This window comes from Osmerus mordax, chromosome 9 (assembly GCF_038355195.1).
Source record: "Osmerus mordax isolate fOsmMor3 chromosome 9, fOsmMor3.pri, whole genome shotgun sequence".
Lineage (NCBI taxonomy): Eukaryota > Metazoa > Chordata > Actinopteri > Osmeriformes > Osmeridae > Osmerus > Osmerus mordax.
In genome coordinates this window covers 15,006,650-15,572,312 of record NC_090058.1, presented here as the reverse complement: position 1 = coordinate 15,572,312, position 565,663 = coordinate 15,006,650, and the positions used below count along the sequence as shown (strand labels likewise).

Genomic DNA, 565,663 nt, shown 5'->3' with positions numbered 1-565,663 from the left:
AATCTTTCAGCTACAGCCACCATTTAAACTTTAAAATGTTGACAAAACCCTAAACTATTTTTTTAAATTCAGCTTTTTGATATCTATTAAACTTTTTTAAATATCACTGATTGTTTCATGAGTTTTTCAAACCGTTTCTGAGATTTACATGGGTGTGTATGTGAGAGCCTAGAGTGCTGACTGAAACGCTTAGAGTGGAGGGGTATGGAGTTAGATTAGTTTCATAATTCACAAACAAACGTAACAAGATTCACAAATGTATTTCATGATTCACAAATAAATGTAACGCGATTCGCAAATGTATTTTGTGATTCACAAAAGTAACGCGATTCACAAATAAATGACCCCATTACATTTGTTTGCAACCTGACGAACACGATTTACAAATCGGAGAACACGAGTTACAAATCGGAGAACACCATCTCATGTCATTTTATGGGAATTAACGGGGCGTTTACCTATGCTAAATAGGAGCACTGGGGCACGAGTTTTCAATTTACGACATATTGGGATTCATCATTCTAAGACCACACCTACGAACAATTTTGCTGTTTAGGAACACATCATGAATCAAGATTCAAGATTTTATTATTTGTCACATACATGATTATACATGGTACAATATGCAGTGAAATGTGTTTGTGTATCTGCAACCATTTAATTAAATAAAAAGGATACTAAGAGAGACATACCATTCTAAGACATAAGACATAAATGGATATTAAAATATAAATAAATAAATTACAATAAATAAAATAGAATAAATAGCACACAGCAGTATGTCAATGTTTTAAGTTGAGCAGAAGGATGGCCTGGAAGAAGAAACTCCTCATCCTCTCCGTGTTGGCTCTCAGGCAGCGGAACCTCCGGCCTGACGGCAGCAGGAAGAAGAGTGAGTATCCAGGGTGGTTGGGCTGTTTGAGGATTTTCTCAGCCCTCAACCTGCATCTTTTCTGGTAGATGTCCTGCAGGTCGAAGAGGGTGGTTCTGATGGCCCGCTCGGCTGAACGGACCACCCTTTTCAGGGCTGAGAAGTCCTGCTTGGTGCAGCTGCCCATCCAGGTAGTGATACTCCCACTCAAGATGCTCTCGATGGTGCAGGTGTAAAAGTTCCTGAGCACCTTGAGGGGGAGCTTACGTCTCTCAAGCGTCTGAGGTGGAAGAGACGCTGCCTGGCCTTCTTCACAGTTCTCCGGACATGAAGTGAACAAGATAGGTTCTGTGTGATGGTCACACCGAGGTATTTAAAACTGTCCACTCTCTCCACCTCAGACCCGTTGATCCATAGTGGGTGGATATCACCCTGCTGTTTCCTCCTGAATTCCACAACCAGTTCTTTTGTTTTTTCAACGTTCAGCAGGAGGTTATTCTCCCGACACCAGCTCTCCAGGTGAAAGACCTCTATCCTGTAGGCTTCTTCGTTCCTGTCGGTGATCAACCCCACAATTGCTGTGTCGTCGGCAAACTTTATGATGGTGTTATTTACAGATGTTGACACACAGTCATGGTTGTACAGAGAGTAGCAGCAGAGGGCTCAGCACACAGCCTTGAGGGGATCCGGTGTTGGGGGTGAGAGGGGATGATGTGTGGGTGCCCATGCGGACAACTTGTTGTCGGCCGGTTACGAAGCTGTGAACCCACCTACACAGGTGGGAGTTCAAACCAAGGTCACACAGCTTAGTGACCAGCCTGGAGGGGACTATGGTGTTGAAAGATGAGCTAATCAATAAACAGTATTCTCACATAGTTCCCTTTCCCAATGTCCACGTGGGAGAGTGTTTTGTGGAGCATGAAGGCTATTGCATCGTCTGTAGATCTGTCTGGGCGGTATGCAAATTGTAGCGGATCCAGGGTGACAGGTAGGGAGGAGGTGATGAAAGTTTTGACCAGTTTCTCAAAACGTTTCATTACCACAGATGTGAGGGCAATGGGGCGGTAGTCATTCAGGTTACCGGGTCGAGAATCATACGTAGACTTTTCTTAGGAACTTTCTTAAGAACAGACGTAAGAAATAAATTAGGAAGATATTGGTGAATGAGGCCCATTGAGTATATCCACATCCACAGACGTGATGGAACACAGACCTAGAGTCACATGATCGGCATAGGATCTCAAGTAGCAAGTAGAAGTCACTGCTATCATCGAGAGTCACTGCTCTGCTAACCTTGAGTATCTCATGCTTAAGTGTAGACCTTTCTATCTGCCCAGAGATCTACTGCTGTAACTGCAGCTTATATCCGCCCAGATTCAAATTCTAATGCTAAGCTTGCAATGAAAGAACTGCATGCTGACATTTGCAATCAATAGACATTGCACAGGGTTTCCCGCAGAAAATGTGTTAGTTCAGGTGGTAGGGTGGAGTTTGCCGTCAGACCGTGGGGGGGGGGGGGGGGGTGTAGTTTGTGCGATAGACTAATGCGTTCTGGGGGGGCTAGTTTGTGCGATAGATTACTGCGATAGACTAATGCGTTCTGCAGAGAAGGGAGACTGCTGTTGGTCACGGTTTGGAAAGTAAGGGAGAAAACAGGACAGAGTAACACGGCAGATATCACTATAAAAAAAAAAAAACAACGTAGTTAAGGCGGCAGGCATGTGTTGCTTAGGCGGCCCCCTTAGCTGCAAAGTGCTGCAGGAAACCCTGTTACATCCGAAGGCAGCCTTTATTGTTGCGGGTGACTTTAATCACTTCAACCAGAAGACTGTATTCTCCAAAGTCCACCAGCATGTCTCCTGCTCCTCGAGAGGAGACAAGACTTTGGACCGTGTTTACACCAACATGGCTAATGCTAACAAAGCCGTCCCCCTCCCCCACATAGGACAGTCTGACCACTTCTCTTTGTCCCTTCTCCCCAAATCTTGACCCTCCAACCACTGAACATTTGCACTAGCCTGGACCGCCACACACCTTCTTCCAGCCACTGAACAGTTGCACTAGACTTTTTATAACTACAATGCAGTTCTCACCTATAGTGTATTCATATTTATATCTATTTATATACATATCTTGTCCAAATTCATCGTGTTTATATCATATGATGCCTCTTACCTTATTCTGTATATAACTTCTACCATCACCTGTACTTACACCTGCACTTTATATATACTTATATCACATCTGCACTACCTACTGCTATTGCTGCTCATGTTCATAGTTTTACCACTGCTTTACTGTCAATACTGTTGATAATATATATTTTATTTATATATTAACACTAGATATATACACATACACTGCGCTTTTCTGCTTTTTTGCACTCCTGGTTAGACAACTGCATTTCGTTGTCTCGGTACTTGTACCCTGTGCAATGACAATAAAGTTGAATCATCATCATTGAATCATAAGATCTCTTTCTTATCTAGGACATGGCGTTTGTAAAGAAAGACATTTTACTTATAGTCATGTGATTAGTTTTGTTACCCAAATTATATTATTGTCAACTAAATATGGCTCATGATAAGATTATATGATTTCGAGAAGGACTTTATGTAGATATCTATGCAAACAAGAGCAAAAGACAACAAAAAAAAAGTTCAAGGGTCCTCTCAACTTAGTCAATCAACCAGTTATAAAGGACTCTTTAATAATCGCTGACACAAAAACGACTGTGAAAACATTTATTGAGGATAGTACTTTCTTTGCAGGCAGGTTGCTATAGCGTATGTTGAAGTATTAACAAAAGATGGCAGTATCTTTAAAATTAATTAGTTGTGCAGTTTTATTCTGTTGTATTGCTGAAATTGGTTCTCCAAGTAATGCTACATGGAATACTAATGGTAAGTACAACAATATGCTGTTTTTTACAGCACAAAAAAAGTATTAGATGGACCATATAATGCAATATAATACAACGCAAATAGAAACTATTTTATGAAATTATTAAAATAAAACAACTATTAAGGCAAATGCAACTTTGGACAATATTGAAAATACAATAGAAAAAAAGGCTTTAGCAGTAGAGAGAGTTACATCCTAATGTCTCTCAAAGTGTATTGGTAAATACTTATGATAATCCAGTTAAAAGAATTTAACAGATTATTCTCGTTCCTGCAAACTATAATTAACAAAAAATAAAGACAGCATTGATTGGAATTTTTAGTTATTAAAATACATCAGCAGATGTAGCGATGTGATCAATTCAAGTGTTGGGACATCACAGTTAGAGTAACATAATGGCTCTTTTTAAATGTCCTTACTCCCACCGAATTTCTGTTTTATTAATGCCTAGCAATAAAATATATCGTATTTTCTGGACTATAAGTCTGTCAGGAGTATAAATTGCATCAGTCAAAAAAATTGTCATGAAGAGGAATAACAACATATAAATGGCACTGGACTATAAATCGCATTTATTTAGAAATGTATTTCACAAAATCCAAGACCAAGAACAAACATTTAATCTGGAAAGTCAAGTTATTCAACTACACATTAGCACACATTACAACAGGCTCAATAGGTGTCCGGAATTTTAACGTTACACATTAACAGTTATTCAGCTACACAATAGCATAAAAAACATACCTGGTAGGCTGAATAGGCTAAATTAACATAACAAGCTAGCGAGTCCAACAAGCAAGTTACCGGTAAACTAGTTCACCAAGCTCCCCATCTCATTCCACATCAAGGGAATCTGTTCAACTTGTTGGTTCATGTCAGTCAGTATAAATTAACATTCAAAAACATGTTAAATTATATATATTGTGAAATATAAGTTGCACCTGACTATAAGTCGCAGGACCAGCCAAACTATGAAAAAAAGTGTGACTTATAGTCCGGAAAATACAGTACTAGTACTGACATAAATTTGTTCCATAGCACCAAAGGGTACCAGTATATCAATAGTTTGAGTAATTGCTGCATAGTAATCCTTGATCAACTTTAACTTCTAACCATAACTTTCAATTGTTTGTTTGAATAATTTCATAAAAACCTTTTCAAATCGATATGGGAAAATAATATTGTTGCTCTACAGTAGCTTAATTTGGTCCAAACTGTCATCAATCAATCTGATTCATTTGTTTGCCAGTTCTAGACTTCTAGAGGGAGAAATTATTTGCTTATTGTCTTTTTTCTAATTCCATAATTTATTTTAGGTGTACTCAACAAAACAGAATTGATTATTTCCTCATTTCAAGAAGGTCTTGAAATGGTAAACAGCGCATTATTTCAGACCATGATACGGTAATCAACTTTTTCTTATAATCTTTGTATGCTGCAAATGTGATAAACAAATAGAAAAAGTCCATTAAATTCTACCCATTCCTCTGAGTTACAGGCAAAGCATGCACCAGTCACCATTGCAGATGTATACTTTTCTCCGGCAAGCCGAGTCTCAAACCCAAGAGATTTCCACAGCTGCAGAGGTCTTTGAAACAACTCTTCATATTTTAAAGGACAGAGTCAGTCAGAGAGATAAAAGGGATCTCGCTTTAACAGGTAAAGTCACATTTATATTCCGGAGCTATCAAAAAAAATAGGACAAAACCAGTCTGAACCAATCTTGCAATTAGACATTCTTCTGAAAAATTGTCATTAACATTTTTTGTGAGTTGTTTGCTCATATTTCAGGTAAAATGCATGTGCACATTATTTATGCATGCATGTTCTTTGCAGTGAACACACTTTAGAAACATAATTGCATTGCATTGCATAATTGCATTATTGAACTTGATGCTGCAACTTTTCCAGAAATCCTTTCATGGCAGGATACGGAGCTGATTGGAGACATGTCAGGATGTCCTCCACCTATGTCCTCAGTCATTTGTCGTCAGGACCACCTATTCGACAAGTACCGGACCATATCTGGCGTTTGCAATAATAAGTATTCAAAGTTATATTTACCTATATGAGTAATATGTCTGTTAATACAGTACATTGAGACAGATAAGCAGAACAGTGTCTTCTTGAATTTGCAAATTTTTTCCTTGTAACCTTTCAAGTATCCAACAATCACAGACCAATTAGATAATATAGAATACAGTCAGCAGCTATAGTTATTCATTCATTATTGTTACCTCCCTTCACTTGTGCCCTGCTTTTTAGTTCAGCAGTGACACAGTCCTATGTACACAGAGAAGAACTACAATTTCATAAGGATAATGAAAAAAAACAATTATTAATACTGAAATATGAATACTAGTATAAAATGAGTACTAATAAAGATCAACTATGATATTACAATACCTGTAAGTATTGAAACAGTATCTCATGAAAATGAACTGATTTTATATATTCTGAGAAGCAACTATTGCATCAACAATCAACGAAGTTAAAGATCCTGTAAAGTGGACCTGGAAACGAGTTTTAAGTTCGCCACACCACAGAATAATGTGTTATTAACTACCCATCCAAATTCGAATGAAAAAATAACACCGACAAGTATGTTAAATTAGGCTTTGAAATCATGAAAAAATCATAGAATATAGAATTAGAATGTATTTGTTCAATGAGTGAAACATACAGATGCATATAAATTAAATGTCAGGGAGTCAGGTGGCTGAGCGGTTAGGGAAGCGGGCTAGTAATCTGAAGGTTGCCAGTTCGATTCCCGGCTGTGCCAAATGACGTTGTGTCCTTGGGCAAGGCACTTCACCCTACTTACCTCGGGGAGAATGTTCCTGTACTTACTGTAAGTCGCTCTGGATAAGAGCGTCTGCTAAATGACTAAATGTAAATGTATTGTAAATGTTCCCCTGAGCTGTAACAGTAAAAATGGACACCAGAGACAGCAGACAGTGACCTCTCCAACTAGGCTACTTCTAACACATTCGCTACCATTTCACCAAAATACCATCATTATACACCGAGTAGCCTAATATCAATTTAGCGGTTTGCACTAACTCATAGCAGAGATACCTCTGGAAATGTTATCTAGTATAATTATAACAAGCACACAGAACTGAGTGATGAACTACTGGCGGCGGTGGATGGTCCAGGTGAGACCGGAGGATGAACTGCCGGAGGGGCGATGCTCGGTACGGCTCTGCGCTGCAAGAGAAGCCGTGTGTTGGTGAACCCCGTCTATCTCTGGTCCATGTTAAAACTGTCCGCCGTGAAATGGTCGGTGCAGAGGCGGCTGTTGGAGTTTATCCGAAGCTTTCCATGAGCGTGGCTCTTCACAAAATCTATCCACCTATTTTTCCTTTCATTATCAATAGTGAACTTAAATGGCGTTGCAGCGCAGCTGGAGTTCTTGCATCCAGGGGTGGTAGGAGACATCCTTGCATGCAGTTGCGGGTGGTAGGAGACATCCTGAAGCTAGCTAGCTAGCTGATGTAGGCTACAATAACAGGACAGCAGGAGGAGCCATTCAGTGATCAGTGATTTACATTTAGTCATTTAGGAGACGCTCTTATCCAGAGCGACTTACAGTAAGTACAGGGACATTCCCCCGAGGCAAGTAGGGTGAAGTGCCTTGCCCAAGGACACAACGTCATTTTGCACGGCCGGGAATCGAACCAACAACCTTCTGATTACTAGCCCGACTCTCTAATCGCTCAGCCATCTGACCCCCCAACTAGGCTACTTCTAACACATTAGCTACCATTTAGATGGGGCGTAGATGACCTTCACTAGTCACAAGACGGCCTACATATCTGATATGGCATTTAAAAAGTTAGTACTTGTTAGGGCATTACTTTACACCATGTTCTCTAAATCTGTGTAGAACATGTCTTAAGTCATTTACATGGTCAGTGAAAGTCTTAGAATAACATAACACGTCATCTAAGTAAGGGGAACAACACTCAACCCTTAAACCTTCAAGAACCCTTTCCATGCATCTCTGAAAGGCCGCTAGGGCGTTGGTGAGGCCAAATGGGAGGCGGTTCCACTCATAAAACTCCCTAGGTGTGCTAAAAGAAGTCAGGTGTCTAGAGTTCTCCTCCACAAAGACTTGGTGGTAGGCACTACCTTGGTCTAGTACTGAAAACCATGAGTAGCCCCCCAGGTTATCAAGCAGGTCTTGAATGTGTGGAAGTGGATGCCGATCAGGGATAGTTTTGCGATTTAACCCCCGAAAATCAACACACAAGCGAAGTGACATGTCCTTTTTTCTCATGCAGACCACTGGTGAGGAATAAGGAGAAGTGGATTTCCTAATCCAGCCATGATCAAGCAGCTTTTAAACATAGGTTTTCACTTCCTTGTACAAGGGTTTTGGAATCGAGTTGTAGGCGTTTGTACAGGCACATTGTCTGTGAGATTGATTTTGAGTTGCAGACTCGGGATACAGCCAATGTCTGAGTCACTTTTAGCAAAAACATCTGACTCCTCAAACAGCATGTTCTTTACGGTGTATTGTTCATCCTCGGTCAAATGTGACAAATCCACTGGTGGATGCCATTTTTCACTTTTCACTTGATTGTCCTTTATTGTTTGGCATTTGTCATTGGTTTTCTGTGTAGAACTGAGATTGAAAGAACATGTGTTTACATTGGTTTGTTGGTCTGAGTTTGAATAGTCTGAAATACAGTTTACAGGTCTTACTTCAGTCGCGTGGACATCGGGGACAGTGCCTCTGGACTGGCAGACTGGGGTGGTGGTTCCCCTCTTTAAAAAGGGGGACCGGAGGGTGTGCTCCAACTTTAGGGGGATCACACTCCTCAGCCTCCCTGGGAAAGTCTATTCAGGGGTCCTGGAGAGGAAGGTCCGTCGGATTGTCGAACCTCGGATTCAGGAGGAGCAATGTGGTTTTCGTCCTGGCCATGTAACTGTGGACCAGCTCTACACCCTCGGCAGGGTCCTGGAGGGTGCATGGGAGTTCGCCCAACCAGTCTACACATGTTTTGTGGATTTGGAAAAGGCGTTCGACAGTGTCCCTCGGGGGCTCATGTGGGGGGTGCTCCGGGAGTACGGGGTACCGTATTCCCTGATCGGCGCTGTTCGGTCCCTGTATGACCAGTGCCAGAGTTTGGTCCACATTGCCGGCAGTAAGTCGAACTTGTTCCCGGTGAGGGTTGGACTCCGCCAGGGCTGCCCTTTGTCACCGATTCTGTTCATAACTTATATGGACAGAATTTCTAGGCGCAGCCAGGGTGTTGAGGGGGTCCGGTTTGGTGACCTCAGGATCGGGTCGCTGCTTTTTGCAGATGATGTGGTCCTGTTGGCTTCATCGGGCCGTAACCTTCAGCTCTCACTGGAGCGGTTCGCAACCGAATGCGAAGCGGCTGGGATGGGAATCAGCACCTCCAAATCTGAGGCCATGGTTATCGACCGGAAAAGGGTGGAGTGCAATCTCCGGGTCGGGGAGGAGATCTTGTCCCAAACGGAGGAGTTCAAGTATCTCGGGGTCTTGTTCACGAGTGAGGGAAGGATGGAGCGTGAGATCGACAGGCGGATCGGTGCGACGTCCGCAGTGATGCAGGCTCTGCAATGGTCCGTCGTGGTGAAGAAGGAGCTGAGTCGAAAGGCGAAGCTCTGTATTTACCAGTTGATCTACGTTCCTACCCTCACCTATGGTCACGAACTGTGGGTAGTGACCGAAAGAACGAGATCGCGAACACAAGCGGCCAAAATGAGTTTTCTCCGCAGGGTGTCCTGGCTCTCCCTTAGAGATAGGGTGAGAAGCTCGGTCATCCGGGAGGGGCTCAGAGTAGAACCGCTGCTCCTCCGCGTCGAGAGGGGCCAGTTGAGGTGGCACGGGCATCTGATAAGGATGCCTCCTGGACGCCTCCCTGGTGAGGTGTTCTGGGCACGTTCCACTGGGAAGAGGCCCCGGGGAAGACCCAGGACACGCTGGAGGGACTATGTCTCTCGGCTGGCCTGGGAACGCCTCGGGGTCCCCCAGGAAGAGCTGGTGGAAGTGGCCGGGGAGAGGGAAGTCTGGGCCTCCCTGCTTAGGTTGCTGCCCCCGCGACCCGACCCCCGGAAAAGCGGCAGATGATGGACGAATATAGGTTGCGCTTTGTCAAAGGCAAGCACACCCAATAAAAAAGTATAACAATAGACACAATAGGTGGCTTCGCAGCTTCTCTGCTTGGCCCCCAATAATAAAACAAACCAAAGCAGCAATAGGGGCATTTGCAGTTTCGCTGCTTGGCCTCTAAATATGTGATTTGCTTTTTTTCCCCAGACAAAACCCTCTCTGGGGAGCATCCAACACTGCATTGGCCAGATGGCTACCAGCAGAATATGAAGATGGAGAAAGACAACCCAAGGGCTGGAACCGTGGACAACTTTATAATGGCTTCCAACTACCCCTGGTAATACACGCACTGTAATACTTTATCAGAAATATGTGAAAATTGAATGTGGGTATCAAGTATTAACATAATTTTCTATTTACGTGTGCAAAACCCACACCAACAAGTAACGCAGCCTGGTTACAATAGCAACCACACAAGCTGGACTCAACTTGTATAGCTTACTTGTGTGACCGAACCAAAGCTATGATGAACATACCTGTGATGAACACATAAAACACATTTATCCCTGGTTTGGATGAACCACCAGTTGACTCACCTGACTAAATAGAATATGTACGATCGGTAGCAGACCGTGCCCTCTCACCGTGGGCCTTCAATTTCCAAAATCCGCCCTCCCCCCAAACACGCACAAGCACCCTGGCCGAAAACAAAAACAGCCAAACTGCCACCTCGGTAGGCTACACCTAGCTAGATTCACAACTGGACTGGGTTTCATTAGAATGATAGTGACGACATGAAGCTACAACAAAGTTACAAAAATCTCCCCCTGTTAACAATTTCAAGCTTCTCAGCAAAATTTCTCTGAGAAAATGGTACACTTAACACACTATTGACAAAATCAGTTTCTGTTGCCGTCTCTACAACATCTCCATCAGCCATTGTTTGTTAAATGACGGTAACCTGCTAGCAAACAACTTAACCAATAAAGAGGCCAATCTCTCACATCATCACAGGGTCCGCTACAGAATATCCAGCATACCCCGTCCCCTCACAAGGCATTTTGATTAGTTGGTTTTACTGTCACTCTTGTCTTTACTGGCACTGTATTGTACAACAAGGGTACTCTGTTGGGCTAAGTGAATCCCCTGTGCTGAGTGAGACCAACCAGACACTGCTCTATTATCGTCAGCCATCAGGTGTCGCTGTTAGCCTCCACAGTTCATTAGAACAGTTAATGCATAAATGTAAAAAATAGAATTAGAAATATAAAAAATAACTTATAGAAGTAATGCAGTTCATGATTTTTGTACTTTCATTCATTAGAAGCATGCATTGATGTATTCAGAGAATACCCTGAACACCCTGACGGACCACCACTGCGTACGATTAATGAAGAGAGAAAGAGTCTTGGTTAGGCTAGCTAGGCAGCGAACCTACAATTCTAACAGCTAATATAAAACTAGGGTTAGCGATCTCAGATTTAGACAGAATTTACACACAATTTACACAGAATTAATCAGGTAATATACAGTTAGGTCCATAAATATTTGGACATCGACACAATTTTCATCATTATGGCTCTGTATACCACCACAATGGATTTGAAATGAAACAATCAAAATGTGCTTTAAGTGCAGACTTTCAGCTTTAATTTCAGGGTATTTACATCCAAATCAGGTGAACGGTGTAGGAATTACAACACATTTTATATGTGCCCCCCCCCCCCCTTTTTAAGGGACCAAAAGTAATTGGACAATTGGCTGCTCAGCTGTTCCATGGCCAGGTGTATGTTATTCCCTCATGGGAGTTCGTTATTTCATTGACAAGGAGCAGATAAAAGGTCTAGAGTTCATTTCAAGTATGGTATTTGTGTTTGGAATCTGTTGCTGTCAACTCTCAATATGAAGTCCAAAGAGCTGTCACCATCAGTGAAGCAAGCCATCGTTAGGCTGAAAAATCAAAACAAACCTATCAGAGAGATAGCAAAAACATTAGGTGTGGCCAAATCAACTGTTTGGTACATTCTTAAAAAGAAAGAACGCACTGGTGAGCTCAGCAACACCAAAAGACCCGGAAGACCACGGAAAACAACTGTGGTGGATGACAGAAGAATTCTTTACCTGGTGAAGAAAAACCCCTTCACAACAGTTGGCCAGATCAAGAACACTCTCCAGGAGGTAGGCATATCTGTGTCAAAGTCAACAATTAAGAGAAGACTTCACCAGAGTAAATACAGAGGGTTCACCACAAGATGTAAACCATTGGTGAGTCTCAAAAACAGGAAGACCAGATTAGAATTTGCCAAAAAACATCTAAAAGAGCCTGTACAGTTCTGGAACAACATCCTATGGACAGATGAGACCAAGATCAACTTGTACCAGAATGATGTGAAGAGAAGAGTATGGAGAAGGGAAGGAACTGCTCATGATCCAAAGCATACCACCTCATCAGTGAAGCATGGTGGAGGTAGTGTTATGGCGTGGGCATGTATGGCTGCCAATGGAACTGGTTCCCTTGTATTTATCGATGATGTGACTGCTGACAAAAGCAGTAGGATGAATTCTGAAGTGTTTCGGGCAATATTATCTGCTCAGATTCAGCCAAATGCTTCAGAACTCATAGGACGGCGCTTCACAGTGCAGATGGACAATGACCCGAAGCATACTGCGAAAGCAACCAAATAGTTTTTTAAGGCAAAGAAGTGGAATGTTCTGCAATGGCCAAGTCAATCACCTGACCTAAATCCAATTGAGCATGCATTTCACTTGCTAAAGACAAAACTGAAGGGAAAATGCCCCAAGAACAAGCAGGAACTGAAGACAGTTGCAGTAGAGGCCTGGCAGAGCATCACCAGGGACGAAACCCAGTGTCTGGTGATGTCTATGGGTTCCAGACTTCAGGCTGTCATTGACTGCAAAGGATTTGCAACCAAGTATTAAAAGTGACAGATTTATGATTATGTTAGTTTGTCCAATTATTTTTGGTCCCTTAAAAAGGGGGGGGGGGCACATATAAAATGTGTTGTAATTCCTACACCGTTCACCTGATTTGGATGTAAATACCCTGAAATTAAAGCTGAAAGTCTGCACTTAAAGCTCATCTTGATTGTTTCATTTCAAATCCATTGTGGTGGTATACAGAGCCAAAATGATGAAAATTGTGTCAATGTCCAAATATTTATGGACCTAACTGTATACAACAAGATTAAATTAGATAACTGTCAAATTACAACTTTATTCAATATCTGTCAGGCGGAGATCATTTCAATGCGATTTACATCAGGTCAGATGGAAAAGTCTCTAACCCGCACATGCACTCACGTAGGTGAGGTGATGAGAGCTTCCTTCAACCTCTGAAACGCTTGCTGCTGTGGCTGGTCCCATGTCCAGGCCGTCTTTCCCTTTAGTAGATCATATAGGGGACCTACTACGGTTGCCATGTCAGGAATGTACTTGCTCATGTAATTAATCATGCCCAATGCACGCTTTAATTACTGCACGTTAGTGGGTCCCTTATGGCACTTACTTTGCTTGGGTCTACTCTTATTCCTTTAGCGTCCACAATGTGGCCCAGGAATCGCAGCTCTGGTTGTGCATATACACACTTTTATATGTATGCTTTTAAATCTATGTAATCTTTATAAATAATAAGTATGCATTTTTATATAAAATATACAGAAATATCAGTATACCAAATTTCTGTAAAAAAAAAAAAAAAGACCCTTCTGCAACCAATGCAAGCACCCCCCACAATTTCCCCAGAAATTGTACCCTCTCAAGTTATTTCTGCATAGATTAAAGGGAATACATTTGTTGCTGCTCATTTACACTTCAAAATACTAAGAGTGAAGTGTAGAATGAAACAGTGTAATGTTACATGCATTCATTCTATTTGAGTGTTCTCGTAATCGAGGCCATGGACACATCGAGCTTCATAAATGCTCTTCGTCGTTTCCTTGCCATCCGGGGTCCAGCGAAGCTGATCTGATCCGACTGTGGCACGATTTTCAAGGGAGCCTGCACAGAACTTAAAGTGCTCCTGCAAGATGACAAGGAGCCCAATGTCTCCAGGTTCCTCATGTACATGGATCTTTAATCCGCTCCATTCTTCTCACATGGGTGGTGTGTGGGAGAGGATGATTGGGGTCTCCAGGAGGATTCTGGATTCCATGCTATCCCAAATCCAACCTTCTCATCTTACCCACGAAGTTCAGTCTACAATCATGGCAGAGGTGTCCGCCATAATCAACGCCAGACCTCTGACCACCATCTCAACAGATGTAAATGCTCCATCACTTCTTACACCCACCATGATCCTTACCCAGAAAATCTGCAGTCCTCTACAACCTCCGGGGTGCTTTGTTGATGCCTATCTACACCGCCAGCAATGGAGAAGAGTCCAGCACTTGGCCAACACCTTTAGGGAGAGGTGGAGGCGCGAGTATCTCTCTACACTCTTCCAGAGTCGCTCCAAGTGGCTAAAGAGCCATCCCAACATCAAGGAAGGAGACCTAGTGGTTCTTCGTGATACTCAGTTGAAGAGGAACCAGTGGCCCATGGCGTTGGTCACGAATACCTACCCTGCAAGCGACGGCAAGATCAGGAAGTTGGAGCTTAGGGTTTCCAGAGGTGGGACTTCCAAGACTTTCTTCCAGCCCATCACTGAAGTGGTGGTCCTCATATCCCATTAGGGTGACATAGACTCTCTCTCAAATCTTGGGTGTTTAGTCTTTCTTCGTGGTATTGTGTTCAATACCAGGCGGGGAGTGTAATGTTAGATGCATTCATTCTGTTTGAGTGTTCTCGAAGGGCAATAAGTAGTATTCAGCCCATTCGCCTTTTCTTGTGTATTTGAATGTTTGTTCTCCCATTGGCTGCTTAAAGTCTCATTGTTGTTGGTAACCATTAGTAACCATCTCTCGGTAAAGCAAGCTAGGTAATGTTATTTTCTTTTTATCTGGCTTGATCTGCCTGGTACATCCTGGTACGCTTTTGAAAACTGGATTATCTGCTACCGAAGAGCACCACCTAGCAGGCATAATGAACAATTTTCTTCACCTGGACATTGAAAGATGTCCCTGTGTGTTTATACTTTTCACTGAGGACAACAACGCGATCTTATATTCTTATAAAATATTGGTAATGTCAGGCTGCTATAGACCAACTGCAGTGACAGATGGATGAAGGCACACTAATTTTCCGACCGCGCCTTTGCTCCGTGCAAGAAGTGCCATCTAGCGACCATTATGTGTCAGTAACAACGTCCCTGTCTGAAGACTCACGGGTGTCATTTGACTCCAACGGTGCTTTAAGTAGGGGAAAATGGCTTGGCGCTTCTAGTGTTAAATGGTTGCTTTGAGGTAACATTTTACCATGTGGCCTAGGTCAATGTGAGCCATTGGCACAACATAACCCATACAATTGATGACCCAGAACCACAAAGAGTTGTTCAAAGAGACCGCTTTTTGGACAAGCATTTTTCTAAAACTGTTATGGGTGATGCATAAATACCTTTAGATACATTTGTTTGAAACCAAAATAGATTAGTATTAATGCACCAATGCAGAATGTGAAAATGGCTCTACATATTGCTGTGTGTCCTAGAGTAGTTACTATGTATCTTGTCTTGTAAATTATTTTACTAACAGTTATTGCCAATATGTTGCTAAAAGCGATTTAATGGGTGGTTAGTGTGTGCTAAATTGGACCCATCCAGATATAATGTAGGTATAATCTAAGATACCTAATACAAAAGAAACCACTCTCTATTTCATTTTTTGCAAAAGTCTGTCAGCACTTTCCTAACCAATACTAATGCAGAATTACCATTGTGATTTTTTAATTGTTTAACTTTACGATTGTATTTCAGGTGCATGAGGTCAGCAAAAATATAATGCAGAGGTCTTCCAAACATATGGCACAAGATGAGGTCTACTCTCAAATGCTTGTGGACTGGGGACAGTACATAGACCATGATATGTCCTTTTCTCCTCAAAGCACAAGCAAAGCCACATTTCTGGGAGGACTGGACTGTTTAATCACATGTGAGAACATAAATCCATGCTTCCCAATTGAGGTAATTCTTCAACTATTACAGTGTACAATTGTCACATGCCTATATTTGTGAAGGAATGTGGGTGATTTTCATAACCATATACAAGCATAGAAAAATACAATTATAATTATTATGTTTTTCATTTTAACATTCATTTATTTTCACTACATTTACATTTATTCATTTAGCAGACGCTTTTATCCAAAGTGACTTCCAAGAGAGAGCTTTACAAAGTGCATAGGTCAGATAATAACAACAAGATAGCCCCAAAAACATTGCGAGTAGCCAAAACATGAAGCACATATTGTGAACAACCAAAATAAGTGCCAAAGGGAAGAACCATAAGAGCATGTAGTTTAACAAGTTACAATTAAACAACATGACTACTCACTACTACAATCACTACATCGACTACATAGAACCCAGCATGCCCACTTTCCACAGTAAACTGAACAATGAGAAATAATGAATTTTTTTAGCTGTTATGTGGCTGGTTTGTCATGAGGTTTTCTGAAGATTATGTTTTTCAATAATTTTCTCCCAGCTGCAGAAAGCCCCCAATGACTTGTTTTCTGAAAACAGAAGTTGTGTGCCTTTTTTCCGCTCCTCGCCATCCTGCTTCGCTGGTAATACGCAGTCTGTGATTGGGGGCATCAAACAAGGGTTAAAGCGCCAACAAATGAACTCTATCACATCATTCATTGACGCATCTTCTGTATATGGCAGCACCCCAGATTTACAGAGTTTCATCCGTAACTTCTCTAATCCAGAGGGGCAACTGGCCATCAATAGAAGATTTTATGACCAAAGGGGTCGATCATACCTGCCTTTTGTCCACACTGGCCCATCTGCTTGCTTTCAAGATCCTAAGAACCGCCATGGACAGGAAAGGGTGGATTGTTTCCAGGCTGGAGACAGCAGAGTGAATGAGATATTGACCCTGTCTGCTCTGCACACACTATGGGTGCGAGAACACAACCGAATTGCAAAGACTCTAAAGAGTTTCAATACCCACTGGAGTGCTGAACACATATACCAAGAAGCCCGCAAAATAGTGGGAGCTCTGCATCAGGTAGTAATTTTCTTTAACAAGTTTACTATTAAATGTACAGTTCTCGATAAAGTACTATTCTTGTCCAATTCATGTTGTGAAAGCAATGTGAAGCAACTGAGTCAGACAGCATTGTTGGTATCTTGATGTCTAACTTATGACTAAATGAAAAATTTATAAAAATCAAATGGACACATACCGTATCTCTTCGATTAAACGCCACCCTCAAATAAATGCCGCCCTTGAATATACGCTGCACCAAAAATGAACATTGTGTAATAAACGCTGCCCTCGATTAAACGCTGCACCAAAAAAATCTGAAAGTTGTTATTTAATTGGTTAAATTAAAACACAGTACTTATTACACAAGTAAATCACAAGTGTACTATAATTCCCTCGAAGCACTGGCAGACACAAGTGGCTTTCTTGCTACAGGTTTATTTGAAGCTTCTCCAAATCCACCGTGAACTAAACCCACAGTATAACGAGAAAATAAAGACCACATTATCTTAATATGAACATACAATGACATGCGCAGCATGTAAATAACCAAAGTTTTACCTATGCCCTCCTACGTACTTCCGCTCAATTTTATTTTTGCTTCTGTACATAGGTCTGGCCATGAGGTACGTAAGTCAGATTTTTCTGGTTGATTTTTTACCGGCAAATCAGCGAACAGAGGGAGTGGCTGAGAACAATGACGTTGATGTTGTGCGCTAGTTTGTGTTGTAGTTCCGTAATGGCGGCGGAGAAAGATGCGAGCAAAGCCATTCGGTCCGTTGTGGCAACGCTGCCGAATATCCAACAGCTAAAGCCGGAGCAAGACCAAGTTTTGCTGAGTTTTGTTGGTGGCCATGATGTTGTGGCCCTCCTCCCCACGGGGTTCGGGAACAGTTTGATTTTCCAGCTACGGCAGCTAGCTCTGTTACAGTAGTGGTGAAGGAATTGGCTAAGGCGAACGCTTGCGATTGGTTATGGCAGATCAGAGTGGCTCTGGGTAGATCCAATAGTTTTAAACTTCAACAGAGTACCCGCCTACAAGGAAGTCAACGCTTGTCAATGGAGCGAGGCCAGACCCTCTGTACAAATGCAATGTACGAGAGTCTGGTTAGGACCAGGCTAATTACATTGGCATTTGTATTAAAATATTCAATCATTGGCAAAATACTCAAACATTTCATCCATTTAGATTTGACATCACACTGTATGAACTGTATGTGAACACTGCAAACAATATGAGGTGGGCCTACCGCCTTTTACATTGACCAGAATTACAATGAAAAGACCAGGGGCCTCATCTATAAACATTGCGTACGCACAAAAAGCTTGCGTACGCTGGTTTTCACGCACACTTTGTGATGTATAAAGATTTACTTGACGTGAGAATGTGCGGGCCGTCACGGAAAGTTTTGAGCAGACGTGAGAATGTGCGGACCGTCCGCAAAGTCTTGTCTGGCTCTGTAACATGGCGAATTCTAACTGAAAAGTGCCGAAACTCACCAAACATTACAAAATAAAGTTTCCACTACTACGTTTATGACGTTGACCATTCAAAAAACATAACAATAAAAGTTTGATCATTAATGTGGGTCACATCAAAATGCCAAAACCCAAAATGGGAAATGCTTCTGTTTAATCCGCCACCACTTAATAACTTCTGTTAAACTTGAGGGTGTCAAACGAACGACAAAATCACTCAGGAAATGCATGTCACGCTAACGCTATAGCTGCCATGCATTTCCTGCATCGGACCATTTCTTTTCAATTTCTGCCATGGTCCGGTTCTCTGAACCCACATCATTTATGGCCCTATAATAATAATAATGATTTTATTTGTAATGCACTTTACATTTAGCTAAATTTCAAAGTGCTACAGGTTAAAAACAAGGAAGAGCGCAAATAGTGACAGTTTTCCACTCCACCGACTTTCTTTTGTCGCTAATAGCCTACATGATGACAGGCCGACAAACAGGACACATTTTCCCGCCTCCACCTCTGTTGTCAGAACCTCGATCTCACAGTCACCGTATTTCTTAGAATAAACGCTGCAGCGTTTATTAAATAACGTTCATTTATGGTGCAGCGTTTATTTGAGGGCGGTGTTTATTCGAAGAAATATGGTAATTCAGACAAAGAAATGACCTCAGGAGTGCATTTATAGTCCATCTGCATATTCATTTATGGGAGGAGGCAAGGCGGGGTCAGTGGCTCGTTCACGTGCGGTCAATCTCACGTTGATTGTGATTTATAAAGGAAAGGTGCGCAGATCTGATCAGAAACTCAAAATCAGACACCATGGTAGACAGAGCTACACGTAAATCATCTTCAGTGTTCAACCTGTTTCTTTGCTTGGACTTGAGCTGGACCAGAGTGGAGAATCCACTGGTGAAGGGCAGTAAGATTTTAATTGCACGGATAGCCAAGGAGGAACACTCAGCCGTGACACTGCTGCACCATGAGTGAGAGAGGCTGACTTTGCCAAATTTCTTTTTCAGCGTCTGGTCGCATGAAAGTTCAATCATCTGATTCTCTTCATTACATGGCAACGCGGTGCTTTCGAGGTCGATTCCAAAGGGATCGCGCACCCACTGTTCATCTTCACTTGATGTCTCTGGGAAGTAATTATGAAACCGCGATTGCAGTTTCCCGAGGTGTGCCGTAATGCTGCTCTTCAGGGCATTTTTGTCCGCGACAATGTCCAGCTGAAGTATTTCATGATGGCCATTGGGAAACATGTCCAGCCTGTCTTTGGACACTGTTTAGCCACAGTGCGATCTTCTTCTTGAACACATTCACTTTATCGGACTGCTCAAACTTATTATGGCCCTTCCCTTGCAAAGATAAGTTCGGTGTGTTTAGGTGCTCGAACACATCAACAAGATAGGCAACGTGGGCCAGCCAGATCTTACTGTCAAACAGCTCAGCATAAAGCGAGTTAGTCTCGGAGAGGAAAGCTGCTATTTCTTACATTTACATGTAAATGTAAGAAATATCCAGAGCGACTTACAGTAAGTACAGGGACATCCCCAGATTGCATTCGTGCCCTTTCAAGAATTCTTTTGACCACTCCCGAATGCCTGCCAGTCATGCAGGCAGCACCATCAGTTGTAATCCCAACGCAATTGTCCCAGCTCAGGCCCACAAAACCCTAGTACAAATCCACAGAGTTGAAAATCTTGCATGCCGTTGTAGTGGTAGGCAGATCTCTACTGCAGAGAAACTGTTCTTGTATATCTCCCTCGCAAACGTGCCTCACATATACAAGTAAAATCGCATGGTTGGCTATATCCGTGGACTCATCCATCTGCAAGGCGTAATGAGTGCTTGCCTGGATACGGGCCGTAGTCTGTTGCTTTAAGTATTTACCAGTGTGGAGCATGCTGAAGACAAACCAGTCGAGTGAATACTCGACTGGTTTGTCTTTGACAGTCGGGTGTTTTGTCTCCAAGTGACATGTCAGTTTCGAGGGTTTCATGCTTTCATGTGCCAGCAATTCACTGCACACTAGGGATGTAACGATATCAAAATCTCACGGTACGATACAATTTCGATATTGACCTCACGGTACGATATTTATTGCGATATTGTGGAAAAGCTCACGGTATTGTTAAATAGCTCACGATAGTGTTTGTGATGATAATAGCAAAAAAAATACTGACATTTATTCTGCTTTTGCCAGTCAACAGGCAATTTATTGTTGTATTTATGGATCATGACAACATAAAACGCTGATCACATAGTGCTTTTAAAGTGCAAGTTGTAGTCAGGAACATCAATATTCAAAATCACACGCTATGTATTCCGGGATGTACCTCGTGATTTCTTGAGCCCTTGCGCTGTTGTGTGGCATAGTTGTTGAAAATGCCTCCTTCAGGGTTTTTTGACCGGAGATTACTTTCTTTGTGAGAGAATCTGCAAACTTTTCGGGATGATGGGTTGTCAGATGACTTCGCATGTTGCTTGTGTTTCCCGTGTTGTATCGCAGTTTACTGTGGCAGTGCTTGCACATAGTCCATTGTCTGTCAACCACCTTCTCTCCTTTTGCGTTTTTTGACACGGCAAAACCAAAATGTTTCCAGACATCTGATTTAAAAGCTGCAGGGGCTGGCACAATCTCAACTTCGGGGTTGTTGTTTTCATCCTTACAAGTATCGCTGTCGGCCATGCTAGCTTGCTGTGAGCTTGTGTGGACAGCGTGCAGCGTGCAATCCTATTGGCTTAACAATGGTTGTTGGGACGACGCAGCGCAAAGGATCATGGTCTATGTAGTTAACAATGATTTGTTCCACGGGACTGTGTTTATTCCTCTTGCTTTTTGACGGACACCTGTCCTTTTAATATTGTAACCCAACCACGACGATATCGAGACACGTTTACCCAGTTTTGGGTCGGGACCCACCAGTTATTAAACACTGGCCTAAAGCGTCCCAACAGGTACCGTATTTCTTCGATTAAACGCTGCAGCGTTTATTACACAATGATCATTTTTGGTGCAGCGTTTATTTGAGGGCGGTGTTTAATAGTAAGAGAGATTTAGTGAATTGTAACTGCAGTGCGGCCATAGACAAACAAAGAATAGACAAGGAGGTCAAACACAAAGCCTATAGTGGAAAAGCCGCGCATGCCTACATTGTGTAGAAAAGTGGTTCTCAAAGTGGGGTCCCAGAACCATAGCCAGGGGGTCTGCGAAATAATTTGCCATAAATTAAAAATATATATAATTGTGCTGTATCATTAAAAAGTGAAAACATATATAATAATCAACAGATGGGTGACCATTGCACCAATAAAATAAGCATATTGTGTCCATTGAGAGCACAAAGGCAGGGCTCTACAGAGCGCCCATGTGTGCGAGCATGGAAAAGTATTTGGGCGCATGGGTGCGAGCGAGTTTTAACCATAGACATACAGACTATGTTTTTAACATATTGCAGCTGTCAGTTACGTGAAAAGAAATGATAGAACCCGAAAATGCTCAAACCATTATTTGTAACGGGAAACATTTATAATTTTTTTCTGAGATTTCAACTACTAATAATTCACTCAGATAAACCTCATAGGCTGCGTTCTGCGATAACCTACTGAATCTGTCCTGCATTGTAACAGCCTGGCTGGCGATCTAGCTAGCTAACCTTCACCCTCAGTGTGAACAATCAAACTAACATCCAACACTACACATATCAAACGAGTTCAACAATAGAAACTTAAACAATGCTTGAGTCAACAAAATTAACCCCCCAACTGAGTCCCCTTCCGTCCTGCCGCAAGCCATGCTGAAAACCAAGAGTGCAGTTGCGACCCTACATGAACACCAGTGCGAACAGCTACAACATAAAAACGAAATTTCCCATTAATGGGTAGTTTGAACCCATCCACCACCGAGGACCTAATTCGGATCAGTAGAGTGGGGCCCTCCCTGGAAATGTTTGATGCTTCTAAATGTGCTGAAAACTGGCTGTCAGCTGGTGACTCCAATGCTACAAAGCTTGGCCAAGCCAGTCAGTTTTAAACAATGTTACAATAAATACAAAAAAGTAATAAATGAATATGTAATGAATAAATAAGTAACCACTCCTGTTTCCGGTAAATTTTGTGCAAAACCGTGAGAACCGTGAAATCATGGGAGTCAGGCAGCATCCGGCACTCAAGGCTGTCTTTGATTAAACTATAAATAATGACAATTTACCATCTTCTTCCTTCAGGCAGACACTTAAGAGTCCCTCAGTGCAAGCTCTACCGTTTTAAGAACTCCTGTCCCCCCTGTCCATCAAAGCCATAAATGGCAAGTCAGCCAGAGGCCCTGTAGAGCCTGTTTTGCCTGGTTGCCTGTTTTGTTGACCTCACAACAGTACATATATGTACACATTATGATGTTCTTTGATGAGGCTGCTTTACTGTTCCCGCACATTTTTGTATGCCATCATGATTTCAGGTGTGGCACATTAGCAGTGTGCAATTGGTTGGTTGATGGCATTATGTGCATGTACTGTAGGTATTGTATGTGTGCATGTGTATGGGTGACAGACTTTTGTATTTGTACGCTATGTCATTTGTTTAACAGTTAACAGTGTGTCCTTTTTTTTTATTCATGCAATGAATCTAAAGGTCTCCTATTGCCTTCTGTCATTTACAGATTATTACCATTAGGGATTATGTTCCAAAAATCATTGGCAGTGAGGCTTTTGATCATTACATTGGTCCCTATAGGGGTTATGATCCAACAACAGACCCCTCAGCCTCCAATGTCTTTGCTACGGCCGCATTCCGTTTTGGCCATGCCACAATTTCCACTGTTCTCAGGAGACTCAATGAAAGCTTCCAAGAACACGAGTGCTTCTCCTCTTTGAGTCTACATAAGACTTTCTTCAGCCCATGGAGATTAGTTAAAGAAGGTTGGTGTTCTTTCTGTCTGTCCCCTATAAACGTTTTACCATTTCACTTAAGAATAAAAAAAATATGTAGCAGACGTGGCCGCTTCCCCATCGGATGTACACTCAGTCGACTCGGGATCGAACCCGCCACCTATGATATTTCAAGCGTGACCACTACCACCTACGCTAACAAAAAGCTATCTTTTCGCTGTTGTTTCGAGACAACCCCAAATACGTGATTAGCCTACATTCGGGTATTGTCTGGTGTGCCCACAGTAACCAGTTGTTTTCGATGTACCCAAAACAGAATGTTGCCTGAATGCCAAGGTAGTTAATAAATATGTGACATAGAATATTTGATCTATGTCATATAGGATGTCATATCATTGTAAAGCAGCGGACTAACGATATTATGTGTTATTGCTCTACTGCGATCGAATCCCACTTCATGCAAGCTTGCAAAAGTTTTATTTTCTTAGCCTACAGCAGCAAATATGTAGCCTGGTCCTAACCAGACCCTTGTACATTTCATTTGTACAGAGGGTCAGGGATCACTCCATTGACAAGCGTTAACTTCCTTGAAGGTGGGTACTCTGTTGAAGTTTAAAACTATTGGATCTGCCTAGAGCCACTCTGATCTGCCATAACCAATCGCTAGCGTTCGCCTTAGCCAACTCCTTCACCACTACTGTAACGGAGCTAGCTGCCGTAGCTGGAAAATAAACGTTATCTGTTCTTGGCTATTGCGCAATACCCTGGACTCATTTAAGCAGCGGTATGACAACACTGGCATTACCAGCGCAACATTAGATAGAACGAATGGCAGTTTGTCAATGTTCAAAATGTGTAAGGGCACTCGTCGGACATAAGATAAATTATCTCTTAAATCGCAAATGGAAAATGTCACGACTGTCTTCACAGTCGTGTCGACAAGGCTTTCGTGAACAGATTGACAAAGTTTAGACTAGGCTGCGGTGTTGAAGTAGGCTGCCCTGACCAAGCCCCCACCCCCCACTCCAGAAATCTAGATTAATCTCACTGTAATCTTGGCGTTAATTTAGATTAATCTAGATTAAAATGGCTCATGCGAATTCCGCCGAAGGCATTCAGAATATGTGTGCTACCCAAATAATGACTAAAAGTAAGTCTTTGAGAACGGGTTTCTCAAGCCAGGTGGCGCATTAGACCAGGAGCTCATCTCCTGTTTCCAAAATGCATCACAAACTGCTTGAGAAAGCTGTTCTACTATGATAATTGGTGATGAAAATAAATTATGTACAATAAGATGTACTTGTGTTCATTAACTGTTTATTAGATTAGTTAGCTTGGCTGATAGAGCTGTGCTGACGGGCTTGCCTCGGTTGCACTCAAACATCGTAGTTGACGACGACGACTCTTCCCCTGCGCTACATCAGTGCTTGGCCCGGCATCTTCTGCATTAGCTAAGGGAAGCTTTGCGTTTAGGTGGTATTTAAGACGGGAAGGACTCCTACAGTAAACTAATTCCGCATAGCACAAGGTGCAAACAACCTTAGTCTTGTCGAGGTCTCCATTGGGAAGCTTCTTAAAAATAAATTTTCCCTGAAGAAAACCAGGCGGCTTCATAGCTGCATCCATGTTAGCACGTCACGTTTGATGTGATAATTTCATACACAAGGCATACACACAGGTTCGAAGACTCGTTCTCGCCCCCTACAGTGCAATTCGGCTAGGTATACATCCGCGCTAAAATATCAAGGTAAAAGTCATCATAGCTTGCGTAGTATAGACCCAGCTCCCAAACCAACTTTGACAATAGATTAACGGCGATATTTTTTTTATCGCCGATAAGAATCGCAGCGCGTTAACGCCGATAACGGCCTACCACTAATTAAAATGTAACGAGAAGCGGGCAGTGTAGTTGCTGAAAATGTGCTTAATTTATTGACAAAGCTGCTAATTTGTAAATGTGCTCCGACTGTTCGATAACCTAGCTAGCAGTGCAGTGCAGACACTAGTTGCTGTATTTTATCATAATCCTATCAAATGAGTGAAATGACAAACACACATGTTATGAGCTATTGAGCCTATATTTAACACAAATGTAATACACAAGCACTATAAAGCAAAAGTTTATAAAATGTTGCGCTGATAATGCCAGTGTTGTCATACTGCTGCAAGTCCAGGGTATTGCGCAATAGCCAAGAAAACACGCATCTCAACCTCGCATTCTTCGGATTGATAAACAGCCTTTAGACGGGCTCTGCTTTGTGTTTGGCGCTGCCGCGCAAGCTAGTGATGGGTCGTTCGCGAACGATCCGGCTCTAAGAGCCGGCTCTTGAAGGTGAACGTCGGGAGCTGGCTCGCATATCTGAAGAGCCGACTCTATTTTTAATAGATTAATACAGCCTATAAAAACTAAATGTATTATGAAATAATGAATTTTAATTGTATTTAAAATAATTGACTAATTCAAAGAACAACAAAAAAATACTTGTAGGCTTAAAGGCACACACGATCATCCTCACATTCTGTTCCTGTCAATCCTGCATGAGGGAGGGCCGAGCCAACTCACACACAGTCAGAGAGTAGTCAAAACTCGGAGGAGAGCCATGACAAATCAATGCATTTTTAAAGATCTGTGGTTACGGTCAAGTATGATTTCATTTAATAATTTAATTCAAATTGTTTTCACACCCATCATAGTCAAATTCATAGTTAAAACATGTATTTTTTAAAGAGCCGTTCAGGAGCCAAAAGAGCCGGCTCTTTTTGGTGAGCTGAGCCATACGAGCCGGCTCACGAAAAAGAGCCGGAATGCCCATCACTACCTGAAAGCACCGCCTTTTTTCTTTCGCCGCCCATGTTATCAAATTGGACCGGCCACACAAGCTGCGAAGCTGCACAGTTATTTCACGGTAAATTGTAGAGCTATCTAACTACTAGACTTCTGCTGTGTGGGAATCGCAGGAGCTAACCAGTCGAAGGGCGTACAAAAATATAGGATGTTGATTTTCACAGCCTGGAAATATACCCATCTGCAACCGACGCAAGCACACCCCACAGTGTCCACAGAAATTGTACCCTCTCTAGTTCTAGGTCTCTATGTATTGGGTTATGTTAAACTCTCCAATCTGCAGATTGATATTACAACCAGAAGTCAACGAAACTTAATCTTTCCGTTCGTGAAGAGGCGGACTAAAACACTTTCTTCAACAATAGTAAGCTATTGCAGTCTGTCAATAAAGGCAAATATTAAATTAAATTGTACCGTTCTGGTCCGGATTTGAGCATTGGCGAAACTGATGAAACTCAGAATAAAAAACATGCGTCAAAGTCTGTGTGTGTGAGTCTGGCCAATCATGATATACAGTTAGGTCCATAAGTATTTGGACATTGACACAATTTTCATCATTTTGGCTCTGTATACCACCACAATGGATTTGAAATGAAACAATCAAGATGTGCTTTAAGTGCAGACTTTCAGCTTTAATTTCAGGGTATTTACATCCAAATCAGGTGAACGGTGTAGGAATTACAACACATTTTATATGTGGCCCCCCCCTTTTTAAGGGACCAAAAATAATTGGACAAACTAACATAATCATAAATCTAATTGTCACTTTTAATACTTGGTTGCAAATCCTTTGCAGTCAATGACAGCCTGAAGTCTGGAACCCATAGACATCACCAGACGCTGGGTTTCGTCCCTGGTGATGCTCTGCCAGGCCTCTACTGCAACTGTCTTCAGTTCCTGCTTGTTCTTGGGGCATTTTCCCTTCAGTTTTGTCTTTAGCAAGTGAAATGCATGCTCAATTGGATTTAGGTCAGGTGATTGACTTGGCCATTGCATAACATTCCACTTCTTTGCCTTAACCCTTGTGTTATCTTCGGGTCATTCTGACCCATCAGTCATTGTGACCCACCGTCGTATTGCGACAGATTTACCGCATACAAAGACAAAGTGAAGCATTTTCTTTTAACAGCTAGGCTGTCTCAGACCCCCCACATTGCAAAGGTTAAAAGAAAATTATTAGGATTCCTCCGTAAGGAGGAAACCTATTGTTATTATTAGTTTTATTATTATTATTATTCTAGTTCCATGGGAGTCAATGGCAGCCCCTAGAACCCTAGGATAACTTTTTGTGAAATTTGGCACACTCATTAAGGACAGTTCCTTCTATACCTACACCAAGTTTCATGTATCCCATTAGACCACTCTAGCGCCACCAATGGGTCAAAGTTGGACTTGTGTTTACACACGCAACTTTTGAACCGTATGAAAAATGAGGTATCATTGGATTCCCTGGATCAAGAGGAGTTCAACGCACCATATGACGTCAATTTCCGGTTATATAGATTTTCCGCTATTTCCGGTTGTATCAAAAACTTTTGAAAGCCTACTCCTCCTACAATTTTTGTCATATCTTCTTCAAAATGACCAGAGATGATTTTCAGACCAAGCCTCACAAAATTTTTCCCATGGCGTTTTGATTTTCTAAACCGTTTGTCCGGCACAGCCAATCAAAATCAGCAAAAAAGCAACCAAACAGGAAGTTGGGTCAAATCTCAGCAAATCTTTGAGATATCAACACGTAACTTGGTATGTCACAAGGAAGACACTACAACACGTTACCATGTGCAAAGGCTATGTCATATCTCCAAAAATGGTTGATATAAAGCAAATCGAATTTATCTCTAACGCTAAAATAATGCTTTACACATCCGCCGGTCAAAAACGGATACTTTGATTCAATCACAAGTTCATATGAAGACTCGAGAATGTTTAGTACACAAATCTGAGGAAAAGTTGACTGTAACATGAAAAGTCGATTTGTGGTGAATATTTGAAACATGCATGCTTGGCTAATTGCTAACGAAATTTCCAATGAAATGTCTCCCCTGCTCTTCAGCGCGCGCGTGCTCCACATTCTCACACACTCAGCCTTTCCCTTGACACACGCGCGGGCTTGGCGAGACGCATACACAACATTTCAGGCAATTGTGGGCTGACCAAGCCCCCACTCATTCCTTGGCTTGAAGTGAAGGCCCTTGTGGATCTTGATGGTAATGCATTTTAGAAAAGGTTCTCAAAATCCTGAAACATTGATAGTATAGGCCAGGAGTAACTACCACACCACAAATGACACACCATTATACATAGGTGGCGCTACAGCCAAGCCCCAATTTTCCATTTACAAAGTGATGCCATTCGCATCCATTTGTCCCAAAATTCTGAAATTCATTAGATTATGCTTATTTCCCATGAGGAACAAAAAAGCCTCAATAACCTATAACGGCCGCCATATTGGATTTTTTTGTACAATAAAGATTTAGGAAACACGTTTTTTCGCTACTTCTCCTACAATTTTTGTCCAATCTTCCCCAGAATTGGCAGGTATCATCGTCAGAGCAACCCTCACTGAATTCTTCAACAGATTTTTGAATTTCAAAACCGTTTGTCCGGTACAGCCAATCAAAATCGTCAACAAAGCAACCAAACAGGAAGTTGGATCAAATCTCGGCAAATCTTTGAAATATCACCACCAAACTTGGTGTGTCACGTGAAAGACACTACATCATGTTCCCATGTGAGAAGGCAAATTAATCTTAAAAAATGATTGAATTAAAGGAAATCTAATTTATTTCTAACGCTAAAATAATTCTTTACACATCCGCCAGTCAAAAAACTCTGATTCAATCACATGTTCATAAAGACTCTTGAGAATGTTTAGTACACAAATCTCAGAAAAAGTTGACTGTAACATGAAAAGTTGAATTTTGGTGAATATTTGAAAAATGCATGCTTGGCTAATTGTTAAGGACATTTCCAATGAAATGTCTCCCCTGACCCTCAGCGCGCGCGCTCCACATTCTCACACACTCAGCCTTTCCCTTGACACACGCGCAAGCTCTGTCGAGACGCATACACAACATTTCAGGCAATTGTGGGCTGACCAAGCCCCCACTCATTGCTTGGTCTTTAGCAAAGGCCCATGTGGATCTTGGTGGTATTGCATTTCCGATTTTGTATCCAATGGTAAAAAGTTCTCAAAATCCTGAAACATTGATAGTATAGGCCAAGAGTAACTACCACACCACAAATGGCCCAATATCACCCATAAGTGACGCTACAGGCCACGCCCTGATACACAAAGATACAAGGCTTTCTGGAATGGGTAGGCTCACCAAGCCCCCTCCCTTCACTCCTTGGCTTGAAATAAAAGCCCTTGTGGATCTTGATGGTATTGCATTTCAGATTTGGTATCCCATTGGTAAGTCTACAGCATGGATGTTTCTATACAGTGACAATTTGTGAAGAATATACATTTTTCAATGGTTCGCAATGTTAGGAGGAATCCGCCATTGCTGCTTGCAGCTATATTTTTAATTTGTTTTTGTATTGGGTAAAATTGGGTAAACACAACGATGGTTCGTTATGAACCTTTGGGTCATGTGACCCGAAGGCAGCAGGAGGGTTAAAAAACTCTTTGGTTGCTTTCGCAGTATGCTTCGGGTCATTGTCAATCTGCACTGTGAAGCGCCGTCCTATGAGTTCTGAAGCATTTGGCTGAATCTGAGCGGATAATATTGCCCGAAACACTTCAGAATTCATCCTACTGCTTTTGTCAGCAGTCACATCATCGATAAATACAAGGGAACCAGTTCCATTGGCAGCCATACATGCCCACGCCATAACACTACATCCACCATGCTTCACTGATGAGGTGGTATGCTTTGGATCATGAGCAGTTCCTTCCCTTCTCCATACTCTTCTCTTCCCATCATTCTGGTACAAGTTGATCTTGGTCTCATCTGTCCATAGGATGTTGTTCCAGAACTGTACAGGCTCTTTTAGATGTTTTTTGGCAAACTCTAATCTGGTCTTCCTGTTTTTGAGACTCACCAATGGTTTACATCTTGTGGTGAACCCTCTGTATTTACTCTGGTGAAGTCTTCTCTTAATTGTTGACTTTGACACAGATACGCCTACCTCCTGTAGAGTGTTCTTGATCTGGCCAACTGTTGTGAAGGGGTTTTTCTTCACCAGGGAAAGAATTCTTCTGTCATCCACCACAGTTGTTTTCCATGGTCTTCCGGGTCTTTTGGTGTTGCTGAGCTCACCAGTGTGTTCTTTCTTTTTAAGAATGTACCAAACAGTTGATTTGGCCACACCTAATGTTTTTGCTATCTCTCTGATAGGTTTGTTTTGATTTTTCAGCCTAACGATGGCTTGCTTCACTGATGGTGACAGCTCTTTGGACTTCATATTGAGAGTTGACAGAAACAGATTCCAAACACAAATACCATACTTGAAATGAACTCTAGACCTTTTATCTGCTCCTTGTCAATGAAATAACAAACTCCCTTTATGAGGGAATAACATACACCTGGCCATGGAACAGCTGAGCAGCCAATTGTCCAATTACTTTTGGTCCCTTAAAAAGGGGGGGGCCACATATAAAAGGTATTGTAATTCCTACACCGTTCACCTGATTTGGATGTAAATACCCTGAAATTAAAGCTGAAAGTCTGCACTTAAAGCACATCTTGATTGTTTCATTTCAAATCCATTGTGGTGGTATACAGAGCCAAAATGATGAAAATTGTGTCAATGTCCAAATACTTATGGACCTAACTGTAGCTGTGTCGTCATTATAACCCGTGCAGTTGCTCTCGAGAAAATGTGTTTGGCTACACAGCCGGCAGTTTTCGAATCGATCTCATGGTACTTTGATGGCATACGTCACTGTGACCGAGCCTAGGCGCCGTCTCAAGTAGGACAAAAATCTAACTAGCATTCACTGCTTCAAGTCAGCCAGCTGCAGCCGGCTGTCAGCGCCGCATGAAGTCGAACACACCTATTGTATCGTCAGCGTCCTTGGGTACCCAGCCTGCAGTGTGGCATGCCAAAAAAGGGAAAGCGTTGTGGAAAATAGTTCGGTTAGAAAAGCGGTGCAGGAGATTTCAGTTGTTGTGTTCAGTTAAATGTGTGTTATGTTATTGTTTGTTAGTTAAGATAATCCTGAGGCCTGTTCCATAAAGCGAGTTTACCTAATAAGCCAGACTTATGTCAGTTAGTCGGACTCATTTCTAGTTCATTCGGTTCCATAAAGCTAACTCAACGTAGTTCAAACTCGGTTACTATGGCAACTTAGGCTGCGAAACTAGTCTGGTCCGGGGCAGGCTAACTGTCAGGCTTAGCGTGACTTGGTGCTTAACCAGACCTTCCTGTAACACTGACCCAACGGGAAAACAATGATTTATTCTCATTTTCTTACTCTCATCAGTTCAATATGTTCAACATTGATAGAAAATCAACTTAAATAGCCTACTTAGGCTACAACATTGAGCCTAATGCATTAAACGATGATTAACAATGATTTGATACACGGCACGTTAAACGTAGCCTATGGCTAGCCTAGTTTGTGATTTCAAATGTTTAGGCATCAGGCATAGGCCTATCTCAATCTAAATTATGCGAGTATAATTATCATAGCTATATAGTTGTTAACAGTAGTCTACAATTGCAAAACAAGCCTAAATCCATAGGCTACATCTATATCCTCCACTTTCCCGACACAACCATGTTAAAAAGTTAGGCTACTGGGTAATGTATTCATTAATAGTATGCTATTTATTTAAAACAATGTCAAAAAAGTAAATTTACATGTGTTTAGAGGGTTTCTGTTTTTTAATCAACAAAGTAACTAAAAGTCTAAAAAAGGACCTCAACCTACGTAGCCTATCGTTCACTTCAATCATGGCGTGTCGTTTCATTTTGATGAAGCGGTGGATGAGGGAGCTGTCATAGTACACGGCTTAAAGGTAACGTTCTTTCTGGAAAAAGTCACATGGCCGTGTGCATTGCTTTTGCCGTGGTGGATTGTATGATCCATGTTTTACCTCTCGGGCTGCTTAAGAATAGGGTGCACGCGCAATTAGCTTGACTACTTAAATCTGACTTGAATTAGTAGGACTGCGTGAGCTGAAATTGGCCTTCATGGAACCGCTTTAGCCCCGCTTGACTTGTTAAGCTAATTCAAGTCTGGTTTGGGACTTTAAGTCCAACTTATTTGAGCGGCCTTTATGGAACAGGCCCCTGTTGGTCACCCTGATTGTGCATGTTGTGTAGTTTAATGGCTGCAGAGTATGCTATAGCTTTTCTAATGTGAGTCTGCTGCCCTCTCCAGTTACATTCAAGCAGAGGCCTGTTCCATGAAAGCCGTTCAAAAACTTAGTGACAAACCTGACTTGAATTTGTTTAATTAGTCAAGCGGGGCTAAAGCGGTTCCATAAAGGCCAATTTCAGCTCACGCACTCCTACTAATTCAAGTCAGATTTAAGTAGTCAAGCTAATTGCGCGTGCACCCTATTCTTAAGCAGCAATTATGTTCTTACCTAAGAACAAATCCCAAATAAAAAAACATAGATGAATGCCAGAATCTTCATGAAAACTGCGTAAGTAGGATTAATTAGAACATTTGGTGAATGCGAAGGGGTGAGCACACTCAATAATAAGAAAAGGTACAAACACTTAAGGTGGCTTCGCAGCTTCGCTCCTCGGCCCCCAATAAACAACCGTCATGTATGTGTGCAACCATTTTTAAACTAGCCACAGGAAGGCAGGCGAACTGTAGATTATCAAGCCCTTTCTCCTTGTGCTCATTCAGCTCAGGTAAAACAAAGATCGGCTAATGTTTCCTTTTGTGCTTGTGCCCTGTTCGTATCCGCGAGCACATGCCCAGGCAACGTTTCTTGATGTAAGCAAATAAATGGGGGGCTAGTTTCCCCATTTCGGATTGGTTTGAAACTTATCAAAAATCAGGAAAAATTATTCTATGAAAAAGGTACTAGAATGAGCCAGGTTTGAGAATCAAACAAAAATTATTGGGGGAGATAGTTTTGGATATGTTGACTGGAGTTAATAGAATAAAAACGACTGGACGAGTCGGGAAGCAAATCATAAATGCAATACCAACTATATCCACCGAGGCCATTGCCTCATGCAGAGGGGTGGGGGTCTGGTTCAACACACTCAATGGCGTCAATTTTCGGTTTTATAGATTTCCTGCCATTTTGAATTTGAAAGAAAAACGTTTCTTTCAAATTCGTTTCAAAACCGTTTTTTTCGCTAGTCCTAACATTTTTGTCCAATCTTCCCCAGAATTGGCACAGATCATCGTCAGAGCAACCCTCACAAAAATGTTCTAAGGAGTTTTGATTTTCAAAACCGTTTGTCCGGTACAGCCAATCAAAATCGGCAACAAAGTAACCTAACAGAAAGTTGGGTCATATCTCAGCAAATCTTTGATGGATTCACGCCAAACTTGCTGCACGTACCCGGAACCCTCTTCTGAGGATGTCTAAAATGTTTTCTGCGTCATTTGACCTACTTGGCCTCCTCATTGTTGCTTGCAACTATATTTACAAATGAGTTTCTTTATTAATGAAATACAATGAGTAAATTATAAAAAATGTCAGCAGATGGGGAATATTAAGTCATAATATGTGACATGCTCTGCTGAAAAGGGGCCGTTGTCGGCCAAGGTCAATGAACATGTATATCACCCAGTATATATTTTTATTTTCAAAATCACACTGGAAAAAGCTAGTTTAAAGCTATTTTCCTCCTGTTTCCGTCAATTGCTGCCGGCTGCGCATTTAGCATTTTTTCCCCTGGTCTTTCAATGCTGCGATTCGCTTTTCTATCAGTAGATGCCGCAAGGAGTCCCGTGCACGAATATGTAATTCGAATTATTTTATTTTATCTCAACTATTTAATGTTGAATCTACAATAGATAATATTATAAAATAAATTCATAAATGAGAAACAGCACACCCAATTTGTATTTGAACTTCAGTGCTTTCCCTCAGCTCGAGTAGATCATTGACTGTCGATAGACAGTGGTTTCACAAAATAAGCCAATGGAGGAAATCCAGTCTCACGAAAGGCGATTGGCGGGAACAGGATTGCTGGAACACAAATGGCAGAAAAGTAGCAGGAACCTCTAAAATGAGAAATTGACATTCCACTGGCACATGACTGTCTGTGTTGTTAAGCAACTGTCAGGGCCTCACAAACTTACGCAACATGTCTTGAGGGGTGAAAACCTTTATTTAAAAAAAATAAAACATGCAGATATACTAGGTGGGTACGAAATATAATTCATTGGTTTGTAATCTAGAAGAAAATAATGTGGGAAAGACAAAGCAATACACCATTCAATTAAACTATGACAAAGGATAACTGAGTCCTTGGTATACTGAGATGGTTAGTTAGCCAACAAGTCTAATTGTACAAAGTTTAATTATGCTTTATGAAAGCCTTTCCAAATATATTGTTTGATTGGTTCAATCAAACAATATATAAGAGTTAATGTGAAAATAACTGCCATTTCTCTTGTCCAAAAGGTGGAATAGAGCCGGTGTTACGAGGTCTGTTGGGGACGGCTGCTGTGATAATGAACACAGACAAGCTACTGACAGACGAGGTGACAGAACGACTTGTGGTGATAAACATACCAGAGAAGTTGGACCTGGCCTCACTCAACCTACAGCGTGGCAGAGATCATGCACTACCAGGTGAGACACAGGGATGAAATATCCATGCCATGTTGGCCAATAAGGTAGAAAGCCCTTGTTCAATAACATGAGGAAACACAATACATCCCCTGGACAAGACTGGTGAGTATTGTACTGTGATGTGGTAGTGGGTGTTTAAAGGAAAACGATGAAAGATGGGAGAAGATGGGCGAACAGGAGAGCAAAATGGCAATATAAATGGAAGTAATAAAATAATTGGTAAACTAAACCAGATCATTTCTAGTCCCAAATTTCTAATATTTACATTTAGGTCTATTTATTATGGCGTTCTGTCACTCAACGCATTGCGCTCATCCTCTTTTTGTTTCAACACTACATATGGTCTTTGTTGGTAGACATTATTTCCATTAATATGCACATACCTGAGAACATGTACAATGAAATAATCGTACTTGATACTTATCCGAAACAATATGATGAATTCAGTTTTAGTTTCCATTCACACCACAAAGTACATTTCTTTGAGATACTCACGTTCTTCATTGTAGGCTGCATTGTAGTAAATTCGAGAGGGTGTTGGATGAAAGGTATTTGTGTATGTAATGTGCTAAAAATGTTCTGCATGAGAAAAAAGGGATAACAAAGATATAAAAATAGAAAATATTCTTGATAGTACAAAGGAAACAGATGGACTACTACTCCAGAACATCTTCCATGCCAACTCCTAAAAGCATACCTAAACAGATACCTTCAGCCTTATTCCAGTCCCCACAAGTAACAAAGGGGCAGCTATTACACTACTGTTACCCTAACCCTGATACACAACACTGGCTGTTTATCAATCCACGTTTTTCTCGGTTGTTGCGAACTCTTTTTACGTCATCTTTCATTGCCAAGTATGGTTCCAATCCAAAGAACACAAGTAACCAAGAACGCCAAAAATACCCGGAAGTGTTCTTGATCCACCACTTTTATCAAGGATGCATCGGATGGTGATTTGGCCAGCGAGAACGCATATGATTTCCCAGAAGTCATTGCAAGATGTCAGGAGAGGCGGACAAACTTCATAACCAAGTTTTTACTATTCATATTTCAGCTAAACGGTACGTGAAAATCAGCGTCTGAATTAAAAAGTGACAAAAAATGGGCAGTGTAGTTGCTGAAAATGTGCTTATTTTATTGATGAAACGGCTAATTTGGAAATTTGCGCCGACTTTTCGATAACCTAGCTAGCGAGTCCAGGGTATTGTGCAATAGCCAAGAAAACCCGCATCTCAATTCATTCTCCGTCCTCGCGACCTTGCAAGACGTTCTTAACGTTCTTCGGATTGATAAACAGCCACTATGTTTATTAATGATTATCACACTACTGGGGGGGGGGGGGTATTCCAGGTAGCGGGTTTAGTGAAAACTTTTAGTTGTTTAACCCTGAAAAGAGGCATACTTCGGGTTTTCCGTTCCAGAAAGAGAGTTAACGAAAACTTTTGGTCAGTGCCCATTAGGGATGGGAAGATTCACCGGTTCGCATCGATGCATCGGCATAAAAGCTCACGATGCTATGGCTCGGATCAAAAAAGTGTGCACCGGATACAATGTGGGATGAATCGCGATGCATCGTTTCAATTTTTTTTGCATCGGTATAATCCGATGTATTTATATAGAATTGTGTGTAGGCGAACACCATTTAGTATTTAGAAATGTGACCAATGATTCATGACCAATAATTTTATATTTAGATAGATTCCTCCTCTCGCGCTCTCATCTCCACTGATGTCAGTGGACGATTCTCGTCAAGTCTCTCGGCCAAGTTTCGCGCGAGTTGGAGGCGTGTTTGGGCGAGTGTTATCAAGGTGAATTACACGTTCCTACCAATTGCAATAAATCCAAGGTTTGGCAACACTTCGGATTTTACAAGAAAGATGGGCAATTTGACAAGACCAATGCAATTGTCAAGATATGTCGTGCTGCTATAAAGTACACAGGGAGCACGGCTAATTTAGGTAGTCACCTGAAGAGGCTACATGGTATTTGTGTGGAGACGTCTGCCTCCCCCTCGGATTCAGCTATGGCTACAGTCAGTGGCTAGCTCCACCGGTACCCCTAGCAAGAATAGGAAGCTATTCTCCGAGAAACAAATCCCTGTTGTGTACAACAAAGTAAGACGAGTCATTGAGAAAAACCTTAAAGTAGGACGTATGAGTTCAATTTATGTTGCAATTTATGTTATGTTATGACAGCAGCTTGTGACTGCCAGTAATAGTTTACCCTTTTTTACATTCAGAGAACACAACAGGAAAGAAGGACTGGTTTAAGGCAAGGTCCAGGCCTGATGTTATTTTATCTTTTGTCAGAGACTGCTTAATATGTGAAGTAAACCTTTCACTTGTTTAGTTAATTGATGATTTGCTGTCTGAAAAATAAATCATAATGTACCATATTAAATTGCATAGCATCATATTCTTTTGCATCTCATTGAATCGCATCGTGTCGAATCGCACTGCATCGCTATAGGGGTGAATCGAATCGTATCGCATTAGTAGTTGCTTTTATGTATCTTTATTGTATGGGATCGTTGCCAGTGCATCGAGATGTGTATCGCATCGTCCTCAGTGATGGAGATGCACATCCCTAGTGTCCATGGTAACATACTCTGTGAACCTAACCTGCTTGCTAGCAGGTTTTCCATGACAAACTGCGTTTCTACCTATCCCCTCCCACTTTCTGAGCCTGCAGCGTTGGCAGACATGGGATATCCTTTCCTGGTTCAGCCGACTGATCTTGAACTAAATTTAATTAGCTTCATGCAATTTCACCTTGAAATGTTAACCGTTTCTTAACTTTTGTCCCAAAGCTGACCAAAGCTAATACTCTGCCCTTTCTATTCATTTGATCTCAGCAGTTGGTGTGTAGCAGAGAGGATAGAGAGACTGACTATTAACCTTATGCTCATGAGTTCAAATCCCCATTCAGCCTATTGTTGTTGGCCAAACATGAAGTAGTTTTGCTTTCTTGTAGTCCAACTCTCGATCTTCTCGTGTACATGTTTATAATATTTTGCCATTTTGCGGAGGAACCTGCACCTCTGCTTGCAGCTATATTTGAAATTGTATTTGGTCTTCTTCATTGCCTACAAATAGAAATCCAACAATTGGTATTTTTATCGGCTATTGTTCCTACAATTTACATGATTCACCTGTGACCATGTACCGTCCTGTAACTGGTGTTATATTATGTGTTATAATTGGTGCCATAACCAATCGCTAGCGTTCGCCTTAGCCAACTCCTTCAAGACTAACAGAGCTAGCTGGAAAATCAAACAAACCCCGTGGGGATCAAAGATTGTTTTTGCTCCGGCTTTAACTTCTGGATAATCGGCAGCGTTGCCACAATGGACTGAATGGCTTCCCTCGCATCTTTCTCCGCCGCCATTACGGAACTACAACACAAACTAGTGCACGACATCATCGTCATCTTTCTCAGCCACTCTCTCTGTTCGCTGATTGGACAGGTAGAAAATTAACCGGAGACTAGTACAGAAGCAAAATCTAAATTGAGCGGAAGTACGTAGAAGGGCAGAGCCAGGCTACACCATCTCTTGATCAAAATAGAAATTCAGCAAATTCAACAATTAATATTCATACAGGCTATTGTTCCTACCATTAACATCACCTGTGACCATGCATCTTCTTGTAACTGGTGTTCTAGTAAATCTTTTTCAAGATTAGCGTTTACTCTTCTACCCTAAGTAAGCCTACACCATCTCTTGGTCAGTTTCTGGCACTTTCTTCATGAGGTGCTGGTGCAGTTTGTACAACTCATTTACTTGTAACTGGGACTACATGAGATAACATTTAATTTTACAGTTCCACATTCAGAATTCACCTGCCATTAAATGAACATCTCACTGTATGCAGCATCCATGCTCTGTTCAACAGGGTCAGAATGTGCAAATCGTTTTTTATATTAATTATTCTCATAATGTCAGTGTAACTGACAATTTCACTCAAGCCTGTAAATAAAAGTACATGGGGAGAGAACTACCAGTAGCTACCATACATAATTCTCTGCATCCATTTCTGCAGCAGCAGTCAATGTCTCTTCGTCATCTTAATCATCTTAATGATCATCCTTTGATGAAAAGCATTCTGTTGGGGGAAACTGCTACTACAAGTTGAAATAGGCACCAATTGATATTTACTTTGTATCATGTGGAATATGATTAAAACCAAGGAGACGTCGAGGCTATAATCACAGGCGTATAGCGTTAACAAAATATGCCTTACCTGTTCGTAGTTTGTCTTTATATTTAATATAACATTGAACATGCTATTTTATTAAGTCCACCACTTTTTCTCCTGTAATATTAACAGAGGGGTTAAATGTTCAATGTATGGACTGTCAAAGCATTCAAATATATGCATTGACTCTGCAGTAATTGTCTCCCACGCCTATTGTAGGCTATATGCTGCTACAGCCGTGTTGCTTTTTTCCGGAATATGTGCTCAGATTGACTCAAATCAGCTTTTCTGGAACCGAAAAGTCGGAGTTTCCCATTTTAGAGTAACTCAACTTAGAGTTCAGGGTTAGGCTCAGAGTTTGTTAAACCCACTACCTGGAATACCCCCCTGGGGCCTCAGGGGACATTCCCCCGAGGCAAGTAGGGTGAAGTGCCTTGCCCAAGGACACAATGTAATTTTTGCATGGCCAGGAATCGAACCAGCGACCTTCCGATTACTAGCCCGATTCTCTAACCGCTCAGCCACCTGACTCCTGACTCACTACCATTCAAAAGTTTGGGGTCACTTAGAAACGTCCTTGTTTTTGAAAGAAAAGCATACATTTTGTCCATTAAATTAACATCTATTTACCAGTCGATCTACGTTCCTACCCTTACCTATGGTCACGAACTGTGGGTAGTGACCGGAAGAACGAGATCGCGAATACAAGCGGCCAAAATGAGTTTTCTCCGCAGGGTGTCCGGGCTCTCCCTTAGAGATAGGGTGAGAAGCTCGGTCTTCCGGGAGGGGCTCAGAGTAGAACCGCTGCTCCTCCGTGTTGAGAGGGGCCAGTTGAGGTGGCTCGGGCATCTGATAAGGATGCCTCCCTGGTGAGGTGTTCTGGGCACGTCCCACTGGGAAGAGGCCCCGGGGAAGACCCAGGACACGCTGGAGGGACTATGTCTCTCGCCTGGCCTGGAAACGCCTCGGGGTCCCCCAGGAAGAGCTGGTGGAAGTGGCCGGGGAGAGGGAAGTCTGGGCCTCCCTGCTTAGGTTGCTGCCCCCGCGACCCGACCCCCGGAAAAGCGGCAGATGATGGATAGATGGATGTAAATTAACATTACATTTATTGGGAATACAGAGTAGACATTGTTAAGGTTGTAAATGACTATTGCAGCTGGAAACGTCAGATTGTTGATGGAATATCTACATAGGTGTACAGAGGCCCATTTCAGTAACCATCACTCCTGTGTTTCAATGGCACTTTGTGTTAGCTAATCCACGTTTATAATTTTAAAAGCTAATTGATCATTACAAAAACCTTTTGGGATTATGTTAGCACATCTGAAACATTTTTTGCTGATTAAAGAAACAATGAAACTGGCCTTCTTTAGACTAGTTGAGTATCTGGCGCATCAGCATATGGCAATTACAGGCTCAAAATGGCCATAAACAAATAAACTTTCTTCTGAAACTCATCAGTCTATTCTTGTTCTGAGAAAAAGGCTATTCAATGCGAGAAATTACCAAGAAACTGAAGATCTCGAACACTGCTGTCTACTACTCCCTTCCCAGAACAGAGCAAACTGGCTGTCCCATTCCTCTTTCAAATCTGGTTAGAGCCAGGCGCACAACTGAGGAAGAGGAGAAGTACATGAGTTTCTAGTTTGAGAAACAGGTCCTCAACTGGCGGCGTCATTAAATAGTACCCACAAAATACCAGTCTCACCGTCTACTGTGAAGAGGCAACTCTGCGATGCTAGCATTCTAGGCAAAAAAAAGCCATCTGTAAAGCATGGTGGAGGCAATGTGATAGTCTGGGGGTGCTTTGGTGGTGGTAAAGTGGGAGATTTGTACAAGGTAAAAGGGATCTCGACGAAGGAAGGCTATCATTCCAATTTGCAATGCCATGCCATACCATGTGGACGGCGTTTGTTTGGAGCCAATTTCTTCTTACAACAGGACAATGACCCAAAGCACAGGTCCAAACTATGCAAGAACTATTTAGGGAAAAAACAGTCAGCTGGTATTCTGTCTATGGAGTGGCCAGCACAGTCACCGGATCTCTACCATATTATGCGCAAAAAGTGCCCATCAAGCCAATCCAACTTTTGAGAGGTGCTTCAGATTAATTCAACAAATTGACAACTAGAATGCCAAAGGTCTGCCAAACTAGGGTAGTGGTAATGTAAATGATCAAGGTAGGTGCTCAGTCAGCAACCCATTTCTATTTTCTCTCATAAAATCAAGGTAACATTACAATAATATATTTTGAGTTAGTATTATTAAATAAGAGCGACATAATGTACTATTTGTAATTGGGTGTGCTTTGCCTTCGGCAAGGGCACAACCTTTGTTCTCTCACATATATATTATTGGGTGTGCTTTGCCTTCGGCAAGGGCACAACCTTTGTTCTCTCACATATATATTTATTTATTTATTATTTATTTTCGCCCCCCTAAGGATCAGTCAATATTTGGACTACATACACAACGGCGGTGTTAAAAGGTTCGTCTTGGTAGCGATTGCGTTGGTTGTATTTTTATTTATCAAGTTCCGTTGCATGGTTTAAGTAGAAATTGCGTTTTTGTGGTGAAAAGTGAAGCTAACGGTGGCTAATTTGCTAGCCACAGTCACTGACGTTACTAACGTCACTAACGTCACGAAAACACGCGTGACTACCTGTAGCAGAACATTCGTTTCACATCTGTTAACTTGGGGGATAGCTAGGCTAACTATAGCTTTACTGCAAGGCAGCTGCAGGAACGCCACAAGCAAAGAGGCCAGGGTGATAACTATTTACTCATTTTACTTTGTGATGTGAAACACAATTATGAAATGTAATGTACAATATTAGCTAATATTATTAAGGAAGTAGGCCCACATCTATTTTTGGAAACGGTAGTCTACTATTTCACTGAAGCATTAGCATCATGACATTAGCCTCTGTTGCCCGGGCAACCCATACTACAGTGGTCTATGATGCATCTGTTTTCAATCTTTAAAATAAACATTCCTCACAAATACATTTTCGTTGTAGGATTTATTATGACATGACATTACAAGTAAACGATTTGTGGGTGAAATTATCATTACCTGTGGTTTCAAACCAGTGTTTCTCACTGCAACGCTGTAGCCTACGCGAGACACTACAAAAACATCTACACAGCTGTAGGAAGTCAAACGGTGACAGAACATGTTCGGCACTCCCCTTACTTAAATCAAAAGTCTATCTAACTGCTAACCTTAACTTCATTGCCACAGCCTAAACTTTGTCAATCTGTTCATGAAAATAATTAATTTCAGCCTAAACCGTACAACGGAACGTTAAATCCAATTCAACGAACGCAATCGCTACCAAGACGAACAGTAGTCTAGTACTGTACCGTAGTAGTACAATTTACCGGGGCATCTTCTCCACACAGGGATAGTGCACTTTGCGTTGTTACTGACAATGATCGCTACCAGTGAGCTTTTTATGAATGAGCGATTTTCCACTAAATAAATGTCAAGCTTATTTACGTTTTGGGGGGCATATTTTCAGTTAGCAGATGGTACTGTTTGAATCGCGATTCCATCTTCTACTGCCGGGTAACGTCGTAGAATAATCTTCAAAGGGGGTTCTTTATTAATGAATGAATGCAATGAGTAGGCTAAATGCCTGAAAATATCATGAAAAGGGAAAAACTTAAAATGACGTTTAAGTCATAGAGATTAGGTCAATTTTTACACCGGTCTGCCAAATGTATTCGTTTTGATTCAACGTTGAGGCTGCCTCTTGCAGGGGAAATGAGAAGACATCTATTTCATTCTACACTTCACTCGTATTTTCAGTTGTAAATGAGCAGCAAAAAAAATGCTTTTAAATCTATTTAATCTTTATAAATAATAAGTATGCATTTTTATATAAAATATACAGAAATATCAGTTGTAAAAATGTCATTCAAAAACGGACCACTGTGCAACCGACGCAAGCAAGCACACCCTACAATTTCCCCAGAAATTGTACCCTCTCTAGTTCAGTATGAAGGAATTGGTCAGGAGTCCGTGGTCAGAATAACTTTTCATTCCAAATGTTTGAGGTGTCATGGACAGGTGATTAATGCCTTTTGAACTCCCCCAGAAGTAGCAGGTTCTGTAAAACGGGTGGTTGCATTTGAACACCATTATTATATCACTCAGACACCATTTGGCACCTGTATACTGTCTTGACACACACTTGCTTATTAAGAACACACACCACTGTGTATAATTCTCTTCACTAGGTTATAATGAGTGGAGGATATTCTGCGGTCTTAGCAGAATAAAGACTCTAGACCATCTGAGAAAAGCTATACGGGATACAAGTGTTGTAAAGAAGATAATGCAACTTTATGGACACCCTGACAACATTGACGTGTGGCTGGGAGGACTCGTCGAAGATTTATTACCTGGTTCTAGGACTGGCCCACTATTTTCATGTTTAATTGCAAAGCAGATGAAGATGCTTCGTGATGGGGACAGGTAGGCTATTTCGGAAATAAAACTAACACATGAAAAAACTAAATATAACATATTGTCGTTATTCAATTCTTCTTTCCACACATTGGCATTATGGTAGTAATGAATGACGATGTACAGCTGTTACGTAAATACAAGAAGGAGATATTACTAGAACAAGTATATATTGTGAAGCCAAGTTGCTAATAGGTTATTGTTATCCTTTTGATTATACCACTGATCCACTACAAAATCTTAGTAGTAATTTATACTCCAAAGAAACAAAATAGTTTCCAGGTGACCAGGGGTTAGGGGTGGAACGGTACGCTGAAGTCACGGTACAACAGAGGGAAAAGCAAAACTAACCAGGTTCCTCTATGAGCGGCGTGTGAAGGGCCCCTAAACATTTAAATATATTAGTAAATCAGAGTAAATTGACATTTATTAAGTTTACTTCTTGACGTACTTACATTAATTGAAAGTGCACTTGAAAGTATTGCAAAGTATACTTTGAGGTACTTTAGGAAGTATACTTCATGAACTGAAAGTGCACTACACAGGTTACTTGAGAGTATTCCAAAGTATACTTTGAAATACTTTAGGAAATATACTTTATGAACTGAAAGTGCACTACACAGGCTACTTTACAGTATTCAAAAGTAAACCTCAAATACACTAAGTGTACTTTAAAGTGTACTAAATGAGCTAAAACGTCGCTTGTCGTCCGCAGTGAACGGACAGTAAAAGCACTGCTCATTCTAAAATTATTTGATTATGCGTAACTGCTCCATTCATCATCGTAACGTCTAAACAATTGGAATAACACACATATTGCATATATAAATCACAAGAATGAACAGTAAAAATACAAATACAAGTTTATTAAATAAAATGATTTCATAAAAATGTTTCAGTTTGAATTTTGGCAGGGTAGGCAGTGCCTACCCAGACTGCACGTCACTGCCCACAACTGCTGAACAACGCAGACACACAGTGCTTGTCTTATCCACCACTCTCTCGCCTGTACTACTGTAACTGAATGGGAAACCGAAGTTTTCCCAAACTTGCAATCGTGGGTCGCCACCACTCGCCGTACTTGTCCTTAGTGCTGCTAGCTAGCCTATCTCTGACTCACGGTGGCGCCAATCAGAGCTACAGATTAGATGTCCCTAATGAACACGAGTATCTAACAGTAGTTCCGCATTAATTAATTTGCACACATTATTTATTTTTATACCGTGTATTCTCCGTGTAATTTCATGCACCGAACCGTGACGTACGGTTTGGTACGAATACATGTACTGTTCCACCCCTACCAGGGGTGGACTGAAACAATAATTCAGGCTGGCATAGGGGGTTTAATTATTGGCCAAACAACCAAAACTATTCCCCTATGTTTAACATTAGAAGTGTGGAGCCACTTTTCCCTACTTATAGCGCTGTTAGGGGTCTAATTGACCCATGAGTCTACAGACAGGGGCATTGTTACTGACATGTAATGATCGGTAGATGGCGCTTGTTGCATGGAGCAAAGGCACGGTCTTAAAATTAACATGCCTTCGTCAATCTGTCATTTATTTCTGTGTTGTTAATCGGTGATTATTTCATTAGAGCGTTTGTTGTCTAGCTCTTCAATCAGTTCGTCTATAAATGCGTAGCCCGACATTATCAACATATTGTCGGCTGACAATGATCACTTCGTTGTCTCCAGTCAAAAGTAGTGTAGTGACCCAGGGAGTTTATGGTTAGCGGGTCAGCCTGCCAATAGCATATATTTAAACACAGGGACATCAGAAACATTCAAGGGTCTGATAGATCCAGTTATCCTGGCAAAACAATTATTGTTCTTTATTTAATGGCAGTGCATGGTCCAAGTATTGCAAAAATGAGAGAAGTGTATTAGTTGGGAACTTCTAAGCTAGAAGCTACTATCTCTGCTTTCTCTCCCGTTTATCCTACTCTCAAATGTTTGCTCCCTGAACAATACATTGTACTGTGGCTTGTGTGTTTACATCCACACAAAATGCAAAAACTCTAAACTAATTTCTAATTCGGCTACTGCTCATCGTTGGTGGAGCTTATGACCGTCGTGTTCAGACTTGTAGTTCGGTTCTCTTGAGTCTTGGATCACTTGGTCCGGAACCCACATTTTTGGGGGGCTATAGCCTACATTCAGTCCTGGTTCGCTAACAGAGCAGTCGCATCAAAGTTAGTTTTCATCAAATCAAACTAAGTGTGAACACACCCTTAGATGTACTCATAGTTTTTGATTTACCACTGGAATTTACAACTGTCCTGTGAGGCTACATTTGCCCCAGTGCAAACGCTAAGGAAGCACTCTGTGAATAGGGCCATCAGCGAACTGCTCAATCCGCCCCCACCTCGGCTACAAAAAACACATATTTGTTATGCTTTTCCCCGCATACAGACTGCCCGTTAGACGCTCCAAACCGGTTTTGAAGCAAGTGGCTCATCACTAGAATTGTGTAAGCTACTGGTTGGCACTGCACTGTGTGTTGTCCAGTCTATATTGTCCTGTTGCTAATGTTTCTACGTGCACTGTAAAAATGTGTAGGTCTTATTTAGTTCTATGTAATTTCTGTGTTGTTTCATGCAGCTTCTGGAGGAACGTAACATTCATGTAATTGATTACATGAATAAATTATCGGTGCGGTCTTTAGGAGGGGTGATGGGATTTTTTACCAGACACAGCCAGAAATGTAAACTGAACACACTAAAGATGTGCTCTGAATGTTGACAAAGCTATTGGGAAACCTCTTGAAGGGCACTTTACTTGAGGGTTAGATGAAAACAAATTTGATGCAATTGCTCTGTTCGTGAACCAGTTATACTATCTGTGATTTGAGTAGGCTAATATACTGTAGGTACCATATTTTTCTGAAAATGAGCCGCATTTTATATAAGCCGCACCTCACCAGAATGGGAGCTGCTGGTCCAGAGCAAAAATGTATGTGATTGGCCATTTGTATTAGCTGGCATGACTGACTGATATGAATTGTTTATATTTTTCAGGTTCTGGTGGGAAAATGAAGATGTGTTTACAGAGCGTCAGAGGGCAGAGCTTCAAAAGCACTCTCTCTCAAGAGTAATCTGTGATAACAGTGATGTGTGGGAGGTTCCTCTTGATGCCTTTAGAATGAGGAAATACCCAGACAATTTTCTCTCATGTAATGACATTCCATCATCAAATTTGGAGGCCTGGAGAGAGGTTCCTAGTAAAGGTAAGACAAGTCTCCTTTCATAATGTATTTTCTATTTTTAAAGCTGCAATGTGTTGTTAGCAACAAATACAACTTTGTTAAACTTTGTTAAATCACAATGTGTTGTAAGCAACAAATACAACTTTTAGGAACATATAATTTTTTTGATCTTCTCCAATAATACTGTAATCAAAATATTGTATTTAAGTTAAGTTTACGTCTGACATTTGACAGCAATTGTAATAATTGTTGACTGAGATTTTATAATACTAGGAACTACTGGAACTGTTTAACTATTGAAGCTCCCTCCAACTACGTGAATAAATACACAATTAATATATTCAGATATATATGGTCTGTATGTAATTTTGTTTTATTTCAGCACATGTACACTGTGGCATACCAGGAAAGATAGAGCATGGCGATTACATACTTTCATCCACTCCAAACAAATTAGTAGCTTTGTATTCTTGTTACCATGGTTATACTTTAAAGGGTAATGTAGAAATTGTCTGCACAGAAAACGGTTGGAGTGGCCAACCACCTCAATGCTCAGGCAAGTAATCATGTTTTATTGCCTCCAGTGTATGTTTGTGTCTAAAAGTTAGCTTGTTTAAAATACCTTTAGGATTACAAAAGGAATTCTTCACCATAGAAAAATAATCAAATTAAATCTCATCAACATTTATACATTTAGCAGACACTTTGATCGAAAACATTACACTCATAGTTTAGAGACCTGTGCACTTTTTGTCCTTGATTATCTGCTGCACTTACTCAATTAGCATTACAGAGGTCGGTGCCAAGGGATTGTCTTTTACCGGACACAGTGTGACAACAATAATATCTAACAAAACAACTGCTATAATGAAAACATATCTGAAGTACTCACAAGGGAAGTCTGTATTAGTGGAATAACATCTCAATGAAGCAAAATAATCAAGGGTTGTACCATAAACTATTATTTTTAATTATTCAACTTTGTATCTGTATTTTGTTTGTTGTGATTGTTGTGATTGTATACATTCTTTGTAATAAACGTGCCATTCACTACATCAGGGGTCCCCAAACTTTTTTCTGCGAGGGCCAGATAATTTTTCCTTTCTTTAATGTGGGGCCCGGTCGGTCTGTAACAGTAAATTACATGGGCCGGAGTGACTACCAGTATTATTGTGGAGATGTTATTATGATTTTAAATGTATTTATTATGCTAGATTAGTTTATTATTGTTATGCACGTACATCCGTACATATCAAGGGATATATATCGTATTAAAAGAGCATTATGAATATCGTAATGACTTTTATTCATATTCATTGCTATTGAAATCAAAACATTTACTTACTGATGCATATAAATCAGTGTAAACATATATATATTTTTTTTTTTATAAAAAAAAAGTCTCTGGCATTGTTCAGAGGGCCAGTCCAAATGCGTCGGCAGCCCGTATTCGGCCTGGGGACCCCTGCACTACATAATGGGGGTATTTCAGGAAGCAGGGTTAACCTATTCTGAATTCAAACCGTTACTCTGGGTTGACTGACTGAGCTGTGAAAGTTGACGGTTTCAGAACAGGTTTTTTTGTAATTGTGCCCCCCAAATTGATATCAGATTTTCAACCATGAATTCTGGGACTTTTTTTTTGCATTTACATTTAGTCATTTAGCAGACGCTCTTATCCAGAGCGACTTACAGTAAGTACAGGGACATTCCCCCGAGGCAAGTAGGGTGAAGTGCCTTGCCCAAGGACACAACGTCAGTTGGCATGACCGGGAATCGAACAGGCAACCTTCGGATTACTAGCCCGATTCGGATTACTAGCCCGATTCCCTCACCGCTCAGCCATCTGACTCCCTTTTTTACTTTACTTTTACTTTATATCCTTCATACTTTGTTTGCCAGTAAGGACATAAATTAGGTCTTAAATTGCATTCATAATGGTCTTAAAAAGGTGTTCAAAATGTTTTAATTGACCTTGAAACCTGCTTGTTGAAAACTGCAACACCCTGAAACTGAGATCCCAACCAAAAACCAATGTTGTTGTTAATCTTGTGTCTAAATTAAATAAGGTTCCGAGTAGTAATGATACTTAAATATAGCTGCAAGCAGCAATGAGGTGGCCAAGAAGGTCAAATGTCCATGAAAACATTTTAGACATCCTCTGAAGAGCCAAGTTTGGTGTGAATCCATCAAAGATTTGCTGAGATACGACCCAACTTCCTGTTTGGCGGCTTAGCTGCACATTTCGATTAGCTGTACCGGAGAAACGGTTTTGAAAATCAAAAAAACGTTAAAACTTTTGTGAGGCTTGGTCTGAAGATGCCAAAGTTGGTGGAGATTGGACAATAGTTGTAGGAGGAGTAGAGGAGTAGTTTTTTTTCATTATTTCAAAATGGCGGCATCGAATTGGCTGGTATCACACGTTATCATGTTTCACACACAGAATCTACCAAGATATCATGAGACAAAGGAATCACTTAACCCTTGTGTTCTCTTCGGGTCATTCTGACCCATCAGTCATAGTGACCCACCGTCGTATTGCGACAACTTTACCGCATACAAAAACAAAGTGAAGCATTTTCTTTTAACCGTCGGGCTGTCTCAGACCCCCCACATTGCGAAGGTTAAAAGAAAATTATTTTTATTAGTTTTTGTATTGTAGGGAGTCAGTTGGCTGAGCGGTGAGGGAGTCGGGCTAGTAATCCGAAGGTTGCCAGTTCGATTCCCGGTCATGCCAACTGACGTTGTGTCCTTGGGCATGGCACTTCACCCTACTTGCCTCGGGGGAATGTCCCTGTACTTACTGTAAGTCGCTCTGGATAAGAGCGTCTGATAAATGACTAAATGTAAATGTAAAATGTAAATGTATTGGGTAAAATTGGGTAAACACAACGATGGTTTGTTATGAACCTTTGGGTCATGTGACCCGAAGGCAGCACGAGGGTTAATAAAGGCAAATAAATCAATGGTTATTGGCCAAAACAAATGTTTGCTTCCTGCAGCCACTCTCGGTGATCACATGACACCAAATAGTTTGGACATCCTCAGAAGAGGGTTCTGAGTTGACATACCAAGTTTGATGTTGATTTCTGAAAGATTTTATGAAATGTGACCCAACTTCCTGTTTGGTTGCTTTGTTGCCGATTGTGTTTGGCTGTACCGGACAAACGGTTTTGTAGGGCTGTCCCCACTCAGTCAAATAGTCGATTTTCTGGTCGACATGCTCTTGGTCGACTAAGATTTTTTTAGTCAAGCTGCCGTATGGCAGTGTGAGATCTGATTCCCGCTTGTGTCATCATTGCTGAATTAACGAAATGTTCTACAGAAATTGTAGATTATATTATTTAAGACAAATAAAGCAACTCTAAAAATATATAATTTAAAAGAAAAGGTGTTACTGTTTTCCCTTTCGTTAATCTGCGCTTTGTTTTGGTTTGGTTTTTTGCACACGGCACGAGCACAATTGGCTGCCGAACTACAAACTCTGCCATAGCCTACTTTGTCGGTGTTACTAGTCAAAATGGCAAAGAAATCTGTGGTATGGCAGCATTTCATTAAAGTACATTTACAAAGTACCGGGTGACTCGAAAAACGTTGAATGCAAACTCTGCCAACAACGGTTTATTTTTCATAGTTCGACGTTGAATATGATGTAGCCTACCACCTGAAAAACGTAAGTTGGCCTAGCCCTACTTCGCTCATGCTAACGCGCTGGGTTGAAAAATGAACAAGCCTATTATAAGAATCACATCCAAATTGAATGACATTATCTTCTCCGGCCAAGACTACTAAATCTTTCTCTGTTGCACCGTTCCCCACTCAGCTTCTACGTAAGTTTGCATGCTGCAAGTTTTCAGGCAGTGATAAGCGCGCTCTGATGATTTGCATGTTAAACAAACATTATTTGTAATTTGTAGTACATTGTAAGAGATACTAAATACCATCGACATTTGGTTACAACAGGACTGGTGATACGAGTCTTATTATTAGTAGGCTATTAGCGGCTGAATCTGCAATGTCCAGCAGCTATTGAGTCAGATCGGGAAAATGTTTGTACGTTTTTTTTTGTTGTGAAAAATAAAGCATTTCAAATTTCGATTAGTCGATTTTCAGACGTTTTAGTCGAGTCTTGGTCGACCAAAGAAAATCTTCGGGGGCTGTCGGGGACAGCCCTACGGTTTTGATAATCAAAATTCCATTGAGGATTTGAGTGAGGGTTGCTCTGACGATGATACATGCAAATTCTGGGGAAGATTGGACAAAAATTGTAGGAGGAGTAGAGTAGCAAAAAAATGTTTTTCCTAAATCTTTATTGTAGAGAAGAATCCAATATGGCGGCCGTTATAGGTTTTTGAGGCTTTTTTTGTTCCTCATGACCAGTAAGGCATATGTACTAAATTTCTGAATTTTGGGACTTAAGACCTGCAAATAGCATCACTTTGAAAATTGACATATTGGGGCGTGGCTTGTAGCGCCACCTATTGTCTCACGTGGCCCATGTTTTGTATGGTAGTTACTAATGCTATGCAGTTTCAACATGCCAAATTTCACAACTTTTTAAAGTACTGGTCTAGGGGCTGCCATTGATTCCCAGAGGTGTTGCGCCGCCTCCTTCAGCCTTGTGTGTCTCATCCATGTTTTTTCTTTGCTTCCTCTTCCTTTGCCTTGCAGAGCGTGCAGTGTTTGTGCGAGTGATTTCTGTGTGACCCAGATGGAGGGTGTCCAGTCTGGGTCAGTCTCCATCATCTCATATGCAGGTTGACCTGCAATAACATGATAAAGGTTTTAGCTTCATAACATGGGACCAGAAGTGTTACTATTAGTCAGAAATTATACTAAAGTAAGAGTACATGTTACAGCCTTGTATAAGACGATTGCATGACATTTAAAGGTCTGATTGACTGTGTTTGGGGGGTATTTCACACTGTTCCTTAAGGTCTCCGAATAGGGTATGTAATATTGGTTGGGCTGAAAATGGCCCTGTTGAAAATGGTGCTGTTCTATGCCCCCTGATACATCCTCTGAAATTTTCCCGGGAAAAACGGTAGGTTTTCTCCTTTTATGGTATGCTCATGAATATATACACGAGCTGCGCACTGATTGGTTGGTTTACAACGAGTGAAGCTGCGGAGCAAAGACACAACACGGCCAACACTCACTGAAACAAGGAAGGTGGAGACTTGAAATAAAAACGTACAAATAAATCTATTGTGTCTACACAAAACTGTTTTCAACAGATTAACTAGATATCATTTGAAATTATTACGTTAGTTGTTTCCACTTCTGTTGTCGAAGCAAACTGGATCGACTTAGGTGGGTAGAACGTTAGCTTAGCAACCATTATCGTGATTCAACTCAGCTTCAGTTAGCTAGATAAAAAATAACCTGCCAAAGATCTGGACATACATGCATCGTGAATTGTAGATTTACATGTACGGGTTAGTTATTCGAATGAAACACAGTCAGGAACATGAAATAATGCGTTAGCCCCATTGCCAATAAACTAAATCATCACACATTACCTATGCTCTGTCAAATGACGTTGTGTCCTTGGGCAAGGCACTTCACCCTACTTGCCTCGGGGGAATGTCCCTGTAGTGATGGGCATTACGGCTCTTTTTCATGAGCCGGCTCGTATGGCTCAGCTCACCAAAAAGAGCCGGCTCTTTTGGCTCCCGAACGGCTCTTTAAAAAGTACATGTTTTAACTATGAATTTGACTATGATGGGTGTAAAAACAATTTGAATTAAATTATGAAATGAAATCATACTCGACCGTAACCACATATCTTTAAAAATGCATTGATTTGTCATGGCTCTCCTCCTAGTTTTGACTACTCTGACTGTGTGTGAATTGGCTCGGCCCTCCCTCATGCAGGATTGACAGGAACAGAATGTGAGGATGATCGTGTACGCCTTTAAGTATTTTTTTGTTGTTCTTTGAATTAGTCAATTATTTTAAATACAATTAAAATTCATTATTTCATAATACATTTAGTTTTTATAGGCTGTATTAATCTATTAAAAATAGAGTCGGCTCTTCAGATATGCGAGCCAGCTCCCGACGTTCACCTTCAAGAGCCGGCTCTTAGAGCCGGATCGTTCGCGAACGACCCATCACTAGTAATTACTGTAAGTCGCTCTGGATAAGAGCGTCTGCTAAATGACGAAATGTAAATGCTCTTGCGTTAGCAAGCTAAACTAGTTTACATTCCTACTCTAGGCGTTTTCGCTATCTAGCTGTTCTTGCATTCCTTGCAAATCAGCGTTAATAAAAAGAAGACGAGCTAGAGTCTAGCTACAATTGACTCGACGGGCATGGCAGATGTTTGTCTACTAGTATAACGTAGCTCTAGCGTAAAAGATCCCTGTGCAAGCAATCAGGATCGACTTAAGTGCGTAACGTTAGCACTAGCTACAGCTTACCAAGCAAACTATCGTGATTCAACTCAGCTTCAGTTAGCTCTAGCTATCTTGCTGAAAAATTGATCTGGACAAACATGTATCTTGAATTGTAGATTTACATGACAACAAGGGTTATTTATTTGAATGAAACAGTCAGGAACAAGAAATAACGTTAGCCCCATTGCCAATAAACTAAACTAAATCATCACTTCTACCGATGCTAGATACAGGCAGGATACGTTAGCATTGACTGTTAGCGACAACATCATACAGCTTGCCGTTGTGATCAACCTAAGGTCGGAACAGCACCTCTTTTCAGCATCAGCTTCATAGCAAATCCTGCTTTACAATAGGTGCGTTCGACAAGGATTGCGGCTGCATGAAACGACCGGCGAGAGTAGCCGCTTGCAGTCGGGGAGGAGTTGAAAACGGCTCTGTAAAGTCGGACATTCCAGCTTCTCGTGGTTTGCTGCGTTGACGTCAGTCATGGCCGATCAAGCGCTGTTTGCTTACTTTACTTTATTTATAATTAAACTTGGTCTTTCCGTTAGTGAAGAGGCGGACTAAAACCCTTTCTTCAACTCATTTCTAGTTCAATTAAACAGTTTGGTCCGGATTTGAGCGTTGGCGAAACTGAAGGTGTCAGAATAATTACAAAACACGCGTCAAAGTTGTCCTCTGTGAGTCTGGCCAATCATGAAATAGCTGTGTCGTCATTAGAACCCTTGCAGTTGCTCTTGAGAAAAATGCGCTCGGCTACACAGCCGGCAGTTCTCGAATCGATCTCACGGTACTTTGATGGCTACGTCACAGTGTCGAAGCCTCGGCGCAGTCTCAAGTCTCACAAAAAGTCTAACCAGAATTCAATGTTTCAAGTCAGCCGCCTGCAACCGGCTGCACCGCTGCATGAAGTCAGTCCATGTCGAATACACCTAAAGGTACAGACTGACGTCAGTTCGATGGCTTTTTTCAAAACCGACCGTTTTTATAGTTTAAAAGTATTTTTCTATAGGCCTATATACTTTTTTTTTAAAGAAAGATAGATTTTTGTCAATCTCGATAAACTGCTGGGCCTGCTGAACCCATAGGCCTACCTCTTCCACAGATACTGGTCAGGGAAGCACAGTGCATTACTTGTCTCTGAAAACCCTTGGGGCTGGTGCGATAAACGCTCTTTGGTAGGCCTACCTGTGCACTTTCATCCACAGGGTTGTAGAAAAACGGATATGTCATAATTGCTTGTAACTTGTCTAGACCCACTGCTTAGGCCTTATCTCATGTCAATTAACCAATGGCTTTTGAAAACAGTTAAAGTTACACGATTTCTTAATTAACTTGTTTATTTAAATTAATACGTTCTTTGGAGATAAAGCAAACACGTAAATTAATTAATGCTGGGTTATATTGTGAGAAAGAAAGTCTCCACTTAGTCTATGTTTCCGAACACGGACAAAACAAAGACACTCGACGGAACAGTCTTTTAAGATTATGTTTCCGCCTGTTTGAAATTCTTTGAAACACAGCTAAATTCAGGCCGACTTTTAGGCTGACACGGAATAGGCTTGTTAGAGGTATAAGTTACCCTTTTTACTTAGCTAGGACTATAATAGGTCTACTTAATGGAACGGAACTCTCACTGAAATAAGCGAGACTTATCGAAATAAGTCTGTCTTTTCCTTAATCTACGTTGATGGAATACCCCCCAGTTCTGTACGTGATGCATCAGGGCGAGCATTCCAAACGATTACATTCTCCAAACAAATCGTTCCTGAGCAACGAGTCACTTCCGTTGTTAATACCAAGAATAATGGCGGAGAAACGTCGACCTGGTGTCCCTGCAGCAATGTCAGAAACAAAATCGACTAAAACGGACAGCGAAAAGGAGTTTCTCTCGCAGGTGGGGGTGGGAGAATTGCTCCGAGGCGCTCTGCTTAAGATGGTTGAAGCTAGATCGGATGACCCTATCGGGGTCTTAGCCGATCACTTCTGTAATGTAGCATCCGAGTCAGAGAACGGCACAGCGGGATACAGCGACGGAGAGCAAAGTATCACACTAACCGCCGGCGTTCAAGAACAGCAACATCTCAACAAAGCACTGTGGCACTTGAAACTAGCTCATCACTCCCAGAGGTAGGAATACCTTGCAAATGGTCCCTCCCAGGGCGTAGGTTTGCCTTGAAAGTCGGTAGGAACACAAGGATCATTCAACTGTGTAGGAGGAAGTAACCACTGTTATTATATGCTTAGGCAAATGTTGTAAACAATCGCAGTAAGGATCTGACGGGGACAACAAGAAAAGCCACAGTATCAAGGTCTTGGTTGTATTCATTTTCTCTGTTTGATCAAACTGTGATACTGTGGCTATTCATGACAACTTTTTCATATTGCTCACAACATTCCATGGCAGCTAATTTGTTACACAGAACTTTATTATATTAAATAAGCCTGAAAATATTGTAAAAATTAATAACATAACTTCTAACACTGGTTGGACTGTTCAGCTCTGTTTCAGACTGATACCTCCGGTTCAGGCTGGTCCTCATCCTTAACATGTGCCTTTTTCAGTCGCGGAAAATACAGCCGTCTTCTCTGCACCAAATAGGCCACGCTTCCAGGGATGATCTCGTTTTCATGGAGACAGATGCGGTGTGCACGGAGGGGAGGGGTTGTGTGTGTGTGTGTAGAGAGACTGGGGGGAGAGCTGGGAAAAGAAATGCAGCTGAACGAATACGCTGCGTGTTTTAAATGGCATAAATAAATAACGAAAGGCAATATGTGGCAGCCGGTGTTGATTCTGTGGCGCACCGCCACTAATTAGTGTGTGTGGGAAAAACTGGGAACAAAATGCTAAACCTAAATTAGCTTGTTGTTTATTTGCGTGTTTATCTATTCTAAATTATTGCGCTGGCTACATAGTATATGAGCCTCTACAAAGTGTCTGAAATAAGTAACCATAACAACAGGGACGGCATCAAAGCCTCCATTTACAATATTGAAAGACTTTAACAAGCTAACTTGTATTTACAACAATGAGTGACTTGAATATTTATTTTAACCTATTTGAAAAATGTGACTTTTCTGAATTTACTGTGTCAGTGTCACGTACAATGTTTCCTCTAGGATTTTTTTTAGCAGTGGGGGAAGGTCTGTCCGAACCACTCCCCCCCCAGCCGAAACAATGTTCTAACCCTATATTTCGGAGCAGGTTAATGTAATAGTCTAATAGCTAATGTAATATTGGACATATTTTCGTCCTATTTCCCCTAAAGCAATAAGGTTAAGCTACTTTAAGAGACCTTCCATTCATTATGTTCTAAATGGCATAAATGCTGCCAATTAATAATTGATGTAACAACTTACTGTAAATGGTCAGTATAGACAAATTATTTGTTTGTAAACATTCGGGATGCGCGCGCAGCATGGTGACAGAAAACCGTGAAAGGATAGCCTTTATAACGGCTAGATAATTTAACGGATTATACAAATAGTTCGATTTAAAAAGACCAAAAAGGTCAAGGAGGACAGCCTTTGAGAGAAAGCGATTCCCCGTTGATCTGTCACATCAGAATTTTGATTTGGGGCACGAAAGTCTTGAAATTTGAGTGAGAATGTCGCCCGGTAGATAGCATAGTAGGCGGCAGCCATGTCTTCACTTCATGTCACAAAGTTCATAATTTTACAGTTTTACAGTCAAATCTACACCAAAAAAGTCTTTTTGCACCTAAAATACAAACGTAAGCAAAGGCAGCAATCGCTATCGAATCAACAGACGTGCAATTTACTGTAGGTAGCAGGGGAAGAATACAAACAACGAAAATCACCAGTTAACTTAATTTAAATTAGCAAGAACTATAGACTAATACAATAACAGGCTTAAATGAACTGACAACATAAGTTCCATCCATCATCTGCCGCTTTTCCGGGGGTCGGGTCGCGGGGGCAGCAACCTAAGCAGGGAGGCCCAGACTTCCCTCTCCCCGGCCACTTCCACCAACTCTTCCTGGGGGACCCCGAGGCGTTCCCAGGCCAGCCGAGAGACATAGTCCCTCCAGCGTGTCCTTGGTCTTTCCCGGGGCCTCCCCCCAGTGGGACGTGCCCAGAACACCTCACCAGGGAGGCGTCCAGGAGGAATCCTTATCAGATGCCCGAGCCACCTCAACTGGCCCCTCTCGACACGGAGGAGCAGCGGTTCTCCTCTGAGCCCCTCCCGGATGACCGAGCTTCTCACCCTATCTCTAAGGGAGAGCCCGGACACCCTGCAGAGAAAACTCATTTCGGCCGCTTGTATTCGCAATCTCGTTCTTTCGGTCACTACCCACAGTTCGTGACCATAGGTGAGGGTAGGAATGTAGATCGACTGGTAAATAAAGAGCTTCGCCTTTCGACTCAGCTCCTTCTTCACCACGACGGACCGATGCAGAGCCCGCATCACTGCGGACGCCGCACAGATCCGCCTGTCGATCTCACGCTCCATTCTTCCCTCACTCGTGAACAAGACCCCGAGATACTTGAACTCCTCCGCTTGGGTCAAGATCTCCTCCCCGTGCCGGAGATTTGCACTCCACCCTTTTCCGGTCGATAACCATGGCCTCAAATTTGGAGGTGCTGATTCCCATCCCAGCCGCTTCGCATTCGGTTGCGAACCTCTCCAGTGAGAGCTGAAGGTCACGGCCCGATGAAGCCATCAGGACCACATCATCCGCAAAAAGCAGCGACCCGATCCTGAGGTCACCAAACCGGACCCCCTGAACGCCCTGGCTGCGCCTAGAAATTCTGTCCATATAAGTTATGAACAGAATCGGTGACAAAGGGCAGCCCTAGCGGAGTCCAACCCTCACCGGGAACAGGTATGACTTACTGCCGGAAATGCGGACCAAACTCTGGCACCGGTCGTACAGGGACCAGACAGCCCCGATCAGGGAATCCGGTACCCCGTACTCCCGGAGCACCCCCCACATGAGCCCCCAAGGGACACGGTCGAACGCCTTTTCCAAATCCACAAAACATGTGTAGACTGGTTGGGCGAACTCCCATGCACCCTCCAGGACCCTGCCGAGGGTGTAGAGCTGGTCCACAGTTCCACGGCCAGGACGAAAACCACATTGCTCCTCCTGAATCCGAGGTTCGACAGTCCGACAGACCCTCCTCTCCAGAACCCCTGAATAGACTTTCCCAGGGAGGCTGAGGAGTGTGATCCCCCTAAAGTTGGAGCACACCCTCCGGGTCCCCCTTTTTAAAGAGGGGAACCACCACCCCGGTCTGCCAGTCCAGAGGCACTGTCCCCGATATCCACGCGATGTTGCAGAGTCGTGTCAACCAAGACAGCCCTAAAACATCCAGAGCCTTAAGGAACTCCGGGCGGACCTCATCCACCCCAGGGGCCCTGCCACCGCGGAGCTTTTCAACCACCTCGGCGACCTCAGCCCAGAGATAGAAGGGCCCCCCCCAATGTCCCCAGACTCTGCTTCCACGTCGGAAAGCGTGTTGGTGGGATTAAGGAGGTCTTCAAAGTATTCCTTCCACCGGTCCAAGACGTCCCCCATCGAGGTCAGAAGCGCACCTTCCCCACCATATACAGCGTTGACAGTGCACTGCTTCCCCCTCCTGAGTCCCCGGATGGTGGTCCGGAATCTTTTCGAAGCCGTTCGGAAGTCATTCTCCATGGCCTTGCCGAACTCCTCCCACGCCCGGGTTTTTGCCTCCGCGACCACCAAAGCCGCATTCGCTTGGCCTGCCGGTACACATCAGCTGCCTCTGGAGTCCTACAAGACAATTAAGTCCGATAGGCCTCCTTCTTCAGCTTGACGGCTTCCCTCACCTCCGGCGTCCACCACTGGGTCCGAGGGTTACCGCCGCGACATGCACCGACCACCTTGCGTCCACAGCTCCGGTCAGCCGCCTCAACAATGGAGGCCCGGAACATGGCCCATTCGGACTCAATGTCCCCGCCCCCCCCCCCCCGAGACATGATCGAAGTTCTCCCAGAGGTGGGAGTTGAAGCTTTTTCTGACAGGGGATTCTGCCAGCTGTTACCAGCAGGCCCTCACATTACGTTTGTGCCTGCCAGGCCTGATCGGCGTCTTCCCCCACCATCGTAGCCAACTCACCACTAGGTGGTGATCAGTTGACAGCTCCGCCCCTCTCCTCACCCGAGTGTCCAAGACATTTGGCCTCAGATCCGACGACACGACTACAAAGTCTATTGTCGAACTGAGACCTCGGGTGTCCTGGTGCCAAGTGCACATATGGACACCCTTATGCTTGAACATGGTGTTCGTTATGGACAAGCCGTGTCTAGCACAGAAGTCCAACAACAAAACACCGCTCGGGTTCAGATCGGGGGGGCCGTTCCTCCCAATCATTGCCCACATGAGCATTGAAGTCCCCCAGGAGGACGAGGGCATCTCCGGGAGGACCGCTTTCCAGCACCCCTCCCAGAGACTCCAAAAAGGTTGGGTACTCTGCGCTGCCGTTTGGTGCGTAAGCACAAACAACAGTGAGGACCCGTCCCCCCACCCGAAGGCGGAGGGAGGCTACCCTCTCGTCCACAGGGGTGAACCCCAACGTACAGGCGCCGAACCGAGGGGAAACAAGTATTCCCACCCCAGCTCGACGCCTCTCACCGAGGGCAACTCCAGAGTGGAAGAGAGTCCAGCCCCTCTCAAGGAGACTGGTTCCGGAGCCGATGCTGTGCGTTGAGGCGAGGCCGACCTATAACTAGCCGGAACTTCTCTACCTCGCGCACCAGCTCTGGCTCCTTTCCCGCCAGCGAGGTGACGTTCCACGTCCCTAGAGCTAGCTTCTGCAGCCGAGGATTCCGCCAAGGCCGCCACCCGTCTCACACTGCACCCGACCCCCATGACCCCTCCTGCGGATGGTGAGCCCACTGGAAGGGGGTCCCTCGTTGTCTCTTCGGGCTGTGCCCGGCCGGGCCCCATGGGAAAAGGCCCGGCCTCCAGGCGCTCGCCATCGAGCCCCACCCCCAGGCCTGGCTCCAGGGGGGGGCCCCGGTGACCCACTTCCGGGCAGGGGCAACTGAGAATCATTGTTTGTTTTCTTCATGGTAGGTTTTTGAGCCACGCTTTGTCTGGTCCTTCGCCTGGAACCTGTTTGCCTTGGGTGACCCTACCAGGGGTATAAAGCCCCCGACAACATAGCTTCCAGGATCACTAGGACACGCAAACCCCTCCACCGCGGTAAGTTGGTGACTCAGGGAGGGGTACAACATAAGTTATACGACTTAAAGTTCTCAAGGACGCACACACGCAATCTCAACTGCGGTGTGAAGCGCGTTCCTGCTATTCTCCGACACAAACTCTAACAATCACTGCTGATAGACGGCCTAAAATTTTGTACAGCCCTATTTATGATTAGCCTGGTCCTAACCAGACCCTCGTACATTTCATTTGTACAGAGGGTCTGGGATCGCTCCATTGACAAGCGTTAACTTCCTTGAAGGCGGGTACTCTGTGGAAGTTTAAAAGTATTGGATTTGCCCAGAGCCACTCTGATCTGCCATAACCAATCGCTAGCGTTCGCCTTAGCCAACTCCTTCACCACGGAGCTAGCTGCCGTAGCTGGAAAATTAAACTTTTCCCGAACCCCGTGGGGAGGAGGGCCATTTGGTATTCACCTCGCTAGTCAATCTACTTCAGACAGGCTGCGGCCAGTTGCAGCAACTCTACACATGGCCGATTATTTACTTTTTAAAAATCTTGATTTTATTTGGGGACAATGACATGGCTCGATAGCTGGCTAGTCTTGTTGTTAAACATACTGTCAAATTATAATTACTGTTTTGAGAAAATTTAAACTTTGATGCGGTCCTCTCACATCCGTTTGCTATTCAACTCGCTCCACAGGCTGCGGCTGTACTGTAGCCTAGTACTAGTATATGGCCGATACTTTGTTCGTGAATATCTTGATATTTATTTTGGGACAGTGACATGGCTGGTTAGCTAGGAAATCTTCTTGTCAAACATACTGTAAAATTATATTTACTGTTTGTCAACCGTACACAATGTTATTGCCTTTGAATCTTGCTAGCATAACGTTAGCTTTCGGGCTAATAGCTCAGCCAAAGGAAAGCCGGTGTTGGTTCTACTGTATGAGCTGAGCGGACTAGAAATATCAGTTGGCCAACGTTAAAAAACGTTAGATTTCTATTGCAAAACGCCTGAAAACATAAATTGATGTTCGTAAAAAAAAAATTGTTGTTAAGTGACCATGGTATAAGCGGAATAATGCCCTTCGAGGTGTCCAATATCACCTGATAATGGTTTACGCCTCCGCATTGTCCATTATTAGGTGATATTATACACCTCGTCGGGCATTATCCCTTACCAATATGTTACTATTATAATGATGATGAGTGTTGCTTTACTTTACTAGCTTACTGTTATTGTTAATGCCATCATTGTGGTGTTAACTGACATAACGTTGCATAACCATAACAATATTTTTGTTATCAGACATGATTTATTGATCTTTGTCTTTCCTCCAGAAGAACATGTCAACATTCTATAATGACGCCTTCACATGCCACAATATCACAAATTTTATTAGGCTATAATTAATTTGTCATGCCATGAACGTCATAACATGGAGTTATGACGTTCATTACAAAATTGTTACATCTGCTTTAAGATAACGGAAATAAACTCAATAAACAACCGTCATGTATGTGTGCAACCATTTGTAAAACTGGCTACAGTAAGGCAGGCAAACTGTAGATTATCAAGCCCTTTTTCCTTGTGCTTATTCAGCTCAAGTAAATCAGCGATTGGCTAATGTTCCATTTTGTGTTCGTGCCCTGTTCGTACCCGCAAACACAGTTCCAGGCAACTTCTCTTGACGTAAGCAAATAAATGGGGTGCTAGTTTACCCATTTCGGATTGGTTTCAAATTTAGCAAAAATCAGGAAAAATTCTTCGATGAAAAAGCTAGTAGTATTAGCCAGGTTGGAGAATAGAACAAAAATTGGGGGAGATAGTTTTGGATATGTTAATAGAATAAAATCGACCGGACGAGTCGGGTACCTAATCATAAATGCAATACCACCAACATCCACCGGGGCCTTAAGCTGAGGGATGGTGGTCTGGGAACACTAGGGTACGCTGAAGCCGTGTACCATTATGTGTACCATCCGGTCCGGACCAACTGCTGTGTTTTGTCGCATGGTCGTACCATGGTCAAAGTTCCTTTCGTGTGGTCCGGACCGTTAGTGAGTGTTTTTTGTTTGAATCCAATCCGTGTTGGCAGTGCTGTTAGCTGAATAAATGTCAGAGAACATAAACCTTTGTCTATATTTACAATTAGTCATTTAGCAGACGCTCTTATCCAGAACGACTTAAGGCCGATTTATACTTCTCCGTTTTTACGGAGACGGACACAGGGAACGCCCTCTCCGACGAGGAATTCCCTCTCCTTGCCCCTCGGAGAGCTCTACGTGCACCTCCTGATTTTCCTGACTATCCGTCTGTCCGTCCGTCATTTTACGGATACCCTTTGGCTGTGATTGGTCCGTATTAAGAACCGCTTGCGTCGGGGGCGGGGTTGCCGTGATGGCCGTGATAAACAGGACGAACAGAATCCTTTGACCGCCATTGCTGTAAGTTTTTACAATTCATATTTAAGCTAAACAGTACATGTAAATCAGCATCTGAATTAAAATGTGACGAGAAATGGGCAGTGTAGTTGCTGAAAATGTGCGTATTTTATTGATGAAACGGCTAATTTGTACATTTGCTCCGACTTCTCGATAACCTACGTAAATAAACACTCGATGACGAAAAAATCGTTGCGCCACCTACTCTTCTGGCGGTGAATTGTTTTCAGCACCCACAGCCTTCGGAGTACTATAAATTCAATATATTCTCAGTCCGCAGATATTATTGCCATGGAGACATCCTTGGTCATGACCCAAGACAGAGACGCACCAAAGAGCGCTTGGGTTGAATTCGTTTTCAACAAACATGGCTGCCGCTGGAGAGCTGAGATGTGTAGATTCTGCCATCGAGTCTGTTTTAGAAGACATCGACAGCGCATTAATTTTGAAAGAGGAACAGAGAAACGCAATCAAGGCATTAGTCGATCGAAAAAAAAATTGACGTCCTTCCTACGGGATTCGTCACATACTACCAGGGATGGAAATTAGCACCCGCCACCAGCCAAATGCGGGTGATATTTCTGTTGTGTCGCTTCACCTACCGGCCACCGTGGCGGGTAAATACAATTATTACACGGCTGTTCTTAATGCTGTAGAATGCCCCATTCACTTGAATGGGGCTTCCCAACGTTCTGCGGTCAATTATTTTTCGATAACAGACCGTTGCTATAACTGACCGCTGTCAAGAGAAGTGGCTTTTTTGCCTCGGATTCACATCTTTCGTAGCACTCCGCAAGTAGTCCGGTAACTTTTCAACTCCAGCATACTCCGTTGCTTAGCGACGTCAGCTGATTTGAAGCCGAAAGAATGTTTAACGTCTATGAAGTTCAACGTCTTTGGCGAACTATTTCTCTGCTGATCAACACTACGAATGGTAACATATAAATTGTAATAAGACACACTTAAGTTTTTTTTTTGTCAAGTAGCCGTGTAATAAGCGGGATAATGTATAGAACGCCGTTGTCATTATCGGGAAAATAAGCCCCTTCAGAGCGAAGCTACACCTTTCGTGGAAGAAGAACGCTCAGGAAAGCACCTCTGAAACTTCAGAATCTGATTCTGATGAGGAGGAGTAAACTGTACTGGGAGTGGGGAGGATGGGTGGAGGAATGTTAGTTTGTTGTTTAATCTGCCCTGCTCATTAATGAAATATCAGTTTGTGGTTTGTGTAAAAGAGAAAGTGTCAGTGTTTCATTGAGACTGAGATTAAATAAACTGCTTAAGTATTGTAGATCTTGTAGTATTAATTTTAACATGCAGTTACACATTGTCGGTTAAAAACAAAAAAGTGGCTGGTAAAAACATTGAGTGGCTGGTAGATTTCAAAATCCACCAGCCACAGTGGCCGGTGGCCATTTTTTTAAATTTCCATCCCTGCATACTACGTTGCTCTGATTGGTTAGCATTGGAGGCATTTTTTTCTGGGTTTGGTTGAAACATGCCCCATACTCACAGCCCAACGGAGTGGTATCAGACTCATATTCTGACTAGAATTATGAGTATGACAACGTCAGGCTAGTGACACGCGAGAGTAAAGCAGTTTGTAGACGAAGGATCAATTTTGCACGCTACACTTTACCTTGACCTGTACGATGGCCTCGGGCTCGACAGAACCTGACACTACAGACACTTTAGTGTCAGAGGCAGAGTATTAGCCTGGCTCTGCCCTCGTACATACTTCTGCTCAATTTTCATTTTGCTTCTGTACTGCGTCTGGGCTTTAGGTATATTAGTCAGATGTCTCCGGTAAATTTTCTACCGGTCCAATCGGCGAATAGAGGGCGTGGCTGAGAACGATGACGTTGATGTCGTGCGCTAGTTTGAGTTGTAGTTCCGTAATGGCGGCGGAGAAAGATGCGAGCGAAGCCATTCGGTCCGTTGTGGCAACGCTGCCACAGAAGTTAAAGCCGGAGCAAGAACAATCTTTGATCCCCAAGGGGTTCGTTTGATTTTCCAGCTAGCTCCGTTAGTGGTGAAGGAGTTGGCTAAGGCGAACGCTAGCGATTGGTTATGGCAGATCAGAGTGGCTCTGGGCAGATCCAATTGTTTTAAACTTCAACAGAGTACCCGCCTTCAAGGAAGTCAACGCTTGTCAATGGAGCGAGCCCAGACTCTGTACAAATGAAATGTACGAGAGTCTGGTTAGGACCAGGCTAGCACAGTATGTCAGTTTTGTGGGAATATGTTGCCCTTAAAAAAGATGCTGCGCAGTGTCAAGTATTGTGCAAAATCTACCTGGCTAATGTTGCTACCTCACGGGACAACACCAACCTAATTCAGCCCTTAAAAACACCACAAAGCCATGTACGAAGCATAGCTAAAATGCAGAACACCAGTGTGTCAAATAAGCCAAATACCACCAAACAGGATCACTGATCGAAATGTTTCAAAGCCTAACTCCATTTTCACGTACTTAAAAACGGCACATGGAAATTACTCAAGCGGTAAAAGCATTCATCACGAAAGACATGATGCCCCTCAGTAAGGTGATACACATACAGTAGGATCACTATGGCTGTCAGTGCCATACTGTTTCTGTTAGGCTACTGACTGGATCAGATATGTTCAGACAGTGTTTCTTTTTCTTTTAAGACGTAACCTTCCGACGGTCCCCACAGCATAAGTTATTTTTCCAAAACGGTAGCTAGCAAGCTTTAGTTATCTTCCGAGCTAAGTTACCTAGCATAATACTCGCAGCAATGCTACTACCATGCTAGTGTTATTTGTTACGCTGTGTGTTCACTACCGCGTTTTTTAACACTGCACCGCTTGCCTTCCCACAGTTCACCACACTTGGGGCGTGTCCAACAGGTTAATACAGTTGTAGTTCTTTAAGGTCACTGTTGTAGTGATGGCCAAGCGTGAAGACTTGGGTTCATGTACTCACAATATCGATCAAAATACAAATTTTACACAATATTTGTGTAAAAATACAGTATTTTACTAGTGCAAGTGTAACGGGGGTGTAAGAGACGTGGTCATGCTCCGCCAGGGCCGTCGTTTGCTGCCATCGGGAGTCGAACCTGCCACCTCTGGACTGCCAAGCGCAACCACTACCAACTACTCCAATGAAAAGCTAGTTCTTTGTTGACGCTGGTGGCCTCTTACATACCTGAGGAGTGAGTTTCACCGATTCACACCGGTTACACAAGATTACAGTACATGTTACGCCACCGGTCACTCAACCAGTTGTGTGTAGTGATGGGCATTCCGGCTCTTTTTCATGAGCCGGCTCGTATGGCTCAGCTCACCAAAAAGAGCCGGCTCTTTTGGCTCCCGAACGGCTCTTTAAAAAATACATGTTTTAACTATAAATTTGACTATGATGGGTGTGAAAACAATTTGAATTAAATTATGAAATGAAATCATACTCGACCGTAACCACATATCTTTAAAAATGCATTGATTTGTCATGGCTCTCCTCCGAGTATTGACTACTCTCTGACTGTGAGTTGGCTCGGCCCTCCCTCATGCAGGATTGACAGGAACAGAATGTGAGGATGATCGTGTGCGCCTTTAAGCCTACAATCATTTTTTTGTTGTTCTTTGAATTAGTCAATTATTTTAAATACAATTAAAATTAGTTATTTCATAATCATTTAGTTTTTATAGGCTGTATTAATCTATTAAAAATAGTCGGCTCTTCAGATATGCGAGCCAGCTCACGACGTTCACCTTCAAGAGCCGGCTCTTAGAGCCGGATCGTTCACGAACGACCCATCACTAGTCGTGTGTCGGCTGGGCTAGCGAGCTAGCAGTGGCACAGAACAAAGCCACGTAATGTGACGAGACTGAATTTAAAAGTAAAATAAAAAACACACCAGGGACACTGACAACATCGACAACCCTGCACCGTGCATTATTATTTTTATTTAATCTTTAAATTCAGTCTCGTCACATTACGTAACTTCGTGTTCTGAACAGGACTGGATATATGGATGCAATGTATATCTCTCTCTTTTAGAATCAACATCACAAATACGGCAAACAAAGCGAAAACTGGAGGTGGCCAATACAAACCAGCAAAGATTCTCATATAATTGTTCAATTAAATAAAGCAACCATTATTTTAAATGAACGCTGGAACTGGGAAAGTCCCAGACAGCACTCCATACTACGATGTGTTGTCCAATCTCATGAGTTATTTAAATCACTTCACGAAACTCAGACAAAGTAAAAGTTTACAATGCATGTTAGGAGAGAAACAGCGAGAGAAGCAAAAGCTGAAGTGAAAAAGTTGTAGAAAGACTTGCGCAAAAGTCGATACAGATCGATACAGCCACACCTTGTATTTCTCACTGAGAAGTAAAGGATAACTTGTCCCGCTATATAAAAGGAATGGACGAGGCGCAGGCATACGGAGGGAAGTTTTCTGACGAGTTGATAGCTGTCTTGAGTTATACAGACTTAAATGCCATCTACCACTCTATCTGATACATCAATAGTTGAATTGTTGACACACTTACATTAGTGTTGTATGCCAGGCTAGATATTACTTTTATGAAAATATATGCGCTAGCGATTTGAACCACCCCATGCATGCCATTTTTCATGTTTCCTTACAGATCTGCCTTCAGCAATAATGTACGTGTGGCATATGACCTACTGACCCAGACGGGCCCCCAGAGATATAGAGAACAGCTCTCTGGAGGCCGTAGTTCCAACAGGCCAACCGGTGGCGGTGTGCGAGGGGGCCTCTACACCCAGACTCTTCAATGCCTGTGCAGCGAAGGTGGGGTCCCTGCCTCCACCTCTGCCCCGCTGCTAAGGCGCCTTCACTGCCAGAACCACGAAGCAGTACCTTACGATGTGTTCGGGCATGGCGTGTTGACGTGTGCTGTGTTCTCTGACTACATACGGCGTGTTCAGCGGTTGTACGCAGAGGTTTGTGGCCCAGCCGAGGGGCCTGCAGGCCGGGCCCTGTGTCTGGCTGTGCTGGGGACCTTACAGGAAGCCCTGGAGACCTCCCAGGGATGTGACACCAATGCTAATGCTAAGCCAAAGGCTAAATCCTACCTGGAAGCTAATGCTAAGGCTAATCGCTATCTGGAGGCGAGTGCTAAGATCTCGCCCTGCAAGCTTGCGCAGGCCATGGCTGAGGCACACACAGCTGGAGAGGCATCAGGAATCAACATGGACGCCAAGGAATTTGAGGATGCTGCAGCAGAGTTGTTCATCACTCGAGTCAGAGTTATATCATAAGTTAACTACTGTGTGCATTAGATTTGTACAACAAATGGTGTACATGTTCAGAATAATATACTTTCCTGAGTTATACTAAACTACATGAAAACGTTCAAGCGGCGGAAATATTTATTAAGATATTTTCAAAAACAAAATGTCTGTGTCTGTTAGTCTACCTCCATCGCTTGTATAATTTATTTCAATGTGAATCATGTCACAAATAAACCAACCTGTGAAATACATTCCTGTGTTCTTGACCATTACAATGCTGATCATATAGGATTCTTCATTGATATATTGACTTCAGGGTGTATTCGCAAAGATGGTTAAAGGGATCACCTGATGAACCTCTAAAACAAACGTGTTTCGGTCTTAGTTGATAACATAAATCGACAATGAAATTGTTAAATGGTCCATGGTCACCAGAATGTTTGCTAAATTCACTGCACACTGATATGATAGACGTATGACTGAATGGCTGTTGATATGCAGAGTTTTTACATAAGACTGTACAGTGAGCCTCCTCATGTTGCTCATTCTTATCTCATGCTGCTCATTCGTATCTCATGCTGCTCATTCTTATTCTTACTCTTATTTTTATATATATTTTATTTTATATTTAAATTGTTTTATTCTTAGGAATAGTTTAACTTCTGTACCTTTACTTAATTTAAGATTCGTATATGTTTAATGTTTGCACCTCCCTGCCACAGTAAATTCCGTGTTTGTATAACATACATGGCGAATAAACCGAATTCTGATTCTGATTCTCATAGTACGCATTTACAATAGGAATGCACTGTCCAGACTCTTGGGAGACAGTAAGAAGGAAACATGTAGAAACTGCATTTACATGAGTTATGACGTTATCACCTGTTGGTCTGTTCTACTATACCCATGGGCTGTACTTTGCTTGACCTTGTAAGGAAACGTTCTGTGGATCATATATCTGTACTGTCCATCCATTATATAAAGGACCTCTGTGAGACATGTTCTTCACTCATGCTGACCACTATGTCGTGAGGAAGTCACATGATCCGAGCTCGTCTAATAAACAAAGTCAACTATCTTCCATTGTCGTGCAACTCATTCCACCTCCGATTGACAGATTTCATCCTATCAATTGGCGTCACAAAACAGCATACCAGCAGCAAGACAGACCAACAGGTGAGCAGACTTTAATTGTCATTATTGAAGGATCATATCGACTTCTGCTTACCTGATAATAATAAGACTTTATTTATATAGCACATTTCATACAAGAATTGCAGCTCAATGTGCTTTACATAAAAACAATAATACAAGTGCTAAAAGTAATAAAAATTAAATTAAAATGTAACTCACAAAGTACAAGCCGCAGTCTTTGCAGTCTCTCGAATCCGTCTTAGACTCGAGCTGCCTTTGCAGTTTCCAAAACATGTAACAACCCAGACCAGCCGAGGGTGTAAGGGAAAAACTTGCTCGGGGCGCAAAATGTGCTATGACCGCCACTGCGCCGATTGGTAACATATAAAGAGAAAAGGAAAAAACAATGTATGGTATGGTAAGCAATGTATGGTAACAAAAGAGGCTCCAAGCTAATGTACACAATTATTGTGGTATTGACATGTGCCATAATGTTTTGTGTTATGTCCCTTTGTTGTAAGATCCTTCAGCAACAACACAATTGTGGATCGTGATATGGAGGTCCCAGGCCCTTCCACTGCAGATTCTTCTGTGGCTCGATCAGCCCTTTGTGTGACTACTTTTTTACCAACAGGTTGTTACGGCTCCCACTCCTGCCTGTAGGGGGTTTGTGTTTTATTTGTGTGTCTTGTCTGTAGGTGTTCCTGTGACAGTGCTGGTGATGACGTCGGAGTGCGCGCCCCATCGTCGAGATCTGGACCTGAAGCGGCTGTGTTTTATCGGGCCTAATAAGACACTGTCGTCATGCTTAAATGTGTTCTGTCTGGCGTAGGAAAAGAGGGGAGTTGCACCGAGCGGCAGTTGTTTTGTCCAAAAGTGTAAGAGGAGAAGGGAGATAGTGTAGAGACCCATGGGTATACTCCTCAACACGTAGATAACCGATGTTATGTACAGTAGTTTAGGAGCGGTTCCACCTGCACCCTTTGTAACTTAAGAGTTTAGTGTAGTCAGGTTAGAATGGAAATGCAAGTAGGTTAGTTAGTGGTTTTCCAACAGGGCCTTTTCGGTCCTTAGCATAGTGCACTTTGTTTGTCTCATCGGGAATCGCTCATAGTCCCTTCTCCGTGTTTTTTTTCATTCTGGTAAGTCCCTTGTCTATTTGTCATTGTATGTCACTACGGCTTGCTGCGGTTTGACGATACCTTTTTGCATCTGTAATAATAAATGTACATTATTCCGTCCGTATGACCCCGCTGCATTGTTTGTGCCTGGGTACACCATTGACACTCCGCTGGTATAGTACTAATAGTCGAACATTGTTACCTTTAACATCGTACGTAACACAGGTAACAAAGCAAGACTATTGTGATATGGAGACACTAAAGCTTTCTTGGACCTGATCAACAGCTCACATATCATCAGGTCACCTTTTTTTTGTGCTTTTTTTTATCCTTACATGAATCCAACATTTTCATATCCTGTTTGGAAATCAAACTGTTCATGATCAGTGAAGTATAATTACGCACATTCCATCCTTGTCTCACAAAAAGCATGGAAAACAGCAGATACCCCACTAGAAGCCATGCAGCTGTTTCTAGAAGAACTGAGGCAAGGAGGAGAAGACCAGCCACCTCTACTGCTGTCACTGGATGCCAGGTATAATGATGAGGAGCGGGAGAGTGCCCTTATTTATTCTTACAAAGAAATGTGTCAAAAGAGCCAATGGACAGCACCTTTCAACTGCCGCATTCTAGGTATTGTTTATTGTTTGACAGATGCAACACATTAATTAAACAATATATGTTAAAGTGCAATCAGCATTAATACGGTTTTGGTGGACTCCGGTGCCCTTGGAAATTATGATTAAGTTGTATCAATCGAATTTCTGTAATGCCCCCATAATAGTTGTACAGTAAATCCAGCAACTTCATATGAATTGTGAAAATTCCAAAACTGTATATGACGAGTTAGTACCATGGTCTTTAACTATATATATTTCAGAATGACAAATCTTTGTTTTCATTTACATTTCTTTTAACCAGTAGGTGGAAGATTTTGAAGAGCACAGTGACAATATGAACATTTTGTGTTTGTACATGTGTTTTTATTGCAGGGGATGCTGCGGATAAACAATTGCACATGTGTGTCTGTACCCTAATATTGTTTGTGCTAAACCAGGACTATGTGCCACCAAATTGATTTTGCCTACTGATGTAGTCTATATTTAGATTATGAATAGACACCTCACTGCAATGGCAGGTTTGGATTTTAAAAAGACTCGTACAACAAAATCAAACCGAAAGGTGTTAGCTTAATTTATGTAAGTTTGACACATTTTAGCTGGTGGCACATAGTCCTGGTTTAGCACAAACAATATTTGTCTAGATATTGTTCAAACAGATTGTAAATAGACCTATAAAACATTCTTCAATATCTAAAAATTGAAAGCAGCACAAACAAAAATAATTGCAGCACAAACGGAGTGGGGGGCCAACTTCACTCAGGTCTTGTAAAGCTGTGGAGCTGATGAGCTGAGCCATACCCTCAACGGAGGAAGAACCTGAATTTTGGTTTTCTTTAGTTTGATCGTTTTTGCCTATTAATAAACACCCAAATAGACTTACCTTCGCCTGTGGTCTGCATTGTGCTTAATCAATTGTGTGTAACACCCTGGACTAACTCAGTGTAGTCAAATCTGAAATTGTGTCACCGGTGATCAGTGGTGATGAACCTCCCCCTTCATCGCCTTCACGGCCGTGCTGGTCCTGGTCTGCCTAAGGCAGTGACAGGTAAGAGAGAGATTTCCAAAGTTCAGTCCAGTCCAATCAATCAACTGGGCTACCAATCACTTATTAAATTGAACAATAAATTAACAAGCCATTTTGAGGATTTATTGAGTGACTGTCCTGTTCCAGGCAGCAGCTATGTCCAGTCATGCCTGATCCAGCCAGAGCAGCCTGGTGAAATGAAAGGCTAAAGCTGACTGGGAGGTTACCATCACATTAATATCCTCCTGCCCTGTTTTACACTGAGAACCCTCATTTTATAATTGTGCAATGACAGCTTATGGCTGTCGTTATCCTAACAGTGCTAATACTCGTACTTCATACTCTAAGCTCTCTACTGAACTATGACATCACAGAAAAGTTGTTCCTTTCTTTAAACTCCAGTTGTCAAGGGTCCTGTTCCATAAAACTAGTTTACCAAATAAGACAGGTTTATTTCAGTTAGTCGGACCAATTTTCAGATTATTCGGTTCCATACAGCAAATTCAACATAGTTCAATCTAATTTACTACGGCAATTTATGCTGGGAAACTAACGTGATCCCGGGGAGGCTAGCTATCAGGCTAAGCCTAAATTGTTTCCACTGACTTTCTGGCGTGCTGCCATATAATTAGGATTCCTCCGATAAGAGTAATACACCTAGCCTGGCTCTGTCCTACGTACTTCCGCTCAATTTTCATTTTGCTTCTGTACTAGGTCTGGTCATGAGGTACGTAAGTCAGATTTTTCAGGTTGATTTTCTACCGGCGAATCAGCGAACAGAGGGAGTGGCTGAGAACGATGACGTTGATGTCGTGCGCTAGTTTGTGTTGTAGTTCCGTAATGGCGGCGGAGAAAGATGCGAGCGAAGCCATTCTGTCCGTTGCGGAAACACTGCCGAATATCTATAAACTAAAGCCGGAGCAAGACCAAGTTTTGCTGAGTTTTGTAAGTGGCCATGATTTTTGCTATTTGAAAAGAAATTCCTGCATTAAAATAATTCATCATGACAGTTTGTATGATTTGGTCATTTATTATCACACTAGCATTTAATTATCACGGCAAACAATTACACTGCACTAAACTGTAAGTGTAAATGTAAAGTGAAAATAATAAAACCAGTAATAAAAACTTACTTCTTAATAAAAAGTCAGTATGATGACTGGAGCGAATATCATTCACGTCTTACTAAAACAGCGGCCACGCGAAAGGGAATGAGGAAACGGTTTCCTCTACTAAAAAATACAATGCGGGTCACGTGAAAAAAGGATCCAAAGACTCGTAGAAAGACCGAGTCGGGAAATGAACGAATCGTTCGTTTCCTCCAGTACAGAGCCTATGCAGGTCACGTGAAAAATGATCCAAAGACTCGTAGAAAGACCGAGTTGGGAAATGAACGAATCGTTTGTTTCCTCTAGCTACCACTACAGAGCCTATGCAGGTCACGTGAAAAATGATCCAAAGACTCGTAGAAAGACCGAGTCGGGAAATAAACGAATCATTTATGTTTACTTGGACTAGCCTATGCAACAGTCCCGATGCGCGGCCACTAGAAAATGAATGAATCACTCTGAGAGGACTCGTTACTCCCGAGTCCTTGTAAGGATTCGTTCAAAAACAAAATGAAATGTTGTTAATATAGTTTATTCCTGTTATTTTAAAACAGATTTCATTTTTCGTAAAAACGTTCATGACATGATGGCAAATATTATATTATGTTAAGCGTGAGCATAGATTGTTGACATGTCTATCTGGAGCAAAGAAGATTAATACTTTAACTGATAACTACAATAGTAAATGATATATATTTAAATAATATTAGTCTTGCCTTCAGAAGCTTTTGTTAAACACACTCATTATTCTATTTTTGATCATGTCATCAAGCCATGATCAAAAGGACCTTCATTGTGGGACAATGAAGGTCCTCAGTGACTCTGTTTCACCCCCACTTATATCTGATGGAAACGTCTTGTATATAGTTCTGTTAATATGCCACTTTCAAAGGCACATGTTCAATAAAGTAGACTATATTTTAGACACACTTCTCAATTTATTACATTATTACCAAGTCTTGTTAGATCACGTTATATCCATTAATAGGCGTTTGGTTTTGTAGGTTGAACATATAAAACTCAGGCCACATTTCTACACTCATGTTAAATTGAAGGCAGTGTGAATTTCGTGGCATTTTGTTTGAATATAAAGTTGACAGTAAGCTATGGTAAGTTTGCATTATGGAAGATTTCTGTTACAAAAATAACTATTAAGCTTTCTTTGCCTGGTGAGAACAACGACGGAGCTAAGTGTTCATGTTAACAGTTTATTTAATCCGATACAAGCTAGGGAAAAAAAGAGCCACTGTTTAAAGCTAGATCGGAAGAGTCGGAAGTGGAAAGATGGCGCGGTCCAGTTTCGTGCTCTCGCTTGCCTCACTCAAAAGTGCTCAGTGGCGCACTGAGCACTTTTCATAGAAATGAATGGGGAAGACATCTTGGAAGACAAAAGTTACTTCCTCTAGTAATATTAACTCTATGCAATACCCAGACCCACACATCCTCCTGTAAAAAGCCAAGACTCTGTTGCTCCCCTGTCCCCCTCCCCAGCAGCTATGCCCCAGACATCCAATCTCCCCCTAGCCTACAGCCTAGACTCTCTCCCAGGCATGGTGAGATCCAGAGACAGCTAGGGGGCAACATTTAGCTTCCAGCGCGTTTATATCTGAGGTCTTATTCCTCCCTCTTCTCTCATTTTGTCCTCCCTCTCTCTTCCTCTTCTAAAATCAGCAGCCACTATTCTTCCAACTTCTCGTATTTCACAGACCAGGTTGTTACTGTACAACAGTCACTGTTGAGTTGATTTGGATTGAATTTTAAGCCCTTTCCTCTTTGTAAATACTAATCAAATACAGACAAATATACAATGTCCTAGAAATTGACCTTTGTGTTTGTTGTGTGCTTGTCTGGACATCTTCCCTGGTATGAAGGGAATCAATTTTCCCACTGACTTTCCCACCTGAGACTGAGAGGACTTTTGTTTCTCTTTTGCCTAAAATGTTCCCCTTTTGACATTTTTTCCTGGCTTACACCCATTCTGTGAAATATGCCAGCTATAGTTAAAAATGACTGGGAATTGCAATTTACGTTGATTGGTATGTTGATGTGGAAAATGCATTTGAATGTACCTGTGAAATTGGATTACTGGATGGATTAGTAATCCACCTTTGAGGTGTCAATTGGCAGATTGATTTGATCCTTGGAATGATGAGAATGGATAGCCTACATGGTATTTTGCAGTTGTTTTTGTTGTATTTTTTTCTCTTTGTTCTGTGTAGTTCTTTTTACAACATAGGCTAATGTGTTATGGTGCTTTAAAAAATATATGGAATTCAGGAATAATAAGTAATAAAACTTGAAATTGGTAAAATACAATTATTTACATTTACATTTATTCATTTAGCAGACGCTTTTATCCAAAGCGACTTCCAAGAGAGAGCTTTACAAAGTGCATAGGTCACTGATCATAACAACAAGATAGCCAAAAAACATCTAAGTACTAAGTACCGTTGTACTCCCGGAACAAGTGCGTCTTGAGCCTTTTCTTGAAGGTGGAGAGACAGTCAGTGTCTCTGATGGAGGTGGGGAGTTGATTCCACCACTGGGGGGCCAGACAGGAGAAGAGCTTGTGTTGGGACCGGGCGGTCTTGAGCGGTGGGACCACCAGGCGGTTGTCTGAAGAAGACCGTAGGTGGCGGGTGGGGGTGTAAGGCTGCAGGAGAGACTTGATGTAGACGGGTGCAGTCCCGTTCACTGCTCGGAAGGTCAATACCAGGGTCTTGAATCTGATACGGGCCATGATAGGTAGCCAGTGGAGAGAGATGAGGAGCGGGGTAACATGGGAGCGTCTGGGTAGATTGTAGACCAGGCGGGCCGCCGCGTTCTGAATCCTCTGAAGAGGGCGGGTTGCACATGCTGGGAGACCAGCGAGCAGAGAGTTGCAATAGTCCAACTTGGAGAGGACGAGTGCTTGGACTAGCAGCTGGGTGGAGTGCTCAGACAGGAGATGGAGGTGGAGATGGAATTATATAGACATTTATTTATATGAAAGAGCAGAAGTACAGATTCGTGTGGCAGAGAAATCACTCTTTCCTAACTTCAGCAAACCAAAGACTTGAGATACGCCTCCTAAAAGGAGAGCTTCAAAAAGCTGGTCTCTCCACAACCGAAGACAAAATCTGAACGTTCTTTAATTTAGTTAACTATTGGACATTTAACCTTTTTCTGATTTTGAAACAAGTGTTCAAGATATACACATTACATTTGTGAAGAACGTTGTAGCAGGGTTTGCTCGTTTAAGATTAGCAATACTTATTTATAATAAAGTATCTAGTTCTGGGGGCACCACCTCATAATTTATTTAAAGGGACAGAGGAAACCTCATTTAACCTTATTTAATGATAGCCTTCGTAATAATCAGTCTAATCTTAAGTAATGAATTCTATGAATTAAGTAGAGCAGATCATATAACATGAGGGATAACACGAGTATTATACACAATAATTTATTTTAGATAATGTAATTATAACGAGAGGGGCCAGTTGAGGTGGCTCGGGCATCTGATAAGGATGCCTCCTGGACGCCTCCCTGGTGAGGTGTTCTGGGCACGTCCCACTGGGAAGAGGCCCCGGGGAAAACCCAGGACACGCTGGAGGGACTATGTCTCTCGGCTGGCCTGGGAACGCCTCAGGGTCCCCCAGGAAGAGCTGGTGGACGTGGCCGGGGAGAGGGAAGTCTGGGCCTCCCTGCTTAGGTTGCTGCCCCCGCGACCCGACCCCCGGAAAAGCGGCAGATGATGGATGGATGGATGGTAATTCTAATGAACAAATACCAGAGAAATAATAATAATAATAATAACTTGTATTAGTATTGCACTATATATTTAACCCTTGTGCTGCCTTCGGGTCACATGACCCACAGGTTCATAACGAACCATCGTTGTGTTCACCCAATTTTACCCAATACAAAAACAAATAAAAATAATTTTCTTTTAACCTTCGCAATGTGGGGAGTCTGAGACAGCCCAACGGTTAAAAGAAAATGCTTCACTTTGTTTTTGTATGCGATAAAGTTGTCGCAATACGACGGTGGGTAACAATGACTGATGGGTTAGAATGACCCGAAGAGAACACAAGGGTTAAAGCAATCTCAGAGTGCTACAAGTTATGGATTAGTCTTGAGGTGAAGAGTACAGTAGGGCCTAGTGTATACTATAATGAGAGCGAGATACACAATGGCTATGTGGAGAGAGCGTTGGAAGGGGGAAGGGTGAGAGAGATAGGCCTCTTTAGAATAATGGTGGACAATCTATGGTAACTAATCCTAACGAAAGTTAGGTTGAATCATTTGTAAACTAAATCAAACATAGACAAATTAAATCACAACATGTCACAAGTAAGAAATTTAGCAAAGTCGCAGTTACTTTTGTCAAGTAAAGGACGGTCAAAGTTCCGTTATCATAGTCGAACGGATAGAACAAAGGAATCTTTTGTCAAAGTTCCTCGTTGTCCAGTGAGTTGCTGATTGAGAAGAATAGGTTAGACGTGTCGCGAACACTTCAGGTGAATCCTTACGAAAAAGTAGGCGTGACCATGCGTTGTAGGTTTTTATAATACAAGAGAAAGGGGGGTATCCTTTTGAAGGTGAATTCCTTCATTGGTCAGTTACTCTAGTGGGCGTTTCCTTGAGATTCACATACCGGTATGAAATGATTGGTAACTTTTGAGTTCAGTATTTCAAATGTTCATGGATTTCTTATACTTCAAAATATAACAATACAACATTCATAAATGGTTTTGTTAGTGTGATACAATTATTTGGATCTAAAAATTGACGAATGTAACTCTTCCTGAAGGGAAGTTAACACATCAACTACTGTCATTGAAATAGTGTCCATGAGCCAGGTAGTCCTTGGGAATGTTTATAAATCCAGGAAAAGTTAGTTTTTGTCCATTTTGACTCTATTGTCTGAACCATGTGGCCTACCTTCTGACCCCATGCTGGGCTAGAAGCTTCTCCTGAAGATAAGGAAAGGGGGAAAACCCTTTTCTTTTTTTCACTTAAAAGTGACCCCATGCTGGCTATTGATTTTGTTCTTTACGTAGCTAGTAGCCTACATTGTTATATGTAGTAGCCTACATTGTTATATGTAGTCCCATTTATAACACTGGGAATCCGAATTTAGTAAGATTGAAAAGTTTGTATCTGGATCAGGGTGATCCAATCCAATGTTGCTTTGGAAAAACCAGCACAAAAGTAAGATTGATTACTTGATCCTGGATAGCAAAATATGGGATTTCAATATCCAGATAATTCTGATCCAGATTGAACTTTTTGAACAACTGGGCCCAGGTTCCAAATGAGACCATTCTATATTTTGGTTGAAGATATTTAAATAATATGTTAATTCATTGTGTGGGTGTGTGATCTCAGTTATAGTGGCATGTAAACCTTTCTTTCAGATCTGACCTAATCGCTACTGTTACACACCGTGGATGTGCACTCCGAACCGTCCAAATGCTTTTTGACACTGAAATAAAGACAAATCATTGAAATTTAATTTGGCCTTCTTCATTGCCTACAAATCCAAATCCAACAATGAGTATTTTTATTGCCTACCGTATTTTACGGAAAATAATCCACGGCTTGTATTTGAACTATATTCTACAGTTTTCTTGTGCGGCTTATATTTCAAAGCGGCTTATAGTCCGGGTTTAGAACAAAAAAGTGGCTTTGTCTCAAGATCTCTACAGACCGTGCAACTAATTTAATTCTCAACACTTGAACGGGGGCTTATTACTTGAAAGGAATGATTCGTAATGAAAGTGCAGCTTATATTCCAGTTCGGCTTGTACTCAAACTCAAAGTCCTCATTCTGGGGGGGTGCGGCTTATACACGATGCGGCTTATTTTCCATAAAATACGGTATTGTTCCTACAATTAACATCACCTGTGACCATGCACCCTCCTGTAACGTGTTCCAGCAAATCTTTTTCAAGATTAGCCTTTATTCTTCTACCCTAAGTAGGCCTACACCATCTCTTGGTCAGTTTTTGGCACTTTCTTCATGAGATGCAGTTTGTACAACTCATTGACTTGTAACTGGGAATACGTGAGATTACATTTAAAAAGTTCCACCTGCATAATGCACCTGCCATTAAATGAGTATCTCACTGTATACAGCATCCATGCTCTGTTCAACAGGATCAGAATGCGCAAATCGTTTTTCTATTCATTATTCTCATAATGTCAGTGTATAACTGACAATTCCACATAAGCCTGTAAGCAAGTACTTGGGCAGAGAACTACCAGTAGCTACCATACATGTACCATACATCTCTGCATCCCTTTCTGCGGCAGCAAACGTCTCTTCGTCATATTAATCATCATCATCATCATGCTGTGATGAAAAGCATTCTGTTGGGGCTAACTGCTACTACAAGTTGAAATAGTTACCAACTGATATTTACTTTGTATCATGTCGAATATGATTAAAACCAAGGTGGTGTAAAGGCTACTATAGGAGCAAAGTCTAAACTTGCCTTCCTTGATCCTATGTATGGTGCAAAAGAAAAGTATTGTACATGGAGAAAACACTAGGCCAGAAGTTCTTAAAAAAAACGTGCAAGTTTAATTGCCCCAAAGACTTGGATGGCGAAAACTTGAGAAAATAGGCTTTGCATTACTGACGTGTAATTTCCTGACTATCTTAATACAACTAACAGCTTCTAAGACCTATAGAATTATACCCTTTATTAGTGATTTCAAACGGTAAAATAACAATTTATTTTCCCATGCTGCTTGCCTCAATTAACTTACCAGCCTCGTGGAACTTTATAGAGCTTTACATCCTGCGGGCGTGGCCAGGCAGAACTGCGCAGGCACACCACATGCATATAAAAACGTCTGACAGGACAAACATAAATTAAATATGTAAAATAATATACACCTTGTATATATCAAAGAAACAAATCCAATTACACGTAAACCTGTAAATGTTAAGAAACAAAATAACAGGCAATTTATCTAATTTCCATAAATGATACAAAACATTGAATTGGCTTTTACAGCTACAATCACGAGTTAATAGGCCCAAGAAAAATATGCCTTACCTGTTCGTAGTATGTTTTTATATTTAATATAACATTGAACATACTATTTTATTAAGTACACCACTTTTTCACCTGTCATATTAACGGACAGTGGGTTTAAATGTTCAATATGGACTGGCTACTGCATTGAAATGTATGCATTGACTCGGCCAGCAATTGTCTCCAACGCCAATTGTCTCCTACGCTGCTACAGCCGTGTTGCTTTTTTCCGGAATATGTGCTCAGATTGACCATGAACACGTAATAAAACTTATATCTGAAGTGTGGTGAAAAAGGACAACGATTTTTGGCGCCGGGTGCCATGGTGGATCTATCGGTGCTCCATTGATGTTGGCTTTTATTAGTTCTCATGGCCGCACTTAACACCGAGTGATTTAACCAATTCAAATCAGCTTTTCTGGAACCGAAAAGTTTCCCATTTTAGTTTGTTAAACCCGCTACCTGGAATACTCCCAGCCGATTTGGAATGGGTTCGTAGCTTTTTAGTATCTGTCAGTGTGCAGTAGTGTGTTAAGACAATCAGCGACCCCAACATTTCCGGGCGTTGAAGGGGCCAAGCCAGGACGCAGCAGGGTCGCTGCTGTGTGTCGCCTACTCTGCCGCTCACCTAGCGTAAGGAAAAGGTTGCACAGGTAAAGGAGTGGAGCCGGAAGAACGAGCAAATCGGGTTGCTCAGTTTTGCATTCTTTTTTACAACTGAACTTTATCATTTTATACTAGTTCTGATATTCTGAAGGTAGACCAGTGAAGACGAATCATGATGGACCAGGGAAAGAAGATCATGTTGATTGTAGTGGATGTTCTTTGTGTGTTTACTGGTAAGTGATCCCTTTTCACAACAACATGGCTGAAATATTATTTGTATTACATCACAATAACACAGGCAGACTCAAGCAGAGTGTTTAGCCTACACGCGTGTCATCATTCTATACAAATACGTCTAGATAGTTTTTTCTTTAAAAAAGGTTAACTATGATACACATTTTTGTAAACAAGTCGGATTATAGGACGCTGCAGTACACACCCTCGCGCGGGCGCACACAGGTTCTTTTTTGAAGAATCTGGATGCATGTTGCGTCAATTTTGGTACTGAAATGTAACTGCAACCTAATGTAGCCTTCTGTAGGTAAAAAGTTCAGTAAAGCCAGGCTCATTCGGACCTGCCTTGCTACGGGTGTATAAATTTTAATTTTTTCACAATTATGGATATGTATTCAAATGCAATTCCTTAAGCATCCCTCATGTATCTTTGGGTTATGTGTTTCTGACTACAATGTTGACTGGGCCTACCTGTTTTGACTTGTAGTGTTATAGTTTAGAAAAAGTCTATCCTCTTACTGTACAGTCTCATGTCTCATTTTCATTATCTCTTAAGAAACTTCAATGACACTACTGGGTCTTTGTGTTAGGGGGGTTATTATCTGTGTGTATTGTGTTTTTTATAATGAGAATGTGTTCATGTGAGTATGGGTGAGAGGTTATCAGAGTGTGTCCATGCATTGAAAAAGCAGCGAGTGATATGGAGGAAGGAAATTACCAGTCTTTCCTTAACCCCCTCTGATCTGGACCTTTGTACAGTACTTGTTGGCTAGGCTGCGTTTGTTTTGGTCCGACGTGTACACACACTCCTGCTATATCTTAATCTATAGATTAAGTAGTTATGTTCTATTACAAACATCTTAACTGTGATCGGTCTTCTTTACTCCCTTTTATTCTCGAGTTTTCTTGTCTTATTCATCTTTGTGTTCCTCTCTTGTGAGGAGCAGTCAGCTGTACAACAGTCATTTCAAATGTCCAACACAGATGAGATACTTTCCTTTATTTGTGTGTGTGTCTGTGTATGTATGAACTGTATGTGTATGTATTGCAAAATATTGATGTAGAAGGTGTTGAGAAAATGTGCTGAGAAGCCAATTTGTAACTAATCACCGGACTCACTCTCTTTCTTTCCCATAATTTTTCCCTGTAATCCTCTCTGGTGATTATTCCTCTATCTCACCCCTACTCCCTTCCTGTTATCACAGCCTCAAAACACACACACACACACCACTGCACATACAGTTCTCTCTTGGACACACAATGCCACCAAAGGACACCAATACCAGGAGATAAACTTGTTTACACTTTCTGCACTCATCTCTCTCTCTCTACCTCCCAAATATGTCAACTACAGCATGCCATAGGTCGCCCCTTAATGTCTTCACTGAGCAGCACTCAACAAATTATTTGAATGCCTTCCGCCTTGTTGACCATCATTAGTTGGGACAGATTGATACAATGTGTTAAAGCCATCTGCAGCCCTTTCTAGGGCAAGGACATTTAAAACAGAGGACAGCTGTTGCTGCTGGTCTTCAAGTCAATGTCATCATGCAGGCAATGACAGGATAAGTTATTGCATCAGTTGTCCTCTGTTGTGGTTTTGGATGAAAATGAAGTTGGGCCCTTTTCACAAAACATCTTAAGTCTCAAAGAAGCTTCCAACTTGTTCCTAAGTCACTAAGACAAAATCACAAACCTAAATGGCTGCATGTACAATTTTTAAAAACATTTAATGTTTCTAAAAAGGCTTTTCAAAGGTATTGGGCTTAATCACGTTTATGACCATAGTAAAGCTACTCAGGGATGCAGTCACTTCACCAACAAGCAACCCAATAACACCGGAGATCAAAGTTGTGACAACTCTGTTACTTGGCCACAGGGAAAATGTGCTCTCCAAACTCCACATCATCCGACAATTCAAAAGTTTTTTGCTTTATGTTTGCCAACTACAAAGTGAGGAAGACAACCTCATGGCAATAACTGGACAACTCAGTGTAGCTGGTGCTATAAATTGGACAAATCCAAATTATTGCGCCATTACAATATGAAAATGCATTTGCGAACATCATTTTGTTATAGCATCAACACACCAGTAGCCCAGCCACGGGGGGATCTTGGGGGGCCTAAGCTCCCTCATTTGAATTTATTGAAATTAACGGATAGGATGACTTTATAGTGCAAAATAGAGAATCCCTAATCAGATTGTCCTAGCATTCAAAAATAGATGGGATGATTTGACAATACAAAACACAAGTTAATTTGCATATCGCTTTTGTAACGCCAATATGGCCAGGTTAGCAGTGCTAACTGCTGGCATAACATTGAATCAACTTCTTTCAAAGGATTTTCTTTACTGTCTTGCTAACAAAAATACAATATAAAGTGGACACTTATTTCAGTATAGATCAGTAAATGTTGTGACATTAATTAACACTAATGCGAGAATAAATTGTATCTTTGCACTAGATCATATTACAGGACTCCAGGACTTACTTTTCCTTGATATGCTATATCATGTTTTGGTTTAATTGCAAATTCTGCCATTTCCCCCCTGCCTTTCAAGGCTGCAATTTGCTTTTCTATCAGCACATGTCGCAAGGGTTTCCTTGCACAAGTCTGTCATTCAGACAAAGGTTATTCAGCCTAAGAAATGTTTTGTAAAGCATATAAACTAATAAATACATTTAGCATATTCACACATGAGCGAAAACAAATCATATTATGACTTTGATAGTTTTCAACTATTTTGCAAATGGTAGGCTAAATCATTTATGAGTATAAGGTAGGCCTAATAAAAGGAAATGATGGCATGGGGGGGGGGCTGTTATGATCATTTTACATAACAGCTCATGTGCATTTGCACCCCCTACTGTTGGGATGAAAACTTTACTTTTTGAAATTAATGTAAAAAAAAAACGATTAAATGTTTTTAGAACATTTTTAAGTGATGTCAGAGTTGTATGTTCTATCATGGTTTGTTGTACTTTAATGATTAATTTAAAATGTTAAGATCTAGTATTAATTTTGAGCATGTTTTTGTCAGCAAAAAAAACAAAACACTACCCTTTGCACACCCATTTTTAAAACCTAGAATCGTCTATGGTCTCCACTCTCTTTCCAACGACTTCTTCATTCACAATCAAAGTCCCCCTTTTCTAATACTACCTGCATAACATTATAGCATAACAGCCCACTCAATAAAATTGCTTACATAAGCATTTCTGAAAAATCGAGAGGTATAAATTAGTAAATGATGCATTTACTAATGCATCATTTACTTTTGACACCTACGTTGTCTATGTAGGCCAAATATTGACTGAGTTTTAGGGGGGCAAAAATAAATAAATAATAATAATATATATGTGAGAGAACAAAGGTTGTTCCCTTGCCGAAGGCAAAGCACACCCAATTATGTTTAGGGCACCAACATGGCTAGCAGCGGCACTGAATGCCTGTATTGTCATTCCGAAAGTTGTTAAATTGAATAGGCTAAGTATGTAACATCAAGTAAGCCTATATTTCCTAACTAATACAAATACTTGGCTCTCATTTTTGCAATAGCAATCTTGTACCGTGTCCTGACAATAAATGAAGAAGATTAGCCTACATATTTGCCAGTATAACTGGATCTAATTAGAACATTGAAGTTTATGATGCCCTGTGTGTTTATACTTTTGACTGGGGACAACAACGCAATCGGTCAGCCGACTATAACATTTTGATAATTTCGTGCTTCTAGACCAACTGCAGTCTAACCTGAAACATGTGTGACATCCTTTTGCCAATAAATTACAATTTGCTGAATGATTGAAGAAATAGACAACAAACGTAATGAAATAATCGACAAACAGAACGGAAATTAATGACAGATTGATGAAGGCAAGGTCATTTTCCAACCTTGCCTCTAGCTCCGTGCATTCATTGTGTCAGTAACAACGTCCCTTTCTGAAGACTCAGGCGTAACGGCGTAAGTAGGGAAAAACGGCTCGCCGCTTATAGTTTTAATGTCTTGACTGATGCAAAAACATGCCTGCACTTTGCCAATTTTCACGAACTCTAATTAAACTAACACTAAATAAACTAACAGACATTATAATCAAATCATAATTCCAGGAATCTCTGTGTGGCTGTATGCCACTGAATCAACTAAGCATCATCATAAGCATTAGCAATTTATTTTAAAGAAGGAGAAATTGCTTTTATGATGTGCATAAGTGACTCAATGATGTGGAGGTTAAACAAGAACTATTTCTAAATGAGAAATTTAGGTACCAAAACCACTGAGAAGAACTGTCACCACCAGCTGCATCATGGGCACTGTATATGCACTGCAAAGTAGATTGTATGTTTACCATGATAATTTCACCAATGAATAGTTGACTTGTAATCTAATGTCATAATAAATCCTAAAATTAAAACATTTATTTGTGAGGCATGTTTATTATTTTAATGATTGAAAACAAACTGCATGTGTTGTTCAACAGAGGCTAATGTCATGATGTTAACAACTCAGTGAATCTACTATTTCCTAAAATAGATGTACTAATGATATCAGAATATCGTATTGTACATTACATTTCACACTTGTGTTTTTTATCACAATGTTAAATGAGCAAATAGTTATCACCCTGGCCTTTGCCACTGGCATTTCTGCAGCTGTTTTGCCGTTTTGTAGTTAGCTATCTCACAGAAGTTAATAACCTGCTAAACTAATGTTCTACTTTAGGTAATCACGGGTGTGTTTGTGACGTTGTGACATTTGTGATTGTGGCTAGCTAATTAGCCACCATTAGCTTCACTTTTCGCCACAAAAAATAAAATAAAAATCCAATACGAGCAACACAATCGTGACCATGTAGGTAAGAGGATCGTAAGGCCAGAGACGCTTTGTGTTTGTCCCCGGCTTGGGAAACACAATTCAATTCTGGTTAACTAGATGTTCAGGGAGATAATTGACTCGTTAATATCTGACTGAAATTTTAGAAATGTGCACAAGTGCATTACCTGTAATCTTGAGCGCTAAACAGTTAATGACATGAAACTGGCGTAGGTAAAAATTGTCTGCTTGATCAGAGCATCGACCTTAAAGTATGCGTGTTCACTAATCAGTTGATTATCTCTACTATAATATGGATTTAACCACCGACCTAGTACATTACATTTACATTTAGTCATTTAGCAGACGCTCTTATCCAGAGCGACTTACAGTAAGTACAGGGACATTCCCCCGAGGCAAGTAGGGTGAAGTGCCTTGCCCAAGGACACAACATGACCGGGAATCGAACTGGCAACCTTCGGATTACTAGTCCGATTCCCTCACCGCTCAGCCACCTGACTCCATGTAAACCTATCACTCAGAGGCTCCGGTAAATTCTTTCGGAGCGTGGAGATCCACTGTAAATGATTCAGAGGCCTTAGGTTAAAACCTACTTCAAAAGTCTATGTTTATAATCATTATAAGCCGCATCAACCAGACTAGATCAAAGTTTTCACCGCTGTAGCGTGATAGATACGTTTCAAGGACAACAAGTAACTTAAAATGCACAATAATAGTTTATTATCTAAATAGTAAGATAATCAATACAATAATTAAATATCATCAAATACAAAACATACCTTCAGAGCATGGGTTAACAAAGGTATTCACAATGAAGACTACCCTTACAAAAAAGAAGTATATTAAAGTATACTATAAGTATACTAAAATATGGATAGTACACTTTTAGTTCACTTTTTATATACTTATGTATGTTATATATATAAGTATGCTTTGAAAATAGTTCACTTTTGTAAGAAGTATACTTAGAAAATAGTTCACTTTTGATATACCTTTAAGTATGCTTTGAAAATAGTTCACTTTTGTAAGAAGTATACTTAGAAAATAGTTCACTTTTGATGTACTTTTAAGAAGTATGCTTAGAAACAGAAAATGGTATACATTTCTTCTGGAGTAGGATGTACGTTTTCTATTATTATACAGCAAAAAAAGTCTAAATAATTTAAAGTACATTACAGGTTACATTTTTTAGATCCATCTCATTCTAATTATTCATGTTTATGAAAATCTATTATGCATTGCACATTGAATCTTTTTTGGTACTGAAGCTGTAACCGTAATTACTGCCAAAACATTCGGAAGCCCTATAATCTTATACTAATAATTATCAATTGGAGTATTAATGGAAAAAAAAGCTACTTGAGAAAGAAGCAGACAGAAGGGTTGCATTATGCATTTGAAGGTTATACTGTCAAACTGACTGAAGAACAAAATAACAACGTGAAAAAATGAAAATAGCGTGGCTCATTGGCTGGTCAATTCCCATGCAAGGCGGTAAATAGTGTTAAAATTTGCTGATAAGTTTGCCGTTTGTTCGAAATTCAAATGTAACTTCATGAATTTCGGTTTTTAAATGTGTCTGCTTAGAATGTAGTGTTTTGTTGCGTGGTCATTGTTGTGGTGGTTTACCATTGTAACCAATAGTTAAATTATGGTTACGTTTCATAAGAAGAGCTGGATTCTTAAAAAGTCAACGCTTGCGCAGTGAATAGCTTCATTCAGCTAAAAAACTGCAGTGTAACTTTGCAAGGGCCCCTGTTCTCGCTAAGTGATTTATAATCTGAGGCGTTTGAGGGGCTCCTAAACATATTAGTAAGTAATAGTAAAATTTAATTTATTAAGTTTACTTCTTGAAGCACTTACATTAATTGAAAGTGCACTTAAAAGTATTGCAAAGTATACTTTGAGGCTCTTTAAGAAGTATACTTGATGAACTGAAAGTGCACTACACCTGCTACTTTAGAGTATTCCAAAGTATACTTTGAGGTACTTTAGGAAGTATACTTGAGGAACTGAAAGTGCACTACACAGGCTACTTTACAGTATTCAAAAGTAAACCTTGAAATACACTATAAGTGTACTTTAAAGTGTACTTGGTGACCTAAAAAGTGGGCCAATTCAGTTTACTTAATATACAAATATTATATAAATAAGTACAAAAATAGTATATAAATAAGTACAAAAACTATACTTTAAGTAACATGATAATAGTATACTTTTTATACTAAGTATACTTACAAAATAAACTTGAAGTATACTTATTTTTTGTAAGGGTAGGCAACTAACGCACCGGAGCTGTATCGTAAACAGAACTCAAAGTGATTGGTAAAAACTTCTTCCCATATACACCCAAACCTGACTAAAATGGGACATATGACTGAAAAGTTGTCTAACGCATACAAATTCAAATTGGATCATTAATCAAGGCTTCAGTAGACCAAGTGGTGCCCTTGCAAGACAAGGGAACATGTTAAACACATGTTGGTCTGCTGCAAGCACAAACTCTGTAAACCCTGTACATGTACATGTTACAGCATTCAAATTATTACTAGAATGTAATACATAAAATAAGAAACAAAATGATATCAAACATGACATTAAAAGCTGTTTAGAACTATATTTACAAGAACACAACTTTTAATGATAATTTCAGAGTCTTCCTCGGTCCACCTTCCTTTTCAACTTTTGAGAGTGAGACCACCTTTCCAGAGGTGTGTCATTAAGGTGTGATTGTCATTTTAGCATTCATGCAAATCAACGACTGTCCCAGACGAGTGTCTGGGTGACCAGTGACAAAGGGACTGCCAAAACAGCCCTTACAACCAAGACTAACATTTTGACACCAACATTGTCTATGTAGTGCAAAAATTGAGGGACGAGTTAGGGTGGGAATATAAATAATAATACATTTTTAATATATATGAGAGAATATAGGTTGTGCCTTGCCAGACTTCGCTGCTTGGCCACCAATTAAGGTATTCTGGAAATGATTTAGTATAATTACATAGAATAATTTAAGTGATATATGTACACACTTACCAATATAGGTAAAAACATTGCTAAATTCTGCTTAATTATAAAAGCCAAAGAGGTACTAGATTAAGACCCGCAGGAGCTGTCTCTTATTGCTGAACTGAGCCAAATGGTGTGGCTCAGTAAAAATAACCGGTGTCCTGACATTTCATCCTACCCGTCAAATTGTCCTACCAGGGCTTACTGCCATGGAGGACCAAACCTCCCATGTAAAAAAATGTCCACATCCATGAGTTTAAACAAAAATAAATCAGAATCAGAATTCGGTTTATTCGCCATGTATGTTATACAAACACGGAATTTACTGTGGCAGGGAGGTGCAAACACTAAACATATACAAATCTTAAATTAAGTAAAGGTAAAGGTACTATTCCTAAGAACTAAACGTATTAATTTAAAATTATTAATTTATGCACAATTGTCAATTAATAGCTGACTTATTGTATTTCTGTATTTATATAATTATTCATGTATTCATTTATTTATTTTCTGTTTTATTCTTCCCAATGTGATAATGAGAGGAGGCCAGTAGGGGTGGAAACTGACATTCAGACATTGCAATAAATCTGAGAAGGGTCCAACTGCAGACCTCTCTCCTCAGGCCCCTGGCTATGGACCAATATATTACCAATATATTATTGGTCCACAGGTATATTTACACTACAAAGACAATGTCGGTGTCCAAATGTTAATCTTGGTCACGATTGTGTTGCTTGTATTTTACGTTACGTTGCACGGTTTAGGCGTAATTTTAGTTTTTGTGGTGAAAAGTGAAGCTAACAGTGGCTAACTAGCTAGCCACAGTCACTAACGTCACAAACACACCCGTGATTACCTGAAGTAGAACATTCGTTTAGCATAAATAAATAAATGAATATAGAAATATTAGTTGTTGTGAACTACTTATCTATTAAATAGTAAATATTTCTTCAATATAAATCAGACTACTACATGAATTGAGTTGAAGTGACTCTTTGCTTTCTGTTTGGAACAATATAGCAACAGACAACACTCCATACCTCCTGCATGGGACATCTTCAACTAACTTTTCAGGATAGAACACAACACTTGGGATACCCAAAAACAACACCTAGTGGTTACTCCAGGTTACTACACCTAATTAAGCGCCTTCAAATCTTCAGCTATTAAAACCGTTCAGCTATCCAAAAATTCAGCAGTTTCAGGCTATGACTGCTACATCTTTTCAGCTTTGTACCTCTTATGCTTGAATTAATATAAATCAATATTCATAATATTTTTAACATGGTTTTCCAATGGAGTTTTTTTTTCAAATCCACTCAATCCTATTAAACGTCTTCAACTTTCAAATCCTTCTTCTTCCTCAATCCTTCAGCTACAGCTACCCTTTTAAACTTTAAAATGTTGCCAAAACCCTAAACTATTTTATTTTTAATCAGCTTTTTGATATCTATGTAACTTTTTTTTATATCACTGATTATGTTTCATGAGTTTTTCAAACCGTTTCTGAGATTTACATGGGTGTGTATGTGAGAGCCTAGAGTGCTGACTGAAACGCTTAGAGTGGAGGGGAGCTTCAAAATCACTCTTTATGCTTCATTTTTGGATCAATAGATAGCTAATTTTGTGCTGGTCGTAGACAGTTGTCTGTGGAATCCAACAGACGTACACATGTGTTCAGAGCCCCACGAAAGCGAGACAAAGTCCAACTCTCGCCCCATAGAGACCAATGCAAATCTGGTGACACATTTCTCAGAGAAAGCAGAAGTTAGACGTTTTTGAAACTGCCGGTAGAGTCGTATTTCTGACCGCACAGGCATATTTACATTTACATTTACATTTAGTCATTTAGCAGACGCTCTTATCCAGAGCGACTTACAGTAAGTACAGGGACATTCCCCCGAGGCAAGTAGGGTGAAGTGCCTTGCCCAAGGACACAACGTCAGTTGGCATGACAGGGAATCGAACTGCAACCTTCGGATTACTAGCCCGACTCCCTAACCGCTCAGCCACCTGACTCTCTCGCATATAAAGGATATCTCTGGTTTCGGCAAAGTCTTGGGTCTCGGAAAATATCCTTATTTTTTGGATTGGACGTATAGTTTTGCGTCTAGGTTAACTTGTTTGAGGTGTGGATTCTAGCTACATTTCTGTTATTCGCTCTACCCTCAGCGCGTTAGCAATCGTAGCTGCACCATCACCGTGGCAACCAAACCAAGCCCTCGCCCCTCGGCTTGAAGCAACGGCCCCGGTGGATGTAGGTGGTATTGCATTTCTTGTTAGACTTCTGACTCTTCCGGTCGTTTTTATTCTATTAACTCCAGTCAACATTTACAAAACTATCTCCCCCAATAATTTTTGTTCGATTCTCGAACCTGGCTCATACTACTAGCTTTTTCATAGAATAATTTTTCCTGATTTTTGCTAAGTTTAAAACCAATCCGAAATGGGTAAACTAGCACCCCATATATTTTCTTATGTCAATAAAAGTTGCCTGCAAATGTGCTCGCGGATACTAACAGGGCACGAGCACAAAATTTCACATTGGCCGATAGCCGATTTACCTGGAGCTGAAAGAAATGGCTTGAGTTGCCTGCCCTGTTGTAGCAAGTTTAGCAAATGGTTGTTACACATACATGAAATGTTTGTTAATATAGTTTATTCCCGTTATTTTAAAACAGATTTGATTTTTCGTAAAAACTTTCATGACATGATGGCAAATATTATATTATATCAAGCGTGAGCATAGATTGTTGACATGTCTATCTGGAGCAAAGAAGAAGATTAATAATTTAACTGATAACCACAATAAGAAATGATATATATTTTAATAATATTAGTCAGAAGATTTTGTTAAACACACTCATTATTCTTTTTTTGATCGTGTCATCAAGCCAGACTGCTTTTGTGGGACAATGAAGGTCCTCAGTGACTCTGTTTCACCCCCACTTATATCTGATGGAAACGTCTTGTATATAGTTCTGTTAATATGCCACTTTCAAAGGCACATGTTCAATAAAGTAGACTATATTTTAGACACACTTCTCAATTTATTACATTATTACCAAGTCTTGTTAGATCACGTTATATCCATTCATAGGCGTTTGGTTTTGTAGGTTGAACATATAAAACTCAGGCCACATTTCTACACTCATGTTAAATTGAAGGCAGTGTGAATTTCGTGGCATTTTGTTTGAATATAAAGTTGACAGTAAGCTATGGTAAGTTTGCATTATGGAAGATTTCTGTTACAAAAATAACTATTAAGCTTTCTTTGCCTGGTGAGAACAACGACGGAGCTAAGTGTTCATGTTAACAGTTTATTTAATCCGATACAATGCGTTGGAAATCATACTCATATATCACAAAGAAAAAAAGCAACATGTGATGAGTTCCATCTAGAATAGCTCTATAGCCTATTTAGCCCTATAGCTTATTTCTAAAAACCAAGTGAAAGGAATACTATACAGTGACAGCATACATTTCCGTAAAGTTTGCATCATGTCTCTGATTCTTATCGGACCCCATTCTGACACTGCAATGCCTTAGCTCACACGCTCGCAACCATATAAATCTATGCTCGCGACTGGTTGTCGCAAAGTATGACGTGTACAGCTAGTTGCAAGCGTGCATGAGGTCTCGGGAAAAAAGAGCCACTGTTTAAAGCTAGATTGGAAGAGTCGGAAATGGAAAGATGGCGCGGTCCAGTTTCGTGCTCTCGCTTGCCTCACTGCGCCACTGAGCACTTTTCATAGAAATGAATGGGGACGCCATCTTGGAAGACAAAAGTTGCTCCCTCTAGTAATATTAACTCTATGCTCGCGACTGGTTGTCGCAAAGTATGACGTGTACAGCTAGTTGCAAGCGTACACGAGGTCTCGGAGCTAGGGAAAAAAAGAGCCACTGTTTAAAGCTAGACCGGAAGAGTCGGAAGTGGAAAGATGGCGCGGTCCAGTTTCGTGCTCTCGCTTGCCTCACTGCGCCACTGAGCACTTTTCATAGAAATGAATGGGGACGCCATCTTGGCGAATGAACCAAACAGACTGCACCCCGACGGCCGCGTGGTGGCGCCACGTGCATTGTTCCCTTGGTTAGCTCGCATGGCGCACGGCTGTGCCCATACGAGCAAGGGGGGTATGGTCTCAATAGTAAATACTGATTGGTTTGCACCTGGTTTTTCCACAAAGGCTGAGCAACATTGTGCTCAGTGTCATACCTGCCAGCAGCATAATCCCGGAAAGGGACCAAAGAGAAGAGACACAGCCCACCCGCCACCAAGTGGTCCTTTTATTCATTTACAAATTGATTTTATGCAGATGAACAAGTGTTGTAATTTTGAATATGTACTTGTAATTGTTGACATGTTCTCGAAATGGGTAGAAGCCTACTCATGTCGGAAAGTTGATGCTACCACGATAGCCAATATTCTCATTAGAGATGTGACCTCTAGATATGGGACCCCCTCAAGACTGTCCAGTGATAGAGGTTCACATTTCACAGATCAAATTGTTCAGGAACTTTGTAAAGTGCTCCAGATCAATCAGCATTTCCACTGTCCCTACCACCCACAGTCTGCAGGGGCAGTGGAGAGGCAAAATGGAACTTTGAAAAACAAACTAGCCAAGATATGTGAAGAGACTGTCCTAAAATGGCCTGATGCACTCCCACTAGCTCTTATGGCCATGAGGTCCACTCCCCAGAGGAGGAATGGACTTTCCCCACATTAGATCGTTTTAGGGAGACCAATGAGATTGCCTGTCTCTCCCCCACTATCATTGAAACAGATGGATATCCACCAGATGGATGATACAATGTTAAACTTTTGTTTTGCCCTAACTAGTTTATAGGGCACAAGAATGTAAACATAGATTGTGACAGTCAGGCAGGAATGACGTTACAACAGTCTCAGAGAAAAAGATTCACTGCTCCCAACACATGACAACTCTCACACTAGAGAGTTCATAGTTGGAGCTCTCCTTGTAGTCATGACAAGGACCGTTTAGCCAGTACTTTCTCCTGACTCCGAACATCTATTAACCTGACACATAGACACAATATACTGTTATTAATAGCAAGCTTACATGATAAACGTACTAACTAGTATCCAATGACTAGTTCTATTGATTAGTGATTAATGTAAGCACACAGGAAATCCCAATTTCTTCCACACTGTTGAGTCATTTACAAATAATGATAAAGATGGATACAGGAAACAAGATAGACCCTCTGCTTTAGAGAGGAGAACTCAGACAAATAGACAAATCCCTCTGAAGCCAGATGCTAAAAATAGTTTTTGTCTTCTTTAGTCTACTTGAAAAATGTAGATGTTGTCTAGCAATAAGATTTTTAGTTATAAATATACCCAGATATTTGACGGAATCCTTAACTGGGATATTTCTAATTACAGTATCATCACAACCATGCAGAGATAAGATTTCACATTTGGTCATATTCAATTTTAAACCTGAAGCCTTGGAAAATTGGTCTATCAAGTCAATAGAGTTACATAACTGTTTCTTGTCCTTTAAAAAAATGGTAGTGTCATAAGCCAATTGGGATATTATTAACTCCTTACCAAATATTGAGATTCCTTCAAAAATGTTGTCAGATATAATTCTAAGCAATAATAATTTGGTGAATAAATAAGAAGGGGGAGATAGGGCACCCCTGCCCTGACCCCTCTATTAATTTGAAATATTTGAGAGGTATTGAGATTAATTATAACTAAGCTATTAATATCTTTATAGAACATACTGACAATGGCTGTGTTTCCCAGATTCGTTAAGAGCTTCTTAGCGCTAAGAGCTTCTTAACAAATCTGGGAAACGCGGCCAATGTCTACAAAGCTATTACCAAAGCCAAACACTTTAAGGGACTGGAAAAGAAAGTTGTGCTCAATTGTGTCAAAGGCCTTGTAAACGCCTAGAAACAAAATAAGTGCCTCAGACTTAACTGCATCTGCATTATCCAACAAATCTAAGATGAGTCTAATATTACAGCTAATATGTCGATTTTTTATAAATCCTGTTTGAGTAGATAGTTATAGATAATAGAGTCAAGCCCTTTCTTAAGTCTGTTTGAGTAAACTAAAGCCAACATCTTATAATCTATTGTTAAGAGAGTGATAGGACGCCAATTATCAATTAATAGAGTGTCTTTGTCAGGTTTGGGGATAAGAGAAATAATGCCTTGCTTCATTGTAGCTGTCATCTCCTTGTGATTGATGCATTCTTTGTATACACATAATAAAGAGTTATGAAGAAGTTCCCAAAAATGTATATAAAATTCAACAGATAGGCCGTCAATTCCTGGAGATTTGCCCGTCTTCATTGAAAAAAGTGCATCTTTAATTTCATTAACTGACAGGTCAGATTCACACAATGATTTAAAGTCCTCATCAATTGAAAGAATGGTAGCTTGAACATTATCCATGAATTTTGCACAATCAGTTGCATTAAATTGTGATTCATATAAATTCCTATAAAATTTGGGGACAAAATTTGAAATTAACTTTGGATCTTTAGATGGAACTCCGTCAATATTGAGGGCAGATGAAGATTTTCAACAAAAATATATTTTCTCAAGAGAAAAAAAGTAACTTGTGTTCTTTTCCCCTTCTTCCAGCCATTTGGCTCTTGACCTAATGAACGCTCCTTTTGCCAAGTCTAAATACATTTGGTCCAGCTATAGCTGGATTCTCCTTATTTCGAGTTCTTCTTCCAAATTAATGTTTACCTTTGTCAGTAAAAGGTCAAGTTTGTGCATCAATTCAGCTTCTACCCTACTTTTTGCATTTTTTATTTGCTTACTCCTTTTAATAGCAACATATCTGACTTTGTATGTAAATAATTCCCATTTTGTCCTGTAGTGTCGTCGTTCAGAAAGAAAAAAGGATTACCTGTAAAGCACTTGAACACCAAAAAACCTTGAAAAGTGCTAAGAAAATCCACCAAAAAGGAGGTGGAGATTAACAACCATTCAAAATGGCAGAACAGATAGTGACCGAGAAGGCGATCTTATCTCAATGTATTTACATAATAATAAGTATTATTATAGCCAGAGGACCATGAGGTTTATAGCAAAATATGCTAACAGAGAATTAGTAAATTCTGAACTTTCTTAAACAGCATATTTACAATGAAATAATATAACTTTAGTAAGTATCAAAGAGCTTGAGTGACCATTCAAAGTATAAGCTGACACTTACAACTGTCTATGATACCTGTGAACAGTCAATCTTTTTTCCGTTTATGAAGACAAAAGGGCCGCGAAACGATGTCTTCTTCCCTTTTTCTCTTGCTTTCTTCACTAAGGGCCACAGCTTCTCTCTGGCTGCTTTCTCTTCAGGGGACAGTGCTTCTGTGAGCCTTAGTTTGTTTTCTAGAAGAAACTTTGAGCCTTTCGCAGCCTTCCAGACAGCATCATGAAAGTGTCGCATTGCAAAAAGGATGATGGTTGATCTACTTGAGCCGTCTTGTCGTCGATGCCCAATGTGATGGACGATGTCGATCCCCTCCTTCAGGTCGTCACAAATATTAGGAGCCACTTTACCCAGGATCTCGATGATTCTACTCCTGATATTTTCTCCATCTTCCTCCCTCACTCTGTGAACCTTCAGGGACCACCTTCGGATATAACTCTGACAGTCAGCGATGTTTGCCTTCAGAGTATTATTTTCTGCTTTTAATATATTTATCTCTTTTTTCATGCCTTCTAGTGTTTGTTTCTGTTGTTTAACATCCAGAGTGAGCTGCTGAACGGTCGAGGTTAGCTTTTCCATCTGTTTCGAAGTTGACTCTGTCGTTTTTTGTATAGCAGAGATTTTCCGAAAAGTCTCATCATGTTTCTCAGATAACACAAGGACGGCTTCTAGAATACCAGCAGTCTCTCCGTTGTCGCATTTTGACTTTTTATGTTGGAGGTTTTAATGGAGTATCTGGAAGTGGAGTCACAAGGGACTCAGAATCAAATTGTGCGTCTGGACTTGCCTCATACCAATCACCATCTTTTTCTTGTCCGCTTTCATCCAAATCAAGCATGGCAAAAGGGTTGTTGCTAGCTTCATCCATGTGTAGCAAGTTTGGAGTAACGTAAGCGACGACAGTTTTTTCCAGTCTCAAAGTCTTTTTGCCTTTCCTTTTGGCCATTTGGGTCCATTTTATGTTGTCACAACGCCCACCTATATCGCCGCCATCTTGAGAACGATGATGTTGCTGTCGTGCGCTAGTTTGAGTTGTAGTTCAGTAATGGCGGCGGAGAAAGATGCAAGCGAAGCCATTCAGTCCGTTGTGGCAATGCTGCCAAATATCCAAAAGTTATAGCCGGAGCAAGAACAATCTTTTCCGAGTTTTGTTGGTGGCCATGATGTTGAAGCCCTCCTCCCCATGGGGTTCGGGAAAAGTTTGATTTTCCAGATTGCTCCGTTAGTGGTGAAGGAGTTGGCTAAGGAGAACACTAGCAATTGGTTATGGGCAGATCCAGAGTGGCTCTGGGCAGATCCAGAGTGGCTCTGGGCAGATCCAGAGTGGCTCTGGGCAGATCCAATAGTTTTAAACTTCAACAGAGTACCCGCCTTCAGGGACGTTAACGCTTGTCAATAGAGCGATCCCAGACCCTCCGTACAAATGAAATGTATGAGGGTCTGGTTAGGTAGGGTGACCAGATTTGAGTTTCTGAAAAAGAGGACACTTCAACACGACGGGGGTGTGTGTCTGGTGTGTGTGTGTGTGTGTGTGTGTGTGTGGGGGGGGGGGGGGGGGTAGTGTATTGCATGCCGCACCATGACCATGTGAATGTATACAAATGTCACAAATGAAATGACAAAAATTACACAAAAGACATAGGCTATATGATCATTTATTTATTGAACCTTAACAAAATTGCAAAGTGCAAATGTAAAACAAATCTGTTTTGTGGCATTTAGTCCAGTGCTTCTGTGGCTATCAGTGGTTGTTTAATGTCGTTAATGTGTCTTGTCCATATATTAAAGCAATAATGATAACACATAAAAAAATCTAAATAATAAATAATACATTCTTTATATGGACACATATTAAAATAAGAAAATTACACTGACACTTTTCAGTCCACCTCATATATTATAGCAGTGTTGCCAGATGTGACGAAGTATGGTACCAAAAACTCAAAATGATTGTATTTGGAGGATAATTATCGTGCATCTGGCAACACTGAGAAGGCGGTCGACCAATGGCAGTTATGTCTACAGTCAGAGCTTGCGCAAGAAGGTGGAATGTATGGGAGATACCCTTTCCAAGGGCGTAATAACTAGTTTGTGAAAGACCCAGAGAAACACAAATATCTGATGAGGAAAAATCCTGGATGATTTTGGAATCCCTGCCGGACGCATTTTTTAGGTCTCGAAAAGAGGACATGTCCCGGTAAAAGAGGACGTCTGGTAACCCTAGGTTAGGACCAGGCTAAGCTTCCCTTGCAGTCTTAAAGAAATCTCCACTGGTAGAGAATAGTGTGTACTGTTTTGTAAAAAGTTTGAAATAGAATTGGAAAAAGTTTTAAGTAGGAAATATTCTTGGAATTTTGCTGACTCGGTTTAGGGATTTGGTACATTTTAGTACCACATTAGGTCTCTGTGATTGCGTTTCAATTTTTGTGTGTAAGCAATTGGGAAAAAACTGTAATCTATGTCTGGGCAACTGAGAGTTTGGAAATTTGGGGTTTGGAGGTTTAGAAGATTGGAGTTGGGGTTTAGGAGTCAAAAGCAAAGAGACGTATTGTCATGTGCACAGTACAGGTTTATTATAGACAATTAAATTATTGTGACATGGCAGCTATGTATAGTGGCATAAAAGAAAAATTATATGAAATACAAAACACAATCAAAGGAAAGCACGCACGCAAAAGAAGAATATTGCAAAAATAAATTAATAACAAAAAGTATAAGAAATTGCCATACCAAAAGACAAGAATGGCAACAGTATTATTGATATAAAGTGAAGATTGCCAATCAGTATGAGTTAGGGTTTAGGAGTTCGGAGTTAGTAGTACGGAGTTAGGGGTTAGGAATTATGGTTTAGGAGTTTGGAGTTAGGGTTTAGGAGTAATAGTTTTTGTCCCAGTTTCCAGACATGGATTAAGCCTAGTCCTAAAGTAAAACAACAATTTAATGAAGATCTCCATTGAAAATGTTTCTAGTCTAGGACTAGGCTTAATCCATGTTTGGGAAACTGGGCCTAGAAGTTTGGAGTTTGGGTTTAGAAGTTAGTAATAAGAGTGTTTATGTAGGGGTTCGGTTCAGGAGTTGGGGTTTAGGGATTAAAAGTTTGGGGTAGGTGTTAGGTTGAGTGTTTATTTAGAGGTTAGGCTTAGAAGTTAAGGTTTCAGAGTGAGTTATGACTTTGGATTTTAGCCTTAGGTATTAGGGTGAGTATAGAGACTAGGTTCAGGAGTTAGGGTTTATGAGTTAAGGGTTAGGAGTAAATTAGGATTTACCAGTTTGGAGTTGGAGTGTTTCAGTGGAGCTCCAACATTTGTCTGACAAAGTAACATAAGTGTTAAGAGATGATCCATCCCACAGTTTTACTGTCTCACAAAACAGACAGCCTCTTGAGTTCCAACTATGTGTCAGTGTCAAGGAGGAGGAGGGGGGGTGTGTGGACTCCTGCTCTCTGACGTTCCTGTGTGAAAATAACCATGATTCTGACAGAGGGAGGGAAAGAGTGTCAAGAAGAGAAGGAGAGACAAAATGGGGAAAAGAGAGGGAGAGCAAAAAAGAGGGAGAGCAAAAGATGAATGCTGATTGTTCAAATCAAAAGTGTGTGTGAGAAAAAGAGCAAGAGCAATACATTTAATCATTGTTTACATTTGGCAGTGCATGTACAATGTTAAATGAAGAGGGCAGTATGTGTCAGGATGTCTGTCGTTGTTGCTTTTGGATGGGACTGTAATGTGAGTGCTGGTGTGTACAGTTTGGCATTCATGTTTCATCTTAAGCAGAATAACAGGAACACTTACACTTCCTGGCAGGTCAGAGGTTAAGAGGAAGTTCTACTTGTGCCCAATTGCACATTTTTCCATGTTTATTTTCTCTGAGTGGAGTCCGGAACTTCTTGCCAGATGAGATTATGAAAGAGTAAAACAATACTTTCCTTTCTTTATCCTTTATCTTACAGTTTCATACATTATGATACTCAGGACAAAGAATACCTTTGCCCAGATCTGTGTGTGTGTGTGTGTGTGTGTGTGTGTGTGCGCTCGTGTGTGTGTAACCCAGACAGTGTAGTGTTTGTGCACAAGATAGCAATATGGATAACTTGTCCCAGAGACTCAAATGTTTCAAAAGTCCTAAAACACAAGCTTACTTGAAGAATAGTGGCCATAACTAGTCAGGTCCAATTTAAAATGACATGAGCTGCTTGAGGAGAGGATAGGAGGGGAGGGGAGGGGAAGAGAGGAAAGGACCGTGATGGGAAGGCCATAATTTCTTTAACATTACATCTGATGAGAAACCAAATTTCCTATAGCTACTGGCAATGTACTCTGCTAACTAAATGATAGATGGTGGACACTTTAAAGTTCCTTTAATTGTATAAGATAACCCTCACATCTCTAACTTTTCAGTGACTGTATTAATAAACTGTGTTACACTCCTCACAAATAAATATATTCATCCCATCTTAAAATATTGACCAGTTAATAAGCATGATGTTGCGGAAAACAGGAAGACTATTTCATGTTTGTAAGGTCCATGACATTAGCCGGTAAGGTTGAGCCATTGTGCCTTGAAGATTTAGGAGACAGCTTTACACACTCTGGTGCCAGTCTGCCATTCAGTCTCTTTGTCTCAGCTCTGAGTCACTCCTCAATTTGTGTGTGTTTATGTTTTAGAGGAAGATAATGTATGTGTGTTGCAGAAGGAGAGAATGTGTGTGTGTGTATGTATGCTTCACAAGGACAGATAATGAGTGTGAGTGCTTTGCAGGGAGGGAATGAATGTGTGTAAGATAGGGAGAGAGAAAGATAAAAAGGTTACTGGAAACCACTTTTTCCATGGACCTTTCCATGAGAGATCAGAATTTCTCATGACAGGAATGTATATAAAGACATTGGTGACCCAGAAGTGTATATGTGAGATTGTGTACTGAAGAAAAAGGATTTCTATATTGTTGACTGTTAGCAAATTAGTGTATGTGTGTCGTAGAAGTAATGTGTGTGTTTGGTTGTATTGTTTGAAAGTGTAATGGGTGTCAGTGTATGTCACGTGTCAGTGGTTGCTTTCCAGGCCCCTGTCTTTGTCAGTAGCCCTCAGGGTCAGACGCTAAAGGCTAGTACACCAAGCCACATATCAATGGTGATAGAAACTTCCTCCACAGGGAAAGAGTGGGAATTTAGCCTATAGAGGTCACAACCCTTCGAACTATATACTTCCTCTTGTACTTCTCTCTGTCTCTCTTTGACTTTCTCTGTCTTTCTGTCCCTCCACCGTCTCTCTTTACTCTCTCCAGTTGCCCTACCCTCTGCCATCCTGACCATAATGTTCCAGCCATACCTGCGAGGCATCGACTGTGAAGACAAGTCCATCAGCTACCCGTTCAGACAGGCCACCATTTCCCATGGCACCATGGCTGCAGTTACCATCTCCTCCTCCCTCATAATAGTAAGTTCAAACCTGCTCTCATCTCTCTGGTCCAGCCTGGCTGCCATGTTTTCTCTATACAGGTATGGGATTTGGGGGATATTAATGGCTGAAAGGAATAGCTCAGTGGTAGAGTATTTTCACTTTCTTTCTCTAAGATCACCATTGGAGAGGCGTACTTGGTCTACTGCAAGCGGCTCCACTCCAACTCCCAGTTCAACCAGTACCTGGCAGCTCTCTACAAGATAGTGGGCACCTTCCTGTTTGGAGCTGGTGTCAGCCAATCACTTACAGACATGGCCAAGTTCACCATAGGTCGGCCTCGACCCAATTTCCTGGCGGTCTGTTCTCCTGTCGTGTGCTCTGGGTTTATGCCTCAGATCAACTGTACCGGCAACCCTCGCAACGTCACAGAATCCAGGTGGGTCTTATGGTACTTGTCTACCTCCTTCTGTCCTACTCCCTCCATCTTAGTGATGTGCTGAAGCGTTGCGTTTGCCGATCGGTTTGTTCCTGTATGTTCCAGGTTATCCTTCTACTCGGGCCACTCCTCTTTCGGGATGTACTGTATGCTGTTTCTAGCAGTGAGTGCTGGACTGTGCATATGGCGCTTTTCCAATGCATGCTATCGACTCAGCTTGACTGGACTCAACTGTATTCGCAAAGTTCATTTTCCACTGCAGATAGTACCCACTCTATGAAGCTGGTCGTCGTATAGCAACGCTGCATGAAACTGTCGTAACATCTTCAACGCAACATACTCCACTCTCGCTGGATCCTTTCATCAGCAACCACAGGAACATCTACACCTCCTCCATTGACAACATTGTTTTACTGGTTGACATTTAATTGAGTAGTCCATGGAATAAAACTGTGACCGCTATTATAGCCAGCAGTTGCTATTATGTGCCTCTATAACAGTAGCACAGCTTTTTTTAAACGGAGGGTTTGTGCTGTGTCTTTATTCTCTCTGACCAGTCAGTAGTCTGTTCTGTTTTCACATCACCTTTTGTTATCACTTTGGCTTGCTTTGAACCTAGACGGAGATGTACGCAATGGAAAACCAAAATAGTCGAGCCAGTACCATGCAATGAAAAAGCACCAATAGTAGTGGATTTAAAATGACCGTAGACGCAATTTTTCTATTAACTGCTTCTTCTGTTTTCTACAGATGACCATGTGTTATGATGATCATGACCTGTGTGTGTGTGTGTGTGTGTCTAGCTGTACGTGCAGGCTCGTATGCAGGGAAAGTGGACCCGCCTTGTTCGACCTACCATTCAGTTCTTCCTGATTGCATTTGCAGTGTACGTGGGGTACACACGCGTGTCGGACTTCAAACACCACTGGAGCGATGTGGTGGTAGGTTTACTACAGGGGGCGCTCATTGCTGTGCTGAACGTAAGTGAGAAAGAAGAGGGTAGGCGTGGCTGTGCATCATGCACTCTATATCTAGTTATCATTGATCTATGATCTAAAAATGTACGCTCCTCTTCTTTCTACTCCTTTCAGGTCCGCTACGTGTCAGACTTTTATAAGTCCCGCCCCTCCCGCTGCCTGCGACCAGCAAACCCCTCTGAGAACGAACATCTGGAACGCAAACCCAGCCTGCAGCCACCTGACAACCAACATAGCAACCACTACAACTGCTCTGCGCCTGTATGAGTACTTGACAACACAGTAACATCTACCACTGCCACCAGACGAGCTGTGTGAAACAACTACACTATAAAAAAAAGTGACGATCCAGGACATGTTCAGACAACTTAATCAGAGTGAAAAACCACTACATCCACTCTGGTGCAAGCTTGTGAGTGCAAAGACAACACATACCACAATTCGCTTTCGCTTCGCTTAAACAAACCAATTTAAGGGATTTATATGATTTAAGCATATATGAGTAAAATGTTTAACCTGCTGGAGAGAAAAGGGGAAATGGATACTAAGAAAGAGGTAGAAACAACCAGACAAAGTGCACATTTTGTTCTCCAACTTTATTCCAACTGAAATCATTATCCAGCTTGTGCCTTTCAAGAGATGTGTATCTTTCTGAAACCAGTGTGCATTGTAGCTATATCGCTTATTTGTCTTCTTCCCTCCCTTGTTACACTATTGTGTCTTTGGACCACGTTTTTGAACTCAATAATACATGTCAGAAATATGTATACTGTGGACTGCATTACATGTACCAAATGTTGTCATGCTGTTATATCTTATTTTTGTTTACAGAATCATTGTCTAAACCAACGTTGTATAAACTGTAAGAAAGTAATTCCAGTTCGTCATTGTTCTTTTCTCAAAGAAATATTTGACTTTTTGTACCCTTTATAACCTTTTATGTACACTATAAATGTTTTATAATGATTATACCAAACTGTAACTATGATTTCCTAATTGTTTGGAGATATCCAATCAGTAAAGAGTAAAGCCATGGATCACACACACAAAAGTATGTTTGTAGGCCTTGCACACTTCTTAAACCTTAAGCCTTACTGTGATGTATCACCAAACTCTAGAAGAGGCCTGGGTGCCTACAGAACCACAGACCAGGGGATGGGGAATTACAAAACATTTGTGTGAAGTCTGCGTATGATGGGGGATTTTACACATTGTTAAATGGTTTACAAATATCTTTTGATACTTGTTCTATATCCGTGGGTATGTTTTTCAATTATTTTATGATTAAATATGACTCAATATGCCTTATAAGAGGTGGTGTCTTGATTTTCTTTGAAAGGGAAACAGTGAGACTGCTTAACCCATGTGTTATCTTCGGGTCATTCTGACCCATCAGTCATTGTGACCCACCGTCGTATTGCGACAACTTTACCGCATACAAAAACAAAGTGAAGCATTTTCTTTTAACTGTTGGGCTGTCTCAGACCACCCACATTGCAAAGGTTAAAAGAAAATTATTTTTGTTTTTGTATTGGGTAAAATTGGGTAAACACAACGATGGTTTGTTATGAACCTTTGGGTCATGTGACCCGAAGGCAGCACAAGGGTTAATTGTGTTTAGACCCTGTGTGCAAATAAGGACAGCAGTTGAATATTTTTGTCCAAGTACTTTCCCTTCATGCAGCTTTTGACAACAGTGAAGAGCACAGAGATGGTTCATGTTCAGACCTGCTCCAAGGGGTTGTGGATCACCTCAGTGAGAGCCAGAGGAATTACATGGGTTAAGCACATAACTCAGGAGCTTCAATCAGGTCTTTTATTTGTAAGGCACAAAAGACATTTCCTTACTGCAGAATGGTTCATTCAATTAGAGTACATGGTTTGTTGGTTTTACAATACATTTGTTTCCCCCTGCTTTTTAAATGAAGCTATAGTACACTTTTTTTTTAATAACGTAACATTATTAACAAGTACATATGTGTAACTTTTACATACAACTAAATGAAGAGTTTCAATGAAAATGACAAAAGACATTTACAAAGCTCAAAGCAGTTGCCTCATCGTTGTCAAGGAAAGGAGGGGTAGAGGGGGGAGGGGTTGTATAGACTCACTACAGCATTGTAACACACACTTACTCGCCATAGTCCTCCATGACACATGCTCAAACACACATTGGAAAGCAGCTCTGAAACATACAAAAATGCTTACAAAATTATAGGTATATTCATGTACGTACATAAATTGGCCCTTGACAACATACACAAACATCTACCGTTCACAGGTCTGAGTTAAGCTTTGTTCACCTAAGGTTGTCCTATGCTAGCCTAGGAGGGGTTTCACAAACAGGAACTAGATCAGGGTAGTAAGCTTGGATAGACTGTTAGGCTTCTGGTATACAACAACCCCCCCCCCCCCCCCCCCGACACCAGGGTTTATTCTAGCAGGCGCTATAGTTTCTGCCTTTAAAAAGATATTTGAGGAATGCTGTGCTTTTTTTGAGAGCCCCGATTTCATCTGGCTAGCTAACATTAACAGTAAGTCAAGTGCATCAGTCAACAGTGCTGCTTTACTGCCATCTTCTGGCTAAAAACACCACCACACATCCTGGTCTTCTACTATAGACACTTGCAATATGTGAGAAGGGAAGCAGTACAACAGTCTAGTTACCCAATGACCCTCTACAAACTCCTCATTGAAAATGTAGAGAGCTAGGTGCTATTGTTTGCCTGACATGTTCATGGACTGAAATGTCCTTATCCCACTACAGCTGAAAGCTGATTGGCTGAGACCCAAACAGAGCCATGTAACTCGAGGTCTACCCTAACTTTAAGAATGCTGTGGGCTAACGTAACCCTAGTAAGTTAATGTTCTCTTTATAACTAGTTAAGCTTTCTGATTAGGCCAAATTTGACTTTTAAAGTCCCAATTAAGTTAATCTTTGTTGAATGTAAGAAACCAATAAAGGAAGCAGAAAAATAAACTGGGAGATGAAAGGTGCTTAATATAACAAAACATTGATTTGTTTACACGCACATTTACACCCCCACCAACACTTGTTTAGACACACACTTTTAATTAGACTGTCTCTTACTTAGAATCCTCTTCTTTAAGGTTGGAACAGAACATGTCTTGAAGAGGTCCCTTTGGCTCCTTGTGCAGATTTGCATGACATCACTGTACTTTCCTCTGCACTGAACTTTCATTAGATAGGGTGAGGGGTTGAGGGGACTAAGCCACCAATCAACAGACAGATACAGGATGAAGGGGGGAGGTCTATTGACGCATCTCCTTTATCCCACTTGTCTAAGATGAAGGTGTGGAGACAGAGAGGAAGGGAAGGGGGAAGAGGGATAGAGAATGGGCCAGGCAACAGAATCAAATACAATCGGACTAATTTTATATATCAACAAATAATGGAAACCCTTGGAGAAAAAAAAATCAAAGATGCACACAAAAGAGGAATGGGGAAGAGAAGAGAAAATCGGAGAAGGGGAGAGCAGAATGATGTTGCCTTATGCAGAGTCTGGTGAGACTGACAGTCAACTCTTACTAAACTACTCTCCTCCTACCTCAAAACCCTTTGGGATAATTCCTCTTAAGGAATAGAATTCTAAGCAGCATCACCAACCCATAACTGTGTGAATCTCTCCCTTTCTTGATGAGAACTTCCCTATGATCCTCTCTCCCTCCACACTGTGGCGATAATGGGGCATTAGTCAAACCTGTCTCCCTACCCTCTATCTCCTCTTCTCAGTCTCCATTCACTACGCCATGCTGCACTGTGCTGCAAGGTCCCTTCCCGTCAGTCTGACTTGTCCCCGTCCTCTTCTCTCTGGTCCCTCTCGGCCCCCTCCCGAACCTTGTCCTCCTTGGCTAGCTGAGCCTGGGCATGGGAGTGGGAGGCCAGGATGGAGGATAGGGAGAGCAGGCCAGAGCTGGAGGTGACAGCAGGTAGGCTAGGGGGCGTCAGACCCAGGGGCAAGGGTGTCATGGGCAGGGCCAAGCCCTGGAGCTGAGACAGCTGGTGAACCTGGAGCTGTTGCTGAAAAGACAGATGATTTGGTGTGTCAGCGCACACAAACACACACAGGAGCTAACTACAGTTAAGACCGGGATCCACTGATAGGAAAACGAGGCAAAATTCATCCAACAGAATGTCATCCCCATTCATTGGGTGTGCTCAAGCCTTCGGCGAGCACAAGCATTGTTGTTTTCTCTCATAAATATTATTATTATTTATTATTTTCCCACCCCTAAGGATCCCTCAATATTTGGACTACATAGACAACGTCGCTGTCAAAAGGTTTTGTCTTGTTAGCGGTTGCGTTGCTTCTATTGGCATTTACGTTCAGTTGCACTGTTTAGGCTTGAATTAGGTTGTGGCCAAAAGTGCCTTGTGTGGCCAAAGGGAACTCAGTGCTAGCCTTACGTCACAACGTCAGCAACGACACAGTTCTAGTAAGACAGAAAGCAATATCAGCGAGCCCTCAGCATTAGTACCGTAGCTTAAAGTCTAGGAAAGTAGAGGCTACTTTTCGCTAGGTACCTACGAACATGTCTTGATCTTCTACACAAGTGGGTTCCCCTTCGTTCTTTTTGTGAACAGTCTCACGAGCCGTACTTACACGGCGTCATGGAGCCGACCAGCTAAAAAGTTATTTTGTACTAGCATTGCTACCTGCATATACCTACAGCTGGCAGCTGTGCTCCATTTTGCTCGTAGATTCGGACCTAGCCCCGGTAAATTGTACAGCTACCTAACTACTACACTTCTGTTGTGTGGGAATCGCAGTAGCTAACCAGTCGAAAGCCGTACAAAAATACAGGAGCACACCCCACAATTTCCCCAGAAATGGTACCCTCTAGTTATTTATTATTTTCCCACCCCTAAGGATTCCTCAATATTTGGACTACATTAACATTTAGTCATTTAGCAGACGCTCTTATCCAGAGCGACTTACTTATAAGTACAGGGACATTCCCCCGTGGCAAGTAGGGTGAAGTGCCTTGCCCAAGGACACAACGTCATTTGGCAGAGCCGGGAATCGAACCAGCAACCTTCTGATTACTAGCCCAATTCCCTAACCGCTCAGCCACCTGAGCGCCTTACTAAAACACACTACATAGACAACGTCGGTGTCAAAATGTTTGTCTTGGTCCCGATTGCGTTGCTTCTATTGGGAATTACGTTCCGTGTCCCCCAGCCCGCAGCCGTATAATTTCGAACCAAGTAGACATGAGGGCAAATGAGGAATTGCCGAGACCTGATGGCCGTCAAAGCCAATTAAATGGATGGTCTGGAGGAGAATGAGTGGAGAAGTGTGCTGGTGAAGTGTCCTGGTGAAGTGTCCTGGTGAGTTGCTATCATTTAGCAACGCAGCAACAATCTCTGGAGCTAGTCTACGAACAGCAGTGCACATATACAATTTTGTTTTACTGTCAGTGAATAGCACAGAGTGAAAGTCAACGTTTTCTTTCCTCCTTTGGACAAGTAACAAGTGTTTATTTTCTAATCAATTTCAATGGTCTCTAAGCGGGCTTTGGTCAGTCGTCTCCCCAACGTGACGTCATGCAATGCATTGTGGGGGAAAGAAGAATCGTTGCAAAAAGTAGCTACTTTTTCGTATTATATTCTGTTTTGTGACACCCAACAAATAAACACTAAGCTAGTACCAGAGAATGTCTAATATGGTCTCTGCTAGCACCATCAAAACATGGGACATCTAATCGGAAATGTGTTTACAACGTCGGGGAAAATATTTAATTAGGGATGATCTTGGGGGGGGATTTCTAGGTGGGACTGGCAAGTTAGCCCATAGCTAGCCCATAGCTAGCCCATAGCTAGCCCATAGCTAGCCCATAGCTAGCCCATAGCTAGCCCATAGCTAGCCCATAGCTAGCCCATAGCTAGCCCATAGCTAGCCCATAGCTAGCCCATAGCTAGCCCATAGCTAGCCCATAGCTAGCATGATGTCTTCTTTCTAGATCTAGATAAGTTTACCGTTAGTTAGGGATGGGTATCGTTAATTTTTATCGATACCATCAAATACAATGGATAACAGTTTAAATGTTTATTACCAACAAGCAAATAGCGCAAATTCGTTGGAAAAATAAACCTGCCATATGGCCTTTAAATGCGCGGCTTCAATTTTACACTAAGCTTCGTGTTTGACCTCCTTGTCTATTTTTTTTTTTTGTCTATGGCTTACAATTCACTAAATCTCTCTTACTAATTAAACGCCACCCTCGAATAAACGCCGCCCTCAAATAAACGCTGCACCAAAAATGTGTAATAAACGCTGCTGATAGAAAAAATACGGTAATGTCACATCGCTCTGGATAAGAGCGTCTGCTAAATGACTAAACATTAAATGATGTATTTAAACTCAAGCTTGTGGGGTGCGTAGCTGTCTTCAATCCCACAGCCTAAACTTTGTGTCAACAATCCTCTCAAACAATCCTCTCAGTGAAGTTTGGCTAGCAACAGCAGCAAGGCTAGCTTGCTCGTAGCACAATTTACCAGGGTCAGCTTCTCCATGCAGGGCTCTAGGCTGACCAAATGGTCGCATTTGGCATGGTTACTGACAATGATTGCTTCCAGCAAACTTCTTTTGAATGAGCCATTTCCACCTAAATAAATGTCAAGCTTATTTACGTTTTTGGGGGCATATTTGCAGATGGTACTGTTTGAATCGCGATTCCATCTGAAATAGGGTTGCCAACTTTCTCAACCCCAAATGAGGGACACTTTCTTCCAGGTGTGCACACGCACATGCGTGCGCACCAACAGCTGAAAAACAATAACGGAAATTGCAAGCTTTCATTAGCCATACCATGATAAACCTACTCAATCAGTGTAATTTTGGAAAACCACTAATAGCTACTCGCTTGGATGTATTGTTCAAAGTAATAGTCAAGGCAATTATTACAATTTTCTCCTTTTGACACACAATAACGCTCACCTCACCAGTGGCCAGTTCACACACACTGTCACCAACAAGCAACAACTGTGTCCCATAGCAACGTTTGCGTGAGTTTTGGCACATTTACAGTAGCCTATTATTGTCCGGTGAGGCTGTGATTGGAATACGGGACTGGAGCTGTCCCTGACGGGACAAATCAAAATCACCCATAATTCGTGATGTCCCGGACAATTCGGGACGGTTGGCAACCCTAATCTGAAATACTGCCGGTGAGAACGTTGTTAGCTACAATAGCTTGTTTCAAAGACGGTTCAGCTTGTTTCAAAGGGGGTTCTTAATCAATTATTGCAATATGAGTAAGCTAAATGCTTGAAAATATCACTAGAAGGGAAAAACTTATGGTGACGTTTTGCTAAGTCATGGATGTTAGGACCATTTTTACACCGGATTGCCCAATATCTTCGTTTGATCCAACTTTTCAACTGAGGGTGCTAGCCTATAGCTTATCACTATTCCCTCTTGCAGGGGAAATGAGAAGACAACCGTTTCATTCTACACTTCACTTTTTGTATTTTGAATTGTAAATGAGCAGCAACAAATGTATGCTTTTAAATCTATGCAATCTTCATAAAGAATAAGTATGCATTTTTATATAAAACATACAGAAATATCAGTTATAAAAATTACAGTTAATAAACGGACCCATCTGCAACCAATGCAAGCAAGCACACCCTACAATTTCCCCAGAAATTTTACCCTCTCTAGTATTCAATAGAAGTCATGTGACCGCCTGCACGAGGCAGTACAGGATAGCTGGCGACACGAGGCAGGTGAATACGACACCCAGCAAGAGGAGCGAATCCTATTCTATGCTAATTGAACGTAAAATGTTGCCACGGGTTATTGAGCAACAACCACCTAGCATCTATGTTTATGTATTTCCAGCCCTCCTTTATGTTGTCATCCGTTCCTAGTTATCAAAGCCATATAGCTACCTTTAGTTGGATAACTATTGCTACGTTTGTATAATTATAGCATCACTACCGGTTCCAAGTAAAAAACTATTCACACACACAGAACATGTTTGTCACTGTTTACTATGGGCATTAGTGGATGAGGAACAGCAGTATGGCCCATACTGTGAGCTACTAACTAGTTAGTTCATGTGTTTTGGGAGAGTGGCTTTGAAGGGAGGGGGCGGGATATTTTGGGTTGGATACTTTAAAAGTCAAGCCAAAATGGCTAGTTTCACAAAATGTACCTATCCAACCTTTAGCCTTTGGCACTTCAGAATAAAACACAGCTTGCGTCTGTCTAATCTGTATCTTTTCACTGCAACTCTGCATTGAGATTTGGGAAATTATGTGATCTGTACAGATCATGGATCAACTATGGGCTTTTACACCACTCACAAATTGCCTAAATACATCGTCAATCACCGATAGAAGTAGTGACCGTTGTCCATAGGAAAAAGTGCTTGTATCGCCCAACCCTATTACAGAAGTCCCTTTGTATAGTAACAAAAACACAAGTACAAACAGATTAAAACGCACACATATGAAGCAAACACTTACCCGTATGATGGAGTTCATCTCAGGTGGGGTTACCTGCTTGGCTCTCTCTATGGCACCCATGACCTGCTGCTGATGCTGAAATATACAAACGCACAAAATCAACAACAGAAGTTATATTACAATGATCAATAATCTACACTTATCTGAACAGTAACTTTACTTGACAATCCTACTATTGATTTGATTGAGAATCTGAACGGAAACGCAGCTCAACTGAAGTTAGACAAGCAAATCTTTGGAGAGGAGGATGCCATACCTCTTGTGATAGGTAGGGGAGAACTTGAGCACAGATTCCATTCAGTCTCTTTACCACCTCAGCCTGGGAGGAAGAAACAACAAACCCAGAAAAACTGGATTTTACTGAACAATGCTGTAAATACTTCAAAAGAAAGAGACAACAAAGTAATGGTCAGGTGCGGATGGAGGTCTCTTACCTGTTTGTGCATTTCAATGTTCAGTCCATAGGACATCTCATAGTACTGCAAAATTAGCATGTATGAGACATACAATTAAAGCAATAGTTGGTTTATGAGCTTTGGTATGATATCAAACTAAGATTATGTCACTGACCATGATGTAATGACGCTGCATCTCTGACTTCTCACTAGCGAGTTTATCACACTCCATTTTCAAACTGAAAAGACAGGTCACAAAGCACACATATTAAAGTCAGCTTTCCAACTGTATGCACATGTGTATCTGTTTGTATTTACTAGACTTGTGCTTACATATGTGTGGTTAACTGACTCTTTACCTGTGGTATTGTGCTTGGAGGAACTGGAACTCATCCTTGATCCGGTCACAGGAGTCTGAAGTGGTGAACTTGAGGGGCTGACTGGACTGAGAAGATGTCTACAAAACCAGTGTGTGTGAGAGAGAGGGAGAGAACACCCTGTATGTATCTACTAAAATAGTTTCAATAAAATAGTTACTTTATCTTACTATCTAGCTTACTAAACTGAGGGTTAAAATGCTCGTATATGAGGGTCTTTTTACCATACCTTATCCTATACCTTATCTTGTCTCTAAATTATGTTATATAGGACTCAAATTTACGACAGTTCATTTACAACAGGATTGGGGGGATGATGATGAGAAGTAATCCTGGATTAGATAGCAGCGTTTTATGTTAAGGTTAGACAAATGGGGGTCTGATTTACCGACTGAAAGACTATCTTAACCAACACGCTAGCTTGATAATCAACCAAAGAGCTAGCATTTTGAGTGTTTTGGCAAGCTCCTTGGATGTTAAAGTAATTCACTACAGGATTACTTTCTACCTGATCGGGGGAAAGAAAATAAACAGAATGCCTGGGGCACATGGCACACACGAACCTACGCTTATTATCGAGTTAATACGATTTGTTGGGCGAAATTTGGTAGCTCTAATCATTGTCTGTCTTGTTTACTAGACAATGGCTTAACTAGCGTAAAACTAAGGAGCAGTTCCTATTTTGTTCTATTAAGAGGTTTACTTCTGACTTCACATATGCTAACACAGCTAACGCTAGCTACTAAGATAGTTTAGCGTTAGCTTTTTAGCTAGAGCTAACGTCGTTAGCAAAATCACGCTTGGGATAACTACTTACCGAGTGTCTTGATTGTGGAAACATCATGTCAGTGGATCTTACGGAATATTTCCTTATGCGGTTAGGTGAATAAACTCAAACCCTCCACCTATTCGGTTGGGTAGTTATGTCGACAGGCTATTATACTTGAAGTGGAACCGCAGCAGCTTGCTAGCCAGCTGTATTGCAATCGTTTCTCAATCTTACACCGTTGTTTTTGTTCAGTTCGATTTGTTTGTCACAAAGCCAACTCAAATGTTTTGTTTTCTTTGACAATCCCTTTTCCGTGACATTTGATAGACGTTAGATTAGCAAAAACTGCAGGGAATTTTCTAAACAAAGGATATATTAACTAGTAGCTAGTTGTCTTAAATTAAGTGGATCATCGCGAGGAACAACTCCGTTGTTCAGATTGGAACGGACACTCGGAATATTTTCTACGATAAACAATGTTTACAAGCTTATACCACCCCAATTCACTGGCTATCCAGTTAGCTATACAATGTACGATGTCGAGGAACGAACGCCCCATGTGATGTGGGATTGAGGTGGCGCACTAAAGGTCCATTTTAGATGTCAAATGTATAAAATTACAGTGCGGAAGTGTTGTTGCAGCATGGAATGCCCCTGGTGGAAAGCGTACAGAACTGTGGGTCCATACGTTTTGAACTACAGCGTCGCCATTGACGGCGGGGCGAATTACCAACACAGTAGGTATATTCGACTTCATGTAGCGCGGCTGCAGCCGGCTGCCTTGAAGCTGAGAATGCCATTGGTTGCTTCAAGTCAGCCGGGCTGCAGGCGACGCCGGCGCTGCATGAAGTCGAACGTACCTAATGTTGCAGGAATTACGTTTTTGTAGGCCAACCCCCCGGAAGTTAGCATCTCGGGAATAGTGATGGGAAATTCGGATCCTTTTAAGGACTCGGTTCTTTGAATCTCGTTCATTAAAAGGAACGATTATTTTTTCGAGTCACCCGTTAATTTCAACAGGAGGGGGGGGGGGGGGGGGGGGGTTGCTCAACAAAAAATGACTTTAAAAAATGCAACAACCAGCAGTGTGTATTTATCGAATTCATGATTCAAATTACTAAACAAAAATTATATCCTGAGAAAAGTGGATTTTGAGGGGCACTTCTATTCTATTTTTTTTTAAAAAATACATAATTATTCATAAGTATGCAGTGGCATAACGACATCTGACGTTGATAACAAACCAAACCGTTTAAAAATCGGTTGAAAATTTAGAAAGTTATGGTCATTGAAAGGTGACATGACATGAAAACTTCACTTTAGGAGGTTATTTAACATTAATATGAGTTCCCCCAGCCTGCCTTTGGTACCCCAGTGGCTAGAATTTTCGATCGGTGTAAACCAAGCCCTGGTCCTTCTCCGAAGAAGATACAAAACTGGCCTTGCTGAAATTAAATTCTGGATCAGTACTAACTCTCCTTCGTTCAGCTACTAACCTCGGACAAGTAAGTTAGCTAACTAACGCTAGGCTATATCATTTTGTAGCTTTACTGTATATGGTTACCTAGCTTGCTACCCTTAGAATGTGGCTGTAACATTAGCTCTGCAGCTAACAGCTGAGTTACTGTCGCTAATGGAAAAGTAGATAGCATCAAGTATGTGTGTGAATACACATGCTGTAACGTGAGTGTTGTAACACTTCTTTGTTATTTGGATAACCTTCTGCTGTTGGTTTTATGGCGCGCGCGATATCCGCCTTTCCCCGTAAGATATTTATATATATTTATGCAATTATTACCCTACGTCACACGACTGTCAAGCATTCTCAACTGCGCATGTCGGATGCAAAAAATGAACTAATCCCGGGTATAGGCCTACACTTGGAGTGTCGATCAGGTTATCATCTCTGGCCACTGGTTTTCAGGGCTTGCTTCATTTATCCATGCACAAAAGTCACTTGACCCCGATACCTTTAAATACCCTGACCAAGTGATCGGGCAAAACTAGCCTGGCTTACGGAGGTCACTTTCTCAGGCAAATGACGAATGAAACAGGCTTGGTTAAAGAAATCCAAGATGCTGGCTATCCTCAGCAGGCTCGTATCTACTAAAGGCAGTCCTCCCTGACGTTTTTAGTGTAGAATGGCGTGAACGGGCAAAACTAGGCTGGCTTGGGAAAAACTAGCCTGGCTAACGGAGGTCGCTTTCTCAGGCAAATGATGAATGAAACAGGCTTGGTTAAAGAAATCCGAGATTGCTGGCTATCTTCAGCAGGCTTGTATCTACAAAAGGCAGTCCTCTGACGTTTGTGCACACTGCCAGTGAGCGACCCGAGTCTGACTGAGCTAACCCTAACCCCTAACCCAGTGGGGATTACAACCAGGGTTCTAAATTAACTTTTTTGATCACCAGCCAATTTGGCTGGTAACTTTCTAAAGAAAGTTGCTTAATTTTACTTCATTTTCTGTGTTTTTCATGCCAACAATGTTAATAAAACGACAATGTTCTTAAAAGTTACCAGCCAATCAGAATTTCCACTAGCCAAATTTTTTTTAGGTGAAAATAAGAACAATTATGAGTTTCACTGAATGCATTTGATCGTTTTATTAACATTGTTGGCATGAAAAACACAGAAAATGAAGTAAAATGAAGCACAGAAGTGTGATGCAAGGGTATGTGAAATCACCAACACGTGACTAAGTAAGGACACGATTTATTGTAAATAACTAAAACGTCCATTCGCGTCATGATGAGATTGACTCCTGCCCATGCATTTACAGTAACGTTTTGTCCTAAGCAGGCATTAATTAAACTGACCTAATATACTGTTTATTAAGAACAGTGTATTTACATTACACTAGACTGTGTCAGTAAGCAACATAATTTTTCTTATGCTCTTATGCGTAGACTACATGCGGCAATCCTTACAAAACATGACAACATTTTCATTGTCAAACACAAGCCATTCCCGACCCGTCAGCCATTCGGCATTACATTTTCTTTTGTTCGTTTCTCTAGTGCTATCAATATCCTCATCCCCTGCCTCGTTCTTCTTCTCGCCCCCAGAAGTTTGTCCTATAACCACCGCTGCATTAAGTTAACTTTTTTACTCTATCTAGCTCTTATTACCTCCTATGATCCGCTATGCTTCTTCGATTTGACTTCTTCCTTGTGTTTTCTGGTGGACGCTCCATTCGTTTCCACGGATTCTCGCGCCGGTTTCACTTCCACTGCGCGCAGCCAATGGGCGTATAAAACGTTATCACGTAGCATTACGGCACAGTGTTCATGGGAAACTTAGGAAGTACTGCCAGGGGGATAAATGACCGAGAACTATGCCGAGAACAGAGCCTTATGTATCTAATGCCTCATGTATAACCGGCCAAACTGGCTAGTGAGTTTTTATTAACACCCGCAAAAATGAATTTTAACCCGCATTTGGCGGGTGTTAATTTAGAACCCTGATTTCAACCTGTCCAAGTTCACTGCGCACTTTAATTCAAAACACATAGGCAGCTATGAAGCAAAACTTGATCGATTAAACATTAGTGATCCATGCTCCCGGAGTTATTTTTACGACCTTTGCGAGTGAAACGGAAGGCTTCCCTGACCTTCTGATCCAGATATTTACAACTCTCTATCAACTTTCATTCTTCCTACTCTGTAGTCTTTGAAAGCCTACAAAAGCCTGGAGGAATAGAAATGGACGCAATCAGATGGATTAGTGATGAATATTCAGCTTTGAAATCTACCGGCTACGAATTGCTATGTGTAGCTAACGTTAATGCAGTCAGTTTTATAACTTGTATAGCTAGCTAGCGTTAGCATCAACGGTTAGCTATTAATAGGGAGGACAAACCCGTTTGAGCGTTTTTCCTGAAATACGTTTTAATAGTTATTCCTGGGGAAATTATGGAATTAAATTACATATTAACTATACTGAAATACGTGTTAGTATTAACGTTGGCTAACGTAGCCTACATTATATCAGTGCACTTTTCATCACCAAAATGCCATTACATATTTATTACAGATAAGTCATTCCAAGAAACTGAATGATCCTCAGTTGAAGCCATGGGTGGTTGTCAGGAATTATGGGGTTCTTTTCTCTGGATCTTAGGAATGCTATAAAATGCTCTCCCTTTATCTTTTCCCCGATGGTTCAGGTATCCCGGCGCACAGCAGCTATCCACCATGTTGAATCAACGTTTATTGAAATAGGCAGCAACACAAACTAGCACACGACAGCCACTCCCTCTGTTCGCTGATTGGCCGGTAGAAAATTAACCTGAGACATCTGACTTACGTACCTCATGGCCAGACCTAGTACAGAAGCAAAAATCAAAATTGACGTAGGAGGGCAGAGCCAGGCTTTTGTTACTGCGCTACCTGCAACAATGGCGGGTAGATCATCCAGAGTCCCATAAATGTAATATTTTCGGCTTAACTAATTGATTAAAAAAGTATGCCAGTCTTGTTTGGTGCTTTACACAGTCCTGTACATATGTATTTGCAACCATATTCTTAATTGAAACGTTTTTAAAAATCGTTAGTAGTTTGCTACGCTAACGTTCCATTACTGATTTGCACAACAGTCCCGCATTTCTCTGATTAGCTTTGAATGGACTCCATGTCTACAGTTTTAATTAAACTCCATTAGCATTGAATTGCAAACGAATTTCGTTTGATATCAGTGCATAACAATCTTGCTTTGGAGACATCGGTACATAACCGTAACCTTGGTGTCTCATTTCATAGGGCTATGTAGCCCATACCCCTCAGTTTCGAGGGACAAGGGCGTAAAATAGAGTATTGGGATTCGGCCTTAATACTCAAACATCTCCGCAACTTATTGAGTTGTGTAATAGTCGTGCACCACAACGAATCGATATTGAAATTCGTTGCCAACTCTTTTAATAATCGCATTTTCTCGATTCGTTGTTGCAGCCCTAATTTGCACGAATGTACCAGAGCATTAGCAATTTGTTTAGAATAACAAGAAATTGCTTTTATAATGTGCATAAGTGACTAAATGATGTGGAGGCTGAACAAGTATTTTTGTGATCAGAGAAATCTAGGTACTAAACCCACCGAAAAACATCTGCATCTATTCCAGAAATCTGTGTGTCACCTACTTAATCACAGGCACTGTGCATTAGTGGGTTCTAATGTGCGCAGTGGTACGCATATTCTCACGCCGTGTTTTTTTTCATAATCTGACACTGTAGAAACACCTGTATGCATTTTTTGGCTCGCATTTTTATGCACCTTCATACATTTGACCTCAGGAATGTGTGTGCGTCTGGATTTTATAGGGACGATTTCAATGGCAGTAGTTGGAAATGCCTCTGGACACAAATGGACTGAAACAACAAATTAGAGCAACAAAACGTCACATTGGTTGTGTATGAAAAGGACTCAGCGGCACTCTGTCACAATATTAAATCAGCCCCATTTCAGACAAAAAGGTTGTGAGTGGCTCAGCACTTTCCAGGACGAGGTGGAAACCTGTGAATGAGAGGCTAGGCCACACCCATCTGCCAGGGCAAATAAAGTACGGGTTCACAATTTTGTCTATTTCCCAAGATAGAGTATAATGATACTTCAGCAATTTGAATAGAATCTCAGGTTTACAGAAGCATCACATCTTTAGACATCAGAACTACACACACTAAGCAATCATGAAACACACAAAAAGCAAGTATAGGAACAAATTTATTTCAATTTAAAACAGATACCTTGTCATTATGTTTCTCTCTTAGAAGGCGGCAATGATCATAATTCATGTTCATGTTTGAATGAGGATCAGGCAACAGTGGTTGAAACAAATACATGAAACAAAAAAAACTGAAATATGGCAGAGTAATGAAAATCAATAATAAAAATTTAAAAAAGATTCAACTCTTAAGAACTCTGCTTCAATAAGCACATATGAAACCTCACTTGCAAGACAAATTAAACACATGCAATTATAATTTCCCAAAAAATAAAATAAAAAGTTACAATTTTCTCTTAAATCTTAAATACAGAATAAAGTATTTTGTGTACTTCTAATCTATCTTTTGTTTTGTCTCTGGTGTGTTTGAAAAAGGAGGCCGCCTGGGAGTGCAGCCCTGTAACTGATAATGACCACTGCGTTGGCACTTAAAGAGATCCTGGCTCTAGAGAGTGAGGTTGGCACACTCCGTATAATACATCATTTACATTTGGTTTACATAAAAAGAAAACTGCATTTTATACGCCACTACACATTTACCATCAGGTTTCATTAGATAAAAAAATCAAGTGGTCCTAAAAACAATAGTGTTTCTGTAATGTTTTTTTATCATACAAAGAAAGGAAGAAAGCAGGGGAATGGAACCAAAGTTAATAAGCTTGAACTTCTCAATTTGCACCGTGTCCATGTTGATCTCTAAACAGAAAGGAGATTCCACTGGTTAATTCGCTCACAGGAATGGCAAGTCCAACCCCAACTGTCAAATGGCTACAGAGTAAACTAGGTTCTAATACTGAGCCAGCTTGCATCTGTTCTGTCCCCCATTTACCTAATACCACTAATTACACAAACAAATAAAAGAAAATTTTAGTTACAGCATTATAGCAGAAACTTGTCCAGTCCTTTCACAAACTAGCAGTCATAGGTCATGTACAACAAAAATAAAATGGGAGTATTTGAACTCATTAATCCACACTGTCTACAGTCTCACAATACAGCTCTTCTCAGGTGAGATGAAAGGAAACACAACTGCAAATACAGGGGAACTGAACAGAGAACCTCTTCTCCTTGGCACCCATACAGCCAGATAGAGCAGATCCGTTAACAGTCTAGCTGTCCACACTGTGCTGCAATTCTGTACTTGCACACAGGAGATTAACCTGAACCTAACTTGCAGAGATGTAAACGTACCATATCACTTGTACAAGCCGCTAACCTGTGGTCCAGGGAAGGACAAACACTACTTACTGTGAGGGAACTGAAGCTGTGCTAATTACTGTCCACAGAGCATTTCAGCTAATCAATTATCTATCGATAAGATCTGAAAAAAACACTAAGCAAAAAAGGGCAACTCTCACTATTTGCTTCACTTCATAAAACTTGGCCAAAAGCAAACACCTGGTAATGAACTACACTTTGTTTTTAAATGTGACAAGTGTTTGAGACTTCCTATAGATAAGAACACATAATTCACATCTGATACAATATATTGGACAGAGACAGGTTAACCACTGTGCCAAACTGAATTTACACTATCGAGCCAATGAACAAATGTAAAACGATCCTACATCATATTAGTCCCTTACTGCCCACCACTCCAAGATTTAAAACTGCTGTGAGAACAAAGATTATCTGGGAACAAGCGTGAGTGAATTGACTTTGTTCACTGTGACCCTGTGCTATTACCTGCTTGATGCACTGTGATAGCCCTTAATGAGAATGGAGGATAAGTTGCCCGTAGAAAAAGGTAAAGCTTCAAAGACCAAAAGTATATCAGCACATCACTGGCACTAGTAAAGCAAGCCTCAAAAACTGGAAATTAAACAATGCAAACCAACGACAGAACCATGTGATAAATTACAAATAGCAAGCATAGGTCTTCAATCATTTAAGAAAAACAAACAAAGAAAACACCTACGTTCATATTGTACATTGTTCTATTTTCGTATTACAGCGCAGCATAAAAAAAAATAAAAAAAGGAAATACTAGTTTTAATTATGAAACAAAAACGTGAGGGCTGCTAAAGAAACCATACCGTCCGGACATGGAGATGCAATGGCTAGTTCAACTGGAAATGTCTTAGAGAAAATAGAAAGCAGAGAAAGCCCATACTATACCAGACGGTTGTTTTTACAGCAGAGTAGACTCAAGTATGCCCCTGGTTTCCCATGGGAGAGAGGAGCACTTCGACATGACTTAACAAAAGCAGTCAAATCATCCACACCTTCAAACCTGGTCCATAAATTAGATAAATAAAAAAAAATCTTTAATTACTTTTTTAAACATTTTTTTATTATCTCTTTTGTCACCATATAGTGTAGAATCTAGCCTGCTCTAGACTCAGTACTAAAGGGCTGTAGTGTCATGGTGGAGTCTAGAGTGACAGGACAGGCTGTGGACGTGCCTATTCTTCAGACTCTCTTATTCCCACAGCACCACTCAGCCCTGAATGTTTCTCTAATAATAAAGTGAACAAAATCCAGAATCACAGTATCAATACTATCTTAAATTCATACGAAAACAAAACAAAAAAACAGTACATTGTCAAACGAAGTGGATCATTTTTGTTTCCTTTTTTTTGCCAAATATTGTGTACCACAGAGTTTATACAGGAGTGATTCTGTGTATATGTATTTACAAACAAATATACACAAACAAGAACTTTTGCAGACTTCAGAGTGCACGTGTCCATCAATCTGGGAAATAAAGGTCAATAATCTCCACTTCATCACTCATAAGCAATCTTATATAAAACAAAAAGTGACTATACAATAAAAAAGTAAACAGAAATCCTTCCTGTGTTTGATATAATGAACGTCACCATGTCACACTCAGTACGTGTATCCAATGGGATTGCAGTGACAGCGATTAGATGCCATCTAAGGTGACATTCTTGCGTTTAATGATCGCACACACCGAATGACAACATGCTGCCCCTAGTGATGGCAAAATCAGAGCACAACTTGTGTCGAGTGGTAGGGTCATCATTGAAGTCTGAACGTGTGGAACCAGATACTGAGATTGTTAAATGGAAGGTTACAGAGTCTCTGTCATTCCATACAGAAATCCTCTTGAGGAGGGAAGCAATGTGATCAACATAAAACAAACACAGAAATCTGCAAAGGATACCTATGTCAAGTAAGTTTTCTGTTTCCATGTTTTTATTTTTGTATATTTCAGTTTTTTGACATTTAAGGTTCGGTGTTTTATTATCCTGTGTTATTAACCTCTGAGTCACCATTATCCCATAAATAGAAGTTACTATTTTTAAAAATGTTTTAAAAATCTCAGCAAGAGAGATTTTAGATTAGCTTTTTCTCTCCGTCTCGTGCTTTAGTGTTTTGACGTATGCATTTAATATGTGTTGCGATTGCCACGCTCACACTGGAGGGTACATTCATGGATGCAAGGTGGAGACTCTTTTCTCCGCCCCCTACCTTCCTGTGTGTAACATCATATCCTGTTCTGGGTCATGCTGTTCCTCCTTGAGCTCACGGCAGTGTTCCACGCTGCATTTTTGTTGATGGTTTCCTATTCGCTGCTTCCCACTTCCGCTGTCAAGAGCTCAGAAAGAAGGCAGGAAGTGAACTCACAAGCAGGTGTCAACTCAAGAGATTCAAGGGTTAAACCCCTGACGCCACAAATCCACAGCACCTCACTGGTCTTTGCTGTCCCACCCCCTCACACACACACACCCCAATGTCCCCTACATAGTTAATGTACAGCCCATGAGGGTGTATGTGTGCCAGATTAGTGTGGGGGGTGGGGGCAGGGGGGTTTGGGGAAATACTGATCCAAGCTTCCAGTGAGGAAGGTGAGTGCCAGCTGTGGCCAGGCAGGTGGGGGATTGACAGGGGAGACAGTGGTGTCTTTAAAACCATTGTAGTGAAAATCAAGAAGAGGATGGGGTCCAATAGGTGTCTGTGTGTGTGTGTTTTCATGTGTGATTGGTATGTATTGATGCATGTGGAGCCAAGCACAGACTCAGTGAGGTGTGTGTGTTCTATGACGGGGAGGTGTGCTGGTGTGAGCTCACACCAGGTTGTACTCTTTGAGATTGAGCTGCAGGATGGTGTCTTTGACAGCAGCAAACACAAAGCGGATGTTCTCAGTGTCTGTGGCGCACGTAAAGTGGGAGTAGATGATCTTGTCACTGTCGGGATTCAAGTCCACAAACATCTTCAGGATGAACTCCCGCGCTGCCTGAGCATCTCGCTGTGGACCTATGACACACACACATACACTTACAGTGTGGACATAACAGAACACAGATTTCTACCTAATAATGACCATCATACTGCATTGTGACCTCACATACAGTACTGTGCAGAAGTCTTAGGCACCAAAGATATTTTACATGAAGATTGTCTTATACATAAAATGTGTCTTATGTATTTGTGCAGCAGTATAAAAGTGCAATTTTGCATAAAAAATAAAATGGTTTCAACTTTTAATTTCCTTATTTCTTAAAGCATTTTTGCTAAAAACAAAAAAAGGTTACCTGTGCCCCAAAAGGTACACTACTATAGCTATGCACATGTTGAAATCCACACACTTTTCAGTCACAAGTCCCTCAGCCTTAACCTCCCACCCTCCACACACAAACGTGCATACAAACACCAGCTTACCATCAAACTCTGGAAAATAGTCAACCAGGTGTGAGTAGGTGATCTTCTCCTCAAGTAGGTCTTTCTTGTTCAAGAACAGGATGACTGAAGAGTTCTGGAACCAGGGGTAGGTGATGATAGTCCTGAACAGAGCCTTACTCTCCTCCATACGGTTCTGATAAGAGGGAGCCAGAGAGACTAAGAGTGAGAGAGAAAAACAGACAGAGCCAGACGGGAAAGACGGTGCATCATCCAGATATGCATTCGATTTTTTTGTGTGTACGTTACCTCGTTGTCAGACTCCACCAAGACCTGGTCGTACTCGCTCAGTGCCACCAGGAACATGATTGAGGTGACGTTCTCAAAGCAATGGATCCACTTCCTCCTTTCTGACCTCTGACCCCCCACATCCACCATTCTTGAGGGGGAGGAGCCAGAATACGCAGGACCACAAACGACACATTTTAATATTTGTGTGGTTGTGGGCATGCATCTGTGCATTTGTTCAGCACAACAGCTACGAGAAAACGACTGCTTTTATATGATGACGTTTTGTCTCCCCTTCATTTAGGTTATGATTCCATTAGTGAAGGTGTCGTAAGAATTTCATTGAAAGTTTCAGAACGTTTGCTCAACTGTGCGCTTTAACTTGTTGTTACTTATGAGTAAAAACACATTGGCCGGGTTTCCCAGATCCGTTAAGAAACTCTTAACGCTAAGAGCTTCTTAGGAGCGTTCTAAGAATCTGGGAAACCCGGCCATTGTCATTCTCATTCAAGACAGATATAGAACCTGAAAGAGCATGACTACACACTTATATGACCCGAGTCTGGCAAACTTAAAAAGTAATGGTAAGAAAGGTAATTTTTGCTGTTGCCATGGGCATGGTTGGTGCCAGCACAGCTGTCAGTTTGCCAAACACTGCTTGGTGTTTAAAAAACAAATCACACTTCTGACATTACACATTTACAGGATACAAACATGAACAAGATTTATAACCACAGTGAGTGAGTTGTGCCCAACACCATCTTCAGTGATGCATTGGAGGTAGATGTTGCCCTTTATCACAGTGTTTAAAACCTCCACACGAGCGAGGCCATCTCTGGACTTCCATCACACTGGTTAGGGGCAACCTCTATACCCCCCCAACCCATGTAAATCTGTGAGACAGAAGGGGCAGAGGTGTATGTGTGTGTTTGTTTGAAGCATCAGACAGGATCAGCCATGCAGCTATGAAACCTTAGTGAAGGACGAGAACAGATGGAGAGGAGGTAAAAAGAATAAAAAGCAAAGGGGACAGAAATAAAAGAGTTAAAAGGAGAGCAAGAAAGGTGGAGGACTGAGTACGGAAGACTAACGAAGGGGCAGTAGAGTAGAAGAGGAAGGGAGGGTGGGTGGGTGGAGAAGGACGTTGACTGCCGGGTTCTTTGGTTGGTGGACGTTTGGGATTGGGAATGTGACGAGAATGTACAGAGGCAGGTTTCTGTGACCTAGAGGGTGTGGAACACGCCTACACACTGAAAGCTCTTATAGCGCCACTGTCAGCATGATTGGACCACTACTAATAACCATTCTGTTTTATCTTCTCCTTGCCGACTACCTGATCGTCCTGTCAAGGTCAGCCAGTTCTTGTAGGAAGAGTTCATGTCTCAGTTTTATAGCATTCATCAGGGGAGTCAGGTGGCTGAGCGGTTAGGGAATCAGGCTAGTAATCTGAAGGTTGCCAGTTCGATTCCTGGCCGTGAAAAAATGACGTTGTGTCCTTGGGCAAGGCACTTCACCCTGCTTGCCTCGGGGTAATGTCCCTGTACTTACTGTAAGTCGCTCTGGATAAGAGCGTCTGCTAAATGACTAAATGTAAATGTAAAATGTCATCAACTCCTCAGAGACATGAAATTATGGACAATCAAGCTACTCAACACCGTGATTCAAAGAATGGGTGTTTCTGAGTATGTATAGTATATACATACACTAGGCCGAGTTAGGAAAGACATGGTCTCATGTAACAGATGGGATTTTAATTTGGAGTTCATCAGTGCCCTCTGGTGGTGGCCCAGTCCACTGGGGTCCACAGAGACCCGGGGCCAATCAAAGCTCTGCAGGACCTGCCGCCCAAAATAACCCTCCTCCAGCGCGGAGAGGACGACCTCGTTTCTTCTGCCAGGCAGAGAGGAGAGGATAGGAAGAGAGGCTAGGGGGAGGAAGAGAAGAGTGGAGCGAGGTGACCCATTTACTGAGACACAAAATGTAGGACTTTGGGCTCATGAGAATGTTAATGTGGGGATGGAGGAGAGTGCAGGAGTGTGTGAGTAAGAACAGAGAAGGTGTGTGTTGTGAATTGCATGGAGACACGGGGCGAATATGGGGCATAGCGCTAAACGCCAGCTTTCAGCAGTTAATGAACTTTACATCCAAGATGGGGGAGGCACAACGTTAATGAGCGGATGGGTTCAGGAGACAGGCAGAACACATGGGATGATTGACTGGTTCCCGTCTCCATCTGGAAGCTAAAGCGAGCATCCTCTACCTGAAAATGATGCTTTGCAAGTCGAAGGGGTACTCTATGATCCCAGTGGTGGGGATGCGGACCCTGAGCACGTCCTGCTGGGTGGGCAGATAGTTGGGCTCTGCGATACGGTCCAGATCAGTTAGATAGCTATGAATAGACAAGTGGAGAGAGAGAGGGAGAGAGAGAGAAACAAGGACAACAGTCATATAAAGCGGGACAAGACAGTTACCAAAACCCCCTGCCATTCCAGAGTGGATTGGTCTGGTGGATGAGGCTTGGGAGACCGTACTATGTCGAAGAGATACAAGGGTGTTAGTCAAATCATTCACCGCCACTCCCAGCTTACCTCTGTGAGACCAGAGATTTGTCATCATAGAGAAGCCAACCCTACTTCTCATTTCTTCACAGGTCTCAGCTATTCCATTAAAATAAAGACCTTCCAAGCAATGTAACAGTTCTATGGTCTTGTTCAGATAATATTGTTCTCCAGCCCAGTCTCAAAGAGGTTGCTAAGTTGGGACCTGTGTGTGTCACACAAGGACGTGGCAAGGACATCAGTGGGAGCAGCAGAAGCTAGCTGGAGGAATACTGGTTAGACAGATGATGTCATAGAGGAAACCAGGAAGTGTGCTACACATTGGAACTGTTTCAGTTCCAAACAGTTTCAATAGATCCATCTCTTAGAAGAGTTTCATGGAGCTCACAGCGCAGAGGCCATACACAGGCCACCTGTAGAATGAGGGTCTATGACATCACCTTTTAACCTTTCCTGAACAGGGTCCCGGATAGGACAGGGCCAGCTTCCCTTGAGAAATCCATAACTCATCTAGGTCCTGGGCACAAGCAAACGTTATCCCCTAACCACAGGTCAGGGGTCAGGATTATCCTCCCTCGACTCTAATCTCAGCCAGAGGAGTGGACAATTGCCTAGCCCAGGAGCAGTGCGAAGGGGACAGCCTCTGCCTGGTGCCTGATGCAGGGTTCCTGTTACTGGGCATCTACCTGAAGATGCAGTTCTCCAGGTCAAAGGGGTACTCTATAATACCGGTGGTTGGAACCCGGACCCGTAGCACATCCTGCTGGGTGGGCACATAGCCCTCGGCCGTCACACGGTCAATATCACTAAGGTAACTGGAGACACACACACTTATTTGGGTAGCGGATGACTCAAACTCAGACATGTTCAAAGCTGTGATGCAGAGTCCATACACACACACACGTATACACTCACTCCCACGCCAGACCTATGGGCAGGAATTATACAGTATTAGGTTGTAATACACTCAACCTACAGCCAGGGAGCAGAGTGAGGTGATGCAGTGGCTCAGCTTTAATCTAGTGTTTGAGTCAAGTAGCTCATCTTCACATCGAACACCAACCACCTTCCACCTTCGAATACAGTTTAGAAATCATTCCACACACATGCAACTCAGTTGACCACATCCATAACGAATTAAATGTGCAGAGGTTTTCCCGCTTGCATTTGAGGGATGTCTGAGATAATGCTCCAAATCTCTGGAGTAGACTCAACTGAATGACGAGCACAGCACGACGTAACCCAAACACAGAAACATACATACATACACACACACACGTATAAATAATTCAATGTACACACATGAAAGCACCTTTGCAAATAACACCACCAAAGATCGTACACACGTAACACACGCACACGCATAAGCAAACGTGCAAGCACACACACCATTTTGGCATCACCTGTCTCCCCAAACTCACACACATGCACATAAACACAGACAAGCTGTACATATGCACACACACAAACACCCACTCACAAGCACATACTATTTGGTGGAGTCAGAGAGCTGGTACTCTCTGCGGCGGTCATAGGCCTCCTGTATTCCTGGATCAGCCCACAGGGTCTTGATGGCACTGATGTACGGCTGGTCAAACCCAGATACCTTCTCAATGTCCACCTCCTTCACCAGCATAGCGTTAGACTGCAGGGACAGAGGGATGAAGGGGGGGAGAAGAAGTAAAAGAGGGAGAAGGGACATTTTTAAAAGAGGGATGAGGGATGTTAAATTGTGCTTGGTTCAGTGTGCCACAGTAACTCACCCGGTTCTGCTCGTATTTGTAAGGGATCTTGAGGTTCTCACAGGCACGGATCATGGACTGCATGGAAGTAAAGATGTTCTGGTAGACCAGCCTGGTGAAGCCCCTCTTATCCTCGTCTGTGTAGCCCGCCCCGTGGATGATCCTCATCTGCTTAATAAACGTGCTCTTTCCACTCTCTCCTGTGCCTAAAAACACCAGCACAGCAGACCGTCAGAGGGGACCAAACAGAGCAGGGGGGAACATATAACAGCACACACACATTGAATGCAGCACAGCTGAAGGGAGAACACAACAGACTCAGGGGGAGAACCTAGAACAGCGCACTGAAAGCAGAGAATGGTAGCAGAACGGTAAAACGGAACAGAGGAACCAGTAAGCCCATAGCATTCCAGAAATAAACTGTCTTGGTGAAGAAGACAGACAAGGGGGATGAAAGTGAGGGAGTTCAGTCTAACAGTTTGAAGAGGAATTCAGAGAGGACATCTCCATTAGAAGAAGTGTGGCATTCTTCAAGTCCTACAAAAATGTCTCACAACGCACACTTTCCAAACATGGACCAGCCAACGAGCTTCTCATCTTCACCACTGGCTACTCCGGCCTTGACCATTCAGCACCAAGCACCCTCCCCCTTGCTCCTCCTGACATAGGACATATGCATCTATTTGACCCCAAAACAGCGTGGACATCAACAGGGTCTTTCCAGGATTATAAAACCCAATGGGCACAAACCTAAATGGATTATGCTAAACTAAATCCTGTTTAATGTCAAAGGTTATTTGTCTCTTCTAAGACAGGGCAGGGCAAGGATGGAGGATCTAGGAATTAGAGGATGGTTGGAGAGTGACAAAAACGGCATTGAACTTAAAAACAGCCCCTTCAATGAGCAACAAGGTTCTCTATATAGTCTCTGATTCAGTTGTCACCTAGAACGGCAAGTCCTATTTTCTTTAGCACTGTGAAGGGTTTATCTTAATCGGTCTACAGTAGGTTAAGTTTACGAATGTGGCATGTTTTTTTTAGAAGGAGCAGGTCCATTACACAGTAATAACACAGGCACACAGTCAGGCCGACATATACACACAGGTAAGCCATTTGAACATAGACTTCCTTGCTCAATTCTACATTGCTAAACAAGTGTGTGACAATTATGTTACAGGCCCTGCATTTTATTAATTGTCAAGTATTTCTCTTACCATCCTGCTAGTTTTGCTTTGTTATAGGGTTTGAGCTAGTAACCCATATTTCATTCCCTCACTCTCCCCCTAACCAGAACCCAAGCTTAACCCTCAGGGCACTGGTCCACTGCCAGCTAAATCCTCAATTTCTCATCAAATCAAATGGACAGGGATCCACAGTATGTGCAAACTGAAAGAGAAGCAGAAGACAGAAGAACACACACACCGCCTACATTCAAGCATTCAAGGTTTTTGAAGAGCAGCCATATTTTGGTTGCCATGGTAACCTCTCCTCTATCCCTCTCCGTTTTGTTGCAATTTTTTCTCTCACTCACTCAACCCCTCTTTTCTAGAGGATAGTAAATATAACTATGATGCCCTCAGGCTCCCTCCTCCCTCCCTTGCCCCCACCCTACGTTTATGCACCTCTCTGCATCCCTCCGTTCCTCTCCCTGTTCTTTCACTCGCTACTGTGACTGGAAGGGCCTTCTCTCCTGCAAGTCTTCAAGGTTGGAGAACGAAAAGCAGGAAACTGCTTCCCTACTATCTACTGTCGGGCCAGGCAGCTGGTTCCTTTCCATCAATCAAGTCATGCAGAAACAGTGTATCTGATAACCATGGCCACTTCTAAGTATTTGCATCTTTTGTCAAAATGTGTTTCTATTGTTGTCCTCATCTCTATTTGGACATAGTCCCCAAACATGTTGCATTCACTGATTGTCAGCTGGAGAGGAGGAGAGGGGATCCACACAAGTACAGGTTATATATAATTTTGCTGGTGCCTGCAGTGTAGAAACAGAGCAGACAGCCTAAGTGAAGCAGCAGGAGGATCACTTACTAAATGTCTGATTTATTTCTCGTGACCCCGTCACAAGATCATTCTCCACTCTCTCTCCCTCAGCTGTGTCACTTTCCTCTTCTTCCAGACAACACACCATACACGCCTGTTTCAGTCCTCCCAGCACTCCTACCCACCCCAACCCCACCAATGTCCCTTAAAGAGGAAATATGCCTCCCTATTCTCTAACGGTTCCCTGTCCGGCTTTTTGGATATCCTAACTTGAATCAGGTCTATTCTGTTTTTGAGGATGATCTAGAAAAAGAAGGTCACGTTTTAATAGCTCATACTACTTAGGTTTGATAACATTTTCCTTTCCAGATAGCAGAGAAGGAGAGAGAGGCATAGAGGGAGCATAGATTACGCCCCCAATGCAACAGTGCAAAGTAAACTACACTGCAGTGTGCCCACACACACACACCTATGCAGAAGTCAACGAGTTGCCAGCAGGATACTCTGCAAAATGTAGGGGGAACCATGCAAGACGTACACAGACAGACATAACACTTCAACACCTGGGGCCTGTACTACGAATCAAGATCAACATGCTCTGGATCACTTTCAGTTACCCGGCTACGCAAACCGTAACAATCGCAATTACGATAAGTGGTATCACGACGGCGGTTATCAACTCTCTAACTCAACCCAGATCTTTCCAATCTAGAGACGTGCGCGTTCACATAAAGGGGCGGTGTTTGCACCGTATGTCCAATCGCAAACATGGACAAAACAAGAGCCGCACATTTCACGCAGGAGGAGCCGACAATAATATTCCAAACTTTGTCTACTCCTCCTGCGTGAAATATTGTAATACAAACGTATCAGGAATACAGACATATAATAATACAGACAAAAATCAACAAAGTCGCTGCTGCCAAGCTGGCAGAAAATAGCAGACGCTGTAAATGCGTAAGCTACATGACTTATTGATATCTTGTGCCCCAGGCACAAGATGTGACCATAATTACACGTACGTGGGAGCAAATAAAAAATAAATATAAAACCATAATTCAAAAACGGTAAGTAGCAGTTGGCAATACTTTCACATATTTTAAGGCCAACAAGTACAAGGCTGAATTGCCTGAGTCAGTCCCTTTTGTAGTATATTGGTATAGCTACAAAGGGCCAATAGAACAATGACATTGCTTGCAGCCAACAGGAAGAAAAATAAGGCAAAGAAAACTGGGGGGGCCCTCCTCCACAGGACTTCACTCCTGCTGAGGAGCTGGCCCTCTCCAGCTAGCAGGGTCGCCCCATGATGGAAGGAGTGGAAGGGGGCATTTCTTCAGACCCTGGTGGCAGCAGCTCGGAAACCCAAGCATATGTATGTTTCAAGTAATATATGTGACCATGTTCATTCAACAATTATTTATGGATATTAGGAGGAGTGAAATGTATTACTGTTCTCTGCAGTGACAGGAAATACAGTGGTGTTGCTGCCACCACCCACTGTTGTCCCACCGTGCCATACAGAGGTAACAGTGAAACTAATAGTCATACGCCAGTATGTATGCCATATGTGGTTGCTGAATATTGATTAAATATGCCATTTACTTTCTCAAGTGGAGGTCTTAGATGATCAGGAAACTGTCTGCCAGCTCAGAGAGCATTTTGGGGGTACACTTTTGAGTTTTATTTTCCACTTGCAACACAGATGGTGAGAATGTGTGAACGTGTGGCTGTGATTGAAGTGTCTGTAATGACTTGCTAGTGGTGGTGGTCTGAACATGAGACATAAGTCCTTACAGTGCTCATTTCAAATATGACTCAATTGATTAAATTGCTATGGTGTTAAGCTCAGCAGGAAGAGGAACGTCTTCCTCCCCCTGAGCCTAGGGCCTCCACTTCAAGGCCAAGACAAAAACACAAATTATAAGCAATGAACCTTGAAACACAGTAGTCAAATGGACACCTTCAACTTTCTCCAAGTGTGCCTTGCAAAGGGACAATGTTCTTTGTTTGTTTCAGGTTGGAGCAGACAATGTGAGGGCCCAGTATAAAAGAACCCTGGAGCTCGATATAGAGTATAAGAGGCTTGATATAGAGTACAAGAGGCTCGATATAGAGTATAAGAGGCTTTTAATTAAAAAACAAGGCCGGCTTTTCTGTGTTCCTAGGGGAGGGAGAACACAAGGATGTATTTGTTAAACTTTTTTCTACGTTTTGGTCTTTTTATACCTTTTTGTTGTGCATTTTGAGTCTTTTGTGGGGGGTTTTCACCATTTCTTTCTTTCAATGTCCTATTTATTCTTTTTGAAAAATTCTATAAAAGTGAATGAAACATCCAAATTCAATGAAAGTAGTGAAATTATCATTTATTTAACTTGTGAAGAGCATTGCATGGTACCATACACATTGTTCTTTTTGGTTTGAAATGTTTTGGTTGAAAGAAACACACATTTCTGATATGGAAATGATTAGAAAAGGCACAAAGCAACCTAAGGACAACAGAATGGGTTAAGGGGAGACACCCCAGGGATAACATATCAACATGAAACCTCCCCAGTTGATAACTAATATTAGGTCAAATATTGTTTTCATTACTAGTTTCCTGTAAATGTATGTTTAAATGAGCAAATGATGCATTAAGTTGTAAAATATGATATAATGTGCATACATTTACAGAACGGAAATCAGAACATTGCATGAAGACAGAATGAAAATCCTTGTTTCATTTTGTCAACATATTACAGTCCAAAGTTTTTACAAAGGGCACTTTGGATATCTCTTTTCCATCACTCCATTAATCAGAATATGGTGGCAACAGCCATTGAAGAAAATCCTTTGCAAATTGGGCGGCAGACCGTGTTCTTGCTCAGGTTCTCCGCATCACCCACACTATAAAAGTAGGTAGCGAAATAACGAAACGGTATAGGCCTATATAGTCTGTGGGACTGTGAGCGCACGGCTTCGATGTGTCGCATTGGCAACATACGGCTCAAGAAGCTGGCAAAGATACGTAATTCCCTCTGCTGAGAATCTATATCATTCATAAATATACTCATGAGGGAATGTGAAAGGGTTTTGTTGGTCTCTAAATGTTCTGGCTCTTCTGGGCGCAGCTCTCACTATCCGCGCACCAAGCTCCACAGGATCTTCTATGAACGGTGACGGCATTATCCTCAAGAATGAGTTAGTGGGCGGGGCTTTTATACCGGTTGATCTCTGATCTCCAATTTAACCTGCTCCCGACCAGGTTAGCCATTCAGCATGTGTTACCATGGCGATCTACCCCGGTAACAAGTGATCGTCCGTCGTAGTACAGGCTTAGTACTTATGGTCGTCTATCGCTTGTTGGGGGGGTCTATTAGTCTATCGCTTTGCTTGGTCACGGTTTGTAATGAAAGTAGTTTGATAACGTAGTTAAGGCGGTAGGCGTGTTGCTTAGGCGGCCGCCTTAGCTGCAAAGTGCTGAAGGGAAACCCTGGGGTATGCAACATTGGCTGGCCTGAAAATGGCCCAGGTGCTGTTCTGTCGCCGTAATGCAACCCTGTGAAATAGCCCTAGAATGAAAACGAGAGGTTTTCTCCCTTTTATGGTATGCTCATGAATATCTAGATGAACTGCACGCTGATTGGTTGGTTTACAACCAGCGAAGCTGTGGAGCAAAGATGCAGCATAGCCAAACATGCATCGTGAATTGTAGATTTACATGACAACACAGGTTATTTATTCGAATGAAACACAGTCAGGAAAATGAAATGACGTTAGCCCCATTGCCAATAAACTGAATCATCACACATTCTACCTATGCTAGATACAGGATACGTTAGCATTGCTAATAACTGTTTGCGACAAAATCATACTTACAGCTTGCGGTTGTGATGAGCATACGGTCGGACGTGTATGTAAATGTTGGGGCGTGACAAAGGTACAGACCAGAGCCAAATAAGGTGGAGTTTTTGGAAGCCGCCCGTTTACCAGCGGCAGTTTCAAATTGTGAGATTTGCATAGGAAAGAGGTGTCAATGGACTTTGAGGTTCACTGTATGTCCATTTTACCCACCGAACTGTTGTTATTCAACTATGACAAGGTAAACTTGGTTTTGCATTCAATGACCCCTTTAAAGATGGCTGACCAGACAGGATTTCACAATGCTTTCATTGGCTAAAGGATGTCAACTTGTAACAAGAGAAAAACTGCTGATGACTGTGACACCCCTGCTGGTTAGGCCTATGTCTGGCTGTCTGCACAGATTTTCTCTGTCTATGAACTTGGTTGTCCAGATTTATCAGCTATGGAAATCCTGAGAGATATCATGGTAAACTGCATGCAAATGCACATGGTCAGTTAGGATGAACGGTGTCTGTATGTGTGAGGTGTCGGTCTGGCTGTCGCTGGCAGGTAGTGCTGGTTAAGCAAGGAAAGGGAGCAGTCAGCCCCCAAGGCATACAATGCACACAAATAAACAATGCCAACCAAATGTCTACCAAGAGATCCTGTGGTCAACCTCAGGGCATAGATGTTACCTATATTTTGGTGGCTCAATTTGGCACACCTTCTACAAGCAGCAATTATTTCAGCTTTAAACAGTACTCTCTCCTGTATCTGGGCAAAATGGTTGCTTTGCACTGAACGCATCTCAGCTTTGCTGAGTGCTCAGTCCGTGTGGGTGTGAGAGGAGCAAATTACGCGAACACGCTATGGCGCGGGCACACGCACACACACCTTAGTTTGACCACCTTCATATGCCTCAACTACGTCTGTTTGGCAGTGAGTGTGCACTTAGTGCTCTGTGTGAGTGGGTGGGAGTGAGCAGCAAATCAAATAGTCCTTCATAAAAGCCCTAGAGCTTCTTCCTGTACTGGTGAGGCGTGCTGCAGTGACATGCTGCTATTAGCTGCTGTTCAGCTACTGTGACTGGCCCCCTTCTCTGGAGCCTTGACATGGGACATACAGATTGGCAGAAACAGAAAACAGGAGCTTGGGGGTAGAGAATGACTGGGACAAAAAGGGAGAATAGGACGAGAATCAACAAAAAGGAAAATCGAGGCCACAAAGCAAAGTCTTGACGAGAGGAGTGGAATAAGTCAGGAAAGCTAGACTTCAGCAGGAGGGATAGTGGAAAGAATGATGGAGCTTGTAGACTAGGATTTAGTTGAGAACCAGGCTGTGTATGCTACATCTGAAAGCAGAGCAGCAGTAGGCCTATGTGGGACAGTTACAACGTAGCTTCCTCATACACATCTCGAGAGACCTAAAAATGACCCCATTTAGCAGTGTGAGAGCATCTTATTCTCATGTGTAAAATGAAAGAAACACCATGCAAATTGGAGAAAGTGAGAAATAGGAGGGTGTGTACTCGGCATCTACAGCAAATGTTGTGTGTCCTGGCTGGCACTCCTCGGGCCAGTGGCAAGCACACGTAAAAACACACACACACACCTTAGGAAGGTGAGCACCTAGGAAAATATCTACATTCAAGATTTTAGCTAATGAGGCTACACTCCACTTACCTGGCATTAAGGGATTTAACACACACACAATCTCTCCTTCCCTCTCTCTGAAACAGACATGCACACAGCTGAACAGAGCAGAAATGGCCTTATATGATCAAAGAAAAGACAAAAAAAAGTTTGCCAGAGGGGGGAGGTCAGCACCTCAGTCTTACCCTGACACTTCCAGCTTCCCAATCAGCAACAAGCTAGCCATAAGGTGAGTTACCAGGTAACCAGACCACGACCACTTAGTCACACTGTTCATGTGACAGTATGATTGACAGCTAACCGAAACCTTGATTCTGTAACATGCAGCTAACAGACAAGACTGTGACAGAAGCACTAATAGGCAGAATGAAACTATTTTGACATATTACACAAAATGTTCCCCAGATAATCTTTTATTTTTTGTTACACAAATTTGTCATCTACCTAAAAAACCCTACATGGATAGCCAATCGTACAACAGAGAAACAAACGTGTGGTTGACGCATGTTTCCGGCCCACAAATCATGAGAGATGCAGATTGACACCTTTCATGTCTACTGCGTAGGCTACTGCAAAAACAGTTGGAGTAGCAACAGTGGCTATAATAGTAATAGATATGTGAGATAGAGCCCAACCGATATATCGGCATTTTCCAAACTACCGGTATCGGCATTTATAATGGCCGATAAATGAATATTAAATGTGTTGTTTTTTTTCCTCAAAGGACTAAGTTTCATATCTTAAGTTTATATTTTATACATTTTATTTATCAGACACTGCATTAACATATTATTTTAGTGAGGAAATAATAACAGGAGTCAGATGGCTGAGCAGTTAGGGAATCGGTCTATTAATCAGAAGGTTGCTGGTTCGATTCCGGCCATGTCAAATGACGTTGTGTCCTTTGGAAGGCACTTAACCCTACTTGCCTCGGGAAATGTCCCTGTACTTACTCGCTCTGGATAAGAATTTCTGCTAAAAGTGACTAAATGTAAACTACAAATAACTACTGTTAGGGAAATCAGTTTGTTTTGTTACACGTTTCTGGATTTTTTTAATATTTTTTTATATTGGCCGATATCGGAATATCGGATTTTTAAATCACCAAATATTTGTATCGGTATCGGCCTTAAAAATCCTTTATATGTCGGGCTTTAATGTGAGATAATAGTCAGTGTTTCCCAATACATGCATATTGTGGCGGCCCGCCACAATAAAATATTGACCACCACAAATGTGTGTGGGTATTATATATATATGGGTTAGGGCCCACATTTACGTCTGGCTCCGCCCCTGCCTACCACCACAAATATAAATCACATTCTGTGGGAAACAGCGCTAGTAGTGTGTCTGGCTGGTAAAAAGCATACTTTATATGTATACATCAGTAGAGGCTCCACTGGGGAGGACCAAAACATTTATTAAAATACTGTTTTATATTTTGGCACACTTTGGTCCCCTTAGTACCAACTGAGCATTGTTTAAACGCCTTTAAATACCTGAGTATTGTTGCTGACCATGTCCATCCCTTTATGACCACAGTGTACCCATCTTCTGATGGCTACTTCTAGCAGGATAATACACCATGTCACAAAGCTCAAATAATCGCAAACTTGAACATGACAATGAGTTCACAGTACTCCAATGGCCTCCACAGTCACCAGAGCTCAATCCAATAGTAGGGATGTAACGATATCAAAATCTCACGGTACGATACAATTTCGATATTGACCTCACGGTACGATATTTATTGCGATATTGTGGAAAAGCTCACGGTATTGTTAAATAGCTCACGATAGTGTTTGTGATGATAATAGCAAAAAAAATACTGACATTTATTCTGCTTTTGCCAGTCAACAGGCAATTTATTGTTGTATTTATGGATCATGACAACATTAAAAGCACTATGTGATCAGCGTTTTAAGTGCAAGTTGTAGTCAGGAACATCAATATTCAAAATCACATGCTATGTATTCTGGGATGTACCTCGTGATTTCTTGAGCCCTTGCGCTGTTGTGTGGCATAGTTGTTGAAAATGCCTCCTTCAGGGTTTTTTGACCGGAGATTACTTTCTTTGTGAGAGAATCTGCAAACTTTTCGGGATGATGGGTTGTCAGATGACTTCGCATGTTGCTTGTGTTTCCCGTGTTGTATCACAGTTTACTGTGGCAGTGCTTGCACATAGTCCATTGTCTGTCCACCACCTTCTCTCCTTTTGCGTTTTTTGACACGGCAAAACCAAAATGTTTCCAGACATCTGATTTAAAAGCTGCAGGGGCTGGCACAATCTCAACTTCGGGGTTGTTGTTTTCATCCTTACAAGTATCGCTGTCGGCCATGCTGGCTTGCTGTGAGCTTGTGTGGACAGCGTGCAGCGTGCAATCCTATTGGCTTAACAATGGTTGTTGTGACGACGCAGCGCAAAGGATCATGGTCTATGTAGTTAACAATGATTTGTTCCACGGGACTGTGTTTATTCTTCTTGCTTTTTGACGGACACCTGTCCTTTTAATATTGTAACCCAACCACGACGATATCGAGACACGTTTACCACCGCGATAGCGCGATATCGTCAATATCGTTACATCCCTATCCAATAGAGCACCTTGTTGAAAGTATGCCACAAAGAATTATGGCAGTTCTGAAGGAAAAGGGGGTCCAACCCGGTAAGAGCAAGGTGTACCAAATAAAGTGGCCAATGAGTGTAACTGCTGACATAACATCGACCACATTTGCCTACCTGGTGATTAACACCCAAGGTAGGCACTGAAGGGTTGGTTAAGTGTTATCTGTATCTTGTTTTTCCTTTTTTAAATCAGAGGGTGTTGTGTAAAATGTGTTGTTCATTCCCATCTAGAGCCCATAGTGATTAGATGAGTCTTGTTGACCTGGTCCCTTTTTAATATTCATCCTTTGTGTTGTAAAACGATCGATAGGCTATACAGCATGATGATGATATTTGTTACTTAGAGCTATGGAAGATAGGGATAAACTTCAGATGCATTAACTTACCCTAGTTATATAGTAAATTTGCATTAGGTTGCTAGTCGGATCATTGTTACAAAACGTGCTGTTGGCTGGTTTTCCTACTATTCTCCCCAATTTGAGTCACTAGCGAACACTGTTATACACACACAAATCAGCCATTACATTATTACCACTGACAAGTGAATATAGGGCTCAAAATTGCCACGTCGCATATGCTTCCGAAATTATATCTGTGCGACCTCAAAATATATTTGGGAGCATTTGTGCGAGTGCAAATAATCGTTATGGTGGGGCCCGTATTCATTTCTTTACAAAATGCTTGCTAATTATCCCACTGCAAAGTACGTGCCTGCTGTGAGCTAATAGTGACGGGTCCACCATTCTATCTAACGTTACATAGCCAATTAAACTTTATTTTACGTTAATTTTTATCGAGATTTCAGATTGGTTAATATTAGCTGTCAATCACTCCTTGTCATTGCGCTCCGTTGATCACGTGACAGGGAGCTAACTATTAAACACATTTGAAGAGCTGAAAAGACGAAGTGAAAATTCAGTGGGTACTCCATTTTTTTAATGAAATGCAAAAAATACATAGATGTCTGCTAATAAGGTGACACGGTAACACTGTTTTTGGGGGAGTGTTGGTGCACCGAAGACCCATTTTGACCCAGGAAAAAACCCTGCAGTCAGGGTGCCCATGCTGACCCCTGTCTACTGGTGAAAGTGTCAATAATGGGCACGTGAGAATCAGAACTGGACCACAGAGCAATGGTAGAAGGTGGCCTGGTCTGATTAGAAAACGTGAAGCGCGTGCATCGCTTAACTGGGGAACACATGGCACCAGGATGCCCTATGGGGAAAAAGGCAAGCCGGCGGAGGCACTTTGATGCTTTGGGCAATGTTCTGCTGGGAAGCCTTGGGTTCTGCCATTCATGTGGATGTTACTTTGTACCACCTACCGACCTAATAGAAATGGGCAATAGGATTATTACATCGGCAATCGACGTACGTACATACACGTGTGATGCACATGTGCCTTGCTGGTAGCACATTAATTAGGCTACCTTCTGTTTTTTTTTAGGATTTTAGCCGACATTTATTTTTTATATTCACGATATTTTCCAATTTTACATCGTCATCAAAATGATTGCGATATTATCGCTAATATTCGATATATCGCCCAGCCCTACTGTCCATACAGCCCAGCCAGAATCACACAGGGCCAAAACCTCTAGTTTCAGTACAAAGGCCTGGAGGATGTGGTGCAGCACAGTCAAACACCATGTGGTGGTGGTGCTGGAGAAGTTCACCTGGATGTCCAAAACTGTGTTTCAGTGGCCTTCACTTTACTGCCCACCAGCAGCTGAGGCCAAAGCTCCCAGGCTTTTGTGTTTTGACCAAGTAGAGGCACACTGATGATCTGTGGTGCTTCCTGCTGCTATGGCCTGATATGGCCCTCGGGCCCAGACCAGACCCTGGGCATCAGTGCATCACTAGGGGGAGGGGGGGCGCAGTGAGGGAGAAGGAGGAGATCTGGTACGGTGATGAGACCTTGTGGGTTAGTTTGTTTGACACCCAAGTGGACACAGAGCCACTGGGGTTAGAAGCAGCTAAACACCCCCCAAAACGACCTTACGCCCCCTTAAAAATATAATATTCACACAAAAACAATTCACTTCTTGCTCGACTTAAGTTAGCGAAACGTTGCCCTTGTTATATACACCTGGGCCCTGTACTACGAAGCAAGTTCAACATGTCCGGGATAAATTCTCTTCATCTTGCTTCACTAAGCCAAACAACGGCAATCGCACCAAGCAGTATCGCAAAGGTGGTTATAAACTCCTTAACTCAACCCAGGTTTCCTCAATTGAGCGATGAGCACATTCAAATAAATAGTGGGGTTTGCAAAATATGAACAATTACAAACATGGACAAGTCTACGAGCACCCTACTACACACAAGAAGAGCAAACTAAAATTGTAAACAAATACCAAGAGTTGAAGAGCATAATTCAAGCTAAAAGCAACACTGTTGCTGCTTCCAAAAAAGAATGGAATGTTGGTAGAAACTTGCAGGGTACTCTATGAATGCATTAATGGACTTCTCAATATCACTCATTAAGGCAGTAGTATATCTGACTCTAAATACTAGGGCTGCAACAACGAATCGATTAAAATCGATTCTTAAAAGCGTTGGCAACGAATTTCATTATCAATTTGTTGTGTTGCGCGATTATTACGCCACTCAATAAGTCAAGGAGATGTTTGAGTATTAAAAAAAAAAGTTTAGTTGAGCGCAGAGCGGAGGTAGAGGAAAGGCCATCGGAGAGATGTTGTTGAGTAACGTTGTTCTGAAACACATGGCGGAGGCAGAGAAATCAGTGCGATCCAAGTCATCCAAGGTGTGGGAGCATTTCACACTAAATACATTGAAAAAGTGTTAATTGACCGAGGTGAAGTTAGTTTCATTTTCGACATTTGTCTCACAATCGGAAGACGCTACTTAATCGCGTTAGGGACCGGGTGAAAACTACCCATACCATTTTGAAAAATGTAGACTTTTATAATATTTTTTGGAATATAAAACCTCAAACAGACACCAGAGTCTCTTAACAATGTCTGGTATACGTCCACAGCCTTTACTTTTTCAATTAAGTTTCAAATAAAATGATAGAAAATCACTCTGAAAATAGCTGAATCCTTGCAAATCTGATTTCTTTTCTAAATTGTGTCAGAAAATCTTAAATATACACCAGATTATTCTAATAAAGTCTGGCCTACTTCCACAACCTTTAAATTTTCAATAAAGTTTTAAACAAAACTCAAATAAATTGCTCATCTTGGAAAATAACATTAAATCCACGCTAATATTATTAACTTTTTCTAAATTGTGTGCCTGTTTGTGCACATTCTGAAGATTTTTTGCACTGTGAATTAGCACTGTCAGTTTTGTTTTTGAATAAAGGGTTGGAAATTAGTGCTTTTGTTTTTTGTATCCGATTAATCGAAAAAAGAATCGACAGATTAATCGATTAAAATAATCGTTAGTTGCAGCCCTACTGAATACAATAGTGTTTTCAATCCAACTAGATCCACGGGTTCTTCGACAAATGGTGATGCCATTTTCAAGACGATTTTGGTTGGTCAGTAGGCTGTGCTTTTATACGTGTTGATCTGTTATCTAGAACATAACCTGCTACGGAGCATGTTAAGTGTGCAGCATGAGTTACCATGGTGATCTATCCTGGTAAGAAGTGAACCACCGTCGTGACACTGAAAGTTAAACCTGAAGTTACCTCGCTAACCCTACATCCGGCTTCATAGTATAGGGCTCTGATCGCCTGTCGATGAGTACACTAGATCCACTGGCAGCTACAACATTTTCGTTAATTTGACTATTCGCTCCACACAAGGCTCAGTGAGGTGCTGGGAATAACATTTACTTCCTTGCATACTGTGCTATGCTAGCTAATTTCGTTTTGACTGGCAACATACTGACGTTGCTCGTCCACAAATGCCCTAATAAATGCATAGAATAGGGTTAGGTTCTCTTGCTAGGCTACCTGTTTGCGCTGCCAGGTATCTCACACTGCCTTGTGGGGCCTGTCACCTGACTTCCATTGAAAATAAATGGGGGGCAAAATGTGTCAACCGCCCCCCTGGAATTTTTTTTGATGGGAAACACTTCAACCTATGGAACAGTACACCACTAATTGCCTCAGGCTGAGCTATAACAACAAAGTGCCATGGAGATGTAATCTCCACTCTGGGCTCTGATAGACTGCAGTCACTGGCAGCATGGACAATATGGGAGACACAGGGGCTACCTGAAGTTCCTACACCCCTGTGTGAGAGGAAGGCTGAGGGGATCATCGGCGTCAGTGACATCTGCGGCTGTGTTTAACAAAGCCTATTAAAACCTGGACTAATCCTGCCTTAAATGTTCTTATCCAGGCTTCCAGTGACAGCCTTAACTCACCTAGGATAGGCCATTTAAAGCATGGCTGATCACGGCTCATGCAAACACACACAAACCATTCACATCGACACACACATTTGAAGACATACACATTTATGTACACACACAGAACGGATTCAACATATTGAGATGAGATTATTCCCTTTCATCATCCTGAAAATGGCCAATTCTTTTCAATTTTCCAAAAGAAAAGCAGTTTAAAGTCTGACTTGACTGAACTAAGTTATCAGAGCAGCACCCAGACAACGAAGTTGTCAGAGCAGTAACCAGCTTGAAAAATTCTCAGTATAAGGTAACATTGAGGACTAGGAATAGCAGACTAAAAAGAATACAATATTGAATCTTGGATCTGGTGTGGCCTACTTCTCCTTGCAGAGCCAGTCAGCAGGGAAATGAACAGAAGGAAGCCACATGTCAGGTAACCTGGGTTGTGTTTGGTGGGCTAGAAACAGGAGCAAACGTTTTGAAACAAAGGAGGTAACCTAGATAGACTTAATTGTCCTCAAAGAGGATAATTTTCTTTTTAAAACCCACTTTACTGACACATTAAACACAAGTACTGTGGATTACATTTTGACTAGAGTGGATCAAGTAGCCTGCAGAAAACACATTACAACTAATTGACAAAACCCCATTTGTATGTTTGATCAAGCAGATGGAGTTACCAATTGCAAGAACAGGAGTGCAGATCAGAAAATAGGTAGGCCTAAATGCATGAAAGACTAAGAAGAGCATTCTATCCCAACTACATCTTTCAACAAATGCTTTCAAAATGTGCAGTGTTGCCCATCCTTTTCACCTGCCAATAACAACCTGTTCTAGAGTGTTTTACTCTAGAGTCAATAATAGAGTTAAACACTGAGTATCCCACATACACACTTCCTGCTATGACATAATGAGGTCTCCCTTGTATGTCACCGCACGGGTATGTGGGTATGATGGTTAGGCACTCTTAACCAGCACTAAATATAAAATAAATAAGTCTTAAAGGCAGTGGATCTGTCAAGAACCAATGGAGAAAAAGTTATATTGCAAACAATAGCTACCATTTTAGTCAAGGGGCCCATACATTCTCATTGTACATCTGGTCCATCATGGATGCCTCAAAGACTTAAAATCTGCAACGCCACAAACATATTCTCAACTTGCTAATGATCTTGCCTGGATAATAAAGAACAGAGCACAATCGTACAATTGCATATGTGCCTTGGTGCCTTAAACAACTATGTTGCAAGTACTTTGTAGCTGGCTACGTTTTAATACCACCATGTATGACATCTAGCCTAACGTGTTAATAAACTAAGTGAAGACTCCCTAATATCAGTGTTGCAAGCTAAACAGCTGCCTACCTAGAATATATAGTGCTTGTAGCTATATATCTTGCTTGCGTGAAGATTTCGTCAGATGTCTTCGATCACAACACACGTAAAAAAAAATGTAGAAAAAGCTTGCTTAACTGTGTCGTTAGATAACGAAGCTAGCTTGCATGTTAGCTGATTGAATGCTACCTAGCTAGCAGTAGCTAAACCAGGTCGAGAAGGCCAGGCTAACATTTTAGCAAGCTAGCATTAGCAAACGTACATCTAAATTGAGAACATCGATCAAAGACTGGAAAATACAGATGACAGTATGACTTGCCTAGAAGTAGTAATTTCAGCTCTCTCCTTGAATCCCGTTTGTCTCGACGGAGTTGCTTGTCGATTTCGGCATTGATTCGTTTCGACTCCTTCGCCTCTTCGCTCAGGCAGCAAGCCATCATGGACTCCAGAGTCATCCTCCTGGTTTAGGCAGCCCGGTTTTAGACCGGACCTGATGATTACACCGATCTACCTGTACAAAATTCCGAATCCCAATCTCTGCTCCGATATCGGGCGAGGTTGTGGTAAAAGGGTCTAGATAGGAATGGGGGAGGGGAATGTGGGGCCTCGCTGTTAAGTTGTCCCCTTGTTGAGAACCGTCCGACTTCGCCAGTATATTCTAAATAAATCACGGGGGAATCAGGGAAGAGGGGGTAGTGTCAAAACGGAGGGCCTCTCCCTAGATGTTCGGTCCACTCTAGTCTTATCTTAGATTATTAAGGAAGATGGCTACTGCTTGAGGGCAATTTGTAAAAAAAAAAAAAAAAAATGCTTGTTAATTTCTGTCGTTTGATTTTCTGTCTCTGCCTCCCTGGTCCAATGCAGTCTTCCGAGTCCGTCCCTCAGAAAACTACTGGTACTGGCTGCACAGTCGCGACATCCAACGGCAACAAACTAGACCCCAAGACACGATCATTTAGCTAGCAAAATGTACATAAGTGACATCCATATGATTGGACTGAATAAATGGCACCGTTCTCACCACAGAGTGTATCCTCTTTTCCTGGCACACTTCGCCAGCTATACAGTAGCTTAACGATTTGCTCTTCCTTATAGCTAGCCAGCCAAAGTCGTCAGTTTGCGCCTTTGAAAATGTGTCAAACCCACCGCCGTGTGATGCTGTCAGGAATCAAACCTAGTCAGTCTGTAGAAGCAGCACTACATTTGTCCGGCTACCGTAACGAAGCTAGCTAACGACACAATTTTTGGATTACATTCCGTTTATTTGTGATTTGATTATTAACGAGCTAAATACGTTTTACTACCAACTACCGCTAAATGAATGGTACAATTTCGTGCAAACGGAGTTATTTAGCACTGAATCATTTTGTCTTGCAAGCGGCTTCCATTTACGAGTAGATCACTTCGTGCCCAAGCCTTGGCACTGTCTAATTTAATGACAAGGTACTTAGTAAAACAAGTGAGTGACAGAGGAGGGGTAGCAAAGGACAAGTTTGGGACAAGCCAATTGAATGAACGGAGCGGGTTTTTAAGGTGGGCTTTGAGATTAGGTCGACAGCAGCTATAAACGTTGTGTTCGGAGATTGTTGGTCATTAAAAAGAGGGTCGAAGTTCAGTCATTTTCCAAATGGTTTTCCAATGGTATTATAACCGTGTGTACCCTGTACGTTTTGTTGGCTGCAATTAACTGATTATAGGGAGTGAGGTGGCTGAGCGGTTAAAGAATCGGGCTAGTAATCAGAAGGTCGCTGGTTCGATTCCCGGCCGTGCTAAATGTCGTTGTGTCCTTGGGCAAGGCACTTCACCCTACTTGCCTCGGGGAATGTCCCTGTAATTACTGTAAGTCGCTCTGGATAAGAGCGTCTGCTAAATGACTAAATCTAAATGATTAGGCACATCATGAGGCACATCATCATGTGTAACATGTGACATCAACATTCTGTCCAATCCAACATTTCAATAAACTCAATACACCAGCAACCGACATTTGGAGTATGAGTACCTACCTGAAAGGTAAGAACATCAGTGGAACTCTACTGGCATCTGGTGTCCATAATTCTGAAATGGCTACCGCATCTCGTTCGTCAAGCGGCAGCAGCTGTCTAGTCAAGGGTGGTGTAACGACCACTCCCAGTGCCACCTTCCATTCTTTCAGATTGGCATTTGCATTTGTTTATAAACATGATCCATAAACAGGCTCGGAGTCCCATGCAAAGAGAATTCGTTGCATTAACATTAGTTTGAGTAGCCCCGTGTCAAAAAGTAGGCTAGGCTAGCAACCACAGGATTTTGTTAATGTTATTGTTCCAATGATCTCATTTTAAAATGCATGTCACACAAATGTTAAAGATCCTGCAAAGTGGAATTGAAAATAGTTTTAAGTTCATCGCACCACAGAAGAATGTGTTCATTGGTCATTGATTGCAAAACCGATTTACCTTGTCATAGTTGAATAACAACAGTTCGGTGGGTAAAATGGACAAACAGTGAACCTCAAAGTCCATTGACACCTCTTTCCTATCTAAATCTCACAACTTGCAGCTGTAAAACGATAGGTTTTGAAAAAGCTGCATTTGTGACGTCACAAATATAGCATCCCTTTGTCACGCCCCAACATTTCCATACAGACCATCCCTCTGGTGTTCTGGCCCAGGATCTCAGACACTAGTTTAGCTGCGCTTAGGGATGGGCGAACGATGCCTTGTGAATCTTTGGTGGTTTCTTCCGGATTGTGCCGGCCCAAAGAGCCGAACTATCGTTGCATTGAAAATGAACAGCGTCATATAGCAGCCGTTTAAACTGGCTGAATGATGCATAGTGGTTGTCTCCGACGGTAGACTACCCTACGTTATTTAATATTTTAAGACTTTGTTTCTTCCACTCTCATCCCTGACTTTGTAAACGTGAGTCTGAGGGTTCCGGTCTATGATGGTATACATGGTGTGCTCCCACTTGTCCGCTAGCTTCCTTTTACCCTTCTCTGTTTTATTGGCAAGCAAAACTCGGTCGCCAACGTTCAGGTGGGTTCCACGGACTCTCTTGTTGTAGCCATCAGCTTGATGTTGCTGTTCTTTCCTCGCATGCTGCAGAGCTATGCTGGCAGCCACATGGAGGTTCGCCATCAACTTCTCTGCAGAGGTCTCGTAATTCAACAAGACTGGATCCTTCAAGACTTGTTTAAAGATCATATCTACCGGGAGTCTGGGGACTCGACCGTACATCAAGTAGAACGGAGGATATCCAGTCGTCTCATGATTGGTGTTATTATAAGCAAAGGTCAAAGTCTGTATCTGTTGGGCCCAGTGTTGTTTGGCTGCTAGTGGTAGAGCAGGCAACATACTGCCAAGCGTCCTATTGAACCTTTCGGTTTGTCCATTCCCCATGGGATGGTATACTGTTGTGTGTGTTTTTGTAATCCCTGTGAGGCCGAGGAGTTCGGCAATTGGCCCCCTGATCGGAATGTATTTGCTCTGGGAAACCATAGACGCAGAACACGATATCCCATAACTTCTTCGCTATTTGCTTTGCAGTTTGGTTGACACAGGGGAACGCATGAGCCAATTTTGTGAAGTGGTCTGTTATGACCAACACATCTACAGATCTTTGTTTACTGTCCTCAGCACTCCAAAAATCAATGCACACCAGTTCCATGGGTGCTGAAGTGCGAATGCTCTCCAAGGGGGCTCCGGCAGCTGGTTCAGGGGTCTTTGCAAGGATACAGCATTGGCAGCATCTCACATATTCCTTGATGTCTATTCCCATTTGCGACCAGAAGAAACGCTGTCGAGCAAGGTGTGCTGTTCTAGCTTGCCCTTGATGCCCAGCAAGATCATGCACACCAGCGAGAGCCTTGGTCTTCAAGCTAACAAGCAGCACAAACTGTTACCTCTTCTCTTTGCTTAATGGGTCTTTAGTTACCCTGTATAGGACTCCGTCCTGGACTTTCAGGTGATGCCACTGCTTGCTCAGTGTCTGAGCCGTAGCTGGTAACCTACTTCTCCCTCGCGTAGGTGGTGGCACACCCCTCAGAATGAGTGGCAGGACCTCACTGATAACTGGATCCGTTTCTTGGCTGTGCCTTAGCTCGCCGATGGAGAGGGCAGGAGTTGTGTATTATTCTGAGGGTACCGCCTGAGGAAGAGCCTTGAAAAACTGAGTTGCTCTTATCTCTGCTCCCTTTTCCCACTCTACATGAGCTTCACAAACAGATCTCGCATGTGAGGGCTCTTGACTACCAGCCAGCATGTCTTGAGTGGTGTCCATGGTTGCGCAGCAGTCTGCATCATCTGTCCGGAGACACTGGACCTTGCAGTCCAGTGTCTCCTCCTTTGTTCCCTCTGCTTCGGCCAACAGACCTTCATACGGCTCTCTGATCAACCTTTGGCTCACTGACTTGGCAAAAGGATCTCTACTTAGGGCATCCGCCACGATGTTCTTTATCCCAGGGATGTGTCTGATACTGAATGTGTATGGAGAAAGCTTTGCCACCCACCTTTGTTCGTAAGCGTCAAGTTTTGGTTGTGTCATTATATAATTTAAAGGATTATTGTCGGTCCACACTGTAGAAGTGTGGCCCTTCAACCAGTGGCTGAATTTTTCACAAACACTCCATTTGAGCGCCAAGAATTCTAGGCGGTGGGCAGGATACCTCTTTTGTGAGCCAGTGAGGGTCTTGCTCGAAAAGGCGATCCGGCGTGCCTTCATTTCCCCCTCTGGTATCTGGGACAGAACTGCCCCAAGGCCGTCAAGGGACGCGTCAATGGACATAACCAGGGGCTTAGAGAAGTCTGGATGGGTGAGGACCGCACAGTTCAGGAGCTTCTCCTTGAGGCCTGCGAAGTCAGGGGTCCAGTCTGCAGGTTTGATTTTTCTGTAGACTCCTGGATTCTGATTGTACTTTCCAGCCTTTCCTCTCCGTTTCTGGCCAGCTGTGAGGGCGAACAGGGGTTTTGTGATGGAGGAGCAATTTGGTATGAAGTGCTGGTAATAAAATACCATCTCCAGGAACGACTTCACTCTACGGACTGAAGGAATGCAGCTATCGTTTTCCATCAAGTCCCTCTTCAACATTTTGGCGATGGCCTCAACTTTTTCCGGGTCAACAGCAACACCGTCACCGTCAACAATGTGTCCGAGGAACTTCACGGACCTCCGCAACAGATGGCACTTTTTCGGACTCAACTTCAGGTTGTGCTCCCGCAGCCTCGGAAAAACCACCTCCAACCTGCTGAGGGCCTGCTGTTCAGAGGGGGCAAAGATCAAGAGATCATCTAGGTAGCACAAAAGACTGCAAAGTTCAGATCACCAAAATTTCTTAACATCATCCTCATGAAGGACGCTGGACTGTTGCAAAGCACCTGCGGCTTTCTGTTATAGGTACTCCTCCCCTTCCACTGACTCCACCCTGGAGGCTATGTTCCTCCTGGCTTTCTTCGGTTTTCTGAGGTGCTCCGAATTCACGTCCACCTCCTCCACTTTCGACCCTTCTGCTCACCCATGCGTCTCTGACATTACCCTACACTCCCCCGACACATTCATTTTCTCTCTGAAATGCAGCAAGACCAATCAGAGCGGGCCCGCAGTTCCCATCTTCCTATTCCACCTCAATTCTCCTCTCAGCCCCTTCGAGTCTCTACAGAAACTCATTCACTCCAAATCCGGAAGCCACGCCCTCCCATCCAGCCCACTATTCATCACGGAATCAGGACTCGTCGCCTCCCGGTTCTGGTTCCACCATCATCTCCGCCTCATCCTCACCAAATCAGGCATAGACCCCACACACTATTCCGCACATTCCTTCAAAATCTGCGCCACTTCCTCTGCTTCCAGCCAGGGCGTTGCTGACCACACTATCCAGCTTCTGGGTCGCTGGTCCTCTCAGGCATACCGCCTATACGTCAGGACCAACCTCCCCGATCTCCACCACACTCAAGCTCTCATCAGCCTCGCAGCAGCCCGTAGGTGAGTGTTCCTTTGGGGATCTGGTTGAGCCGCTGCTCGGCCGTGACCCATAAGGACTCTCCGCCACACCCCGAGTCCACATCCGGTAACTATTCATGAACCATCCACATCACCTCCCCAGTAACTATACATGCACCATCCACATCACTTCCACAATCTCTGCATCCCCTAATCACACTCATCCTCCCAGGAACCCAGGCCCGGCTCTGCTACCGGCCTCCATCAGCACCAGGCTCGGCCCTGCTACCAGCCTACACCAACCGCCTCAGGCTCAGCTCTGCTACCAGCCTACACCAACCACTCAAGGCTCGGCTCTGCTACCAGCCTCAGGCTCGGCTCTGCTACCAGCCTGCGACACCCTGCATTAGGCTTGGCTCTGCTACCAGCCTCAGGCTTGGCTCTGCTACCAGCCTGTACCACAATGCATTAGGCTTGGCTTTGCTACCAGCCCAGCTTCAATAAAAGCTATCTATTCAATCGATGGTGTGATTACTGAACTCGTGAAGTGTCCAATAATTGTTCTCATTTTTCAGCTGATGTAGCACATATTTCAGCATGTTGGTGCCCACTATGACGTCATGTTTCTGACCAATGACCACGAGGACTCGGACCATGCACTTCACCCCATACAGACTCAGTCCCATGTCGTACATGCACTTGGGGCTCACCTGTACTCCTCCACAGCCGACAAGGATGATGCGCTGCAGATATCAGAACAGACCTACCTGCAGTCCTGAGTGTTTTATGTATTAAATAGTTTGTCTTTGCATTGTACCAGCTGAGTAACAGAATGCAACCGTCTGTGATCTGACGTAGATAGGTTGCTGTGACGTAGATCGGTCGGGTTTTGGCTCCGCCTATACAAAACCTGAGCTGAAAACGGAAGAGAAACTGTTCAACAGTCTAACTAAACATTTCAGTGCAACAAAGTTTTTGCGCTTTGCACATGCTTTCAGGAACTCATTTCACACGTATATAATGTACTGAGAAGCAAATCATGGAATTAGCTTTACAGGATCTTTAAGTGAACACACATAAATAATAAGTGAAAAAGCAAATTTGATATTTATATTTATAATAACATCCACTATCTCACACAATAACTATTGTTATCTCACATACAGTATATTCCCACAGGTTTTCACTATGGAGACATGAAATGTGTTGTATGCCCTGTTCCCAACACGTATGCTATTACTTATACAAGTGATCGGTGCCTGCGATGCAGTCAGTGATGTCGGTGAGACACACACACAGCTCCCTGGAACTAGAATCAGAAAGGGGTTTTAATCGCCCTGAAAGTTTGCACACAGACAAGGAATTTACTTTGGCAGGAAGGTGCATACAGTGGCGGTTCTACACGGGGGCGTACAGGGGCCAGTGCCCCTGTAAAAATGTCCCTGGCCCCCCCTGTGCCCCCCCCTGATCTGACTGAATAATAAAATGAACGTTGTTTTTCTTCTTCTAGTCGTCATCATGAAACGAGGTGAGAGTGAGAGAAACATATAAAGGTATTGAGAGAGCTGAGGAGCTGGAAGAGGGAGAGCCGTTGGTATGATTTTAATGTAAAGCAAAATTAAAGTATTTAATATTTAAATATAATTGGATGTGAGTGTCATGTAAATTAGTAGTGTATGGAGTTGGTGTGGGATCCGTCTTACATTGTTTGTATTTACTCCACAAGGCTAGAACATTTGTAATATAGCTACTTTTTGCAAAATTATTATTGATGCAGTCAAAAACTCTACAACTGCTTTCCAACCAGAAGCTTTTGCTCAGTTTGGCTGGTTTAGGCCTACGTTATCTGAAACTAAGGGAAATGTTAATAATACATTTTATTTCCAAGGCGCCTTTCTCGGCACTCAAGGACACAGTACAGAGGTACAAAAAACATTAAAAGCAGCAGAAAAAGAAGGACCAGAAGGAAGCACTGCAATTGACATTAAGTGGAATAAGCAATTTTATACCATGGTCTGGGTGAATACTCGATTCTGATTGGCTGCAGGGGTGTCCATTATCGGGTGATAACGGACACCTACTACGTGATTGCAGCGAAACTGTATTTTCACCGTTCTAAATTATTCCGCTGGCTACATAGTATATGAGCCTGTACAAAGTGTCTGAAATAAGTAACCATAACAACAGGGACGGAGTCAAAGCCTCCATTTATAATTTTGAAAGACTTTAACAAGCTAACTTGTATTTACAATGAGTGACTTGATGTTCAGAAAAATTCAGAAAAATTTTACTTTTCTGAATGTAGTGTGTCAGTGTCACGTAACCGCTCATCTCACATCCCATTCGCTATTCACCTCGCTAGTCAATCTACTGCAGACAGGCTGCGGCCAACACGACAGTAGCAGCAACTCTACACATGGCCAATTATTTTCTCCTTAAAAATCTTGAATTTATTTGGGGACAATGACATGGCTCGATAGCTGGCTAGTCATGTTGTTAAACATACTGTCAAATTATATTTACTGTTTGGAGAAAATGTCAACTTTGATGCGGTCATCCCACATCCATTTGCTATTCAACTCGCTCCACAGGCTGCGGCCGTACTGTAGATTAGTACTTGTATGGCCGATACTTTGTTTGTGAAAATCTTGATATTGATTTTGGGACAGTGACATGGCTGGTTAGCTAGCAAATCTTATTGCCAAACATACTCTAAAATTATATTTACTGTTTGTCAACCGTACACAATGTTAATGCCTCTGAATCTTGCTAGCATAACGTTAGCTTTCGGGCTAATAGCTCAGCCAAGGGAAAGCCGGTGTTGGTTCTATGAGCTGAGTGGACTATAAAATATTAAAAGGTGGCTAACGTTAAAAAAACTTTTGATTTATTTTGCAAAACACCTGAAAATATAAATTAATGTTTGTAAAAAAAATAATCGTTGGCAAGTGACCATGGTATAAGCGGGATAATGCCCTTCGAGGTGTCCAATATCACCTGATAATGGACTCTGCTGCGCATCGGACGTTTCACGCCTCCGCATCGTCCATTATCAGGTGATATTGGACACCTCTTCGGGCATTATCCCTTACTTAAACAGATGTGTTTTGAGATGTGATTTCAAATGGGGAATTTGGGGTGGTAATAAGTTCCAGAGATGGGGAGCAGAGTGGCTGAATGCTCTACTCCCCATGTTGGTCAGATGGGCAGAGGGGACAGACAGGTGTATGGAGGAAGAGGATCTGAGGGAGCGGGAGTTAGTGGGACCCTGGAGGAGATCAAATATATGTTAGAGGGTATGGGAAGGACTGAAGATGTATTTCTTCATTTTATTTCAAATTATACTGTATTAATAGTCTTTCTAGTTACATTAAGACTACATTTATTAAAGCAGAGTGCTCTGGATATCATTTCTGTAATGTTCCATATCCTGTCAAAACATTGGCCTACATTAAATGTCACTCCAAGCTTTTGATAAAACTTGAGGACCCTGTCTAAAATAGTAAACTCTGCAAGGCTAGGATGTGGCAGCACATAACAGGTGTAGGAAAACCCGGAGGGCAGACCAGACTCTATTGACCAGACCGGCTGGTCAATAGAGGGCGCCAGGGATGTTTTGGGATAAATTTACTTCATGCTCGACATCTGGGGCGCTAGAAAAATCGCCCATCGAAACGCCTACCAACCTGCTGGCGATAGGTGAATTGCTGACCGTTGCTTACAAGAAACACATATTTAGCCAATCAGCGTCCTCAAAAATTATTCCTAAAGGGCGCTGAAATAATCGCCCTAAGCAAAGAGTTAAGAGTATAGAAGTGATTTTGCAACTGTAGGGCCTACTTTACGTTATTGAAAATGAATGACTCTGGACCGGACTTTAGCCGTTCTCAAATTCTGTCAGATATCCTCTCCAAAATCCTTTTGAGAGGAGAACTTTAGTGGAGAAAAAAACAAAAAAAGAGTTTGGCCCAGATCAACCTGACATTAAAATTACACAACAGGCGAGCGAAAAGGGTAGAGCTAAATCATACACGAGAGGTTTCTCCAACGATAAGCTACAACAGAAAGGCCTGGCTAGCTGGATGCAGTCATGTCAATGCCTTATTTTGCTTCCCGTGCTTGCTTTTTATAACATTAGGAACAGATACAGCATGGACTGTTACAGGGGTGTAGTGAGGTCCGCAAGACCACACGGAGCCAACATCTTGCCACACCTGAAGAGTGATTCAATCACATCAGACAAACCTAATCAGCCCTTGTGACACCCTCAGTATGCTGATTACCCACCAAACGCCGATGCAAAGGAACCATAGAATTGGGGGGGACCTCCCCAATCTACCTAATCAGCCCTCCTGCTAGCTTGCAAGCTTCAAAGGGCCTGATTTAGACAACACGTCTCCAGCGACCATTTGCTATCCGTTTCGGCGGCGATTTGAACAAAGAACATACCTTGATCAGAACTTTTGAGGAAAGTTCTTGAGACTTCACCTTTACCACAAGAGTACAAGGTGGAGAATTATGAGAGGGATATTTGTGTTATGTTTGTTACTTTGTTTTAATGTTGTGTTCACTGAAATCTTGATTCTAGTAACAACTCTTTCTTCCTGAAAGATAACCACGTAATTCTTGGTATCTACACGAAGCTATCATAATAAAACAATCATTCAACTATATTTTGTAACTGTACCAAGATGTCCAGAACAATATTTGAACCATCGAATGAACCAGCCAGAGATAAGATCACACCTTTGGTAGGTGTGAAGGAAGGAGGGGGGAGTTGAGAACCCAGCTTCCCCCAATCCACATCTGACCCCAGACGGGTCCTCTCTCGAACCGTATAAAGCCCTAAGATGACCATCAATCTCTGACTCCAGCGAAACCGACCATGGCATGAACGCCATCAGGATTGGCGTTCCAAAGGACGTCGCCAAGCTTCTCCTGAGATTCAACTTCATAGTGAACGCGTCACTATCTGGACGTTTCAACAGAAGAACCAAAAACGCAATTCCAAATGCGACTTCACTGAGATCCCGCAGACTCAGTCACATGACCCAGCGCAGCCGCGCTTTGACTTCAGATTCTTCAAATGGACCTTTGGCGCAAACCGCCCTCAACATCATTGATCAACCCCTGATCAAACGTAACTATGGCTAACGCTCTTTCCTCCTCGACATGGCATTGGCGTGAGCTCTGTTTATGATTTGTAAGGATGTAATCATTGACTGTACAATTTCTGTCTTTCTTTAAGTTAGACCATTTCATTCTGTTCATTGAAACCAATCTCTCATATCAAACCCATAATCCAACTTGTTCATAAGATCTGTTTACCTTACTTGAATAAATTCATTGTAAAGATATTTTGACGTGCGTGTTCACTGATGTTACGATTGGCTCTACACTTAGAACGAATTCATTCCTAAAGATGAGACTGATTATTACATATTAAACATAGGATTCCCTAATGTCCTAAACCAATATTAGGGTGGTGCCCCGAAACTTGATGATAAATTAAGTATTTCTATCATTAAACGAGCAAACCCCGCTACAGGGGTTAAGGACATTAAACATGTATCTGAGAAAACAAAACAAGTGCACAAAGGCACACATGGAGAATACAATAAAGCTAGCCATGCTAGGCAGAGACAATATCGTTATGCAACTGGACGAAGGTCACCGGATTGGGGTGAGGAAACACAACGAAGAAGTGGAAGAACAGGCACGTTCTACCAAAGTTAATTGATTGTGTTAAATTAATCTCTAAATCCTTAATATTTAGTTTTACAGTAATAGTTGTGTTGTGTTTTCTAATAATACCAGGGAGAGTGGCTCAAGTACCCAGATGTCCGTGGATTTCAATATTTATGAACTGATTGTAATGATATTTATAGTCCACATATGTGGACATTTGCCTATAGCTGTGTGCATTAATTAAATAATTACTATTTCACAGAGAACTTGTATCATGCAGTTTGTGTTCAATTGTATTAGAATGGTTACTGAATTGACTGAATATTTCACAGCCCCACCTAGAATAATTTTCACCAGCCGCCACTGGGGCAGACACCAACACAAAAGAGAAAAACTGGTGATGAAACTGAAAATGAAGAGGAGACAAAGAAAAAGAAAAGACTGTTCAACGAAAATTGTGGCTAATGAAATTGCTGAGTGGCTAGTAACTTTGGAAAACCACTAGCCACAGTGGCTGGTGAGCAAACAAGCGCTGCATGTCAGGTGTAACTACAAGCATTAACTAACTTGTAAATTCATGTGTAACTTTCACCTGCACATTTACGGCTGCGCTGCTTATTAAATTCAGGCGCTTCCTAAACGGGTGACCAATCAAGAATAACGCGTTAAAACCACGTGTATATATGTGACCCAATCGGCGTTCCATAGTGACGGGGCCGCGTCAAGCAAGGCGCAAAGAACAACGACTTTGCATGCAAGTCGGCGGTAATTACATGTGGTCGACAGAGGGGCGCACTGGGCATTCCAGCGTTTTCCGAATGTCGAATATGAAACTCATTATGCAAGAACTTGTCTATTGCATTCAGTTCATATATCAATTACAATTTGTTAATGCTTACAGTAAAGAATATATTGTGCTTAGTAAAGTTATGCATTGTGCTTATTAAAGTTCTGTCTTATGATCTGAGAAGTGTGCTCAGGCTTAAACATGGTGTCTCACACAGGGTGTGGGAAGCAGGATGTTCTTTGTGTCTCTATCTCTTCATTTTCAGAAACAACCTTGAAACTGGGTGGAGATGGCACCCGAGCAGGTGGGACGCGTAGGCAAGAACAACTCCCTGATGCACGAGAGAACAAGCTCAACCCTTTTTTGATACTTGTGTTTCAAAACTTTCAATTGCATTGTATATGATATGCTGGGGCAAGGAAAGATAGCCAGTTGGACTTCGTGAACCAGCCCAAACTCTGTTGCGGGTAGGGAAACTTAAACAACCCCAGAGCTCTGTACTTGTTGATTTCCAACTGCTGCATTAAAGCTGATATTATCGGACCTCTGTGACTCCAGACCACTCTTTCTAGAACACAGATTTGTGTCATTGAATACTATCATTACATATTGGAATAGACACAAATAATTTCAATCCTTCAACAGACAGTTGTGTATGTTATGTGAAAACTTCAATAAATGTCAGTAAAGTCTTGGGAACGTCGGTCGAACATGTTTCACCGTGTGAAACATGTTCAGGACTTCGCTGTTTCTAAGGGCCCTGTTTTGAGCGTTCATGCCTGTAGACTTCGTCTACTCTCCGAAAGTCTGCCTTTCTACAAGTTAGCACACGATTTTGTTGCTCATACCTTACTGAGATCTTTCACATGATTCAGATTTTAATATCCTGTGTAGGCTAACTTGAACATTCCAACAGAACAATATTTTTTAACTGCAAGCACAACCACATGATCTTTAAGGCTTAATAGCGATTCATTATTTTCAACAATTTAAATAATAAGCGGACTACATTATCATGTAGTCCGCATGATAATGCAAACAAAGGATACACACGTTCAGATTGTTCAAAATGCACCAAACATCGCTGTTTCGTCTGTTTTATTGGTGCCACACTGCAGTCTCTGTGACCCGGTTTACGGGATGCAGTGAGGAAGAGGGAGAGAAGGGGGGCACCCATCTTCACTACCCAGTGGGAGAGACAGGCGCTATCTTGCGCGGTAACGGCTTAACTTCGATTCCAGACGCTGTGAGAAAGGGGAAGAGGAGGTACGCAATGATCCTTGCTACCAAATGCAGGTAGGCTCCAGCATGTCCTGAGTTGAATATTTAGTAAATTGAAGATGTTGCCATATGGCTAATGGCTATGCGACAAACACAAAAACTTAAAATAAGGTGATTCCCAATATAATTTAAATTAGAGATGTGTTGTGTGTGAGGCTTGAAGTTATATACTTTCATATACATACTCAGGCTACTCCAAATGTTATATGCTTGGAATAGATTAAGTAAAAATATACGAATTCGTGAGCGACTAATTGACCATGAATTTAAAATAACACGATGTGCCATCAAAACATGATGTGACCATCCAGGGCAAGTTTTAGAGGGTTTAGAAGAGACGTATTCACCCGTTCGAGAGAAACACAGTTTATCAGCAAATGTGCTGTCCAGGGTGCTGAAACCAGTGACACGCAGTCACTATATATTCTGTTTATTCTGTTTATTGCGATACCCTTTAGCCCTATAAGGGCTAATCTTCCAGGGTTCGAACAATTAACAAATACACACATGTATGACATATATATACAGATGACAGATCAAAGAAACATAGTCATACATAATCATCACATAAAATATACAGTTTTAAAAAATTCCCATAACTATGAATATAGTTTGCGAACAAATGGTGATTTGTTCAAATGGTGATGGTGATTTGACAGAGATCTGATGTTTGGTGGTAGGGTGTTCCAAAGATTAGCGGCACGGTAAAAAAAAAAAAGGTTCTCTTTTTGGAGTTTGTTTTTGGCTTAGGTAGTTTGAAACTGTAGGAATTGGATAATTTAGTTGAATATGTGTGGGTTGAATTGATGGGAACGATGTGGTATATATATGATATATCAACTTTGAAATTATTTTGCGTTCTGTATTCTGCAGATACCTCAATGATTTTCATTCTGTATAGGTCTAAATGACAGGTTAGCTACCTCGGCTGAATTGTGTCAACATTACTTATGAGTTGCACACTTGTATCTATGCTTTACTCGCAATTGTGTGCTGAAAGTTATATATGTTCCTTACACTTGATAGGGCTTTATTGGACTATATTTAGGCACATATTAGTAGGTATACCATTTGAAGAGAAATTACTTCATGTCATGTAATCTCTCCTACAGGAAGGACATAATTGAAAGAGGGATGCTAAGTTGATGGATATACCCAATAAAAACTTGGATGCGCAGTCTTCTTGGTTGGCTGAGATGACCTGATTCTGCAGTCAGTACCTCTGACACAATGTGGAATATGATTTGTCTGAGTGCAATCGGTATTTTATATTTTCCAATTCTATTGTTCGAGGCGTTCGTGTCTCCCAGTGACAAGTATGAGAGGTCGTTGGTGCCGCGGGCGGCGTCCCGCATGGTGGCCAGGATGGACGGTGACGTAATCATCGGTGCCCTCTTCTCAGTCCACCACCAGCCCTCGGCCGAGAAAGTTGCGGAAAGAAAATGTGGCGAAGTCCGGGAGCAATACGGAATTCAAAGAGTGGAGGCGATGTTCCATGCATTGGATCGGATCAACTCTGACCCCAACCTGTTACCCAACATCACTTTGGGCTGCGAGATCAGAGACTCTTGCTGGCACTCATCAGTGGCTCTGGAGCAAAGCATCGAGTTCATAAGAGACTCTCTCATCTCCATCCGTGATGAGAAGGACGGCTCCAGGTGGTGTATTGAAGGAGTGCCTTCCAGCCAGCCCCCCCCAACAAAGAAACCCATAGCAGGGGTCATTGGGCCTGGGTCAAGTTCAGTGGCCATTCAAGTTCAAAACTTACTGCAACTTTTCAACATCCCTCAGATTGCATACTCTGCAACGAGCATCGATCTGAGTGACAAAACCTTGTTTAAGTATTTTCTTAGAGTTGTGCCCTCTGACACCCTTCAGGCCAGGGCCATTTTAGACATTGTCAAACGCTACAACTGGACCTACGTATCAGCTGTCCACACAGAGGGTAAGGCCCTGTTGGGTATCATGAATGCATGCATCTGGGAAAAATGGCATCTCCATTGGGGCGTCTTTCCTCTATTGTGACTCCAACTTCCATTTTGGACATTTGCAAGAATAATCCAGTTTTAAACCATGAGCCAAGTATTTAATCTCCCAGAGCAAGAAGCACAATATAAGATTTTACATGAGGTCAAAATGGATGATTTCCTGTTGCCAAATATCTAATCTTGTTTACTTGGTTACCTATTAATACAACCAGTAGACATCCAAAAAGTCAAATAGTTGAACAGTAATATTATGTAAAATGCAATTTTTCTTATCTGATTCAAAATACAGCTGCTTCAAATGCTTCAGAAAAAAAATCTGCAATAATCTTTAAAGAAGTGATGCCAGTGACAGGTTTCCAGTTGTCAAAATGCCTGTCAAGTTGACCTTCTGTAAATGGCTCCAGAATGAGGTCATGGAGACTATAAGCTCATGGAGTCTGTCCCCGACTGATGAATGATAAAGTAATGACAAGCTGGATTGATTTTGGCCTGTGCATTTTTGGACTCAATTCAGTTCGGATTCAATGGCATCCTGTTAGGGCTGTAACAGTATAGGTTTTTCATTCATGCGTTTCAGTTTCTCATTTAGAAGATATATGGTTTTCTAACTTGGAGTCCAGATTGGGGACTGGATTATACAATAATTAACATTCCTGTTCCAGTGGAGACCCTGGGATGACATCAGGTACATAGCTGTCTGATTTCCATGCTGTGTCCTCATCAGAACCCCTTGCTCCCTTAGCAGTGGGAGTCAGCAATGTGTTTAAGATGAGGTGATAAAAATCCAATTACGCCTGTTACGAGTCAGGTGGCTGAGCGGTTAGGGAATTGGGCTAGTAATCCGAAGGTTGCTGGTTCGATTCTGGCTGTGCAATATGACGTTGTGTCCTTGGGCAAGGCACTTCAGCCTACTTGCCTCGGGGGAATGTCCCTGTACTCACTGTAAGTCGCTCTGGATAAGAGCGTCTGCTAAATGACTAAAGGTAATTGTAATGTAAATGTTACACCTCCATTACTTACCACAACGATGAAAATGGTTGTTCAAGTTCAAGTCTTTTATTGTCAGATGCACAGAACAACACAAGGTCAGACTGGGCACTGAAATTCTTGGGACAAAACAACGCAAATACATATAACATATAAGTATTTAGTTTAACATAGATTACATCTATGATAAGCGAAAATATAATAAACCTCCTAAATATACAAAATAATATACAATATACAGTACAGTATAATAAACCTCTAATACATATAATAACCTATACTAACCTTATAAACCTATACCAACCTAGAGACAGTGGGGTACAATTAGTGCAAAAGTGCAATATTGCTGATAGAGCAACCAGTAGCTGAAAGTGACAGTGTGTAAAGTGGCTAGAGAGTAGTGTATCAATGTCCATATCAATGTCCATTCAGAAGCCTGATGGCCCTTGGAAAGAAAATGTTGGTATTGCCTGCCAGAAGGCAACGGGGTAAAAAAAACTGAAGGATGGGTGTTAACAGCTTCTTAGAATCCTGTCTGCTTTCCTGAGGCATCGTGTGTGGTTGGTGTCTTGTATGGCTGGGAGCTTCCTGCCAATGATGAACTCAGCAGACCTGACCACACTATGTAGGGCCTTGCGGTCCCTGTCTGTGCAGCTCCCATACCACACTGTGATGCAACCAGTCAGTATGCTCTCTATAGTGCATCTGTAAAAGTTAGTGAGGAGGACTGAGTCCATGCCAAACGTCTTCAGTCTCCTCAGGAAGAAGAGGCGTTTCCGGACCGCTTTGACCACCTTGTCCGTGTGAGCAGACCAGGTGAGGTCCTTGCTGATGTTCACCCCGAGGAACCTGAAGCAGCTGACCTTTTCCACTTTGGATCCGTTGTTGTGTAGGGATGCATGCTCCTCCTCCTGCCGCCTCCTATAGTCCACAATTAATGGTTGTGTCGTCAGCAAACTTAACAAGGAGGTTGGAACTGCGCGTTGCCGCACAGTCATGAGTGAACAAGGATAACAGGAAAGGGCTGAGCACACAGCCCTGGGTGGTGCCTGTGTTGGTGATCAGTGTGGATGAGGTGCGGTCACCGATTCTCACCACCTGTGGCCTTCCCGTCAGGAAGTTGAAGATCCACTCGCATAGGGAGGTGCTTAGTCTTAGGTCCACAAGCTTGGAGACGAGTCTGGAGGGGATGATGGTATTGAATGTTGAGCTGTAGTCAATGATCAGCATCCTCACATATGTATTCCCTTGTCCAGGTGGGAGAGAGCGGTGTGCATTGAGCTTGATGAAGCTGTTCTATGCTTTTCAACAGTTACTACTCATACAGCAAATAATATCAAGTTACAGGTCCTATTAGGTAATATGATGTCAGGTTACAGGTCACATTACCATTTAAGAAATAGCAGTGGGCCTCAGCAATGTGTTTAGGATGAAGTGATAAAAATCAATAACATTTACCATTTAAGTAAGAAGTAAGTAAGTGTTCAGTGAACGTGTATTCATCATATGATTGTCAAGTGGATACAGACAAAACAAACACCATGACGACCAGATCATCCTTTTCTTCTGTTCTCAGGGAACTACGGCGAGAGCGGGATGGAAGCCTTCAAAGAGCTGGCTTCCCAGGAGGGCCTGTGCATCGCCCACTCTGACAAGATCTACAGCAACGCTGGGGAGAAGCACTTTGACCGTCTGCTGAGGAAGCTGAGGGAACGCCTGCCCAAAGCCAGGGTGGTGGTGTGCTTCTGCGAGGGCATGACTGTGCGAGGGCTACTCATGGCCATGAGACGCCTTGGCGTAGTGGGGGAATTTCTCCTCATCGGAAGGTAGGTCGGTACTGCTCAGTGTTTAGAGCAAGCCACTGCAGATCAAAAGGTCCAAGGTTCAAATCCCCGTCGTGTGTTGCTTTCTATAAAAGATAAATAAATGCATTATGAATAGGGCCATGCCAGCAAATATACTCAGAGTGTGAGTAAAACTATGGGTTGGTTCCAGCAATTGGCTTAGACCATGTGTGGAACAAACACATTATTCTACTTTCTGAAAATGCACTTTTACACCTCTGCACATTGGTGTAATTTACATAGTCATTTACATAGTTTACTGCATTATCCTATGCAGTACATTGCTAGAAGACACATAACTGTCTTTCTAGTCATGTGTTTCTGTAGCTTACTTTGAAATGAGAGTGTTGATGGTGACAACCATGGTTCACAATTAGGGGACTTTTTTCCCAGGCATGCGATCAGGCACACTGCAATTCACACAGAATGAACTGGGATCATTATCCTGGCAGGAGTGGAGATCCTCTGAAAGCAGAAGATGCTTTGAGTCAGGTTCAGTCATGAATAATGCATCTACAGCGAGTTCCCTCTCTCCCTGTCAGAATGTGGCACGGGGTACCATGGAACAACACCTCCAGCGCAGGCTAGAGGAAGGATGAGTGCTGAGCATCAAAGCTGCTGTGAATGGCTAGATGTTCACGAGCTGTAGCGCTCTACAGAGTACCAAGCTCATGCATAGTCCTGGGATGAGTGGAAAAGAAGAAGTAACGGCTTAAAAAGACACAAAGTTCCCCCTGAGTCCTAGATTCAAACAGCTCATTATAAATAGCTGAATACATCAGACAGAAACCAAGGTGGTTTGGAGGGAAAATCTGGGTAGACTATCTGTTCACTCACCCCTCCAAAGAATTTATTTGAGACATTTTCAAAAGCAGACATGTAAAATGCAACTCAAGAGTTCAGGCTGCCTTCGACTGTAAAGTCTCTGCAGAGGATAAAGAGGACATTGATTCGTTGCGGTTGTTTCTTTCTGGGTCAAGGAGACTACTGGAACATTTTTAGAGCAATGCATTTGCGGCACAGGGAAGGTGGGCTGGTGGACTGGGCCTGTCAGAAGACCAGAGGAGCTGGCCATCCATCCTTTGATCTGAGGGGGAGGAAACTGATGTCGCACAAGATGAACCTCGTTTGTCTCCCCTAAAATAACGAACAACAAATTTATCAGACTCTGACAGGATTGCAACAATTGTTGGTGGATGATGTTGTGTGCTGGTTTAAATGTGTGGCAGCAAACAGATTGAACAAGTCTGTGACTTCGTAGGATTGATCCATAGTCCATTTCACGGATGTGTCGACTCAATCTCTTTCTTTGCCTGTTTGGAATTTGACATGACTTGAATGATACATTCAAGTCATAGCTCAGCTTTGCATAGCATAGCTCAGCTTTGCAGTGGTCAGATATTTGGTCTGTGGTGGTACAGTTTGATGCTAGGATAGGTTTGTATGATCACATCTATGTGCTTGCGTCAGTCCAGCAGGGTTCTGGCAGACAGTTTGGTTAGGGGGAGTATAGTGCTGTGAAACAGATGGCGGAAGGCTGCTAATGTTGCCATGCCAGAGTGGGAGAGCCTGAGCTGGCCCAGTCTTGTGTTGTGAGTTTGTCATAAACTTGTGATACGTCAGGCATGTGGTGAAAATGCGTTGCTTTTGGTAAAGCATCTCTGTGCAGTTTGAACATCCCTTCATAACAACGTAATTACGCAAGTATACAATGTTTTTTTGTAACGACAGTGCGCTTACACAGCTGCAAGACATGTGTCAAGCGTTGGGGAGCAGACATGGCTCCATGCTAACCCTCCTACCCTTCCACTCCACCCCCTTCCCCCTCTACCCCCGGTCCACCCCCCAGTGACGGTTGGGCGGACAGAGACGAGGTGGTGGAGGGCTATGAGCAGGAGGCCGTGGGCGGCATCACCGTCAAGCTGCAGTCCGAGGAGGTCACCTCCTTCGACAACTACTTCCTGCAGCTGCGTCTGGACACTAACACCAGGAACCCCTGGTTCCCTGAGTTCTGGCAGCATCGCTTCCAGTGCCGGATCCCAGGTCACCCGCAGGAAAACGAGAACTACTATCGAAACTGCTCAGGTAGATATGATCATGTTACTGTAAAGGCCGCCTGTCTGTCTATCTGTGAAAGTGATGCTGAGAACAAAGCCAATTTCCTGTGTCAGTAAGACGGTTTTTGTAGAATAGAGAGTAGGGTAGCACTTTATTGATCCCCTGGTTGAAACTGCAAAGGCTGTCATTATTGTCAGCTCATGCCAGTTGTCAATAACATTTGAATGATAAGGTACAACGTTTGTTTAAATGTTACATCCTCAAATGGCTGAAATCTTCAAGAAACTGAAAACTTATAATAGGTTTGACCTCTACAAGTTGGGACATGCTATGCATCTATCCATACAATATATTAATATTTTCTTTGTTTTACTTTATTTCTAAAACATTCTCCCTGCCGACAAAAGCTGATCTAGGTAAAAATTGAATCCTTTTTCACATCGGCCAACACAGAAAGGATGAAAACAAACACATTAGACTCTTTATCACGTGAAAAAATGCTCAATAAGCATATTTTCAAACCAAAAGAAAACCTTTTTTCCACTTTTCACATTTTATTCCTTTTCAAAAATATATTTACGTTTTGAAAACTTATGAGCTACTTCTGAGTCATATTGTGGTTTTTAAAATATCCTGTATTTAAATAAATTATGTTAAATTAATTGTAAGATAAACGTAAATATAAAAGTATGCATGCAACAGTGCACAAATCATTTTAGCCATTTATTTTGTGTTAATTTAAACTCTTAAGTTCTTTAAAATACAAGGTATTTGCATGGAATTATGTTTCAGTTATTACATCAACCTTCCCAATTGATTTGATCTTATTTTGGATCTGTGGATTTGCTTGAGTGAAAGACATGCCCTTTTCCTTGCCTCATTCACATATCTCAAGCATTTCAATATTTTCCACGCTATTTTCTAAACTTACAAACCTATAAGTGGTACCATGTTTAAAACTGATCCGTTGTGATAATCAGCGATAGTGTTATAGCTTGCTGTTCTGTCACTTTTATTGTCCCTCTGTGTAGAGCTTCGAGATGGTGAGTGTACTCCTCTGAATGACCCTCAGTAATAAAACACCTCACTTTGGCAATATAGATAGAGGTCAAATGATTTGTTAACACCTCATCACACTTTGTGACCTAAACTCTTAAATACTGGACCTAAAACTGTCACTGAAACTGAACTACCCTGATATCCAGGGGGATTATAGAGAAAAAGAGGGAGGCATTCAGGACGCCTCAGCTAGGAAAGGGCCCAGGAACATCTTGGGGGGAGGGATGCCTGAAATGACTTTCAGGCCCTAAATTCCTGCCACCACCCCCTGCTGATATCATCTGAAAATCTAAAGGGTGGCAGATTTCAGATGTCAGTTGACCTCTAATATATGCAGCTATTGGGATGTTTTTATGCATTGCGCGTGAGAGCACAATTGACTGGTTTTTGTGTGTACTGTGTTCTCACACCTTCAAGACCTTCAGACTGCTGTATAATAACATAGCCCAATAACAACTGAAGCACAAACTGCCCACTGGCTTCTCTCTATACAAACTGCATGTTGGCCCGGTAGTCTAAGCCACTCGCTCAAGTTTTACACGTCCTCACAGTTTTCTCCAATTTCTTTTTTCACGGTTGGGTTTTGATTACTCTATGTTTCTGCCATCAGCACCACACGCGTTCACCAGATTAAACTAAATGATGAACTCTATCGTGAACAACACTCATTAGTAGTCTTCTACATGCTAGTACAATTTATCTACAAGCAAGACGGGGTCGAACCCAAGGAGTAATACAACTATGTCACTCCTCACTGGTGTCTGCGGGTATATGATCTCACACATGGAGAATGCGCACATTGCCTGCGGCTAGCCCACTGGATTGATTAGTAGTGTGTTAATTTGCACTGGTGTCAGATGTTGCCCTTTTTGGTTAATACTAACACATGAGCGAATTAAAGTATGTAATATTTCTACCAAAGCCCTTCAAATATAAAACACACACGTTGATAGTGTAACAAATTGTTGATTGTGTTGCTTGATAGATTTTGGTTTGTTGACATATTTATAATAGCTTCATTTGTATTTACAGTGTTCACGCTTCCTGCTTCTAGCTTGCATACAACTGAATTGATAGGGTGTCCTTGGACATTAGTGTTAAGAATGCAAGTGTCATAAGAATTGTTTCTATCACAGATATTCTTATAAAAGTGTAAGCTGAGTTGTAAATTAAACATCCTGATTTTATTAGCACGCCAAGAACGTGGTTAGGTGCCAAGTGAGGATACAAACAGAGGGAGGTCTGAATAAATTAGATGATTGAGCTTGTTTTCTCTCTTAATTAGTTATACAAATCTGCATAATGTTTAACATTGAAGGCTGAACTGAAAATGCAGAAATGGCCCGCTGATCCCTGTGAACGAGCATTCTTTTGAAGCTACACTCTTGTGCTGTCTGCCCTTTGATGCTCTCTCCCACAGAACCGAGGAACTCCTCTTGCCTAAAGCTTAACAATGTGTCTTTGGAAACCCTATCATTCCTTTGTAATAAGCTGGTTACATCATGCTACAGACAGACAGCTGACAAACTCAGACACTGTAATTTTCCTCTTCTCGAGCAACAGTTAGTGATGACCTGATTGCGTATTTTCATTGTGTAATGCTTGCATAACGCTTGTAGCGCTGTAACTGCTTAAACCAGCACTCTCACTTATGGATCACTCCTTAATGAATGTCCTCGCTCCTTATTTTGATTCTGTGTTTTTTTCTTTGTATTGACAGGTTATGAAAATCTGGAGGATAACTACGTTCAAGACAGCAAGATGGGTTTTGTCATCAATGCCATCTATGCCATGGCCCACGGCCTTCATGACATGCACAAACACCTGTGTCCTGGTCACGTGGGCCTCTGTGAAGCCATGGACCCCATAGACGGCAGCCAGCTGTTGGACTTCCTGTTAAGGACGTCCTTCGCCGGAGTGTCTGGGGAAGACGTGTGGTTCGACGAGAACGGAGACACCCCTGGAAGGTACGTATATGAAGCACAGAAGCATGAAAGTATGAAGCACTGCATTTTGGGCTATAAATAGTTCAACTTACAGTAAAAGCAAACTGTGAGTCAGACAAACCTCTAGAACTGGATGATAACCACAACCTCTGTGACAAGGACCCAACCTGTGTCCCTCTCCCAACTCTCAGGTATGAGATCATGAACCTGCAGTATGTGGAGCCTGGCATGTACGACTACATCAACGTGGGCTCATGGCATGAGGGGCTCCTCAGCATCGATGACTACATGATCCAGATGAACCGCAGTGAGATGGTCCGCTCCGTCTGCAGTGAGCCCTGCTCCAAGGGAGAGATCAAGGTAGCACAGAAGCTATGACTGTCCCTCTGGCAGATTTCAGGTTTATTTTGCCATTTGCAACAAGTCCAAGTTCGGGCGCACTGAAATTCTTGGTCCTGCTCCTCTTGCTGGCATAGCAGTGTGTTAATTTCCGAATAATTTAGATCTCAACTATTTCGTGATAGTCAGAGTTATTGGCATGGCTTGAAAGACATCTTGCATTTCTAAAAGAATGTTACATTAGAATTAGAGAACGTATCATGTTATGGATACTAACTCTGTTCAAAGTGTGATTGTGTAATCCATCGTGTTTCCTGCTGTGTGGTACAGGTGATCAGGAAGGGGGAGGTGAGCTGCTGCTGGATCTGCACGGCCTGCAAGGACAACGAGTACGTCCTGGATGAGTTCACCTGCAAGGTCTGCGACCTTGGCTGGTGGCCTAAAGACGAACTGGAAGGTACAGTTGACCCCAGTGAAGACACCTGCTGTAGAACAGGGCTGGAGGTTTCAACTCATAGGCTTTCACTCCAACACCAGTTGTGGCTAACCTGACTCTGCTTGTTAACCATCTATTTCCTGAACTTATTTGTAAATGATGTTATGAGGTGTGATAAATTAGGGTGGGAGTAAAAAGCTGCTGTACATGATAGCTCTCCAGGATCTGCTGTAGATAAAATCTGAGAACGTGTGGCTTCGAATGCGTGGATGCTTGTCGGATGACCCGATTGGTCACCTTGGTCGTTCATGTTGGAGTTCAAGCATAAAAGAGGCTTTATCCTGCCTGAGGAATTTTGTTACTGCAAGCCCTCTCCTTCTAACTTGTCTATCCTGCTGTGGTGTTACAGCAGTGTCTCGTTAACCTGGGGTGCCCCATTTTCAAAGGTTTCCCATGACACCTGAGCCCCATTCATCATCTCTACCCCTGATCCGACAGGCCACAATGGCTTCTACTGTGGCCTACTTTCACATGCACCCTGCGTCGTTCACACTTTCGACACTTTCAACACTTTCTTCAGAAGATTTCCTGTTTCCATCATTTTATCTGTTACATAAAGAACAGATAAAAGACATCAATTATAAGATAAAACAGCAAACAAATCTGGAAATTATGACCAATTTTTTTGAATCTTAAAACTACAGTTAAAAAAATCTACTGTCATGATTTTGTTAATAACTGTAATAGTTAATAATGACACTAGGTTAAGGACAGTCCAATGAAGGAATATTCAGTGTTGACAGTTTGCAGATACATTGGGGTTGATTCCTGTACAAGTTTTGATCTACAGTGATTTACTTAGTCCTGCTGCAGTGGCCTCAGTCTCCCCTGGCTGTGCTCTGTATCTCTGCCCCCCCCTCCTCCTCCCCCCTCAAGACACAGTGTATTTATAGTTGAGCTGAAAACCTACTTTAAGACTTGGACACACAAGAAATGTATGCGTATGTCACAGGCTTCAGTAAAGAAGAAGGCAAACAATCATGGCATTTTTAATTCCTCCCCAAATGTGCCGATTCTGTAATGATTCTGCAGCCAAAGAAAGATACAATTTTAAAACGACCATGAATCCTTTAGCGTATTTAATGGAAGTCATTTCAAAAACATTAACAACGTAAAAACTTACAGGAGATGTCTGTGCCTCTCAGGTTGTGAACCCATCCAACTGCGCTATCTGGAGTGGGGAAACCCAGAATCCATAGTCCAGGTGGTGTTCTCCTGCTTGGGCATCCTGGTCACGTCCTTTGTCACCTTTATCTTCGTCCTGTACCGCGACACGCCTGTGGTGAAGTCCTCCAGCCGGGAGCTGTGCTACATCATCCTGGCGGGCATCTTCCTGGGCTATATCTGCCCCTTCACGCTGATTGCCCGACCCACCGTGTTCTCCTGCTACCTGCAGCGCCTCCTGGTGGGCCTCTCGGCCGCCATGTGCTACTCCGCGCTGGTCACCAAGACCAACCGCATCGCCCGCATCCTGGCCGGCAGCAAGAAGAAGATCTGCACCCGGAAGCCCAGGTCTGTCTGTCTGTTGACACAGACTGTCAATCTTTACGTCTAGCTGTTTATAGAATCTGTCTAGCTGCCTGCCTGCCTGCCTGTCTGTCGGTATGTTTGTTTGATTGTCGGTTGGTCGGTCGGTTTGTCTATTTGTTTGTCTGTTTATATAGCCTGTCTGTCAGACTGCCTGGCTGTTTATATAGCCTGTCTATTTGTCTGCCTGTTTGTACAGCCTGTCTGCCTGTTTAAACAGGTTGTCTGTTTGTCTGTCCAAATGTCTGTCTATTCATCTACAGTTTCATTTTGTAATGAAAACTCTCTCTAGGTTCATGAGTGCGTGGGCCCAGGTGGTCATTGCCTCCATCCTGGTCAGTGTCCAGCTCACCCTGGAGGTCACCCTGATCATCCTGGAGCCCCCGGAGCCCATCAAGTCGTACCCCAGCATCCGTGAGGTCTTCCTCATCTGCAACACCAGTAACGTGGGCATGGTGGCTCCGCTGGGCTACAACGGCCTGCTGATCATGAGCTGCACCTACTACGCCTTCAAGACGCGTAACGTGCCCGCCAACTTCAATGAGGCCAAGTACATTGCCTTTACCATGTACACCACCTGCATCATCTGGCTGGCCTTCGTGCCTATCTACTTCGGCTCCAACTACAAGATCATCACCACCTCCTTCTCCGTCAGTCTGAGTGTCACGGTGGCGCTGGGCTGCATGTTCACGCCCAAGATGTACATCATCATCGCCAAGCCGGAGAGGAACGTCCGCAGCGCCTTCACCACCTCCGACGTGGTGCGCATGCACGTGGGCGACGGCAAGATCGCCTGCCGCAGCAACAGCCTTCTGAACATGTTCAAGAGGAAGAAGAACTCTGGCAACGCCAAGTGAGTTCGTGTGTTTCAGTTCTGCCCTGCTCCGGAGGCACCTTGGGGATGCTGGTTCAGGCTCGCTGTAATTCTCTCTCAGGGCACCTGTAGCAGACATGGCCTAGTGGAGGTTTAATTAAACGACGATGTGACATTTGATCTGTCGGTGGGACACAATTAAAACCAGCATCCTCAAGAGTACTAATGGATCGCAGAGGGGCTGAAGATACACTATGGAATTATACAGTAAATCACCTCATGCTAGCTATTTATTGTTTATTATTTATTTCTCTTAAATATTGATCTAAACATATCACTTTGTATCGACCTAGAGTTATATAGTTACCTTTTTTTTTACATGAACCAGAAATGCTGTTGTTGTCTCCACTTTTCTGAGTTCCTGTGAAATAACAGCCGTCTTTATTCTGTTCATAGTTCTAATGGAAAGTCTGTGTCATGGTCTGAACCAGGTTCAAGACATCCTCCAAAAGGGGATCACATGTGGCACAGACTGTCAGTGCATGTGAAGAGACAGGAGGCAGGTTCCAATCAGATGGCGGTCATCAAACCCTTAACTAATACCTACCATAACACAGCCCTGGACTTCTCAGACCTCAGCACCAAGACTCTGTACAATGTGGCTGAGGAGGATGAGAATGACCCAATCCGATACAACCCCCCTAGTCCTCCCATGATGGCTCACGGGCAGATGCCCGCTGGCGGGCCCATGAAAGAGGTGGACGAGGACGAGGTGGAGTTCTATACCCCAGAGCGCCTGCAGCAAAACAGCTTGGTCCAACAACACGTCATTACTCCCCTCCAGGGGGTGGGGGGACAGTACAACAGTGATGTTCCCCAGCTCAGTGATATGATCAGTCTGCCGGATTCTATGGTGGGAGGGGGCCGGCCGGTGTACCACCAGCCCCACCTCATCCAGCAGCACCAGGTGTTGCCCTTGGAGATGGACCCCTTTGATGAGGAGCCCATCTCCATTATGGATGAGGAAGAGGAGGAGGAGGAGCTGGAGGAGGAGCAGTTTGGTCTCCTCCACGGATACATGTACGACAATGCCCAGATTCATGACGAGGAGGAGTTGGTCCAGGTCAAACTGGCAATGGAGAACTCCTTGTCCCTGATGCCTCCTTCCCCATTTCGTGATTCGATGGGGACAGGGAACCCCTTTCCAAACTCCCCTGTGTCCGAGTCAATCTTGTGCACCCCTCAGAGTGTGACCTATGCTTCTGTAATCCTCAGAGACTACAAACAAAGTTCCTCAACTCTTTAAAAGGTGCACTGTATCCTGTACATATGGGGAATTACGTTTTGTATGTGATTACTTGTCTAATTAAGAAATGGAGTGAGCTGGTGACTAAATGACTTGATGAATTAGGATAAATTCTGTAACATCAGTGGGAGTGACTTTTAAAAACCCCATTGCAAATGTTGTAATATGTTTTAGAGAATACACCCATCACAAAGTACAGTATAGTTGTGTCATAAATTGCCCACTTGACGGCTGTCTAAAAATATGCTTTGAAGTTCATAGAATACTAGGAAGATGAATGCTAAGATGTGTCTGCATAATGCTTTCTGATTAGCAGTTATAGGATACAACAGAAAACTGTGTTTATATAACATATGTAGGAATTTAGGTATACACTGTTTAACTTGTAAATGAATAATTACTGTTTGTTAATGAGAAGAATGTGTTCTTTATTGATATTTCCAGAGTGATTTGTGCCAAAAAAAGTATTCAATTTAGGTGGCTTATTGTGAAGCAATAAAGCATTCATTGTCTTGTCAGATGAATACAGAATTGATGCATAGTTAAATCAAATATCGAATTACCATATTACAGGAAAAAAGTGCTGTATCAAGAATGTAGCCTGTCTTAGAGAATATGTTAAAGTGCCACATACCTGCCATTAAGATATTTATTTTTGTGTCTAATTTCTGTTTTCCAATCAATTAGATTTGTATGATACTTTTTATAATGAGTCCTCAAGCCTTTGTTAGTACGTGCTAAAGTGTACAGTATAGTTAATATTTAAAAAATGTCAAGGGTTTTGTGTGAATGTACATTCCAACTTTTGCTAGATGCATAAATAATCTGCTTGTAGCTTCTAAAGTGCTTGTTGGAGCTATGTACAGGATAATAACTTTGACCAACTAACGATGTACCAAGTAACGATTTACCATGTAACGATTACATACAGTAGTGAGACATCAATGGCTGTTAACATTAAAAGACAGGCTTTATATTAATATCAACATTTTTTATGCGTTTATGTACTGTCATAATAATTAATTGCCTTACACAGTTATGTAATCCTTTTAAATGTATTAAAATGTTTATGGGTTTGCTTGTGAATTATTAGACTTTGATTTAGCGTTATTACTTTGAGTGTGGTTAACTTGGCCAGTATAGAGAAATTATTTCTTCACATTAGAGATTCTTATTAGGAGTAGCTGAAAATACACAGACGGGATTCTACTTCAGAGTAGATATGGAAAGAGATGTTTTGAAAATGAAATATATTTTGGAATCAAGTATTATTATTGTTGTTTTCGACATGACAAAAATATCTACTTTAGAGGCAGTTATAGAGTGGAAATGGGACCTAGATAGCAAGGTTAGACTGGCCAGTGGAGTCTCCATCCCTGCCATCCTCTTTGCCAACAAATGCGACAGAAAGACACATAGTATAGAGCAAATTTGTGGTCACATTCTACAAAGAGCAAGGCTTTCTGGGCTACTTACAGACTTCAGCAAAGGTATGTATGTGTGTATTAGTACATTCTTTCACTTGTCTATAATTTGCTTTGCTTTGCATTGTAGCTACACATACTTTATAGTTATATAAAGCACTTCACATTTCACAGTCATGTAATTTTTTGACTAATCATACTATGCAGTTCATATAAAATGTTTGACAGAACATTAACAGAGATGATTGATGTTCAGGCTCAAACTATACTGTACCTTCACGTTTAACATAGGGGTCAGAGTGAATGTAGGGATCCAAATACAATTTTTTTTGGTTGTACAAACTTCAGACCAGTATCAAAAATGATGAGGCAGGTCCTCTCATGGTGGATGACATCATGCTGCTAAGTGACCAATCCTTGTCCAATGAAGAGCACCATGGGAACAAGATCAAAGTGAAGCAGGAGGCCATGGTTACTCAGCACCGAACTCCATGCTGTTAACTATGTGTAGACAAATTTTATGAAGCAGAGAGCCAGACTACAGCAGAGGTGTGTGTTTGTGCTCTGTGTGGAGCTCATGCACTGACAGATTAATCCTGTGTAATAGAATATTTCTCCAACTTTGTAAAGAGAAGCGTTGCAACAACCAGGGTACCAGCTTTTGCCGTGCAGTGCAGTATCGTCATCATGACAGATATAATTCTTCCTTACCAGTGCTTGTGTGGGTTGTTTCATAAACACCCCTGTGGAGAAGATTGAACTAATTTCCCTTGTTAATCCAGTGATACAGTCAACAGGCCAATATACAGAGCAGCGTGATACAGGGCATGCTGGGAGAAGGCTGTGACACTCTCTTACACCACAACCACTCCACAGATGACTTACTAGCAGTGCCGGTCCTAGCACATTTGGTGCACTAGGCTGCCTAGTGCACCAACCCTAACCCCCCCCCCCCCCCCCCCCCAATGGTCAACCACAACACGGACATATGACATGCCGCGGTTGGCGCCCTCTGCTGGTAGTGCATTTGAAACTCAAGGACAGTGGGAGGGTTCATTTAAATGGATGCACTTGGAAAATTGCCGACCCCCTCTTCATGCCACCCTAGGCGGCTGCTTATGTCGCCTATAGGAAGGATCGGAACTGCCTACTAGTCGTACACTATCTGTCCATGGAAATACTGAGGAACTGTTCTTTTATTTAAAAGAACAGTTTTACCTGTCTGTCATGTAAGTGTATATCTCTACAAAGCTTCTGACTGGATGAGAAAATAGATTTTTTTCTTGTAGTGTTGTGGGTCTCGTGTAACTTGTGGATATAATCATCTCTGTCACCATAAAAACCAACACAAGGCACAGAGGTTGTCACATACACTATGAATGTGGTAAATGTTGATAGAATTGAACATGCAGAGTTAGACATGGCCCATTTTGGCGGGTGTTTGCTTGATGAAATATAGTGTCTGAGACTGCAGCATGCCACAACACCCTCTATGGGTCTGTGCAATCTTGATAGGGGATTAATTCCAATTGCAATCAATTTGGTTAAAATGACCAGATAAACCAGACAGTCCAGTGAAAGGTCACCACAGCACCTCCAACACAAATCAAGTCTGTGAATTCAGGAGTGTGACTGAAAGCATGGAGAACCGTGGGAGAGCTATGGCCCCCTCCATATCAGACAGGAACTGGACATGAGTCATTGTGGTCACAAAACAGGGAAGACAGAGTTACGATCACAGTTTCTAAGTGTTCGAGTGTTGATTTTCACGTGATTCATTCAAACTGTTTTGGAACACAACCCACTATATTTTTGTTCCATTAAGAAAGGATGAGAGAGGATTATGAAATAAAGACTTGTTCAGTGGTTCAGGTCGCGTACGTAAGTCCTGATAGTTGTTTGTTACCGTTTTTGCATTCAGTGAAAGTGAAACCTTGACCCTTATATTTGCTGACATTTTGTATATTAGTGGCTGGTTATTTTTACACACCCATCTGTTATTTGCTTTACTGTAGTTTTACTTTGCAGTGTCCTTGCTGTGTGTCTAGGGATCTGTTCTATATACCCGTGCTTACTGTGCCTCTATCCAGCTCCACTTGTCTAACATTGAGGTTCCTTCGATGAGTCCAAAAAGTCATGAGGTGATATTTCCTTGCAGGGAACCTTGAGAAAGCCCTAGTAGGCTACTTTTGAATAGTTGGTTGGTGTGTTTCTATCACTCAGGAGTGACGCAAGACACACTTACTGATTGTACTTTACCTTGTATGGTAGATTTGCCTGAGGGCATGTGAAGGAGTGGCAACAACTAAATCGGGATGTTATGTCCCAGATACACAAGACCTAGATTCTGAAGTCAAGCAGGGACGTTGCCTCCATTTGGTGTCGATCTGGACAAACACCAAAAACTCTCATCGATAACATAAATTATTACATTGAAGATTATACACTGTCCATCTGATAGCCTATTCTCATGTGAAAACGTCATCAATTCCATTACCCGACAACAGTGGAATACATGCTTATTATGTAGCCTATCATATTAAATATTAAAGATGTCTCCAATCTGTCCTCAAGGCCAATGTTGTATGAGAAGTAGGAAAAGTACTTGCCCAGACTATATTACAATATGAAAGATAAGGAAAAATTAAACAATAATAAAAAATAAGGACACAGTTTGCAGAGACAAGGTGTCTAACCCTTCGTATGATTCCAATAGATTTGTTAATTTTTCTACAAACACAGTCAATATGTTTACTCTTATTATTACTTAATGTTTACTTATTATTGTCAAGTGCAGAGATAACCGTATCAACAAGATAAAGTAAATATATGTTGAATGATTTTTAAGGAAACCATACTGGTGCTTGTAAAGAATTAAATTAGATTCTATATGAAACATAATCCTTTTTTGTACGATTTTTTCTAGTATTTTTTTAAAAACAAGGCAATACAGATATGGGTCTATAGTTGTTGAAACAACATGTGTTTTCAGCTTTAAACAAAGAAATAACTTTGGAAATGTTTTAATCTTCTGGCACAACACCTGTTTTCAAAGACAAGGTGAAGATGTGAACAAGTGGCTGCAGTATTGACTGTTTCACCTGTTTGACAAGAAATCCACTGGATTCCCATGACAAGCTGGAAAATTGTCAGCTAAATCCTGACCAATGTTTACAAAGAATTCATTACATTTTTTAGCGATATCAACCGGTTTGTCAAGACAATTGTCACCATCCAAAAAGACTGAAGGAAGTTCATTGGTAGTCTTTTCTCTTTGCAGCACCTGATTTATTACTTTCCACTTATTTTTTATATCATTTGAACACTTCAGAAATGTTTAGCTGAAATATTTCTTTTTTGCAGATCTAATTGTATGGGTATAATTATTTCTACAGGATTTATATGCACCGTGAGTAAGAGGAGTAGGAGTTGAATGACATTTTCTGTACAGCTTTTATTTTTTCTTCAGTAGCTTAAGTAAATATATTGTAAACCAGGGCTTGCTAACTTGACAGTTTTTCTGGGTGGAACTACACATTGTAAAACATTCATTGAAACTAAGGTTTATAACTTTCATAAACTTCTGATATGCCAAATCAGCGTTGTTTTCCATTTAAGTCTTCCCATGAAATATTGGTAAGAATATCTTTAAATTTTGAAATATTTGATTTGCTCATAATTATTTTCTGCATCATTTTCTTAGTATGTTTAGCTATCTTAATTTAGATTACAGAGTAGTGAAAAATGGGAAAATGATCAGACAAGTCGGAATACAAGACTCCAGATTTGGTTCCTTCACTCAGAGAATTGGTTAAGATGTTATCAATCAAAGTCACTGAATTTTCTGTAACTCGTGTTGCTTTATGAATAAGAGGGAAAAAGTAACTAGAATAAAGAATATTAAGAAAATCTCCCGTAGGAGTATGTAGATTTTTTTGAAGGTTTATATTAAAATCGCCTAAAATGTAACAAAGTTTATCCTCATAGTCTATCAAGTCAAGAGATCAGCCCAGGCTGTCATTGAAAACTTTGATTACAGAGAGTTACCAACAATAACATTCTTTCCACCAGAGAGCTCCAAAAAAACAGATTCCACCTCATACCTCTCTGACTTCAAAGTGAGATCATCCCTAATTTTGAAATCATAGTCACTATGAATAAACAAAGATACTCCACCGCCAGGTCTATTACCTCTCACATGATGAACTGAGTTGTATTTTGGTATTTTAAAGAAGTCTCTTGAGTCCTCAGTAAGCCATGTTTCTGACAGGGCAATAACTGAAAAATCCTGCTTCAGTAAGGATAAATAATGAATTAATTTGTCATAATTGCTAGGCAGACTCTTATATTTAGGTGAAAAGTAGAGAATGTATTCTGCGGCAGAGAAACACATAAATAAACTACTTCTCTTCAAAAAATGTTGGTCCTCCAGAAACGTTTTGTTAGGATTGCCACAGGATCACAGTCACACATCTCAGCTGGTCCTTTGTTTCAGAAACTGCAGATTCTTACTATTTATGATATTAATATTTCTTTAACTTGCATTTTTATGTATGAGATACTTTTAGGGGATGGAAATATTCCTGACCATTTCAAGACCTACTTCAAAGTAAATTGCTGTTTTGTAAGAGTTGTATGTATTATTGTTAATTTCTTTCTTGTTTTTGCCGTTATAGTTGTTTCACTTAGCATTCCCATCGCTTAGGAAATACCACAGGGGTATAATCCAACATCCCTGAACAAACACAAGTCGAGCTTACTTTCACATGCACACACATGCACTCACACACACTCAACGCAATTATATAATTTTCTTTTCTTTTGTTGTCTATTTTATGCATATTTCATTTTCTGTTTGTCATTTTGTAAAATATTTTAATATTATATAGGTGGAGGCTTCAAATAAGCTCAGTTGGCTTTTTGCCTCTTCCTGCACAGTGATATTCATTTATCTCTATTATGTTTGTTTATTTTGTAATTGTATTGCTTGAATTGTGCAAAAAAGAAAAGAAAAAAAAGATGGTATACCAAGCCCTAATGTAACTCTCCATGGTGCTGAACTAATTTTAAATCGACTCACTTCAGTAAGACATTAACAATCCCTCAACATCACAGAGTTCAGATCGGCCTTGCGAGGCATATGGGATAAGTATTTCTCACAGAGATGTTCCGACGTGAAGTCGTGATTTGCAATCTAAAAGCGTGCACAGCCCTCTGTGGTCAGACTTGTGATGCAGTGATTATTCATTCATAAAGCCGGTGTTTGTGTTGGACAACCGCTGGTCTTCGAGGTATGACCAAGACGAAAATTGCGATGGCAAGAACTCACGGAAAACCCTGAGAAAGGGTTGAGGGGGCTACAAAACAACCAATAGGCAGCCTGCCTTCTACAAAGGAATTCAAATCTCCTTTAATAATTGCATAGTAATATTTATTTACAAAATCGAGTCATTGAAATATATAGATATTGTCTTGGAGTTTTTGAGACACCTAAAGTGAGAGAATAGATAGATTGGTAAATGGTTCCCTCTCGTGTCTACATTTTGTGTAGAAGATGTGTAGGCAGAGACACCTAGTGGAGAATGCGGGGAAATAGGCGTACTTTTGAGTAACTGTCCTGTAGTTAAATGTACCTAATACACATGGAATAGTGCCGTCTAGCATGTGTATAGACAAGGATAGCCTAACCTGTCACCTGTGTTGTCGATGGCTCAAAAGAAAAAAGGAAGTGACCAGAGCTTGCCGTAAAGCAGTATCTCTGGTCGTACAATGTGTATGACGTCATTGACATTTTAAAAGGCTTTTTAGAACAGAAAGGCAACGTTAAAAAAATCTAACACCTTGCAGTGTATCTTTTTTTGCCTCCCCTTTCGAATTCAGAATTCAAATTACTAGACCAAAAAATATCGTGAGAAAAGTGGATTTTGAGGGGTATAGCTCCATAGACCTCAATTCATTCTGCACTCGCTCGTTAGTGCCCTCATATGGAACTAGAGTGGAACTGCAACCAGTTCAGAACCCGGAAGTCTCCCGAGTGACAGTTTTCCCTATATTAGACATTTTCTGCATGCTACTCCCTTTCTGCAGTTCATTGCGTTTCCGTGTTTAGCCACTAGCTCGGTTTTTCCTGTCAGAGGAGCTCACGGAAACGATTGAGTCCGACTAAAAAACGTCAATACTACAATGTCAGTGGTTCAAAATTAATATCGTAGAAGACTCAATCAATGTTTATTTGCGATCAGCGGGGTGCTTTTGTTTTATGAAATGGAGAGTGCAGTGCCAACACCCTCTGTAACATGCGAGATCAACAGAGCAATATATTAACTGTACGTCTTTAACAAGAACTCTATAAATTGATGGTGGCTCCGTTGATAATTTTTTTCAGTTTCATACTCGTCTATATTGTGGGAAAATGAAGAAGTTTAATATTAGAAAGGTCTTGGACGGCTTGACGGCAGCTTCCTCCTCCTCTGCATCTGCACAATCGGGAAACAAGGAAAACGATGCAATTCCAGAATCCCTACAATCAGAACATTTTCAGCTGTGCAAGGTAGGAATTTAGATAGCAATGCTACTGCCAACAGTATTGACTGATGCCAGTATGAGCGTATTATGCAGTTCCCTTATTCAAATGAATAGCGCAAACTAAAAATAACTGTAGCATAAATGCCATGGCCAGCACCGAAATGGAAATTGTACTTCATTAGCAAGCTATATCTGTGAGGGTAGCCTTTAAGCTAGTTAGCATGCTGGCTAGCTAGCTGTCAAATCCTCCACAGAGCACTGTCAGCTGACTCTGCTCCCCCCATGCATTGCTTAGCATAGGCAAAGCTATGGCTTAGCTAAACAGCTACAGCACACACTGTTGTTTGCAATGCATTGAACTTATGCTTCGGGCGAGATGAGCCAGCTTCACATGCAAGCGTGTGAATTAGCAAGTTAGCTGCAAGCATATTATGAAGATCAGTCATTTATCTGCTGAGTGTAGGCCTGCTTGTTGTCTCTAGTCGTCCAGTTTATGACATTGTCACGTGCTTCATACTATTTCAGTCAACAAACAGGCTATTAGCTTTATTCCACTTTGGTAGTTACTTGGCCCACTGTCAGACAGTATTGAACTGTCCAATGTTCACAGCCTGAGCAACATGCACAGAAACTGTATTCAGCCCCCACTCAGGGCCGGCCCAACCCAATAAACAAAACAAATTAAATATATGGTTAGGACCCCGCGATTGGTTCGCCCCCCCCCCCCCCCCCCCCCCCCCCCCACAAAAAAACAAACATTTGTAAAACAAAATGTTTTTGCCAATCAATGGGCCCCATACACTACTTTTTGTTTAGGGCCCCCAAAACCCTAGAGCCCCACTGTACTTTTATCTCACCTTTCAGTTACTATGGACCGATATAGCATTAACAACGGTGTGCTTTCTAATATAGACTGTGCGTCACGGCTTCCCTCATCAACCGTCCTCCATGGCGTTTGACCCTGTGCAGAAGATACTGGCCATCGGGACGCAGAGTGGAGCTTTGAGGCTGTATCTTTTTACAAATGACAATTTGAAAACAAAGATTTGCATTTTTTGAACAGTCTATAGGTCAAAATTTTATACTCATGTCTTGCCAACCACATCTCTTCCTACTGCTACTACTGTATTGTACATTGTATTTACACTGTCGATAGACTCATCTGATATACCTCACATTTAGGAAGCACTATACTTGGTAATGGCCGTGGAGTGGAGATATTGACTGATATGGGATGGTATTTGCAGCCCCTACATAATATTTTCCAATTCTGCTCCAGGAAAGCTCATTCAAACAAGAAGTATTTCAAATACTGTTCGCCTGAGGCTATGGTTAGATGGTATTGTGCCATGTTTTTCGAAGCATTGCTGTGTTATTCCAGGAGAAACCTGGCTCATTAATGTAATCTCCACTGTGGCATAAAACGCTCAGCTGCCATATGTGGAACTGAGTTGAATGAGTTCTACTCACTCCTCTGTATAAATACCACCCATCTCACCATCAAACTGCTTGCTTTTCAGTGGCGTAGCTGGCTGTGTTCATGAAAGGTGGTCATTGCATGAGTGAGTCAGAGGACCTGAGATCCGGCAGTGGGCAAGGGAGGGAGGGAAGTGACACGATGACACCCATGCCTTGTGCTTCTGAGTAGCCAACCTAATCCACCGTGCGGCCTAGTGTTTGTCAGGATGCCGTCTTGTGTGTGCTGTCAACATCACTGGTGCTGCTGTGCTCGTCTTGTAGACAGAGGGAAACCCACCGTGTTTCTTTGCCCTTTTGCAGGCCCCATGGGGAATCCCTGCTCGGTTTTGGAGAGTCAGGACTACCTCAGATACCCTACCTTGTTCAGGAAGACTATTGTTATTTCCTGCTTGAGGATGTTTGATGTATTTCTTAATCTATATTGCACAGTTCGGCCCCAGCCCTTACCCAACATGCATAGCCATCTGCGTTATGGTGAGAATGATCTTGGACTGTTGTGATCCGGCCTGTCCTGTTAGGATAGGCCGTCCACACAGTGTTGTCTGTGGCTGGTCCAGACAGCTAGGTGTGCATAGGTCTCCTCCCCAAAAATACACATGTTGTCCTAACGTGTATGGGTGGGGGGGTGGGTGGGAGTTGATGGGATTACTGTCATCAAGGCAATTGGCCCATTTATCAAAAGACAGACCGTATCGATCCATCTCATGAACAGAAACAACTCTTAGCCAAGACATGCTTTATTCGATAAAGGACACATCAGTATAAGGAAAGGTTGTGCAACGTAGTGTGGGAGACCGCATTACCAAACAAGGAAGTGTTTTCTGTTGCAGATCCTTTCTTGGTATTAGGTTGATATAGTAGATAGTGCACTGTCATGGTAGGAGGTGGCAAGAGTGTGTCTGTATGTGACCTCACTTCTTGTGACATATTCCAAAAGTGCATTCAATTTGGCTCATGAGCACTCATGATAAATGTTATTTCCCCCCACTGCTATTGTGCGCCATCTAAAATTGAACTCTTTCAGTTCCAGTTGGGGAATGTCTGCTGTGAATGAACGCATGACAGATGAGTGAATGAGTGACCACAGCACAGTTGGTGGAGGTGGAATTCCACTTACAGCTTGCTCAATGCAAATCAATAGCACTTCTTGATCTAACCAGTTTGTAGGGTCAACTATTGTTTGTGAGGGAGCTAAGAAGGATAAGGGACCCTGGATATGAGGACCAATATAGAAATCCCCCCTTGTAGGAGGGCTGAAGGAACCCAGGGGTGAAAGGTTGTCTGGAGAGGGCAGGTAGAGGATCATCATGCTGTAGCTGAACCAGGCTGGTGCTGCTGGGCTTTTATCCCTTTCCCTTTTGTTATGCCTGGCGCCAAGGAGATGCCCACTGTGGTGCCTCCGTTAATGGCTTTCTGCTGTAATTCCACCTTAGTTTGTTCAAGGCATGGAGGGATTGTTTGATTACAGCTTTGTTAATCTTGTTCAGACATATCTCATTTCAGCGTGTCAGCTCTCGTTGACACTGTCGCAAATGCTGCCGTTTCTGACAAGCAGAGCCTGTCTGATGACTGTTGGTGGCCCGCGCTTGATGATTGATTAAAGATGTTAAATTAGCAGAACAAAGCAATGACACCTGTCATATCGCTGGAGCCATGTTGGTCTACTGTCCCACAAAAATGAAAACCTTGTTTGGGCATGGGTATAGTTAGAGGTATGGAGTTCACTGGAATTTCCTCAGTTGAGGCTTTTTTTTTTCTCCTCTAACTTATGACATGAAACATTTTAATTTGAGTGGTTTGGACATTAGTATGCCCCAGCAAGGCAACTGTGTGAGGTTTGGGTGATTATTGCATTTTTGGTGATTATTACCGCTATTATCTACAGTGTTAAATAAGATGTGCTAACAGGTTAACTCTTCACCAATCTTTATAGTTTAGTAGGTGACACCTGAGGTTGCACAGTGCTGGACAGGCTTGGCAGTTCCTGTAGCATCGGTTAGGTTATGGGTCAACATCTACAACATCTGAGCCTTGTTGTTTGTATTGTTTTCTTGTTTGGTCTCCTAAACTCTTGTTGATGAAGAGCATGTTTGTGTGTTCCCTGTAAGCACTACTCAGGCACCTGTATTCACTTTCCTCATACCAACCTGGAGTGTGCTAGCAGGTTAGGTGTAGTATATCCATATTCTACTCATTTTATCTCTCTCTACCTCTCTCTCTCTCTCCACTCTTTCAGCACCTCAGTCCCCAGTCTCCCTGCCACCCTCTGTTTGGGGCTGGTATATCAGATGTCACACGACAAAAGGGTAACAATAGGAAATGAAGACTTTTGAACCAGTTTTACCACTAATGCCAGTTCCTCAGAAATGCTCCACTGATCCTACAGTACCTGACACCTACAAATATTTACACATTTCCTTAAAGTATGCTTGTAAAGTAGTATTTTTCTATGGCTATATAAGGAATTCCTGTAATGTCTAACCAATTCACCATAGACAGATCCTCCTTTTATCAGTCACAGTTCAGGAGTGGTTCAGAGTGGGTGGTTTTCCAGGGGCACATGACTGTACATGACTGACCTTGTGGTCACTGTCTTGAGAGCTAAGATCCTGTGATCTGAAAGAACTGAGATCATGCTGCCCTCCGCACTGAATGTAATAAATACGTCTGTCAGAGCCTTCAGGTTTTTATTTATAGTGTAACTTTATTTATTCATTCTTGTATTTAGGAGGCATGTTTGTGCCAACTCTCATAAGGCAGACTGCCTAAATAGGACTGGTTCTGACTGCTGTTTAAAATAATTTGATTAGGGAAGCCCATCGCTTCACACTCACTGCTCCTCTGTGTTTTGACTCGAGGAGACGAGATCATGCAGCATCACAGCTGAGGGGAATGTCAAAGCGTTCACACAGAAATCATTTTTAGTGGGTCCCATTAAGACCACGTTGCACCATATTACAACATTTAGTGTACAGTACGATAGTGGCCGACAGTTTGTTGTGTTCCTTGATGGAGCCTGGCTGCAGCTTTGGGCGTGCTGGAGTGGAGTGTTACTGCCAGCACGAGAGCGGAGCAGCTGTCATCCAGCTCCAGTTCCTGGTCAACGAGGTGGGTCGCGCAGCTGGGCCTTCAGCCCAGAGCTCACACACATACACACAACCTGCCCTTCTTCTCAAAGTTGGAACACACACGCTACTTGACCCTCTATCACACACACACACACACACACAACCTGCCCTTCATCCCAAAGTCGTAACACACCCATGCTGCCTGACGGTCTTACTACAACACACACACACACACACACACACACAGTGTAGTGTAGGCCCACTAGCCTGCATCCTAATTAGTGTTGTGTGAGACATGCTCTGTGTTAATGGACTGTCCATCCCAGCAAGCTGGTTTACATGGCCTCTGAGTGAACACATTGATCAAACAGTAATGTCATCTTGGGGATGGGAAATGTTTCGGTAATTCAGCTGCTCTGTCTCTAGCAGGTTGTAACTGCATAGAAGGGGAAAACAAGGGTTTTCATACTGCTAGTAAACACTGTTTTGGTTTTGCACTTCTCCACAGGGGGCGCTGGTGAGTGCCTTAACTGATGACAGCATACACTTGTGGAACCTGAGGCAAAAGCAACCGGCTATCCTGCACACGCTCAAATTCAGCAAAGAAAGGTAATTTGAGTTTGACACTTCAACACAGTATAGGAGATCAGGAATTGCGTAACCATTATTTACCCAGGGCGAGCTTGTGGCTTTTGCATGGGACTCTGCAAATAAACAACCTAGTGTTGTCTGGTTATAGAGTAGCACAGTGCAGCACTGTGTACGCTTCTGACACTTGTTTGTTATGTGGGCTCGAGAGCATGGTGAGAGACATACGGTATGTGTGCTCGAATGCACGCGTGAGATAAATGCATGTTAGAGTTGAGAAGTCAAACAGAATGGTCTAAGCTTCTGTTTGAACAAAGTCATACTGCAGCTGGTTTGCTCTGTAAGATGTCATAGAACCAGGTTCTCATACCTGGCAGGCTCATTACAGTTTTTCACAATTGCTAAAACACTAAACCCCATTCTCTGAATCAAATGTTCAGTGGTGTAAACCCATTTGTTGAATCAGACACTTTTGGCAAAACTCAAAACACATTCTCATTGACTAAAAACATTTTGCAACATTTGTAAACACAACTACAACACAGTTGTAATCCATAAAACACAATGACTCAAAATTGTTCACACTTGTTTTTAATGGTGGTTTGGGACAATTTCAGCTTTCATCGTGGTGTCCGTATACAAGAACGGTTCAACATCAACCAGCAATTTTTACTGTAAATGTTTGCCTTCCACCATACAGCCCTTTTCTCAACCCAATTGAAGAGCTTTTCTCTGCGTGGCAGTGGAAGGTCCCAAATCAAATAAAATTTACTGTATTTGTATATCCCTTTTTACAAGCAATGTCACAGAGGGCTTCACATACGCCCATAGAACTGCCCCTCAGCCAACCTCAACCCTCAAGGAAGACAAGGAAAATCTCCCAGAAAAACTCACTAGACAAGAACAAATTTAAGAAACATTGGGAGGAGCAATTCAGTGAGGGATCCCCTCCTCCAGTCCATAGATGGTTGGTGAAAGAGGGGTGCAGAACACAGGCTAAACATAGTCATACATCAGGAAAGTGTCAATGGGTGTTGAAACACAGGTCTATGACCGAAACCCATATACCAGGGTAAATATCCTATAGGCGTGTTTTCAAGTCTGGATCCAGCACACCAGAGGGTTTTTACCCAGTTTTTTTGTTGTTTTTTGTTGACAGTACTAAGTTGTGATGGTTACTGTAAGATACATTTTTTGCTAAATGCATTTACTGTATACATAAAAAAATAATAATAATCTTTACATGTAACTATATGCCTTGGATGCTGTGTTCTCCATTTTTTTGTGTTGTGTCTAATGATTGCTCCATAGTGTTTATATAATGATTTGTTGTGTTTATGATCTGAAAGCATTGTTTGATTTTGAGCACAGGTTAAATGGTTCTGGGGTGAGTGTTTTGAAGAGTCAGAGGTTTTGGAAATTGAGTTTGAAGATTTGGTTTTGTGTTTACGGTTTTGAGAAAATAGGTGACTGTTTCAAGAAATGTGTTTTACCAATTGTGAAAAACTGTAATAGAAGTCTTGGTTAGAGTAGTTGGATAAATTGCATAATCCAGCTAGCCTACAGTAATCCGGAATAATGCAATGAATTGCCGTCTTGTCCTGCAGGATCACCTTCTGCCATCTGCCCTTCCAGAGCAAGTGGCTGTACGTTGGGACGGAGCGAGGGAACATCTACATCGTCAACGTGGAGTCCTTCACCCTGTCAGGCTACGTCATCATGTGGAACAAAGCCATCGAACTGTGAGGCTTGTTCACGTAGAGCTGTAGTTAGGTGCCCTGTGTGGACAGAACAATGCAGGATGTTTTTACTTCTTTAGTTCAACCGTTTCTTCCTTCTCTGTGTTACAAAAACAAGGAAGAATGGCATGGTACATTCAATTGAGCAGTGGAGCAGGCTTGGAAATCGCCACAACACTTTCTTCAAAGTCTCTTTCTTCAACTTCTCTCTTTCCAATCTCTCTCTCTCTGTCTGTCTTACCAATCCTTCTGTCACTCCAACCTCTCTCCATCCGCAACTTATTTTTCAGCAAATCTCTCTTCATCCTCTCCAACCTCTCTCTCCTACCGCCTCTCTCCCTCTCTCTTTTCTATTACCTCTATCTTTCTCTCATTGTCTCTCTTTCTCCACCCCCCAGGTCCACTAAGACCCACCCAGGGCCTGTGGTCCACATCAGTGACAACCCCATGGATGAGGGGAAGGTACAGAATCCTCACAGCACGTTTCCCAGGCACGAACAGAGCCCTCTGACCATCAGAGGTGCTTTATGACAAAATTCCACCACTGTTTTGTTTTTTTTCCCCTCTTTTCTTCAGCTCCTGATTGGCTATGAGTGTGGGATTGTGGTTCTGTGGGACTTGAAGTGCAAGAAAGCTGACTGCCGCTACAACTACGATGAGGTAATTCGTCCCTGAACACCTTCCTCAGAGTTCATTTGGGATTTCCCCTCTGTGTGCCGGTACTGGAATAGGAAAACAGTACCATCAATTAATTTAATTAAGTTAATACCGTATGTCTGTATTTTATGGTCTGTATTTATGGTAATACAGTACACTATGTTGTTATTATTGGGTGGGTGTTTCCTGTAGTAATAGTAGTGTGAATACACAGCATATGTGGCCTGGTACTGTAATAGTAATATAGTATTACCAGTATTATTATACAGTAAGACAGTATTACACAGTTATTATATTGTATAATATAGTTATTAGCTAGTAAGACAGTAATATACAGTTATTATATTGCATAATATATTTAAATAGTAAGACAGTAATATATAGTTATTATATTGTATTATTGACATTTAAATTTACATTTAGTCATTTAGCAGACGCTTTTATCCAGAGCGACTTACAGTAAGCACAGGGACATTCCCCCCGAGGCCTGTAGGGTGAAGTGCCTTGCCTAAGGACACAACATCTTTTGACATGGCCGGGAATCGAACCAGCGACCTTCTGATTACTAGCCCAATTCTCTAACCGCTCAGCCAACTGACTCCTTACTCCGTATTATATAGTTATGACTGTGTATCTTGCAGGCCATCCACTCTGTGGCCTGGCACCATGAGGGGAAGCAGTTCATCTGCAGCCACTCTGATGGAACTCTGACCACATGGAACGTACGCGCCCCCGCCAAGCCTGTACAGACCATCACACCGCATGGTAGGGCTCCTCTGGTCACACACACACATGCAGGTATACACATACACAGGCACACACACGTACTGTGCGCACTCATGGACCGACACATACACATTTGCAGATTAAGACACAGAAACAGCCATACAGACAGACAGACACACATGCAAATACAGACACAGAGACAGGCTTTGGGCCACTGTCTTGGTGCGTTACCTTCAGTTCCAGACATCGAAAGCAGACTGGTGTAGATGGTCACATGTCCTGTCTGCTGCCCTGTCCCAGGTAAACAGTCCAAAGATGGGAAGAAGCCAGAGCCATGCAAGCCCATCCTGAAAGTGGAGTACAAAACAACAAGAGCTGGGTAGGTTTCACCAGCACTTAACCCTAGTCCCATTCTGGTAGACTATCCTAGTTATAGTCGTAGTGCATTTCCTGTAGGCTCAATCATCCAAGTCTATATACATGCCCCCTCCCCTGTAGAGTGTGTGACTCTGCTTGGTGCTGTTCAGGGATCCGTTCATGGTGCTGTCCGGGGGGCTGTCCTACGACACGCTGGGGAGGAGGTCCTGTCTGACGGTGATGCACGGCAAGAGCACCACTGTCCTGGAAATGGACTACCCCATCGTGGACTTCCTGACGCTGTGTGAAACTCCTTATCCCAACGGTACGCTTCCGCACTAACCTGGCAACCCCTTGTGATGTTGTTGTGGCATAGCTTCGGAAGACAGCAGCTATGTTTTTTTCTCCGATGTTGTCATTTTGTGTAATTGAATGTGGTGTCATCGCTTCAACAGATTTCCAAGAGCCTTATGCAGTCGTGGTTCTACTTGAAAAGGACTTGGTTGTGATTGACCTTGGACAAATAGGGTGATTACCAGCTTTTGAGTCACCCCATGACATGGTTTCCATGACAAAACCGACTTTGAATTATGAACTACGTTGAATGATTTCACCTCCATTTGCTCAGTCATCACAGTGCTGGCTACATGTTGTTGATGTAGGTATCCCATCTTTGAGAACCCCTACCCACTGAGCATCCACGAGTCTCCTGTGACCTGCTGCGAGTACTTCGCTGACTGTCCTGCTGAGCTCATACCTGCTCTGTACTCTGTAGGCTGCCGCCAGAAGAGACAAGGATGCAGCAAGAAGGTACTAGAAAACACTCAACTGGTGGATTTGATATGTTGTATTTACCGACTGACTGAGCGATTAACTGTTTTATAGTATTTTGGAAGAAAAAGGAAGAATGGAGAAGCCATGTTTTAACTGTCTCATACTTGTGTGGTTCTTTGTAGGAGTGGCCTATAAGTGGTGGCAACTGGGGCCAGGGCACACACAGCTACCCAGAGATCCTGGTCACAGGGTGAGTGGTTCACTCAGACACAGTGGCCCAGTGTCACCATGCACGTGTGTTACGCACATTTTTACGAGTTTTTCATTTTTACAAGTTTTTCATTCTTCCTGTCCTCACAAACAGACATGCGGACGGCTCAGTCAAGTTCTGGGATGCTTCCGTGTGTAAGTATGCTGCACTGGAGCTGTAATGTCAGGCTGGGGGTTGGCTTAGGGGTTGTCTTTAAGACCGGATGTACCTTCATGCAGAGGTGTAGTTGTGTGTATACCCAGGTATACGCTGTATGTCCTCCTCCAAATTGTGAGAAACGTCAGTTTACTTAGAGCTAGCCAGCAACCCTTGTTTAGATAATGTTACTTCCCAGTGGTTCATTGTGTGCAAATTGATTTTTCATAGAGCAATGAACTTCACAGCGTCCTGTCATGAGTGGTGTCATGAGTGGTATCATGAGCACACTCTTGCGCTTCTGTTTTTAAACCAGACTTGGCTGTTCATTCCTCATTTATGCATTGGGGTATTCCTCTCTTCTATAGTTATAGTAATATAAAATTATATCTAGCACAGTTGATACATATACAGGGAGTCAGGTGGCTGAGCGGTGAGGGAATCGGGCTAGTAATCCGAAGGTTGCCAGTTCGATTCCCGGTCAAGCCAACTGACGTTGTGTCCTTGGGCAAGGCACTTCACCCTACTTGCCTCGGGGGAATGTCCCTGTACTTACTGTAAGTCGCTCTGGATAAGAGCGTCTGCTAAATGACTAAATGTAAATGTAAATATATATATAATGCCATGGTCTTTCCTGATGTCTCTTCTCCTAGTAATGCTTCAGGTCCTGTACAAGCTGAAGACAGCCAAGGTGTTTGAGCGGGCTCGTGGCAAGGAGGAGAAGCCGAGCACAGATATCGTGGATGAGGACCCGTTTGCCATCCAGACCCTATCGTGGTGCCCAGAGAGCAGGATCTTCTGTGTGGCGGGAGTCTCCGCCCACGTGATCATCTACAGGTTCAGCAAACAGGAAGTCACCACAGAAGTGATTCAGGTAACTTCCATGTTATTTCATCACCTAGTTCCACAAGGTTTTAAATGTGGGTTATCCACTATGTGTTTGTGAGTATTTGTTGTCTATGGATGTGAATTTCTAATTGGTTTTAACAGTTTTGGATTGTTTTTGCCTTTTGATGACGTCTGTATTGTTTGTGTTTGCTTTTGATAAAGTTTGTGCTGTTTTCATCCTTGATAAAGTTTGTGTTGTTTTTACCCTTGATGAAGTTTGTGTTGCTTCACGGTGCATTTTTTCTCCTCAGCTCCTGGAGGTGCGTCTGCAGTGTGAGCTGAATGATGTGGGCTTTCCAGACGGGGCAGTGGAGCAGACTCCCACCCTGCCCACCCCAGGGACTACCTCCTCCAGCCCCCAGGAGAGCGAGCCCACCCCCCCGACCTCCACAGGCAGCAACTCCTCTGACGGGCCCAGGGACAATGTGCCATGTCTCAAGTATGTCCCCTATGCTGTGCTGTCGTCAGCAGGACTTTTTTATTGAAGGGATGCATTGTTAGATTCTGAGGCAGGTTGGACGGCCTAAAAACTCATAAATAATATGCTGTAATACTCATAAATAATATGCTGTAATACTCATAAATAAAATGCTGTAATAGAGGTTTGTAATAACATATTACAGCACAATAATATATATATATGTCAATAACAATTTATAATAATGTAATAATATGGACCATGCTTGTCTTCATGTGGTCTCACCCTTGTGTGTGTTTATCGGTCTTATGTTTGTGTGTGTGTCTGCGTATGTCCTCTCCTTTTACAGGGTGCGGAGTGCCCCTCTGAATCAGTCTCCGGGGTACCAGGTGGAGCTGGTGGTGCAGCTGCTGTGGGTCAGTGGAGAGCCACCCCAGCCAATCACCAGCCTGGCGGTCAACTCCGCCTACGGCCTGTGAGTCTCTCACTCATCACCACTGTCACCTCCATCCCTTTACTCATCACCACTGTCACCACGGCAACCTTGTACTTTGAATTTGTCCTTGGCTCATTCTCTGTAAAACTCACAGATATTCATAATTACCATCACAGTTAGCTTCATGTTGAGGAATCCTGTCTGAGCTTCGTGTCCCTGACTTGCGTTACAGAGTGGTGTTTGGCAACAGCAATGGTCTGGCCGTAGTGGACTACCTCCAGAAGACCCTGCTCCTCCATATGGGGACGCTGGAGCTGTACAGCCCCACAGAGCCCTACCTGAGGCAGCCTCGCTCGCCACGCAAAACACAGCCCTCTGGAGGTCAGGAGTTCTCAGCATTCACTTACCCTCCTCACCTGGCTCCTTCTCACCTGGCTGATCTACGGCTTTTAAAAAATCTCCAGGAGATTTTAGGAGATTGACCCCATTTTAGACTGTTTTGAAAATCTCCTGAGTGAGATGATTTCAGTTTTTTTATTTCAGTTTTTTCCATTCAGACTATTTATTTATGTACACTATTTCTATGAGCTTCAAAAATGTATCTGTTTGATCTCATGAAGTACTGTATTTTTCGGAAAATAAGCCGCATTTTCTATTAACCGCACCCCATCAGAATGGGAGCTTTGTGTTTGTAAATCGGAGTATAAACCACACTGGAATATATGCCGCACTTGATACAGGAACAATGATACCAAGCAATGCATGAGTATAGGCGATCTTACAGCATGCCTCAACACACTTCGGTTGTGGATAGTATGTCCAGAAATAAAGCCGAGTCACTAATTTAGTGTCAAAATCCATTGTTATGTCTACAAAATTATTTTAGATATAGTATAAGTTTAGCCATCTTGCAAATCCTGAGGATAGCCTACCGAAGTTTAATTAGTCAATGTCGTTAGCGATGCTAGCTAACGTTAGTTTGCTAGCTGTAACATTTCACTGGGTCTTGCAGCTGTTTGATTTACTGAAATTTATTATGAAATGTTATGTTCTACTAGCCATTTGCCTACTTTAGCAAGTCACTGTATTTCCAAGCCCTGATAGTGTAACTGAGACGACACAGTAAATAATTCCTCTTTCAAGTAATAAGTCTCCGTTCAAGTGTTCAGCATTAAATTATCTGCACGGTGTGTAGAGATCTTGGGACAAAGCCACTTTTTTGTTCTAAAACCGGGCTATAAGCCGCTTCGAAATATAAGCCGTACAACCACAAGAAAACTGTAAAATCGGGACACAAGCCGCGGCTTTATTTCCGGAAAATACTGTAGTTATTGTAGTAACATTATGTCAATTGAAAATGTGATTTGAGGTCAGTGAGCAATAGAATATCAGGTCTCCCTGTAGTTTAGTGGGACATCCTCCTGTGATCCCAACCACTGCCTGCTGTAGCATTATTTCCCTCTCTAGGGGGCAATAGAGGGCATATTACTGATCTGTTACACAGACATAAACACTTGCTACCACGAAACGCTGGTATAAGGCTGCTTAGCTACTGCTGGACTCCTCACCGTAATCCCTGTTCAATAATCATGTTGTAGTGCAAAATAGGGATTAAATGAGGGTGTTGAGGGTTGTATTACTGCTAATGACACAACCATGTTAATCCTGTCTCGTCTTTTTTCATGCGCTTTTTTGGCACCCCACCTCTCATGTCTTCCTGTCTTGTTGTGTTGACATATCTCAGTCTAGCCACTTAGAGGTGTTAGACTTGGATTTACTACTCAGCACCAACTTTCTCAAAAATTAATAATGAAGGGGGGAAAAAACCTTCAGCTTCTGAATGAATATTGGTGTTGTTTTGTTGATGTGCTGTTTTGTTGATGTTCTGAGAGTCAATCCAGTGTCCAGCTTCTTGAGTTTTTCTGCCATTTCTTTACTGTTTTCTTATTATTTCCTACCATTTCTTTTCTCCCTCATCTTTTTTTACCCGTCTCTCTCTATGGTTTTGGTAAAGACATTCCACCTGTGACGTCTTGCATGTCCAGCCTGTCTAGCTTTTATACCGAGTCTGTGAAAAAACTTCGATCCTCTCACTTCCGTAAGTCACTTCATGTTGTTCTCAATTTCTCTTCCTTCTCTCTCAAGATTTATCTCTTCCTCTCTGTTGGTTTGATATCCATTCCTACCTAGTTCATTCAGACAACCTGTCCCTCCCTAACCTCCCAGTAGGAACGTAGCCTCACTAAACACAATGTGTGATACTGTCAATCAGGGAATTCACTCAACAGAGTGGATGTTCAACAGATACATTAGACTAATGGGTTGTTAGTCTAATGTATGGTGTTGTTAGCCAACATCACTCAAGTGAAGTCTAACAGTCAACAGTAAAGCTCAACTCCTGAACTGTCTGTTTGCCCTGAAGGAGTGCTTAAATTCAACTAATTTTGCCTGTCTCTGGTTAAGCCTAGTTAATGACATGGCTTAAGTAGAAGATTAAGAGGGTGTGAGAGCCAGCTCTGGCTGGAACCTGTGATGTTGTTTACGTGGGAGATGTCCTCCTAACTTCGGTTTGCTCTCCTCAGCTGTGTATGAAACCAACGAGGGAACCAACATCACAGAGGAACGCTGCAAGTCCCCAACATCAGGTAAATCTTCTAGTCTCCCCCCCCCCCCCCCCCCCCCCCCCAAAAAAAGTCCTAAGTCCTAAATGGAAACAAATAACAGGGTTGTTTGTCAATGTTGATGCCTGGGAGTGTTTAAGCAGCAAAAGCAAAGAAAAGTGGAATGAAAACTTTTACTAATAATAATTTAAGTGATGTTGTTGCCACGATAGGCCCCACATCGCCCTACAACTCAGATGAAGAGCGCAAACAGCAAAGGTTTATGCAGAAGGGTATGGACATTCACAGCTGCATGTTTCCATAGCAGTCCAACACACCAAACGGCTGACGTACTTTTGCTTTGTCTCCTTGTTAAACGTATGTGCAGTGAAATCCAAAAGCAGGCGCTTTTCCAAGACGGTTGCCAATGACTTTGGTACTGTATGATCCAAATGTACCGTCTTCTCCCTCTCTCTCTCTCTATAAACGACCAGACGCTGTCATCTAACCAAGCCACGCCTTAATCGCTGTCCGCATCTTACCGTAGCCAATGAAGGGGACATGCGCTGGGCTTGTAGATCATAGCTAATATGACCCATAGTTGGGAGAACACCGTTGATAGGAATGGCTTCCTGTCAAGTGATACTGTCACGCTTGGTGTGATGCATGGTGTGAACAGTGGGCTCATGTTCACCCAGACAGATTTACTATGCTGGTTGGACCAGACATTGGAACAACTCTTATTGTCCTAATCGATGATGAGAATAAGGTAGAAGACCAGGAAAACTTGAGGTTCCGGGTAAACACGTGTCAAACTGTGCACCAATTCAAAAGCATAGTCAATCTGCCTGTTCAACTCACAGTACTAATGTCTAACCTGTTTGTTGCAAATGGGGAATCAGCTCTCGTTGATTTGAGGGATTTGGCGGTGTTTTCTCCTTCCTTGCAGGGACTACTTGAAGTTTAGATGCCCAAATTAATTACTTTCATAATCCCCCCCCCTCCTCCCGTCACTAATTTCACAAAATAGAAATTTCTCTCTTGTCCTGCTTCTTCTCTCTCTAGTGGACATTACAGGCCTTGTGTGAGTGTGTGTAATACTGTGATTGTTAGACTTCTCTGTTCTCTCTCAGGGCATGTGGAGGTTACGGGGTGTTTGTCTGTGTGGAGGTGGGGGGGTGAATCTCAAAGCCTCGGCTGTTCAGCACGATGTCTAACTACACAATATCATGCCTCTGTCCTGCTGTTCTAATCCAGCTGGTTGATCTTCATTTCAAAGCTTCCTCACGGTCCTAATGAGGCCTACTGTGATCAAAGTGTTCTTCTCTTAACCCGGCCACATCTTCTCTGTCAGAGAGGGAATCAAAGTGTTTGATAAGTGTTCTGTGTTCTGCTCTTCCACACAGAGTAGTGTGGTAAAGAACCGTGTTGTCTGTTCTCTTGCAGCCAAGATGTCGCGGAAAATTAGCTCTCCTACCACGGAGCACAAACCAGAAATGGGTAAGCCTTGATTTTGCTTGACTTCACCAACCTAAACATGACTTTCTGTCTCGATGTCCCGAAGTGTCCGACTGTGAGCATGGTCATGAGGCTTGAGTAAAAACCGTGTCAGTGCGAATGTGAAAAAATGCAGTTCTGTTGTAATTTTGTGAGTGGAGACACACTGTCATGTCTGTGTTGCGGGGTGTGCAGCGGAGATAGTCCTATGACAGTGCTTCCACAAGCAGTCTGGTTCTGTGAAGGTAGCCAGGAAGCCAGGGACAGCACCCATGCTGGACGTCCAGAGAAGTCAATCGTGTGGCAGCTTCAGTGAGTGGACCTGCCGTGGTCTGACCTGGGCTGGAGCGGGGTAGAAGTAGCTAGTACTAACCCTACCCTTCTCTGCTGGGCCCTTCCCTGCAACTTCTTCTGGACGTTTGATCTCTCACTTCTTCTTTGGTTTTGAGGAAGTGTTGTGTTTTTCTGTGTCAAAATTGCCCTCAGGATTGTCTTTCTTGTTGACAAGGTTTTTTTCTCTCCCCACTGTTGAATACAGGACGCTGTTTTGAGTTAATTGTGTGCATTGTGGTGTTTTTCTGTCGTAAGACTGCCAGACTAAACTGTAGTTTCAGCAATGAATAACCATAGTACAGTTGGGTGTTGTTCTTCCAGAGGCACCGTGGTGTATGGGACTGGGTGTGTGGGATGGGTTTTATCCTTGTGGTAGATTTTGGAAGTGTTTAAAATGTCCCGTTTGAACTCATCACTTGGAAGGCTCTTCCTGGCCAACAAATTGGGTCGTAATGTAGGTGAATCAGTCTTGTCAAACATGTTTTTGTCAAAGTTCAGCAGGCCTTTTGCGTCCTCTAATAAACACTATAGCCTCTAAGTGATGATATGCAATCATAGTACTTTCTAGAATGGTGTTCCTTTACCTCAAAAACACAATTTTACTCCTTAATCTCACAATGCAACAAATTGTGGATCTGTGTGATGGCCTGTGCATCTCCACCAATGTGCTCAGACCTCCCATCTCACTGGTGACAGCCCCCTTTCCTCTGCAAGTAGGATATTCTCCTTTCACTCTGTCTCACACTTCTCTCTCCGTTTGTCCCTGGCTGCCCACCGCCCCGGGCCCCCCAGATACCAACAACGCCTTCGCTCGTTCGCGCAGCTCCAGTGTGACCAGTATAGACAGAGAGTCGCGGGAGGCCATCTCCTCTTTTCAGCTGTGTGACAGTTTCCCCAGGAAGACCGACCCTGCCTCCGCCCCGGGACCGAGCCTGTGGGTGGGCACCTCCCAGGGTGCCGTGCTGGCTGTGTCCCTCTCCATGCCCCCCGAAGGAGACCAGAGGCTGCAGGAGCATGTGGGCGTCTCACCTTGTGGTAGGTAACATGGGTCGGGGGTGTAGTGATGACTAAAATGACTAATGTCATTTTTAAGGTTCCTATTGTTTTTGTTGGTATTCCTATAATTAGGATTTCTCCAGTAGGAAACCTATTGTTATTGGTAGTATTATGTTTGTATCATGGGAGTCAATGGCAGCCCCTAGACCAGTAATGGAAAAAGTTGTGAAATTTGGCATGTTGAAACTGCAGCGTATTAGTAACTAACATACCAAACATGGCCCACATGAGACAATAGGTGGCTCTACAGGCTACGCCCCAATTTGTCAGTTTTCAAAGTGATGCCATTTACAGCCCATAAGTCCCAAAATTCTTAAACTGAGTACATATTCCTTACTTCTCATGAGGAACAAAAAAGCATCAAGAACCTATAATGGCCGCCATCTTGGATTTTTCTGTACAATAAATATTTGTCCAAAACTACAAAAATCTTGTCATGAATCCGAGCTCAGATTGACTTGATTCAGGGTCCTGCGGATGTAGGATGCATGTCTTTCAATTCGATATTTAGCTGAAAGGAATGTAATCCAATATGGTGGATTTATTAGCACATTGATGAATTTGCACCTGTTGCACATACTTCATGTGTGTAACAGAGTGAGAACCGTGAAACTCACTCCTCAGGTATGTAAGAGGCCACCCGCGTCAAAGAAGAGCTAGCTTTTCTTTGGCATAGTTGGTAGCGGTCGTGCTTGGCAAGTCAGAGGTTGTGTGTTCGAGCCCAGCGAGTGGCGAACAACACCTTGTTATGATGGTGGAGCTTGGCTACAGCTCTTACAGACCCGTCATGTGTCCATAAATAAGTGCCACATTGACCTAGGGACTTGATCTGTTCCGCACACAAGGAAGACACTACAAAATGTTACCATGTGTAAAGCCAACTTCATATCTCCAAAATCTTTTCAAGGAAAATATACGTTTTTGCTAACCCAAAAATATTGCTTTACACATCCACTATTCATTAACCGATACTTCGATTCAATCACAAGTTCAGTGGAAGACTCATGACAATGTTTAGTACACAAATCTGAGAAATAGTTGAATGTAAGATGAAAATTAGATTTTATTGTGAATATTTGAAATGTGCATGGTTGGCTAATTGCTAGGGCCCCTTCCAAAGACTGTCTCCCTTGCTCCACAGTTTGCGTGCGCCAATTCTCACTGACACATCATGGCCCCTGACAATCATGCAAGCTTGGAGCAACACACACACATCCCAAAGCTTCTTGCAAGGTTTCCCTCACTCCTTGGCTTGAAACAAAGGCCCTGTTAGATCTTGGTGGTATTGCATTTCCGATTTGGTATACAATGGTAAAAAGTTGTCCAAATTCTGAAACATTGAAAGCATAGGCCATGACTAACTACCACACGACAAATGGCCCACCACTGCCCACAGGTGGTGGTACAGGCCACGCCACAATTGTCAATTTTCAAAGCGATGGCATTTCCACCCCATGAATCAAAAATTTCTGAAAATGTCTATACATGCCTTATTTCTCATGGTGAACAGAATAGCCTTTGGTGACCAATACAGTCCGCCACGTACAGTGAAAATTTGGGAAAACGTACAAATATCTTTGTACGTTTGCGAAGATGGAATATCTATAAAATATTTAACATTTCTCTGTTCGCTTTTTACATTGATCTCTGCTGCACCCCGTATCAGTGACAACCTTTTTTTGATCCTACAGACCACGCCTCAAAGTTGTCACTTTCAAAAGGATGGCATTTTCACCCAATTAGGCCAAAAAGTCAAAAAGTTGGTATGCATGCCTGATTGCTCATGTGGAACAAAAGTCTCAAGAACCAATAATGTCTGCAGCATTGATTTTCCTCTACAGTGACAGTTGTGAGGAATTTAAAAAAATAACTTAAAATCAGCCATTGCTCCAATTGTCTTGAAATGTTGTGTACATTTATGAAATGCATGTCTGTATCATGTCAATTTTGAAATGGTGTGCAATTTTGAGGAGGAATCTGCCATTGCTGCTTGTAGCTATATTTAGGGTTCCTCTGGTAGGAGGAAACCTATTGTTTTTGTTGGTATTCTTATTCCTATTAGGGTTCCTCCGGTAAAAATGTGGCCCAATGATACAACAGGTCACTCACTACTACCGGTCCGCTAATGGCCCATGTATGCCTATAGGTGGCGCTTTTAAACCATACCCAAAGTCTACGCCAGGATTTCCCCTGCCCCCTCATTACTCCAAGATGCCTTAAAATTGGCATACAAGCCTTATTCTTCATGAGGAACAAAAAAGTCTCATGGACCCATAACGTCAGACTTCTGAATTTTTGTAGATAAGATCATGCTACATCTAGTCAGCATATCGAATATTGTGCATCATGTATGTAAAAGTTGTATTTTGATAGATATTGTGAGACTGCTTTGGGCACTAAACTGCAGTTAGTGCGTAGTATCTGTAACCCAAGGTAGGTTTTGTAGTTCAAATGTTGATGACTGCTGCAGGGTGAAACTTGTTTTACTAGTCTACCATGTACATTTTTTTATACTTGCCATTTTGAGGAGGATCCCACATCGCTGCTTGCAACATGTAGATGTGAATATTGCTTCACAAATAATATTTGTTGAGAAATTGATGTAGACAAATGTAGGCACCCATCTAGAACCTGTGACAGAATCCAGACACAAGCATTTCTGAAGGTCATGCCAAGAACTTTTCGATCCTTTCATGTCTTTACGTTGAAAAACGCTGTCTTCCATCCCTCTCTCTTTGTGTTCCCTAGGGACCCTGGTGAGACTAAAAGGAGGGGTGCTGACCATGGCCTTTCTGGACACGTCAGGGGCCCTAATCCCCCGGCCCTGCGAGCTGTGGTTCGAGCCCAACGCCACTGACCAGGACAGGGAGCGTCCGAAGAGGCGCCCGCCTGCCTCGCCCCCGGCCTACTCTGAAGGCCAGTACGCCGTGGTGTGCTCTGAGAAGCAGGCCAAGGTGGTGTCACTGCCCTCGCACTCCTGCGTCCACAAGCACAACATCACAGAAGCCTCGTTCGTGCTGAGGGCCGAGGTGGTGCAGCTGGCCGGGGGACTCTGCATCGTGTGCTTCTGTGCCAACGGACACATCATGGCTCTGAGGTACCTAACCAGCACCACCCTAGGACTGGACTGGACTCTATTGTACTGGTCGATTCTGTACTCTACTCTACAAAGTAATAGTGTAGAAACTACAATGTCTAGAAAACTTGTTTTCCTCATTCTGCTTTGATTTCTCTGACTCTCACTCTCTGTCCCCTCTTTTCCTCCTCTCATTTTCTTTCTCCCCCCACACTCCGCCCGGCTCCTCTCTCCCTCTACCCCAGTCTGCCCAGTCTCAGGCCCCTACTGGATGTGAACTACCTGCCCCTGACGGACATGAGGATTGCCAGGACCTTCTGCTTCTCCAACCTGGGCCAGGCCCTCTACATGAACTCCTCCATGGAGATCCAGAGGATCACCTACATCCAGGAGACCTGCGACAACCTGCAGGTTCACCCCTCTCTCTGTCTTAACTCCCTGTCTCAATGGCGGCATATAACTTAATAGTGTCCATTGAAATTGAATACCTAATTTATAATGTTCATTTGGATGGCCGGATTAATGAAGGATAATGCTCTTTGTTTCTTATTGCCGTAGTTTTATATTTAAATCCTTTTCTTCCTGTATATTGAGTTTGTGTTAGGTCACCTATCAGTTGGGTCCGGGGCAAAGGTCTGCAACATGTGGCTCCCACACAGCTTTAGGATTAGTTTTTTGGTTAATAGTCAGTAGCCCAACTGGAGATGCAGTGACCATTGGTCTTCTTTCTGTTCTTCCTTTACAAACAGACCTAAACTGAAAAAAGGCAACAGAAAAAATGCAGCATTGATTAACTATATAAGCTATTTCTTCTCTCAAACTTAAGTCAAGCTTTTCATCCATTGTGGCTCCCCATTTTTGTTGAAAAATGAAAAATTGCTCTTGCTCTCAAAAAGGTTGTCGACCCCTGATTTGGGGTTATTCCATTGTCAAATATTTCTGACTTGCCTGAGATGGAGGCTGTGAAAGTAATATTGACACAAAGCATGTGTGTGTTCTCCAGGAGATGCTGAGTGAATTGTTCACCCCTGTGGAGACGCCCGAAGCCCCAAACAGAGGTTTCTTCAAGGGCCTGTTTGGTGGAGGTGCTCAGTCCCTGGACAGAGAAGACCTCTGTGAGTACTCAAAGAAAAAAGATATCCTTCCATCAAGTACAAATTTGTCATATAAAACAGAATATTAACGGCCATGGCAAGGTAGTTGTTAGGAATTTGCTTCAGTGTGCTCGCAACTGACACAACCAATCATGACAAAGACACAACCAATCATAACAAAACTATACATACATGCATATGCAAAATAAGTTACTGGAAATGAAATGCTTGATTTCCAGACCTCTTCAATGGTGCAGACATAAGTTGAAGTGGAAATCAAGCACTTCATCATCAGTAACTCAGATAATGTTTTAGATCCTCCTTGAGACTCAAGGTATTTTATTTTGAAGGACATACTGTTGACACCTCTTTTGTTCGCTCTGCCTGTGCTAGTTGGAGAAACGACCGCAGGGAAGGCCTCCAGCTCCCTGGCACAGCACATCCCTGGCCCAGGGGGCATGGAGGGCATGAAGGGGGCGGCGTCAGGGGTGGTGGGGGACCTGGCGCGCGCCCGCATAGCGCTGGACGAGAGAGGGCAGAAACTGGGAGAGCTGGAGGAGAGGACAGCTGCCATGATGGCCAGCGCCGACTCCTTCTCCAAGCACGCTCACGGCGTAAGCACCTGGCTCTGTCGGCTGGTTGTGGCAATCACTCTCTCACTCACTTTCTTTCTCTCACTTTCTTTATCTCTTTGTCAGTCTCACTCTTCTGGGGCCTCATTTCTAAAACCTGGGGTTTATATGTCATACTATATGGAGATATGGAGAAAGTACAATTCTACATAAGCAACTATTTATAAACATGATGCATGCAACTTGAACACATGTTTACAATCATAAATCTGAAGTAATCCTAAAATTGTTCGGACGCGAATTAGTTTTGTGCTCTATGCCCCTTTAACAGTGCGTTCACACTGCAGCGATGCGAATCGCTTGCCATCGCTCGCCTTCCCACAGTTCACCACGCTCGGGGGAGTTTCAAACAGATTAATGTAGAATGTAGTTCTCTAAAGTCACTGTTGTAGTTGTCATGGCCAAGTGTGCAGACTTGGGTTTACGTACTCGCAACATCAAAATACAACTTGTATACAAAATACAAAACTGTTTAATAGACATACACGTTGACATGGGTAAAAACTTGTATTATATTATTCAAAATCTCTGCTAATCTGTCGATACGATCGTACAGGACTGGGTAAGCAGCCACACAAACGATTAGTTTCTCCTCCACCTTGAAACCTAGAAATGTTCACCATGGTTGCTACGTTACAAGAAACAAGAAAACACTCCGATTGGCCATCGCTAGCGAAAATCGCTCCTTATTTGCATAAAGAATATCTCAACTCGGTCGCGTCCCATCGCTACCCACAATGCACCACGCAAGCGATTCGCCTGGCTCCATAGAAAATGAATGGAAAACTTGTCGCTTGTCGTCAGTGGCAACTATCAATGCTCAAAACTAGAGTAACTGCAACTGGCTCAACACTGTGTAAGAGCTCTGGCAATAGTGTTTCCCCCAAAAAACACCCTTTCTTTCTCCTTGTTCATCTCTCTCCTCCGGTGTCTCTCTCCCCTCTCTGTCTCTTCCTCAGATTATGCTGAAGTACAAGGATAAGAAGTGGTACCAGCTCTGATGGCCAAGCGTCCGAAGAGAGATGGACAGATCCCGCTCAGATCCCTCTCTTGCTGTCCTCCTCTCCTCCTTCCCCCCAGAGCACAGTGCCACACCCTGTTTGACCTCTGTCATCACAATGCCCTGAGTATCCCACAGGCCAGGGGCGTGGAGGCTGTCTGGGACAGTCAGTTCTGGATGGTCAGTCCATGTCATGTGGGCGCTGACAGGCCTAATTTCCATCCTGTTGAAAGTCAGAGGAGACAGAGAGAGAGAGAGAGAGAGAGAGAGAGAGAGAGAGAGCGCATGTTTACTGTTTCCTTCACATCAGTAATGCTCTCCGTCTGTGTGTGCAAGCTACTGTTTGGCAGTCTGGAAGAGAAGGACTACGAGGTCTATAAACTGTGGAGGTGACAGGTTGTTGTGGTGACATCCCCATGCTCTCCAGTGTGAAACAAACACAATGGACTTCTTAAGCAGAGACACTTCCCATGTGATGAAGACAATGCTGGTGAAATGTCATATCTATAGCAACGGTAATGTTTGATAAATGGATGATTGTTATCTTTCCGTCATTCACAATCTAGGTTCAGGTTTGCATCGACTGTTCCATGTCTCTTGTCGACTATTGTATGTCATTGTTTGGACAAGTCTGTTTTGAGAACAACATTCACCAGTTTTTGTCATGAATATACAGAATATATATTTAATAGTTTGCAGGAGGGAAATGAAAAAAGAACCAAGATTCTTTCCTCAAAGTTACTGTGCTCCTTTTTGAAATTATGTACAGTAAGTGGGTCCATCCACATCATGGGTGGGTTTGTGCAGCATACATCTGCAGCAGTTTACACGTCTGAAACGAGTTCCTAATGCACTGGAAAAGCTGGTAAATGTAACCCCCACAATTCTTTGGGCATTCTAGAAGGAAGTTGTTACTTTTGTCTTGAATGACCTCTGAAGGCATTGGATGATGTCAATTAGTGTTTATATGTTTAAGAACGGAAGCACGAGTCTCTTGGAGCAAATGGAAACCGGGTAAAAAAAAAAAGGACATACTTTCATTTTGTAGTAAAAATGGCCAAGAAACGCAGTGTTTCGATGAAACTCATCTCTCTCTGTCTTATCCTCTTCCTGGTAACTCTTTTCTGCCTCCGCCAATTATGCTGATATCCTAACCTCTGTCTGTGTTTATGAAGGTACATATATTAAGGAATATGTGTATGGGCATCTATATTTATACGTATTGCATAGACAGTATATTACAAAGGGTGTTTTGAGAAAAAATGCTTAAAGGTTCAGTTTTCTTTCTCTTGTCTGATTAAATAGACTTTTAATTTAATTAGTTTTTTTCTTAAAGAGATGCAAAGAAATGCTGCTATTTGTGTTATTGTAGGAGCATTCTTTCGGTTCTTATTTTGTTCTTTACTGACATGAGACAGATTAGACTTCACTCCAGATTGCTGCCAAATGTTGTCGACAATGCAACAACAGCTGATCTTACAGGGCTGTTTGAGGCAAAGTAACATAGCTAGCTCGGTAGCCATGGTCTTCTCTGACACCAAAGAGTTGCTTTCACAGAGTTGTCTTGATTCTACAAATTGCATATCATAATATCGGTTTGTGAGTATTTTTGGTTGTGATGACAAAGCCTGGGTATATTACATTGAATCCATATAACTGCTGTTTGTAGAAGGGGATTGGTTTATCATACTGATGTGTGTCCCCAGAAAATTGTTCCCTTCTGATATAAAAGCTGTCCCTTGAGATGACACAAGAACAATGGATTTTACGTTTTCTAAATTTGACCTTGTGCGTGACCTACGTGTATTGGATACTACTGAACTGCAGTCACTGGACAACAATCATGTGATTTTGCACTATTTGGTTTTGTATTTTAAACCACTTTTTGTGTGTATTTCTTTGTTGTTTTTGTTTAGTTATTTCTTTGTTTCAGAAGGACCAAAATATGACGGAACTAAATCTGTCTGTCATTTGACAGTTGTACTGACTGACATGTCAGTTCAATGATATTGTAATATATTTATATAATTCAGAAACAGATATATACTTTTAATTTCAAGAATACATGACCTTTAAATGAATTATTTTGGAATTGATTGGTGACATATAGTAACATGTTCAAAACCATAGTTATTCTGTACATAATTTGCCCATTATTCAAACAGAAAATAAGCATTTTCTGGAGATATTCAGATTCAGTTATAGCACCCATCACGTTTTGCAAAATGTATATTTAACAAACTACATATTCAACAAACAGGCCTTTTTTTACAGACCTTGCCTAGTTCATCAAACTAGTATAGTGTATCAACCAGATATAGATTTTAATATGATTACATCATTTTCTGTGTCCCTCATATTAGCGTTGCTTCTTGGTTTGCTTGTTGGTGGTTTTACTCTCCCCTCCAAACAACAGGAGAGTTCCCTTCTAAAGCGCCGTATTTCTGTCTTCTGTTTAAAACATGAAACATCTGGGATATTTAGGCTATTCAGTCAAAATTTTTTGTTCAATTATTTTATTATTTTTTATTTATATACAGTACAGTATATAGGCTATGCAGTCTATATAGTGTATATCCTATAGTATATAGGCTACATACTTGAAAACAAATAAATACAACATTTTAATAAATATATTGTCCTATTATGGCCTATTATTTTGTCTGTCAGAAGTTGTACATTGACATTAATGTGTAGCATACATGAAAGGACTATTGGCTACGTAGTCAACAAGATTAGGCCTGTGAATTCGGTCTGTTTTTGCTGATCCTTCTCGCACGACACAATCATCCCGGTCCCTCAAGGGGACGCCAAAGCACACAGAAATGTGACAACTAAACGGACAGAAAACGAATCCCAAACGGGGAGTAAAGCCACAGATTGGTGAGAAGTTCAATTAGGAAGATGCACCAGCCGCAACATGAAGTGCAACAGAAACTGCTCTCGCGCCAGGTAGGCAAATGAAAGAAAAATCGAAGATTTTACGGTCACATATTTCAGAGACTAAGCGCCGTCTATATTGTTTGCAAAGCCTTGCGGATAAGTCTGACGATTTTTACAGCGTGCCACCGTTTTGACAACAGCTGGGATGTCAGCAACAAAAGAATATCGGATTATGATTGCTTTCAGCCAATGGACACTTGCGCAGTTTATTTAGCTGTGTGTTGTGTATATTTCTTTTGTTGCATTTTTGTTGAATTATTAGACTATTTCTCTATCAAGGGCTAAGCGTACTCCTCAACCTGGACATGAATAATTCATTGGAACATGGAAACAGAAAAAGTACTTTGAATTCTAATGAGAGGTTTGAGTTAAGACAAGTTAAAGCGCCATCGATGTATTTCCATGCAGCCCACCAATTAACCTCCTCTTTCGGAATCAATAGTAGGCCTAATCAATTTCTGGTCAACTTATTCCTCCGTTCATTTTTACGAAAATTATCTTGTTTTACCGCTGGGACTTTTTGATGCTTCGAACCTGCTTTGGGATTCTGACAATGTAACATATTGTAATGGTCTGAATTCTTCAGTCAGCATCTTCGCCAACGACTGGAATTCAGTTAAATAAGGAGAACACAGAGTTTAGTCCGCTTTCCCGATGGCATGAATGGAGATGATTGAATACCATACTATAGCATGCATAGGCCAAAAATAGGCTACTACTAGTATTATAGAAAAATGACCCAGGGCCCCAATCTCGTGTTTGAGTGGCTGTCATCACTGCAGCTGTCTCAGTACTTGGAGTCCTTTGTTGACAATGGATATGATGATTTGGAAGTGTGCAAACAAATTGGAAATCCCGACCTTGACGCTATCGGGGTTCACGTTCAGCATCACCGACACAAGTTACTCATCGCTGTGAAGAAGTTGAAAGGAGATGACAAAAAGAAAATACCTGGCTTGTACTTCACCTTGGAGCCCTTAGACCCTAGTTCTGGTTCCCACACACTCACCGTTGAACAGGGAACTAACTTGCTGGACTCCAAACCGTGTAAGAACATCCAGAAAGGTATTCACAGACACCAGGGCTCATGGTCAAATAAAAACAATCAGCATTTTACCAATAACGACTTTGTCAGGTATCCCAAACTGAAATTGAAGGTGCTGATTCGGGATAAATTGGTAAAAGATGGAATTGACCTCAGGAAGCCACCGTACACCCACAAGGTTTGTTGGATTCAACCATGTTTGTTGCCCTGCCAGTGATAATGTGTCAAATTGTTATGATATTGCTGTCTGTGTACCAACAATAACTGCCCTTCTAAGGATGACTGTCAGCTGTTTTGAGGGTGTGTGTTTGTGTGGGTGTACATATACTTCTATACACCACACACACACACACAGGAACTCCTAAAAGCTGTGAGTTTTGTTGAAAGTTAAATAGGGTCAGTGCATTGCAAAGGGAGACAAAAACGAACCATGAAGGTTAATTGGTTGAAGTCTCACACAGCATGCCTTGGAGTTGGATGGTATTGTTAAAACTTAGACTGTACATTGTGATTGGGCTGGGGCCAGTTACAGTAAATACAGGGGCAGTGACCCATTTGGGATACATTCAACAATCTGTTTTGCCAACAGAATGCAGTACTTACCAACTGCTAATTCATCCAAGTCCTTCTAATGCTTTAAGATCTACTGTATCGACTGTAGGATATAGATTAATGACCCAGGCAATACAGTATGATGTGCGTGTCAGTTAAATACATGTCTTGGATCACTTATCCAGAAGGGCTTATATTTGGTTTGAACATTGGTGGGAACATAAGTTGTTGATCACCTTGTATGCTAATACTATCCCTGCTAATTAGTGGATAGGACTTTTCAATGGTTTCTTGACAGTCTGCCCTTAAACCTACACCAGTGCTTGCCCCAGTACTGCATGAATTAGTGATTGTCTGTTGTACCTGGGTAACTTTTCTTCCATTAGAAATTTCAGACACTAACATAATACAGCATGCTTGTGCAACCTCCATTAAACAACAACCTCTCATCTTGAGTAAATGTTCTGTTCTCTGCAACCTAATGGTTGTTGTAGACTGGGGGGTCATCACGGGCAGTGATGTACTGTTGTGGTCTTCAACCCTGGTCATCAAGGCCCACTGTCCTGAATGTTCTAGAATGTTTTCCTGCTCCAACACACCTGATTGAAATGATTGGGTGATTACGACCAATCATTTGAATCAGGTATGATAGAGCAGGTAAACACCTAAAACAAACAGGACAGTGGGCCTTGATGACGAGGGTTGAAGACCACGGATGTACCGTATAGTGGTGACTGAAAAGGTATTCCCTGCATAATCTAATTCTCACCTGCTGAAAGTGGGTTCTGTTTACATTAGTAGAGTTTAGGAGGGGTGTATACTCCAGGCATCCATGATAAAGATGTGTCCATGCAGTACTATGCTACATTTAGAGGCTCTCACTGCTCTGTTTACACTTTGTTAGCCTGGCTGAGAAATGTTTCAGCACAGAACCATAAACAACTGTAAAGTAGTGTGTCCCCAGTAGCCTTCTCCTGCCAGGTGTGTGCGTTTTTGAGTGCGTGCGTGTTTCAAGATAGTGCTACCTTTGTGCTCGGATCCACTGGTACATGTACATAATGTTTATGAAATATTCAGAAGCCACAAAGTGCAAAAAGGCACTCTGTGAGTTACTCCTGACTTTTTCTATGTCTCTGCCAACGCAGGCAGAGGCAAACTGATTTGGCTGTCTGGAAAAGTTGTTTTTAGTGTTCAGGACTTCTGAAAGCACTGCAGTGCCGTTCTGTGGAGGATTAGTCAGCAATATTGTACTGTTAAGTCTCATCCTCTTCTGGGGGTAAAAACCTTTTATTGTTCTGAAGTAGTACAGTATGATGTGGATTGATCATTTATTTTTATAAGGAATCACAGTGATGGAAATCAGAAAGTGGCCATGCAGAGGTCCTTTCACAAGCATGTTTTGGAGATGCGTGTACTGTGTAGGCTTTCATGCAAGTCCTTTACTGAAACATTGGTACAGGAAGAGAAAACGTCTCCTTTTTATAGAAACCAGTACAGCACAGAAATACAGTTCTGTACAGCGGCGGCGGGGGGGAGGTGGTGGTGGGGGGCAACGGCGACCATTTAGAGACAGAAATGACATGCCGTCGTGTAAATAAGATAAATAACATAAGGCCATGTAGTTTGTTTATAAATGAGCAAGCTATATACCTGTTTTATAGGAAAGGTAACCTTAAATGACTTATTTTGTGATAGGGCAGGGCACCCCCCTAATATAATTGTAGGAGTAACACTGGCCTGGTTGTCCAGTTATGAGTCACTCGAACTGCCACCAACAAAGATTGATCCGGATCGTGTTTACTGCTTTTGAGAATTGGAACAGTGTGTCCCTTTCAGGATCACTCTGGGTAGTTAAGTGTAGATATTCAGGGCAGCTGTGTTACACAAGCAGTGCTCATCCAAACACAGGAGGTATTTCAATGGGTTTCTGCTACATGTACAACCATCCATAATTTTTATGTCCAAATGTGTTATTCTCTGCTGTCTGTTTACTGATTTTAAGTATTTCTGCAGTTTCTCTAAAAACCTTCAATCTGGTTCTTGGTATGAGATACCTTCACGACTGCCAATGATGGAATGTATGAGAGAGAGTACGACTGGTCCTAATGTTCTGTATTGTGAAGCACATTTCTTGTTAAAACAGGATCTCTTGTCCTACACATCCCAAGTCAGTGGTTTGGAAAGAGACACTAATTAGACCCAATGCAGTATGGATCTGTCATCACACAATAATTCACAATCTGTATGTGGGCTTTCTAGCCTGATCAATAGTCACTGGGCAGCTTTCCAACCAGCAAGCACGCTTGGCAAGGCTGCTGCGCCCGGCAGGGCATATCCGGAACGGCTGGAGGCAAAACAATCCATTTGATTAAAGCTGGTTGTTAAGTGACTTAACTACAGGTGCCTGGATGAGACATGATGTTTTGATGAAAAGGAACATGGCATCTGCTGTATTTTCTCACAGCCAACTTAATCTAGGCCGAAATTCTCTTTTTTTGGCATGGCAAGTGATGGGTGAAAGAAGTGCCAATTTGAATGGTTTTAGTGTTTATACACAGTTATATATTGGGATTGGTTCATCCTGAAAGGTTGTGTGTGAGATTTTCCTCATGCTGTATGGTTCAAAAACATTGGATGTTGGCAGTTGATGCTGGCAGTTGATTTTCGGCGCAAACCCAACAGTGTACATACTGCTTAATGAGCTTTTCCACCCGATTCACATGTAAATATTCCCTATTGTCGAACCATAGCGAGGCATATGGGAAGTTGTTTCTCCTGCAGGAACCCTGCTGGTGTGTATTCCCTCTAAAGCTGTCACAACAATGGACACACCTCCCAGAATCCCTTACTGGAGAGCCGGAACGTTCTTAGAATGGGAGGGGAGGGGGGAGGAGGAGGGTGGCATTCTAAGACCTCTGGAAGGTTTGCCTGTGATGCCCTCTGTGAGACTCCCAGGACAAGCAAAACCAGCAGGGCCTTTTTTATAGAAGCTGCTTGGAGAAAAGCCAGGCTGAATAGACCTGACAAACACATAGGCCCCGTACCAGCTGACAGATGTCTCTGTCTTTGTTACCAGTAAATGTGCTTTTGAATGAACAGGTGTTGTTTGTTGGAACTTTATAAGTTTGAGAAACATCTGTTGACAGTTGTGTGTTTTCTCACTCCTCCCCAGCCTGTCTCTGTTTCTGTCTCTGATGTTTTAGTAATCTCGGGAAATCAAAGCCAAAGCACTCAGCAGTTATGTATTAAACACTTGAGTATCTACTGTTTATTTATTTTTCGTTTAGTTTGTATATACAGTATACACAGCCAAGCTGTGACTTTATGAGAAATGGATCCAGTCTCTGAACAGTTCATAACTTCCATTTGTCTCTGCCTGTTTCTGTGTCTCTGTGTTTACAGTACTATACATTGTTCTCTGCTGCCTGTGTTCATGTGATGCGACCGCTGCAGTATGACTGAGTCTCTGGCAAGTGTGCATATGTGTGTGCTGTGCCTTGCTCCAAGGCTTGTTATATAATGCCTCAGGTTTCTGATGAGATGTGTTTTTCTATGGTTGGGGATGTACTGTGTTTTACACCAGCATGGAGTAAGATTCATCGAAAGAATCAATTACAATCAGTGTCATGAGGTTTGTGTCAAAAATAGAGCAATTCTCCACAATAGTTTTTCCCCCAGTTATCATTAGTTGAACAACAGCTTGTTTTGCTTGTTTGTTGTTCCATACTAATATATTCTTATTGACTTGCTTGGTTATAAACAGAAAAGAAGAAAAAATAATTGCTGATTACAGTAATTATGACAAGAACAGAGTGAAATCATGTACATTTGTACAGACACTTTTTAAGCTGTGTTCGAAATCAAACAATGTGTTCGATTTCAACCTTTGATCTCCGCAGTGGAACTGTCCCTGATAATCCCTCAATAGATAATGTATACATATTATATATGCATGAACACATTTGTTCTTACAGGCTATGTACAGAGTTACATTAATGGCTTATGTTAATGTTATTTCACTACAGTAATGTATCATCCAAGTAGTTCCGTCTGGTCTCACCAGTTGACATTAGAGCGACGCTGCTGGATGTGTAACACGGATGATGTCTGGAGGGGGAGGTAGTGTTACAGAGAGCACTCAAAAGATTACAGGATCATTATGGTCTGGATACGGCAGAGCTGTTGATGAAGCACCCTGGCCCTTTAACGAACGACCTAGATGTCGGGGTACAGGCCCACAATACACCAAGGGGACCATCAGCGCTTTAGTGCTTTATCTCTCTTGGCTTCGTGTCCTCTGGGGGTTGTTATGGCCGGCCTGGTAGGGAACAGTATAGCACGGTATCAACCATCAGTGATTATGCAGAGATTGCTGAGCTCTACATAATGTAGGTACAAAGGCATACAATAATCACTGACCTACATTTCTGCGTACTGTTGGGACGGAAACAGGGTCAGAGGAGTCGACGTGTAAGACATCGTTCCATCTATATGTTTCTCTCCGGAAAATGCTGTCTGGTGGTGGATAACCATGTTCCCCACCCTTACCAAAGCCTCATATTGTTGTTGTTCTGGTAGGTGGATGGAGGTTGATTATTTAATCTTTGAATTGAACCATTATGTTTATTTTGGATAATTTTTTAGAACGAGAGAGGGGCATTCTTTACTCACTTAAGTCTCCCTTCAAAATAGTGTCCATTAAAATATCCCCCCACTCTCCAGCCTATATGGTTCCTTGCCCATTTCCTGCTGGGACAATACAAGGCAGGTCTTTGAAGCCACAGGTTTGCTCTCTGAATATAAATCAGCGCGGATGAAAGGTTTTGGTTGCCTTTGCACCAGCCTTCATCTAGGCAATTGAATTTGGAACCGATAATGCCTGAATACAAGCCTACCAGAGACCCAGGGCCTATGGGAGGGTAAGAGAGGGTGTTTGGTCCTGCAGGGTGTTTAGGGGGGTCACAGTCTGGCTGTGTGGAAGGCTGGCCTGCCTGGCTACCGTGTCTGTACCTCCCCTTGCTCTGAAGGGAGACTCTCTTGTCTACTGCTACTCTACACTTCTCTCTCTCTCTTTCTCTCTTTTTACATCTTCTAACTCCCTCTCTCTCCTTCTACCTTTCTCTCTTACTCTCTCCTTCCCCAGTGCAGAGCTATTTTGGTAAGGGTATTCATTGAGTGTATTGGAGTCAGTGGAGCAGAGCAGGCCTTAATACTCGCCATTAGTGACTAATGCACTCGTTTCCACATGTTAGTCTGGTTGTCATTTATTTATGCTTTACATTATTCATGATTTAGGACTTTATAGTATGGTTGACTGTTTGAGCATATCTGTTCGATAGCCTTGGGCGAAGAGCATTGCTATTCTACTAATTGTGTTGGCAGGATCGATTAGGTTTTTACACCCAATATTACGCCCTGTATTTCTTGCTTCCTGTGTTAAAGGCCAACACTTGCAGGGGGGCTTCGAGAGCAGATTTACATATTATCTGTGAGTTGACCGCTGTCTGGACTGGGGAGGTGGGAGGTCCTGTTCACATTCTTGACCCAGTCAGACTGTGTCTGCGGGCTTCACCAGAGTTTCAGTAGAGAGACTTATGGGTTCTGGGGGGTGCTGGGAATCAAGGGAGAGGAATTTGGGGTGTGGATCCTGTACTATTAGAGGTAATCCTGCGCCCCCCTACCACCTACCCCCCCCCCCCCTGCCCTCTTCATTCACTGTGAACCCCCCAAGACCTCTGACTCCCTTTAAACCATGGTCCTGTTATCAACTAGCACACAACCTAAAGAACTTCCTGCCTGAGAACCTTGAGCTTCAGTACTGTACGTCCCCATGTTCCACAAAGAACTGACATGTAGATTGATGAACCCAAAACAAAATAGTTACAGGTTAATTAGATTGGATTATTCACATTTGGTCGTTAGTGTCCCACCCCTTCCAACGGTAGAGCAGTGTTTTCTGTTGGTCTCTTTGTAATAATTTCGAGAAAATGGGCAACAATGCATTTATAGACTATGGATTACACTGAACCATGTGTCTGAAAGCGGCCTTGTCTGAAGGATGCATTAAGCACAGTGATTATGATGACTGCACCCTGAACTAGAAATGATCATTATCAAGAGAGCTAGACCTTTTAAGAGCATGCTACTGTAGTTATGACTGGGCTTCATCCTTCAAGCGCTCAAATCCAGATACATGTGCTGTGTGCAGGCCTACCTCTCCATTGTTCAGTCCTCATATAGGATCTGTCTCTAACAGTGTTGGGGGTAACGCGTTACAAAGTAACGTGTTGACTGTTTGAGCATATCTGTTCGATAGCCTTGGGCAAAGAGCATTGCCAGAGAATGTCTAATATAGGGAGAACTGCCACTCTCGGGAAACTTCCGGGTTCTGAACTGGTTGCAGTTACATGTGAGGGCGCTAACGAGCGAGTGCAGAATGAATGGAGGTCTATGGAGCTATACCCCTCAAAATCCACTTTTCTCGGGATATAATTGTTTGATTAGTAATTTGAATTCTGAATTCAAAAGGGGAGTCAAAATAAATACACACTGCTGGCTGTTAGATTTTTTTAAAGTCGCCTTTCTGTTCTAAAAAGCCTTTGAGAATGTCATTGACGTCATACACATGGTACGACCAGAGCTACTGCTTTACGGCAAGCTCTGGTCACTTCCTTTTTTCTCTCAAGGCATCGACAACACAGCTGACAGGTTAGGCTCTCCCTGTCAATACACATGCTAGAAAGAGTTTTGGCTTGTTAATGTTGTTGCTAATGCTCTGACATTCTGATTCTGCTTCGGATGCCATCAAGCGGGTCGTAGTCAGTCCTTCACTAACCAATCAGCATTCATTAGCAGAATGCTAGCGTGTTATGGGCAACAATTCACCCTGTAAGAAATCAAAAGGACATAAGTACTTGTTCAGGCGAAGAGACATTTAGCCGTTTAGCTCCATAGACTCCCATTCAACATGCACTCGCTCGCGATCACCCCCAGTGGAACTCTGGGGGAACTGCAACCAAATTCAGTACAATGGGGCTTAATAGGGAGTGGCAAGGCTCTCCTTAAACAGGCTCTGGCATTGCTATTCTACTAATTGTGTTGGCAGGATCCTGGTCGTGTATTGCATGCCGCACTATCTGATCAAAATTACAGTTCTCTCTACAACACAAGCTCTTCCCCTGTCTGGCCCCCCAATGGTGGAATCAACTCCCCACCTCCATCAGAGACACTGACTGTCTCCCCACCTTCAAGAAAAGGCTGAAGACGCACTTGTTCCGGGAGTACAACGGCACATAGGAATGCTTGGCTGGACCTGATGTTAGTTTCCTCCAGGATCACAATCACGGGAGTCAGGTGGCTGAGCGGTTAGGGAATCGGGCTAGTAATCAGAAGGTTGCCAGTGTGATTCCTGGCTGTGCGAAATGACGTTGTGTCCTTGGGCAAGGCACTTCACACTACTTGTCTCGGGGGAATGTCTCTGTACGTACTGTAAGTCGTTCTGGATAAGAGCGTCTGCTAAATGACTAAATGTAAATCACAATGACTCGTATTGAGAGACTTGTTGGTTAGTTGTAACGGTTTCAAATTCTTGTACTCGCGGTGAAATATTTTACTGTTGATAGTTTTTTTCTACAGGTGCACTCTTGTGGGGAGTTTCATGTTGTTCAATTGTAAGTTGTTTAACTACATGCTCTTATGGTTCTTCCCTTTGGCACTTATTTGGTTTTCCACAATGTATGCTTCATGTTTTGGCTGCTCGCAATGTTTGGGGCTATCTCGTTGTTATGATCAGTGACCTATGCTCTTTTGTAAAGCTCTCTCTTGGAAGTCGCTTTGGATAAAAGCGTCTGCCAAATGCATAAATGTAAATGTACAGTCAGAGCTTGCGCAAGAAGGTGGAATGTAAGGGAGACACCCTTTCCAAAACTTTCCAACGTTTGTGAAAGACCCAGAGAAACACAAATATCCGACGAGGCAAAATCCCGGACAAATTTGGAATCCCTGCCGGACGCATTTTTTAGGTCTCGAAAAGAGGCCAGGTAAAAGAAAAACGTCTGGTCACCCTACAAAAATGGCTGGCGTTGCTGGCGTTGCTGGCGTTGCTGGCGTTGCTGGCGTTGCTGGCGTTGCTGGCGTTGCTGGCGTTTTGCATATCGGGAGGAGAAAAAACAAAAAATCAAACCTCCCTTTACAGTAGGCTACGTGTGTTTGCTTAACACTCGTCAGTTGACTTGGCCCCAGAGTTCAGGAGGCAAAACAAGAATGTCAGAGCCGCTTAGGACGTCTTTTGAGGGATGGAGGTATGCACATTACTTCGTATTAGTTGCGCGAAAGGACAAAAACGTAACTGTACAATGTACATTGTGCCCATGCCCACGTCCACCCAGGTTTTAAGCATTATTTTATTTTGAGACATTTTTCTTACTGCCAGTACGTAGCCTTGTTATGCTTGACAACTTTTAGGTTGATGTTCACAACTTTTTTGTCAGCTTTGTGGTATTAAAAAGCATAAAAGAGAGATCTGTCCTCATTATAATAAGTATGAGTTGATTTGGGCATATATATTGTTATTTGGCAAGTGCATCTCAGGTGGTGTCACGGAGTAATCCAAAAGTAGTGTAACTAGTTACTTTCAGCAGTGAGTAATCTAGTAAAGTAAAGCATTACTTTTTTTTTTAAGTAACTAGTAATGTGTAATCTATTACTTTTTGAGTAACTACCCCAACACTGGTCTCTAATAATGTTGTCTGGTTTCTGGATGGTCACCCAGCAGTGTCAGAAACGGGCGCTGTGTTGGAGTTTCCACTCTATGCGCCCAATCAGAAACAGTTGTCACTCTCACCTTCTTGGGTAACCATGGCGACACAGAGGATGAACTTACACTGAACAAAATTATAAACGCATGCCCCCATTTTTCACGAGCTTAACTCAAAGATCTAAGACTTTTTCTATGTACACAAAAGGCAGTACAAAATACAAATACAAAATTATTGCACAGGTGTGCCACAATAAAAGGCCACTTTAAAAGGTGCAATTTTACTGTATTGGGGGGTCTGAAAACCAGCCTGTTAGGCTTAGCTAACCCTCGACCTGACTGCGGGTCAGGTCGAGGGTCGAGACCCCGACCTGATGGGGCGACCTGATGAGGACGAGCATGCAGATGAGCTTCCCTGAGACGGTTTCTGACAGTGTGCAGAAATTATCACCCTAACTGACTGGTTTTTGGACCCCCCCCCAATACAGTAAAACTGCACATTTTAGAGTGGCCTTTTATTGTGGCCAGCCAAAGGCACACCTGTGCAATAATCCTGCTGTCTAATCAGCATCTTGATATGCCACAACTGAGGTGGATGGATTTTCTCGGCAAAGGAGAAGTGCTCACTAACACAGATTTAGTGAACAATATTTGAGAGAAATAGGCCTTTTGTGTACATAGAAAAAGTCTTAGATCTTTGAGTTGAGCTCATGAAAAATGGGGGCAAAAACAGAAGTGTTGCGTTTATAATGTTGTTCAGTGTATCTCCACCTCCTCCCCCCTCAGACCATCCAGTTCAACTGTTATAGCAGTTAATCTGGTGTACAGTATAGGTTTGTGTAGGATGGGGCTTAAGCATAATAATCACTTGCTAATGGTATGAATGTGAAAATGTATATGAATCCTGTAATACACCGGGAGTGCTTAGTGTAGGGGACCGGTTGCTGGGCGGATTACCTGAGGATGTCATGAATGGAGAATGTTATTGAACCAGGGAGATGTTTACTGGAGAGCCCAACCAGATGCTTTAGGATGCCCCGGCAGCAACTTAAATCTCAGACATTCCCGTCTGTGTGATAAGGCTGATCCATTACCATGGGAGACAGACGCAAGACTGGCTTTAACGTCTATCTGCCAGTGGTGTGTGACATAATATGACCTTTAAACTTACATGTCAGAGTCAAGCTGGATGTTTTCCTGGTCTCTGAACTTCAGTCTGTGCATAGATTTTTATGCCTTAACATTATGTACACAGATGTGTCTCTGTCAACTGAGAGTGGCCTTGCTCAATATACATGGAATGTAAAAAAAAAAAAATATTTTCATGCTAGAGAGAGGGAGAGACTTAGCTTCTCCCCCCCCCCCCCCCCCCCCCCCGCAGGCATCCTCTAACCTCCCTCCAGATGTACTGCATAAGATACAGTCGCAGAGTAAGTTCTTTGGCTGCCCAACAGTAACAACAACATCCACTCATCCCCCCTCAGGCAATGGGAACCGGGTCACACTACGGCAGTGCATAAAGTGTGCCCCAGATATGACCCACTTACCCCCACCCCCCTTCCCCACGTGGCAGCATCAAGGGTCCATCCACTCTCCACTGTGAAATTTCATAGGAACTCACTGACTGCTAAATGCGTAAATGTAATTACATTTTTGGAGTCCTGCGCCCTTCGTTTGTGAAGAAACATCACAAAACAGACCAGTGTTTCCCCTCTTGTCCATGAGCCAATGACACAAGATACACAATGGTAAGCGTCTGTGGTTTCGTTTTTTTCCATTCAGGATAGCTTTCTGAAGGTTTCTTCACAGTGTTGCGAGACGTGAGGTGAAGGCACAGTGTTCGTTACCTCGACACAGCTGAATAGTCTGTTCTGTGAGGACAATCTGTGCCATGTCGTTTTGGACCGTACAAGAGCAGGACTTCAGCATAGTGGTGCTGAGTTGTTTCCCCTTCATTAAAGATGGATGGATCTCTCTCTGTCACAGATCCAAGATCATAACAGGCAGAAGGCTTTACAATGTTACTGCGTAATTACACTTGAGAAGACGCAAAAATACAGATTTGTTTTTGTTTTATTGAATTAGTTAAAATCGATTCTAAAGATTTTCTTTACAGTGTTGACTGTGTATGGTAGTTCCATGCTTCATGCATCAGTGCCCACACACACACACACTACCATCTGTGTATGGACAATTTAATAATCTGTAGACACACACAATACACAGTTCTGACCATCTGTATAAACACTCACATTGCAGAAATTACATATCTATTGAGAGAAACACATTACACATCTGTAACTCGTACTCCCTTGGGTGTGTACATCCAGATATTACATATCTGACACAGAAATACCAGCGATTGATAGTAATCCCAAACAGATGTATTTACAAGGCTGTTAAAACTTCCTTGATGATATTGACATCCATGGTTCCAGGTTCCTCGGGGTGAACATCAGCAATCATTTACATTACATTGACAATTAGCAGACGCTCTTATCCAGAGCGACTTACAGTAAGTATAGGGACATTCCCCCCCGAGGCTAGTAGGGTGAAGTTCCTTGCCCAAGGGCACAACGTCATTTCGCACGGCTGGGAATCGAACCAGCAACCTTCTGAGTAATAGCCAGATTCCTTAACCGCTCAGCCATCTGACTCCCAGCAATTGGGACAATGAAAGACTTGAACTTGAACATGGTTATAGTTACATTCATGGTAGTAGGTAAGCCATATGCATCCCCAACATGGAGCCATGCCTTCTCGGTTTATCACTGGGCAGGCTGCAGGACCGTAGGACCTGGCCTGCTTTCTCTGGAGCTGGAGCCTTGGGTTGAACACTGCTGCCCTGCTATTGAGATGGCTCAGCTACCGTCACTTACACAGCAAGCATATGTATTGAGATGTGTGGAACTTCTCAGTATTGTAAATTATCCATGCATCCATCTTCCTACTCTGAGTCAAAGAGAGGGAATTATCTCTTTAGTGATAAACCTGGATAATGAGGGCAAAGCCATCGACCTTCAGGAAGTGTACGACAACGCTCCCATACTTGGCCGTCCTCTACCATCCCTCTCCAGTTGAGAGAGACTGAGCGTTTAGCCGCCCTGTGAATAATGGATGCCCATGTTACCCCCCCTATTCTGGAGACACTGGAGCACAAGGCCCCTCTCAGAGAGCTACGGTGTGCTGGTAGCGGAGCACACCTCTTGGGACCGCTGATGGGCGTCACTGGGCTGCAGATGCAGGTCGAGGTAGTGGCACGATGCAGACATCTGTGTGTGTGTGTGTGTGTGTATGTGTACGTACACACAAGCCCAAGGCGAACTGCCTGTTGAAGGAAGAACAGAGAGAGTGCTCTGGGCAGAGTACATAACTGTGAAATATGAAAACATTAGGGTGGGTGTTATCTCATGAGTGAAAGAATCAGGACAAAAAAAAGATATTGCACCATGAGTAAGTGCATTTCTGAATGAAATGCTAGCGTTAAATATTAATTGGTGTGTGTATATGTTTTTTTATTTTTTTACAATGACATCCCCTTTTCCCAGGATGTAGGAAACAACATGTGACAGATTTCCTTCTCTAGACTTATATAGGGACCTTTGCTCACTTGGCCTTTTGTTATTGTTAAATGTCAACTCTGAAGAAGCCAAAACATACTGTATAAAACAGTAATGATTAGAACCTTATAATCATTAGTGTGCTATTTGTGTTGATTTGTTGTGTTGATTTGTTGCTATTTGAGTGCTATTTGTTGTGTTGATTTGCATCCACGATTAGGATTCTCTTGTAATCAAATGTTTGTAGAGAAAGGGCTGTTGGGGCTGGATGGACGAGTTGTAAAGTGGTGTTGTTGACCTTTTCCAGTGTTGGTATACTTAGTCTCTTAATCTCTCAATAAGTCTTAACCGAATCTGAAATTGCTGCCATGGGGTTTCATGCCAGTTCATGCAGTAATGCTATATGAAAGATTAACATGTGGAAGGCCAACAGGGTGACATGCTCAGGGAAGTTTCCGGAAAGAGTTTGGGCAGTTTAGAAGTTGTAGTCTTGGAGCTTTCCAGTATTGTTTCAGGCCTGTGATATTGTAGCGGGCATGGAAGCATTTGGGTGGTTCATCTTGACACGGGCATTCCTGTCCAGAGGGACACAGTGAACTGTAGAGTTCTTGGCGAGGCTCACCAGCAACACTCTACAGACAGTCGACATCTGCTTTGTAGCGTGTCTCAATTGTCCCCATCCAAGCCACTGAGTCATAATGAAAACAGACAGACTTTTTTTCCTGTGACTCGTCCAACCATCTGTAGCCTAGCCATCCCATTCTCCCAAACCTCTCTTTCTCTGCCGTCTGGCGTCACATCTAATGGGAATTCCCCCAGTTTTAACAGTACGATGATCTCGGCCGGGCTGCCGGCACCACAGATAGCCAGAAGGGTGGCTTCACGGCTGAGGAGAGCAGGATGCGGGCATGGCTCCACTTGACCTCGACAGCTGAAAGCCAGAGTGGACAAAGCACACAGGCTTGTGGGTAATCCCTCTGTCCCCCCCCTCCTTTTTCCCCAACCACATCAAGGAAGGTTGTTTATCTATTTGATATCTTACTCTTATTACTCTGATCAATGTCTTCCTAGTTGATTCTTCTTCTAGAAACATGGACATTGTTCCAGGCATTATTCGTGATCATCATGATCGTTCCCTGTCCCCTTAAAGGTGACATGACATGCTGTTTTTGGATGCTTTTATATAGGCCTTAGTGGTCCCCTAATACTGTATCAGAAGTCTCTTCGCCCGAAATTCAGCCTTGGTGCAGAATTACAACCACTACTAGCAGTCCCACAAGGAGCTTTCCTCAGAACGCGCTGTTTTGGTGTCTGTAGCTATAAATGCTAATGAGGAGCGGAGGGGCGGCACCATGCGCTAATGTTTACAATGGATGTATCGCAATGGCTGTAGCCCCGTTGCTGTAAGATGCCTCGAATTTGCCCATTGTCATCTGATAAACCTGGTTTGCAGAGGTACACACTCAGTCATTTCAATGAGGGGAAAGGCGGATATCGCGGGCGCCATAACACCAACAGCAGAACGGTTATCCAAATAACAAAGAAGTGTACAACACTCACGCTACAGCATGTATTTACACACATACTTGATGCTATCTACCTTGCCATTAGCGACAGTAACTCAGCTGTTAGCTGCAGAGCTTATGTTACAGCCACATTCTAAGGGTAGCAAGCTAGGTAACCATATACAGTAGCGTTAAAGCTACAAAATGATATAGCGTTAGTTAACTTACTTGTCCGAGGTTAGTAGCTGGACGAAGGAGAGTTAGTACTGATCCAGAATTTAATTTCAGCATGGCCAGTTTTGTATTAGCTCAAGTTGAGGAAACAGTCGTGGCTGAAGTGTTAGGTGCAGACATACAAAACTAATGCACCTACAACAGAAGTTGTGTAGGTGCATTTCGAGAGAAAATAAAATTAAGACACTGGGTCTTCAGAGGCTCGGATGAAGGAACTGTAAAAAGATTTTTGTTTTCCTTTGTACATCCAAACTGAGCAAATGTAATGCTTCGTTCGTTTGCAAGCCATGATGTCTCTCGAGGATAAAAACACTTGCACGGTCGTAGCTCAGTTTCTTATGGGCGGGCCAGATTCTCTGGGCGGGCAAAGCAGAGAGAGGGGAGGTAACCTTCCTCCTTGTGACGTCACAAGAAGGAGATTTTCAAACAGAGCAATTGAGCCTTAATTTTCTCAAAGGCGGAGAAGAACAACCAGGGCTTGGTTTACACCTATCGAAAATTCTAGCCACTGCCACCAAAGGCAGGTTAGGGGAACTCATATTAATGTTAAATAACCTCCTAAAGTGAAGTTTTGATGTCATGTCACCTTTAACAAAACTGACAGCGGTTTGTTACCAGCTCATTAGTTATTCATGGGTATACAACTCCTTTAATGGGATAGACAGTTGTTTTATTTATTCATGCTGTGGTTGACAGCAGTCGGCCCTAGCTCTCCCAGAGATCCCCACACGTTTTACGTCTCCGTGGCGATATTCCTCCTTCTTTATCTTGTGCTTCACGAAGGACAGCAAGTCTCACAACACAGGTTTATTTCTGTCAGGTGTCACCTTGAAGCAATCGTTGGACATTGCGTGTACCTGGGAGAACGGGCAGGATTTATGTTCCCAGTCTGTAGATACAGGAGGAGGATGATGACCGTGGAACAAGAAGAGGAATGGGATTCACTGACATTTACAGCAAGTGTGATGTGTGCATCATCTGACACACACCACCGGGGGATACGACTTCCCAGCTGGAGACCACATTACTCATGTCTTCCTCTGATTCTTCTCCTCTCTCTTCCTTCTTTTCTGCTCCTCCTCCCCTTCCTCTTTTCCTCCTTCTCAACTACTGCCATGGACTTAGCAGACACTTACAGGCACAGTGTAGAAGGATAAAGTACTGCTAGAGAATGTGAACCAAATGCATGTAACTCCCCACAAAGTCGGCATTCGGGTCAACATTTGTCTCAATTTGTTTATTTCCAGCTGCTTCCTGTTGTCAGGCCGAGCAGAAGAACATGTCATCGGAACATGCTGATCCTTTTTATCCCCCTACAAATATTTTGTGGGGAAAAAAAGCAAAGCTTTGTAACAAAGCAATACTATCGAGGCAACACTCAATCCGTACTAACCTCCAACCTTTTAATTATGCAATGGCACAGAGTGGATTGAATAACTCTATAATTTGAGGACTGTCGAGTCGTAATTCGGCCACGTCCCATGTCTGAGCCTAGAAAAGGGGTTTATCCCAGATTATTTTTTAGAAAAGCATTGATTACTGTAGTTTCACACCAGGTGTGACTGGTGACTTGGTGTCTGGCCTATAGGGTCCCTGTGCCTTTCTCATCCTCCAACACCAGACAGCGTTGCCTGTCTAGTGTTTCATCTGTGGGCTGGTCATTAGCTCAATGACACAGGAAGGCTGGGAGGGGGTAGGGTGGAGTTGGGAGACTGGCGCACCCACACTGTGACCCCTGTCGCCAGGAGCTGTTCTCTCTCCAGCCCGCGCCCTGCTCTACTGACAAGAGGCTGCGATCACCGGAAACCCGTCTGCCTGGATGTGACAGCTGGAGCCCCCGGGCCCACCTTTGCACCGGCAGGTTAAGGGACGGCCGAGCCCGCCAGCAGCCTTTTGGTCTCTCTCTTCGATTAGGACAGATGAGCAGACAATCTCCATATGGCACAATGAGGCTGAGCGCAGGCTGTACCCGAGTCTGGTGGCTCCATCGGGGGTTGACTCACTTCGACGACCCACCCCCCCGGCCATCCTCCTACCCAGTCACCTGGATGAAATGTGAGGGGGGAGGGGGGGTGTATTTTCAGAGGAGAATATTGGAAACTGGAGGTCTGACTTAGGTTTGGTTTGTGAGGGATCGAAGTAGACAGGCTCTGTCTTAAACGCAGACTCCTGAATGTCACCAAATGTCTAGGGCACTCTGGAGGAGTCAGCTGCTGTTTGCGGTTTACATTTCAGCCTCGTTCACAGAGCTCTAGGTGGTGGGAAAAGCTGGCATGGCTGTTTGAGTGACAGATGTAATGTGACCTGCTTTATAAACTGGATTCCTGGAAGCGTTGTCGTGGTTGAAGGAGATTGGAATTTGACCCTTTTTTAAGGACTTAGGATGGTCATGAAAATGGTTAATTGAATCTGAATACACACACCCAGTCAGAACCAGACTGGCTCGCTCAGTCCACATGCCGTTTGACATACTGAAGTTTATAGTGTATTTGACTGTTTATGAAGACATGGTTATTATTTTAAGGGTGGGTGGTTAATGGATTCTCACACCTTGTTTGTCTAATGCTAATCAAACAAGTAGATTGGGCTGTGAGATAGACCTAATGCTGGTTTGGAATATTAACCATCAGATTATAATTCTTCTTTTGTATTTAGCAGAACTTGCTGTAGCAGAAGTATATTTCAATGTTGTTCAACCCAGTCTGGCAAAGAAAAAAGTTTGGTTGAATTTCAATACGGTGGGAGCCCCCGTTTGTTTTTTTGGGGCTTTATTCTGCACCATTTGCTTTTTTCAAGTCCCTTGCACAGAATCTTTCTTACTTGGATTAGTCAGTCTAGGCTGCTCTCAGAGGAACCAGAGGAAGGCAGATGTACCCACCCACAACCTCCCAGGACCTGGGTAGCAGGAGTGCTTTATCATGCTCTGTCCTGGACAGATTACCGGGAAACTAGGTTAGGTCCAACCCACTGTCCCTGACTGAGACACTGCACAAGGACAAAGTGGTTCATGAAGCACTGTAGTGTGTCATCTCTGTGATTCTGTGTTTTCTATCCACAGTGGCACCTTTACCCCCACATCCTTCAATATTCACACTGATTAACATGCCTTACTCTGCACACACTCTGGCTGGCCTGAACTCAGTATAATGTGTTTTGTACGGAGCCATGCCCTGTCAGTGTGCATTACAGGGCTGTCCTCGGAGCCACACCACTGGGTCAGAGTCTGGGCCAACTCTAAAATTTTACCTGGAAGGTTGTAGACTTCCATATGGTCTGCCTCGTCAATGCAGATCTTTGAACGCACACACCTTCCTGTGTGACTGGAGTAGGAGGAGGGGGGTGGGGAGAGTAGAGGAGGTTGAAGAGTGAAGGATGATGAAGTTGTAGATGACGAGGATGAGGAAAAAGTGTGGAGGAGGAAGTGTGGAGGAGAAGGAATAGGAGGAAGGAGGAACAAGGAACAGGGTTATTTTAAGTGAAAGATGGTATCATCAGCGTCTCTACCCAGCCCCCTAAACCATGGCACACACAGCCTGGAGGGCACTTCACTGCAAGAGTGGTGACACACACCCTAGGCAGAACATTCATTTTACCATGCAAGGCCAAACGACTCCTGTGTATGAGACAGTGTTGTGATTAGTGTTCTGTGTAGACCTGTCGCTGTTTGAATGTTCTAACACAACCATGTAGCACTGTCCTGATTGCAATGAACTGGCATAGTACAGTGATACTCATGAAGTATCACTGTGTGTGTTGTGTTTGGTTGCTTGCTTACATAAATGTACCCAACTGAGTCCTGACGGTAATGAGACTGTCTGAGGCTGTGTGTGTGTGTGTGTGTGTGTGTGTGTGTGTCTTATCCTAGATTGAGCTCATTGATTTACTGCTGCCGTTTTCTTTGATGCTGCTATACTGAGCATCCAGCTGAGGATGCTCAGTATAGCATTATTCATTATTCTGTCATTATTCAACTATGACAAGGTAAACTGGGTTTTGCAGTGAATGACCCCTTTAAAAGCAGCTGTATGGACCATTTCTGGGATCTTTTATATAGTAATTAATTTCATGAAGTGTGTGTGTGTGTATGGACAGATGTTTGTCCCATATTTCTTTTCAACTACTGTATGAAAGATCCCAGTTTGCTAGGTCCCATCTTCCAAATTCTTGCAAGCTGTCGTCAAATCCACAGACCAGGACCTACTGCATACATGCAGACATGCATACAGTAATTTTGGGACAACGAATGTCTCATCAATGTCTTATTGGGGTAAAACTCCATGGGAGACGACAGCCTCGTGGCTCTGTTCATGTGTTGACTGTGTTAAATCATTCACAGTATGTAACAAACGCTATCTACAGCTTTACTTACATATACATTTAATCATTTAGCAGACGCACTTATCCAGAGCGACTTACAGTAAGTACAGGGACATTCTCCCCGAGGCAGGTAGGGTGAAGTACCTTGCCCAAGGACACAACATAATTTTGCACGGCCGGAATCGAACCGGCAACCTTCTGATGAATAGCCCGACTTCCTAACAGCTCAGCCATCTGACCCCCCCATACTTCCGCATGAACGTATCTTTTGCGTTTGGTAGGCTGGTACTCACTGGTACGCAGTACCGGCACTTCTACATTTGACTCTTAAGCGTACCTGCTCTTTTTCTCGCATGTAGCCGGTCCGGTACTCTACCACTGACAGAGAAAGCGTCAGTGTCAGAGAGATTGGTAATGACCCTAACGTTACATAAACTACATTACCCAGAGGGCACTAGCACTACGTGACTGTAAGGCAGAGTTTCTGGATACATGTACAGCTTGTGTCTCTGTAAGGTCAATAGGTCATACAGCGAGGCCCCCTCTGAGCAGAATATAGCATGCAGTCCAGACAGTGGGGAGACAGTGAGGAAAATCATGTACAAATAAGGCTTATGTGATTAACGACCACTTCACCTGTTGAACGTTCTAGTGTATCAGTGTACTGACCACTGAAGACCCGTTAAGGAAGCAATTCTGTGCATCCTATGTTTGAACATGTCCAGATACTGTATTTAAGCACTCTTGTAAGAGAGAGTCTTCACTCATGCTAGCCACTCTGGTGTGGATTGGTGGCATGATCCGACGTCGAGCTAATAAAACCGAGTCAACCCTTTTTATAATTGTCGTGACTCCTTCCGGTCTGCCTTCTCCATAATTTACATCTTATCAGTGACTTACCTCAGATCTTGACGAATCAAGTAAAGGCAAGCAGAGAGAAAATTGAGAAAAACAAAGGTCACTAGCTACTACAATATATATAAAGATGCCCTAACCACCTTTAACAAAACCATCTGTCTTGCAAGGACAGAATATTTTTCCAACATTATTACAGAAAATTCCAGAGTTCTTTTCTCCACAATTGTCTCCACGGTGCTACTGGGTTGCTCAAGAAAGCTGCTTAGGTCCAATATTTTTTCTCTTTATATGTTACCCCTCTGCAACATAATCAGATAACATAATACAGATTTCCATAGCTATGCGAATGACACACAACTGTATATATCCGCTCAACCCAACGATGCACCAGCCATGAATTCCATTAGCAAATGCTTGTCAGGAAAAAACTAATAGAAGAATGACAACTGTCTTAAATAAAATGAAGACAAAACTGAACTCCTATGTGGCCCCAAATCCAAAAGAGAGATGCAAACTAAGAATCTAGCAGGGTTTAACCCCCTGTCTTAAACCAGAGGTGACAAGTCTCTGTGTAATCCTGGACCCTGGACTTCTGGATTACCACAAAGACTGGATCGGTTCCCTTTACCCCGTATGGAGGACTGCTTAGATACTGTTTGGGGGGCTCCGCATGTGACAGTTAGATATACTGAAGGGTTACTGGAAAGTACCTCTTACCCCTTGTGCCTCCACCATTTCAGCTTTTGTAACTCCCGACAGTTTTTCAGTTTTTCCCTTTAAGCTTGAGGTGGGTGCCTCTTCGGTGGGTGTCGGAGCTGTTCTCCTGCAGGAGGATGTGGATGGAGTGGATCACCCAGTATGTTACTTCTCCAAGAAGTTAAACCCCTGTCAGTCCCGTTATTCCACAATCGAACAGGAGACCTTAGGTTTGCTCCTTGCTCTGCAGTTTTTTGAGGTGTATGTCGGTTCTAGTGCGCTGCCCGTAGTCGTCTATATCGATCACAACCCATTGGTGTTCCTGGGTCGTATGTATAAAACCAACCAACGTCTCATCCGCTGGGCTTTAATTATGCAAGGATACAATCTAGAGATCTGTCACAAAATTGGCTCGGACAACGTTTTGGCTGATGCCCTCTCCAGAGTGTGTTCGTTCTGTGCGGCCTGTGTATGTATGGTGGTCGTTATTGCAGTGTAGGCTACCTGGGTGGGATGGGTGCACAATGCCTTCTCATTTTGTTTTGTTGCGCACCACATGCAGGTTTGCTCTTTTTGTGTGGGTGTGTTACGACCCCTGTCGTTGTGCTGTCTGTGTGTTCTGTATTATGTTCTCACCCCGTCTTTTTGTCTCCCCCCCCTGATTGGTCCGTGCCGCATCCCTCGTTTACCCACTCACCTTGTCCCTCTACAACGACCAATCGGCAACCCCTGCTTCTGGCTATTAAGGCCGCTCCCTTCGACATCCGAGAGAGCTGTCATAACAAGAGAACCGTGTGTGTGTGTGTGTGTGTGTGTGTGTGTGTGTGTGTGTGTGTGTGTGTGTGTGTGTGTGGTCCGCTTTGTTGTGTCAAGTTTGATCTGTGTTTGTGGATTTTCGTACATGTTCTCCCTGTTTGTTTTGCATCATTAAATATTAGTTCCTTTTTATGCCTACACTCGGTGTAATGCTGTTCATTTTCCCCTGGCAAGGAACAAGGGGACAGGCAAGCTACCCATGGGTCTACACAACCCATCACGTAGTTGGCAACCTGTTGAAGAACACTAGGTAAGGAGCGGGTGCCACCCATTGTATTTCTGTTTAGTTAGTGTTTGGTTAGGCAGGCAGGGCTGTTTTACTCTGTTCTATTATTTGGCACCGCTCTCCGTTCCCTTGCACCATTGTCGGGGTTGTTAGTTATAATAAACCACCTTTTTTACTATACATGCTTGTGTACAGTGTTCCTTTAATACTGAAACCATCTCCCCATACGTTTGGGTTAGCAGTGTTGCATCCCCCTGCCCCGCCTTAGGCACGCAACATCTGGGCAGGGAAATGTATGTAACACCTTCTTTATTAATCTCTTTTGTATTTTATGTTTTGATATCTTTCTGTCTCAGTCTTATTCTCTGACTTTGATCTCCTAGACTCCTTGCCTCTTTGTATTGAAGCCTATCATTTCAGTCACATCATCTTTCAGTGAAGGCAACTCTAAATTTAGACACATTTTTCATCTCTCCACGCATTTTGTCTTTTAATAAAGCATGCATCTACTCTGTTGTTGGTACTTACAGTGTAGTGTTCCAGATAGCCACTGACAGATAAAAAGCAGGGAGGGGGGACAGGGCGTGAGGTGAAATAATACGAGTGAGAGAGGAGATGGATTTCTAAAACCTCCTAGATGGGAGGAAGGGTATCAAACAGAGGGTGGAGGATGATGACTGAGTGAAGGAGGAGGTGGGGATCAGACACCGAAGGAGAGGGGACATGAAGACAAACAGCCCTGGCTAAGAAAGTTGAGATATCAATCAGCGCTGTAATCTTCACTCCACCTGCCCAGGAAGCATGAGCATGAGGAAAGATAAGAACAATACACAAGATACAAAAAAAATATTTTCAGCAGTACTTTTAATTTTATTTTAAAGAAATTACGACTTGCTGACAGGAAATGAAAGCTTAAAACTCCCCTGGTGAACGTTGAGGGTACATGAAGTTAAATAATAAAACAGTTCATTCACCAGACAATCTTGTGTTGACTTGGTCCAGAGACCTTTAGTTTCTCTGATTACCCAGTTTCTCTGATTACCCAGATGACAGATTATCTTTAATGGGATTAACAGCAGGATATCACACCAGTCACGTTTCCTTTTATAGTTTTAAATATCAAAATGGAACCGTTTTTCTCATTTTGAAACGTTGAAATATGACTCAATACTTTTACAGGGAGGACAACTGCATCCTGCAGGGAGATCATTATTATAATTCTGGGATTATTACACATAATATTTAATGACATTACTCCAGAATGGGGGTGGTTTAAAATTAATGTTTGTAATAAAATGTTACATCAGCTTGAATTCATTCGCTTTAAGCATCCTGCAGTATTTAAATTAAGATGAAATATTTATAACCGGGTCACTTGCTTATCTTGTGAAGACCACCACAAGAAAAATGTGTCCAATTTTGTCTATGTCAATGGTTTAAACCATAAGCCCAGTGGGACTCCTGCAACAGCCTCCACAGGGGGTGTGGAACAGCAGTAACTGGCATGCAGCTGTGAAGGGAATGGAGGTGAGTGACAGGATGCACATTGACAGGGCTGAGGAACACTGTCATGAGGGTGTCCAAGTACAGGGAGACCTGTGCGAGACATGTCGACCGAGGGGAGGCTGAGTATCGACCGAGAAATCGATGCGAAACGCGATGCACGACGCATATTCAATCACTCTGACAGGTCTCCGCCAGAGTGTCGTAGTTCAGGGCTTTAGCTTGTGTGTGTGTGTGATTACAGCCACAGTCAGTTGTCGACTGCTCTATCAGAATTTTTCTCTGGCGTTCACGCCGTGATATGACCTCGTTCTATCAGTGTCAGTTGACGTTATCGATCACTTCCCATGATGCCGTATGGGGATGTGGGCAGTACCAGAGAGACTTTTTTTAACGATGTGTTGTAGTCAAGACCACCTAAACCGAGACCAAGTCATGACTAAGACCAGAGTGTATACCGAAGACCGAGACAAGACAAATTAGAAATTAGTTAAGTTATTGGTTGTGTAGGGGGTGTGAGTCGGTGAAACTCATTCCTCAAGTATATAACAGGCCACCCACATCAACGAAGAGCTAGCTTTTCGTTGGCGTAGCTGTATGTGGTTGCACTTGGCAAGTCAGAGGTGCCATGTTTGAGCCCAGCGAGTGGCGAACATCGGCCCGTAGACCTTGTGATGGAGCGTGGCCACGGCTGTTACAGATGCATTTGAAGCGTGACGTTTTACATCCAATAACAGTAATAATATTAAAAAACAATTAAACAATGCACAGGCAATTTAGTGATATTCCCACAGTTGTGGTATTGACCTGTCTTGAAATAAAATCCAGAGTTCTCTTTGTCCGAGACAAGACAGAGTAAAAATGCGATCGATTCCGAGACAAGACCGAGACCTTCAAATGTGGTCTCGAGACCAGTCTCGAGTAGGCCTACTACAACACTGGTGAAGACTCTGTGTGCGTTGTCTGCTGACTGAGTGGAGTGAGATGCAGCCACATGGCAGCAAAGCAGAAGATTTTCAGCACCTCTGAATTAAACATGCTGGGGACAATTCCTTCCACTGTACCATACCAGGAAATGCACAACCCTCTTTGGCTCCTCCTTGTGGGGAGCTCCACTAAATCAGAATTTTCTTTTAGACCCTGGTAGAGCGTTAATTAGAGGTGCTATCTGCCAGTAAAGTAAAATAATTTAGGTTAATAGATTTAGATTATCATTGGAACACCCCCTCACACACACACAAATAAAGGTTTCTAGCTTGAGACAAAAAACCTTCTGCTCTCTGTGTTGTTAATCTTCTTTAAGGCTTAATCCGGCTCCTTTTCTAAGACTCTTGTAGTCCGTTTGTAATAATGCTTTGTTATAAATTTATGAGTCTTGGGTCACAGGTTTACCCCTCCTGCCTAAAGCAACTGTCTTCGAGCAGAGCTCAGGACAGGCCAATCCACATTACAAAACAAGAAGAATGTTTGCACATTAGAATAATGAGTGGTTGTCTGTATGGGGGAGGTATTTCTATTGGCTGAGACCAGATTGTGCTGAGTGGAGGAGAGGCGGGCAGATAGAGGAAGGCAGTGGATTGAGATGTGAGGAAACGGCGATGGAGTGAGGAGAAAATGAGGGAGGTGTGGGGAGGAGGCCCATAAAGGAGGTGGATAGGAGGAGGGAGAGAACGCTGCAGATGACATGTGAAAAGGCAGGATTAGAGGAGGAGGAGAAAGGGATGAGATCAAGGGAATAGAGAGACGAGTGAAAGGAGATGGAGTGATGAGGAGGAGGGATAGATGAGATATGGAGGGGGTAGGAAAGGGAATGGACAGATGAGGGAAGGAGTGAGATGCCCTCACAAAGGAGAAAAGAAGAGGTAAGAAAAGAAAGAGAAAGGTAAATTGCAGATGATTGAATGGGATGGAGAGATGTGCTTGAAGGGATGGAACGAGGCAATGCGGAGATGAGATGGGGAGGCTGAGGAGGATAAGGAGTGTGTTCATGTAATTCACTCAGGGTCAGGCAAAAGCGATTTTCTATGCAGTGCACTTGTCATTCTCTGACAGCACACTTGACACAAAGTGAACCCTCTCAGGATCGGCATGCCTCATTTGGGACTTGTCAGAACCCACTTAGCACTCAGGCATCCCTGGCTAAGCTCCTTGACAGATTCCCCTGGTCTCTCTGGAAGAATGTCCTGCCTGCTAGCTGGATATCTGGGGTGCATCCCTTTCACTTACCCACTTAAACTGAAATGGTTTAGTCTGATAGTTGAGCTCTGTCAACCTGCCTCATTTGCTCTGCATGTTAAAATATCAGAACAGCTGTAGAATTTACAACCCTGCAACAGCACACGCCTACCTAATTTCTTGTTTAAATATACATCGTCCAGATGCTAGCCCAGTTATTATTAACCATAGCTTTCCCAGTTCTCATCCTAGAGAGTTCCAGAATGCAGTCCAGTGTTGCGTGTTCTGTTCTTAGTTCAACATTCTAGCCCACATTCTAGACCCAGAGTTCCATTCCCAGACAGCTGAAAATTCAAGACCCATTGTTGCGTTCCAATAGCCTGGCTCTTCCCTCCTACGTACTTCCGCTCAATTTTATTTTTGCTTCTGTACATAGGTCTGGCCATGAGGTACGTAATTCAGATTTTTCAGGTTGATTTTCTACCGGCGAATCAGCGAACAGAGGGAGTGGCTGAAAACGATGACGTTGATGTTGTGCGCTAGTTTGTGTTGTAGTTCTGTAATGGCGGCGGAGAAAGATGCCAGCAAAGCCATTCGGTCCGTTGTGGCAACACTGCCGAATATCCAACAGCTAAAGCCGGAACAAGAACAAGTTTTGCTGAGTTTTGTTGGTGGCCATGATGTTGTGGCCATCCTCCCCACGGGGCTCGGGAACAGTTTGATTTTCCAGCTACGGCAGCTAGCTCTGTTACAGTAGTGGTGAAAGAATTGGCTAAGGCGAACGCTAGCGATTGGTTATGGCAGATCAGAGTGGCTCTGGGCAGATCCAATAGTTTTAAACTTCAACAGAGTACCCGCCTACAAGGAAGTCAACGCTTGTCAATGGAGCGAGGCCAGACTCTCTGTACAAATGCAATGTACGAGAGTCTGGTTAGGACCAGGCTAGCGTTCCTATTGATGAAGAAAGTGTTTTGTCCGTCTCTTCATTAACGGAGTGACAGTTCAGTTGAGTTCTGGATTTTAATGAGTTATCAATCTGCAGATTGTGAGAGAGAACCAGATCTCTGACAATAATTGAGAAAAATACCAGGCTTAGGTCTCAATCATGTCTCTCTCAGCTCTGGAGGCCGGAGGACCATCTTTTATGGGGCACAAGAATGTAAACATAGATAGTGACAGTCAGGCAGTAATTACATTACAACAGTCTCAGAGAAAGAGATTCACAGCTCACAGCCCATGACCACTCTCAGGGCAGAGAGAGATCATAGGTGGAGCTCTGCCCGTTGTTGTTGTCGTCATCATCACAAGAGACGTTTACACAGTACTTTCTCCTGACCCCGAACATCTACACAACTTGACAATTAGACACAATCTACTCTTATCAATAGCAAACTCACGTGAGAACATGCTAACTAGTATCCAATGACTAGTTATATTGATTAATTAAAGTTCTATTGATTAGTGAATAATGTAAGTACACAGGAAATCCCAATTTCCTCCACACTAGACAGCTGTACATTGTAGACCCAGTGTTGCGTTCCTCGAAAGACTTGGCTCGAGAGGTCCTCCTAGCTCAGACGGTCGCTGCCAGGCCAGGCAGGCTGATTGACTGGCAGACTACAGACCCCTCATGCATGCCTGGCATCCATGTCCACTGGGTCTAGCTAAAATCTGCACTTAAACTTAATGTCCCATTCACTTTTGTGTATATCCAGATCTCTACCGCAACTGTGTATCCAGGTCTGCTTTCTACCTCAGCTGTGAATCCAGCTCTGCTCTGTCTCCCTATAATATCCCATTTCTCCTCCACGTCTGTGTAATCTGCAGCCTCTGCCATGGATCTGATCATGGCTTTGTTTGCCCAATCTCTACTGTGGAAACGGTAGGGTGAAGATTAGATATCCTTTGCTTCAGATTTGACAAATACATGAGGGATTACTCTTAATCCTACTATGCAGATCTACAATACTGCGAGTCACTGAAGGAGGTCAGATGGAAATCTCAAATATTTATACCCTGCGCTGGTTGATGTCAAAATAACTTGGAGCAAGAGTGGGACACGCTGTCTCCAGCTCCTGGTTTAGTCCCCAGGGAGTGCTTCCCTTATATACATCCACTCGACCAAAGTGTAACCTATTTCCATGTCTATGGCTATCGATAAATCGTCAAATCAATACGTGCCTTGACTGAAGTACAATATCTGATTGATGAGCATTTTAGCTCGAGTTGTCATTTGCTGCCCTCTGTTGGTCATTGATAGTAACTATTTTTGTGCTGTCTGTAGTAAGATATACTTCATGTGATAGGGTTGTGTGCACACAGAGAGAGAGAGAGCGAGAGAGAGAGAATTTATTTGGACCATTAGGCGGTCCTAGTGTTGTTCAGCTGAAGCTGGTGCTGGGAGTCCCTCCCTTCAGCAGGCTGTGGTTGACCCTTCAGCATGCTGTCTGATTCTGAGCTCACTGCAGGTTCCAGAACAGTTGCGAGCAGATGAGTAGACAAGCAGCCAGCGTCTGGGAGACCTCTGACAGACAGATGGCAACTGGTGGTGAGTGTTGAATTGAACACTCTTAACGTTCCTTAACAGGAGTTAAGTGAACTGTTTGTTACTTTGTTTGGGATGTGCTAAGGGAAGACTTATCGTGGATCAATCCGACAGAATGCACCTATGATTTTCTTTCTGATAGTCATGTTGTAGTTGGATGAATTATGTGGATGAGGTTAGAAAGATAGAGAATTTTTCATGTTTGAGTTAGGAAAGTCTTCTTTTGTAGCACTTCCCATGCTTTGTGATGTGACCTGTCAAGCACAGGTCACATGAGAGGGTACTCATGGTACTTAGGCTAAGTGCTGTTTGAGCACACAGCAGTTCTAAAGCCTGCTTGAGTGACTGGCCACTTGGGTCGGTACCTCCAAAGTGGTGAGACTTGCTTGCGAAAACTCGGTGGTGGTTCTTAACTTTCTCCCTTTTGCTAAAGGAGCAGTCATATTTTGAGGTCTTGTCTAGCACAAGCTATTTTTGCTGGGCTGTCTACTGCATTACTTTAGAAACAAGTGTTCCATATTTAGGAAGAGAGCTGAAACATCGTCCATGTTTGCTTAATAAATAATCACGCCTCACATAATGACTATGAAATGTGTTTTCTCATGTTGGAATTTACCTATAATTGGATGTATCCGTACAGCACTGTATAAACAATAAAGGAGGAATCAGGGCAACAGTGAGACTGAGCCTGGTCGTAGAGCAATGTGGTCAGTGCAAGGTCTCTTTCCCAGGAGAGGCTACTGATGCCTGGGAGAACAATGTGGGACAGACGAGCAGACTTTCCTGTTGTTGTCGGGAGTAAGGTGACACCACGGTGTCCTTCTCAGCACCCACCCCCTCCTCCTCAGACCTGACACGTTCAGTGTTTTGTGTGTGTGTGTGCCGGGAGGGGGGGTTGGTTTAAAGATGGAGAGCGCTTTAGGCAGATCAAAGCATGTCTTTGATTGTGTCTCCCATCACCTCCAATTTGGACTGCCGTTGGAGTGCGAACGTTTAAAAAACAAATGAACTACACTTACCACTTGTTTTTAAAATGTAACAGGCATGCCATGTCTATCAAGCTCTCGGGGCGATGCGATATCATGTGGTCGTATTCACAATAGGCTGTTTATCTGGCTCAGTGTGCTGCGAGGGTCTGGAAGAGGCTCAACACTGTCTGTCTCTCTCTCTGTTTCTCTGGACCCTAGCCTCATTTTTGCGAAAGAGAAAAGCAGCCGGATATCAGGCCGTGGTTGACCCTAGGGCATGTCATTTAGCAAATGAATGGCCTGGTTTTCCGGACAGTTGAGCCAGTTACAGAGTATCATACCACGAGACAAGTGAGCCCACAGTGTTACTTCTCACAGCACAAGACTGTTTGGGGGCACATTTGCATACGGAGATGGAGACCATATAGAGAGGGAATGGTATAAAAACACACAAATCGTTCTTATTGTGGGGATCTCTTGTGGAGAGCCTGTTACGTGTGCACAGAGGCTGCCATAGTTGAAATACAACTCACCATCTGAGGATGATAATGCTAGCTACCCCATTAAAGAAAACAAAACAAACCTTGTCATGTAGTATAATATCATGTAAAAATGACTTATCTTAAGGGGGTTATTTACATTTCCAAACGTCAACAATGTTTTGTAAATTATTCAACCATAGTATAAGTTTTTGCTTCCAACTTGCCAGACAATGTAATGTGACATACGCTACATTCCAATGTTGATAAAGTATTCATCAACATTGAGTTGCCTGTTTTCAGTGCATTTGAGTAGTACATTACGGGTGGGAATCTTTTGGTACCTCACGATTCGATTTGAATTGATTCTTGGGGTCACAATTCGAACCAGTTGCTTAGGGTGAGAATTTCTGCAGAAACTGTCAGAAACCGTCTCAGGGAAGGTCGAGGATTAGCTCGAAGGTTAGCTAACCCTGACCGTAACTGACTGGTTTTCGGACCACCCCCGGACCACCCCAATACAGTAAAACTGCACATTTTAGAATGGCCTTTTATTGTGGCCAGCCTAAGGCACACCTGTGCAATAATCATGCTGTCTAATCAGCATCTTGATATGCCACAACTGAGGTGGGTGGATTTTCTCAGCAAAGGAGAAGTGCTCACTAACACAGATTTAGACAGATTTGTGAACAATATTTGAGAGAAATAGGCCTTTTGTGTACATAGAAAAAGTCTTACATCATTGAGTCAGCTCATGAAAAATGGGGGCAAAAACAAAAGTGTTGCGTGTATCATTTTGTTCAGATCAATTCACAAATTTATGTGAATCGATTTTTTAATAACAAAAAATCGATTCACATAAATTTGTGAATTGATCTGAATCGCCAGCAGACTGAATCGCGATTCAAATGTGAATCGATTTTTTCCCCCACCCCTAATGTAAAACAGTACATTTTCTCTGCTCTTTTAGTGTCACTAAACATCCTTCTCTCAGTCGCACAAGATTTCCCACCAAGGTTTATAAAAGCACAAAGGCACATATCAACTGTCTGGTTACCATGTAGGTTAAAGTAGAAACAATGTGGTTGGCCGTTTGTCTACACTATATGCATGCTTTCTGACACATTATGAAACTGTGAACTTCGGTGTGTTGTCTGTGATGTTTGTTTATGAAAAAAATAATCTTTCAGACGCTGATGAGGTGCATTGACCTGGCATAAAACGAGTGATTCAGTAGACCATGTCTTGTTTAGAATGTAAAGTCCTTAAAAAAAGAGGATCTGCAAAGGTCATTGGTCCTAATCAGCCTCAGTAAACATTTAATCTGGACATCAGACCGGTCTGTTCAGGATGCTATTCCAGGTAGCGGGTTTAGTGAAAGCTTTGAGTTGGTTAACCCTGAAAAGTGGCATAGCCTACTTTGGGTTTCCCGTTCCAGAAAGAGAGGTAACGAAACCTTTTTGTTAAGTTTCCATGGTAACTTACTCCGTGAAACTAACCTGCTCGCTAGCAGGTTTTCCATGCCAAACTCTGCGTTTCTACCTATCCCCTCCCACTTTCTGAGCCTGATAGCATTGGCAGACATGGGATATCCTTTCTTGGTTCAGCCGACCGATCTCGAACAAAATTTAATTGGGTGTGCTCAAGCCTTCGGCGAGAGCACAACCTTTGTTCTCTCACATATATATTTATTATTTTTATTATTTATTTTCGCCCCCCTAAGGATCAGTCAATATTTGGACTACATACACAACGGCGGTGTCAAAAGGTTCGTCTTGGTAGCGATTGCGTTGGTTGTATTTTTATTTACGTTCCGTTGCATGGTTTAAGTAGAAATTGCGTTTTTGTGGTGAAAAGTGAAGCTAACGGTGGCTAATTTGCTAGCCACAGTCACTGACGTTACTAACGTCACTACGTCACTAACGTCACGAAAACACGCGTGACTACCTGTAGCAGAACATTCGTTTCACATCTGTTAACTTGGGGGATAGCTAGGCTAACTATAGCTTTACTGCAAGGCAGCTGCAGGAACGCCACAAGCAAAGAGGCCAGGGTGATAACTATTTACTCATTTTACTTTGTGATGTGAAACACAATTATGAAATGTAATGTACAATATTAGCTGATATTATTAAGAAAGTAGGCCCACATCTACTTTTGGAAACGGTAGTCTACTATTTCACTGAAGCATTAGCATCATGACATTAGCCTCTGTTGCCCGGGCAACACATACTACAGTGTCTATGATGCATCTGTTTTCAATCTTTAAAATAAACATTCCTCACAAATACATTTTCGTTGTAGGATTTATTATGACATTACATTACAAGTAAACGATTTGTGGGTGAAATTATCATTACCTTTGGTTTCAAACCAGTGTTGCTCACTGCAACGCTGTAGCCGACGCGAGACACTACAAAAACATCTACACAGCTGTAGGAAGTCAAACGGCGACAGAACATGTTCGGCACTCCCCTTACTTAAATCAAAAGTCTATCTAACTACTAACCTGAACTTCATTGCCACAGCCTAAACGTTGTCAATCTGTTCATGAAAATAATTAATTTCAGCCTAAACCGTACAACGGAACGTTACATCCAATTCAACCAACGCAATCGCTACCAAGACGAACACAGCAGTAGTCTAGTAGTACTGTACCGCAGTAGTACAATTTACCGGGGCAGCTTCTCCACACAGGGCTATATCGCATTTTGCGTTGTTACTGACAATGATCGCTACCAGTGAGCTTTTTATGAATGAGCGATTTTCCACTAAATAAATGTCAAGCTTATTTACGTTTTGGGGGGCATATTTTCAGTTAGCAGATGGGACTGTCTGAATCGCGATTCCATCTTCTACTGCCGGGTAACGTCGTAGAATAATCTTCAAAGGGGGTTCTTTATGAATGCAATGAGTAGGCTACATGCCTGAAAATATCACGAGAAGGGAAAAACTTAAAATGACGTTTAAGTCATAGAGATTAGGTCCATTTTTACACCGGTCTGCCAAATTTATTCGTTTTGATTCAACGATGAGGCTGCCTCTTGCAGGGGAAATGAGAAGACATTTATTTCATTCTACACTTCACTCGTATTTTCAGTTGTAAATGAGCAGCAAAAAAATATGCTTTTAAATCTATTTAATCTTTATAAATAATAAGTATGCATTTTCATATAAAATATACAGAAATCAGTGGTAAAAATGTCATTCAAAAACGGACCCCTGTGCAACCGACGCAAGCAAGCACACCCTACAATTTCCCCAGAAATTGTACCCTCTCTAGTTTGCTTAGTTATACGCCGGGAGAGGATTTTAAGACTGCGATTCGATGTGCTTTAATTCCCTGATGAATACTGAGGTTAACATTACCGTTTCCCGTCACAATCTGTAATTTATTTTAGCAACATTCTCAGCTCTTAGGCCTACATCACTGATGTTACTCGCCGTGGACGTGCACTCAGAACTAACCAAATGCTTTTTGGCACTGAAATAAAGACAAATAATTGAAATTGTATTTGGTCTAAGTCTTCATTGCCTACAAATAGAAATCTAACAATGAGTATGTTTATCGGCTATTCCTACAATTTACATGATTCACCTGTGACCATATAGCCTACCGTCCTGTAACTGGTGTTTCAGCAAATCTATTTCAAGATTGTAGGGGGTCAATATTGACCAAACAACTGAAACTAATTCCCCTATGGTTTGAAGGAAGATGGGAAACTGAAGTGTATTAACACTAACCAAATAATGTCAAAACCAATGGAATTACAGTTATTTGACACTATGGGTTAAATCAGAGCAAGAATGGTCAAAGTAAGATAATCATTTATCATATTGCAAATGAATGAAATCAGTGAAGGTTAACTCTTACCTACTCTACCATGATTATTGTAAACCAGAGATAAAAAGCAAGAGGTGAGGAAGAAGGAGTAGGACAAGCCAGAGCTGAGGAGAAAGTCTCAGGAGATCAAGAATCCACAGATGCTTCACAATTCCTTTTATACCCAATAACAACTAATCACACCACAATCTTGACCCTTACTTATCAACATATGACTAGCAATGCTACAGTAAGTTACACAATGATGTGTGAGAGCCATCAAGTTGAGACTCCATCCAGTAACTCCAAATTGTACCATATGACAGGTGGGGGCAGGTTGATAGCCTTACAAGATCAGCCTTTATTCTTCTGCCCTAAGTACACCATCTCTTGGTCAAAATAGAAATTCAGCAAATTCAACAATTAATATTCATATAGGCTATTGTTCCTACAATTACCTGTGACCATGCATCCTCCTGTAACTGGTGTTCGAGTAAATCTTTTTCAAGCATAGCCTTTATTATTCTACACTAAGTAGGCCTACACCATCTCTTGGTCAGTTTTTGGATGACTTCGTCATCTTAATCATCATCTCATTTATTTGTAACTGGGAAAATCATTCTGCTGGGGGAATCTGCTACTACAAGTTGAAATAGGCACCAATTGATATTTACTTTGTATCATGTCGAATATGATTAAAACCAAGGTGACGTGGAGGCTACAATCATAAGCGTATAGCCTAAGCAAAATATGTCTTACCTGTTCGTAGTATGTTTTATATTTAATATAACATTGAACATGCTATTTTATTAAGTCCACCACTTTTTCTCCTGTAGCCCAATACTAACGGACAGTGGGGTTAAATGTTCGATGTATGGACTGGCTATTACATTCAAATGTATGCATTGACTTGGCAGTTTGTCTCCCACGCCAGTTATACGCTGCTACAGCCGTGTTGTTGTTTTTCCGGAATATGTGCTCAGATTGACCATAACACGAAATAAAACTTGTATCTGAAGTGTGGTTTAAGTAGGACAACGTTTTTTGTCGCCGGGTGCCATGGTGGATCCTAGTATTGGAGCTCCATTGACGTTGGCTTTTAATAGTTCTTAAGCCCGCGTTTAACTCAGAGTTGACGTACTCCAAGTTGAGTTAACAAATTCAAATCAGCTTTGTGGTGTGATTGGTTGTTCTTGGGTATAAATTGAATTGTGAAGCATTGTTCTGTGGATACTTGATCTCTTGAGACCTTCTCCTCAGCTCCGGCTTGTCCTACTCCTCCTTCCTCACCTCTTGCTTTCTATCTGTGGTTTGCAATAGTCATGGTAGAGTAGCTAAAAGTTAACCTTTATTTGTAATTGATTTAATTCATTTGCAATATGATTACATTATTATTTTATTTAACCTTACTTTGACCATTCTTGCTCTGATTTAACCCAGAGTCAAATAACTAATTCCATTGGTATTGGCATTATTTGGTTAATGTTAATACACTGTTCAGTTTCCCATCTTCCTTCAAACCATAGGGGAATTTGTTTTGGTTGTTTGGCCAATATTGACCCCCTACAATCTTGAAATACATTTGCTGGAACACCAGTTACAGGACGGTACATGGTCACAGGCAAACCTTACAGGACTCTGAAATCCAGAACAAAGAGACTAACAAGCAGTTTCTACCCGCAGGCCGTCAGGATGGTGAACAGCTCCCCCACAAGCCACTTCCCCATTTCCCCCCTCCCCCCCACTACATACACAGACACACACATACTGAACCATGACTTGCGATATTTGCAACAACGCACTTTAACACTCAGGAAACTGTAATTTCATTGATGTGCGTTTTTAATTTATTTTATTCTGACTGGATATTTATATATTTTTGTCTTTTTAGTGTTTTTATTGTAATTATGTGGAAGGAGGACATTGCACTATAAGAATTTCATTGTACGGACTAACTTTGTTAAGCCTACATGACACAGGGCTCTCAAATTTTGAAGATAGGCAAGAGTGACATTCTCTATATATATTCTCTCATAAAAATTCATTGCTTTTTAACTGACATATTTGAAAGACAGCAATGATTAATGCATCCATGGCCAGGATATAATTATATGATTTTGAAGTGACCTATATCGACTATGCAATAAAGTTACATTTATTTAGTGCTAATAACATTATTAAGCCTATTTGGAGAGAGATGTTTATAATGTGGCAATATGTCAGTCACCATGTGATAACGAAAATATGACCTAGTCCATATGGCCTAGACTACTCGTTCTGAGCATTATCTGGGAAACATTGTCTAACAGCAGTCAAGTTGTCATTGTTTGTGTCAAACTAGTTTTGAATTAGTTGTAACATTAAAACAGGAGATCATGATACTCTGTGCTCAAAGTGATGCTCGAGCTCAGGTGGTTTGCTCTGTGAGTGAACGAAACTTTCCAGGATATGCTTTTTTTTCATTTGGTTGTTGCGTTAAATATTACCCAGATACAATAGTGCTATTTTCTGATGGGCTATTGTGTAGCCCCTTTCTTTTTTTTGATTGGCTGATAAGTGGCAGGCTCGACTAAGAACGCGCTTGATTCCTGCCGGTTCCATAGTGAGAGCGGCGCGGTCAGAGAAGTTTCGGTTGGGCGCTGCGGCATATTAAATATAAATAGTTTTTCTGCGTGATAAATACAATGTGTGGCGGGAGTGCGTGACAAAAGACCGAAATGAGTGACTGTTACGCTCAATGCGTGACACTTGAGAGCCCTGATGACAATAAATATCTTGAACAGTCGAATCATGTAAATTATCGGAACAATAGCCAATAAAAATACTCATTGTTGTATTTCTATTTGTAGGCAATGAAGAAGACCAAATACAATTTCAATGATTTGTCTTTATTTCAGTGCCAAAAGGCATTTGGTCGGTTCTGAGTGCACGTCCACGGTGTGTAACATTGGCGATGTAAGGGCTGAGAATGTTGCTAAAATAAATTACGGAGTGTGACGGTAAACGGTAACGTTAACCTAGGTATTCACCAGGGAATTAAAGCACATCGAATCGCAGTCTTAAAATCCTCTCCCGGCGTATAACTAAGCGAATTAAATTTTGTTCAAGATCCATCGACTGAACCAGGAAAGTACATCCCATATCTGCCAACTGTATCAGAAAGTGGGAGGGGATAGGTAGAAACGAAGAGTTTGTCATGAAAAAAGCTGCTAGCGAGCAGGTTAGGTTCACAGAGTAAGTTACCATGGACACTGACCAAAGGTTTTCGTTACCCTGTCTTTCTGGAACGGAACACCCGGAGTAAGCCACTTTTCAGGGTTAAACAACTCAAAGTTTTCACTAAACTCGCTACCTGGAATACCCCCCAGGTTACGATCAATCTTGGTGTTTATTTTATTTTGTTTGGGTCACAATGCAGCGTTGAGAAATCCTCAGCAAAAATCCTCCCCCAAAAAACATTTTTAGTGCCCGTTTTCCTCGGCCAACACAACAAAGGACACTCGTCAACAGGCAGCACAATTGTAGGAAGTCTCTGAGAAGGTCACACCTAAGTCTAGGGTCCTGTCCAGGGAAAGGCTCTGGAGGGCCACGGTGATTTACAGCGAGCGCTGGGCACTGAGGTCATCAAGAGCTGCAGCTGCGTCACACAGCGGCTCTTAAGGGATCAGGGGGCACGGCTGAGTAGGCCTGAGGAGTGTGTGAGAGTCATTTGGAGAGGAGGTGGGGGGGGTGGAAGATGTGTATACACACACATGCACGCACATACACACACTGTACAAACACAGACAAACACATGCCTACACACTTGATGGGAACAGTACAACCAGTTCTGTCACTAGACCTCTTCCAGATAGCTGGATCAGTGTTGATATTGACTAGTCAGTCTTTGATGCATTGTTTACATCAGTGTTCCGGAATCTCTGGCGTCTGTGTTCACTTCCCTTGGCGTGTGTTTCAGGACGGCTCGCTGGGGAACATTGCTGAGCTGGCTCAAGAGTACTCGGCCTTCTACGGAACCTCTCTCAGCGACGTGAGCGACAGGATGGATGAGATTCGAAAACGCAAGGTCGTCCAGGATGTCGACGCGGTAAGTAACCCACCTCTTTCGACAGGCGTGCCAAGCAGACTACACTTTCCTAGATGTCTGTCTTGGGATGGATTGGGTTTATATCCGTGGTAGAACATTTGACTGTAGATCTAGAGGTTGCAGGTTCAAATCTAAGCTTGGGATAAAAGTATCTGCTAAATGAACACATTATTATTCAGTATACATTATTGATTATGCAACTATCTCTAGTCTTTATGCAATTATATGGCCTGGAAATGGCCTTCTGGTGTATTTTAACATTGTAAGGATGACATGCATGATTTTTAAGTGCAGTGAGTCACCTGGGTGCGCTGTCCTAAAGATGAGTCTTATCTCTTCCCTTGTTGGTGTGTTTCAGGGGAAGGTTGACTCAGTCTCCACATCCCTGCATCTTCGCTTCCAGATACAGGTGAGGCCACCCCCCTTCCCGCACACACTCACACACAACTATCCCCACCACAAAACCCCAGGGCAAAGTCACTTCCTGGTCCAGTGTGTCACCGAGCAGGGCAGTGGAATTGGCCTGTCATAGTCAGGAAAACCTACAGTCATGTCACAGTCATGCCTCACTGAACATAACACAAGCCCTGGAAGTGTGTCCCAGTGTTTTCCCAAAGTGTTGCCTTTTATTGGTTTGTTAATTTTTTTGTGGGGTTTGTTTGATTTAATAGTGACATTCAAATCATGCGTGTTTGCATCCATTCTCACCCTCCTTGCATGTCTGAACAATCTCAAATTTTCTTTTCCTGCAGGAATCTCTGGGCTTCAACAGTACCATGTCCACCCCCGAGACAGAGAGACGGTAAGATCTTCCCAGCCTCCCCTGAAACCCCATCCTTAATCCTTAATAGCAGTATTATCAGGATTGTTTAGGGTTGGCCAGGCAGTATTCTTAGCCATGTTGTTATTAGTGGTAATACGTGTGCTCTTGGAGGTACAGTAGTGAACCTGTTCTTCCTGTCAGCGGAGAGAGTCGTGTTTATCTCACTTCCTGCTGACCTCAAGTTCCTCACATGATGCGGCCCTCTAGGAAAGACCTCACTTCCTTCCTCCGATTGTGTGTTTGTAAGGATGGATTGCTCTTGTAGAAAATCTGAGTTGGGGTGTCACGTCATTTGTTGGTGAAAGCAACCCGTTATTTGCTTTGACTAGCAGCTCTACGGCTCATTCTGTCGGTCAGTTGGTCCACACAAATTACATGCACTTACGTGGTTGCAGCTATTGTGAAGTTGCAAATGTTTACATACAAACTGTAAACATTTATAGAAAAAGATGATCCTATAAATCAAAGACCAAGTGTACATTTGAAAATGGTGTGTGTATATACACTCAGTAAGAAATGCATCAACACTAAAAAAAGTGTTATGTGTTACAGTCCCTGGGAAAAAGCATGTTGCAGTGTCTTGATTAAGCTATGGAACAGGTTTTATGAATGGTGGGTTTGACTGCCCCCTTCTGGTCAGTTTACATTTACATTTAGTCATGTAGCAGACGCTCTTATCCAGAGCGACTTACAGTAAGTACAGGGACATTCTCCCTGAGTCAAGTAGGGTGAAGTGCCTTGCCCAAGGACACAACGCCATTTTGCACAGCCGGGAATCGAACCAACAACCTTCTGATTAATAGCCCGACTCCCTAACCGCTCAGCCATCTGACCCCCTTCCCCCTTTGTAGACTGTAAATACTGGGCCTCATGGCTAACAGAATTAACAAGTGTTAATATCTAAGCGATAATATCTAAAAAAGTGTTTGAGAGAGGGAGAAAAAGAGGGTCGGGGGAGAGGCAGGATTTAGGGCAGATAGAGTGGGAGGAAGGGCGAGAGATATTGAGGGGGGTAGAGAGAGGGAGGAAGGGAGAGAATTATTAAGGGGGGTAGAGAGAGAGGGAGGAAGTGAGAGAGATATTGAGGGAGAGAAAGAGAGAGAGAGAAGGAAGGGAGAGAGATATCGAGGGGGGTAGAGCAAGAGAGAGGGAGGAAGGAAGGGAGAGAGATATCGAGGGGGGTAGAGCGAGAGAGAGGGAGAGGGAGGAAGGGAGAGGAATGTGAGAGCAGCGTTCTAGCTGGTGTTGCAGTAAAGCCCAGTATGTGTGTGAAAAGCCCCTATTGTTGCTGTGATGGTCACAGTGATCTGACCTCTGCTCATAAGCCAGCTTGTTTAGTTTTTTTTCATCTGTGTTGACATCTTTGATTTAGCACCAGCATACCAAACTGGTAGAATGAAGGCCAGGGAACGTTTGTAATCTGTGGACTGGGAAGTGAGTGGAGAAGGTGGAGGTGTATTTAGCTGACAATGGTGATATAGTTAGCTGCAAGCATGAAGAAAATTGCATGGGAGAGCAGGTGAGAAAAATCTTTCCATAACGTGTGTCATCAGTGTTACTGGATCTACAGGATGACTTTTATTAAACTTCAGGTTACTTTCTCTTTAGGGTTACCATGAACAAGTCTAGCTCTGAAGATGGATCAGGGGGTGAGTTTATGATTTGATCCTATATTTATTAGACTTGAGATCTGACAAGGTCTCTGAGATGTGTCTAACTGGACGTTACAAAAGCTGTTTAGATACACACAGGTATGCCGTTCTACTGAACATTCAGATGGATGTACAGTATGGTTGGATATGTACACTATCATTCATAGGGTTTATGTACTGTTGTTTTATCCAAACATTCTACATTCCAACTAAAACCTTTGTTATAGTCGCTGTGGTTTATTATTTGCGCTCCAGTGACTCAACTACGAGTTATTAAATTATTTTGTTTCTGATTGTAGGACAATGGGATGGGAAGAGAAAAAATAAGTCTTTCTGGACAAATTTCCGTAAGTCACAGAAAGGTGGCATGCGACAGATGTCTAAAGGTACTTATACACAAATCATGTATATGTATTTCATGTAGAATATAATATACAGTACACTATATGGCCAAAACCGTTCAGAGAACAGTCAAGGCAGATATAAGAGCAAAGTGGTCAACCAGCTCCAAATCAATGCTCTTGATTTTGGAATGAGAGGTGTGCAGGTGTGTGTATACTGGGCAGTTGTCCACATACTTTTTGGTAGTACAGTGTATCAGATCTGAATATCAATGATATCCACAAACATCCACTGGAATGCTCATGCCGGCGGTTGTGTCAGCAGGCGAGGACATTGGCTTTGTGGCCAGTGACATCACCATGAGTGATGAAGAGCGCATCCAGCTGATGACGATGGTGAAGGAGAAAATGATCTCCGTGGAGGAAGCCCTAGCGCGGGTACGACCTCACTTCCTGTCCCAGATTTCAGCTGACGTCAATACTTAGCTAAACATGTTCAATATGGCGTTGGTGCTCGGTCTTCTAGCTGCCTGTGACGGATCAGATCCAATACTATTTTTGTCTTGCTGTTCACAGCTGAGGGAGTTTGAGACCCAGAACAAGCAGTCCTGTAGTGCTGAAGCAACAGAATGGATGGATCACCCCTGTCCCAACCTGAACGACTCCTTCAACTGCAACGTGAGTCAGCACGAAAGACACGAGACACGACCGTGCCCCCTCCCACTGGGAACAGAGTGCATTCTGGGCGATGGAGCTCATCTTCTCCTGGGCACTGGAGAGCACCAGGGCCTCTCGTACTTCTGTGCTGTTGTAGATGCCCTCGCTTCCTCTACCGTTTTCTCCCTCTCTCCCTCCCTCGCTCTTCTTCTTGCTCTCTCCCTTTCCCCATCTCTCTCCCTCTCCCCCTCTCCCTCCCTCCCTCCCTCCCTATGTATGTCCATGTCCTGGCAGTGAACCGGGGCCCCTCTAAGCCCTTCCAGCCCCCCAGGGCCCTCTCCCATCTACAGGGCTACAGGCAGACTTCTATTCATCCCAGTGAAAGCGCTAACCCCCTATTGTGCTGCTCTGAGCTGGGTGATTCAGCACACAGCTCTGTTGTGCAGGCTGCAGCGCTTTCATGCTTGGGTGGGGTGATTAGGGGGCTTGGGTCCAGGGCACATTTTTCAGATTTGTCTGGATGGATTCCCTATTTCTCTGTTCCCTCTGTTCTCTCCTCACTATCTCCCTCACTCTTTCTTGCTGTCTTTCTCTCTCACTCTGTCCCTGTGTCTTTCTCCACTTATATGAGCAGTATTTGTACTTCTAAAAACATCGAAGCATGAACAAACTGTTAACTTTGGTAGGTGATTATAGGTGCAGTCTGTGGGTTACTTATCAGAAATAATAAAGTTTCTCTTCTGTTCTCACAGCATCTGTGGCTCCAGGAATAGAACCTGCGTGGTCAGGATACACACACAGACACACACACACACACACACACACACACACACACAGTCACAAACACACAGACACACGCACGCATGTGGGAAAGACTCAGACATGTCTGATGTGTGGCCAAGTTCTTATGGCTTTTGATGGTCTCAACCATAGGACCTACATTAGAAGATAGATGCCCACTCTCACACACAACAGACGTGAAGAGACGTCTGTTGGTAGACTGATATCATAGCCGAATGTCACGAAACATCTGTTCAGTCCAGCTTGCAAACCTAAAGTATTATTTCCCCTCACCAAAAAGCCCCTTCTTACCCAGCTGTGTATGTAGATGATAGACCACAGGGCTTCACTTAGCCTGCAGCTCTGCAGTGTGGGTTGTCTGCTGGTGCATTTATGGGGAGCGCTAGGCTGCTCGTGGCTTCTGCTGCTACACGTGCTCCTCACCGCTTCAGTCTCTGACGTACATAACCGCTCTGTCTCTGTGTGTGTGTGAAATGGTGAGCTGTATGTCGTTAACACCAAGCAGAACACATGAACTGACATTTTTTTGCCAATTAGACAGGCCTTTTTTAGGCTTTTTTTCTCTACCATCCTGATGAACACCAAACATTCAACATATATACTGTTTCAAAGCTCAAATCGGCCAATGGTCTCAAAACCTACTGTTCATGGACCTTGTACAGGACTGACACTTGTACTGAATACATCTAAATCGAAACCCTCCAACCAGACCAGGAGGGTTATTGTCCGTGAGAGTTAGTACTGCTTGATTTGGCACAGTTATTTTCCCGCGGTGCACTTCAGTGTCCTTAAACTGACAGACCGTACATATGTTGAAAACCTGTAATGTAGCTTGAGGCGAATCAGATAAGGACCCTTTCCATCCTCGCCTCTGCTAACAGTTGGCTCCTTCTCCCACAGTCATGTGAACTGTCGGACACCGAGCAGGAGGAGTCTGGCACCTTCAGGAGGCTCCACAAGCTGGTCTCGTCCACACGCAAGGTGAAGAAGAAGCTGATACGGATAGAGGAGGCCAGGAGAGTTGGACCAGAGGGTAGGAGCAGCAGCGGTCAGCCGTGCATGAGACACAACCACACCTGGCTACTGTGGATGAGACGATTTTTCAAAGATTTGTGTGAAAGATGAGCTGAAACTAAATTTGTTATATGCGGTTACTGGATTGTCAACCAAGCACTCATTGGGATAGATCACAGGCAGTGTTCTACAAATGTCTGAGGTTTCCAAAAGCTTGAGTTCTGTATACCAGGCTGTTAGTTGACCATGTCCACCTGCACCCTGTGGCCGTCTGTCCCCCCGTTCTCTCCAGAGTGCGTGGCGAGCTTGGATGGTCCCCTCCACGTGGATGACGGCTTGTCTCTGTACTTCGGGGTGCAGAAGAAGCCCGCTCCCTGCCCTGTGGACGCCCTGGCGGCCGCCGTCCGCGACCAGCTGAGCCCCCGCAGCCCGGCCAGAGACTCGGACAGCCTCACCACCTCGCCCTCCTCCAGCAGCCTGGACACCTGCGGCAGCCACAGGCTGCTCCGAGCCTTCAGCAAGTCTTCCGGCAGCAGCCCAAGCCTGCAGGAGAAAGGGCCCGGTGGCGGGGCCCGGGGGGAGGGCGAGGGCAGCAGCTCCTCCCTGTCGGAGGCGGAGAGCTGCGGAGGAGACGAGGCCAGGATGCAGCGCTCGGTGACGGATGGAGAGATCCGGCGAGGCCTCAGCCCGCTCAACTACCATGGGGTGAGTGGGGGGGTGAGAGAGGATGGTAGGAGGGTGGGTGGAGGGTAGGTAGGGGGGTGGGTGGAGGGTAGGTAGGGGGATGGGTGGAGGGAGGCGGATGGGGGGAGGGCAAGTAGGGGGGTAATAGCTCAGGGGTAGAGCACACGACTCCAGATCAACAGGTGCCAGGTTAAATTACCCCACTGTGCATTGCTATGGATAAAAGTGTCTACTAATTGAATACATTACATTAGAGGCAGCGGGCTCTAAGCTGGAGTGAACCTGATCCACCAATCACAGTGAGGGCTTTGTCGAGTAAGCCACTATGTGGAAATCGTATTCAGACCCTTAAAAAAAAAAGGCCTCTGAAGAAGGCCTTCTTCAGAGTTCTTCCATTGATTGTCCGGTGTTGTGTTCTTCAGAGAACTTGCAGCTTTGGAGGCTTCGATCTGACCAACCGATCTCTGCACATAGTCAACTGTGACTGTGATGTCACTGTAAGTCTCTGCTGTTCACATGCTCTTGTCAGTATTAGCATTTCATACCGCGGCCGTCCAACACAATATTCCCGTTACTTCTGAATCCTAGAACAAAGATGGAGACGGCTCCTCCAGAGAGGCTGCAAAGTCTCCGCCGACGTCTCGAATTTCTCTGGGCAAGAAGGTGAAGTCCGTGAGAGAAACGATGAGAAAACGCATTTCAAAAAGATACCACTGCTCTCTCTCCGAACAGGTAGGTCATCCAAATCAAACACGCACACTGTTTTTTGTTTTCTTCTTCTCTTGAAAACTTCACTTTACAAGACAGTATTTTCTCCAGCGTTGTGTATCTGCCCTCCAGTCAAGCCCAGACAGGGCGTCCAGCTGCCCCCACTCCCCCCACCCGGACACACACTCCCTGGAGAAGCCCTCCCTGAAGCCTGGGGGCTCGGTGGAGAGTCTGAGGAGCTCTCTCAGTGGACAGAGCTCCATGAGTAAGTGTTCAACCAGTACAGGTCCCACATATCATAAAATAGAGACTGTCTCGCACTGCACTGACACCAACTTTGACTTATGAATGTTATGCAAAACACGTTGACCAGCTTGCTTTTTCCAGAACCTAGCTTCACCAACCTAGCTTCAACATACCAGTCAGAAATCAGTTAGACTTATTGTATAGATGCACTGATGTTCTGTACTTGCTAGTGTATGTACTCATTATCTGTACTACGTGTACGCACTATATTCATCTGTATTTGTTGGTGCGAACCACATCTCCTCACCCCTTGGTAGTTTAAACAGAGTGATTCACCCTGTCCTCCTTCCCCTGTCCTCCTGTCCCTTCCTTCCCTCCCTGCCCCCTGCTCCCACCTCGTCCTCCTGTCCCCTGTCTCTGCTCGGCTGTGTGTAGGTGGCCAGACTGTGGGGACCACCGACTCCTCCAACAGCAACAGAGAGAGTGTGAGGTCCGAGGATGGGGAGGAGGATGAGCTGCCGTACAGGGGGCCCTTCTGTGGGCGCGCCATGGTGCACACTGACTTCACCCCCAGCCCCTACGACAGCGACTCCCTCAAACTGAAGGCAAGGGTGCACACACACACATCCACCGAGCCGTTCAGTCACACCCTGTTTGGACAGCGCAGCTGATCAGATGAACAAAAGACAGATTTCTTCATTTGTCAACCAGATTGATTCATTTAAATGTTGTTCAGGTTGTTGCACTGTCCTATCATCAGAATGAGGTAATATTGCAGTTTAGATGGTGAAATACAGATTACCACTAAAATAGTCAGATGGCTGAGTGGTTAGGGAATCGGGATACTAATCAGAAGGTTGCCGGTTCGATTCTTCCGACTCGTGCAAAATAATTACGTTGTGTCCTTGGGCAAGGCACTTCACCCTACTTGTCTCGGGGGAATGTCCCTGTACTTACTGCAAGTCGCTCCGGATAAAGATATTCTAGGATTTCCCACTGCACTTTCTATATGCACTATTAGTATGTTGCTTTGGATGAAAGAATCTGCTGAATTAATAACAATTTAAAACAGTTGTCAAAACCCTCTGAACGTGTTGGTGTGTTTTGGCTCCAGAGAGGAGACGTGATTGACATCATCAGCAAGCCGCCGATGGGGACATGGATGGGCCTGCTGAACGGCAAGGTGGGCACCTTCAAGTTCATCTACGTGGACGTGCTAAGCGAGGAGCAGGCCAAGCCCAAACGCACGCGCAGGAGGAGGAAGAGCCGGCAGCCAAAGCCCACCTCTGTCCAGGAGCTTCTGGAACGCATCAACCTCAAGGTACCCAACCCAACAAAGCCCTTCTATTAGATACACTGAGCACAAGCAAGTACAGGTTACCTTATTGTTCATTTAGAAGAAGCTGAGTGTCTGCTTAATAAATACAAATACTACAATGCACGGTAGTAAGTGCAGAAGATAATCAAGAACCAGCAGGTGTTATTGATAATAAGAAGTATTTAGCAAAACTAAAAATATTTTTGTGAACACTTTAGATGTAGGTGCTTGTAATAAGCCTTATTAGCTAATAGGGCCTTAGTAAGTCTTAAATCGATATATTAATGTTAATAATCATTTTATAAAGGCCTTATTATTTATTAACTAACGCTTATCTAATCTTACAATAACACCAACCCTAGCCCTAATTCTACCTGATATTACAAACACATATATTATTATCTCAAATTAATAAGCATCCTTAAAGGGCCTTCCTACCTATTAGCTAATTCAAAAACTGTCTGGAGCTAAATTGTTAACGCACTATAAGTTATGCTACACTATACTAGGTCACTGTGGACAGGGCTCGACCGTGCTGAAGCATTTCGCTTGAACGGTCTGACCTCCCTGAACGCCTCCCTGTCGTTCTCCTCAGGAACACCTTCCCACCTTCCTGTTCAACGGTTATGACGACCTGGACACCTTCAAGCTGCTGGAGGAGGAGGACCTGGACGAGCTCAACATCCGAGACCCCCAGCACCGCGCCGTGCTGCTGACCGCCGTGGAGCTGCTGCAGGAGTGTGATGGTCAGTGAGCCGGGAAGAAGCACACACACACACACTGTGGACCGTACTGGATACATACACACACAGTATTCTGGTTGTCATCGTTGAGAATGCTTGCTTAAGGAGAATTATGTTGTTGTGTGTTACCTGTATGCCTCACACGCATGTGCATACTCTCTCTCTGGCATGCAAACACACTCTGTCTCTCTCTCACGCTCGTGGAGTTCATGTCACACAAAACACAGGCTTACATCAGTGTTTGTTTTAAAAGTGTAGCTGTGTCTGACTGCCCCCTGGTGGTGGTGTGTGTACCCTGCAGGCAGCAGTGACCCGGAGCGTGGAGAGACGTCCGGGGGCTCCCAGGAAAAGCTGCTCTTGGACCGGAGAGGCCTGCTGGGGGACTCGCCCCGGGACTCAGGCTGCTACGAGAGCAACGAGAACCTTGAGAATGGTAATGAAAGCCTTGCTCGCCTGTGATTCGCCTCTGACTTGCCTCTGACTGCCCTCCTCCTCCTTCTTCTTCGCCATCTCAGACCTCGATCTGAAGGTTGGCATTCGTCTACAGTCTTCACACTTGACATTCCAAACCCAACTTCCCAGTTTTCCTGCTGTACAGCAAAGAGAGACTTCTCGGCTGTACTAACTCATTCTTTGAAACCTTATTTCTCAGCAATCTTAAAAAAAATATATATATATATTTCTCTACTTCCTGTCACACTTTTTACACCGGTTTTTGCAGCATCAGAGTAAAGGACTCCTCCATCCATCCACCTACAAGTGTTTGTACATCAAGGGGCATACCATTTCCTTTATTTGCAGTAAAACATTCCCCATTCATTCTCAATGGAGGTTACATAGTAGGCTGGGAGGCTGACTGTCAGCCTGTTTGAACAGGGGAGAAGGGAGTTCTTACTGGCGCTGGCATTTTAGTCTGGCGCGGTTATCAGCCACCAAACACAGGTTTAGTACGACTATTTCTTGATCTGCCTGCAGGTGCATCTTTGTGACATTCATCTCAGTGTGGCGGTGGGATAGCATTTGCTGAAATGGGTGGCTGCTGAACTGATGGTGTGACAAAAGCTGTAGTTTATAAAGACTTGCCTGATATTTTACTAATTTACTGTGAACGTTTGCTCAATTAATGATGATACTACCATATGACATCATTTTGTGGTTGGTTGTTTGCTTGGTTTAGGTCCTATCCAAGATGTATACATTATTCAAAGAAGTTGTTCTAATATTAAAGGATATGGTGAATGTCAGAAACCTTTGTGGAGAGAAAATGGTTTTAGAGTAGTGTATTTTCCTCCCAAGATTTTTGTTGTTTTTGTGTGTATATTTTTCTAGTTCAGTACCATATAATGTTGCACAATATTTTATGATGTGCCTAAAAACTTCTTAATACAAATCAATACAGAGTAGCATTACTAAATAATCTAATAATGTGTTAAAATTGAGCATTTTGTGCAACAATTGTTTATCCAGTAAAATGCTGTTCTTAGGTCTGGAAAACCATCTTTAAAATGACCAGTGAAGCTTTGTGTTACAGAGATAGGGTTGTAATAAATCTAATTTTAGTTCATTATATCCTTCTTTCACTTCTCACTCTGGAGGGTTCTGAAGTGTATGACTGTCACAGTTGAGCCTATGAGAATAAATGGTTTACTACAGTGGTCTGCCTGCTTATTGCTGCTTTCTCTCAGCCATCAGTCATGCATACTCAAGTCTTCCACGCTTTATACTCAACAATCATGCACTTTTCTTTCCTTATTATATGTCTCACTTCGCATTTTTTCATGTCAAAACCTTGTTTTACACACTGCAGTAATACAGCTGAGCTAGACATGTAACGACACACTGCGCCTGTTTGTTTCAGGGAGGGACACAAAGACCTCTTCCTCCATGAGCAGGTCCTTCTCGGGTTTTGAGTCCAGTCACCTCCTTTCCCCAGAGCTCGCCTGCCTCCCCCTGCCCCTCCCCAGAAAAGCCATGCCACACCCCAGCCCTGACCAGCTTCTCTGCATGGCTCCCTCCCCAGCAGGGCCCCACCAGATCCCCAGGGGGCAGAACTTCCCCCGGGGAGTGACTCTGAGTCGCAGCTGTGGGGAGATAGGTGGTGGAGATCCACACACAGACCTGGGGCAGCAGAGACGCGTCCTCTCCCTGGAAGACCTCCACCTAGAACAGGGGCTCCACGACCGGGTATTCCTTGGCCCAGTAGCCCTCAGTCTGACTCACAGCACCACCCTCCAAGCAAGTCCCTCCCTCGAGTCCCTCCATCTGCTGAGGAGCCAGCAGACACATCTAGACGGGGCCCTGCTACTAACACAACCACCACTCTGCTGTGGCCTGTCTAATTCTTTGGGCATGGACAAGAGAGACAAGACTAGTTCTTCCAAACCAGGCACACACCCCTTAATATTCCCTGTAGTCCAAGCTGGCAGGCCGAAGCATCACACCGCTAACTCTTCCACATCCAACCAGAGCTTGCGATCATTCCCACCAGTGACGAACGGGGAACATCCTTGTGAGTTCAAACCCCTGTCTGATGACACAGCTGAGTACGGCGTTGCTATGTTAGTGCCCACGACCCAACCCTTGACCCCCCAGCTTCCGGGGTCGACCCGGGCGGAAGGTGCCAGAAAATGGCTGGTATCAGGGCGGAGAACATCCACCATCCCCATGGATCTGGTCTCCCAGCTGGAGGAGAGGCTACAAGCACAGGGCATAGACCTCACGGCCGAGCCCTTCTCTGATAAGGTACGGCCGTGTCAGCTTTTAATGGATGATATGTAATATGTAATCAGCGACCTCTTGATCTGCAGTTAAATGCTCTACCATTGAGCTAGTCCAAACATCCTTTTGTTATGCAATGTCTCAGTTAGATGTTAATTCTGCAGCGAATTTAAAGTATTCCTCAATACAATGATGCACTGTCACTCTTTTTTAATTGTAGTTTTTATTTTTATTGACTGCTGACACACTTACACAATAAGTACCCATTATTGAATCTATAGGGGTTTTGTATTTGTATCTCGGTTTTTTATATTTTTAATAATCTGTACATCTTTTGGTACATATTTAAAATGTTCTGTATTTTTCATTGGATTCCATCTATGTATATCCTACTTTATCTAATGTATTGTTTTCTGGCAGTATGGTCGTTCTGGGATCCCAGAGGCTCTGGTCCAAAGGTATTCTGACGAGCTGACCCAGCCGCTGAGAGAGACGGTCTGGGCCCTGGACCAGGTCAGAGTCCAGCAGCTCCATCGGCAGCAGCGCACAGCCGTGAGTCCTCTCCTCCATCACGTCTCTCAATCATTTACCTCATCTGGAACTGAAAAGTATGCCTTTGCTCTAACCGCTTTCTAAGCAGCCTTCCCCCTTGTGTTGTGTGTGTTCTACAGATTCCGTTTGGAGGCCTGGCCAGGATGCATCGGAAGCTCCAGTCCCAAGCGCCTCTTGCCAATGTGGTTGGATAGATCGTGTCCATGCACTTGTACAACTAGTCACCAGCGAGCAGGTGGTCCTCAGATACAGCATCTGACTGAGAGAGCTGCTTTCTAATGTGACATGGTCCGATTAGCAAAAGCAAGGGATCAGATCCAAGCTTGACGATGGATGCATGCAAGCTGAACGAACCTGGACTAATTTAAGGATAAATTCCATTTATTACAAAACCAAGATAATGGAGTGTACCTTTAGGAGGATTATATGATTAATCCCAACAGTCAACTTGTCATTTTGCCTATTTTTAATATAACAATATTTACAATCACTATTGTTGAGTTACAGATGTGTATTAAAGCTTTTTGTGTGGGTAATGCAATTTGTTCAAGATTAATTTCAGAAAAATACAAATATTCAGCATTTATTTGAGAGCCAAGGCAAAAAAATCAAAAAAAGCTAAACATTATTTACACATTTTCAAAAGCTACCAGAACTCATGACTCACAACTGCACTGAAACAGCCCCTGTAATATCTGATGTATTAAACAACCAGTGTTTTACAAACATTTCCTAGCACAGCTTAATTGGAGGTTTAAACATCTAAAGGCATTCTCCATAATTTGCCAAACAAGCTTAATTGAATGTCATTTCCACTTTTGTTAATAAACACATTATCATTTTGATATTTAAGTGCAAAGATTTTTTTCTGACTAACGTAATCAGCAGATAGAGGTAGAAAACGCACTATATAATTGCAGTCCATATCAGTGTAAGTGCCCACTCCCAACACAGTGTTCCCTCACAGTCTGGCCTTAGGTGGGTTCTCGTACAGCCAGCTCCTGATCAGCCCCAGAGCGTCCAGGGCAGTCCCCCAGCTTAGGGCGACCCCCCAGCCCCCGTGCCCGTAGTTGTGCACCACCGGCACCTGCCGGCCCCCGAGCAGCACAAGCTCCCTTGCCAGCCTGGGGTTCCTCCGGCCAGGCCTCAGACCCACCCACTCCCCCAGGACCTGTGCCCGGCTCAGAGAGGGCTCCAGCCGGCTGCAGCGCTCCAGAATGCCCTCGCTGTCCCCCTGGTCCACCTCCAGCCTCCAGTCACCCACCTGCCGGGTGCCCCCCACGGTGACGCTGTGCGTGCCGGGGAAGATGTAGGTGAGGCCGTCCCCATCCCTGATGAAGTGCTGCAGCCAGGGGGCCTGAAGCTTCAGCACCTGGCCTCGGACCGGGTACACCTCCTCATCACCCACCAAGGACCTGGAGCCCAGACCACAGCAATTGACGATCAGATCATAGCTTGGACCTAGCTCCTCAAGGCTGCTCACTCTCTTTCGTATTATCTGACCCCCAGCTTTTATAAACCTGGAGAAAAAAAGAAATTGGGTCATGGAACAAAAATGTTCAACAAATGGTATTACTATGCTTTACTTAAACATTGATGTTTGTTTACATCTCGTTTACCTGTTCTCCAGCCATGGCAGGTAGGTGGAACATTCACATTTGATGGTGGTGAAGGCTTGACCAAACTTGTGATTGGGAAACCGTTTCAGTTCTCGCGCCGACATGGTTCGGAACCCCAGCACATATTCAGACCAGAAAGGATTTTTATCCGCAGGGACATCCTTGAAGATTTGCCACCTTGAACAAAATTAAATAAGATGATTGTACTATGAAACTGTGCCAACTGTAAGAACGTCCTCACAAAGTTAACGGTTGTCACGTTGTGCAGGTGACTGTTACCCTGAACTCAGCAACACTCCGGCATCTGAGGACTCCTGGGACTGAGCGATTGCCAGCAGGTGATCAAAGGACTCCTTAAACCAGCGACGCTGTCTTTCCAGAGGGATCTCTGCAGAAACATTAGGAGCTCAACGTGAAGGTCATCTGGGTAGTCAGTCACACAAACCATTTTCTTCTTCCATCGTCTATTAATTATGTTTGAATAATTTGGCACAATTGCAATTTGACCTCTGATCTTTTGAATTACAATTTCACCTCTGATTTTGTGATACCGAATTAAGAAGTGAAACGGCTGTTGGGCATCCCACACAGCCTGTTAAAGAATTATAAATGTTTAAAAAAAAATACATTTATAACTTAACAAGTTATAAATTGTCTGCCTAACTTAACAAGCTATAATTGTATTCATTTAGAAGACGCTTTTGCTAAGCGACAGCTAGACACATACACCGATGAGACATACAGACCACCTGCTTATTATGCTGTTGGTCTTCTGTGTGCCACAAAAACAGGGCTTACGCCCTGAGACGTTTGTCTCGCACATTATTCTGCTGAAAGAGCCCATTGCCATTAGGGAATACCAATGCCATGAAGAGATGTACCTGGTCTGCAATTATGATGTTTCTAATATACTATTATTATAATTAGACCAATACCCGGTTCTTATTGGTCCAGAGAAGTTCTATGAAGTCCGCAAAACCGTTTGCAGACTTCTGAAAGTTTGCATAGGTCTGCAAACGTTTTTACGGACCTAGCAACAATCGGTTGCCTTGGAGATGTTGACAACATGGCGTCTGCTTTTTTGTTTTTCTGCCAGATTATTGTTGAAGTATATATAGGGATGGGTATTGAGAACCGGTTCTTGTTTAGAACGATTCTGTTAACGATTCTCTGTGCCGTTAAACAATTAAAATGTTAAGTTTAATAATGGATTAAAAATCGATATGCTCAGTTTAATAATGGGACACCCGAACGTCTGTCTGCTGACGACTGCAGCAAACATGGCAACTAGGAAGAAGCGTTCTAAAGTTTGGTTGTATTTCACACGACAAAATGACAACAACGCCACTTAACGCGTGTAAAAAGTCTATTTCGTCGAAGGGAGGAAATATACTACAAATATGAAGAAGCATTTGAACACACAGCATGGAATGAAGTTACTGGAACGTCATGTGTTCGATGCATGCAGCAGCGCAGCTAACGTTCGCGCTTCATCTCTATCTAAGGTAGAGCTAAACTGCTCAAGTAATCACAACCACTTGTTACTGTGTGAAGCAATTTGCCTTTATTGTGTGTAGTCGATCTAGTTATATTATGTCCTGTCGTTTGAAGCATACATTTTAGCTCCGGTGTTACCTCCCAACTGGTTCCCAATTTAACTGGTTCGCGAATGGTAGCCTAATGTAGTGCGCACGTAGCCTATAGGCCTACTTTCATATTTGCCGCAGCAAATATGAGATCCGACTTGAAAATCACCAGTAATATGTTTGTGAATTTGTAGAATCTGGTGATAGGCAGACTGATAGGTGCACGCACAGCTGGGGAACCAGTTGGGACGTAACACCGGCATTCGTCTCCCATTAGTATTGATCTTGATCATTTCACGTTATCGGGGCGGCGTGTGTTATCAGCAAACGTTCGCGTGTTGCATTATTAAACGGAGCATATCGATTTTTAATCCATTATTAAACTTAGCATTTTAATCGTTTAACCTTTTAATAGTCCTGTTAAATGTGCCTGAAAACGCCTAAACAACATACCCAAAGTACATTGAAAGCTGTTGTTGAACCATTTGGAGTACATGCATGTAAATGGTCTCTTTTGAAAGGTGACACTGAAGTTATTTCCCCTGTTGTTAGGACCCCTGTAAGTCCTACTGGTGTTGAGTAATAGAAGCTTGAACACAAGGAAACTGAAAGTTTCTATCGACTAGATTTTGTTTTGAAAACAGAGGCCTAGAGGTGATAGCTCATTTCAGAGCCAGTCAAAGCCAGTTTGAGAAATTTGTTTAGAACGAGTGTGTGTGGGGGGGTGCAGGACGCACAGAACTATGGCTGTAGAGGGGAACATCGATAAGAGAATCGATAAGGAATCGAATCGATAAGCAGGAATTGATAAGGAGTCGGAATCGTTAAAATCTTATCAATTTGCCTCTCAGTACATTATATAGGCCTACGTGTGAAATTATTTCCTGAAAGCACGTGCAAAGCGCGAAAACTTTGTCGCACTGAAATGTGGAGTTAGACCGTAGAACAGTTTCTCTTCCGTTTTCTCTACGTCATTTTGACCCATCTATGTCAGATCACTGAATGGTTCCTCCTGCTGTACTGTTATTGTAGCCTACATCAGCTAGCTAGCTAGCTTCAGGATGTCTCCCTCCACCTGCAACTGCATCTTCCCTGGATGCAAGCACTTTGCAGCGCTATTTAATTTCCCTATTGATGAGGAAAGGAAAAATAGGTGGATTGATTTTGTGAAGAACCACGCTGATGGAGAGCTTCGGATAAACTCCAACAGCCGCCTCTGCAGTGACCATTTCACGGCGGATAGTTTTAACATGGACCAGAGACAGACGGGGTTCAGGGACACACGGCTTCTCTTGCAGCGCAGAGCCGTTCCGAGTATCGCCCTCCCTGCCGTTCCTCCGGTCGCACTTGGACCATCCACCGCCTCCAGCAGTTCATCACTCAGTTCTGTGTGCTTGTTATAATTATACTAGATAACTTTTCCAGAGGTATCTCTGCTATGAGTTAGTGCAGACCGCTAACTTGATATTAGGCTACTCGGTATAGAATGATGGTCTTTTGGTGAAATGGTAGCTAATGTGCTAAGTAGTTGGAGAGCTCACTGTCTGCTGTCTCTGGTGTCCATTTTTACTCCTGTGTTACAGCTCAGGGGAACATTTCATTTATATGCATCTGTATGTTTCACTCATTGAACAAATACATTCTAATTCTATACTGTTTTGTCGCTGGGTCGTAGGTAGGCAGCGAGGGGCGGAGCTTCTGCTCCTTCAGGCGACACGCCCCCCAGTCTCAAGCAGAGAAGAGTGCTGATTTTCTCACGATTTCAAAGCCTAATTTAACATAATTAATTGTCTGTGGGTTTTTTTCATTCGAATTCGGATGGGTAGTTACACATTCTTCTGTGGTGTGCTGAACTGAAAACTCGTTTTCAATTCCACTTTACAGGATCTTTAACTCCAGTCAACATATCCAAAACTATCCCCCCCAATAATTTTTGTTCGATTCTCGAACCTGGCTCATACTATAGCTTTTTCATAGAATACTTTTTCCAGATTTTTGCTAATTTTGAAACCAATCCAAAATGGGTAAACTTGCACCCCATTTATTTGCTACGTCAATAAAAGTTGCCTGGAAATGTGCTCACGGATACCAACAGGGCACGAGCACAAAAGTTAACATCAGCCGATCGCTGATTTACCTGAGCTGAATGAGCACAAGGAGAAAGGGCTTCATAAACTACAGTTGCCTGTAGCCAGTTTTACAAATGTTTGCACACATACATGACGGTTGTTTGTAGAGTTTATTTCCATAATTTTAAAGCAGATTTAACCATTTTGTAATGAACGTTATGTCAGTTACCAACAATGATGGCATTACTTTACCTGTAAGAGGTCATAATGTTCATCGGTGTACATTGTAATATAACGAAAGATGATGTTCAACCTACATACCTGGGAATTCTGAGGCAAATACGATCCCAGCAGCTACATCGCTGGTGGTGTCTGGGGTGAACTGATCAGCCAGCAGTGTTACTGAACAGAAGGGCAGTACCTCGGCGATGCAAACAGCGGTGGAGAACCCAACAACACCTGCCCCTACCACAACAATCTTCACACTTTTCATTTTTGGTCAGAGCTTCGGAATAACATGTAAAAATGTATATTCTTACGGTGACTGTGTTTTCTTAAAAACAAAACAAAAAAAGAGTAAATTAAAATGCATTGGAAATTCACTTTAGGATGGCACGAACAAAATACAGGACAGTCAAATCTCTTCGATTTGGTCTCGAAGCCCACACTATGTTCACAATTGCAACCGCTCTTGGAATTACATAAGAGAATGTGCTCTTTTTGTGAACAATTAACAGATTGCCTATCTTACGCAAGATCTTATATAAGATTTCAGCTGGTTGTTGTGCTTCAAATGACCAACTTAGGAGGCTACCTACAACCATAGTTTGTTACAATTAAGAAAAACTGAACTATTTATTTCGAATTGATATTGATCATAATTATGAGTGCGTGATATTTGCCAAACAAAATACAAAGTCAATGTAATCAAATACAACCGTTATACATAGGCTAACCTGTTGAAGTGCTGGCAGGCGTGTGTCAAGTCTCAGGCTAAGGCAACGAGCAGCATTTTTATGGAAGGCCGACTGTGCCAAAAGTCTAAATTAACGTTCGTGTACAGACCTTAATTTTTAACGTGTACAGACGTCATCAATTTTGGAAGGCCGACTGTGCCAAAAGTATAAGTTATCGTTCGTGTACATACATTTTTATATTCGATATTCAACAGACATTCATATTCGTACCTCCGTTCAGGCGTCGTCATATTTAGGGACCGGGGTAAAATAGTACAGCCCGAATGTTTCTTCAATATCTTTGTCAGAATCGACCATTCAAACTTCAAACTTGTTGCACATTCTTCTACTACTAGCTGACCAAGTTGTCCAACCGTTGGTTTGATGATAAAGTTGATTATTGATTAACCCATAAAGAGTAAGTATAAAAATAGTAGTAACTATAAAGAGTTAAGGGGTCATGGTCAAATGAAGATCAAAGGTCAAACTATGTATTATATGTCTACGTCCATGCTAGTGGTTGGCGTCAACAAACCCACCCTTTTTTTAACGTTGGGTCCAACACCGAAGTGAAATCAGTTTTATATTCGATATTCAACAGACATTCATATTCGTACCTCCATTCAGGCTCCGCGTCATATTTAGGGACCGGGGTAAAATAGTACAGCCCGAATGTTTCCTCAATATCTTTGTCAAAAAAGACCACAGAAACATCAGACCTGTTGCACTTTCTTCTACTACTAACTGGCCAAGTTGTCCAACCTTTGGTTTGCTGATTACGTTGATTATTTATTAACGCATAGCCAATAAATCAATAAAAACACCACATTTTCAGTGTTTACTCAATATCTTTGTCAAAAAAGACCACAGAGACTTCTAACTTGTTGCACATTCTTCTACTACTAGCTGACCAAGTTGTCCAACCTTTGGCTTGGTGATAAAGTTGATTATTGATTAATCCATAAGAGTAAGTATAAAACTAGTAGTAAATATAAAGGGGAGTTAAGGGGTCATGGTCAAATGAAGGTCAAAGGTCAAACTATGTATTATATGTCTGCACTGATGAAAAACAAACGTAGGCCATGTCAACATTTCGACTACTGGTGGAAACTCACTAGCCTGGCTCTGCCCTCCTACGTACTTCCGCTCAATTTTAATTTAGCTTCTGTAGTAGGTCTGAGATTTTGGTGTATTACATTTAGTCATTTAGCAGACGCTCTTATCCAGAGCGACTTACAGTAAGTACAGGGACATTCCCCCGAGGCAAGTAGGGTGAAGTGCCTTGCCTAAGGACACAACGTCAGTTGGCATGACCGGGAATCGAACTGGCAACCTTCGTATTAGTCGGTTTTTGGAAACAATTTTTGTAGGTCCAATCAGCGAACAGAGGGAGTGGCTGAGAACGATGATGTTGATGTCGACCACTGTAAATCTGTTATCCAAGCCTGTTCTCACCTTAGTTAAGACCCACATGTGCAAGCCTAAGCATATAGAGCAGCTCAGAGGCCTCGCTTACATGTTATTCACTGTGACCCTTTCTTCCCCTCCTTCCTCACCTGTTCGACTAGCGGCCACAATTTGTTCCTGGCATCCTTGGCATCTTGAGTCAGGTCTTCGAAGATTTCGATTTTCCTTGAGTAGGGTCGATGTTCTGGCATCCTTCCAAATGTTGGCCCTGTGGGTTCGTTATAGAAACTGCACAATGATACGGTGTTAACGTGCATCTCCCGAGCAAGCGGGGCCCCAGTCTGTGAGTGATGTCCATGGAAAAGGCCAGTTGGTCTGCGATGTCTGGTGAGACCTGGCTGAGGAGGTCCGCTATAATTTTAAAAATATTTTCTCCTGCTTGTTCCTTGACCCCAGCGACACGTAGATTCCACCTCCTCTTCTAATTATCAAGTTAATTGTCACGGAGCACACCGTTTTCTTTCTCCAGGAATCCAACTTTTTCCTCTAAGGTGTCAACTTTGTCTCTTGCTTCTTTTATTTGTTTCCCCATATATTCCATAGCGTCAGTGACACTTTTTATGGAGCAAGTATTATCTTTAACTGTCGCCTCCAACGACTGCAGCCTCCTCAGTGACTCTTCTTGCACCTTTTCAACCCTTTCCATTACCGTTAGCAGAACAGAATTGGGCACAGACTGGCCTTCATTGTCCTCAAGTGTTTTACTTCTGTTGGCGGCTCGCAGCTTCGGCGCATTTGGCAACGGTTGCGCCGAGTCCGAGCCCACCTGCTCTGCCAAAGTCACCTCCATCTCGCCTTCTTGAGCCTTCTTGGCATGAGTGCATTGTGCAGCTAATGTCTTCCTCTTTGTCCATTTTTTAAGAATATGTTGGTCAACCGAGGACTACTGGCAGAATAGAAGAAATAACAGTCTGTGCCGTTTGTAAAGTTAACACTTAAAAAAAATACATACAACCTCACGTTAAGTCAATCGCGCTTACACACTATCGTGTTCCGTGCCGCATGAAATCAACTCACAATGGCTTAGAGGCAAATCATTAGCTTTACTAATAGAGTACAGTAGCAACTGATTACCACATGTAAGAAAGCTACAACAAACTTCCCAGTCCAAATTGATTGGCTATCAGAACATAACGCCGCCCCATATACTACACACACTGCCTCCGAAACCTTTTTCCGTCATAAAAAAGTTAGGATCGGGTTACATTTTCTGTGTTTTTCGCATCCATAGCCAGCATTTTGCGAGTTTTTTTTCACAATTCAGAGCCACCAAATTTTGAGGCTGACGATTACGAAAAACCGCATGCGAAAATTTCGCACTCAGTGTGCGAGGGCCTTAACCCTTAGATTATCAGAGAATGGTTTGCGTTAGATAGCCACTAACTTTAGCCGGTTTTAAAAAAGCCGAAAAAGTAAGGGAACACATAGGAAAACATCTTCAAGAAGTCTCAGAGTTGTCAAGTATAAGGATAGCATTTGAAAGCCCTCAATTCGTGTTAACTGTTCAACAAAGCGAGGATGGTGGTCCAGAACCTTTTCGAAGCCGTTCGGAAGTCATTCTCCATGGCCGGAACTCCTCCCATGCCCGGGTTTTTGCCTCCGCGACCGCCAAAGCCGCATTCCGCTTGGCCTGCCGGTACACATCAGCTGCCTCTGGAGTCCTACCAGCCAATTAAGTCTGATAGGCCTCCTTCTTCAGCTTGACGGCATCCCTCACCTCCGGTGTCCACCACCGGGCATTTTTCTAAGATGATGGTCATAATGGTCATCGGTGTACATACACCGATGAACATTATGACCATCTTCTTCGTATATTACAATTGTAATATAACGAAAGATGATGTTCAACCTACATACCTGGGAATTCTGAGGCGAATACGATCCCAGCAGCTACATCGCTGGTGGTGTCTGGGGTGAACTGATCAGCCAGCAGTGTTACTGAACAGAAGGGCAGTACCTCGGCGATGCAAACAGCGCTGGACAACCCAACAACACCTGCCCCCAGCACAACAATCTTCACAGTTTTCATTTTTGGTCAGAGCTTCGGAATAAAACATGTAAAGATTAATGTTCTTACGGTGACTGTGTTTTCTTAAAAAAATAAAAAAAAGAGTCTAAATTAAGATGCATTGGAAATTCACTGTAGGCTATGGCACGAACAAAATACATGACCGTCAAATCTCTTCGCTTTAGTCTAGAAGCCTATGTTCACAACTGCAACCGCTCTTGAAATTACATCAGAGAATGTGCTCTTTTTGTGAACAATTAAAAGATAGCCTCTTACGCTATAGGCTACATCTTATATGATTCCAGTTGGTTGTTTTCCTTCAAATAGGCCTAACCTACTTTAAAATAGGAGGCTACCTACAACCATAGTTTGTTACAATTAATAAAAACTATTTATTTCGAATTATTTCTCATAAAATTATGAGAGCGTGATATTTGCCAAACATAAAACAAAGTCATTAAAAATACAAAATGTATAGGCTACCAACCTGTTGAAGTATTGGCAGGCGTGTGTCAAGTCTCCTCCAATAGGCTACAAGCATTTTTCCCAACAGCTGGTGATCGCTTGAGTCAACCCGCGAGTTTAAAACGCTTTTTATAGCTGCAAATATTACTTGCTATTTTAAACAATAACGCCTTTTCGGACGACATCCTTAAACTTGATGATAATAACTAATTAAAGGCATACACTTGGACTTATTCATGGACGTTTTATTTTGTATGTTAAATTAATACACATTATATAACTTCTGTTGTTGACAGGTCGCCAACCATTATAACACTAACTGATGTGTTGTTATCCTGGCGTCGACAGTACATAGAATAACTCAATCCAGAACGTTTGCAAATCAGTTGGTTCTGCGCGTGTGCGTGTTGCCCCAAACCTTAACTGCTTCTTTTACGACAATTTTACGCCAAGTACTACTCGATTGCTGAAAGGTAAGGTCCTGAAAGATTTATACATTTTGAATGTACTACTGGATATCCGAAGAGCCGCGGTAATGATGGCAGTTCTTATCAAGTATTCAGTAATGACATCTGCAATTGTTTGGTCCGTCTGTAACATTGTCCAAACATTTTAAGACAAACGACTTCGTTTCATTTACAAGAACAATGCTCATGCTAGCCGCTATAACCCTGAGTTATTTGCTGATGTTTCGGGGCTGTACACACATCTTTACCAGGATGTACTAGATTTTTGCACATATTTGTCCACATTATTGTCAGCTGCGATTATCTCAAATAATTCTCCTATAGTTTTCACGATATCTACTAGTTAGCATATCCTATATTCATAATGTTCCCTGCATCTCGCGCTCATTCAGTAATTCACATGCAACTCTATATTAGCAGGGGCCACAGCTCGCTTTTTGACCCCAACATTGTCCTAGCAAAAAAAACAAGACATCCCTCATGGACCTCCATTCAGAAGCACACAAGGACACAATCTTGAGCAAACTAGATAAACTGAGAAAAAGAGACTTGCTGTGTGACATCACACTCATAGTGGAAGACGTGAACTTCAAAGCCCACAAAGCCCTCCTCGCTGCCAGCAGCGATTACTTCTGCCTCATGTTCACCACCGAGGAGCAGATCAGCCAGTCCACCTACAAGCTGGATGGCATGGAGGCCAGGACTTTTGAAGCGGTGCTAGAGTTCATCTATAGCGCCAGAGTCTCCGTGGAGCAGAGTTCCACAGAGCAGCTCCTGGTCCTTGCCCGCCTCCTGGAGGTCAGCGACCTCGTCAAAACCCTGGCTGAGCTTAGCCACGCCCTCCCTGCTCGGGAGGAGATGGGAGACAAACTCGAGAGGGAGGGTCGGAGTACAGGAAATACGCTTCTGCTGCCAAAACGCAAAAGAGGCCGACCGAGAAAGAACGCAGCAGTGATAGTGTCAGCAGATGTGCTTCCGGAAGTACCCGCTAAAGAGAGCGGCGATATGGTCAGCGAGAGTCCGGTCGCTGTGGAAACCCAGGTTAAAGCCGATGCCATTGCCAGGGGCCACCCTGAGGATTGTCTGGCAGAGACCCGGTTACATGACTCGGACAACGCCGACTACGACCCCAGGAGCCCGGCCCAGAGCAGGCAGAGCAAACGTAAGATCAAGCCGCCGGTGAAGTTCAAGGGCTTCCGAGTTGGGGATGACGGCGCTGAACGCAGGGAGCCTGGGAGGAGGGGTCGGAGGAGGAAGTACCCGAACACGGAGCCACGCTGTGAGGACTGCGGGAAGGTGTTCAAAAACCACCTGTTTTTAAAGATTCACAGGAGAACTCACACAGGTGAGTTAGTTGGTCTCCAAGCTGCAGTCTCGTCTTTGAAACACAACCCTGCTGTGTCTCTAACCCCGTCTCCCTGCTTTGTGTTTCTGTGGCACGACAGGGGAGAAACCGTTCCGGTGTCAGGTGTGTGGGAAAGGTTTCACTCAAAAGCACAGCCTACTGGTCCACCAGCGCATGCACACGGGAGAGAAGCCCTATGTCTGTACAGTCTGTTCTAAAGCCCTGTCCACCAAGCACTCCCTCCTGGAGCACATGAACCTACACACAGGTGAGTTGCACTGGAAAAGGAACAGAGTAGGCTGGTATGCAGAGTATTTTTCATTCACACCCAGAATACTATGGACACACAGTATGCCAGCTTCTTAATTAATACGTCATTTAAACCCTACAAATCTGTTAATACAGTGCACTCACCAATCACTACTAGGCAAGTGCATAGAACCTATGGAAAGTGTGACAACGTCTAGATTAGCTTCCGAAAAGGTGGCTCCACTTCTGTAACTGAATTGTTTGTCTCACTCATTTAGTTTATGTCTATCTCAGAGCAAAAGTCTTTCAACTGTGACAAATGTGGAAAGACGTTCAGTCAGAAGAGGCAGCTGAAAAGCCACTACAGAGTCCACACCGGTAAGAATGGAACCCCACCAGGCAGGACTAAACGAGAGACTCCCAGTTCAGCACACGATGACAAAACAAAAGATACGTCTTACAATCTAGTAATACAGTTCTGTTCTTGTTTCTAGGCAAATCTTTATCCGAGTGCCTGCTCTGTCATCACAAGTTCATGGATGCCGCTCAACTGAAGAAACATCTGAGGACTCACACAGGTAACGTAGAGCCACCTACTGGCAGCAAAAAAACTAGACACGAGAGACACCCTGGAGGAAATAGTACAGGGAGTACTACATGATATGACAGATACTATTACAGGGAGGATGACAGATACTGTTACAGGGAGGATTACAGGGTATTTCCCAGAGTGTTACTGTGTGGAAACGTAGTTGCTTGTTGTTGCAGGTGAAAAGCCTTTCACCTGTGAGATCTGTGGAAAGTGTTTCACAGCCAAGAGCACTCTGCAGACACACATCCGGATCCACAGGTACATTGCGACAAAACATAATCTTCACAGATCAAGAAATTCCACTATGCGTGCATTTTTCAACAAGCAAATGTAACGACGGAAACACCAGGAGCAATCTAGTGTTTCGGTTCTCATTTTCAGAGGGGAGAAACCGTACGTGTGCAACGTCTGCAACAAATCTTTCTCGGACCCGAGCGCGAGACGCCGTCATGTGGCCTCGCACACGGGGAAGAAACCTTTTACCTGCTCCTCCTGCAACCTGACCTTCGCCCGCCTGGACAACCTGAAAACACACACCAAGACCCACAACAAGGAGAGGCTGTCAGTGGAGGCCCAGGCCTCAGGGGCGGAGGCCATGGGGGAGGCCGGGCAGGCAAGGGGGGAAGAGGAGGTGCGCGGCCTGCTGCAGCTGCAGCCGTACCCTCTGCCCGCCCACCCAGGAGAGCAGGAGATCCAGCTGGTGGTCACAGCCGACGTGGGCGATATCGGCTTTGTCCCGGGCCAGGAGCAAGGCATCAGCATCATCGCCGCCACCGCGGAGCATCAACAGGCCCACCCCCGCCTCACCCTCCTCACCCAACCCTCGGGACATCTCCAGAACGTGGCGGTGGTTACCCAGGGCGGAGGGGGGGAAGCCACCCAGATCCAGACCATCAGCATGCTGGAGGGCCAGGTGGGCAGCGCCAGCCACCCTGAGCAGATGCACGTCATCACCCTGAGCAAGGAGGCCATGGAGCACCTTCAGGCCCAGCACGGGCCGCCTCAGCCCCTGCACATCGCCCCCCACAGGCCGGCCCATCAGCAGCTCCACGTGATCCCTCAGCCCCAGCTGGACCCTGATCGCCCCCTGCTGGGCCACACGGCCAGGGAGCTCCAGGAGCAGAGCCTACACAGCCAGAGCATCCACATCAGCCAGACCGCAGAGCAGATCCCCAGCCACCACATCCAGGGACACACCTTCCAGATCCAGGCGGGCAACGTCTCCTACCTCTACACCACCAGCCTGGCCCAGCACAACTGAGAGGGGGAGGGGGCACGATACTGTGCCGTGCACTGCCGCCTCACAGCAAGGAGGCCCGGGGGTTTGATTCCCACATGGGGGTGTGGTTGGTACTGAGGTGAATGGGAAGCTGATTCATACGACCGCTGTCCTGCTGTCATCACATCTGGCCTGGTGCTTTTTGGAAGTACTGTAATCCACACCACATGGACGGAGAGCTACTCTGACACACTGACAGAAACGGAGACCGTCTATCTTGTAGTTATCTAGATTAGTTAAGAGTGAAACTCTGGGCTCCAGGAGGGATATTTATTTGGCAATCAATTAAAAATGAGTGTGCATTACTGGCATGTTTAATATCATTGTTGAATCAAAGGGCTTGAATTAAAGAGTGTATACAATTAAGTGGCTTCAGTGCATGAAGAATTAACCACATCTGTGAAATAAGGACTTTGAATGAAGTAGAAAACGGGACAAAGAGAGGGTAAGGTCCCTGGATCCGAACGTCTTGAGTGGTGCCGAGGGTCCCCTTCACGGTCGGCTGGTTCTGAGCGGCGGAGGTGGTGCAAAGAGACGTGAGGGGCCATCTCTCTCAGAAAGGTCAGGTAGCAGCGCCTCCGACGTGAGGACTCGCAGACGAGACAGGCCCTGAAACATGACACACTGAGGTAAGGCCTGACAACTTTATATTGTGTATAAAGGCAGACAATTTGTGGAGACAAGCAATTTTACAAAGTTAAGAAGGGGTTTTATTGGGGTATTATAGGGGGTATTATTTAATAATTCAACCATTTACTGTAAGAGCGGAACTACTCCCTGCCTTGCAACCACTAGTTTCAAGCTAGGGATGCTGTAGTTCCCTGCTACATACAGTGGCGAGGCAGGGTGTACGCACAGATTTGGCTCTTTGAAGCGGCATATCTGGGGATCCAGCGCCGCCCTGTAGGTGACTAGGCTCAGAGTCGGGGACACCCTGAGAGTCACCCTGAGGGAGCCTGCAGAGAAGGCTGGGCTGCTGCCTGTCCCTGGGGTGCCCTAAGACAGACAAAATATACATCCTTATACAGTATACAGTACACTATATACATATAGTGTATATACCAGTGGAGGCTCGTCAGGGGAGGAAGAGGAGGATCGATCGTCCTCAGTGGAATGTCTTTAAAAAAAGTTACACATTTTAGATACATTTATAAAAATACACAATATTGAACTGAAGGGCTACGCAATCCGGACGCATGATGTACCCCCTCAACCTGCACGTACCCCCCCCCCCCCCCCCCCCCCCCCCCAGACGCAATCAGGATGCGCGATATGCACCTATCTCTACCAGAAATGACAATTACAGTCTCGCTCGCTCAAAATACAAAATCCCTGATTTCCGGGAGATTGTACAGTATTTGCGGGCGTCAGAGAGCCGCTATTGAAATGCGGGACACTCCCGGACCACTACCGGGAGACTTGGGATGTCTGCATAATACTGTGCAAAAGTCATAGGTACAAATACAATAAAAAGCCAAAAGTAAAGCACAAATGCTTTGAGAAATAAAAGGATTGCACTTTTATATTGCCGCCAAAATCTTGAAGACAAATAAAATCTATATCTGAATTAATATACATGTAAGAAAATCTTGGGTGCCTTTTGACTTTTGCACAGTACTGTGTATTAGCTATCAGTGTTTCCTCTATGGTGATTTTGATTTTTTGTAGCCGTGGCGGCCCGCCATGTTAGGAACACTGGCTATAATTAGGAAATATATGTATAAACTGTATATTGAGTGACCCACGTGTTTAAATAATAGGAAAAAAACTTAAGTTGTAAAATCCTTGATAAGTAAATCATGTATATACATGATATCCTTTACAAATGTACATTCTCAAAAGTATTAGAAAAACATATGGGAAGGATATTCAAAATACCGGCTGACACATTTCTGAGGCTCGATTTGCTCAGGGCCACGGTGTAGGAGGACTTCTTGCTTTGCCCTGTGGAGAAAGATCCAGAATGATCCTTGCTGAAGAGAACAATGTATTGGGATTATAATGTATCAGGAACTTCCTGACGCTTTGTCCTCACACACCTGATGTAGCAGAGCACCTGGACAAGGCTGTCTCAAAGTCACAAATATGAGTCTGTAGCTTGTCAACCTGCTGGAAAGCTTCCTGTTTGAGGCTTCGCTCCACTTGAAGCTGGCTTTTCACCTACGTATGGTACAGGAGACAGGTAATAACACCAGTAAACAGACCTATCAAGGGCTTGTTCCAAGACCGCTCACACTGTCCTGAATGCAGTTTTTAGTAGTAGTTGACACAGCCGGGTGGAGAGGCCCAACCTGTTGGATCTCCTTGGCGCTGCGTTGCCTGTGGAGCTGGCCCTCGCGGCAGCCGCTGTCAAGCTGCAGGTTGAGAGCCCGGAGCTGCTCCTCCCGGTCCAGCACCTCCCCTCTCAGCTGCTCCACGCTCTGCTGCCGGTAACCGTCTAGCTTCTGCCGGCCCTGCGCCTCCTTCGCTGAGCGGTGCCTCACCGCCTGGAGGGCCTCACTCTGGGACACCGAGGATGACATGTGAGTTCACCCGGATGCTTATACATCCAGAGGTAACCTACCGAGGGGATTTGAACCTGGGTTCTTGCAGCCATGTTTTTCAAGGTTATGTTTATCTGGAGTCAAATGCTCGACCACTGAGATATACCCAAGAATAGGAATGGATAGATCCATTTAGAGGAAGCATGGAAGCTGACATACAAATGCACACTAGTGTTGTGGCATTAATGAGGATAACAATTGGATAGATTTGCTTTTGTGTCATGTGGGCTATTCAGAACAGTCCGTAGTTTCCCTTCTGTTGTAGGGGGTTATGGATGGGGAAAACTCCACCTGTTTGGCCAGCATTCTCGTAGTGTGGCTGTTCTCCGTCTGACACTGTGCTATGGCCTTTTTCATGGCCTCCAGCTCCCCCTTCAGAACAAGCACTTCCTCCTCCGACATCATCTGTACCTTCAAGGCCTCTCTACGGCAAGAAATCTCCCTCTAGATGGTAAAAAAACAAACAAGATGAGAAACATCTCGATGAATGTCAGCCCAAGTCCAGACATTTGTCAAGGGTGACATTTCATCCAACGTACAGTGTCATCCTTAGGCCCAACCATCATCCTTCTCCACCAGGGTTTGAAATGAGGGGTGTCCGAGACCCTCCATATAGGGACCCCACATAAAAAAACAATTGTTTTGGGGGGTCCCCCATGTTTTCGTATTGTAGGTAGTGGCCAGTAGGACTTGATACAATATTCAGGAGTGAATTATTGTTCAAAAGGTTCAAATTCACAACATAAGATTTCTTTAAAGATATGGATAAGACAACAAGATGATCATGATACTTTCATGATTCAATTTTAGGGGACTTTTAGGTCATTTCAAACCCTGTTTTCCATCACCATCTCTCCTACCTGCTGGCTTTGCAGAAGCTGAGTATGTAGTTTCCCTTGGCTGACCACCGTCCTCCAGCGGCCTAGGGCCTTCAGCTGGTTCAGCAGGCCCCTCAGCTGGCTGTTCTCCAGGCTCAGCTCATGGACCTCCTGCTTCTGGTCCACCAGAGTCAAAGGCCAGATGTTGTTTTGCACCCCGTAAACCATGTTTGGACTTACTAGCCATGCTGAGGACAACTAGCACTACTGCATGCTGTCTATTGTCAATATACATTGTAGATTTAATTCAGTATTGAGTATATTTAGTTATTTCCTCCAATACTGTAGCAGTGCAATTTAACCCATAGGATCACAGAAGTGTTAATGTGATGAATAGAGTACAGTACAGTATGGTGATAAAGAGCACCCATTAGTAGAACACTCACCCTAATGAGCTACCATTATAGTTAACAAGCTCATTATTGAGGTACCGTCGCTAAAGTCAGTAGCTGGCCTGTGATTGTAGTCACCTTGGACTGGGTCAGAGCCAAAGCATGGTCATCTCTGGTGGAACCATACTTCCTCTTCAGCTTCACGATGCTCTGCACACCCTCGTTCCTCACCCTGCTCACAAGCTCCCTCACTTCCTGGTCCATCCTCACATGGTACTCATCGAGCCCAGCCTGGGATCCACAGCGATGATTTGGGTTGTCATGACAAATGACTTCAAAGATATTCTAAACTTTGCCTCAGCAGTTGGTACATTACTTAAATTAGATTACTTAGATTTTCTTTTTTGAACTTACTCAATGTAGTTAAATACATTACTTACAGCAATGTGCTCAATTAAATTGTGAACATAGAAAATAATTTCAAGATATATTCTGAAATATTATATATTGAAATTTGTCAATGTTTGAAGTACTTTTTGTATTGAAAGACATATCCTCTTTTGAACCGTGGAAGTAACGTGTTAAATTATTCCTTGCCTCTGTATTTCTTGAGCTTTACTGCAGTACCTTCATTTGTATGCAGGCGGAGAACAGCTGGCGGACCAGGGAGTCGTAGCGCTGTTTGTACTTGAGGCTGAGCTGCTGTTCCAGGCTCTGGTACTGCTTCTCCAGCTGGGCGTTCTGGGCCCGTAGGGCGGACAGCTCCAGCATCATCCCTCCACACAGAAACTGGGGAACAACACCAGGGAAAACATGACTGTCTGTCTGTCCGCTAATACAAACAACCATGGATGTATTTGTTATATTTCGGACATATACCTCATTGAAAGGGTTCCCTGTCTGAGTCTCAGAATTTTCTAGGTTCTTCACATCCTGAGGAAGAAAACTGTGCTTAAGATTTTGTTCAACATTTTAAATAATAATCCAACTCAGTTTTGTTATTCAAGCTTATTTACGTACTTGTTCTCTCTGGTAAAGTAGCTGGGTCTCGTGTTGCAAGATTTGCTCGTAGAATTGGGAGTAGAGGTGGAAGTTGCTCCGTTCTCTCTCCACGACAGAGCAGCCCAGAGCACCGAGGCATCGCTGCAGGTGAGCCTGGGAGACCTTCAACTGAGGAACACACTGTCAGCACCTGTGTTGTACCATCTCAACTACCCCTAACCTCGTACATTCCCCCACCAGCCCACACACCAAAACAATTATAAAGACATTACTTCGACAGGATTTCCAAGAACCCGATGATAAAATGGGAAAATAATGTGCTTTAGTTAAATACAAGGTATTTGAGTCATATAGCAGGGAACACAAGTGCTATGACGGGAAGGGAATATTTAAGTGGTAAGGCATTTGCCTGCAAATCAAGACGTCCTAGGTTTACATCCCCTGTACATCACTTTGGAGGAAAGTGTCTGCTATTATATATCATAAGCATGATATTCCATCCAGCTTTGGAGTGTCAGAGGGCAGGAGAGCGAGAACACACACAGCATGGCCTCTCACCTGTCCCTCAGGTAGCTCGTCCACCTCCTCCATAAGGAGCTGGAAGAAGTTCTCCACCATCTGAGGCCTCTCCGGGGACAGGCTGTGCTTCATGGAGGCTCTCTTCCACAACTCTGGCCATGAGAAAGAGAAAAAAAAACGTGAAAAGGTGTCAAAAAGAAATCACCCATGGAGGTCTACTAAAGTATGTCATGGTGTACTCTACCAGTAAACTGACCAGTATGAGGTGTGTATTGTACCTGTGGGCAGGCCTGTGTCTTGGCGGGCTCGTTCTGACATCACCAGGTTCAGGTCCTTGGCAATCCTCCGCTGCACCTCTCGGATCATTTCACACTCTGTGCTCTCCAGGAGTCTGAGCAACTGAAACAGCAGCAGAGGAAGTGAAATATGGCATACTACTGTACGTGTTGTCATGCCAACCTGTAATATGATAATAAATATTTATTATATAAAAGAAATGTACACAGTAAACTATGTACTAATGAAATTCTAAAATTGTTGACAAATAATAACCAAGGCAGCAATGCCCCCTAAAATGTATCTTGAAGAAATATACATATTAAATGTAATGCACGGAGTGTGTGTACGAAGTCAAATAAGATGCATGGAAGACTGCATATTACCTGCCATGTTTTCACGTCAATCTCAGAGACTCCAGCAGGGGGCAGCAGAGGCTGGTTCTCAGAGACCAGGGCCTTGTAGTCCTTCTCTTTGCCCATTTGTTGGGCTAAAGCTCTCATGCTGGGGTATTGGATCTCAGCTCTGCAATGGCAAATCTTAGTCTCTCAAGAACAAAGTAATCAAACTGTCAAATAAACTGACATTTATTCATTTAGCAGATGCTTTTATCCACAGCGACGTACAACAGTCCATATGTGCTTTAGACCAGTGGTCTTCAACCCTGGTCATCAGGGTCCACTGTCCTCTATGTTTCCCTGCTTCAACACATCTGATTCAAATAAATGGTAATTAGCCTGATAGCGACCATTCATTTGAATCAGGTGTGTTGGATCAGGGAACCATCTAAAACATGCAGGACAGTGGGCCCTGAGGACCAGGGTTGAAGACCACTGCTGTAGATAGTTAAGGACAAAGTGCACAGTTCTAACAGTGTAATATTGGTGAGTGCCAAGGAATAGTCTGTCTTACATAATGTGACTGAAAATAAACATTGCTCAGAGGTAGAGCAGTTAACTGCAGATAAAGAGGTCCCAGCCCCCCTTCCCCCGATCCGTACATGACTTCAGATCAAATCTAAATGAATGAATTCCAAATGACCAATCTCAACCTTCTTGTGTCAGAAATGAGCTTTCCATGGAACACTGACTAACCTGTAAAGCCTTGAGAACTCTCTGTAGAGTTTCACAGTATTGATCTGCTGGACTCCCAGATGTCTCCGGCCCCAGCTCTCCTTGAACCTCTCCAGCTGTTTGGCCAGCAGCAGGAAGCCCTTCAGCCTGGACGTGACCTGGATGGGCCCCTGAAGGCTGCCGCCAGCTCTCCCCTCACCTCCTCCATCATGGTCTGGACAGCTGTCCATATCCACGGAATTCCCCCGGGGGTTGTCGTCGTGGAGATGAAGTGGCGCAGCCTCCCCGCCGCTGTTTAGGACGTCCTCCATGAGGAGAGACATGCCCAGGAGGGCGGCGTTGGCCTCCCGCCTACGACGCTGGTTCAGCCCGCTCAGACACAGCTGGAGATCACATGACCATGAGAAAGTAGGTCAAGAGATCACATGACCACGAGGGGACCAGTGGAGATCACATGACCATGAGAGAGTATTATGTTAGTGAATTTTATCTGGGGAGGAATGATCAGGTGTACCTGCATGCAGTACTCAATGGGTGGGACATCCCAGATTGCCACAGGGTGCAAACCATGGACTGTCAGAAAACATCTCCATGGAAACATTCTCTGAGCCTGGAGAAGGGGAAACTGTATGTGACAGATCCTAGTACATTACAGTCAGAGGATAGAGATGTGAGGCTGATGACCAACCTTAGGGCAGTGAGGTTCCAGGGGTTGAGGCAAGAGCAAGAGGGAGGTGAGCTGATTGGTTCTCAAACTGTCACTCAACGCAGGGAGGGCGTGACTCATGTTGTCTGACACACTCTGATAAGATGCCATGTCACCAGAGGAGAGGAAGGCTTCCCTTGTAAAATGAAGAAAAGAGAAACACAAAACACAGAGATAGAAAGATAGTTAGAGAGTTTGTTCCAGAGGGGGAGTGAGGAGGTGTATTAGAGGCAGAGAGAGACACAGCAAGAGAAAGAAAAAGAAAGATGGAGCGAAAGCAGTAGTCCTCTTGTTAGGTGTTAGAGAGAGCAGGAAAGAGAGAAAAAAAGAATGCGAGACAAAATGAGACAGCGAGAGCGTCCATATTGGGCCAGGGAAATGCAGACCGGGTTCCCCAGTCCCTCTGCTTCCCGTCCAACTCACCTGATGAGGTGTCTGACCGCCGTGTCGTACTGCAGGAGGAGCACCTGGCGGCGCAGCTGCAACAGGCGACCCACGGCCTCGGGGCTGGCAGGCTCCGAGAGACGGTCCACCTGCCTCTGCAGCCCCCACAGCTCCGCCCCTGCGCAGGTCAGAGGTCAGCTGTGGTCGTGTCACACACCAGCATTCCAGTATGATCAAGAACAGATACTGTTGCAGCGGATTATGGAATTGAAGTCTTTGATGGAAAATGGAAGGACATAGTGAGAAATGAAACCAAGCTACAGTTATGTTGTGTTATTAGCTACAGTGATCAGGAGACACGAGGAGAGGTGTGCATTGCAGACTGTAATACGCCCAGGCTGTACACACTGATGCCTTCAGCTCCTCCCCAGTCAGCAGTCAGTTGCGGTTCTGGATTCTGTCCTATCCTCCAGCTGGATAGATCTCCTGGGTTCCCCAGCCGGGCAAAGCTGACCAGGTAGTAGAGGATGTCATGAAGAGCGGACACTATCTCCAGAGTGTGATGAAGAGCCTGGCTGCACTCCTAGAATCAGTAGAAGAAGCAGACCTTGTAGTGTATTCATATAGCAGTAGCATATACATAAATACTACACAGTCTTGGGTTATATCTCCCTGCTTGGGGAGGGTGTCAAGACCGGAGAACGACACTTTGTAGCATCGTCATGACATGAACTGGTACTTTTATGGCAACCTGGGATTTTAGGGACAAGAGCCTTGTTTGCATCCTACAGATGCACAAAATGTGTGTTTGTGAACGTGTACAAAAGTCCTGGGTGGGCTAGTCTCGTACAGAGTCATTTAGGGTCCTGAACATCTGGAGAGCTTCAGTGTAGTGGGGGATGAACCACAGGTTGAGCAGAGTTCTACCATCCTCCGATAACAGGCTCCGGGGTCGTGGGCGAAACGTCCTGTCCGCCCAGAGAAAGATACAGTAGAACAAGATCTCCTGACCAACTTTGAACAAGCTATTACAGAATGTCTCACCTCTTTGATTAACCATGTGAAGTTTGTGTTCATGATAGAGGTGCTAAAATGTCTGTCTAGATGGCTACAAGGTTTACGTTATTCAACTCTAACTCTGTGACGTTGTTTTGACTTTTTTAAAGTAATGTAGTTGCCCAAATAACATCTCTGACTGCCCACCCTGTCTTGGAAGTTATCACAGAGCTGTGGTACATTTATAGTACAGCTAAAGCTCAGCGTATTTCACACATTGCTCTTACCTCGGGTTAGGACGTAGTCCATGCTCTGAGTCCAACTTGCTTTTTACCTCATGGGCTCGCCCAATCATGAAGTAGGACTGGCGAATGACAGGTAGGTCATCCAATAGGGAGGTTAGGCTGTGGTACCTGGCGATTATCTGCCCTCTCACACAACACTCAGACATGCGGTTACTGAACCTGAGGATAACCACAACAACATAAACAAAGCAACATGATACTGTCTAAAATGATTGATCTTTGAGTTATTGACTGGCATTACATTTTAAATACTTAAACAGTATGCAACCACTGTAATGGTATACGGTAAAAATATATCTAGCAAACAATCTGTTTCTAATATCAATAGAAACAAATTTAACAGCGGAAAAACATGAACTTACATTTGACAGAACTCAAGAATCAACGTTCTCTTAGCCTTGGCCATTTCCTCCTGTGGTGTAAAAGACAATGATATGACTACAGCTGAACGTGGGAATCACTGTGGTTACCGCTCAGCTCGCCATCTGACTTACAGGGTTCTTCATCAGGCCTCCAGTCACCTGCTTCCTCTTGAGGAAAGAGTTCAGCATCAGGTCTCGCAGTCCCACCTTCTCCAGCTGGATGGAAACAAAGGCCTGAGCTAGCCTAGAGGGAAAAATAAAGTTTTTCCAACTCTCCAACTGCAGTATCAACAGGGATAACAACAATCCATTATGTTTTATTGACCTCTCCCTGGCTGACCCTTGGGTTGTTGCCTTTGGTCCTGCTGGCAAGGAATTGTCAACCTTCTCTAATGAGCAGTTGGGGTCTTTTTTTACCTCAGGATCCAGCATATCTGAGGGCCTGACAACATCACAAGGACTAGGGCTCCCCTAAACCAACGAAAAAGAAGAAAATGAATCTTCAGGACACTAATTATTTTTCTGCAAAAAAAAGAAATTCTGCAAAAAAATTGCAGTTCTGATCAGTTACACCATGTTTTAGTGTACCTCAGGTGAACTTGTAAACGTCTCTGCCCAATAGCAGAGACACGCCTGCTTCACAGCACCAATCAGGGCATTCTTCTGCGTCACCTGACAGGCCAAGGTCACCTGAAGGTTCTCTATACCTGACTTGTTCATCAGCTAGGCAAAGGAAGAGAACAGAGGTACACTGTTATTTTAAGTAAGTACATCGTTTTTGAGTACTAACAAAGTCAAAACCTCTCTAAATGGATGGATGGACGGACGGACAGACAGACAGATACTTTCTCCATCCCCTTTGACATGTATTACTGCTTGTGTTATGTACATTTATAACTGCCTCCTCTGAGCTGAAACTGAACCGGCCTATCTGGTTCTCATCCAGCTCCTGGATTCCCAGTGGCAGGCAGGATGGAGTGTACCTGTATGAGAGTAACATTCCATGTCAAGGTTCCCCACCATAATAACAAAACATTGTGTTTTCATTTGTAATTCATGTAATTTACACAGTATTTGTTTTATGTATTCATCCATACATTACTACACAGTTAAGTTGTTCAAAGTCTATGAATATCTTCTTTAAACAATTATTATTACATGAACAATTTTAGCAATTGTAATGTATTTTATATAACAAGCTGTCTACCTGTCCAGAGAGGTGCTGTCCTGCAGCAGACTGGTGAGAAACAGAGGCCTCTGCTCTGCTCTGTCTCTCTGGACAGCAAACTCAAACTGTACTGGCCGAATGAACAGGTGGAACCCATCAAATCCCAGCTCCACAGCCAGCTTCTTATACAGTCTTAGAGATAGGAAACACACAAGGCTATTTTTGTACTATTTCCTGTTTTTATCATGATTTGAAAGCCATGGAACATTTGACTACAATCCATAAATTTAAGGGGGGGGGGGTGTTATGGGTGGACGTGGCCACTAGGATCTCAACTGTGCCAGATGTTCTGTTTCTGAGACAGACTCCATCAGTCGATGTCGCAGGGTGACCAGCTCCAGCAGCTTTGAGAGGATCTCCACAGCGTGGAACTGCTTCTCCTTCCCTTGGAGAACATCCTTCTCCTCAGCAGCCCTGAGGAGAGATGAGCCCAGGCCTCGCACCAGGGCGGGATCCTCGAAAAACACGTCTGAAAACAACTGAGACATAAAAAGATGGAAGACATGAACGTAGACATCGTTGCTGTGTTTGTGATGGTTTAAATGTGAGGCCACTTACATCCTTTTGAGTCTGAAAGCTGTAGGAGGCCCCGGGAGAAGCCAGGGACTCCCAGTTCTGTAGTGCCTGCTGCAGGAGTCTCTGTTCCAGGGCTACTCTGTCTGCAACGCCCCTGGGGCTGTGGAGATGGCAGAGCTCCGTATGGGCCAGGGTCAGACCCTGGTACACGTCAGCAGCCAGACAGAGGGAGGGGTGGACCTCCAGCAAGAACACACTCATTAGAGCAGGACTGCAACCAAAGAAATCCAAACAAGCAGAGGGGAGAGAGACAAACACATATGTACACACACACAATAAATCTGTGCAGTATCCGATAGTCTTTGTCTTAGAACGATTATAGGTACTTTACTAAACATTCAATCACTGAGTAGGACTTACCTGTCGCCACCCAGAGAGACCAGATATTTGGGAACATAGTTCTGCGGAAGGCCGTATTCATCCACTGTGCCTCTCTGACCCTCTCTCCAAACACGATTAAGGTACTGACGCTCTTCATCAATCTGTTATTTATGTTAGAGACAAAAACTGAATCTGTCTCCAAGGACAGGGGGAATCTGAGAGAAACCTGAATCAGATGTCTTTATTTTATAGCTACCTGGCAGTCCAGAATTGTTTTGATGAGTTGCCTGTGGGTTTCAAGGCAGATGATCTCATCTCTGTATGCCTGTACAAAGTACTCTGAACCCAGGTCCAAATGAGGCTTTCTGTGCATGATGTCTGTGATGACCTGGGCCAGAGCAAACCTCTGCTCTGATCCTGCAGCATGCTGGTAGGCCTCAAAGTAGCAGTTCAATACCTGAAAATGAAAGAAATCGTGATCTAGTATACCTATTATACCAAAGCAATCACAACTGAAGAAGACTGCACCTGTATTTTTTTCTCCAGAAAGTCAGCTTTGCACGTTACGTTTATCATATTAATCCCACATGTGAATAGTAAATTAATACTGTATAATAATGAAACGAGCATAAGATGATCACTTCTAAATCTACCTATAAAGTACCTGTACTTTGCTCTCCAAAAAGTCAGCTTCACACGTCCACAGGTCTAGAAGGACTGCCACGCGGTCGATGTCCGTTTCAGCCTGAGAGCAAGAGTCTGCCCCAGAGACATACGACTCCTCCGATCTTCCCCCTGGCTCTCGTCTGCCACGCTGGATGTAGAAAGAGCCCAGCAGCAGCAGCGTGTCCCCCAGCTCCTCCAGGTCCCGCAGGGCAGCGTCGTAGACCACGTAGAGACCTCTCTGGTCCTGGGTGTGAAGAAACCTTTCCTCAGAGCAGTAGAAGTCGTGAAGGTTCTCCACCTCTGGGAACTCCATGAATTCCGAGCAGTGGACCTGCATTAAAAAACAGAAGACATTTTGACTGAAAAAGATTTGAAGAAATCTTTAAAAGATCAATATTTTGGGGTCCAGTCAGTGTTTCAAGTAGCATTTCCATGGCTCACCTTGTAGTCAACAGGGGTGTTGTAGCAATAGTGCAGAGAGTCCAGGCCGCCTGGTAACCCATCCCCTCCTCTGACAGCGTTCATCCAGCCTGTCTCCTCCGCACTGGCGAAAAGGCCACCTCCCTCCACGCGCAGGCCAGCTGTGTCAAACGTCAGGGTCCTCTCCACGGAGCGTAGGTAGTTCAGCAGGCCCAGGCACACACGCTGGGAGGACAGGTGGAGACCAAGGGAGGCAGGGTGGTTGATACGGAACCACTACTGTACAATACCATCCTAATGTGTTGATAGACTTACCTGAACTTAAATCACTGCAAGTGTTTTATATATATATACACACTTTACTTAATCCTTTCAACTCCTTAAAAGTTTTAGTGGTGATGTGCACTTTGTACTCTCCTAGGGTTGTTTTTCCAAAACATTCTACAACTCCAACTACATTTCAAAAATCAGTTTGAGACATTGCCACGTTTAAATGTGTGACTGTAAACGCTGCCCCTCCTGACCTGCTGCTCCCTGATCTTCAGGTGGCGGAGATAGAGGAGGGACAGGTATGCCCCCCGGGTCAGAACGGGGTCTGAGCTGGATTCCTCCTGGATCTCCTCCAGCCCCAACAGCTGCATGCTGTCCATGTAGTTGTAGCTATGAGGGGATGGGGGAGAGGGGAGAGGAGGAAGAGAAGGAAGGGAAAGGAGGAGGAGGAGGAGGAGAAGAAGAAGGAGGTGGAGGGGTAGGAGGACGTTTATTAAGGAGATAACCAGATACTAAGAGTTGGGAGTAAATATGATTAAAAACGACTTTCATTGAAAGAGACTCAGCACAGCATGTTCCTCTTTCTCACATTACAAAGTACCATCTGAACAAACCTTTCAGTTGCTTTCTTCACTGCAGATGGCCTGCTCTTAGTGCTGCTCTGGTCCTTTCCCCCAATGAGTCCATATCTCAGTAGACCCCTGTCTTTCACACTGGAGTCCTGGGGGATGGGGGGGGGATTATTCTCTCTTTCAGTATTGACTAATTTAGGCAGTGTTTGAATAGGTCTTTGGGGTCCCCTAAGCAAAGCCTTGTTCAGGCATGGAACTCGGGCAGCACACATCTTGCTCATCAACTACACCTGTGTAATATCAAGCCTACAGGTCCATGTCCGATAAGTCAGTAGTAGAAATGCCACACGGATACACCCCCGGTTGTTGTATTATTGTGCTGCTGCCGCCCTCCACCATCCCCATCTCCCCTGCGTTGTCTGTATGTTACTGTCCATCAGGTGAATTTGTACTCTATTCGCTCCCTTACATACATCCACTTTGCCAAAGTCTACCCATTTCCATGTCTATGGCTATCAATAAATCATCAAATCAATAGGTGAGTGTCTTGACTGAACTTAGGCTCAATCCAGGAATGCCTAATAGAAAATGTATTTACCCCCGTAATGTAATGCTCAATGTAGAGAGTTACAACAAAGTGGTACATGCCTGGAAGAGATGTGCGGCATTGTAGATGCTGGTCCAGATCTGGGAGAGGTATGGTTCTCTACTGGGCTGTGGTGTCAGGGGTTGAGGGTTTGAGACCAGGGCAGCATGGTCCCTCAGGGCATCACTCAGACACTGCTGATCAGACACCTGGAGAACCCAGACAGAGGGTTACAGAGGGTTACAGTGGGCCACAGTGATTGACAGGGGGTTACGGTGAGTTATGGAGGGTTACATGGGGTTATATTGGGTTACTGAGGGTTACAGTGGGTTACAGAGGGTTATGGAGAGTTACAGAGGGTTACGGGGGGTTACATGGGGTTAAAGGAGGTTAGAGGTGGTTAGATACAGGGAAGTCTGCTTGGATGCAAGTGTACAGAGAGAAGGTTTGAGAGACATTACATTATCATACTACTATCATACCTGAAGGAACTTGCTGTGCATCCAGAGTAATTCATCTACAGACTTAAGCTCCTTCAGCTTAGTGACAAGCTTTTGTTGCCATGGATCTCGTCTGGGCTTCATCTGTTTGTGGAGAGACATGTTCATGTCCTCAAAATCATCCACAGCCCTAAAATACAGTGGAACTGATCAAACTAGAAGTTGGCCAGGAAACATGCGAGCAACGTGGCGTGGTCTCTCCACACCTGGATGAAGGAGATCCAGTTGGCTTCCTTCATGAGCGCCATGCTTGCCCTCATCCTTCCCCACTGGCTCTCTGTGGCATCAGTGCCACCGTACACCAGAAAGGTCTTCATCTCCTCTTGATTCTTGAAGAGAGACCTGAACTCCCTCGACACCTGTCAGAAATTTAGGATTTAAAAAGATCTGTGGTACAGTCAACATCAAAAACCCTCTGAAGGAACTGCAGTCCTAAAGATTCTTAGTGTTTCCCCACCATGCTGAAGAGCTCCATCTCATCTACAGGGGTTTTGATGTTGAGTGTGTTGTAGGGCAGTTTGAAATATGAAACCAAAGACTGCAGCTCAAGGCGAAACTCCTCCAGTTTAAATGTGTGCAAGGGAACGTTATTAACCAGGTCTGGACACTCTGAAAGTACAGCCCAACAGCATTAAAGTTAGATTATGTTTTCATAAACATTGCATCACCATTAAAGTTAGATTATAGTTTCATAACCATTGCTTCTGTGCAATTTAACTCTTAATTTATTGAACCCCGGTTTCGGTTAATTGATCGACAAATGAATTATTCAGGATTTCCAGTTCAAGTTGTGCTCTCGCTCTCTGAAAGCTGTGTTATCTGAGTTTGGACAGATGTGCTGGAAAATGAGGTCAAACCCTCTCCTGTCGTCCTGTTCTCTCTTTCCCTCCTGTCACATGCTGGGAGACAGTGTAAAACCTGAAACCAGAACAGAATGTGCACTTCACCATACTGGACAGAATTCACTGTGAGGTTTATTAAATGTACCATATGTCATGGGTATGTTGAGGTATATAGAGAACACCCACTTATTTCCTTGTCACACAGATACTTCCTTCTAAACTATCGTAGCCAATCTAATCAAAACAAGTTCCAAATCACACTATACCTGCTTCTGTTATCCCCCAATAAAAAAAGTTCTAAACAATTAAATAAAATGGATGACAGAACACTACACTGGCCAAGTCCCCATCGATTTCAAACAAGCTATTATTAAGCCCCTTCTAAAAAAAAAAAACCTGGATCCAGGTTGTCTTAGCAACTACAGGCCAATTTCAAATTTGCCATTTCTCTCCAAAATTTTAGAGAAGGCTGTGGCACAACAGCTCACTGAGCACCTCTCCTCAAATCAGCTTTATGAACCTCTCCAGTCTGGATTTCGTCTCCACCACAGCACTGAAACTGCATTAGCCAGGGTAGTCAATGATCTACTGTTAGCCTCTGACGCAGGTTCTATCTCTGTCCTGGTTCTTTTAGACCTAAGTGCAGCTTTTGACACGGTGGATCATGAGATTCTCTTGGAACGTATGGAGAACTATGTTGGGATTTCTGGTACGTCACTTCAGTGGTTTAGATCGTATCTATCTGATAGATCACAATATGTCCACTATGATGGCTGCTCATCCAGGAGCTCCACTGTAAAATACGGAGTACCACAGGGTTCAGTTCTAGGCCCTCTGTTATTCTCTCTCTATATGCTGCCTTTAGGAAACATAATTAGAAGCTCTGGGGTAAATTTTCACTGTTATGCAGATGATACTCAGCTATATATGTCTATAAAGTCTGGAGAATTTCCACATGCTATGGAAAAATGTGTTTCTAGGTTGAGAGCTTGGATGACTGCAAATTTCCTTCTTCTAAATTCGGATAAAACCGAGGTTCAAATTTTCGGTCCTAAAAAATATAGAAATAATTTTCCCAATCTGACCTTAGACCTAGACGGCGTCAAAGTCTCTCAAAGCCAGCTAGTAAAAAATTTAGGAGTCACAATGGACCCAGACCTTTCGTTTGAGTACCATATTAAGCAAATTACCAGAACTGCATTTTTCCATCTACGTAATATTGCCAAAATACGAAAACTTCTCTCAAAGGATGATGCCGAAAAACTAATACATGCATTTGTTACGTCCTGATTGGACTATTGCAATGTGTTGTTCTCTGGCCTCCCAATTACCCACCTAAAAAATTTACAGCGGGTGCAAAATGCTGCTGCTAGACTATTGACCAGATCAAGAAAGTTTGATCACATAACATCTACTCTTATCTCTCTACACTGGCTCCCTATCCAAGCCAGAGCTGACTTCAAAGTTCTACTACTAACATACAAATCTCTGCATGGATTGGCACCACTGTACCTCTCCGGTCTCCTTGCACCCTATTGCCCCGCAAGGACACTTAGATCTCAAGATGCCGGCTATCTGGTGGTTCCCAAAGTTAAGAAAAAAACAGCTGGAGGTAGGGCGTTCTCATATAGAGCACCTCTTCTCTGGAACAAATTACCCGTCTCAATTAAGGAGTCTGATACTGTTTCGACATTTAAAATTAGGTTAAAAACGTTATTGTTTAGTAAATTCTACGACTGTTAAAGGTAAGTATGTTACTAGTTGGAGGCAATGGGGGACGGGTTGCTTCCATCCTTATTCTATAAGTATAACTTATTTTAGAGTTCTCTTCCCCTGGAACAGATTTCATGTTCCAAATGGGGGGGGCTGTCGCTGTCTTGGTGTGTGGGGTTGCATCAAATTCCCCTTTTTTGCTCTGTTAAATTGCTGCACCAGTCCACACTTGACCGGTGGGGATCTCATTCTATTATGACTGTAACTGTTATCTGCTCCTGGCATCCTCTAATCCCTGCTCTCCTCTCTCTGTCCCCCCCCACACACATCCCTTGTGGTGTGGGGGGTTTGAGTTGTCAGCACCTGCCTGGTCGTCGGTCAGCCAACGCTGGACCTGGTCGCGAGTCTCCCGGTCCTGTCCTACATCTATAAAGTTGAACAATGGATTTTGGTGTTTTAAAAACCCACCGACACTGTATGACTATGTTTAGCCTGTGTTCTGCTCCTCTCTCTCACCAACCGTCTCTGGAGGAGGGGATCCCTCTCTGAATTGCTCCTCCCAAGGTTTCTTCCATTTTTCTCCTGTTGAGAGTTTTTTGGGAGTTTTTCCTTGTCTTCCTTGAGGGTTTAGGTTGGTTGAGGGGCAGTTCTATGGGCATATGTGAAGCCCTCTGTGACATGCTTGCGTGTAAAAAGGGCTATACAAATAAATTTGATTTGATTTGACTACACCAGTGTATCTAAGTTTCTCAGAGTGGGTCCTCTTTCTAGGTTGAATATAATATACAAATATCCTATATTGAAGCCAGCTTACTCTCAAGAAGCTGTGGATGGTTTTGAGCGAGTGGAGGTGGCACACGAGCCAGCTGAGGTAGACGGTGACATCCTCCCTGGTGACCACAGTGATGGGGCTGCCCCTGCCTGAGAGTAGCATCTCCCTGGAGGCTGCCAGTCTGTGTGCCCGCTGGACTGCGTCCTCATACTCTCTCACCAGGTACAACACCTGCGTCTGGGCACCAAACAACCAGGCCAACAACAACAACAAAAATAATGTACATTTAGTCATTTAGCAGACGCTCTTATCCAGAGCGACTTACAGTAAGTACAGGGACATTCACCCCAAGGCTAGTAGGGTGAAGTTCCTTGCCCAAGGGCACAACGTCATTTGGCACAATTTTTTTATCAATGTTGTTATATCATGTTATTTTAGTAGTCACATTATTTCATACAACACTACCCTGCTGAGATTAGCTATAACCTTAACTGAGAAATACAATGTCCAGTAATATTGATTTAATGACTATTAGGATATGTGAATAGTTTATAGCATATTACCTTATATGTAGGATACAGCTTCTCAATGACGTGAGAATGCCGACTGAACCTCTTCCACCTTAGCATGAGAAGGTACTTCACCTGGGCCAGTTGATAGGATCGGTCTACATAAAACTGACCAACAAAACAGGAAGCGTTTGTAGACTTTTGGAGTGCTGGTACTGGTCCAATATATCTGCACTAATCTACAGTAACAAGATTACAGATCAATATTGCTCTGGCCATCAAAAACAAATCTGCACTAAAACAACCCACTATAATAAGATTATAATTTAATGCGACAGATTATGATAATGTCCACAGCAAGGGTATGGTTTTGTTTTTAACACTGGTGTGGACAAACATTTTTCCCTCAATATATAATAACTACCCTCAGCTCGGTTGCTAAATGGTCTTTTGACATCGGTGGGGGCATCTACTGTTTGCTACAAAACCTACATCTAAGGTGTTAGCACAGATGTACATTCTCTGTCTGACTGCAGAGACACATTCCTATAGTGGATGCTATAGTGTTACGCAATGGTGTTAAGAGATGTTCAGTATGTCAGTTTGGTTGGCTGTCAGTATGAGCCTACACTAGGTCACCTGGTGCAAGAGTAGAGGCAGGCTCTCAGATGTGTACTCCAGGTTGAGACAGCTCTCCAGCTCCCTCTGCATCACCTCAGCCTGGGAACACGACGGCAGGCCCTGGGACACCTAACACACCAACGTTAAAACTGTATTGTTATGAACACTTGAAGAACAACTCGGCCAACCGTAACTAACTTTGACTGTTAAAAAATTCTACTAATATATGCCTATGATGTATTCTACATTTGCCAATTTTCTGGACCAAGAAAAGTAAGATGTAAGGTATTCTTCCGAATTGGTATTGTTACTGTATTTGGACATGAAGTCCTTCGAGACACTGTGTGTAAAGGGCTATGCTATTGAAACAACTGAATGTGTTAACCTGAAGGCACCTCTTCAGGAGTTGCTCTCTCTCTCTGCGGAAGTAGGACGCATCTTTTGGAACTGGCACTGAACTGAAATTACAATAACAACTGGTGAAGGATCAAACATGAACATGTACCAATGTTGCACAAAAAAAAAAAAAAAATATTCCGTTAGCAATATAAAGTTATTTAGCTAATCAGAGTAGGCCTATTATACATTCATGGGACACACCTGAAAGATGTCGAAGGTGCTCCAGACAGCGTAATTCCACTTTGCTCAATCTCTGACCTAAGCGCATCGAGTTGGACAGATAACTCCTTTTCCATCTGCTCTACCCTGGCTGTGGAGGACACTTTGTACACCTTGTCCTTAAACATGATTAAGCTTTTGCACCCAAACCCTTTTGCAGTAAAACCTCCGGCTTGTTGCTCAGTATCCAAGGAGACTGAGCGCATTTCAATAGGGTTTCTGTTCTCCTTGTTGAGTGCTTTGACACGGATTCACAAGATTTAGGGTTAGACGGCATTTCCTTTAGACCTGTCGATATGCGCTGAAAAAAAAACTTTATGTAAAATCTCATTATTCAATAACAAAAGCAGCGTCAGTGCTTCAAACAACTTTATTTACATGCACCATTTGTTGTATAACCTACATTACAATCCTTAGTGGGTATTAACATGGAAATACAAACATCATTATGAACTGATGGAAGTGAGAAGTAATGACAATTGGCAGTGAGTGTTTTGTCAATGACGTTAAAAGTCAAATTCGGGTTAATTTATCTACATTGGTGAATCGGCTAACAGCAAATACTAAATGTAGCCTACATGGTGAGTAGGCTACTCCTAACCAGTAGCGCGATATGAAGTTGGCCATGATGGTATATGCCGAAATTAGTTAATGAATTAATAATTGTGTCACACCACATAGGCCTATAGCCTAAAGTCGTTAATTGGCTTCTTCATTTCTCATTTTCATCTACTAGGACTAGTCTACGACGCCTTTCTGATGCTACACGGAATGTTTAACAAAGTGTGCCATGTCTGCTTGCCTTCGTCACCCGTCTTCCCCCTTCTGAGGCCAAGACTGCATTGAAGGAGAGCGGGCGATCTAACGCACGTAGAGCAAAAGCAGCCTGCGCCAACACAATTTAAACATATTTACGTGAAAGAATAAAAAGAAAAGAAAAACAAGATATTTTCCCTGGAATAAAAGAGCAGGATGAATGAATGCAGAAAAGCTTGATTGCACACACTGGTAAGAGACAAATCAGGCATGTAGCAATTGTAAACTTAATTTAGCTACTATGTTATTGTTCTAAGAACTACACTCTGAAATTAAACCCCGCATGCTACGGCCTTACCACTGCTTCATTTACTACATTTTACTCATTTAGCAGACGCTTTTTGTCCAAAGCGACGTACAGTGGTATTTGAATCTGCGACCTCTTCCTGCAAATTCTCCACTTCTATATTTCTTGGATAGAATTTGGCAAAAATTCAAGATAGTGTTCTACACTTTTACAGTACATATTCATACAAAGTATTTGTAAAATGCTGTACATGGTTTAAAATAGTTATTTCACCACCTGTTGAAAGTACTGATAACAAAATGGAGTGCACCAAGGAAGATGTTTATACTGACACTCTTGTTTCCCCCTTAGCACCTAAAAACTAGCATGCTAGCTTCTCTCAGGCCTCTGTCTTCCATACCCAGATAATGTAGGACTACATGTTATATTGACAATTTACATTGCCTATGGCTACGCAATGGAAACCTCTGTAGACTGTGTTTTATTCTATCCATTGTGGTATCTCTTGAGGTTTCCAGTATTGCAGTGAGAAGAAAGGATGGGCAAGGAACTGGCAGGATAATCCCTTATGAACATAACACTTTTTCAGTCAGGAAGGAAGTTCTCAGAATTATTACTAAAATCACAGGGAAAGGAAGGCTAGTAAACACTTACAAATCACACTGTGAAAAAACATCACGTTTAGCTAACATTGTTGCTCTTTACGACATTGTTGCATGAAATGGTGCATGGAGGCAAGATGTTTTCAAAACAGTTTTTTGTTCATTTCTCATTCAGCTAGGGAAATTCAAAAAATACCCCTAAAACATTGTAACATTCTCTGCAGCTTGTTCAGTAAACAGGCAGACAGCTGGTTTGGCAACATTGTGTCGCATCAGGTATAATTAAGAGGATGTAATGACAGGCAAAGCAGGGTGAAACAATATTTCCATGAGTGTTACAGCTCATCATGTAGATGGGTCCCTGAGACTTAAAAAAAGTGTATATTTACATGTATTTCACATTAACCTCTACAAATCCATTCATTATAACACGTTACTATAACACCTCATGGTCACAATGTCCAGCGAACACAACTATGAATCTTGATCAAACTTTCTTTTCTAAAATATGGGACTCAAGAAATCTGCTAATCTCATCCATCATGCCTTTTTTTATACATTTAAAAATACAGTACCCAATGTAATGCCCGATAATAATAATAATTAAAAAAAAGTCACACTACTATATCAAACATCAACTAATGCTTACATTTTAAAGTTCTCTTTTCTCAAGTTCCATAATTCAGGATGGTGAACTCTCCTTTTCATCCCTTGTTCACCACTGTTTTCTCTGATGTTCTGGCACGACTCTTCAGCTAGGAACCCAGCTCTGGGGGCTGGTTTGTTTGGAGCCAGAGAAGCTCCCAGAGCTGATGTTAGCATTATCGCCAGAGACGAGGTGAGAATCGAAGCTCAAGTCTAGGCAGTCGGCATCCATCAGTTCGTTACGGATAATACTGTCCATGTCACACTCGAGGCTGCCATTGAACACATCTAAATCCAAATCTGTGTGGAAACGTTCTGGGCCAAGCTGCAGAGTGGAGTTCTTGCTGGGAGACGGCTGGAGATGCTGCTTAGCTTCATGGTGGTCAGAGTTGTTCATTACTCCCAAACCCCCGTTAGCAGAGGCGGACAAGCCAGCTTGCCAGGCAGGACATTGGGCCTGGCCGACAGCAGCGGAACCTGCCTGGGTGAGCATGACGGGGTCCTTACGCAGCAGCATGACGTTTCTCCTGGAGTTCTGGGAGCTGATGGACGTGCTCGCTTGCGATATGAGCGGGTCCGACTGGGTGAGCATGACATTGTTGGGGTTGTGTGACTCCATGTTGAGCAGGTCCTGCAAGGTCTGTTCGCTGAAGCGGGAGATGCAGGAGAAGGTGGCCTGCTTGTTCTCCTGGATGGTCTGCATGGGGGACTGGCGTAGGCTGGTGACGGACGGCGGGTTGAAGACGGAGTTAGGGCCGTAGCTGCCGGAGGGGACGCCCAGACTGCTCCCCGAGCAGCTGAAGGTAAACACTGAACTCCCCTGCGCGTTGGCTCCATCCTCCTCCTCCCCAGGGGGCTTCTGGGACGCCGTCAGGCTGATATTGTCCAGGAGATCGTCCATCAGGTTGTCGGAGAGCGCGTCGTTGAGGTTCATGGTCCCGGCCAGGTCAGAGAGGCCGGTGGGGCCGGTGGATGGGGACATGCTGCTGGGGCTGGAAAAGAGCATAGGGGAGAGGGAGGAGTCGTCGTCAGGCACCTCGTCCAGCTCCAGGTTGGCAAGGATGGGGGAGAGGCGGCCGCTGATGGTGCTGGCGTTGGAGTTGGTGCGTGAGCGGAAGTCCGTCCAGGCGTCAAGCTCATCGCTACTGCGGGAGGTGGGGCTTCCTGTCCACTTGGACAGGCTGGACGAGCTCTCGGAGCTGCCTTCCTGAGCAGCCTGGAGGGAGGCCTTCTTCTTGGTGGCACGCCCCCTGGCACCTTTGATGTACTTGTTGCTGTTGTCCATGGATACGGCCCGTCGCCGCGGAGCTTTGCCTCCCTTGCCGCCCTCTGGGTTCACCATCCACCAGGAACTCTTCCCCGTCCCCTCGTTCTGGACCTTCACGAACCGGCTGTGAAGCGACAGGTTGTGCCGGATGGAATTCTGGAATGAAAAAAAAAGTTTTGTTTGGAATTGGGCATTTCGGGAAGTTTACATGCTTCTTTTTTATAATTATTATTAGTTTTTTAATATTTGCTATATCATATTGGCAGTATGCCTATGAAGCTAAAACGGAATAATACATTAGGAGATCACACTGCAGATGGAAACAAGGTAGTTCTTCTTACAGAGATATTCCTTCACATCTCCTTACGGTGACCTATTTCTAGCTGCTGGGAAAGATCTACAGAAGTTCCCAAGAGATATTATGAAGCATGTAGAAAATGAAAGAGCTGGAGTGTGTATGATCATAGACTGCAGCAGCAGAGGAGAGACCATACTCATCTCTGCAGAAAAAAAGAGGCTGGCAAATGAGATGATGGGTTTGGGGAGCGGTCCCTTCTTAACTCCTGGCCAAGCAGCAACTTTATATTTAAGTGAGGTTTGAAAGTGCAGCAGATAATCAAGGGCTAGAATTGCACGGTTCTAACTGTATTACAGTGGTTACAATACCAAGGATAAGTCTGTGAAACAGTGCAACAATTCACCTCAAATAAGTCACAAAACGAACATGAGAACTGACAGTTTGACTCCAGTCTGAACCACAATCTGTAATGGTAGACAAAAACAGGCAGATGCTAGCCCACTCTACTCAAATATTGTACCGTAATATTGCTTTGTACTCCACTTAAAAGTGTCATTAGGGTCCTATAGACCCTAAAAGCATGGACAGGAGGTACCATCTATGCAAGGTTATGGTTAAGTTAAGGTATTACCTACACAATGTTGAGGTACTATCTACAGGTAGTAAAGGTGGGTACTATATGGGCTCGTCTCAGTCCAACATACTGTATAGTGCTGCAGTATGACTTAAGCACTTCGCATTGGTTATTTTCATTACAGTATACCCTCCTGAATTCAATGCACAAACACAAAATCCGCCGTTGGAGGGTGATTAACAAAATGTTTTATTTGGAACATGAGAAAGAACATTAGACAAGCAATGCTTATTCCTTCCTATAGTGTGAGTCAACGGAATTACGTGCTGACATCAAACTTCTAGCAAAGCCTTTGCTCAAAGCCAATTATAGAATTAAATTGAGCAGTGAGCACTTTCATCGCTTTGGAGCAAACAGGTGGTCTGATTCTTAATGCAAATAGATAGTTATCCATTTTCCTCCCTTGCCTATAATTGACCTGGAAGGGGAAGATTGATTGGATTGAGCAACCACTCTGAACAACGCTATAATTAATAGGTTTGGATAGACATCACCAGACCACATTTTGGTTTTGCCCTTGACCTTAAATGTTGCTGACTTATCTTATTTGTATTCCAAGTGGCATACAGTAGAGAGAAGCCTCAGTGGAAAGGGAAAATACCATGTTTCCTATAACAGCATGGAGGCAGAGACATGCTACAACCCATTTATCAGTAGACCCACCCTGAAACATGGCTCAACAACAGTCTCAAGCCAACAGACTTGACAGTTGTCACAAAGGTGGCTTCACTTACATTACAAACACAGGTACAAAAGGTCAAAATGTCTTCCTGCTTATTATATACAGGAAGGTTTGGGGTATTTCCAAAACAAACCTAACCAGTAAGCAAGCATTATCTGATGCAGCATAATCGTGAACACTGGTGAAATTAAACAACAAATTATTAACACTTAAACTAAAATATTTTAAATTTAAGCTTACGTTACAATGCGGAACCTCTTTAATTTAACAATAAAATGCATACATTACAGATCCTGTTAAGACCAGACCAGATGGCCAGGCTGGCAAGAGTCTGTGGTCCACTGTCAGTGGTCTTCAGCCCTGGTCCTCATGACCCACTGTCCTGTATGTTCAAGAATGTTTCTCTCTTCCAACACACCATTTTTAAGCTCTTCAAAAGCATGTCGACAACTATTCATTTAAATACGGTGTGCTGGCACTGGGAAACATCTCAAGTGTACAGGACAGCGGGCCCCCGAGCAGCAGGGTTGAGGGAGGACAACTGTTCATTCATTAGATTAGTTAAGATGGCTAAATAGGTTGTCGTAGTTGTGTTTTTATTCTGCGTTGTAGAATTTGACTCAGACACTCAGATAAAAATAATGCTCCATGATGTGAGCCTTGCATTGCTACACAGACCAAAAAGATCAAACTGTCAAGCTACCTTCTCCCCTCCCCCTCCCTGCAGCACTGCCGCAGCCACAAGCCATGTTCTGATGAGTGACTGGAACTATGCCAGTGGATCCAGTCTGACTGCTGGAGTAAAACAACCAGCTTTTCTCACATTGACCTACATAGTGTACAGTCAGCTGATTGATTTTTCAGCTCTGGGCCACAGGCCAATGAGATGTAGGTTCAGAGCACCGGAGCCAACGGCGGAATCTACAACGGATTTAAAAGTAGAAAAGGTCCCCATTATTGTATTTGCAATGGAATATTCTGAAAAGCTAAGAAGGGATTTCACTCAGATGAGAGGTAGAAACTCTCAGGATCACATGACTCCGAGAGAAGAAGCAACCCTTCACTCCTGACCCCCATCACTGAACTCATAAAAGCTGACAGCAAAATGGGAACAAGTAACAAAAGTGGTTTTCATTGACAGTAAACAAACAAAGGTTCTAAACCAGACATGTACAGTAGGCTGAATGAAAAGGTTTTTACATCGATGGCTGAAAACCATGCACGGGACTCGTCTTGAATAAGTGTCATGTACCCAGAGGGGAGCCAGATGAGCTACAGTCTCAAGACCTGATTACTAGTCCCGCACCTCCTACAGGCAGTGTTATACACATACGGTCGCAACCCTCCCCAAGCCCCTTCACAGATGGACAACCTGCTAAACTGCCTCAATCAGCCCAAAAAACTCTGAAAAACAAGGAATGCTCATCAGGATTTTAAGAACCCTTACATTAATCCCATTCTAAATTAAAGGCTATCCGGTTTGCCTGTGAATTATGAATGCAAACTTCACAGACTGATATTGATACTATGCATACCATTCATATTGACAAAGAATGCACTGCTGTATATTGATACAGGGAGTCAGATGGCTGAGCGGTTAGGGAATCGGGCTATTAATCAGAAGGTTGCCGGTTTGATTCCAGCCGTGCAAAATGACGTTGTGTCCTTGGGCAAGGCACTTCACCCTACTTGCCTCGGGGGAATGTCCCTGTACTTACTGTAAGTCGCTCTGGATAAGAGTGTCTGCTAAATGACTAAAATGTAAAGTGATACGTTACACTCTTTGCAATTAGACATACTTATATTCATCTGTACCAGATCACTTGTTAGTTATTGTAGTGTCCTTATGTGCATATCAACTGTTTAACATACTCTGTTGTGACAATGCAATTACCAGTATGGGGTGAATAAGTCATATAATACATTTTACTGTGAAAACGTCACAGGGTATTTGTGCACTTCTGCAACCAAAATAACACCACCTCGAGTGCCACAAGTACAGCACAAAAAGATCATAAATATTCCTATCTTTATCACTGAGAAGCATATACAAACATCCCATCTCTCATCCTCAGTTGTTCTGGATTACAAACCTATTTCCAGCTTTTATTTATTTATTTATTTATTTATGAACTCTCCCTCCATTTAAATCCTATAAAGCTACGAGCTTTCACTCGATTCCATGACCGATGAATTGGTTCTCCAAGTCAAACGAATCCCTGATACCAACCAGGCACACTTGCATACAGTCCCATGCTGTACGACACGATTTGTAGATCCATAAAATAGGGGAACTTCACTGGGATTTTCATATAATTATCACCATCATTATTATAAATTTTTACTTAACTGTTTTGAAAGATGAGCTTTTAAGGGTATGACACAATGGGAAAACAATCCAAATACATTGTTTTCCCGTTTTTTTTGGGGTGGTTTTATGAGTTGTATGAACTGAGCCTTTAGGGGAAGGGAATTCTGTGTGGGGCGTCTGTGGCTCAGGGGGTACAGAGGGTCGTCTGTTAATCGCCTTGCATGGCAGCTCGCTGCCGTCGGTATGTGTCACTGTGAGTATGAATGGGTGAATGAGAGGCAAAAATTGTAAAGCGCTTTGGGTGCCGCTAAGGTATAAAAACATGCTATATAAATGCAGTCCATTTACTGTGAAGAGTTATTACAGCAAATAAGCAGAAACAAATAAAGTTGCTCCAGATACTGTAACTGACTAAGCAAACTTTGATCACAGCAGACAAACCTTTGATCTGGGCGGTTGGGGGTTATTATGCAATAATGCAAGCAGGGCCCAACCCATTTCTACCAGGCTGGCACACACAGCCTACATAACATAAATACACATCACCATCACATCTGGTTATCAGCCTAACACACTAACTCCCTTGCTCCACTTTCATGAGCCAATCTGGGCTTTATGATAAATAAGGATGTCAAAGACTCATAAAGTGGGCTTTGGCTGCTATACACTAACCCTACATACTGTATCGATACCATTTAATTTTGTTGGTTCACTTATCCACTCTCGGCCCTCCAGATAAAAGCTAGTTAAGCATTCTCCAATGTTCACACTATGATGCAATGACATATTGCACATCCTTAATTATTCATAAAATATGAATTTATTTGGATCTGCAGAAATGTATGTGAATATGTCACTACTGTACATTACTCACCTTCCATCCAGCGGAGCTGTTGCTGTCGCCTTTGTCCTTGAAGTACGGCACAGACCTCACCATCCACTCATAGATTTGAGACAAAGTTAACCTATTTTCTGGGGAGCTCTCAATGGCTTGGGTTATAAGGTCTGCATAAGAGTAGTTTCCCCAGGCATTCCTGCGGGTAGAGGACTTCCTCGGCTGTGACGCGGAGCCGCCAAGCGCTGAGACGAGTACTTGGGTGGCTGAAGGAGACCCGTCGTTCCTCTCCTCTTTGAAAGCTGGGTTCAGAACTTCTACGGGGTGCGTGATTTGGTCGTTAGAGATCTTTGTTTTCTGAGGGGTGACATTGACTGTTTCACTTTCGTCATCCTCCTCTTCTGGAATTACGTCGTTGTCGGTCGGTTCGGGCTTCCCTGCATCCGACTCAGGACGAGGCAAAGGCCAAGTACAAGACCTCGGCCTTTTCTGGGGTTCAAAATCTGGGTCTATGGCAACATCCAAAAGATGTTCATTGTGCGATGCTTCAGCCATATTACGATACATGTTTTGCTTTTTAAAGCAATTTGTTGTTCAAGTTATTTTGGGAGCTATTAGTATTGTTGCATTGCATTAATGTCATACATTTGGTTTGATTATACAAACAACATTTTCGGATGGCAAGTTTGTTCAGTGCATAATGAGCGAATATTGTCCACACTCCACACCTCCAGCTGAGTTGAACTCCACGTGCGTCTGTCTTATGCTGGAAGTCTCGATAGCCATATTCATAGCGACATAACCTACAAAATGATGCCTGCAATAGCGCTCAACAAGAGTATGAATTCCTTTATCCCTACTGTTTTTCCGTCTCAGACCACAGCTCAGTTCAATGCAATTTGCAGAAATGTGTACAGTGTGCATGCAGACGTTTTAAAAACTGCAGCAGCCTATTTTTGGAAACGTGCGGCGACAAGGAGGAAAAACCGTACGCAGTGAAGAGTTAACACAGGGAAGAGGCAAAGCGTCGTTCTTTCACAACTTGCTCATTCTATTTCCACTACACATTGCCCATCGACAAATGTGAGCACCTTCACATTCCGAATGGGGCTGCCATCTTGACCATTTTCTTTAGTATCCATGCAGCTAGCTACAGGACAGCTCCCAGCCGTCCACAGTAACATTAGCTCGGACTGTGAATACCGTCAAGGCGTTGATTCACTGCAGTTTCATTCTGTATATCCGCGGAATACATTTCTCCAAGACAAATCTTTCACTGCAGCCTGTCACGCTGAAATGCGGATTTTGTAATATTTCTTTGCACTCCTCGTCGTCTCATCCTGTGCAAATCTTCCATCGCAAATTGCTAGCTACAGCCCTACAAGGCCATCGCTGGCTTGCTGGCTGGCTGGCTGCCTTGCGACTATCCGTGCAAATAGTCCCAACGGAGAAGGGAAGACCTGCCTCCTATATTGCACTGAGCGGATTTTCTTAAAGAGACAGCCTGACAGGCAATTCATGTCCTCCAAATGACAATGTCCCAAGAACTATCATTACAATAAGGTATACACACAATAACATGAAAGTATGAAACCGTTAAGACATAATTTAAAGAAATGTAATACCTTTAACCAATCATTAAATGTCAAAAGAAGGCAGTCTTCCATTCAACCTCATGACCTTTTAATGCACACCATTGGAATTTCATTTTCAAAAGGTCAGAGAACATTTCCCAAAGCCCTCTTTCCGTGAGTAAATAGAAGATGTGCCAATAAAACTGCAATTCAATACTTACCCACAATATGACAGTATTAAAAGCAAACATATTTTAAAAGTATAATTTAAGATGATCTGTACAGTACGGTCAGTTGGTAAAGTGCAATGGCAAAGTTAAGCAATGAAGTCTTAAAATTAAAAAAATAAAAGCTTATTTCAGAAAAAATATTTTGCATGGGTTTGAGTGCCTTCAGTGTGTAGTGGGTTTCATGTGATTGTTGATAAGTCAGATATGAGAAATATCAGCGTTCTGTGCTGTTCTGTCCTGGGCAGATAGGCTTCATAGGAGTTCGGCTGCGGTCCTGAGTTGTTAGGTGGTGCTTCTGTCCCCCTTCAGCCAGTATTCCCCCGTCTGCATCTCTGTTAGCCGAGACAACGTCCTCTGGAAGGCAAACACCTCCTCATCCCCGCTGAAGATCGACAGGCCACTGGCTGAATCCTGCTCATTCAGCAAAATAAATGAATAAAAATACACATCAATAACAGGTTTGTTTGTTTCAGTCATGAGGCCTCATCCGTGAAATATTAAACTTTGAGATGCAGAACTTCATGAGTACAAACAAAACAATCTGATTGCAGGAAATAAGAACAGTATTATGGAGTGGGAGGGTTTGGGGATGTGGTTCCTACGTACCCTTTTGAGCCCCAGGTCGTCCATCAAGACATGGCTTTCATCATGCTCGTCATGTCCCTCATGGACAAAGATCTCATCCAATGCATGGTCCGCAAGAATCACCACTCGCACCTGGAGCAAAGACCAGAAGCCTGAACCATTTCCCATCCATACACACACTGGAGCTCCTGCATCAGTTCTGCACTGAATTCTGAATATATGAAGGCAGGCTGACAGAAATCAAAATGAGCTTGCATAAGGTGTGTGTAGTTACTGTACCTTATGATCATAAAAGGCATCTATAAGTGTTATTAGGCGCCGTGCTTGAGTTTTCTTGTTCAGTGTCAGCAGGGGAATGTGCCGGATAAAGACTGTGTCAAACAGTCTGGACATCTCCAAGTAGTCACTGGCACCTAAGGGCTGAAAAACACAAGAACAATCTGCCACAAATAATTATTTAGCCAATTATAATTTTATATAACTTCTCCTCTAAATATATTGTATTCAATATAATACTTTCATTACTCTGGGGGGACTAAAACTAAATGTTCAATAACCTGTATGTTTACAAACATAAGTTTTAAAATATTAATCAATATTATTATGTAAATCACACTTGTCATCGTTTTTTTGTGCAAGACCTTGATGAAAAAGGTGCGACATGACCACAGAGATTAGGCTGACTCACCCGGTCACACAACTCCTCAAACGTACAATCTGCTATGGTCCCACAAGTTCTGCTCAGATCCAGGTTCCGGCCTTGGATTTTAAGCCTCCTTGGTCTTGTGACTGTAGGGAAGAAAAATATAATAATAATAAAATTGACTGAAATTGTTTTGAACTAATACAACATTGACTTCACAACAAGACAGATTTGTTTCATTTGATAAAGAGTACAAAAGGAATACATTTCACATGGGTGAGGTTTCACTCACAAATTAAGTTTATATATGGCTGAGCATTAAGAACAAAACAGGCAACTCACTGTCATTCTGTTTGAAAGCCAGCTCATCAAACATCTTGTCCAGTGTTGCCTCCACATCAGGTTCACTAGACCTAAAGTAACATCAAAATACATTTCATATGGACATTAACTGGCTGCTGAAGTTAACTGGCTGCTGCAAAAACAAATCCAATTTTTGAACACTGCAATAAATTGTATCTATCCAGTGGTCTAACCCATGCACTTCTTACAGGTAGTAGAGTTTTCCACCCGATGGTCTGTTTCTTCTACGATAATCTATCCCCGAATCCAATCTGAGAGTTTGGCAATAATTCTGCAAGAGAGAAAGGAGAAGGGGAAGTGCACAATAAACTTTGGTAAAGGCACTGTTCTTCCTTTCCCATTAAATAAATCTAGACAACATCAAAAACAAAAAACTGATTAGCACCGATACAATAAAGGTATGGAAAAATGTGGTGACTTACACTGAGTCATGTATCATTAAAGCATAATAACACATGGAGCATCTTTACCTTCAACACAGCGATGAATGGGACAAAGTTAACCCTCTGAAGTCCATTCTTATATAAATCTAGAAAGACACAGACAGAGCATTGTTAATATTTACTCTGTCTTTTAAAATGTGGATGTACAGTCATGACAAACAGGATGTTTTAAGCATGCTGAATCCAGAGTGTCCACCTGCTTCTCACCTTCAGGAGGCCTGTTAGAAGTAGCCACAACCACAACACCATTCAGGAACAGGTTCTCAAAGAGCTGCTTCAGTATCATTGCATCTGCAATGTCTGTGACCTGAGGGATGGGATCAGCATAATAACTAATTCATCAACTGGTCAAACAAATATTGAATATTGTTGTACATTCATGTATAATACAATGTGAAATAATACGTCTACCTATCGTACCTGGAACTCATCAAAGCACAGCAGACAAGCCTCCATGCTTATCTCCTCTGCGACTGGAGCTATTGGGTCGTATGATTTGGCCATTTTCCCAGCCTTCCTCTTGGGCATACTCAGTTTCAGGCGATGTATTCCTAATTACATGCAGTCACAATACAGTAGTAGTTTGCTAACAGTAGTAAAAACATATTGTACCTTTCATTAAATTTAATGTAATAAAATCTATGTATGGCAAGGAACTATAGCTGACAAGTGTAAAAAAAAAAAAAAAAAGTACATTTATTAGGTATGGGAAGATTCACCGGTTCGCATCGATGCATCGACATAAAAGTTCACGATGCTATGGCCCGGATCAAAAAAGTGTGCACCGGATAGCCTACAATGTGGGATGAATCGCAATGCATCGTTTCTAACATTTTTGCATCGGTATAATCCGATGTATTTATATAGAATCGTGGTAGGTGAACAACATTTAGTATTTAAAAATGTGACCAATGATTTGTGACCAATAATTTTATATTTAGATAGATTCCTCCTCTCTGTTTCTTAAGCGCGCTCTAATTCTCAGAGAAACAAATCCCTGTTGTGTACGACAAAGTAAGACGAGAGATAGCTGAGTCATTGAGAAAAACCTTAAAGTAGGACCTATGAGTTCAATTTAGTGTGTGGTGTTAAGACAGTGTTAACAGCAGCTTGTGATTGCCAGTAATAGTTTACCCTTTTTTACATTCAGAGAACACATACAACAGGAAAGAAGGACTGGTTTAAGGCAAGGTCCAGGCCTGATGTTATTTTATCTTTTGTCAGAGACTTTGTTTAATATGTGAAGTAGGCTAAACCTTTCACTTGTTTAGTTAATTGATGATTTGCTGTCGGCCAAAGAAATAAATCATTATGTACCATATTAAATTGCATAGCATCATATTCTTTTGCATCGCATCTCATTGAATCGCATTGTGTCGAATCGCACTGCATCGCAATAGGGGTGAATCGTATAGGATTAGTAGTTGCTTTTCTGTATCTTTAATGTATCGGATCGTTGGCAGTGCATCGAGATGTGTATCGCATCGTCCTCAGTGATGGAGATGCACATCCCTAATATTTATATAAACTGAACTTACTTTTGTGTACGTCTAACATAAAGCCATGAAAATGAACTCTCTTTTTCTTGGCAGTCTCCACATGTGAATAAAACATATCCATGACCATTGTTTTTCCTGTACCTAGAGGTACAAAAACATGACAATGATTGAGTGTGACTTTTCATCATAGATAAGTCAAGCAGATCATTAGTGTCATCGTATTTTGATATTACAAAAGGGATGGGCACCTTACCTACATCCCCGTAAATGTAGTAGCCTTTTGGAGGTTGAGGCTTTGAGAAGAACTGTAAGAAAATTAAATCAACCTGTTAATATTCAAGTACATCGTGGGCAATGGTAATAAGTGAATGACACGTGCTTACCTTTGAAAAGAGCGATGTTGGCTGGTTACTGTAACCTCTCAGTGTGTTTTGCATCTCTTCCAGTTTTTCCATCACCGCTTTTTGCTGAGGATCCTCACGCAGTGCACCGTCCCTGATAAGACCGTTGTAATGTTTAAGTGGCCCACTGAAACCGGAGGCACTGATGCCGTTTTCAACCGACTGAGCATTTGCGGTGTAACCTACGGATAGAGAGAAAGTCAAAGAAGGGAATACAATAGAGGCTTTTACCATGTTGGACGACCTCTTCCAAAAACTGTACCTATGAGACCATCCACGTTCAAAGGTTGACACGCTGGCTGGCTAGTTAATCGATGTAGCCTACTGCATTACAAGATCAATCCGAAGGTGTCAACCAACGGTAAGCATTTAGATGTAACATTTCGCTGTTTTAAGGTGACAGACATCACCGGCAAAAAGAAACGTCGGAGGAAAACAGATGTGACATAATACACGACTGACAAGATGAACTGCCACTCAGTTGAAATCAAAGGTAATTTGACAGCTAACGCCTTAACTAATGCTGCTGGACAACATATTTCACTCACCAAAATAATAGTCTCACCTCGTCTGGAAATTTCCGTCATATACATTGTTATAGTCCTTGTAGAATATTGCATTTTCAAGAGAAATCGTATAGTTGGCAACACCAAGGGCGACATCTTTGAAACCATGCACGTCGCCATTTTTGTTTTGAAAATAAATGCAACTTTATTAGCTAACTATACAGTAGACATGAAATTGCATCAGAAATTACTGTAGAGGGCGATGTTTGCACTGGGCAGGTATTCACTGCAATCCAGTTATTTTTACCCTTTCTTTAGCAACATGAATACGGCCTATCGTGCTAGACTCGAGTTATCATCATTATCGTCTCCTTTTGCATCCCCTGGCATCAAAGGAAAAAACCTTTTTAGTAATAATCGATTCATTTTCTGATCTCTGGGTAAATAATTTATTCTGCAACTCTATTGTTTTATTAAACAACATGATGTTTAAAATTGTGACCATTCTACTGGACATGATAGAATAACACAACAGTAGAGCCTAACAAAGAACACAAGAGAGAGAGAGAGAGAGAGAGAGAGAAGGGGAAACGAATATGGTGAGAATATGTGCACACATTACGTATGCAATTAATTTTCTATTGTAATTAGCAGTGTGAGGATGTCCTCTGTCTAGGCTAATTATATCACTGTATTAAGCCTCAGTTGCACACGCAAACCATGAGAGGGTGTTTCAGGCTTGTTGCCATGACAACAGAGGAACGTTTGCTAGAACTGGTACATATATGCACACAGACACACACACACACACACACACACACACACACACACACACACACACACACACACACACACACCAACAACCCCCCTCTCTACACAGACACACACAAACACACATTATATTACAGTGGAATACGCCTTGCTTGGAGACTCCACTGTACGCTCTGTTCAAGACATTGGAAGCAGAGAAAAAATAATAGAGAAAATTCATAAGGACTGAGCTAATAAGGGACATACTCTCCTATCCATATTTATCTGGATGGTGAGTGCATATTGACCATTCAGTGCAATTGTTTCCATTGTGGTGCAGCCTAGGCTAGGCTACTATATATTCAGCTGTAACATGCAACGGTGTTTTAATGTAATTAATGTAAACAGTGAGTTGGTTACAGTGTACGTCCTGCTTCATAACTGAGACATCCACGCACTTGTTTTGGGAGGTTTTTATTTTCCAGCATTGGCACTTGGGGCTGTTTTTTAAGATTAGGGTGAAAGCTGTCATCGTAATGGTAATTCATAGCTGTGTAGCCATGGTGAAGTCAGTCCCTCCCCCCTCCCTCCCTCTTCCTTGGCTGCTGAATGCATTAGTCTAATGAGATGTCTGCAGCCTGAGTGCCGTGCAGCCGCCCAGCATCGAGCGCCGAGCTCGGACACAGAGGCAGGCAACAGATAAGAGCAGGGTGCAAGATGGCTTTCCCAGTTTGCTGAGGGATTTTGCCGTAAACCTTCTCCTGCTGTCCATGCTTCTGGGATACTGAGACAAAGGGCTTGGCTCTCAGGCGTTTAGAACTAGAAGGCGTCAGGTAACGAAAGCCCCCGGTAGTCGCTAGTTTTTGACGGGATGTATGAGATGCGGAGGCATGTTTCATGTTTGTGAGCTTTATGCATGGGTGCCTTTTGTGTTGCTGGATTTTGGAGCTCCAAATTTTGTAACTGGCTGCATTGCTCTGCTGGATACACACTCAGCAAGCCATTGATGCCTTTATGCTAATGTTGTTATGCTAATTTACTTCAGCATCTTCAGATGAAGTCATGATAGGGCACTGTGTATGATAGGGCACTGTGTACTGTAAATTGATTTCTGAGTAAGTATTTTGGCGTGTACTGTTCAGTAATAAAAAATAAAAAAATAATTTAAAAAAACATCTAGACATGTATGTATGCTTCTGTTTTGCTCAGTTTTTATATTGTGATGTTAATAGGCTACATCCCATCTAAAATTAATGATTGATTGATCTGTAATCCTTTGTCTCTTATATCTAGCTCAAATGAGTGTACCTGCAGCAACAGCACAGAAAGCAGACAGCAACAGTGAAATGCAATCGGCTGCAGTGAGTCCTTCGTTCATCCCCAGCCAGCCGGGCAAGATACCAGGCAGGAAGAGAGGGAGACCCCCGCTACGCAATGTTGCCAAGATGGATTTTCCAAATCGCTACCCTGAGTCTCTCCCTCCCTTAAAAGTGCCGAAGAAGAGGGGCAGGAAGCCAGGTTTCAAGGTCAGTCTGATGGGGATAGTAGTGGGAGCCTGTTTTCAAAATGCTAATGATGCCCACATCCCACATGTCCTTCAGATTTGGTGTGATTTACCTGTTTTGGTGCGAGGAAGTGGTAGCACCAACAAATGACAGCTGTGTATGTAAAAATACTTTGTGTTTGTGATTTTGTTGTGTAAACACACCAGCAGTGGTATTCCAAGTTGTGTACTATGCCACAGATGGCCTACAACAATGTAATGTAACATTCTGTGTAAATAAATCAGCTTAAGCGTCTTAACTTTTAGAAGTCCTAAAGCTCCATGCATTTTTATAGATTTAAAATCTAAGTTTATTGATCAAATACATAGTACACAGGATTAATACTTTGCCATGAAAAACGTTTTTGTAGCTACTTCAACAGTGCAAAAAAGTATGAAAATTATGAAAAACAACACACAATTAACATAAGTAAAAGTATTAAATAATTAAAATAAGTAGATTGTGCTCGAGTGATGTGCCTTAAGTTAGTGTCAAATCCTCTTTGAGGCAGATAGCAGTATGTAATTCATATGTAATTAATTTGCAATAAGAAAACAAGACAAAAAGTCAACATGGCATACCAGTATATAACATAAAACAGATTTTGCAGTACAGTGGAAAAACTGGAATACAATCTATCACCAGCAAAAACACAAACAAAACATAGCAGTGTGACATGCAATAGTGAACTAGTAAAACAATCAGAACAGCAGAAGTAACGTGTGTTTCCACCTGCAGCTGAAGCCCAGGATGGGGATGACGCCGCTGGCCATTTCCCCGCCCAGCAGCACCCCAGAGCCGGACATGAGCTCGATCCCCCAGGATGCCGCCACCATACCCCACTCCGCCACGCCCCAGGTGCTCACAGGTGAGGCCGGCAAGCCCAGCTGGGCCCTGTGGAGGTGCTATGTTTACCCCGCTGTGGATCAGCTACGAAATGGCTCAACATTAATGTAAGGGATTTTGTGTGACCATGTGCTGGTTCAGACAGGACTAAAGATTCATAAACGTTTAACATAATCATGCTTTGCCACGTGTATAGTATGACCCGTATTGCTAAATTGAGATATTCAAATCAGGAGACACTTCTGAATTACCTGCAACTGCCCTGCCCACCAAGGAATACTTTTTTACCAAATAGAAACAGTAATCCGGTAAGGTTATCACTGAGCACCTTTGTTCTCCTCCCTCCACAGTCTGTATCTACATTAACAAGCAGGCCAACATGGGGCCTAACCTGGACAGGAAGAAGGTCCACCAGCTCCCAGATCACTTTGGGCCTGACCGGCCCTCGGTGGTGCTACAGCAGGCCGTCCAGGGCTGCATTGACAGCGCCTTCCAGCAGAAAGCTGTGTTTACTCTGCTCACACAGGGCTATGGAGGGGAGAAAATATCAGGTAAGCAAATGTAGATCACACTCTGGTTATTTTCCAGTAGTTATTTTATTATTATTAGAAGTTATTCAGTAGTTAATTATATAGTTATATTCTATCTATAAACTTCAGTAATTTAAGGTACATAAGAGTATAATCATCCAACCTTCATTTATTCAAGGCATACATACTATCCTTTTTATTATAACACTGGAATTATGATACATAACTTTCTGCAATACTTTCACGTGTTTTTCTCAGCCACGTTTGATGGGAAACAACACCTATTGAGTCTTCCTGTGGTGAACAGTATTGGCTATGTACTGCGCTTCCTGAAGAAGCTGTGTCGCAGCTTGCACTGTGAAAACCTCTTCAGTGACCAGCCCATCACCCAGCACAGCTCTGGCTCCTACCACTCCGATGGTAGCACTCTCTCACAATGACCAAATTATCCAATGTTGGAGTTGGAACGATGTTGTTGTTGCACCGTCGTAAAAAACACAGACACTGACTGTTAAAGCTAGTCCATGACTAGAATATATCTGCAGCACTTAGTAAATGCACTATTAGTACTTCACTTGGAATAAAAACTCCTGCTAAATGAAATTAATTGCACTGTTGTACTACACATGAGTCATCACAACTAGTCCTGTACTTATTTCAAAACATCCCTGAATCTTTTTCAAATGTAATTCCTGTCAATTCAGCTGCCCACCCTTTACGTATACGGTATTAAATTCACCTCACTTTAACATTCATATCACTAATCAGTAAAGTGATATAAATGGAATAGAATTGAATACTATGTCTAAGTCTTTTGTATCTCAAACAGCAGAAACGTCGATGGCTGAGGGGTACCTTCTAGACCCATCAGACTCCAAGCAGTACTCGGGGGATCCAGGTGACTCCGCTTTCAGCTCCATAAGCTCCACCTATTCGCCAAAGTCCTCGTATGGGTTCCGCTCGTCCCAGCAGTTCCCCAAGGGAAGTTGCCGACAGACGTCCAGCCCCAACGGCAACGCTTTCATGGAGACCAACAGAATTGGTAGGGAGGTGAAGTCTAACTTCTTCATGAAGTTTCACCCAAGATACAGGCTGAAGGAAACCAATAATACCACACTTAATAAAGGCAAACACAGTAATCATGGGGACAAAAATAATTTTGACCTGCCCTAAAGCCACTGTAAGCCACTGTTCTGTCATAACCCTAGAAAATATAAGCAGAGCTTTCTAATTCTTTCCTATTCTATCTTTCCACCGGCAGTTCATATTTAGTTCTTTACTTATAAGTCATTCATCAGCAGCTGTGTCCCCTGCTCCACAGGTTACAACCCCTCCCCTGAGGGCCAGGAGTCCAAACCGCCCCCCAGTAAGGACCCCTCCGCCTGGTCTGTGGAAGACGTGGTGTGGTTCATCCGGGATGCTGACCCCCAGTCCCTGGGTCCCCATGTGGAAGTCTTCAAGAAGCATGTAGGCCTGATCACAGCATCCGTACACAGCAAGCGTGTGTTACGCGGGGCTGTCATCATCATTACCCTAACCTAACATGTGGGTTTTTTTTCCACAGGAGATAGACGGAAATGCTTTGTTACTTCTGAAGAGTGACATGATTATGAAATACCTAGGACTGAAGCTCGGACCAGCCTTGAAGTTGTGCTACCACATCGACAAACTAAAGCAGACCAAGTTCTAAATTTTTATTCTTTTTATTTCCATTTCACCAAATGGTGGGACTCCACAGTGTATTATATTGGCAAGTTTTGCATTTCAAGACTATAGTTTAGTTTAAAGACAACTGATCAATTGATCTCCGGTCTAAAGTTGTGAATATTACCTTTCTTATTTTGTTGAATACAACATGTACAGTCATTACTGATTCTTTTGTTGACATGGAAGCTGTTTGTTGACAGGATAGATAGAACACTGAAATCATTTGTGAAGAAACATATAACTAAATAATTTTGAGATGTGATGTCTTAAAACAAAAATCTTTAAATGCACATCCTGTGATACACTGTTTTTGTCAGTTTCCTAGATTGGACTTAGTCCCAGACTGTGAAACATTCTGAATCTAAATTCTAGAATATACATTCCAGAGACTAGATTCTAGAATCTAGATTCTCAATTCCTAAAAATAATTTTAATCTAGATCTAATATGTAGCTAGAAAACACCCTTATATATTAATTAGCAGACGCATTTAATCCATGCAGAAAATGTTTGGACTCTGTTCTTAGCTACACAGAATTAGCTCACATTTAATTAAATTTGTACACAAAATACTGTAACCAATATATAGAGATATACTAAATTGACTGTCTATATGTCTATATAATTTTATTAAGAGTATTGTAAATGTGTTTAAAAACAAACACACAATGCTAGTTTGCTTCGATATAAACACTACGTTTGACAAATCAATATTATATCAAGTATCTCCACTGCCTATACACACAGTTATAAAAACTCATTGATACCATTCACCATTCCTGTAAATGTATTTTACCATGTTATTATTATAGAGCATGGCAAACAAAACTAATAAAAAGAAAAAGGTCATAGAAGAGGAATGTCACGCTGCAAAAACGTTGGTGACTTCTGAGGCTATCATATAATATTTCTTTTGTATGCCATTTTGGCGTAGAATATGCATCCTTTTCACAGTATTAACCTTTGTAAGTGAATGCTGCTGTAAAAGATATTGACATGATGTACTGTTCCATCATGCAAGTGAAATCAAGCTGAGACAATGCTTTGTGTTATCATTATTTATTTTTTTAAATCATAATGAACACAGTGTCAGAGGATCCGCTGGATTAGTAAAGACAGGTGCTAAAGTTCACAATGTGTTTTAAAATCTTGTTTGATTTTGTGTTGTGAAGTTTACATGAAAACAATTATGTGTGTATTTAACCTGGATGTATATCGTATGTGAGTATTAAATTAAGAAAACAAAAAATGTAGGCTAAGTCTTTGTAGACGTTGTAGCTTTACGTCTCTGAACAAACGTTTTCTCAAATGAATAACACCGATATCTTCATCTTCAGTCATATTGAAAATTTTTGCCCTCGAGCTATAGGCTGTAACTAGCTATGAACGGGTGCAATTGTCATAAGAGTGACCTGGGTTCAATCCCTAGTCAGTCACACTGATGTCATGACTCGGATATATCCCTACCCAGAACAGACCATCTAAGAAGGGTGTAGCCGAGGTGATTCGGAACTAGCCGTCGTGAAGTAGCCTATGGCCATGTGGGCTACTGTAAGGACACTACGTGTTGCTCTCCGACCATGTGTCCTCTTGGTCAAATGGTAGACTTGCAATCATGCTCTAAGACCTGGGATCAGTACCAGGATGGGCACATCTGAACTGAGGATGGAAGTGTAATTATTAGAAGAAAGAAAACCCGAGTTTTAAGCAATCTATGCTCCCAGTAATATTATAATGAATCGGGGTTTTGAGCAGTTATGCTGTGATTTTGGAAAATTAATCCTTTAATATTTAGGCCTATTCAATGTTGTTTTTCGGACCCGGCTCACAACACATTGCCTTGTCATCTTCTTACAGTCAATGCTAATTAATAAACCAAACAGTGGAGCAACACACAAGCAACACTGAATTTAAGATCAATTTGTGATGCACACGGGTGACGACGTGCCCTAGTCGCATAACATAACCAAAGACTAGCGTGGGATCGGTCCCTACTGCGCCTCCTCTGGAATATCATCGTGAAATCCGGCATTTCTAACAGGAATTTATAGGGGATAATCCCATTTGATCAAACGCAATAATCAAGAGGTTATTTTCCCAGTTTATTCAGCAATAGCGCAGACGTCCATAGCAATAGGCTATAGCATCACCAACATTATATCAAGGTAAGAAGTATTGCCTGCATAGACGTATGTTTTATCGGCATCGAGCATGTTTCAAATTCTGGATCGCTTATGGCTAGAATAGGTCTAATTTATAATGTAACCGTGTTTTTTGTGTACATTTGTTTCATATAAAAAAAAAAAAATTGAGGAGAGGTTTGCCATTGTGTTGTGTAGAGGTTTGGCACCTGCGCACCCATAAAACGAAGGCATTACGTTTAGCCTAAAAAATGGGAAATATTGTGTGTGGGGGGGGGGAATGTGTCCTGTTAATGGATTATTATTAGATGTAATTTGTTTTTTTGTTAACTCTTATACCCAACAAGGTGTAAAAGATCCGTCATCTATTCTGCAATATTGGTGGTCCAGATTTTGCATATTTATTACACGATGCGCATGGTAAAATGTCAAGAGAAATACACGAAGGCACATTAGAATATGACATGCATTAACACACCACTGCGTCGTTTCCATCGGAATGCGGTTGATCCTCCTTGTCCGGGCAGTGGCTTGAGTCTACCACAAACCAGAGATGTGACTGCTAGCGTGTGGGGATCAAAATTGCTCCTAATAGCCTACTTATTTTTTCCTCATTCATGTTGTTGCTGACGGTACGTGTTGTGGAAGGTATCATGATAAACAGATTGGTAATTTAAGAGGGGCAAGTTGATTCATCTGACACTGAGCCATGCCCTTAATCGCCTTCCTGTGAATATGTTCGTTTTGGCATCTCTGCAAAATGTTTGTCCTCAAGGTCATTCGATGCATTGTATTGGTCTTGGCTCATTAAGATACTATTGTGTAACATTTAGCTTAAGCCACTGCTTTAGCACGAGTTGCATCATCTCGATTTAGGTCTGTAAGGAGAGGTGGAGAAAAAATTAAAAACGATCTTTAGACGTTTTAGAATGCATTGCAACAAATTTTTTGTATGTAGAGCAAAAGGCCTGAGCCACTGCATGCTGCATGCTTGTGGAAAAGCACAGCTTCCTATGAGGTGCCCTCTGCAAAGGGGTGGTTTCTTGGTCTTGCCCTGCAAAGTGCTGTCAGCTTTGTGTTCTCCCTCACTGGAAATGAAAGAATGATTTGGACTGAGGTTTTGCATACACCCTGACGTCATAAACAATGTTTAGTAGGATTTGCCATGGGCTCAGTTTGTCAGGTTTGTCGACAAATACTAAATACTAGATAGTCAATTCAAGCTGGTGAGTCTGGCATCATTACCTCCCAAGGCAAGCTGATTCCCCTGTTTAATCGTTGAATAATTAGCCGTTGGCTGTGAATTACCGATCAATGATAAAGGACACGGCCTTGTGTCAGAGTGAGGAACCCTAAATAAGCAGAGAAGTTGCTGTCTCAGCCTGAAGCTTTGGCTTCCTTGCCACTGTTTGGCGGCACGATTTGAGGAACATGATAGCACTGTTATGATGGAGACACTTAACGAAGCTGCAATGGTGGCCGCAATCCGGACCAGCGTGTGATGTCGTTCCAGAGACCGCAGTGCTGGCGGATCTCTGAATTGTTGGACACAGTGTTGATCAGTGTTGGACATAAGTTGTACTGTGGTATATCGGATCCTGATGGCAGTCCACTTCACTTCACATCAATACACTGTTTTAAAAGGCTCTCACCAAGGTGTTGGGTGCCAAGCAGTCATCCTGGAGAACATTGATTGCATGTTCAGGGTTGATTGTGTCGATGTGTTGTCGATGCGTTGTGACAGGGCTGTTATTCTGCCTGTTTCATTTAATGTAATTAACACGATAACTGTGTGATTGGGTTCTGGTCATGTTGTAGCTGGGTTCTGGTCACGTTGTGGCTGGGTTGTTCACCTGTGCTTGACCTGCAGGAACCATGGGGAAACAGAACAGCAAGCTGACTCCTGAGGTGATGGAGGATCTGGTGAAGAGCACAGAGTTCAACGAGCACGAGCTGAAGCAGTGGTACAAAGGCTTCCTGAAGGACTGTCCCAGCGGCAGGCTCAACTTGGATGAGTTCCAGCAGCTCTACGTCAAGGTGAGTACTGTCTAACTGATGTAGTTCTATGTAAAGGTGTGAAGTGTCTGTGTGATACAGCTCTATGGAATGGGGTGTTCTCAATGTGATGCAGCTCTATGTGAAAGTGTGTACTGTATGTGATGCAGCTCTATGTAAAGGTGTGAACGCTGTGTGATGCAGCCCTACATCAAGGTGAGTACTGTCTATGCGATGCAGCTCTATGTAAAGGTGTGTACAGTACATGTGATGCATGGTTACTGTTCTTTTTCAGGGTAATCACAGGGCCATGTTGGCTAGGACTGTGTGATTTAGTACTAGGTCTGAGGATATTGTATTCATTTGTAGAGATAGTTTTTAAAGGCCTTTCGCACAAGACTGTGATAATCTGGAAGCATTGCCACCGCATTGATTAGCGAAAAGGATCCTTTGTTTGCCTCCAACTTTTATGAATGCTTAAGCCTTGAAATGGAGACATGGCACAATCCTTTATTATGAACCATTATCAGACACGATAATACATCTGCGAAAGATTATATTGTCTAATCCTAGTGGCGCTCTTGTCTGTTTCAGTTCTTCCCCTACGGTGACGCCTCAAAGTTTGCTCAGCATGCCTTCAGAACCTTTGACAAGAACAGTGACGGAACCATCGACTTCCGAGAGTTCATCTGCGCCCTGTCCATCACATCGCGTGGCAGCTTCGAGCAGAAGCTCAACTGGGCCTTCAACATGTATGATCTGGATGGCGACGGTAAAATCACACGGGTAGAGATGCTGGAGATCATTGAGGTGAGGATCCAGAGGTTTCACATCTTTTTTCACATTTATTTACAATTTGTAAGTACTGTGGTATTCTTGGTCCTACTCCTCTCAAATGTTTCCTAGCAGTCTATCTTTTTTGAATGTTCTACTTTATTTTGATAGTAATAGTTAGACAGAGACAAGAAAGGCAAGGAGAGAGAGAGGGGATAAAATGCAGGGAACCGCCCAGGCTGGAATCAAACCCAGGCCCCACCGATAAGGCTTTAGCCTATGTGGTAATCACTCTACTCGCCAAGCCACCCATATGGTTCTGAATCTTAATTTCTACACATATAACATGCTGATACCTGTCTGATTAAAGTTCAGAGAACCAATAATACAAAGTGAGTTTCAGTATGAGGTGGTGCTGATGAATGGTCCGAGATGACCGTTCAAACCTTGAGCCTTTGAGTGCGTGAGTTCAGCAACAGCCTCCTTCATCCCTGTGTCTCGTCTGTGTGTGCAGGCCATTTACAAGATGGTGGGCACGGTGATCATGATGAAGATGAACGAGGACGGCCTGACACCAGAGCAGCGCGTGGACAGGATCTTCAGCAAGATGGATAAGAACAACGACGACCAGATCTCGTTGGATGAGTTCAAAGAGGCGGCGAAGAGCGACCCGTCTATCGTGCTCCTGTTGCAATGTGACATGCAGAAGTGAGGCTCGCCGCCCTGCCGTTGGCCTCGGCTCACTCCGGACAGCACCACACATTTCAATGTCTCATTTTCAGTTCTGTCATTTCCACAGGAAAAAAAAATGCTTGGACTATTTTTCAATGGACGCGCTTCTTGTGGTTGTATGCATGAGAATGTTAAAAGCTGACTAATAATAATTTTGAATATGGCTATATACAATATCACACATTTATATTTCAAAACCTACCAATGTGAGTTGTGCAAAGTAATCCTGATCATTCCTATTTAACTTCACTTTAGCTTGTACCTCAGTGATGTGCTGCATTGACTTTTGTTCCTGCAGTATTTACGGTAGAATCCATGTGCAGCAGCTACTGTCTGCTTTACTTGCTAGTAACAAACAATAATTCCTATGATAATTGTAACTGTCTCTACTATACAGAGTTCTTGAGCCCGCAAAATAGAGACTGCTGTCTGTTCCAAATGGTTTCAAACGTTGGAACTGGAAAGTAGGTTCTTTGCATGCATATGTTAAGTGTCAAAACTATAATCTCTTTAATTTTTTGCATCCTTAAGTGGGTATCAAAAAGTAGCCCTCTAAAACACGTTTGGTATTGTTGCATGGGATGTACAGTAGTGAGTCATCAGACCAGTAGTTTGTCTCCTGTGGGAGCATGCCCCCCCCCTCCTCCCCCAGCACTCCCTCCCCGTCCTCCCCCAGCACTCCCACTTCTTACTTATGTGTGTGTGTGCGCCACTCAAGTTCTTGAAAGACAGCTATTTGGTCCTGGTTGTCATCTCTGGTGGAGAGCAGTATTTTTATTGAGCGTTATATTGAGTTTTGATCCAACAATATGGAACAATAGAAAGATTAACAATTTCGAGATGATGCTTCACTCCCCATCTTTTGTTACACTTCTGAAATAAAAAATAGGCCATCATCACAATGCTGGGTACCCTATTACAACAAATGTTTTCCTATATAATTTAGATACAAATAACAATTAATAGTACATATCAATATGTTTACAGAGATTAAGAGCACTGCTAAATGTTACAATCTTGGCTGTAATCCTGGGTGGTCAGAGCTCCCCAATGGAAACTGGCTCTTTTTCGAGTTCACCCAAAGGAAAAGCCTTACATATGTTTACTGGACATTCTGCATTCCAACTTACGATACTTTTGTAAAACAACTTTTTATTGAAAGTTTCATCTTATAATTAATTGATCAAAAAAAATCCTCAGAATCTTGAGGATGCAGAAAGGCCACTGAGACACAACAGCGACTGTTGTCCGGGTCAGTTGGAGAGGAATGTTTCGGAGCGGGCTACGTGTACCTTGAAATAGTACTTTTCGTTTGACAGTTCCAGGTTGACTTTCCCAGGCTATGCAAGCATGGGCCGAGGGTCTGCTTGTAGTTAACACAGCACAGTGGAAGTTACACTGCTTCTCAGTTATGGAGACAGCATCATTGAGACCAAAACCCACATTGTCGATTAGTCTATTGTTTGCACAATATAATCCAAACTTCATGTCAAAATCTTTGTCTAGTAAATGTTTCTACTGAATATGAAAGATCTAAATCAAAACATAAGTGACCGTATTTCTTTTGTTCTTTTATACATGTGGCATGTGTTGCACACTAAATTACATGGTTACATTACGTATGTAGTGATTAAAATCAATAAAATATATATGGGCTTTTTCAAAAGGCATGGTCTCACAGGTGCCGTTAATGGGATGGATGAATATTATAACAGTTTAGATGTGACTAGAATTTCCAATCTGTCAGTGTCTATCCATGTACTGTGTTCTCTCTGTATTCGGCAATTGGACTTCTACAAAATATTTCTACAGGATATGAATAGTATGGCAAGAACAGTATAAAACCAGAGCTACAATCGAATCAGTAAAACAAACAAACTTTTTACAAGACACATGACACTCCAAAATATCACATACAGTAACACTTTTTTCAAAACACGTTATTGTTGCTGAAGAATTAAATGTAGCATTATACAGTCTATAATTATTCACACCCAGAGAGGCTACAGTTAGTACTATAGTTATACTGTATAGTTAGTCTGAACCTTCACCAGTGTGACTCCTTTCCCTCTCCGGGTCCTGAAGATGATGGATCTTGATATGGCTACTTTTCGGTAGATTACTAAAATGCACATGAGAAACCAAGCATATAAAATATTTATAATCAACCATGCAAATCATTTAGCAATGACCAGTTAGCTTTTTACTGTATGCCTTGAACACCCAAGACCCTAGACAGTTGCCAACAAAGAGGTCTGTCTTTGAACAGCTCAAAATGGTTTGTTTGACTAACGCTATCTAATTTCACAAGGAGAAGATTACCTTGTGGTCAGAGGAGTGATGAAGATGAACTGACGAAGATGTTGCCGCTCTGAAAGTTCCAGAAGGAGATCCAACGAGATCCTGCGATTGTGCATATCCTGCAAGAGGATAAAAAAAGGATGTTATTTTCACTACACAATCTACAATTGTATGTTCAGGAAATGGTACCTCAGCTACCCTCATCACTGGTTTATTGTAGCAGTAGGGTTAGGGTTATACAATACAGTTTGCATTTTCATACCAGACTGGACAGGAGATGTAAACAAGGTGTAAACAGGTAAATATGGGGTGCTCACCATATAGACGTCAAACTCGTCCAGGCACCTGAAGGGGGACTCGGTGATCTCCCACAGGGAGAGGATGAAGCAGACAGTCGAAAAGGAGCGCTCCCCTCCGGACAGCGAGCGCATGTCACTCATGCTGTCGTTCTCCCGACCGGGCGGTTTAACCTAGTCCAGAGAGTCAAAAAAATGTTTATCATAAAGGTTATACAAACCCATCAGCTGACATGTCTCAGTCTCTAACATACAGTAAGGACTGTACTACAAATCTCAGAGAGGTCTACCCATGTGGGGCAGAGCTGCCCAACCCTCTTTCTGTAGAGCTACCCTCCTGGAGGTTTGGCTTCAACCCCCATCTTTGTAACTAGCTAATGATTAAACCAGCATGCTAATTTGGGGGTCAGGGAAGGTCTGCTCTCCAGGAATAGGGCTAGGAGTCCCTGATGTAGGGGATCGATCAAGGAGGAACACTGATTCTACACAGTACCGATATTGAGAGTGTCTCGTTGTTGTGGTCGAACATCATGGAGCCACAGCAGCTCATCTTGAACAGGAAGTTGTTGAAGTACAACTTGCATCTCACAGAGAGGGACCTGAGGAACGAGGAAAACAACACGCTACAACTTGAAAAGCCTGAACCAAAGTCATCACGTGACCCATTTGATTTCAGTGAAAGCTTTTGATCGGTTAAATGAATGTGTTACCTGCGCATAATTTTATATCTGTTCTGTCTGTCAGACATGATGTTATCAAGGCGGTCGATGAACTTCTTCAGATCTCTCACTTGGTTGGACTTGTCTCTGTAGTTGGTAAGGGCCTCAGCATACTCGCTTATTAAAAGACCACAGGGTTGTCAACAACAAGCAAATAGTCATGTTTCATGTAAACTAACCAACAACCATACAAGTTCAATCAAAATCAGGCAAGAAAAGCTTTTAAAGAGCATTCCGTGGAACAACAGTGATTGATTTACTGATTGATTGAGGGACTGATGTGTGGAGGTGGTCCATGAGAGCTGGACCTTACCGGACCACCTGCTCCTGGTCTCCATGGCTGCTCTCCTGGACACTGATCCTCTTCCTCAACCGTGTGATCTCGGTGTCGATGCTTTTGGCACTGCGATTCACGTCCTGCCGCTCTTGGCTGATCTCCTTGGCCTTGGCCACATATTCCTAGAAACCAGTTATTGTTCATCTCTTTCTGTTTTAACATGCCAGTACATTACACCTACACATGGAATGAAGGTCATGTCATATTCTTTGGGAAAGAAATACAAAAATAATACCTTCATCTCCTCTTCTTTCGAAGCTAGCTCCATTCTCATAGCTTGGATATTGTCTTGGTGACCTTTCAGCTTGCTCTCCAGAACACTCAGGTTCCGCTCGTGTTTGGAACACTCTGCCTCTATCTTGGCCTGCTCTTCCTGTTGCACCGAGAAAACACAACAAACACCAGACACAAAAACGACAAAAGATTGTTTTGACATTTATATAAGAATAGTTTAATGAGAATGGCAGAGCCTTAAAGCATGACAGATTGTATATTAGTGGCGGCAAAAATCTGTATACTTCTATTCTTCAATCAATCAAAACTTTTATCACAAACTCAGGGTCCCGTTAAATTACAAGACAATACATTAAATAATGATTGAGGAATACCTTGTGTTCCATTTCCAACAAACATTCAATCCATTCTTACCTTTAAAGGGTCCATTTCTTCTGCCAGCTGGTCTAATCTAGCTCTCACATCAGAATACTGCTTATCTATATCCATCACTGCTTTGGCATGTTTGTCTAGCACCTCCTTGGATTCATGCACAGTTTGTTTTTCTGATTCAATTTTCAGATTGTTCTCTTGTGCCACTTCTTCCTGCAATGTTTGAGCGATTGAACAAATCACATTTCAATAGTATCCACTGTTGATTATGCAGTAGATAATAATTAGTTTCATGAACAAACAAAACAATTCAAGGTTTTACCAACGAGCTGATGTCATCGATCTGCTCCTCCTCAACGTTCTCCAGCTCTGTTAAACTGGCTTTGACCTGGTTCACCAAAGCCTGAAGTAAAAACAAGCGCCCAGGCTCAGACAGTTAGACATCCTACACCTGAACAGAACATCACTTCCTGAACCAAAACACAGAAAGTCACCCGGTGGGTGTTTTTAGTTTAGGCCTTGCTGCCTGTGCTTCCACTTGTCAGAGGCCTCGGCCCCACCTCTGAGCCCCACATTACCAAAGTCTTCTTCAGCGCCATGATGTTGCTGTGCAGCCGGCCCTCCATGTGCTGTATGTCCTCCTTCACAGAGCCCAGGTGGAGCTTGAACCTGGACAGCTGAGCTGTGTGGTTCTCCAACTCTGACTCCACCATGCTGCGAATACCGAGAGAGAGAGAGAGAGAGAGAGAGAGAGAGAGAGAGAGAGAGAGAGAGAGAGAGAGAGAGAGAGAGAGAGAGAGAGATTGTGAGAGACAGACAGAGAGAGTGAGAGAGAAAGAAAGAACCAAAATGTTCAAAATCGCCAACAATCCTTTTTTTCTCTTACCGTAGTTCTGTTTCCAGATCTCCACCAAGATACTTGGCCATGCTGTACTCTGCGGTGTAGTAGCGGTTTGGGTAGACCTGGTCTCCTTCCACAGTGAACGCTTCGCGGCAGTTCCTAGGAGGGGTGCCTTGCTGCATCACTTTCCTGGCTGCACTCTTCTCCTGTGATGCATGGTAACACACACATTACTCATGGGGGTCAGATGGCTGAGCGGTTAAGGAGTTGGGCTATTAATCAGAAGGTTGTTGGTTCGATTCCCGGCCGTGCAAAATGACATTGTGTCCTTGGGCAAGGCACTTCACCCTACTTGACTCGGGAGAATGTCCCTGTACTTACTGTAAGTCGCTCTGGATAAGAGCATCTGCTAAACGACTAAATGTAAATGTAATCACCAGAAAACCAGCGTGTTTGCATGTAATAAAATCTAAACAGACGCTTACGTACTTTGATGATCAAAATGGATTCTATGCCCCTCATGTCAATTAGACAGTTGGTGATGATTGGACTAGATATGATGAGGGAGTCAAGCACTGAAGGGTAATCAGGATGTTTGACTCCACTGCAAGACAAGATGCAAAGATGTCATGGACTTATACAAACATTTCTTGAACTAAAACACAAACATTTTGTGGTTTTCTTGATAGCAATAAATATTTACGGTTAGTCATTGTTTGTCTCATCATGAAAAAAAACTAAAAATAACAATAACGTTTCTTTTAGACCACATTCCAAAGCCAAGGTGATCTTGATTACCGTCCTTGAGTTTTGTAAACTTGCTCTGTGAAAGGGCTGACGATTATCTGGGGCCTGCTGCCTTTAGAGAAATAGAGAGACATCAGTTCCTGGAGGACTGACTCGTCTTTGTAGTTGTCGCAGCAGAAGGTTTTCATGAAGCTGCGCAGGCAGCTCTCCACCGCCACAGCTAGCATGGGGTCCTTCAGGTTGATGCATGCCCCTGCAGAAGACAAACATTCAGCTACAGCCACTTTTGGAAACATTCTTGAAACACCTCTGGGGTGGATGTTGGCGTCACCTATGGGGCCGATGGGCTTCTTGATGAAGCGTCCTTTGCTGTGAGCCTTGTCTATAGTGTCAAGCAGGTCGGGGATGTGGTCGCCGAACCTCTTGAGTTTATTGGAGCGACTGGCCAGCAGCTGGTTCTTTCGCTTCAGTTTTACCTCAAACGAAACCTGTATGTTCTTCTCTTCCAGTCTAGAGCATGACATTGGAATTAGGTTAGTCTGTCAAACTGCTGACAGCTTACAGCTTTACATAGTCTGGAACAAGAGAGACATTGATAATCGCATTTGTATCGTATGACAAAAACTGACGGTCATGGAAATGTAAATGAAAAAAGGCCCAGATTCCCTTGAAGGTGATGTGTACCCACCTGTCACAGCAAATCAAACAAAGCCAAGTTTGGAACTAAATCTCCACACAAGTTACAAGTGAAAGCCGTTTAAGTCGGCATTTTGGCCTTGTACACGCAACAGATGAATATTTCAAATGTCAAGACTACTTTTTGGTGCCCAATGTGGTCTGTGTGGGGTGTACATGAAAAGGCTTGCAAGGTAATTCTGTTCTGACGTACCTCAACTTGTCCAGCTCCTCCTTTCCCTTGAAAAGCGCCTGCTGCTTGTCCTTGATCCCCTGATTCAGCTCTGGTAACTCTTTCTCAAGCTTTTCAAGCTGTTCCTTCAGAGTGGATATCTTCTGCAGACGCTTGGTGTGCTCTGCTTCTGCCTCACTGTTCTGACTCCCTCTGTCAGGGAAGGTCAAAGGTTGCATTTTCAGTGGATCCCACATGCAAATATTAACAGGGCCTTTTAATATAAACAACCAACTCACATATTTTTGGCCTTATCAATCCTCTCCTGAAGAAGACTCTGTTCCTTCTCCGACTGTTTCAGTTTGTTCCGAGCTCGGATGTAAACCACCTGCAGCACAGTTTTGACTAAATAAAAACACATCAAAGAAACCAGATATACTTTCGAAGCTAAAGAACAGTGGTGCTGAAGGAAAGGTCTGAGCAGTGGCAGTGTAGCCTTAGACAGCAGCACTGCACCTCTTGTTCTTTGTGAGCTTTGTTCTTTGTCTTCTTTTCTTCTTTCAACTTCAACCTGTCTTCTGACAAGGACTCCTCTTCTGCTCTCAGGCTGTCAAGGTTCTGCTGGTTGTCCCGGAGTTTCTCCTCAGCCTGACTGACTTTTTCCTGGATGGAGGAAGGGAGACAAAAGTTTGAAAGTTGGACTTGAATAAACAATGCTTTAAAGGGGTCATAGAATGATTTTATAGGGTATTTCACACTGTTCCTTAAGGTCTCCGAATAGGGTATGTAACATTGGTTGGGCTGAAAATAAACCGGGTGCTGTTCTATGCGCCCTAATGCAACCCTGTCAAATAGGACTATAATGAAACGAGAGGTTTTCTCCTTTTTATCATGAATATTTAGATGAGCTGCGCGCTGATTGGTTGGTTTACATCGAGCGAAGCTTCGGAGCAAAGACGCAACATCCAACCAGAGCCAAATAAGGTACAGCCACCAAGTTGACGTCAACTCGGTGCTTCTTTGGGAATCGCCAGTTTTACAGCGGCAGTTTCAAATTGTGAGATTTGCATAGGAAAGAGGTGTCAATGGGACTTGAGGTTCTCTGTATGTCCATTTTACCCACGAACTGTCGTTATTCAACTATGACAAGGTAAACTCGGATTTGCATTCTATGACCCCTTTAAACAAAACCCATCTGATGTGATTCTGTGTTTTAAAGGCCCCAGAGCTCCCATGCATACCTGACAGAGCTGTAGGTTTTCTTTGTACTTGTGGATACTTTCCTCTAACTCTATATCTTCCTGTAGCTGCTCTACTATCCTCTCCTTCTCTCTGACCTGGACATAGAACATAGCATTAATTCAAAGTTCCAACAGCATTCTCCCACAGTTGTAAAAGCCTAATTTCACAGAGTTTAGCAACTATTAACATACAATCTATCAACATGTTCCTTCAGGTTTCTAACTAAGCAAATATATTGATATCACTGGTGAAATGGATAGGAAATGCATGTAAACACACCAAGCACCAAGCCATCTTCTTCTTCAGGTCCTCTAAGACTGCCTTGATTTCCCCAAGGGTTGACAGGTTTTCATACCTCTCCTTCTTCTGCAGGAACTCCTGTTTGAGGTCTTTAAGACACTAAACACAAAACAGTGTGGAAACACGTCACAGAAACTCAATTCTGGGACAATCTACCATTTCCGCATATTTATTTACATTGACCTAGAACTTCTTTCATAGAGTGTTTATACTATTGTTCTTATACAGTGCATCTCTGTTAGCGAAGCCTTACCTCCTCCTGCCTCTCCACCTGCTCGCGTGTCATAGCTTTGGTGTGCTTGATGTGGATGTAGTCCCTCTTCATCTGCTCCAGTAGGGTGGCTTTCATGAAGAACTTCACACAACGCATTGAGCACACACTTAAGATTCCTACATCGATGTACACAGGGATATGCGTAATTGTAACCGTGCATTACCTTGTATTTGTCCGATTCACTTTTTGAATGCAGAAACTGCTTGCTCATTTCTTGGTTGAGAATTGAGACAGGGTTGTCGACCTGTGACATGTTTTCGACGTTAATGAGGTCTTCCATGTATGAGTAAAACATCAGGATTTACATTAACTGAAGATGACAAACCACAGAGTACGAACCTGTATATTGAAGTGGTCTAAAATGGCGGTCAATTCCTCTTTTTTATTTGAAACTAGATGCCCTGTAATACACAACATAATAAAGTATAAATATGACTTCAACATTACAAGGAATAATACCATTTGAATAATACCAACACATTGCATAAATCTACTTCATGTACAGTTTCAAAATCAATCAGAGACCAAGAACTCTTGTCTCTCATTAATAAATAGACAGAGAGACAAACTAACAGACTGACTATTTTTAAGAAAGACAGACTAACCAACTGACAAGTATTTCATTGACAGATAGAATAATATGCTGAGTAGTACCTGATTTGCTCTTTAATCTACATGTCCGAACACCATCACTTGAAATCCGTTGCTCTATGGAAATGCATTCTCCATACACCTCCCGTTTGTATGCATCCGGCCCTCTGTTTCGCAGTTTCACTGTGACGTCGGCAGTGCTAGACACAAAGAACAAGTGAACATCTGGTTTGACATAGCTGCTTTCTGATGACCTTCAAACATAATCAGTTGTCAGTGGACACTCTTGTAAACTTACCTCTCTCCGTGCTTCACAAAGCCTTTCAACGACACTCCTCGGTTGGTGGTGGTGGCCTTTCCTCCAAGGCCCACAATCAGCGCGGTCAGGATGGCACTCTTTCCACCTAAAGAATCAGTCATACTGCTAGCATGTAAAACTATATACATAAAAAATGTCCCTACTGGTACAGTATACACTCACTGGCCACTTTATTAGGTACACCTCGCTAGTACTGGGTTGGACCCCATTTTGCCTTCAGAACTTCCTTAATTCTTTGTGGCATACTTTCAACAAGGTGTTGGAAACATTCCTCTGATATCGAGACTCATCCGACCAGGCAATTTTTTCCCAATCTTCTATTGTCCAATTTTGGTGAGCCTGTGCGAATTGTAGTCCCCGTTTCCAGTTCTTAGTTGACAGGATGGGCACCCAGTGTAGTCTTCTGCTGCTGTGGCCCATCTGCTTCAAGGTTCGACGTGTTGTGAGTTCAGAAATGGTATTCTGCATACCTTGGTTGTAATGATTGGTTATTTGAGTTACTGTTACCTTTCTATCATCTCGAACCAGTCTGCCCATTCTCCTCTGACATCAACAAGGCATTTTTGTCCACACAACTGCCGCTCACTGGATATTTTCTCTTTTTCGGACCCTTCTCTGTAAACCCTAGAGATGGTTGTGCGTGAAAATCCCAGTAGATCAGCAGTTTCGGAAGTACTCAGACCAGCCTGTCTGGCACCAACAACCAGCAAGGTGTCTTGACCACGTCTACATGCCTAAATGCATTGAGTTGCTGCCATGTGATTGGCTGATTAGCTGTTTGTATTAACAAGCAATTGAAGAGGTGAGTGTATATATATACACACACACACACACACACACATGCATATATATGCGGTATACATACAGTAGACTATATAAATATATTTTTTTCTTACTTCCATTGTTTCCAACAATAAAGTTCACATGAGGGCCAAACTGGAATGGACCTAGCAAATGGTGACACATAAAATTCTTTACGGTGATGCTTTCAATGACGCCGATATCCCCAGAACCCTACAAAATATAATCAAAAAGACCACCATTAGTTGTGAAGATTTATGATTCAGGAATTGCAGTTGTAACCTGTAGCTACAGTAACTACATCATTAAGAATCACTGACAGTGGGAGCGATCGAAAGATCGTTGAATTTGAGTGAATCCCTTTCATCCACTGTATCTTCTCTCTGGGAGTCCTCAGATTCCACTCTGCGGTTTTTGATGGATGGCGTATCACTCAAAGATTTAGCTTTCCTTTTGCTCATTTTGAAAGCTGAAACCTCTGAAAGAAAATATAATGGTTGCACACTTTCAGGAGCATGATTCAAAATGATGTGAGCTCTAATAAAAACAAAGAATTAATAGGGCACATATCTTCCTGGTATTCCTAGTAATCCTAGTATTATTTAGAAAAATATTTACAGAAGCAGACACGTTGAATGTAAAGTCTGAAATTGTAAACTTAGTAGTTAACGGCAGGAAGTCGTTCTACCAGAACGCTCACACGGGATCCATACATGTCTTAACCTGCAGGTGCAGTTCATATTATCTGGTGATAATGTCAACACTTAAATGTTTTCGTGTCAGGATCTATCAAATCTGCAACTGTGTCAATGTTATTTTACTTGACAGCTTCAATAACTGAATTTAAAGATTGCGGATCGATATAAAATAAACTCACGATGAAACTCACGATGAAACTCAATGTTTTTATTGTAAGGAGTTTTTACGACTCCCTTAGAATAAAGCTAATATATGTACACACCGCCTGCTGTTATGCTGCTATACTCAATAAGTTAAGTTTAATTAACAACAAAGTAAAAGTCCAAAAAATGTAAAAAACTTTTTTTACATACGCACCCTTCAAGTTCGAGACTTCCTGGTTAACACATTGTTGCCTGACAAGTGGAATAGTGGGTGTGTCTTTGACGGTTAATAATCGACCCGATTTAGGATCTGAAGTTCTGCAGTGCATCATCGTATACTATTTTGATTTAGAAAAAATGTGGAACCCCACATTTTCCTGACACATTTTTTACGTGATAGGCCTACTGGTAGCCATAGTGCGGCAAGCAAGCGTTATAGAGGTGAAATCAGGAAGTTGCGCACAAAGATAGTGAAGTGTGGAACTGTAGACTCATGCAAATTATTGCGCAACTGAGTCTCAGTTTTAAAAACACAATGTAGATGAGATCGTTCTGTCCTTTGGCGTTGCCTAAAAGTCATTGAACTTCTTCATGACTGCCGGCATTTGGCCGTTCACGGAGTTGAAAACCCGCACCACTTCCACCACCTAACCCTAATTACTTAATTAAGGAGAATGTATAATGCCTAATGTGTTTCTCAGAGGTTACTACCTCCACAAAAAAAAACACATTAAAATATCTACAGCTTAGAACAGTGGTTCTCAACCCTGGTCCTAAGGGACACTCTGTCCTGCATGTTTGAGATGTTTCTTGAGATGGTTTTGTTGGGTCCAAGACTGAAACCTAATGCAAAATACTTAAAAGCCAGATTTTGTAGTATAAAGTGAGAGACCCTCTGTCTTGCAATGGGTAAGGAACATGTGTCCTTTTTTGGCCATGGCAAAAATAACATATATGCTTAAGGATAAGCAATATGCGTTCAAAAAGATGAGGGATCCCTTCAAACTTTTATTTCACAAGTAAACCTCTCACAATTATTAAAATGGACCTAAAGTAATATGTGAACTATGCTACCCACCTGCTTATATTATCACTACTACATCCAGCCTCCTCACCTACAATACCCCTTGTTTGAAGCTGCTGAGAAAAAATTATACAACATCCACTGTAGCTACCAATCTTTTTTTTCTTTTCTTTTTTTGTCTAATTGGTTATGGCTGTTGTTGATGTAATTACTTTCATTGATTGATTAGTTTTTCTTTTGTGGAGTAGTCTTTAAATACCAGATAGGTTTTTCACAACTTTTCTTTTACTATGTTTTATAGATATCTATGTGTTGTAAATGCCAAATAAAGATATTGTGAAAAAAGAAGATCCGTCTGACCACAAGAGGGCAACCCTTTTCTATTGGTACTGTCATTAGGCTCAGGCATGCTTGTGTTGTATGTTACTTGGCAACCAGAGAAATGACAGAGTTGCATCAGGCATCAGCTTCTGGGGACTTTGAACTTGTATTGGACATTCTGAGAAAGAATCTATGTGATCCCAACCAAAGAGACATTGACTGGAATGGTAAAACACCACTTCATTGGGCAGCAGCCAAAGGTAACAGGTTTGAGTTAACTGAAATAATGTACAATTTAAAACCGCCCCTCTCACCCTGCCAGTGGTGCCCTCAGAATTTTTCATAGGGGTGGCAAGATGGGGCCACTGAAAATGTTGGGGTGGCACACCTAAATCAAAAGCCATAACTGAATTTCAGGAATTCTATTATACTGTTGTAGTATACAGGCTTGTTGAAAACAACGTGAATATGACAGTTAGAGAATTGCATACTGATATACTTTGGTTTCTTATTTTACAATTAATGTTACTAATTATCTGATGTGCATTGACTACCCGAACGGTTAACATTTTGAGTAACATTGAGTAAACAAATCATTCCGGACAAAATGCCAGCTATTGTATCAGCGTGGCCATATCCCGCGGCTCCCCCTTGGGGGGCGCCACTGACCCCCGCCTGACAAGGTATCCTAAAAACACAGTCACATGTAGTGCTTGCTTTGCAGGACAGACAGAAACAGCGAGGATCCTAATAGAGAACGGGGCCAGACCTTGTCTGAGAGCTGACAATGGCTGGACGCCGGCCCACTTCGCAGCCGAGTCTGGACGACTAGGAGTGCTGCGTCTGCTGCACTCTCTCCATGTCCCCATAGATAAGGAGGATTGCTCTGGTGACAAACCAAAAAGGATAGCGGAAATCTACGGGAACAATGATTGTGTTCGGTTCCTACACACGTAATCCACATTTCAGTTATTCCACTGTGATTTTGTTGTGTTCTCAGAAAAAAGACATGTATGCATTAATATGTAGGCCTCCACAAGATCTACTGCTTTCAGTGTTTCCCCACACCCTGCCTCATTGGGAAAGTGTAATGGTCTTGTGTTTTTCTAATATGTTGCAGTGCAGAGAAAGAATGCGAGCAATACCGCAAGATGTCAGTGCTGAAAGGCACGCATCTGGAGGATACAGATGATGAGTGGGAGGATCCCAGAAGGGAGCAGGACCAAGGAAGGGCCGCAAAGGGTTAACCCAAAACTTCTGCATGAATTACGAATACATTTCTCAGACTCTATTGTGTTACACTGTTAAATTTGATAAAAGGCAAATGCATAAACTAATGAGATTTTTGAAGGTGTAGGCTACAGAAATCATCAAATGTGTATTCACAGTCTGTGATATCAGATTTGTAAAATAATGTCTCCATATCTGTATTGACATTTGCAAGTGGATTGAGATGTGTTATTGTGTAGACAAATCTGTAAAAGTGTACTGTAGATCTGACCTAAGTTTCAACCAACTAAAGTCCATGAAAATGTTACTGTGTAAAGCCAGGCAAACAAACTGGGAAGGGTTACATACATTTAATTGTCATTCTATTACCAGTCAAAATGAGTGTACAATGATATTATTTGCACAAAAACTAGTGTACATTGCAGGATATGAAAATTACAAAAACAATACAACACACTGTAGAAATAAATAAGAATGCTTGAAGTTAGGAAAATATGACATGTAAAATGTCATAATAACACACATGTTTAAACTGCTAAACATAAAAATCCCAATATTTTTAGATAAAAAACACACATGTATATAATGCTAAACAAAACCCCCCCCAATCTTTTTATCTAGATCAAAAACACACAAGTATATAATGCTAAACATAAAACCCCCAATATTGTTATAAACAGTATATCATAGAACATTGTTCAAGAAAAAACTAGACATGCCAGCCCAGCAAACACATCAGTGACTCTTCATTGATGATAGTTTGGAAGAGCTTGCACTTGTGGTGGACTGTGAACGCTGCAATACAAAGAAAATAAATGATAGAAAACGGTCAATTAACAGTCATGTATTCTGTTGTGTTACAAAAACAGAACTTATCAATTAAAGACATTAACGTGATAAACTTACACTCCACCCTAAACGTTTCAGCAGTGCCTCTCGAATCTGTGAAAAATGTATAAAACTTTTAACTGACGTGTTTACACGGGAAGTGTAATAAATCGTCTCATTTATATATTAGTCTATACTTTATGTAGAGTGGATAAGGTACCGCTTTATCTGCTGCATATGTGGCAAGCAAAATGAAGAATCCCTGTAATATCAACAAAAAGTGTTAGTGATGCAACAAGAAGATTTGCACATTGGGCATACATCATATACATTAAAGAATATTCAAGTTGTAACACTGTATGAGTTATTACCTGGAATCCGTTGAGCAAAGTGAAGGCATAATTGACAAAGTAGGCGAGGGGTCCTTTAGTGAGGTCAATTGTTAAAACGAAAAATCCCAAAAACCAGGTTGTTCCCAAGATTGGGGTTAAAAGAATAACTGCCTTCAGGATACCTTTGGAAACCTGTTTTTCATCCCTGTTGCTGTGTTCAGCCATTGCGGGATTTAAGAGTTTCATGACAACCACCAACATGCAGAACACATTGATGATCACAATCGTTCCAATGGGTAGAACGAATGCATACATTGACCCTTTAAAAAGTCCTTTATATAATAACCAACATGTCTTAGAACTATAGTAGATGTCTTCCTGTCCATTGTTATAGCTGATCATTGTAAATGCAACGATCACCAGGGGACAAAAATAGCCCAAAAAAAAAGATGATCCCAGGAAAACGTTCTTGCTAAGTTTGTGGAACATAAATGTAATCTGATGAAGAAGAATAATACTCAGGCATAACATCCAGAAAAACATGGCCAAGTAAGAAAAATGTTTAAGCACCACACAAATTTGACACCAACTGTCACTCATTTTGTCTGGGAAAGCTGAAGCTAAAAAGGTGATATGTGCTATAAGCAAGCACAAACATATGTTAACATGGGTCGTGTGACGAAAAAAAGCAATGCTTGATTTCACTACTGAGTGCCATACCAGAATTTCTATTCCCAGGCATAAAACCAGAGAAGCGATTGACACCCCCAAGCTCACATAGGTTATCTCATCCATATAATCCAAAGATATTGCTTTCTTTGCCATAAGAATGGTAAAGGATGATAGATGGGTGCATTCACAGTGTCCCTGTTTGTCAGAACCTCCCCATGTGCAGTTCACAGTGGACCATGTGTCTGCCTTAAAATCCCAAAACACACAATACATTTTAACATTAGGCTGTCTGTCTTCTAGCAACTCAAAGTCTATTGAGATTGTTTTAACATTGTCTTGAACAATTGCAGATACCACAAGGGAATTTGGGCTTGAATCGTTTTTTTTGGGTAGTAAAAACTGGTCCAGAAATTTAAACGCCACAGTTTTAGTTTGACCCTTCCCACCGTCTAAAGATACATTCACATTGAACAAGGACACAGTACCATTGCAGTTCTGCATACAGGAAACCATAGCAATGTTTGGTTTGATAATTGGATCAGAGTTCATTTTTATGTCCGTCTTGGTAATCAATCCTTCCACAGATTCCAAATATAATGAAGCAAGATTTGGGTCGTTTTTATTTCCTTCCTTCGAAATCCAAGAGTTTTTAAGAGTACTATCCAAAAGATTGCTGGAAGATTCTATTAAGTCCTGAAAATAAGGCCATTTGTTTAGTGTTACAGTGTACTATTGATCCTTTTGTAAAAAAGTAATAATAATAATGTATTATCATTTATTGATCCAAATATTTGACGATGCAATGTCTTTCTTTGCTGTCAAATGCTCTATCCCTGAGCTATACTTAAACCCCATGAATTTGTGGAGATAATTAAAAAAAAACTTACATTTAAAACAGGCTGGTTCAGTTTATCAGTAGTTAATTTTTGCATGGTGTGTAGAATAATAACAGAAGCATTAACATTAGCAAATGAGTTGATTGCCTTTGTATTATTTGTGGAATTCTTTAAACGATTAAATATGTCGGGGGTATTTTGCTCTACTGTTCCAAGTCCCCTTCGTAGATTCTGTAATGGCAGAGAGGAAATTTACAGCTCATTCAATTGACTGATGTCAGAGCAGATCTTTGTAAAACAATAGGGGTAACTTATATAAGTTGATATAAGTAACTGAAGGTTTACAACTTACTTGTGCATCCAAGAGAATATTGTGAAGATCCACATTAACACAAGTGGAAGATTCGAGCCCCCAAATCGAATTGTTACAACTCCTTCTTCTTTCCCCTATACCATCTTTACATCTCATCGTGGCAACATGCTCCGACTTGGCCACTGGCCATATATTGTCCTCTTTGCAGAAGGGATCGTCCTCTGTTATGAACATTGAAGAAAAAAAAAGGTTTCAGTCAGCCTTAACCGACAATGAGTGTGACCACAACATGTGGTATTTCTAATGGAAATCTCTCAAATGTAGTAATAGAATTAGAACTTACTGTATATGACATATATCTCGACTTCAGTTTTTTTACTTTCATTTAGCCTGTTAGTAAATGTGCATTCACAGCGTGGTGTGTGGCTAATGTTGCTACAGTCGACCTTCGTATTCAATGTATAAATGATTGAACCATAGGGGGCTGGACATAAATAGAAGATGACATATGTTAGCAAATTGTTTTACATGTCCTGTTAGGAGATTGTATTGAATTAAATGACTACTGTAAGAAAACTCACATGCACTTGGTTTGCCAGGATCGGAATACTTTAGATCACATTTCCAAGAAATGTTATAGGTTTCAGTGGAATTTTTTATTTCACACAAAACCTCTATGTCTTTATAGCCTGATCCAACAGTACATTGTGGGAATTGGGGATTGCTACTTATCATAACCTGTGGCAGGAGGGCTACATCCAGTACAGCACTGGCTTTATGTGTTATAGTCACGTCTAATGAACTTGTACGGAAGAGGCATGAAAAAAGCCCTGTGGAAGATCAAAAGTGGAGGAAGTACTGTGATGGTGAGTAAAACAGGCTTCAGGAATGAATGACTTAAAACAGTAAATGTGTCATGATAAGTCATCATCATTGAACTCAAAACATTTGACACATACCTGACCACACCTCTGATACCAGTGCAAGATTAAGTGTGGTCTTCTGAGAAGAATTATCTGTGGTAGCCTCAAAACCATTGGTTACATTAAAAATCCTTTTAGTATGTACAATGTTTTTCAATTGCCAATTATATAGAATCATGTCTTCTTTAGTTGAGCAGGACAGGGACTGCTTTGATTTAAAATTCACCGGGCCAGTTGGTGCAGTCATTTCTACCATTCCTGTGAAAGACAATATTAATACTGTTATGCATCTTGAAACAGGATGGAAAAGGGCATATTAATATGATCTTCTTTCATGTTTATTCGTGTTTCATAGATCATAAAGACCAGATTTCAAACTCAGTATATTTTGTCCATGGAATGGACAAAGGCTTGAGATTGTCACTGGTTGCTTTATCTTAGTAGAAAAAAGACATGAGTATAAAAGACAGGAGATAAAACAAAACATAACCTAGCATGGGCGGTGCTAGGGAGGGGCTAGCAGGTGCTTCAGCACCTCCAAGAAAGACAAAAGCACCCCGATAGCACCCCCAACAATATTGCTAATTTATTAATAGTATTGAGGCCCGGAGTGGCCATCGGGAGAAAAGGGGAGAATTCCCGGTGGGCCCCTCTGCCCGCTCATAAATTGGGCCAGCAGATCGCCTGCTTTCTCTTTGTTTTTTCACACACCGAATTAAACGAGTTTGTTAAGTTACTGTGTGACTGATAAGTAAGCTAATAGGCTACACTAGGTTTTAATCTAAATAAGCGCATGATCAGACCGTGCATTAAAAAGTGCAATTTTCAGTTGTCGCGCATGCTGTCTTTCTTATTGTTGTGGAGGGAATTATCCAGATTAAGCTGATGCGAAAAGAACTAGAGAGGGTACAATTTCTGGGGAAATTGTAGGGTGTGCTTGCTTGCGTCGGTTGCACAGGGGTCCGTTTTTGGATGAAATTTTTACAACTGATATTTCTGTATATTTTATATAAAAATGCATACTTGTTATTTATAAAGATTACATAGATTTAAAAGATTTTTTTTGCTGCTCATTTACAACTGAAAATACGAGTGAAGTGTAGAATGAAATAGATGTCTTCTCATTTCCCCTGCAAGAGGCAGCCTCATCGTTGAATCAAAACGAATAAATTTGGCAGACCGGTGTAAAAATTGACCTAATTTCTATGACTTAAACGTCCTTTTAAGTTTTTCCCTTCTCGTGATATTTTAAGGCATTTAGCCTACTCATATTGCATTCATTCATGAATAAAGAACCCCCTTTGAAGATTATTCTACTACGTTACCGGCAATAGAAGATGGAATCGCGATTCAAACAGTACCATCTGCTAACTGAAAATATGCCCCCAAAAACGTAAATAAGCTTGACATTTATTTAGTGGAAAATCGCTCATTCATAAAAAGCTCACTGGTAGCGATCATTGTCAGTAACAACGCAAAATGCGATATAGCCCTGTGTGGAGAATCTGCCCCGGTAAATTGTACTACTACGGTACAGTACTAGACTACTGCTGTGTTCGTCTTGGTAGCGATTGCGTTGGTTGAATTCGATTTAACGTTCCGTTGTACGGTTTAGGCTGAAATTAATTATTTTCATGAACAGATTGACAAAGTTTGGGCTGTGGCAATGAAGTTCAGGTTAGTAGTCAGATTGTTTCAACTATTGAAAGACTTGAGTAAGGGGAGTGCCGAACATGTTCTGTAGCCGTTTGACTTGAACGGCTGAGTAGATGTTTTTGTTAGCTACTCACACTATTGTCTCGGGTAGGCTACAGCGTTGCAGTGAGCTACACAGGTTTGAAACCACAGGTAATGGTAATTTCACCAACAAATCGTTTACTAATGTCAGAATAAATCATACAACGAAAATGTATATGTGAGGAATGTTTATTTTAACGATTGAAAACAGATACATCATAGACCACTGTAGTATGTGTTGCCCGGGCAACACAGGCTAATGTCATGATGCTAATACTTCAGTGAAATAGTAGACTACTGTTTCCGAAAGTAGATGTACTTCCTTAATAATATCAGCTTATACTGTACATTACACATGACAATTGTGTGTCATATCACAAAGTAAAATGAGTAAATAGTTATCACCCTGGCCTCTTTGCTTGTGGCGTTTCTGCAGCTGCCTTGCAGTAAAGCTATAGTTAGCCTAGCTATCCCCCAGGTTAACAGATGCGAAACGAATGTTCTGCCAAAGGTAGTCACGCGTGTTTTCGTGACGTTGGTGACGTAGTGACGTTAGTAACGTCAGTGACTGTGGCTAGCAAATTAGCCACCGTTAGCTTCACTTTTCGCCACAAAAACTTAACTTAAGCCCAAACCATGCAACGGAACGTAAATTCCAATAGAAGCAACTCAATCGCTACCAAGACGAAACGTTTGACACCTACGTTGTCTATGTAGGCCAAATATTGACTAAGTTTTAGGGGGGCAAAAAGAATAAAAATAATAATAATAATATATATGTGAGAGAACAAAGGTTGTGCTCTCGCCGAAGGCTTGAGCACACCCAATAAAATGGATGGGGAAAAGATGCCAGGAGGAACTGAAAAAGCCAGGTAAAAAATGAAAGATCTGTCACTTCATAAAACTATGTTCCTGCAAGGGTGGGAAAAATATGTTTTTCTCAAAAGCACAGAATCTTTCAGGTAAAAATTTGGGTTGTAATTTCCTGAAAATATAGCTCTGACAATATGAGTCCAACGTAATGTTTATATTACATAAATCTCAAGAAACCATTTTTCACTGAAATTAATGCAAAAAATCTCGCTTGCGCGCTATGCGCGTTCGCATTAATGTGAAGTTCCGATTTCACCTCACATCAAAACCTGTAGGTCCTTGGTTCGGGTTAAAACCGAATGTTCAACGTATAAGTATTTAGCTGCTTGGCTCCATGACGCCGGGTAAGAAGGGCTCGTGAGACAGCTCACCAAAAGAACGAAGGGGAACCCACTTGTCTGGCAGATAAAGACATGTTCGTAGGAACCTAGCGAAAAATAGCCTAAACATTCCAAGACTTTTAGCTACGGTACTAATACTGAGGGCTCACTGATATCGCTGTCTTACTAGAACGTGGTATCTATGCGTCGTTGCTAACGTGTGCTGACGTTGTGCACACCCAATAAATTCAAAATGTGTTGGTTGCACATGCGCGAGTACTTGTAAAAAATGCTCGCACTGTCTCAAAAACTGGTCGCAAAATGCGGCCGTCCTCCAGAACTACAGACCAGTATCACTGCTACCCTTCTTTTCTAAAACAATTGTATCTAACCAACTGTCAAACTTTCTCTCTCAGAACAACCTGCTTGACCGCAACCAATCGGGCTTCAAGACTGGCCACTCCACAGAAACTGCCCTCCTGTCAGTCACAACTGCCCTCTAGTCTGCCAGAGCGGCTTCAAGGTCATCCGTCATCATTCTGCTGGACCTTTCTGCAGCGTTTGATACAGTTAACCATCAGATCCTGCTCGCCAGACTTTCTGAAATGGGCATCACTGGCACTGCACTTCAGTGGATCTCATCCTACCTGTCGGGAAGATCCTACCAGGTCTCCTGGGGAGGCAAAGTGTCAGGACCCCGCCAGCTCTCCACTGGTGTCCCACAGGGCTCCGTCCTTGGACCCCTCCTCTTCTCTCTGTACACCACCTCGCTTGGACCGATCATCACCGCCCATGGCTTCTCCTACCACTGTTACGCTGACGACACGCAGCTGTACCTGTTGTTCCCCCCGACTGATCCGGGGATCTCAGCTAGGATCGAGGCCTGCCTCGCAGACATCTCCGACTGGATGACCAAGCACCACCTCCAGCTGAACCTCACCAATACAGAACTTCTCATCATCCCGGCCAAGCCCTCCATCTCCCACGATCTCTCAATCACCCTGGGATCTGCGACGGTGACCCCTTCATCCTCTGCCAGGAACCTCGGGGTGACCATGGATGACGAGCTCTCCCTCACAGCCCACATTGCTGCGGTCTCCTGGTCGTGTAGATTCACCCTCTACAACATCCGGAATATCAGGAGATACCTGTCTGAGCATTCCACCCAGCTGCTAGTCCAAGCACTTGTACTCTCAAAGTTGGACTACTGCAACTCGCTGCTCGCCGGTCTCCCAGCATGCGCAACCCGCCCTCTCCAGAGGATTCTGAACGTGGCGGCCCGTCTGGTCTTCAATCTACCCAGACGCTCCCATGTTACCCCGCTCCTCATCTCCCTCCACTGGCTTCCCATCACGGCCTGTATCAGATTCAAAACTCTGGTACTGACCTTCTGAGCGGGACTGCACCCAACTACATCAAGTCTCTCCTCCAGCGTTACACCCCCACCCGCCACCTACGGTCTTCTTCTGACAACCGTCTGGTGGTCCCGCCGCTCAAGAGCACCCGGTCCCAACACAAGCTCTTCTCCTGTCTGGCCCCCCAATGGTGGAATCAACTCCCCACCTCCATCAGGGACACTGACTGTCTCCCCACCTTCAAGAAAAGGCTCAAGACGTACTTGTTCTGGGAGTACAACGGCACTTAGGAATGCTTGGCTGGACCTGATGTCAGTTTCCTCCAGGATCACAATGACTCTTATTGAGAGACTTGTTGCTCTTGTTGGTTAGTTGCAACGGATTTAAATTCTTGTACTCACTGAAATATTTTTTACATATTTTTTTTACATATTTTTTAGGTACACTTGCACTTTTTGAGTTTCATGTTATTTAATTGTAACTTGTTTAACTGCATGCTCTTATGGTTCTTCCCTTTGGCACTTCTTTGGTTTTCACAATGTATGCTTCATGTTTTGGCTGCTTGCAATGTTTGGGGCAATCTCGTTGTTATGATCAGTGACCTATGCACTTTTGTAAAGCTCTCTCTTGGAAGTCGCTTTGGATAAAAGCGTCTGCTAAATGCATAAATGTAAAATGTAATGTAATGTATAATGGGTGGCGGGCAGCGGAAAGTCCTTTTTGCCCTCCAAGGGGGCGTACCCCTTGGAACGTGACGTCACGTGAAAACTATGAATATGCAAAGCCGGTGAAGCCACCTCCATGAAATTAGTTTTTGCAGGTTGGGATCAGAGCCATAGAAAAAGATTATTTTTCTATTGCTCTGGTTGGGATGTCTGCTAGCATGGTAGTAGGCCTAGCATTGCTACGAGTATAATGCTAGCTAACTTAGCCCGAAATCTAAATAAAGCTAGCTAGCTACCGTTTCGGAAAAATAACTTAGCTTTAGGGACCGTCGGAAATATTTAGAACTCGCGCGTCTCAAGGTTGGATAAATATTAGTTAATTCCTGGGCAATAGAAAACATACATTACACACTTACTTACATTCGTTTTCGAAGTGTGTTACACAACGGCATGCTGTACTGCGTATACTCGTGGATTGCTTGGTATCATTGTTCCCGTATCAAGTGCGGCAAATATCCCTGTGCGGTTTATACTCAGATTTACAAACACAAAGCTCCCACTCTGGTGGGGTGCGGTTTATAGAAAATGCGGCTTATTTTCCGTCAATGGAGTTCATGGTGGAGAAAATGATTGCTATGCCGCTAGCTCCAAGAAGATGCAGGTGAGAGTAGGCTACCTATAATAGTGAGCCGGTAGCGATATCACCACTGTATTTAGCATGCACTTTACATAAGTAAATACACAACTTCTTATTAGCATACCTTTTGTTTCCACCTGTGCTTTTCCATCCAACAACGACTGCAATCTGGATGTTTTGTTGGCTAGGTTAAAAGAGGAGATATTGCTGTTCAATATCAATTGAAAATCGACTATTAACGATCCAGGCCTACAATTCAATGGAAAGAGATATTATAGATTCAGTGATCTTTCTTTACAGTACACAAAAAAGTAAAGACAAAATGTAGGAGTGCATACTTACTTGAAACCACTGATTGTAAGACTGACAAACTTGGGAAATGTGCTATACACTGGTAACATCTAAAGAGGAAAAAGTATTTATACATTAAACATTTGATAAAGTTGCCAAACATTCAGCCCGTTCATATGGAAGCCTACTGAATATAGGATTTGGTCACTTTAACGAGTGCTTCCATGCATACATACATACATCGTTCAGGATTTTTTGCCTTGTATCTTTATACAATGGAGTTTCCGAATCATCTAGGTCTTTATTATACCCTCGCTTTGACATGAGGAAAGATCCAGATATTTCAACTACATGGACAAGAAGATGACAGGTTAGAATGAGTATTTCACACGCTTAGGCGCACTGAAACCATGAAAACAACTCTATTTCACACCACCTCTTGCTGTAGGGTAACACAATTCTGAACTCGGCACAGATTGCATTGTGCATTTTTCATTTGGGCAGCACTCTGGGAAAGACGTGCACACTTCATCATTCCATTTGTAGTGCTCCATGCATTGACATTCTGTTTTGTTGTTTAAAGCAGAACATTCTGATGATGAAATGTGCATAAAATAATCAGTGAGCTTGAGTTATATTGAAAAAAAGAAAAAAGGAAAATATTCTCTGCCAATTGTGTATGCATAACACATTTATCATGCAGTTTAGTAGTTCAATTAAAACAATAATATTATAGTAAATCATAAACATTTACTTGTTGTAACACCAATGTCTTTAACAACAACGGGACTGCTCATTAAAAATGATCTTAAAACTGATGTAAAATTGTTGATTGCGCTGGACTCCACAGTTAGAACAGCATAGAGGACTTTTGTTGAGTTCTCTGTAACATGCAAACCACAATGCAAATACATTACATCAAGCTGTGTTGGAATTTCAAGAAACGCAAGGCTAACGATAACAGCTCGTGCTCATGACGTTGTGAATGTAACAGAAACTACTGCATTACTATTGTTCCTTATTGGCAGAATCAAATGGTACTTACCACCAAATACAGATACCTAAATGAATAAATAAATGCATACATAAATAAATAGAATACATAAATACATACATACAAACGCATAGGCTACTGCACACACACATACATTTATATCTGTGATAGTTTGAAATGTTGACTGACCTTGTAGCCTAACCCCATTAAATATAATAATATAAGAGCCTTCATTTTGAACCTGCATATGGGACACAGACCATGAAAGATGGCGTTTGGTTACCTTGTTCAATAATTAAAACCACCGAATAGTCACAGTGCAATTTATAAATCTAAGGTTTTGATCAGTGTATAATAATATAATATAACAATATAATTCCCTATCCCAAAGGGAATTATATTGTTATATTATTATTAGACACAACCATTAACCAAAACTTTAAGTGTCTGATGAAAGTGGTTGATGACAAATGTAGGCCCAGGAGTAGAGATAATACAACAAAATGTCAAATGAAAATTAACTATATATCCAAATTCTCTGCATTAACATGCAGAGAATTTGGATATATAGCACTGTTCAAATATGTATCCTACTTACCTTTCTTCCTTGACTTCCATCAAGTGAAAGATTTAAGAAAATAGTGAGTCAGTCAGGAAAGCGATGTGCGTCCATTTACAAGAAAACCTGTTGTTGATGTGCTAGAAGGTTTGTATATTACATGTAAAACGTACAGTTCACAGTGGACATCCAAATTGTGCTTCTCCTGTTTCTGACGTCAATATGCACCTACAGTCCATGCAAATGTCCTAGGATTTGCAATGGCCTATTTGACTATCGAAATAGGAAGGTTTGCATGTTGGGCAGAAACGCACAAATAGCCGAACAACAATATGATAATGTGTGGTTGTTACAAATGTGTATCATAATATTTCTACACGTTGCGAGTTTATCTTTGCCATTGCTCTGATTATATTATTTTATAATCTAAATAGTGCACTTGTCGGTTTCAGACACAGCCTTTCCAGTTGACAGGTTGTTGCTCAGCAACTAGCTACACAAAGTAGTAGTCCTAGTGATTAACGATAGGCTATGCGAGCACTCGGTCGTAGGCTTCTGGGCGAATATAAGCGATTGGAAGTTGGCTTATGAAATGTTCATACTCTGGTTATAATGCAAGTATCAATGACTAACACTGTAGCACACTCAGAACTACAGTAGGCTACCGACAAGCCCACAGAAAACGATATCGCTTGCAAGTGTACGGTGTAGTAGGCTGACTGTAACGCTTGCTAACAACGTTAGTAACGTCCGTCACTTAGCTCTAGGCCTCACCATTAAAAACGGTAGAGTCAAGTAGACTTCTTCTATTAGGGCCAGCAACGTTAGTTCCCTTCTTGTACCTGTTTGGTTAGCTTATACTATACTAGACTTACTGACCCTGAGCTGTGGTTAGGGTGGCTAGGCTATAGCTCTATACAGATTAAGTCAAATGTTTTGGGGTTAACATTCATTGGCGTTGTAGTAGAGCTAGCCTAATGATATAGCTTCACTTCTCTACTCATCCAGACCCGTGGCACATGGACACATTCGAACAACTAGGATTGATACATTAAGGGTGATACCTTGAGGGTTTAGGTTGGTTGAGGGGCAGTTATATGGGCGTATGTGAAGCCCTCTCTGTGACATGCTTGCGTGTAAAAAGGGCTATACAAATACATTTTGATTTGATTGATACATTACTTCACAGGAAAAATGTGAAAACAATGGATGAGGTCAAGATAATACAGTCTTTTAGCTTAGCTTTTGTGTCAGATCAGTATTGTTTTTGTTGCCACACAGGTTACTCAAAAAATGCAAATCCTTCAGTAGCCTAAGCCAAGTTTGAACTGCGATACATTCCAAGAATCTATCTCTGAGAAACCACTAACAATGAAGGAGGAATTATTTCCTGAGTCAGACAAAAGTGAGATACTTTTTCCAAACCAAGTACTTATGACTGCACAATGAAACTTAAACCTCACCAGTTATTTACTGCCTGCCACACACATCCCTCTATGTGCCACAATTAACATGAACAATATTTTTTCTCTAGGCCATTCAAATCAAAGAAAGAAAGAGCCAGCCTGTGCAAACACTTTTGCACCTAGGCCAATGAAAAAGGTTAATGAGACATCTGTTCCCACCACATGGAATTACAGAGGCAAGAGAGTGAACAATGTCCTTTATGATTCTAAAGGTAGGTCCAGACCAGGTTCAGGTGTCACTTCAACATTGGTGGGGACACTGTCACTGTATGATACCACAATTAGCCAACTGATATCTGAATCTCTGACAGGACATAGTTTGGTTTTAACAAGGTAGTGTATGACAAAACATTTACGTTCTTTCAGAGCCTGAAAATGATTGTGTTATAAATCACATCATTCGACTGAGAAAAAAGCTGGGTTGGAGCACGGAGATACCTGACAGGAGAATCATGAGAGCAGTCAAACCAAACATGAATCCACAGGTCTGTTTTATGAATAGATGTACGTTACACAAGACCACCGAGTGAGCCCAGATTAACACTGAATTAAAATCACTCATTGATGGTAAGTTTTTGTCATTTGCTCATTGTAATTCCATTAGAGGGAAACAACAGAGCCAGCTGAGGATACAGGAGAATATATATACTGTCTAAAGAGACTCAGACATGACACCAGTATCCAGAGCAACCCATATGACCTTCAAGTCGTCTCTGTCCAAACAGCAAAACAGAATCTTCAGTACTGGACCGTCAGCGCCTCAAGCATTTTTAAGGTAATTAAAATTTTTGATGGGAGTAAGAAAATAAGATAAATAAATATGTAAAATGATGTTACCTTATACACATTCTTATATTTTCTCTTATTGGCTTTACTTTTGAGGTCTCTGTCCTGGAGGATAGGAGTAATGAAATCATACCAGTGATGGATTGGCTGTCTGAGAGGAAAGTGTTCAATAAGATATTCAAGTTACCGTTCTTTAAAAAATTCAGGTTTGTGTGGTTGAGCATTTATTTCATTACAGTTAAACTTAGTTATAGTATACTGTTTAACCCTCGTGCTGCCTTCGGGTCACATGACCCAAAGGTTCATAACGAACCATCGTTGTGTTTACCCAATTTTACCCAATACAAAAACAAATAAAAATAATTTTCTTTTAACCATTCCAATGTGGGGGGTCTGAGACAGCCCGACAGTTAAAAGAAAATGCTTCACTTTGTTTTTGTATGAGGTAAATTTGACGCAATACGACGGTGGGTCACAATGACTGATGGGTCAGAATGACCCGAAGATAACAAAAGGGTTAAATAATGCAATTAAGCTCATTGTCTTGTTTCTGCAGGATTTGGAAAGCTTTTACCATCTGGAAGGTCACTGTGTGCCATTCAAAGTTTACAAAATCAAAGTGAGTGTTTTATGTTTCCTCGACGTTATATTTTATTTCTGGCTAGGTAAAGTTGATCTTGTTTAGGAATAGTGTTATCTGAGCTTCTTGTGTACTAATATTTTGTTGTACATCTTAGTTGCATACAAATTATTCAAAGGTTTAAAATTGACCTTTGCCCTAGGGATGTGCTGTGTAAAGATCTGTTCATTGTTGACGAGGTCTTCTTGAGATGCCTAGTTGAAATCAAGAGTCTCTTTGAGATGGCTAAAGAAAATACAAGACACAAGGATCCAGGAAGTTCCATTGTTCTAACCAAGGTAGATTACAGAAAACAAACTGCTATGTTAATATTATGCCATCAATTGAAATCCATCTCTCAATACCTTTTTGTTGTTGTTCCTGATAGTTAGATAGATCAGTCACATATTCCTTGCCGGAGTTCTGTGAGGTGCAGACGCAGCAGTGTGCTGTCGCATTGAAACAGCTGCATTGTCTTCATGACCGAGTCGCCAGTTTGATTCTGTCAGCTTGCATGAAGGTAGGTGGTTCTACACTAAATTGTTATGACATGGTACTTTTGTCTCCTGTTTAAGTGTCCTGACACCTCTCTCTCTCTCTCTCTCTCTCTCTCTCTCTCTCTCTCTCTCTCTCTCTCTCTCTCTCTGTCTCTCTCGGTCTCCCTCTCACTCATTCCCGTCTCAGATGGTCCACTGGTAGGTTTATAACAGGTTTTTGTTTTGATTCTTCCACCGTTCCTTTTGTAGGCAGCAGAAAAGCAGGGTGCAGAGCAACTGTTTCTCCCCTTGGCCTCGGCTTCAGCTAGAAGGCCGCTGTATTGCGAGGTGGGCGAGTGGAGAAGCCTCCTGAGGCGCTTCGGGCGTCTCCTCAACCTGGTTGACAGGATGTTCGAAGAGCTGCTCTGTCACTTAGTGAAAACGGCCGCTTGTCTCTTGCTGTCATTTCTGCAAGCGTCTTACAACGGCGGTGGGGAGTGTCAGGAGGGACATGAGACAAAGTAAAAATGAATATTTTAAGGACAAATTCGAATTAGTAAGTAAGCAATACATTTGAGGAAAGATGGTATCTAATGTGGAAATGTGTGTATTCAATGCAGAGACAAAGTCCTTAAACCAAGTTCAACTCTCAAAGACCAAACACTGTCAGTCAAGACGGTATGTCAGCTTGTAATTATTCTGCTGTATTGTCAGCCCGCACGCATGCAAACACACACACACGCGTACACACACACACAAAAGCATTACTTTAATTAACCTATATAGTATTTCAGACATACTTGTCTTTGAATGCCTTGTATTACTTTTTAATTCCTACACTAGATAGAACCTGATATCAAGAAGAAGGACATGGCAAAGACAGAGATCAAGGCTGTGTTTATAGTGAACGTCCTGCTCTCAGTAATGGTACCTGAGTGTAAAGAACTCACAGAGACTGTGTCATCCTCACCTACCACAAGGCAGAGTCCAGAAACCACTGAAGGTACAGTACATCACACTACCTGTGCCTTGTAAATCACAATTCTCAAATATTTAGTCAGTTTCACTGGCAAAAATGTTTGACAAGCTCAAATCCCACATTGCTTTTTGCACTTTATGATGATATGAGTAGAATGTCAAGAGTAGATTGTTTACTATAGTCTGGAATGGTCATCTTCTTTCTCTTTTCAGATACAGAGGACAGTAAACAGGCTATACATGAGGAGAATATGGCTCCATGGCGGTAGTTACAATTGCATACTGTGTCCTGTACATGTTTTCCTCTTCAAAATAGATTAAAATGTGCTTGCTGGTTTCTTTCCCCTAGGTCATCAAGCAAGAGTGCCAAATTGTGCATTCACCCCAGCCCTGATGACTTTGAACAGCAAATTCAAATGGTGTTACAGACATTCGAGCAAGTAATTGGTAAGTGATAGATGTTGTGCTGTAGTTGAAGATGCAGAGATACAGTTCCCAGATATGGGATGACTCCTGCTTGGTCTACATCGGTGGTTCTCAGCCTGTTTCAGTCAGGCCCACCTTTGAAAACAGAAAAACTTTTAAGGGTCCCTCCTACTTCTACACTTGCATTCTCTTCCTATAGAAATGTAGTTCTGTTCTAAACTCCCTCAAGCCTGTCATAAAATACGGTTCACGCTCCACAGTGTGAGAACCACGGGTCTAAAGGGACCGTAAGTGTTCAGGTTCCTGGATGCAAGATTTACATTTACATTTTATTCATTTAGCAGATGCTTTTATTCAAAGCGACTTCCAAGAGAGAGCTTTAAAAAAGTGCATAGGTCAATGATCATAAACAATGAGATAGTCCTAAAAACATTGTGGGTAGCCAAAACATGAAGCATACATTGTGAAAAGCAAATAAGTGCCAATGGGAAGAAACATAAGAGCATGTAGTTAAACAAGTTACAATTAAACAACATGAACCTCAAAAGTGCAAGAGTAAACCTGTAGGAAAGCAAGCAACAATAATATAATTCACAGCGAGTACAATAAGTTCAATCAGTTACAACTAACCAACAAGAGCAACAAGTCCCTCAACAAGAGTCATTGTTTTCCTGGAGGAAACTAACATCAGGTCCAGCAAATCATTCCAAAGTACCGTTGTACTCCTGGAACAAGTGCGTCTTTAGCCTTTTGGGTTGGTGATTTGATCCTCACTTACACCCACATGTAACATTCTATGACATTATCTTCTTCTCTATCACTGTCACTTAGCCAATCAAACATCTTTCAACCAAGATCCGAGACTCCTCGCTTTGCGCTCGTGTCCTGTTTTTGATCGTAAACTCTCCGTGGATGACAACCTCGACAAGGAGAGCGCTCAGAATGTCAGACCATGGCCTGAGCTGGAGCTACTGCTGGGAACCGATGGGACATACCAATCTGACGTAAACGCTGACCTCATGGCGGGCCATTTTCACGTTATCTGAGGGAGATATTTTGCCTTCTCTTCATTGTGGTAATTCGTCTTCTGTGATCTTTACTGCTGAAAGCTGTCCAGAATTCTCAGGATGGTCCAGAAAGGAGTGGATGGAGTGGAGAAGCACTGCCAGAAGACTGAGAAGTTCTGCGGGATGGTGGACGCAGCCATGTTGACGGACATCGACGCCTTCTTAGCTGGGGAGAAGTGGTCTAGCCAGGACATCAGAGCTCTCCTGGCCATGCACACAGAGAATGTCCGCCTCATGGAGAACATGGAGACGGAAACGAGAGTCAACATGATGCTGGTCAGCTGCAAACAGTACCAGAGAAACTGTCTCCTCTATCCCGAGGCCCTCCTCACCTCCATACATCACACCCTACCTGCTGTAGCCAAGAGGAAGAACCTGGAGCTGATGGAGGTGTGTTTCATTTCTATCTCTGTGGTTGTTCAGCAGCACTTGGCTTGTAGTGAACGTTCCCGCATTCCCAGTAAATTTGCGGGTGTTAACGTTGTGTTGTGGTTTTGACGATACAATTTCTCCCCCACCTATCTCTCCCACCGCCTCAACTGGGTCAGGTGATCAGAGGAGTTGTGAAGAAGCTGGACAAGGACCTTGTGACTGTGGAGGAGTTTGTTGAACATCTAACTATTCTCAGTCGGATATGTGTTCAAATGCCGTCCCTAGTGAGACAATATCAGTTTCTGATTCAGCTCTATTGCATCTTTAAAGAATATAACATTTCCATCTCCCCTGAGGAGCTTGCCTTGTACCAACACCTTGTCCCCAGCTTCCAGCATCTAAAATCTGCTGTCATGATATGTGAAACCAAGAGGGATGACAACGTTTTTAAATTCAGTGCTGATGTAAGCAAACAGCTGAATCAGCTTCGATATGATCTTGTTCTGGTAAAAAAGAAGGTGGGTTTTCGCTGATCTTAATGGTTTTTGTCCGTTTTTTTTTAACTGAGTGTCAGTTAGGGCTGCAACTACGATTATTTTAATAATCTGTAAAAAAAAAAACATTGTTCTCTCTCATATTTATTATTATTTTCAAAATGTTCGTCTTGGTCCCGATTGCGTTGATTGTATAGGGATTTGCGTTGCACGGTTTAGGCTGAAATTACGTTTTTGAAAGTTCGGTGTCATGGAGCCGACCAGCTAAATACTTATTTAACTCCTAGATTCAGACCTGGCCCCATTAAATTGTAGAGCTAGCTAACTAGGCTACTACACTTCTGTTGTGTGGGAATTGCAGCAGCTAAATTGTACCCTCTAGTTTAGTGTGAAATGCTCCCACACCTTGGATGACTTGGGTCGTACTGATTTCTCTGCCTCCGCCATGTGTTTTAGAACAACGTTATGGGTCTCTCCGATAGTCTTTCCTCTAGCTCCGCTCCTTTTTGTTTTTGCTTTGCTCTGTCCGCGCTCAACTCAAAAAAAGATTTTATAGTCAAACATCTCAGCGAGGTGAAGTTAGTTTCATATTCGACATTCGAAATTCGTCTCACATTCGGAATACGCTACTTTGCAGCGTCGCGTTAGGGACCGGGTGAAAACTACCCATACAATTAAGAAAAATTGTGACTTTTATAATATTTTTATGAATATAAAACCTCAAACGAACAGCAGAGTATTCCAACAATGTCTGGCCTACTTCAACACCCTTTACATTTTCAATAAAGGTTTTAACAACATTCAAATCAATCGCTAATTTCTGAAAATAGCACGAAATCCTCACTAATCTCAATATCCTTTTCAGATTTGTGTCAGAAAATCTCAAATATACACCAGATTATTCTAATAATGTCTGACCTACTTCCACAGTCTTTATATTTTCAACAATCTTTTAAAAAGAATGATAGAAAATCATTAAATTACACTAATCTCAATCATTTTTTCAGACTTGTGTCAAAAAATATCAAATATACACCAGATTATTCTAATAATGTCTGACCTACTTCCACACCCTTTACATTTTCAATAAAGGTTTTAACAACATTAAAATCAATCGCTAATCTCTGAAAATAACATGAAATCTTCACTAATCTCAATAACATTTTCAAACTTGTGTCAAAAAATCTCAAATATACACCAGATTATTCTAATAATGTCTGGTATACTTCCACACCCTTTACATTTTCAATAATCTTTTTAAAATAATGATAGAAAATCGCTAATCTCTGAAAAAAGCATTAAATCTTCACTAATCTCAATAACCTTTTCAGATTTAAATAAAAAAATCTCAAATATATACCAGATTATTTTAATAATGTCTGGTCTACTTCCACACCCTTTACATTTTCAATCAACTTTTTAACAACATTCAAATCAATCGCTAATCTCTGAAAATAGCATGAAATCTTCACTAATCTCAATAATGTTTTCAGAATTGTGTCAAAAAATCTCAAATATACACAAGATTATTCTAATAATGTCTGACCTACTTCCACACCCTTTACATTTTCAATAAAGTTTAAAAAATAATGATAGAAAATTGCTAATCTCTGAAAATAGCATGAAATCCTCATTAATCTCAATAACTTTTTGAAACTTGTCACACAGCTGCAGGAGTATTTTGCCTTTTTAGGGCCCCGGTGGGGGACTCCATAGTGCTGCTGTGAGACTTCAACGAGTACGTGGAAAATGACAGGGACACCCGGAGAGGCATGATTGGGAGGAAAGGCCTCCCTGATCTGAACCCGAATGGGTGTTTGTTGTTGTATTTCTGTGCTAGTCATGGATTATCTATTATAAACACCATGGTCGAACATAAGGATGCTCATAAGTGTGTGTGGTACCAGAGCACCCTAGGTCGAAGGTTGATGATTGATATTGTAATCATGTCGTCGGATCTGAGGTATGTTTTGGAGTTTTCAATTTATCACCATGTTGTGGTGAGTTGGGACAGGGGGTGGGGGAAGACTCTGGACAGACCTGGTAAACCCAAGCGAGTAGTGCGGGTGAGATGGGACCGTTTGGAGGAGGCCCCTGTTTGCAAGATATTCAACTCACACCTCCAACGAAAACTTTATTAAGATTAGTGAGCGATTTTCTATCTTTATTTTTAAAACTTTATTGAAAATGTAAACGGTGTGGAAGTAGGTCAGACATTATTAGAATAATCTGGTAAATATTCAAGATTTTTTGACACAAGTTTGAAAAGGTTATTGAGATTAGTGAGGATTTCGTGCTATTTGCAGAGATCAGCGATTTTCTATCATTATTTATTAACTTTATTGAAAAGGTAAAGGGGTTGGAAGTAGGTCAGACATTATTAGAATAATCTGGTGTATATTTGAGATTTTTTGACACAAATCTGAAAAAGTTATTGAGATTAGTGAGGATTTCATGCTATTTTCAGAGATTAGCGATTTTCTATAATGGCGGGAGGCGGGAGGCGATTATAATCGCCTCCCGCCTCCTCCAACTCCTACAAATGCATCAGGTTACTGAGCATTCATGTATACAGTTTCTCTTCCCTGAAACATACTTCATTTTCTAATCTAGGGTGCTGTCTTGCCGTTTAGGGCTACATCAAAAAGTCTTTAGTTGTCTTAACTACTGCACTAAATCACACTTGACTGGTGGGGACCTCACCCATACTGTTATTGTAACTGTTATTTGTCGCTTTGCATTCTCTAATTATACTTTCTTCTCTCTGTTGCCCATCTAACCTCTCCTGTGGTGAGGGTGGGTTGAGCTGTCAACATCGGCCTGGTTGCTGGTGTGATAATGTTGGACCTAGTCCCCAAGTGGACTTTGGTCTCCTATGACGGACCACACAGAGTTCCTGGTCCCTTCCTGTCCATCTCCCTGGCTGTCCTCTGATGCATTTGGTGGAAAGCATATTGGTGCAAATACCCGTTGGTTATACTGTCACAATCAAACCACAGACTAGCTCCTGGTTGACCTGCAGCTGTGTGACAAGTTTGAAAAAGTTATTGAGATTAATGAGGATTTCATGCTATTTTCAGAGATTAGCAATTTTCTATCATTATTTTATAAACTTTATTGAAAATGTAAAGGGTGTGGAAGTAGGTCAGACATTATTAGAATAATCTTGTGTATATTTGAGATTTTTTGACACAAGACTGAAAAAGTTATTGAGATTAGTGAAGATTTCATGCTATTTTCAGAGATTAGCGATTTTGTATCATTCTTTTAAAAACATTATTGAAAAATTAAAGGCTGTGGAAGTATACCAGACATTGTTGGAATACTGTACTGTTTGTTTGAGGTTTTATAGTCATAATATCATTATAAAAGTCATCATTTTTCAAAATTGTATGGGTAATTTTCACCCGGTCCTTAACTCGACGCTGCAAAGTAACGTCTTCTGAATGTGAGACGAATGTCAAATGTCGAATATGAAACTAACTTCACCTCGGTAAACATCTCCGCAACTTATTGAGTGGCAACTTATTGAGTGGGAACTCTTAATAATGTTATGGATTCGTTGTTGCAGCCCTAGTGTCAGTACATATAAATGTAATTTTGAATTCCCATATGGCAGATATCTCCCTCACAAATCTCAAGCTTTTATCTTTCTCTCTCACTTTTTTTAATCTCCCCCTCCTCTCTCTCTCTCCCTCTCTCTCTCCCTCTATCTCTCAGGTTAACAATCCCATCCTCCTTTGCTCTAGCACACCTGCAAAAGTGGCAAAAAACATCCTCCAAACCCTGTCGGGTGAGGCCATGTTCTTCTCCAACAAAGCTCACAGCTACACCAGCTATGGGGAGCTCCTGAGCAACTCTTACTCATCGAAGGCTGTGATGCGCATGAAGCAGCCAAGGGGCCACCACACCGCTGCGCTGGAGGCTGAGCTCTCGGAAGTGGACTGTGCCCTCAGCCTGCTCCAGCTGCTGTGGGACATGCAGGACGAATGGGACAGGCAGCACTTCCTGTGGAGGACCACCACCTTCGAGCTACTCAACGTGGACGAACTGCAGAGTGACGTCAGCCGGTTTGTGCAGAGCATTTACATGCTTGAGAAAGGTCTGTAGATCTGTCTGTAGTTTGGGTTTAGAGTTCCAATGTGTTATGTATGGTTATAGTTATTTTGTTAATCAATACATTCATTGTTTTTGTGTATCCGTGAAACTAGAGGTTTGACTGAATAATATCCTCAAAATGAATCAGAATCCATTCAACAGACTACTTGTTCTCTTTCCTCAGGTTTACCTGAAAATGATATAGTTCCCACCCTGAAACTGAAGGTTATGGACTTCAAGCTTTGCCTTCCCGTCATTGTAGCACTGAGAAATCCTTACCTTTGTCCAAGACACTGGGCAGATATTCAGAGCAATATCGGGCGGTGTTTCATTAAAGAGGAAAACTTCACTCTTGGGAACCTGCTGGATTTAAAAGTAGAGTACATTTATTTTGAATAGTATTCACCTTCATGTTCTTCATGTTAGTGTTATGGGCACAAATATTTGTTTCTTGATAACCTTTTTTGTTACGTACAGTACTGTTTGACCTGAAAAACCATTTAGGTGGATGTTGGTCTTGTGGGTGACTTTAACTATTAGGACTATACTCCTCACTTGATACACAGATTCTTCAGTTTAGTGGTTTCATCGGAGACATCTCCATCACCGCCACGAACGAGGCCACGCTGGAAGGGATTCTGCACCGAGTCGTTGAGTTGTGGAGGGGCACGGACTTCCGACTGGTCACCCACCAGCTAGACACGTCCACGGTCAAGATCATTGCCTCCGCTGATGAGGTGATGGCCCAGTTGGAAGAGAGTCAGACCACCATTATGAGCGTCAAGGCCTCCCCCTATGCAGGGCCCATCAAGGTACCTCAGGGGTTTAGGGATTAGACTTTACAGCTGCGTTGCGTTGTTTTTGGTGTGCTTGTGGTCTCACAGTTATTCAAAATAAGGGCAGTTGTAAAAAGGGAAAATGGATGAAGAGTGTGCACATGTTGGAGTGTGTCTGTGTGTATCTGTGGGTGTCTGTGTGTTTGTGTCTGTCACTGTGTGTATTTGAGTGTGTATTTATGGGGGTCTGTGTGTTTGTGTGTGTGTGTGTGTGTAATGATTTAGTTTTCTCCTGCAGCAACTGATTGAGGAGTGGGAGCGTAAACTGAACCAGTTCTCCCACACCCTGCAAGAGTGGGTCACCTGCCAGAAGAAATGGTTGTATCTGGAGCCCATCTTCTCAGCTGGGGGAATTCAGAAGTGAGTTGACTAGATTCTTACCACGGTTTGATTCACTGCTGTGGTTTATTTGTGTGGAACTGATTTGTACAGAACTGCTGTAACGCTGCAATTTCTTCTAGGGGACAAATTAAGTATCTTGTCTGTCTGTCCATTCGTCTATCTCTATATGTATCTTTCTTTGTATCTCTCTATCTCTAGACATATCGGTCTGAGACTATGCCAGGGTTTATGAGCATCTCTCCTCAACAGGCAGCTTCCGTCAGAGGCCAGGGTGTTCTTCCAGGTGGATAAGTCCTGGAGGGAGATGATGCAGAGGACCGAGGACAGGCCCAATGCTCTGCGTGCCGCTACTGCCCCCGGGGTGCTGGAAGTGCTGCAGACCAGCAACGTGCATCTGGAGAAGATCCACAAGTGCCTGGAGGTGAACACATCCGTGCCGCGTCCTCATTGGTCATCCTCAGTTGTATGCCTTCTTCCTGGAGATTTTGTTTGCTTCTTAAATTTCAATACGTTTGTTTCTACAGGATTACCTTGAATCCAAAAGAATGGTTTTCCCCAGATTCTACTTTCTGAGCAACGAAGAGTTGCTTGATGTTCTCTCCCAGAGCAAAAACCCAGACGCCATCCAGGTTAACCTCTCAGTTTAACCCCCACTATCCAGGTTAACCTCAGTTAAACCCCCACTATCCAGATTAACCTCAGTTTAACCCCCACTATCCAGGTTAACCTCAGTTAAACCCCCACTATCCAGGTTAACCTCAGTTAAACCCACACTATCCAGGTTAACCTCAGTTAAACCCCCACTATCCAGGTTAACATCAGTTAAACCCCCACTATCCAGGTTAACATCAGTTAAACCCCCACTATCCAGGTTAACCTCTCAGTTAAAACCCCCACCGTTAATTGAATCCATTCTTTCATTTCATTACAGCCTCACCTGGCAAAATGTTTCAGCAACATACACCATCTGGACATCCAAGAACAAGCTTCAGTTCACAGTGTAGTTGTATCAGTCCAGTCAGCAGAGGGTGAAATTGTGGCCATGCCAAAGCAAGTAGTAAATAATCATAACAATATATCGTATTAATGTTACCGACGTAGGTAAAATTAGCCCCCTAAGTAATTATTTTTAATTAGTTCCCTGAAACCCAATGTAAAAATAATAGTTTTATTAAACCTATTAGAAATGTCCATATACGTGGGCCCGTGGAACAGTGGATGGGTTACGTGGAAACAGCGGTGTACAACACTGTGAAGAGGTCAGTGGCCTACTTGAGGATTTCCATAGTGTTTGTGAACATTCACAAGGTTGTTTTTTATAATGAGGCTGTAACTGTTTGACTGTTCCTGTGCTTTGAAAACCTTTCAGGCACTTAAAGATGGGGGTTACTGACTGGAACGCAAAGGACTTTAAGAAGTGGGTGCTCTCGCACCCTGGCCAGGTCATCCTCACAGTCGTAAGTAACTCAAAAGTGAATCTCGGAAAGTTTGAACTATACAAAGTCTAAAAACCCAAAGTCGTCTCATACCGGGTCCTGACTGCCCCATATCTGGCCCGTCCACAGACCCAGATCATGTTCACCAAGGACTGTGTGGCCTGCTTCGGCAGTGGGGACAACGTGCAGGAGAGGCTGGTAAAGGTGGTGGCACAGCCTCTGGGCCAGAGTGTGGAGGAGCTGGCCGACCTGGTGTCCCAGCCCCTGCCCTTCCACCAGCAGGTCACGGTGGAGGCCCTGCTCACCACCCTGGTCCACTGCAGGGACATCCTCAGCCATCTCATCCAGCTCAGGATCAGCAGCTCCCAGGACTTTGAGTGGTCAAGGTCAATCCCTTCCTGGTCCAGAGTGTGTCATTTTCATGTTCTTTCCTGTCTTTTTGTGTCTCTTCCTGTCCCTTCCTCTCCATTCCTTTTTGATAATATGGTTGCTGTGTCAACGTGCTTGTATTTCCCTAAGTTTGTTTCCTGTGCGCTATTTTTATACAAATTTGGTCATGTCTTAATTGATTTTAATTGATGAGATTTGATGTGGTTTGCCTACTTTATCTGTTCTGTTACAGGCAATTACACTATGACTGGCATGACAGCACCTCTGTGTGTTACGTGATTCATGCCAAGGCCTCCTTCATCTATGGGTATGAGTACCTGGGCTGCTCTCCACGTCTGGTCATCACCCCGCTCACTGACCGCTGCTGGCTCACCCTGACCGGGGCCATCAGCCTGCATCTGGGGGGTGCTCCAGCCGGGCCCTCTGGGACTGGCAAAACAGAGACGGTGAAAGACCTGGCCAAGGTAGGACCTGGGAGCAGCATCAGTTAGGGTCAGGGTTAGACTGGTCACTGGGCTCTCATTACGAGTAATCTCTCATTTCAACTCTCCATTCAGGGTTTACATGGTTCTAAATAATTATTCTGTGCTTTCAGGCTCTGGGGAAGTTCTGTCTGGTGATGAACTGCTTCGATAGTCTGGATCATAAGGTAACCATGACTACCATTTTAAGGTAACCAGAACGCAACATTATGTTGCTATGCTTAAGTACGCCATCTCATCCTCCTCCCCAGATATGCTAGTCCATAAAGGGTTGACTTTTCTCACCATAAGTACTATATAATGAGCATTTAAAATCCATGGATTAAAACAAATTGTGCAGCACATAAAAAATCAGACAATCATGCTCCGCAACACAATTCACTGGTAAAAATAATTCTTGCTTAAGAGCACAAAACTGCATGATACCGGTTTGCGTCTTGACTTGCAGATGATGGGAAAGCTGTTGTCCGGCATGGTGCAATCAGGCTGCTGGTGTTGCTTTGACGAGTTCAACTTCATCAACGTAGAGGTGCTGTCGGTGATCGCTGCCCAGCTGCAGGCCATCCAGGCTGCCAAGCACAGTCACAGTTTGCGGTGTGTATGTTATTTGGTGTTGCAAGGAATTGTTTGTGAATGCGCCAATTTAATTCTGCATTAGTTGACCACCGAGTCATAACACATCAATATAACCCACCCATTACACATATACACACTCAAAGGCACACACTCATGCCTTTTCATTTTGAACGAAGACTTTCACTCTGCCATGCAACCACTAGGTTTGTTTTCGAGGGAAGAGATATCCGTTTGAATGAGTCATGCGGATTCTTTATCACCATGAATCCGGGGTAAGGTTCTACATGTGTGTCCAATCTTTCTCCAATCTTTAAAACATAAAGCCCTCACAGCCACAGACCACAGTATTCATCCAACATATCTTCTCTTACAGCTGTGTGGGTCGTGTTGATCTACCAGACAATCTCAAATCCCTCTTTCGGCCCGTCGCGATGATGGTGCCTGACTTTGATCTCATCGCCGAAATCATTCTGTTTTCCGGAGGATTCCAGTCAGCCAAATCCCTTTCCAGGAAAATTGTGAATCTGTACAGGCTGGCCAGCAAGCAGCTGTCTCAGCAGGTACTCACCTGAACTGTTCTGTGTGTTGGAGTGGGAGAAAGTCTAGCTTTAGTTTTAGCGAGTTTTAGAGGTTTTAGTTTAGAGGTTGCCGGTTCAAGTCCCTCTGTAGCTATGGATAAAACGGTGTGCTAAATAAATACATTGTTACATAATAGAATTACTTGGTAGTATTTTTGCAGTATGCCTTGTTTGCATGTCATCTGTTTCTATACTAGGATCATTACGATTTTGGAATGAGAGCAATTAAGTCAGTTTTAGTTCTCGCTGTTCAGAGGAGGAGACAAGCAGCCATGTTGTAAGTAAATCATTGCAATTTCACCTTGTTACCAGGTAAAATAATCTTAAATAATCAATAAATGATTAATGTATTGACAAACATTTTGTTAAAAAGGTCTGTCTAACCCTGTGTGTGTCTGCGTGTCTGTGTCTGTGTGTGATTCCACAGGCAGGTTATGCAGTCGGAAGAAGAAAGTCACATCCTTATCCGGACGTTACAAGATTCTAATTTACCTAAGCTCATATCTGAGGATGTTCCTCTGTTCCAAAGCATCATGGACGACCTCTTTCCTGGAATCATTTATCCCAAAACGGTTTATCCTTGTTTAGAGGTACGTGTCAAATTCACATCAGATCATTGGTGTGATGATGATGTCATAAGGGTATTTTATGCTAAGGTTGTTTTTCTGCTGATATCTCTTTCCCAGATGGCAATTGCTAGGGCGACAGAAATGCTGGGATTCGTGGAGTGGCCAAACCAGGCAGAGAAAATCACACAGCTGTACAGTCAGATTTTGGTCAGAATTTGATTAAAAGTAGTTATTTCCCTCTCCGTTGAATGACAGTCTGTTTGCAGCATGTAAACAGACTGTGTTTGTGTGTCAGGCCAGAGGAGGGGTGATGTTGGTGGGCCCTACAGGAGGAGGGAAGACCACAGCTAGACTCATCCTGCAGCATGCTCTTCTCCTTCTGCCAGCGCCATCTGAACCTCAGAGGAGGAACAACCTTTTCATGCAGGTGCACCACACTCCCTACCTCTTCGAGATACACATGACTAATATACTGTGAGTAAACTGAATACCGTATTTTTCGGAAAACAAACAGCATTTTCTATAAACCGCACCCCACCGGAATGGGAGATAGCGATGCTAGCTAACGTTGGTTTGCTAGCTGTATAACATTTCACTGGGTCTTGCAGCTGTTTGATTTACTGAAATTATTATGAAATGTTATGTTCTACTAGCCATTTGCCTACTTTAGCAAGTCCTTTTTTTTAAGTACTTTTCCAAGCCCTGATAGTGTAACTGACATGACACAGTAAATAATTCCTCTTTCAATAGGCCCCTGTTCCAGTGTTGAGCATTCAATTAGCTGCACGATCGGTAGAGATCTTGGGACAAAGCCACTTTTTTGTTCTAAAACCGGGCTATACGCCGCTTCGAAATCTAAGCCGTGCAACCACAAGAAAACTGTAAAATCGGGGTACAAGCATTGATTTTATTTCCGAAAAATATGGTACAATCAATTGTAATGGAAAGACAAAGCAGACACATACCTTGATTGATGTAAAAGTGATCAACTGTATTCGAAACACTTAGATGCCTCAAAACACCCGGGTTCACGTGGAGAGCTTCACCATTAACCCCAAGTGTGTCAGCTTGGGAGAGCTATATGGCCAGGTGGACCCCAGCACCATGGAGTGGTCAGATGGCCTGGTGGCGTCTGCTGTGAGGGCCTACGCCAAGGAGCTGTTCCAGCAAGAGAGCAGGACCTCCATCAACTCCTGCTTCTCTTCTGTAAGACAGGATTCAATGTGATTTATAGAACATGTTGTTTATTAATGTATAAATGTGTGATGTATTTTTATAATCGACTCAATTTCAGATATTCATTACTAAAAGTAATAAATTAGTAATAAACGACAAATATGATATAGATATTTGTGTAGAGTGTTATTTCGAATTTGTTGTTTGTTAGGTTGTGTACGGTAATGTGTTCCAGTAAGAAGCTTCTCATCCCATTTTAAATTGCCTTCTGTTTCAGGGTGTTATGAATGGCTCTGCTTATTCCTCCGCCACAAGCCAGCCTGACAGCCAGCCACCCTGCCCAGGTACAGTGAGCTTTGAGGCAGGCCACCTCTCACACCCTTCCAGACACGTCACCACCCGAGTGACGTCTTTCTCCTCTGCTCTTCAGACGATGCCGCGGTCAGCCACTGGCGTTGGGTAGTCATGGACGGGCCGGTGGACGTTCTGTGGGTGGAGAACTTGAACACGGTTTTGGATGACAACAGAACCTTGTGTCTGGTGAATGGGGAGAGAATCTGTTTGCCCGCAGGAATCCGATTCCTCTTCGAAGTGGACACCCTCTGCCAAGCAAGCCCTGCCACGATCAGCCGCTGTGCCATGGTCTACATGGTATGAGATACTGGAACACACACCAGAAATTGTCCTCATTAGTGTCTGTTATATATCTGGGCATTTTGATTGTGGGACAAGTAAACATATAAATGATATAACTAACTAAAACAAATGCTCACAAAGTTTGGAACTAGGGGTGGGAATCTTTTGGTACCTCGCGATTCGATTCAAATCGATTCTTGGGAGCACAAGATTTTTAATCGAAAGAACTTTTTATATATATATATATAGAAAATCAAATAAATGTTTTACCAGTAGCTATGTAGCGTAATCAGCAATTTATTTTTGCATTTGTGTGGTGGCACACCGTATCCTATAGGATTCCGGTTCCAAGTTAATATGCAATATTTATCCATGTGTGTCTTTCGTTTTTATCAAGGATAGCCTACCTAATGTGTTTAATTTCGTCCAATGTATTTTTTACTTTTTATTTCACATAATAGGCTAAGCGTTATTCCGCCAAGTTTAAGAGCCTACGTCTAAAGACACAGCTCTTAGCAGGCATCTCTGGCACTGGACTTCAGTGGATCTCACCTGGGGAGGCAGAGTGTCAGCCCCCCGCCAGCTCTCCACTGGTGTCCCACAGGGCTCTGTTCTTGGACCCCTCCTCTTCTCCCTGTACACCACCTCACTTGAACCAATCTCCGCTTCGATGACCAAGCACCACCTCCAGCTGAACCTCACCAATACAGAACTTCTCATCATCCCGGCCAAACCCTCCATCTCCCACGATCTTTCAATCACCCTGGGATCTGCGATGATGACCCCTTCATCCTATGCCAAGAACCTCGGGGTTACCATGGATGACAAGCTCTCCCTCACAGCCCACATTGCTGCATTCTCCTGGTCGTGTAGATTCACCCTCTACAACATCCGGAAGATCAGGATATACCTGTCTGAGCATTCCACCCAGCTGCTAGTCCAAGCACTTGTCCTCTCCAAGTTTGACTACTGCACCTCTCCAGAGGATTCAGAACGCAGCAGCCCGCCTGGTCTTCTACCCAGACGCTCCCATGTTACCCCGCTCCTCATCTCCCTCCACTGGCTTCCCATCACGGCCCGTATCAGATTCAAGACCCTGGTACTGACCTTCCGAGCGGTGAACGGGACTGCACCCGACTACATCAAGTCTCTCCTCCAGCCTTACACCCCCATCCGCCACCTACGGTCTTCTTCTGACAACCGTCTAGTGGTCCCTCTTCTCAAGAGTGCCCGGTCCCAACCCAAGCTTTTCTCCTGTCTGGCCCCCCAATGGTGGAATCACCTCCCCACCTCCATCAGAGACACTGACTGTCTCCCCACCTTCAAGAAAAGGCTAAAGACGCACTTGTTCCAGGAGTACAACGGTACTGAGGAATTACTTGCTGGACCTGATGTTAGTTTCCTCCAGGAACACAATGACTCTTATTGAGGGACTTGTTGCTCTTGTTGGTTAGTTGTAGCTGATTTAACTTCTTGTACTCGCTGTGAACTATATTATTGTTGCTTGCTTTCCTACAGGTACACTCTTGCACTTCTTAAAGGTCCCATGACATGAAAACGTCACTTTAAGAGGTTATTTAACATTAATATGAGTTCCTCTAGTCTGCTTTTGGTCCCCCAGTGGCTAGAAATTTTGATAGGTGTAAACCAGGGTATTCTTCTCCGCCTTTGAGAAAATGAAATCTCAAATGCTCGGTTTTGAAAATCCTCTCCTTGTGACGTCACAAGGAGGAAGGTTACCTCCCCTTTCTCTGGCCCGCCCATGAGAATCTGAGCTACGACCATGCCAGTGCGATATCGTTTTGTCCTCAAGAGACATCATGGCTTGCAAACGAACAAAGCATAACAGTTGCTCAGTGTTTGGATGTACAAATGAAAACAAAAGTCTTTTTACAGTTCCTTCATCCGAGCCTCTGAAGAACCAGTGTCTTAATTTAATTTTCTCTGGGAATGCGCCGACACAACCTCCCAAAGTTTTGTATGTCTGCGCCAAACATTTCAGCCATGACTGTTTCTTGGGCCAATACAAAGCTGGCCTTGCTGACCGTCTAAAATTAAATTCTGGATCAGTACTCTCCTTGGTCCGGCTACAAAAGTGAGTCAACTAACGCTCATTTTGTTGCTTTACTGTATATGGTTACCTAGCTTGCTACCCTTCATCATGTCAGAATGTCACCTTCAGAATGTGGCTGTAAAATGAGCTCTGCAGCTAACAGTTCAGTTACTGTCGCTAATGTAAAGGTAGATAGCATCAAGTATGTGTGTTAATACACACACTGTAACGCGAGTGTTGTACACTTCTTTGTTATTTGGATAACCGTTCTGCTGTCTGGTGTTATGGCGCGCGCGATATCCGCCTTTCCCCTCATTGAAATGACTATGAGTGTGCACCTCTGCAAACCAGGGTGATCAGATGAGAATGGGCAAATTCGAAGCATCTTACAGCAACGGGGCTACGTTGCTGTAGGATGCAACGTAGCCCCGTTAGCATTTCAAGCAACAGACACAGTAATTCTGCACCAAGGCTGAATTTTGGGAAAGAGACTTCAGATACAGTATTAGGGGACCACTAAGGCCTATATAAAAGCATTCAAAAACAACAGCATGTCATGTGACCTTTAAGGTTCATGTTGTTTAATTGTAACTTGTTTAACTACATGCTCTTATGGTTCTTCTCTTTGGCATCTATTTGGTTTTTAACAATGTATGCTTCATGTTTTGGCTACCCGCAATGTTTGGGGCTATCTCGTTGTTATAATCAGTGACCTATGCACTTTTGTAAATCTCTCTCCTGGAAGTCACTTTGGATAAAAGCATCTGCTAAATGAATAAATGTAAATGTAAAATATTTCAGTCAACACATTAAGTGGAACCGAAATTTACGTTCTAATCCGGTCCGAATCCTAAAGGTTGCATAGTGGAACCGGGTTTCGGTACCCAACCCTAGTGGTAAGCGTTGTTAGATTCAGCCATTTTGTATTACATTTCTTATTACATTTCACCCTATCTAAAGACATGCATTCTACACATCTGTAACAAATTTCAAGTCGATTGGGTCTGTGGTTCATGAGGAGAATGGTTTTGAAGGTTGTACCAAATTTGGACAGTACCGCAAAATCTATCATGGCGGACCTTATGGGTCCTTGAGGCTTTTTTGTTCCCCATGAGATATAAGACATGTATACCAATTTTCAGGCATTTTGGAGAAATGGGGCGCAGGGGAAATCACGTAGACTTTGGGCGTGGCTTATAGTGCCACCTATGGGCGTATGTGGACCAATAGCGGTCAGTGTAGTGAGTGACCTGTTATATTGGGCCAAATTTGAAAAAATTGGGTCGAGGACTTTTTTAGATATTGAGCCATTTCATGGAGAAGAGGGGAAAATAATAATAAGAATACTAACAAAATCAGGATTTTTGTTACTAATTATGTACATGGAAATGTATGTAGAATGGAACCCAAACCTTTGTGTGCACTCAGTCTGATGCAAACAAGCACCACTCGTTTCTGAGAGAGATTCTAAAGGCTTTATGAATGGCTTGTCTGTTGTCAAGGACCCCGTGGATCTGGGTTGGAAGCCGTACGTCGATCGCTGGCTGTCCCAGCTGCCCAGGCAGGTCAGCAGGGAGGCAAGGGCCTACCTCCTGAGGTTCTTCAACCACAGCGTGACGCAGGGCCTGCTCTTCATCAAGAAGCACCAGAAACAGCTCAGTCTCTCCCTCCCTGAGATCTCTATAGTTATGACCCTGTGTAGCATTCTGGGAGGTTTCATCAACTTTATGCAGACTAATGGAGGACTTGGTAGGAGAAAACTCCAAAAGCATTATACATACAAGGACTAGGCATGTGTGCTATGGTTACCTAGTGACTTCTATGAGTTTTCGGTTTTGTTTCCCTGTCCATATCCATGAACACAACTAAACAACTACAGTATCTGTACATTTTGTAGGTTTTTCTGGGCAAACCCTTGATTCTGAGTCTGAAGAAGAAATTGGGAAGAGTTCAGAGAACCAAAATGACTTCTCTTCAGAAAGCGTTGATGATTTCAGAACATGGAGGTAAATTCTCTGTCTGACCTCTCTAGTTCACATAACACTTCTACGTTCACATGTAATCATTTAGCACTGCTCACGACCCCATGCCCTGCATGCTTTAGATTCAAATGGGTTATTATCGGGCTTCTACTAAGCTTGATAACGAACCATTCATTCGAACCAAGTGTGTTGGAAGAGGGTAGTGTATGGGGTCCCGAGGACCAGGATTGAGAAAGGGTGATTTAGCAGAAGCTTTCATCTCAAGCAATTTACAATAGTTCAGGGGTGTCATATGTGAACTCTGCTGTATCTCCTATGGTCCACAGGAAAGAGAAGTGGTTTCTAGAGAAATACCCTGAAAAGCTGACAGTGCTTCTTGGGAAGCTGTTTGTCTTTGCCTATGTCTGGGCAGTTGGAGGAGTTCTGAACCACATCGATGACTTAGATGATTCCTCAGTAATACTTAAAGACAAAAGCGATCCTATTTTAAAGGTTGGAAAGGCCTTTAAAACCCTGATCCAGCAGTTATTTGAGGGAGCAACACCTTGCAGTGAGTAGATCGTATAGGTATCAAATGCTGGAAAAGATTCTCTCTTTATAATAGCCTTTATTATCTCTTGTGTTTTTTTATATATTTTGTATTTTTTATGTTAAGATCTCTCTGCGGTATCCTTATATATCGACTTGTTATCTGTTATTTCTCTTGATTGTCTTTATTATCTATGGGTTAGGGATAATATCTCTACGTGTTATCTTTATTGTCTCCCTGATTATCTCTGGATTATCTCTATCATATGTTTTGTATCTCTCTTTGGGTTACCTTTATTATTTCTATTTTTTTTATTTATTATCTCCAATTGTTATCTTCGTTATGTATTTTGGTTTATCTTTATTATCTCTCTGGGTTATCTATATTATCTCTGCTTCTTTACCCCCTCCATCTTTTCACAGGTGTGACTCTTCCGGCCGGGAATCGGGGAATCTTCAGCTTCTTTGTGGATCTGCAGACAGGGGCTTTTGTCCCCTGGGATGACCTGGTTCCCTCCAATGAGAGCCTGATTCGCAAAGGTCTGTTGTCCTTAACCCTAACTCTTCCACCTGCAACCTGCTTTACTGTTGTAAGGTTACAGAGAACCAAGATCTATCTACCTGTTCGGACTGTCTGTTTCCTCCGTCCATTCGTCTGTCCATCAATCAAATACTATCTTTATGAATGATGGTGCTTGCTTCCCCAGGACTAAACATGTCTTCCGGTTCTGAAACAGCAATAAGCAGAGGGACTGGAAAGTCCAAAGTCACAGATGCCAACTGTCAAAAATCTGAACTGATATGCAGTCTTGACACTGTACGCTACTCTTTTATAATGAGCTTACTTTTGCTCAACAAACAACCAGTTCTTCTTACAGGTGACTTTCTCATATGTAAACATATATGTTGGGCGATTGTTCTGTGGGTTTTGAATTGATTGAAAACACATCATTTACTCTCAGGGGATTCTGGTGTTGGAAAAACAATGATTATCCAAAGTGTTCTCAAACAATTACAAAAGGATGGCAGAGACATGTCCAAGCGTGGGACCATTCTTGGAAAAGTATTTCTACACAACCAAGCCAAGTCAGCTAGGTACACTGTTAGAGGATTATCATCTTATATGATAATATGTAAATGGTATATATTATTATTACTGTGTAACATGCCCTGACGTGTCATGAAGAGAGATTAGTATGTTTAATTTTTTGTCCCACAGCCTTTTGGAAGATGTAACCTTGCTGACAGCTGGTTATGGTGGAGATGTTGAGAAATCCGTCACTGGCGACTCACAAAGTAAGATTCAGAAGAAGATGAGCATCTGTCACCCTCCTAACGAGGAAAAAAGGTCAGTCACATTGTATTTTATTTCATATTTTCTTTATTTGTATTTTTTTAGACTTCTTGTTAGGAGTTTTGAGTAAAATTAAAAATCCAAGCCAGCACCCAGAGTCCTCCAGGATCTTGACAAGAAGTGTTCAATGTACTGCTCGGACCAGCACCACCGGTTTACAAGCTCACCTGCTACAGAACCTTGTCAAGAAAGGGAAGAATAAAGTTTTGCTCTTTGTTGATGACCTGAATATGCCAATGCTAGACAGCTACGGTGCCCAACCTTCTATGGAATTAATTCGACAATTCATTGAGCTCCAAGGACTGTATGATACAAAGACCTTAACCTGGAAGGTACTTTACTCAGCACTTTGAAGATACAGTTTCCTAAGCCGACTTCAATGTTGACATATGTCTCTCTCTCTCTCTCCTCACTCTCTCCCTCGCCCCCTCCTCTTTTCCTGCTCTCTCTTTCTCTTCCCCCTCTCCACCCCTTCTCTCTTTTCCCCTCCCACCCCACCCCGCCCCACCCTACCCTCTCCCACTTCCTCCTCTCTCTCCCACTCTCCTCCCCTTCCTCCCTACTCCCTCTCTCTCCCCCTTTTTCCCTGCCCCCTTCCCTTGCTTCTCTCTCCCCCAACCCCTCACTCACCCCCCTCTCTCCTTCTACCTCTCTCTCCGAGTAGGGCATCCAAAACGTGACTCTGTGCGCCGCGTGTGGCCCTCCAGGATGTGGGCGCCAGGACCTCAGCCCTCGTCTCCTCAGGCACTTCTCCGTGCTGGCACTGCCCCAGCCGTCCACCAGCAGCATGCAGCACATCTTCCAGGTGAGGCTGTTTGCATTGACCTCCTCAGCACTGTCTCATGGCCAGGAATCAAACCACTTGTCCACCATCAGCGTTGGCTAGATTTGGATTGTTTGTATCTGTCTGGCGGTCTGGGAGTGCCCTAGAATGTAGGGTAGTGAGGGGTGTAGGTCCGGGGTTTGAGACAGATTTCATATACTGTTTCCCTCCAGGTTCAGTTGGGCCAATACTTTGGGCTGAGGGACTTTTCCAAAGAGGTGCGTAAATGCAGAGGGTCTTTGGTGTCGGCGTCCATTGCTGTGTACAGCGAGATGTGCCAGCACATGTTGCCCACCCCAGCCAAGTATCACTACATCTTCAACCTCAGAGACGTTTCCAAGGTGGGACTGGGCTATGTAGAGTTATACCTCATCCCTGTCAGTTTGACTGGTGTTTGATGTCAGTAGGTTGGCATGTAATTGCATAGCACGCACTGTTGATTGTTTATTGTATGTATTTTTCGGAAAATAAGCCGCATTTTTTATGAGAAAATGGAATGGTAGATTTTTGTTTGTAAATCTGAGTATAAACCGCACTGGAATAAATGCTGCACTTGATACGGGAACAATGGCAGTAAAGCATTCCGTTGTGTAACACACTTCGAAAACGAAAGTAAGTCCGTAATGTACCGTATTTCTTCGATTAAACGCCAGCCTCGAACAATTGCCGCCCTCGAATAAACGCCGCACCAAAAATGAACATTGTGTAATAAAAGCCCCCCTCAATTAAACGCTGCACCAAAAGAATCTGAAAACGGTTATTTAATTGGTTAAATTAAAACATAGTATTTATTACTCCAGTAAATCACAAGTGTATTATAATTCCCTCGAAGCACTGGCAGACACAAGTCAGTCCCCCCAGGATTTCGCAGAAAGTTGCGGTGTTTTTTAGGTGTATGTTGCGATGAAATTGCGGGAGCAAGTGAAAGTTGCGATAAAAAGTTGCGAATTTCCCTCTTTGTAATTTTAATTGAGTTATTGCTTGAAAAATAAGTAATTAATAAACAAACATTCATTAAAGAATAAAACCATTGAGAAATGGTCCCCAACATGCCAAACAAAAGATAACAAGGACTACAAAAATGTAGCAAAATAGGCTTTACTTAACCACAACATGAAACAGATACCTATGGATCAACAAAATTCAAGTATACAAAAAAGTCAGTTCAACTCTAACTCAATACGGAAGTAAGGCGGAAGGGAGAGAGTGAGAGGACACTTCTCGCTCAGTATTCGTTCGTGCAATTGGCTGTCAACGGTCAATGCTACTGATTGGCGGCTCACTGGCATGTCCCGCCTCCTGCCAGTGGCATGTACTTCTGATGCCACATGCCAGTTAAAGATTTAACCAGTGTTGGGAAAGTTCACTTTCTACATGAACTAGTTCAGTTCATAGTTCACACATTTTAAAATGAACTGGTTCAGTTCATAGTTCATAATTCAAGATTTTCAACTAAGTTCACAGCTCCAAAAAAAATGAACTAGTTCAGTTCTTTTTTTCAATATGTTGCGAGCTATAATTTTTCTAAATTATTTCCACAGCCCATATAGAACGACAGACAGCAATTATTTTATTAGTTTAACGCTGAAACTGTGTCAGATTTCATCTTCATATCCTATTTTTAATCCTTACCCAACCAGGATTTACATTCGCATTGAAGGGAGGAATATCCCTTTTTTTAACAAAAAAGATTGAAATCTCTATCTGTCTGCAATACCGCTCTCGGCCTCTACACAATATTTCCAACGGTCCCCAAAGCCTAAGTTATTTTTCCGAAACGGTAGATAGTTAGCTTTAGTTAGCTTCCGGGCTAAGGGTTATAAACGGCGGTTTTATTTCCGAAAAATACGGTAGATGCAACAAGACACTTTGAAAAAAAAATCTTCTTCTATTTGTTGTTGTTGTTGTTGTTCTTCTTCTTTTATTTCTTCTTCTTTTATGTCTTCTTCTTTTATTTTTTCCTCTCTTTCTTCTTCTTTTATTTTTTCCATTTCTTCTTCTTCATCTTGTTCTTCTCCTCCTGTTCTCTGTAGGTGATTCAGGGCCTAATGCAAGCCGATGACTCTGAGCTGATCTCTGAGGAGGCCATGGCCTACCTGTTTGCCCACGAGGCCTCCAGGGTGTTCCAGGACCGGCTGGTGTGCGACCAGGACAGAGAGCTCTTTCACCAGATCCTGTCCAACGAGCTTCAGTTCCATTTCAAGGTACACCACGTGTTTCCTTCGCCTCAACCCTCTATTCCTCTCTGGGATTGCCATGGTGTTTATAGCCCTCCCACCATCTCTGGAGCCAATCACATCTGGCGTGTTCTCACTGCCAAGGTCTCCTGCTCGCCTGAGGATCTTTTGAGGGAGCCTATCAGGTTTGGAGACTTCCTGGACCCCAATATCCCAGCATGCTCTCGGGTGTACAAGCAAATGCCCGACCTTAAGAAAATCCAGGTGCTTCTAGAAGAGTGCCATCTAAGAAACGGAAGAAAAAACTCCCAGGTACATATGTAAATCTACTGATTCTAAAACAGAGCATCGAGTAGCGAAGCCGAGAAATACATTTGCATTGGAAATGATAGCCGCCCGATCGTTGGTCATGACCCCTGGGAAGCTCACACTGCATGCATGACCATTCACCCTGCTGTCCTCACTTCCTGGTTGTGTGGTTTAGTTCCCCATGGTGTTCTTTCCGGAGGCGGTGGAGCACATCATGAGAGCAGCCAGGGTGTTCAGGATACCAGGAGCGCACGTGATGCTGGTAACTATCTCCAGTCACCACAGACCCACACTCTGCTAACTGTTCACTCTGAATGTCTGTGAGATCTCAGATCATTAGATCAAATCAACAAACACGTTTTCTGGGGGGGGTTTGGTTTCTTGTCTCACCGCCATCAACTCACCACTAGTTAACTGGTGAGCACTGAGTCACCACTCAGTCCTGGTTCAGAAAGTAGAACTAGGATACTGTGCTCCAGCATGCCCTGAACCAACAGAACACTGAGTACTGTGTTAATTAGCAGGCCTGAATTGTGGTCATCATCTGGCTCAGTGCATGGCTGGAACAAACACACTCCTACTCCCTGAAGCTAGGATGGGTATCAGTGGTAGAGCAGTAATAGGGCCCAGGTTTTTATCCCCTTTTGCGTGTCTCATTGGATGAAAGTGTCTGCTAAATGAAACAAATACATGACTGAGCTTGATTGAGCTTAGCTTCGGTGTCACCAGTTCCTTGTCCTTTACCTTAACCATAATCAGTTATTTGAACCTATTCTTCCTTCAGATTGGGCTGGACGGCACAGGGAAGGAGGAGTGTGTGACACTGGCGTGCCAGGTGTCAGACTGCCAACTCTACAAGATGTCCGTGCCATGGAACTGCTGCCAATTTGACTTCAGAGACAACCTGAGGAGGGTTTTTAGGCAGGCCGGGGTTCACCGCAGAAACACAGTGCTTTACATCACCGATGCAGACCTGGTCCAGGTGTGTGAGGGGTTTCTCCAGGGTTGAAACTGTAAAAGCGAAAAGGCCTTATGCTTTAAGAATCTTAGTTATAAGCCTACTCTCTCTCGCTCTCTGTCTCTTACATTTACATTTATTCATTTAGCAGATGCTTTTATCCAAAGCGACTTCCAAGAGAGAGCTTTACAAAAGTGCATAGGTCACTGATCATAACAACGAGATTGCCCCAAACATTGCGGGTAGCCAAAACATGAAGCATACATTGTGAAAAACCAAATAAGTTCCAAAGGAAAGAACCATCAGAGCATGTAGTTAAACAAGTTACAATTTAACAACGTGAACCTCAAAAGTGCAAGAGTGTACCTGTGGAAAAGCAAGCAACAATAATATAATTCACAGCGAGTAAAGGAATTTTAAATCAGTTACAACTAACCAATAAGAGCAACAAGTCATTGTGATCCTGGGGGAAACTAACATCAGGACCAGCAAATCATTTGTAAGTACCGTTGTACTCCCGGAACAAGTGCGTCTTAAGCCCCTCCTTCCTTGAGCCTCTCTCCTTCCCTCTCTATCTCTACCTTCTCTCTCTATCTCTCTCTGTATTTATTTATTTCAAGACAGGGACAGCGCACAATAAAACATTAATGTTGTACAACAAGAGAATATGCATTGTGCCAGGTTCTAGCAGATTGCTATTTTCCACCTGTAGTCCCTGGGCAGGTTGATGGAATGGTACTTAGAACAATTAGTATAGGAAAAAAAAATCTAAAATAAAATAAATTATTAAGTAAAATAACAGAACAAGGCCAATAATGATAAAGAGACAATGTATAAAATAGATAAATAAAAACATGGAAGCAGATTCAACAAGACAGGTCAAGCTGCCCCCCAACACACACAAACACTGTCACAAATTCAACAATTCATAAATGTGTACACTCTTGTCTTGACAGTAGCCAATACTTTGCAAGATGTGAGAAGGCATGGGGAGTTCTACATGAAATAATGTCTGTTGGCAGAGTATTCCATTGAGTCATGGCAGTGCAAGAAAATGATGACTTCCCAAATGCAGTTTTGCGTCGGGGATACAACATTCACCCCTTGTAACAGATCTTGTTGCTGTCTCTGTTTCACTCCAAGGATTCAGTCCTGGAAGATCTGAACTGCATTTTAAAGTGTGGGGACGTACCTGGCCTCTTTGACAACGACGAGATCGACTCGTTCTCCCAGGACCTCAAGACCTCATCAGACGGCTGTGTCCGTGGAAACAGAGACGACGTGTACTCTTATTTCATCCAGGTGTGTATTCCAGGTAGAACGTCTAGGTCCTGGGTCATCATAACCTTTAAGCTCTTGAAGTGATTGCTTAATCTCAGGAGGTGCTGGACTTTTTAAAGGGGTCATTGACTGTAAAACCGAGTTTACCATGTCATAGTTGAATAACGACAGTTCGGTGGGTAAAATGGACATACAGTGAACCTCAATGTCCATTGACACCTCTCTTTCCTATGCAAATCTCACAATTTGAAACTGCTGCTGTAAAACGGTTGGTTTCCAAAAAGCGTTGTGACGTCACAACGGTGGCTCCACTTTTTTTGGCTCTGGTCTGTACCTTTGTCATGCCCCAAAATTTGGTGCGCGCTGCTCTGTGTACTTCCACGGAATTACGAAGAAAGTTTGGACTTTTTTCAAGGATATTGAAAATGGACTACGGTCGTAAATGCAGTGTTCCAGGCTGTACAGGGAATGCTGACACTTTACTTCCCAAGGAACCAAACACTTGATGGGCATGGCTGATGTTTGTCTATGAGAAGATCCCTATGAAGTTCGACACTCAATTATTCATTTGATCGAAACATTTCACCAAAGACAGATTTGAAAACCTTGGACAATATAAAGGATTTGCTAAGCCGCTGTTGCTGAAAAGATGTGCTATTCTGACCATATGCTCATCACCACCCCAAGCTGTATGAGTTTGTCGCTAACAGTTATTAGCAATGCTAACGTATGCTGTATCTAGCATAGGTAGAATGTGTGATGATTTCGTTTATTGGCAATGGGGCTAAAGTTATAAATAACCTGTGTTGTCATGTCAATCTACAATTCACAATGCATGTTTGGCTATGTTGCGTTTTTGCTCCGCAGCTTCGCTCGTTGTAAACCAACCAATTAGCGCGCAGCTCATCTATATATTCATGAGCATACCATAAAAGGGAGAAAACCTCTAGTTTTATTCCAGGGCTATTTCACAAGGTAGCATTAGGGCGCATAGAGCCAATGTTACATACCCTACTCGGAGACCTTAAGGAACTGTGTGAAATACCCTATAAAATCAGTCAATGACCCCTTTAAGGTACTGGCTGCATATAGCTAGCCAACAAATTCACTTGTTTGTTTTTGTTTGTAACTTTGAAACCAAAGATAATACAAATATGCAGTTAACAACTTTTTCATTCAAAGCAACACACAAGTAGTTTTTAACCTACAACCTCTTGACCGGTAGTCTACCACTGAGCCATAGGGCTACCTCATACCTCAGAGATGTGTATTTGGGCATATTTCAGCAAGTGCGCCAGAGGCTGCACATAGTCGTGGCTGTGAGTCCAGCAGGCCAGTGTCTGAGACAGTATTGCTGGACTCATCCTTCCCTGCTCACCTGCTGCTACATGGACTGGTACAGCGACTGGTCCTCAGAGGCCCTGCTGCAGGTGGCCAGTAGCTCCTGCATCGACTCCAGCGACTTTGACAGCCTTGGCAAGGTGGAGAACAGTGTGTGCATGCGTGTGTGCATTTCACACTGATATTTTGATTAGATATCACAGTGACTGATTAATCTCCACTTTTGAACAGCTTGACTATGACCTGATTTCAGGTTCTCCAGGAGAAGATTGCGGGAGCATGCGTTGATATTCACAACACTTCCACCAAAACGGCAGCGACCTTCCTGCAGGAGACGAGAAGGCCATACTACATTGTTCCTAGCACGTTTATCACATACATAGTCACCTTCACAAACATGTACCAGTCAGAGAGATCAAAGCTCCACAATATCAGGTAGGTTAGGTTTTTCACATCATGTTTTGTTATATTTTTATGATGGGTAGAATTTCACGATGATGGGTGTTTTTGCATGGAATTTAGAAATGTGCATTTGGTTTCATCTGTAAAGAGCTCGCTTCTCTAATGGACTGGACATACTATTGGAGATGACATCCCTGGTCACGCTCATGCAAGAAGAGCTGGTGGAGCTGGGCCCACAGATAGAGGAGAAGTCCAAGGTACAGGAATTCTGTCACCCGTCCAGCAGGCTCTGATAGCACATGGGGCTCCAGGATATCAATGATAAATAACATGGGGGTCAAGGTTATTAATTAGAAATAACATGGGGATCAAGGTTATCAATGAGAAATAACATGGGGATCAAGGTTATTGATAACATGGTCATGTTTTTTTACTATGGACATCAGAGATATCCATGACCTGGGGATCAAAGTTAAACTGTACATGACGGGGGGATCAAGGTTATAAATCAAATGAAGCTTCAACGTTACTACTTCATAGTGCCAAGGAAAAGACTGAGATAGCAACTGACAACTGGGCCTGTGTTTCCTGCAGGAAGTAGAAACGTTGATGGAGAAGCTGAAAGAAGATTCCAGGGCCGTGAGTCAGGTCAGAGCCATCGTGAAGAGGGAGGAGGAGATAATGACTCAGGAAACCCAGGTTGTGCATGAATATGCAGAGGTAAACCAACAGTTGAGGCTGCCCCATTTAGCTGCTGGTGGCATGACCATCAGGTGATGTGTCAAGGTACACTGTATGGAAATTTCTTTGGTTTTTATGTAAAACTGTAGGCGGCCAGGGCTGATTTGAATAAAGGATTGCCACTGCTAGAGAAAGCGGTTTCGGCTTTAGATGCTTTGGAAAAAAGTGACATTTCAGAAATAAGGCAAGTGGCCCTATGCCTGTTAAATATCACTCACAGTTCAAATATATTTTTAGTAGACGTGGGCAGAACATGTGCCAGTAAGACTAACTATGACAGACTTTCTGTGTACTGTATGTGATTTATTCATTATTTTCAAACAGAGTCTACACAAATCCACCAGACTTGGTGCTGACAGTCATGCACGCTGTGTGCATCCTCCTGCAGGAGACGCCAAGCTGGCCCACAGCTAAACAGTTGCTAGGAGACCCTGGCTTCCTCAAGAAGCTAGTCAGTCTCGATAAAGACAGCATACCCGACAGGGTGCGTATTCAAGCAGCTGTAATTAGAGAATTTTTAAAGGTGTTGTCAAACAACACACTGGCTTTTTTTCTAAAAACTCTTTTCTGTAGGTGTTTGTGCTCTTGAGGAGGTACTCCAAAACCCCCGGCTTCACTCCCCAGAAGGTGGGGAGGGTGTCTGTGGCCTGCCGCTCCATGTGCCTCTGGGTCCTGGCTTTAGAACGCTACCATGACGTATCCCAGGTAGACCCTACCCCTCCAGTCTGGTGTTCTCTGGCCTTTTTAATGAATAACTTGCTCAATTATTATTATTATTTATTTTTCTCCAGATAATGAAACCCAAACAGAGGAAGGTGGAAGTGGCCCAGGAGGCATTGGTGATTGCCCAGACTCATCTGAGAACCAAGAAAAGCAAACTGTTGAAGGTAAAACTGTTGTTTTCAACCCAGGCTTACAAAGCTTACTAACCATTTTACACAAATTGCCCCCCAAGGCCACTCCTCCTTCCATACCCACCCCTCCCACCACCCCCCTACCTCTTGCTTGCCCCCCCCCCCCCCCCCGCCCCCAAATCTCCTTCCTTTACCCCATCCTCCCTTGTTCCTTGCCCCGCTCCTCCATGATGCAGACTGCTTTTGTGTTCAGATTGAGCAGCACCAGAGGACCCTGGAGGACAGGTTCAATGCAAGTGTGTCAGAGCGGCAGGAACTGGGGAGACGCAAGGAGCTGACCACGAGCCGCCTGCTGACAGCCGCCGCCCTCATATCAGCCTTGTCCAAGGAAAAGGTCTCCTTTCTCATCCTTTCTCCTCTGTTTTCTATGAACACTGGGCACCGTATCTATAAGAAGGCACCATACTGTATTTATGAGAAGACGCTAGACATTTGGACAAGTTGGATGTGTTTGGAATGCATATGCCATTTTTTGTTACTGTGTTTCAACCCCACGCCTACCTCCTAACCTTTTTTATTTGGTGCAGAATCGGTGGGAGGCGGCTGTGGCGGAGCTGAACAGCAAGCTGAAGAACGTTGTCGGTGACGTCATGATGTCGGCTGCGTTCATCACTTACTGTGGTCCGCTTATGGCGGACTATCGCAAGTCTCTAGTGAAGCAGTGGTTATACATCTGCCACAGTGTTGAGATCCCAGTTTCAGCCCAATACTCATTCCTCTCCAGCATGACAGAGAAGAACCAGGTATGCTCTCTTGCACGTATTCGCCAGAGGTTTGCCCCCAGATGTACTATGAATACACATTTATCCAGTCTATTACCCACAATGCACACCCTCGCCTGCAAATTCAGATGTTGTAGTGCTTGAAATCCATCCATCCAACCCATCCTCCTCCCTTCTCCCTCCCCCTCATTCCAAACCCCTCTTGCCCCCCCGACCCCCTGGCAGGTCAGCCGTTGGCGGACCACAGGCCTGCCTCCGGACCGCAACTCCTCGGAGAATGCGGTGATGGTGGAGAGCGGAGGGCTGTGGCCTCTCCTGATTGACCCCCAGGGCCAGGCCACGCGCTGGGTCTGCAGCATGGAGGGAGCCCGGCTCAGGAGGGTCACGGCCTCCGACGCCAACCTGATGAGCACGGTGGAGAGGGCCATACGGATGGGAGACCCCGTCCTCATTCAGGTACGGCCTCGACGTACCGCTGTAGGAAAAGCTGTTTCCATATCGATCTAGGGATTATCCAGGGATGCTCATTGACTGACGTTAAGTACATGTACACTTAAAGATGCTGTAAAGTGGAATTTAAAATGAGTTTTAAGTTCATCACACCACAGAAGAATGTGTTGTTTACTACCCATCCAAATTCAAATGAAAAAAAAACACAGACAAGTATGTTAAATTAGGCTTTGAAATCATGAGAAAATCAGCAGTCTTCTCTGCTTGAAGCTCCGCCCCCTCAAATGTATCGAATTTAGCAACAACAGCAACACTAGCTAAATCAATTGCAGATATCAGAACAGACCTACCTGCAGTCTCTGAGTGTTTTATGTGTTATTTACTTTGTCTTTGCATCGTACCAGCTGAGTAACAGAATGCAACCGTCTGGTATCTGACGTAGATCGGTTGCTGTGATGTAGATAGGTTGGGGTTTTGCCCCACCTATACAAAACCTGAGCTGAAAACGGGAGAGAAATTGTTCAACGGTCTAAAGGCCTTGGGCGGGCGGGCGGACGGATACGATACTCTTTTTCGTTTATGGTTCTCCGTAGGCTGTGGGTGCTGAAAACATGCAAAACAATGCACGGCCAGAAGAGTAGGTGGCGCAACGGTAATGATGTCGTTAGCGGACCAATCACAGCTAAGGGGGTATCCGTAACTATCCAAAATTAGGACGGATGGTTCGGAAATTCAGGAGGTGCACTTCGAGCTCTCCGGGGCTCTCCGAAGGCTCTCGGAGAGCTCGGAGAGGGCGTTCCACGTAGACAAAGGCGTTGCCATGTGTTCGTTTTTTGAAAAACAGGGTACCCTTAATAATCAGCCTTAACTCCACATTTCAGTGCGACAAAGTTTTCGCGCTTTGCACATGTTTTCAGGAACTCATTTCTCGTATATAATGTACTGAGAAGCAAATCATGGAATTTGCTTCTTTAAGTGTCATGCCAACTGACGTTGTGTCCTTGGGCAAGGCACTTGTCCCTGTACTTACTGTAAGTCGCTCTGGATAAGAGCGTCTGCTAAATGACTAAATGTAAATGTAGGTAGTCAGACACAGTACAGCTTCTGAGCCATGGTCCTAAGTAGCAGTTTACTGAGCTTAAGCATTGGTTTCTGACCGTCTTCAAAACCCTGGATGCTTCCAGGATGTGCAGGAGACCATAGACCCCTGCCTTCACCCAATCCTGATGAAGGACATAATCATCCGCGAGGGTCAGTCACTAATCAAAGTCGGCGACACTGAAATCGAGTATAATCCCAACTTCAGGTAAATACACTCAATTCCTGTTAGTGGGAAGTTTGAGTTTACCTATGACCTTGACCTGTGGCTGCAAGGTCATAGGTAATCTTGCAGACGTTGGTTAGTTTTTTTTACACACATTACAGTACTGGTACTGTACAGTACATGTGCAGGATTGATACCGGTGTGTTTTAGTTTTTCGGTCTCCTCTTATCTTTCTGTTTCTGGTTTTTTAACAAAGGCTGTACCTGGTCACTCGCCTGCCCAACCCCCACTTCCTGCCGGCCGTGTGTATCCTTACCAGGCTCATCAGCTTCTGGGTGGAGCGGGAGGGCCTGCAGGAGCAGCTGCTGTCCTCGGCCGTGTCCCTGCTGCGGCCTCGGCTGGAGGAGGAGCACGGCTGCCTGCTCCACACCATCACCGCCGACCTCTCCAGCCTCCACCAGCTGGAGAACAGGTCCCTGCTGCTGCTGCAGGGGACCTGGGGTGAGGAGGGAGGGGTGGGTGTTTGGGTGGAGGGAGGGAGGGAGGGGTGGATGGGTGGATGGAGGGGTGGAGAGATAGGATGGTGGAAGAAAAGAGGGGGAAGGAGGTATGAATGAGAGGGATAGGTGGGTGGGTGGACAAAGGGAGGATCGATGGATGGTGGAACGTAGCAAGGGTCGATGGATGGAAGAATGGATGGATAAGAGACCACAAACAGTGTGATAAGACCCTCTAAAACAACCAATCAATTTCAGGACACATATTGGACGACCAGGACCTCATAGAAAACCTCAATAACTCCAGGGTCACGTCGTTTGAGATCTCCATGCGGCTCGACGTGGCCAAAGAACAGGAGAAGGAGATCGACGAGGTTCGCAGGAAGTTCCTCCCCATAGCCAACCGGGGAGCAGACCTCTACTTTGTCTTGGCCCACCTCCCCCAAATCAACTGCATGTACCAGTTCTCCCTGGACTGGTTCAAGGAGATGTATGTGAAGGCCATCCAGCTGGCTACAGGAGGCGAGGAAGGTCCCTCTCTGGATGTCTCCAACCCTGTGACGGGCACCCTGCGCCCAGACAGCGCCCGGTCCTTGAAGAAGAGGGACGCGCCCATCCTGGCGGACTTCAACTCCCACCTCCTCCACATCATGGATGTCATCACTGAGACCATCTACAAGGTAAACATGTCACGGACATTTACGTCTGTCTTGACTGCATCGCCGCTGTTTTTCATGTCTGCTTTGTAACGACCCTTGGATTTTCTGCTGTATTTTCTATATTAATTACTTGTATGTGGCTGAGGATAAACGCTTCTGCTAAATGAATAAAAGGGCAACTTTAATGGAATTGTACGGAAATGTGGTCGTTCCAGGAAGTGTCCCTGGCCCTGTTCACCGACCACCAGCTCTGCTTCTCCTTCCTCATCTGTCGTAACATCCTGCAAACCAAACACCTCACCTTGCCGGAGGGAGGGAAACAGGAAATACCTCCGGAAGAGTGGAGAATATTCTTGCACTCTGCTGTGTTGGCCAGCATAATGGATGCAAAGAGAGCCCAGCGTGATGAAGGTAGGCGTTGGTATATTCAACTGACCCAAATGTCCTACGAGAGCCAGTCTCTTGCTTCACAACGTCTCACATCAGCATTTGGTGGAAAATAATCACATCTGAGCAGAATTTGTGGAAAGATGGTGTTCATACAATGCTGAGTATATCACTGTTGTTGAAACCCTGCTGTAACAATGCAGTCTCCCCTGAGGCCTCTGTCTTTCTCTGTCTCTATCTCGCTCTATGTCTCACAGTGACACAGTAACGGCCCTTCCTGGTGTTGATGTGTCCCTGTCCAGGTGAGCCGGGGGTGGAGCGTCCAGACCACCTGTGGCTGACTGACTCCATGTGGGCCCAGTGCCAGTACCTCTCTGCCCAGCTGGCCTGCTTCGCCCACCTCCACAAGTCCATCCAGACCAACCTAGATCAGTGGGCTCTGTTCAGGTCGGCCGCAAACCTGCACGAGCTCCTGAGAGAGCCCTACATCTGCGAAACTGATGCAGACCGAGGTTGGAGCACACGTTGTGGGGCAAAGCCAAGAAGCTGACCAATCACCACATAGCTGTCGGTTTTCTCTAGGAATAATCATACTATTAACTTACTTAATACTTCATTGTCAAGCTCAGGGCACTACAAACAAGGTTTACTAAATGGATAAATAAAAAGTGCATACATACAGTGTACATACATACAAGTGCATACATACAGTGCATAGTGTGTACAGTGTATATATAGCATATAAAGTGATATCAAATATTTACCTTCTTTAAGAGAAAAGCTTTTGACATTTGGCTGTTGTGACAATCCTTTGGTGCCCTGATTAATGCACTTCAGTGTGTGTTGTCCCCGGGTGTGCTTGTCTTGTTTCCAGCCTCCACCAAGCAGAAGGACAGTTACCTGACCAAGTGTTTTAGGGTCTTCCCCTGGGAGAACCTGTCTGGCTTCCAGAGGATCATTCTGGTGTGTGTGTGGGAGGGGGGGGGGGGGGGGGGGGGGGGGTATATCAATCAATCAAACACATTTACTGTTGACACATTTCACAAAACAATACACAAAAAGACACGTTAGAACACCGCACACAAAACACAGGACAAAATACATGCCATGACAGCCACCGTAACATGCTTTGGCTGTCTTTATACATTTACATTTAGTCATTTAGCAGACGCTCTTATCCAGAGCGACTTACAGTAAGTACAGGGACATTCCCCCCGAGGCAAGTAGGGTGAAGTGCCTTGCCCAAGGACACAACGTCATTTTTCAGAGCCGGGAATCGAACCGGTAACCTTCAGATTACTAGCCCGACTCCCTAACCGCTCAGCCACCTGACTCCCTTTATGCAGACGCAGAGGCCTTAATGTCACACAAGAAGTAGATGAACTGTCTAGAGCGAGGCAGTTGTGATCCTGTATTTACCTCTCAGATCAAGGTCCTGCGACCGGAGTGTCTAACGTTGTCAGTGAGGGCGTTCATCACAGAGAAGATGGGCTCTAAGTACCTGGAGGGAGGGCAGGTGTCTCTGAGGGAGGTGTACCATCACTGCAGTGCAAACACACCCATAGTCTTCATCCTGTCCCCTGGTGAGTAGGAAGACCAAGTCTCTCTCTCTCTCTCTCTCTCTCTCTCTCTCTCTCTCTCTCTCTCTCCCTCATTCTGTCAGTCTCCATGTCTTTCTGTCTCCTTCAGTTTTTCTCCCTGTCCTCGCTGTCTTCTTCACTCATGCCATCGCTGTCTCTCTCGCTCTCATCCTCCCTCTTTCTCTTCCTCTGTAGCTCCATCTCCCCCTCTTTCTCTCTCTGCCTCCCTCCCTCCCTTTCTTTCTCTCTCTGCCTCCTTCCCCCCTCTTTCTCTTTGCCTTTTCCCCCACCCTCTCTCCACCCTCTTTCACTCTCTGCCTTACACCCCTTTCTCTCTCTCTCTCCTCCCACCCACCCTCCCCTCCTCCTGGACCATCAGTCCCAGCGTATCTCCGCCAGCTTGGTTACCCTGGCTTCTCCGCCCCTCCTCAGGTGTGGACCCAGCCTCCCATCTGGTGCGGCTGGCCCAGGAGCTCCGCGGCAGCAGCCTGCACCTGGACATGGTGTCCCTGGGCCAGGGCCAGGGCCCGAGGGCCAACGAGCTCATCTACCAGGCCCAGGTCCTGAAGGGCCGCTGGGTCTTCCTCCAGAACTGTCATCTGGCCGCCTCCTTCATGCCCAGGCTGCAGAATATAGTGAACTTGTGAGTGACATGGAGTCCTTACATTTCATTGTGCCTCGTCGTCTGGATAGAATGTAGTTGTATGACACTGTTGTTAAAGTATATTCTGTGTACCTTGTAGCCACAGCGTTTTGTGGGTTGCTGAGTGTGTGTGTGTGTATGTTTGGGCGTGGTCAGGTTGAAAGGGAGAGGGTCGGATCTGGACCCCCACTTCCGCCTCTGGCTCTCTTCCAAGCCTGACCCAGGGTTTCCTGCCTCCGTCTTGCAGAGCGCCATCAAGGTGAGCCATTACCACGCCCCACCCCTAGAGGGCACTCCCACATTCACTTACCCATAGGAGACCTTGGAGTTAAGAGAGGAAAATTTATAGTTTTTTCTCATCTATATGTTTTTGTTTATCAACAGTTTCTTGGTCATATCAAACTCCATCATTTTGATAGAGTTTTTGCTACTGATTGGTCACATGTGAAGAAGGCTGCGTGTGATTGGGTGTCCCTTCAGGTGGGTTTGGACCCTCCCCGGGGTGTGAAGGAGAAGTTGCTCCACACCTTCAGCCCCAGCGGAGAGGCAAGCGAGAGGACCTTCTCTCAGGCAGACTGCAGCCCCCACTGGAAGAGCCTGCTCTTCAGCCTGTGTTTCTTCAACGCCATCGTCCAGGAGAGGGCCAAGTTTGGGCCCCTGGGCTGGAACGTCCCCTACACCTTCACCTCCTCCGACCTCGAGGTAGAACCATGGGTTCAGTTAGCTTTCATCCCAAGCCAGCTGCAGTACGGGGGGATTTGAAACCTGTGACTTCTCTAGCTGCAGTTAATTGCTCTAACCATTAAGCTATACTTGGGTAGAGGGGCAGATTGTCATGCTGAGACAGCCTGGTTGACTAACCATGATGAGATAGGTGGTGCTACAGTGAGAGATGATATTCGGATCTATTCCGTGGGTGTATGTCTGTGTGTGTGTGCATGTGTGTGTGTATATATATATATGTGTGTGTGTGTGTGTGCGCTTCACCCAGGTGTCCATCATGAACCAGGAGCGCCTCTTGCGTGGGGTGGATGGTTGTGCGTTGCCATGGGCGGCGCTGTCCTACCTGACCGGGGAGGTTACCTACGGGGGCCGTGTGACTGACCCGTGGGACCGCCGCTGCCTGACGGCCGTCCTCCAGCACTGCTACTCCCCCCTCGTGCTCCAGGAGGGACACGGGCTCTGCCCCGCCCCGGTACCGCCTTCTGCCCACCACCACAACAGCACTGTTAGGAGGTCCATAACAAACATACATTTTTACAAGCAATGTATAACAGCCAGCCTAATGCTGCGCTATTGCAGTGTTGCCCCAGGCTCCGGTACGACGCGCTAGGCGGCTATGGTTTTACTTGTTGCTCGTCTTGGTTTCAATTAGTCCAAAAGCCGGCTAAGGATATCATACTTTATTCAAGGGATTTAGTACAAACAAAACATCCATAAAACACCAGTAAACTGTTACAAACTCCGCCATAAGCGGTCAAAACCACCCAGTGTACAGCCTTAACCATACCCCACAATACCATTACATATTTGGCTCTTACACAATGAGAGGGCTTCACAGATGCCCACAGATCAGCACCTATAACCACTCGGAACCACTCCGGAAAGTAGAGAAGGAAAAACTCTTAGAATTAAGAGACCTCAGCAGGAGCTATTCAGATCCCCTTCTTTAAACCTGCAGTTTTGACTTTACTCACCAAATACTCCCAATTATTAGTTACTCACAAAGTACTCCAATTATTATTTACTCACCAAATACTCCAATTATTACTTACTCACCTGAATACTTCAATTATTACTCACTTATCTAAATACTCCAGGGGCCTAGGTTTCATCATACATGGGTTAGCTCTAAGCCACAGGCACCAATCATTAGCTTGTCTTTAGTGTCTCTTATAAATAAAGAGCACTGTGTTCCTGTCTGAGCAGGGGTACCCAGCCTTCCCCAGAGAAGCCAGCTGGGCTGAGTGCCGCTCCTACGTAGAGCGCCTGCCCGACCAGGACCTGGCCCAGGCGTTCGGCATGGACAACCAGGCTGAGGCTGTTGTCCTGCACAGCCAGAGCCAGCTGCTGCTGCACAACATCCTCACCCTGCAGCCGCGTCTCAGCGACAGCAGCTCGCTGGCCAGGTGGGAACCCCAAGGAAACGGGGTATTTAAGCCTGAGACAGTGGGACCGAGGTGTTGCAAGGTACTCTGGGTATTTAGGGTTGGAAATCCAGAGGTGTTGCCAGGAACCCTGGGTATTTAAGGTTATAGAACAACACTACATATAGAAACCCACAATAGTCCCTGGCAAACCTTTCCCCTCTCACCTGTGGTCACAATCGCCCCCTACTGGTAAGTTCACACCCCCTGGGTGTAGACGGGGTGTGGACATAATCCCATCTCATCACAACACCTACTTACATTTTATACACATTTAGTAACTGACATTTATCATGTGTATGAAGGTATCTACAGGTGGGTACATGTGAGTGTGTGTGTGTGTGTGCAGAGACGGACAGAGCCAGGATGGAGATGTCCTTCAGATGGCCTCCTACATATTGAAGAAGCTTCCGGAGACGGTGGAGGCTGACCATGTGACAGAGAAAACCCTCCTCCTGAGGGACATCATAGCCAGAGTCAACACTGCAGCGGAAGGTGCTGGAACCCTCTGCTAACCTGGTCCCATATGCTACACTGTGTTAGCCTGGTCTGGATGGGGCGGGTTAGAACAGGAACTTATACACATATGCTACACTGAGACACACATGGCAATCAAAGTGAAAAACTGACTTTGTGTGCACCTGTGTGTGTGTGGACCTGTGTGTATGTGCGTACACCTGTGTGTGGCTTCAGTAGGTGTGGAGCGCCCCTCCCTGGCCTCGCCCGCCCAAACCTCGTCCTCCCTGGCCTCGCCCGCCCAAACCTCGTCCTCCCTGGCCTCGTCAGCCCTGGTGGTGGTCCTGCGCCAGGAGCTGGACCGATTCAACCGTCTGCTAAGAGTGGCTCGCTCCTGCCTGCTGTCCGTGTGCTCAGCCCTCAGGGGAGAGCTGCTGATGAGCCCCAGTCTGGAGGAGGTCTGCAACGCTCTGCTCTCCATGCTGGTGCCCTCCGCCTGGCAGGTGGGCCCACCTGCATGTGTGGGAATTATTGTGTTTATGTCATCTATTTATGTGTTACGCCTTCATATTATGTGAATGTGTGTTACACCTTCATACTTCAAGTTGATTGTCAAATGCTCATAACTGACTGATGTTATGAGTGTTACAGTTTCATATATGTCAGTGTGTGTTACAACTTTATATGTGAATATGTGTTACAACTCCTTAAAATGTATTATTTTAAATGCATACGTCTGTCTGTACAATACAATTGTGTTTGTGTATTTGTTGGCCACTTTGGATGGATTATGGATGATAAAGTAAAATATATTTTATTGGCAAACAAAGCTGTAGCCATGAGGGTGTTATCAAACTAAATGGACACTGTTGTGTGAAGCTGACCATCTTTGTTTTGGTAGCACTGTTCCTACGAGTCCTGTCAACCCCTGGGGTCCTGGGTTCTGGACCTGGAGCAGAGGGTGTATTTCTTCAGACTCTGGGCTGACCACATCAAAACCACCCTCATTGAAAGGTTGTAAGATCATCATGTTAACATATCTGCATCTACATAGCTACATGTTCTGCAGGACCTCACCTTACCTCTCTCTGCACTCGGCAGTAGAAAACCAAAAACTGAGATCCTTCTGGAAGAATTGCGCCACCTGTAGGACACTGTTTGCCGGTGTCAGAAAGGCCTGCTTAACACTTGTCCTGGAGATCTGCAATACCATCATTACTGTTTCTGCTACAACCACTATCTCACTCACCTGGTTTAGAGATTAGCAGGTTAAATTATGGCCAGACCTAGTGTAAAACATCTCATCTATGAAAACACAACACTGCATACTTTACTGTAAAACTTTATCAGTCATGGATTATTCCACTTTGCTGTACAGAAACATTTTCCGTTCTGAACCGTAGTCTCCTCGTAAACGCTCACAGCATATTTCTGTGTTTCTGCAGCGGGTTGACTCCAGGCCTCAGAACAGTCTACTCTCTCGGCCTCCCAGCCAAGCCTGACCAGCAGAGCAGCCATCGCAAGAGGAAGCCTCGCAGCTACTGGCTGTCTGGCTTCTTCTTTCCCCAAGGTATTTCCCATGGTCGATCTGACCGGATCCGGGTATATCAATCCTTTTTAGTGTTTCATTTCATCCGTGGTTCTCCACAACGGGATCCTAACCCCGTGGGTCCTGATCTGTAGGTTTCCTCACGGCCGTGCTGCAGGACAGTGCCCGTCAGAAGAACCTGGCTGTAGACTCCTTGTCTCTCACCTACCGCGTCCAGCCCAGTGACGCATCACCCTGCGCCTGGAGCAAAGAGGCAGACAAAACCAAGCTCTTCTTTGAGGTAACCCATGATAGGAGTATCAGCCGCTGAGTGATGGCCAGGAAAACGTGATCATGTACCGTCTATAATGTGTGTGTGTGTGATCGATTGAGTGGGATTCGACTCGACTAAACACCCGTGTCTCAGAGAGGCTCCTTGTCTAAATGAAGAATCAAGCAGATCAGATGTGTGTCACCTGCTGGGGTAGCTAGTTCCAGCATACCGTGTCAACCTCCTGCTATGTTCCAGGGCCCCGCCCCGCCGGGCGAAGGGGTGCTGGTGTACGGGCTGTACCTGGCTGGGGCCAGCTGGGACCCGCTCTCCCACTCTCTCCAGGAGCTCCAGCCCAACATCCAGCACTGTCCCCTGCCTGAGATGCACATCCTGCCCTGCCGGGTAAACTGATTACCTTCTCATACTTGAATTGCTTCCAAAACCTAAACAATATTTTTTTGCCTGCAATGTTTTATAGGATTTCAACAGCCAGAGTGAGTCATGTTTTATCAGTTACCTGTAGCATTGTGTTTTATTACTACTTATTAATTTGGCAGACAGTTTTATCCAAGTTGTACAGATCAAGGAACTGTAGTGTCATGCATTACCAGACACATGCAGTGTAATGTATGACCAGGTGCAGTACCTGTAGCATCATGTTCTATAAAATGTTATTCACTAAGCATTTGGATTTTTATTCAAAGCATATACATCAGGTATCTGAAGAATTTTGCCAGATTTTGTCATGTCTTATGTTGTATCTGTAGCATCACCATATCTTATCAGATCCAGTACCTGTAGCGTGATGTCCTGTGTTCAGATATCAGATGATGATATGGCAGCGCCGCCTCCAGAGTCTCTAGAAGACCCCCAGCTGTACGAGTGTCCCTTGTACCGCACCTCCCAGCGCGGCGGCTCTCTCTCCACCTCCGGAACCTCCTCAAACTTTGTCACGGCCGTCTCTCTGCCCAGCAGGGAGCCCGCCGCTCACTGGATCCTCCGGGGCGCAGCGCTCCTCTGCCAGCTGGACGACTGAGCTCACTGCCACTGCAAGCACGCAGACTAGCTGGAGAGCTGTTGGCTGCATGTTGGTCATTAGTTGTTTTTTTTTCTCAATGGAAATAAAAATGATTTAGGATACCATGAAATGTTCTTTATTTTTTGTACGGTACAAATGGGCATTGTTTGAAAATGAGCATCATTTTATACAACATAGATCTTGTGACTGAATTGATGTTTGTATACATACTACAAAGTGGCACTGAGAAGGTTGAGCCACACCACAAGTGCGATAGTCCTTCTCAGATCTGTAGAACAGTATTCAAAATCAGCATTTTCTCAACATAACACATAATTCTACACCCCCCCTATTCTTTATTTTTACGAGGCACAGAGATCCAACCACGCACTGTGACTGACAGGCGACTGACAATATGTAATCAGCAGTATACAGTAGCAGCAATATCAGCAATCATCATGTAGCCATGCTATGCCTCATTGTAAGTTAATGGAAGAATTTAATGTTAATGGCTCATAACAGTTGGCTAAATAAAAGTCAAATGTTTTTTGGGTTGTGACCGAATTATTTAGTTACCGTGGAATCTTACGGGAACCAAACTACGGGTAAACATGACATCCAAGAACAATCTTTGCTCTCATACCAAACTCTTTCATCCCAAACCACCACAGCATATCCTTTCTCTTTGGTCTTGTAAAATGCTGTGGGTCAGTGCAACGTGAATTTCCAGTTAACTTTTACATCAATATCAAACAGTAATGCTTTTTATTATAAATACTCCCCCCTCTCTCATCTCACACCTTTCTCAGCTTGGTAAGGCGAGGGCAGCTACACCACATCCTCATCCTAGTGACCGACCACACAAGAGTCCCAAGCGTATACTTTTGACCATGGGTACTGCAGCTGCTCTTACGTAGTAGTGCAACAGTAGTGAGTTTTGTACGTTACTATGGGTATGCAGCTATGCAGCCATGGTTACAGTGTTTTTCACAATGCCGTTTCGTGCTCCAGGATCTGTGTTTGACAGGGTAGAAAACTGTCTGTCTCGCCCAGCTCCGAGCCCTCCTCCCTCCAGAGGGCCTGCCCGTTGCTGTCCTTGAGAGTTGAAAGTTGGCACTGCGGAGAAGACGCCTGTAGGAACACAACACACGTGGGTGGTTTGCTCAAGGTCCATTAGATAGCCTTTTTTTGTGCCTGTTATTTCTATTTGTTGTCTCACACATACGTATAAGCACAGGAATTTTGGTCTTGGCAGCTATAATATCGGTAAACCTCATGTCTGTTAAACATTCTCTTGGAGGCCACCTCTCTACTCACCCTGGCCTCCTTGGGAGCGAGACGACACATCTTCACTCTGAGCTTCTCCGGCAGGAAGAACAGCAGGTTGGTCATCAGAGGGTAGATGGTTCCTGGGGTAACCTCCTCCTCTTTCATAGGACCTTGAGTCACCAACACAACAAAGAAAGATGATGACTTCTGGGTGAAGACTACTGAAATGTGTATCTCTTACAAACATGTTTTTGAAGTGTCTGTCCCAGAGAGATTAGAATGACCTACCAGTCAGGAAGCTGACGGCCAAGCCAGTGACAATCACAGTGAAGCAGCTGAAGGCACTGTACCACATGTACGACAGCTGATAGAACCTGAGAAGCCCCACTGGTCGGCTGAAGAAAAATCAAACATATTTCAAGTTAATTCTCATATCCAAATTAACAGTGGCAATGCAATGCTGGGTTTCCAGACTACAACAGTGCAGCGAAATATTCAGCAAAAAATAAGGTTTTGAGATGAGACTTCAACAAAGGAAAAACAACAGGCCAAATGGGCCAATGCTTCAACAAACTATTTCTCCTGGCTGGTGGAGGTCTGTGTGTCCCACCTGGAGCCCTCAGAGGCGGTAAAGAGCGTGAGCCCCACTGTAGCTGTGATGTTCCGTGGCAGAGAGACGGAGCAGTTGTGGCTCGACGGGGCTCGGGAACCTGGTCTCCGGGTCACGATGCTCCCGATGCCCACCCAGAAGGCCAGGACCAGCCCCGCCCCCAGCCCTGTGAGGGCACCCTGGAGGACGGAAGAGGTTTAATACCAGAAGTATTGTCTTTCTATTGTTGGTTTAATGAATGAACAATGTCATATTAATGTATAATAATGTATTCATTAACAAACGCAGTTATCCAAAGTAACATGCAGGGGAGATCGGAACTTACAACCTCTTGATTTTCAGTCAAATGCTATACCACTGAACTTTACCTATCCCCAACAAAGGAGTCATTGTTCTGTGTTGTGTGTTTAATGTCTGGCTGCACAACAAATTCATCCATGAGGGATCTTTAAGATCACACTGACACACAGGACAGCACTCACACACCGGACAGCACTCACACACCGGACAGCACTCACACACCGGACAGCACTCACACACAGGACAGCCCTCACACACCGGACAGCCCTCAAATACAGGACAGCACTCACACACCGGACAGCACTCACACACCGGACAGCACTCACACACCGGACAGCACTCACACACCGGACAGCCCTCACACACAGGACAGCACTCACACACAGGACAGCCCTCACACACAGGACAGCACTCACACACAGGACAGCACTCACATACAGGACAGCACTCACACACCGGACAGCCCTCACATACAGGACAGCACTCACACACAGGACAGCACTCACACACCGGACAGCACTCACAGTAGTATTGGCCCCTGGGAAGAACATCCCCAGACAGAAGAGGCCTAGAAGAGGGCCGCCTACTATGCCGAAGACTTTAAAAGCCACCTGAAAGTGAAACAAATACACTGTCATGGAAAACAGCAGAACTTGCTATAGTACATCGGCTGTGATGAGTTTAATGTTCTTCTTTTAAACACATGTTCACCTGTAATACTGAATCCCCCATCAAATGGGTAACATAGGCCATGGCTAGACACACCAGCCCATAAACCAAGGCTGAAGAGAGAAAAAAATTATAACAATCATCATTTGAACAAATCTTTTGGACATCTGGCATGTTTTAGTAGTGTTTCCAAGGGAACCGACCCAGTGCCTTGGAGAGCAGCGTGGCTCTGGCTTCAGTCATGGAGGGGAAGTGGGGCTTGATGAGGTCCTCCATGGTTACAGTTGCCAGGGAGTTGAAGGCAGAGGAGATAGAGCTATGGAATACGAATCCTCATTACTAACAATCATAGTGACCATAGACCATATAGTGCTTGTCTACAAGAGATGTTACAGGTGTGCTCCCAATATGGATCAGATTTTGATATCCAATACAAGGCAAAGAAAAGTAACATCATGATTGTCCGGAGCAGGGGGGACTCTAGACTCTCTTCCCCCGACTTCTTCTTGTCTGGAAACAAAATGAATGTTATTGATGAATGTAAATATCTGGGACATTACATCTGTGCTGACCTGTCTGATGACAGAGACATTAATAGACAGTGTCGAATGCTCTATGGACAAGCTAATATGCTGATCCGAAAGTTTGGTGCATGCTCACCACCAGTTAAGACCAAACTTTTCAATGCATACTGTACCCCCATGTAGACTGCTCATTTGTGGAACTACAAAAAGTGTAGTATGCACAGACTGAATGTTGCCTATAATGATGGCTTGCGGATGCTGCTAAGGGTACCGCGATGGAGCAGTGCAAGCCAAATGTTACTTACTTACTTACTATGAACAGTATCATCCTGGTACTGACCAATCCGGCACTAAGTTCAGTGCAATGCTTTTCTAATATGTGGACTCACTGGCGTCTGAGCCTCCTCAGAAAATGATGTACATCGTGATTTTTATTATATGTTTGTCTGTATGTTGTTTTGTAATCTATGGACCTAGTAAGTGTCCGAAATAAAGTTTATGATGAATCATTTACATTTAGTCATTTAGCAGACGCTTTTATCCAAAGCGACTTACAAGAGAGAGCTTTAAGTGCATCGGTCTATGATCAAAAACATTGCGGGTAGCCAAAGCATGAAGCATACACTGTGAAAAGCAAATAAGTGCCAATGGGTGGAACCAGAAGAGCATGTAGTTAAACACATTTCAATTAACAACATGATCCTTGAAAGTGCTAGAGTGTACCTGGAGGAAGCAAGCAACAATAATATAATTCACAGCGAGTACAAGCAGTTAAATCAGTTACAACTAACCAACAAGTGCAGCGAGTCCCTCAATAAGTGTCTTAGTGTTCCTGGAAGAAATAAACTAACATCCAGACCAACAAATCTTTCTTAAGTGCCATTGTACTCCCGGAACAAGTGTGTCTTTAGTCCTTTAACATTCCAAAAATTACATAAAAGGAGTCAGGTGGGAGTCAGGTGGCTGAGCGGTGAGGGAATCGGGCTAGTAATCCGAAGGTTGCCAGTTCGATTCCCTGTCATGCCAACTGACGTTGTGTCCTTGGGCAAGGCACTTCACCCTACTTGCCTCGGGGGAATGTCCCTGTACTTACTGTAAGTCGCTCTGGATGAGAGCGTCTGCTAAATGACTAAATGTAAATGTAAATAAAACAAAGAGCATCACCAAACCTTCCATTTGATCAGATCAAATCAAATGCAGAGAACACAGGATTAATTCTTTGCAGCTCCTTCAACATTGAAATACAAGTATGAAAAACAGAACACAATGAACACAAGTAAAACTGTTTAAATAAGTGGCTTGTGCTTGAGTGATGTGCCTAAAGTCCGTGCAAATTCACTCTGGGCAGACAGCAACTTTAGTACAATAATGACCTTGTACAATGACCAGTCCTAGTCAGGCAACAGGGGGAGAGTGTTGGAGAACATACCTGAGCGCAGCGCTGAACAGACAGGCCACGAAGAGTCCAGGCAACCCAGGCAGACCCTGGAGCATGTCCATGACAAAGTACAACACCATCTGAGGACAACAACATTCCACAGGGTTAACACAACATCGACACCATGGCTGCCAGATATAGGTTACACGAGCACCAGGGTCAGCTCAGGTGGGTATAGCTTAGTGGTGGAGCATTTGCCTGCAGATCAAGTAGGTCACAGGCTCAACCGAACACACATTAGTATCACCCAGTGGGTTTCAGACACTTGTGACCTCATTGTGGACAGGGAGACAAGGGGTAGTCACCATGTCTCCATCTAGTGGGGGCAGAAGGAACCTACAAGTCATAAGGGTCACTTGGTCACCCAGAACTCTAATTCCCAGCTGCCCCCACCAGGCTGACCACAGGTGTGGCAGCTTCAGCCATTTTCCGTCACAGACTGTGACGGGACAGACTGAACTGATGGAAGGGGAGAAGACACACAGGGTAAGGGGCCAAGTTGCACCAGGAAAGTAGAGTACACATTTGTTTTTGGGAACATACTTTCAATCTGCTGGTTTGAGTTTAAGCAGATAAAAAAGGTTTTAAAGATAAGTAAACTATACCGTTTCCGTTAACAGCCTTTCTTTTTGTCCTCTATCTTCATTGCCCCTCACCCATCCCTGCACAGTAGAGCCTCTCATGATGTACTGACCGCATCTTTAGAGGAGGTGCCTATCCTGTCGGAGAAGTCCTCACCACAGTAGCGAGCAAACATGACCAGGCCCATCACACAGCTCAGCGCTAAAGCAACTTGCAGGGAGGGGAACACCATGTAGCAGGACCTGACAAACACACACACACACACAGGACTCAGAATAGAACCAATTTATGTTAACATAAATTCAAGTTACATCGAATGACATAAGACATTAGTAATTATTTTAATTGACTGATAAAATAAAGTAATGATCAAATTGACTGTGCAAAGCATAATTCATTGATTACACATAGTACATTCAAAATCATTTCTAAATAACAACAATTGAGTCACTGACATCAATTATTACAAAGGCATGATGGGGGGTTCTTACATGACTGCGACCCTCTCAGTTCGAGAGCTGAGGTACCTCTGGACCTGAGCCTGGTTCACCCCATACAGGGACAGCATCAGGAACACACCGCCCACCCCCAGAGTCCAGAAGGTGTGTCTCTCTGTGGGGTCAGGGTTCAGGCTGAACACGGCCAGGAAACAAAACTTACTTGGACTGAAACTTCCAAAAGATTTCCATCGAAAGTATAGAGTTGATAAGATATGTTATAGATGAGAGGGGATTTAAAAAAGGGAGGTCAGTTAGGGCAGTTTAAAGTTTAGTGTCATAGATGTAGGTTTATGTACCAATGTCCATATCAATGAGTGATATCAAAAAACGTAAAAATGACCATGACCTACTTGCGGACCAAAATACCAACACCTGTCTAATATCATGAGCGAGCGTGTGTGTGCTTGTGTACAGTCAGTCCACTCACTCCAAGCCGGCAATGCGGTTCCCCTCCAAGGCTCTCCTCCACACCTCCGCTGGCCCCCCCGTCTTCTGGATGCCCACCACAATGACCGCCAGCTGTCCTGCGAACATCACCACGGTCTGGAACACGTCAGTCCAGATCACCGCCTTCAGCCCGCCCTGGCAGCAGGTGGTCCAAACGAAGCAGACGTGCGTCCACAGGAGCACAGCGTTAGATGTTTATAAGATTAACTGTTGTTGATTAGGAGGTATTTTATAATGATCTCCATCAGGGAGTCAGATGGCTGAGCGGTGAGGGAGTCGGGCTAGTAATCTGAAGGTTGCCAGTTCGATTCCCTGCTGTGTCAATTGACGTTGTGTCCTTGGGCAAGGCACTCACCCTAATTGCCTCGGGGGGAATTCACAGCGAGTGCAAGCAGTTAAATCAGTTACAACTAACCAACAAGTGCAGCGAGTCCCTCAATAAGTGTCTTAGTGTTCCTGGAAGAAATAAACTAACATCCGGACCAACAAATCTTTCTTAAGTGCCATTGTACTCCCGGAACAAGTGTGTCTTTAGTCCTTTAACATTCCAAAAATTACATAAAAGGAGTCAGGTGGGAGTCAGGTGGCTGAGCGGTGAGGGAATCGGGCTAGTAATCCAAAGGTTGCCAGTTCGATTCCCGGTCATGCCAACTGACGTTGTGTCCTTGGGCAAGGCACTTCACCCTACTTGCCTCGGGGGAATGTCCCTGTACTTACTGTAAGTCGCTCTGGATAAGAGCGTCTGCTAAAATGACTAAATGTAAATCTCAGTGTTGATGATGTAACAGTCTGAAATCTTCTTACCAGTGCTGTGTAGAGTGAGCATACCAGCCCGGTGGCCAATACTGTTCCCCATAACTCAAATCCGGTAACTGATACAGCAGGAAACAGAGTGGAATCAAACACACACAGTAACATACCTGTACACAGCTGCCATAATGTGTGAGGACTGACAATACCACTACTGTCTGATGGACTTACCAGCATTGAGTGCAAAGGCAGGAGTATACACACAAACACCCATGTAGACAACCTGTTAATACAACCCAGGATAGAGAGATGAACACATAGATTCGATAGATACTATAACTTTATTCATCCCCAGGTGTGAACATCAAGATAATTTAATGACATTTACAACCCTTCTGCTCATCTCAACAGTAACTTTGTACTTTGAGTACAGTACACAGAACTCACCATCTGAAAGATGAAGGTGACCGTTCCACAGATGCGCACCGCTTTGGAGAAGCGCATTTCAAGGTACTGAAAAGAAAACAATCATAAGAATAATACTTTTCCAAATATTGTGATCTGTAAAATGAATCAGCTTTAGTTAGCAACTCAATGAAAACAGACACTTTATTTCTTACTCTGTAACCAGCCGCTTTCTGTCCAACGTCTCTGATGTATACACACCTGGTAGGCGCTGGACAGATGCAGCCTGTAGAAGACTGGAATGAAGACATGCGCTGGGATGAGGAGACCCAGGATGTAGGCCACACCGATGAACCAGTACTGCGTGCCGTGGGTGTAGATCTCTGCCGGCACACCTATGATGGCCACGGCTGACTGGAAGGATGCGATGAGAGACAGGGACAGAGGCAGGCAGCTCATGCTCCGGTCAGCCAGCAGGAACTCCTGCGTCGTCCGCTGGCGGCCCCCGGACAGAGCATAGTAGACTCCTATCGCCATGGAGGCCGCCAGCAAGACGGCAAATATGAAGTAATCGACCGTAGTGAAGTGCTTCTGTGCCAGGGTATCCATTTAGCTTCAGTCTGAGTAAAGTCTGCACAGAGTAGAGGAGCCTTCTGTTGAAGCAGCTTAGCGGTGCGAGGAGAGCCCTTGTCCACAACCATGAGTGAGGATCAAGCCTTGAACAACACAGATATGGGAAAACATGCTGATTAAAACTGCATGTAGAGTCTGGACAGACTATTGACAGACCTAACCTTGGCTGCAATCTGCAGGAGAAAATAAACTCATTACATTTGTCGATTATATGGCTATAATGTGGTAACATTTTTATAGTTTAACTGGGTTGACATGCAAAGGACTACTGGACCAGTTAAAACCCTTAGTCTGCATATTTTAATCAGTTGTTATATTCGAATAACACATTCCAATTTAAAATCCAGTTTTTCTGGGATTTTTTCTCTTTTGATTATTCGGGCTAAACAAGCACATTCCAAAAACTAGACCGTCGAATTTCAATCAATGAGTTTAATCTGCGCATGTCGATCTCGCACACACGCACCCACGTGAATTGAGGCATAAACTGTTCGACTCTAAAGATGCCTTTTGCGTAAGGATATGGGGACGTTTTCTGCTTTTCGCCGACGTAGATACGAATTGAAGTTACTTTACCTTGGTATAGTAGCTACCTCTGACCTCTGTTGTTTTTCCTGTGGGTTCATCCTCTAGGTGAGGACGGAAGTTGACAAGCAAGTTAAGCAAAGGTGGGAAGTCTCTACAAATACATCATTCCCCTCTTGGCTAATACTTATTACGCCTTGGGTCGAGATAAGACCGTTGTAAGCACAATTAATTGATTACAATTCATGATGACCATGATGTTATTAAGGAAGTAGGTTTAGATTTGAGCTTTTTGTGAAGCATTTAAGAATAGGCTATATCTGACAAATCTTATCGCTTACGTAAATGTGAAAATGATAATACTTTTTCCGAGTAATGTTAGTAAGGTAGGTTATGTGCCAGTCCCAACCAGACCCAACGTGTGCCAGACTCGAAGAACTTTTCACTTTGGTTTTTATCAGACGAACAAATCGACTCGTTTGCTTATGCTTTCACGAAAAATATTCATTATAAGCAAGATTAATATGTGTGTATATTAATCTGCAATATGACAAATGTCAAAGTTAGCAAATTGAAGACTTCATATGTAGACTGATGATCACTACAACATATGGCAAACCTTTTGTAGCATGCTGAGGTCACCGCCAACGCAGTCGTGAACTTTACCCTGAATAGTGGTGAATAGTAGGCTACCCTGAACCATTGTTCCACAGGTTTGGAATTTCAAAATTCACACTAACACGTTTGAGGGGGAATATAAACGTGTCACATTATTTATACATGCATTGGGAAATCATGTGCCCCAAAATTAGATTTAATAGAAGCCTATTGGATGATAACAAATATTATATCGTTTCACAAACTGAGCAATTGGTGATTTGAAAATGAGCAAATCTCACCTTTCTGTGTCTAAGGGATCGCCTTAGGTAAACTGTGCATCTTGTATTTTCTCGATTTAACTTGGTTCACGGTGCCTCCCATCATCGCAATCCGTCTCAGCCAATAAAATGAACAGATGGCACTAGCTTCTTTTGATTTAGCTTCCGGGTTGTTGGTCCTGCCGCCAAATTGAAATGAGCAATACTTTTTAGTTGGCAGATTAGCATGTGTCTTGTTTGCTAGTGCTCCGTCTCTTTTGTTTGGCTTTGGCAAATACGTAGCCTACAGTAACAATCTTGTTGCAGACGACAAAGGCGTCTTATCAAAGTAAGCCAGCTAGCTTTTTTGCTAAGATTACGTCGTTAGCTCGCTATACTGTATGCTTATATGCTTGTGATGCAATGATTTAAACACCAAAATCGTCTTATTTCATGGTAATTCACGCATTGTGCATTAACAGAAGGTTTGAATCATTGGGATATGTTGGAGATGCAGGCGAACAACCATAGACATAATAAAGGGGCAGAGCCGCTGTATGACCAGAGAGACAGACCGATCGAAGTAAACAGGGTGAGGAATTCATGAGCTCTCTCAAAGGTGATTTTTTTTTGGTTGTACTCATTACTAAATGTTTTGCTTTTTTATTGACATTATGCTCCAGACTCTTAAGATGAGAGATCGAATGGACAAAGTATCTCCCTTTGATGGAGCGATAGATGATGACCCTGAAAACACTCAACTTCTGCAGCTGATGGCTCGACATTCTCAACTTAAGGATCTGCTTCAAGCTCATCACCTCATCGGTACAGACTAGCAAACAGTCAGATTCAGATGTGTTCCTTTTTCTGCTTTAGAATTTACTTTGTGCCTAGGAAGTGCTATATTGGGCTCTAATTGAAGCAGATCTATACTCCCCTCATATAGCACCAACACCTTCAAACATTCTCTTTGCTGTCCTTGCAGGTGGCTACGATGTCACACAGACTCGTAACGGTAAAGGAGTGTGCGTGTCACTAGCCACGTCCTACGAGGGGGTCTATCTTGAGACGTACAACCTGGATGTGGACCTCTCTGCATCCATGAAGATCTGCCGTCACAACATTCCCCCCTTCATTCCCCTGGAGAGACTGTCCGAACAGAGCCACCTGCAGACGGATGTAAGGGCTTTCCTGGACACCCTCAGCCAGCACCTCAACGCCTACGTGGGCCGCAAGCAGCAGCTTGGCATCGTAAAGGTGCTCTTTAATCTGCTTCCTTGAGGTTTTAGGTTAGTTTAAGTGCAGTTATATGGGCGTATGTGTAGCCCTCTGTGACATTGCTTGTAAAAAGGGCTATACAAATAAAACTTGATTCGATTCATGCAATTCTGTGGGCCTGCAATGTTGATATGTTCATTCGCGAACAGAGCATATTTCAGTCACACTGCCCACTACTGTTAATAGTTAGTAGCAAGAGTATATACTTTTGATTTATTGTAAAAGGTTTGAATGGAGACTAAATGTGGTTTTTCCCTTGTCCAGAAGCTCCACAAGTCTGTAGAGGTAATGGAGAGCAACGCACCGTGTACTGTACTCGTGTTGATGTTGACGGTGCCTGAAGATGCTCCTCAGGCTCTGCTCTGTTCCCTGGAGTACGGAGACCTGACACGGTGCCTGCCAACACACGCCAGTGTAGAGGCTGAAGGTAAGATTCTGGCCTGGATGCCACACACACAATATAGATAGGATTGCATTATGTAACAACCTCAATTTAAAGTGAATCTATTTCGTATGTGTATGAGATTGTAATTGTACGTATTGCTTACTAGTGTGTGTTTATGTTTGTTTAGACAAGGTGCTGCCTGATTCTCTGCAACTGGAGAAATACCGTGCCCTTCTCTTGGAGTTCCCTGTCCACACAGCCTTGCAGACCATGCTAAAAATGGGAATGATCCTTTAGTCACAACCCATCTGACATACAAAAAAACACACAGTTTGTTTATTTCAGAAATTCTGCTTTAGTACGTCAGAAAAGTGTTGCATGCCACAATGTGTAAAGGCAAGGACCACATCAGACCACTTACTGAATATATTGTACATATACGGTTGTGTTAAAATAAAGGATAAATATGTTAAACCTGTATCAGAAACATGATACACATTTCCTTCTTCAACCAGATGCATTGTGTTACTGGCTTAGCACAGGTCACTAGGAAACCCAAGTATGTAAACAGTGTATAAAATCACGAACCTCGCATTTCTTTAGTGAACGGCAAAAGCACTTGTCAACTGTCAATGAGACAGAAAGAATCGTTCCTCTTTCTGCATTTGTTTAGCAGTGCTTGGCCCTATCGAGTGTTTCCAGAAACACCTGTATCTTCTGTTGTAATGTGTCCTTCTGTGACTGTTTTAGCCTCTCCTTCTCTTCTCTGATATATTGTTGTTGGTAAACCAGCTCCTTGTTGGATATGCAGTCAATCGTGGCTATTTGCTTAAGCTGCAGGATAGACAAATCAGCTTCCTGGTGCTTTGCAGATCGTAGGGTGTTTCTGACAGGGATTGGGAGTCCAGACTGAGCTCTCCTCGAGTTTGGCAGTGGAGGTCCTCTGTCATAGGATAGAGATTTACTAGAATATATTCTTTGTCGATCAGAGTTGTAAACATCCTGTGAATCCATCCTTCCATTCCTGGTTTCTGATATTTCTCTCATGGTTTTGTAGATGGTAGCTTTAGGTTCACACACTTTCAGAAGCAGCAGCTTTCTGTGTGCCCTCACCAGGGAGTCCCTCTCCTGATGAAGCGTTTTGAGAATGTGTCTGTGCCTCAAGCCCAGAAGGCTCAGCTCATGCTGAAGGTAGAGATCCTCTTTTGAATTCTTCAGCCTCACATCCATAGAGAAGAAGGATCTGAGTTTGGTACAGTTTGGCTCCATGGTTTCCAGCTGCATCTAGGAAATTAAGCAGAAATGCTGTCCTCTTCACCCTTCACCATGTTACGGATCTAGTAAGTGCTAAACAAAAATAATAATTGATAGGCCAATAGAAAGGTGAGTTATACTGCAGGCTACTTTATGTTTTGAATATAACCAGATTGTATCATTTGAAAAACAATTAATGTAGATATTATTAAATCTGTTCGTCAAATCTCAAGCACATTTACCTGACGTTGTAGCTACTTTGCTTTAGAGGTGTGAAAACTCTAATGCATTTTGTTGCTGATGTACTTGTAAGACGTGCATTGTAAGGTGTCCTGTTTCAAGGACTGCTTTATAGTCTGGTAATTGCTTGTGTTGTTGTCCCTTTAATCCTAGTGTTATTTGTTCCCCCCTTGACAACAATAAAATGGGCCATTCTGACAATCATCTAAATGATTCTAAAATAAAATAAATGGAAAATAAAGTACTTTTTATTATTCACTGAGGATATTCACGTCAAAATATCAATCGACGCATAAAGTACAAGTGTAAAGCAGCCTTCGGCCAGTAGTGCAATTTAAGGTGAATATCCCTTTAAAAGATTTGTTCATAAGAACAGTTTAACACGCTGGGAAAACACTTGAAATCTGATCCAGTGTTTTCCCTCTTTGTATGAGTGTATGTGACCGACTCTCAATTGGTAAGTTCTTTAAATATCTACTTTTGTGAACCCCATTATAGCCTACATTGTGTTATTTCCAGCGTTACGAAATCGTCCTCGGTGTTTTTGTGCAACCGAGCTTCAGGTTTAGATTTAGCAAGAGCCTATGGGTATACCATTGATATGAAAAGTCGTATCATGGGACAGTAGGCCTATTATCAAGAGATGCTGGGCATTACCATAGCCTACATTGTTGGAATAAATTGTCTAATGAAAATGGTTTCGTTCGCCATCGCATGTTTTCCAGTTTTTAAGGCTCAGCGTTTCCACAATGGCACAGAATGACGGAAATGGGACTCAAAACGAAGCAAGTAGCGAATAGTAGCCTACATGCATTACATTCCTAAAACGCAAATGATCTGACTGATGTCTCGACCTCTTCAGATGATGCTGGCGGTATGTGTTGACGCACCAGGGGGTCCAGAAAGTCTGCTTTTGAGGAAAGTCACTAAACCTCAATCCAGAACTGGAGAAGTTCTTATCAAAGTCCATGCAACTGCTCTGAACCGGGCAGACTTGTTGCAGGTAGCCTTCAAGTACCTTTTTAACCAACCTGACTGCAGTAGTGTGATTAGAGATAATGTCTATTGTATAATGTCTGGGTAATTATTCATACTGGAATACAAATTATATACAGCCATGGCCGAAATTGTTGGCACCCCAGAATTTTTCCCAGAAAATCAAGTATTTCTCACAGAAAAGCATTGCAGAACACATGTGTTGCTATACACATGTTTATTCTCTTTGTGTGTATTGGAACAAAACAAAAAGGGAGGAAAAAAAGCAAATTGGACAATGTCACACAAAACTCCCAAAATGGGCTGGTCAAAATTCTTGGCACACTTTCAATTGTGGATAAATAAGATTGTTTCAAGCATGTGATGCTCCTTTAAACTCACCTGGGGCAAGTAACAGGTGTGGGCAATATAAAAATCACACCTGAAAGCAGATAAAAAGGAGAGAAGTTCACTTATGCTTTGCATTGTGTGTGCCACACTAAGTATGGACAACAGAAAGAGTAGAAGAGAACTGTCTGAGGACTTGAGAACCAAAATTGTGGAAAAATATCAACAATCTCAAGGTTACAAGTCCATCTCCAGAGATCTAGATTTGCCTTTGTCCACAGTGCGCAACATTGTCAAGAAGTTTGCAACCCATGGCACTGTAGCTAATCTCTCTGGGCGTGGACAGAAGAGAAAAATTTATGAAAGGTTGCAACGCAGGATAGTCCGGATGGTGGATAAGCAGCCCCAAACAAGTTCCAAAGAAATTCAAGCTGTCCTGCAGGCTCAAGGAGCATCAGTGTCAGTGCAAACTATCCATCGACATTTAAATGAAATGAAACGCTATGGCAGGAGACCCAGGAGGACCCCACTGCTGACACAGAGACATAAAAAAGCAAGACTACAGTTTGCCAAAATGTATTTGAGTAAGCCAAAATCCTTCTGGGAAGACGTCTTGTGGACAGATGAGACCAAGATAGAGCTTTTTGGTAAAGCACATCATTCTACTGTTTACCGAAAACGGAATGAGGCCTACAAAGAAAAGAACACAGTACCTACAGTGAAATATGGTGGAGGTTCAATTATGTTTTGGGGTTGTTTTGTTGCCTCTGGTACTGGGTGCCTTGAATGTGTGCAAGGCATCATGAAATCTGAGGATTACCAAAGGATTTTGGGTCGCACTGTACAGCCCAGTGTCAGAAAGCTGGGTTTGCGTCCGAGATGTTGGGTCTTCCAGCAGGACAATGACCCCAAACATACGTCAAAAATCACCCAGAAATGGATGGTAACAAAGCGCTGGAGAGTACTAAAGTGGCCAGCAATGAGTCCAGATCTAAATCCCATTGAACACCTGTGGAGAGATCTTAAAAATGCTGTTGGGAAAAGGCACCCTTTCACCAAGAGACGTGGAGCAGTTTTCAAAGGAAGAGTGGTCCAAAATTCTGGATGAGAGGTGTAAGAAGCTTATTGATGGTTATAGGAAGCAACTGATTTCAGTTATTTTTTCCAAAGGGTGTGCAACCAAATATTAAGTTAAGGGTGCCAAGAATTTTGACCAGCCCATTTTGGGAGTTTTGTGTGACATTATGTCCAATTAGCTTTTTCCTCCCTTTTTTTGTTTTGTTCCAATACACACAAAGGGAATAAACATGTGTATAGCAAAACATGTGTTACTGCAATACTTTTCTGTGAGAAATACTTGATTTTCTGGAAAGATTTCTGGGGTGCCAACAATTTCGGCCATGACTGTAATTATTTTAAAATATAAATTATTTGTGTGCTAAGTAGGTCATTATTGACGTCATCACTGCTCAAATATATTTTTTGTCGTTGTCTTTAGAGGAGAGGACTCTACCCAGCTCCTCTAGGTGAAAGTGAGATCCTGGGCCTGGAGGTTGCTGGGACTGTGGCCGGCACAGGTGCCGGGGTGAAGGGCTCCTGGAGGACAGGTGATCGAGTCATGGCCCTCCTGTCTGGAGGTGGATATGCAGAGTACATCTCTGTGCCAGAAGAGCTGCTCATGTCAGTCCCCTCCCACCTCTCTCTCTACCAGGCCGCTGCGATCCCTGAGGCCTGGCTCACTGCCTTCCAGCTCCTGCACCTTGTAGGTATGGAGTGGTACTGTAGTTACATCAGCTGCTGTGACTCAACGAACAGTGGGTTGAGTTAGGTTTGATCCTGTTGCATCTGGGAGGAGATTCTGAGCTGTCTTGTGTCGTTGCACAGCCCGGGTGAAGAAGGGAGAGGTGGTTTTGGTGCATGCTGGAGCCAGTGGCGTCGGAACCGCGGCGATCCAGCTCGTCCGATTGGCCGGTGCCGTCCCTGTGGTTACGGCAGGAAGCCCGGAGAAATTGCAGATAGCAAAGGAGCTGGGGGCAGTGGCTGGTTTCAACTACAGAGAAGAAAACTTTGCAGAGAAAGTCTGCGATTTCACGAAAGGTGGGTCGTTGATAAGAGCCCATTTCATCACTCAGACATGACACCTTTTTTACATTTGTTTCTTCTCAGGTGAACATCTCAGAGAACATTCACAGACTATTGGAGCATAAACACTTCTAAACACATTTCTTGGATTTTATTTTACAATAGGCAGGGGAGCAGACGTAATTCTGGACTGCATTGGGGGAAGCTGCTGGGAGAGGAATGTGGACTGTCTGGCCCTGGACGGAAGATGGGTGCTGTTTGGTGCCATGGGTGGAAAGACAGTGGAGGGAGAGCTTCTGGGCAGGCTGCTGTCCAGGCGAGGACAGCTCCTCTGCAGCCTGCTCCGCTCACGCAGTCTGCAGGTAAAGGAGCCAGGGGAAAGAAACGGCAGAAAATGAATGTTGAATTATGGTTTTACATAATATAAGCCTGCGTGTTTGAGAATACGGATTGACAAAGTTGTATGAAGAAATTTAAGACTGTGAAGCAGTGCACTAGAACATGGATTGACAATGTGGTATGATGTTACTAGCCTATATAATACGGTGTGTGCGAGAACGGTCACATTAATTTATTCATGTCGGTCACAGCACTGTTGACCATCTGGTCTTGTCACCCCTAACCCAGTACAAAGCAGATCTGGTGAGGGCTTTCTCAGAAGGGGCGTTGCCCTCCTTCTCTAACCAGACCTCCTCCCTGAGGCCGGTGATTGACAGCACCTTTGACCTGGAGCAGATTGCAGACGCTCACAGACACATGGAAGCCAACAGAAACATGGGGAAGATTGTCATCAAGGTGACGTCACAGACCCAGTGAGCCCAGTGATCACCACACCTTCAGTCTCAACCATCTACCCCGACTGGAGTCTCTAGTTCCTGTGATTCATTTCAAGAGGAAGGTGTAGGGACCTGTTGAAAGACTAGTAGTTTTTAACTGGGCTTATCCCCTCTATCAATATAAAATACATTGGACTCCTAGCCCCCAGGTGTAGGTTTGTTTAAAATTTGTGGGGGAAAGCTTTGTTTAATAACTGAGAATGCGGTTGTTTAAATAAAAATGTCTTCATAAAAAGTGGGTGGACAGATAAGCAGTTTTCCAAAAATGAGTGTCAAATGTCCCTCAACCTACCCTTTAAACAGTGTAAGGCTGGGTGTCACCCCACCCCCACCTTTCATACGCTAAAATATGGACGGAGTCCCTATTTGATGGGTTTCACACCTCATTGTAACTTACTGTTGCATTGCTAGTCATATGTTGATAATTAAGGGTCAAGATGTGGTCTGATGTTGTTCTACAGATATAAAGGGAATTGTGAAGCATTGTTCTCTAGATTATTGATCTCCTGAGGGCTTTTCCTCAGCTCTGGCTTCTCTTACTCCTCCTTCTTACTCTTTCTCTGATTTACAATAATCATGGTGGTATAGGAGGTAAGATTTAAAGCCTTCACTTTGTAACATGTTTGCCATGCAAGTGATTTCATTAATTTGCAACGTTATTAAATATCTAGTCATCTATTACTCTAATTTAACCGATCAGTCAAATAACTGTACTTCCAGCATATTTGGTACACTGTTCAATTTACCCCTCTTCCTTTAATGTAGGGTAATAGTTTTGGTTGTTTGACCAAAAATGGAACCCCTTACAACAGCATACGTGTAGCCTACAATGAGCATGTACAGTGCACATGGACTATACATCTACAAATGACATTGCGTTATTGTTTTGTATATTATTTCGGGAAAACATACTATTATCACAACTTGTTGAAAAACTTTATTCGTAATGTTTTAAATTCACAAAGTCAAGGCTTAAAACACGATATAGGCTATAGCCTACAGAATAACCTTTAACTCTGATGTAGCTAATGTATTGCAGCTATAGTATTAGGCCTATAAGTAGGTTATGTCACGTTGCAGGACTACAAATTGCTAAATTGTGTCTACGATTAAGTAAACTGAATTTGGGGGGATTGTGTGCGTAAACTGGGCTGCAACCACGCCAGACTAAACAGTGGACAAAATGACAAGAAGCCGGAATCGGGCGTCACAAATAAAAATGTTTCACTTCCTGAACTCACAGAGAACATTTGTTTTAGAGGTAGTTTCTGAGTTTGTCCTTTATTTTGGAACAAGGACATTACGTTTTAGCTAAGGATTAACGCAAGCAAATGCAGACTGGCTGCATAATTAAGATAATGCCCTCTGAGGAACTAAACCAATCTTCGTAAACCGAGTAGGAAATGCTGGTTGATTTTTTTTAACCCATTTCGAAATCAAGTTGTAGTGTTATTGGAGGATTTCAACAGCTACAATCTGTCACTTTCAACAGAAACAACAAAGGTACGTACGATTGATAGGCTTCAGTTCTTGTGTGTGTGTACGCGCGCCTGTATATTTATATGCAGCCTAATACAGTCAATGTCTTGATTTATACGTCAGTAGGCCTATACATACACGTTATGACATTTTAGCTTAAGCCTGTAAAGTTGATCAAGTGGAAACACCATCACGTCGGTATAGTTGTCATGCGATGACAGTGGTTGTTAAAATTTCTAATCTCTGGTCTTTCTTTATTTGGTAGAAATAAAAAACAACATGGCAGAACGAGTTATACCCCATCGGAGGATGTCCACAGAAGGGGTCAGTTTATACATGCTGATGGAGCTGGAAAAAGGCGCAACAGCAGAGCAGATCAAAAAGGCGTACAGGTGCCCTGTCAGCAGGCTTCTCAGCCAGATTACATGTTTATTTCTGGGTAGTTAATGGTGGGTGAAGTTTACGGGTTGAAAAATTAATTGTCTGCCTCTTTCAGGAAACTGGCACTTAGATATCACCCTGATAAGAATCCAAATAACCCAGAGGCTGCCGAGAAGTTCAAGGAGATCAACAACGCCAACACTATCCTCAATGATGACACCAAGAGGAAGATCTATGACGAGTATGGCTCTATGGGCCTCAACATTGCAGAACAGTTTGGAGACGGGAGTGTCAAATACTATTTCCTCATGTCCAAATGTTGGTTCAAGGTACGCATATATCTACCATTGAAGTCGATAAAACCCCTTTGACTAAACAAGATGTTTTTATTGTAAGGAATGTGCCAACAATACTAAGTGTCTTACACTGTGTAAGCAACTTATGGGCATTCATATGAGTCTTTCTATTAATGACAAGTCAAGTTGGTCTGTCTACCTATCTTAACTTTCTGTCTATTTTTCGATCTATCCATCCATCCTCAGACCCTGATGTATTGCTGCTGTTTCTTCACCGGCTGTTGTTGCTGCTGCTGCTGTTGCTTCTGCTGCTTCGGCTGTGGGCGGGGCAACCCCAACGAGGAGGACTACGGCAACATAGATCCAGATGAGCTGGAAGCCCAGATACGAGCTGAGCAGGAGCGAGGTCAGTGTGGGGTGGAGGGAGTGTGGGGTGGGAGTATGGTGGTGGGGTGGGACTGGGGGAATGCCCTGCCATAAGCAATATTGAATTGTTGTGAGGGAGTCAGGTGGCTGAGCGGTGAGGGAGTCGGGCTAGTAATCTGAAGGTCGCCAGTTCGATTCCCGGCCGTGCCAAATGACGTTGTGCCCTTGGGCAAGGCACTTCACCCTACTTGCTTCGGAGGGAATGTCCCTGTACTCACTGTAAGTCGCTCTGGAGAAGAGCGTCTGCTAAATGACTAAATGTAAATGTAAATGACAAACAGTCAACAGGTGTGAAATCTGTCCATGTTCGTGAAACATAAACAACATGCTTAAAAGTAGTGTGAGGGAGGGAGGAGCGTAATAGGACAACCCCTGTATGTATTTTCAGATTGTTCTGAACCTTTTCTTTTGTTTCAGCTGGTGACACTATTATAGTCGCTCAACCGAGCCCTAGCGAAGCCACTGTGTCGGGTGAAACTGTGATAGTCATTCAGCCAGGCCCTAATGAGGGCACTGTGTCAGGTGAAACCCAGAATCTGCTCAGACAGCTCACACCACTGCTTTCCTTTTATGTGTCACCAACAAACGACTACAAATACTCTTCATTATGCAGCTTATTAACCCCCAATTAATTTAATTAAGGTTTACTCGTTTGTTTGTTGCCTATTGCTGTCACTCATGCCAATTTCCATTTTAGCTCTAACTGCTTACTAATGGGCGGCCCAGGGGGTGTTTGGTTTGTGGTTGCTGTAATGGTAATGGTTTTGATGGTAATTCAGTTACTTACTGACTCTTGATGAAATGTCCTTAATGTTGCTGTGGAGGGAGTTAAGACATTGGCATACAGTATGTTTGTCCTGTTTGTGTAACATGATACATGAATATTGTTCTCTGTTGCCCCCTGCAGGTGAAAATGAGCCTATTGTGATCCAGCCCCATATGGACATCATGGACTAGGACCTCAACATGCCACAGTAGCTTTACTATCTCTTCCCATGTTTGTGTGTTTTTTTAACCATGTCAGGAGTTGCAATGATGTCTGTCCCAAAGATCACATGAGGTTGAAATTAGTTGTGAATGTATTATTATAATATTTTTTCTAAGGGAATTTGTTTACAGGAATCATTCTTTCTGATTGTGTTATCCTTTTAATGTTGCTAATCTAATTTGACGCCAAGGGGATTATCTTTGCATTGAATGGAAATGTATATCAAAGTAGTTTCATTGCACACTTGTGAATAAGTGGGTTTGGGACTGAAAGTGAACCATGCCTTTTGAATAGATTTTAAATGTGTGTGCACTAAAGTTCATAAGATTCTGTGTTTCCACTTTAGAGATGTAAAAAATCGCAATTGACCACAAGTAAAATATTGCTTTACAAGGAGAAATGTGAAATAAGTACAAATAAATGTATAGTGTCAATATCCAGATAAATATTATTTTCTGCTTACAGCTTGTGTATATCCAGGCTAGCTCACTTTCTGAAGACTTTCCAGGCTAATACATTTGAGCAAACTCAGGGTGTAACCACAAAGCCAGCATGTCACTTGCATATATATAAATTATATTTTAATAATTAAAACGACTGACTTTTTGGTAAAATATGTACTTAGCTTGTTATATAAACTTGATGAGAAATGTCCACTGCTGTTTTCTCATGCCAACTTTTGCCAACGTCAAACATTACAGTGTGTTTTTTCTGAAATCTAAATAACGTGTGTAACATGATTTTATTATTTTCTTTCTACACTTGTTACTGTAAAATATATGTATTATGTATCTGTATGTAAAATACAATTCCGGGATTTCATTAAAACGGGATGATACATACTGTTTCAAGAGGTAAGCAGACATGCAAATATGAAGAAGCGTTCCCAGACGGACCGGGAGCCTATTAGTGAATGACCCGTCCTGTTATCGGCTATTTCTGAAACATGGCCCTCATGAGACCTATCACACGTAACTTTCCAGGTGACAATTTTCCATGTGAGGACAAGAAGCATAGAGAACGAAGCAGCGCTTAAAATCAGTTTCAGCGTATTTTGTTCTTCCATTTAATTGAAAGAAGTTTGTGCTGTTGCCAACAGTGTTGGACTATTGGTTCATTTAATTTGAACTAAGCATGACCTTTCTGCCGAAGGCTTCCGAGAGGCACAATCTCATCGAGGATGAATCCAAAACGTATTTAGTGGCACTGTTAAGGTATGGGGTTTTACTATGGAAGCAAATCAGTGACATCATGTTTTGAATTTTTAAAGGCATTGAATACTTCATATTGAAATTTAACACCTAATTCACTTATGAATATATAAAATTGAGCCTTGAAAAAATTCAAGGCTCGGAAATTCAGGTTGCACAAATATCGTCTCGAATTTAATAGGCTCGATTTTCTTGGGCTCGAATTTGAGCAAACTGAATTTTATTTTACATTGAAATATATTCGTATGAGAATTTGGTGTTGTTTAAATGTAAATATTAAGTATTCAATGCCTTTTAAAATTTTAAGAATTATGTCACTGATTTGCTTTACCAATATTTTTTTATAATTATATTTGTTAATTAGGCTACTCGTAGTTTCTGTCGACATTGTTGATGTTTTGTGCAGCTCGTTGACAGAAAATTTGACATATTGTCAATTTTGAACACTGCTGTGTTCCCCATATGGAATAGCCTACAACTAAATGTAAAACTTGTATAGAGTAAGATAGTCCACTTTTGCACCCTCTATGGCCCTCATCCTTGAGAGTTGCCTTTACCCCCAAAGTTCAACAGAGGATATTGAAGATACACCAAGCATTGTCGATGCTTGGCAACCTACCGCTCACTGCCACGGCAATGACAGGATTCCATGGACAAGAAGCAATGAAAAACAGGTGGCCAAAAGAAAGCTCATGATTACTTGTGCCGTCAGCCTATTATTCATGATTGGAGAGGTGATTGGTAAGACTGTCAGTTTGTCTGAATACAGTCATCTTTTAAGACATATTATTGTCTAGGTTTTTTGTTGTTGTTGTCTGTTTCTGTTGTGAAAACAGATATGTTTGCATTTCATCCTGTGCTGTCCAGGTGGGTATGCAGCCCATAGTCTGGCTATAATGACAGATGCAGCACATCTCCTCACAGACTTTGGCAGCATCATGGTTAGCCTCTGCTCCTTGTGGCTATCATCCAGACCAGCCACCAAAACCATGAATTTCGGATGGCATCGCTCAGGTCAGTCCCTACTGCTGTTAATAAGATGAAAATTCCACCTTATAGGATACAAAAAAAAACAAAGTTTTGGATACAGACTTATGCTTCAATAGCACAACAACCACCTTCATGTTCATGTCTTTTGAAACACAGAGATCCTGGGTGCCCTGCTGTCAGTGCTCTCCATCTGGGCTGTCACTGGGGTACTGGTGTTCATCGCTGTACAGAGAATCCTCAATGACGACTACGAGATCAACAGCTATGCTATGCTCATCACCTCTGGCTGTGCAGTGGGTGTCAACATTTTGTGAGCGAACTGAGATTCTGACTAAGTTGTACAGTTCCATCTACTGTTCTTAAGATTGTGTGGGAGCGACATGGTGAAGGTGGAGGTTGGGGAGTACGGGATGCATGTAGCTCAGTGGTAAAGTATGTGACTGCAAATCAAGTTGTTGCAGGTTAAAAAGTCCTCCCATACATCTCTGGAGAAATTAAGACTTGATTTATTTCATAGGATGGCCCTGATCCTCCACCAATCGTCCTCGCACGGCCACGCTCAACATGGCCCTCACGGAGGCCAGGGCAACACCAGTGTGAGGGCGGCCTTCATCCATGTGGTGGGAGACTTGCTGCAGAGTGTTGGTGTACTCGTGGCAGCCATCACCATTCACTTCTGGGTAGGCAGACGGCCAGTAAACACTGGAAAGCAGCCTGAATCCACAGATAGTAGAACATAGTTCAATAGATTGATGACTACCATGTTGTTTTTTTAAACAGTGTTATTGTTCTAACCTTTATTTACTGACCCCCTCCCTACCTCCTGTCCTGGACAGCCTGAGTTTAAGATAGCTGATCCTGTCTGCACCTTCTTGTTCTCCTTTTTCGTTCTGGGAACCACCGTCACCATCTTGAAAGACGTCTGTAGAATACTCATGGAAGGTACGTCTGGTTCAATCATTCTGCTTGTTGATCCTGTTGACTGCCTACTAATCGAATTCAAGGTTGTTAGAGGCTTTACTGTCATCACCTTCAATGATCCTGGCCATGCCAACTGTACTTGACAGGGGTCCCCAGAGGTGTGGACTTCAACATGGTGAGAGAGCTGCTCCAGTCCCTGGGAGGAGTCAAGGCAACACACAACCTCCACATGTGGGCCCTCACCACCACTCATTCTCTGCTGTCAGTCCACCTGGCTGTTGGTGGGTTACACTCTGTCGACTGACTGAGCAGCACTCTGCTGTTTCCTCCTGTCCTGTCTGCTGTCCATTGCAAGAGAATTCTCTAAGGCTACGAGGACTCTATCAGATAGTCCGTGTGTGAGCGTACAGGACAGATGACAGACATGAGAAACACCCTAATAACTGGGATATTTACCTGTGTTAGCATACTGTAGATGAATATAAGTATGGCTAAAAAATTTCAGAAATTATTCCAGGTAGGATAACGTTGGGTGTTTTGACGTTATACTGATATTACAAGAATCACAGGATATTACAGGAATCATCTGTCAAACCATGAAAAAAGTCTGTGATAGTTATTTGGAATCATCTATGTGTCTTCAACTAAAACCAATCTTGAACAAATTTGAAAACGAAACCAATGGTTTGTTTATTTATTTGTTTGTTCCTAGAAGAGGATGCCAATCCACAGGTAGTCCTCATGGAGGCAACGAAACTCCTGCAGTCTGAGTTTGGCTTCTCCAGCATCACCATCCAGGTCGAGAGGTTTTCAGAGGACATGGCCGTCTGCTCACGATGCCAGGACCTCACAGACTGAAACTGACTGGGGGAGAGAGTACTCTCCTGGTTCCAATGTTGTCCAAATTAAGTCTTTGAAGAGGCATTGAAATATGAATTTAATAGTAGCATGTAGAAATATTATGAATTTTATATATTTATTACATGTAGTGTAAAATGGGTGCGTAAAATGAGTCTTTGTTAGAGGTGTGAGATGTGTGGGAAAGCTCCTGGTTCAATCAATATTGGTTTTTACTGTCCAAGATAATGGACGGGCAAGGTTGATTCCTAGGCCTGGTGAAAGGTCAAGTATTTTTTTGTGGTATGATGTACTTAAAGCCTGCTTAACTTAGTTCATGTCTGTGTCTAAATCAATCAGCAGACCGACACCAATGGCACAGTAAACACAATGTGCCCTATTTATTGTTTCAACATAGGCATGAGTGGGTTCCAATAAGTAAATAAAATGCAGACGTTTCACTACACAATAAAAGATGAAGCATAAACAATTTTTGCATTACAATATACTCATTGGTATACCTAGTTAATACTGAATAGGTAACAATAATTCCTGTTGTCAAATGTACTTCAGAACAAGAAAATAGTGCATTGTGTTTCAGTGGAATGAGTCTTTTTTAAAGAATTGTACATTTTAATAGTTTATCACAGAGACTTGAAAGAGAGACTATGAAAAAGATACCTCGACACATTTCAATACATTCACACTCAACTCATGAAGTTCAACTGGCCATATCAGGACACCATACACCTGATGTACTTGTGTCCTGGTAAGCTCAGGGCTGAGGGCTGGCTGGGCGCTGTATCTGGCCTATTCTTCCAGTACTTAGTGTACGCCTCCTGTAACATGTCCTTACAGGCAACCTTGGCGCCCAGCCGCGAACAGATGAGGAATGAGCCGCCCCTTCTTGCGATGGAGGGTCCATCGGAGTCCATCAGAGGTTCTCCTCCGGAGGTGGGGTCAGGTAGCCTGGTCCTAACCAGACGCTCGTACATTTCATTTGTACAGAGAGTCTGGCCTCGCTCCATTGACAAGCGTTGACTTCCTTGTAGGCGGGTACTCTGTTGAAATTTAAAACTATTGGATCTGCCCAGAGCCACTCTGATCTGCCATAACCAATCACTAGTGTTCGCCAACAATAATATGTCTTCACCACTACTATAACAGAGATAGCTGCCGTAGCTGCGAAATCAAACTGTTCCCGAACCCCGTGGGGAGGAGGGCCACAACATCATGGCCACCAACAAAACTCAGCAAAACTTGTTCTTGCTCCGGCTTTAGTTAATAGATATTTGGCAGTCTTGCCACAACGGACAGAATGGCTTCGCTCGCATCTTTCCCCGCCGCCATTATGGAACTACAACACAGACTAGCGCACAACATCAACGTCATCGTTCTCAGCCACTCCCTCTGTTCGCTGATTTGCCGGCAGAAAATCTACCGGAGACATCTGACTTACGTACCTCATGGCCAGACCTAGTACAGAAGCAAAATCTAAATTGAGCGGAAGTACGTAGGAGGGCAGAACCAGGCTAGGGGTCAGGCGCTCTCTCAGCATAATAGGGATCAGACTATGAATACGGTCTGTTGTGCTCTGGGCCCCAAAGTCAAACGGTTCCTCGGATGAGAAGGCCTACCCCAAAATCATCACTGCATCCACGTGGGCGTTCTCCATTGCCTGAGGTTGCAGATCAATTCAACAGTCAACATTAAATTGACCTTTTTAGCTGTTGCTGATCTGATCAAGTTGGTGAGGTGCTCCGTACCTTTGATTCGTAGCCCGTGAGGAACTTCATGTCCCTCGACCGCTGAAGAACTGTTTTGGTTTGCTGCCGCCTTGATGACCTGGTGACGAAGAGCAACTTTTTGAAGTTTCTTTTGAGGTTTAAACGACTTTCGCTTTGCTAATTGAGGTATTTCATGTTTTTTTAAGTAAGACTGATTGATCCTCCTGTAGGCTTATCTCGATGTAGATGTCAGTGAAACTTTTTATCAACGCTAAGTGTGGCCTCATAATCTAGAAGCGCAACCTGAAAGACAGGAGAACATGCCTCGTTCATACAGAGAGAAGGCATTGTAAACCCTAAAAATCGGTTTGAAGGAAACATACCCTGTGAGTTTGGGGATCAAAGAAGAAGTTGGACCAGTTTGGATCTGTCTACATGTACCTGAACTCAAACAGCTCCCTCAAGCACAGAATGAATATATGCTCACAGATCTGAACAGACCAAAGCCGATGACAATGAGAAGAGAGAGGGACAGAATTGTGACAATTCTTTTTTTTAAATTAACAATAACATTGTACCACTTTATGTATTGGCATCATGTTGATGATGTCACCTCGTTGGGTGCCTCAGACTCTGGCACATGAAGTCTAGAAACATGTCATGGCATGTCTTGGACAACTAATGACTTGTGAGCTGGCTGTTGACGAGGGTGCGTACCTCGTTCCTGAGCTCCTGGGAGAAGTCATTAGCTTGGTCCAGGGGGAAGCCAGGCACCAGGTGATGAGGACGTGCTGGCTGCACAGTTCATCCACCATATCAGGCACATAGAAGAAGGGGTGGTCCTTTAAAAGCTCTCTGGGAGGCAGACAATTTGGCAGGCAAACCAAAATAGAACTGTAAACAAAACAACGGTGCTGACTAATCTTATGATCCTGACTGTTAAATAAGTAAAAACATTGTTGCAATGTAAATATTTCAACTTCACATTGCGCAATCTAGCTCAAAGCCCCTAAAAGTATGCTATCACTTAAGCTGACAGGAAGACATCGAAATTACTTGTTTGTCCTATACTCACTTGAATGTCTTGGCACATGTGGCCTCTCTTACGTAATCACTTTAGCGCCAACTCTCTGCTCATGACCTCGATCAAGTGCTCAAGAAACAAACCTGGGATATGGAGAAAAAACATTGCTCATGTCCCTGGATTTGATAGAGAACTTACCAAAAAACTGTTCTCTCTCCAATTCTCCATACTGCATCATTTAAATCATACCTTCAGGCAGCGTGTTGCTCAAACTCAGGACGGTCATCAAGTTGTTGACATCACTGTTGATACTCTTGGCCACTCCAGGATACTGAATAAAAAGTGTTACAATAATTTCAAACATGAATGGTTCAGAACTAACCATAACTCGTTTCCTCATACCCAACCACACTTCCTGTCATCACCTGGATCTTCATGGCCACCTCTCTACCATCCTTCATCTTGGCCAGGTGCACTTGTCCAATGGAGGCAGCAGCAAACGGTCTCTCCTCTAAATATTCCAGCTTGTCTCTCCAGTCAGGACCTAGATCATTACTAATGGCTTTCTGAAGAGGGCAATAAAACCAAGTTGTGCTCTACAGTAGCATGGCTTCTGGAGACAGTGATAAGGCTTTGCATTATCACTGTCTCCTCCCCTCACGCTCTCTGTCTCCAACCTGCACAGACAAACAGCAACAGCAGCATGTTGACAACAGCACATTTATGTTCTAGTGGCTGCTCCCACTAACACTAATAAAATAGACTAGGCAGATATAGATAAAACCCTATAAAAATGTATTCTGAAAGCACCAAAAATTAAAAGATACTATGTACAACACAAGTTTGGTTATAGTGGTGTAATTGATTTGTATGAATCAAAAAGCATAATTTATTATGCTGACTGAAAAAAAAGAGACACCCTCAACAGATATTAATTTTCAAAATAACATTGAAATGTACCCATAACTGGTAAATATGGGTCATCATAACTGGTAAGTCCATACTGTCATCAGAACATAATAGGCTATGTTAAGTTATTCCACTCACCAATCAAAAAGAGAGCGAACAAGCACAGTTACTTAAAGCTACTATAATTTGAGGTAATTCAGTTCCAAAGTCTTAACCTACAAATCAACATAAGTGTTATCAAACGCAGACTTCACTTTGAACTACATGCACAATGGCTTCTTGCAAACAGTTCTACTCCGGCGAGAAGCGCTAAAGGACAACCGAATTCCCCCAGACCGACCTGAAGGGGTAAATGGACCAATAAGAACACAGTATCTCGGCCCGATGCTTTAAGTAATCCTTCTATTGGTGTTTTTTTACTGACAGTTTGGACGCTGCTCCAGTCAAGTTAGACGCCCGTGTGCCGTGGTAGTCTCCACGTCTATGGTCTCCACCGGTTCCCACCTACCGAAATTGTCTGGGAATGCCCACCTTGATCTGAACCAGAAGGAGCTATAGCTGATCTGTGGTCAGTAATCGTGGACAAGCCTGACCATTCATAGTAAAACATCGAACTAACCAATGACCAGACAATATCCTTGGAAAGGACCTGCTTTCATAACTTGGATAGTGGTATGCCAAAACACAATAACAAGACATATAATTTGCATACAATCAGCTGATATTAAATGTGTGCTTTATATTCTGTGTATAAAATTGTTCAAACTACATTATACATTAGCCTTAAAAGGGATATTATATGCAAAGATTATTTAACTTTAATAAAAATAATGATATTAATAAGGCAAACACTACTGCAAGACTTTTCCTGAGAAAAGTAGACCAAGTTAGCCAGATAATCTTGTTATTCATTTTATTTTTCAAATTCAACTTTGCACAGCAGTCAGGGGCCTATAAGGCCATAATCCCACTGCAGTTGTCTGCTATAAAAGAATAAACAAAAAATTTAACATAAATCACAGCAGAAGACTGTGGCAACTGAACAAAGTCCTTCAGAACAGACACAGTCCGATGAAAGTGTAAAGATCCTCTCAGAATGGGCAGGTCAGACCCTGACGACAGTTTTCAGCTTAGGGAACAGGCGGAGGGCGTTCTGGGTCGTCACTTCCAACACAGTCTCCAAGGGGACTCCCTTGATCTTGCTGATGTATTCGGCACAAACAGAAATATTTTTGGGCTCATTTCGGACCTGTGTATGAAATATGAAAAAATGTAATCTTACATCTTTACATTTTCCACCCAGACTGTGTTATTTACCAGCTCATGGTACAGAATAGGGAGGTTTGAATGGCTCTACCTGCTTCTCTGGACCCAGGGCAGGTGAATCTGTTTCTAGACATATGCTCTCCAGAGGTAGCTGTTTTACAAGCTTCTGCTTCTTGTGATAAAACACAAACCAAAACACTGTCAGTCAGTTAAGAGACGTTTTATTCAGTCACCAGGATTCACCCATTTATTCAATGATATGTCCTACTATTATTTTATTGGACAAAAAATGGCTTTTGGTGCTTGTATTATTATTCTTACTATTATAGACTATTTCTTACCTGTTCACTTCTTATGATGGATGGCGGGATGGAGAAGTAGTAACCTGCTCTCACACCCTCCATCGCCACAGAGGGCTTTCCATCAAAAGCATGGAGCAAAGCTTTCTCAACACCTGGGGACAATGGAGGCAATCATTACAGCATCATCATTTGTATGCTTCAGGACTAGAAATCTCTTCAGAGACATAAATACTTACTAAATACTACAGCATTTAGAAATACCTCAGGTGCATGTGAAGTCATCCATTACCTTGCTCCTTTAAGAGGTGTATGGTGGGCCTGCCAGCAGATCTAGAATGAACATTTCTATCCAATTGAAAAAGAGAATCTGTATGTGATACTTTTAGGCATTGTATACACTGAAATACGAAAAGTTCTATAGAATAATTTGTAACAATGGAGGAGCCCCCTGTGGGAAGATTCCATTTAGAACACATGGAACCTTTTCTAAATGCAACCTTCTTTTCCAGAGGATTCCTTTTATTATTATCTTTCCTTTATTATGTTTTTTAAAGAATATAACTACTGTAAGGAAAATCCATCACAGTATCAACTCTACATGCATTTCACTAACAATACTAATTTGTGATTTGGTGAACAAGCTGTGCATGACTTACAAGGGCAGGTCAAGCTGTTTGGCAATCTCTGCCTGACGAACAAGCACCTGTCTCTGTGCATCTTTATCAGTGTCACTACTGGCATACCTGGGGGTAAAATCCAGGCCTACCTGTCAGGATGAATGTAGGAAGGATAGATTTGAACTGATGAAAGCTCCTTGATTAAATTAATGTTATCATCATAAGATGATCCTCCATAGGGTACACTGGCCTACCTCTCCAATAGCCACGAGATGGTGTTTATATTTCTCTATTAGGGGCAGAGCAGCATCCAAGTCCTGTATTGACGGACAATCCCACAGAGATAAAATATACAGACACACCCCAGTGTACAATAAATATGTACACCCCATTGTACACCCCAGTGTACAATAAATATGTACACCCCATTGTACACCCCCAGTGTACAATAAATCGTATGTTGTACACCCCAGTGTACAACATTCGTATGTTGTAGTTTAGGAAGGTTGGCCTACCTCCAGAGTGGCCCCCCGCTGTTGCGCTGGGGGGGAACCTTGTACAGGGTGGACTCCCAAACACGGGAAAATAAAGCCAGGAAACCTGTGAAAATAACAGGACAAAGACACGTGCAATGATACCAGAAATGTCTTTGATAAAAATGTTCAAATTAAGTTTGTTACGCGGTTGAACAGGTTGTATACCTTTTTGACAATTGAATGATTTTCTCAAACTCGCCAGCATGTTCTGCAACGGCTAGCAGCGCAGAAACCCCAGCCTGAAATGAGACGAAAGCTATATTAGGCAATACATAATCAGCCTGCATGCTCGGTCGCTATACACAAGATAACGATTAAGACAATTTACAACTGACTTGTTACCTTTTTTGAATTATCAATCACTTCCTCAATGTCCTTACAAAAAAAAAGAGATATTGATCAAAACGTGCAGTTTCCTTAACTAAACCTTACGCAATAGGCCTACTCTGCCACACGATAAGCCTACCTGGTCAAAATCTCCTGCTGAGATATGACAGTGACAGTCGATGAACCCCTGCATTTGTATTCGATACAGCCAACATGAATGCACAGCGCCAACATGAATGCACAGCGCCTGCATGGAGACTGCACTGGGGACCCTACGCTCTGGGCTGTGCGCAGCATCTGTGACAGACGGACTTCCGTTTCCTGGTTTGTTGAATCAAGAAAACGGCGTAAATATTATCCTCAAGGCGACTCATCATGTGAGAACGTCGTCATATAGCTCTCTATAAAAACTTGTTGTGGATTAGATTTTGCTCACGGCAGCAATGGCGCTCTCTAATCTTGCTGCGGTTGCCTTGCTGTCGGTGGTTGGCCTGTGTAGATGCGACTACAAACCTACCTGGGAATCAATCGACTCTCGACCATTACCAGAATGGTATGACCAGGCGAAGTTCGGAATCTTTATACACTGGGGTGTATTTTCGGTTCCCAGCTTCGGTAGTGAGTGGTTCTGGTAAGTTGTATTTTTAGATTTTATCGCAAATTAACAAACGACAGTCGTATTTCACCCGTTGAAGGGGAATGTTATTTTATTAGTTTAACTTTTTGTTTGTATTTCCAGGTATTATTTACAGAAACAGAAACGGCAGCCTTATGTAGACTTCATGAAAAACAATTATCCTCCAGACTTCCAGTACCAAGACTTTGCCCCCCAGTTCACCGCCGAGTTCTTCGATCCCAAAGAGTGGACTGATATATTTGCCTCGTCAGGGGCCAAATACATTGTCCTCACCACTAAACACCACGAAGGTGTGTAACATTAGCTATCCCTGTCTGTTATAGGAGACACTCATCCTAATTTAGGGTGACCAGACGTCCTCTCGAACCCCCCCCCCCCCCTCCCCGTCGACACGACGAAGTGTCCTCTTTTTCACAAACTCAAATGTGGTCACCCTATCCTAACTGGAACAATGACATGAAACATGCATTGTCATAGTCATACTAATTAGCAGGGAGGAAGTTTATAAAGCGTTATCTGTATGTGTTATTTCTTAAGGTTTCACACTATGGGGCTCCAAGTACTCGTGGAACTGGAATGCCATGGACGTGGGCCCCAAGCGGGACTTGGTGGGGGACATGGCAGTTGCTCTCCGGGCCAACAGTGACCTGCGCCTGGGGCTGTACCACTCTTTGTTTGAGTGGTTCAACCCACTGTGGCAGCAGGATGCCGCTAACGTGTTCTCCACAAATGTCTTCCCCACTTCCAAAACCCTGCCTGAGCTCTATGAGATAGTGACCAAGTACAAGCCCGAGTTGCTATGGTCTGATGGGGATGGAAACGCACCTGATAAGTACTGGAACAGCACTGGGTTCCTCGCCTGGCTGTACAACGAAAGGTAACAGAAGTTGCTACATGCATGGGGGATGGCTATGCCTCAGTGGTGGAGCATGTGACTGCACATCAAGATGTCCCAGGTTCAAATCACCCTGTATGTGACTTTGGCTAAAAGTGTCTACTAAATAATGACATGATGTAAACATTTAGTTAGTCACCCCATTCGTAATCTGCCATGATTTGATTGTCCTCCATTTACAAGAAACTCTGGAAGGGAAGTTGGACTATGGCGGCAAATATGACAAAAGTGTGTGTTTATTTTTTTACTTCCTAAGCCCAGTGAAGGAGACGGTGGTGACCAACGACCGCTGGGGCTACGGCTCCATCTGCAAGCACGGCGGCTACTACACCTGCGCTGACCGCTACCAGCCAGGCCACCTACTCAAACACAAGTGGGAGAACTGCATGACCATAGACAGCAAGTCCTGGGGCTACAGGCGAAATGCCCCTCTCCAAGATTACATCAAGATTGAGCAACTTGTGCAAGTGAGTTATGAATGCTGAATTTTTCCATATCTTTCTGCATGACAAACAGTTTTATCTATGGAAAAATTACTCGGCATGAAGTCCGTAAAGGTTGAAGTCCGTAATGGTTTTCTGTGAGATATTGTAAAGTTTAGTTTATATCTTCAATTACTTTGAGGTAGGCCTTCATCCACAACAGCATTGTACATTGCCTTGGTTTTTGTCTTGATGTTCTGAATTGTTTTAGGATAGGTATAAAATCTCAAAGGGAATTTTATTTTTTAATTTGTGTGTCGTTAACAGGAACACAGCTGAGACAGGTAGTGGTATTGTCTCTCTAGGAAACCTGTGAATGATTAGCTGAACTGTGTGTGTGTGTGTCTCAGACCCTGGTGGAGACTGTTTCATGTGGAGGGAACCTGCTGATGAACGTGGGACCCACTCACGACGGTAGGATTGCCCCGATCTTTGAGGAGCGGCTCCGGCAGATGGGCCAGTGGCTGAAGGTCAACGGGGAGGCCATTTACAACACCTCAGCTTGGAGGGCCCAGAAGGACAACACTACTGCCGGAGTTTGGTCTGTTCTCATTCTTAATGTTCCTAATGTTCAGGATCACCGAGTTGTGCTTGTACATCATACTAGTGTTTACGGTTGTTTACATGCAATAATATGCTTGTTTTGTTATTTATTTGTATAGGTACACAAGTAAACCACAGGAGAAGGCCATCTATGCCATATTGTTCGAGTGGCCCGTTGATGGAAAGTTGTTTCTGCAAGAGCCTGTTGTGACAGGGCAGACTGAGGTAAAACATTTAAAACATTCTGTTTCATTTGGCTATGAATACAGGAAGTATGGACACATGACACACACTGTTCAGTAGAATTCAATTGGGGAAGAGGGTGGAGGGACTGGTTTGGTTACATTTAGTGGTTGAGACGCTTTGAACGTGCATGAATTGTGTATTGTGTGTGTGGTGTTCCATTTAGTGTGGGACACATACTTTGCCTTTCTTGCCCTAAAAGGTGGTGCTTCTTGGTCAAAAGCCATTAAAATGGGAGCCTTCAAAGCCTAGTGGGATGACTGTGTTCCTGCCCCAGCTGTCCTACAGTGAGATGCCATGCCAGTGGGCCTGGACACTGAAACTGACAGCTGCCACGTAGAGGAGGAAGAGGTGGGACTGGAGGAGGAGGAGGGGATAGCAGGAGAAAACAAGGGAAGTCCAGTTTGCTGTCAGGTTAGAGGCAATGCAAATCATCTCTAAAATTCTTTGGGACATTGCCTGTACTGCCTGAACTAATACTTAAATAAAATGAAGTTTTAATGTGAATTCAGTGCCAACTGACTGCATTCTGGAACTCAGGGTATAGAGATCAATTATTACTTTCCTTTAACAAATCAAATCTTTAATCTAGAATTTATCAGTGGTTTTTAAATCTTTGTTATAGAGAATTGCACTTTTTCTACGATTGATTTTACATTTTGTATGAGGGGAGTATAAATATTTAATCCATTCCATTGTGACTTGAAAATTCAATAAACATTATTTCTTATAATTGTTGTTTATAAACCCTTTTGAAGTTATTTTGATTGTGCATAGAAAATAATTAATGATTGCGCTTTGACGGACCACGGGCTCCCTCTATTGGCGCACTGTGAGCTCGCAATGCGTCCGCCCTATTTTCAACTGAAGCATTTATCCGACGTGTTTGAGACCCGAGATGTGTAAAGAATAGCTAATATACATATCGTATTTCCATTGATAACAATCGTGATACGGAATGCTTCGGAATTAACGACATTAACTATGTTAGAACAAGCAAGGCTTCAAAGGACACGTGTAGAAAGTCTTTTTGAAAAAAGACATCTGCTGACCTCTATGTTCATGCGCCTTATTTTGGCCTGTTAAGTGTCCGTGCTGGAGGCAACGTGTGTGTATCAATGTTGTGTCTGCTCACTGTGTTGCACGCGCCTGAGAATGTGGGAGGTACTTGTTTAGCCAATGTTCCATGACATGAAAATAGGGGGTTTGCAAGGGGTTCTCAAGTGCCCCCATATCACAGGGTAGTCCAGTACACGTAAACGCAAAATAATTATTTTATTGGACAAAAAATGGCTTTTGGTGCTTGTATTATTATTCTTACTATTATAGACTATTTCTTACCTGTTCACTTCTTATGATGGATGGCGGGATGGAGAAGTAGTAACCTGCTCTCACACCCTCCATCGCCACAGAGGGCTTTCCATCAAAAGCATGGAGCAAAGCTTTCTCAACACCTGGGGACAATGGAGGCAATCATTACAGCATCATCATTTGTATGCTTCAGGACTAGAAATCTCTTCAGAGACATAAATACTTACTAAATACTACAGCATTTAGAAATACCTCAGGTGCATGTGAAGTCATCCATTACCTTGCTCCTTTAAGAGGTGTATGGTGGGCCTGCCAGCAGATCTAGAATGAACATTTCTATCCAATTGAAAAAGAGAATCTGTATGTGATACTTTTAGGCATTGTATACACTGAAATACGAAAAGTTCTATAGAATAATTTGTAACAATGGAGGAGCCCCCTGTGGGAAGATTCCATTTAGAACACATGGAACCTTTTCTAAATGCAACCTTCTTTTCCAGAGGATTCCTTTTATTATTATCTTTCCTTTATTATGTTTTTTAAAGAATATAACTACTGTAAGGAAAATCCATCACAGTATCAACTCTACATGCATTTCACTAACAATACTAATTTGTGATTTGGTGAACAAGCTGTGCATGACTTACAAGGGCAGGTCAAGCTGTTTGGCAATCTCTGCCTGACGAACAAGCACCTGTCTCTGTGCATCTTTATCAGTGTCACTACTGGCATACCTGGGGGTAAAATCCAGGCCTACCTGTCAGGATGAATGTAGGAAGGATAGATTTGAACTGATGAAAGCTCCTTGATTAAATTAATGTTATCATCATCATAAGATGATCTTCCATAGGGTACACTGGCCTACCTCTCCAATAGCCACGAGATGGTGTTTATATTTCTCTATTAGGGGCAGAGCAGCATCCAAGTCCTGTATTGACGGACAATCCCACAGAGATAAAATATACAGACACACCCCAGTGTACAATAAATATGTACACCCCATTGTACACCCCAGTGTACAACATTCGTATGTTGTTGTAGTTTAGGAAGGTTGGCCTACCTCCAGAGTGGCCCCCCGCTGTTGCGCTGGGGGGGGGGGGGGGGGGGAACCTTGTACAGGGTGGACTCCCAAGCACGGGAAAATAAATCCAGGAAACCTGTGAAAATAACAGGAAAAAGACACGTGCAATATTACCAGAAATGTCTTTGATAAAAATGTTCAAATTAAGTTTGTTACGCGGTTGAACAGGTTGTATACCTGTTGAACAGGGTTGTATACCTGTTCAACCGCGTAGACGGACTTCCATTTCCTGGTTTGTTGAATCAAGAAAACGGCGTAAATATTTTCCTCAAGGCGACTCATCATGTGAGAACGTCGTCATATAGCTATCTATAAAAACTTGTGGATTAGATTTTGCTCACGGCAGCAATGGCGCTCTCTAATCTTGCTGCGGTCGCCTTGCTGTCGGTGGTTGGCCTGTGTAGATGCGACTACAAACCTACCTGGGAATCAATCGACTCTCGACCATTACCAGAATGGTATGACCAGGCGAAGTTCGGAATCTTCATACACTGGGGTGTATTTTCGGTTCCCAGCTTCGGTAGTGAGTGGTTCTGGTAAGTTGTATTTTTAGATTTTATCGCAAATTAACAAACGACAGTCGTATTTCACCCGTTGAAGGGGAATGTTGTTTTATTAGTTTAACTTTTTGTTTGTATTTCCAGGTATTATTTACAGAAACAGAAACTGCAGCCTTATGTAGACTTCATGAAGAACAATTATCCTCCAGACTTCCAGTACCAAGACTTTGCCCCCCAGTTCACCGCCGAGTTCTTCGACCCCAAAGAGTGGACTGATATATTTGCCTCGTCAGGGGCCAAATACATTGTCCTCACCACTAAACACCACGAAGGTGTGTAACATTAGCTATCCCTGTCTGTTATAGGAGACACTCATCCTAATTTAGGGTGACCAGACGTCCTCTCGAACCCCCCCCTCCCCGTCGACACGACGAAGTGTCCTCTTTTTCACAAACTCAAATGTGGTCACCCTATCCTAACTGGAACAATGACATGAAACATGCATTGTCTTAGTCATACTAATTAGGAGGGAGGAAGTTTATAAAGCGTTATCTGTATGTGTTATTTCTTAAGGTTTCACACTATGGGGCTCCAAGTACTCGTGGAACTGGAATGCCATGGACGTGGGCCCCAAGCGGGACTTGGTGGGGGACATGGCAGTTGCTCTCCGGGCCAACAGTGACCTGCGCCTGGGGCTGTACCACTCTTTGTTTGAGTGGTTCAACCCACTGTGGCAGCAGGATGCCGCTAACGTGTTCTCCACAAATGTCTTCCCCACTTCCAAAACCCTGCCTGAGCTCTATGAGATAGTGACCAAGTACAAGCCCGAGTTGCTATGGTCTGATGGGGATGGAAACGCACCTGATAAGTACTGGAACAGCACTGGGTTCCTCGCCTGGCTGTACAACGAAAGGTAACAGAAGTTGCTACATGCATGGGGGATGGCTATGCCTCAGTGGTGGAGCATGTGACTGCACATCAAGATGTCCCAGGTTCAAATCACCCTGTATGTGACTTTGGCTAAAAGTGTCTACTAAATAATGACATGATGTAAACATTCAGTTAGTGACCCCATTCGTAATCTGCCATGATTTGATTGTCCTCCATTTACAAGAAACTCTGGAAGGGAAGTTGGACTATGGCGGCAAATATGACAAAAGTGTTTATTTTTTAACTTCCTAAGCCCAGTGAAGGAGACGGTGGTGACCAACGACCGCTGGGGCTACGGCTCCATCTGCAAGCACGGCGGCTACTACACCTGCGCTGACCGCTACCAGCCAGGCCACCTACTCAAACACAAGTGGGAGAACTGCATGACCATAGACAGCAAGTCCTGGGGCTACAGGCGAAACGCCCCTCTCCAAGATTACATCAAGATTGAGCAACTTGTGCAAGTGAGTTATGAATGCTGAATTTTTCCATATCTTTCTGCATGACAAACAGTTTTATCTATGGAAAAATGACTCGGCATGAAGTCCGTAAAGGTTGAAGTCCGTAATGGTTTTCTGTGAGATATTGTAAAGTTTAGTTTATATCTTCAATTACTTTGAGGTAGGCCTTCATCCACAACAGCATTGTACATTGCCTTGGTTTTTGTCTTGATGTTCTGAATTGTTTTAGGATAGGTATAAAAGCTCAAAGGGAATTTATTTTTTAATTTGTGTGTCGTTAACAGGAACACAGCTGAGACAGGTAGTGGTATTGTCTCTCTAGGAAACCTGTGAATGATTAGCTGAACTGTGTGTGTGTCTGTCTCAGACCCTGGTGGAGACTGTTTCATGTGGAGGGAACCTGCTGATGAACGTGGGACCCACTCACGACGGTAGGATTGCCCCGATCTTTGAGGAGCGGCTCCGGCAGATGGGCCAGTGGCTGAAGGTCAACGGGGAGGCCATTTACAACACCTCAGCTTGGAGGGCCCAGAAGGACAACACTACTGCCGGAGTTTGGTCTGTTCTCATTCTTAATGTTCCTAATGTTCAGGATCACCGAGTTGTGCTTGTACATCATACTAGTGTTTACGGTTGTTTACATGCAATAATATGCTTGTTTTGTTATTTATTTGTATAGGTACACAAGTAAACCACAGGAGAAGGCCATCTATGCCATGTTTTTCGAGTGGCCCGTTGATGGGAAGTTGTTTCTGCAAGAGCCTGTTGTGACAGGGCAGACTGAGGTAAAACATTTAAAACATTCTGTTTAATTTGGCTATGAATACAGGAAGTATGGACACATGACACACACTGTTCAGTAGAATTCAATTGGGGAAGAGGGTGGAGGGACTGGTTTGGTTACATTTAGTGGTTGAGACGCTTTGAACGTGCATGAATTGTGTATTGTGTGTGTGGTGTTCCATTTAGTGTGGGACACATACTTTGCCTTTCTTGCCCTAAAAGGTGGTGCTTCTTGGTCAAAAGCCATTAAAATGGGAGCCTTCAAAGCCTAGTGGGATGACTGTGTTCCTGCCCCAGCTGTCCTACAGTGAGATGCCATGCCAGTGGGCCTGGACACTGAGACTGACAGCTGCCACGTAGAGGAGGAAGAGGTGGGACTGGAGGAGGAGGAGGGGATAGCAGGAGAAAACAAGGGAAGTCCAGTTTGCTGTCAGGTTAGAGGCAATGCAAATCATCTCTAAAATTCTTTGGGACATTGCCTGTACTGCCTGAACTAATACTTGAATAATAAAATGAAGTTTTAATGTGAATTCAGTGCCAACTGACTGCATTCTGGAACTCAGGGTATAGAGATCAATTATTATTTTCGTTTAACAAATCAAATCTTTACTCTAGAATTTATCAGTGGTTTTTAAATCTTTGTTATTGAGAATTGCACTTTTTCTACGATTGATTTTACATTTTGTATGAGGGGAGTATAAATATTTCATCCATTCCACTGTGACTTGAAAATTCAATAAACATTATTTCTTATAATTGTTGTTTATAAACCCTTTTAACGTTATTTTGATTGTGCATAGAAAATAATTAATGATTGCGCTTTGACGGACCACGGGCTCCCTCTATTGGCGCACTGTGAGCTCGCAATGCGTCCGCCCTATTTTCAACTGAAGCATTTATCCGACGTGTTTGAGACCCGAGATGTGTAAAGAATAGCTAATATACATATCGTATTTCCATTTATAACAATCGTGATACGGAATGCTTCGGAATTAACGACACTAAATATGTTAGAACAAGCAAGGCTTCAAAGGACACGTGTAGAAAGTCTTTTTGGAAAAAGACATCTGCTGACCTCTATGTTCATGCGCCTTATTTTGGCCTGTTAAGTGTCCGTGCTGGAGGCAACGTGTGTGTATCAATGTTGTGTCTGCTCACTGTGTTGCACGCGCCTGAGAATGTGGGAGGTACTTGTTTAGCCAATGTTCCATGACGTGAAAATAGGGGGTTTGCAAGGGGTTCTCAAGTGCCCCCATATCACAGGGTAGTCCAGTACACGTAAACGCACAATTATGCAAACGGATCCTGTGATATCCACCTCGGCCTCCCAAACAAGGACAAGTGTTTGCACACATATGGAACTGGGAGTCTTATAGCGAAATTAAACCGTACTGACTGATGTCATATTTCCATAGGCTATTCTAAGTATTAGAACACTCCTAATTAAATGTTACTAAAGGGTTAAACAATAATGAATCCACATTTAGCCTACAGCGGAGCCATTTTGTCAGAACAGGCTACACATTATTTGGGGGGGATGGTACTATAATTATTTCTTGAGTTTATAGACCGGATGTGCTGCTCAGGTTTTGTTCGGGTGCATAGAACATGGAGACAATGTGGAACTGTTGGCCTTACGTTGCCATGGGAACTCACAATCGTGCCAGATGTAAACTCAGATGAGTGAACGCAAATAACACAGCCTGTCTCCACTGATCATCTGAGAAGCACCTGCCTACCACTGTCCTGATGTGTTTCTCATCAACATAGTACCCCCCCCCCCCTCTCTCCCTCTCCCTCTCGCCTACACATTCTGTCCCCCATCAGTCTGAAATCTCATATTATTAGAGGATTGCTGGTAGGAGGGTGCATGTGAGGCATTCAATCACATGCAAATTAGTTGCGGATGTGAGCTGGTCAGCAGAGCTGTGTGCCTCAGATAGTGGAAATGCCAAGCAGTGTGGAACTTCCAGCGGGACCGACCATTATATTTATAGAGACAGGCGACTTGACCTTCACTGCACATTGAGTATCAGCCATTTTAGTGCCGCTCATCTAGATACTGAATACAGCATTACGGGCCTTCCCTGCAATGCAGTCGTATGTTCAGCTTCAAGTTCATCTCAGTCCCGGTTGATCAAGACCTGTAGTCTCATTCTGTATGAAGCATATGGAATTACATTTGATTAATTTGGACCTACTTTAAAAAAAGAAAAAACTTTTTGAATGTTACAACAGAAGGCTAAATGAATTAACTGTCATTTGTGACATTGCAGTTCTGCTATTAGGCTTTGAAAGTAATTTAATGAAACATGTTTGCAAATAATTGTCCTGATTCTACATGGTTGTTATGTAAGTAAGGCCTAAGTAAGCAAACCTTTGTCTGCTTGACAGTTTTATGTTAGCCTACCAATAAGCCTCTAGTTGATAGCCCCCCCCCACACACACACACACACACACACACACACACTATAGTAAGCCCAGCTGGGGCAAACCTCTAACCAAGGTCTCCTATTCATAGACACGCAAAGTTGTTCTCACCTCCGTTCCTACTGAAACTGAAGAAGACGGTCAACGCAGATCTGCTATTTTTAGTTGTGTTTATTGTATTGTATTGAAAGGGCAAAGTTTTACCTAAATGACAGGGGAACCTAAACAGAAGGGTCAACAATGTCCAGTAAAATAATATACTGGATATAATTTTATTGACATATAGTGATTACTTTGGTTATGTAGCCAAATCTCTTCCGTTGGAAATGAGACGATATTGTAGTCTAAATGATATAAAGGTAGGCTATTTCTGTAAGGTATTTCTCTACTGACTGTTGGGTTTGCCTGAAAGCTACGTTTTAATCATAGGCTACATTTCTATTTCCTTGACCTACGGTCGGTCAGATTATGCTTTTCAGTGTATACAGGATGTGGTTTCCCTTAGCGCATCTATAAAGCATGCTACCTGCAGGTAGTCCCCCTTTGATTCTATCAGCTGCCAGGTTGTCCCCAATTCAGTCAGCCAATAGCATGGACTGTGCATCGTTTTACTGATCTCCGATTAACATCTGGGAAGTGACAGAAAAGGTCGGCAGATATATAATTCGTGACGATTAGACGTGAGACAGTAAGCGTTTTGTTTTTACAGACCTTACACGTACCTCTTAGTGTATTCTAGTTTATTAACAAATGCAAGTCATAGAAATATTTATTGTAGCCTTCGTTTGACAATATTTTGTCTTTTAAGCGATTGGGATATTTTTATCTTCGTTTTGTGTAAAGTAGCATATTGCCCGTCAACGAGAGATTAAGCAATTGCTGCTTCACCAGAGACCACTGAGAAAGTGTCCTTAAACGTGGTGTGTTGTGTAAGCCCTCTCAGGGCCCCTTTGCTATTTTTGTGCCTTGGTCCGCGTCACGGTTGGGTATTTTCTCCGGTGACTGGCTCACATCAATAGATCTTCTAATGCCTACTCAGTCAGCCAGCCGCGTTTGATTGATGAGGTTTTATACCTTGCTGATTTTTTTTCTTCTTCCTGATTTCAGTTTCATTCATTAGCCCAAATATGCGGATAATGGACAACTGGAATATACAATACGAGGAATGTCACATGTGACCGGCAATATGGGACAAGGGAGAATACGACTGTCGGGTTTGTATGAGGGGGTTATGTTTGATACCTCGGCGGCTGTTTCTGTGTATGGGGTGGTTTTTCGGCTAACCACAGACCTTGAGGTTGTCTGCATTTAAACCAGGCAGTAATAGCCCACGCTGATGGTTGTTCTAAATGCTGTGTACTGGGCACTACAGTATCATATGATGGGGATTACACCCCAGTGTCCCAAACAGTGTAATCTTCTTATTATATTCATGTATTTCATGTCATCTTAGACACCGTAACTACCCCTTCTAATAAACGCTATAGGCTCAGACGTGGGACTGCAGTATGGATGTTGTCCATTTATACAGTAATTGCCTCATTGTTCTCTTGCAGTATGCTGTAAGCTGTGTGGTGCTTGTTGTTGTTATTCTGCCATTCCTCATCGACTTGGAAAGTGCATGCACCATCAGAACCCTCCACCCACAACCATTCACAACACCATCCTACCACCCACCTCCTCCACAGTAGCACTCCAGTGTCAGTATTGTACAATGGGTTGATACAGCTCTACTACCTCCACAAGGCAGAGACAGATTTCTGAATGGGGGGCTTTGATGATGTATGAGCACACAAAGTCTGCCTGTTGAGTTAACGTGTTGTTCAGTGTTACTTTGTATGCTCTGGAAGTGTAGGCTTCATTCCCTCTCTCAGGAGTTCAAAGGTATTCGTTGTTTGTGGTGGTTTACTAGAGCTTGTCTTGTCTCTGTCTGCCTCTTTCTCTCCTCTCAATGCCGAGAAAGGATGGAAACAGCAATGAGGTCGTGACCTTGAAGAGAGCAGGATCCAGGGGTGTACAGTGTTGTCACCTCTGACATCCCTTACCTCTGTAAACCTCATCTCTCGGCACCCACTGGCCCAAGCGAGCCACCTTCATACGCCTTCCCTCTTTCCCTGTCTCTCCATGAAAGGCCCCCAGAAACAGAATGGATGACTGTGGCACAGAGTCTTCTAGAACCGGCGGTGTGAGGCCATTTGTCACAAATATTCGGTGTTGGTTCTCAGGCTTGCAGCTGCTTTTATCTAGACATCTTGAGAGTCACCTTGGATTTCTGTCCTCAGGTTCATGCCTGGGGAGCTGCTGTAACAAAGACGGAGAGAGAGGAGTGAGAGAGAGAGGGAGAGTTAGAGAGAGAGAGAGAGAGAGAGAGAGAGAGAGAGAGAGAGAGAGAGAGAGAGAGAGAGAGAGAGAATGAAAGAGAGATAGAGAGGAGAGAGAGACGTAGGATGTCCTAATTAAGGGGAACTCAGAGGGTTTGAACCAGATAATCTTGCATAACCTCGTTATAGTGCATACAGCCTATGATACTGAGAAGATAGAAGTAATTTTCCCTCAGAGACCCAGGCCCCTGCTGTGGAGCTTGTGTGTAAAGGCACTTTAGCTCAACAATGCCTCAGACTGGCCCTGTAATGACAGGCACAGACTCCAGTTGTAACTAAAGATCATGGAAGGATGCTACTTGTACAAGACTGATTTTGGGGCTAAACAAGAACAGATCCCCTGGGTCTGTTAGTCGCAGGGTTACGGCAAGGATTGCGTTTTAGTGTGTGGAAAAAATAAGCCTCACACAGGCTCAAAGCTAACTTAACCAAACGCCATGTTACGTTGTAAGCACTACACGTGCTTGCACACACGTTCTCACACACACACGCACACACACACACAGTTCTGCAGTAAATGTAGGGCATCAGCCAGGGGTAAGATGAGGTTGTGGAGGTATTTTAAAGGCTGGTAAAAAGACTGATTTTTCCATTCCATTCCTGCTGTGCACATTGCTCGTTATACATTTTATACACCACTTTTTGTTTATTTGAAGGATTTTAAGAGGGCAATCATTTTGATTAGGAGACTATTAGCATGTTTGATTTGGTTTCTGTCATATTAGATTCTATTTTATACTTGATCTGAGTGCGAAAGAGTAATAGAGTTGCTTTGTTTATCATGAAAGAACTTGGAATATTCTATGATTATAATTATAGTTTTGTTTGTCTTTACCTGAGCAATCATTCTTAGCATGACTAGCTAGTATCATGTTTTTATCAACTTTTTAATGTCTCATTTTACAAATTATAATTTCTCTGTTTCTTTGGTTTCTTTCAGATGTCCCTGTCCTGCAGCTAATTCGCATATCTGCTAATATTATTAAGATTACATAACAGACATTATCCGGAAATCGATCCTCAAAGAAGGTGACATTGGATTAACAGGAGTCACTTGAAACTACAGCTGAAGAGAAATGCTCTGTGTTGCCCCGGGGGAGGAATGTTGAACAGAGAAAAAGGACATCAGAGCCAGCAACTGTTCAGGCTATAAGAGGAAGCCCCTGGGTGGATTTAGAGGGGGAGGGACTCGAACCTACAACCTCCGGTGGCTCCAAGTGGAAACACATGTGCATCATCAGAAATGCCTCTCTCAGGGAAAAGGCAGCAGCCGTTAGAGGATCAGCGCTCCCCCCAGCCCCTTGCCGCAGGCCATCGTTACCATGAGCTACCCTTGTACACTCCTCAGGAAGACCAGTCACTTACCTTCGCCAGACAGAAGACCGTCAGCCAATTGGCGTCAGTGCCATCCCTGGGAGGCTGTGGGCCCTCCCCCTTGAGGAAGTCCCCCACTTTATCCCTGGTCCTCCAGCCACAGGGACCCCAGTCAGGCACAGAGTTGCTATCGGAGGAAGTGTGTAAGATAGAGCCGAAACCGCAAAAGCCTGGGAAGTATGTTTGTGATTATTGTGGAAGGGCTTGTGCCAAACCCAGTGTGCTCAAGAAGCATATCCGCTCGCACACCGGCGAACGGCCCTATCCCTGCATCCCATGTGGGTTCTCCTTTAAAACTAAGAGTAATTTATATAAACACAGAAAATCTCATGCTCACTCTGTCAAAGCTGGAACAGTGCCATTTTCAGAACTGGGATCTTACAGTGCCAACATGGATCAGGGGTCCCTGGAAGGGGAAGGGGAGCTGTATTCCGACGCCGAGCAGAGCTCAGACACAGACGAGGACACACTCACCGACTCTCTGTTAGTGGATTCGGAGGAACCAGATAGTGTTGCCGTGAAAACATCCCATCTCATGGCACAGAAACAGGGATCCACAATGACGCCGATTGAGGACGGCTCATCCCAGATCAAAGAAATCAATGCATCTCTTGCTCTAGCTCAGGTCAGCCCTGCAATCCAATCTAGCACCATCAAGCAAAGGCTTGCGCTGCGGCTCTCGGAAAAGAGAAGCAGCGACACTGACCAGTCCCTCTCCCTCCCCAGCCAGTCTAGCAAAGGCAGCACAGACTCTGGTTACTTCTCTCGCTCTGAGAGTGCAGAGCACCAGAGCGGTCCCCCAAACACCAACGCCAAGTCCTATCAAGAAATCATGTTTGGGAAGTGTTACAGACCAAGTCCCAAACAGACGGCTGTTGTGACTTGCAGGGCCAACTCTAGCGATTCCACGCATAGAGAGGGGAAGGGTTCAGAGAGGGGGGTATCCCGTGTTTTCACGCAGGAGAAAGAACTGGTTGAGTCCATCAAAATAAACACAAGGTCGTTCACGAGAGAGGAGATTAAAGATTCCCAGCTGGACCCTGCCTCTGATGCCGGGCCTCTCTTCCGGAGCAACTCCATGCCCACGTCATCGGCAGCCTGCCTCAGTATGCCACAAGGCCTGCGAGGCAGCCACTCCTTTGATGAGCGCACGAGCCCCGGAGGGATGAGGAGGCTCCGAAGACAGGCTGCCTTCGAACTCTCCGTTCATGAAAGCCACACCGAGACCGAAAACTTCGCAAACGTGGCTGAGAGCCCCCAGCCCGCACCGTCGGGGATGGGCGGGGAAGGTCTCTCTGAGACGGTATCCTGCGCAGCACTTCAGAAGCAAGGGCTGGAACTAGCGACGAGGAAACGTCGGAAGGAGAAAAGGGAGGAGGAGGATTCTGTGGGGCCATATGACAGGCGCTGTGACCTGTCTGAGGAGAGGCAGGACTTAGCCAGGCTTTATGAATCACAACAGCTCAGCCGTGGGGCCGGGCACAGCGTGCACACTCAGCTGGACAGACACGACATGGAGGTCTTAGTCAGCCCTGAAGCCATAGGAAGAAAGTCTTTAGGTAATGTAATTTCTGTCATTCAGCACACAAACTCATTAAACAGGTCTCAGTCTGAACCATATCAAAGTCAGAGGCAGGACAGCATTTGTTCACTGCAAACCGCAAAGCACGTTGAAGTGCAGGAGAGACTGAGTAGAGCTGAGATTATGAGGCATCAGTTGAGTGAGTGTAGACTAGACCAGTCATATCAAATGGGCCCCAAGCTAGTCCGCCAGTCTAACATCCAGGTCCCAGAGATCAGGGTCACTGTCGAGCCTGACACCCCAGAGAAAGTCCCGGAAGTTCAGGTAAAAGAGCCTGAAAAGCACGTGGAGGAGTTCCAGTGGCCTCAGAGGAGCGAGACATTATCTCAGTTCCCCCCCGAAAAACTCCCCCCGAAGAAGAAGAGACTGCGCCTTGCTGACATCGAGCACTCCTCCGGAGAATCTAGTTTTGAGTCGGCATGCACTAGTCTCTCCCGGAGCCCCAGTCAGGACAGCAACTTATCCTACAGCTCCAGCTTTTCCTTTGACAGAGAGGACAGCTTCAAGTCAGTCTCCCCAGGACGCCCTGATGATGGTGGAAAGCCGCTGGAGTTCCTTGCTGTGCCAGGAAGTGGCAACTCCCTCTTGGTCCTGAACCAGCGTCAGCAACATGAGATGAGACGCTCCTCGTCTGAACAGGCCCCGTGCAACCTGCGCAGGGAGTTCCCCGAGGCGCGCAGCATGTCGTTTGACTACGGCAGTCTGTCTCCAACGTCCCGGCTTAGGCATGGGGGCGTCGCTGGGGCTGAACAAGACCCGAGTCATTTGGTGCGGCAGGAGTCCTTGAACATGGACCCTGAATTCACCCACTTGCGTCTGTTTCCCCAGTGTTACGGCAGCAGCGCTCTGGCGTTGTCCGCGTCCGCCGTGCTTTCACAGCCCCTGCCAGGATCTGCAACAGGTAACATCTGCCCTCAGCAGCCCCCCTCCAGCCTGACAGTCCCTGTCAGGATACAGACACACGTGCCGTGCTTTGGTAGCATCACGTACACCACAGTGTCTCAGATTTTGGACAGTCACCACAAGAACCAAGGTGTCGGTTCCACCACAGTCTCTTGTCAGCCCGTATTAGGTTACACCAGAGGACTTCTCTCTGAGCCACTAACAGTCCAGGTTCTCGATCTGTCCCTGGCCAAGCTGAAGACAGGCATCCCTCTATCCCTGACCTCCAGGACTATCTCAACCACCAACGCTTCCAGTGGCGGAGCCAGCAAGCGCGTGCTGTCTCCTGCCAGCAGCCTGGACCTGTTCATGGAGGTGAAACAGCAGAAGCGGGTGAAGGAGGAGAAAATGTTTGGCCAGATCGTGGAGGAGTTGAGTGCTGTGGAGTTGGGGAACCGCGGAATAACTGAGCAAAGGCACGTGTCGGAGTTGGGGAGTGTGTCCTCTCTGGGCTCTCAGGAAGAATCCCTGGGAGCACGCTTCACCTCAAAGCAGCACATGCTGACAGAGAGCTGTGATGTAACAGACTCAGCCATGGCTCGCTCTCCAGAGGAACCCAGCGCCCGGCCGTGTTCTCTGCAGTATGCAAGCGACCCCCCAGAGGGTGCCATGGACACCAAGGTGAAGATGGATACGTCAGAGCAGTTGGTGCACAGTCAAGACATCCTGTTCTCCGACTGCAAAGGCTCCAAAGTGCTACCTCAGTTTCCGAGTCTCGGCACAACAACAGGTGTGAGCTGGTGCTATCTGAACTTCACCAAGCCCTGCATCTCCCACAACGCGCCTCTTTCCTCCGTGTACGCTGCCTGGTGCGTGAGCTCGCATGACCCCAACCCCCCAGACCTCAGCACCTCGGCCTTCCTGGCCCTGTTGCGCTCCAAGCAGACGACAGATTCCTGCGCCTACACCATGGCAGCTATGCATCAGCCGGGGACGGGGAAAGTGGTGTCCTCGCTCCTCCTGTGGAGACAGAGACTGGAACAGGTGAGAGACATCTTCTTCCCCTCCCCTCGCCTCCCTTTCCCCCTCCTTCCCCAACCACTCCTGACCCCCCTACTCCCAAGCCCCACCGCCAGTCTTGGCACTGTGTGTGTGCGTTTACAGCACTAAGTCACATCCTTACACACCGTGCCATTAAAGCATTGTGTTACATTGTCAATATCCTGTGTGCTTAAACGGCATGTTAACAAGAATGTTTGGTCATCTGTTTCAGCTCCAGAGGAAACCAGAGCTGAGAGAGGTGGACCTCCCCTGTGGGAGGAGACCCAAGGACACCAGCTGCAGGGGCAAGGCTGCAAAGGAGGACTGGAAGGAGCGGGAGGCCCCGCCAAAGCAAGCTGCACCCACTCGCATCAAGATCTTCGAAGGAGGGTTGGTCATGACAACATAAACATTGTACACATAGCGCAGGATGAAACGTTAACACGTGTGTGAGGATTTTAGCATGGCTGATCGAAAGATTTGATCGAAACTGTGATATATGTTTTCCTGTCAACCCCTGTCATTTGCAAAATGGTCCTTTATTATTAGGTTGTATATCTATCTCTTCTGACTGAAGATTGGTTGATACACAGCTGACAATATAGGCATAAGCTGTTATAGAATTTGGAGTTTGCAAATGTTTGACTTCTTACTTCTAAAACTGTAGTTTTTAATATTTAACATAAAGAACTCCCAGTTTTACAACTGAGAGGCATTTCACACATTCTGTGAACCCAGCATTACGTTGCTCCAAATGAAGGTCAGTCTCTTCCTGCCAGGTACAAGTCCAACGAGGACTACGTGTACGTGAGGGGCAGAGGCAGGGGGAAGTATATCTGCGAGGAGTGTGGCATCCGCTGTAAGAAACCAAGCATGCTGAAGAAACACATCCGCACACACACGGACGTGAGACCGTACGTCTGCAGGGTCTGCAACTTCGCCTTCAAAACTAAAGGTGCTCAAAGATTTCCTTAAGTCTCTTTGCTTATTTCATGAATGTGAAAGGAATGCCATTTGTAATCGTCAAATGTAATGTATGGCATACAGGAAACCTGACCAAACACATGAAATCGAAGGCTCACATGAAGAAGTGTCTGGAGCTGGGGGTGTCCGTCTCCCTGGACGATGCAGAGATACAGGAGTTTGGTAAGAACAATGGATGGATGCCTTCTTGGGCTGTTTATTGTGTACTAAAATATGTATCTTGAAATTGCACGACAGCAGTTAGAAAGCAACTGGGTCCCCATAACATTGACGTTTGTAGATGTGTTTGTTGACAAAACAGATGACCTCCAGTCCAAGGCAGGCGGACTGAGTGCAGCCAAGCACCAGTTTTCCGACGCGGACGACTCCGACGGCATGGACGAAGAGATTGACGAAATCGATGAAGACGAGGAGGAGGATGAAGAATACGAGGGGGACTCTACTCCTAAAATGGGCTCCAGGAGTACGAGCCCCCAGCCCTGTGGCGTTGCCTCTCTGTCAGTCACCGCCACCGCTGTCATCCACGGCTGCTCGTTCATCCCCCTGCCAGACGCAGAGTTCCACCCCCAACCCACCTGCAGGAGGACGGGCACCGACCGCAGGAGCATCCTGGCCGTGGTTGACAATGACCAGAAAGAGAGACCACAGGAGGAGGACTCGCTGAACACGCTGTCCTCAGACCAGACCTGCTTGCTTTTCGACACCTATCCTTCCTGTCTGCTGTCACTGGGCTGGGAGTCCCCCCTGCGTGAACCATCTCCCTCCCGCCTCCGCTACCCCTCCCCCAGAAGAGAGCTCTCCCCTCGAGGACGCTCCTGCTCCTCCCCCCGATGGGACTCCACCCCCCTGCGGCCCAGCTCTCCCAGCCTGATCCCCATCCAGCACCTCTCCCCAGCCTCCATGGAAAGACCCCTGTCCCCCGGAGCGGAGCAGGGAGGGAGGAAGGAGCCATTGGCGAGGGGCCGTCAGAGGGTGGTCCTAAGGGCTGTGTCCCCGCGGCGAGGCTCGCACCAACACAGAGGAGGGGAGAAGATCAGGCACCAGGTCAAGACTGAGCTGGTCCCACAACCAGAGACCACAGAGATGGAACTGGTATGTGATAGGAACACCCTTATTAATCTGTCTGTACAGATATCGTAAAATGTCTGGTCAGATATCTTTGAATGTTTTTTTTTTGCATTCAAACATAAATTGGCAGGTTGTATTTGAGGGAATCAGAAGTGATGTTTTTGTCAGAATCAATTAGTCATCATTAGGAAGGTGTGATACTGTAAGGGCGCTCATGGTCACATGTTTTCCTTTAGGATCAACGGAGCAGCATACCCCAAAATCTGTCTGGTCCTGCCGGTTCCCCCCACCAGAACCTCCTCAGCCATCTACCCCTTCACTCCCAGTTGCAGACCCGGAGCCTCCTCCCTGTGGTTCCCATCGGTGGGATCCAGCTGCCGCCTTGCTCCCTGCTCTCCTCCAGCTCAGCCCAGGGTCCCTCTCCAGCTCCCAGCCCCCAGACCAGTGACAGCCCAGGAGGAAGCACTCTGGACGGCTACATCAGAGCTCAAGACAACGGGGAGGAAGACTCGACCCAGCAGTGTGACAGTCTCTCCCCCCACCAGGACTCCCTTGAGAATGCCCCGCACTTCACCATCAACAACATCAAGCAAGAAGAGAATGTCCAGACCTGCATGAAAGCAATCGCCTCCCTCAGCATCACCTCAGGGGATATTAAGTAGGCCCTCAACATAGAAACACCCTGGAGGATGGATACACCTCCAGTGTGCGTGGGTTTGCTAGATCCCACAATCCGCAGATCCCTCTGCCCATCCATGACCTCTTACATGACCTTTTAAGGCTTTATCTTGTCCATGGACTACCTTTACGGTTAAGAAGCAGCCATGTTGCTAGGTTTGCTAGAGACTGGTTTGATTTATTAATTCAGAGGCAGGAGTCCAGGGGACGTTTTGTGGGTAAATGTGCAATATGGAAAGAAATTAAGCTTAAATATCCCTTTATTTGACGTAGTAGTTTGCATATAATTGCACACAAACATATTTATTGATACAAATATCTATACCCAATGTGCATACAAACAATGTATGTGTACTTTAAAAATAGACTGTTGTTTAATGTATTCATATCGAATGGTGTAAGGGTGTAATTGTTAAAGTAAGGATTTAATCCTAAGGAAAATGAAGAAAAGGGTAGTGTCTGTATTTAAAAAAAACAGTCAGACCAAATTTTTGTAGACCTGCTTATTGTGCAATTTGGTGCTTTTGAATAAGCCTCATAATTCTGTGCCTTTTTATTTTGCTTCATTGCCCTGTTTTGTCATTACTGAGCAAGAAGAAGTGTTTCGGAAGTAATTTCCAAAGTGTCGGAAGTGAAGTGTTATTGTCAGTGAGATTGCTCTTATCCATAGCCTTTGATTTGTGTAAACTAAACTGCTGTTAAGCGCAGCTTGACTTCTGTTCTACAATCAACGTAAAATGTTTTACTTTGTTGCGTTTTCTCAGTGTTGTGGTTTATCTTTGCAAAATGCATGAGTTTTGTTATTGCACAATTAGAGAAATGTAATTATGTATAAGATGTCTTTATAACATTAGAAGGTAAGCACTTATCAATCCTGGTAAATATTTGAGTACTATTTATACACTATATAAATATATAGATACCTATACGTCTGCATCGGTGAGCAGGCTGAAATTGCTTTTTAACAGTCATTGCTTTATTGGCTTAACCGATTTTAGTTTGTTTGTAAAGACCATGGAACTAATGAATGTGAATATGCACTTTCATCTAAACTTGGATGACAAACTGATTTGGTTGGTTAAGAAGAAGCAACAATCAGAATTTATTCAAATATGAGTTTAAACATTCCAGTTATTTGATTGATTTCTCATTTTCTGTGCGTGTTCGGCGTGCGAGCTCACATGCAGGTACGGTAAGCATCAGGGGCTTGCTTTGTATTTATTTTAAGCGTCGCAAAACGACTATCATTACTGTTTTATGTACTGTAGTATGATTATGTTTAGGTGTCGAAGGTTTGGCTAGGATGCTTCAGCTCAAAACCTTTTTCACTTAAATGCATATTTACTTTCTGTCATTTGATGACTTCAGCTGTGGCGTTGCATCCGGGATCTTCTATGTGATTTGTTGGTATCTGTTTGAAGGTATTTTGACTTCAGTTTAATGTAAGGACAAAGGGAAACTTCTATTCAGAATAACAACCGTCTACTACGACAGGGAAAGAAAATCACATTTACATCTTCAAAAGTAACAAACACTAGTTTGTTCAATATTTTGTAAACAGATTTTATTCCCTCATGTTTACATTATGAATTACTGGTGTACTTCTCATTTTAGTTTGAACACATCGAGTTTTGAGTGTAATGATCCAAATGTTAACAATGTATAATGCCAACAGTGTTCAATGCTCGTTCTTGATTAACGGAAATGGGTGGTCTTCATTTTCCGTTCCATTTGAATTCAATGTTTGTGACTGTTAAAATTGTTTTATTTTGTATTGTATTTACGGAACTGGATTGTGCCTCATGTTTTCAACACTCCCTGTGCACATACAGAGAACAGATTATTTATCTCTGCAATGGCATTTTAAAGGTACATTTTGGGGCATAATCGCTTGTTTAGTTGTTAAGCGTCATTATGGATAGTACGGAAGGAGTGCCTCTTTTACTCTAATAGGGAATTTATTGTTTGGTGCTCTACTTTTTAAGATTACATTTAAAATTGTTTTAAAAGAAGATACTCCTAATCTATGCATGTGTTGAGTCTTATTGTTGCACAGTCTCCTACCCAAGATTTATACTGCATGTCAATCAAATTCACATTTACAGTTTAGAATGAAATGAAATCAAACTTTATCCGTTTAGTCCTTTTTACAAGAAATGTCATGCAGGGCTTCACAGATCAGCACCTATGCCTAAACCATCGGGGCACCCTTAACGTCCAATGAGGTTCCATGTTCCAACGTGTGCATAAATCCTGAGGGCATTCTTTCAAAATGAAAGTGAAAAGCTTCAAACAACACACTGACATCTTCTGGTGTGAAACAATCACCCCAATTGAAATAAAACAGCTTAAGTAATTACATAGAATAGGCTACTTTTTCTGCATTTAACACTGCTGACAGTGAGATAAACTTGCAGCAAATACAATGTGTACAGTATCACTGTAGGGATTAGGGTCTGATTCTCCCAGTAAGGTCTAGGGGCTAATTATCCAACTGGTTTACTCAAAACCTTTGTGGAAACTGATTACATCAAACTGTTAGTTTTCTAATCTCTAAAGTAAAAAAATAAATAATAGATTGTATAAACTACTATTAAAACGGCATTGCTTGTATTACTTAAATAGTTTGATGTCATTAGTTTCCACAAAAGTTATGAGTTCTGAATATATTGGGTCTGCAGGGCAGTGCTACTGTAGGAACTAGGGTTTAATTCTCCCAGTGTTAAAGACTAGTTGCTAATTCTCCCAATCCTACTGTAGGTACTAGGGTACTTTCAGTCACAGCAACTATTATTCTCAGTAAATCCAATTACTTCTAAGATACAGGACAAATAGCTGCAAAGACCACAAACGGACTACCCCAACATGGTGCTGAAGAATCCCCACAGAAGCCCGGTCCTGTCCTCAGTTCTCTTTCACATGAAGTCACTCACATCCTCCTCTCACTTGAGGAAGGTTTCTGGGTCATTTCTCCTGAGCAGGCTCGTCCGTTGTATGTGGGCAGTGTTATTTTGAGCCATGGCTATGTTCTCTCTCTCCCCTCCCTCTCTTTCTCTCTTTCTCTCTTTCTCTCTTTCTCTCTTTCTCTCTCTCTCTCTCTCTCTCTCTCTCTCTCTCTCTCTCTCTCTCTCTCTCTCTCTCTCTCTCTCTCTCTCTCTCTCTCTCTCTCTCTCTCTCTCTCTCTCTCTCTCTCTCTCTCTCTCTCTCTCTCTCTCTCTCTCTCTCTCTCTCTCTCTGTGTTGGAGAGTTGTGTCTCTGAGGTTTATTTTGGGGTTGTCTTATCACAGCTGTTGTATCTGTGGTGGCTGATTCTCTGGGCCCCTCGCTCCACTTCTTTCCCCTCCTCGTTCCTGTCCCGTCCTGGTAAGAGGAACTTCACTCCTTCCTATGTCTGATTAGGACATTTAAACAAGTGCATGGTGTAGAATGTATATTACTCTTCAATAACTCTTCAATAACTGCAACTTCTACAAGGTTTCCTGACGTCCATACTGTTGACCAGATTTTCGGGATTACCGTTCTTTATATGAGCTTTGCATTGTAATTGTTGATGATAAATGTTTACTGATTTGGAGACAATGACGATGGACTGTTTGTCCTTTGTTTGTTTGCAAACAAACTGAAAATGTTTCATGTTTTTACGTGTCCAGTGAAACATGGACTCCAACCTTATGTGTTTGGTTCTTGGAATCGACCTACTTGGAAAGACAGCTACTTGAAAAATGTTTACATTTCTGTTGCAGTAGCTATACAAGACATCCAATTTAACTAGACAATATGTATAATTAACTTGGTGGATTTGGTGAATATATTTGAAAGTAATAATATGTATTTTTGTATATATGTAACAATTTTTGCATATGTGTAACAGGTTGTCTCTGCTGGATTTATCTAACACGTAGTTTTCCATGGTTACTTAGTAAAGTACTTTGAAGTACAGTTCAGTTTTGGGGGTAATTAAACAAATATTGCACACATGAAGTCTACCATAAACATCAACAGGGGGGAATAGAAATAAATAAATAACGTGACCATATTAAGTAGTTCCTAAAATAGCTTGTGGGCCCAGAACAGGTGCCATGTGCTCAACTTGTGAGAGCAGGGGGACCAGGGGAGTGAGAAAGCTGTGCAAGCAAGCTCGTTTTACATAGATAAACAGGCTTGAGCCACGGGATACCAGAACCCACCAGGACACACACAATACTGAATTTTGACAGATTAGATTGCAAATCTTATTTACATATTGTTAAAGTCTGAAGCCGGTTAGATACAAATAACCACTACGGTAAGACATTAGATAACTGGCAGATACTTTCTCATTGACTTTCATATGAGTTCCTGATTATTCACAGATTCCCCCTCAAATCCGCAAAATAAAAAAGCGAATCTCTGGCAAAAACAAAACAAAAAAACATTTACCTGTTGTCCCTAACAACCAATACGATTTTCCTCTCAGTGAAAGCCCTTTCACAGTAAAATGGAGACCGTTCAGGAGAGCAGCCCTGTGGAGGTGCCGGCACCCGGGGGCCCTTCTGAGCCCCAGGTGGACCTGACTGAGGACTTCTGCCAGCAGCTGGAGGACATCATCAGCACGTACCAGACGGCTGAGGACAACGGCGAGCCAGAGGACACAGACGAGCTCTCCGCCGGGAAAGATTCCGGCGGACCCAAAGACCAGAGATTGGAAAAGAAGATGCTCAAGAGCCTGGGTGGGTTCTCTGTTCTGTGTGCCTGGGTCACTATCTGCGAGCTAGCACAGAAGTACATGAAAAAATACACACAGACGTTCATGAATAAGTGCACTGATTGTTGCATGGAAGCATTGCACACTATTCTAGTTTTGATATTTCCATTCAGGGAAGGAGGCCATGCTTTTAATGCAAAGTCTGAACAAACTTGGGACCCCGGAGGCAAAACTGGAGGCTATCATCAAAAAGCATGCTGAGCTGGTGAGTGACTCTAAACCTGTGGCACATTTGCTCTAGCATACAGCTGGGGAGGAAACTGTTACAGTAACATAGATATATCTGTGTGTGCATGTGTGTGTGTGTATACGTGCGTGTACGTGCATGTGCGTGTCTGTGTGCTTATATGGATGTGTGTATACCTGCGCGTATGTGCTTGTGCATGTTCTTCCATGTGTCTGTGTGTGCGTGCTTCTTTGTGTGTGTGTGTGTATTTCTATGTGTCTGTATATGTATGTGCTTCTATGTGTATGTGTGTGTGTGCATGGCAGCTGGAGGAGCACCGGAGCGACCAGAAGCAGCTGAAGATGCTGCAGAAGAAGCTACTCCAGGTGATGAAGGAGAAGGACCAGCTCCAGAGTGAACACAGCCGGGCGGTGTTGGCGCGCAGCAAGCTGGAGGGGCTCTGTCGAGAACTGCAGCGACACAACAAGACCCTGAAGGTAAGTCTCCAACTGTCCAACTGTACGCTTCCTGGTACAGTAAGTGTGCTGATGCAGATACTGTGGAAAATAAGTTGAGGATTCCGTGCTTTAGTTTGGATGCTGCTTGAATGTTGGTTTTGGTGAGGTGTAAAACGAATCAAGCACAGTTGGTGTGCTGATGCAGACACTGTCAAAACAAAGTGAAGGGGTGAGACGAATGTAGTTTGGATGCTGCTTGCATGTGGTTATTGAGGGTAACCGTGGGCCTGGTCCAATCACAGGAGGAGACGCTCCAGAGGTGCCGGGAGGATGACCTGAAGAGGAAGGACATCACCACTCACTTCCAGAGCACGCTCAGCGACATCCAGGCCCAGATCGAGGAGCACAGCAGTCGCAACACCCGGCTGTGTCAGGAGAACAGCGACCTGGCGGAGAAACTCAAAGGGCTCATCTCGCAGTACGACCAGAGAGAGGCGGTACAGGCCTACGTTTTAGCATGGTGGGAGGGCGGGGGGGCGGGGGGGGGGGGGTTGGGAGGGGTGGAGAGAGAGTTTAAAATTAACTCAGTGTCTGCTCTCTCCTCTTGTTCTGCTTTAATGATAGTCCTGTGTGATATAACACATTTTACTTTGTTCAATATTAATTATCATTGTCATCTGAATATTGAGGTCAATCTTACAATGGTGTTCTTTGTCCCATTCAAAGTAGCTCATAGCTGTGCTTACATCAAGCACATAGATATGAGATATATTTTCAGTAGAAACAAGTAATTTCGAAATCTTTGTCTTCTTCCTTGCAGAACCTTGAGAAGGTGTTCAAACACAGAGACTTGAAGCAGAAGTTGTTGGAAACCCAACTTGCACAAGCAAACCTAATCCTGAAAGAAGCAGAGGAGAAGCACAAGATAGAGAAAGAGCTTGTAAGGGCCAACTGCACTGACAGGAGAATGACTGAGCTCAAACGTGAGATAACATTAATGCAGCAAACACGTATTCACAGACCTCTGTTCTCCACAGTTACTGAAGCAGGCTGCAGAGTGGAAGCTACAAGTCAGGCATATGAGAGAGAATGAAAACAGCATGAAAGCCCAAGTAAGTCATATGTCATTCTGTTATCACACATTAACTAGAAGTAATGTAATAATTGTGACTAAACCTTTGGAGCCAAATGGTTCCAAAGGTTTAAAATACCATGAAAACCTTTCAATCGAATTTAAATGTAAGACCTTTAAAGTCACAATTAGTTCAAGTGTCATTTAGTGGAAATTTGATGTCATCCAAATACGTCCACCTGTTGACTGCTATATGTGAGTGTGGAATGTTCTGAGTGCGTCATCTTATGTCCTTTCTGACTTCTGGGATGGCATCTTCTCCCTCAAGCTCTCCATGTACTCTGAGAAGTTTGATGAATTCCAAGGCACCGTATCCAAGAGCAATGGTGTGTACGCAAGCTTCAAACAGGACATGGACAAGGTTAGTATCACACCTATGGTACATGTGGCATACTATCGTGTCATTTCCAAGCATGGAGACCACGTTTCCTGTACACGGTTCAAGTTGGAATCCTGTCTCCTAGATGTCTAAGAAGATGAAGAAGCTGGAGAAGGAGTCTCTGTCCTGGAAAACTCGCTTTGACGGCTGCAACAAAGCTCTTGTTGATATGGCTACAGATGTAAGAAACATCAGCCTTTATATTGCCTCATCTTCTAGTTGAAATAACAAAAAATGATTCAAACAGGAAGTCATCATAACTGGTTTTCTCACTTTAATTCAACCCCATACAGAAAGCCCTGAAGGAGAAGGAGTTTGAGCTGTTTACTGTGAAGAACCAGAAGCTGGAGAAACTGTGCAGGGCCTTGCAGGAGGAGAGGAAGAGCCTGCATCAGAAGCTACAGGAAGCGCAACAAGGGGGCACCAATGGCGGCGAGACGTTGGAGACGGTGACCACAGAGGTTCCGGAAGCAACCGAAGAGAAGGCTAACCAGAGCCCTTCTGTTGCCGCAACAACGAATGCCTCTGAGGCTGCCTCAGAAGCTGCGTCCGAGGCGCCTGTCGTCTCCACCCCAGTTGAGACACCGCTGACGAGGGAGCTGGCAAGCCTGAAGGCAGAGCAGAGCCGCCTGCAGGAGATCGCCTCCTCCTTCACCATATCCCATGTCTTGGAGCAGTTCTCTGAAGACACTGAGTCCAGTGAGAGTGTGGAGTCACATGGACACACTGAGGCCAGCCAGGGCCCTGAGGAAAACCACATAGAAGAATGTAATGGATGCCATGGTGATCACACCGAGGAGACAACCGTGTCACATGACCTCACCAACCAGGAAGAAACGCTGGGAGGAGAAGCTCAGGAGTTGAGAGATGAGGAAATGGAGAATGTTGACTAAAGCAGCAGAAAAACCTGCTGACTTATATTTCAAATAAATTCCTATTAATAAAGAATAACTGTACATGTGTGCATTGTGTTGTCTTTCTGTTTAGAGAGAGAACAGTTTGTGGTATTATGATCACACATGCTGAAAGGATAGATATGTTAAAATACACTATTAACAAATTTCAAAGGTTTTTGAAGAAGTTTCTTATAAAGTGTTTAAATTTATTGGTCATTTAAAAGTTTGAGATTGATTTATTAAGATAGAAATCAATGTATGTAATAATTTACGTATTAAACAAGTCACATGGTAGTCATTGGTCACTCGAATTAAATTGCAAAAAATCTATTCATGCCATTAATCTACATAATAAAAAGGGGCCAGAATAAAAAGGGTGTTTGTCTAGGATTCTCCAAGACAAACACAAGAGGGCGCAGTTCTACCACTGCTATGGGACTTACAGGCCGACGTTCATTGGAGACATATATATGCCCAGCGATAAGACGGATATCCCTTGTCAGGAATAGATAGATTAAAATGAGTTAATGTTCTCAGCTGCAACTACAGTGTCCAATTTATGGTATTATATGGCTGACTTCTTGTCAGTTGTCCTTTTAAAATACAGTTTCTATTTTTGTCTAGGATATATAAATTCCACAGTATCAGGCCCTTCAACAAAAAGGTTAAATAGATGACGTTTAAGCTCCAAAGGTCTGTCATTGTAAGCTGAGTTACAAATTTGTGACTAAATAACTCAGGAACAGAGTTGAACTGTAATTCAGATTCATGGTTACCCATAATGCCCTCAGTCAATTATTTATCATCAGTTCGCACAGTCGACCGTGTGTAACATATTTATAAAAACAATTTCTGAAAAACTGGACTTCACTGGGAGACTGGGCCAATGATGATACAGTTTGAGTTTTGAGTACTTTAAAGTTATTACGTAAATAGAGTTACGCCAATGGGCAATGTGTAAGAAAGGCTCTTATGATTTTACAATCGAACACATAGAATCTTGTATCATCACCTGTATTGTCATGCTTTCTGAAGAAGTGTGGCACTTGGCCTGTACAGATGTGCATACTAAAAAGTGAAAAGTGCTCTCAAATAATGGTATCCTGTTTCCATTCATAGGGACATGGGTCTATGCAGGTTTCAGATTTGACATAAAGAGAAAACAAACTATAAACTCTCAAGTAGCTTATAAAATATATCTTTCACTGCTTCTGGCACCCTTCGCTCGAACCATAGTTCTTTTTTTTGGGAAGGGAGGTAAGCCCTGAAAAAACACATAATTGGTTAATTTTGTGAGTAATGTTAATGATTCCAAAGTGCTTTAAGGTTTACAGAGTTAAATAAGTTAAGTTATTTAAGCGTAAGTATGAGGATAGAAAAGTTCTGAGAATGGAGAACAGGTGTAGAGTGATGTAATGACCCCTCGTTTGTTTGACCAATGTTTGAGGTCTGGTGATTGAGTCCAGATGGTGGGCAATAACATTGCTTCACATGCTTACCATAAATCATCCCAAGCTGTCGACTGAGGTTGTCATAGGTTGCTGAAATAGACTCGTTGATTTAGTAAGTTACTTTCAAATGATTGGAATAGAGAGACATGAAAACAACAAGGTGAACCGTGTAGCCTATTACAAGGTTAGCTTTCTCTTGGACCAACGACTTTTTATTTGAGGCTTGGACTTTGACCAACCCACTCGCCACAACTCTATTGTGACAGAGGATGTAGCATAGCTATATAGACTATACAAGATATCGATGTGACATGATGAGTTGGTGGGGACATGGTTAAAAGAGTTAAAGCAATGCTAAATGTAGATGAACTGCTCGGCTGCATCGGAGACTTCGGACCCTATCAAAAGCGGATCACAGTACTTGGATCCCTCCCTGTGTTACTTTTTGCTTTCGTGCTGGTCGGCGTCGTGTTCCTCGGATACACTCCAGATCACTGGTGTCGGTCTCCTGGAATAGATGACATCCAGGAGGAATGTGGATTGACAGAGAGCCAGCTGAAGGAACTGACCGTGCCCCGCAAGGAGGGGTCAGGCGACCTCAGACGCTGCCAGAGGTTTGCGGTGGACTGGAACAACTGCAGTGACCTTAGCCGATGGCACTTAACGACACATTTCAACCAGACTGTTTCATGCGACAGTGGATGGGTCTTTAATGCGACCCGCAATACGATTGTTTCCGAGGTATAGGACTATGAACTACATGTCCCCTGCAGTTGAATTGAATTCAAAGACGAATTAAGTTACCCAGAAATAGGCCAAAACATACACACAGAAACAGTATTATTTTATGTATTTGCCTTGACAGCATTGTGAATGCACATTTGTTAGTTGCTCAAAAGCTGAAATGTTTGTCCATTTTTGTTAAAGTTTTCTTTAGTTTGTGAGGATTCATGGCTCGTTGGTCTGGCCCAAGTATTCCTTGCTGCAGGTTTCTTCATTGGCTCTTTTGTCATGGGATACTTGGCTGACAGGTATACACAGGCCTGCTATGTGTTAGTATGTATTTCTATCAGTTGTCTTTTACAGCCTAACGTTAATTCTTCTACAGCACCTTTTTAAAATAACACATTTTTTAACTCTTATCCCTCAGGTTTGGCAGGAAGCCATGTTTTATCTTGTCAATGTTTGGCCTTGGGGTATCAGGAATAGGTGTCATGCTTTCGCCTAATTACCCCCTACTGTTGTTCTTCCGGTGTTTGCAAGGATTTTGTGGAAAGGGAGCATGGACAGCCACCTACGTTCTAGGTAGATTTTTCGGTTTCCCAATTACCATTAAAAATAACCGACAATCTATGGATAGACAAGTAAAGCTGCAGGGTAAAGCTAATCAAAATGTGTATTTGTTTTTGATCTAGTGATAGAGTTCTTTGGATCGAACAACCGGAAATTTGTGTCTGTGGTATTCCGTACCTTCTATTCAGCTGGCATGGTTATTTTACCTTGCCTGGCCTATATCATGCCTTCATGGAAAATGCTGCAGCTGGCCATGACCCTACCCTCCTTCCTTTTCATCTCGTACTACTGGTAGTCAACAAAACACACACACACGACACACACAGACACAGACACACACTTATGGAAGGGAGTTCCATCCAGACTGTTTTGATAACTCATAAATGATAACCCTAAGTACATTTGTAAGAATATCACAATGCTTTGAGACTGTGCACATCTGAGACATAGATGGGCTTTCATTTAAAGGTTAATTCCGGAATCTCCTCGCTGGTTGTTATCCCAGAGAAGAAACAAGGAGGCCATGGCTGTTGCTGAACGCATTGCCAAGTGCAACAAGAGAACTCTCCCGCTTAATCTCAAAGAGGTACGACAACCTCTGGAGAAGCCGGCATCGTGGTAGGATAAAATACGTTTCTTTACTAAACAAGTGACAAGTGCGTTGTGCGAATGGCCACTGTGACATCTCTTTCAGTTGGACGTTGTACAGGAGAAACAGGAGGTCAGTCGTCTGTCCTTTATGGACTTATTCAGGACAAGAATGATGAGGAAAAACACCCTGATCCTCATCTATGCCTGGTCAGAACTCACCCACCTATGTTTAATCTTTCATAATGATCCTGTCCAGTTCACATGTGTTGGTTCTTTTTAGGTTTTCATGTTACCGAAATGTACGGTGTCCAATCTGTCATATGTTTAGGTTGAGTAGAGTACTGTAAGGTTGAGTAGAGAAGCACTAGGGGATTAGAGGAGAGAAATTGTTAATTAGTGAAAAAACCTATTCCTCTCCCTTCTCTCTATCCCACTCCCTCTCCATCTCCTTCTCCCAACCTTTTCCCTTTCTCTCACCCCTCTTCCTTTCCCTCTCCTCCTCTTCCTCTCCCCATCTCTCTCCGCTCCCTCTCACACCCCTCTTCTCTTCCTTTACCCCTCTCTCTCCTCCCCTCCTCTCCCTCTTCTCCTCTCTACCCCTCCTTCTTCCTCTCCTCTCCCACTCCTCCTCTTCCTCTACCCCTCCCTCTGTCCCTGCCTCTCCCTCTCCTCTCCCTCTCTTTCTCCCTCTTCTAGGTTCACAAGCACTGTTGTTTTCCAAGGCCTGGTCTTGCGTCTTGGGATCACAGGAGACAACATCTTCCTAGACTTTTTCATCTCTGCCGTAGTGGAGCTACCCACTGGTCTGATATTCTACCTGTTGGTAGACCGGATGGGACGTCGCCCCCTAATGGCTGTCTCCAACTTCATCGGAGGTGTCTCTTGTCTCATAGTCCCCTTCGTGCCCATGGGTAGGTGGATTTCTGCTTAGGAACGGTTAAGAATGAGCATGTGTCTATTGTTTCTTTCAGGTGTCGTGTTTTGTTCATTTGCTGGAGCTTTGCAGCAACTCATGTCATGTCCTTGATATTTTCCTTCATCCAAAGACCTCCTGTGGTTGAAGAAAACCATAGCCATAATTGGGAGGCTGTCTGTAGCTATTGGGTTTGAGACAGTTAACTTTGCCAACACAGAGCTCTACCCTACACCCCTCAGGTAAGACAGGGCATACTAACAGGACACAGACAACTAGCATGCCAATATGGTGCCCATGCCAGTAAATATTGAAAGTCATGCTACTTGATAATGAATGAATATGGTAGCTGATTGTCATAATTGATAATGACTGTACACTGTATATTTGATAATGATTTTCATGATGTTTACACTTGACATTGATGATATAACTAATGTTCTATCCTATGTGCTAAACCTACAACCCTAATTCCCAAAAAGTTGGGATGTTGTGTATGTGTGTAAAATAAAATAAAAAACAGAATACAATGATTTACAAATCTCATAAATCCATTATGTTATTCACAATAGAACATATAAAATGTGTCAAATGTTTAAACTGATGAAATGTACCATTTTAAGGAAATAATAAGGTAATTTTGAATTTGATGGCAGCAACATGTCTCAAAGTTGGGACAAGGCCATGTTCACCACTGTGTAGCATCCCCTCTTCTTTTAACAACAGTCTGTATCTGTCTGGGAACTGAGGGGACCAGTAGCTGGAGTTGTGGGAGAGGAATGTTGTCCCTTTTGTGTCTGGTACAGGATTCTTGATGCTCATGATACTGGGGAGGCGTGTTGTCTGAAGCAACTGAAGCGCAACAACTAGCTAAATCAATTGCAGATATCAGAACAGTGTGTTAATTACTTTGTCTTTGCATCGTACCAGCTGAGTAACAGAATGCAGTTTTATAAACCATCTGTGATCTGACAAGGTGGCTATGGTTATAGGGTGGTTATAGGTGGCTGTGACGTAGATAGGTTTGGTTTTGCCCCGCGTATACAAAACCTGAGCTGAAAACGGGTGAGAAACTGTTCAACGGTCTAACTCAATTTTAAAGATGCTTTACAGCATCTTTAAAATTATACATTTCATCAGTTTAAACATTTGACATGTTTTATATGTTCTATTGTGAATAACATGATGGGTTTATGAGATTTGTAAATCATTGTATTCTGTTTTTGTTTATATTTTACACAACGTCCCAACTTTTTTGGAATTGGGGTTGTATACTAGCCTACATTTTAGAATGTTAACCTCTCTCTAACAAAAGGCTAATGAGAACCTGTCTGACAGGAACCTGGGAGTGTCTGTGTGTTCCTCAGCCAGTGACATTGGGGCGATTGCTGCCCCATTCCTGCTCTACAGCCTGGCCAGCATATGGCAAGAGTTGCCTTTGTTTCTCTATGGTAAATAAGCCCTTGCTTTCTGCCTAGGATGTTCATTCACACAGCAACGCTTCAGAAACATCTATCTGGAACATAGTAGATTTAAGGATAGACAGTAGGGGCATGTCCCTTCCCCAATCAAGAGACCAGTGAAACATTCCCACCAATCGTTAGCAACAGAGCTGGGGATAGTGTTAGCAGATAGGGTGCTATAAATGTTTGTCCCCACCAATGTTCAAACCAAACCTGGTCTGGAATACCAAAACCAATACTAAACAGAACTCAGTGCAGTGCAACTGTGTCCCCTTTTTTTGTTGCAGGTGCCATGTCTGTGCTGTACAGTGGACTGGTGATGCTGCTGCCAGAGATGAGAGGAGTGGATCTGCCTGAGACCGTGGAGGAGGTGGAGATGTTGAAATGGTAGAGTACAGGACAGCAGTGCATCTGCGTATGACACACACACTCGTCTTTCAAATCAAGACAGAAAAACAAAACTACCAGGTCATGAGATCAGTCAGACACAATATTCCATGCACTGTATTTATTCCGGCTTGTTTATCTCTTTGATTTGTTTATGTTTATTTTTATTTTTTTGGTTTACCAGGGGTAAGTATAAGGAAAAGCAGTACAGAAATGAGTCAGTTGTTGGCCCTCTGACTTCAACTTGCTAGCTGTGAAGATGCTCTTCTGGAATCCACTGGCAACTCTTAAACTCCGTCAATGTTATAAGCTGCTGAGGATACTGTGGAAGAAATTGGGATTTCCTGTGTGCTTACATTATTCACTAATCAATAGAACTAGTCATTGGATGCTAGTTAGTATGTTCTCATGTGAGCTTGCTATTAATAAGAGTAGATTGTGTCTATGTGTCAGGGTTAATAGATGTTCGGAGTCAGGAGAAAGTACTGGGTAAACACGCCAAATATGACCTCTCTAGTCTGAGAGTCGTCATGGGTTGTGAGCTGTGAATCTCTTTCTCTGAGACTGTTGTAACGGCATTACTGCCTGACTGTCACTATGTTTACATTCTTGTGCCTTATAAAAGATAGTCCTCCGGCCTTCAGAGCGGAGAGAGACATGATTGAGACCTAAGCTTGGTGTTGTGTTGTCATTTATTGTCAAAGGTCTGGTTTTCTCTCCCAATCTGCAGATTGATCATACTTCAAAATCCAGAACTCAACTGAACTTAGTAACTCAAGAGAAGAGACAGACAAAACACTTTCTTCATCAATACACAGAGCTGTTGAATATATTAAGGTTGAATTTAGATTTCATGAGACCAGCCTTAACTCCTTTATTCTAGCAAGAGAACCTCAAATTAGCTCAAAGCTAACGGTGGCTAACTGTCACTTCTCATAACATACAAAATATGCAAAAGACTAAAACGAAGTCATCATACAAATCATTATAAAAGTACACTAACACTATTTCAGCTATTGAAATAATCTTGCCATAAATCGTAACGGAATCAGTTAGTCAAAGCTGGCCCCATGCTCGTGTCCAGCTCATAGTCAATCAGTTGATGTGTCTCATCCTTCCTATATTGATCCAAGCAGACAAAGTCCCTGCCACCTGACAGCAAATGGTCCAACCAAGGTTACCAACTAATATTGGGTTGATCTAGAGGGGTTGGAGGGGATATTATATTATTGTATATTATTATTGTATTATTGTATATTTTATTTAATTCTAATTCCACTTAGTGCTGCTAGTTTATGTACCCTTAGTATAGATAGTCCACATATTAAAATGTTAGGTCCCTATATGTTTATTTTATGCACCTTCCTGCCAAAGCAAATTCCTTGTCTGTGCAAACTTTCATGGCGAATAAATCCCATTCTGATTCTGATTCTGATAATAGACCAGTAGATGAGAGTGGTTGGGTGAATTGAGTTAAATGCTAGAATAGTCCCAGGCTGCTGCTATGTGTTATTCAGTGGGTCTGGAGAGTACAGGTGCAGGAGGAATCTTGGTTTTTCACGTCTCAGACCAAGTATAGAAACCTGCATCTGAACGAATGATACCTCGTCTGACTTTATGAAACTTGATTGTTGAAATCATTAAAAAGAATTGGGGGCAATATTTCGAAAGTTAAAAAAAGTTCAGAGACACTCCTGCCAAGATGTATTTCCCCCTGTTTTAATATGTACATGGAGTACTTGCTGAGCTATAATGTCTGTCTGTTTTCTTTTTATATGACCTATTCTGCAAACACTGTCTAGGGGCCCTTGTCAGCTTGTCCAATAGGAGGGTAGAATAGAGAGCCTGTTTTCCATCAAAGGAACATGTATTGCAGCCATGGCCCTACTTCTGCCCCAGTAATGATGCAGATATTGAACCAGGACGTTAGGAGGAATAAAACAATAATTGGATACATTTGCATTTTCAACATCCCAATAGCCATTTTCCACATCCAGAGGACAATAGCCTTTGTTTTCGCTTAAAGAAAATAATCATAACATAATTGTTGGTTGGTGTATGTCGAGGTCTTTGTTCCATCGTGAATAACCCACACAAGCATCACTGCCAGTGACAAAAGATGGCCTAAATAAATGGCCTTGATTGAATAGGAAGACGTGTAACATGCATTCTAGTGAAAATCCCTGATATGAATGAGAAGCAGTGTTTTCTCAAGCATGACTCGCCCTGATTCTGCAGCAGAAGGAAGGACTGCACAGAGCAGTGGGCTAGACCGCAGTAAGTTCTTCCACCCAAAGTATGCAGAAGTTTAAGTTGGCAAAATGTACCAAAATAATCACTATAACTTTATTCTTTCCTGTTTTGTCCAAAATGCTGTGTTCTCCAACCTGTATCTGTATTACATATTTAAACGAAGAACAACTTCAAATTTCAAACAAAGTTAAATAAAGACGTGAGAAATGTGTAATTGTGTAATGTCTTTTCCTTTGGTGGGTCTGCTATAATTGGTATTTGACAAAGACTGTCAGCCTGACGCACATAACAGGGACACAGTGACCCGTGGTTAAATAGGGGGTTGAGGCAGCTGGGGAGGTGATATATTCAGAGGAATTCAGCACTAAGTCGTAGAAAACAACTAACGAGTTTCAAATTTGTTAAAACGTTTAGGGCTAGACATTCAGATGTCAATGTCCTCAATTTAAATAGTGCTTTGGAGCTAAACGCAGCGACTGTTCTTGTGTGTGTGGAAGACATCAGTCAAGGTAGAAAACTTTTGACAACCCTCAGGATATCTGTGCACCATGCCTGAAGAGGAGGACTGGCAGAAATTGGCAAATGTTATCCTGCACTGGAACAGCAACAGGCTTGACTTGTTTGAAATAAGTCAGCCAAGTAAAGTACGTACACTTCTTGGAACTTCCTCTCATTGACGTCTTATTTTGTTTTCATAAATGTTTTATGCTGCATGTTTTTGATATCCTGACCAGTCTCATTCATGACACCAGAAACAGAGATGTCTGGGCATGTATGTCTTGTCTGTAAGGAAATTAGAATTCCATGGTGAAGATGGGTAGATAGAAAAACACATTATTCTGTTGATATGTTTAAACAAGCTTGTGTTGGAATGTAAGTATGTGTTAATAACTACAAGGGACAGTTCACCCAAAAATCTAAAATACACATTTTCCTTGTGCTATTTATCCATCTGGATTGTTTAGGTATGAGTTTTGTAGTTTGGGAGCTATGAACCATAGAGATGTCTGCATCTCTCTATAATTGAATGGAGTTCGATGGCACTCGGCTTGTGCTGCTGGATTATCTTGACGTGCATTTTAGATTTTTTAGAGAACTGTCCCTTTCAGGTATACATACCAATATTATTACAGTTATAACATAGTAGTTTGTGTAGAAATTGATTCAGGGAAACTGGGTCTGCTTTATTCCATTTGTTGCACAAACATTGTTTACCATCACAAAGTCGTCCAAGGATAATTAATTAGAAAAGGCTCATTATGACATGATCAGCAGTTTTGATTCCCTCCAAAAAAATCCTAAACTCAATGAATTACCAAAACACAAGTATCCCTTCTCTTTTACAACTTCTCCCCAGAGTTTTGAGTTCCAAGGTGTGATGCGCTTCTCCTTGGAGGACCGCACCACGGGGAACTTTGCCACCAAGTGTCTGCGTGTCTGCAGCAGCTCCACCACCCGTGAGGTCATAGACACCCTTCTGGAGAAGTTCCGACCAGACATGAAGATGCTGTCCACACCATACTGTCTGTATGAGGTCCACTCTGGGAAGGGTGAGTCTCCTAGCCCTGGAGAAAGAACTCTGCAGACCTGTAAACATCTCTCTGACATGAAAAAACATCCTCAAAATGAATACGTTACAGTACAATTATAGTTTCTTTTTCACCTTAAATGTCCATTCCAATAAGTGTGCTAAAGTTAATAAGATTAGTACATAGTAAGCTCATAGCACCTATTTACTTTCCTTTCTTTTATGGAAGAAGAGCGTAAACTGGACCTGAGGGAGAAGCCTTTAGTTGTGCAGTTACACTGGAACACTGACAACAGAGAAGGTTGCTTTGTCCTGAGGAATGAACAGGACATCCTCCTTGAGGTAACCGGTCTTTTAAACCTCGATGTCCAACGTAGCTTTGATAGATCCTGTGGATATGTTCTCCTTGTCACTTTAGCTCATAGAAATTCTTCTGTGACTAAATTGGTCGGAGAGAAACTATGTAGAAGTGAAGGAATAAAAGTTGATCTGTGCGATTGTGTAAATAAATAAACATATATAGGCCAACTGCCATGAGAGGAAGGAGAAGGGGGGAATGATACAGAACTTCAAGAGGACACTGTCACGGAAGGAGAAGAAGAAGAAGGAGAGGAGCACAGATGCAGACCTCAACACCAAGACTGAGGGCCAGTCTTCAGGAAAAGAGTATGGCAATATTCTAGGCAGTTATCCCAGGTGTTCAGCAATAAGATAACTGTCATTAACCATTAACCCACCCTTAGGTACTTTGATGACAGGAAGTTAGGTCACAGGGAGCACAGTGCAGGTGGGTTAACCTGTTCTTGAATACATTTCACATGACAAACATTACTGTGGTTAGCTTTCATAACCCTAAAAGTATTATTACTTTTTTTAAGGAGAAACTTATTTACAAAGCCTGAGGCCTAACAAGTCAACTCAAAATGGAGACCAGCTTGAAAACACTGACAAACTACAACTCCCTTTAGGGGTCAAATTCAGAGACAACTGTGAGTAAAATTATTTGCTATATCTATGTCCATTGTCATGACAAACTGTCTCTTTGCAACCTCACAGTCCACTTCCTCCACTCTTCTGCCCCCTTCTGGTGTCTCTGTGTCACAGCTGAAGATTCCTTCCTGTCAGCAGTCATCAACTATACCAACAGCTCCACCATTCACTTCAAGCTGTCCCCAGCCTACGTCCTCTACATGGCAGGACGCTATGAGCTCCAGCGTCACGGCAGGTCAGACTCGCCCTCCTCCCCAGAGCAGGCACACAAAGTCAGCTCGCTCGTCAACAAGATGGTGAACCTGACAGAAAGTGTGATTCAGGTGAGCAGGATCCTGCAACCGCTACTCCAAGGATTGATTTCTTAGATTGAGAACATAACAAACACAGAATTAAGGAATATTTCACTACTGTTGCATAACTGTACAGTATCTGTGTCATTGGAAACACATTTACATTTTACATTTAGTCATTTAGCAGACACTCTTATCCAGAGCGACTTACAGTAGGTACAGGGACATTCCCCCGAGGCAAGTAGGGTGAAGTGCCTTGCCCAAGGACACAACGTCATTTTGTACAGCTGGGAATCGAACCAGCAACCTTCTGATTACTAGCCCGACTCCCTAACCACTCAGCCATCTGACTCCCTCTGAAACACCAAAACATGTGTACAACTTCAAATATCTATCTATCTTTCTATTTCCGAATTCTGAAGACACTGTATACTCGAATTGTCAGGATTGCAGGATTAATACAAATTCTTTATTCAATATGAAAGTACTTAACAGAGCACTCTGTGACCAATCTACTGGAGGACACGTAACACAAATGTCATTCAGCACAGAGTGATAAGGATCCTAACACATACCATGTCTTATATAGACTCACAGCATCTGTTCATTCTAAACAACAGTTAATCAATATAAATGTCAGTCACATTATCCTACACAATGATGTCCTGGACTAGAAAACAGACATGCATCTGTTTTCAGTCTCTTCCTATCATTAGCTTAATCCTAAAACAACACAATATTAGTTAAAACAACACAGCCTCAGAACCTGATGTCCCAAAGCTCCTTACCCCCAGGTGATTAAGAACTCTCATGCTGCAATTCCCATAAAACTCATAAAAAGTCATAAAACTCCAGAAGTTGACCATCAAAAATGGAAATTAAACTGACTTTTGTGGGGTCATCACCCTCAGAAATAGTTAATACAGATAGCCATCTGACCTACCATAAACAATCCCCCAACAATTCCTAACACTTTACAACCTCTCAACCTTCTACATACTCAGCTTAATTATCTCCCCTTCCTGCAAACAACATAAATTGTTGTTCCAGTATGTTTCTTATCAATGAACCACATTTAATACACATTAAAGGCAGGGTAGGCAAGTTGCGCGAAGCTAGCTGTTTTAGCTTCTTTTTGACACGATTCAAACCAAAATATCCCACCTCCTCCCTTCATAGCCACTCCCACAAAACTACAGTAACGAGCATTGAGTGGAGAGGCAGAGTGAGCGCAGGTAGGTAGACAGACAGGTAGTCAGGATACCCCTTAATGATCGGTCATGTACAGTATTGCGATGCCCACAGATGTCGGAATGATTTAATATTACCGTCAAACCTTTAGATATATTGGTTGATATCAAGACGTGAAGTTACTTTTGGAAAATATGACAAAAAGTGCTTCTCAACATTCACCCCCTACCTTTAATTGTACATACATCCCAAAATTCTATTACACTATCTAAAAAATATCTAGTGATCTATCGATCTGTCGATCTATCGATCGTTAGGTCTGTCTGTCTGTCTGTCTGTGTACTGAATATAGAGAGCGTTGTGAGTGTGATGTTGTTGTTGTGCTCACCAGAAGCAGCAGGTTATGGCTGGAGCTCTGGCATTCTGGATGGCCAACATCTCAGAGCTCCTGAACTTCATCAAGCTGGACAAGGACCTGAGCCTGGTGACACAGCAAGCACAAGATGCCCTGGCCCATCTGGTGCACAAAGCTTTCAAGTAAGACACTGCGCTAGCTAGCATAGCCTTATTTCTTTATATTTCTTTCTGTCTTTCTTTCTTTCTTTCTTTCTTTCCTAACTTTACTGTATGCCACTCTAACCCTTACTCTGAGAGGGTACATTTCAGTGTTGAGTCTACAATCAGATCAAAGTGGGACATCTAATTATAAGATAATTTGCCATTAATTTGCACTGACCTCATCATACTTTATTGAGTCTATGTTCTCTGTGTAGGAGTCTGGTTGACTGTCTACAGATGGACTTGAAAAAACACATGACAGGGTTCCTGATTGACCCTGAGAGAGAGGATCAACTCCCTGGAATAGGTAGGGTTGGGCTGTGTCTGGAGAAGATGTCCAACCAGTCTCTCCATGCTGACCAACCTGTCTCCCTATTTCCTAACCTTTCTCCCTATCTCCTAACCTGTCTCTCAGTCTCATAACCTCCATCTTCCTCTTTCCAGAAGGAGTGGTGAACACGTTGACGGCCACCATGTCTCTGCTGCGTCGCAGCCGGGTCAACCCCGCCCTCACCATTCAGCTCTTCTCGCAGCTGTTCCACTTCATCAGCGCCTGGCTCTTCAACAGGCTGCTGGGTGTGGAGGCCAGCACCCTGGGCCTGCGGTCCCACTACTGGGGGGCGGCCCTACGCCAGAGGCTGACCGCCATCGAGGACTGGGCTGAACGACAGGGTCTGGAGCTGGCTGCGGACTGCCACCTGGGATGCATCCTCCAGGTGTGTGTCTTGCCTTAGGTTTAGAGTCCTCTTCCACCTTGGGGCTTGTTGAGATAAGATAATAACTTTATTGATCCCCAAGAGGAAATGTACTTGTCACAAACCCTTTTAGACGTCTATACCAACTGAACTTTGATCATGCAGACTAAATACACTGTGATGTGTAATGTTTTCCAGGCAACAATGCTTCTGACCATGAACAAGTATTCCATGCAAGATGCGAAAGAAATCCAGAAGGCCACTTTTAAACTGAACTCCCTGCAGCTTAAAAAGCTGATGAACAGCTACCTTTACGCTACCAATGAGCCACTTATCCCCCCTGTAAGTACACATGAAGTACACACTCAAATGAATTTTGGCAGTTTAGTAGTTGTACGTTCTGGAATCTTCTACAGTAAATGGTATTTATTAAGAACGTAACAGGAATCAACTTTGTTTGTGCATTGGTAGACTTAGGGTTGTGGTGGTAGTTTGAAGTTATTTTGGGCAAACCCCGGCTCACTACATAAAATATAATTGCTGGCTAAGAGTCAATGCCTGACAGGGAACAGCAGGCTGCTTAATTATGAAAATACGTATACCCATCTGTCTTCACTTTTTACTCACTGTAACATGCCCACGTCTGCTCTTATGATGACCTTGGTTCCTCTAGGGCTTGATTGATAGCGTGGTGGCCCAAGCAAAGGTGTCTGCAGATGAGCTTCTGCACTGCGAAGGGCGGGACCTGGAGCTGGAGGAGAGCTTGGACCTCCAGCTGCCCTTTCTGCTCCCTGACGGGGGGTACTCCTGCGAAACCGTACAGGGCATTCCGCATGGCTTCAGGGAGTTCCTGGAACCCATTTGCCGCAAAGGTACGGCAAGTTCTTATCTTTTACCTCATTTTATTTCTATCATTCAAATGAACAATTTCTGGTTCTTAGAATGTGAAAAAAAAACTAGGCATGGCATATCAGGTATGGTTTTAGGCTTTCAAACAAACTTGCTCAGAATTCAAATAGAAATTAAAACCCCTTTCACAAGCAGTCACAAAACCCTAAACCCTCAGAGAAGTAGTCTTGCTTGGTATCCGTTCACCACTCTGTGTTTAGTGATGTACGCCAGAGTGGTTTGACTGTAAAGGAGGGAGAGAGGCAGAGAGAGAGAGAGAGAGAGAGATGGAGGGAGGGAGGGAGAGAGAGAGAGAGAGAGAGAGAGAGAGAGAGAGAGAGAGAGAGAAAGAGAGAAAGAGAGAAAGAGAGAAAGAGAGAAAGAGAGAAAGAGAGAAAGGGGAAAAGAGTGGGAAAGAGAAAGTATTCCATATGTTCTGCTCTCCCCCAGGCCTCTGCACCCTTATTTCTCTCCCCCACTCTAATGGCCTATGGACTGTGTTCTTTGCTGGAGCCAGCACCCCGTCCTCAGGGAGTACCAACTTGGTGAGATCTCATTCAAAATGCATGTGAACCGTATGCCCTTTGAAAGCTGAGAAGGTGACTTATTTCTCAGTTAATGCCTCTTGAAAGCCAACAGCACTAACCTCCATGTCTTTCACCAGCCAGTGGGTAGAGATCCGGAGGTCGTGATCATCACGCTGAAGAAACCCTTGAACAGTGGAATGGGGGTCAGCATTGTGGCTGCCAAGGTAACAGTGACAGATTGGGGCCGGAACAAAAAATCCATAATGTTCCATTTTGAAACTGTTAAACCTCCCCTAACTAGTTAATTTACGTTTTCAATTTTGTGTCGCCACAGGGAGCAGGGCATGGCAACCTTGGAATTTATGTCAAATCTATTGTCAAGGGAGGACCAGCTGAAATGGTGAACTACAATTCCACTTTAGATATATAGCATTATCCCCCAAGCAATTACACACGGGTGCAGAAACAGAATCATTGTATTCAAACTTGACATGACAGGAGAGTTTGTTCAAACACCTCTTCAGAAGGTCCTGTTTTAGTGATGTCATTCGTGTACACACATAGGATGGGCGGCTGTCTGCTGGAGATCAGCTGTTAAGTGTGGATGGACAAACCCTGGTGGGAATTTCTCAAGAAAGGTAGCCTAATACTCCTGGCATTCCCTCAAAGTCACTCAAGCTTTTATTAAATATCCATCTGTATTTTGTGGTTCCAAGTTGAAAGTATTTTAAACCGAATGTTTGAAAATCACTTTTGTTCGTCTGATGTGATGTGAGAGTTTCTGTGACGTCACAGGGCAGCAGGTATCATGATGAAGACCGGACCAGTTGTGACCCTCCAGGTCGCAAAGCTGGGAGCATGTTTCCATGGCCTGGATGCTTTGCTCTATCAACCACCCTCAAAGAAAACAATGGGTATTATGAGCTATTACAATAGTCAAAATCAATAAAGTTATAAACAATGTGCATAATATAGTATGCGTTGTCTAGCCCTGAACTTCGAATCAAACCTGTCTGTTTCCTAGATGGAAGTCATCAGAGCATCTCAACACCAAATGAGAAGTCCCCCGTTCGGAACATTGGTGTCGATCTGAGTACCTCGGGGCTATGGGGGGGCCAGCATGGAGCCAGCAGGAGAAGGAAGGAGCAGCTGCTACTCAAGAACAGACAGCTATATCGCTCCAACCCCAACATGATTGGTGAGGGGTTAATCCACCTCTCATCGTAAACCGAACGGAGTCGCTTCAGGATGATGCTCAACCGTTTCTCTTCCTCAACAGCTCTGGTCTCTGACGAGGGAGAACCTGCTGATCCTGTTGAGATGCGAGGACAATACTCGTCCGTCTCCACCCACGATATTTGCTTTGACGTAAGTGACTGATGTAGGCGTTGGTGTGGCTCGCTACACACACAGACACTATGACTTAGGGGAGAGTGACTCAGACACAGAAAGAATGTTGTGTGTGTTCCTCAGGAGAGTCTAAGGGAATACCAGACGCGGCCAGCACTGAGATCTCAGGACAGGAAAGCCCCAGCTAAACATGAAAGACAACTTCAGAGCCCCAGAGTTACTTTCAGTCCTCTTGAAGAACACATCCCTGACAGGAGGGCTTACATGGTTTGAGACTACTCTTCTATCGAATCTTCACCATTAAAATGTTCATCAAAAAAACCAATATATTCTTATAATTAAGGGTGCCTACGTATTGGGAATGCACTCAAGTTTACATTTGGTTATTTCCCCCCAAAGAGACATGCACACTCTCAGGACAACCTGTGTGTTGAGACTGTGGCGCCCCTAGTGGAAAAGCCACAGGGGCAGGCCAGAGGGAGGATGAGTCACCAGGCCTCTGTCCCTGTCCGCTCCTGCATCTCAACCCATGACCTCCACCTCAAGCTCCCTCCGGCTGCCAGGCACCATCAGAGCAACCGTCAAAGTGGGTCAGGTTACTGGAGAACGCCAGCCATACAGAACCCAGTAACCTCAATACAGCCAATACGCATAGACATCCCTGCAACAAGGCCAATTGACACTCGCCCTCCCCTCACCACCTTCAGGCAAAACACAACATTGCTGACGATGAGGTTGAGCCAAAGCTCAAATGGTGATGAAAAAACACAGCTTATCAATCAGGGGATGAGCTTCCAGAATCATGCAGGTCCTTCTTCCCCAAACCAGAAGCTTCCTCAAGCGTCTGTGAAATCCCAGCCGCTGCAACAACAGCCGAGCATCTATCAAGAACAGCAGACCAGAGCTCCAACAGTCTTCTTTCCGCCAAGACAAACCTCCCCTCACAAGCCGTCCCCTCAGCAGCAGCCAGGTGTTATCTCCCCCAACCAACAAAACCTGTACTCGGATCTCCACCGGGAGCTGTCCGGCTGCAGCGGCTTGTCCCCAGACCCCTGGAAGAGGGCGGCCCGGGAGGCACTGGAGAAGCAGCAGCGCCTCCAGGTTGTGGCCCTGCTGGAGCGTGAGCTACGCGAGCTGCAGGCCAAGGACCAGCACACCCCTGAGGAGAAGGACAGGCTCCGCAGGGTGGGCCTAGAGTGGCAGTTCCAGAAGAGGCTGCAGGAGTTCCAGCAGAACGGAGAAGATGATGAGGAGGAGGAGGATAAGGACGTGAGGATGATCATGCAGCAACTGGAGGTCGAGGACAAGACACAGGTGACTGAACTCACCAAGGTCACTCACTCTAAGGTCAAAAGATCATATAGGCAGTAGGATACTCTGGGTAGGAATGGACAAGAAAAGATTTAGGCGTAGAGCAGATAAAGCTCAATAAACGTTCATTTATAAATACTGCATTAAGTGGGTGGTAACTATAATAAGAAATTGACTGGCGTGTACTAATTTTCAGCTACAAGGGAAGGATCCCTGCAAACTCCAGCAGCACATTGATGAAAACACCAACCCTTCAAGAGAGGACAAGAAAATCACTTCATCAGGTATGAAGAACTTTTATTTCCTTTTAACTTACATATTTTTTGTTTCCTACTGTGAAAAACATGGCTTGTAGCCTTTGTGTTAATTCAACACTATTGTTTACAATGTTTTGTTTTACATTTTTAGGGACAGATCAAGGTTATAATGGATCTGACAAACTTGACGTGCATACAAGGAAACCAGAGGAGTAAGTCTTCACACATATACACACCACTCAGTATCAAGTATTCAAGGAAAAGTTATTTTAACAAAAAATGTGGCTTTACTCTACATTGTATCAAGTATTCCCAACAACATAAATTACATCCAACATATATAATAACATCCATCATCCAGACCAGCGATTAACATTTAACCTTCTGTCATTAAATCACAGAGACCAGAGAGAGACCTTGAGGAGAGAAAAGGCCCCGGAAAAGCTCAGTTTTAAGGAGCGTCAGGGTCTCTTCATGTTGGGCTCCAGAGCCACAGCCAACGTCAAAGCCCTGGAAGCTTCCTGAGGCCTTCCCCAGACAGCATATCAACCAACATATGCAGCCCAGGAAGAAAAAGAAAATGGTCTACAAAGACACAAACTAGCTAGATCTATGTTCTGTAGAACAATAGTGTTTAGCATAGCAGGAGTTTGTATCTAGCTGTAAAGTTGTTGCTGTGTTAGTTTAGCTTTAGTGAGTATTCTCACTTCCTATGTCATGTTAAAATCGACATGTTTGTGCAGTTTTTATAAAACCGAAAGACACAGCATGAATCATGTCACATTCAGCGGTTCAATCAGAGACAAGTGTCCTGTAAGGCACCATTAGCCACTTGATTTTGTAACAACATATATTCTAGTTTATGATGGGTCTATTTAGCTATTTGATGCGTTGATAAAACTGTACTACAGCCTTCTCCTGCTCGTGCGTTTCTATGGACCCAGGACGCAGTCTGCGGATCTCATTGATGGCATCGATCCCAGTCATTTTCCTGGTCTTCACCAGGTAGCAGGCTAGCATGGTCCCGGTCCTTCCATGCCCATGCATGCAGTGCACCGCTACGCCCTGCAGAACAGAGAAGAACTTGTTCAGTCTCAACTTGTTCTGTGGATCCCCAGATACCTGTCCCTCCTACAGTAAACCCCAGATGTGGAAAGAGTTAAGACTGTTTCGTAACTCGGGTAAACATTAACGAGCCATAAGACGCTAGCAGGGTTTTGGTTGGGCCTTACCTCGCCTTTAGTGTTGGACTCCTCCACGATCGAAAGAAATCTCTGAATTTGGTCTGGACTAGGCGGACAGAAGTCTGTTATATTTATGTGGTGCAGTGTCACCCCTGGACAGGTGTCATAGTGAGGTGGTTTTCGTTCACATAAACAGACCAGATGTTTTATGCCATTGTCGAATAGATAGCGATAGTCTGACGGCATTCTGGGGAAAGCCATTCCCGCCAACTTCTGAGGTTCCACCCAGGAGAAGTTTGACGGAGGTGAAGATGCCATCGCAGAATATCCTCCTAAAATGTGAAAGTAATTCAAATCAATTCATTGTCATAGCACAATGTGCAGGCACATATGAAAGCTGTGGCTTCACCAAAAACAGTTTGTGTGTGTGTGTGTGTGTGGGGGGGGGGGGGGGGGAAGAATACCTGCATAACATTAAATAAACACAGCATAGCAAGACACAATATAGTACATATAAATATATAGAACAATCATTTACATTAGAAATGATAAACATATGGCAGTAGTGTGAAAGAAAGTCAAGAGTAGACACTCACAGGGAGGAGAGATCTGGGTGTGAGTGTTAGTAGGTAAGAGGACATAAAGGTGTGTGCGTGTAGGGTTCAAGGGGACTGATGAAGGTAATGTAGGCTAATGGCATTTCCTCATCATGACCAACACAATAAAATCTCAAAGCATAGGGCTCTCGTCATGCACTGGTGGGATCCATAGGCACCACCATTTTCACTTGACATACAGCTGGGTGAAACTGGAAACTTCTTTATGGGAACTGCTTACCTAACAAGGCATAGGTCAGTGCAGTCTGGGAATTCATACTAGCCTTTAGACAAGTTAAATATAGTTTGTGGTCAAATCTCTCAAAACATGGCATTTACTTCAATCCTAACATCATAACTGTACTAAACTACACATGCGTGGACGTATATTGCATCTTCTTGCCAATGGGGTCTTGGTTTAATGACTGTAGATCAACTAGGTAGTTGATCAATGGCAAGTTAGTGTAGCCAGTTTGCGATTAGTTCGCCAATAATATACAGTGTACGCGTTCAGTTGTGTGTAAGCATACAGGCTACTGCTTACAGAAAAGACATCGTCTGTCAAAAATAGTAGTCTTTGTTGGAGAGGAGATACATTTCTAAAGTTAAAGCAGCTAGCTATCGCCAATAAACACAAACGACACACTTACGCTTGTCTTCTGAGGATGGATGATTCGGCAATAGTGTTGTACGGGTCTGAGACAAACTTGCAGGACCAGTTGCAGTATTCTACCTACACTGCTACAGTTACTATATTAATGTGCAAATGCAAAATGCGGAAATTGTCTTCGGCACTTAAAGTGGGATTGTCTGTTCATTGGACAGTAAAGTAGTTAGGAATTCAAGTCTAACCAGCAGGTGGAGACTTCGACTAGGTGTAAAATATACTGTTTCCGGTTCAGGTGGAACTCCCAAATAAATGCCCCCATGAATAAGGAGACAACAAAAATGTATTTATTTAATGCATTAAGACAAAAAATATTAGTAAATTTGAATTCAAATTAAACATCCAACGATTTATTATAGAACACATATTCAGTCTTCATGGAAATCCATATATTAAACAGCAAAAAATAATATGGTAAGATATTATAGACTATGGTTGCAACGATATCTGTGATATCAATTGTAAGTATAACAAAGCAGGCAACCTTTTTAAAACCCATTAGACTACATCTAAAAATGTATTTGTCATACCAAGACATTAATTGTCATTAAATTAATATTTAAACTCTACATACACTGTGTATGGATATGAGCTAGTTATTAGCTGTCCTTTTTCTTATTTTTGTTTGTAACACACCTCTCCGAGAAACATGTACGTCAGTGTGTCATGTGTGTCCAACGGATGTTGTAAAATACCCTTATTAAATATACGTGCATCGTCTGGTTGTTTATCCGTCAGGATGGCCGAGCGGAATCTCTGTAAGTGTGGATTCGATTCCCACTTCTGACTCTGAAATTGCGCTGTATTTCGTTTGGTTATTTCCCCATTAGGCTGCGGTTCAAAACTTCACATTTCTATTAATAGACATTATATTATTTATATTTTTGTTGTTGTTGCGCCCTTTTGGCTTAGTAAAATAATTCTGCCATACATTTTGTGAAGGTGAGTAGAAATTGTAATGGATCAATGATTTGCTCATGTTGACGTGCATCTTCTCCCTCTATTTTGTCCCTGCAGAGGTTCTGCGATGTAACATAATTTTATGAATGGCTCTACCCTCTGGGCTCCTGGTCATTAGTGTTGTTCATGGTTGCTTGAGTTTTTAGAAAAGCTCAAAACAACTCCAAACCACAGTTTTGGAGTATCTGAGAGATATCCTTGTTGAGTCCAGCTTAGTCATGATTATTTTAATATTTTTGGCACTTCCAGATAGTCTGCCTTATTCATACAACATCCACATTAAAAAGAAAGAAAGAAAAGTTTGTAAATTTTCATGCAATTAGTAATGATACCAACACAAACATCTAGAACATACAACACAGCACAGTTTACTTGCTAGTAGTTTTATACAAATAGTAAAAAGAGAGCTTGGATTTGAAGGAAACAAATACTGCCACATGGCCTGATAGATATTCATGTACTGAAACATTTTTTTTCTCTCAGAAAGGTATCTGTAACACGGAATAAAACGTTCAAATTTGCTGTTAAAAAAGCTTTCACCATTCTATTAAAGTAAAAAAAAGTGAATACAGCCTTTTCAGTTGTCACACACAGTAATAGAAAGCTATCTAAGATCTACAGCTTAACGCTAAGAGGAACATAAAACAAATAACAACCCTCCCAAAGTAAAAACATTCCAACAAACAGGTGTGGTGAGGCAGTGAGCCCAGGCAACCATCAAACCATCAAACTGAACATTTGGAAGTTCCGAAAGAACCACAAAACATTTTTTTTTTTTCATTTTCCATATACTTATATATACTTTTGAACCCAACCTGAAGACTCAGTTGATTAGTTGTCCATCATGTGTTCGGATCGCAACCTCGGCTCACCTGACTATACAGATCCGTACAACATACTGCACACCTTTCAACACCAATCAACCCCCTGGAAATGGTAACGTGTTACTCTGTGGCTTTAAGTACACTCTTAAGGTGCCTTTTGACAAAAGGGGCATTTCCTCATGGCCTCCTGCTAGAAGAACGTGTTGAGCGTCCGTGGCCGCAGAGCAGGCAGCCTGTTTAAGGGCCGGGCCTCTTTTACAGGATGGCGCAGAAGAACTTCTTCTCTCTGAACGGGTTCTCAGAAGCTGGTACGGGGGACAGCAGTGGGTCTTCTTTGGCGTGAGCTTCGCAGTAAGACATCAGATCTGCTGCTGCTTTCGACACCTGTGGTCAACAGAACACGCAAGGAAACACATGCAGAAACACACCCACAAATAAAGATAGTTACCCAACACATAAGGTGTATCTGTGGCCTCTTGTTGTGATGTAATTTAATGTGATTTCTGCTCACCTTTATCCTGTCGATGTTGGCCTCCATCTTCAGCTGCTCCACCAGTTTCCTGGCTTGTGCAATGCTGGCTGTGTTGTTGCTTGCCATCGGGCTGGTTAGTAGGGCCTTGTGTAGCCTGTGAAGTGTAGACAAATACAGAGTTGAATTTCCAACAAACACACATGCATTCATTCAAACACACGCACACACACACACACACACACACACACACACACACTGACATGCATGCACACACGGATGCATGCCCATCCACGCACATGCACTGTCCACACACACACACCCACCCACACAAGCATGCGCGCACACACAGACACACGCAGGCATATTATTTATGGTGGCAGTTGCTAGGCAGCCTGTGACAGTGAGGGGGAGGGGGAGAAGTGTGAAGAGAGACTCAGAGGATCTGGCTCTGTCCATTGTTAGTGTTTGCAGCTGATCCAAACAGTGTTCTGTGTGTTCTGATAAGAGCTGCCACTGTTTGCTGACCACATAGGAACCATGCCAAGGTCAAGGGGTCATATGTCACATGGATGTGTACTCTGTAAGGTACATAGAATACAGGAGCCTATTGTCAATATCTGCTCACTATGCATGATAAGATTATGTTCATTCAATGAACTTAATTGATCCCTATGGAAATCTGTTATTTTATGCAGGCCAGAGATTATAGAAGCTCAAAACTTAGTGAGTAAATGCAATAGCTGTCCTTTGTTTTTCAGCAAGACTCGTGTCTGGGTGATGTTTAAGGTCATGGTTATTGGTGTTATGGCATCCACACAGTGTAGGCGTGCATGTGTGTGTGTATGTGTGTATGCAGACGTAGAGGTCTAAACAGATGCTGAATGTATGTAACGTGAACAGGCCTGGTATACAACCACCAGCCACCAACAACATCAATACAGCGTGTATCAAATTCAGCAGACCCGGCTGGCTCAACACCACAGCGACACTGCATCCTCCTCATCTTAGAGAGCGATCCATCTCCTACCCTGACGCAGAAGGTTACACACGCTAAAATACAAAAACTACGCCTCACCCCTCGAACAGACAGGTTCCAAGTCACACATAACGTGTGTTCTGTAGCCAGCACTATGCAAGATCATACTCAGATGGCCTGTGTCTCAAGTTTTTGGCAACCTCGGCTTGACTGTTTGAACTGTGGTTAATCCTATCCACCCCCCTGCCTCTCCACCCCACTGATGCCCCCTCCCCCCCTCTAACCTCCCCTTCCCCCCTAGTACCCATGCACTGTGGAGTGAGCCAGTGTGTCGGAGACTGATCTCAGTGTGGCGCCCGAGCTTGAATATTGATGTCCCACCGTGGCACACCTGTCCACCCAGAGCCCTCAAAGAGGACACCTCCACAGGACGCCTGGAGCTACTGCTGCTGGCGTTTACACAGTCACATCCTGCCCACCCTGGTCCCCCTCAGAGATCCGTCCTCACTCCCTAACCAATAACCGCTCCCGGAGTCATGAGGTCTGATGGCATTGCTGGTCCCTAGTGCCTGCAGAGCCATATTTACACCCCAGCATGGACTGCGTGAACATCAGCTACCACCTGTCCGTCACTTTGAACTAGGTTAACAAGCACGGAGACAGAAGTGCGGAAAGCAGAATCTTTATCCCCTCATTGTCCTCTAAACTCTGAAGTAAATGTTAAATGTAAAACAGACCATAAGCTGGAAGCCTCCTCCTGTGGTAGGGTAGTTAGCTCCAGAAGTTAGCTGTGAAGTCTTATCTTAAGTTTAAGGTAGTGTAGTGGGTTTAATATTGGCCAAACAACCAAAACTAATTTCCATGTGTTTGAAGGAAGAGGGGAAACTGAACAGTGTATTAACATTAACAAAATAATGCCAATACCAATGGAATTACAGTTATTTGACTCTATGGGTTAAATCAGAGCAAGAATGGTCAAAGTAAGGTGAAATGAAATAAACATTTAATAACATCGCAAATGAATGAAATCAATTACAAGGCTAACACGTTACAAAATGAAGGTTAACTCTTACCTACACTACCATGATTATTGTAAACCAGAGATAGAAAGCAAGATGTGAGGAAGGAGAAGGAGTACAAGGACAAGCCAGAGCTGAGGAGAAGGTCTCAGGAGATGAAGAATCCACAGAACAATGCATTACAATTCCTTTTATACCCAAGAACATCTAATCACACCACATCTTGACCCTTACTTATCAACATATGACTAGCAATGCGACAGTAAGTTACGCAAGGAGATGTGAGAGCCATCAAGTAGAGACTCCGTCCAGCAACTCCAGATTTTAGCATATGATGGGTGGGGGCAGGGTGACAGCCAGCCTTACAGTAGCTAGCTCCAGACTTCAACTGTGTAACTGACAGCGGTCTGAGCTGGTCAGCTATCATGGTTTATTTATCAATCACGCACACAGTGCACTTCCACTACATGACCTGCTGCTTAGTGCTGCTCCCTGCTGACATGACATTACATGACACATTTACAAACCAGCCTCAAAATGATTACTATATGCACTCTTTGTATACTGAATGAAAAACGCATGCTTCACTGAAAAGGCAGTTGCATTGACATCCAGTTGAACCAGTCAGGTTCTCTCCCTGTCCTCCACCAGCCCTTCCACTGTGACTGGGTCCAAACCAAACACAAGCTGGTTGGAAGCCTTCCTCAAAGTGATTGCAATGAAGAAGACATGACAAGTCGGATTTATAACTGGCGTACTGTAAGCAGACTAAGTTGTATCAACAGCAAAGCATAAACCGTGAGTTTTACAGGCCCACACTTAGGCCTAGAGCCCTGGCATTTCTCATACGTAGACCAACTTCACCTTATAGGGACAGCATCAGTCTTAATAAACACTCACAGGAACTATTCTAGGCTATGCAAACCTGTTCAGAATATGCTGTCGGAACTGAACCTGTCGAGTGTGTGGTTGTAGAAATGTGCCCTTGTTGAAATAGGGCACAGAGCAAGTACAAGGGCATAATTGACAACTCTGCCACAACTCCTCCCTCCTCCCTGAAATGTCTGCCTTCAGAACGAGGCCACAATATAATATATATGAGTGTCTCCCACTCTCCAGGGAATGTCAAAACAGGCCAGTGTATCAGAGACCTATTGATAAGCATGCTCCTGTTCAAGGTTTCTGGGGTGTCTCTGGGAAAATGTAGTTCCACATTCCTTGCAGATGATATTCAATTAGAAACACAAGGAGTAGCCTACTTACTGTCAGACTGTGAAACGTCCAACTGTGAGGGATGTGGCGAAATGGTTGCATGAATTGATGACGAAAGTAACAGTGGGAGTGATTAGACGTGGTGAGCCGTGTGGTTGGTTCCTTCTGAAGCCTCCTGAACTGTCTGCACTCAAAATATCTTCTTCAAAGCTAGCGCATGGGTGTTAGCACGGCCAATAACCGTGGCATCGCCATGGACACTGATAGATGTGACATTCTAACTGAGGCGTTCCTTATCTGCAACAGGAAATCACTTTGCGGGCAACTGTTACGCACTGACTGGACATTGTCCTGTTATGTTGCCAGCCTTGTATATCTTGACAAATAAACAAAGTATGAAGTCATCATGGTTTATACTCAGTGTCCCAGTGTCACCTCTCTGACGAGCCACTATACATTTATGAATGGTGAAAGCAGAGCTTGACCCCCTCTGGTTCATCCAGCCCACTCTTCTCTGTGTTCTCTTACCTTCTTTGCTTTCTCTCCTGCTCACTGTCCGGCTGTCTGCCTTCTGTTCCCTCTGCAGCGTGGGTCTGACCAGGTCTGTGGAGACAGAGAGGGAGAGAGAGAAAGAGGGAGAGGGAAAGAGAAAGGGAGGGAGGTAAATCAAAAGAGAGGGAGCCAGAGATAAATAAAAGAGAGAACGTAGGAGGAGGAAAGTGAACAGAAAGAACGAACGAAAAAGAGAGAAAGGGAGAAAAAGAGAGTGCAGACCATTCAGAAGACAGGCACAAGAAGTGCAGTGTGACTCTAGTTCTTTTGCATTCCAGTTAAATGACCCTGACGCTTCCCTCTCTCTCTGTCTCTCTCTCTCTGTCTCTCTCTCTCTCTCTCATTCTCTCTCTCTCGCTCATTCTCTCTCTCCTCTCATCTGATCACTAGACGTCAGAATGTCACAGCTCTCTTTCCACACGTGCTCTGAGGCTTTTGAAAGGATTGGGTACTGTCTCAAGGAACTGTAACGACACACACGCTGAATAGAACAAACCATCTCTGTTGTAGATTCTGTTCAGCAGCTCTCCTGTTCAAACAGAAAATTGACCCCTCGGACCTCTCCTTTCCATTCCCTCTCACTTCTCTCTCTTTGTTTGGGATACTCTCATTCACTCTCTTTCCCTCTCTCTCCCCCCCCATTGTCTCTCTGTCTCCCACTCCCTCTTTCTCTCTTTCTCTGTCTCTATCCCTCTTTCTCCAGCAGATTCATTCTTCATGTGTCTGTGACTGCATTTTCTGCTGCTTCTGATAAATGGGCCAATTACTCTGCAAGAGCAGATCTGCAGTGGAAGGGAATTCTGTATCCGTAAATCAACCCGGCGTGGAAATGCAGGGGCAACCTCCCAAGCCTCGGCCACGAGAAAATTCTAGAAGCGCTTATCCCCCTGGAAACAACAATGGATACCGGAGTGTGCAGTGTTACATCATCATTACAGAGCCCTTTGATGTTTCTGAGGCTATGAGCCTATTACTGTGTGTAAGCTGTTTGTTCTTCTCAGTAACTCTAGAATGTGTTGTGCTTGGAGTGTCACACTGCACAACAGAGTAGTGAGAAATTTGATCTCTGTTGACTTGCGCATTCTGTGTAGTCTGAGGTCAAGAGGACCCATGTTTCCATCAACTCCACACCCCCAGAGACAGGAAGAACAGCTGCACTTCCTTTGGGACTAATGAAGCAAACTGAATGACTACTAAGATTTTTTATCAGATCCATTAGAGTTAATGAAGCAGTTGAACATGGTCAGGTCTGGTGCGATGCTGGAAGGTGACTGAGGGACTCCTGAGGATAGCAGACTAACCTCATGAACAATCTCTTGTGGAATATGTGAAGTGCGACAGAGAGAGAAAGAGAGAGAGAGAGAGAGAGAGAGAGAGAGAAAAGGTGTATCTGAAGAAAAGTCATATACAAAATATATAGAGAGATAGAAACAGGGAGAGAGATAGATAGATCGATAGATAGAGAGACAGGGATAGATAGAGATAGAGACTGAAAGAGAGAGATAGTAAGAGATAAAGAAAGAAAGACGGAAAGGGAGAACTTGGATTTGTTGAAGTCTATAGTAGTGTGATCACGTTGTTTTGGACACTGTTGTTGTTGATGACTCTGTTGCAGGCGTCATCACTGCCGAGTCACGCGTCTGAGTGGAGCAGCAGGTCTGGGGTCGAGGACATGATCTATGACCAGTGATCCAGATCTCCCCCGCGCTCCTACCTTCTGCTTGCTGCCCTCCCCCTGCCCTCTTCTCCTCCTCCCCCTTCTCCTCTTATTCTCAATTCCTCATCTCCTCTCCTCCCCATCTCCTCTTCTCTCATCCCCTCCTCTCATCCTCCTCCTCCAACAAACACAGGTGTTTAGTGACGATAAAAAGGCTCCCAGCATGCTTCATCCTGTCACAGGCCTAATAAATCGATGATTCACTCATTTGGCTTAGCCCTGTGTGTCTGACCCCCCTCCCCCTCTCCCACACACCCCCACCCCATCCCATCCCCTGTCACCGGGGCTCTGAGTGCAGTTTGTTCCCCCCAGATTTGAATGCCTCTCTACACAAGTAATCTGGTAACTGACTCTGGATGGCTGACTCCAGGTGACTTTGACTGAGTGACTCTGACTCTGGGTTGACTCTGGGTCTTAATAATTAATTTTCTTAATTTCTACGTTAATATGAGTGTCTCTGACTGAGGGTGATTACAGAAAGCACCAAAGGAGAGATCCTGTGGAGAAAATATAATTCGTAGCCTGTCGGGAATAACACTCTCACACTCCCACACAAACTAGAAAAGTAATCTCTCTTTATCTCTTCATCTGTCTCTCTTTTGTTCTCTCTCTTTCCCTCCCTCCGTCTGATATACAGAGCCACGCACGCACACACACACACACACACACACACACACACACACACACACACACACACACACACACACACACACACACACACACACACACACACACACTCACACCCACACTCACACTCACACCCACACCCACACCCACACCCACACTGACAATAACAGTGTTACTACATTAACACCAGCGTGGTTCCCGGTTTCGATGGTGTGTGCTATCCGGGACAGGCATCCATGGAGAGGAGGGAACAGGGACAGGAGGCGGCTGCTGCCCTCCACCATGCCCAGGGTGTCAAATCAGAGCGTGGTAATTAAAACCCTGTCCCTGGCTGAGCCATCTGGCCCTGGGAGAAGGAATGATTAAGCCAGCAGGGTCTACTGGGAAGGGGGGCTGGGACCCCCACTCAGAGCTAATAGAGGCCAAACCTATAGACACACTTAAATATACACACACACACACACACATACACAATCACACACACTATGCAATTGCATACACACCACTTCAAAGCCCCCCCCACAAAAACATCTCACACACCCACACATATGCCTACACACACATACAAAATACAGTGCCTGACTGAGGGACTGTGACAGAGGTGACACAGGAAGCGAAACCAGCAACACAACAGGAAACAGGAAGCACACAATTATACTTATGTTGTGTTTTAATGTTTGTATGATATTATTCAGACCACTCTCAAGCACTGAAACCCCTAAGCCACAACACCCCCCCCCCCCCACCTTCACTCATTCACTCAACCCCCCCCTCATCCTTCAAAAACTAAATATTAAAATAAAACATGTAACAGGCATTCTCTGTCTCTTCTCTCTCTCTCTTTCACTCTCTCCCTCCTCGTCTCCCTGTCTTCATGTCCAGCTGATGGCTGAAGGATGAGATCCTCTCCCGGCGGCTCCCTCACAGTCAGGCCACCACCCCCGTCATCATTAGATTAGCCCAGACATCTGTGCCATCCCCGGCCCACACAGTCTGCTCCTCCTGGCCTCCCTGCTGGAGCCTGTGCACCCAGGACCCAAAGGGCAGGGTGCAGGAGGCAGAGAGTCAGAGGCAGAGGGTAATAGCCCAGAACAGCCCCCTTCTTGGGCTACACAATGTTATATTTCTATTTTCTATCTCTATTCAGATATCTATACTGGTGGTCTGGGGTCCAATGGAGAGTAGATCAATTCAATACACTTTATTAATCCCCAAACTGATCCCACACCGATCCCATACCGATCTGATAGAGACCTACCACGAACAGTTCAGATGTTAAGCTGAACGGCTAGCAGGGATCTCCTTTGTCTTCAGTAGCCAATTTTGAAGTAATGTCACAAATGGCGTGACTTCAAAACCTTAACCATCGGAGAAGACCAGACATAACTCTCACAGGAAGGAGCAGAAAATAAAAGAATCTCCTCCAATGAAAGACACACTCAGTATGTGGAGGATTGCCTAGGTTGGAAGCACAGGCTCATGGGTAATCAATTACCTTGTCGGAACTGTTATGTATTGAACTAAGAGTTGCTCCAGACCATGTACAGTCTATGAATGGGACAAGATCAAATTACTAATCAAGTCCAGTTAGTATGTTGGGAGTGTGGAGTGTCCTTCTGTTTAAAGCATGCACTACTGGAGTGTGGATACGTGACCGGATTGGAGAAATTCCGGCCTTGCAATGGCTAGGTTGACCAGGTACAGGTCACAGGAAGTAGACTGCAACCTCACTAATTGTTCTAGCTTTGACATTACCCCTCTTGGTTACCAGTGAAGTGAACATTTTATTTAAGTTTGTTAAATACCAAAAAGATTCAGAGATTGTCAACTGCTGTCGAAATGATTGATTTGACCTTAGCTGTTGCATGACCAATGTACACTGATGTGAAGTCTGGGTTGAAGCATGGAGGTTGTGATAGCATGAATCTTTCTGTCAGGTCTCTGCCCCAGCCTCTGCTCTGTGTTGTTAAGTTAGTGCCAGTTAGCATAGTCTCTGCTCTGAGAGAAGCTAGTGTGTGTTAGCATAGCCTCTGCTCTGAGGAAAGCTAGAGTGTGTTAGCATAGCCTCTGCTCTGAGGAAAGCTAGAGTGTGTTAGCATAGCCTCTGCTCTCAGAGAAGCTAGTATGTTAGCATAGCCTCTGTTCTGAGGAAAGCTAGAGTGTGTTAGCATAGCCTCTGCTCTCAGAGAAGCTAGTATGTTAGCATAGCCTCTGCTCTGAGGAAAGCTAGAGTGAGTTAGCATAGCCTCTGCTCTCAGAGAAGCTAGTATGTCAGCATAGCCTCTGCTCTGAGGAAAGCTAGAGTGAGTTTGCATAGACTTGACTGAGGGAAGCTAATATGAGTTAGCATAGACTTGACTGAGGGAAGCTGGTTTGATTTAGCATATAGCCTCTGCTCTGAGAGGAAGCTTGTGCGTTAGCATTGCCTTGACTGAGTATGAATAGACCTAGCTTCCTCTGGAGTCCATCACTCAGCCAAGAATAACAGTATCAGACTGGTACAAATATAACAAACACCAGGGCTTGTTTAGATTCATCTGGAGCAGGCTCTGACTCTGGTGTCCTCGCTCTGTTGAAGATACTCGCCAAAGGAATCCTCAAACGGATGCACCAAGTATACTCAGTTTCATCAGTTTCCCTCAGAAAAAACTGGACTTGTCACTGATGTAATCTGAAGACCAGCTAGCGCTGTTGTTTGAGATGTTATTTACAATTACATTTTTTTATGTTTTATGTTATAATTGTTTGTTTATGTTTTATGAAGCTTCTCAATTGTTTCAGATCTACTACTGATTCCCGAGTCCGAGCAGATTTGTTTGCCTGTTCTTGCTCAATTTTATTTTGCACAAACACACTCACACACTCATGCACGCCCACCCCTCAACTCTCTCACACACACATCTATTGTGTGTTGTGTCTCTGAGTTTGATATATATGTTGGGTGTCTATGGTCTGTTTTGACATTTAGTGTGCCATTGTTCCAGTTTCAACAGCAACGTGTGTTCAACTTAATGTGGCCTTGCAGCCAACACAGCAGAACATGCCAACCCTTCCTGTCTGTTATTCTGCTGATCTCTGTGGCTGCCTGTCTGTCTCCCTGTCTCCAAGCCTGCCTATCTCCCTGCCTGTCTGCCTGTCTGTCTGTCTGTCTGCATGTCTGTCTGCATGTCTGTCTGCCTGTCTGTCTGTCTGTCTGTCTGCCTGTATGTATGTCTCCCTGCCTGCCTGCCTGCCTGCCTGCCTGTCTGTCTGTCTGTCTGTCTGTCTGTCTGTCTGCCTGTCTGCCTGTCTGCCTGTCTGCCTGTCTGTCTGTCTGTCAGTCTGTCTGCCTGTATGTATGTCTCCCTGCCTGCCTGCCTGCCTGCCTGCCTGCCTGCCTGCCTGTCTGTCTGTCTGTCTGTCTGTCTGTCTGTCTGCATGTCTCCCTGCCTGCCTGCCTGTCTGTCTGTCTGTCTGTCTGCATGTCGGCCCACCTGTCTCCAATCAGCAACAGGCCCACATCGCTGCTCTGTGTCACAAGAGCTAAACAAACTGGCGCTCAGCTCTTGCATAATATACATTTTTTATGTGAGACACTTGTTCATTGATGTTCACCGAAAGACCCACAGGATCGTGTCAGTGAGCGAGTGGACACAACGTTAACCATTAGAACAGCCACAGAATGTATTTTAACATGGCTGACTGGTGTGTGAGTGTACACGCATCTCCATGTGAAGGTGTGTCTCCATCTATATCTGAATCTTTTTCACTCTGCATGCACTTCTGAAACACAGGTCCACAAACCATCATCACCAACATGGCCAGCACACCCTGCTTGAAGAGCTTGTGAGATTGACCTGAACCGGTGGACGACAGGGTGGCTACCAAAGATTAAAACCTTAGAGAATCTGGAGGGATTCCTCTCTCATTCTCCCTGCTCCGTTCTCTCCCTTCTTCAGCATCACTCCTGTCTCCTACGTTCGTTTCCCTTCCTTTTCTTTTTCCTCCCTTCCCCCCCCGCTTCTCTCCATCTCTCATCCCCCACTCATGCAAATTTTCCCCCTAAACAGATGCTCTTAATTCCTCTGGCTCCACATTACAGACCCTGCTCTGAAAGAGAGGAGGAGAGGAGAGGAGGAGGGGGAGAAGATTCCATTCGCTCATTCCCTCATATATACACACACAGAAGGAATGGGGAGAAAAAAGAGCGAGACAGAGATCTGGTGGTCCAGACTTCAGAACCAGAAGGTTGAGACCCATGTTCTAGAAGGTTCTAGGATATGGATCAGCTTCCTTCCTACACCATTGACAAAATGACAGCTCAGAGGCGTCCTCTGACTGAATCACACCCTGATCGGCTCTCCACACACACAAGACAGACCATAATATGCAACAGAGGAAAATGGAGGCTGTGGTTAAGGCTTACCTCTTTCTGTGTGTGCTCCTCTGGCGACGCCAAAGACATCCAGTCTGGTGGAGTAGTGTCCACACGTTCTCTCTCTCTCTCCTACACCCTCATGCACACACACACACACACACACACAGTCAGGCGCGCGCATATACACCCTCTCTCTCTCTCTTAGTGCCTTCCTCCGGCTCTCTCTGCTTGCTGCTCCAGCTGACAGACTCCCTCCCTGCTGCTCTCAGTCTCCTCCCTTCAGCCAGCACAAACGTTCAGGCTACAAGAAGCTACCAGGCTCCCTCCCTCCCTCCCTCCCTCCCTCCCTCCCTCCCTCCCTCCCTCCCTCCCTCCCTCCCTCCCTCCCTCCCTCCCTCCCTCCCTCCCTCCCTCCCTCCCTCCCTCCCTCCCTCCCTCCCTCCCTCCCTCCCTCCCTCCCTCCCTCCCTCCCTCCCTCCCTGCCTGCCTGCCTGCCTGCCTGCCTGCTCCTCTCTCTCCCCTCTCTTATAAGAGCACGCGCCCGGCCTCTCTGGTTCCACAAGAATAGGCTTGACTGTGTCTCTGAACACCCATTGTTAACACTCGGACCTCTGGGCTTGGACCCGAACCCAACCCCGGTTCTCATGTTCCGACCATGAGACTGAATCTCACTGAAGCTTGTGGACCTTTTACTCACCTAGAGTTTCCTACTCCCCTCTCTGGGCTTCGAACCGGACTTCTGGGTGTGCATCAGAGCCCGGTACGCTTGCTCACAGAGCCATGAGCAGACTTCCTCTGTATCGCCCCCCCCCACCCCCCACCCCCCCACCCCCCCCCCCCCCCCCACCCCCCCACGGAGACATGCGCAGTGTCACTCGTGCCCCCTGTGTGAGCTGAGCTCCTGTAATCAAAGGCTATAATCTTCCGACCACTCACGTATTAAAGCCGAAGATTAAAGAACAAGAAACGGGGCATCCCAAAGCTGATTCACACACAGCTACACCACACACGTGCCCGTCTCTCTCTTCTTCTTTCTCTTTCTTTCTTAATGTAGTTCATCCTTACCAAACATTTCTCATTCTCTCTCTGTATTCTACGTTTCTGTTAATCACCTTTCCCCTGCTCTGCTCCATTCATGCAGATGTTACACTGCATGATGTGCCAGTGCAAATGCAGGGAAAGAAGGAGAAAGGGAGGGAGAGAGATATAGAGGGAAAGAGAGGAGCTGACAGAAAGAATGAAAGAGCAATAGAGAGAGGGGGGGAGTAAGTGAGTCATAATTCCGCCATCAGAAAACACAGAAACTTGTGCATGGCGTAGACAGAGATGAAGAGAGGCTGAGAGAGAATGGAGAGATGACTTGGAGAGAGAGGGGGAGAGAGGGACAGAGAGAAAGGACCCAGGGAGACAGAGAACTCAGGGCAAGAGAAAGACACAGAGAGGGATAAAGTGGAACAGAGAAGGTGAAAGGATCAAGAGGGAGAGAGTTACACAGAGAAGGAGAAAGAGGAACAGAAAGAAAGTCAGACAGAAGGAGAGAGAGGAATAGAGAAAAATAAAGATTGAGAGAAAGAGACAGACAGACAGACAGACAGACTGAGACAGACAGACAGACAGACAGAGAAAGACAAAGAGAAGGAGAGCGGGAAAGTGAATCTGTCCTGCTGCTGCTTCTGCTGCTGCTGCTGCTGGGCCAGAGATACATCAGGATTATTTGTTTATGTGTAATCAGATTATCAGCTTTATCAAGGGATCGCCGGATCATCTCTGAACCTTGTTTTGGTGTCACTAAGGATGTTTTAGTTAATGAGCTTGTTTAATGAGGACTGTAGCTTATCCCTCTCGAAGAGGGGAGCAACATCTCCAGCACAGTGCCTGGTCAGATGCTATGCTGTCATGTAGCTACAGTAGCTAGTCTAACATGTTTTACAGAGAGGAACACAGAGGAAGATGGGGGGGGGGGGGGTGTTCTACATTCAGAGGGGTGAGAAGAGGTCCGTAAAATTACTGAATGACCTGCTGTCTGGGATGTGTTTAGGGTGGGGTTAGCATGAGGGACAGTGGGAGGAGGGGGGGCAGAGAGAGGCCTGGGGAGGCAAGGAGAGAGGAGGGCGAGGCATAAGGTAGGGGGGAGCAGGGAAAGTCAGGAGAAGGTGCGGGAGGCTGAAGGAGAGGGCAGGGAGAGGAAGGGAAGGGGAGGCAGGGAGAGGATTTCAATTCTGATTTGCAACCATCTGGCTTCTCCAGCAGCTGCCCATCTTGCCCCAATGCCCCCTGGGATTAGAGAGAGGTCACACTGTTGGAGACATGTCACCATGTCACCTCACTGGAGATAAACGACAAGACAGGCACACACACCCTCACACCAGCACCCTGCCCTCCCCCCCACTTCCACTCCCCATACACACACCTTACTTGATCTGCCCTCTCCTGCTCTGTTATGGGCAGGCAGTCCAGGAGTTGTGCTTGGACATGGGTCTCAGTTGGCACTGCTGCTCTTCCTGCGTCATGACGCTCCCTCTGTGATGATGGGGTAAACTATTTAATAAAAAATATTTCACCCAAACATAATTTGACCTAGTCTGTGATACATGCAAGCATCCATTCAACATCTCATCACCATATTTGTGATCTTGGCTGAATTTTGATTTGAGAGAAATAACATGAATTAAGTTTGTATTTTTATTTTAAATTATCCTTCACAATAGACAAAGTGATACACTAGCCTACATTGTAGCCTGTGTATGTAGGCCTACGTGGTTTGTGCGGCTATGTGCGTGTGTAGGTGTGAGAGAGAGAAGGAGAGAAAGAATGGATTTCCCCTCAGTGTTGCCATGGTGACGGTAGTGGATGGTGGATGAGTGATTTCCTGTACAGCTGTGTAGCTTGGAGGGAGAGAGCGGCGTACGAGGGAGGCATCGCATTTATGTCAGAGGATAGTGGGGAGGAGCTCAGAGTAGAAAATGTAATAAAAAGACGCTCTCGTTCTGTAGTCTAGATTTTTTTCACACTTCCGTGGCATGTTTTTGCATCTGCGACATTTCATGTCCAGGTGCAGTAACAAAGCTAATTGTCAACAGATCCGAATGTGCGCTTGCACTTAACATCAATCACATTCTGCGGTATCAACTCACTCACATGTTGATACGGTAATATAACTGGCACCAGTTAACCCATCCAGTAGGCCACATCTAGCTCGGAGGCACAGCACACCCACTAATCAAGAATCCAAAACTCTCCAGCCTCTGCTGAAGAAGTGTGAGCGTTATGACGAAAGAGAGCAGCGCCATCTGGTGGACAACGTTGTCAGCGGATTTGAATATAAAATGACTATAAATGTGTTGCATGTACGGCAGAGGGCAATGTTGGATCTCAATGCATTGGACGGACGCGAAGGAACACACGCACACTTTGCAACCTCCTCTACTCTACTTATAACCTACTGTGGCTTCATCATCACATTACTTCACTCCTTTGAAAACAAAACACAGGACGGTTTCACTTTGGCAAACAAATGTACCGTTTTATTGAGTATTGAGGGCATGAGTACCAAGAAGGCACAACCAGACTACTTCATGATAACAATTTTCACAAGAGGGTTTGAAAAAAAAAGATGAAATCATTCATTCAATTGTTTATCTCCTGAAGGGAAATCCTTTCACAGAAAGGGTTAGAGTTATGGACACTTAGTGCAGACAAACAGACGCTACATAGGCCAAGTATCACTATGTAATATTAAGTCAACACAGTAAAGAATAGGACACAATGCAAAAGACTCAAGTTGCGGTTCTGGTTTTATGGCTATGTACCTTGAAAACATTACACTGTTATCATAGAGAGGAGACACATCAGTTACCAGAAATGGAAACATATCCATATGTTAACAAAGCTATTTCAGTTTGTTGCAATTTTTCTTCACAACATAACTCATAAATACATGAAAGCAGGGAAGCAAGACCCTCTCCTTTGAAATATAAATCATTATTGTTTGCTTTTTAAATCACACAAAAGATAAATTCATAAGTGTATTAATCATTCCACATTCCACCTTTTTTGTTTATTCCATCCAGGCTTTATTGCTGCCAGACCCTGTGGCTGTGAGCCAACATGGCCCTGACGTGTCTAGCTGGAGGGTCCGACTGAGCAGAAAAGTGGGACTTGCCAGGTCTTGTCACTCAAGACATAACGCCATAGCAATACTGGTTCTAGAACTGTCCTTCTCTGGAGCAGTCAAGTTCAGCTGGAGTGGATTTGTAGATGTGCGAGCACGCACGCACAGACAGGCACACACACACTCACACTGACAGACACGCAAGCACACACTGGCATACAGACACATACTCACACAAACACACACATTTTAAGGTACAAAGTGTTCTAGCTGATTCCAAATAATCCAGGAAGCCTAATTTGGTATTTAACATTCTCCAGGAGAGATTAGATACAGGTGGGAAATTAAATTGAAATAGCTGCTTTGAATGCCCTCCTAGTTTTTGACTGTCCAACTAAACCCTCAGTTTAAGCACCTTTGACTGGGGTAACTCTTTGGAAATGACTGATAATACAAAACATGAACATTCAGAACACAGAAATGTATATTATTCAGAATGGTTGTTTGAACGTGACAGTAAGCAGTCACACCTTGTGAAATAATCTAACTCAACAACTCAACTAGCTCTTGATGTCAACGGCAAAAAACTCTGCAGTTTCCAAAAAAAGGGAATTTACTTGATCTCTAGGTGAAAACGGCCCACAATATAGACGTGTGAATCGGATGTCACACGTTTGTAACACTGTCACATACATTGCTTATAATACTGAAAGACATTAACCACACACACAGAATACCTTTCCAACATAGAACACATTTCTAAAATTCAGCATACACAAATACTACACTTACAATCTATTAAAATGACAAAATGTAAGAAGTTCCAGTTCAAAAAAAATATAGCATACTGTAGGCGTTCAGGACAAAAGACAAAAACCACTGGATTACTTCCCCCTCCCGCCCCCTTCACGAAAAAACAAAGAGGCTGAAAGTCAGCCTCATTTCCTGGTCATGAATGCGGCTCCATTTTGTGTCAGGACCTGCTGTTTCCTCAGCATGCTGGAGCACCAAGTGTGTGGAGACCAGGGAGTGTGAGGACCAGAAGACAAGTGTTGGGACCAGGGTGTGGGGCCCAGGGCATGGGGAGGCCTGTCATGCCTCAGGCAGGCTGGCAAATCAAAGAGACAATGACATCGAGGAACACCACCAGGCCACTCAGGTCACGCCTGGGTTCTCTGAAGGTTGAGTTTGAGAGGATGACATCATCAGAGCAAGACAATCCACCCATTACTGGTTGGTCTGTTTAAGGTGTGTTTCATGAAGTTATGACTCCTGGCCAACAGTGGCTTAAAGCGCACCGACCTTCAAAGCCAGCTCTCTGACTCTACACTACTGTGTGTGCGTGTGTGTGTGTGTGTGTATGTGTGTGTGTAAGAGAGAGAGATTGTCAAGGCAAGGTTGTGGTTCCAAGACCTGCATAGTGTATTGAAGGCACAGTGGGCAGGTTCATATTCGTCTGCTCATAGGAGACAATGGAGGAGGAGGAGGGAGGTGTTGGCACATTGCACTTCCTGTCAAAGTGGGGGCAGAGGTGAAGTGGCACACTGCTAACAAACAGGGAGATTACGTCATCGTTCCTTCCTCTAAAGAGCAAAAGGTACCTCCTGTTGATGTGGTTCTGCTCTGTCCTGATGTCATGGTGGCGCTTCCTTGTATCGCTTTAACAACTGCAACCATGACAAGGAGCTCCAGGAGCCTCATGGTCTCTACATGTTAGCGTTAGCTTGTCTTTGGTTCAAAGCTCCAAAACTCCCATTCTTCTCCATGTGGTGTTCAGATAAAGGGGTCTAATCTCTATGACAGACTGTTGGTGGGTGTGTACTGCCTTTGTTGATCAATACCAGATAGAGTATACCAAGATTTCACTCAAACCGATTGAGAAATAAGTTCTTTGCAAAAGTGAAACGTCCCTACATAAGCATCAAGGAACAACCTGAGAAACGTTTGGAAACAGTTAGGTTTCTGTAAATAAGGATTATGAATTTCCTCAGTATTCCCTTAGTTTTCCTGTAATCCAATTCCCAACGTGTGTCACAGTGGAGAAGCATGGGTTAAATTCAACGCAGCCTGAATGGTATGGTTTTCCATTCGAGAAAATCCGACTTTGGCAGCTTCCTTTGTGGACTTGTGGCTTTTATTCGTCTTAGTCTGTTGCCTCCAGGGGTAAGCTAACTCTGGTTAGCGGAGAGCCAGCAGTATCCTCATAAGGAGTCTACGTTATCAGGTATGGAGTCAGACATGCCTCCATTTCCCTCTCCCAACTCGCCTGAGGTTCTCTGGGTCTACCCAGAGGGTGGGGAGGGGTCTGCACCCTCCTTCACACCACAAACTCAGGCACCTCGTCGCTGGTGAGGTCCAGGGAGAAGTACTTGCTGGTTCTCTTGATGGGGAAGGGGTGCTGGTCGCCACGGATGCCGCTGCACTGATCGGCGAGGCCCTGGTAACCGCCGCCGTCGCTAAGCTCCTGGGCGCAGCCGAAGGTGTAGCTGTGCGCCGTGTCCTGGCAGAGCTCTGCCCACTGCAGGCAGTCCTTCTGGTAGAGGCGCACGTCATCCAGGGATTGGCTGTGCCGGTCGGTTGACGTCTGGGGCTTCCTGCACACAGATGTCTGTGGAGCGGGAAAAAAACAAAACAATTAACATCTTAAAAAGTCATGTTGAGAGCAGCTTTATAATGGTACTCTTCTTTTATTTGAATGCAGGGATTTTACATCTCATTTATTTAGTAGACACTTTTATCCAAAACAGCGTACAAATAGTACATACAGTAAGTTTGCAGTGAGAAACAGTAAGCATCAAAGAACCAGACAGTGCAACAATAACGTTGGCGTTTGACTGCAAATCAAATCAACAGATTACAGGTTCAAATCTCCCTGTGTGTTGGCTTTGGATCAAAGCGTCTGCCAAAGGACTACAACTATCAGGTGTCACCTGAGGCAGAGACTCGATGCTCTGGCCCCTCATCTTCACCACGGTCTCAGAGGAGCTGGAGGTGGACGAGCTCACGTCCTTCACCACGAGACCTGAGGAGCACCGAGAGGAACACGTCACACAACAGCACGCTGTCTCCTCCAGGGCACAATGTCCATGAAGCAAGGGAGGAAGGGTGTGAAAGGATTGTTCCGGTTGATGCAAAATAGAGGTTGTATGTGTCCAGTTACTATCATAAATGTGTTGCGTACAGAGGTAGCATAATTATCTAGACTGTGTGTGTGTACTAGTTGTTTAGGCAGTATATGTATCCATTGTACCTGACACGGTGGCTTAAACTGTGTGTGTGCGCTTAAGGAAGAAGTTACACCAATGGGGCAACATCTACTGGTGGTACAGTCACTTTATGAAAAAAGGTAGGACAAATTGAACAGAAGAAAACTCAACTGATTTTGTATCCTCAATATGTCCTGAGTAAGGGAAAAAAAAGCCCCTAAGAATCCCATTAGGGGACGGTTTCTAAAAAGACCCAAATATAGCCTATTTATACGCCTATTCATTCTTTTTCTCACGTGAATAGGGTAAACATTTTAACCTTTAGATATCACCATGAAAATTACTGAGTTGATTATTTACATCAAGACAAACAAAAAATGTATTACAAGTGTTTTTTAATTGTTTTTTTAACAAGGGCAAACTGTGCATAACCTTATTAGGTATGTGCTAATTTGCATAAATACCACAACAGATCTAAAGGTTGGGTATAGCAAGGTGAAAATGTCTTGTTGAATCTTGTTGACATATAACAGTAAAATACTTATTGTTAAGGTCTGAGCGGAACCCTTTAGGTTACACATGAGCATTAATACATGGCAGGAAGAAGTACTTTAAACCAGCCTTTATTAATTATTATTGCAGAGATGGGGTTTGGGGCTGGGTCGTTTCACCATTAATAGTCGCACCACAGCTCAACACACATCCAGATGTTCCCAATAAATTGTAGTTGATAACCAGGTATGTTTTGTTAATGTAGGTTGAATAATCCATGAGAGATAGGAGAAACAAAAGGAAATCTTTCTTACCTGAGTGACGGCTTAGTGACAGTTGATTGACAGTTGAGTGGACCTTGAAGGAATGACTGAATATCTGCCACTTATGGTGACATTTGTTTGCCTCTATTAGTCTTTCACTGTAAGATGTCAACAAGATTCTACAAGACATTGTCACGTGGCTATATCCAATGTTTAGACATGTTGTGGTATTTATGCAAATTACCGCATACGTTATTATGCACCGTTTACCCATGTTAACAAACAATTTAAAAAAAACTTGTAATAATTATTTTCTTTGTCTTGATGCAAGTAATCAACTCAGTAATTTTCATGGTTCCATTTCCCTTACCCAGTACATATTGAGGATACTAAATCAGTTGAGTTTGCTTCTGCGGCAATTTGTCTTAGGTTGACCCCCATTTTGTCTTAAAATGACTGGACAATAAGGTAGATGTTGTTCTGTACTGTAGTAATCCAGACAGTGTGCGTGTGTACTGAGTGGTGTGTGCGTGTGTACTGTACCAGAGTATCCATTGGTCTGGTCAGGAGACATGGTCAGCATGTCCTCAGTGATGTGTATGCAGAGGTCCTGGCTCAGCTCCAGGGCTAGCTCGTGCAGCTCTTCGTAGTCCTTGGGGTCGTCCACCAGCATCTCGATCTCTGCGGTTAGGGAGAGGAGCTTAGCAACGCTCTCTATAGGCCTCCACACACATGGTACACTGTTCTGTCACTCACACGCTACATGGTTCTGCCACACAAAAGGTACTATAACGCACCCACAAACACTGTCCCCCATGACTACTGGTAAAGTTTTGGGATGGATAATAACTGGGATGGATCCAGTTATATTTTACCCCCCCCCCCCCCCAGTAGTGAGGCACGGCGCCACTGGGGCGGACATACCGTCATCGTCCAGCATGCGCTCCTTGCCGCTGCTCTCGATGCCCGACGTGTGGGAGGAGCCGTGGCTGGTGGTGGAGGAGCTGCAGGTGCGCAGCGCCCGGTGGGGGGCCTGGCTGGGGGCCTGGAAGCTGTCCGTCTCCACGCCCGACGTGTGCGAGCTGCCATGGCTGGCCGTGGAGCGGCGGGAGGACAGGCGCTTGTGGTGCGACGCGCTGCCCGCGCTGCTGCCGCTGGCTTGGGAGCGCTTGTCCAGCTGGTCCATGTCCAGGTCCAGGGCGTCGCTGATGTACGACTCCCGGTACTGTTTCTTCTCTGAGAGAGAGACAGAGAGTGAGGGAGAGAAGGAGACCGAAAAACAGAGAAAGGAAAAGAAGAGGCCGAAAAAGAGACAGAGAGACAGTGATAGAAAGAGAGAGAGATGGAGCAAGACAACGACAACACACAAACACAAGGTCACACACCCATCACCTGATAACCAACACGTGTTGATACCGTGAGGGTCTAACCCAGAGACTGATCTCCGTGGCAGCATGGCGGGGGTTACCTTCGCTCTCCTCCAGCCTGCGGACCTGCTTGAGGAGCGGCTGCAGGTTCATGTAGAGCCGATGGCTGCTGCTGAGCAGCTGGAGGAGGTGGCGGGAGCGGAGGGGGCAGCCCGTGTAGTACATGAGCTTCCTGGCCGACGGCAGCCCGTCTGGGAGGATCTCAAACCTCTTCCCCTGAGAGAGAGAGAGAGAGAATCAGAGAGAGACAGACAGACAGAGAAAGAAAGAAAGAGAGGGGAAGATGGTTAGGAGAACCAGGTTTGGAGCACCAGGTTTGGAGAACCAGGTTAGGAGAACCAGGTTAGGGGAACCAGGTTAGGGGAACCAGGTTAGGGGAACCAGGTTGGGGAGCCAGGTTGAGGGATCCAAGTTAAGAAAACCAGGTCTGAGGACAAACATTCAGGAAAAGTTATCTGAACTACAGCATTTAAGAAAGAGAGCAAAACCAGAAGAACCAGCTAATGTACACACATCTGAGGTTAGGAAAGAGCCAGGAGAAAATTGCTGCTTGTAATAGAGCAGCAATGAGGCCCCGAGGCCATTTTTAAAAACAGTGAAGATATCTCAGCTTCAACAATATGATCTTCAAAACAGATACAGCTGCAGACACAGACCTGAACAGACCTGTGCTGGATATCTGGAAAGAAAAGGCCCTATGGAAGCACTTCTGGTTTGTTTATCACCAAGCCGAGGTCAAAATGTCTAAATCCAATGAAAAAGAGAGGTATTATCTCCCCTGGCAACAACAGCGGCAAACTGCTTGATGTCAGCAGGCTTTTTGCCATGAAGCCCTGTAAATGTTTCTGCTGGTGTTTCCACTTTGAAATTTAAGGAGAGGTCTAAAGACCTAGAAAGAATGCCATGGGTTGCAGATTTTTTTCGGGGCATAGAATCGAATTTTAAGTTTATCCTTCCAGACCCAAACAGTGTCCGAAAGCTTAGGATCTGCCAGAGTTTCATAACAGCAGAGCACAAGGCTATTAAACACAATTAACTGCATCCTAAGATCCTCCTGGGTAGTTTAACAACACTGACACGAGTCCTGTGACCCTCCCACGACACTCCTTACAGCTGAACCTCGAAAACCAATCACAACACAATGTGGACTTATCCAGTCTGAAGCTTCCCCACTGGGCAAGCCCCAGCGCGTGCCCAAACACACCCTGCCAGGGCGGTGGGCAGAGAGGTGTCAGATAGCTGGTTATTAAAAGGCCGGCCACTCCTCAGAGTAGGGTATGGTTTCATCTGCAGGGTCCAGCTGACCTCGCACAGGGTGACAGCTGTCACACACGGCCTGCTCCCCCCTCAACTGGACCTCCATGACAGAGCCCAGCCTAGGCACATACACAAACACACACACCCCAGTCTGTCTGCCCAGGGGAGGTGTCTGTCCACCCCCACACCCCAGGAGCACCCAGCTGCGCAAACCCCCAGGTCTAAAAGCCCTCCTCCTTCCCAGCTTGGCTACAGATGCTGCACTGTTGGATGCCAGGGAGGAGGAGGAGCCAAAACTAGGCCATCCAATAGGACCAGCTCTAACTCCCCCAAATCTGCACAACATCTGGTGTTTATTGACTCGGTCCCTCCACCCTGCACTGCCTCCCTCTCCCCAACTTCCCTCCCTCCCTCTCTTTCTCCCCTTCTCACCCTCTCCACTCCCTCCCTCTTCTTTTCCTCTCTCTCCTTGCTGCCTTCCTCCCACGCCTCGTCTTCTCTCCACTCCCTCACCTTTTCTCCCCTCTTTCCCTCTCTGTTTATCCCCTCCACCCCCCCCCCCCGACCTCTCTGTCCACAGGCGTAGCCAGGGTGGGGCCTCAGCGAGAGCCTGTGTTTGGGGCGCGCAGGGACAGGCCCTGTGAGAGGCCCCTCGCCTCATGTCCCTCGCGCCCCAACCACAACCGCTCACTGTGTACCCACCCAAACATGAAAATAGACCCAGAAAAAAATGCTCAGAGTCCTCGCAGGATGTCTGATCGCACAGCAGGCCTGTCCGTCGCTGCGACTAGAGCACCACCCCAAGTACAAGCTCTTACATGGCCCTGCACTCCTCCAGCCGGCTGAGGCACGAAATCTACACTCTAGCAGAATGAAGATGCCAGCCAGAGAGAGAGAGAGAGAGAGAGCCTGCTGCTCTTGGTTTCCAACATTCAACTGTGCTCAGCTTAAAGACAGACCCATTCAGTCAGGAGATAACCTGTGGATTTACTGTAATGACAGTCTCTACTACACTGCTTTATAAAGCCTCTGTGTTTCCAACCAAACTGCAGGGAGGGGAGGAAGACTGGGGGGTGAGACCTTGGAAAACACGAGAACACAATTAAGATAATGCTACTGATTGCATAACTCTCTTTCCAGACTTACTTCATTGATAAGGTGTGTGTGTGTGTGTGTGTGTGTGTGTATTTTCTGGCCCAGGGAAGTCTTTCTAAATCTCTGTTCCAGAGGGCTGTCGCGGAGCCATGATGAATCAGACGTGGAGGAAAGTAGCCGTGCGTCACTGTTCCCCCTCCCCGCACTGGGAGAGCGGGGGTTTCTCACACACCGCAGTACGCCAGCGCCTTAATGCAGCACGTCACGGCTGGAATGTGTGGTGGAGGAGGGAACAGTAAAGAAAACAAGGGACGTTCTCCAACAGGAAGTAGGGACGTTCTCCAACAGGAAGTAGGGACATTCTCTAACAGCAAGTATGGACATTCTCCAACAGGATTCTTCTAGGCCAACTAAGTGTCTAAAGACATCTGCTACAAAATATATATATATATATTTGGTGAAATTATGAGATTCTCTACTTACCACAAACACCAGTTTGCCCACGTTGGTCCATGGGAAGTCATACAGAAGCTGTCTGACAGTGCCCACATTCTAAAACACAGACACACACAGTAGAGGAAATCAAAATACAACGCCTACTGTAAATGTGGACATCAATGGCCACTTTATGTCAAACACAAGGAGCCTCCTAAAGCAGTACCTGAAATATCTGGATCCCACGCAAGGTCAGTCCCAACGTCATGGATGCCTCCACTTCCTTCTTGTCCTGTGAAACGTGTGTTGATCAACGGAGAGCTTTAACAAACTGACCATCACATCAAAGTCTACCGAGTTGGATGGGGACCTTGTTATCCTCTTGAGTCGACACAGAGCCCATTAAGATAATCACAAGTACCAACCACTTAAGATAACATACTCCTTGGACTGTAATTCTAGATAGACTATTCAAATAAAGTCTTATCTGTTGACTGTACATGGATCAATAGCTGTTGAACCTACTATGAACACATTTTTCATTACTATCAATTCACCATAAACCTATATTGCAAATCTACAGAGAAGCAGTTTACACTTTGTTTCATAGTAGAGATTATTGACGGGACTGTGCAAATTACGAGTTACCTATACCTGTGCGAGTGTCTTCATTAAATATTATTTAGGCTTCCTGCGTCCACTAAACAATACCAGTAATCGAAGGGGCTATCGTTACTGGAACATACTAGGCATACTTATGCTAGACAGATAAAGACCCATCCAGATATTTAGTGTGAGGGTATGTTCAACTACACACTCCTTATCTCCATAAGCTTGATTCATTTTTCTCGTCTTCCTTGAGGGTTTAGGCTGGTTATCGCTGCTGATCTGTGGACATCTGTAAAGCCCTCTGTGACATCACCATCCAACTACCATGTGGATGTTTTCGGGAGCCCCTCCCGTCTCACCTTGTACAGGCGGTAGTAGTGCACTGTGACGTCGTCCAGCTGGGCGCACTCCTTGATGTACTTGAGGTGAGCCTCGGAGGCGGTGAGGGCGAACTGGTCCTTGTGCATGTTGGGGATGTGCCTCAGGATGTAGTCCCGGCCACGCTTGGAGACCACCTGAACGACACACGGGGGGGGGGGGGGTGGGGGGGGGTTCATTAGCTAGGCCAGGGAGTGGTGGAGACTTAGTAGAGGCCGCCCCCGGTCTGCCTCTAGTCCATGGTTGGCAGCAAGGCCAGGGAGAGATTCGCAGTGAGGTTAACGAAGCTCCAGATGTCTCCTCTGAACCACACTGAGCTCATTTGTGGAGCAGGAGCCGGGAGGGCCTCTAAACACTGCGGCTGCCACAGTGACCTCCGTCAGAGAGGCATGGCAACGCTGTCATGGTGCCCACTAGTGGCTCAGAGGGACCAGGAGTTGCTTGGGGCGTCGACACACTCGTGATCCGACAGTCGCTTCCCGTCTCCGGGGCTCCAAAGCAGTGATAGTGAAGCACTTGGCTAATCACAGGAAGCAGAGGCAATCGACGGGGTGGGGCTGCCATGACCATGAAGGGAGGAGGAGGAGCGCTCAACCCTCTCGTCCAGAGACCAAATTATTTAAGTGTGCCACTTTCAGGGACAGAAATAAAACTCAGTGTCCCAGTTCCTGGTCCGCACACGGATGGATGATGTAGAGTCTCGGAGGCTTCAGTGATTAACGACAGACTAAAGCTCAGACCTACATACACACAGTCCTGCATAGAGACCACATACAGCCCAACCCAACACAGCACCGTCCAGTCCAGATCTACTCACCCACGGAGGGAAGTAGGCCTCGGGTTCAAAGTACTTCCCAAAGTGCTTGTTTCGCTTGAAGTTGCCCAGGTCGGCCTGGAGGGCGAAGGCAGCGAGCAGGAAGTAGGCCTCCTCTCTCTGAATGCACTGGGACAGAAGCACCTGCTTCCTCAGGTGCCAGTAGTAGTAGTATCTGGCTGACCTGTCACTGTGTGTGTGTGGGTGTGTGTGAGTGATTGAGTGAGAGAGAGAGAAAGAGACAAAAAAAGAAAAGAGAAGACGACAGAGTAAAAATAATTAAATGCTGAGTCTGAGTTCCTTTTTGTGCTTTAACTTGTGCTAGAAAGGGACACTGGGTTTTGATGGTTTCTCATCTTCTCCCTGCGGGAAATAAGAATGCACTCCAAAAGACTCTCATCATCATCAGCAAGTTATAATAAATTAGGTTTCCACTGAGTCAATCCATTACATAGCTGTTAATAGAAAGCGCAGTGTTAAAGGCAAATGGTTGTTTAACGAGTGTGGAAGGTTCAGCGATTTTACTTGCCTTATTAGTCTCCCATTTTCTACGTAGTACTGGGCCCTGAAGTGAATGATCATCGGTGGCCCAAACTGGTCTATGCCCTGGAACACAAACACACACGAACATGGATTTTTTATCAAAATCTTTGGTAGTATCATGTTTATATATTATGAATGAACTATTAAACTACTTTGGTAACACTTTATTATCCAGGTGCTTGCAATAAGCTTAAGTTAAATAGATAATAAGGCCCTAATAAGATTCTTATTAACATTAATATGTGTTAATAAGACTTACTAACTAACTAACTTGAGGGCCTATTAACTAACGCTCCTCGTTCTGAAATGTTAACACTATTTCTATACAAATGCTTATTATTAATGTGACATTAATGTTTTATATGCAGTTATCATACAGTGTTACATTAATTTCTCGTGATATGTCTCCTGTTCTGTGTTATATATTACCTATACATACCTTGCTAGCCTCCCTCTTCCACTCTTTGGGGCAGTACTTAGAGAGCTTCTGTCCCAGCTCCATGTATATGTGCTCATTATCTGGAAGGAACAAAAACAGGCCAGAAAGGGTTATCAACGGTAAGAACAGCACCTCTGCTCTGTTGTCACCTCAGAAGTGTGTGTGTGTGCGTGTGCCTGGACTGGTCCCTAAAGTAAGAGACAACTTCAAAGAGAGTGCTTCAGAGAAAAATCCCTTCACACATACTGGCGGCATTCTTTCTTGTACTGAGCCTCTGGTTCCCTCAGGTGTGTGTGTGTGTGTTTTTTGCCTGTCTCTTTGTCATGTTTTAATCTTCTCTCCTAGCATGTCCTGAGCTGCCCTGATGATCCACCAGGTCTGCCGTGATTGTACACAAGCCCTTGGAGACTCGAAATAACGAATTAACCAATGAGATGAGGGCAAGAGGCCTGACATGCAAGTATGTGAGCCTTGCAGCCGTGCGAAACAGATAAGAAACAGACCCTTTCGGACCGAGTTTCCTTGCGAGAGGAAATTGTGTTTAACCACACAGAGCGGCTGCCACTCGGGATCCAACTAGGGCTGTGTTTGGAGGGAGAGCAGGGGGAGGCTTGGGGGCTGAGGGGGCAGGATCCTGGGGCAGAGGGGGCAGGATCCTGGGGCAGAGGGGGCAGGATCCTGGGGCAGAGGGGGCAGGAGGCTGGGGCAGAGGGGGCAGGAGGCTGGGGCAGAGGGGGCAGGAGGCTGGGGCAGAGGGGGCAGGAGGCTGGGGCTGAGGGGGCAGGAGGCTGGGGCAGAGGGGGCAGGAGGCTGGGGCTGAGGGGGCAGGAGGCTGGGGCAGAGGGGGCAGGAGGCTGGGGCTGAGGGGGCAGGATCCTGGGGCAGAGGGGGCAGGAGGCTGGGGCTGAGGGGGCAGGATCCTGGGGCAGAGGGGGCAGGAGGCTGGGGCAGATGAAAGAGTCATGTGGGCTCAAGCTGGAGGTGGGTGGCTGCTGTTTGGCTGGGGATTTCACGCTGTTTAGACAAGCAGTCAAGGAATGTCCCTCAGCCAGGACCATTGGCTCCGGTTCTACTGGCCTGCCCGTGTCTGATTGGCCCGTCTGGGAGGCAGCTGTCTGACAACACTGCCCAGGCGAATTGCTGTCCTCTGCAGTTGCTCGACATTGTCACCGCCAGCCTGCTTCTACGTGATTGGGGGTGGGACTCATCCTACACATACACCCAGCCCCCCCAACTCACACACACACACCAACCTCTCTGTTCTCATAAAACAACAGTGACGTGCCAGAACAATAGAAGCTATAGAGGCCGGGACGCTGGCAAGTCAGCCGTCACAGAGAGGTGAGAGAGACACCATGGCAACGAGAGCCATGCTTCTTACTCTGAATAACGCTGAGGCCGAACAGGTGACAGTCCTTCAGTCTGAGCAGGTCACACACCTGGACCAACAGCTCCTGGCACAGGGTCTTCACCTGGACAGAGGAGGGGTCAGAGGTAAGAGATGAAGGGGAGGGGTCAGAGAGTAGGAGGAGGAGTCAGAGGTCACGCTGCCATCAAATGGCAGGTTATGGAGGTTAGTCTAAGGAGAGCGGTGCAGTGTAACAGCCAGTGCTCACGTTGACGATGACGTTGAGCGTGTCGTCGTTGGGGAGAAACACACAGACACAGCGGCGGTCCTGCATGGCTCTGTTGTTGTGAAAGCTCAGTTTGTTCATCACGCGTCGCGTCTGGGCTCTGGGCCCCTGGCTGTGGCCCCTGAGTGGTCCCTTGGTGGCCCCTGGCTAGCTCCTGGGTGACCCTACTTCAGCTGCTCCTCCAGCCCCACGCACAGCCAGACACACAGGCTCCCTGCGGCTCAGAGGGGCAGGCAGCACACACCGGACCGGGCATGGAGGTCAGCAGGGCGCACGCCACCCTCAGACACTGTGGAGGCAAGACAGGGAGGTGTCACGTTAGCATGTGGGCACGTCTTTGGAATAATATCCAGTTTCAACAACTGTCTGAGAGGAACTCTCAGAAACTTGAAAGACAGGGGGACATAAGTATCAATACATTAGTGTTAACACATACGAAGACACTGGAACGTTACTAAATGAATATCAAGTGCTAACAGCTGTCTGAGAGGAATACAAGGTTCTGTAGACATGTGGAAAGGGGGAAAGAGGTAAAATGGAGGTTTGGTTTAAACCCTAAATTATTCAGCCAAGGAGCATTCAACTTCTCAAGATGTCTTGCTGTACAAACAGCATCTTTGTATCAGCATCTTAGCCTCACACACAAACACACGAACGAGAGAAGTTTTGGCGGTGGTGACAATCGTGGGAGGAGAAGGATGGGGGCCTAGGGAGTGAGGACAACAGGGAGGGGAAGGGAGCATTCCTGTTCATCCTCGTGTGTCTGATCTAAAGACTGTCGCTGACTCCTGGAGAACATTCGAACATCTGTCTGAAGAGAATCTCTAAAGAACGCTCTGATGGTGTGAAATAGGGGGGGGCGGGGGGAGGGAGGGTGTTACTCACATACCCAAAAATGATTGATTAGACACAGCAACAAAAATACTAGGTACACCACAGTATGGATCGTGACGTTAGGAGCTATGACTCCAGCTAAAAATATTCACTGGAGAAGATCTACGATAGAATCCATCTATATTCACACACACACACACACATCTTGCATCTGTAAAGGAGTATCTCTGGGGATGAAGGCCCTCGCCTGGCCCTCTCAGTTTCTTGCCGGATACACACACACACACACACACACACACATCTTCCTGACATGTTAATGCTCAAGGGTAGAACACAAGGACGTTAGAAAACAATCAATTATTAACGATCTTTTCCTGTTGGAATCAGCAAAGTGAGCCAACAATGAGAAGCATCTCCATCATAGAGATGTAACAGGTTCCAAAGTAAGTCCACTTAATTACTTGTTTATCCGAGGTGTTGACAATTTGTGCAAAAGGCATCTGTAGATGGTCTGTATATGCTCACTATGAGAGCATGGCCTTAGATGCTTTATTAACAAATGTTAAAGTAACCCATACCATAAGCAGTTGTTGAATTACATTAGAAAAGCAGTTAACATTTCAGGTTAGATGTACCTGACTATCCAAATTGAGAATCATCATAAAAACAAATGCACCTCATAAACATAACAGCCTTCAATTTGTCTGCGGTGAATAACTAATCATTAAGTACTCCCAGCAGAGACATGATGATGCAGAACAGGAGCCTCTATCTGGGTTCAGTTCCCTGAACATGGGGACTGGGGTGAAAGGTCATAGCCAGGGTAACAGAGTAACTGCTGTTGACGGCTTGTCATTCAGTTGTCATAGTGGCCATTCTAGGTAGGTCCTCTAAACTTCTACTGCTGTGAGGTCTCTATTGTCCTCTCCTTATCTATTCTCTATTGTTGTTGTGGGAACCAGGAGCGGTCCACACCACATTTCTCATTGCTTCATGCAAGGAATGTGTGTGTGTGTGCGCATGTGTAAGAGACAGAGAGTGCATATGTGTGAGTGTGTACTCGTGTTTGTGCATGTATGTGTGTGTGGGATGGAGAGTGGGTGTATGTGTGTGTGTGTGGGGGGGGGGGGGGGGGGAGTGAATGTATGCATGTATGTGTGACTGTGTGTTAGTGTGTGTTTGTGTGGGGGTGGGGGGGTGCTTGTCTGCGTGTGTGAGTGTACATCTTTGTATGCTGGTAGCTGGAGTGTTGTGGCTCTTACACCACCACACCAGCTCCAGTAGCCAAGCTGGGGTGTGTGATCCCTGCAGGGGGAATTAGAGAAACACCTCATTGGATCACTTGCTCCACTTCTCTCCACTCCTCTACTGTATTAGAAACATCGGCTCGATCCCTTCATCTCTACGGCTGTAGACTGTATAATAAAGTAATATTTTGTATTCACTTAATAAAGTGCTAATCAAGTTATGAAGAAAAGTAACAAAGTATATAAAAGAGAATTGAACTCAACATACTGTAGCAAAGATGAATCTGACCGGCTCTCACCATCATTAATGGGTTTACTTAAATGACACTATAATCCATTGTGACATACAGGATGAAGGGTTTGACCCTGCTACCTCTGAATCACCAGTCAAATGCTCTAACCACCGAGCCATTCCCCCCACTACTCTGCTGTGTACTATCCAGCAGCAGTCAACAGCACTTTTGTTACGTCATCTAAAACCAGCCTTAAGTAGCTGTCTGGGCCGGGTAGATAAACGTGGGGTTTGATCGTTGGTGTTTACAAACGTGTGGTGTGGTGAAGAAGTCACGCAAGCTTCATCCATCCCTGTCCCCCCATCTCCTGTAGAGGGCTGATGGTGCCTGAAAGGACCTCCACAGGAGTCGTATCGTGTTCAGGTGGAAATGTGATACTTGACGGCCTGTGTGCTGTTACTGCAGCTTGGCCATGTCATGTGATGGGGCAGAGGATTCCTCGTTCAGGAGGGGAAGCGCAGCCACGGTCGTCACCATCACCATCATCACCACCGTCATTGTCACCACCATCATGGGTTGACTGGGATGGGTATAGCTCAGTGGAAGAACATTTCCCTGAAGATCAAGAGGTCTTAGGTTCAAATCTTCCCCTGCATCGCTTTGGATAAAAGCATTTACGTCATAGTGTCAGATCTAACGCTGACCCACAGGGCTTCCCCCAGATGGGGAGTATCCACTATAGGGGTAGGGTAGAGGCAGACAGTAGGGACATGTCCCGACCAATGCCAAGAGACCGTTGAAACATCCCCACCAACACTTAGCAGCAGAGCTGGGGTAGTGTTAAGCCTATAGGGTGCTAATAATCTGTCCCCACCAAACCAAACCTAGGTCATTGCTATCCACATGCTTGTCCTGGGCAGGGAACTGAATGACTCGTCCTTTGCCTGCGAAGCTATGAGACAGCCCAGGGGAGATGCCTGGATCACGACATTACTGCTGCCTTTTAGAACCTATATTTAAGGCCAGCAAGCGGTGATGCAACCCTGTTGTCCTAGGCCGGGCAGCCAGGGACCACTTCCTGCTCTTCATCCAGGGAGAGGGACCGTCCCACGTCCTGTCAACGTGGCAGGCCTCGGAGGGGATCATGACACCAAACCCGGCGCTGGGACACGGAGAGACACAGCCAGCCAGCCCTGCTCCCCCGTGCTGGACTGGAGAGGGAGCGAGGCCGAGGCTGTGGTGGAGCCAGAACAACCGGACTGGCTACAAGCAGGGAAGGACATACACAAACGAGGAGCAAAGACAGGCTTGGCAGTAACGGCAGAAGTTTCTGTTACTGTTTCAGATAAAGTATGTCCAGAGACAGAAAGCGAGAGAGAGAGAGAGAGAGAGAGAGAGAGAGACAGAGAGAGAGACAGAAAGCGAGAGAGAGAGAGAGAGAGAGAGAGAGAGAGAGAGAGAGAGAGAGAGAGAGAGAGAGAGAGAGCGAGAGGATAAGGGAGCGGCAGAGAGATAGAGATAGGAGGAAGAGATAGGAGGAAGCAAGAGGAGATGACAGAGTAAAAAGAAAGAGAGAGACAGAGAGAGAGAGAATGAGCGCTCGAAGCTCAGCTATGAAAAAAAAAAAAACTTCTGCAGTCAGGAAAATTCCAAACTAACATCTGCTTCCCATTCCAACAATGGATGCTTTGATTCCCGACTCACACAACTTCTGCTGCTTGTCGTCTCATCGTCTCCTGGTCCCCTGACTCAACCACCACCATCTCTTGCTGCCCTGGTCCACATCTACTGCCACAGTAGACTCCCCTGACTCAACGAGCTGCTTTACGTGCTTATACCCGACAGCCCCATGAAACACAGAGAACCATGAGCCACCAAGGGCCTTCTGGGGTCTGCACACATGCATGGGGGAAGAGAAGTAGGAATACGGCTATACGTGGATGTCCTCCGAGCAAGGAGGTAGAGAGTCAGACACGTGTAACCTGCACTGCAATGTGTAATGGGGTTTCTCCTTAGAACGAGAAAAGTGTTTATGTAAATAGAGCTTCCAGCTGGTCTTGGTCTCAATGCAGTCATCTGTTTTCACAGCTGGGAGTACATTTTGGTGAATTTGAATGGAATTGGAATTATCAACGGTGTGCGGGTTGCTGGAGAGACAACTGATCATTTTTGAATACTGTTTGATAATTGAGAAAAAAAGAATAGAGTGGGACATTTATTTTTTAATTTGTGTGGATTTATCAAGCATCAACTATCAAGAAAGGAATATATTTGTTTTACTACATTCATACTGTTGTTATTGTAATTGTGCTGATGCCCTAATTTCACTTAAACTATTTGTATTCAGTAGTGTTTGACAGTGGATCTACTGTTGGGACTATTTAAAGAATATCAGTTTCCACCCTACAGATGTTGGACTGAGAGAGTAAATACATTGGAGTATTATTTGAACAGATTTCATGGTCATTAGCAGTCAAGGCCAGAGCCACACACACACACACAGCACCACTATGAGAACCTCTCTATAGAGTACAGCTCTGTAGCTAACTCCTGACTATAAAATCCATGAAATCTCATAATGCAATTTGGAGCCATGGTAAGAGTTGTCGCTGTTGGCAGAAGAAGTGTGGGGCTCAGTTTGAAAAACCCTGCAAGCTCTTACATAGGTGGAGGTTCCCAGATCAAAGGCAGAGACTTTATGACCTTTTAGAACGTTTTGCACTGACCTTTATGGGATGCCAGCATTCTTACCAACTGGTTCCCATGCGTTCTGAGGAAGGGAGTGTGAAATATACAGTACAACACACATACACGCACGCACACACACCTCAAACCGCCAGTGCAACCCGACATGTTTAAACAGAGTCAGCAGTCATTCTTGCTGCTCATAACCCCCCCACCCCCCCCACCCCCCTTACACTCTCACACACACAGTTCAGCATTGTTCAAGCTCAGGATACACAAGTTAGCAAACTACCATTACGAGTCCCATACACAGGACAGCAACCACCCCAGCCATTATATCCACTCAAAATAGAACAAGTGGCCCAAAAGAGGAGGGTTCGAAAAATAGACTGCAATCAGCCCAACCCAACCCCAACCCACACTCGGTGGTTTTGCTTGTGACAAATCCTTCTGTTAGGGACGAAAAAGTCATTACAAGCTATACATATTGTGAAGGATGTTATACACACTCTTTGTATAGGCTAGAAGCGATACTTTTGGATGTTTGGACCCACAGCTATATACGGTCTTCAGGGGTCACTGGCAACAGTCAACATCCTGGAAATGAGCAGAGAATCTCTATGTAAGTAAGCTAGCACGGAACAGGAAGCCACGTAGACACAGGCAAAACACACCAAGAAAGATGGAGGTAGGGAGAAGGATTGAGGGAGGGAGAGCGAGAGAAGGGGAGGAAAGAGAAACAGGGATAGCAACAGAGAAATTGAGGGGGTATAGGGGGAGCGGCAAAGAGAGAGAAAGAACAGGGATTAGGGAGAGAGAAAGAGAGAGATCTGTTTTCCTTCTTAGTTAGCTCTCTGGTATAATTCACACAGGGATATGAGGAGAGCGCTGCGAGGAGTGCAGAAGGGACTGTTTCTGATCTGGGAGCCCCGGGCATCTGGATGACATACACACCAGAGGGATCTTTTGCATAAACTCCCATCCACGTTGCAAACGTGGAGATAAGGCCAGCAACGGAGGAGAGATTGGGTTCCTCCTCGTCAATGGGGATAACAGTAATCTCATCCTTTCTCACTGCGTGGCTGCAGTTTCGCACCGCTGTGTCATATTGTCCTTTGACGAAAATACGAGTCTTCTGACATTTCATCCGCCAGGAACGCTTATCAGGCAAAGTTGCGAGGACAACAATGCTTCACATGGCGATGGAGATCCGCAGACCCCTGCAAGTAATAGGCTGAATGTTCGGCAGCGGAGTTGGGCATGGCTACCAAGCAAAGGCCAGTGACTCTGTCAGAGTAAGCATTTTGCTTGAGGAGTTGTTTGTTTAAGAGGAGCAGGATATTCCTGAAGAGCCTAGTAGTCCAGTACGAGATAGGATAAAAGGCTTAGACTCCAATGCAAATCCTGGGAGAGCTTTCCAGTCTCCCTCCCTCTCTCTGTGTGTGTGTCTCCCTCTCTCTCTGTGTGTGTGTCTCCCTCTCTCTCTCTCTGTCCCTCTTGCTCCATCCCCCCCTCCTCTCCCTCTCTCTGTAAATCTCACCAGTCCAGAAAGGCCCATGCAGACCAGGCCCTGTACCAGCATCCATAATGTCGTACTGTATGGAGCTGTCCAGTGATGTTGAAAGAGGAGCTGTCCGATGAGGAGTTGTTTTGTGAGGAGCTGCCTGTTGAGGAGTTGCCTTGGGCCATAGAGTATGATGCACTGGTTGAGGTAGGGAGAGTGTAGGGTAGAGTGGGATGGAGGGTGTACTGGTGCGCCAGCAGAGTTGAATACATGGTGGGATGGAGGGTGGACACTCAGCCATCACAGATGTGGGTGAGGTGAAGAGGAATTCTACAGAGAGGAATGTCTGGTTCTGACCAGGACATTGAAGAACAATAGGAGGAGATTCCGAGGCCAAGTCTTGCGTGTTGGGACCTTAGATACAGTATTTACTGAGCAACAATATGCGTCAATTGAATTGTGCATTCACTGAGAGATTTTTTTTGTGTTTGTTTTTTAAGTGGACTTCGTCTTTGTACTTGTCTCTCATTTGTTTCCTGTTTAAGGAGAAGTGACTTCCTGTCCAGACACCACTTGCAGCGTTTAACTCAAGTATCTGGGCCTCACATCCCTGTATTTTAGTAGCCGGCTGCTCCCTCGATCAGCAACAGAAATAGTCACAAAGCATTACTTGTTTTCCCTCCATTTTCCTCCACAACAGCAATAGAAAATCTGGCATGTGCCTGTGGTTTATGAAGGTAGCTAATGAATCCATATGAAGGAAACTATGTAGTATTAATCTAATGTAACATTACTCAAAGACTGGCAAAACTTGCAGAGAGGGAGGGAGAGACAGGGAGAGACAGAGAGAGACAGGGTCCGGTGTAATCCAATTGAATTGTCACTGAAAACCGTGACATTGTTGATGTAGGTAGGGATATATTGTAACCATCAAACGCTCCGAATCACGGTTACTGGACTTCCACTGTATTTGTCAGAACGAACACTGGTCTAATATTAAAACGAAAAGAAGAGAGAGGAAATCGTTAGCATTCCTGAGTACTGAAACAATTTAAGTTTGTCCGAACTGATGACAAGGAGGTGGGGAAGTCCCCGGGATGCAAACACAAGAAACCGATGTGCAGGCTTAGCTGTTTTACCACAAAAGAAGGTATTTGCAGTACATCTTTTAATATAGCCTACTTACTCGTCTTGTAGTCCCCTACCGACACGATAAAATCTACTCGCATTCTGACCACTGGAAGACTTGCTTTAAACGCCTACCAAGACATTTACATCCTTGAATATCGCTGAAATCCTATTTACCGATCTTACTTGTGGAAAACATTACTGAAACCAGGTCAAACAAAATCTAAGCTTTAGAAACAGTAATACCACTTAAAAGCCTCAGTGATGTTATGGGACAATTTTGTGGGAAAATCGGAGAAAAACTAATATGCACAAGAGCAAACACTCCGTTCTGGTGGCGAACAGTGGTGACTAAACCTACAGAAGGTATTAAAAGATGTTGACAGACAGCATCCATCTGAAGAATACGAATACGATGGTTATTAGAACAGAGTTGTGTCAAACTTGTGTCTGTTTATAAGAATGTTGAACTATAATGTTGTATTTAGTGAAAGGCGTAGGTATGTTTGAAAACAAGATTCTGCTTTGAAGCGGGCGGAATAGCCTAATCTACGCATAGTGGATGGAATAGTCCACAGTGAAGGAATTAGTGAGAGGCAAATTACTAAGGAAATCTTAGAAAATCAGTAGGCTAAAGCAAAACTCACCGTTCATGAAAAAACAAGCATGTATAATCCTTTCCATAAATACGTATTAAAGTGTCCGAACGTTTACGTAAATCCAAATTGTCAGAAGCAAAAATGAGTTTTTAATTTGAACAGAGAAAGAGTTGCGTGCGTCGCGAACCACATTCTATCCCGTCGGAACACAACTGTAACAAGTAGGAATAGCCTACATGTGCAAATGCTGGAAGTTCCAAACGAAGGGTGGGGGTGGAACTGAATCCATGCCGTTAAAATTATACCTTTAAAGGGTTTTTATAAATGATTAATTAAATGTTCTTGGTACAATTATTATTTCTGATATCTACCTATCCATAAACGGTGTTATTCTCTTCGTATATATCGATATAATAATGGCGTCACTGAAGTGCAGCCTTCCCCCAAGGCGGACATTTGGTAGCGCCCACGGCTGCCTCTCATTCCATTCTTCCCGTCTGTAGCAGTGCAGTATAATTTTGGAAGACTGGTCTGTTGGAATAGTAACGGAGTCTCGCGTAGACCCGTAGCACGCTCGTTAAGAAGTTAAGTTATGGCTCACTTTGTGCAAGTGCATGTTACAGAACCGTAATTTGGATATAAGGAAGAAAGTGGGGAAAGTATTCCGGAGAGACATCTGTGCAGTCCTATATAATATGTTGTCCTGCATGCCCAGAATAGCAGGTTGTTGTTTATTGTTGTTTGAGTTTAATACAGAAACACGTTCCCCATATTTATAAAGTCATTATCATTTAAATTGATACACAGCATTTAATTAAACCTGAAAGGAAAATGCCACTGAGTGTGACAGAGTATGTTTTATTACTAGTTCACTAATGGGATTGGTTTAGTGTGACCCCAACACAAGGCTTAGATGATCTGCTCTGGGAGATTCCTCTGTTCTTTTATGATGTCACAGGAAGAAAGATCGTTGCCATGGTCACAGAGGGTCTGGTGTCCCTCTCCCTGTTGACATGGTGACCTGCGATTAGGGCTTGAGGGGCACATGCAGACCCAGAGAGGACTGCCCATCGGGGAGGGAGAAACAGGAGTAGCAAACAGAGATCAGGAAGTGTGCCCGGTCAGACTGTGTTAACCCTCCAGCAGCCCCCCCCCCCCCCCCCCCAACCTCCGAGCCCTGCGTCTGCAGCTTTGATGTGTGGCATGAGAACAAAAGAACATGAGAAACCATTAACCACCGGAACTGCACAGATCTCTCATTTCTGTTCCCTGCTGCTGCTAACTATATTCAGTGTGACATGCAGACATAATACCTGTAAAGGAAATGTCCGGGAACTGTAACAGAAGAGGATGAAAGGTTAATACAACTGGATGTATCACTTACAACGTTTTTTAAATTACTTTCATGAATCCCCTCTCTTAGATATCAGAGCATCCAGTCAGCCAGCAAGCCATCCCCGCTCTATGTCTTTGTCTGAAGCCTCAGTTTGGATTAGATTAGCTGTCTCAGGGCAGAGGGAGAGTGGCAGCAAGCTTTTTTGTTGTTGTGGTGAAATCAACTTAAATGAAATGACTCCTCACTAGCTTTGCTCCCGAGGGAGAGAGGGACGAAGGGAAAGTGGATGAGGGTTCAGTCATTATGAAGAGCCCTCGCAGAGAGCCTGGCCTTTTGCCTAATGAGCCCCACGCAGCCTGCTTCCTCTGAGCAGCCCTTCAACCTGTCCATGTCATCTACCACGTCACTGTCTATTGTCACTTTCATGTTTTCATTCTAGATTTGACTTTGTATTCATTACGCTTTAATCCAAAGCAACATCATGTTTAGACAAATTGTTTGGTGTACACTAACTGTTTTCCTGAAGCTTAGCCGAGGACCTCTCCAAGAGTGAAATGCATCTGTACCACATGTTTTACACTCAAAAGGATCGTTTTTCTGTGTCCTGCTTTTGTTTTTGACAACAAAGCTTCAGAGTGGCCATTTGAAGGCTGACTATTGACTCCACCGTACTGTGTGTGACACGTTTGGTCATTGCCTTGAAGTGGTAATCCTCATAGAATGTTTGCTCCAACTTGGACAACGGGCACCTGGTTCCCCAAACCCTCAGAGCCGACTTGGAAACCTGAGAAGAAAAGTGTATGAGTGAGGGCTGGCAGATGTTCTGTAATCACCGGTCTTTGGAAGATCGTTCATGGAAGGAAACATGCAGTTCCTCTACATCGACTCTGGGTCAAGAAACTATTTAATGGCCGCGCGTATCTGCGTGGCAGGTTAAACTTCAACGTCAGATCTTCTAGTGCTGGATGGGACCAGCCTGCTAGCTGGCTTAGTTTCACATCTGCACAAAGGCAAGTAGATCACCTTATGATTTGGGTGGATTTGCTGTATGTGTTTCCCATGCTTTCTTACTTCAAACAAGTTATCATAAGGTTCCTGTGCGCTCAAAAAGCAATATTACACCAAATCGTATCCTCTCCAAAAACTTTGTACCTAGGTCAAACCTAAGACAATACAAATAGTGTCTATGCCCAGTAGAAACCATGTACAGCATATGGGGCAGATGGCTGGTCATCTGGCTGGGTTACCGTACCCCATATAGGCTACCCCATATCCCTACCCCTCAGGGACTAGTTTCAGGGGGAAGCCAGGAGTGAGATGAGGGGATGATACCCATAGTAAACAGAGATGAGGGGATGATACCCATAGTAAACAGAGATGCGCCATCTCATTAAACAGTGCTCTTGCATGTCTCTCAGATTGTGCTGTAGATTTCTTTGGTTTGGGGGGTGGAGGTATGGGTATGGAGAGGGTCCTGTTACAATGAGACCAAGAGGAATAGATGATGAACATGTTTGTTCTCAAGGGCATCGTAAAAGTTTATTTCCAAAAGGCAGAAGTTTCCCTGCAGAACGGGGAGAGAGAGAGACAGAGAGAGAGATACAGAGAGAGAGAGAAGGAATTGATTTTAGTCATTCTGCCAAAGCCTCTTTCTGCTGCTCTCAACAATCCATACTGCTGCCATTAGCTCTGTTCCAGCAGGGATGGCATTTTAATGCAAATAAGTAATTAAGCCCAAATGATGAAACAAATGCAGAAAGGAAACATGCTGTTTGAAAGGGGCATTAACACATTTAATTTCCAGCCATGTTATCATTATGAATCATTTTATATGCATAGCGTTGTTTTTATGTGCTGCTTCCTCAGTTAAATTCTTGAATAAAAAAAGAAAGTTTAACCGAGGCGTGTTTCGTCTCAGCTCACATAAAGAGACACTGAGGAGGGGCGAGACGACAAACACCTCGACGCGTCCAACACTGTGAGGTGAAGACAATTCCATCTGTGTAACCCAACACAAAGGGTCAGGCGCTGACAGCAAGGCCTTCCCAAGGCACGCGTGCCTCGGCCCAGTCGTCCACTCCATCCTTCAGGGCCTCGCGCTGGAGACTGGCACAGCCCTGAGCCCAGCACCAGATGGCACACGGAGGACAAAACACAATGGCAACTCCAAACCAGTCCCCTTCCCAGACCACACCAGTGCACATGCAAGACAGTTCCAGAACAGTCTCAGGCTTCAGTACAGTAAACTTAGGTCATCATGACCTCCCCCCCTCCTCCTACACACACACACACACACACACAAGCACACACACAAAAACCCTTTCTCACAATTATGTTACACACAACGGAACCACAAGATGATGATGCCCTAGATATGTATTATACTTTTTATGCTTAAACGTTTCCTGGAAAAGGAGAGAAATCAGTCGAACGTCTGTTTGGTTAAGTAAGTAAGTAAGTAAGTAAGACTTTATTTATATAGCACATTTCATACAAGAATTGTAGCTCAATGTGCTTTACATAAAATCAATAAAAACAATAATACAAGTGATAAACAATTCAAAAAAAAAAAAAATCCCAATAAGATCTCTGTTCAAGAGAGAAAACAACTTTAAAAGTAGGAAAACCCTTTTGAGATAAAATTACTTAAATGCTTCGGTAAAAAGGTAGGTTTTAAGCTGTCTTTTAAAAATGTCTAGAGTGTTTGCTTCCCTAATATTTATGGGTAATTTGTTCCATAGTTTTGGGGCGTAATTGACAAAGGCCGAATCACCAATCTTCTTATGACTGCTTCTGGTGACCTCTAATAGGCCTGCATTTGATGATCGCAGTGTTCTAGCTGGTGTGTAGTTTATAAAGGAGTTAGCAATGTAGCTAGGTCCTTGTCCGTGTAGAGCTTTGTATGTGAGGAAAAGGACCTTAAAGTCAATTCTGAAGGTAACAGGGAGCCAGTGTAAAGTAGCTAGGACAGGACTAATGTGTTCTCTCCTTTTAGTTTTGGTTAATAATCTAGCTGCAGAATTTTGAATGAGCTGTAGTCTTTCAGTGGTTTTCTTGGGAAGACCAGTGAAAAGTGTGTTACAGTAGTCCAGCCGGCTGGATATAAAAGCATGAATTAACTTCTCTGCATCATTTTGGTTTATGAATGGTCGTACCTTTGCTATATTCCTCAGGTGAAAGAAAGCTGTTTTGGTCACTTTATTAATGTGAGAGTTGAAATTCAAATCTGAGTCCAGGATTACACCGAGACTCGTCACCTCTGGTTTAAGACAGGGGGTTAAGCCTCCAAGATTCTTAATAAGCATCTCTCTTTTGGATTTGGGGCCACATAGTAGGACTTCGGTTTTGTATTCATTTAATTTAAGAAAGTTATCATTCATCCATTTGTTTATTGCCAACAGGCAGTTGGTAATGGAATTGATGGCCGTTGTATCGTTGGGTTCAGTGGATATACATAGTTGTGTGTCATCCGCATAGCTATGGAAATCTATGTTATGTTCTCTGATTATGTCACCGAGTGGTAACATATAAAGAGAAAAAAGTAATGGACCTAAGCAGCTTCCTTGAGCAACCCCGTAGCAGTTCTCATGTTTCTTGGACCTATGGTCACCTAAACTAACATAAAACTTCCTTCCTGTGATATATGATTTCAGCCAGTTCAATACACTATCCGTGAACCCAATAAGCTTTTCCAGTCTATTGATTAGGATGTTGTGATCAACAGAGAGAGAAAGAAGATTTGTTGCGATATGGTGTCTGGGTTGGCTGGCGTACCGACGCGAGGTCGTTGTGGTGACTGCGTGTTGGACCGAGGAGCCTGACCTAAGCACCAGCTGTCATACCTGGCCTTGTCCCCATTTTCCTGGTCCCATTCCTGCCTGGCACCTCATCAGCACTCCCACGTGCTGCTCAGTGGAAAGAAGAATGAGGCTGGTCTCTCTTTTGTTTCCCCACAGTCTGTAAAGCTTGTCTCTCTAGTCTCTCCACTCACAGTCTATACACTCACAACCACATCCCCACCAGACTGGTTTTAAACATAGCTTTCCAACCATGTTCCACTCTGTGGAACGGTTGGGTAACTGACAGCCCATGTGAGCTGGGCACATGAACTCACTTTCTGACTGATTTAGCTCAAGGGGGAGGCGTGGGTGAAGGGATGGAGGGCCGGAGTGTGGGGGGTATTGATCACAGTCATGTAGTTGATGGACCGTTCTTAAAACAAGGGGTAAACGATTAGTGACTGTTTTCAGAATCAGAATCAGATCAGAATCAGAATGGGATTTATTCGCCATGAAAGTTTGCACAGACAAGGAATTTGCTTTGGCAGGAAGGTGCATACAATAAACATATAGGGACCTAAAATTTAAATATGTGGACTATCTATACAAGGGTACATAAACTAGCAGTACTAAGTGGGATTAGAATTGAATTAAATATACAATAAAATAAAATAAAATATAAGTTGCCGTAAATTACAATATAAAAATACAAAAATACAAATGTACAAGATACAATTATGTAATGCAGTGCAAGTCTAGTAAAGCCCACACAGAAATGCACACACACGCATACACACCATCCACGACCATCCTCCGTGCCAGCATAGGGCACAGCCCAGGGTCGGAGGGTCACATTGAGGTAAAACAGGCTTCAGCAGCTGGGGCGTCCTGGTGCAAGGTTACTCTGCTGGATGTCTGTTCCCTGCCCCCTGCTCTATATTCAATTTGCTTTACGAGGTTTATTGGTTATTTACTGAAGTGTCAAAAAAGATGGATGATATGCCTGGCCATGACAGATTTACCTTGGGGTCATACTATCTGTTACATGAACTTACGTATGTGTATTTAACCGTTGAAGTTGTGGTAACTTAGTTACTACTTAGCTGTTAGCCTAGTTACTAAGCATAGAAACTTAGTTACATTGCTAGGTAACTTGAGGAACGTGGTTATGGGTGATTAGGGGCAAGTTGACTGAGGTGACTGAGGGGCGATGTTGATGGTTTTGAGTTGAATATTGAGCAGGCCCTCCACAGTCCATTAGCAGGCTCAAAGGGCCAGGTTAGTGGGTGGACTCTTTCTGAGGCTCCTAGAGCAGGCTTCCGTCAACAGGCCTTTGTGTGACCAGCCACAGGTCACTGCTAGTTCCTGGGTCATAAATCAGCGTTGTCTGAACGGACACTTCTCAGCCCAATCACTGCTAGGTGTATTCTCTCTTGAACACAACACAGCGTAAATGTGTTTTTGTGTTTGTGTGAGTATTTTTGTGTGTGCGTTTCAAGGAGGTTATATCCTGTTTGTGTTTGAGTGTATTGTAGTGTTTTTCTCTGTGTGTGTGTGTGTGTGTAAAAGTAATGTGTAACTGTGTGTGCAAGCGTGTTGGAGCATGTGTATCGGAGACTAGGTCAGTGCTGGTTGTAATTCTAATCCTTCCCTGACACACAGGTCACCAAGTCACACACACAAACACACACACACAAATACACACAAAAATATATACAAAAACACACAGTTCCTCCCTGCCCCCGTGGAATGTGAGTGTTTGTTTGCTCTTCCTTGCTCTAAAGCCACCCGAAGCCACAGGCGCTGTAATGCCCAAATCTGGCCCTGCCCCTTTACCTCAGGCATGAAGGTTTCCTTCTAGAGCAGTTAATGTGTGCGGAGGCAGTAAATCCTTGAATACACGCTTCAAGAGAACAGGAAGGTGACGACTTGATTATTTGGTGAGGAAAGCTAACTAGGCTGCCCTGTGGAGCAGTGAGGTAGACCCTGTCTCTGACCCCCCACCCCTCCCTGTTCCACCCCTCCCTCCCTCTCCCCCCCCCCCCACCCTTCACAGCAGTTAAAACATTCTCAGGCAGTAAGGGGGGGGGGTGCTGAGGAGGAAGGAGAGGAAATCCTGATGGACAGAAGCAGATTTCAGACAAATTCTCGTTTATATAGTAGCTAGTAAAATGTTATTTTTCATGGACGTGAAAAGTAAGGCTGGTAGGATCCCACAGTCTCCATTAGGATCTGCAGAACACCAGCTGGAACCGTCGACCCCCTCAACATCAGTGTGCGGCACCAAACACACTGTGCTTTGTTCAGCATCCCCCTCAATATGTCAGTCGCACATGTGACATTTCAAGAGTTTTAATTCACTCTGTTGAATATATTTACATTTAGTCATTTAGCAGACGCTCTTATCCAGAGCGACTTACAGTAAGTACAGGGACATTCCCCCGAGGCAAGTAGGGTGAAGTGCCTTGCCCAAGGACATAACGTTAATTTGCATGACCGGGAATCGAACTGGCAACCTTCGGATTACTAGTCCAACTCCCTCACCGCTCAGCCACCTGACTCCCACCCTATATATGTAGCAAGGTTGTGGCAGGATGACAACTATCCCAGGGGCAGAGTAAATGTGAGGTCACGGCATCTCTCCGTAACCTTGAGTTTATCTGTGCAGTGCTTTGTTTTAAGAGGCTTAAAGTCCTTGGGTTTATACTGTAAAACAAAATCCCAAGCCATGACAAACACATAGTTCACCTGATGACTAAAACAGGCAGAGAGAGCAGGAAAGGATTTCTCAAAAATGAATGTGTGCCATGTAACTATTGTTATTTGTGGAGAAAGGAGAAGGGTAAAAAAAGGTAAAGTAAATATTTGTCTTGGCTGTGCAAGTGTTTGGGTTTCGGTGTTTAGTCCAAAGTCTGAAGCCCCAAAATGAGAAGGGAAGAGTGAGTTTGTGAGTTGCCCCTCTGCTCCATTGTAAGCTCTTTAAGACTGGAGAAACACTAACAGAGAAACTAGATTATAGTCTCAGTATTCAGGACAGTTATTCCATGACAGCAGCCTACATCCAGGTGTTGTTTGACCTGGATTCCTGCATGTGTGTGTCATTCTAGCTGACAAGAAGACGTCTGTCCGAGGAGCTCGGTTTCTCTCTCTCCCTCCCTCTATCAGCCTTTCACTTTCCCTCTTCTTCTTCTTATTCTCTCTCTCTTTCGCTCAGTCTCTCTCCTTCTCTCCTTTTTTCGCCGTCCACCTCTCTCTGTCTCTTTCTTTTCCTTTTTCTCCCTCTCCCTCGCTCTCCCTCTCAACCTCTCTGCCACTCTTGATCTCTCTATCTCTCTCTCCTTCCCTGTTCTGAGGATAAAGTCCTGTTGGCACAAGTGACAGAGGCGGGGAAAGCTCTGCTGTCTCTCAGTGCCTTCCGAGACAAGGAGATGAGCTCCCCCCCCTCCTCTCTCCCCCTCCCCAGCCCCAGAGAGTGATCTCCCCACTCGCCTAGAAAGAGCCGGTGTAGACTGGGAGAAAGCGGGGCGAGAATCAAGAGACCACCACATGGTGCTAATAGGAAGGTTTGCGATGATAAAGATTTCAAGATAAACATTGGGACTGTCCTTCAGTGTCTGGAACTCCTCAGGTCTGGGGGGTTGGGAAGGCTGAAGTCAGGGAGGCCAGACAGACCCCCTCCTTGCACCACAGGGAACTCTGGGTGAAGGTGGTGCTCCATGCCGTTCAGTCTGCTCTCTGGAGCGCGTCCTGCCTCCCATCTCATGTGTTCCTCTAATGCATCCCACACAGACAAAGCAGACGCCTGAAATAGCAACACGGGACAGAGGCACGCTGGCTCTGTGTGAGCCCTGCTGAGGACCTTGTTTAGAGTCAGGTGGCTGAGCGGTTAGGGAATCGGGCTCGTAATCTGAAGGTTGCCAGTTCGATTCCCGGCCGTGCCAAATGACGTTGTGTCCTTGGGCACTTCACCCTACTTGCCTCGGGGGGAATGTCCCTGTACTTACTGTAAGTCGCTCTGGATAAGAGCGTCTGCTAAATGACTAAATGTAAATTTAATGCAGCGTGCCACACTACGCTAAGGTTCACGAGGACCACAAGGTATAGTCAAGGAACAGACATAACTTGCATGTGGCCCTACAGATCTGAATCACGTTTTCAAACTCCACTGGTAGTGATGGTTGTGACCTGCCCTTTATAAAGGGCAGGTCACAATTAACCCCTAACCCTACTACCAACATGCTGGGTTAAATGGTCAACTCATCTTGCTGGGTTAGTTTAACCCAACGTGTGTTCTGTCCTTTATTTAACCAGCCGCATTTTTTTGAGTGTAGTGGGTTCTACTTTATTGGGATCACACTGTAGTGAGTTTTACTTTTTGTGACTAGCACTAAAGTGAGTTTTACAGTATTTTTCGGAAAATAAATTTTTCTATAAACTGCACCCCACCATATGGGAGCTTTGTGTTTGTAAATCTGAGTATAAACCACACTGGAATATATGCCACACTTGATACGGGAACAATGATACCAAGTAATGCACGAGTATAGGTACGAGGATTGACTATAATCCATGCACGAGTACATTTTGAAGCCTGTTTTGTTCTAAAAACGTTCTATAAGCCGCTTCGAAATTTAAAATTGGGGTATAAACCGCTAGCCTGGCTCTTCCCTCTTACGTACTTCCGCCCAATTTTATTTTTGCTTCTGTACATGAGGTACATAAGTCAGATTTTTCAGGTTGATTTTCTACCGGCGAATCAGTGAACAGAGGGAGTGGCTGAGAACGATGACGTTGATGTTGTGCGCTAGTTTGTGTTGTAGTTCCATAATGGCGGCGGAGAAAGATGCCAGCAAAGCCATTCGGTCCGTTGTGGCAACGCTGCCGAATATCCAACAGCTAAAGCCGGAGCAAGAACAAGTTTTGCTGAGTTTTGTTGGTGGCCATGATGTTGTGGCCCTCCTCCCCATGGGGTTCGGGGAACAGTTTGATTTTCCAGCTACGGCAGCTAGCTCTGTTACAGTAGTGGTGAAGGAATTGGCTAAGGCGAACGCTAGCGATTGGTTATGGCAGATCAGAGTGGCTCTGGGCAGATCCAATAGTTTTAAACTTCAACAGAGTGCCCTCCTACAAGGAAGTCAACGCTTGTCAATGGAGCGAGGCCAGACTCTCTGTACAAATGCAATGTACGAGAGTCTGGTTAGGACCAGGCTAATAAACCGCGGCTTTATTTCGGAAAAATACGGTACTTTAACTGTTACCAGCCCTGTTGTGAGTTCTACTTACAGTGATTTTCTCTGTCATGAGTTCTATTTCATTGTGACCTGTAGATTAGTGAGAGGCTGAACAGAGCAGAGGCTGAGCTGACCTCGTCACTCCACTGTCCAGGGTGTCGGGGCTTCATCTATGCACACTGTGGCACCCTGCTGGTTACATCACTATCTGATTGTGATGTAATCTCCCTCTTGGAATACTGGGGGCGAGACATGCCAGAGTTTCTTGTACTGCCTTTAGTAAAATAAAATTAAATTGTGGTTTACTTTTCTTTGTTTTTAAAAAGCTTAGCGCTCTCCTAGTATGGAAGTATGGATTGCCTCGTTTACTTTTAGAGTAAAGCCTCACTGTTACAACAGTGTCTCAGGATGATATACTTGCATTGCGTGTCTCCATAAAAGATTCCACACACTGGGGGTGGGGCAACATCTTGGGGAAAATCCCATTTCGCAAACACAGGATGCCAGAGAGGTGCATAATCAGACTGTGTCCAGTAGCGCATGTGATGCTCCAGGAAATTCATGTTCTGGATGTCACGTCCGGGATGTTCCTGTCAGTCATGCATTAGTCAGGTGGATCTTTGTTGTGGATGTAGGTGCCAGTGACATGCCCCACCTGCATGTCCCTCTGTCTGACCTTTCTGAACATGACAGGGCATGACAGGAAGGAATGTATTCTGATTCAACCCCCCCCCTCTCCACACCCCTTTTCCACAATAATGAATATGATTTACTGTGGCCTCTTTGCAAATGTTGTTTCACAACAACTGTGGAATAAAACCCCATTTGCGTGTGTGAAAGACTCTGATCGGGACCCTGGTTACTGTTTATTTGTTGTTTTTAGAGGTGTTTTTTCCCTGCAATGACCTCTACCATAAAAAGGTTTAACGACACTTGAAGTGATTGCCATTGGAGGAACATAGAGATCTACAAAGGGGAATTTTGCGAGCTATTAAAAGTTTGGACTGCTACTCTGCCATCCCATAATAGGCAATTAGGGAGAGCAGTAGCCCGCAGCAATGCCACCCACCTTGTTACCCACACTGTAAACTACACCCTGTGAGTGGAAGTTCCGTCTCGCCTTCTGGTTCAGAAAACAAAAAAAAGTAAGAATGTGTTACAACGCCAAAGTATCACTGGTTCATCATTTCACCTGGGTTCATTTAGATGTGAAGGAAAATGTTTAGGGTTAGGTTAGGATAATCCAGCAGTTAGGTATTTAAATAATGTTTCTTTATATGAAAAATATTAACAAAAACTGATATAGTTAGTGTTTGTTTTCTGACATTGTTTGCCCCTTCATCATTGTGTACATTTCCTTATAAATCACTTCAAGTAGTGCTGAATAGTGCATGTAGAAATACTGCCTGTCTTAAATTATGACAAACTGCCGCTCCCAAACCCACAGGACTATGACAAGGGCGTCCAATCATATCACACAGGAAGCCAAGGACTTTTACTCTGCAGTAATCCTCTAGAATTCACTGGGGAAAAACAACATGGAGACATGAGAAGAGCTCCCACTTTGACAGATCACCACTCCATTCAATGTTACTGGGCTGCGGAACCCGAATAAAACTTTATTTGTACAGCCCTTTTACTTATTGGGTGTGCTTTGCCTTCGGCAAGGGCACAACCTTTGTTCTCTCACATATATATATATATATCTTTTTTTCTTTTTGCCCCCCTAAAACTCAGTCAATATTTGGCCTACATAGACCACGTAGGTGTCAAAAGTTTCGTCTTGGTAGCAATTGAGTTGCTTCTATTGGAATTTACGTTCCGTTGCATGGTTTAGGCTTAAGTTAAGTTTTTGTGGCGAAAAGTGAAGCTAACGGTGGCTAATTTGCTAGCCACAGTCACTGACGTTACTAACGTCACTGCGTCACTAACGTCACGAAAACACGCGTGACTACCTTTGGCAGAACATTCGTTTCGCATCTGTTAACTTGGGGGATAGCTAGGCTAACTATAGCTTTACTGCAAGGCAGCTGCAGAAACGCCACAAGAAAAGAGGCCAGGGTGATAACTATTTACTCATTTTACTTTGTGATATGACACACAATTGTGACGTGTAATGTACAATATAAGCTGATATTATTAAGGAAGAACATCTACTTTCGGAAACAGTAGTCTACTATTTCACTGAAGTATTAGCATCATGACATTAGCCTGTGTTGCCCGGGCAACACATACTACAGTGGTCTATGATGTATCTGTTTTCAATCGTTAAAATAAACATTCCTCACATATACATTTTCGTTGTATGATTTATTCTGACATTACATTACAAGTAAACGATTTGTGGGTGAAATTATCATTACCTGTGGTTTCAAACCAGTGTTGCTCACTGAAACGCTGTAGCCTACGCGAGACACTACAAAAACATCTACACAGCTGTACAGTAGGAAGTCAAACGGCGACAGAACATGTTCGGCACTCCCCTTACTTAAATCAAAAATCTATCTAACTACTAACCTTAACTGCATTGCCACAGCCTAAACTTTGTCAATCTGTTCATGAAAATAATTAATTTCATCCTAAACCGTACAACGGAACGTTAAATACAATTCAACCAACGCAATCGCTACCAAGACGAACACAGCAGTAGTCTAGTACTGTACCGTAGTACAATTTACCGGGGCAGCTTCTCCACACAGGGCTATATCGCACTTGGCGTTGTTACTGACAATGATCGCTACCAGTGAGCTTTTTATGAAAGCGATTTTCCACTAAATAAATGTCAAGCTTATTTACGTTTTTGGGGGCATATTTTCAGTTAGCAGATGGTACTGTTTGAATCGCGATTCCATCTTCTACTGCCGGGTAACGTCGTAGAATAATCTTCAAAGGGGGTTCTTTATTAATGAATGAATGCAATGAGTAGGCTAAATGCCTGAAAATATCACGAGAAGGGAAAAACTTAAAATGACGTTTAAGTCATAGAGATTAGGTCAATTTTTACACCGGTCTGACAAATTTATTTGTTTTGATTCAACGATGAGGCTGTCTCTTGCAGGGGAAATGAGAAGACATCTATTTCATTCTACACTTCACTCGTATTTTCAGTTGTAAATGAGCAGCAAAAAAAAAAGCTTTTAAATCTATGTAATCTTTATAAATAATAAGTATGCATTTTTATATAAAATATACAGAAATATCAGTTGTAAAAATGTCATTCAAAAACGGACCCCTGTGCAACCGACGCAAGCAAGCACACCCTACAATTTCCCCAGAAATTGTACCCTCTCTAGTTTTTATAAGCAATGTCACAGAGGGCTTCACAGATGCCAAAGGATCAGCATTGATTAACATCAATTAACCCTTAGAGATCTGTTTATTTTTTGGGGAGGATGGCTCTCGTTTGTTGAGCGTCTTGCAATATAGGGAGGACATATTTTTTTCTCGAGTAATGATTATTCCAAATCTCAAGCCAAACCGAAACCCTTTAGTGTCTCTTTCTGGAACACGGGGAGGAATTATTGACTGGTCTGAAAGGCCTGACAGAGGTCTTTCCCTGGGAAACAACTTTCAGCTCTCACTGTCTGGTCTGCCACTGAGCTAAGCCCGACCCCCCTCCCAGCCCCCCAGACAGCCCCCACTCCTGCCTAATCAAGGAGCCTGCTTCAAAGCACCTGTGGTTTGGCCCAATACTCCCTCCCCTCCTCTGTCTCTCTACCTGAGTGCTCTTCCCTCTTGTCTGTAGGCAAAACCCACACGTGATTGCTAGTGTATTATTTTCTCTTCTGTATTCAATTGTGTTCATGTGTTAACGTTACCCTTTGATGTTCGGTGTAAAAAGCGGTGCCACGTGATACCTGGGGCTTTGATTTTAGTGGGCCCGAACAGCCTACACAAACACTCCTGTCCTCCTCCAAGAACTACTCCCATGCTCTCTGTTCTCCGCTCATTGATAGTCAAGTAGGAGCTTAACAGGGATGATTATGACGGTGTTTGAAAAACGTCTAGCGCCTTCCTTTTAGTCTTAGTTTGATGACATGTTTCATGTTTATGTTCCACAAATCCCTTTTAGCCCTTCAGTTTGGATTTTGTCAGAATGAGGTTTCGTTCAAGTAGATTACCGTACATAATGTACAGTTGGTGCAGTATATGGTTGGTACAGTATATATGCAAATACTCCTAATCCTTGAGAATAAGCAGTTGTGCATGTCTTCATTTCTCCTTTGCATTTTTCACGCAAGTTAACTTTCAGGGTGAAGGGGTTTTACATAGAAATTAATACGTGATGTAATATGAATTGTTTGACATCATCCAGACTACACATGTTTCATATCAGTTTTTTTTCGATGTAACCGATTACATACTTAGTGTGAGGAGATCTCACAATCCCATTGAATGTGTGGAGGCAAGGAATGGTGTGCTCGTTTTTCTCAGCTTGGACCTCCATACAAGTCTGTCTCTGCTACAGCAGGATCAACACAGAGTCTGGAGGACAACAGGCTTCCATAAACAGTCCTTGTCTTCTGCCCAGCTGTAGATATGTTTACTGGTTTTCCTTGAAAAGTGTTATTGTGTTCCTGCAGCTGCTGCTGCTTCTGTCAGGTGGCGGTGCCTGGTAAACAATATGGGGTCTGACCTCAACTAAAAGGCTGTCTGAGGTCACTTCCCACTGATTGTCTGGAAGAATGTTTTGGGAGCCGTGATAAGAAGGTTCAGGAAGTGCCACACTGGGGCTGGGGATTATGTCGGAGCTGGGGCTGGGGCAAAGTGTGGAGCTGGGGCTGAGGCTGAAGCTGGGAATAAGATGGAGCTGGAGCCAGGGCTGGGGCCTAGCCTGCTTCTCTTCACAACAACCTGGTTCTCATACAGTACCAGCAGTCCTGTCTGGTTCTCTGTGGGATGAGTGCAACAGCTCTGTTTTCACAGATCCCACCTAAACTCAGATTAACTGCAGCTAATCAGTCAGTAAAGAAGCAATAAAAAACTAAAGCAACAGACCAGTCAGATTACACCCAGATGAACCGTGTTTCATCCGTGTACAATCAATACCATCCACCCATGAATCACTTGATTTTACTTTTTTCCTTTTCTTCATGGAATACAAAACATTTCACAACAACTCTCAAGCAACAGAGAGAACTGGCGCTATACTGTTCCTTCCCTCCCACTTTATTTCTGGAGCCAGCCTGTGTAATTTTCGCCACATAAAACAAAACGGCCGTCTTCAGATGTGGAGTGTGAGGCCTGCCGGCTCCCTGGAGCAGACCTGCGGCATGAACGCAGTCTGAACACAGCTCCGAGCAGAGGACAAGGTGAAGTAGGCCCAAAGGCCCCGCTGGAGCGTCCATAGAGGAAGGGCTAAGGAAAATAATGCCGTTTAACAGCCAAGGATAAGAGAGATTAGGTTCATGAGGATGGAGGACTGCACTGAGGAAAGGCAGGGTATTAACTTCACTATCTCATGGCTGAACCCCCTGTCTCAGAAACCGCTTCTCTCCTGTTTCGACAGAGACAGGAACATATTACAAACAGTCCCTGGAACTAAGCGTGGAATAAACACTGCTCCTAAACAGAACCAGATGGCTTTGCAGCCATGACCTGCGGCCTGCTGTGATCCTGCTGTGGGTGGAGCTCAGCACCACTGTCGCTGAGGCAGACTTAAAGGGTTAGTTCACCCAAAACACACACACCAATGTTGGTTTTATCCTCATTCTGTTTATTGTTTGATCCTTTCATTACAGTTGTTTTGCACATCGTGTTTGACAGCATATTTTGGGACTTTGTAGACGGAGGTAAGGAGTTCAGTGCTGTTGATACTGCACACTTGGGCTTAATAACCCAAGCGTCCTGTTTGGTCTTGGCAAAATATCTCTGTTCCTGTGCCTTATGCCGGGGGCCTGTATTAAAGTGTATGCATTTCATTCAGAGGGAACCTCCACTTCTGACAAGTGCCAACAAGGCATTTCACACTGTGCAGTGTTCCTTTGAAGTTGTGAGGAGACTAGGAGGCCTGTTCTCCCTATGGGAGGGTTCACACTGGCAGTGATTCAGCATGTTTGGCTCCTCCGGAAAACGTCCTGGTCTGGGGTCGAACTTCTCCACGAGGGGATTTGGGCTCTGCTGAGGGTCTGCTGGCTGGGACACAAGCTTACATTCCAACCCAGGTCCGGAGTGAGGGACGGGGAAGGGTAACTGTGGAAACGCAGCAAAAACATAACACGAGGGTCTGGAGGGGATGGATGGATACTGTACATTAGTGGGAAAAGCAGTCAGTGGAAAGTCCAAAGCATAAATGGAAAGTAGAAGTTCCTTGGAAACACATTGTGCAGATCCTAATGTGTAATTACAACATCATCCCTAATGGAAATTATTCTTAAATCCCCTTCATAAGTGAGATATGGTGAGAGGCGATGAGGCACGAGGGTGTTCTTACAGTTCAACCATTCCAGGAGATCACTGACCGCATGTCTGTCATTAACTTTCAGATTCAAGACGATGTTGCCTGTCTTTTTGGGGAGGGGGGACATGCTTATCTTGGAATTGGAAACCAGACAGAAAGGGGACGAGGGTGCTGGAGAGAGGGGGTGTCTGAAGGAGAACAGCACTGAAGGATTAATCTCCACGGTGTCCATGTTTTCTGTGAAAACAACAGATTTGCACATTCCTCAAAGTCATCTAGTCATCTGACAGGTATTATGGTGAGCGCTCGCGTTTGTCGATGATGCAAACAGACCGTCCCTCCGGGGGATGGGGTGTTGTATTCCTCTATGATTTATCCAAACGAATTGAACGTTGAGTTCAGGGAGGGCTGGACTGAGCCAGCATTCTTCTCCCGGTGGAAAGCCACATCCATTCCACCGAGCTAGAGACTTGCCACAACTCTTGGGCCGTGTGCGTTACGCAACTTGTGGCTTGGCAAATGTTCCCCTCCTCCCCCAACCCCGATGATGTTGATGCACAACTCTCAGCCCCCTGGCTGCCGGCTGCAAACAGTCCATTAGAGTCACACAGTTTCAGTGGCCAGGCCCGGTAGCGTTTACATCTCAAGAGCTTGCTCTCCGCTTCAACAGGCTCAACCCACTCCACCTCATCATCACTGTAGCCACAGCACCTACGTTGCTTTCTTCCCACGATGAAGTCTCACCATACAATAAATCTGCACCATGAAAATGAAAATCACATTGTGGGTGATATTGTGTGTTATAATGGTAACAAAATGCAGTGAACAAAAAACATTCAGCAACTGCCAGGCATTTATGAGTACCCAGAAAGTACCAAAATAAGGAAAAACAAATGGGAAAACCTTTATAGAATTACAACATGGAACAGGGCCGAGGAAAGAAACTTTGAACGTGTAAACAGGAAATAGAAGCGGTTGCTATTGTAGGCAAAACAAAACGTTCCTACACTCATGCCAGACCAAAAGATGCTCTCTTGTGAGGGGTGCCCAGTCGTTTCTACTCTGCTGCTCATCACTGCTGCTGGTTCTTCAAAGTCATGGATAACCCATGAAACTCAGAGGCTAGCATCAAATGACCAGACCCTAAAGGTCGCCTCAGGAATCCTACACATTCCAAAGAAACCATTACCTTTTTTATTAAACCAAGGATGTAACTGTTGAGTGTGCCATAGTCCTTCCACAGGGGTGGCATGTATCACAAAGCAACAAGAAACAACAAACAAAACAGCAAGATAGGAGCTGAATTCTCTCATGCGTCTGTCACACACCCGCTGGGACTTTAATAGCATCTGGAGCTCTTGCAGAGAAACCCAGAATCCATTTCTCTAAATAGCTGGCTGTAAAACTCTATGATCTGTTTAAAACTCCTGGTTAATTCTCTGTCTCCCTCTCTCGGCCTGTGTTTCCCCTGTGAATTGAAAAAGGGGGAATTTTCCTCTTGCCAAGTAACGAGAGAAACGAAGGAACATTAGAACTGTTGAGCAGTTGAGCTCGCATACTGTGACAATCCTCTCGGTGTCAGACGGCGTCTTTCAAATGCTCAGTTCGGGCTGTGGAGGTATGCTTGTTATAGGCCAGGCCCTGCTGAACCTGTGTGTCAAGCATGCATGTCGGTACCTGTCCAGGAGCCTCTCCAAAAGAGTCAACAACACCCTCTCCACACACAAAGACACCTAGGAGAGTTCTTAAAGAAGGGAGAGAAAGAGGGAGGGAGGAACAGAGAGAGAAGGGAATGTCTCTAAGCTTTGGAACAGAATGAGCTGCTGGGAGAGAAATACCATACTGTAGGTCACATTTGAAAACAGGACTTGCCAGTATACACAATCTGCATTTAATAGTAGCTGTCTGTGTAGAACAAAGCCTGTTTCAGTTTGCCCACACTCAAGAATGAGAACCTTCTTGAATTACACTGTTTGGGGGAAGGACTGGGGAGGACTGGGGAGAACTGAGGAGAACGGTGGAAGGGGGTTGGGGAGCTGGTAAGTGTACAGGTTAAGACCTGTCCTGTGTTTTATCTGATATGTAGGAATGTGTTCATTTGTGGAGCATGAAATCTGTGTAATGTATTCTGTGCCTGTTGTGCACTCCGGTTTCATGCAGTCATATAAGAGTTGACATCTGATTTCAGGCAGTCTTTCTGCTTTCCTCATGTCTGGTAAAGCTAAAGCTAAGCATCAACGTTGTGCAACTAACTAACATCAAACTCCAATGACAAGTCTCGTAAAACGATAGTTAACATCTCCATTAATATGCAGATTGGTAAATGTGCATGAATAAGCTACACTGTAAGTAGATTGTGAGTTTAGCTTCCTAGCAACACTGACTGCGTATATCCCACATGGAAAAACAGACATACACGAAGACAGTGAAGGTATAAATTCTTCCAGATGCTATAGTGTTATGGTGCTACCAGGGCCAACTCAATACTCTGGCTGAAGGATGAAGTGAAGAATTTGGAGCCTTGTGAGTGGCCCCTGTTGACCCCATAGTGAATGGGGACATGACCTCTGACCCTTGGGGTGCCCCAGTCTGCTGTTGGACATCACAGGGCGGGGAGGTGAGACCTGTTAGTCAGGGGACATGAATCTTTCACATGTATCTCAGGAATCTCTGCTCCAGACACTCCGGAGTTTTCCCCTGGGAGGTTCTAGAATTCCGGCACCTGTGATGTTCCTCTTCCCTTCAGAGGAAGCCCCCCCACCCCCCTCACCCCCTCCAAACCAGGAAATAGTAGGGACGGAAAAACTAGAATATTATGATTCAACTCTGGTGTGAAACTCTCCTGTTTTCCACCTGCTGTGAGTAGTCTGAAACATGTTGACTTTAAAAGGGATGTTGTTCAGACGGCCGGCTGCTTTTAGTTTCTCCTCTCTGTGTGTCCATGACGTCGAGTCCCTATAGGTTGGTTCAAGTCGAATCATACTCGTGTACCACGAAACCACAACTCTGTTTTATATTACATTATGTATATACAGCATATGACGTATTTACAACACATTTTGGGAGTTGTACCCTGAAATTAGTCAACATGTAATATCTAGACTGAAGCAAAGAAACTGGGGGTGAACTGATTTGATGAGGGTAACGGGTGAGTTCCAGAATGAGGGTTCCTGAAAGGGCACCTCTCATATGACTGCTGTATGAGATCAAAGACTAAAGGAGTCCAGTGTGTCTGCATGAGAAGTGTGCTCATGATAGACTTGTCAGTGCTCGCTTCAATCTGCCCAGATATCTTTCACGCCAGGGAGCAATAACAGAGGGATCTCACCCTCTGAACACACATACTTTAACAATAGCAGGAGTCTAGACCCACGGGGGGGGGGTCCAAAACTTCAGAGAGGGAAGGGGGGGTTTAGGGGGGTGCTGCATAGATAAATCAATGTTTCAACATTTTATATTCTGTCTGAAGGTTGAAGCTTTGAAGGGAAAGGAGTGTTGATAATGAAACCAAGGGGGGGGAGAAGGTCCCTGTGAGAACTGGGACACTATGACACTGCCTCAGCTGTATGGAGACTAAGGCTTTGAAGACTGTTCTGGACTCAACGTCTGGATCACCCTGTCACAGATCATACAGGGGACCAAGCAGGAGAATGAAGCAAACCATCTTTCTAGTAGAGAGATTTGGACCCATTCCTCCAGCTGAGGATGATGTTGGCCTAATTAGTGATGTACTCCCCCCCCCCCCCCCCCCTATCTACTGGAACAAAAAAAAATCACTCAAAGTAAGAACAAGACAAAGAAAGAAACACATCTCGAAAGGTTACGAAACAAAATGGAAAGTGGGACTCATGTTCACACAATATGAAGTTCCGATTTTAATGACGCAATATTCTGACTTTGTCCTCTGGAGGAAGCTACAGTGAGGGATCATTTACATGGTCATCTCCCCACATCTGGTGTTGAGGTGGTGGGGAGGTGAGAGGATGCTGGGAGAGGTACGCCTTGGACGACATGATTCATGATCTAAGCATCTGATATGTCAATTACTGAGGCGAATTAGGACACGTCCCTCCCTCATATCCTAATCAACCAGCTCGTAAAACTCTCCTCTCCCTCTCTCTCCCCTCCCCTGCCTCCCCCAGAGCCGGCGATGGATGGAGTGATCCTTCCCTCATTCGTGCCCCCCACCCCCACCCCTCCACAGCAAAGTCAAAGGGAGACAAGCCACGACAGCCAGGAGTGAGTGGATATCTACCAGACCTACTAGACAGCTGCCACGCGTCAAGCCTCTGGTTTTAATCACCCTGGGTGATCACACATGCAGAAAAGCTATTCACTCCTCTCCATCAGTGTCGGTACAGTGAGCATTATTGAGCTGAGACGAGGTAGCACTGAACACAGAGTTCTGAAACTAAACGAAACTGTGTTTGCCACCAGAGAGCCACCAGAGAGCCACCAGAAAGACAGCCTGAAATAGAGGACACACACTGTCTCCCTTTACATGAGCTACTACAGACTCACACTGTCTTGAATAGACACAAAGTTTCCCCACATCCCTCCACACCCCCATGTTATTATATTTGACACTGACCCCAAAATATATGTTGACAAACGCCTGAGCCTCGCAATTAAAAGGGACAATCCATGGGACAAGGAGACTGCTGACAAAAGTGCAGTAATTGTCCCTCCTGTCATATAAACCTTGTAATTACCGCCTGGTAATCATGGCATCTTCTCTTGGAGAGGGCGTCAGGTCTGTACAGAAATAGGCCATCTTCCCCTCCCTCCTTCCCTCCCTCCCAGCAGCACTGGCCTAGACACAGACTGAAGCCCTGTACTGCCTCTACACCAACATATCTTCTTTCTTGATCGTGTGCATGGGAGATAAACAGGAAGTGTTGACTACGAAGCAGGAAATGTCAAGACAGTGATAGGAAGTCAGCAGGAGAAAGACAGAGGAATGATATGTGTACGTTAGTTGCAATCCTAAACTCTTGAGAAGTGCGGTTGTGCATGCTGCAGTTTTACAGTTAATAACTGACAACAACAAAAATTAGCAGAACAAACAATTAAAAAACACACAAAAAACCTGCCTTACTCTAAATCAAGCCCCGACACGCAAACACAAGCCCACACCTAGACTTCCACACACAGACTATAATTTGAAGGGGGTATCAGATTGGTGCTGCTTGTCATCTAATGTAATCTATGCTTTCATGTGCTGTTCAGTAACAGGCTGCCCTCTTACATAGCCATAGTGAATGCTGCTGAACAGGACAGGCCAAAGGGCAAAACAACCTGTCACTGCAGCTTAGAGGAAACCTTTTGATGCCGCATCTGACTGCGTAAGTACAATACCACCAATGATAATGACTCACAAGGCTGAGGGGCAGATAGTGTCACCACTGGCATGGCCTGGTTATGTAACAGCAGCAGCAGTACACACCACTACTGAAAGGTACACTACTCTTAAAGATTAACTTAAAGACCCAGTTTCATCCTTAGCCTGTCCCTTCACGTTTTCAAAAAAATCTTGATTTCTTATGAATATGAATGCTTCCTCAAACATTCAAGGAGCTCAAATGAATAAGGTAAATTATCATACAAAACCCCTCCCTGTGATACATTAGAAATATCAAAAGAACTCCCTCCCCCACCCGAGTTTTTAACCACTAGTAGCAAAACATTTCGGGGATTTACCACCAAATAATCAAAAATAACACTTTTGCAAAGATTTGTTGGAATCCAGAAACTAGACTGATGCAACTAAAGCTTGTCTGTTTAGTTTCTCTTTAATAAGTAACTGATAACGACTGGTCTGCTCTGGGATTAAGTGTAATTCACAATGTTTTCACCATGACATTATATAATTAGTTTTTACAACATTGGCAATGTCATTGACAATGGTCCCAATTTAGATATTTACATTTACATTTAGCAGACGATCTTATCCAGAGCTACTTATAGTAAGTACAGGGACATTCCCCTGAGGCAAGTAGGGTGAAGTTCCTTGCCGAAGGACACAACGTCAGCTGGCATGACCGGGAATCGAACTGGCAACCTTCGGATTACTAGCCCGATTCCCTCACCGCTCAGCCACCTGACTCCCTGCGTGGCCTCTCTCTGGTCCTCTAGACCAGGGCCTTGGCCTCTCTCTGGTCCTCTAGAGCAGGGCCTTAGCCTCTCTCTGGTCCTCTAGAGCAGGGCATTGGCCTCTCTCTGGTCCTCTAGAGCAGGGCCTTAGCCTCTCTCTGGTCCTCTAGAGCAGGACCCTGGCCTCTCTCCCCTATTTCTGTCTGATAAAACTTTCCTATGCAGGGGACAGAATTTTTTTAATTCTCCATTCATTACTGGACACAAGAATAATACAACCATAATCATACTATTTTACTCAGGCTTCTTTTGTGGCTCAGTAGCCTGAGCTCCTTGTCCACCTGGAACCTAATGTAAGCAAGATTTAGTATTCTGAGAATCAAAAAAAGTTTACATTTTACTTAAGCATTTGGGTAAAATAAACATATTTTAAGGAATTACATTGCTATACCTAATATCGTTCACATTGTTGTCATCATTAGAATACCCAGCATGTCCTCCCAATTGGACAAAACAAATACATGAAATTGGTTGCAAAGTTCCTCGCCCAAAATCAATGTCCACTTTATTATGTGGATATAAATAAATGGCTGGGTCTCAAGGTTGTCTGACCATTATCCAGCAGTTAAAAAAAAGGCCTGGACCAAAGAAACAATGAGTAAAGTTATCTTTTTGTCCATGTCAGTCAATATGAATTGTACCCAGTCATGATGACAGACTCTTCTGTTGAATTCCAGTCCGTTAATGAGTCAAAGAGATGTGAGTAATGATACACAGCCCCCTCTAGGGATACGGCTCTGAAGTATTACACTAACCCAGCCTGAAGCCTTTTCCTGTGTTTATCCTTGTGAGAACGTAAGGTGCTATTTCTGTCCAGTGTGTACAGAGAGACCTGGGCATGCTTACACTACTGAGGCCTGGGCATGGCCTCTCACAGGTCAATGAGTCACAATTACCAGCTTCGCGTTATCTGTTTAGTCATTCCATCGTTTTAATCATATCTTCCAGATCTGAACTAGGTTTTTCAATTGAATGACACGTGAAGGGCAATAAGTCATGCAGAGCTTGTCCATGTCACACACCAGCTCAACACATCCCGAAACAGCTCTCCGCCTCTCCCCTCTTCATGAGTTAATGGTCCGACTAACCGCTTAGAGGCCGCTGAAAGCGCACACCAGCTCCCCGAACAAGTGCTGCCTTGTTGTGCGTCCACCCCTCACACCTCACTGGCATCCAGAAACCCTTCGCAAACGTCAGGATCATGTAACTCCAGCTTGTTTTTCACATGCATTTTTGAGGTTTGAGAAAACCCCTTCTGGCCACAAGCCCAGAGGCCAGACACTCAACTGGGACAACATTTAAAAACTCCCTTGATCCCAAAATGTGTCTCATGTTTCAGAGACACGTACAGTGACAAGAGTGACAACAATGTTAAAATTACAATAAAACGATTTCTTCCCTTTACTTGACTGGACATGGATAGGACCACTGTAACTATGTGTTACTGCAGTTTTAAATGCTGTAGATTACAGAGAATACAATATCATATATTTTTGTATTATTATTAATCGCTATTTGTAACTTCGCAACTTCGCTTTGAAATAAAGGGTCTGCTAAACGGATAAAAACTAAAACGTCAAATGAAAGAGAGCACCTCCATTGCCCAACAGTGTATGGGAAATTCAGGAGTTCAACAATCTGTTTCTTTTACCGGTGTGGTGCTCACCACTGGAAAATCTGACTCAGGTTTGGACCCTTCCTGGCCAGGCAGGATTTCAGGAAAGTCTGCATTACTCCTTGATGCCACTAAAGTTCTTCCACGAGAGTGACAGCTAATCCACCCTGTAACTAAGCTCTCCCAGAAAACTGGGAAACTATTCACAATCCTCCCTAGAATCGGCCAACATCTCTTCAATGTCATTGACGACAAGGATGCCTTGTACTTACACCACTGGTCTACAGATGACTGAAAACATGTGTATACTCTGAGAGAGAATCTATTCAAATTTGAATAAATATATATAGATTTTTACATTAATTGTGATTAAGATATGGTTCTACTGTACTTCCGCTCTACTGTACATCCATAGAAAACCTCCGTATACAGCACCCTCAACTACACGGCTAGCTGGGTACTGTGAGTTGTCATCAACCCTGACAGAGTTCTATGGCGCCACACAACTCAGAGACAGTTAACTGGCTGGGAGATTAGGGCTGACCAGGCGTCTGTCACCACAGAAGGGGCTGTTGGGAGAACTTGTCGTGTCATGCAAGGGCGTCTGACGCCTGCGTCCTAGTGCACATCCAATGTGATTAATGAGCAGGGACACTGAAGAACGTGTGAGTCGAATCTGTTCTGCAGCTCAGCACCAAGCACCCAGGTTGGCACATTCACTAACACACTCATTCAGTCACTCGCATACTCTAACACGCTGTCATTCAGTCAATCACACTCATTTGCACACGCACACACACTCAGTCAGTCAGTCAGTTGTGCACTCACTAACTCTAACACATACACTGAGCCATTTTAACACACTCATTCACTCACTCACTCTAACACACTCACTCATTCACTCACAGAAAAAGAGAGATTGAAGTGGACATGTGGATGGATAAGTGCAAGTGCAGCACTATACCCAAAGGGATTTAATTGTATACATCACTCACCTCACAGCACAGACTCATAAAGTAAATGTAGGGGAACTTAGAAATTCCCTTGTGTACAGTATGTGGTTTTTGTAAACAACTGACAATACCAATAGTAACCCCAACTGCTGTCGTAATGTTCTTGAGCAATGTTGTTTGTAGGGTTTTATGGAACCTTAGATTTCCCTCAGGATTAATGAAGTGGATTGAAGGAGATCGAACTAGAACCATGAACAGGGACCCAGGAGAACCATGAAGGAAATGGATCCAGTAGATGATCCAGTTCCTGAGAGCCACAGACAGAAAACCTGTCCAACAGCACCAGTGTCATCTGGGTTCATCTACAGCAGCTCACACACCAGAGGAGAGCCCTGCCGACCCCCCCAGGAGCAGATCCCCCCCCCCCACCCAGGAGAAGATCCCCCCACCCCCACACACCCTGGAGGACTAAGCTCCAGTTAAACAGAGCGTGTGCAGAAGGTCACTCAAGCTGCAATGACAGCGCTGATTAGAGATCCACTTCCCTGGCCTGCTCCCCTACTGACCCAGGGTGAGGGATGGTGGCTAAGATGGTGGATGATGGTGGTGATGGGAAGTATGATGATGTTGAGGGGGGTATGAGGGTGGATGATGGTGGTATGGAGGGAGATCTCTATTCAGTATGAGGCTGAGGTTGTGCTTGTGTAAAACAGGAAGTAGGAGTGTATATATATCACAGCGTAACACTCTGCAGCAGTCTTGGTCTAACTGCGTTCATCTACAATTTTATATTAGACTGGACCAAGAACCTGGTGACATTACTGCAACACACAGCCAGGACAAGATGCAAATGATTTGACTCCATATTATCTGCAAGCATAAAAAACACACAAATTAGACTTTCATCATGACTCTGTAAATCTTATGATTGAGTAACAAGAGGTACAACACTGCCATCTACTGGTTGGTAGTGGTAGGACCTTCAGATGCCATCATCCATCACAACAACATTCAATTAACGTTTTAAGACATGTATTTTTTCCAAACATATCAATTCTTTATTTAGAAAGGTCTGGTTCACACTAAGCACTGCAGGCTGAGTTTCATGTCTGTGGAGTTGTTGGCCCCAGCAGAGGTGAGGAAGTGTGGGTCAGCCAGGAGAGACAGTTACATTAGGTTGATAAACAGTTGCAAACCCACCATTAACTATGGTAAGCTTGCTGAAAAGCACAACTTAAATGTAAAAACCATGAGCTATTATATATAACTGCATCATCAAAACTTAAAAGTGAGATTTATGCACAAAAGCATTACAGGTTCTAGCATCCCAGTCTGTTTCTATGAAGCTGAAAGATCTAGAGGGTTGGATGTGTTATGAGCATGTCTGTTGATTCTAGATTTGGTTGATTCGAGATAATTGCGCTGTAGATCATTTTCAATGAGGACATGAGATGAGATTGAGTTCCATATTACCTTCAAAAGAATCAATCATGTTTGTCACCATCATCTACTGGACCAAATCAGAAAACCCCCACACACACACACACACACATCAGCACTGAACAGCAAGTGAAACACTTGAGGGAAAGAAAACAAAAAGAAGAAAAGATCCAGCCACTTCACTCTCACACACTTTTCTACATTGTTTACAGGACAAGCCATCAAACATCCTTCATCCACACATTGAACTGTACAGTTTGTCAAAAAAAAAAAAAAAAAAAAAAAAAAAAAGCCAGAGTTTGTATCCCTGAAAAACTCTCCACACCAGCATGCACTGTGCCAGAGCAATGGCACGTTCCCAATCAAGAATGGAATCTCGGCAAGAATAAGTCAAATAATATTAGAATTACAATATTAGAAACAATGTCTAACAAACGACCCACCCTGTGGTTCCCTTCAGACTGGCATCTAAAACAGCCCACTGGTTCACACTCTGCGAGTCTGACCGTTTAGTTCCACGGAACGTCAACCAGGATACAGTTTTAGCCTGGCAGTCTGAACCAGGCGTCAGGTTTTCAGTATTTTGTAGGTCTTTTCTCAGTGAAGACAACAGTAGGTCATATTTACAGCACAAAACTGATATTTAATCATCCATATTTTCGAATAAGCACACAGGTAGCACCACAATCCTGACACTGGAGTAAGCTCAGGCAGCACACAACCTCTCCATCGTTGTTGTGGGTCAGTCTTACAGAGGAACGAGGGCCACTGCACGCTAAAATAAAGTCGACATTTTGGTGTCTTTGCTCATCAATGGATACCTGTGTAGGGTGCCAGCTCTGTACCAAACCCTTACACAGCAAAAAGTTGCCACCATTGTTATTTCTCACGAGTAAAGACACACACAGATGATCCGTGTTGCGGTGAACTAACTGAAATTATAACATTAAATGCCTGGGAAGACTTTAAGAGGATGAAAAGATGAACTGGGATTTCTGAGGTACAGGCAGTGGAAAACAACATATTATATTAGATATAAAACATCTTACAATTAAGGGCAAAACACAAGCAATATATAATTTGTTAAGAGGGACAAATGTAAAAATAACAATAAAAAGATGCATAGCATGAACAAAACTGCCCCAGAAAAATATCAGATCTACTGCACTTCATACTTAAATCTCTCTCCTTGGACTGGTTTCAGACATGTAGAGCAGGTGTTGGGAGAGTTGCTCCTCCACGGGGAGGTAGCTGCTGGTGAGAGCAGTCGTGAGAGAGTCTAGACGTCACCCAGGGCAGCCGAGGGACGGGGGAGGAAGCAGGAAGTGGTTGCCAGACCCCGCCTCCTTGAGGCTTTGTGGGCTTCCTTCTGTAAACACTACTGCAACTCAGGACCGCGCTCCTCCACCAACCCCCCGCTGCTGTTCCCTTGGGAGACGGGTGGGGGAGGCGTCTGCAGCTCCTGCCTCAGCCTCTAGATGTCCTCGTCCTCCTGCTCCTCCCGGTTGGCCACCACCCTCTTCCTCAGGGCTTGGTCAGGGAGGGCCTGTCCACGTGGCTCTGGGCGGCCCTCGGGCGATCCTCTCCTCCTCCTCCTCCAGACCTCCTCCTGTTCACCGTCCTCCTCCTCATCCTCCTCTTCGTCGTCTTCCTCCCCGTCGGCCTCTTGTTCATCCTCTAGTTGCTGGATAAGCCGGGCTTGTTCCATAGACTGTTTCTCTGCAGCAAAGCATCATCAAAGAACAAATCAATGTTCAAGGGTACACTTATCTACACACGCCATGTATGTGTATGGGTTTTGGATATAGCTACATGTGATTGTATGGATTATGATATAGCGACGTGATTGTATGGGTTAGGATATAGCTACATGTGACTGTATGGGTTAGGATATAGCTACATGTGATTTCATGGGTTAGGTTACATTTCCTGCCATCGCACACTTACTCTGGTAATAGTCCGAGGAGGAAAACCTACGCGATGGGAAGACGTAGTCAGCAATGAACACCAGTATCTGAGGAAGAGAACAATGAGGATCTGCTGAAACTGAATTCTTTATTGATATGGATTCTCTATATGCACTAGAAGAACTGTGAGGAGAAATAATAATGACATCAATGTAAATTCTCCTTGTGTCATCAAATGAGCTAGACTTCACTCACCAGTCCCAACACCAGACCAGAGAAAAGAGTGGCCAGGCCAAAGATGACATAAGAGCCCCAAACGGGAATCCCCAACTGCTCTGTCAGGTAGTTATGACAACGCTGCAATACAGAGAAAAACAGCTTTAGTTTTACTTTCAGGCAGGTATGCAGAAACTGGTAGGCTTCAAAAGTTTCAGTCTGTTTTTGTTGTTGTTGCTGGATTTGATAATAAGCAGATCATTTCTCACCCGGATAAACATTGACAGCTTGAAGAGAGCAGACATTGTGTTCATTCTGTAAAAGGACGAGAGAATCGAGAGATGAAATCAAATTTGAACTTTCAAAGAAGTGTCTGCCCTGTTTTCACAAACACATGTAAACATCATATCCTTATCTCTAAACAGAAACTAACAAAAACGATAATGTCTTGTGCACTCAGGCCAAATAAGTCAAGACAAGAAACTCACAAAAAGGAAGATGGACCAAACCAGGAAGAGACGGGCTCAATCGCCTGCCACCTCTTTTCATCTATGAAGCTCAGAAAGTCATCTTTAGTACGAGCTCCCTGGTACCTCCGGAAAACCCCATCCTTGCAGCTGAAAACACAGAGTTGAATCAGAAACATTTAGAAGCGAAGCAGACATGCCAAGATCCACTTAATAGCCTAACCACAATTTAAATATAGAACACAATATTTTAAAAAGGTAAAATATATGATATTTAATCAAACACATTCAGTATTCAGCACAAGTATGGTGTATTTCTGTAAAATTTTCAGCTGCGGTTGTATCTTCATTCAGCCTAGTCACACTGATGAACAGGAAGTCATGTGGTGTTAGTTTATTTGATTTTTTTACTCACTGGTAAATGGTCGGAAGTGAAGTTATGATGAATCGCCCGCTCAAACCTAAGGAGACAGGATATGGTTTCTTAGAACAAGCTAGCATGTCAAGAAATGACCATTACAACTAACAAACTACTTTCAAAAGTAAACTTGATCATTTAAATGTTTGTTATGTTTATTCTATGTACTATAACCTATTAGTCTGACTTTCTGGGCCAGTGGGCTATAACATGTCCTCTACTGTAGTTCAAATGACAAGTCCTTCAGCAGTCACATACCAGGTTGTTCTGTGACGTCCACCTTGGCTATGTTGACCCCCATGTCCTCCCCCCAGTCAGCAAACTCAGTCCATACCGGCTGAAGCTGTTGGCATGCCGGGCACCATGGTGCAAAGCTGTCGAAGAGGCGGGTGGGTCCAAGCATAAGTGTCAGCGGAATTCGTAATGTCAGTGAAACATCTAATAACTGCAACGTTTGCTACGGCTAGTACACAAACGTTTGTTTACAGATAGCTAGTGCTAGCTAGGTTTCCATAATAAATCACGCATTTTTGACAAGCATACTGTAGCTAGCTAGCTTTCCAACGTGATATTCTATTTGGAATGTCAAGAACAATCAAGAACAAGCTACCTTGCTAATTCGGTTTCCTACACTTTTGCCAGCAACGCAAACGTGGATAAATACCGAGCTAAATAGTACGCCCGCTAGACTAATCCATGACAGTAAACTAGCAAGCTATTAGCTTCCCCACACTTACAATTCTATCATCCACTCTCCTTCCAAGATGTCCTGCCAATTTCCATCAGTGACTTCCTTTAGGCTGTCACTTTTGGCAGAAACTGGTTGCAACGTAAGATGTAATGCCAAAACGAAATAGCACATCAAGATTTTATGATTAGATCGCCACGATAAAGATAACATTGCATCGCCACTTCTGCTACCCAGCGGGTACGCCATGTTTAGGTCACTTGTCTCCTTCCTTCTTCCCTCACTTCCGTTTAACGACCGGTGCAACGTCATCACAGAGACACGTGCGCAACTAGAGGGCAACATTCAGCACTCTCTTCATAACTGTACTCAGCAGTGAGAGTCAGCATGTTAGAAGAGCCAAGCTTCAAAGCCCATCACATCCCTTTGGTAAGAACAGAAGTAAATGATGGATCCAGGCCATTAAAAGGCATCGTAAGGTTGAGTCATGTCTTTGGCTTGAAGTGTGTCTTTGGCAAACTCCCTAACGCTCTTGTGACGAAAGGGGCACAAATTCCCACAGACACACTCTTGTACACAGCCTCCCCAGAAGAGTGGAATCTGTTATAGCTGCTAAGTGGGGACCAACTCCATATTAATGCCTATTGAATGAGCAAAGGATGTCATAAAAGCTCCTGTAGGTGTAGGCGTCCCAGTCTCAACCCATTTGTCAATCTATATTGTGGATGTGTAACAAACCATCTAACACTGCAGGTCAGGACACCCGTCATCAAAATGCAAAACTCTGATCCTGTTTAACAAAACTTGATCTGATTGATTTGACCGGCTCATTTCACATGACGTCAGCAAGGTTTTAGTGATCCAGCTAGCTTATGGAAGCAAATCAGTGACATCATGTTTTGAATATCAAAAAGGCATTGAATACTTAATATTGAAATTTAAACAAGAGCGAATTCTCATATGAATATATTTCAAAGTAAAATAAAATTGAGGTTGCTCAAACTCGAGCCTAAAAAATTAAATCTTAAAAAATTAAGACTCCAAATGTGGACTTCTTAACGTTTTAACAAATAACCCGATTCACCAAAACGATGGTCTCCCGGCCAACTAGTTACAGATAATAACTCAATGACTTTTCGATCATATTTCCCAGTCAACTATAATTCAATGACTTGACATCATTTGTTACCCGGTCAACTAAAAAAATCAATGCTTGATCAATTATAATCAGGACAACTATAAATTAATGTTATTCGAATGTACCCTATATGTATAATCGGTATTGCAATAGTGATTCAACGTTTATTTAGCATTAAGATTTCAATATTAACCATTCTGATGATTTTGATGGAAAATCAATATTAATTCAATGTCGTCTTGCTATCTGGGGCACATCTATGCACGTCGTATCTATGCGTCGTTGCTAACGTGTGCTGACGTGGTGGGAAAATAAATAATAATAAATATATATGTGAGAGAACAATGGTTGTGCCCAAGCTGGTTGTGCCCAAGCTGGTTGTGCCCAAGCTGGTTGTGCCCAAGCTGGTTGTGCCCAAGCTGGTTGTGCCCAAGCTGGTTGTGCCCAAGCTGGTTGTGCACAAGCTGGTTGTGCACAAGCTGGGTGGTGGGCCCCTAAAATCATATGGTTGAAAGAATTTGGCATACTGATTGGGGGCATTTGTGTTGGAATATTTTGTGAATAAAGTCTGAGGTCTGAAAAACTTGTCTTTATCTGTTTATTCTTGCAGCAAGAATGAGCTGTTCTAAAAACAGTACCAAAACGATGTCTGGCTGAGAAGGGCTCAGAGTTTGACATTATCTGAGCACTTTTTTAAACAGTAGCTCCAGTTACGTAAACAGTTACGTGATCAGTTCAATAGTTCATGTATTAACAACACCGGTGCGCCTGCAGGATGGCCGCACTGACGAGAGCTCCGCTATTACCTAGCATTATGTTTGTTATGTTAGTGTTCGTAATTTGTTTTGTCCATGTTACATTGTCGCTCATTCAGTACGACCGGCAGACACTTCTGGACTTCTTCTTCAGGAGACTGAAGACGTTTGGCATGGACTCCGTCCTCCTCACTAATTTTTACAGATGCACTATAGAGAGCATACTGACTGGCTGCATCACAGTGTGGTATGGGAGCTGCACAGACAGGGTCCGCAAGGCCCTACGTAGTGTGGTCAGATCTGCTGAGTTCATCATCGGCAGGAAGCTCCATGCTCTACAGGACACCTACCACACACCTCAGGAAAGATGCCAGGATTTTAAGAGACTTTTACCACCCATCCTTCAGTCTATTTTACCCCGTTGCCTTCTGGCAGGCGATACCGAAGCATTCGGCCCCACGCACTCAGACTGGACAACAGTTTCTTTCCAAGGGCCATCAGGCTTCTGAAAGGACATTGATATGGACATTGATACACTTCTCACTAGTCACTTTACACACTGTCTTTTCAGCTACTGGTTGCACTATCAGCAATATTGCACTAATTGTACTTCACTTGTCTTAGGTTATTATTAGTATAGGTTTATAAGGTTAGTATAGGTTATTTTGTGTATTAGAGGTTTAGTATACTGTATTGTATATTATTTTGTATAGAATTATTTAGATTCACTATATTTGAGCTTATCATTGACGTAATATATGTTCTGTGTACATGTTATGTTATGCCAGGTTGCTTTGCCTTGTCTTGTCCTAAGAATTTCAGTGCCCAGTCTGACCTTGTGTTGTTCTGTGCACCTGACAATAAAATACTTGAACTTGTCTAACAAAAAGAGGAACTTCACTTCACTTTGTTTCATGTGTATTGAACACAATGTACATGTACAGCGCAAACATCCCGGTGTCGGCAGGCAAGTCAGAATTGAGGAAGGCTAAGATAACATTACGAAACTAAAGAAAGTAAAAAATAAACTACATAAAAAGTGCAATGTAAATGCAAGTGTAACAAGTTACAAAACTTTAAGAAACAAATGTGCAATCTAAATACATAAATAGAACAAAATAATTGTTAAAATGCAGCACAGAAAACTATGTACATAAGTTAAATGTTATATAAATGTTAAATGTAGAGTAATGCAAGTAAAAAAGGAGTGCAAAGTACAAACTATATATATACTGTATATAACTATATACATAAGGAGTCTATACCGGGGGTGGAGGAACTGGGTCTAGTCCAGGGGTGGAGGAACTTGGTCTAGTCCAGGGGTGGAGGAACTTGGTCTAGTCCAGGGGTGGAGGAACCGGTCACGCCGGTCACTCAACACCTGCACCAGCTGTCTCAGTGTACCAAGGCAGGCCTGATGGAAGGCTGCAGTTTCAGCATTCTGCTCCCTCCTCAAGGCTGCTTCCATCTCCCTCGCTCGCACCGCATCATGGAAGGCCAACTGTAAGCTCCTCTCCTGCTGCTCCTCGTCTTCCTCCAGCATCTCACTCAGGACAGCCAGACGCTCCTCCCCCAGAGGCTGTTCCCTCCTGCCTGGACAACCATTTGAGTTTCATTGCTTTTTAATTGATCTTAACTTATTGGAAGACGTAAAATTTTACTTTTCCAGTTGTTTTGTCATGCCTACCTGTGAACACATGCTGCGGTGTTGTGCTGGAGGTTGCCTGTGTCGATACTGGTTCCGGAGGAACCATGTCACGCGGGCCACTCAACACCTGCATAAGCTGTCTCAGTGTACCAAGGCAGGCCTGATGGAAGGCTGCAGTTTCAGCATTCTGCTCCCTCCTCAAGGCCGCTTCCATCTCCCTCGCTCGCACTGCATCATTGAAGGCCAACTGTAAATTCCTCTCCTTCTGAGGTGTAGTATTGGAGTCAGAGGTTGTCATTGCTGCTGGTACCAATGGGGTATCATCAGGGTCCTCCTTGCTTATCAAAACGTCTTCTTGGAAAGAAAGATACCAGAAAGAAGTGTCTTGTTAATTACACTAATTACTTACATCCCATTTACTATACACAGTTCTCATCGTCTCAAAGCCAACACATTTAGCATTCAGCCCACTTCAGATCACTGAAGGTGTGTTAAGTTCCCTCCTGCTTCAAACACTCCACAATCAATCCCCAAATCATCCCTGACTGTGGAAACTTCACTCTGGACTTCAAACAACTTGTATTCTGTGACTCCACTTTTCCTCCAGACTCTGGGACCTTGATTTCCAAATGAAATGCAACATTTACTTTAATCTGAAAAGAGGACTTTGGACCACTGAGCAACAGTCCAGTTCTTTTTCTCCTTGGCCCAGGTAAGACACTTCTGACATTGTCTCTGGACAGGAACAGATTAGGCCTAAACAGACAGTTAGGACTGCTGAGGAAATCATTGGTGCAAACCTGCCCTCCATTCAGGAAATACAGTCAGAAAACGGGCAGGAAACCTCAGTGCACACCCATGGAACCCTGAACACAATCTGTTCAAAATTCTCCCCTTTGGTAGTACACCAAAACAACCTGACACAAGAACAGTTTCTTTCTACAGGCCATCACATAATCAGTTATACAGTGTCAATAACTTTGCAACACCAAAACATCAAGTTACCTCTGGGCTTTAAATTCACTTTTATACTTGGTGGTACTGGAGCTCCCAACTTTAAAACGTTAAGAGCACCCACCAAATATTAAGGAGCACCACAACTAAAATGTTATGTTAATTATAAGCTCCCTGTCATGTGACAACGGAGCGCAGTGACAAGGACTGACGGCTAATATTAACCTATTCAAAATCTGCATTAAAAGTTTAGAACGTAAAGATTAAGTTTAATTCAGGGCTCTCAAGTCTCACACATTCCCCGTGAGATTTGCGCATTTCAACCATTTCACACACTCTGCAACAACTTGTTTAAATTGGTCTTATGCAATATTCAAATTTTCTGAGATGCTGAAATTTGGGTTTTCATTAGCTGTAAGCCATAATCATCAGAATTTAAGGAAATAAATACTTGAAATGTTTCACTCTGTGTGTGTAATGCCTCTGTGTGAGTTTCACCTTTTGAATTTACTTACTGAAATAAACAAACTTTCCCATGATATTCTAATTTACTGAGATGCACCTGTACATTGTATAAAATCATCTACTCCATGTAAATACATTCATTCAATCATTAATTCCATATGCATTTCCTTTGCACATGTGATTTTTTATTGTATTGTATATTTTATGTCTTTACTTCATTTGCTCAGCCTACTTGCTACTTGGTTATTTATACTTTGTCATGTTTTGTGAAAGTGAGAGCCATGTAAAAACCGAAGTCAAATGCCTTGTAGGCTGCACATACTTTGCCAATAAAGCTGATCCTGATTCTGATTCAGGGATTCGAGGTCGACCTTCCCTTTGCTCGCCGGTCTATGGCCGTAAATAGCTTCCATCTTTTCAAACCATTTCCAACTCTTCCTTCTCCAACTACTCCGGCGTCCATTGCGATACCTGATAGACTTATAGTCGCTTTTAAGTTTTTTTAACTTTTCCCTACACTGTTTAAATGTCCTTTGGTAGCCGTGTGCGACCAACAGTTCAGAGACTTCCTGGTAGACCTTCTGGTTACGCGTTGCACCCTCCAGCTCTCGCTGGATCCTTTCGTCGGCTATCAAACAGAGGAACGTCCGCACCTCCCCAATTGACCACGGCATGGTTTTGAAGGTTGCCATTTAATTGATTAGTCCTGCGCATAAACAAAATTGCGGCCACAAAAGCAGCGTGCCTATTTAAAAATTTCGGGGTTGTGCAGAATGTTCTGTCGCTTAATGATTACGCAAATGACAATTTTCTCCAACCAATCGGTAGTCTGCAATGTTACCCAGCCACATAATAGTCTAAAAGATTGTAATTAGACATCGATATAAATTGCTATTTTTGAGGTGCCCCTAAATTTAACTATCCTTCATATCTTTTTGGATTGTCCTTATACTCAATTCTTTTTTTGTAAGTTTATTAACCCGAACTTACTTTTGGGTTTCTCATTGTTGTTTAGGGATTAGTTGTTTGGTTTTACAGTTTATTTCAAATGCTTACACTTTTTTTTAACTTGTCCTCTTTTTTTCAAAACTTAACACACACATCCAAGAATTGCACACACAAAATGCAAAATGCATCGCTGCTCTTGCAAAATGAAGCACTGCAATCAAAATATCACAAAAGCAAACATTTGTCTCATATTGCAAACACTTTTACCATGATATTAAATTTTTGCATATATCATATACACACAGTTATTCAAAACCTAAAGCTCTTCTTTCATGAGCTCCTATGTACATTTCTGTACAAGATTGAAAGTAAATGGCAGAGATTATGAAAAATTCATGGTAAACACGAAAACAAGATTTACTGTAAGCATTTGTGGTTGTGAATACAGTATTACACAGTACGAAACAAAGAGTGTAGTAGGACAGAAACCAAACCTCATTTTGAAAAAGGTGATTACGGAATGGTGTGTGTGTGCCATGAACTGTAGCATACAGTAATATATACTATTTTCTACGATATTGTTAGAATGTCTTCTTACAGTCACTGTACTGTTGCACGGTATGATACAGTAATACAACAGACTGTGAACAATCATGCAGTGCACTGCAGTCAATGGATGCATGGGTGCTAAAATATATGTTTGTATATAGTATACCGTGTGTTGTGCTGAAACAGCTATTATGTGTACATTAGAACATGTGTATATTACAGTATATTGTTACATACCTGTTATCATTTCTACAGTAAAGGTTCAAATTATACCCACCACTGTAAATCGGCCTATTCTTAAGCTATGATTGGTTGGTGTTGAGTAAAGCAATGAGTGTTTGCACATGTGAGGAGTTAGTGTGAGGCACTGATGAATTAGTGTGGCATTTTGATTGGTTGTGTTTGAAAAAGGAAATCAAGATGCTTCCTGTTAGAATTTTGTGTGTTACATGGATAATTGTGTGTTGTGTTTTGCAAAAAGTGTTTTATGAAACTGAAAACTGAGTCAAAGGCCCAAAATGTGCATATGGTTTTGTAAATTTGAGGTGTGGTTCTGGTGTTTGAGTGTCAGGTTTCAGAAATTGTGTGAAAAGTAAGGATTTTGTGTGTAAGCAGTTGGAAAAAACTGTAATAGCATTAACATTGCAAAAAAGAATGAGTATTTTATTGTAAATTTGTTATTACTTGCAGAATACATTTCAGCTATTGTGTCGATTGTAGGCTACTACCGTCTTTTGTGGGGTGTTCTTACAGTTTTTCTCAATTGTTTACACACAAATACTGGTACTTGAGACACAATGATCACAACATGTAACTCATGCACCAACCCCATGAACCAATTGTGCTAAACTACAAGCACAATTCCTGATTTACACTCAAATTGCAGTTCTCAAACACACTTTTTTCAAAACACTACACACAATTCTCTGCATTTGGCACAATTCTCATGAAGAAAATCTTTTGTTTTCACAAGGAACACACTGCCATTCAAATACGCACTCTGACTCATCGCATGGACAAACACCTGTCACACAGTTTTACAATTAGCAATCAGAGCTTTAGAATAAAAGGGCAACAAGTGACCTCTTCTGTTTTTGAGCAATGGATGCCAACATTGGAAACAGAGGCAGAGGAGTGAGAGTAAGAGGAGGAGGACGGGGAGGACGAGGATGAGGAAGGCCAAGGACCATAATCTCTGATGAGATCCGAGCCGCTTTGGTTGACCATGTAGTCAACCATGGTCTAACAATGAAGGAGGCTGGGCAAAGAGTACAGCCAAATTTGAGCAGGTACACTGTAGCATCCATCATCCAGACTTTCTGAAATGAGAATAGGAAAGAAATCTACTCTCACTACAAAATTGCAGTAGGCCTACTGCATATCAATACAGTATTCAATGAGTACAGTAGTACAGTATTGCCTGTGGACTGTTCTGTAGGACTGTAAAAATAAAGTATGTTTCAAGTATTTGGGAAATGTATTCCTACTTTCTATGATGAATGAAGAAGAAGTGTTTTCCATTCATCATAGTGTTTTACATTGAGCACATCAGTGTTCAAATGGTTCTTATAAATGTCTATTCATATGATGGTTTGTGTTTGTCATTTGAAAACAAAATACCATTTTGAGATTAAATAACATTGTTTTGAATGTAAAGTTTAATTTTGCAGGAGAAGTGAGGGGTTTTGCCCATTGTGTGTGTGTTTTTTTGATTTGTGTGTAGAGTTCTAAGAGTATGAGGTATGCATTCAGAAAATGTGTGTAACCAATCGAGAAAAACTGTAATGGAATCAGGGAAGGAGAGAGAATCGATCGGGAACATTTTTATTATTGTAATTTTAAATGGTTTGTCAGACTACTTGTGACAGTGCAGACACAGTCCTTAGTGAAGCTTGAGTGGCAACCGGAAGGGAGACTGGTCTTCATGCAGACTTCATAATGGTCTGATAGGGCCTAAGTGTGTATGTTTATGAATATCCCCTCTGTTGCCATACGACCAGTTGACTTTATTAAAATTGCATAAAGTTTACATTATTTACTTCGTTCCAGAAATTATTTTGTGATTATTGCCAGCATACACCCCTTCCTCAGGCTCCTCTCAATTCTGTGATAATGTTATTCTATCAGGAACCAGAAGAGGGCAGCATGCTTTAGGCAATTGTATCACCTCTCAGCCTCTGTACTGAGTTCGCACCATCCGGAAATACCAACATAACAGAAATATCTTCAAAAGATGATTGACAAAAACAAAACACATTTGTGTACCTGTCTTTTTCATATTGATTATGAGAATTGTGTACATCTTATTGTTGCTCAGGTGGGGATGATTGATATTGTTGTCTCCCACTAATTTCCATAAAAATGTTCTAACTGCCTCACACTGAGGCAGAGAACAATATCAGAGCCAGGTGAGTGAGTTAGAGGTTGTTGAGTGGAAAGCGGTACAGCGTGGGAGTGTAGAGGCTAGGAGGTAGTCTTAGTGACCCCTTTTGTTCTGCCGTTCTATCTCTCTTTCTCTGTCTCTCTTTCCCTCTCTAATTCTTTTCCTATCTGTCCCCTCTCTTTCTCTCTCTCCCTCCCACTTCATCCTCTCTCCTTTTTCTACCCCCTCATCCAGTATAATTTGTGAAGAGGCCTTTTTTAGATTCACGCTGCACCATTCTGCCGGGTGCTAATGTGAAAGGCAGGCTTTTATTTTCCTCTCAAGAAGGCAGCTAAACATTGGGTAGGTGTTCAGTTTTATCATTATGCCCCCTGAAGCCGTCATAGGTAAATGTTTCACGACGTGAGGACCGAGGAGGAACTTAAAAAAAAAAGAGCAGGTGAACAAGACCAGTCACACCTGTGATGTTCGACATAATTACAGATGAGAAACAGCTGGCACAGGAGACCAACAAACCCTGGTGCCATTAGGATGTTTCTGATTGTGGCCACCCCCCCACCCCCATCCAACGTCTTCACCTGCTTCTTTCCCCAGGGTGGCTGGCTGGTCTGTGTCCAGCGCCTACCATGGCTGCAGGTCCAGATGCTGCTTAACCCCCCTTTCCCCGTTGCAAGTCACGTGTTTTTGTAAATGTTGTTGGGCTTATGTGCTGAGGTTTTTGCCTGTTCCCACACTGTACTCCTCTAGGAGCATTGTCTGGGTGTTGCCTTTTTCTCTCCTCCCCTCTCCTCATGTTATGCTGTAACTTTTTAGTTAGCGCCGAAAATGGTTGCCTTGGTAGGCTCTCCTGCCAAAGTAAATTCCTTGTTTGTGCAAACTTTCATGGCGAATAAACACCAATTCTGATTCTGATTCTAATCACCTGGAGGATTTAGTCTGATGTTGCTGTGTCTATTTCACATACTCTTCATCAGGGCGGCCGAACCCTATTCTGGACAAAATGTCAGCCTTCTGGACAATGGCCATCCATTTGATGTTGTACCTGGACAAGAAGTATCTGCTCTCTTATCAGTTGATATTCATTTAATATTGCATCTTGACAAAATGTCAAACTTTTGGACCTGGCCCATTCTTTTGATATTGCATCTGGACAAAATGTCAGCCTTCTGGACACTGCCCATTTACATTTACATTACATTTAGTCATTTACATTTACATTTAGTCATTTAGCAGACGCTCTTATCCAGAGCGACTTACAGTAAGTACAGGGACATTCCCCCGAGGCAAGTAGGGTGAAGTGCCTTGCCCAAGGACACAACGTCAGTTGGCTTGACCGGGAATCGAACTGGCAACCTTCAGATAACTAGCCCATTTATTTTATATTGCATCTTGACAAAATCTCAGCCTTCAGTACAGGCCCGTTTCCTGAAGAGCTTACTTCCTACACGTGTACACTCCAAACCTGCCCCTGGAGAGATACCCCGCTGTAGGTTTACACTCCAACTCTGCTCCTGAAGAGATACCCTCCTTGAGGTTTACACTCCATACCTTTTCCTGGAGAAATATCCTAGATAGGACAACACCACCAAAGAGAAATCTACAAAATTATTATTTTGACCGAAATAATGACAGGACATGTAGAGGAGAGAGTGAGGGAAGGACATGCATGGCTGGAATTGAACCCCTGTAGTACACATTGAGCCACCGAGGTAACCCAATGACATTATCTTTTTTGGCATTGTTTCCATTACATTCATAACATGACAATCATTGTCATAACCCCAGACACATCGGAAAATAACTTTTTTGAGTTTTTCTGTTTTAATCCTTTAGTTTTTTTGTTGTGATGGAACTTGAAGCTAAATATTCTGAGCATTACGGTACTTTTTCGCTTCCATTTCACCAATCTTTCTCCAATAGTTTCGGGCCCGGAGTTTTCGATGCCATGGTGACAACATGTTCACTCCTGGGTGAGTCAGCTAATCACGAAGCCTCCTTGAACCAGAAACAAAAGTAGCTTCAGGGGGAAACTATGATAGGTGATCAGTCTTTTCTACCCCTGCTTCCCCCCACACATGCACCCATATACAGTACGCGTATGCCTGCTACACACACACACTAGCTTTTTGTGTGTCATTATGGAAGTCAGTGTCGTGTGGGATGGAGAGCAGGAGGGATGAGGTCTCTGCAGAAAACCAACAATGCCTTATTGCTTTCTCTCAGATCTATCTCATTTTACATTTGAATCTAATTTGTGATTTTTTGTAGGCAGATTACAAAATGATTTGCTGTGCTTAATGACCTTTGAAAGGAGAGGCGATGGGCTTTGTGTTAAAAATCCCCCTTTCACACACACACAAACGCACACACCCCAGGCCCCACCCCACACCCCCATTATAAAACCTCCCACCCTAGCTGCCCCCCCTCCCTCCCTCCACTACCACCACCCCTCTCCCACATCATAAGCCCCATATCCCACCCCCAGTCAACACCAGGATATGAAACTCCACAGAAATGCCTGTCCTCATCTCATTGGTGGAGTCAGCAGAGAAACGTGTGTGTAGCTTTCTTTCGTCTCCAAGAGTGGTGTCAAGCGTTTGGAAGCCTCTGGCTCATTGATTAATGTCCCTCCCTCCCTCTCTTTCTCTCTATCTCTATCTCCCCTCCTCTCTCTCCCTCTTTCTCACCATCTCTCTCTCTTTCTCCCTCCCTCTTTCTTCCTTCCACAGAGCCAGCTGTATGAATACACTGCAGGACCTTTCATTTGTGTTCCCTGCCTGTCGCCGAGACGGACACAGCTGCAGAGCTGCTGCTCAGCCTCTGCTACAGTGAGGTGGTCCCTGTGTTTCAATGTGCATTTTAATGAAGAGGCTTTCAGGTGGAGCCCCTCCATCACACCACACATGCAATTAGGAGTAATTATGCGTACAGCTGCCGTTGTATCCTAACACTGTCCTTTGCTGAATCAACCAATACCATAAAGTTAATTAAATCATCTGTAATGGTGATTACACTGAAGAATAATTAAATAACTGAATGCTTAGTGTTACATGTGCCCTTTTGACCCTTGGCCTGGTCTCCTCCCCCTTATCTGGTGTGTTATGTAGTGACTGCAGATTAATGTGTGACAGTGATCGATCGTTGACCATTGGAACGCACGGTGGTCATATAACAGTAGAAAGCAGAGTCTTGAATGTGATGTATGACTGGAGACGGGGGTTTAGCGGACCGTGTCAACTGATCGGCTGCCCATTCCTCCGTGTTCCTGGTGAGGAATGTTGTTGGGCGTGTTTTTGATCTTCCGATATTCTGAGGTGTAGAAAAGATAGATCAAGATATGTAATTAAATGAATCTGTCCTCTATTGACATGTTCCTGGGTCAAAGGTCGATGAGTCTCTGAACGGGGTTATCCTGAAATGTGTTTTGTGTTTCGTCTCACAAGAAGGTCTCAGAATTCTGGGCTAGTCTTCTGAGACCTGAAGCTTCAACTTCTTGAATGTCATATGATATAACAATTATATAATAAATAGTTATTAATATATTATATATATATTTACATCCTGTTTTTTTAAAGTCCTTTCTGTGAAGGGAGTTTCAATATAATCATCATTGGTGGCAGTGAATGAAGGTACAAATATATGTAGTGCACTATACTGTGCTGCATAGACTCCCATGGCAGAAGTCAAGAAGAAGTGTTACAAGCGTCCAGCTGAATCACTTGCGGAGTCAGGATTTTAGTTGGAGAGTCGTTTGGGGAGTCGTTTTTAATTGTGCTGAGCTCACTCTCTGTGTTCTTTATGGGTAGATTACTTTCTGTGTTGTAGTGGGGTTTGCTCGTTTAAGATAGAAATATATATCTTATATATAAATAACAATTTATATAAAGTATCTTGGGAGCACCTTAGAAGTTGTTTAAAGGGGCTAACGAAACCTTGTTTAATAGGCTTCGTAATAATAAATCTAATCTTAAGTAATGAATTATATGATAGTAGAGCAGATCAGATAACATGAGGGATAATGCGAGTATTATACACAATGATTTATTTAAGAAAATGTAATTATATAATGAACAATACCAGAGAAGTTATGGGTTAGTCTTGGGTTTGAATAATACAATGATACACAAGGAATTTGTGAAGAGCGCGTGGGTAGGGGGAAGGGAGAGAGAGATAGGCTTTGTGTGGGTAGGGGGAAGGGAGAGAGAGATAGGCTTTGTGTGGGTAGGGGGAAGGGAGAGAGAGATAGGCTTTGTGTGGGTAGGGGGAAGGGAGAGAGAGATAGGCCTCGATGCAAACAATGGTGGACAATGTAGCGGTAATGGTATTCCTAACTCTTGTCAAGGGTAGGAGAAGGGTGTGAATGGTACCGTGGTTTATCTGTTGGCTCTGCGTTAGTGTTCTCTACGGGTAGATTTCTCTCTGTGTTCTCTATTGGTAGATTACAAACCATATGGTGTTTTAGTCTTCATTAACACAGACTTAATCCCTGCACTGACCAAAAGGTTAGTGTCCAGTAGTGAATCCAGTGAATGTCTTTCTTAGAAATAAAGAAATAGCATCTCCAAAGGTTATCTAAAGCAGGCTGGATTATTTGGGTCTGTGTGTTCCCTCTTTTGATTTGAATTTGAATGTTGAGCAGAGATCTTCAAAAATCAGGTCACTAATATTCAAATGAGTTCGACAGGAGCTTCTGATTCATGTGTGGATTTGTGCTTACATCTGTGGAGAGTGAGAATACTACAGATTCAGCATATGGGCTAGTATCTTACAGTGTGGAGAGTGAGAATACTACAGATTCAGAGTATGAGCTAGTATCTTACAGTGTGGAGAGTGAGAAAGCTATATATACAGAGTATGGTCTTGTACCTTAGTGTATAAAGCAAGGATACTACTTAGACACACAGTATAGTCTAGTGTGTGGAGTGACTTCACAGATACAGTACCGTGCATACGTGTGTGGAGTGATCACACAATCATTGAAGTGTGTTTTGTAAACATGCCGGCCTGTGTATCTGGTTGACGAAGTGGAGCAGAGAGAACCATGGGGATTCTGTCTGATGGGGAATATTCTTCACTAATAGTATGAGACCATGGAGGGATCTCTCCCTTCCTCCTTCCCACTCCCTCTACCTTCTCTGTCTCTTTTTCTCTGTCTCTCTCTTTCTCTCTCTCTCTCTCTCTCTCTCTCGCTCTCCTTTCCTCCCTCACTCCTTCTGAAAACAAACGATAAATGTGTCAGACCACAGCAGGGGAAAGAACACTCCTCTGGTCCTCTAATTGGATTTGCACGTGTGTAAGAAGGCCTGGATTCTCTCCACAATAGGCAGGCTTCCGATCGTCCCACGCAACCCATGCTTTTGTCTTACTTTCTATTTCTTGGTCCTTACTTCCACACCACAGTGGAGACATGCTCAAAGCTCTTATGCTCATTATGATAATTAGAGGATGTGAAATGGACAGTGGGTTAATCCATCGTGAGAAAGAAGAGACCCGACTGGATGGAGACAGGATTCTTTGTCATTACATAACATTTGACCATTCTGTTGTACTACAGTTTTTTTCAAATGCTTACACACATTTTTTCTACTTGTGCTCTTCTTTTCAAAACTTAACACACAAATCCAACAATTGCACACACAAAATGCAAAATGCCTCGCTTACATTTACATTTACATTTAGTCATTTAGCAGACGCTCTTATCCAGAGCGACTTACAGTAAGTACAGGGACATTCTCCCCGAGGCAAGTAGGGTGAAGTGCCTTGCCCAAGGACACAACGTCATATGACACAGCCGGGAATCGAACCAACAACCTTCAGATTACTAGCCCGATTCCCTAACCACTCAGCCACCTGACTCCACTCGCTTCTCTTGCAAAATGAAGCACTGCAATCAAAATATCACAAACACGTCTCAAAAGCAAACATTTGTCTCATGTTGCAAACAATTTTGCCATTATATTACATTTTTGGATATATCATATACACACAGTCATTCAAAACCTAAAGCTCTTCTTTCATGAGCTCCTTTGTACATTTCTGTACAAGATTGAAAGTAAATGGCAGAGATGATGAACAATTCATGGTAAACACGAAAACAAGATTGAAACCAAACTTATTTTTTTACCATAACCATTTGTGGTTGTGAATACAGTATTACACAGTACAAAATAAATAATGTAGTAGGACAGAAACCAAACCTAATTTTTAGGTGATTACGGAATGGTGTGTCTGTGTGTGCCATGAACTGTGGCATACAGTAATATATACTATTTTCTACAATATTGTCAGAATGTCTTCTTACAGTCACTGTACTGTTGCACGGTATGATACAGCAATCCACCAGACTGTGACCAATCATGCAGTGCACTGCAGTCAATGGATGCATGGGTGCTAAAATATGTGTTTGTGTATAGTATACCATGTGTTGTGCTGAAACAGCTATTATGTGTACATTAGAACATGTGTATATTACAGTAGATTGTTACATACCTGTTATCTATTCTACAGTAAAGGTTCAAATTATACCCACCACTGTAAATTGACTCAAATTAGGCTATTTATAGGCCTATTCTAAAGCCATGATTGGTTGGTGTTGAGTAAAGCAATGAGTGTTTGCACATGTGAGGAGTTAGTGTAAGGCACTGATGAATTAGTGTGGCATTTTGATTGGATGTGTTTTAAAAAGGAAATCAAGATGCTTCCCGTTGTAATTTTGTGTGTTACCTGGAGAATTGTGTGTTGTGTTTTGAAAAAGTGTTTTATGAAATTGAAAACTGAGTCAAAGGCCCAAAATGTGCGTATGGTTTTGAAGATTTGAGGTGTGGTTCTGGTGTTTGAGTGTCAGGTTTCAGAAATTGTGTAAAAAGTAAGGAATTTGTGTGTAAGCATTTGAAAAAAACTGTAAGCAAAACTAATAGAAACCAACAGCCAACATAGAGAGTAGCTGGAGATGTACACAATACAGATCATACCCATATAATATCTCTTCATTGACACACAGTTCACTCACTGCTTAAACACTACCCCCTTAATTTCAACAAATGTGTTACAGTTTTTCTCGATTGGTTACACACATTTTCTGAATGCATACCTCATACTCTCAGAACTCTACACACAAATCAAAAAAACACACACACAATGGGCAAAACCCCTCACTTCTCCTGCAAAATTAAACTTAACATTCAAAACAATGTTATTTAATCTCAAAATGGTATTTTGTTTTCAAATGACAAACACAGACCATCATATGAATAGACATTTATAAGAACCATTTGAACACTGATGTGCTCAATGTAAAACACTATGATGAATGGAAAACACTTATTCTTCATTCATCATAGTGAGTTACGCCTTTTTTGTTCAGTGTTACATTTACTACAGACAGTACAACCATACGTGTGTTGTAAAATATTTGAGAATATTGTTTTTATACTCAGAACACAGAAATACACGGTAACAAATATATTTTACATATGTACAATATGTATGTACAGTACACTGTGTACAGTTTGTACACAGTGTACATCCCAACCAACACAAAGTTGCACCTACAGTGGTTTACATACAAAACAACAGAATAATTTACTGTATAGTGTATACAGTTACATTATTATTATTTTTCTTTGTATTTGCCGTAATTTTATGGCGTTATTTTCTAGGACCATGTTCATGATTTCAGTTTCCTGTTCAGGAGACAGAAGGCGTTCCCGACCACCTTGTGTTGGTAATCTTTCAGTTCTGCCAAACAAATAGTAAAATACTGTAAATACTGTGTAGGAATACAAAGTAGGAATACATTTTCCAAATACTTGAAACATACTTTATTTTTACAGTCCTACAGAACAGCCCACAGGCAATACTGTACTACTGTACTCATTGAGTACTGTATTGATATGCAGTAGGCCTACTGCAATTACATTTACATTTAGTCATTTTTGTAGTGAGTGTAGATTTCTTATCTATTCTCATTTCGGAAAGTCCCGATGATGGATGCTACAGTGTACCTGCTCAAATTTGGCTGTACTCTTTGCCCAGCCTCCCTCATTGTTAGACCATGGTTGACTACATGGTCAACCAAAGCGGCTCGGATCTCATCAGAGATTTTGGTCCTTGGCCTTCCTCATCCTCGTCCTCCCCGTCCTCCTCCTCTTACTCTCACTCCTCTGCCTCTGTTTCCAATGTTGGCATCCATTGCTCAAAAACAGAAGAGGTCACCTGTTGCCCTTTTATGCTAAAGCTCTGATTGCTAATTGTAAAACTGTGTGACAGGTGTTTGTCCATGCGATGAGTCAGTGTGCGTATTTGAATGGCAGTGTGTTCCTTGTGAAAACAAAAGATTTTCTTCATGAAAATTGTGCCAAATGCAGAGAATTGTGTGTAGTGTTTTGAAAAAAGTGTGTTTTAGAACTGCAATTTGAGTGTAAAGCAGGAATTGTGCTTGTAGTTTAACAGAATTGGTTCATGGGGTTGGTGCATGAGTTACATGTTGTGGTCATTGTGTTTCAAGTACCAGTATTTGTGTGTAAACAATTGAGAAAAACTGTAAATGGGTCAGGACATTGTGGTAATTGACTTCAGGCAACAGTATCTCACTGTGTCAACGTTCATTCACCATGGAAACATGATGACTTATTGAATATGTCATAATTGCAGTCACTGTTTATAAATGACAAGCATTCGACTTTATAGCTCAGATACATGAAGACATCGTGAAGGTAAGAGTAGATGCTAAATTAAACATGTAGGCTACTTTAAAACATTAATATTTCTTAATTTACGCTGAATTTATTTAATAAACAATTATATCTACGTGAGAAAAGTATGCGCTGACCGCGGCAGCGCACGAAACCGAGGCCTCGCATTAGACAAAGATTAAGGACAAAAGATAGCCTCACATATTTCCTTGTCTGCTCGCCGACGAGGCTTCCTCGCTGTCAACTAATAATTTACATAGACCTACTTGCTATTTTTCACAATGTTAGCCTTTTCGTTTTTCGAAAAGGCTCGAAAAGGCTAACAGGCTTTTGTAGACGATTGGCAATATGCACTTTCATTGGCCTCCATTCCAGACCATTGTTCTGCGTCATAATGATTATGTTTAGAATCGAACGCAGTGACGTCGAACATTTTCTCAGCACATTAGTTGCACAGCTATCATTTTTGCCTCTGTAGTAAAACATATGTTCTTTTGATTATGAACTTTGTAGATTATATAAAGGAACAATGAATCAAGAAGACAAAAAAGACAAGGTAGGGTTACCTAACCCCAATCAACACTGATTATTAAAACAGTTGATATGGCTGTCAAGATAGTCATTGTTTGTTTAGTGTAATCAATTCCAATCAACTGTCATCACAAAATCATATTATTGCAGTTATTCTTTATTCACCACGCATTTATATTATTTGTCTCAATCTTATAAAAGGCCAATGGGGAAAGCCTTTCTCATGTTCTTGCTGACAAAGCAGAATACCTCATGTCAGAAATGGCATCTTCCAAGGCTGTGAGCAAACCTAAGAGGAAGACCAACATGAGTCGCCTGAGAGAGGCTGTGAGGGACTGGGAGAAGAGGGCCAGAGAGGCCACAGCCACAGAGAGGGAGATGGCCAAAGAGGTGGAGATGATGAAGGTGGACAGGCAGATCGTCGAGGAGACGATAGACAGGCTTCAGCAGAAGCTCCAGATGGAAGGACAGGCTCGTCTACAGGCGGAGCAAGCCCTGGCGCTGGCTCGGACCAACCTGCAGGACCAGGAGATAAGATTCCAGCTGGACCGCGACAGACTATTAGGTCTGTTGTCGGGCAAAGACGAAGCCTTGATCAGTCTTCAGGCCCAGACCTCCCTGGCTGTGGCTGTCAAGTCTGAAGCAGAAACAGCAGTCGGCGTCGCCATGGCAAACCTCCAGGACACTCGCAGGATCACGCAAGAGCTGAAGGATCGTTTGACCTCTCACCTCAGAGCCTGGGAGGAGGAGAGGCAGGAGCTGATATCCCAGAAGAACCAGGCAGTGGAAGCTCTGAAGATTTCTGAGCAGGGTCTCACTCGGATGACGGCAAAGCTGCTGGAGGTGGGAAACGTGGTCCCCAGTCCAGCTCAGCTGGGGGTCAAGTTCCAGACGGAGCTCTCTGCCATTAAAGCCGAACTCCGTGCGGCCCAGTCAGCCCGAACCAGGGCTGAGATGACATGCCACATGACCAGAGCAAATCTTGTGAACCTGGAGAAAAACCTTCGTGCTGAGATTGCCGAAAGGGACGACGACATCCTCATCCTCTCCAACGAAAAAAAGGAGGCCCTCCAGGTCACAAAAAGCTCTGAGCAGGAACTGGATGCATTCAGATTGAACCTGATTAAGATGGCGGGCTCCATGACCAAGCTGCAGATTGACCTGAGGGAGAAGGACATACGTTGCAGTGTTTTGGAGAAGGCCCTGGAAGAGGTTCAGGAAGACGTGTGCAAAATCCAAAAGGAGTTGATCTGTAAGTGTGCAGAGATCGAGTCTCTGCAAAAACAGGCTTGCCAAAGCTCAGCGGAACTGGAAGCTCTGCTCATAGAGAAAGCAGAAGAGCTTCAAGAGTTCCAAGGACACATAGAACTCCTTCGACAGCAACTGCTCAAGCGTCAAGCTTGTCAGGCACAAGAGACCCAAACCGAGGTAGTTCGATCATGTTCAGGGTCCATTTGAACTAGGACGAAGCCTTTTATAATGTACTGTTATGCATATTGGGTTGCTGTGTTTTGAAATGTAAACCCTGCATGCTCCCTAGTGTATTGGTTAGATTGTCATTTATTTGGTGTTTTTCAGAAATCTTCTATCAAGAGAAAGAAGAAGGGTGGCTGCTTTGGTCGCATGCTTTTCTGGAGAAGCTCCAAGAATGCATAAGGGGACACCACCGCCAACTGCCCTCGCCACCTCCCTCCCACAGCTTTCCTCAACTCACATCCACCATCATCTCCACCTCCCTCCACCCCAAACCACTGGGATCCTTACTGCACACACACATCCATCCTCCTTACCGCCATCCATCCACCTATTTTTACACAAACCCCCAAACACACATCCTCCATCACCCTAAAACCCTCCTCTTGATATGTGGCATCACGCATGTCAGCATGCTGGCGCGATGGCTAAATAAAAAATGCCTCCCAAAACTGTGGGCCTTGTTTTTTTCTCAAGGACACAACACCTCACACTCTACACTACACCTCACACTCTACACTCCACACTCTACACCTCACACTCTACACTTCACACTCTACACCCTACACCTCACACTCTACACTACACCTCACACTCTTCACTCTACACTTCACACTCTACACCTCACACTCCACACCTCACACCCTACACCTCACACTCTACACCACACCTCACACCCTACACCTCACACTCTACACCTCACACTCTACACTTCACACTCTACACCCTACACCTCACACTCTACACTTCACACTCCACACCTCACACCCTACACCTCACACTCTACACCTCACACTCTACACCTCACACTCTACACTTCACACTCTACACTCCACACCTCACACCCCACACCTCACACTCTACACTTCACACTCTACACTTCACACTCTACACTCCACACCTCACACCCTACACCTCACACTCTACACTACACCTCACACTCTACACTTCACACTCTACACTTCCTACTAACACCTAACACACTCCATGCTAGCACCTTCCAGACACAGTGCTTTCTGTATGCACTTACTAGGTACAAGTAGGCCTCAACCGAGCCCCTCATCCATACTGTTATAAGGTGGTTATATTGTTTGGTAGGTGTGTGTGTGTGTGTGTGTGTGTGTGTGTGTGTGTGTGAGAGAGAGAGATAGATAGAGAGAGAGAGAGAGAGAGAGAGAGAGAGAGAGAGAGAGAGAGAGAGAGAGAGAGAGAGAGAGAGTGTGCACTTGGTGGGGAAAGGGCTGACCACAGTGAAAGAAGCTTTGCTTAAGCAAAGGCATTTAAATCAACGTTAGAGATCGTATTCGAGAGATCTATGTTATTATGAGGAATGTAAAAATGTGTTAGGTGTATTATGAAACTATGGCGGAACAAATTAGACTATGGCATTTGCCATCATTTAGGTAATTATGGGAAACAGATAAATTGTTCCATCAAATAGGCCTAAATGGTTTGAATGAGCAACTTAAATCCATTATTGTCTTTAATATTAAAATGTTTTCTCTTGAGTCTTCGCACATGGTTAGTATTCAGGTTTCAGAAGCATTAACTTCGGCTGAATATATGGATACAGTACATATGAAAAATATTACAGTTTTTCTCGATTGGTTACACACATTTTCTGAATGCATACCTCATACTCTCAGAACTCTACACACAAATCAAAAAAACACACACACAATGGGCAAAACCCCTCACTTCTCCTGCAAAATTAAACTTAACATTCAAAACAATGTTATTTAATCTCAAAATGGTATTTTGTTTTCAAATGACAAACACAGACCATCATATGAATAGACATTTATAAGAACCATTTGAACACTGATGTGCTCAATGTAAAACACTATGATGAATGGAAAACACTTATTCTTCATTCATCATAGTGAGTTACGCCTTTTTTGTTCAGTGTTACATTTACTACAGACAGTACAACCATACGTGTGTTGTAAAATATTTGAGAATATTGTTTTTATACTCAGAACACAGAAATACACGGTAACAAATATATTTTACATATGTACAATATGTATGTACAGTACACTGTGTACAGTTTGTACACAGTGTACATCCCAACCAACACAAAGTTGCACATACAGTGGTTTACATACAAAACAACAGAATAATTTACTGTATAGTGTATACAGTTACATTATTATTATTTTTCTTTGTATTTGCCGTAATTTTATGGCGTTATTTTCTAGGACCATGTTCATGATTTCAGTTTCCTGTTCAGGAGACAGAAGGCGTTCCCGACCACCTTGTGTTGGTAATCTTTCAGTTCTGCCAAACAAATAGTAAAATACTGTAAATACTGTGTAGGAATACAAAGTAGGAATACATTTTCCAAATACTTGAAACATACTTTATTTTTACAGTCCTACAGAACAGCCCACAGGCAATACTGTACTACTGTACTCATTGAGTACTGTATTGATATGCAGTAGGCCTACTGCAATTACATTTACATTTAGTCATTTTTGTAGTGAGTGTAGATTTCTTATCTATTCTCATTTCGGAAAGTCCCGATGATGGATGCTACAGTGTACCTGCTCAAATTTGGCTGTACTCTTTGCCCAGCCTCCCTCATTGTTAGACCATGGTTGACTACATGGTCAACCAAAGCGGCTCGGATCTCATCAGAGATTATGGTCCTTGGCCTTCCTCATCCTCGTCCTCCCCGTCCTCCTCCTCTTACTCTCACTCCTCTGCCTCTGTTTCCAATGTTGGCATCCATTGCTCAAAAACAGAAAAGGTCACCTGTTGCCCTTTTATTATAAAGCTCTGATTGCTAATTGTAAAACTGTGTGACAGGTGTTTGCCCATGTGATGAGTCAGTGTGCGTATTTGAATGGCAGTGTGTTCTTTGTGAAAACAAAAGATTTTCTTCATGAAAATTGTGCCAAATGCAGAGAATTGTGTGTAGTGTTTTGAAAAAAGTGTGTGTTAGAACTGCAATTTGAGTGTAAAGCAGGAATTGTGCTTGTAGTTTAGCACAATTGGTTCATGGGGTTGGTGCATGAGTTACATGTTGTGGTCATTGTGTCTCAAGTACCAGTATTTGTGTGTAAACAATTGAGAAAAACTGTAATGGAGGCAAACCCAAGTCATCACTACGCTACCAGAAACCCAAAAGTTTCTATCCATATCCTGTTTTCCATAGAGTGTGTAATAGAATTTTAGGATGTATGTACAATGAATGTGTTTTAATAGTGGTTGAACTGTAAGCTCCTTTGTTCATTGATAAGGAACGTCCTGAGACTAGTTTAGTTAGATCAAGAGGGGGTGAAGGATTTAGAGGAACGTCTGTTTGACCTCGGCCTTCTGAACCACCCTGTGGGACAGTAGACCCTGGCGGTTGGGTGGAGCATCTTATACAGCCTTCTATCTAAGATTCTTGATACAATCTATATTTAGGACCTAAGGGGAAGTTCTTGAAAGGGTCAGTTGGAGACATACAGTTAGGTGCTAATGAAGCAGCTGTTGAGACCTTTTGTTCTTGAGAGTAGCTTTGTAGTTTACAATCCATTGTGGAGAAGAGTGAGTTCATTGTTTCTATTTACAGTAATCATCGTTGTTTAGAATGACCAGATGTGTGAGTCTATATGAGATTGTGTGTGTATTCAAGTTCTTATAACTCGACTGAACGACGTTACGTCCTCTGGTAGATCGATCACAGAGCGCTCTGTTAGGTAATGTACTGTACAGAATAAATCATTTGTATTACAGTTTTTCACAATTGTTAACACACGTTTCTCAAAACAATAACGGCTTTCTCAAAACTGCACACACAAAATTGAAAACCTCACACACAAAATGCTAAACCTGACACTCCCTTTGCAAGATGATTCTTTGCCATCAAATCTCGTAACTGTTCACAAAATGGAACTCGTGTTCTCATTTGCCATATTTTCAAATGACACATACATACCATTCATAACAGTACACACAACTAAGCATTTGCAGCACACTGTAGTGCAAAATATAAAACACAATTATAGAAATGGAACACACCATATGAATGACAATGACTCTGGAGAATGAGCCATTTCTCCTTTTGCAAAATGTCTCAGTGTAGGCCTACTTTTTTCATAGTCAAACATAAAACAGCACACAAATATGCAACCAATATCAGCCAGGATCCTAGTTTGTATTTGTCGGAGTGTGATAGTGTTGTTCTCACAAACCATATTTACAATTTCAGTCTCCTGTTCGGCTGTGGAAGTGTGTGTTCTTCCTCCACGGTGTGGTTCTCTTTCAGTCCTGCAAAATACAAATACTGTGAGCACACTGTATTCTATTGATATGCAGTATTACAGTACACAAGGCAAATAGATTTCGTACCTGTTCTCCATCCTGAAGGTTCTAATGATGGCAGCAACTGTGAAGCGGCTGAGATTTGGTTGGACCCTCTGGCCAGCCTCCCTCATGCTCAAACTAACCATGGTTGAGCACATGGTTTACCACAGTGGCCTGAATCTCATTCGAGGGGACCGTTCTCCTTCTTTCTCCTTCTCCTCATCCTCCTTCTTCTTCTCCTTGTCCTTCTCCTCCTCTACCTTGTCCTCCTCCTCATCCTTGTCCTCCTCCTACTCTTCCTCCTCCTCTTCCTTCTCTCTGTCCTCCTACTCCTCCTCCCCCTTGTCCCCCTCCTTCTTGTCCTCTTCTTCCTCCTCCTCCTTTCACTCCTCTCCTTCTCTGGTTGTCAATATGTTCTAAGTTCTCCATTGTTCACCAAACAAAACAGAGGCCCAAGGCCCTTTTTATGCCGCAGTCCTGATTGCAAATTGCTCACCAGACCTGAGTGTTTAGAGATTTGAATAGTTCTGTGTTGTATGTTGATACTTTGAGACTTTACTTGAGAAGTGTGTGCAACAACTGAACATTGTGTGTAATGTTTTGACAACAAGGTGATGTGTAATTGACATCAGTGTGTAAACAAGGAAAGTCAGAGTCTAATGCAGATAAGGGAGTGTGAAGTAGTGTCAAATTGGGTTAAGCAATTGGTACATGAAGTGAAGGTTGTGAAAATTGTGCCAAATCTTTGCTTTTTGTGTGTTAACAATTGTGAAAAACTTTAATCCGGCATCCTGACTATTCAAGTACACAGTGTCTTCAGAATTTCCTTGACCAGTGACAGCTAGCAGGCAGATGGACGTCCAGAACTCCACAACACTCAAAACCATCCTCTGTTCCGTACAGTTAGCAGGAAGCAATCGCGTAACGTAGAGCACAAAGTGGAGACAGTGGGTGACAGTCATCAAAGTAACAGTTAGAACCTCTAAGGACGTCATTAACGGTCACCCACTTCCATGTTTCTCGTGATGCTTCCTGGCGGAATGGCAAAGGCTGTTGCCAGTTTCGAAGGTGAATGCTGTAGGTGCTAACCATGTGTGACGAGGAACATTGAAGAAAACGCCACGTCTATAATTGCTGTTTCCGTTATCTCATTTGCCGTTAATGACATAGCTGATGAGCTGACTTGTGAAACATACAGATGACTAATCATCTGCTGTGTCACTAACAAACTAAAAGAACATTCTCTTTCAAGAAAATATATGTATACAAATCTGTGTTTTCATACACATCTATTATCTTGTATTTATTTAGTGAAAACCACTCCAAAATAAACAAAACACAGAAAGCTAGTTTATTTTTAGGGATGTGTTGATCACACACATTATTGCATAGCTCACTGTCAGCTTTCCAATGGTCTCAAGCATAGATTTAGGTGCCAGATGCCCCAACATTCTGTCAGGAAAATTTACGGAATTGGATAGCCATTGATTTTGTTTCAGGCAAGTCGACACCCCTTGTTCAAGACAAGATCAGCTCCTTGTTTGTGAGACAGTATACATGTGTCTCTTTAACCCAGGTCCTCTTACTATAACACTGCAAACAAAGATATATCAGTCTACTGTACTTCAAACATAATCTTCTTTAATGAGAGTGCTGTCCATTTCCTGCTCTCTACAGTGCACACAGACGACATGTCGGCTGAAGGAGTTTATGTAAGATAGTCACCCTACCCCCAGGTTCTCCGAGTATGCCCATGTATGTACAGCCAGTGATTCAGGGATTTATGACGCTCTCATACGCTCTGTCTTTCAGATGTCTGAAAAAGAGGGGATGTCGGAAGCAGCCAGTGGGAGGAGTGGAAGAACAGCTTGAATGGGTGAAGGTGGGTGGCACACAATCACTCGTAGACACACGCAGTCGCTCCAAAAAATGTATGTTTGATGATTGTAACATGTAAGCCTAAGGGCCATGTGCTTTCAAACAAAATGGTTGGCAAATCCCCATCCCATTACAAAAATAAACCCTGTTGTTTTTTTTTTACATTTCTACGTAGGTTTTGGGATCTTCTTAGCTCATCATGTTTTATGTAACCATTGTCAAACACATCTTGCGGTGAGGACACAATCTTCAGAGTGTCTACAGGGTAAAGGACATGACACAATTATAGAAATGCTTGCCTCTTGCCTCTCGCGTGTTATGTGTAACAGAGGCTGTGAGCCATTCATTCCTACAATGCAGTATCATTTAGTTGTAACACACAAAATTCTAACAGGAAGCATCTTGACTTCCTTTTTCAAACACAACCAATCAAAATGCCACACTAATTCATCAGTGCCTCACACTAACTCCTCACATGTGCAAAAACTCATTGCTTTCCTCAACACCAACCAATCATGGCTTTAGAATAGGCCTATAAATAGCCTAATTTGAGTCAAGTGGTGGGTATAATTTGAACCTTTACTGTAGAAATGATAACAGGTATGTAACAATCTACTGTAATGTACACATGTTCTAATGTACACATAATAGCTGTTTCAGCACAACACATGGTATACTATACACAAACATATATTTTAGCACCCATGCATCCATTGACTGCAGTGCACTGCATGATTGGTCACAGTCTGGTGGATTACTGTATCATACCGTGCAACAGTACAGTGACTGTAAGAAGACATTCTGACAATATTGTAGAAAATAGTATATATTACTGTATGCTACAGTTCATGGGACACACACACCATTCCATAATCACCTTTTTCAAAATTAGGTTTGGTTTCTGTCCTACTACACTCTTTGTTTCGTACTGTGTAATACTGTATTCACAACCACAAATGCTTACAGTAAAAAATAAAGTTTGGTTTCAATCTTGTTGTCGTGTTTACCATGAATTTTTCAACATGTCTGCCATTACAGAAATGTACATAGGAGCTCATGAAAGAGGAGTTTTAGGTTTTGAATAACTGTGTGTATATGATATATCCAAAAATTTAATATTATGGCAAAGGTGTTTGCAACGTAAGACAAATGTTTGCTTTTGAAACCTGTTTGTGATATTTTGAATGCAGTGCTTCATTTAGCAAGAGATGCGAGGCATTTTGCATTTTGTGTGTGCAATTCTTGGATTTGTGTGTAAAGTTTTGAAAAGAATAGGAAAAGTAAAAGAAATGTGTGTAAGCAGTTGAAAAGAACTGTAATCAGCTTTTTCAAAATTTGGGAAAAAAGCTGGTTTCTTTTGTTTTTTGTTTTCTGTCCTACTACACAATGTATATATTTTCATTTGTAATGTGTAATACTGTATTCATAACCACAAATGCCAAAAAGTAGCTTTTACATCAATGAAGATAGTGTGTGTTATAGGAAGTGTATTTGCGTATCCATGTTTTAGAGTTTCCCTCAATTCCCCAGAATGTGTAGGACCATGGAGTGAGTGGGAGGTCTAACATTAAACTTTAAAATGTGTTCATCTCTAGGCCTTCAATGTCACAGAAACCCATAAAAGGGGAACTTTGGAACAGACTTGGCTGCTTTGGCCCAGTTAACACTTCTATTCTTGTATACTTCTCTGAATGGTTTTGAAGAACCCTTCTCTTGCCTTAAAGGTGCAGAGGCATCAACCCCAGCAGTGTTTTGAAGCCCAGGTCTGGTCTACAGTCTTTTAAAGTTACGTAAAAAGGTCTAACCTAAAAGATTAATTACAGTGACACTACGCCAGACCATTTCACATTAAAGGATTGTGAAAAGAGTATAGTACAGTAAAGTACAATACGGTGGAATAGAGCAGACCAGAAAAGAGTTAACAAACAATACGTTACCTCACAATTGTTTTATTTATATCGAATTTAAAAAATCTTTAAATGTACAATGTACTGTACACATACCAAGGGAGTAAACAGTATTTTGGTTGGTAATGTGTGCAGTGTTTGGTAATGTTGTGTGCAGTGTTTGGTGATGTTGTGTGCAGTGTTTGGTAGTGTGGTGTGCAGTGTTTGGTAATGTGGTGTGCAGTGTTTGGTAATGTGGTGTGCAGTGTTTGGTAGTGTGGTGTGCAGTGTTTGGTAGTGTGGTGTGCAGTGTTTGGTAATGTGGTGTGCAGTGTTTGGTAGTGTGGTGTGCAGTGTTTGGTAATGTGGTGTGCAGTGTTTGGAAGTGGAGCCAAGCTCTGCAGCACTGACACTTTTACTCCTGCATGCAGGCAGGCAGAGGTGCACAAGAAGGGATACAGTGACAAGCAGGAGGGAGGGATGAGAGGAGGGGAGGAGGGGAAGGAGGGGAAGGAGGACTGAGGAGGTTACCTGAGGATATAAAGCAAAAAATGCTGCCAACTTGTACTCACTGAAAGTACTCACTAATATGATGTATAGTACTCACTGATAGTACCCACTTACCGTATTTGGGAATGTCCCTGTATTTACTGTAAGTCGCTCTGGATAAGAGCGTCTGCTAAATGACTAAATGTAAAATGTAAATGTAATGTATTTCTTTGATTGAACGCTGTGGCGTTTATTACACAATGTTCATTTTAGGTGCGGCATTTATTCGAGGGCAGCGTTTATTTGAGGGCGGCGTTTAATCGAATAAATACGGTACTTCTACTCACTTATAGTATTCACTTATAGTACGAACAGTAGTTCTCATGTATAGTCTTTATGTTGATTTAGAAGGATATTCTGTTGTAGTGGTAATACTGACCTCTATGTGTTTTTTCCCACTTCTTCTGAAAATACTGTAAAATGTAAAACCTGGCTTCAAGAAAATGCCTGTGGAAAGGTTAGAAGCCTGTTAGCCAACCTTTCCTCTATTGAAACTGCCATGGCCCTGGTTCCAGTGGTAGTTCCAGCTCTGTACTCTCCTTCTGCTGTGCAGCTGGATCTCAGTGGGCTGGAGTCTCCAGAGAGTCTGGCGCTCCCCAGAGGACGACTCTCTCTCTCTCTCTCTCTCTCTCTCTCTCTCTCTCTCTCTCTCTCTCTCTCTCTCTCTCTCTCTCTCTCTCTCTCTCTCTCTCTCTCGCAGTACAGGGCCACCAATTGACCAGGACCAGTGGTTCAATCGTAGCTGAAACACTGGGATCCTTGCTCACTACATATTGGAGGTCACCACTCACAGACACGCTCACACACCCACTCTCACAGACACGCTCACACACCCACTCTCACAGACACGCTCACACACCCACTCTCACACACACTCCAGATGCCAAAGATTACTGGGCAATTTGGTGTGACAGTAGACTGTGAGAGCTTGCTTGAATCCATAAAATACTGAAGATAAAGCAGGATAAGAGGAAATGAACTGGAGGGCAGGTGGGAGAGGGGGTGGGGCATGGGGGCATGGGGGGGGGGGGGCTGGGGGGGCGGTATGGGGGTGCATCAAACGGACAAATGAAATGCGATCCAGCCTGCTAGTCCTCCATATTGGATTACAGATTATTATGCCACACTCTCCCTTACCTCCGTTACAAGAACAAGAGGGCAATGCAGCTAAGGGTTTGGCATAAAGTAGCTTCTTTTATATGGTTGAATCGGTTTATGGGAGAAGGGGCCACATGTAATATTTGATGACAGGGTTCATATGTGTTTAGGCCCTTGGGCTGTATGTGTGTAAGTGTGTGAGTGTGTGTGTGAGGAGAGAAACCTATTGATTTTCCTTTCCCCTGAAGGATTTCTAATGTTTTACCCTGATGGGTCTGCCTGTGAAATGTTCAATGTGGCTTGTTGTTTCCCAGAGCTTTTTACCTGTCCACAACAGAGCTGGGAAACTGTACTCTCTCAAAATGTACTTTAAGACGGCCAGAACATTGAACATTTTCCCTGGCGATCTGACAATATACATTACAAACCGTAAACTCCATATTTCCCCAGTCACTTCATCTGTCAAACGCAGTGTGGCTTCTACCACACGTCCACTCACTAAGCCCAAGGATGGCCTTCTTCAATTTCTTCTTCTCTGTAATATGAACTGAATCTCCTGAACCTTCAAAGAAAGCAGCTATTTCATGACCTAAGTGGAGGCTTGGTAATGGCGAGTGGGGGAGTGATTTAGCACTGGCACGTGCAACATCTCACAGATAATTATACTGGGACCACTGCACACAATATCACATTCATTAAAGGAACTGTTTCCTAAGGGTTATTCTGTTATTGTGTAGTGGGAATAGAAAGGAACAGAATATGATAGAATTGAACATAACATTATTGAAAATAATGTAGTACAGTAGAATAGAATATATAATGTAGTGTACTAGAATAGAATTTACGATGGTGTGTAACAGAATAGAATATAGGATGGAGTTCAAGGATAGAATGGAATATATGATGGAGTGTAAGAATATAATATAGGATGGAGTTGAATAGAATAGAATAGGCTGCTGTTGTTACTCAGTGTAGTTGAATGCACATTGAAAAGGCTCTGGGGAGACCAACGGGCAGAGAAGGTATAGTCCTTTCTATTTCTCTGACATGTCTTAGTTAGTGCCTGTTCCCACGAGAGGATGGGGGAAGGCAGGTTGATATCCTCAGCGTTTGTGCCTCGGTTGCATTATGATACATCACTGAATGCTAAATGAATAAATGTAAATGTATCCCGGTGATTCTGCTTGTAGAAGAAAGGTTCTGCTTTGGTATAGAAAAACAAATCATTTGAATGGTGGAAAGTATTCAGTGGTAAACATGATGTAAAGGATATTGTTGGGCTCAATTCCTTCGGTTGTCTGGGGTTGTCTAGGGTGAACCGATCTTTGTGAAATCCCCATTCTCTCTCTCTCTCTCTCTCTCTCTCTCTCTCTCTCTCTCTCTCTCTCTCTCTCTCTCTCTCTCTCTCTCTCTCTCTCCCTTTTTTCCCTTGTTCTGTTTCTCTCTCTCTCTCTCTCATGCAACAGGAGAGCGGGGCATATAAACCACCGCCCGACCCACTTAGCTGTAGTAGAACATAAAATCATTAGGCTATTAATTGCTGCTCAATTTCCCTGCAGAACCTGTGTGGTTCCGGCCAACACACACACAAAGTCACACTGGTTCAACACACACCACACAGTCACACTGGTTCAACACACACACAGTCACACTGGTTCAACACACACACAGTCACACTGGTTCAACACACACCACACAGTCACACTGGTTCAACACACACACAGTCACACTGGTTCAACACACACACAGTCACACTGGTTCAACACACACACAGTCACACTGGTTCAACACACGCACACAGTCACACTGGTTCAACACACACACAGTCACACTGGTTCAACACACACACAGTCACACTGGTTCAACACACACACACAGTCACACTGGTTCAACACACACACAGTCACACTGGTTCAACACACACACACAGTCACACTGGTTCAACACACACCACACAGTCACACTGGTTCAACACACACACAGTCACACTGGTTCAACACACACACAGTCACACTGGTTCAACACACACACAGTCACACTGGTTCAACACACACACACAGTCACACTGGTTCAACACACACACAGTCACACTGGTTCAACACACACACAGTCACACTGGTTCAACACACACACACAGTCACACTGGTTCAACACACACACAGTCACACTGGTTCAACACACACACAGTCACACTGGTTCAACACACACACACAGTCACACTGGTTCAACACACACACAGTCACACTGGTTCAACACACACACAGTCACACTGGTTCAACACACACACAGTCACACTGGTTCAACACACACACACAGTCACACTGGTTCAACACACACACAGTCACACTGGTTCAACACACACACACACACATAGTCACACTGGTTTAACACACACACCACACAGTCACACTGGTTTACAAGAAGTATGAGCATTGTGTGTGTGTACGTTCCCTTGTGTCACACCATTAGAGGTACACAAAGAACACAAGCTTGTTATTTCCCCCATTGAATTATACATTTACAGAGACCAGATTCCCAACTGTACAACCAACCATACCATTACGACGTTCCTGTTACTATAGTACATATACCCCTATATCACCTCAATATTCTCTACAGTACTATGTTACTTTATCGCACCAGAACATGACGTGTGGAGATCTCTACAAGCCAACACCAGGCCCTAACACATTTTCTCATTAGCTCACTCATTTCTCTGGATCAATATGATGATGATGATTTCATTTTGTTTGCTACGCAGTCTAGCTTCTTGGCAGGCTGAATGATGCCTCCCTCGCTACACACAGCTACTGTCACAAGCAGCAAATCAATATCACTCTGTGCAGTAATCATGAAAGTGTTATCAATGTAGACATAAAATATTATGACATTATTTTATTCTAGGTACTTAATGTATGTAGGAGGAAAAGTTCCAAAATAAAGTATTCTCAGACTCCTGTGTATTTCTATGAAGTCTACCACATGACCGTGAGAGTGAATGATATACTGAGGAACATGACCCATAAATACAGCTGTTAACGCTACCAGAATCAAGTGTTTAAAAGTTTTTAAGTGTCATGAAACAGGTGCTGTTCCAACACACCATGACTCCACATTCATCCCAAAAAGTTTGGAAAGGCAAGATATATAAACGATAACGAATGCAACACATCATGCACAGTGAGTTCCATAAGACCTGACAAGCATTTCAAAAAAAAAATCCATTCTGCCTTGTCAACCACACAAACATGAAACTGCATATTTTAGGAGGTGGTGAAGGGGCACTGTTATCTCACAGACAGACACAGATGGTGAAAGAATCTAAACCTGTACGGACAGCAGGGGGCCCGGGTAAGGAGGCATCTCGCAGCATTAGAAGCTGGGTTATGTGTTTCTGTGTGACATGGAAGGTGCCCGTTGGTGACAAGCCACGAAAGGCCTCAAAACCAGATGGTCAACATTGCAGAGCCAACACAATCAATGACAAGGTTGCCATGGTTCCTTCAGTAACCCCTCAATCTGTGTGTGTGAGGTGTGTCTCATGAGCAATGCGCAGACCACTTTTTCATTTGTTTTGTATGTCCACTTTGTGGAAAACACTCCATGATCCATGTTGATGTAGGAATCTGCAGGATGATGATGTCAGATCAATGACATCCACAGAAACTTAGAGTCGTGGGTCGCTAAAGACCACCACACCCTCTTTTCAACAGATTTCTTCCAGAAGGCAGGTTTGCCAAAGCCTACAGGCAGCCACAAATTGTTCTTGTTGATGATTCAGTAGTGGATCTCCTGAACTCTGCCCTGCTCCACTCCATCACTGTAAACACATCCTGTATCACATCCACTGCACAGAATTAACAGCGACAGTAGCTACCTTTTGAGGAGACAGTTAAATACACTGGGTATTTTCTCAGAGAAGACGTCACTTTCGGAAAGAATTCTTATTTAAAACTTGACAGGGGAGACACCTACGCATCTCACACAGACCCCCATCTGACGTTGGCAGGAGTGAGTGTCTCCCTGCAGGAGCGAGCGGCCAGCCCCACCATGAAGAGGAATGAGGAACATAGACTTAGAGCTGAAAACAAATGAATCAATCTCACTTATCTGAGGAGGGCAAACCCAAATAAAACACAGCACTCTACAAACAGAACCGTGGTGAGAATATATATCCCTTCCCCTGTGGCTACAGGCAGACACATCTGACCCAGCCGGAGGAGATTGAGAGGGAGGCTTTGTTGCTGGCCATTCATAGAGTTTTGCAGAAGCACAAAGCAGCGTCACCTTTCGGCAACAAGCTGGTCTGCGCTCTCAGTGGTGTCGGAATGCAGTGGGAGAGTGTCTTTATTTCAGATATGACTCTCTCTCTGTGCCTTCTCTCAAGTACATGTGAAGGGCGTTGGAAGGAACGGATATC

At 43.3% G+C, this 565,663-nt stretch overlaps 39 protein-coding genes and 1 long non-coding RNA gene across 64 annotated transcripts; 21 read left to right on the top strand and 19 right to left on the bottom strand.

Moving 5' to 3' along the window:
* The first annotated feature begins 3,721 nt into the window (after positions 1-3,721).
* On the top strand, positions 3,722-47,627 carry tpo (thyroid peroxidase). Its single transcript, XM_067243953.1, has 12 exons — positions 3,722-3,774; positions 5,092-5,179; positions 5,274-5,434; positions 5,687-5,819; positions 10,071-10,200; positions 15,733-15,939; positions 16,463-16,990; positions 23,103-23,361; positions 34,735-34,905; positions 43,350-43,587; positions 46,597-46,805; positions 47,167-47,627. The coding sequence occupies exons 2-12, from the start codon at positions 5,145-5,147 to the stop codon at positions 47,346-47,348; spliced, it is 2,253 nt and encodes a 750-aa protein (XP_067100054.1). The 5' UTR covers positions 3,722-3,774; positions 5,092-5,144; the 3' UTR covers positions 47,349-47,627.
* Positions 16,114-21,134, bottom strand: LOC136949596 (uncharacterized). Its single transcript, XR_010877437.1, has 3 exons — positions 20,782-21,134; positions 16,742-16,826; positions 16,114-16,556 (listed from the first exon to the last, which is right to left on the bottom strand). It is a non-coding gene; the product is annotated as an uncharacterized lncRNA (long non-coding RNA).
* A 7,123-nt stretch (positions 47,628-54,750) lies between the features above and the next one.
* tpgs1 (tubulin polyglutamylase complex subunit 1) lies at positions 54,751-69,214 on the top strand. The gene is made up of 2 exons (XM_067244021.1): positions 54,751-55,318; positions 67,421-69,214. Exons 1-2 carry the CDS (start codon positions 54,879-54,881, stop codon positions 68,055-68,057), a joined length of 1,077 nt encoding a protein of 358 aa, XP_067100122.1. The 5' UTR covers positions 54,751-54,878; the 3' UTR covers positions 68,058-69,214.
* Positions 69,215-80,506: 11,292 nt separating this feature from the next.
* Positions 80,507-103,804, top strand: LOC136949593 (phospholipid phosphatase 2-like). Of its 2 annotated transcripts, none has more exons than XM_067243950.1 (7): positions 80,507-80,725; positions 80,830-80,911; positions 101,241-101,392; positions 101,530-101,792; positions 101,898-101,955; positions 102,596-102,772; positions 102,884-103,804. In XM_067243950.1, exons 2-7 carry the CDS (start codon positions 80,851-80,853, stop codon positions 103,034-103,036), a joined length of 864 nt encoding a protein of 287 aa, XP_067100051.1. In that variant the 5' UTR covers positions 80,507-80,725; positions 80,830-80,850; the 3' UTR covers positions 103,037-103,804. The 2 variants fall into 2 exon arrangements, with proteins under 2 accessions (XP_067100051.1, XP_067100050.1); XM_067243949.1 differs by having other exon boundaries at positions 80,814-80,911.
* A 767-nt stretch (positions 103,805-104,571) lies between these two features.
* LOC136949538 (TLE family member 5-like) lies at positions 104,572-113,400 on the bottom strand. The gene is made up of 7 exons (XM_067243858.1): positions 112,856-113,400; positions 112,021-112,118; positions 111,837-111,900; positions 111,701-111,745; positions 111,523-111,585; positions 111,267-111,341; positions 104,572-106,811 (listed from the first exon to the last, which is right to left on the bottom strand). Exons 1-7 carry the CDS (start codon positions 112,880-112,882, stop codon positions 106,572-106,574), a joined length of 612 nt encoding a protein of 203 aa, XP_067099959.1. The 5' UTR covers positions 112,883-113,400; the 3' UTR covers positions 104,572-106,571.
* Positions 113,401-118,508: 5,108 nt separating this feature from the next.
* LOC136949546 (guanine nucleotide-binding protein subunit alpha-11-like) lies at positions 118,509-144,598 on the bottom strand. 3 transcript variants are annotated; one of them, XR_010877435.1, is made up of 8 exons: positions 143,765-144,598; positions 127,719-127,903; positions 127,446-127,600; positions 125,658-125,786; positions 123,419-123,548; positions 123,152-123,305; positions 121,961-122,746; positions 118,509-120,755 (listed from the first exon to the last, which is right to left on the bottom strand). XR_010877435.1 is itself a non-coding variant. In XM_067243873.1 (7 exons), the coding sequence occupies exons 1-7, from the start codon at positions 143,898-143,900 to the stop codon at positions 122,556-122,558; spliced, it is 1,080 nt and encodes a 359-aa protein (XP_067099974.1). In that variant the 5' UTR covers positions 143,901-144,598; the 3' UTR covers positions 118,509-122,555. The 3 variants fall into 3 exon arrangements, 2 of the variants coding, with proteins under 2 accessions (XP_067099974.1, XP_067099973.1); XM_067243873.1 differs by lacking the exon at positions 125,658-125,786 and adding an exon at positions 126,642-126,770 and having other exon boundaries at positions 118,509-122,746; XM_067243872.1 differs by having other exon boundaries at positions 118,509-122,746.
* Positions 144,599-158,350: 13,752 nt separating this feature from the next.
* grm1b (glutamate receptor, metabotropic 1b) lies at positions 158,351-171,484 on the top strand. The gene is made up of 9 exons (XM_067242787.1): positions 158,351-159,065; positions 161,672-161,921; positions 163,789-164,024; positions 166,777-167,023; positions 167,194-167,362; positions 167,672-167,798; positions 168,983-169,349; positions 169,657-170,217; positions 170,635-171,484. Exons 1-9 carry the CDS (start codon positions 158,351-158,353, stop codon positions 171,482-171,484), a joined length of 3,522 nt encoding a protein of 1,173 aa, XP_067098888.1.
* A 7,556-nt stretch (positions 171,485-179,040) lies between these two features.
* On the top strand, positions 179,041-204,883 carry LOC136948734 (syntaxin-binding protein 5-like). Of its 7 annotated transcripts, XM_067242727.1 has the most exons (29): positions 179,041-179,458; positions 180,346-180,443; positions 183,939-184,020; positions 184,489-184,589; positions 186,176-186,310; positions 186,706-186,769; positions 186,884-186,967; positions 187,606-187,729; positions 187,991-188,069; positions 188,218-188,372; positions 188,503-188,575; positions 188,710-188,857; positions 189,004-189,071; positions 189,186-189,226; positions 189,881-190,101; positions 190,367-190,554; positions 190,883-191,008; positions 191,202-191,350; positions 192,984-193,067; positions 193,552-193,614; positions 193,803-193,862; positions 193,958-194,005; positions 195,016-195,069; positions 196,192-196,434; positions 199,204-199,552; positions 199,777-199,942; positions 200,535-200,646; positions 201,019-201,239; positions 202,217-204,883. In XM_067242727.1, exons 1-29 carry the CDS (start codon positions 179,321-179,323, stop codon positions 202,256-202,258), a joined length of 3,516 nt encoding a protein of 1,171 aa, XP_067098828.1. In that variant the 5' UTR covers positions 179,041-179,320; the 3' UTR covers positions 202,259-204,883. The 7 variants fall into 7 exon arrangements, with proteins under 7 accessions (XP_067098828.1, XP_067098830.1, XP_067098829.1 ...); XM_067242729.1 differs by lacking the exon at positions 192,984-193,067; XM_067242728.1 differs by lacking the exon at positions 193,958-194,005.
* A 1,051-nt stretch (positions 204,884-205,934) lies between these two features.
* sash1b (SAM and SH3 domain containing 1b) lies at positions 205,935-255,987 on the top strand. Of its 2 annotated transcripts, none has more exons than XM_067242824.1 (20): positions 205,935-206,423; positions 243,216-243,344; positions 243,703-243,753; positions 244,097-244,146; positions 245,776-245,816; positions 246,119-246,205; positions 246,486-246,598; positions 246,737-246,838; positions 248,519-248,651; positions 248,925-249,337; positions 249,739-249,813; positions 249,905-250,048; positions 250,157-250,289; positions 250,706-250,875; positions 251,385-251,591; positions 252,184-252,334; positions 252,633-252,764; positions 254,190-255,073; positions 255,470-255,601; positions 255,721-255,987. In XM_067242824.1, exons 1-20 carry the CDS (start codon positions 205,935-205,937, stop codon positions 255,793-255,795), a joined length of 3,711 nt encoding a protein of 1,236 aa, XP_067098925.1. In that variant the 3' UTR covers positions 255,796-255,987. The 2 variants fall into 2 exon arrangements, with proteins under 2 accessions (XP_067098925.1, XP_067098926.1); XM_067242825.1 differs by lacking the exon at positions 205,935-206,423 and adding an exon at positions 233,922-233,990.
* A 110-nt stretch (positions 255,988-256,097) lies between these two features.
* ddo (D-aspartate oxidase) lies at positions 256,098-262,223 on the bottom strand. Of its 4 annotated transcripts, none has more exons than XM_067242828.1 (5): positions 261,197-262,056; positions 257,500-257,608; positions 257,221-257,397; positions 256,995-257,121; positions 256,098-256,844 (listed from the first exon to the last, which is right to left on the bottom strand). In XM_067242828.1, exons 1-5 carry the CDS (start codon positions 261,366-261,368, stop codon positions 256,563-256,565), a joined length of 867 nt encoding a protein of 288 aa, XP_067098929.1. In that variant the 5' UTR covers positions 261,369-262,056; the 3' UTR covers positions 256,098-256,562. The 4 variants fall into 4 exon arrangements, with proteins under 4 accessions (XP_067098929.1, XP_067098927.1, XP_067098928.1 ...); XM_067242826.1 differs by adding an exon at positions 262,063-262,223 and having other exon boundaries at positions 256,102-257,121; positions 261,197-261,428; XM_067242827.1 differs by having other exon boundaries at positions 256,102-257,121; positions 261,197-261,428; positions 261,832-262,056.
* A 4,462-nt stretch (positions 262,224-266,685) lies between these two features.
* zbtb24 (zinc finger and BTB domain containing 24) lies at positions 266,686-270,106 on the top strand. Its single transcript, XM_067243143.1, has 6 exons — positions 266,686-267,583; positions 267,684-267,851; positions 268,127-268,210; positions 268,327-268,410; positions 268,601-268,682; positions 268,806-270,106. The coding sequence occupies exons 1-6, from the start codon at positions 266,719-266,721 to the stop codon at positions 269,683-269,685; spliced, it is 2,163 nt and encodes a 720-aa protein (XP_067099244.1). The 5' UTR covers positions 266,686-266,718; the 3' UTR covers positions 269,686-270,106.
* Positions 269,973-277,027, bottom strand: LOC136949166 (coiled-coil domain-containing protein 162-like). Its single transcript, XM_067243374.1, has 17 exons — positions 277,015-277,027; positions 276,841-276,936; positions 276,348-276,709; positions 275,640-275,778; positions 275,256-275,376; positions 275,017-275,129; positions 274,477-274,626; positions 274,336-274,389; positions 274,084-274,245; positions 273,595-273,747; positions 273,107-273,241; positions 272,538-272,690; positions 271,995-272,204; positions 271,743-271,863; positions 271,582-271,647; positions 270,560-270,699; positions 269,973-270,312 (listed from the first exon to the last, which is right to left on the bottom strand). The coding sequence occupies exons 2-17, from the start codon at positions 276,925-276,927 to the stop codon at positions 270,196-270,198; spliced, it is 2,283 nt and encodes a 760-aa protein (XP_067099475.1). The 5' UTR covers positions 276,928-276,936; positions 277,015-277,027; the 3' UTR covers positions 269,973-270,195.
* Positions 277,028-278,867: 1,840 nt separating this feature from the next.
* On the bottom strand, positions 278,868-289,421 carry si:ch73-242m19.1 (uncharacterized). The gene is made up of 19 exons (XM_067243373.1): positions 289,380-289,421; positions 288,694-288,804; positions 287,588-287,782; positions 284,425-284,577; positions 284,201-284,302; positions 283,781-283,927; positions 283,175-283,281; positions 282,815-282,950; positions 282,312-282,515; positions 281,869-282,201; positions 281,461-281,661; positions 281,244-281,365; positions 280,866-281,094; positions 280,584-280,786; positions 280,287-280,439; positions 279,969-280,062; positions 279,668-279,802; positions 279,212-279,295; positions 278,868-278,876 (listed from the first exon to the last, which is right to left on the bottom strand). Exons 1-19 carry the CDS (start codon positions 289,419-289,421, stop codon positions 278,868-278,870), a joined length of 2,760 nt encoding a protein of 919 aa, XP_067099474.1.
* Positions 289,422-289,657: 236 nt separating this feature from the next.
* foxo3a (forkhead box O3A) lies at positions 289,658-298,453 on the bottom strand. The gene is made up of 2 exons (XM_067243827.1): positions 297,670-298,453; positions 289,658-293,026 (listed from the first exon to the last, which is right to left on the bottom strand). Exons 1-2 carry the CDS (start codon positions 298,195-298,197, stop codon positions 291,710-291,712), a joined length of 1,845 nt encoding a protein of 614 aa, XP_067099928.1. The 5' UTR covers positions 298,198-298,453; the 3' UTR covers positions 289,658-291,709.
* An 844-nt stretch (positions 298,454-299,297) lies between these two features.
* Positions 299,298-304,054, bottom strand: afg1la (AFG1 like ATPase a). Of its 2 annotated transcripts, none has more exons than XM_067243150.1 (13): positions 303,934-304,054; positions 303,351-303,550; positions 303,221-303,272; positions 303,007-303,108; positions 301,889-302,019; positions 301,676-301,775; positions 301,496-301,554; positions 301,214-301,296; positions 301,005-301,075; positions 300,708-300,808; positions 300,299-300,439; positions 300,041-300,151; positions 299,298-299,845 (listed from the first exon to the last, which is right to left on the bottom strand). In XM_067243150.1, the coding sequence occupies exons 1-13, from the start codon at positions 304,052-304,054 to the stop codon at positions 299,717-299,719; spliced, it is 1,401 nt and encodes a 466-aa protein (XP_067099251.1). In that variant the 3' UTR covers positions 299,298-299,716. The 2 variants fall into 2 exon arrangements, with proteins under 2 accessions (XP_067099251.1, XP_067099252.1); XM_067243151.1 differs by having other exon boundaries at positions 303,917-303,957.
* Positions 304,055-305,922: 1,868 nt separating this feature from the next.
* LOC136949462 (sex comb on midleg-like protein 4) lies at positions 305,923-309,361 on the top strand. Its single transcript, XM_067243754.1, has 7 exons — positions 305,923-306,150; positions 306,907-307,036; positions 307,365-307,565; positions 307,803-307,964; positions 308,374-308,586; positions 308,866-309,011; positions 309,109-309,361. The coding sequence occupies exons 1-7, from the start codon at positions 305,923-305,925 to the stop codon at positions 309,232-309,234; spliced, it is 1,206 nt and encodes a 401-aa protein (XP_067099855.1). The 3' UTR covers positions 309,235-309,361.
* Positions 309,362-311,179: 1,818 nt separating this feature from the next.
* vsnl1b (visinin-like 1b) lies at positions 311,180-315,644 on the top strand. The gene is made up of 4 exons (XM_067242742.1): positions 311,180-311,415; positions 313,262-313,428; positions 313,981-314,196; positions 314,675-315,644. The coding sequence occupies exons 2-4, from the start codon at positions 313,267-313,269 to the stop codon at positions 314,870-314,872; spliced, it is 576 nt and encodes a 191-aa protein (XP_067098843.1). The 5' UTR covers positions 311,180-311,415; positions 313,262-313,266; the 3' UTR covers positions 314,873-315,644.
* Positions 315,645-316,547: 903 nt separating this feature from the next.
* smc6 (structural maintenance of chromosomes 6) lies at positions 316,548-326,275 on the bottom strand. Of its 2 annotated transcripts, XM_067242740.1 has the most exons (28): positions 326,170-326,191; positions 325,802-325,858; positions 325,434-325,591; positions 325,209-325,326; positions 324,292-324,397; positions 324,057-324,193; positions 323,742-323,803; positions 323,566-323,646; positions 323,382-323,483; positions 323,108-323,227; positions 322,828-322,923; positions 322,103-322,249; positions 321,886-321,974; positions 321,629-321,799; positions 321,071-321,249; positions 320,791-320,992; positions 320,482-320,596; positions 320,038-320,198; positions 319,730-319,865; positions 319,474-319,554; positions 319,194-319,364; positions 318,781-318,918; positions 318,522-318,667; positions 318,200-318,325; positions 317,983-318,088; positions 317,511-317,663; positions 317,215-317,312; positions 316,548-317,014 (listed from the first exon to the last, which is right to left on the bottom strand). In XM_067242740.1, the coding sequence occupies exons 2-28, from the start codon at positions 325,851-325,853 to the stop codon at positions 316,927-316,929; spliced, it is 3,339 nt and encodes a 1,112-aa protein (XP_067098841.1). In that variant the 5' UTR covers positions 325,854-325,858; positions 326,170-326,191; the 3' UTR covers positions 316,548-316,926. The 2 variants fall into 2 exon arrangements, with proteins under 2 accessions (XP_067098841.1, XP_067098842.1); XM_067242741.1 differs by lacking the exon at positions 325,802-325,858 and having other exon boundaries at positions 326,170-326,275.
* Positions 326,276-327,421: 1,146 nt separating this feature from the next.
* On the top strand, positions 327,422-328,547 carry LOC136949587 (ankyrin repeat domain-containing protein 66). The gene is made up of 3 exons (XM_067243944.1): positions 327,422-327,560; positions 328,025-328,253; positions 328,421-328,547. The coding sequence occupies exons 1-3, from the start codon at positions 327,422-327,424 to the stop codon at positions 328,545-328,547; spliced, it is 495 nt and encodes a 164-aa protein (XP_067100045.1).
* A 318-nt stretch (positions 328,548-328,865) lies between these two features.
* Positions 328,866-339,996, bottom strand: adgrf3a (adhesion G protein-coupled receptor F3a). 5 transcript variants are annotated; one of them, XM_067243172.1, is made up of 15 exons: positions 339,905-339,996; positions 339,067-339,547; positions 338,749-338,904; positions 338,553-338,659; positions 338,364-338,422; positions 338,146-338,270; positions 332,471-332,692; positions 332,093-332,341; positions 331,855-331,995; positions 331,551-331,732; positions 331,250-331,429; positions 329,730-331,055; positions 329,579-329,620; positions 329,437-329,472; positions 328,866-329,325 (listed from the first exon to the last, which is right to left on the bottom strand). In XM_067243172.1, the coding sequence occupies exons 2-15, from the start codon at positions 339,224-339,226 to the stop codon at positions 329,266-329,268; spliced, it is 3,045 nt and encodes a 1,014-aa protein (XP_067099273.1). In that variant the 5' UTR covers positions 339,227-339,547; positions 339,905-339,996; the 3' UTR covers positions 328,866-329,265. The 5 variants fall into 5 exon arrangements, with proteins under 5 accessions (XP_067099273.1, XP_067099272.1, XP_067099271.1 ...); XM_067243171.1 differs by having other exon boundaries at positions 329,579-331,055; XM_067243170.1 differs by having other exon boundaries at positions 328,866-329,472; positions 329,579-331,055.
* A 966-nt stretch (positions 339,997-340,962) lies between these two features.
* LOC136949562 (dynein axonemal heavy chain 6-like) lies at positions 340,963-384,174 on the top strand. The gene is made up of 83 exons (XM_067243893.1): positions 340,963-341,128; positions 341,400-341,543; positions 341,698-341,816; positions 341,936-342,106; positions 342,214-342,323; positions 342,674-342,736; positions 342,900-343,035; positions 343,125-343,256; positions 343,483-343,733; positions 343,833-343,890; positions 344,056-344,215; positions 344,404-344,455; positions 344,540-344,637; positions 345,448-345,620; positions 345,726-346,073; positions 346,232-346,573; positions 350,270-350,651; positions 350,832-351,022; positions 351,214-351,459; positions 351,722-351,843; positions 352,075-352,246; positions 352,350-352,454; positions 352,757-352,875; positions 353,010-353,084; positions 353,195-353,282; positions 353,391-353,647; positions 353,884-354,115; positions 354,247-354,300; positions 354,582-354,727; positions 354,913-354,981; positions 355,083-355,269; positions 355,485-355,564; positions 355,715-355,877; positions 355,974-356,063; positions 356,152-356,283; positions 356,865-357,028; positions 357,312-357,376; positions 357,463-357,683; positions 361,224-361,470; positions 361,619-361,727; positions 362,030-362,253; positions 362,655-362,771; positions 362,939-363,109; positions 363,194-363,326; positions 363,451-363,527; positions 363,631-363,917; positions 364,250-364,390; positions 364,582-364,749; positions 366,442-366,612; positions 366,730-366,897; positions 367,070-367,156; positions 367,679-367,876; positions 368,996-369,154; positions 370,420-370,614; positions 370,728-370,909; positions 371,025-371,133; positions 371,471-371,596; positions 371,707-371,801; positions 371,942-372,101; positions 372,191-372,322; positions 372,409-372,504; positions 372,725-372,865; positions 373,059-373,274; positions 373,479-373,709; positions 374,888-375,009; positions 375,224-375,468; positions 375,723-376,144; positions 376,339-376,534; positions 376,813-377,022; positions 377,385-377,473; positions 377,937-378,093; positions 378,523-378,733; positions 378,890-378,992; positions 379,214-379,435; positions 379,725-379,928; positions 380,663-380,862; positions 381,230-381,375; positions 381,574-381,839; positions 382,238-382,350; positions 382,782-382,906; positions 383,020-383,165; positions 383,394-383,540; positions 383,959-384,174. The coding sequence occupies exons 1-83, from the start codon at positions 340,963-340,965 to the stop codon at positions 384,172-384,174; spliced, it is 13,563 nt and encodes a 4,520-aa protein (XP_067099994.1).
* Positions 384,175-384,283: 109 nt separating this feature from the next.
* slc5a6b (solute carrier family 5 member 6) lies at positions 384,284-393,812 on the bottom strand. 2 transcript variants are annotated; one of them, XM_067243912.1, is made up of 16 exons: positions 393,708-393,812; positions 391,912-392,366; positions 391,693-391,758; positions 391,477-391,528; positions 391,300-391,367; positions 390,476-390,630; positions 390,040-390,219; positions 389,661-389,790; positions 388,958-389,046; positions 387,208-387,320; positions 387,047-387,117; positions 386,860-386,946; positions 386,036-386,214; positions 385,714-385,820; positions 385,474-385,595; positions 384,284-385,287 (listed from the first exon to the last, which is right to left on the bottom strand). In XM_067243912.1, the coding sequence occupies exons 2-16, from the start codon at positions 392,257-392,259 to the stop codon at positions 385,144-385,146; spliced, it is 1,911 nt and encodes a 636-aa protein (XP_067100013.1). In that variant the 5' UTR covers positions 392,260-392,366; positions 393,708-393,812; the 3' UTR covers positions 384,284-385,143. The 2 variants fall into 2 exon arrangements, with proteins under 2 accessions (XP_067100013.1, XP_067100014.1); XM_067243913.1 differs by having other exon boundaries at positions 390,040-390,180.
* Positions 393,813-393,870: 58 nt separating this feature from the next.
* Positions 393,871-395,800, top strand: cenpo (centromere protein O). Of its 2 annotated transcripts, none has more exons than XM_067243924.1 (6): positions 393,871-394,014; positions 394,148-394,257; positions 394,349-394,490; positions 394,651-394,922; positions 395,211-395,370; positions 395,516-395,800. In XM_067243924.1, exons 2-6 carry the CDS (start codon positions 394,168-394,170, stop codon positions 395,623-395,625), a joined length of 774 nt encoding a protein of 257 aa, XP_067100025.1. In that variant the 5' UTR covers positions 393,871-394,014; positions 394,148-394,167; the 3' UTR covers positions 395,626-395,800. The 2 variants fall into 2 exon arrangements, with proteins under 2 accessions (XP_067100025.1, XP_067100024.1); XM_067243923.1 differs by having other exon boundaries at positions 393,872-394,014; positions 395,208-395,370.
* A 1,370-nt stretch (positions 395,801-397,170) lies between these two features.
* On the top strand, positions 397,171-402,566 carry tp53i3 (tumor protein p53 inducible protein 3). The gene is made up of 7 exons (XM_067243554.1): positions 397,171-397,279; positions 397,548-397,607; positions 397,685-397,825; positions 399,644-399,911; positions 400,030-400,242; positions 400,393-400,589; positions 400,855-402,566. Exons 2-7 carry the CDS (start codon positions 397,572-397,574, stop codon positions 401,041-401,043), a joined length of 1,044 nt encoding a protein of 347 aa, XP_067099655.1. The 5' UTR covers positions 397,171-397,279; positions 397,548-397,571; the 3' UTR covers positions 401,044-402,566.
* dnajc5gb (DnaJ (Hsp40) homolog, subfamily C, member 5 gamma b) lies at positions 402,423-405,456 on the top strand. The gene is made up of 6 exons (XM_067243555.1): positions 402,423-402,566; positions 402,808-402,934; positions 403,039-403,252; positions 403,466-403,625; positions 404,063-404,167; positions 404,553-405,456. The coding sequence occupies exons 2-6, from the start codon at positions 402,822-402,824 to the stop codon at positions 404,600-404,602; spliced, it is 642 nt and encodes a 213-aa protein (XP_067099656.1). The 5' UTR covers positions 402,423-402,566; positions 402,808-402,821; the 3' UTR covers positions 404,603-405,456.
* Positions 405,457-406,551: 1,095 nt separating this feature from the next.
* On the top strand, positions 406,552-408,613 carry LOC136949332 (proton-coupled zinc antiporter SLC30A2-like). Its single transcript, XM_067243592.1, has 7 exons — positions 406,552-406,585; positions 406,712-406,858; positions 406,991-407,144; positions 407,352-407,514; positions 407,671-407,776; positions 407,902-408,036; positions 408,468-408,613. The coding sequence occupies exons 1-7, from the start codon at positions 406,567-406,569 to the stop codon at positions 408,611-408,613; spliced, it is 870 nt and encodes a 289-aa protein (XP_067099693.1). The 5' UTR covers positions 406,552-406,566.
* Positions 408,614-408,994: 381 nt separating this feature from the next.
* Positions 408,995-411,804, bottom strand: coq8ab (coenzyme Q8A, genome duplicate b). The gene is given in 9 exon segments (XM_067243372.1): positions 408,995-410,582; positions 410,584-410,622; positions 410,703-410,810; positions 411,037-411,095; positions 411,098-411,174; positions 411,395-411,433; positions 411,435-411,486; positions 411,593-411,674; positions 411,769-411,804. Coding segments are annotated over 9 exon segments (564 nt in total). The 3' UTR covers positions 408,995-410,510.
* A 1,344-nt stretch (positions 411,805-413,148) lies between these two features.
* Positions 413,149-415,555, bottom strand: LOC136949574 (putative deoxyribonuclease TATDN3). 3 transcript variants are annotated; one of them, XM_067243920.1, is made up of 10 exons: positions 415,440-415,554; positions 415,316-415,348; positions 415,139-415,212; positions 414,953-415,037; positions 414,692-414,754; positions 414,477-414,586; positions 414,110-414,165; positions 413,860-413,972; positions 413,610-413,690; positions 413,149-413,501 (listed from the first exon to the last, which is right to left on the bottom strand). In XM_067243920.1, the coding sequence occupies exons 1-10, from the start codon at positions 415,551-415,553 to the stop codon at positions 413,358-413,360; spliced, it is 873 nt and encodes a 290-aa protein (XP_067100021.1). In that variant the 5' UTR covers position 415,554; the 3' UTR covers positions 413,149-413,357. The 3 variants fall into 3 exon arrangements, with proteins under 3 accessions (XP_067100021.1, XP_067100022.1, XP_067100023.1); XM_067243921.1 differs by having other exon boundaries at positions 413,610-413,687; XM_067243922.1 differs by lacking the exon at positions 415,316-415,348 and having other exon boundaries at positions 415,440-415,555.
* Positions 415,556-415,636: 81 nt separating this feature from the next.
* Positions 415,637-418,844, top strand: LOC136949571 (plasma alpha-L-fucosidase-like). The gene is made up of 7 exons (XM_067243916.1): positions 415,637-415,931; positions 416,040-416,227; positions 416,475-416,814; positions 417,089-417,299; positions 417,665-417,855; positions 417,977-418,082; positions 418,303-418,844. The coding sequence occupies exons 1-7, from the start codon at positions 415,744-415,746 to the stop codon at positions 418,438-418,440; spliced, it is 1,362 nt and encodes a 453-aa protein (XP_067100017.1). The 5' UTR covers positions 415,637-415,743; the 3' UTR covers positions 418,441-418,844.
* A 387-nt stretch (positions 418,845-419,231) lies between these two features.
* Positions 419,232-420,793, bottom strand: LOC136949160 (putative deoxyribonuclease TATDN3). Its single transcript, XM_067243368.1, has 7 exons — positions 420,786-420,793; positions 420,472-420,568; positions 420,277-420,339; positions 420,059-420,168; positions 419,692-419,747; positions 419,442-419,554; positions 419,232-419,249 (listed from the first exon to the last, which is right to left on the bottom strand). The coding sequence occupies exons 1-7, from the start codon at positions 420,791-420,793 to the stop codon at positions 419,232-419,234; spliced, it is 465 nt and encodes a 154-aa protein (XP_067099469.1).
* Positions 420,794-420,817: 24 nt separating this feature from the next.
* LOC136949570 (plasma alpha-L-fucosidase-like) lies at positions 420,818-423,922 on the top strand. Its single transcript, XM_067243915.1, has 7 exons — positions 420,818-421,028; positions 421,137-421,324; positions 421,566-421,905; positions 422,176-422,386; positions 422,751-422,941; positions 423,063-423,168; positions 423,389-423,922. The coding sequence occupies exons 1-7, from the start codon at positions 420,841-420,843 to the stop codon at positions 423,524-423,526; spliced, it is 1,362 nt and encodes a 453-aa protein (XP_067100016.1). The 5' UTR covers positions 420,818-420,840; the 3' UTR covers positions 423,527-423,922.
* Positions 423,923-428,903: 4,981 nt separating this feature from the next.
* Positions 428,904-437,609, top strand: hivep2b (HIVEP zinc finger 2b). Its single transcript, XM_067242536.1, has 6 exons — positions 428,904-432,859; positions 433,089-433,246; positions 433,636-433,811; positions 433,904-434,002; positions 434,142-434,932; positions 435,145-437,609. Exons 1-6 carry the CDS (start codon positions 429,221-429,223, stop codon positions 435,568-435,570), a joined length of 5,289 nt encoding a protein of 1,762 aa, XP_067098637.1. The 5' UTR covers positions 428,904-429,220; the 3' UTR covers positions 435,571-437,609.
* Positions 437,610-438,872: 1,263 nt separating this feature from the next.
* txlnbb (taxilin beta b) lies at positions 438,873-443,427 on the top strand. Its single transcript, XM_067242537.1, has 10 exons — positions 438,873-438,949; positions 440,043-440,295; positions 440,444-440,535; positions 440,823-440,993; positions 441,257-441,451; positions 441,775-441,894; positions 441,992-442,066; positions 442,355-442,447; positions 442,551-442,646; positions 442,759-443,427. Exons 2-10 carry the CDS (start codon positions 440,064-440,066, stop codon positions 443,356-443,358), a joined length of 1,674 nt encoding a protein of 557 aa, XP_067098638.1. The 5' UTR covers positions 438,873-438,949; positions 440,043-440,063; the 3' UTR covers positions 443,359-443,427.
* A 1,583-nt stretch (positions 443,428-445,010) lies between these two features.
* slc22a3 (solute carrier family 22 member 3) lies at positions 445,011-450,536 on the top strand. The gene is made up of 11 exons (XM_067242986.1): positions 445,011-445,553; positions 445,740-445,843; positions 445,963-446,117; positions 446,228-446,396; positions 446,574-446,691; positions 446,800-446,903; positions 447,393-447,607; positions 447,743-447,851; positions 448,948-449,060; positions 449,360-449,459; positions 449,644-450,536. Exons 1-11 carry the CDS (start codon positions 445,143-445,145, stop codon positions 449,708-449,710), a joined length of 1,665 nt encoding a protein of 554 aa, XP_067099087.1. The 5' UTR covers positions 445,011-445,142; the 3' UTR covers positions 449,711-450,536.
* Positions 450,537-452,260: 1,724 nt separating this feature from the next.
* Positions 452,261-461,904, top strand: LOC136949158 (afadin-like). Its single transcript, XM_067243366.1, has 22 exons — positions 452,261-452,356; positions 453,070-453,262; positions 453,473-453,582; positions 453,764-453,906; positions 453,984-454,027; positions 454,209-454,229; positions 454,345-454,553; positions 456,106-456,251; positions 456,488-456,579; positions 456,717-456,988; positions 457,166-457,309; positions 457,641-457,839; positions 458,306-458,400; positions 458,520-458,606; positions 458,717-458,782; positions 458,947-459,020; positions 459,178-459,292; positions 459,460-459,580; positions 459,662-459,750; positions 460,150-461,046; positions 461,240-461,327; positions 461,789-461,904. Exons 1-22 carry the CDS (start codon positions 452,261-452,263, stop codon positions 461,902-461,904), a joined length of 3,417 nt encoding a protein of 1,138 aa, XP_067099467.1.
* Positions 461,333-463,886, bottom strand: dusp23b (dual specificity phosphatase 23b). Its single transcript, XM_067243505.1, has 3 exons — positions 463,731-463,886; positions 462,533-462,816; positions 461,333-462,365 (listed from the first exon to the last, which is right to left on the bottom strand). The coding sequence occupies exons 2-3, from the start codon at positions 462,800-462,802 to the stop codon at positions 462,180-462,182; spliced, it is 456 nt and encodes a 151-aa protein (XP_067099606.1). The 5' UTR covers positions 462,803-462,816; positions 463,731-463,886; the 3' UTR covers positions 461,333-462,179.
* A 210-nt stretch (positions 463,887-464,096) lies between these two features.
* On the bottom strand, positions 464,097-477,211 carry gng2 (guanine nucleotide binding protein (G protein), gamma 2). Its single transcript, XM_067243010.1, has 5 exons — positions 477,161-477,211; positions 476,512-476,592; positions 469,739-469,813; positions 466,043-466,157; positions 464,097-465,915 (listed from the first exon to the last, which is right to left on the bottom strand). The coding sequence occupies exons 4-5, from the start codon at positions 466,127-466,129 to the stop codon at positions 465,787-465,789; spliced, it is 216 nt and encodes a 71-aa protein (XP_067099111.1). The 5' UTR covers positions 466,130-466,157; positions 469,739-469,813; positions 476,512-476,592; positions 477,161-477,211; the 3' UTR covers positions 464,097-465,786.
* Positions 477,212-479,969: 2,758 nt separating this feature from the next.
* frmd6 (FERM domain containing 6) lies at positions 479,970-501,574 on the bottom strand. The gene is made up of 14 exons (XM_067243609.1): positions 501,445-501,574; positions 493,149-493,455; positions 492,914-493,004; positions 491,533-491,612; positions 491,080-491,156; positions 490,554-490,740; positions 489,718-489,873; positions 488,976-489,041; positions 488,798-488,866; positions 486,004-486,178; positions 485,460-485,771; positions 485,079-485,216; positions 483,505-483,596; positions 479,970-483,182 (listed from the first exon to the last, which is right to left on the bottom strand). Exons 2-14 carry the CDS (start codon positions 493,245-493,247, stop codon positions 482,892-482,894), a joined length of 1,833 nt encoding a protein of 610 aa, XP_067099710.1. The 5' UTR covers positions 493,248-493,455; positions 501,445-501,574; the 3' UTR covers positions 479,970-482,891.
* A 26,330-nt stretch (positions 501,575-527,904) lies between these two features.
* Positions 527,905-532,248, bottom strand: tmx1 (thioredoxin-related transmembrane protein 1). Its single transcript, XM_067243968.1, has 8 exons — positions 532,049-532,248; positions 531,570-531,685; positions 531,309-531,354; positions 530,915-531,043; positions 530,696-530,741; positions 530,466-530,567; positions 530,251-530,317; positions 527,905-530,022 (listed from the first exon to the last, which is right to left on the bottom strand). Exons 1-8 carry the CDS (start codon positions 532,246-532,248, stop codon positions 529,778-529,780), a joined length of 951 nt encoding a protein of 316 aa, XP_067100069.1. The 3' UTR covers positions 527,905-529,777.
* A 2,650-nt stretch (positions 532,249-534,898) lies between these two features.
* LOC136949498 (uncharacterized) lies at positions 534,899-537,664 on the bottom strand. 2 transcript variants are annotated; one of them, XM_067243795.1, is made up of 3 exons: positions 537,282-537,664; positions 535,580-535,894; positions 534,899-535,485 (listed from the first exon to the last, which is right to left on the bottom strand). In XM_067243795.1, exons 1-3 carry the CDS (start codon positions 537,649-537,651, stop codon positions 535,178-535,180), a joined length of 993 nt encoding a protein of 330 aa, XP_067099896.1. In that variant the 5' UTR covers positions 537,652-537,664; the 3' UTR covers positions 534,899-535,177. The 2 variants fall into 2 exon arrangements, with proteins under 2 accessions (XP_067099896.1, XP_067099897.1); XM_067243796.1 differs by having other exon boundaries at positions 535,580-535,891.
* Between the last annotated feature and the right edge of the window lie 27,999 nt (positions 537,665-565,663).

Excerpts from the sequence above, each read along its gene's own strand:
- LOC136949160 (XM_067243368.1), bottom strand. Across the intron at positions 420,169-420,276 it reads ATCTCGTGGCTATTGGAGAG|GTAGGCCTGGATTTTACCCC; the intron begins GTAGGCCAGTGT and ends TCATCCTGACAG. Across the intron at positions 419,555-419,691 it reads ACACCTCTTAAAGGAGCAAG|GTGTTGAGAAAGCTTTGCTC; the intron begins GTAATGGATGAC and ends CATTGTCCCCAG.
- LOC136949593 (XM_067243950.1), top strand. The coding sequence starts at position 80,851 with ATGATGGACCAGGGAAAGAAGATCATGTTGATTGTAGTGGATGTTCTT. Across the intron at positions 80,912-101,240 it reads TGTTCTTTGTGTGTTTACTG|TTGCCCTACCCTCTGCCATC; the intron begins GTAAGTGATCCC and ends TACTCTCTCCAG. Across the intron at positions 101,793-101,897 it reads CGCAACGTCACAGAATCCAG|GTTATCCTTCTACTCGGGCC; the intron begins GTGGGTCTTATG and ends TGTATGTTCCAG.
- LOC136949332 (XM_067243592.1), top strand. Across the intron at positions 407,145-407,351 it reads GCAGTGGGTGTCAACATTTT|GATGGCCCTGATCCTCCACC; the intron begins GTGAGCGAACTG and ends TTTATTTCATAG. Across the intron at positions 407,515-407,670 it reads CCATCACCATTCACTTCTGG|CCTGAGTTTAAGATAGCTGA; the intron begins GTAGGCAGACGG and ends TGTCCTGGACAG.
- vsnl1b (XM_067242742.1), top strand. The coding sequence starts at position 313,267 with ATGGGGAAACAGAACAGCAAGCTGACTCCTGAGGTGATGGAGGATCTG. Across the intron at positions 313,429-313,980 it reads TCCAGCAGCTCTACGTCAAG|TTCTTCCCCTACGGTGACGC; the intron begins GTGAGTACTGTC and ends TGTCTGTTTCAG. Across the intron at positions 314,197-314,674 it reads AGATGCTGGAGATCATTGAG|GCCATTTACAAGATGGTGGG; the intron begins GTGAGGATCCAG and ends CTGTGTGTGCAG.
- LOC136949574 (XM_067243920.1), bottom strand. The coding sequence starts at position 415,553 with ATGCAGGCGCTGTGCATTCATGTTGGCGCTGTGCATTCATGTTGGCTG. Across the intron at positions 414,755-414,952 it reads AGCGGGGGGCCACTCTGGAG|GACTTGGATGCTGCTCTGCC; the intron begins GTAGGCCAACCT and ends CCGTCAATACAG. Across the intron at positions 413,502-413,609 it reads CCCTGGGTCCAGAGAAGCAG|GTCCGAAATGAGCCCAAAAA; the intron begins GTAGAGCCATTC and ends TTTCATACACAG.
- txlnbb (XM_067242537.1), top strand. The coding sequence starts at position 440,064 with ATGGAGACCGTTCAGGAGAGCAGCCCTGTGGAGGTGCCGGCACCCGGG. Across the intron at positions 441,452-441,774 it reads AGTACGACCAGAGAGAGGCG|AACCTTGAGAAGGTGTTCAA; the intron begins GTACAGGCCTAC and ends TCTTCCTTGCAG. Across the intron at positions 442,448-442,550 it reads TCAAACAGGACATGGACAAG|ATGTCTAAGAAGATGAAGAA; the intron begins GTTAGTATCACA and ends CCTGTCTCCTAG.
- LOC136949166 (XM_067243374.1), bottom strand. The coding sequence starts at position 276,927 with ATGTTTCCATGGAGATGTTTTCTGACAGTCCATGGTTTGCACCCTGTG. Across the intron at positions 275,130-275,255 it reads AGACACAGGCCTGCCCACAG|AGTTGTGGAAGAGAGCCTCC; the intron begins GTACAATACACA and ends TCTCATGGCCAG. Across the intron at positions 274,390-274,476 it reads TACTTTACCAGAGAGAACAA|GATGTGAAGAACCTAGAAAA; the intron begins GTACGTAAATAA and ends TTTCTTCCTCAG.
- gng2 (XM_067243010.1), bottom strand. The coding sequence starts at position 466,129 with ATGGCAAGCAACAACACAGCCAGCATTGCACAAGCCAGGAAACTGGTG. Across the intron at positions 465,916-466,042 it reads CCAACATCGACAGGATAAAG|GTGTCGAAAGCAGCAGCAGA; the intron begins GTGAGCAGAAAT and ends TGTTGACCACAG.
- dusp23b (XM_067243505.1), bottom strand. The coding sequence starts at position 462,802 with ATGGCATCTTCACCTCCGTCAAACTTCTCCTGGGTGGAACCTCAGAAG. Across the intron at positions 462,366-462,532 it reads AGTCCAACACTAAAGGCGAG|GGCGTAGCGGTGCACTGCAT; the intron begins GTAAGGCCCAAC and ends TCTGTTCTGCAG.
- LOC136949462 (XM_067243754.1), top strand. The coding sequence starts at position 305,923 with ATGAGTGTACCTGCAGCAACAGCACAGAAAGCAGACAGCAACAGTGAA. Across the intron at positions 306,151-306,906 it reads GCAGGAAGCCAGGTTTCAAG|CTGAAGCCCAGGATGGGGAT; the intron begins GTCAGTCTGATG and ends TTCCACCTGCAG. Across the intron at positions 307,965-308,373 it reads TGGCTCCTACCACTCCGATG|CAGAAACGTCGATGGCTGAG; the intron begins GTAGCACTCTCT and ends TATCTCAAACAG.
- LOC136949546 (XM_067243873.1), bottom strand. The coding sequence starts at position 143,900 with ATGACTCTGGAGTCCATGATGGCTTGCTGCCTGAGCGAAGAGGCGAAG. Across the intron at positions 126,771-127,445 it reads CTCTCTGACTCCACCAAATA|TTACCTTAGTGATATTGACC; the intron begins GTATGTGCTTGT and ends GTGTGTCTCCAG. Across the intron at positions 123,306-123,418 it reads TGGTGGAGTCTGACAACGAG|AACCGTATGGAGGAGAGTAA; the intron begins GTAACGTACACA and ends CCCTCTTATCAG.
- tpo (XM_067243953.1), top strand. The coding sequence starts at position 5,145 with ATGGTAAACAGCGCATTATTTCAGACCATGATACG. Across the intron at positions 5,180-5,273 it reads TTATTTCAGACCATGATACG|GCAAAGCATGCACCAGTCAC; the intron begins GTAATCAACTTT and ends TCTGAGTTACAG. Across the intron at positions 46,806-47,166 it reads GAGAGAGGTTCCTAGTAAAG|CACATGTACACTGTGGCATA; the intron begins GTAAGACAAGTC and ends GTTTTATTTCAG.
- slc5a6b (XM_067243912.1), bottom strand. The coding sequence starts at position 392,259 with ATGGATACCCTGGCACAGAAGCACTTCACTACGGTCGATTACTTCATA. Across the intron at positions 387,321-388,957 it reads CTGTTCAGCGCTGCGCTCAG|CTCTATCTCCTCTGCCTTCA; the intron begins GTATGTTCTCCA and ends CGTATTCCATAG. Across the intron at positions 386,947-387,046 it reads TGGGGGATTCAGTATTACAG|GTGGCTTTTAAAGTCTTCGG; the intron begins GTGAACATGTGT and ends TTTCACTTTCAG.
- LOC136949158 (XM_067243366.1), top strand. The coding sequence starts at position 452,261 with ATGCCTGAAGAGGAGGACTGGCAGAAATTGGCAAATGTTATCCTGCAC. Across the intron at positions 453,263-453,472 it reads TGAGGTCCACTCTGGGAAGG|AGCGTAAACTGGACCTGAGG; the intron begins GTGAGTCTCCTA and ends TTATGGAAGAAG. Across the intron at positions 458,607-458,716 it reads TCAGCATTGTGGCTGCCAAG|GGAGCAGGGCATGGCAACCT; the intron begins GTAACAGTGACA and ends GTGTCGCCACAG.
- sash1b (XM_067242824.1), top strand. The coding sequence starts at position 205,935 with ATGACCCAGGGCCCCAATCTCGTGTTTGAGTGGCTGTCATCACTGCAG. Across the intron at positions 249,814-249,904 it reads ACTGTGACTGTGATGTCACT|AACAAAGATGGAGACGGCTC; the intron begins GTAAGTCTCTGC and ends TCTGAATCCTAG. Across the intron at positions 252,335-252,632 it reads GCTGCTGCAGGAGTGTGATG|GCAGCAGTGACCCGGAGCGT; the intron begins GTCAGTGAGCCG and ends TGTACCCTGCAG.
- foxo3a (XM_067243827.1), bottom strand. The coding sequence starts at position 298,197 with ATGTATCGTAATATGGCTGAAGCATCGCACAATGAACATCTTTTGGAT. Across the intron at positions 293,027-297,669 it reads ACAGCTCCGCTGGATGGAAG|AATTCCATCCGGCACAACCT; the intron begins GTGAGTAATGTA and ends TTTTCATTCCAG.
- smc6 (XM_067242740.1), bottom strand. The coding sequence starts at position 325,853 with ATGAACTGCACCTGCAGGTTAAGACATGTATGGATCCCGTGTGAGCGT. Across the intron at positions 322,250-322,827 it reads AAAACCTACAGCTCTGTCAG|GAAAAAGTCAGTCAGGCTGA; the intron begins GTATGCATGGGA and ends TCCTCCATCCAG. Across the intron at positions 321,975-322,102 it reads AAGCTCACAAAGAACAAGAG|GTGGTTTACATCCGAGCTCG; the intron begins GTGCAGTGCTGC and ends ACTGTGCTGCAG.
- si:ch73-242m19.1 (XM_067243373.1), bottom strand. The coding sequence starts at position 289,421 with ATGTTTAAGGACAAGGTGTACAAAGTGTCCTCCACAGCCAGG. Across the intron at positions 288,805-289,379 it reads AAGTGTCCTCCACAGCCAGG|GTGTCCCAGGGCCTGCCGTC; the intron begins GTAGAGCAGATG and ends TTGGTGTGTTAG. Across the intron at positions 281,095-281,243 it reads GTCTCTCTGGGTGGCGACAG|TCCTGCTCTAATGAGTGTGT; the intron begins GTAAGTCCTACT and ends CTTTGGTTGCAG.
- afg1la (XM_067243150.1), bottom strand. The coding sequence starts at position 304,054 with ATGGCGACGTGCATGGTTTCAAAGATGTCGCCCTTGGTGTTGCCAACT. Across the intron at positions 303,551-303,933 it reads GACGGAAATTTCCAGACGAG|GTTACACCGCAAATGCTCAG; the intron begins GTGAGACTATTA and ends CTCTATCCGTAG. Across the intron at positions 301,076-301,213 it reads GGTGGAAAACTCTACTACCT|GTCTAGTGAACCTGATGTGG; the intron begins GTAAGAAGTGCA and ends ATGTTACTTTAG.
- LOC136949538 (XM_067243858.1), bottom strand. The coding sequence starts at position 112,882 with ATGATGTTTCCACAATCAAGACACTCG. Across the intron at positions 112,119-112,855 it reads TTCCACAATCAAGACACTCG|ACATCTTCTCAGTCCAGTCA; the intron begins GTAAGTAGTTAT and ends CTGGTTTTGTAG. Across the intron at positions 111,746-111,836 it reads TGCAGCGTCATTACATCATG|TACTATGAGATGTCCTATGG; the intron begins GTCAGTGACATA and ends CTAATTTTGCAG.
- ddo (XM_067242826.1), bottom strand. The coding sequence starts at position 261,368 with ATGAAAAGTGTGAAGATTGTTGTGGTAGGGGCAGGTGTTGTTGGGTTC. Across the intron at positions 257,609-261,196 it reads ATTTGCCTCAGAATTCCCAG|AGATCCCTCTGGAAAGACAG; the intron begins GTATGTAGGTTG and ends ATGTTTCTGCAG. Across the intron at positions 257,122-257,220 it reads CTGCCATGGCTGGAGAACAG|GTTTATAAAAGCTGGGGGTC; the intron begins GTAAACGAGATG and ends TTTTTTCTCCAG.
- tp53i3 (XM_067243554.1), top strand. The coding sequence starts at position 397,572 with ATGGCACAGAATGACGGAAATGGGACTCAAAACGAA. Across the intron at positions 397,826-399,643 it reads ACCGGGCAGACTTGTTGCAG|AGGAGAGGACTCTACCCAGC; the intron begins GTAGCCTTCAAG and ends CGTTGTCTTTAG. Across the intron at positions 400,590-400,854 it reads TCCGCTCACGCAGTCTGCAG|TACAAAGCAGATCTGGTGAG; the intron begins GTAAAGGAGCCA and ends CCCCTAACCCAG.
- LOC136949571 (XM_067243916.1), top strand. The coding sequence starts at position 415,744 with ATGGCGCTCTCTAATCTTGCTGCGGTTGCCTTGCTGTCGGTGGTTGGC. Across the intron at positions 417,300-417,664 it reads AGATTGAGCAACTTGTGCAA|ACCCTGGTGGAGACTGTTTC; the intron begins GTGAGTTATGAA and ends TGTGTGTCTCAG. Across the intron at positions 417,856-417,976 it reads AACACTACTGCCGGAGTTTG|GTACACAAGTAAACCACAGG; the intron begins GTCTGTTCTCAT and ends TTATTTGTATAG.
- adgrf3a (XM_067243168.1), bottom strand. The coding sequence starts at position 339,226 with ATGTATTTGCATTGTGGTTTGCATGTTACAGAGAACTCAACAAAAGTC. Across the intron at positions 332,342-332,470 it reads GGTATCAGAGGTGTGGTCAG|GGCTTTTTTCATGCCTCTTC; the intron begins GTATGTGTCAAA and ends GATCTTCCACAG. Across the intron at positions 331,056-331,249 it reads TGAACCAGCCTGTTTTAAAT|GACTTAATAGAATCTTCCAG; the intron begins GTAAGTTTTTTT and ends CCTTATTTTCAG.
- hivep2b (XM_067242536.1), top strand. The coding sequence starts at position 429,221 with ATGCCTCTCTCAGGGAAAAGGCAGCAGCCGTTAGAGGATCAGCGCTCC. Across the intron at positions 433,247-433,635 it reads ATCAAGATCTTCGAAGGAGG|GTACAAGTCCAACGAGGACT; the intron begins GTTGGTCATGAC and ends TCTTCCTGCCAG. Across the intron at positions 434,003-434,141 it reads TGCAGAGATACAGGAGTTTG|ATGACCTCCAGTCCAAGGCA; the intron begins GTAAGAACAATG and ends TTGACAAAACAG.
- LOC136949498 (XM_067243795.1), bottom strand. The coding sequence starts at position 537,651 with ATGGCAACCTTCAAAACCATGCCGTGGTCAATTGGGGAGGTGCGGACG. Across the intron at positions 535,895-537,281 it reads GGATCAGCTTTATTGGCAAA|AAGACGTTTTGATAAGCAAG; the intron begins GTATGTGCAGCC and ends TTTCTTTCCAAG. Across the intron at positions 535,486-535,579 it reads ACCGCAGCATGTGTTCACAG|GCAGGAGGGAACAGCCTCTG; the intron begins GTAGGCATGACA and ends ATGGTTGTCCAG.
- tmx1 (XM_067243968.1), bottom strand. The coding sequence starts at position 532,248 with ATGGCGTACCCGCTGGGTAGCAGAAGTGGCGATGCAATGTTATCTTTA. Across the intron at positions 531,686-532,048 it reads GGAGAGTGGATGATAGAATT|CTTTGCACCATGGTGCCCGG; the intron begins GTAAGTGTGGGG and ends CCTCTTCGACAG. Across the intron at positions 530,023-530,250 it reads CTCCTCGGACTATTACCAGA|AGAAACAGTCTATGGAACAA; the intron begins GTAAGTGTGCGA and ends GCTTTGCTGCAG.
- LOC136949587 (XM_067243944.1), top strand. The coding sequence starts at position 327,422 with ATGACAGAGTTGCATCAGGCATCAGCTTCTGGGGACTTTGAACTTGTA. Across the intron at positions 327,561-328,024 it reads TCATTGGGCAGCAGCCAAAG|GACAGACAGAAACAGCGAGG; the intron begins GTAACAGGTTTG and ends CTTGCTTTGCAG. Across the intron at positions 328,254-328,420 it reads TGTGTTCGGTTCCTACACAC|TGCAGAGAAAGAATGCGAGC; the intron begins GTAATCCACATT and ends AATATGTTGCAG.
- dnajc5gb (XM_067243555.1), top strand. The coding sequence starts at position 402,822 with ATGGCAGAACGAGTTATACCCCATCGGAGGATGTCCACAGAAGGGGTC. Across the intron at positions 402,935-403,038 it reads CAGATCAAAAAGGCGTACAG|GAAACTGGCACTTAGATATC; the intron begins GTGCCCTGTCAG and ends TGCCTCTTTCAG. Across the intron at positions 403,626-404,062 it reads ACGAGCTGAGCAGGAGCGAG|CTGGTGACACTATTATAGTC; the intron begins GTCAGTGTGGGG and ends CTTTTGTTTCAG.
- zbtb24 (XM_067243143.1), top strand. The coding sequence starts at position 266,719 with ATGGACCTCCATTCAGAAGCACACAAGGACACAATCTTGAGCAAACTA. Across the intron at positions 268,411-268,600 it reads ACATCTGAGGACTCACACAG|GTGAAAAGCCTTTCACCTGT; the intron begins GTAACGTAGAGC and ends TTGTTGTTGCAG. Across the intron at positions 268,683-268,805 it reads ACACACATCCGGATCCACAG|AGGGGAGAAACCGTACGTGT; the intron begins GTACATTGCGAC and ends TCTCATTTTCAG.
- LOC136949562 (XM_067243893.1), top strand. The coding sequence starts at position 340,963 with ATGGGCGTATGTGAAGCCCTCTCTGTGACATGCTTGCGTGTAAAAAGG. Across the intron at positions 343,036-343,124 it reads GTTCCATTGTTCTAACCAAG|TTAGATAGATCAGTCACATA; the intron begins GTAGATTACAGA and ends TGTTCCTGATAG. Across the intron at positions 376,145-376,338 it reads TCACTGAGACCATCTACAAG|GAAGTGTCCCTGGCCCTGTT; the intron begins GTAAACATGTCA and ends TGGTCGTTCCAG.
- cenpo (XM_067243923.1), top strand. The coding sequence starts at position 394,168 with ATGTTGGAGATGCAGGCGAACAACCATAGACATAATAAAGGGGCAGAG. Across the intron at positions 394,491-394,650 it reads TCAAGCTCATCACCTCATCG|GTGGCTACGATGTCACACAG; the intron begins GTACAGACTAGC and ends CTGTCCTTGCAG. Across the intron at positions 395,371-395,515 it reads CGCCAGTGTAGAGGCTGAAG|ACAAGGTGCTGCCTGATTCT; the intron begins GTAAGATTCTGG and ends ATGTTTGTTTAG.
- slc22a3 (XM_067242986.1), top strand. The coding sequence starts at position 445,143 with ATGGTTAAAAGAGTTAAAGCAATGCTAAATGTAGATGAACTGCTCGGC. Across the intron at positions 445,844-445,962 it reads ATGGGATACTTGGCTGACAG|GTTTGGCAGGAAGCCATGTT; the intron begins GTATACACAGGC and ends CTTATCCCTCAG. Across the intron at positions 446,904-447,392 it reads CTGATCCTCATCTATGCCTG|GTTCACAAGCACTGTTGTTT; the intron begins GTCAGAACTCAC and ends TCCCTCTTCTAG.
- tpgs1 (XM_067244021.1), top strand. The coding sequence starts at position 54,879 with ATGGAATACCCCCCAGTTCTGTACGTGATGCATCAGGGCGAGCATTCC. Across the intron at positions 55,319-67,420 it reads CTAGCTCATCACTCCCAGAG|ATCTGCCTTCAGCAATAATG; the intron begins GTAGGAATACCT and ends GTTTCCTTACAG.
- LOC136949570 (XM_067243915.1), top strand. The coding sequence starts at position 420,841 with ATGGCGCTCTCTAATCTTGCTGCGGTCGCCTTGCTGTCGGTGGTTGGC. Across the intron at positions 421,029-421,136 it reads TTCGGTAGTGAGTGGTTCTG|GTATTATTTACAGAAACAGA; the intron begins GTAAGTTGTATT and ends TTGTATTTCCAG. Across the intron at positions 421,325-421,565 it reads CACCACTAAACACCACGAAG|GTTTCACACTATGGGGCTCC; the intron begins GTGTGTAACATT and ends TTATTTCTTAAG.
- grm1b (XM_067242787.1), top strand. The coding sequence starts at position 158,351 with ATGTGGAATATGATTTGTCTGAGTGCAATCGGTATTTTATATTTTCCA. Across the intron at positions 167,024-167,193 it reads AACGGAGACACCCCTGGAAG|GTATGAGATCATGAACCTGC; the intron begins GTACGTATATGA and ends CCCAACTCTCAG. Across the intron at positions 170,218-170,634 it reads AAGAACTCTGGCAACGCCAA|TTCTAATGGAAAGTCTGTGT; the intron begins GTGAGTTCGTGT and ends TTCTGTTCATAG.
- frmd6 (XM_067243609.1), bottom strand. The coding sequence starts at position 493,247 with ATGAACAAACTGAGCTTTCACAACAACAGAGCCATGCAGGACCGCCGC. Across the intron at positions 493,005-493,148 it reads CGCTCAACGTCATCGTCAAC|GTGAAGACCCTGTGCCAGGA; the intron begins GTGAGCACTGGC and ends TCCTCTGTCCAG. Across the intron at positions 483,183-483,504 it reads GCATCGAGTCTCTGCCTCAG|ACATCTGTGTGCAGGAAGCC; the intron begins GTGACACCTGAT and ends CCCGCTCCACAG.
- LOC136948734 (XM_067242727.1), top strand. The coding sequence starts at position 179,321 with ATGAAGAAGTTTAATATTAGAAAGGTCTTGGACGGCTTGACGGCAGCT. Across the intron at positions 189,072-189,185 it reads CCAGAGATCCTGGTCACAGG|ACATGCGGACGGCTCAGTCA; the intron begins GTGAGTGGTTCA and ends CCTCACAAACAG. Across the intron at positions 193,863-193,957 it reads GCAAAGGTTTATGCAGAAGG|TGAAATCCAAAAGCAGGCGC; the intron begins GTATGGACATTC and ends ACGTATGTGCAG.